Raw genomic sequence first — 565645 nt, 5'->3', positions numbered from 1 at the left:
TTTTGTACATGGAATGAGGTAAGTATCCAACTTCGTTCTTGCATGTGGCTATCAAGTTATCCCAGCAGCCGTGTTATTTTGTTTGTTTTGCTCAATTAAGTTATATTCAGTCATTCACCAAATACATTTTGAATACCTACTACTTACAAGACACTGACATAATCAGTGGTTATATCATTCTGTGATCTTTACATAATATACAAAGAAAAAATGTGAGAATTAATGAGAAAAGAAAATTTTACCATGATTTCTCTAACATCATTTTTGGGCCATTATCTACCCTGGTTAGGAAAATAAGTCCTCCTGCCCTTTCCTTCGATCTTTGATGACTTATTTGACTTCATAATCATAGTGCAGCACTGATGATCTTTTGGAAGGAATGGTTCTGAGTCTTAACTTTGCCTTCCTGAGAAAGCAGAGAAAGATGGAGCAGCAGAGATTTGAACTGAATGGGGTGGTAGGTAGTGAGAGAGAGTGAAGACCTGAGTGTTGTGAGGAGAGCTGTGGGAGCAGATAATAGTAGCCAACCTCCCTCACAATTTTGCAATTGGTCTTTCTTACAACTTGATACGTTTAGGCTTATTTTGAAAAAAATGGAAGTTTTTTTAAACATTGAAGTTACGAATAATATGTAATATTCTCAACAGTAAAATAAGAAAGAGCATACAATCACTGCCATGTCTACATGAAGGGCATGTTATTCGATGGCAGATGATTTCAACAAAGTTGACCTCAACACCTATTTGTTGAATTAAACCTTTGTAGAGGTCCTTTTTAATATATTATTGACTCCTACACTGTGACTGTCAACACTGTTTCTGGCATCAGCAGTCTCTTCCCTCTGCCTGGAATGCCCTTACTACCACCACCAGCCCCATAGACACACACACACAGACACACACACACACACACACACACACACACTCATTTGTAAATGCTTCATAATCCAGCACCAGTAGCATATTCTCCAGTCTTCTCTGACTTCCCCGTGCTGCATTAAGAGCCTCAAGTCTATCAAAGCATTCCATTCATACTTCTAATAACAGACTTATTACATCACTTTGCAATTATCTGTTCACATTTGGAACCCCTATTTTTAAAACACGAGCTCCCTTTAAAGTCAGAGTCCATAATTTATACCTCTTGTTATCTTCAGCAACCCAGTACACTGGAGATGCTTGATAAATGTGAAACTGAATTGAACCTCTAGCTTAGAGATTTTATATGAATAGAAAAAACTCAGGTAATTTTTCAAGTGCCAAACTTATCTAGTACCTGGTGATATATAAATAAATGGAAATCTCAATTCATGCAGTGAAGAAAGGCTCTCGAATATTCTACCCAACTCTAAAATTCTATAATCCTAGAAATTGGAGCAAATAACTTCCAGTAACAGAATAAGCTAAGCTAGTTGCATCCCTTTCCCAAAACATAGAAATGCTACATTTAAAAAGAATAATAAAAATAGGTCTAATAGACATTCTTTGATATCCTTTCTCATCCCTTTCAGAGGACTCATTTTTAGTTTGCAGCATTTCAATAATACCATTCTGTTCTAATGCTCATGGTGACCAATAAGCAATGCATGAATGGGTACCAAGGTACAGTATTGCCAACATTCCTTGACATCATATATTAATCCTTTGTGTGGTGGAGATGTAAACACTGTCCTGTCTTCGCTTAAGACTAATCTTGGAGCTATAGCAAGAGCACTTAAAGCATTAGATCAGATTCTAAATATTGCTTCCTGCCATACTAAAAGATTCAACTTTTGAAACTAATACTGTCTTTATATGTATCTGTGACTTTTTTTTATAAATTTATTTTTTATTATAAATTTATTTTATTTATTTATTTTTGGCTGCGTTGGGTCTTCATTGCTGCACGTGGCTTTCTCTAGTTGCAGCGAGTGGGGGCTACTCTTCGTTGCGGTGCACGGGCTTCTCATTGAAGTGGTTTTTCTTGTTGCAGAGCACGGGCTCTAGGCGCGCGGGCTTCAGTAGCTGTGGCACGCAAGCTCAGTAGTTGTGGCTCATGGGCTCTAGAGCGCAGGCTCAGTAGTTGTGGCGCACGGGCTTAGGTGCTCCGCAGCATGTGGGATCTTCCTGGACTAGGGCTCGAACCCGTGACCCCTGCATTTGCAGGCGGATTGTTAGCCACTGCGCCACCAGGGAAACCCTGTATCTGTGACTTTTTGAAAAACATTACGTGGCCTACCATTCTTTTTTAAAACTGTTACAGTGTGGTCACTAGTCAAAGTATTAAAAATTGAGACAATCCACGCATTAATTTTCTCATTAACGCTGGAAACTTTTTTTTGTTTACCATCATTAATTTCTTCTCAACTATATTAGCATACTTTTCAGTCTTTTAGGGTAGAATAATTTACTGTTTTGGGGCTTATAGTGTGCTAGAACTGGCTCCTCTTGGCTTGGAATAGCTGAACGTGCCCATTTCTTCCCAATTCCACGTTCAGTGATCTCACCTTGGTAGCTTAAAATTGCCCACAGCAGGAGTATTTAGAAGTAGACAAACATCATAAATCACAGCTTTCTTTTTATTTATTTTTTATTTTTTTGAAAGCCAGTCAATAATATTTACCAGACAACTACTGATTTTAACCGTCCTATGGTCATTATATTATCTATAGATTATAAATCATGAAGGTAAAAGGAATTTAAAGATCATCCAAAACAAGCATCATTGTCCAAACAATAAGAACAGTGAAATGATTTTGTAAAAATCACGTAGCTAGTAAAAGACAGATCCAAAATTACAATTCTGCTTTCCTGATTCTTAACACATTTCTCTGTCCACACATACAGATAAAGAAGGGGAAGAACACCAATTTCAACCCATTACACTTCTATTACAGGTCAAATTTAGGTCAGGGCTGTGTTATATTAGGCATAGGATACAAAAATGAAGCACAAAATAATGTTGATTAAACTCACTGTTGACTCTATGACATTTGTAGATGTGCCACTTAGTATCAGCTCCTAGCAGATGCCACTCTCACTGCCCCTTCCATATTCACCCACTCAAAAGTAAAGATTTAAAAAAAAAAAAAAAAATGCAGTTAAGTATCTGCATTCCCCCAATCTGAGGGAAGAACCACTGTTCTCAGGTACTCTTGCTATGTATTAAGTTACCTCTTCAACTCCAAGACAGCATTATCCAGAAAACACATCTCTGATAGAGAACCACATTGTTTCTGTCTACAGTCAAGTCCTTGGTTTACCGGGTCAAAGTTGGCCTTTAACCTTTGTCTTCTATGTCTTTGCCAGGCACCAGGCTCGAAGAATTGGAAAAAAGTCCTTGTATCAGCCTCCTAGTCAAGTGTGGAAAGCCGAAGAGGGGGACTAACAAGGAGACAAGGTGGTTAGCTAGTTTCTAGGTCTATTAATCATACAAGAGAAGAAACAGAGGTCAGTTAGGTCACTTGCTAACTTAAAAAAAAATTACTTTTATGCCTGAGATAAGCAATCCTGATAATTTATTACTTGTCAGATATCATATCTTTTCTAAAATTATCTTTAAGATCATTAATAATCCCATGTACCTTGCATTCATCACTATGGATTCCATATAGGGTCATTAAGGACCTGAAAGGCATGTGAGGAATATGACCACTGGATTGAGGCCAAATGACATGGGGGGTAATTTGCATACTAATGCACAACCAAGAAAGAGAATCTTTTTTTTAATGGGTAATGAGGATTAAAAACAATCTCTGCACTCACAAATCATCGTTAATTATGTATACAAGATTACAGGATAAAGAATCTAATGCAGTGCTCAGTGTGACCATTTTAACTCCTTATTGTGAGCCTGATTCCTGTTTACAAAGGAGGTTCTTGTCCCAGAAGTGTTATCCACCCCTGTCCATCTGCCCTAACATAACTGCCCTGCAGAGGGCTTCCTGAGATTTGCCTTGGCATGAAGGCCCACCCTGAGCAACTAGTGGAAACAGGAAGAATCCATTTCCACTGATCTATCCCTTTGCCTCGGTGTAGAAAAAAGGAGTTATAAAATATTGATTCAGAGCTAGGAGGTTAGTTTGAGTTAGGTACTTTCTTGAATTAATCTGATAGAGGCTGATCAGTGTTAAAAAGTTTTTCAACCCTTGGGCTTCCCTGGTGGCGCAGTGGTTAAGAATCCGCCTGCCAATGCAGAGGACACGGGTTCGAGCCCTGGTCCAGGAAGACCCCACATGCCGCAGAGCAACTAAGCCCGCACACCACAACTACTGAGCCTGCGCTCTAGAGCCCGAGAGCCACAACTATTGAAGCACACGTGCCTAGAGCCCGTGCTCTGCAACAAGAGAAGCCACCGCAGTGAGAAGCCCGCGCACCGCAACGAAGAGTAGCCCCCGCCCGCCACAACTAGAGAAAGCCCGCGCGCAGCAACAAAGACCCGACGCAGCCAAAAATAAATATGTTAAAAAAAAAAAAGTTTTTCAACCCTACTTTGGGGCTACTACAACAATGACCGTATAGTCCCCCTAAATTGTGGTTTATCTATGTTTAGTTTGTAACAAGAATTTTTTTCATATCAACATGCCTTATTGTTGATGTCAGGTAGTCTTGATTTATGCCAACATCTGATGCCTAAAAAGAGGCATGAGATGAGTGTTTCCCTGGTAACAAGGTAATTTTTAAAAATAGCCCTCCCACTTTTTATATTAAATGAACTAATATGAATCCTAACGGGATTAAGTCTAACAGCATCCCAGGTAATAGAGGACTGGTTCAGAAGAACTAGTTCAGAAATAAATATACCTATAAATATTTATCTGGCTGCTGGTTAACTAATGTTTTACAAAACTTATTGGGCATGAAATGTGCTGATTAGGCATTTAAGCACATATTCCAAAATATGTTTACTTGTAAATCACATATTTTTTTAAAGTGTTTATGCGTAAATGAATGAAATAATTTACAGGAGATGATTTTAATAAATAATTTACATCTTAACCCACTCATTTCAGTATAAATTCTGGAAATGTCATTTTAACATGAATCTTATGCAGCAATATAACAACTATTTTAAAATTTCAGTGGTGACTTATATAACTTACATAAAGCAAGATTTTACATACTTGTACAGAAACTATCCCGTAAGATGACAATAGCTCAAGCAGAAGCTGACTATATTAAGTGCCTTATAAATAATTAATTGTATGACACTCAGGTGAATTTAAAACTGCCCATTTTGATTAAGTGAAATAATATAAAAATTCATTATTGTCAGCTAAATTAATTCTATTAAATCAAAAAGAATAAATTAATGAGGAATTTAATTGTTGCAATTATTTAGCCCTCTTAATTACCTTGTCCTGCCTAGGACATTAACTGAGCCTTTTAAAAAGGTGCTAGGCATTTATTGTAAAGCCTGATTGAAATTTTATTAGGGTATTATTACTTACCAGCTGGAATAAAAAGATGAATTTTAGGATCTAAACAAAATGCTAAATTAAATTTTTATACAAATTAGTTGTATAAAAATTACCAAAGGGTCCCACTGGCAGCTCTAAAGGCAGTCATTCCCAACATAGACCCTTGACCTGATAAATCTTGGCTCCAGGTCATGTTTTTGTTGCCCCATGAGAGCACATGAGTGATTCAGTTATCTCAAAGGCAGGTGAAACCTTAACTCCTCTATGATGCCTTGCCCCTCACGCGGCATGTGTATTTTTGTTTAAACCAGATCTTGGAAGGAATGTGGAAGAACTGTGGGCTGGGCTTTCAGGTTGGCTGCCAATTGTTTAGTGCTCATGGCTGAGAGAAGGGTTGAACTTTCTCAAGGATCTTTCCTTTCACAACACTAAGTACCCTTAAGCCCACCAGAATCATGGTAAATCCCGCTTCCTGCAGCACTATTTAGGAAGCTCAACCTCCAACCTCCGTGGCCGTCCTCAGAGCAGGGACTCCCAATCTCCCCTGTCAGAATTTAACCTCCAGACACCTTGAGAATAAGAAATATGTCTCAAGATCTCAACACTGTCACGTGAAGAGTAAATTGTCAAAAGACCACCCAGAGAAAAACAATGTATGTTTCAGAAAGAGGAGAGAGAAGAGAAAGGGTTTTCCTCTCCCTTAAGAAACCACAGATTAGAGGGAGCGTACAAGAAGAGGAGACCAAGAGTAAGAAAACCTGGAAACTTCTGGCCTCTCCAGTGGCCCTCAGTGTGTCCCTGTGTGATTCACTTAGGCTCTCTAAGGCTCTAGTTCCTCATGTATGAAACACGGATAATATCAGTGATCCAGCCTGTCTCCCAGGCTTATGCTGAAGCTCATGGAAAAGCATTTTGTAAAAGGAAAAGTGTTATAAAAGTCCTAACTGTTCTGTGAAACTATCAAGCCAAAATTTTTATCTACCATGTTGTTTTCAAATAAGAAATGTTGACACAAATAATAATTACTCTTACAATCCATATATGTGGTCCTATTATACAATATACACAAAAGGGAAGACTATGAACAGTGGTCAGATTGTACACTACACACTTGCTACTGTTTGATTAAAAGCAACCATTTCTGCTAAGTTAAGTTTTATCCAAGATCCTTTCAGATTTCTCTTTGTTTTCTATACTGCCCTTCCCCTAACCCAGTTTTACCAACTTAAAATACCCTCTTTTAAGAATAATCTAAATTCTCTCTTGATAAAATCTGGCAGTTTCAGCTTTGGCAATAGCCATCTACACCTAGATGACAGAGATTAAGTTTATTTCAAATCCACTCTTCCCTTCAGTTTTATCTCCCTTCTCTCCTGGACTTCAAAGCAACTTTGTGGTTTGCCTTGCAGAAAATCAATGGTTGGGAGATGAAAAGCAGCTCTTGTTTATCTCTGCTTGCTGAAGGTCATTCTACTCAGTAGCATCTGTGTGAGACCCACAGCCATTTTTCCTTACAGAGGAAAGAAGGAAATTGAATACATGCCCGAAAACCATTATAAGGAGAGAGTGGTACCCATTTTAAATGGGTAGGATCACATCAAAACAAGAATATATTAACATGAATAAGTAGAAGAATGGAGTACTGGTGTTAGGAGTATAAATTTAGACTGTTACTAAATATGACCAAGATTTAAAAAAAAAAACAAAACTGGACTTAGTTATGGGGTATAAAACTATATAGTTTATCACATTCTCTAATAGGCACCTAAGAAGTTATTTGAATTTAGTGGGCTTTGAGGATTATGATTAAGAAAGGGCATAAGTGAATGAGTGTGGGTGGGCATCTGTCTCTACACAGATAAGTAAAAGCATTGTTTTCCTTGGTTTCCTTCTCTGTTAAACAGGATTGATCAGTGCCTGCTTTGCAAGCTTGGTGTGAGGAGTAAAGACGAAAATGATCGTAAGGCATACAGAACTTAGCACATAGAGCACATAAAGATAGACGTAGCCATTTTTAGACCTTTTATTGTTAACCTACCAGAGGAAAGCTTTTTACCTCATCATTAGTTCACCCTTAAAAGCACAATTTCATGATGTCTCCATACTTGAGGTCTTTTTCTACTTGTTATGTGGGAATTAACTAGCCAAAACAGAAGCGGTGTTAAGGCTTCCAGTGGGCACGATGAGGGCCAGAGAAGAAGGAAATGGGGCTCTTTCTTTTAAAAGCTTACCCAAAAACGAGGGCCATTGGGAGGCCGTGAGTGTTAAACAGCCATGAGCTGGACACTGTCGAATTCTGTGCAATTCTTGCTGATCTTTGGGGAAATAGCACCTATTTGCTGGGGTTATTTGTCAGGCATCCTGAGAGCCATCAGACATTTGCCTGCTGGAAGAAAGACACAGCAGTAGCCAGCTGCTGCTGCTACAACACAGAACCTTTACAGAACCTCTACCTTCAAGTGTGAGGAGCTGTGAATTCTGCCTTGGTAAGCTTTCCCACTAGCTCTGACTTCCTAACTTCAGAGATGCTGTTTTGAGTCAGTTGTATGGAGCAGCAAGCTGAAATTCCCTTTTAGCCCCTGCCTATTGCCAACATGTTCTCTTGCCTTTATCCTTAACGTGCATGCATTTCCTAAAAGCACAGCGAGTTAACTCTACTGCAGGTGGTGATGGCATGCCTTCCCCGGCACCTCAGCGGGGGAATTTTATCTTGATGCGCAGGTTAGCACATGATTCTGAAGCCACTGAGCAACATAAGTGCCGTGATAAATCTTCTCTCTGCTGCTTAATTATTGATATTAGTAGTGAATTCGTATTTTGACTCTCTGAGGATTCATGGGCTCAGGTAAGAGGAAAGTAATTTTAATTCACAGCATTGTTGCTCCCTTTCTGTTTCTGTTCTAGAAGCAGTCTAATTGCTTAATCTAAAAAAAAAAAAAAAAGAAATACACACACAATAATTCCTTGGAACAAGTTTTCTATTGGGACTGAAGTTTAAAAGCTACCTTAAATGTGTCTCTTATTAGAAACACTCTTACTAAATAAAATTGGAGCTAAAAGTTAGCAGGTTAATTGTTTATTTTTATTGTTGCTCTATATCTTTTCTCAAGGAAAAGTACTGGCAGATCATCTAGGAACTTATTCCCTAAGAATACTTTGATACGTTTAAATGCATTTGTAATGGTTGGAGGAGGAGCGACCGCACACTTTGCGCTGACAGGGTGTTCTAACGCGGCGTGCAGAACAGCATGAGGCACTGCAACAGAATGTGTGCATGAGAGTCATGAGAGATGGGAACCTGACTTTCCCCTTCCTGGCTGTGTGACCATTTAATTTAACGTTGCTGAGCTTCTGTTTCTGTATCTGTGAAGCAGGTTTAATAACCATATGTGCTTCACAGGGCTATAGTGAAGATAAATATGATCATGTATGTAAAGCACTTATCAAAGTGCCTAGCACACAGGAAAAGACTCAGCTAATATTAATAATATAAGACACCATGTGCCCATGCTGGTGTGTGCTTTTTCCAAATTCTCCTGCTATTGAATGTAAGCAATGGTGAAATTGGGCAAGCAAGATGCATTTCTTGGCTACTAGAAGTAGCTTCCTTTATTCATGGTGTCTACAGACCCAGGAGGGGCTAGAAATACAAAGAAAAGGAGCAGCTGCCAGCAATGCCTTCAGAGGAGTTAGAAGACGGCCACGGGGAGGTGGGTCACTGTGGAGCAAGAACGCAGAAAGCAGCCTGGGTCTGCTGGGGGCGGCGGGGAGACCGTGTTGCTGAAACCTGGTGAGGAGTAGGAGTTTTACTGTCTCAGGCAGACAAGGAGGGCAGGGCCAGCAGAGGAAAAAGCTGGCAGGGCCAGCAGAGGAAAAGCATCTCCCAGCTCTAGGAGGTGAGGGGAGCAGTGGGGAATGGATGAGGGGGCACACTGCCTGCCCTGAATACTTCCTGGGCCTGTGTAAGGACACAAACGGAGGCCCTTCTGCACTTTGTGCAGCAGGAACCCCAGGGTTCTGGATTTCTGGATTGGGGGCAGAGTGGGAGGTGGGGTGAGGGCACAAGCTCAAGTTGTGCACATCCCTCGGGGAGGGGGACTTGGGGGGATGGGCCTGGGCTAAAGCATGGAGCAGGACCCAGAGCGGAGGCCACTGATGAATTCTGAACAGCAGCACGATCTGATCGATTGTAAATGTTAGACATGTCAGTCTCTCTTAGAGCAGAGAAGAGGGTTGATTGGAGGAAAGACCTGGGGGCAGGGAGTCCAGTGAGGCTTCTGTCCATGTGGGGACAGGGGGAGAGGGGGGGACGGGGATTTAGCGGGGACCAAGTGTCTGAAGAAGAAGAGGAACAATGGGCATGGCAATGGAAGAATAGAGACAGCAGAGAGTAAGGATATGGAGTCAACAGGACTTAGTAATTTTTTTAAATGTCTGTGCGTGTGGGTGAAGGACCAGAAAGGAAGATAGAGAAATCCATGCTGGTTGCCTGGCTTTAGGCTTCTTCAAGAAGCAGTGCTGACCAAGACACGGCGTGGTAGGAGGAGAAGACTGGGTTCAGCTCTGGATTTGAACTGCCTGGTGAAAACCCAACTGGAGTTGCTGGGAAGGAAGCTGGATAAATGAGCCAAGGGCTCGGGGCAGCAATCTGGGCTGGACAGACAGGTTTCGGAGCTTCAGCACATTGGCAGTCATTGAAGACATGGATGTGGGTGAAACTGGCTGGGGAAGATGTTAGACTAGAAGGCTGAGGGTGGGACCCGGAACAATACCTAACAAAGGATGGGCAGAGAAAGAGGGGAAAGGACTGGATGGATTGAGAAAGAGATCAGCATAACAAGTGTGTGCAGTTTAGTTGAAGAAGAAAAGAATAGTTAGGAGTGTCAAATGCTTTGAAAGGAATTTTAAAAAGGTTACCTTATCAGTTTAAGTGTCAACTGCTCTAGAGAGCATCCTTAACCATTCTATTCAAGAATATCCCCCTCCCATTTTCTTTCAAACACTTACCCCAATTTGTAATTGTATCTCTATTTCTAAGTTAATTTGCTTAAAATCTGTCCCCCCCAACTAGACTGCAGGCTGAAGAGAGCAGGGCCCTGCCTCTCTTGTTTACTCTCTATCTTCAGTGCTTAGCTCAGTGTCTGGCACACAGTAGGTGCTCAATAAATGTACAGTGACTTGACTGAGAGTAATTTCAGTGGCACAGAAGCTGGTTCCAGGAGTTGGGGGGTAAACTGAAAGTGAGAAAATGGAGAAAGAGTGAGAAAACTGCAATTTCTAGAAACCTGATTGTGAAGGAAAAAAAAGAGAGGGCAGAAGCTAGAGGGAGAATATAAGGTTAAAGAGGAGCTTTTTATTTCTTATTAACTTTTAGAATAGAAGAGACTTGAATCTGTTTATATGATGAAAGAATGGAACTCACGCAGCAGAAGCAGCTGGAGACACAGTGAGAGGAAGGCGGGGATCCAGAGCGGGTGGACAGACTGCCAGGGACAAGAGATGGGATGGTTCCTGGTGGGCAGCAGTGGAGGAGGGCGCCGTGAAAAGCAGAGGAGAGGGTGTAAATCCGGATGAGTATATATAGCTGTGGAAAAATGAGGTTGGAAGAATTCATACCTCGTAGTTTCCAATTTCTCTGTAAAATAAGAACGGGGGATGGTGGCCTGGAGAAAATAAGGAAGATTTGAATTACGTGCTTAGGGGAAGGAGGAAGCTAGAAGGTAGGCTTTGTGAGGACAGGGACTTTTTCTGTCTTTTTACACCTGCAGCCTCAGCACCTAGAATAGTGCTTAGCGTATGAATCCGCTGAATAAATAGATGAACGCTGTTTAGGTTATCAACTGCTGCACGACAACCTCTCTTTACCCTCAAGTGGAAGGAATAAAACTTCGTGGCTTAAGACAACAACATATTAATATTTGTCCCAGTTCTATGAATCAACCAGGCAGTTCTTCAGCTTCACGTGGTGATGGCTGGGGTGCTGGCAGGTGCTGGCTGCAAATAGCCCCACTTGCTGGCTGGCACCAGATGAAGCTGCTGGCCGGCAGCTCCGCTGAGGCGCTTTGCTGGGGTCCTTGGTTCCCTCCGCGTAGACGTCTTCCTGTGGCTGCTTGGCTTCCTCAGAACGGCGCCTGCCTTCCAAAAAGGAGCGGTCCAAGTGGCAAAGGCCTCCCAGCAGCCACCTTGATGATGAAGACAAGGACCACATGAAGGGCAGAGCAGAGACCTGGAAGGATGAAGCCTCCCCACCCCAAACTGCCTACCTCTGAACATCTTTTGTGTGAAACAGAAATAAGGATCCATATCATTAAGCCACTGTTTTGCCTTGTTTTATTTTTCCGTTATAGGCAGCCAAACCTAATTCTAACTAGTACAACCAATGAACAAGAAGCAAGCAGATCCCGTACCTTTACTATAGTCAAGAAAGGCAGTGTGGCTGAGTTATTTCTATCAAACTGTCCCTCTTTATTATCAATATTTTGCAGCACCTACTTTACTCACCTGTAATGACAGAGAGAGTATTACCTTCTGGCGTCAATAATTAAACACACACATATTGCCTTAACTGTAGAAAAAGGATAAATAAAAGAAAAGTAACTCATAATAACATATTTCATCACATAAATGCTAGAGTAGGACCACCCTAGGAGACACAAAGAAGCTTGTCCAGTGCTGACACCTGCATATAATGAATAAGCTTGAATTTAAGGGAGGTAAGAATAATTACTCATACGAATATTAGGTAGGACACTCAAAAAGTATGTGAGGTGGAGAACTATGGACTGTCTGACACATTACGGGACGTCTGACCTTTCTTCCAATTGTCACAACCAAAACTGCCCCGCAGATTTCCAAAATAGAGGCAGTATCCACTCATATTTGAGAGCCTTTGGTCTAAGCAGGTTAGGAGCACCTGGGCTGTTTCCTTGGCACAGAGAGCTCAGGGGCTGGTACCTTCCCCTATGCTCGTTTGCCTTCCTGAAGCAGAGGACTGGCCTGCCTGTCACTGAAGGCTCTTACTCTCCTCCCTTCCTCTCATCTCCAGAGCAGCTCTACTCAGGGCTCTCCCAGTTAGGAATGCCAGATTAGCAAATAAAAATATAGGATTCCCCAGTTAAATCTGAATTTCAAATAATGATGAATTTTTTTTTAGTATAAGTATGTACCAAATATTGCATGAGACATGTTTACACTAAATACTTATTTGTTGTTCACCTGAAAATAGAATTTAACTGGGTATCCTGTTCTTTATCCAACAACCTTACTCCCAGTGCACCTTGCTCCCCTCAGGATCTTGGGCAAATCTGTTTTTTTTGTTTGTTTGTTTATTTGTTTTAATACATTTATTTATTTTATTTATTTATTTTTGGCTGCGTTGGGTGTTCATTGCTGCGCGCAGGCTTTCTCTAGTTGCGGCGAGCTGGGGCTACTTTTCTTTGTGGTTCATGGGCTTCTCATGGCGGTGGCTTCTCTTGTTGCAGAGCATGGGCTCTAGGCGCACGGGCTTCAGTAGTTGTGGCACGAGGGCTCAGCAGTTGTGGCTCACAGGCTGCAGAGTGCAGGCTCAGTAGTTGTGGTGCACGGGATTAGATGCTCTACAGCATGTGGGACCTTCCCGGACCAGGGCTAAAACCCGTGTCCCCTTCATTGGCAGGCAGATTCTTTTTTGTGTGTGTGTGTGTGTGAATTTTTAAATTTAATTTTATTTATTTTTTTTATACAGCAGGTTCTTATTAGTTATCCATTTTATACATATTAGTGTAGGCAGATTCTTAACCACTGAGCCACCAGGGAAGTCCGGCAAATCTGTTCTAAATGGCATGGATCCAGTGGTGAGTCTTTAAGAACTATGTACATAATGCAGCATTTCCCAAAGGGAATTCCATGGAGTATTACTTCTACACAATGCTCTGAGAGAAAAAAGAGGCGGTCTACCATAACCTCTCCTGGAGATTCATAATATATATCTCATAGTAAAGCTTAAAAGGACTCTACCAAAAAGATATTCGTTTAATGATTAACCTAGCATTTCCTAAACTGATCTCACCTAGCACGTGCTAACCTCCTCAAGTACCGGTGGGCCACTGAACACTCTGCAGGAGGCTGGCTTGAGGCAGCTCCAATGCTGGAGCCCCAAACTAGTCCCAGGTGGCCACACTCAGGCTGTGTAGTTATTGATTCTCTGGGCCTCAGTTTCTCATCTGTAGAATAAAGGAGTTAAATGAGATTAACTTGAAGATCCCTGGAGTTCATGAAATTGGGGAGATTCAGCTTTCACACACTTCCTTTCCCAGAGGGCTGTTCCTGTCCCATTGTTGCCAAGAGCCACCTTAAGCCAAACTGCAAAGTTGGAACAAACCAAAAGATCAAACCTCACACTACATGAGCTGTCTCCAGGAGCCTGGCTTCTCCATCCTAACTTCTGCTTTGATCCATCACAGGCCCAGTAGATGCCATAGTGATGAGCTCTTTAATTCCATGGGAAAGACATGGAAAACCCAATCATAACAGCAATAATTCAAGAGCCTAGCAAATGCCAGATTTAATTTGTGCTTCCCCCATAGCATGACAGGTGATAAATATATGAGAGCAAAAGAATGTTCGTCTCTGACAAAAGAACTTCAACACATTTACTGGAATCTCTAGTTTGCAGCAAGTTGAGTTCCAGCTGGTAGGTAAGTTAGTGAGTGTCTTCGCATAACACAGAAATATTTGAGATGGTTTAGACTCCCAGGAAAGTCCTTTTCTCAAAGCCCACTTAATCCATGATGAAACTATAGCTCTGAGAGTATTCCTCAAAGGCTGGACATGGAAGGCATCCATTTAGTCCTCTTTCCCCCATTTCCTCTCCCTGGCTTTACAGCTCTTCTTATTTCACTGTTCAGACTTACCACACATCACTAACTTTACCAATTCACCAAGGGAAAAAAATTGCTATCCCCCAAATTAATGCTTTCTGTAGTCAGAGGGAGAAGGCCACACAAATGGTCATTGTCAACATTTTTTTAAAAATATTTTTTAAATTAAATTTATTTATTCATTTATTTTTGGCTGCATTGGGTCTTTGTTGCTGCACGCGGGCTTTCTCTAGCTGTGGTGAGTGAGGTCTACTCTTTGTTGCGGTGCGCGGGCTTCTCACTGAGGTGGCTTCTCTTGTTGTGGAGCACGGGCTCTAGGCACGCAGGCTTAAGTAGTTGTGGCACATGGGCTCAGTAGTTGTGGCTCACGGGCTCTAGAGCACAGGTTCAGTAGTTGTGGCACACGGGCTTAGTTGCTCTGCAGCATGTGGGATCTTCCTGGACCAGGGATCGAACCCGTGTACCCTGCATTGGCAGGCGGATTCTTAATCGCTGCACCACCAGGGAAGCCCCATCATCAACATTTAAGGGAGATCCACCCACTCCACCCCCAGAATGGTGTTGGTCAACCACTCATACATAAGCCACATGCAAGTCTGAAGTTCCTAAGTCAAATCCTAAATTGCCAGAATGCAGGCACGTAATGTCTGCTTTAAAAGCAAAACACGGAAGGGTCAGCTTTTTCTCATCTTCTATGATGGTATTGGAGGCGCCAGCTCGAACCTAAATTGGGCCCTCTGCTAAGATCCACGTATGTCTCGGCATGTCTGTCCTGTTGGTGGGCAGGAGCTACCAGCAAGGTAGTTGTTGGGATGGGGTCCTGGGTCAGCCCAGTGCTGATCTAGAACAGTGGTTCTCAAAATGTGTTCATCAGACCAGCCGCATCAGCATCATGGGAGAACTCATTAGAAATGTAACATCTTGGGTCCCACTCCAGACTTCCTAAATCAGAAAGTCTGGGCTTAAAACCCAGAAGGGCTTAAAACCCAGAAGGGTTAACAAAGCCTTCAGGTGACTCTAATAAATGCTAAAATTTGAGAAGGCTGATCCCCCTACCTAGCCTCCTGAATTCTTATCTGCACCGCATGGAAAGAGACGGCTGCAGGCAGAAGCTGAAAGATGTGTTCTTGCAAGGTCATGCGTGACCTGGTAGCTTGATCGTCGCTACCTAGGAGATAAAAGTGACAGAACGGGGGAGATGGGTGGCCTCGCCCACTGAGAACTCCGGAAATTGCAGCAGCTCTTCAGCATCCTGCTGATTTGGGCCACAAGGAAAGGGAAACCTTCCTGGCCCGGGCATCTAGACTGTCGAGAAGAACGCTGGAGCCGTGAAGAGGTAAGGAGAGGCACAGCCATCCTCAGGTGGCTTCTCGGTCCCTAGCCAGGGAACCCTGAACAGAAGAGCATAAAAGGGCTGTTCCTGAGGTCACGGGAGACCCCACTGGGGAGTATCTGAAACTGGATGGGACTTTAATGGAGCTGCAGTTTCTGGGCCATGAAGCTGGGGGGAAAAATCTTGTGATATTCAGGCTTTTAACCATTAATCTAATCCTGTTAGAGTGGGGAGGCCTGGGGAAGCTTGAGTTACAGGAGGAATGGAAATTCATCCTTAGTGCAGGGTTTAGTACATAGAAAACTTTGATGCCTTCACCTCTCTCTGATGACGCTGTGATATAAACACCAAACCAAGAAAATTCTTGGCTTGGATTTAAAAGCACAGAGGGGCCAGTCTTCCCCCTATGCCCCACCTCCAACATGTGCACACACATACACATGGGTCTGCAAGGCACATTGTGGTGAGTAATTACTGAGGGCTTCCTGGCTGACAGTGAAAGCCTGCTTGCCCAAACATCAATCAGATGCACAGCTTTTCCTGACAATTACCCCACCAGCTTCAGCCCTGGTAAAATAAATGAGCCATTTAAAGGTTGCTGGAAGCTTCAGAACAAGCAGTGCCTCCTCGGATACAGTGGTTTGGCAATTTGGGGTCTCCCTGGGCTCTGGCGAAAAGGGTATCACACTTCTGACCACTTTCCCTGTGGTTGGACTTATTCCTCCTCTTTTGAAGGTCATAATTTCTGAAACAGCGTCTCCCTTTTCTTTCCTACTTGTTTACCCTCTTGTAACTTGAAGGCAATGAAACCCAAGTCATGGAAATTGTTAATTGCACCCTTCAGTTTCATTGAACAAAAGAACTGGTGAGGGCTTTGGCTGGGGCTGCCAGGAAGTTCAAGGCCTGTTTATTTGGCCCAGGGTGACTGGCTCCCACACTAAATGTCTTCTCATCTTATGGAGTTGCCTCCTTCCCAAGATGTCAGCTTAGCACTCATATTGTTACTTTTTAAGTTACTGAGTATCTGGGCATTTCATTCTCCAGAAGGTATTTTTTAGAAAATTAACTTTGGCAGAAAGGGGGTGGGGGGGGCTGTTCGTGTGTTATAGTAATTCACCCCAGACACCATCAGCTGGGAAGTGAAATCTCCAGGCATTAGTCAGCACTGGTTCCTAGTGAGTGTATCACTTCCCCCAGGGCATCAAGAGATCAGACCCACGAGACAAGCACACTAAAATTCCTGTCAATGGCTCCATGCCCACTACTTTTTATCCCCTGTGGCTTTGTGCCACTGGGTCATGTAATACAAACCTCTTCTTGCTTGCTATCTTTCCTTCCCAACTTGCAACTGAATTTCCTACACTAAGTAGCGGAAAGTCAAAGAATACAAATCTTCTTCAAGGCCAGGATCTGTTTGGAGCTCAGTCCCCAGGGAACTCGGCCTCAAGAACCTTTCCAACTGCCCACCTGCCAGAGGACCCAAAGCAAAAAATCTTCTTCCTGTCATCTACCTTTCAGTCCTTTTGATGAGGGGGCCTTAATGCTGGAAAAATGACGAAATAAAATGGAGCCAGAGGAAGAGACTAAGTGAGCTACCACATCACAAACTCCACCGTTTTGAAGTAGAGACCAAGAGTTGTAGGAACCAGTGAAGGCCACCCTGACAGGGGCAGCCCCTACCATGTGTGACGGAGATTCACCAGAGCCCACGTCCCAGCAGGGGCTGGCTGGGGCGTGTGTAATCTCCAGGCTCCCTGCGTCAGGATGCACTGCTTAGTTCTGCGGTGGAAATAAGTCTCTAAACTGAGATCAGGTGTCTCCTGTAGAGGCTAAAACAGAGTTGGTAACAATGGCTTCTTTGGTGTTCTGGAAAGGGACAGCTGTTGGCATGGCTCACCCATCTCCCTTTGTGAGGGGCATTGCTCCATCTTCCCTGTTTCCCTTCCTTCCTCTCCTCATGCTGTGTGATAAACAAACCAAACAGTATCATCCATTTCACCTTGAACGAGCTCTCTTATCCTCCCATATCGATGTCACTGACATTTGATTCCGAGGTATTGCAATAGATGATAAACAACTTTACCTTTTACAGAGGACCTAAGAAGAAAGGATAGTGAGAATAAGCAGGTTCATTGTTGACAAAGAGGCAGCCTATTCACCAGGATTCTTTTCCTTCCTTAGAAATGGCCTTGCTAATCTGGGAGAGCACAGTGATAGAGGTGGGGGGTGGAGGAGGTAGGGAGGTATCTGAGAGTTTGAGAGACTTTATTTAAATTGGCTGTGTTGCCCCTAAGTTGAAAGGTTTTCTGGCCTGATGTCAGTAGTGGTAATGTTAACTAATGGGCTGGGTTCCCATTCTGTGTTTCTCTCCCTAATCAATCCTAATCATATTTTGCTCATTCATGATCTCATATAACCTAGTGGTGAGATACAACATCCTTTGTTTTCAGACAAATAGTGGAAATAATTATCAAGAAATCGATAGTCCCAGTATGGCTTCCCTTGCCCATTTTGTGGAAACCAGTCTAGACCTTTCCCTGAGACAGAAAGCTTGACCTCATAAATAAAGAAGTGAGTCCTGAGCCCAGAAGACACGATGATTCTTACCCTTTAAACTAATTGACGGGGAAGCCTTATAGGGTCATAGGAAAGACCTGGGCTCCAGAGTTAGCCAGACTGGGCTTCAATTCCCAGCTCTGCAACTTACTGACTCGGTGACATTGGGCGAGTCACTTGACCTCTTTGAATGTCAGTTTCCCAATCCATAAAATACTCATCTTGTGAGGATTTGATAATCTAATTTAGGCTAAATTCCAGACACTTTCTCACCAACCATTGCACTTCCTAGACCTTAATTCTGTTCTGTTCTTAGCTCCATGAAGGCAAGGGCATTTTGCTTAATCCTATGCCCCATCACATATTAAGCATTCAGTAAAAAATGTTTAAACAAATTATTTAGAGAACAACATCCCTGGGATTTCTCTCTTCCTCACTCTATACTCCTTTTTCTTATCCCATTCTATACTTCTACACTAGACTTCTGCTTCTGGCCAAAATGGAATAACAGGGGCCCAATTTACTCTTACATCTTGTAATAGGTTGAATAATGTCCATCCAAAGATATCAAGTCCTAATTCCTAGACTAGTAAATGTTACCTCACTTGGAAAAAGGTATTTGCAGATGTATAAACTGAGGATTTTAAGATGAGGAGATTAACCTGGATTATCTAGGTGGGCCCTAAATGTCACAACTGTCCTTATAAGAGAAACAAAGGGAGTTAACACAGACACACAGAGGAAAGGTGATGTGAAGACAAAGCAGGAGGTGATACAGCCACATTCTAGGAACGCCAGGACAGCCATCAGAAGCTGGAAGAGGATTCTCCCCTCGAACCTTAGGAGGAGTGTCCTTTGACAGCTTGATTTCAGATTTCTGGTCTCCAGAATTGTGAGAAAGTAAATTGCTGTTGTTTTCAGCCAGCCAGTTTGTAATAATTTTTTACAACAGCCCTAGGAAATGAAAACACACCTCAAACAGCTAAAAAACTGGATAAAATATGTGAAAAAATGAATTTCAGATATTGGTCAACAGACAGTGTAAGACATCGATTGCTGAGAGAAGGGAAACAACTGCCCCAGCTTACCTCCTAGAGAGTTTCCAGGCTGCAACACGGGGAGAAGGTTGTGGCTCTCAGAATCTGGCCATTTGGCTAGGCATTCATGTGGAAGGGCTGGGTTGCTTTCCCAGCATTGGTCTGATAAGTTGTCTATTGTATGATCTCCTGAAAGAGTCCTTTTTTTTTTTTTGCTTGGATAGTTTTTGATTTAAAAAAAAAAAACAAAAACCTTTAGTTAGCTTTTTCATAGATTGTGAATCTCATTTAACTTAAATTTGTGTTAAATTTGGCAATTTTTAAAAGGGGAAGGGAAAAGGTTTCTTCCTGTAGGTTATGTTCTTGATTAACATGTCCATAAAGCTGTTCACGATTTGTTCCTTTATCAGAATGGAAAGAACTTTTAAACCTCTAGTTTGAAATATGACTTGCTTTGGGGCACCAAAGTCCCCTCACCTGTGCTGTTTTCCTACTTCTCCACTAGTATATAAATTTCCTAAGGACAAGATGTTGTCTCATTCTCTGCCATATCCCCAGAGTCTAGACTAATTCCTGCCATATAGTGAGTTCTCATATTTGTTTACTGGATTAAATGGTCAGCGTCATTTAACTTAAGGAAATAAACCCTGTACAGTGCCTGGGACACAAGCACCAAAAATAGAACGTGGAAGATGGTGGCTTCTTGAAGAGGACTGCACAGTGCACTAGTCTGCTCACGCCGCCATGATGAAATGTCACAGGCTGGGCCACTTACCCAACAGAAATTTATTTTCTCACAGTTCTGGAGACAATAAGTCCAAGATCAAGGTGCCAAAAATATTCAGTTTCTGGGGAGGCCTCTCTGCCTGGCTTGCAGACGGCTGCCTCCTCATTATGTCCTCAGGTAACGTTTTCTCTGTGTGCACTTGGGCAGAGAGAGCTCTGGTGTCTCTTCCTCTTCCTTTTAAGGTGCCAGTCTATCAGATGGGGACCCCACCCTTATGATCTCATTTAACTTTAATTACCTCCCTACAGGCGCTATTTCCAAGTGCAGTCACACTGGGTGTTAAGCCTTCGACACACACATTTGTGGGGGACACAATTCAGCCTATAACACACAGGTTGGTTTGTGTGTTTGTTTCTTCCTAGTAAATATCTAAACCAATGTGAATCTGGTCTACAGGTTTGGAGAAAGGAAACTATTTTTATACAAAATTAATCGTAGTTGTTTAATATCATCAAATATCCAGGCAGTATTCAAATTTCCCTGATTCTCTTGTTAATTTCTTTAACGTCTGTTTTATTTTATAGTTGATACATGCAAATTAGGATACAAAAAATAAGGTTCATAAATTGCATGCATTTGTTTGATATGCTCTAAAGTCTCCTTTTTTTTTTTCTTTTTCCTTACAATTTACTTATTGAGGAAACCAAGTTGTTTGTTCTGTAGTTTCCCACATTCTGGACTTTGCCAATGGCTTTCCCATGGAAAAGCATATTTAACATGTTTCTCTAGTCTCCTTATTTCCTGAAAACTGTTGCTTTGACTGGAGGCTTGAGGGAAGTGGAACATTTAACTCTTAAAATAATGAAGAGGACACGAAATTAGAATTAATTAAGTATTTATAAAGAGAGTGAGGGTCAGAGGTTATTCTCCAGCAGCCACAGAGGCTCTGAGGTGGTGGAGGGCAGCTGAGGGGCTGCTCCAGCCTGCGCTGAGCATACGACCCCGGCCCCATGGAGACCCACACCCTGGCGCCCTGCGCGCTGTGTGCGGCTCCGCTCAGTGTGTGCCTGGCAGAGACCCACCATCTGCAGGGCGGCATAGTAAATCCACCCGTAAGGAAAGATTTGAAAACTTGGGATATTCTGCTGTTGTCCCCTTGAAGGATGCCCTAGAAGCCCGGATGGACCCTTTTCTCTTGTAAAACTGCACTTTGTAAAAATGCATGAGGACAGGAAACAAATAAATGGAGCAATTCCCTGTGGGACTGAATGAGACTCGAAAAAACTTCAGAGGATATGGCAAGACCTTCAGGCATACACGTGGCTGTCCTGATGCCCTTAGAGCTTCGTTAGGATCACACATTTATCCAAGAGGCAGTGAGAGCCCTGCAGAACACAGGAATCTTCAAGGAGAGGAAAATGGAAAGCTCCAGGCACAGCCAGAAGTTGTCAAATAAGACCATTACCTTGTCAAGTCATCTGCATGGTCAGACATTGGATAATCGAAGTCCGCTTTGACATGACTGCTGGACTCAGCAGCAGCCGTCTGACCCAACAGAATCCCAGAGCTGACTTTTATATCAAAGATTTCTTTTCAGCCTCAAAAAACCAAACTCAAACTGGAGAATGAACTTTACAACATGAGCACTGAACCAGTTTTGAAATCACAGGACATGGGAACCCAAATTGACATTCCATTTGCAGACACCTCTACTCAGTCCTACAGTTATAGAGGAAATTCTAACTTTCTGGGCCTAGAAAGGTTTGAAATGCAGCCCCAGACAGACCTAAGCCTCTGGTTAGACAGTAGCCCTCAGCTGCCTCTGGGATGTATTCTGAAAACACTCCAGCTTTTCCATGAGTCTTGATTCATCTGACTCAGAAACTCAACCAGAGGAAATCTTTACTACTAAAGATACACCTGCTCTAGAAAGCAAGGTCCAACTGATAGAAACACAGACAATGAGTCCTGGTTTTGAAAACTTAGGAAGTCTGTTCCTCACCAGCAATGGAACTTCAGCAATGGACGATTTTCTTTTGGTCAACTTGATCTGTTACATGTTGGAATCTCAGTTATGCAGAAACTCAGATTCGTGCGGAGCTACACACAGTCTCTAGCTTGAAGAGTTGAGTCTACCTATGCTATAACATTTACAATCTTCTTTTAAAATTAAAAAAATAGAGAACAGGGACAACAGTATTATTTATATTGAATGTAGTCAGTTATGGTTGCTTTGATTCTTTGTAGTTCTTTGCCTTTTGCACTTGTAAACATGAAATTTGTATATCAATGTGACTGTGTTATAAAGTGTAAGATGCGGATCAATATATATTTTAAAAGGTTTCCAGCTGGAATAATTCTGGTATTTGATAACCTGTGCCTGGAAATTTCTGTCCACTTAGAGTAATGAAGCCATGAGGTCCTTAATGAGAGCAATAAAAAATGCACAACACATGTTCATTTATTTTAGTTTTTTATATTGCTTTGTTTGTTTAACAGATTTTGAAATGTAGAAGAGAGTGAAAGGCATATCTCCAGTTTTATTCCTAATCTGCACAAGTAAGAAGCAAAAATATAATCTGTCAGGCAGCCCTCCCCTGATGACTCTGGTTAATGTTTCCAAGTTTCTTTAGAAACAATTACCCTCATTTCAGAAATACTGACTTTCTAGTCTATACCAGATCCCACCAGCTCGTTTTGTTTTCAAGAAACAGGTCATCAAAAAGGAAAGATCTTCCCTCCAGCCTTCCAACCTGCTTTTCAGAGAATTAGAGCCAGATTATCTGATGTATCTGGAAAGAAGCCTTTCCTGGTTATAGCAAAACCAGTTGTGTTCAAAGGTCTTGAATTTAGAGATAAATTAAGCACTTAACAGAGGCTCTTTGAGAAAGATTTTCTCCCTGGAAGTTCATTAGAGAATGATTTTATTAATGATTTGCTCGACAGGTCACCATTTGTTCAGAAGGTCATAGAAATTTTTTTTTTTTATTTTATTTATTTATTTATTTATGGCTGTGTTGGGTCTTCGTTTCTGTGCGAGGGCTTTCTCTAGTTGTGGCAAGCGGGGGCTACTCTTCATCGCAGTGCGCGGGCCTCTCACTATCGCAGCCTCTCTTGTGGCGGAGCACAGGCTCCAGACGCACAGGTTCAGTAGTTGTGGCTCACGGGCCTAGTTGCTCCGCGGCATGTGGGATCCTCCCAGACCAGGGCTCGAACCCATGTCCCCTGCATTGGCAGGCAGATTCTCAACCACTGCGCCACCAGGGAAGACCCAGAAGGTCATAGAATTTATTTTTACATTTTTTTAATACAGAAAAGTAGATAAAACATAAATGTACAATTAAAAACTAATTATAAAATGAACACTTACATCACAGGTCAAGCAATAGGACAGCGTTAGACTCCAGAAGTTTCCAGTGTGTCCCTTCCCAGTCATAATATCCTCCCTCCCCACTCTCCTGACTTTTGTTATAATTACTTCCTTGGGACCTTCTCCTGTGCATATACTTCCCTTTGTTCTTATCTGTCTTAAGATGTTATTCCCAGAACTGAATATTGTCTTTCCCCAATAATGCAGTGGGTGTGAATAAGATTCAAGGAGAAATTATTCTGAAGCATCATAAAGATGTGTCAAGATGCAGGCTACTTGCCAAGAAAGCAGAAGCAGAATCAAGACAAGGCACCACTAGACTTTGTCTACAAGGTGAATGTGATCTGACCACTTAACTGTTATAAAATTCTACGTTTTCCCTTCTTCTCAGATGAACTGAAAAGTAATGGAACCACTGGTGAAGGGAGCTATGGATGTGTTTCTCCAACCCAGCAAATGGCCAAGCTTCAGTGCCTTCACTTAGTGAGGCTTTGCTCTCCCTGTCTGTGAGGAAAGGGACAAGGTCGACCTTTCTACTGCTGCTTGAAGACTTCAGAGTATGGTCATGGCTCTTTAGAAGAGCATATATAAAATAATGCTGGTGAGATTCAGAAAACCACTTGAGAGTTAATGGAGAACATTCATTCTGAAGCTAGAAATGTGAATAGAGAAATACATGTATTTCAAGGGTTCTAAAATAAGGAAATTACTACCCTTTACAGAGCAGAGACAAATTGCTGGGCACTATATTAATCAATTCGCGTGCATTGTCATAGTTTACTTTCCCAACCATCCGAGACCTGAGTGCTCTTTCCCCTCCCGTTTCCCTGTGCCTACTTCAGCCTGGATCCCTCCTACTCATGGTTCAGGGCTCACCTTAAAATCCAGTCCTCCAGGGAGCCACCCCTGACACTCCCAGCCCAGGGTGAATCTAACTCCCATGCATTTCCATTGAACCCCTGAACTTCTCCATCTTCGTGTACCATGTTGCTATCTCCTTTTTTGTCTCTGTTTCTCTGCTAGATTATAATTTCCAAGATAATGGAGACTATTATCTGTGTATAGTATTAACTCACTATTATCTCAGTTTATGGCCCAGAGGCAAAATATATATACATAATGGATGATTATTTTCATTTTAGGGAGAAAGTAGGAAACTAAGGCAAGATTGGAGTCCTGGTCAGCCTGAACTCCCAAGCCTGTGTTCCTAACCAGCACAGGACCATGTTTTCCAGGAGGTACCTTCTTCTCTGTAACTGGTTAGGCTCTAACTAGCTAGACTCAGTGCTGGGTGCTTTATACACTGTATGAATTTCTCTTAACTCACACACGAATTCTGGGAGATGGGTCTCCCCCCCACCGCCCCTATTACAGATGATGAAATTGAGGCTCAAGGAATTTGACACCTTGCCCAAGAGCCAAGAGTTGAACTCCCTCAGGCTGCCCCCTCCCACCACCATTCTCCTCCTTTCCCCTCCCACACAACTTCTCTCTCTGAACAAACTAGTTGCATGGAGTTTAGCTTTTGCAGAGGAGACCAGAGTGCATGAAGGAGAGAATGTGCTTTGGAACTGTGGCTCAATTCTTTCTTTTCACTTACTAATAACTCTTGGATAAAGTACATCAACTGAGCAATGCACATGTTACCTAATTATACGTGAGAAACGTGAATGGAACCACTGTGAGAGGCTCAGATGGGGACTCTCAAGTCAGGCAGTCCGTGTTCAAACACAGACCAGCCTCTCCACGGTTGTGTAACCTGGGCGGGTTGCTAAACCTCCCCAGGCTGCCCTTCCTTGTTTTCCAACAGAGGCTGACAATGGTGTGTCTATTGTGGGGTTGTGTGAGAATTGAATGAAGTGATACACACGAAGCCGAGACACAGTGCCTGGCACACAAGTGCTGGTTAAGTGTGGGTGGATTCGTTAGGAGGCTTCTGTTGCCAGTATAAGGGAAACCCATGACTCTACTAGTTTAAACAACAACAGAAAGTACTATGTCAGATAACAAGGCCAAAGCTCAGGTGGTGCTGTCATTAATGCAGGGTTAATTCCTCAAGGGCTCAGGGGCTCCTACCCACTCCAGCCTCCACTTTGACATCTCCACTTCCTTACAGATATAAACCTCCCGGCTCCACACTCTGACTAGTCCTGCACCTAGATCCAGGGCTTGACTTTACCAGGCCAAAGACATGATTCCACTTACACCAACTTCACGGACACTTAACACTAGCTCAGACCAATTGCTGAGATAGACTGTGGGTTCATCTTCCATCCATCCGGTCATCCTCCCTCCCGTCACCAAGAGCAGGTGCACTCCTGTTCCTGCTCCCCTTTCCCATCTCCTTTTACCTCCTTCTAAGATCCAGGATTCTATGCTTCTCAGGCTCTACCCGAGAAGCTCTGTCCTCCCTGAGAGCAGCCCCTCTACGTGGCGCAAATGCGAATCTCCTGCAAGGCCTGCTCCAGGTTTTTCTAAATGGGGGTTGGCTCTTCTTTCTCTAAGCTGTGGGGATGTGAGAGTAGAAATTAGTGGCACTGCCCCCAGGAATTCATGTCTTTTGAAATAGTTCTCATCCAGAAAGTGATAATGGTAGAAATTCCAGACACTGAGATAAATCAGTAGGGTGGACATTTTAGTACAGGTAAACTCTTAACTTTTCCTGTAGAATTTGTCTTTTTCATTCTCGCTTTTTTGTTTTGTTTTCTTTTTTTTTTTTTTTTAATCTATTTATTTATTTATTTATGGCTGTGTTGGGTCTTCGTTTCTGTGCGAGGGCTTTCTCTAGTCGCAGCGAGCGGGGGCCACTCTTCATCGCGGTGCGCGGGCCTCTCACTATCGCGGCCTCTCCCGTTGCGGAGCACGGGCTCCAGACGCGCAGGCTCAGTAATTGTGGCTCACGGGCCCAGTTGCTCCGCGGCATGTGGGATCCTCCCAGACCAGGGCTCGAACCCGTGTGCCCTGCACTGGCAGGCAGACTCTCAACCACTGCGCCACCAGGGAAGCCCTTGTTTTCATTTTTAATTCTTATTTCAAAAGCAAAATCTCAAACCAGAAAAATTTAAGAATACAAAAAAACAGAAACAGGCAAGCATGAAAACACCCACAATTCCACATTACTAGTGATCCTTTGATATATATGTGTATGTCATTGGTTTTTGTTTTGTTTTTGCTGTGCAAATATTTTTTTATTTTCAAACAGAGAATTTTACCCCATATCCAATTTGGTAGCTGCTTTTTCTAACTTAGCAATATAGCATGAAAATCTTTTTATGTTAATAGACATAGGTCCTCAGAATAGATTTTAATGCAGAGTATTCTACTGTTTAGGTGTACTGTAATTTATTTCAGAAAGCCACAGCGTGGAACAATGTTTTGTCGTTACAAGCTGTGTCTTGGTACATGGTTAGGCAAGTGCATCCTTGGGTTTGTTCTTAAATATCGTTATAAAAATGGGTACTAGTCCTTCCAGCTGTGCAACTTTGAATACGGAATTTCTTTACTCTGTCACCTGTTTTGTTCATCTTAAAATGGAGATGAGGCCTACCTTTCAGGGTCATAGACTTGATATCAGTGAAGGAATATAAACCGTAGAGCATTTTAGAAAGGAAGCTGATATTATTATAAGTACTCCTGGATACGGTTCTCTTAGAATATAAATTAAGATGACGAGTCCTTGAGGAGCTCTCTGTTTACTTGTGTTAACCTTAAAAATGATTGTGGGCGGTGTCCCACTTTATCTGGGTGAGTGTGTTTGCAGTGTTTTGAAGGCATCTTGCTCACGTGGTTTCTCCCCCCTCTTTCTATTGCTTCATATCCAAGTGATCTCATTTTAGGAGCTCAGGCTGTGTTCACAGACCAGGCTCATGGCTGATGTGCTTTTCCTCCACAAATCTCAGGGTGTGAGCTGACTTGGGGCACCCTTGACTAATATTTAACCTAGCAGTACAAGCCATAAGTCATTGTCCAAGGCTGGATGGATTGATCTGGAATGTAAAGGTTTATTTATTTACTGGCTCCTTAATGTGTGGGTTATGTTACCAATGGCGTTGTCTTGCCATGCAGGAAATGTGCGCACTCTGAGACCGAGGCTTAAGTCGGGGCCGTAATGTTCTGCCCCCAGTGAGTGATGATTTTCCACAGCAGTAAAAAAGGCTTTAAAGATATAGTAGCGGCAAGAGTCCCAGCTGACTGAACCAGAAGCCAAGGCAGAGCAGAGACTCAAACATTAGATTTTATCTTAACTCCCTGAGCCTTCTTCCTACACACACACACACACACACATGCGCGCATGTGCCAAATCCTTCTATTTTTCTCAAGCCCTTTATCTTCTGTAAACCTCCCCTGACCTTTTCTACCCTCTAAGTATCCCAGCCCTCTAAATTCTTGCAGCTCTTCATAGTCTATGCCATAGACATTGGCACTTAATTGTGAACTGTCATCTCTGTTCTTGTTTCATGCATGTTGGGTTTGTCTCTGCAAACAGATAAGCAATCTGAGGTGAGGGCCAAATACACTGTTGCCTCTACCCTCACCCAGAGGTAGTGTTCAAGCAATTCTTTGGATAGACTGATTCGAGCAGGACTGGCACTTCCCTTCTTGTTTAAATTTCCTTCCACCAACATTTTTGAAGGGCCCATGTGCTCCAGGCTCCAGACAAGGCACTTCATGGAGGAGGGCAATTCCAATCACTTCTGAGTCCCTTGAGGAAAACACCATTGAATATTCAAAATGCCAACTGTGTATAGTAAACAGCTAAGTAATATTAAAACAGAGAACTTTCCTGAGACCCACTCGTGTATCTTACAGAGGAAGATCTGGCCCAAAGAAGTTAAAAGACCCACTCAAGGTGACACAGGTATGTTTCAGGCATCAAAATCACAGGCTTTATGCAAAAAGCTATAAAAACTTTTGTATTCCTCAGAGATGGGCACTAAAAAAATATATACCTTTTTCAGTAAAATAGTTGTATGTCAAGATTCCACCATAGCGATAGTCTCTAAGAATTTAATTCCTTTAGTTGTGTAGAAAATTCTAATTAATTAGAAGTTTCCCAAGGAATTCTTTTTAATGTGACCAATTCTGTATAGGGTAAAGTATCCATCAAATAAATAAAAACTCACGGCTTTCTCTGAAAGGCCCCAGTAGTGCTTGATGGGCCAAAATCATTCCTGTTTAGGCTAACACGATACAGCTCACCAGTCTCACTTTCTTTATGGGCTCTCCACCTGCAGCATTCAGTGTGTGTTAGAAAACTGTAAATATTTTCAGCCTTGTCGTAGCAGATTAGTGCACAGGTCCAGCTATGAAAAACGTTTGTGCCTCAAGGAGAGTGGTAAGCACCACAGGCTGGTTTCACAGATGTACTGAGGGATGAATAATGAAGTACTTTTACTTTGCAAAAGTGTGTTTGCACCTAGTCTGAGCAAAGCACAATATTAGCAGACGTAGAGGAAGCACAGACAAATAAGTCACGGAAGCAGCCTTCAAGGACAGGTGCATAGCCCTCTGTGTTACAGGGACAGAAAGCTGGCTTAGACTACAGAGAGAGTTGCCTGGCTCACATAACTCAAAAGCCGGGAGAGAACTCTGCCTTCAAGTGAGGCTTGATCCAGCGGCTCAGCCATGTCTCCAATGACCCAGGCTCTCTCTGTCTTTCTCTGTTTTCCACAAGCTCAAGTTTATCTTCAGACTCCAAAGTTCTTGTGGCAGCTCCAGATGTTCCCCTGATGGTGGCAAGGAGCTGCCACTCCCACAAGACTGTCACCCTCACACCACATTGTCTAGGGAAGGGAGTCACTGTGTTCGTTTTCTCAGCAATGACTGGGAGATCTACTTAGTTTGGACCTGCTTGGGTGGAGGGCTCACGTTTGAACCCATCACTAGAGCAAGGTCACTACGCTGGTCCGCCCGGGTCTGTGTTACAGGCCGGTGCCTGAACCACTTCCTGCTAATTGATCAGCTTAAGTGAGCAGGTCTATCCTGGAGCTCGAGTGGGGTCGGGCCTCCCCGAAGCACTTGTCACAACTGGGGAAAGAGCGTTTTCACCTAATTAGCATCAGGCTTCTGTCATCTAGAGAAGGGGAAAGTAGGGAAGCACCCAACAAATGCCCAAGAGGAAACTCAGGGTGAGGTAGGCGTGAGGATGCCCCCTGACCAGGAGCTGTTCGTTGCGCTTCCGCAGCCACTGTGCAGACAATCAGCAACGCCACGTGAGCTACGGTGAAGTTACTCACCTGTGAGAAGGCTGTGTATCTTTCAGCTGGAGGATTAATTTTGCAGGAAGGTTGGTTGTGCTACAAAAGACATGTTTCAGGGACTTCCCTGGTGGTCCAGTGGTTAGGACTCCACGCTCCCAGTACAGGGGACCTGGGTTCCATCCGTGGTCAGGGAACCAGATCCCTCATGCCACAACTCAGACCCGGCACAGCCAAATAAATAAATAAATATATTTTTTAAAAAAGACACGTTTCACTCTAACTGAAGTGGTAGCAGTTAGGAACTAAAAAGCAAGTGCCGTCAGAGCCATCTGAAGAAAATCAGATTTGGGGCTGTTACCAGGACCAGCGCCCAGTGGTTCTATGTCCACAACACCTCCCTTGGCAGCTACTTCTTCAACACACGTTAATAACACACTCACAACGTTGGCCCTGAGGCGTGTTAGGAAAAGGTGACATAATGTTCAGTTCATCTCAGGGAGGAAAGCAGTGTAATGACTGGAAAGGGCTTTGAAATGGCTGCAGAAAGCTATGCTTCTAGTCTGGTGTGTGCCCCTAACTTACTCAAAGCAGTGTCAACACGTGGGCTCTGGAGTCAGTCAGTCAGTCAGTCAGTCAGTCAGTCGGCACAGTTCCTAACTGTGTGCCCTTGGGCGAATTACTTAACCTCTCTGATCCCAAATTTTCTCCTTTATAAAATACGAATAATAATAATCCTTATTGTTAGTGTGGAATCTTGCTATGTCTCAGTTTGCTCCCATGTAAACAAATGAAGGAATGTTTTACATGGCAGTTATTAACTGCCTGGTGGATATAAGGGAGTTAGTGTGTCTGTGGAATGGAAAAACATTGGGAAATAAGCGGAGTTAATTGAAGCTCACACAGAGGGGAAGATTTGGAGGTGAATGCAAACCTTCTCGTGCCATGTGTAAGTGACCTGACTGCTCTGCTATTGCCCGGAGGACAGGACAGGATGTGGCACGTGGCCGCGCACCTGCCAGACAGGAACCAGGGCTGGCAGGGTAAACTGAGGGGATCTCCTTACTGTCATTGGAAGATTTCCTGCTTCACTAATAGCCACTGCTTCTACTCTAAGAGCGTGAGAGTCAGACGCATCAGCCCCCATGCAAAGTGAAGCCTTTTCAAACAATTACCAGGAGAAATGCTTCCAGGCCCCCATCTATTTCTCCTGCAGGTTCCTGCCCCGCCCAGGAACATACCTGCACCTTCATAACAAAGTCCAGCAGTGTGGACAGCACTGTAGAGCCCGCGGTTTGGATTTGATTTCTGGTTCCACCCTGTGACTTTGGACAAGTTATTAAAACTCTCTGAGCATCAGTTTGTTTCCTCATCTGTAGAAGAGGGTGTGGGTAGCAGTTTCTTGCAGGGTGGCTGTAGGGGTCACTTCAACGGAAAGTACTTTTCTCCATTCTCGGCACACAGGGTCAGGGAGCGGGGCTTTATTTGCTGAAGCCCTGAGTGGTGAGGTATTTAAGTGGAGATATTTCAGACACATGGAATCATTGCTGTATTTTAGAATGTGGACTCTGAAAATTACACTATCTTTGAAATAAGAAATTTATTGAAAATGGAAAGTACAAGTGGCCCTCTGTGTCTGCGAGTTCCATATCTATGGATTTAACCAACAATGGATTGAAAAAAATTTTTTTTAATTCCAGAATGTTCCAAAAAGCAAAACTTGAATTTGCTGCACACTGACCACTATTTATATAGCATTTACATTGTATTAGGTACTATAAGTAATCTAGGGGTGATATAAAGTATACAGAAGGATGTGTGTAGGTTATATGCAAATATTGTGCTGTTTTATATAAGGGATTTGAGCATCCTTGGATTTTGGTATCTGCAAGGCTCCTGCAACCAATGCCCCTCAGATACTGAGGGACAACTCTATTTAGTGTTGTTGTGTCAGCTTGTCAAAGTGCCCAGGTATTATTTTGAAACATAGCTGATGGGTTGGGCTGACATATATGCTAATGGAAAGCATGGTTCTGGAACCCATCGCAGGATTTCTAAGAGGAGAGAATCCCAAGGGGTCATTTGAATGCCCTGTCCATGTGCCCCCACCTCCACCCCTCCCATTCTACACTGCCTCAATTACTGTACTTTAAAGTGGCGCTGTCTGTATACAGTACAACCGACTAGAGCAGTAATGGTGCTAGTACAATAGAAACCACAGCGGCATATGGTTTATTTGAAAGAGTGTAAACTTCAGAGCCCCACTGCCACTTAAAAACTAGTGTGACTCTGGGAGAGTTGTTTAAACTCCCTAGGCCTCAGTTTCCTTATCTATAGAATGGGGACAATAATATTTCTTTAAAAGTTGTTGTGAAGTTTAAATAAAATAATACATCTCAGCAACAATAAGTAAAGAGTTTTTATTCTTTTTTTGTGGTTTTGAGGCTTTCTGATTTTTCTCTGGTTCTTTGCCAGTTGTTGGGTGCATTCACTTTATCCCTATATTATCTTTTCTAGATTCACACAACATGAAAAATGTGTAACTCATTTCTAACACCATGTCTTGTCGTGTTGGTTAATTAATGACTTTCGTTGGTTTGGATGCCAAAGGTTTATGCTCTTTAGGAATCTGAGCCTGTTGCCCCAGATGGGATTTGAATTCCACATGCCTTTTGACTCATGGGTATCGTAAGATGACTGAATATTCAAAATTAAACAGTCATGGTCTCGTAATCACTAGCCAGTGAGATTTTTTTTTTTTTTCCCCCTAGATCTGTGTCCTGAAGCGAATGTATCACATAATGCTATTTCCACTTATGCTACTTTCTCCATCTTGGAAAATATCCAAATCCTTTGCTGGACTGATCTATATCTAGGTTAGAGACAGCTAAACATGCCTGCCATGGACTGAATTATGTCCCACCCAAAAGCCATATGTTGAAGCCCTAACCCCCCATCCACCCACCCATTTTGATGGTATTTGGAGGTAATTAGGTTTAGATGAGGTCATGAGGGTGGGACCCTCATGATGGGATTTGTGCCATTGTAAGAAGAGATACCAGAGAGCTTTGCCATGTGAGGACACAGTGAGAAGGTGGTAGTCTGCAAGCCAGGAAGCAGGACCTTTTTAGGGAACCCATTTGGCTAGCACCTTGATCTTGGACTTCCCAACCTCTATAACTGTGAGAAATAAACTACTTTTGCTTAAGCCATCCAGTCTATGGTATTTTGTTACAGCAGCCTGGTTAGCCTAAGACAATGGCCGTCTTGCTCCCCAAACTTACTGCATGGTGACAATGGGAAATAAAACTCAAATACTGCTCTGGTATCCCAAAACTAGCTGTAGAAATAAAATTTCACTGTATGTTGATCCTGTTGCCCTGAAAATAACAGATATATTCTATACATAAATTATGTGTGCTATGCCTCATAATACAAGTGCTGGTCATTCAAAGATCTAAGTGTTTGGATGCAGAAACTAGTATGTATGTATGTGAATATAGTTGACGCTTGAACAATGAGGGTTTAGGGGCACTGACCCTCCATGCGGTCGAAAATCCAAATATAACTTCACAGTTGGCCTTCCTTATCTGTGATTCCACAACTGTGGATTCAACCAACCATGGATCATGCCGTACTGTGGTATGTATTTAGTGAAAAAATCTGTGTATAAGTGGTCTCATGCAGCTGAAACCCAAGTTGTTCAAGGGTCCACTGTATATACATAGCAAACAAATTAGCATAGGCAATCTAAGCCACCAGTAACGACAACAATAACAGTGTTAATGATAACACTGGTAATAATAATAATAATAACAATAATAATAATGACTTCTTACTTATTGAATGCCTCTTATGGCCAGATGCTGTGTTAAATGCTACACAAATATTATACAAATTAATCTGCTCATAAATCCTGAAAGAAGTATTATATCTCTTAGTTTAAGATAAGGAAACAGAGGATCAGAGAGGTTGATTAATTTTCCCAAGGTCACACAGCTGGTGGAGAGCAGAGTTGCATATTACTGGATTGTGAAAAAAGGCTGTGACGATGATGATAACAAGAAGCCTCCTGGGCCCATGAGCCAGGAGGACCTGGGCTGCAGGATGAGGACAAGTCACCATCAGATAGATAGAGGTGAATGAGCACACAGTTAGTGCCAAGAGGGGCAGGCAGCCCTGCAGCCCCTTCTTGCCCCACACCCCCTGAGGCAAGCACAGACCTACAGGAGAAAGGAGGGGGCTGCAGAGAGAGAGTCAAAACCGCGGGTCCTATGGGGCTGCAGCTGCTGCTCTTGGTGACATTGTCGTGGTGACAGGGTCTGCCATTTCTCTGGGGGCTTATGGAGGCCTCACCGAAGCATCCAGGGTCAGACACTGCATTTCCTTTGGTTTTGAGGCATCTCATTCAATAAACTTGCTCCCATCACCAAAGAGGGAATAATAAAGGCCTTCCTTCCCCTTCCTGCCTGCCCAAGACACTTATCTTCGCTCGCCCAAAACCTCAGCCAGTGCTAGCAGGGGGCTGGGGGAATTCTTTATGATGTGCCCCTGGGTGAAGCAGAGCATTTTTAGCTTCTGTGTGGATAGTCTGTTCTCTACATCCTGCTATGGCCATACCACTTTCCCAGTCATATAGGGCCCCCTCCCCTCTTTTTAATAGAAGCCTTGTGTTCACCTCACTGAAGTCTGGGTTGGTCAAAGTCATGATTCTTAATTTGGAGGATGGCAATCTGAGGACACATTGTTGCTTCTGCCTCAAATACACTGGACATCACTGCATAGAAGCTGTGAGTGAGCCTGCTTCCCTCAGGGCTGTGGCCAGCTTGTCCTTTTCTGTCATCATGACTCACTGAGGATGTCCACCTTTTGGGTCTCTGAGCTGTGCCCTGGGCACTCGCCAGGCGTGTTTTTAGCAGGTTTCTCAAGCCTGGCTTCCTGCCCAGAGTCTCCACTGAAACCTTGGTATCCTGCCTGTGATTTGGCTGGAATCAGAAAGAACTAAACTTGGCTTGGTGGCCCACATGCCAAATGCCCTCATTTCACAGGACATCCGGCTTTTTTTCTGCTTTCCTGAGCAGGACCCGTGAAGTTGCTCTCAAGCTCTGCTGCCCACAAGACTCCCGTTGCCTTCCTCCCAGTCTCTCTCCCTGGGAGGCAGATCCAGGTTGATAGCACTTTATTGGTATTAGAGGATATTAATTCATAGCACCCGCCTCTCCTCTAGATGAGGAATAAATGAAAAAGACTCGGTTGTCAAAGACCAAACCACTAGCTGTAGCACTGCTAAACAAGATTCCAGAAGGCAGCTCGGATCTGCAACCTAAATGGCTTCCTCCCCATTCATCTAAGAGTAGTTTTCAGCCAGAGCAGCTGGACAATTACAGGACTGAACCCCATCCCGATCCAGAGGCAAGATCTTCCCTTGGTGGGCAGGGGGCTTACAAGATTGAGAAAAACATGTGGAGGCTACAGGGAGGCAAAGAGAGACAGAAGTGAGGCCCCACTAGCCCCACCCAACCAGGAACCATGGACCAAGAGTCTAACCTGACACCATTCACTACTCCTGGGAAGACAGAAGGGGAAGAAGGGAAAATGCAGTGACTTCCTTGCTCCTTCAGAAAAGGAAGAGTTCCTACATTTGTGGGCTGGTGGGAACCCAGGGAAGGGAGAACAGCAATCACCACCCACCCCACTCCGAATGCCCATCCCTACACACATCCGAAAGTTGTATGGACAAGCAACAAAAAAGAAGACTCTGGAGGGAAATAAGAATGAGAAGGAAGAAAAAAGTGGCCCTCGAAAAAGTGAAAGGATAGAAGGAAATATTAGAAATATGAAACATCCTGAAGAATGATTCAAGGATCTAAATATCTACTATCTTGTAGCCAGTTTTAAAGTTACTGAATATTATGCACTGAGGTATAGACACACTAAGGTTACAGAGGAAGGAGTGAAGGAGAGGAATGGTTGACATGCTCAGGTCACAACCTGTACACTCAAAAATATACCTTTCGTGAGTTTTGCTGAGACTGAAATTTTTTTTAATGAATGATACTTTTTGTTAAAGCAGTTAAGAAGTAAGATCATATCTTCATTATTCAATGAGTTCAGGATTTTAAAATTACTAAAATAACCAGATTAACCCATTTTTCAGTATGGCACTTTTCATCTCCTCTGAAAATGCTGTGAGTTTAGAAATGGCATTGCCAGGTCAAAGGGAAATGTTGCAACTTGGATAAAACAGCCAGTGATCTCATATCAGGAGCTGCCAGCAACTCCCACCAATGGGAGGATTTCCTTCATGCCCAAAGAAATCACAGCTTTTGTATAGTAGGAGATCAGGAGGGTGGGCATTGAGCCAGTATTTAACAGTGAGCACTGTTAAATGCTCTGTTAGTAGGCCTCTCCAGGGGTGTTCTAATAAGGCCACGCAAACTTTGAAGCAAAAAAAAAAAAACTTGTTTAGGACAGCTGGCTACTCTTGGATGAGTCAGGTTGCAACCAACTTGAAAATATATAGACTTGGTAAGAAGAGCAGTGCACACTTGACAGAATTCTCCATTAATACTATTTTTAAAAATACCTAGCAACTTAACATTTTTACAAAAATAACTTGGTATTCTTTGCATACAAGTGTGACCCATTAGAGGAGAAATTTATGGCAGCTCCATTCCTCAGTGAGCTCATAAAAATATGAATAGAGACAATTGCTTTTACATGTAGGGTTAAAGCTAGCGCATCAAAATGGAAACAATGTTTTGCAAAGCTTTCCTCTCAGGATTAGCATAGCTCTTTGGAAGTCTGTGGTATACAAAGGAACTTTCTTCTGATCTTGGAGGAGATAAATAATTCAAGGCTTTTGATTCCCATGCAGGAACAGGGCAGACACAAATCACATTTAAGCATATTATAGGGCAGGACTTAGGATAATCTTTCTGTATTACAAATCAGATGTATTTAAATGGACCACTGGATTATTACATGTACATGCTTATGTGATTACATTGTAAAATATTTTAGTACCCATCTTGCTGGTGTCTCTGTCTCCTTTGCTGGCTTTGAAGAAGCAAGCAGTCATCTCGGGGAGCCCCATGTGGGGAGAAACTATGGGTTGCCTCAAGGAGTTAAGGGAAGTTTACAGCCTGCATCCAGTAAGGAAATGAAACAGATGCAAGGAACTGAATTCTGCCAACAACTACATGAGCTTGGAAGTGGATCCTTCCACAGGCGAGTCTTGAATGAGACTACATCCCTGGCTGACATCTTGATTGCAGCCTTGTAAGACCCTGAAGCAGAGAACCCACTTACACCTAGAATCCTAACTCACAGCATCTGTGAGATAATAAATGTGTGTTGCTTTAAGCTGCTAAGTTTGTGGAAATATTGTTAGACAGTAATAGAAAACTAATGTAATCTATTTCCCACAGTGGAATGACAGTCAGTCGTTGGTGTCGGGATATTTTTAGGGAAGTCCATGAAAAAGTCAAATGGGCAGTTAGTGGTATAAATACGTCAAGTTATAGTTAAAATGATGCCAAGTGTCTAACTCAAACAAGGACCTATTCACCACGTTGGCTGTAGGAGGGTTGGGCATTTAGAAGGTCTTCATACTCTTGCAGCAATGCATACACACCTTGGAGATACAGAACTCTATACTCCATGAAAGACCAGATAATTGACTCTCTGCAATATGTTCTCATCAAGCTTTGAAAGAACACAAGAAAAGCTCCATTTCCCACATAGTTCTTATTAGACCGAAAAGATACCTTTAAAAATTAACCATAACGCAAATGCAGAATCAGTAGGTACATCTTTCTCATTCCTTAAAACGAAGAACAGACTTCTTCAAAACAGAGGTTCAAAGGTCACTACTTTTCTTCTTTGTTAGCAACATAACATGATGTGGAGTGAAGAAACTATAGAAGAAAAAACTGCTTAAAGCAAATTCTCTTCACCCTATTTTGTTTTCTGCATCTGGAGCATGACTTCTCCAGGTTAATGGTGCTGCCGGATCAAGAGGTCCTTGGGAGCAACCCAATACAGCTGCAAACAGCTCTCACTGCCTCCCATGACCATGAGAGAGAGAGGCCCACAGAGACCCTAATCTCACATTCCCCTGTGGGAGAACAGATAACCAAGCTTTTTTCCTAACCTGAGGGTAGGTATATTACAAAGCTTGACTGAATTCAACTTTCAAATGGGAACCAGGACCTTTGATTTGTAGAGACATCTACTCTGCTTGGAGAAGATCAAACTGTATGTAAATGAGGGAGAATTGTGTGAACTGGCCAGGATAGCCCTGAATCTAAAGTAATGCTGGAGGGTGGGATGAGGTCTCCTAGCTCTTTGAAAGCCACAGAACCAGTTTAGAGCATTGTTTGGAAATCATAGTACAAACTAGCTCTAGAATGGTTCGTGGGTCTCAGTGTTTAATCCTAGCTTGAACTGATTGGAAAGGCTGGTCTGATTATGGCCTAGAGAAGGAACTTGAAGGTGAATCCACTGGGATGGAAGAGTGATACAGGCCATGTGTGCTTGGAAGCCCAAGGACAGTGAGCCAGTGGCGGGGAGGTACGACTGTCTCCAAGTACGCACAGGACAGCCCTACAGGAAGGGAACAGACTGCCTTCCAAACAATTTTAACCTCTGTTGAAAAAAACTTCTTTTGTTTGACGAACACAGTCAAGGCTAAAAATCAACACCTTTCTAAGCAGAATAAGGCAAGGTGTAATTTGGTTTAGTGTTTGTTAGTTATTTTGCTGGTTTTGTTTTCACATATCACCCAGAAGCCCCTGGACTTGTGGGCTTTTACGAAGAATTCTCGCAACATTTAACCCCAAGCAATGCAATTTTGGCTAACATCCAGCAGTTTAAGTAGCTGTTGAAGAAAAATGCTATTTTAAAGCAAACCAGTGTAGAAAATCATTTACTGTACTTTGCTTATCAGAAGAGCTCCACAGTCATTTAGACATATGATTGCAAGTTACTTTTCCAACATTGGCACTGGTCTGGCCACAGATTCACCAGATTTTCCGTCTTCAATGTGGCCCCCAGGCATTTTGCCCTCTTTGGTAGTCTTCCAGAACGAACCTGAGTTATCCACAAAGGCATCTAAACTTGGACTTTACCTTCACTATTATAATGCTTTAATTACCAAAACCTTAGAGAAGGAACCCACTGAGCTCAACTGCAAAACCTTCAAATCTACAAATTTCCATTACTGCCCATTGCTAATTCCCCTGCAGGTGGCCCACAGAGCAGCTGGGACGGAGCAACAAATTTTGCTGCCCTTTTTCTTATGCTGTTTTTCAATGAAACGTTTTTGGATCTAAAAAGATTCCTACTGGCCCGTGTCTTCCCTATTTCTATTTCTAAAGGACTACCAACTACTTAGGCCTGGCTTTTCTAGGAATCTAACCTCCTTGCACTATATCCCAGGCCTTCAGGGAACGTTTCCATGGTTCACTGGAGCAAGTGAAGGGAAGGAAAGAGGCCAGCAATCACAAACAGATTGTGACTCATTTCCTGCAGCGTGATTGGGCTCCTGGAGTCCCTAGAGGGCCCGTCCACAGAAGCGATCCAAAGTCCTGGAGAAACAAATGTTTATGGTTTATCAATTCAATAGAATATTATGCAGCCATTCAGATGAGTTGGTAGAGGCATGTCCAACTTCAGGGAAAGCTGTCCACAGAGTGTTGTTAATTATAAGCCTCTACCTGGAAGTTTGGAGAGCATAGGTTCAAATAAAACAAAAAAGTCTAAAAGAATACATACCCAAGTAGCAGCCATGGCTATTTCCAGGTTGAGGTACAATGTCTTCCTTTCTTCCTTCTCTCCCTTCCTCCTTCCTTCTTTCCTTTCTCCCTTCATTTTGAATTTTCTCAATATTTTCCAATAAGCATTTCTGACTTTAGGCATTTTCAAAAATGTTCATTGGGTTCTCTGGGTACCACGGAGTGGATGTTCAGACCCTAAAGCCTCTTCCTGTTCTGGCCTTGCCCTGCAGCCCGGTATGGCCCCTGGGACTTGCTACTCTGGCTCTGCAGTAAAATCAGACCTGGTACCTACTGTCCAAGTGACCTTGGGAAATTTGGTTACTCAATGGCCCTCATCTTTCTTGTCTATGAAATAAGGAACTTAACACTCAAGCACTGCTGTCAAACGAGGGAATCGTATGTTATCCACTGAGGCCAAATGAGACGGTAAATGGAAAAGTGTTTGTCAGCTGTAACCCATGTGCAATTGTTACCTCTTACCATAATTTCCTTGCTGTCCACACAGGAATAGGAGGGGTCGAGAGGACCCAAGCCCAGCATGGCAGGACTGCTCCTTACAAGTGGCTTAGGGGTGTGTGGTGGTGTAATCATTCATTTTTGACAGAAATGCTGTTACTGAAATCAAATTTCCCTAGTTGTCTCAACAATGTTTTTCTAGTCATTTTCTCCCAATTGAGTATTTAATCATAAAGGCTTTTAGAAACACTAGCTGTGAATCATGAGGAAAGTGGTCTACAAGTAGAAGAACAGCTTATGAAAAGTCCTGAGATGTAGCCGAATGTGGGTCCTGGCTACAAGGAGAATTGTAGCATCAGGGCGGCAACACATTCAAAAGCCAGGTTCTCTGAAGATGCCCCAGGAGTCCCCGTGTGAGACTGGTCTTATGCCTGGGGTTAGACTGAAAACAACCATATTAATAAAAACCGCAACTCAGAATCGCCCCTTTGGCAGTGAATTATTGACCCCGTGAAGAATATTAGCATAAACGAATGAGCTTCACTGCAAAAGAAAAAAATGCAAATAAATCTTGCTTGTTACTCATATGTCTATACCCTGCTTCCTTACAATGTAGCCATAGATAAATTCATTTATACTTAGAAGCTTTTTGACAGAAGTCCTGAAAGCATATGCAATGATAGTTAAGAAGTATAGTGTCTCATCTACTTCAGCACACAGACACACATTAAAGCCCTGTGGATTTTATTTTTCAAAGAAAAGTTGCTGAAGTTGTGCAATGAAAACTCAGAAATCTTTCCTCTAGATTCACCAAATGTTAACATTTTGCCTCATTTGCTTTATCTCTTTCTCTGTCTCTGTTCATAGTTTGGCTGTTGTAGTTGAACCTTTAGAAAGAAAGTTGTGAATTTTATTTCTTATGGGTCTTTCTACATTAATCTCAATGCTGGAAATTTGTTTCCCAAAAGTTAAAAACATTTTGGCGTTTTCAGCTTCCTTTGAAACTCTGCCTCCATTTAACTTTTCAAACAGCTGGTAGAAGGTCTCTTTGCGATTGTGTTCTTGGGTTCCAAGCCTACCCTTGCCCCCTTCATGTCCACGTGCCCTTTAAAAGGCCACTGAACTTTTCTCAAGCTTAATTTTCATATCTGTTGGGGATGCAATTATATCTATGTCCTTGTATTGCAGTGAGGATTAAATTAAATAGCATGGAAAGCACTTTGTAAACTACAAGTTTTCTGTGTATTTCGGAAATGTTATTATTCACAGTGCCAATGAACTCACACTGACTTAGGTTCTCCTGCTTCTGAATTAGCCCTAAACCACGTTGTAGGCATTTGCTGGCGCCTGCAGGAGAGCAGGCGTTTGCAGGTGCTCAAGAAGCCACCGGGGAAGGCAGGGAGCTTCTCTGGGCATCTGTGATGCAGAACTGTCGTCCCTAAGGTGGTGGTTCTCTAACATTAGCGTCAGAATCACTGCAGGGCTGTTAAAAGCCAGACTGCTGGGCCTCTGCCCTTAGATTTTGATTCAGGAGGGCTGGGGTGGGCCTGAGAATCGCATTTCTGACTCATTCTCTAGTGGTGCTGACCCCGCTGTTTCCAGGACGACACTGTGAGAACCCACTGCTCTGAACGTGGTAAGGCTGGGTAGATTTGTTCACAGGTGCTTATATGTAGGAAAAGCTAAGGTCTATAGAAAAGCTTTATACTCTAAAGTGGTGCTTTGCAAACCCTAATAGGCATGCAAGTCACCTACAGACTCTTGCTCTTTGTGGATTTTGCTTCATTAGGTTTAAGGTGGGCTCCTGAGCCTTGTTTCTAAAAGCACACAGGTGATGCTTATGCAACTGGTCCGCTGACCATTCTTTGACTAACAAGGCTGAAAGGTACAGCTCATGGCCATGCATCTGATTTCTATTAAAGAAGAAAGAGGCTGCTCCCTATTTATTCCTAAATATCCCAAGCTTCCTACTCTCAGCCAGTAGCCTGCGCCTAATTTCGGCTAGCGTGGACGCCACGTTCAACCCTGCAGGAACCAAGGTACGTCCTGTTGTTTTGTTTTACTTACCTTATGGAATAATAGATTAGAAAGAGCTTGTATAAGAACATACAATACAAAAAGATAACTGAAAAAATTCCACTGTGCATCCGTGGCTCTTGCCTGCCTAAGAGACAAAACTAGTTCACGAGTGGGGACCAAGCAGCACTACTTACCCATCATTTAAAATGCCTTCTGAATTAAATCATCATTCTCTCTCTTAACTTAAAATTTTAAAATGTCATCTCAAATATTTTGCATTGTGTGTGTGTGTGTGACAGAGTCAGAAGAACTGTTCAGAGGCAGAACAATTAGAATTTGTCAGTGATTTGAATAAGTAGAAATAAGAATATATAAGTGAAAAAAAAAAAACAAAACAGTGGCAGATATCAAGAATTGGTGACCTTGAAAAGATACTGCTTTTATTCAGACAAGGTGGGAATTAGCAAGGCGGAGCAGGTTTGGGGGAAATGACAAGGGAGAGGAAGAATAATAAACTATAATTCATACAGTTTGGGACTTGGTAAGTTTGGGGCTCCTTGGATTTTTTCAGTAATTGGTTGGAAATGTAGGGGTGTAGTTTGTGGAGCCTGAGGGACGAGAATTTCAGGAAAGTCGGTGTGGCAATCACCGTTGACAAATGCTGCCGGTGTGATGACGCATGTGAGTTGAACAGTGCAACCGTGTACATGATAACGAGCAGGCTTTGAAAGAGCAATTTTGATGGAACGGTTCTGCTAAAGTTCAGAGTTAAGTAGTGGTAGTAAGGCGCTGGAAGGTGGATCTCACGTAAGTCCCTCTTCTCTGTAGTCGGTGGAAAGGAGTAAGGAAATTTAATCTCAAACCAACGCTTATGCGAATCAGCTGGGGAGCTTGTTATATCACAGATTGCTGGGCTCCACCTCCAGAGTTTCTGACTGTACAGGTCAGATGTGAAGCCTGAGAATGTGCAATTCTAATACATTCCCAGTACTGGTGCTGCAAGGTTGGGGACCACGCTTTGGAACTCATTGATTTAGATCAGGCTTTTGCAACCTTGGCACTATTGCCATTTTAGAACAGATAATTCTTTGTTGTGTGGAGCTGTCCCGTGCTTTATAGGATGTGTAACAACATATCTGGCCTCTACCCACTAGATGCCAGTGGCACCCCCAAGATGCTACAACTAAAAATATTTATAGGCATTACCAAATGTCCCCTGAGGGTCAAAATTGCCCCCAGTTGGGAACCACAACTCTAGATAATTCAACGCATCTGAAAAGACTGTCTGCAAACAAATCCAGAACCCCTGAGGGGGCTTGGTCTGAAAAATGAAGATACACGTGAAACAGTGAAACAGAGTAGTAATCCATGCTCTTCGAAATTAAATGACCAAATTATGATGAGGGCTCAATTTTTGGCTTCTAGTGTATTAACCCCAAATAATCAGCTTGAAACTAACCTGCACTGTAATTCCAAGTTGCTTTCAGGTTTCTGCATCCTGGAGCCCTGAAAATCACTTCTAGTAAATTATCCCCAGTTCATGAATGTCCCTTTGTCTTCTAAAATGTGGGCTTCCGGCTTGCTACCTCACTTACATTTAAGTGTCTTCAATTATGACTTTCTTATTCGGAAGGCCCTGCCATTTATTAGACAAAGCAATGTTCTGCACCAAGTTAGTAAGTTTAAATATTCCATGCTCCAAAGTTTTGTTTAATGTCTTTTTTTGTATGACTTCTAGGCAGCATATAGTTGAGTCTTGCTTTTTGTTCAATCCAATCTGACAGTTTTTAAATGGGGTGTTTAGACCCATTAGTCCCGTTTATACATAATATTATTATTATTAGAGTTTGGTTTAAATCTACCAACTTGTTCTTTGCTTTCTATTTGTTTCATTTGTTTATTGTCTTTTTCCTTTTTTCTGCTACACTATTTGAAAATTTAAAATATATTTTATAAGATGAAACCACCTGACATAAAATTACCCATTTCGAAGTGAACAATTCAGTGGCATTTATGACACTCAAAGCATTTTGCAACCATGACCTCTAGTTAGTTCTGAAGCATTTTAATTACCCAAAATAAATCCCTTACCTATTAAACAGTTACTCTCCATTCCCCCCTGGCAACCGCCAATTTACCTTCTGTTTCCGTTGATTTATCTACTCTGGATATTTCACATAAATGGAATAATAGAATATGTGACCTTTGTGTCTGTCTCCTTTCACTTATCATATTTTTGAGGTTCATCCACACTGCAGCACATAGCAGCACTTCATTCTATTTTGTGGCTGATTAATATTCTATGAATTGATGTACCATAATTTGCTTATCTATTCGTCTGTTAATGGACATGTGGTTATTTCCACCTTTTGCCTATTGTGAATAATGCTGCTATGAAAATTTGCATACAAGTATTTGTTTAAGTACCTGTTTTCAAAACTTTGTGCAGAGACCTAAGAGTGAAACTTCTGGGTCATAGGGTAACTGTTTAACTTTGTGGAAAAACAGTTTGGCAATTTCTCAAAGTGTTTATACCATTTTATATTCCCATCTGCAATATTCAATTCCTCTATAATTTCAACGACACTTGTTACTTTCCATTTTCTTGATTATCACCTATTTAGCGGGTGTAAAGTGATATCACATTGTGGTTTTAATTTGTATTTCCCTAATGACTAATCGTGATATTGTGATTTATAATAAGAAATATATATTCAGTCTTTGTCCCGTTTCTGGCACAGAGCTTCTAAACCCTTAATTTCCTAAGTGAGGTGAGCAGTAAAGGTTCTTTTGTTATGAGGTGAATTTTGGACCTCACCTAAGGATGGGGACTGGTTGCCAGGGGAACCAACCAAATGATTAGAAGGTTGGAACCTTCAGTCCCACCTCCTGACCTCTGGAGAGGGGAGAGGGGCTGGAGGTTAAAGCAATTACCAATTGCCAATAATTTCATCCATCACGCTGTGTAAGGAAGCCTCCATAAAACCCCAAAAGGTCAGGGTTTGAAGAGAGTCTTTGTTAATGAACACGTGGAGGTGCTGGGAGAGTGCAGCCTGGAGAGGGCATGGAAGCTCCCTGCCCCCTCCCCATACCTTGCCCTGTGCATTTCTTCCATCCTTCTGTTCCTGAGTTATATCCTTCTATAACAAATAATAATCTAATAAGTAAAATGTTTCTCTGAATTCAATAAGCCACTCTAGCAAATTAATTGAACCCAAGGAGGGGGTCGTAGGAATCTCTAGTCTGTAGCTTATCAGTCGGAAGCACAGAGCTTGCACCTGGGGTCAGAAGTGGGGCTATGGGGGACAGTCTTGTAACACTGAATCCTTAACCTGTGGAATCTGTTGCTATCTCCAGGTAAATAATGTGGATAGATAATGTCAGAATTGAGTTGAATTCTTGGATACCCTGCTGGTGTCCAAGAACTGTTTGTCGGTGTGTGCAGAATGCCCCCCCCCCCCCCCGCCAACACACACACACACACACACACATTGGAATTTGAGTCTCAGAATGCCAAAAGACTAATTACGATGAGCGTTTTTTTATGTGCTTATTGACCATTTGTATAGATCTTTTTTTGAGAAATGTCTATTCAAATTTTTTACCCATTTTAAATTGGGTTGTTTGTTTTGGTGAGTTGTAAAAGTTTTTACATATTCTGTTTACTAGACCCTTATGAGATATACAATTTGCAGATATTTTCTCCCATTCAGTGGGTTGTATTTTCACTCTCTTGATTGTGCCCTTTGATGCACAAAATGTTTTAATTGTCATAAAATCCATTTTACCTTTTTTTTTTTTATTACTCATGCTTTTGGTGTCATAGCTAAGAATCCAGTGCCAAATCTGAAGGTCATGAAAATTTACCTGTATATCTTCTTCTCTAAGTTTCATAGTATTAGCTCTTACATTTAGGTCATTGATCAATTTTGAGTTAATTTTTGTATGTAGTGTTATATCCAGTTGTCCCAGCACAATTTGTTGAAGAGGCTATCCTTTCCCCAGTGAATGGTCTTGGAACCCTGGTCAAAAAACAACTGACCATAAGTATGGGTTTATTTATGAAATCTTAATTTTATTCTATTGGTCCATATGTCTGTCCTTATGCCACTACCACACTGCTTTGATTACTGTAGCTTTGCAGTAAGTTTTGAAAATGGGAACTGTGAATCCTCCAACTTTGTCCTTTTTATTCAAGATTATTTTGCCTATTTGGGGTTCCTTGAAATTCCATGTCAGTTTGAACATTGGTGTTCCAATTTTCTCAAAAAAGGTCATTGGAATTTTGAAAGGGATTTTTCTAAATATGTAGATGACTTTTGGTAGTATTAAGATCTTAATAATATTATGTCTTTTAATCCACAAATACATAATTCTTTCAATTTATTTAAGTTTTCTTACATTGGTAGACAAAAAAATTAATCAATAGTTGATCTAAGAAAGAGATGGAAAATTTTATTCAGGCCAGCCTGAGGATTATAACCCAGGAGATGGTCTTTCAGAAAGTTCGGAGGACTGTTCTGCCTGTTAAGAGGTCAAAGCACAATTATATAATTTTTGAGACAAAGGGTTATATGTCAAATGATGTTATTACTGACAGTTTACATCCAGATCTACATGTACAGAATGAGTAGTGGATCATGGGTCATCGTGGCCCCTTACAAGATTAAGAAGGAAGGTTATTTCCTAAGGAGGTTTGGTTAATGCAAACGCACACTACATACTAAAGGGAAGGGAGGAGGCCCAAATGGGCAAAGAAAAATTTTATGATTAAACTTTTCTTATCTTGACATAAAATATGAATTTTATTTCATCACATTATTTCAGCAATGTTTTTAGTTTTCTGTATACAAGTCTTTCATCTCTTTGGCTAAATATATTCTTAGTTATTTTATTCTTTTGGATGTTATCATAAATGAAATTGTTTTAATTTCCTTTTCATATTGCTCATTGCTAGTGCAAAGAAAAACTGAGTTTTTAGTGTTAATTTTGTAGCTTGCAACTTTGCTGAATTTGTTTACTAACTCTAGTAGCTTTTCTGTGGATTCATTGGAATTTTCTATATGTAGGATCATGTCATCTGCAAATAGAGATAGTTTTACTTTTTACTTTCCAATGTATTTCTTCTTCTTGTCTAATTGCATTAACTAGAACATCCAGTAAAATGTTGAATGATGGGTTTTCTTATTTTGAACCACTTTTGCCTTCCTTGCATAAATCCTTGCCTTTCTGGCATAAATCCTGTCATGATATATAATCTTTTTAATGTGCTATTGGAGTCAGTTTGCTAGTATTTTGTTGAGGATATTTGCACCTATATTCATACAGGATATTGATCTGTACAGTTGACCCTTGAACAATGCAGGTATTAATGGTGCATTAATACCCCCCAGGGAAATTGAAAATCTGTGTATAACTTTATAGTTGGCCCTCCATATCTGTGGTTCTGTATCCATGGATTCAACCAACCTCAGATCATGTAGTACTGTAGTATGTATTTATTGGAAAAAAAATCCACGTATAAGCAGACCCCAACAGTTCAAACCCGAGTTGTTTAAGGGTCAACTGTATTTTCTTTTCTTGTTATATCTTTATCTAGCTTTGGTGTCAGTAATGCTGGCCTCATAGAATGAGTTAGGAGGTGTCCCTCATCCTCTATTTCTTCATAGAGTTTGAGAAGAATTGTTGTTAATTCTTCTTTAAATTTTGGTAGAATTCACCAGTGAAGACATCTGGGTGGTCCTGGAGTTTTCTTTGTTGGGTGGTTTTGATTACTGCTTCATTCTCTTTGCTTGTCATAGGCCTGTTGAGATTTTGTCTTCTTGAGTTTTTGGTTTTTTTTTTTTAATTTGTAGAAATTTGTCCTTTTCATCTGGAATATCTAATTTGTCAGCATATAATTGTTCATTGTTGGCATATAATTGTTCATAGAATTCTCTTATTTTTATTTCTGTAAGGTTAGTAGTAACAACCCCAGTTTCATTTCTGATTTTAATTATTTAGGGGTTTTTTGGTTGTTAGTCTAGCTAATGGTTTTAAAACTTTGTTGATCCTTTCAAAGAACCAAATTTTCCTTTTGTTGATTCTGTGTTTTTCTTTTCTCTATTTCATTACCTTCATTCATGTCTTTATTATTTTCTTCCTCCTGCTATTTTTGGGCTTAATTTGCATCTTTTTTCTAGTTCCTTAATATCAATTTAGGGTATTGATTTGAGATCTTCTTTTTCACTATTTATTGGTGTTTACTGCAGTCCCTGAGCGCTGCCTTTGCTGCATCCCATGTTCATGAAATGAAAGACTTAATATTGTTAAGATGGCAGTAATCTCCAAACTCTTCTATTTGCTGGTCTCATAGAATGAGTTGGAAAGTGTATCCTCCCCCATATAGTTAAAGAGTTGATGAAGACTTGGTACTGATTCTTAAATAGTCAGTTTACTTCATTGCTTCATTGAAGCTCTTTGGGAATTGGCTTTCTGTTGTGGAAAGTTTTTGATTATTAGCTCAATCTATTTACTTGCAGTTGGTCTCTTCAGGTTTCTATTCTTCTTGATGCAGTTTCAATAGTTTGTGTCTAAGACTCTGTCCATCTAGGTTATCTTATTTTGTTGACATAAAGTTGTTCACAGTATTCCCTTAAAATCCTTTGTATTTCTGTAAGGTCAGTGATGATGTCCCCTCTTTTATTCCTGATTTTGTTCATTTAAGTTTTTTTTTTCTCTTTTTTGGTCTAGCTAAATGTTCATAAATTTTGTTCATCTTTTCAAAGAACCAACTTTTAGTTTCATTGATTTTCTATATTGTTTTTCTGTTTTCATTTTTCTTTTTGCTCTAATCTTTATTTCCTTCCTTCTGCTTACTGTGATATAATTTTTTCTGTTTTATAAGGTTGAAGTTTAGATTATTGATTTATTTTTTAATATAGGCATTTATAAATATAAATTTATAGGCATATATAATTTATATAGGCATTTATAAGCAAAGCTTTAGCTTATCCCATAAGTTTGGTTATGTTTTTTTATTAACCTCAAAATATTTCTTAATTTCCCTGTGATTTCTTCTTTCAGCCATTGGTTAGAAGCACGTTATTTGACTTCCACATATTTGTAAGTTTCTCAAATTTCCCTTTGTTACTGATTTCTAATTTCATCCACTGTGGTGGAAGGACTTATTTTATATAATTTCAATTCTTTTAAATTTAAGGTAGTGTCTTATGGCCTAATTTATGTCTGTCAACATCTCTATGCACTTGAGAAAAATGTATATTCTTGTGTTCAGTGGCGTGTTCTACAGATGTTAGGTCTGGTTGGCTTACAGAATTTTTCAACTCTTCTGTTTTCTTGCTGATCTCAAGTCTAGTTGTTTATCCTTACTGAAGCTTTATCCTTTCCTCAAATTAGATAATCTCAACTGACCTATCTTCAAGTTGACTGATTATTTCTCCTATCAGCTCAAATCTGCTGTTGAATACCTTGGTCAGTTTTTCATCTTCGTGATTGTATTATTATAACTGTAGTTTCTGTTCTTTTAAAATAATATTTGTCTACTTATTGATATTCTCTATTTGTCTAAGCCCAAATGTTTTTTGAAGGAAAAAATTCACTGGAACTTAGTGAATATTTGTGAATGTAGATCTTGCAACCAGGGACCTTTATGCCTTCCAGCAATGAATGTTAACAGAGATGAAGGCCCCAGGCCCCTCAGTGTATTATCACTAAGGACCTGTAATCCAAATTTGGCCCCAACACCAGCAGCATGGGCATCACCCAGGAGCTGGTGAGAAATGCAGAATCTCAAGTCCCACTCCAGATCCACTGAATCATAAGCTGCATTTTAACAAGATCTCCAGGTGATTCCCATACACATGCACATTAGAGTTTGAAAGACAATGGGCCAAATGTCCTAGAACCCACCATACTTTCAGAGCCTTCAAAGTATGCCAGTTTTCAGAATAGCAATTTTGCATTTATCTATATAAATTTGATAAATGTCCATCTTCCTCTCTAGATTGAAACTCCACAAAGGGGAGTCTGCTTACTGTTGCAGCCCAGAGCCAGGCACATAGTAAGTGCTGTAAAATCTGTCAAGTAAATCGATGAACTGGACTCTGGGATCTCATATTTATCTGCTTCCTCCCACCTCAATTTCAGAAGAGGTTTAACTTCTTAACATATTTGGAAAACCTCAGCGTTATCAGATCTCCTGGGGATGATTAGGAAGGACCTCTGAGATAAGGAAACAACTCTGAGATAAGGAAGCTGCAGTTTTTCTTTACCTTTTGCTTAAAGTATGTATTTATCCAAAACTTGAGTTTCCTTGCCACTAAGGGTTCTCTGAGTATTGGAAAGAAAGAAGCCATTAAGCATATTCTCTATTATAATTCTGTAGGAGGACTAATTTTTAATCTTGAATGATTTCATTAATTTTGTTTCCTTATAATTATTTTTCTCCATCATCAGGAAAGGTTATTGGAATATGAGTAAAATGTCATAAATTAACAAAATCAACACTAGTAAAAGACTTCATTTATAATTCATATATATTTATATCTTTACTTATCCTGCCTTTATATAAAAGGATCTGAGGCAACTGTTTACAACTGAATGAGATATGAGAAAACATAACTAAAGCAATACTATAGATGGCTTTTGTGAAAAATCAAATTACCTCGATAATTCTTCCAGTTTAAAAAAAAAAAAACGAGACAGACAACTGGTATTATTGTTTTTATTTATAAAGAATTACTTTTATTTGGCTGTTTGGAAAACCACTAACATTTTTCACTTTAGAAAACATTAAATAATAAACAAGATGTTATACAGTACTTTGGATAACTTCTTCCATCAGTGTAGTGCAATGCATTATTGGCACCTAAAAGTGAAACTTTCTATTATTTTCCCCTTTCATCTCCAGTTGTGCAGTTATATGACCAAAAAGGAAATGAATCATTTAAAAAATGGATCTAAAGCCATATTTTCTGGCCCCTACTCAAAGGCTTACTGATTTATATTCCCCCTCTGGCCTTGCATCCACCAAGTTAAATGATGAAAGACCTATTGTTGTCTATTGTACCTACTGTTCCCAAAACAATACCATTTTGTGGGACTTGGGAGATTCCCATTGATAAGAGAAACTTTTACCATTAGGAGAAGGAAAGGTCCTGGCAGTGGTGTTGGGCATGGCACTCTCTTTTTCAGTAGCCAACTTAAGCTGTCACACATGTTGCAGAGAGAATGCACCAGATAAAAATCTCTCTAAACTGTGTTCTTTGCTATGGTCTCTTTAAAAATCTGAAATATCATCCATTAAGCAAGTGAAAGGGTTATACCTTTACCAAGAAAAGAAATATACACCACCACATTAGGACATTACTGAGATACTAAAATATCTGCCCATCATACTCTTTTGGAACAAACAGATTTTTAATTTTTTTCTGTGTTTCGTTTTTGTTTTTTAAATACTGCTAGGTTTGCCATAAAGGGATAGACACTTTCATGACCTCAGCATTTGGTGGCTTTTCCCCTTTTCATTCCTCGCTATTAGGCGTCCAAGAGGGAAGTACCTAAATTAGACCTTAGCCCTGGTCCAAGTTACTTAGTTCTGGAGACTTTCATTACATAGTAATAGGATCAAAACATCTTTGGGGAGATTCTGTAATGTTACTCTACCTTGAGGTAAGAATGTCTTTAACCATCTTAAATAGAAAAAAAAGTTATCAAATTTTTAAAAAGCCTCAAAAAAAAAAATGCACACTTTTTCTTTTAGACAAAGGATTCTAACTTAATAACTGTCCCTGCCAGGAAATGCTCCCTCACACTCCAGTCTAAGCCTGTTTCCTCTTGTTCTGTTCTCAGTGCATATGGACAACAGCTGGCCACCAGCCTCTCTGCACCAGCCCTTCATATACTTGAAAACCAGCAGTGGTTTGCCCCTCAGTCTTCTCTTCTCCACGCTGAATAATCCCAGTTCCTTTAACTTTTCATCATAGATCTTTTTTTCCAACCCTTTAATCATCTTTGTGATTCCTGGCAAAAACAGCAGAAAACAGTTTGATTACTTAATTGGAAGTAAAGAAAAGCCTCAGGAATAAGTTGCCTTTTAAAAGTTATGTCTTTTGTTTAAATCTAAAGGTAAACTTTGCAGGGAGGAAATAGGGGTTCATAGATCTTAGAATGCCAATCTTGTCCTGTTGATCTAGTGTGTGTGTGAATCCCATTCCAACACGTCCGGTGCTGCAAAGCATGAGACTCGCTTCCCATCCCTTCCTGACACAACAGCACATAGGCTGTGATCTAGACCTGCCTAAATCTGTACTCATTGAAAAGTCAGTATGAAAATCTATTTCAACGGAGCTTCCCCCATGCTTCCCCACACCCAGCTTCCACAAACAGAATCTTTTCTCTGAAACAACCAGAACTTTCATAAAGCTTCTTACATATTACCAGAAAGAACCACGTTGTTATGGTAAAGGCTGTTGGTTTTAAAGTGTAACCTGAAACAGTAAGGGTTTTACATGTTAACTACAGTTTCCTGTCTATTACTTTGTAGTGATCAAACTCAAGGCCGTTAAAAAATTCATCTCCCTACAACCACAGACACCTCTTCCAATTTTCTCTTGCTACCAATATAAGGTCATGGAACTGGATGCCATTCCACCATGTATTTTTTTAACTCAAGAGATCATAAGCTGCCTTTCCCTTGCAACTAGAGTCTGTAAATATTAGGAACACATAACTACTTAATACCAATAACACATTTACACAAAACACAGTACTACTAACGAGGGATTGTGAGCCCACTCTACATAATTGTCTTTAAAAGAAAAATACAGATAACAAGAATAAATGCATCTTGATATGCTACATACCCTTCTTTTATAAAGCGAATGGCAGCAGAAGTCAGAGTTCAGGTCAGACCAGAACTACCAAGTAGAGAGGAGAAACCAATTTCACAAGCACATTGTACAACGCATCTTAGGGGAAGTCAATACTACTCGTGGTACAACACTGAACAGATAACAGAAAGGTCATTTGCACAGATTTCTTTTGAAAACTTCTCCTATAATTTGCTACAAGGAACACCTTGTAACCAGGATGAAGGACGGTATAGGTCACACACACTGAAGGCCTTCTTAAGAGACACAGGATGAAAGGTAACACCCAAAGATGGCTTTGGACACATCTACAGATGCCCCCCTGTATTTCAAGGAAGGTGTCACTGTTCACTGGGATTGCACGAAAGCAGGCCAGCAAGATGTGGGTCACCAACCAGACTTTCTCCTGACCCACTCTTCTCCTAGGCCTGATAAGAGGGAGGAGAGGACAGGAGGTGAAGACTGGAAAAAGAAGAGGGAGCAACACGGGGGTTCATTGCTAGTTCTGGAGTTGCTCGTGTTCTTCAGAGCAGTGGCCTTTTTTCAAGCTCACATCATCCAATCCAATCTCCCCAGTGTGACCACGCCTTTTTTCACCCTTGAAGATGACCTAGGGAGAGAACGTACACACCGGTCAAGCCTCCTCTGCCCCTTTCCAATGCCTGCTCGTTTAGCAAAATAAAGACAAACTTTCCCCAAAACTAAATAGTAAACTTACTTAACAGAAGGAAAGACTAGAACAGAGTTGCCAGTGTCACTGAGGCTTGCCTTCTGGTGGAAACTTAAGTCATCAGTAAATCGTTAACCAGACCCCATTGCCCACAATCAGTTACTCTTTAAAAAGTCATTCTAAACAATAGACTACTTCCATTTAGGAATGATTATGAAGTGGACACTTTTGTCAAAGATTACCAAGGTCAGAAGTAAAGAGCGTGATGGAATATAAAGGTGTAGAAATTAGGAGCCAAAGATCTGAAAGATCATAATCATGCAGCCTAGCTTAGATGTTTTCTAGTTCCTCCTCTGGGTTAATTTAATACAGTTTTGTTGCCTAAAATGGAACAGAATCAAACACCCTAATGCAAACACAGTGTTGTTTCACTTATGTAAAGACCAAAATCTTTCCTGTATTTTATCTAACAGAAACCTACGTTAGGATGTGAAACAACTTATTTTTATATTTCCAAACAATGTAAATATTAAGAAAAATTTTAAGAAAGAAAAACAGAGTAAAACAAAATCCAAAAGTTTCTAGACACTATACCTATAGGTAGAGAGGCAGAATTTCCTAATAACTGTTTCATTAGGATCAACATAAAGAAGACACTTTTTCCAAATACATTCACTATTTCAGTGGGGTGTTATAGATCATTTTATTGCTACCTATGACTTGATTACTTAGGATAAAATTTATATATGCAATCAAAGCTTTTCCCACCACCTGTCCTGAATAGGATAATACTTTCCAAGCATAGTGTTCTGGTTCCCACCCAAGGCTGCTTAACTATGATCTCCGAGGCAAAGAGAAAACAAAGACTTTAAAGAAACATTCCCCCACCCCCCCCCCCCCCAACAAAAACCACTTTAGGGTAACTCATGGTGGTCAAAGTTCGAAGTACAAGGAGTTTAAGGAAAAGGAAAAGCAGGTACCCCGCCGCCACCCTTTGAAGTTTCTGTTAACTTTTTTTTTTCACTTTTTCAACTCCTACAATTTTTTTTTCATTAAAAATAGGGGCTATTCACCAGGGTGGGGAGAGTGACGGTGGTCAGAGGTTGCCATGAAGAATGTGTACGAAGGGGCAGAGGGGGTACAGAAAGAGGCAACGCATGGGATCACCACACCCGGCCAAGGCACAAGCCTTGCGCCTAAATTCAGGAAGAGACGGAGGCGTCCACCGCAGACCCCCGAGTTCTCCTCTGAAAGGAAAGCCTCCCCGGTCTGCCTCCCCGGCGGGTCTACTTACGCTCTTGACGTCAGCCCCTCGCAGGGCGATGCGCGTTTGCCTCCAGCTGTGGCCACCATTTCTTCCCCACAGGGCTGCTCCGTGGGCACCGTGTTTTCTCACCAACACCTGGAGCGTGCCGGCGTGCAGCCCCGTCACCTTGTGCCTGAACGACAGGCACAGGTCCCCTGAGTGCAGGAGGTGGCCGAGGGGGAGCAGCAGGCGAGCGGCCTTTGCCGCCGGGCCTTTGGCCGCCGAGACTGTCAGATACCGTCCACCTGCAGGGGGAGAGCAGGGCCGTGTGTGCGCGCGCCCAGGTCCCTGCCGGCGCGACGGCGGGGACGGGCATCGCCCTGCTCTTGTTTTAGTGAACTTCAGACGGTGCCAGTCATCAGGAAAGAATTCCAGATTCCCGAAGGAGGAAAACAGGACTTCGGTCCATGGCTGTCTTAAATTCTACGGTTTTGTATTTACAGAAAACACTTCACTCATGAGGAGTACAGATTATGTCAGGGACAGGCAATAAGTAGTCATCCTAACGCTATAAATATTTCCAGTTAAATATGATCAGACATACACAGGCATACACACATTCACCACCTCTTGACCCTCTTGCACCTAGAATCATAATGTCATGCTGGCTGGCTGGTGTGGTGGTGAAGTTACCAGGGAGAATTTTCTAGGTGGATTTTCTGTCTCCTGGCAGTGATTTAAAGGGGCACTAGATCTATTTATTCTCTCCTCTCCCCTCTTTAAAAAAAAAAAAAAAAATCTCTAAAGCAGGGGTCCCCAACCCCCGAGCCACAGACCAGTACCGGTCCATGGCCTGTTAGGAACCAGGCAGCACAGCAGGAGGTGAGCAGTGGGCAGGAAAGCGAAGCTTCATCTGTATTTACAGCCGCTCCCCACAGCTCGCATTACCGCCTGAGCTCCGCCTCCTGTCAGCATTATGGTGAGTTGTATCATTAGTTCATTATATATTACAAAGTAATAATAATAGAAATAAAGGGCACAATAAATGTAATGAGCTTGAATCATCCCCAAACCATCCCCCCTTCCCCGGTCCGTGGAAAAACTGTCTTCCAAGAAACCGGTTCCTGGTGCCAAAAAGGTTGGGGACCAATGCTCTAAAGGGAGAAGGATCCTTTAAAAACGAGTTTGCTGTGCTTCTCATACCTGACCTCAAGAAGATGCAGAAGTGTTCTGGAAACCTGCCACATCTTCCTGGAGCATCAATAATATTTGGAGGTAAGCAGTTTAAAAGATTTTTATATAAATACAAATCCATAACAATCTAATTAATATATAAATTTTCCATTACACATACATGAACACAAAATGTTAGTAAAATCTTTCCCTTTGGAAAGGTCGCTTTGATGATGTCCTTGGATCCCTAGGGCTCCAGAGTTTGCTTCCCTCTATTGTTAGAGGAATTGCAGTTAAGGGGGAAAAAGAAGTTTGAGCAGCAGTGACATGGGGGACGGTGCTTCTCAAGAGACGGAAAGTTGCAAGTAGTAGTTTGAAACTCAGTCCAAGTACAAGTGACATTCCCCTCAGGCTGTTTTATTGCAGCCACCTGGAAAACACACTGTAGTCTCAACACTGACTTATCCATAGGAAAAATGTGGTTGGAATGCTGAACACCTGTAACTGTTTTGGTAGAAACCCCACTTATCTTTCATTGAAAAGCATTCCTTATGCTTAATCTGTACAAGACATGACAAGGTTTGGGATGTCCTATTCTTCAAGTGACTTCTCCTCTACCAAGTCTCCTCTGAGCGTTTAAAGGCCCGACTGGGTGAGTTGTGTGTACCTGTGAGGGCCAGGTTCTGTACGAGGGCTCTCCAGGGAGCAGCTCATTTAACCTTGCTAACAAGCCCTTGAAGTGAACACTTATTAGCTTCTGCATCTGCAAAACAAGCCTAAGGCTTTGAGAGGTGAAGTCACCCAAGGTGTCACCCAGCCAGTAGGCAGCAGAATAACAGTTTAAGTTCAGAACTGCCTGAACCCCTATTCAGCACAGGAATCACTGGTTTACACGTTTCGCTCCCCCCGTCAAAGAGGGTCTCTTACAGTCAAAGAGACAGTGAACTCTTTGATGTCAGAGCCAACCTCTCTCCAAACCCCATTACACTCCTAGCGTATGGTAGGAGTTTAATACCGTTTGTTAAATAAATGGCGTTCCAAGAATATAGCAAAAAACAACAGAGAAATAGATCCTTGAGTCAGGTACTTGACTCACCAAAAACAAACACAGTTTTTTGTACTCCTTCCACCCCCGTCTTCCCCAAATTAATCCAAACAATATTTTGAGCCAAAATATTTAGATGGATTTATAATGTCTCCCCGTTAGTCAGCTTTTTGAATCATCACAGGTATTTTGGTTAAGACTAAGATATAAGGTTATTACAGTTAACCTGCAAGTTTTAAGAAAACAAGGATTATCTTAAATCCCTGTGGAATGTATACTAATATCACTATGCCAGATGCTGCCTGCAGCAAGACAACCTAACAAAAACCAAGACATCCTAATAAAAGAGTCAAATAATCATTTTATATAGATATTTAAAACTCTATAAATGAGGTTACTATTGCGCTTCCCCTATAGGGCTACTCTGTGGCCACTAGGATTTTTTTTCTTTTTACCATGAAGAATTCTTTCCCTTTTTAATAAATGGAAGTATTACAAAGTTGGAACAGTAGCTAAGGGAAAAATTGATCTAGCACTCCAAATTACCTATTAAATAAAAATTTCACTTCTGATTTGAAAATACTGGTTTAAGTAAAAAATTACATTAAATATTTTCATGGATTCAGTTTAAAGCATCACAATATCTAAAGTTGTTTTTTGGTAAATAATAGATGCTGTAACACTTGCCAGATATATAGGTGATAAAATTTTAATTTCAAACATATATGAAATGATATCTGGACAGGGTTACTAACTGCAGCATTGTCTGAACTACCAAAAGGCTGGAAACAACTGAAACATCCCTCAATGTATGTCTGGTTAAATACGTTTAAAAAGTGATGGACTAACCGCCATTCATTTAAGAATGAAGGTGTTCTGTATGCACTGATACAGAACAATCTTCGACAACAATGGCTAATACTATTTTAATGGTAACTCTGGGACAGGGACTGCTTTAAATGCTTTACATATGTTTACTAGACACTACTGATGACCCCATTTAAGTAACTTGCTCAAGATCAAAGCTCGTAAGTGGTGATGGTGGGTTTCAGCCCAGGCATTCTGGCTTCAAAGTCCACTCACGTTTTTTTTTTTTTTTTTTCCTTTGGAGTATAATTGCTTTACAATGTTGTGTTAGTTTCTGCTGTACAATGTAGTGAATCAGCTATATGTATACCTATATCCCCTCTCTCTTGGACCTCCCTCCCACCGCCCCATCCCACCCATCTAGGTCGTCACAGAGCACCGAGCTGAGCTCCCTGTGTTATACAGCAGGTCCACACTCAGGTTAACTCTTAAGATAATATTGTTAAGTGGAAGAAGCAAGGTACAGAAGAGAGGGCTGTTGTGAGGAAAAATAGCTCTCTGGAAAGGTAACCAAGAAACTGGTTGCATCTGGGGAGGATGATGGGAGCCAGGGTTGGGAGGGAGCTTTTATTTTCACTGTTGATTTATTATTCCGTTTTCATGTATTTCAAAATAATGTTTCTTAATGCTGCAATAGACATAGTTGTACGTACACGCTGGCATATTTTATATTTAAACGAATTCCTTGTAGCTACCAGTAGCAGACAGAGTGCTGAGTCAGTTGAGATTAGGGTTCCAGGAAAAGGGCCCCAAGTTTAGCCTTGACACTACAGGAGAAGGGCGTGTGTTCAGGGCCACAGCTATAAGTCTGTAGCACATTATCACATCTGTCAGGAGCACAATTTTCCATTCCCTAGAGGATGGATTAATTTCACTATCTCGCAATTAAGTTTAAGACTGAATGTGATAACAAAACCTAACGAGCACCAGGAAGGTGACTAGCAAATACACTTATTTTGCAGCTGTTTCTCAGTTATAAGTTTGTTTAAGGGAGGGTTTTTTTTAGAGATTTTAGCATATAAGAATATTTGCAAATCTGGATCTTGGATAAGCAATGCACAACATAAAAATCATATGTGGAAATCCAAACATATGTTCCTTTACAAATGGTAATAATCTAGATAGATAGAATCACGCAAACAACTAGTTTGGTAGTTAGAATGATACACAAAAATAATTGATTAAATTGCTTATAGTCTTCTCTGGCCTTAGCATGTGATACATACATAACCTCACCTGAACTTCCTAGAAGAAAAATAGGCACGGAAAGTAAGCTTCCTTAGCATTCTCCATCTGAATATGTCAGAATCCGTATATGGTTAGAATTCCCCGACATATTCTAAAAAGCCCGCCTACGATTCCGCCCTGACATAAGCTATGCCCTCCTACCCCTTCTAACTAAATCTCTGCCATCTTTGGTCTTCCCATCCAGTCTCCAAGCTAGAACCCTGCTCACTGAGCTCCTGGGATTACCTGGGACATTCCATTCTGAGTCAGAGGCTCCCAGAGCCGGTATAAGAGGCTTTCTAATCCACCCTTTGTCTAATTCTCAAAACAACATCTTGTCATACGTCACCCAGTCAAACATCTCCACCAACAGAGAGCTCCCTGCTTCCGCGGCCGCCTGATTTCTCTTTAGACAGCTCTGACTATGGTGAAGTTCTGAGAGGGAGCAAAAATCGATCCCCCTGTAGTTTTCACCTACTGATCCGACTTCTTACCCCCTTGTGATCACGGAACAACTGAGACAGATGTTGTCGGTCTTGTATTTGAAAAGCTGCCCTGCTCCATTATTTCTTCTCCAGGCTAAACATTCTGGGTTCCTGTTTGTTTTTCTACAGGCTCTGAGACACCTCTCCATCCAGGTCATTCTCTTTTGAGTGACCTACCATTACCTCTATACTTCTCAGACTGGTAAGAACCTACCAAAAAGTGTATTTTCCATGCTGGAAAAAATCCCTATTTCCATGGAGATGACCCAGCTTTTGGGCAGCAATGATACAGGGTTCACTCATATTGATTTCTTACCCACAAAAACTCTAAAAGTCTTTCACGCTTTCTGCTAAGTCACATCTTCCCCCTCCTACAGCTGTGTAGGTGGTTTCTCGACCATGAGCTACACCACGTATTCATCCCCAGCAGATTTCACCCTCTTAAGTGTGACCCACTGATCTAATCTTTGGATGCTGTTCGTGTCAGCACACACAGTCGCTTTCTCCTCTGGCTTTACGCGTTATCCACAGATTGCTTAGTATGCCTTCAATATCCAGTTCATCCAAGTTGTTGGTAAAAACCTGGAGCGACCCCAGAAGAGCATCCTTGAGGGACCAGAGCCAATCACCAGGAGCTATCCAATCACCCAAGCGGCCACCACTTCCTTTCAACTTGTTCTGTATTATCACAGCCAAAGGACCATTTCAAACCTTTTTTTTGTCTACCACTCTGTCAATTCTCTTCTCATTTTTCTATTGGAGGGCAAGTGGATTTGGCGTCACAACAAATTTAAACATTTACATATGTGACGAATAATAGAAACTGTTGAAAAGTACTAAATTGGTTCTAAAAGATAGTATTTAAGTTCTAAAGGTCAAATGTTTTACATAGAGTGTCTACAGAGAAGTGCAATGAATTCTTCTGACTTTAGCATGAATTATTCTCCCCAGTGTATACCCTACTTGAAAGAGTTATTCATTATGACCATGAACATTATTCACCGTTCTATCATCACACATGGTTGCTAAAGATCCTTCCTTCTGTAGCACACTACTCCAGGTCAGTGGTCACTCACATCTACAGGCCCGAGATCTGCTAATCGGATTATGCACACAACCAGGACACAGAGGCCAGACTGGGTAGTGAAAACCCCAGAATGATGCTGCAGATGTTCTGGGCACTGAACTGCTGAGATGGCTGCACAGGCAGTACAGAGAGGCCTGGATGGGAGGTCCATTCTTTAGCTCTGTGGCCTTAGGAAACTGATGTAACCTCTGGCCCTTTGTGAAACAAAAACAATATTACCTGCTTCACAGGGTAGATAAGAGGATTAGATAAAACTGAGATGATGAATGAGTCAGGACTGTAGTTGGTATTAAATAAATGTTGGTTTCTCTCTTATTCACAGTTATCTATGATATTAATAATAATGTGGTCTGGCTCAGAGTTAACCTTAAATAAGTGAGAGGGAGAACATGAAAGTGAGAATGAGAGGGCGTGTACCGGTGTGTGTGTGTGTGGGGGGGCATTAAAAATTATTTTATAGTTAAAAGAAATCCAAAAACTCCTTTGAATTTGTTGGATACTCATTTTTTAAAAGCTTGCTTACCTCAAATTTTCATTTTTTAATATCTCTAACATTTCAATATTAGGGGATCTAATGAATATATTTTTGCACTAATTAATTCTTTAATAACTTGCTACTCAACATGTGCATTAAGAATGAGCCCTAAAATTATCCCCAAGGAGCGTGTGAGAAATGCATCAAAATCTACATTTTAACAAGGCCTCCAGCTGACCTGTGTGCACACTGACCGTTGAGAAGAGCTGGTTTTAATAGAGCATATCCTCAAGTTAACTTTTACATGTTTTGTGCTCTATCTGGACACTTGGGATGGTATTTAGGAACTAGGCTTTTAAAAACAAGTAACGTACTTTTTCTTCATGTCTTGTATCTTTCATTTCTAAGTCTAGAATCAGGAGTATAAAAAGGAAAAAAAGAAACCAAACTCCTCACCCTTCCATTAAGTTGGACTCACCCATATAAGATTTAACTACTAAAGGGAGGGTAAAAAGCCAACAATAATATGTAGCTTTGCTTCCTGAAATAAGACGACAAAACATATTGTAAGTTCTGAAACTTTATAGATTCATAGGAAGTGTGCAATTTAAAAGTCTTAATTTTCCAAGGGACTATATTTAAATCTCCCTTTCTTATAACATTCTCTTGTGGAATAAGTGGTGGTAATTTATAACTATTTTCTCCAGCATCCAAATTAGACTGAAAATTAGACTGTGAGAGATATTCACAACTTTGCAGGAATTTCCACTGTCTCCTTCTGCTATGCCTTAAAAAAGAAAGACATAATCAAGAAAACAACCACAGGCTACTATGATGGCTGCTGTACCACAATATTATTTTTATGCTTGGGAATGGGGCACTACACGTAACTTGAAAATTATATTTTAGAATGAGTCTATATGTTTTATATATACAAAGCTTTTTTTGAGAGAAATTAGCTGGCCTTTTAATAAACTGCTTGTCTACTTAAAATTCTAATTGATAGCTAACAAATTCAGATCACCTAAAAAAACAGAAGATGAATGCTGGACAAGCTTTCTTTATCTTCTCTATTAAGTAAACACAGAGCTGCGTTATGGTATCCTTGATTAGCAGAACTGGAGTCCTCAGATAGGATCCAACCGAAATGTGTACTGGTTAGATGAATCTGGTTAGATTCTGGTTAGATGAATGGTTTTACCTGCTGGATCCCTCACTGGTTCCCAGTGCAAGTCACTGTCTTTTTCTCGGATCCATCCACAAAGCCCATGGTCAAAATTACAACTGTGTATCAGAACACCTGCAAGGAAATAACCAGGAACATGAGTAGACCACAAACCCAACAGCTAATGACAAAAATGAATTTGTGAACTAGGGGTATCTGTACAAGTGTTCTCTCCTGTCTGCACTTAATTATCCCACCAGAATGTCTCTTCGTGAGATCGAAAGGAAATCATATGAATCCTTTCTCAGCACAATTGTGTATCAGTGCTCAGCTGTAAAAATAGAACACACAATTGTTGCCAAATTATGACCTTCTTACATCATCACTTATAAAATATGATTTCCTCCTCAGCTTAAATGCTGCTTTTATATATATTTTTTTAAAAAGATAATGATGATTCACTGTTTTTGCTCAACTGATTTAACTACAGAGGAAACCAAGTGGTAAAAAAAAAAAATGTATAATTTTCCCAGATGTAACCGAACAATCTACAATTTAAAAGTTATTTTAATGAAATGGAGGGAAAAAATAGAATATAGGGATCTACCTGGATCATCCTTTGCTTCATCATCTGCACTGACTCCTCTTTCAATTTCAAATATTTCAAACAAGTCATTTGAAGGCTGCCGTGGAACTACAAGAGAGAGATGCATTTTGTTTTGTTCTGATGAGGCATTGACAGAGAAGCATTACCTTTACCGATGGGGCAGGGGGAAAAGACCTAGGTATTTCACTCATCTGGAAGAATCCAAAATATTTAATCACATTTCACATGAAGATTCATGAAGTTTGTTCTGCAGAGATCTTATACTGTAACATTCATCTGGGTAGAATTTTAAAAAATGGGTTTCAAAAGTTTCTAAAATTCAACATACAATACATTAAAAAGTCTTTATCTGGAAAATACATTTTAAAACAGCTACCAATTGCGAGCAAAATATCTCTATGAAATTCTAAAACTTGTCTATGAAAGATACACTATGAACTCTAAATTAAGGCTGTTTTAATGGAAAAAAAAATGCCCGTAATTGCAGCAAATGGTTTGACTTTCTAACCAAAACATGGACTCCTCTCCAGTGAACCCTACGTATGCTATGGCTTCTGGGCTTAAGCAGGTTCCTTGGCTCCTTTAAGATCAAATCCAAACTCCAAATTGCACAGCATTCACAATCCACCCCCCAAAACACACAATACTGCCCAAATATGCCATTCATGTTCACGTCTCTGACCCCATCCCCAGCTTGGGATGCTCTTCTTCCTGGTAATTAACCAGCCAAACTTCCCCTCTCTGTTCAAGGGTCAGTGTAAATATCACTGCCTGGGTGAAAAACTTTCACGTTCTAGGCGAATTCAAATCTTCCCCCTCGTACTCTGATGGCTCATGTTTACATGCCTCTATTACACTCTTTCCTAAAGAACTGCAGTTATTTACACACACGTGTGTCTCTCCCTCTGCTGGTCTCTGAGGTCCTGGAGGGCATCGATCATGTCTTACTCATGTGGCATTCCCAGGGCTTGACCTAGTGACAGGCACTCAATAAGTGTTTACTGAATGAATGGGAAGGTCTTGTCAGAAACCCACGTACTTTGTCAGCCCTTTTCCTCAAATGAAACAAGTGGGACAGAGCTGAAAAATACACTTTAAAAAATGGATTCGTATAAATCATTATTTGCTCATTCATTCAATGTACATCTGATTGCCACCCATATGCCAAGCACTGGGGTAGGTCCCGAGGAGACAAGGTAAAAGGGTGAACAAGACCAACAAGGACCTGGCCCCTGTGGAGCTTGCATTCTAATGGGAGAGGCAAACATTAAACATGTAGATAAAAGCACACCACAGCTCTAAATTCTGATGAAAACTAGGATGGAAAAACACCAGATGACGTGAGGGAGAATAGCTTGGCTGGTAGTGGGGAGTGTGTGAGAACGTTGGTGGCAGTGGAGGGGAATTCTTGGCTAAAGATCAGGGAATCCTCCCCTTTTCTTTGCCAGAACTTAAATTAATTAGCTCTATTTTTATAAGGCAGGGAGTAAAAGATGTAGAACACCAAGGAACACACATCAGTCAAAACGGTTCTCTTTCATTAATGTTCCAATTATTTTTAGCAGTAATTTTTTAAATTAAGTAAACGAACCCATAATATTTGCACTGATTTTTTGAGCTTACTGCTTTTGAAGTTTTTCCTTTTTGTTGCAAAAGTCCAAACAGTGAACCCCTTCCTCTTCCACTCCCCCCAACTCACATATACCCCTCTACACACAGCCTGAGAAAGATGGAAGAAGAGAAGCGGGTCAACGGACAAGATCTGGGGACACAGCCTGATCCCAGGTGCCCTGGGAGAGGCAAACGGCCGCCCTCTTTTACACTCAGATGACTGACAGCAATGCCATCCAATTCCAGCTTTCCTTTCCTCACTTGGAGCTCTGAGAGGGAGACCGCCTCTTATTTACACTAGAAATATTACAGAGTTGTAGGCATACATGCTTCATTTCTCATGACAGAGAAAGTTAAAAACACACACACACACACAACTCTATAGAACAACACTTTTTTGTTCCCTTCTCTTGTTGTAACTTATAGAAATCATCTCTGGATTGTAATAGTTCAAATCTTACAGTACCATATTTTAGGGGCATTATGTTGGTTTGTCAGCACCCTTTTCTCCAAGTGAAGGATGGTCGAATGGTAAATGGAGTCTTGGTGCAGAGGGAGAGGATCCTAGAAAGGTTTCCTGGCACAGGGACCTGTTTTATAAAAGGAGATCAAGGACGTCTTCTCTGAGCAAGCACCATTCAGTCTGAGAGGGAAAGAACATGGAACCATCCAGGCAAAAGCAAAGTGCTGGAGTGGGGGAAGACGGAGTATTTCAGGCAGTAAGTACAAAGATAGCGCTTGGGAACATTAGAGAAAGGCGTTCACAGTGTCTGGAGGATGCTCAGAAACGAAGAAAGTGGGATGGGAGGAGGTTAAAAGGAAGGAATGAGACCACACGTTTGGAAAACAGTCACCCAGAAAATCAGTTATCTAACAACTCGCAAAGTGCCAGACGGTTATTGGTATTTTAGGCACTTGGTTTCCAAGAACCTTTTAATTTAGCAGCGGACGATCATGCACACCTTCATTGCGATTCGCTGGGAAACATGCCAAGGAATTTAGACCCGAAATGCTCAGCAGCTATTAGTTCTTACAATTTTGTGTGCTCCAGTCTGTAGCTCTGCCCAAGTACTGAACGAATCCTCCTTCCTTACACATACCAGTATGGATTGGTAAGCATCCCACTGAAGTGTCGAGAGAAGGTTCACTACTCACTCCCTGGTATGTTTTACAGTTTATATAAAAATATTAAGTGAAATAATTTCCACTATGTACAAGAGAAACAGATGAACAAACAAAAAAACCCAGACAGTGATAAGAAATACACTCCCACACTTCACACTTACATGGTCGATTAACATAAGACAAAGGAACCAAGAATATACAATGGGGAAAGGGCAGTCTCCTCAATAAATAATGTCGGGAAAACTGGACAGCCACATGCAAAAGAATGAAACGGGATCATTTTCTTACACTACACACAAAAAAAATGACAGAATGGGCTAAAGACTTGAACGTAAGACTTGAAATCATAAAACTCGTAGAATAAAAACCATAGGCGTTAAGCTCCTTAACGCTGGCCTTGGAGATGATTTTTTTTAGACCTGACGCCGAAAGCAAAATAAATCAGTGGGACTACATCAAACTAAAAACCTTCTGCGCAGGAAAGGAAATGATCGACAGAAATGAATGGGAGGAAGTATTTGCAGATCATTTATCTGATAAGGAGTTAATATCCAAAATATATAAAGAACTCATACAACTCCATAGGAAAACAACCAATCTGATTAAAAAAAAAGGGAAGATCTGAAGAGAGATTTTTCCGAAGAAGATATACTAAAAGTGCATGAAAAGGCACTCATCATCACTAATCACCAGGGAAATGCACATCAAAACCACGATGAGATAGCACCTCACATCTATTAGAATGGCTACTATCAAAAAGACAGTGGGCCCCGGAACAACACGACTTTGAACTGTACGGGTCCACGCTTATGCATATGGGTACTTTTCACTGAACATGTGCAACACAGATCCACCACACCGTCCGCAGCTGGTTGAATCCGCCACACAATATGGAACCTTGGATGGGGCGGGCCAAATGTAAAGTTATACGTAGATTTTCAACGGTGCAAAGGGTCAGTACTGCAACCCCTGAATTGTTCAAGGGTTGACTGCCCAGGAAATAACAGATGGTTATTTGCATGCGGAGAAAAGGGAACTGTCATGCACTGTTGGTGGGGATAGGAATTTGAAAACGTTATGCAGAGTCTTCAAAAAATTAAAAATAGAACTACTGCGTAATACAGCAATTCCACTCTTGGGTATACATCTGAAGAAAGTGAACACACTAATTTGAAAAGATATATGCACCCCTGTGTTCACTGCATCGTTTACAACAGCCAAGACATGGAAACAACCTAAGTTCCCATCAAGAGATGACTGGGAAAAGAAGTGGTGGTATATATATACACACAATTAAATGTTCCTCAGCCATAAAAAAGAATGCAATCCTGCCATTTGTAACAACATGGATGGATCCTGAGGGTATTATGCTAAGGCTATTATTATGTCAGACAGAAAAAGACAAATACTGTATGATCTCACTTATATGTGGCATCTAAAAAAAAAAAGCTCATAGAACAACAGACTGGTGGCCGCCAGGGGCAGGAGGTAGGAGGTGAATGAAATGGGTGAAGGGGGTCAGAGGGTACAAACTTCCAGTTATAAGTAAATCATGAGGACGTATAATGTATGCATGGTGACTGTAGTTAATAATACTGTGTTGCATATTTGAAAGTTACTAAGAGAGCAAATCTTAAAAGTTTCCAATCACAAGAAAAAAAAAATTTATAACTATGTTTGGTGACGAGCGTTAACTAGACTTATTGTGGTGATCATTTTGTAACATATGCAAATATGGAATCATACTGTACACCTAAACCGATGTAATGTTATATGTCCATATACATCAATAATAATAATACAGAAATACATCAATATGCTAATAGAAGTAGTCTGAGTACTGGAAATAAAAGTAATGTTTTATCATTTATTGGTTTGTCTTTTGTAATTCTGTATTTTTTAAGATTGTTTATAAAAAGGATTTCTGTTATGAAAAGAAAAGTACCTAAAACATTGAAAGAAAAGAGAGTTCTGTCAGAGTATATACACAGTCTCCTACCCCATAGCAGCTATATGTCTGTTATTTGTAGTTTGATTGCTTAAAGAGAACTTTGAATAGTCTTGATACCTGTTATTAAATGTGAGGCTATGAAATTGAGATGTATTTGTGAAATTCAAACATATTCTTTGATTCAACGCAGAAAACGCTAATTAAAATACATGACTAGCCTTATCTAAAAATAGAATTACAACCGGGAGAGATGCTAACACACACACACACACACACACACACACACACACAAACACACATATATATTTATATTTATAAAGACAAACACATATCTGATATTTTCTGTAGTTGGACCATTAATCCTTAGAATCAGAATGGTGTAATTTTAGAGATTAGAAAAGGATACGAGAAATGCTAACAATACAATTCCTCTACCGTCTGTCTGTCCATCCTCCCTCCCTCTATTCCATCCACTTATTAATGCTCTCAATCAAGAAACTGACCATCCACTGAGTACGAGGCACTGGGCTCACTTTTGTGAAGCAATGAGCGTACTCTTTCCTTCATGGGATCTACATTCTAGAGGTGAAGACAGGCATCTGACAATCTCCCATGTAATGGATGCTTTAGAGGAGAACTAGAGGATGCTATGTGAGCCTTGGTGGTGAGGGGGAGACGGGGGGCTGTCTAAGCTAGCCCAGGAGGAAGGTGCATGAAAATCTCTGAGACGTGCTGCTTACACCGCGACCTGAAGGATGAGTCACTGTGAGCTAGCGCCCTAGAGAGTGAACGGGTGTGAACTCAAACATCATTCTAGGTGTAGAGCTCACAGGGGGAGAGGGAGAGGGAGGGGGAGGGAAGGAGGGAACCAAATGAAGCTGGAGATGCAGGCAGACTCCGCAGGGCCTTTTAAAGCTCTGTAAATATTGTGGACTTTATTCTGGCGGAAACTGGAAGTCTCAAGGATTCTAACAGAGGAGCGCCAAGATCAGGTACATCATTCTGGCTGGAGCACAGAGGACGAACAGGAGGGAGGAGGGAGTGGCTGTCAGAGGGCAGTTATGACCGAAATTAACATAAAAAAAAGAATGTTCATATACTCTTTAGAAGATTTATTTCCTAAACATTTTTCTTCCATTAGTTAACGTTTCATCCACCAAGACGTATGTCTTATAATCTTCCGCATAAACTAAAACACAGGGAACGAAAAAAAAAAAAAAAAAAAAAAAACACAGGGAACGTACAGGCACTGAAGCGAGCAGACAGCCGGATAAAAACGTGGTTGGCGGGGGCTCAGGGGCCCAGTACGTTCCTAGCAGCTGGGGAACCCCGGAGCCCTGGAGCCTGTGAGAAGAACTGGCCACACAGATAAGCAAGAAACTTCTTAAAAGGAACTCCATCCCAGAACATTCTATTAAATATATTTTCCCCAGGGATATAATATTAATCTATAGCCTGCGTTCATGAATGAAGTTTCCCAAAGAGTCAACTGCATATTTTTACCAAAAAGCATTAAAAGTAAGCACAGTGAAGTAAATGTAAATATTATCACACACACCTCCCACTGCCAGACTTCCTCCAAACAGTAACTACTATAGCAGAATGTAAGCACAATTTATTAAAGGTAGGTTTGCTAATTCTGTTTCTGTTCTAGGGTGGCTCCCATGACATTACCCAGGCCAGTTCTGGCATTTGTTGTTGGACTAAAAGATGAAAGATAACACGGTCTTAAATTCTTTCTATGCTTAGGGATTTAGTTCATCTGAAGAGAATGGTATGTATGTAACTTCCCTAATATCCTGAAGGCTCTTTCTGGTGGCGAAATTTAGAGATGACAGAGTGGGGATGAGTGGCAAGGGTTTTAAGAGGCCACCTCTTGCATCTCCCCTCCACACTGCTTTCTCTTCTCCTCCTCTGCCTCTGCCCCCCCCTCCCTTTTCTCCTCTGCCCCTTTTCTTCCCTCTCCAGATGAAGCACATACACATTATAGCTTTAAATTACCAGAGAGAAGCAATAAAAAGATTGGAAAAGAGATTCTGACATTTCCTTAACTACGTCAGAGAAAATTCCCAGCCATCTACTGATTACTAGCAAAAGCAAAAGGCTGTTGGGCTCCACAGAAGTAAGCCCTTGTGTGCTAAAGCTTTCACTGCGTAGGAAAAATCCAAAAAGTTCAAAAGACACCTTTGGGCTGAGAGTACAGAGCAGAACTGGGAAAAATTAAGTCTCTAGTGAAAGGTGGAACATACACACAGCTAACAATAATGAGCCCCAATGTGTGACTCCCCTCTCTCTCTTCTAATAAAGTTTCAGAACAACTTGAAGTACCGCCTGCAGCAATTTCTAAGTGTGGCCATAAAGGTGATGACTCAACTATTCTAGATCAGGAGATCATTTGACAGGGAACGTGGAGGGAGAGAAGAAGGGAGGAGATGAGAGAGTGGATGCAGGGGGGAGGTAAGAGATGGCATCTTAGACCCCTTGTCTTTCATCCCCACTCTGTCATCTCTAAAGATCCCTGGGTTTTGCCACCAGAACAGTTTTTATCCCCTTGCCCTCTTCTAAGCCGAAGGAAGTCAGAAGGTTAGGCGCTGTCAGGACTGAGTCCGAGCGCTGGAACAGAACGCAGGCGGTGCCATAGCCGACTATTTGACTACAGTATAGCTGCTTGGGTGAGTGTGGCACGAACACCCCCGAGGTGACACAGAAGCCCACCTACTGTGGGGGACAGGGGTCAATGCCCTCAGGCCAAATGAATCACTTTAGAGGAAGAAAGGAAGCTTTTATTTCTGATATTTATCAGACCCATCATGTATGTTTCTCATCTAGACAGATCCATCTCTGAAAAGGCTGTTGTTACTATTTGCTGGGTAGAGAAGTTGAGGTGATGCTGTCTCTGATTTAACATCACAACTGTTCAATTAGGTACCGTAAACACCTAAATAAAACCGGATGTTCCAATTATTTGGTCGTAAGTAAAGGGTCTATGAAATAGCAGCTTTCTATTTTCATTTTCTCTGCTCCCCTAATAGCTCATACTTGCAAATCAATTTGTTTCTAAAGGATCTGGTTAGCCAAAAATAACATTTAAAATATTGTGAACATTAAAACTGTAATGAACCATAATAAAAAGCATCAGAAAAATATAAACTCAAAACCAGAACACAAAATAGGGCTGTGTTTTTATGAGTTAAGTAGGAAATGTTATCATTACCATATCAATGAATTCAACAACATCAACAGAAGTAGTATAGCTATTGTGTATTGAGTTCTTACTCTACGCCAAGCACTCTCTCACCTAATTTTCACAACAGCCCAATGTAGTAGATACTATTATTATCACCACTTACGGATGAGGAAACAAAGTCATAGGAAGATTTAGTAACATGCCCCAAATCTCAGAGTGGCTATGGCACAATACTTTTCATTACAACTCTATACAAAAATGTGCATAAAACTCAACAAAAAAAAATCTGATTTCTGACTTTGGTCACGTTCACCAAGAACTCAATTTATACTTTCCGGAAAGAGCTATTTTTTTCTTTACCAGCCATCATAGGATCCAATTAAAATATACATAAATGCCTTGAAAACTTTCAGAATTCACAGCACCAGAATCTGACCTACAAGCAGTCCTTCAAAACACTCGCTGAAGTTTCATCTTCAGGGAGATGTCAGGCATCTTCTCAGGGTCTCTCTAGGCCTTACGGTTTACTAGGAAGTAAACTAGTTTGAAGACCTGTTCACCCCTCAGCAGAAACAATCTTTCTACTCATCACCACATAGAATCAGAAAAGATCATATTTCCATGACTAAGAACAACGTGATCACACCAGCCAGACTCCGTAAAATCCGTAAAAGGGAAATGAGAGAAAAAACCTGTGGACAGCAGGCAGCAAAGCAGCAATCGTTAAAGTGCAAACAGTTTTGTTCTTACTGGTGGTGCTTGGAGTTTCAGCACATTCTCATGAACATCACAGCAACAATGAGTCTGGTTTTCTGACATGGCCACTGGTAAGCGCACCTGATACGTATTACAATGTATTCTATAATCTTTACTCTGCAACACTTCTTTTCTTTATATGACCCAGATGCTATATGCTACATTTTAGGCACAATTTTAAACAACCCACATCTGGCTAATTCTGTCTCCATTCAGGACATGGTTCTGCTGGGTTGGAGCTGCTATTATGGTTGAGAGAGCCCTACTCTTCAGTGTACTCAGCAGATCAGCAGTGTTACTTACTTCTGAGCTTGTTAAAAATGCAGAATCTCAGGCCCTAACCTAGACCCACTGAATCAAAGTTTTCATTTTAACAAAGTCTCTGTGTGACCTGTACACACACTAAAGACTGAGACGTACTTCCCTAGAAAGTCCGATTTAGAAAATTGGTGGTAGGGATTAGGCATCTACATTTTCAATAAGCACCCTAGGTTATTCTGGTTCAACTGGGCTTCTGATAACACTTTGAGAAAAATCTACTTCCTGATCCAAGTGCTATTATAGTCCTCACAGAGCTTCCTAGCTAAAACTGGACAGATCTGACGTGCTCAATTGTAAAGACATTTTGAAAGGTTAAAAATAAGTTAAAACTTTGAATGAATTTTTAAAAACCAGTAAGTTCTAAATAAAGTTAACATGATTCACAATCAGAATCCCCCCGGGGTACTTTTTCAAAGCACACGACTCAACTCTCCTGCTGGGAGAGTGGGATTCCATTACCCCTGGCCCTTCTCCTAAGGATTGACTACTATAATAAATCACTGTGACCAGTGACAGTGGGAATGGGAAGATTAAAAATCACTGCATGAGGATAACACGAAGACAATGAAAATCACCCCAAATATCAACAACTGGATAGATCCATGGTTACTATTTTGGTCTTTTTTCTTCCAGACTTTTATATTCATCCAGACATATGAAGACGTGTATTTTACACGTAATTGGGATCAAATGGTATGCACAGTTTTGTATATTCTTTTCACTTAACATTTTTATAACCTAGGTACTTTCCCAAGTCATTAAACATTTTTTTTTAAAAAAAACATTACTTCATACTATTTCATGGTATTGCTAGACTGGAATTGCATTTTTCCCCTAACGTCCTTTACTTTGGATTCTACATATTGTTTTTCTTATGTTCTCTGCTCTGGGATACCTCCTACCTGCTCTTATACCAGATTTTTATCTTTGGTGTTCACTTGGTCTCCAACTTTTTAGCAACCCCCTACAGCATACCTCTGGTGTCCAGACAGGCAGCCCACCAGTTAAATCTGCCTTTCTTGCTCTAAGTCTGCCCAGCACTTTTCTGCTCTCCCCTCCCCCACAGGCTCTTCCAGAGTCCAAGATCAACCCACTGGTCTCAGAAACCATGCAAATGAGAGCTAATGGTAGAAGGCTGTTCGATTTGTGGAGCATGGTCTCTGTAACTCTTAGTTCAGCCCAGCCTGATCTGAAGTGGGTTACAATAAACTCTAATCCCAACAGTTAAATAAACCCAGTTAAATCCACTCAGGAAATGACGCACATTATATACCTCTCCAAGAGATTCACAGTGACCATTAGCATATTGAAAAGTCCCACACTTAACAAACCTATTTAAGTGGCTAAACCAAGGGTCTCTTACATTTATTTGACCTCAGAACTTTTTCAGGCATACACTTGCATAATATTCCAGAGGACTAATGTTCTATGAAACACACTTTGAGAAGCACTGGTCTGTCCCATTAGTGAAGGAACAAGAATTTCATGCTACATCAGGTAACTTTAGTGTTGCTCAGATCATGTCTATAGGGCTAGCCCTGCAGGTACATCTGGTTATAATTCTGTTCACACAATCTGAAAAACCTAGGGTTCCTCAAGTTAAAATTATCTTTAAAACACATGTTTAATATTTCATATCATACATAAAAAGTTATTTCCTTAATCACGTATTATTTAAATGCTCCTGGGACTTCCCTGGTGGTGCAGTGGTTAAGAATCTGCCTGCCAATGAAGGGAACACGGGTTTGAGCCCTGGTCTGGGAAGATCCCACGTGCTGAGGAGCAACTAAGCCCGTGCGCCACAACTACTGAGCCTGTGCTCTAGAGCCTGTGAGCCACAACTACTGAGCCCATGCGCCACAGCTACTGAGCCCACATGCTCTAGGGCCTGTGAGCCACAACTACTGAGCCCGTGCGCCGCAACTACTGAGCCCGCACGCCATGACTACTGAAGCCCGTGCTCCTAGAGCCCGTGATCCGCAACAAGAGAAGCCACCGCAAGAGAAGCCCGCGCACGGCAACGAAGAGTAGCCTCTACTCGCTGCAACTAGAGAAAGCCCGCACACAGCAATGAAGACCCAGCGCGGCCAAAAATAAATAAAATAAATAATACAAGTACAACAGAAAAATTATTTGAGCTAGTTTCAGGAGCTAGGAAGTATATACTTTGAAACATTATCTCTAAATTAACATTGTTTTCCTTCTCACTAACTTTGACTTTTCAGATTTAATAATCCACTGAATAGAACATCAATCTCCAAAAAGGAAGGGAGGAAAGGGAGAAAGAGAGAAAAAGATGGTGGAAGCACAATTAAAAACCTCCCCATATTATAAAAATAAGTAACAATCAGGAAAGAATATTTTTTATTTCTTAATATAGATTTAATGTGTTACTAAACTAGCGTTTGTATGGAAATTGATTACATGATAATTTTTATTTTAAAATGTCATGAGTGATTGATCTAATCATTCATTTCTATGTCCCACAAATAGTATTCAATTGCTGATTATGTGCCAGGCATTATTCTAGGTTCTTGAGATATACCAATGAGCAAAACAGAGAAAGACCCCTGCCCCTCAAAAAGCTTATATTCTAGTCAGAAGAGACAAAAATAGACATTATAAATAAGTAAACAAGGTAGTATATAGAAGGTGATAAATGCTATTTAAAAAAACAGTAGAGAGTTGTGAGATCAGGTGTGCTGGCAGTGGCTGCAGAGGTCACAGTATTGAAGGGGGGGGTGGTCAGAGTGGCCTCACTGGCAAGTTGAGATGTGCATGAAGAGGTGAGAAAGTAAGACAAGCTGACAGCAGGAGGAAGAGTGTTCCAGAAAGGGGGAAGAGCTGGAGCAACAATCCTAAGATGGGAGAAGCTGGAGGAACAGCGAGGAGGCTGGAGTGACGTGAACGAGGGGAAGAGTGCTAGGAGATGTGACCTGAGGACTTTGGAAGCCGCCTGGAGGGCTCCTGTTCTCACTGAAGGAAGTGGGTGCTAATGCAGAGCTTTGAACAATGACATCTCATTTAAGTTTTCAAAGATGACCCTGGCTGCTGGGTTGAGGAGAGACAGCAGAGGGACAAGGGTGGGAGCAGGCAGACGGGCCGGAAGGCTACTGCAGTACAGATCCGTGGGTCCTCACCCGTCATTCTCAAATCCAAAAGCTGCTTCCATAAACTCATTAGGTGGCAAATCTAACCTTCACTTAACCTAACTTAAATGGCTTTAGTAGCCAAATGAGTGTAAATGTTCATGTTTTCCTGTAGAAACATTAATATGCTTCAGTGTGTGCTATACAGCAAATGCACCTTATTACTTTTCTAAAAAAAATGCTGTATTACTTATCTGGAAAAAGGATTTTGGACCTGTACACCACGGGGAAGGATGGCCTGGGCCAGAGTGGTAGCCCTGGCGATGGTTGGCAGTAGCCACACTTCAGATATAATTTGAAGGCAGGGCTGACAGGATTTCCATACAGCTTCGATGTGGGTATAAAAAGTAATTTAAAATGACTCCAAGTTTTTTGGCCTTAGCAATTGGTAGGATGGAGGTGCCATCTCCTGGGGTGGGAAGAGCTGTGGGTAGAATGTGTTTGGGGTGACGATCAGGAATGATTAGACAAGTTGAGTTTGAGACATGTATCTTCATCCAACTAGAGCAGTTAAACAGGCAGGTGATATACAAGTCTAGAGTTTGGGGAGAAGTCTGGGCTAGAGATGTACTTGTGCTATAATTGTTTTTCTTCCTTGATTTCCTTTTAGAATATCTTTATAGTCTTTTCTTGGGGGACAATACATACCTACACACACACACACACACACACACACACACACACACATACACATCACAGAGGAAAGTTCTGTTTAACAACCTCTTCCATTAAACATATATATCTTTCAATGTAAAGAAAAATACAACTGAAGTATGGGGCTATTTGGAGACTGCCCAACAGTGGCTATAATTAACATCACCTGAAAATTCATGGAATGAGGAGAGCCAAAGTCTACTCTCAGACCAGTGGAGAATAAGGATGGCTTAAGAAATTATTATGCCAGAAATGAAGAAAATAGTCAATGAATAAATGGTGTTGAACTAAAATAGTGCTAAGGTTCCTTTCTGTTTTCGCAATGAATAAATACTAGTTATTTGTTCTGAATTAAAAACTTAGAACTACTCCCTTATTTGGAATATATGCTAAAGTCTCCGGACAGCAAATTAAGAAGTGTCCAAAATATCCTCATCCATGCTGACATTAACCAGCAGCTAGGGCTGAAGATGAAATGAGAGTGGAATTTAATTTTTGGCAGGAATATCCAGAGGCAGCAGTGCTATCTGTGGCATGCAACAGCCTTGGCATGGGATCAAGGTAATTCTTTCCCAGGGCATGTCTTTAAGATCACACTCTCTTAGAACAAGTGCTCTCAAACATCATCGGAACTCCGTGTCTCCCCAGTTTCATCCTGCTAAATTCTGTTGGTGAACTTCAATGTTATTTTTAATTCATATGTGTATTGGTATAGAGAGGAATAATGGGAAGCAAGAGAGACTTTTAAAAAGAGAACACATTAAAAGGCTAAGAAAGAGGTTGAAAATTGCAAATTTTGTTCTGGTAATAAGGGAACAACCTCTTCCTCCTTCAAAACTTCTTCTTTACCTATAGCCTCTATCACCATTGGTGGTACCCAGTCACCCATTAAAAATCTGGAATCTTTAAATCCAACCTAGCTCCAGTTTAGATTTAACCACCAGTTTACAGTAAATACAAGGGGTAGCTGTCCAGTTTTTCTCATCAATCCTTGGCTCAACCTGCCAGTTTGTTGGTAGTTTATTGCACATGCTGTGCTGCTTCCTACGCTTGTGCCTCTGTTGTGTGGTCCCTGTGAACTACAATGCCTCCCTTTTTTCATCCCCTTTGCCCCATTTCACTCAAGAAGCCTCCCCACTCCCCAAACTGTCCCCGGCCAAAGATGGGTTAGGTACCCTTTCTCTCTACCCCCATAACGCCCCACACAAATCTCTCCCACTAACACAGTACCACAGTTATCTTCGGGGCAACTGTCTTTTCCACCAGACTATAAGGTTTTCTGTTTTACCTTGTAAGCCCAATGCTTAATATAGGGCCTGGCATTCTAAAACACACTAAAAATGTTTACTGATTGAATGAATGAACACTTACATTAAAAGTTAAATGGCACGTGCTATATTAAGCTCCCCATCTCTGAGAGTTTTCAAGTAAATATGAATATGTTAGGAGAATTCTCATACTGGATAGGAGCTGTGATCTACTATATAACTTTGTGATACTCCTTCCATTTCTATTCACATTCTTATTTGCCCAACTGACTGACTTCTATATAGCTCTTTATAATATTTAACAATAGGGATATATAACTCACACTTTGTATAACTAATTCTTTTTATGAGTTTTATTCTTATTCAAGCCATGTCCTGTGGTTGAAATGCCATCATAAAAAGCTTATTAAAAATGTGCTAACATAAAAGACCCCAAACAGCCAAAGCAATCCTGAGAAAGAAGAACAAAGTGGTAGCAGCACACTTCCTGATTTCAAGCTATACTAAAAAGATATAGTCATCGAAGAGTATTGTACTGGCATAAAAACAGACATAGACCAATGGAACAAAATCAAGAGCCCAGAAATAAACCTAAGCACATGTGGTCAAATAATATTTGACAAGGGAGCCAAGAATATTCAAGGGAGAAAATTCAGTCTCTTCATAAATGGTGCTGGAAAAATTGGATAGTCACATGCAGAAGAATGAATCTAGACCCTAATCTTACACCACTCACAAAAATTAGCTCGAAATGAATTAAAGACTTGAACATAAGACCTGAAACCACAAAACTCCTAGAAGAAAACGTAGGAAGAAAGCTCCGTGACATGGGTCTTGGCAACGATTTTTTGATATGACACCTAAAGCACAAGCAATAAAATAACAAGTGGGGTGACACCAAACTAAAAAGCTTCTGCACAGCAAAAGAAACCATCAACAAAATGAAAAGACAGCCTATGGAATGGGAAAAAATATTTGCAAATTGTGTATCTGGCAATGGGTTAACATCTAAAATATATAGGGAACTCATACAACTCAATAGCAAAAAATCCAATAATCCACTTAAAAAGTGGGCAAAGGACCTGAATAGGCATTTGTCCAAAGAAGATATACTAAATGGCCAGCAGATACATGAAAAGATGCCCAGCATCATTAATTATTAGGGAATGCAAATCAAAACCACAATGAGATATCATCTCATACCTGTTAGAATGGCTGTTTACCAAAAGGACAAGAGATAACAAGTGTTGGTGAGGGTGTGGAGATAAGGGAAGCCTGATGTGCTGTTGGTGGGATTTTAAGCTGGTGCAGCCACTATGGAAAACAGTATGGAGGTTCCACAAAAAACTGAAAACAGAACTACCATATGATCCAGGAATCCTAGTTCTGGGAATATATCCAAAGGAAATAAAAACACTATGCATAAGAGATATCTGCACCTCTTCGTTCACAGCGTTATTTACAATAGCCAAGACATGGAAACAACCTAAGTGTCCACTGACAGATGAATGAATAAAGAAATTGTGGTATATATAAACATATATACGGTGGAATATTAGTGAGCCGTAACAATGAGAATATCCTGCCATCTGAGACAACATGGATGGACCTTGAGGATAGAATGCTAAGTGAAATAAATCTGACAGAGAAAGGCAAATACTGTACATGACCTCACTTATATGTGGACTATTAAAAGAAGACAAACTCATAGAAAAAGGGATCAGATTTGTGGTTACTAGAGGTGGGAAGGGAGAACAGGATGAAGGTGGTCAAAAGGTACAAATCCAGTTATAAGATACACTAGTACCAGGGACGTAGCGTACAACAATATATACAACAACGGCTATAGTTATACCTGCTGTATAACTTATATGGAAGTTGTTAAGACAGTAAGTCCTAAGAGTTCCCACACCAAAGAAAAAAATGTGTTTTCCTTTTTCTTCTATTTTGTATCTACATGAAATGATGCATGTTAACTAAACATAATGTGGTAATCATTTCATGATACGGATAAGCCAAACCACTAGGCTGTACTCAAACGTATACGGTGCTGTATGTCAATTACATGTCAATAAAACTGGAAAAAAAACCCTCAGAAAATGTGGTAATGTTTATGACTTACTGAACACATCTCCTCGAGGTTTCTGAGGCTCTGTCTGTATCCTGTTGTCAACTGTAATCCTTTTCGGAGACACAGTGGCAACTGGTGCTACACTTGTCAGTCTGGTGGTTGGTCTTCCTGGGGTTGCTGCTGGCGGAGGTGTTCTGAGTTCTGTGGGTGGGGCAGGCTGTGGCGCTGGCTTCAGGGCAGGTCTTGCTGTTGGCTCAGGGGTGGGCCTGCTGGTAATGACAGCAGGTACATAGGGTGTCTTCAGAGGCCACCTAGTACTTCTGACATCAGGGATCCAATTACTGTGTCCTCCATCACCCCTTGAAATGGTACCATTTTCCTTTGGTACATGAATTGGACCTGAAGGTTCAATCATGACTTTTGGAATATCTAAAACAGTAAATGTATTTAAATTAGTGTACAACCCTCTCTCCTTAAGAAGTAAAATATCAAATTGTAAAAAACAAACACATCAAAATACCTCATGCCAACTGGCTTACTTTTCACATTGAGAATATTCCCCTACTGTTAAGTCAGGCTGTTTTCCAAAAAAAATTAATATGTGTGTGTATATGTAACATATACACATATATAGTCATACACACATATATCTATTTGGTGGGTATACACAAAAATTATATTGTGTTTCTGTAATGAAATGTATCATTTGAAACACAAAATGTTTTAAGTATTTGTAAAGTGGAAAGAGGGAAGAATCAATGAGATTTTTAAGTGCAGAGACATTCTAAAATTTTAAAATATGAGAAATGTATATTTAGAGTCTATGTTAAGTGTCTCCACGGTATGTGTATATTATAAAATCATGTTTAGAATTGTCTGAAGACTAATAGTTTTCTCTTCCACACTTTATATAAATTCAATTCACACAAATACATTTTCATTAAATGCTCTACTCACTGTTTTATATTTGGTTTTCCTTCCCCTTTACTAATTTATACAATTGCTTTTTAAAAAAAAATTCAGAGGTCACCAAGATCACCTGTGGAAACTCTGTCCTTGATTGTATTCACCAAAAGGAATTAATATTTAATCTTCTTGGAAGCATATATTCCAGACTGAGTATAACTACATGACCCTTCAAAAATCCTTTAATCCTCATGATTTTATGCCCCATGATTTTCAGTAAATATTTTACTCCAGAAATTTAAAAAATGATCTATCGTTGCATGAAATGTATGCTAAATTGTGGCCTTTGGTTTGTGAAACTTTCACCTTGGAGGGTATTTTTTTCATGTTTATCTACTGACATAGCCATACCACAAATAGAGCTTATAAAAATTTAAAAGCAAAACAGTTCTGAACGTAGAGAAAATAAATATGGAAATGATTTTTAAAGACCAGAATTGGAGGCATACAACAGAGGAACGAATATATTCAGATTATCCCACCATTATAATCTAATGCTAATGACAAACATACATTTAAAATCAAATTCTCAAGGAGGGCTCTATAATTTCGTACCAGCTAAGGAGAAGCTACTGAGAGAGTTTAGTCAAGGAACTGAATGCTTTTAAGAGTAGAATGTATTACTGAGTCTTTAATTTTTAAAAATTACTGAGCAAGTGATTTTATTGTTTGTGGAAATCACGGACTAGTATTACTAGATATGAAAAGTGATATTCCTTTGATAATTAATCTTGTTCCTTATCTTTCCTAGGAATGGCCTTTGTGTAATCGTGTACTTCCTGCTGGAATTTAGAGCTGGGAGACAAGCATGACTCACAAACACAATTCAATCCATCGCCCTGGTATCCGTCTTTACATTTACACTTGTAGGACCCGTGTACGTTGTAACATCGAGCAAAGCTGCTGCATTGATACTGACCAAGGGAGCATTCATCTATATCTGCATCAGGAAGTAGGAAAAGAAGAGGTTTATTTGGGAGATAAATACGATTACACACCAAAAATACACAGTTTCAAATAAAAATTTTTTTTGCAATGTGAAGGTTCACGTAAAATTGGCAGATAAAGAGAAGAAATAAAGTAGTGTGCGTCCAGAACTACTAGTGTTTGAGTTTCACTTCTGTTTAATTTAATGCCAGTACCCTCCCCTGCCCTTGACATCCCAGTCATCACCATAATTAAGAGACCTTTCCGCTCCACAGGATAAAACAACACAAAGCAAGGGTTGGGGTTCATTACCGTGACATTGGTATTTGCCTCCAATGTACATGAGGTCGAAGCCTTTATGACATTTGCAGATGTAACTCCCAAAAGTGTTGACACACTGCCTGTATCTAGGGCAGGAGGCTCTTCCAGTAGCACATTCATCGATGTCTAGAAACATAAGCCAACTGTGTCTTAGGAAGGGCAACAGCATGTTCAGATGGAGTAGCTTTTAAAATATACAACTATCTGCAACGGTTGCGTGGCACATAGTGGCTCATCATGAATGTTATCCAGCTGGTTGCCTGGACAGGCAACATAACTTCCAGATCTCCAAATTTCAACTCATCCTTCTAACCCAAGCCGTCCTCCTCCTGTACGGTATCTCAGCACGTACTGCACCTGTATCCCCCCTAGCTGTTCGAACTAGAAACATGAGTCATCCTTGACAACCATATTTCCCTTAACCCCAGCTGATTCTACCTCTGACAAATTCTTTGAATTTGTAAATTTGTAAAATTCATTTACTCTGCTCTTCACCCACTGCCATTACCCTAGTCCAAGTCACCATCTCCCAGGACAGACTATTCCAAGAGCCTCCAAACTGGCCTTTTCCCTGCCAATCTTAGCCTCTCCAAAGCATTCCCACTCAACTGTCAACAAATGATTTTATTAAGACATAAGAAGGGATTGTTCCCATGCTCAAAACTCTCAATTGTTTCTACTTGCTTTCTGAATTCATTCATCATTCCCCACCACATCTTTGACGACCTTCTAATAAACAGTCCTCACCCACCTCACTGGCTGTATCTCAAGCCACCACCCCTCATACTCTGTACTTAAGGATATGGTTTTCTTTCTTTCAAAACCTCAAACAGACCAACCTCTCTTTCACTGCAGTGCTCTGCAACGTTTTCACCTGCTTGGTTGATACTTCATGTGGCCAATGGTCCATGTCTTACTTCAGGGCTTTCCTTGACCATTATTTTCTAAAATAGATCCTTTTTGTTTTTCACTCTCTTATTCATATTAACACTTGGCACTGTTTGTAATTTTACTGAATATTTCTTTCTTTTCTGTCTCTTCCATTAGAATATCAGCTTTGTGAGGACTGAAATCTTGTCTGCTTTGTCCATTACTCTATATCCTAGCACTTAGCACAGTGCCTGGTATATAGAAAGTACTCAGTAAATATATTTTGAGCCCCCAAATACCTCCATTCATTCAGTGCTTACTACATGTGAGGTACCGTGCTAAGCTCTTTGCATTCATGATCTCATTCAATCCTCACAAGGACATTACTCCCATTTTAAAGATGAGAAGACTGATGCTCAAAGAAAGGAAGCCTCTTACCTAAGGTTACATATCAAGTCTATGGCAGAGCCAGGTTTCAAATCAAAGCCCAGACTCTTAACCACAATCTTTTACTGCCTTCCCAATTTACGGGGGGGAAAAAAAAAAACTAACCCTTTAGTGCAATACATACAGTCTAGCCCTGTCTACCAGCTCAGCTTCAATACTCATTGCCTCTTACGTCCTAGAAATACTGAGCTCTTCCTGTTCCCTGAATATTATGCTCCCTCTAAACTTCGATGCCTTTGCACGTGTGGTTTCCTCTGCCTGAAGCTCCTCCTGTCCCTCATTTTTTAGGGAAACAAAGTTTCCATGGTCTTTTCACAGAGAGAGGTCCCCTTCTGAGACATCTGATATTGTCTAAAGGATAGCTAATTACCTGATGCTAAGTAACTGCCCTTTTTCCTTCCTGCCATCACATTTCACTTTCTTCCTTATCCTAGAGAGGCTGCTGATAGAGATGCTTGATTTTACAACTCACCCACACAGGTCCTCCCATCAGGAGCCAGCCGTAGGCCAGGAGAGGGGCACTGGCACCGAATTTGTCCTTTGACAACATCACAGCCATACTGACAGTTTGCCATGGAGCATGTCAGGGCACCTGGAAAGACAGTGACTGTCCGAGAGAGGCAGAGAGTATACTCTGTACCTAATGTAACTATGTTTTCTACTTGTTCTGAAATCAGTGACACTGAATCAACAATGCAGATGAAAAGGGCTTAGTTCTCCAACAGTCTAAGAAAGTAAAAAATAGGAGGAAAAACACGAAGACCTTCTTCCCTCAGGGATAATTAAGAAGTGAACCAGCTGTTAGCATCTGGGGAAGACCTTTAACGTATTTGAAGAAATAAAAGACAAATGTAAAACTTTATCTCACAGAGATTATCTGGAAGCTTTTCCAGTGGCCAAGGAAACTGGAGCATTGAGGTATTTTTCCAGATTACTCATGTTAAGTGCTGGTCTTAACTAAGGCATCCAAGTAACTGTCTCAACCATCCATTAAACTTCTCCAGGTACAGCAGATTTCCCACTGAGTTGTACAATGTTAGAGGATTCTAGCATCACTGCCACATGTTAATAAACATGAACTCACCTTATTGCAAAAAGTTCCATGCCAAATATGCAATGATAAATAAAATTAGCTAACCTTTTTTATTTTATAAAATGCAACCCAGTTAGAGAGAGATAACTGATAATTAACTGATTGGTGATTAACTAATTTAACTGACAGTTCAGTAAAATTAAAAATCAAGTCATCAATTGTTGGATATCATATAACCACAATCTCAATTCAATGTTCAGCCTGCAGAGAATTTCAGGCCATTGTCCGTTTTATAAACACATCAAAATGACAGTAGGAAACACCATCCATTTCTTTCTTACAAAGACACACATGAAATCTACTTTTATGTTATTATAATCATTTATTTTTTCATTTGAAGTAGGTTGTTTTTAAGAAAAGAGATATAACTTAGTCTTCAGACTATTATAAAGAAATGTAAAAATGAAGTAAGGAGGTACTTATGGATGGATTATACTCAATCACCAGGCTGGATGGATTCTCTACCAGCAAATAATTTAGTGTCCATCCTTACCGAGAGCACAAGAGCCCTCAAATGGTCACCAATGTTCTTTTTCTACGTGAAATAGTTCTATGCCCAGATAGAAGACAAAGCGGAAGACTGCTAGGAAAAACGTTAGAAAATACTTTAGTTTTGTGATTCTTGTTCTAAAGACCATTTCCGAATCAATTTAACATTGGCACCCCTGAAAAAAGAATGTTAGACATCTACAATGGGCAACTCTTATTTTGATTTCCATTCCTTGGGCACACATACAAACACGTGCTCACATCCTGTTTAGGAGGAGGGCTAGGAGGCCACTTTTCACACACTCCCAGAGCACAGCATGATGAAGTCAAGCCCAAAGCACTTATAAAGCAGTTAAGATTCTTGACATACTTGAGCAGGATCCATCCGGCATAAGCATGTATCCGTTGAGACAGTAGCACTTGTAGCTGCCGTAAGTGTTCATGCACCTGTGCTTGCAGGGCCGCGGCTTCAGGCCACACTCGTTTAGATCTGAAAAGAATGGGGTTGAAGCAGAAATTTGACAAAGGCTCAACATTAATGCAAGCCACTGAAAATGCTTCTCTATTCCGAAGAATGAAGGAGAAGAGTCAGTCAAGCTATAGTAACCGGCCATTTACATAAGAGATAGAGTCTGTTCACAATGTCTTCGTTTTAATGCTGGTTACACTGGGGGCCACCAGGAGTTTCCTAACAGAGGTGACCGAAAGCCTTATAATCATGGAAGGCCGTGTGAATTTCTGGAGCTTAAGTAATGTAGTACATGTGATCTCTGTTTACAAAGGACAGTTGGGAAGATTCCCCTCACAGACACGTGGCTTATCATCCCTAGAAAGAGCAGAGTACAAACCATCTTTCTGACTCCATAACCTCAAAATATCTGGGTGATACTACTAGATTCACTCCTGACAATGTGATCTTCCTATTTCAATTTCTTCCTGTCTCTGTTTAGAACATACTGTGTGAGCCTATCTTAGTTTACAGAAAGTACATGGATTTTTAACATTAGACTGCTTTGACCTTCCCAAAGAAAAGCTCTTTTTTCAGAGAATAGAAGCTCATTGAATTAGAGTGATCAATATTGAGGTTCCTCTTGTTCAATCTTATAGAGTGTATATTGATCTCAGATTAAAGAAATGTCAGTCTCCTACTTTAGTAAAGCATTTGAGTCACAAAATAAACTTAAAAAAAAAAAAAGACCCTCCAACATCATATTTTCATTCATTCCGCAGTTAGGAAGGGCATACAGAAATACTAATGGACAATATATAATAGATTATCGTTATATATTTTAGGTTTATTGGTTTAAATATCAATACGAAGTGAGTTAATAAACTTCACTTGAGAATTTTCCAACTCAAGTTGAACATTGCCTCAAGTGAAAATAAATCTCATAATGACAAATATACACTGAAACAGTAATGTCCAAAATATAGACTTCATTAAGAAGAAATGACATGTTTATTTTGTCTGCACTGCCAGCATAATTTAATTATCTACTAATCCATATCGTCAAATCAGAAATAAGGATATATCTGGTTGCAAGTTGTTTTCAAATCTAATCAAATTTAAATCTGACCTGCTCACTTATTAAAAGTCTATACATATTAATATATATACTTAATGTAACCACCAAGTTACATTGTTTTTTAAAACCACCAAATAATTATTCCATCTCAAAATTTTTTAAATATTTTACTAACTTGCCAACTTGGCCTTTTTTCTAACCTTAACACAACTGGAAGCAGATCCCCAGCTGGGTGAAGCCTGCGGAGGTTACATAAATAAATCAGATGCCTTCATCATCTCCTATGCTTTCTTTAATTTTAAACTTCATATTCTCTTGCCCAGTCAAGGGTATTCACTTCACTTCTCATATTCTTCTACCTTGTATTTTAATATTTATTAAAAATTAGAGTCAGGGAATCTTTTCTCATGTTCTAAGAGGAGTTAATTATCATGCCTAATATGTCCCTGCAGATTCACATCTGGCTTTGATAAATCCCTGATTGATATGATAGTAAATAGTATTTAAATCTGAATACATTGTTAGAGAAAGGCTTTGTGTTTTAAATATTCTTCTGTACTAAGCAGAAATATAACAGAATAGTACAACAAATAACAGAGTAAGACTGAATTCTATACCTCAAGGGTAGGATACTGATGGATATAAAATGTGTCAGTTAAGAACCCTTAAGTTTATTCTTAACGAGCCTCAGAAACTTCTGTGTGTTCCTGATGGGAACTGGTTAGATATTTATAGCTCCAGGCAGCTCACAAACAAGGCGTATTTACACTGATGGAAATTTCTTCAGACACTATGGCCATGAACTAAAGCTGAGGCCACTCTAGCCTTGGCTGATAAAGGGCCCCTTAGGATGGCTATGAGAGTCTTTATGATCCAGACTGGGGTTGCTGGTGGTCTTCAATCCAAATTTATCTTTCCCTTCCCATAAGCAAAAGCACTTTGGGGTTAAGAATCATGAAATTGAAAGGAAATGTAAAATCGATAAGATGTCATAACTCCAATAAAAAGACCCAAACCAACCTGAGAATCACCTATGAAATAATATGGAAAAGGAAATAAACATGCAGCATTCAGTGGGCAAATGTAGAGATGCTTGTTGGCTATTTTACTATTAATAAACTGACACATAAGTAGCCAAATAGGCTGAAAGCAATTTGAGAAATCTGTACTCTAACAGCTGGTGACGGGCTGGATGACACTCCCTGATAGCTGGCTGCTGTCGATGTCCCCCGTGACCGCTACCAGTGCCATCGGCCACATGCACGTGTCTCCTAAAAACTTCCCACTGACCCTTACGAAACCACTGCAGAAACGATGAAATAGGATTCCATGATAATCAACAATGATCAATTTTTACCAAATATCAGAACTTTGCTAAAGCAGGGAGCTTCAAAAGATTAAAAGCATCTGGTGTCCTGGTGATGAACTTTTTCCTCAACATTCTTCAGGGTTTCCAGTCTATGATTATTATACCTTATTTTCTTATTGACCAAATGCCTTATAAAATTGAGTTAATACTTGCTGCTTCCAAAACGTCTTGGATTATAGACCTAGTAACAGTTTTATTACTATCAAATTAAGTCAGAAATTCAAAAATGACACTTTCAATTTATAGTAAATGCTCCTATAATAATAAGTAAAATGTAGAGAACAAGAAAATTACTCTTGATCTCGCTTTCTCAAATCAATCTTAAAAGTTGATAAGAGAACGTAGGAAAGAAAACTTTAGTGTCTTTATTTTAAATTTACTTAAATCTTGTTCTTTTTTCTAGAAGTTTGTAATGTAACATACATTATAAGGCAAATCTATGATAAAAAATTAATGAATTCTATCATGTATCTATCTTACATCAAGGACAGAACTTTACAATTAAACCACTTATATTCAAATGCTTAAATTGTTGTATATACAATTCTTAAAGAGCATCTATTACAGTCAGGAGTATATCTAAGCAAGGTGGTGAATTCAGGAGCTTGGGTGGGGGGAGAAGGGGAAGGAGCTGGTTCAGAACAAAAAATGCAAGCTGCGTAGCATTATAATTACACTTCAGGAAGAAGAAAGAATCAGAAATTTTATTAGCATGCAGACACTGAAAAGTGCTTGAAAATCTGGAAGAGATTAATTGAGTATGATAACCCAATGGACTTTTAAGGAAAATAATCTTTCATTCATTTAATGTAATTTGGACCTTTTTTTTCCCTTTGAGGCTTAAACTGTGCAATGTCTCAGAAGTCTAAGCTTTTACATTTTATCTGACTCAAGTGGAGGTCACAGGCAAACAGATCTCAATATGTCAACTGCCATAACTTTTACTCTTTAAATTTTCAATTATATACTTCAATAAAAAATTTTTTAAAAAGAAAAAAAATAAATTTTCAATGATTCTGAAATTCATCCCATTGCCCTAATTTCTTGATCCAAATGCATCAAGTTCCCTATGAGCAGAAATAGCAATTAACAATTTAAATGAGTTTAATTCAGTCATTCTAAGTTCCTAAATCTATGAGTGAGTGAGGAATAAAGTCTTTTAGAAATACTGTAGAGTCATACTGCCACCTAATTTTTCTACAAAATCTTCCAGCCTAATGAAGACATTAATACTTTTGGTGTTTCTATTCTCACACCAGCCCTGTAGGTGAAGAGAGCAGGAATTACTCTCCTCCTATTACGAACCGGTTTGCTAAGACTTGCTCTCAATCATTGAGCTACTTCAGCGCTGTGCTAGAACCAGAACTCAGGCTTTCTAGTACCACAAAATGTTCACCAAAAGAAGGAAGCTAATGTATGGTCTGATTTCCAAGTGACCTAAAAACTCCACGCCCCAAATGTGGTGGTGGGGAAGAGGACTTGAGCACTTCTAAAATCTATTTAGCGAAAGTCATCAAAACCCCAATCTCAGGTGCTTTGGAATTCCTGACTTCACCTACACAGGAAAACAAAAGTTACTTTGTTATCTGATTTTTTAGAAAACATTTTGAAACCCAGAAAAGAAGAAGAAAAGCAACAGATACTTGAGGCAGGGAAAGGACAGCAGAGGCTCCAGGCTTTGTAGAGCACAGAGAATCAGCACCAGGTGACAATTCCTGCTGCTTGCTTCACATGCTCAGGAATGCGGAGGACTGGGCACTCCTGGGGTGAGTCTTCAGAACATTGGCAAGAAGTGACAACACTGCAGGAAGCCGTGCAGGTGGGAGGAGCAGACCACCTGAGATAACGCACGCTCACCCCTTGAAGGTAAACTTGTGGCTTGATGATCCAGGGGTTGTGAAAGAGGCTGTTCACTGCCTTGGTCAAGAGGAGTTGGGTAGAAGTGTTCGTCTTCACACCAGGAAGAAGGTAATAAGAGTCAACTTTGAACTGATGTCATTTTTAGCCCTAAAAATCTTTATAAGTGTATATTAAACAATTACATAAAGTTGGTGGAGTTCAAAAAGAATGCTTTAGATACTTTACAAAAATTAGTTTCTAGTTCTTCTGGTTTCTCTTTTTTAATTTCTATGTTCCTTAAAATTTCTCACTGCCATCTTGTGTCCCAAGAACACACAAACATTATAAGTTAACATCCACGTACATCCTCATATCAATTTTTTTAAGCACCAAAAAGGAGATGGTCCTTTTTCAAAAGATGATTTTAGTCATCAACACAGACAGAAAACTCAAAAAAACAGATTATATAAAAACTGATTATTATCAACCTGCTCTGTTTAGGTACACCTAGGTCTTATAGGACCAATTTAAAATCTTTTCCTATATTATTATGTTGTCCAATAGTTTAAAACACTCCAGAGTTATGCATAAATTTATGATTTGCATAAAGCTCTCATTTAAATAACACAATAGATCATGGATGTTTTAATTCAAGTGTAAGAACTTATGTCACATTTAGGTCACACTTATTAGAATATACATAAGACACCCCATGCAAAGACGGATAGGACTGAGATATCTGGGGCTGGAAAAAGAAAAAGAAGAATATACATAAGATGCTTTCTGCAAAAAATGGTAACTGTGGCCATTATTACCTAACCAAAATATTATAAGATGGGTGAGACCCAAAGTAGAGTCAAAAAGGCAATCCCATCCTGTTTCAAGACTTCATATTATTAACAGCCAGTTAAACTTCCAAATTAAATGAACATTGGTTCCTGGGGTTGAAATCACATATCGTTCAAAAACTAAGGCCTTAAGAAACTACCTTAATATTAGGGTTAAAGCACTTTGACTTTTGTGCTAAGGAAAGCAATCAACTGAGGCTTAACTAGCTGACCAAAGTTTACCATCTGGTTCTGTGCTATGAGATACCGAGTCTTTTCCTGGGAGAAGGAATTCAACATGTGAAACATGAACCATGTCAAAACGTTAATAATTGATATTTATAAACTGTTTCCTCTGAAATTATTATAATGCCTGCTGTAAATTCAAAAGAATATCTTTCATTCCTGAAAATATGCAATGATATGGTATATTACATGCCCCAAATTATTCTCTAATGGGAAAGTTATGAAAAAGATACTATTATAGATAATAATCTATAATAGTATCCCTTTTTGGCTGAGGAGATTTGTATGGGTACAGAGACTCAAGGAGGGGGGAAATCTGAATGAATTAAAATTACCAGAGAAAGTAAGGTGGGAAAAAGCAAATCTTGCCAGAGTTCAGGTTAGAATTTCATCTACTGTGAAAGGCACCTTGTGCCTTACAGAATATGGTCAGCCCAAGGCCATGATTCGATACATGATCTGGCTATGGCAAATCCAGAGGATAACTCAGAGGCAAGCAAAAGCCACCACCAGCAGATTCACACAGATCTTGTAACAAGTCTGCTAACTTAAGCCAGTTCCACAGTGGGCCTGCCCTGCTATTCCTGCAGCTCCCCAGGCAGCTCTGAAAGCACCCATCTACTCAAGCTGTTCACTCAGCCAAGCAAGTTCCCAGGAGGTGAGTTCCTAAAGCACACAGCTCGCAACACAATTTTTAGCGGATATAATTTTTGCCTTATACCAAAACTTACTTTTAATCAAATGTTAATTTCCAGTTCTGTGGAAATTAACTACTTCAAGTATACGTCTTCTTAACATTTCTCTCCTCAAGAAAAAAGAAACTAGGGACTTCCCTGACTGTCCATTGGTTAAGACTCCACGCTTCTACTGCAGGGGGCACAGGTTTGATCCCTAGTCAGGGAACTAAGATCCCACATGCCTCGTGGCCCGGCCAAAAAATTAAAAAAAAACCCCTCCCCCAAATAAACAAACACTCCCTCCCCAAAACCTCTGTGCTTAAAAAAAAAAAAAAAAAAAAAAAAAAGAAACCTATTTGATTTCCCATATCTCTGAGGCATGTTTTCCATTTTATTAAAATGTATGGTCTGGATAAAAAACTGTCCAAGTTAATTTGTTATGTAGCAGATACAGACAATTTGCTCTAATAACGTTTCTGGGGGTCTCTGGACAGCTCTCCCACTTACCTGGCTCACTCCTGGCTGCCTCTCTCACTCTGACAGATAGTCCACGGATTCAGAGACTAAGGAGCTATACCAGACAACTCCATGGAACTCTTTCCCGTTCCTATGGTGTTCAGGACCAAGAGCCATTATATGAAACAGTCACTAAGCAAATATTTAATGTGCACTTATCATCTGCAAATCATTCTGATAAAAGTTTTTGGGAAACTAGAAATCAGAGGGACCCCACAAAGGGTTCCTGCTCTCAAAGAACATAAACTTTCCCATCAGGAACTTGCCACAACTGCTTTTATGGTAAGGAAGGAAAAGAAAGAGATGATTAAAACACATAGGTTTACTGTGGACTGGAGTTTTATATTCAAGACTGAACCTGAAATTACATCTTCAGTGGCAGCACTATTTTTACAGGTGTCAAATCCCATTTTGCCACTAATAAAATCCTCTTCCCCCTAACTATATTTAGTTTTGGGAGGCAAGATTTCAACTCAGTATACTTCGATTTTTCTTAAGAGAAATGGGTATGTATTGCAGGGTAGAGTACATGGTAAACTGGTTTTCTGAAAATAAGAGATACCCAGAGACGGATCCATGTTCCAATGATAGTTTTAGTCTCTGAAGCACATTAAAGTTGATGTAGTTCCTGCAAATAAATTTAAATGAATTCCTCTGCAATCTCAACAGTGGCTTCCTTTAATAAGTCTTCTATGTATACATTCCTGGCATCAGGACAACAAAGTTTTATGGTGTTGACATATTAAGGGAACCTTTGATGGTTTATGTTCAGCACTTAAAAAAAAGAAGCATGCTGGCACTCTCAGATGAACACTGAAAACTCAATAATCAGAACTGAACATGCTGCTACTTGAGAACTTACACTGGAGACGAAAAATCAAATGGGTTTTTAAAAGAGTGAACTGAGATAATAAGAACCCCACTTATTTTGAAAATACTACCCACGTATGTTAGGTAAATTCCAAGTTAAAAAAATATATTATAAGATAGAAAAGAAACTTTGGAAACTATCAGCTATCAGTCAAGTAGCTGATACTAAAGAACACACTTTAGAATAAACAGCTTGTCCTACCATTGGACACGTCACATTTTACTAACATGGATTTCATCTGGTAGTTCAGGAACAATTACATATACTTTCAAATTTCAGTGTTCCTAATTCTTGTGAAAACTATGTCTATAAGTCACGAGTTTACATGACACACTTAAAGGAGTATCAGATACTGAAGAATAAGAGTATTTCAACAAGATTATTTCTGTATCAGGTGAGGTCAACTATGTATCTATGGGACAGTCAGACCCCACATAACTCTTTCATTTGACATTTAAAATGCTAGGAAAAGGATTTCCCTGGTGGTGCAGTAGTTAAGAATCCTCCTGCCAATGCAGGGGACACAGGTTCGATCCCTGGTCCGGGAAGATCCCACATGCCGTGGAGCAACTAAGCCCACGCGTCACAACTACTGAAGCGCACGTGCCCTAGAACCCGTGCTCCACAAGAGAAGCCACTGCAATGAGAAGCCCACGCACCGCAACGAAGAGGAGCCCCCGCTCGCTGCAACTAGAGAAAGCCCGCGCACAGCAACGAAGACCCAACACAGCCAAATAAATAAATAAATAAATAAATTTTAAAAATGCTAGGGAATATTACTTTAAGGAATAAGTGAAAAATTTTACTCTTTTATCCTTGCATCTTTCTAGTGAAATCTAACCCTATCTCTTCTTTATTTCTGTTTTTTTCTTTTTAACACCTAATGGTAGAACGTTTTCGGTTGAAATTAATTAAAAAGACAAGTCTTGTCAGCCTTGTAATGCAGCATGTGTCAGAGGATCACATTTCCAATCACGTTTTCTTCATCCAAAACTACACTGGTAGAAAGAACAGGAGTTATATAGACAACTGCTCTAAGTTGACATAGTAGATCTTTTACCAACTAATTTTGTGATCTTGGACAAGACACTGAATATCCCTGATGTCTCTTCAAATGAAAAATGAAATATTATTTATAGCTTATTATCGTAAATAACACTCTACCTCCTAATGCTATTGTAGTGATGAAAACAGATAATATATGTAAAATACCCAAGCACTATGAGGGCTAAATAATGATTTGCTTTTATAAGCATCTGACGCCAATTAAAAATAACTTGCTAAGTTAATCAAAATCCTTCTCAGAGGAACATTACAAACTGGTCAACAGTTGAAGGGAATTTAATCACAAAGATCAAAGAGCTCAGAGTTGGAAGGGACCTCAAAATTTCAAGCCAAACCTCCTACCTGACTTTGAGTATAAAAGTGTTTTCATCTAACAGAGATCCAAGGAGGCTATCAATTTGCCAAAGCTTCCCAACTAGTTAGTGGAAGAACAAGGAGGAGCAGAATGTAAGGCTTCTAAGGTTACTGGTGCTGCAATTCTCTTTTTCAAAATCCATTTTCATTATTAATAGTGAATAAAAGTATAAAATTATTTTAATTGCACTCTGATTAAATAGATTTTAAAAGATTTACCCTTATTATATTTTTGTCTTTCAGCAAAATAGCATCTCATATATTTAGTGACAATAGTTATAGAAAAGTGGTTTGCATGAGAACTTAAATTTTTATATCAGGCAGGAGTAGAGAGGGCTTATGACTGTTTACTTGTGTCACACAGTTTCCCTACCTTGATTGCAGGTTTTGCCGGCATATCCAGGATGACACTTGCACTTGTTTGGTCCGATGCATTCACCGTGTTTGCACTGTGGCTGGCACACAGCTGTGAAAAAGGATATCATGCATTATTTCTAGGTCAGCTGCATGTCAACCAAGTAGAATTTACGTCATGTACTAGTTTGATAATAAAAGAAAAAACTAAGAACTTACAATAGAGTAATAGATATATACAAGATCATTGTGTCCCGGAGCAGTAAACATTGTCTAGACTACAGACTCACACATATGTGTTGTGTGTGTGTGTGTGTGTGTGTGTGTGTGGTGTATTGCTTGGGGCTGAAAATTTTGCTAAACTTGAGGACAATACTCAAATAGCCAAATAGAAGAAAAATTGGAAAACTATGCATAAACACAACTGATGTTTGTCAATAGTTATCACTTTATAATAACCTGCACCCATACTTTCAAAATCATTTTCTCAAATATGCTTCAAAACATAGTTCTTAATCCAAAGATATCGGTTAAATATGAACTCCAAATAAATTTCCAATTAAATAATATTTTATTGGAAATGGTATTTCCAAGAATAAATGGTTCAAAATGAATTAAAAACTAAAACTAAATATTTTTGAAACCTCCACTTAAGAATACTTGTCATTTTGCCCATTCTTAACCTTAGTTGCATCGTAATTGCTCATCAATCTATCATACACATTCTACAGCCTATCACAGAAAATAGGAAGTTCTATTTTACATTTCCAGTCTCCCATCAACTGAGTTTGTCTTCCTTCAAGACCCCAGAATGCTATAAATCATCATCACTCAAATCTTTTCACAGTCTTCAATTCCTACCAAGATACTGGTTAGAATTTATTCTGTTTACACAGTGATTCTCAGCAGGGGGTATTTTTGCTGCCTACGGGGCAGTTAGCACAAACGGAGACATTTTTTATTGTCACACTGGGAAGAGGGTGCTACTGGCATCTAGTGGGTAGAATACTGGGATGCTGCTAAACATCCTACAATGCTCAGATGACCCGACAAAAACAAATTATCCAGCCCAAAACGTGATGGTGCCAGATTGAGAAATCGCTGCATACCAAATATACGTATCGTATACGTATCGTACACCAGATACTAAAAGAGATGAAAAATAATTGTATAGTGTGGTCATTGGTCTCAAAGAGCTTACAATCTAGACGAAGAGGCAAAACAATCATGTTTTAAATGCAAGGCAATATTTATTTATGAGCAAAATTGGTGGCACATATGAAATTTGTGAAGAAATCATCACACAGAGTTGCACAGAAAACCTCGAAGAAGAGATCTTGAGTTGGATCTTGAAGCCAGGGTAGACAGAGAAGAGAGCGGACCATCCAAGGTGTGGAGAACTGTAGAGCCAAACAGGCCATCGTTTATTTAGAGGACACTGAGGAGGCCTGTCAAGCGGAAGAGATGGGTAAATGCTGGGGGAAGAGTAAGAGTGGACAATCATAGGTGAGTGGTACCAGCCAATGATGTTCCCTAAATTCCAGATTGAGGATTCTATACTTTATCTATAAATGAAAACTTCATCATCATCATCATCATCAGGAGGATTACCTGATAAAATAAAAACTCTGGGAACAGGAGCATGGGGAGGATACGTAGGATAGACCAGAGTCTAACTGACATGCAGAAGGCATGACTTGTTCTTGGGACAGGAGGGGACGGGCTTCAGTAACCCCTGAGTGAAGAGCAGACAGGTCTTGAAGACCAGGTGGAGGGGGGGTCAACAGTGACCCTGTGTTCTCCAGTCCCTGACACCTGCTCCCTCTCACATCAGCCCACGCTTTTCTCCATTCTGGGAGATGCTCCCATTTTCGGACACTTCTCAAACGTTCCCTTCAAAACCCTAACACTCCTGTGAAGCTGATGTGCATGCTATTTTTGGTGTTTTCTACATTTCCTCATTCAACTCTCACCAACCCTCCCCTCGCCTGGCACTCCACAGGCTTATTTGCCAGTCTTACTTTCAGGCCTTTCCTGCCTGTGTATTTGTCACCCCAACTGGACCCTGTACCATGATGAATCCTTACTGCTGCTCTGTAGGTATTTAATGCAAAAGTTTGCAGAGAGAAAGGGTGAGCAGGGTGTAAATGGTACAGAAATGCAATGGGGAAATTCATAAAAATCTGATTTTAGATATGGCATGACATTCAACAGGAAACAATTCTGTTCAGATCTGTGAGAAGAAATGCACTACCTAGGAAGGCCTTCCAATATTATGCTTCAGTCAATTATATACCTGGTAGATGGTTTATATGCAGTTTTAAAAACAAGTCCCAGAAATAAGTCACCTTTTATGTAATTTCCAGGCCCAATCACCAAGAAATGCAAGTTAAAAAGAAATTTCTTTAATCTTAAAAAAAGATGTTCCATAAATTTTAACAATTATATATGAATACAACCTGAATGAATCAAGTTATCACGGAGGCATCCAAAGTGCCATATTTAAAAAGAAAAAGTAGTATATCAACTACACTTGAATAAAATAAATTTTTAAAAAAGAAAAAGTAAACACCTCAAAATAATTAAATGCAAGTCTAGGTAATAACCTCCCCAAATAATCGGAATTTGAAAACATCTCAAAAACATGAAAAAGAAGTTTAGAAAGTACCACTAAAAATCATGAAAAAGTTTATCTATGAAACAAATATGAGGCGCTCAGGCTGTGTTGCCTTTTGACCTACTGACCAGCTTGAAGATCATCCATTTATAGTACTTTCAGGTGCTTTTCAGGAACAAAGGTTTTTATTGTCACCCTCCCTTTCTCATTGTTTGTTCTCAGTGGAGTGTCCCAATATGGGGCACATCAAATGCCCTCATTCCAAGAGACCCAGGCTGTTAATGTTTCTTACATGTTTAGGGAGCCAGCATTTTCAAACAAACTGCTGTTTGCACGTCTACCCAACAGACTATTCACTGAAGTAACCAATGACCTATATATTAGCCAACAGGTATTAAATGGAACAGGATACTCACAATGCTGATGTAACCAATTTTTTTTCTCTTACAAAAAGAACACCCTTTGAAAACGGTTGCACAAAAGACTATCTCCTATTATCTTGCTGGCATTAGGTCTGCAATGTGATGTTCAGTCCAATAAACATGAACTGAATATTTAATACATGCAGTTTTTCTGCTAGGCAAGTGAGGGTGATGAAGGAATCACAGAGGATTTGAAAATTAACTGTGAAACTTTAATACATTGGCTGAAAGTTAACAAGGGCTATGATAGAGAGATGAGATAAAAGAAGTGGGGAGGGGCAGATCATAACTGTGACTGGGGTCTTGGAAAGGCCTCCTACAGGAAATGTGATCTGAGCAATGCCTTAGAGGTAAGAGGCAGAGATAGTTGGGATGGGAGACAAAGCCTTTCAAACTATGAGCAAAGGATGGGGGAAGGACAACGAAGGGAATTCTCAGGGAGCACCATGGCTCTGGTGGAGCTACAGTACAAAGTGCTTAGAACAGCGGATGGGAGCAAAAGACAGGCTAAGGCAGGTCATAAAAGGCACTGGTGGCAGAAACTGCTGGGTGCTTACTAGTATCTATTTTTCCCTTCTTCTTTAAAACAGAATGGCTTTTTTTTTTTTTTTTTTTTTTTTTTGGAGTGGATAATGAGTCAGCAGTGGAAAATTACATTCCCTATCCTCCCTGACATATTTGGGTAGCCAAGCGACTAAATTCTGGTCAATTGTATGTAATCAGAAGTTATTGGGTGGGGCTTTGGAACTTAGAAGCTACTTAAAAAGGTGAGTCTGTCATATAGAGTGAAGTAAGTCAGAAAGAGAAAAACAAATACTATATGCTAACACATATATACGGAATCTAAAAAAAAAAAAATTGGTTATGGAGAATCTAGGGGCAGGACAGGAATAAAGACGCAGACATAGAGAATGGACTTGAGGACACAGGGAGGTGGAAGGGTAAGCTGGGACGAAGTGAGAGAATGGCATGGACATATATACACTACCAAATGTAAAATAGATAGCAAGTGGGAAGCAGCTGCATAGCACAGGGAGATCAGCTTGGCGCTTTCTGACCACTTAGAGGGGTGGGATAGGGAGGGTGGGAGAGAGACGCAAGAGGGAGGAGATACGGGGATATATGTAAATGTATAGCTGATTCACTATGTTATGAAGCAGAAACTAACACACCATTGTAAAGCAATTATACTCCAATAAAGATGTTAAAAAAAAACAAAAGGTGGCTGACAGGTGGCTCCTCTGTCTTCTCGCCTGGAATATGGAAGTCATGGCTAAACTACAGCAGCTACTTTGTGATCATGAGGTGAATCTTGAGAATGGAAAAGAGGCAAAGCTGAAGTCATAATATTAACCCTAAAAGGCCATCCAAGTAATTTAGGACACTGGTCTTTGTGTCAGTCTTACTTGCAGCCGAACACAATTACAATACAGTTGCAATTACAGTTCAATACAGTTACAATTACAATTCCTAACTATCCTTGAGCACAAGGCTGAGGAATCTGAACTTAATCTGTGTTTACCATCAAGCCAACAAATGCTTTCTTTGGATACACACTTAGGACAGAAATGTTATGATTAAATCTTAGTAAAGAAATACAATTTGTCAAAGTTATCTTATACCTATAATATCATATACTTTAGAAGTATCTAAAGAATTTCATTTCTACATCTAAAAATTAGATTAGAAAATACTTAGCCACCTTGAGACTAGAGGAAAATGATTCCCAACTTCTGTGTAAACAGACCCACCTTTTGACAACCCACTTCACTGTAATGTGAGTTCTCAGTGGCCAGCACACACCAACCTTCACAACCTGCTGTGAATAGCAGGTCAGGAAAGAAATAAGTGGACTATCTTTAGTAGTCTATTTTAGAATGATCTTCTCAAAACATCAAAAATAGATGAGACACTGATTTGTAGGAAAGAATGTGTCTGTTGTCGCTATAGTTTAATCACAAAAGTCAGCATTGTTTCTCTGACCTTCACGTGGATCAGTGACAAGAAGTCTGGGCCACATTTGGTCCAGTGGCCACTAGCACCCACATATGGTTTAGCAGCTCAAGAAATAAAGTTCAGGTGAGGATCACAGGTAGTCCATTAATGACAGATTCTTTTTCCCCAAAAATCAGATGCTGGAATTAAGGTCAAATGGGCAAATCACACTCAAAACTCACTCTCTAACATTCCTGCAACACGATCTCCAAAGTGCCCTTAAAATAACCCCTAAGTCATTACTTTAACTAGAAAAAGAAACATGTCTCAACTAGCAAAGCAAACATAGCTCTTTAATGTCACATGTTCCAAGCCTCTTCTGTTTGACTGCAATCTAAGAGATTTTACTCTTAAAAATTCATCCTAACTGATGTAACTGGGGTTCTGAGAGTTGGACAATGTTTTCTGACACTGAGTTGGACAATGTTATCAAATAAGTTGGGGGAAAATTAAACTCCCACAGCAGTTCTATATAATATTTTTTATGTAATCTAATCACACTTGGGAGTCAAGTGCCAACATTTGTAAAAAAAAATAAAGACATGTTGAGTTGCCCAAGCAGGTGGTGGCTCTGGAAAGTGACAAGGGAAAAGCCAACTCAACCTCAGGTGTTGTTGTAACTTGAAAATGATTTTTTTTTTTTCTTTTTTTTTTTTTAAATTTATTTTTATTTTTGGTTGCGTTGGGCTTGTGGGCTTTCTCTAGCTGTGGTGAGCAGAGGCTACTCTTCGTTACGGTGCGTGGGCTTCTCATTGTGGTGGCTTCTCTTGTTGCGGAGCACGGGCTCTAGGTGAGCAGGCTTCAGTAGTTGTGGCACGCGGGCTCAGTAGTTGTGGCTCGTGGGCTCTAGAGCGCAGGCTCAGTAGTTGTGGTGCACGGGCTTAGTTGCTCCGCGGCATGTGGGATCTTCCTGGACCAGGGCTCGAGCCCGTGTCCCCTGCATTGGCAGGTGGATTCTTAACCACTGCGCCACCAGGGAAGCCCGAAAATGATTTTCTTAATGTAAATAAGATTGTCTTTCGAATCCTAAGCATCATTTGTAATTTTTGCAATCTCCATCATGTTGCTATTCAGACATGGAACACTAAAAGCAGAAAAAAGAACCTTGTCCTCCAGAGTCTGCAATTTAGAAACAGGTGACATAAAGTATGCAAGTTGGCCTTGGGAGAGAAAGAGTAGCTGAAAGAGGCATTAAACAAGTCATTGCTATATTGCTATATTAACGGGACCTGGAAGGAATGGAGGCAGAATTTTTATAGGGCTCCACTGGAAAGGTACCTCGAGCCTCCCTATATCATAGGTATAACAAATCCAGAGGGAAGAATCCTACAGATTCCAAGATCTCCAGAGGAAAACAACCCTCCAGCCTTCCTAATATCCCGTATTCTAGTGTTGAATATCCTATTTTCAAATCTAAATTCCCTCTGTAGTAAAAACTGACATAAAAGGGCCTCTGATTGTTACCACTATAAAATACTATCTGTTAAACGATCTCATGAATACAGAATGCAAAACCACTTTATATGACTGATTAAATTTACCCTCACAGTATCCATATAAGGCAAGAGAGAAAAAGACATTATCTTCATTTTACCAGCAGACAAGCAAAAGCACAGAAAGTTAAGTGACTTGCCGGATTTCAGTAAAAATTTCTTATCCCAGTTCCATGGAGAATCTGCTAATACTTCTGGTAGTCAGAAAAAGGCCAGAAACCTAGCTTTTTGAGTGGATTTGGAAGAGAGTGAGATTATAGTAATATTAAACAGGAAAGGATGAGAGGGATAGAGAATATCAAAGGTAATTAAAGGCATAAAGGTATTTAGGTTACATTTCTAGGAAGGAAAAGTCGCAGTTAAGAATACAATCTGTAAGTTAAGAAAATTAAAGTAACCCTGCCAGAATGTTTCAACATAAAATAATCTCTTTGCTCTACTGCATGTTTTGTGCAGAACCCAGATTTTGAATCATTAATGAAGTATAGAATTGTTATCTCTTCTGATGTATTACTACAACTATGATTTTTTTTTGTTCTCATATTTTAAGTAACATTATTTTTATTAAGAATTTAAACTAATCATAAACTACAGTCAAGTATTAAGTCAACCAATTGATTAATAATTTAGAGTATGAAGTTAAAATAAATAAGGGTTTCTGCTCTATATAATGTTATCTCCCAAGAGCTGTCTGGCTACCTTATTTTATTTTTGTCTTTGGGAAAATCCAATTCAAATTTCTCAAGTACCTATTTAATCTCTATTTAACTTTTAATTCCTGAAGTAGACCAAAGAAAATAAGTGCCTGCATCTGCATCTTTGAATCTTAAGCTAACTTTTATTTACCATAATTAAGCAATATCCATTTCCACTTAAGAAATCTTCTGAAAAATATTGTCATTTTTGGTTTACTTGAAATTTTAACTTTTCTTTCTGTTTTCATTGTGGTAGAAGAGTGGAATTTAGATTAATGCCAAATGAGACCTTAAGAACACATCAGAAAGTGTTATTACTTATCAGGAAGTGTGAAGTAGATTCTTGTTTTTGTTTTTTTAAGTAGGGTAACAGTAGCAATGAGCAGACATAACACCCAGATCTTTGTTTCTTTTTTTTTTTTCAAGATTTTTTTTTTTTGATGTGGACCATTTTTAAAGTCTTCTTTGAATTTGTTACAATATTGGCTCTGTTCTTTATGTTTTGGTTTTTTGGCCGCAAGGCATGTGGGATCCCAGCTCCCCGACCAGGGATTGAGCCCAGACCCCCGCACTGGAAGGCGAAGTCTCAACCACTGGACCACTAGGGAAGTCTCCAGATCTTTGTTTTTAAATACCGTCCCACAATAAAAGGAATCAGAGCTGGGGCAGAGAGGCTGAAATATTTTGCTGTGACAAAAAGCAAGGACATATTGAAAGAATGATGGAAACAAGTGAAAAGGACACAGGAGCTACTTGGAGGTGTTCCCATTGGGCAAATTTGGGATAATTTGAGCACCAAGAAGAATAAGAATAGTAATTGATAACAATTGAATAATAAAAGAATCCACGGGTCCAAAGTGATTCTAAAAAAGAAGAGAACAGAGCTCCTCTTTACAGAATGCCAGTGAACACGCAGAAGGAACGACAGAACCTGAAAAAAACAACTTTATAACCACCATTAAATAATTTGAGTAAAAATTATCCAAAAGTTTGTTGGGGAACAGGATATTCAAGCAGTTTCAATGTATCACCCCATAAATTACTTAGTAATTACAAAGAGAAGAAGGTGCCTTTCAGTGGAAAAATCTGGTAGTCAGAACCTTAATCTAGTGATCAAACTTAGCACCACCAGTAATAGAACAAACTGACATTATGTGCAATGGGAATGTAATAATATATGATCACCTAGTAATATTCTTGCAAAAAAGGTTTAACTAGTATCTAATAATGAGGAAACCTTACACAAATTTAGATTGTGCAATATTCTACCAAGCAGTTGACCTGGACTCTTGAAAAATGTTATTGTTAAGAAGGAAAAAAAAAAGTAGATCTAGAACTCTTCTAAAACTGTTCTAAATTAAAGAAGACCAAAGAGGAATGTCAACTAAATGAAATATAGAATCCTTGATTGGACCTGGATCAGAAAAAACCATAAAAATCATCTGGAGATAATTTGGCAAATCTAATTATGGACTGTTTGTTACATAACATTATTGTACCTATGGTAAATTTCTTAAGTGTGATAATGGTATGCATGCTGAAGTATGTAGGTACAAAGAGCCATTATGTCTGTAAGTTACTTTCCAATGGCACACTAATATGTGTATATGTGTGTGTGTGTATATGTGTGTGTATATATATATATATATAGAGAGAGAGAGAGAGAGAGAGAGAAAGAAGAGTTAGCATACATGCAAATATGTAATATGTTAACAACTGTACATGAAGAGTATATGGCTATTTACTGTTGCGATACTTTCAATTCCTCTGTGGATTTGAAATTTTCAAACACAAAAATGGGAAAAAATTTATAAATGTGAGTAGATAATATGTATACTTTGACAAATATTTCTTAACATGTGAGCTGTTGTTCACTTAGTGCACTCTAGAGAAGAGGGTAAGGCACACATGCTGGAGTTAGACTGCTGGGTCCCAGCTCTACCACTTGGGAAATGAATGACCCATGCAGATTACCCAACTTCTCTCTGATCTAAAATGAAGATCATAGGTTGAACCAGAGGAAGTTGTCAGCACTGCCATTTTTTACTTACAAAATAGTAAAGCAACATGGTGCATATAGAATTTACCCATAGGTTTATTGGGATGATTAAATGAGAAAATCCAAATAAAGTACTTAGAACAGTACCCATCTCACAGTAAGAGCTCAATAAAATGTTATCTATAATGAGAATTATAAGAATGACAAAGAGGAATAGCTACAGTGTCTAAGAAACTGTATTAAGAACTGGGGGTTTCACCATGCCACTCTCCCCCTTATACTCACTGACCCCTCACTATGTTTACTTATCCTCATACTTATCATACCGGTTCAAACTCTCAGTATGGCATTCAACCCCACCTTTCATAATTTGACTCCTGCCTGTCCCACCAGCCTCCTCTCCAATCATATCCACAAACAGACCAACTGATGGCAGTTCCCAGGAAGTAACATACTCTAATACTTGCATGCTTTTACATGGAATGTCATTCTTCCCCTTGTCTGCTGGACTAACATCTAGACAGGCTTCAATACCCAGCTTAAACAGTATTTGCTTTAGCCCCTCCAAGATTTGCTTTAGCTCCTCCTTCTGAGTTTGGAGCCCTCCTCAGCGCTTTCCTAAACCTCTGTGCATACCTCTGCCATAAATTTTATACACATATATTTACATATACACATATATCATGCTTTATTACCACAGTTATTCTTCTTATCCTGCTCCCCCACTAGGCTTTCAGCTCTTTGAATACACAGTACCTGCTCTGAAATCTCATACAGTCTCCTGACAAAGACAGACATGACAGGTGTACAAGGTGTTAAAAGAATATAGAAGGAAGAATTTCTCTGCAGACAGGAGGGGGTAGGAAAAATGTCAGGAAAGGCGGCAGGAAGAAATGTGAACTGAATCTTAAAGGATGAGTAGGAATTCACCATGTGGCTGGGTGAAGGGCCTAATTCAGACCAAGCAGCATAAGCAAAGCCAGAGAGGCATGAAGCAGCAGAGGGTCTGGCAATGCGAGGGCAGGCCACTGGGATTGTGTCCACATTGCAAAAAATACTCCCTTTTTAAAATAAGGCGATCATCAGCCTGAAGACTCTCGCACTCAGAGAACCAGTATTCTATCCATAATGGCGAACAATAATGGATTATAAGCAGTAGATGACACAATCAGATTACACTTTATGTGCTTTCAAGCATGTAAATTGATTTAAGCACCTTCATCAAGAGTTAAGATCTCTAATATGTAATAAGGTCATAAGACAGGCAGACAAATTAAATATATGCATTTTCCCAGTAAACAGTCTTTCCTAAAACTACAATCTGCTTATTAAGATTACATCACGTTCACACTTTTCAGGCCTTTTATATAGAAGTGCCTGGTCCTTATACCTTCAAAGTACTCACTGAGCTAGACTAGGCACTGCAGAAGCTAAAGATGTATAAGACACAGGCCCCAGCTTCCTGGAACTAACAGCCTAGCAGAACAAATGATATAGATCCACAAGTAACCACAACGTAGGGCAGGATGAGATAGGCTCCGTGCCAGTGTTAATAACTAAATGTAGAGAAAGAAGAGACTTCCTGCCGCTAAAATCAGGAAGAAAGAAAGGAGGAGGTGGCATCTGAGCCAGGCCTGGAGGCAGGGCTGATTCTCAGTTATGTTCAGCTAAGAAAGAATATAAACTTCAAACGTAAGTACAGTCATTCATTCCTAACAGTGATTTACTTTTAGTTGAATATTTGCTTTTAGGAGTGATAGTGATTGGAAACAGAAAAAGCCAACCAAAAGGGGAAAAAAGATAGAATGTTTGTAGAGTGTGATGTTTTTCAGCCTTTGATATAAACAAATGCTGAATTACTCATTTCTTTCGGCTGGAGGCCAAAATGGTAAACTGAAAAGAACGTTTTTCAAGAATTGAAAACTCTCAGAGAACATTTCAGCCGACAGGCAATATAGTATTTTACCTCTCCCACATTCTTCTGATACTGTGTAACATGGATCCTCTATGGAGGTAGTTGTGAGGATCATTAATGTTGACCAAAGGTGACGGAGGGGAAGGAAGGTTTGGGTAGGACAGGGGTGGAGAGATCATCAAATCACAGCCTGTGCCCCTCTCACATCTCGCCCCTGAGCTCCAGGCCCTGGAATCCAACCACGTATCACATCTCTCCACTTCAAAGTCTCGTAAGCACTTCACACATATCACATCCAACACTGAAGCCTTCATCTGCACTTTCTCCCGTGTTCTCCAGCTCACCAATTCCTTGCAGCAATGCAGAGCTACTGATTTATCAACAAAACCTGATACCCATTTTTCCTCGGAAACACTGGCGACTATTTCGAAAAATGTTAGAACTCTCTGTGAGCAAAATCAAATTCACCTGTATGCTAGATCTGACCCACTGGCACCAGCTTATAACTTATGAAACATAAATCTGATTATGTAATTTCCCTGCTTAAAATCTGTACAATTTCCCTCTGCAACTCTGGGATAAACCCTACTCTATTTAAGATGACATCAAAGGCCTTCCATGAGTCAGCCCATTCCTACCTCTCCCACAGCATCTCTCATCAGATATCCTTCAAACACATACCCCAATGCCAAATGAAGGTTCTTACATTTCCTGGAATATGCCTCTCACTCTGGCTTCTGAAGTTTCAGTGCATTTTTCTGTCTGGCCAGGGTGCCCTTTACTTGACTTACTTATCCCTTGGGATTTAGCTAGGCCACCAGCCCATCACTCTTGGGCGGGGATACTGCCCACTGAGACGTGGTCTCACAATATCCTATCTCAAAACACACCTCTCATCCAATATTGTCTTCATCTGTGGGCCTTCAGCATTGACAGGGAATGACATAAACGCCTGTAGCTTCATCTTACTGATGTATCTGCAGTGGCTGGCACAGGATCAGACAGGTAATCGCCCTCAGTATGTAGCTATTGAATGAATGAATCAACTGAACACTACTGAGTCTGTGAAATCTTCCTTGATCCTCTCCAGCAGGAAGTAATTCCTCCTCTAAACAGCCTCAACTCTTTATCCTTAACTCTTGCCTACTTTAGAATCCTGGAAGGAATAAGAGACAACCATCTTACCAACTCAGCTCCTCCCAAGTAAGAGTCCATGTTTTACTAATCTCTGTATCTCTGCCAGCCCCTAACTTAGCTCCTTGCCTCTAGTAAACTCTCAAATGTGTGTCAAATAAATGACTAAGTAACTCTACATGTAATTCTACAATTCAATTCTCCATGCTTCCAGTTCCTTTTCCTTGGGTTAGGTAACCAAAACCCTACTTCACTCTGACATTTGCAAATGGATGTTATTAAAGAAGTGGAAAAGGCATGGTTCAAAAGCACAGATGGTCATCCAATGACAGTTTTTATTTTAGAAGTGAATAATCTGAGAAATCTTCTACTACTTCCAATGGATTTTTTCCAAATGATGGGCATGGTAAACAAAATGTATTTTAAAACATGCTATACCATGGACCCTAGTAAAACTAAAACACTGTTTCAAAGTTCATTTGTATTCTTTATATTGACCATACAATAATAATAGCAAACATTTATCAAGAACTGTTCTGCATGAGGCATTCTCCTTATGGCCAGCAACAATCTTGCCAAGTAGGTTTAAAGATTAGGAAATTGTGGCTCAGAAAATTTAAATAAAATATCTAGTATGTCATAGTTGGTGAGTCACAGGAACAGGTCCTGAACCCACATCTGTTGGTGACAAAGCCCACATTATACTCTTTGTTTGTTATGACCTCCTTAACCTCTGCCATAGCTCTGCTAGTTAATACTATAGCTGATAGTAAATATAAGATACATATGCTTTGGTTTTTTAAGTGTCCCTGAACAGAGAAATTTCTTAACTTTTATTTCTAGAACTATCAATTTTGTTCCCAAGCGATTTTATTAAAATCTCCCCTTAAAAACATTTTCTCTGACATGTCATAGTATCTTCCATCTATCAGTTTAAAGTACATTGTCTTCTTGGCCCCAACTCCATTAAATAGAATTTCACATATTTCACCAAAAATTTCCACAAAAGTATCACAAGGGTGATTTGTTAGGTAACATTGTTCACTTCCAAAAATATTTAAAACAAGAAACACTTTATGCACCAAAACAATAGCATGAATACTACGAGGTGCTATTATAACATCTTACATATCTTATACAATAAAAATATTTCTTACCTGATTCTTTCCATGGAGAATTAATGAATATGAGATACAATTCCCTCAGGTTAATGATAGGATGGTGTTAGTAATTTCATTTGGTGGACTTTTTATTTGCTTCTTTAAGTATTAAAAACATAAACTGTCCTTTAAGTTAGAATGGAGGTCAATTTATTAGATTCATAAAACAGGAGAAAGGAATTATAAACTGAAAGGGAAAAGTTTAATGTAATAACTGAAATAAAATTATAAACAGAAGAAACACATCTCTAAGGAATATAGTTCCCCCCCCCACCAAAAGCAACTCAAAAACACAACTAGTGTTAAGTTTTATTAATAATTTTGTAAAGTTATTATTTAGAAGTACTGTATGTCTTTCAAGACATAGATTAGCCAAAATTATTTCAAAAAATATGTTCATCTAACCTTTGAGCTGGCACCTTATCCTGGCTATTCTCTGCCTTAAGACGTAGAAAGCTGCAAAACAAATGTCCAAAAAAAGAAATTCCAGATCTTTTCTCTGTAAGGAGGCTGGACTTGGGTATTTATCAACTTGTTACATTCCCGGAGACTTACACATATGCAACTTTCAGTGCTTTTCTGAAACAAACAAAAAAATCTAGGACATGTTCAAAGTAGTATATTTTAGTCACCATTTTGTCATTAAAAAACATTTTGTAACAAAAATATTAACCAATAATTGAAGTTGTGCTATTCTTTCATAGTTCAAATTCTAAATTAAAATATTTCAGACCTTTTGTGACACTGTACCTTCCAATCCAATTTTTCATTTTCAGAATATTAATTTTTGGTTCCAAGAGACAGTATCCTTTTATTTAAATGAGTGTTGGACAAAATATCTGAAAAAAATTAAAACTTTTGATAAATTAGTAACCAAGTCTGGTAGTTTTTAAATTGATATATCTTTACTTACCTGTTTCTTACATACTGTGTGTTCCCTTTTCTCTCCAACTTTGCAGAGGAAATATTAAGGTTTTTTTTCTTTCCTTCCACAGCATTTTCTTCTTGCATGGCTGCTTTGGTTGTCAATAGCAACAATAATTAGTGTGAAAGCTCAGCCATTTCACTTGAACATACGTAAATTACCCATTTTAATGAAAGTAAATGGAAGAAACTTGAAACACTACTAGTAGTAGTCAGCGTTCGACCAACCTAGAGATCCTAGAGGTAAGGGAAGAGATGATTGTATGACTTCTCTTTTGGATTAATGTCTTTCCTCTTTAAAGCATAAAATATGCTTTAAAGAGGAAAGACTTTAACTTTCCATTTGTGTATTTATTTGTGTAATTTAAAATTAGGTGAATGGAGTCTTCTTTTAGGTAATATTAGAAGAAAAAAATTCTAAGTCCAATTTGATTCAATTGAAGTAATAATTTAACTATCGATCCAGAATGATTGCTCTGTACTTTTAAAGGTACACATTACATTTGCTTGTTAGAGGTTTTTTTTGTGTGTTGGTTAGGTTTATAACTTTAAAAGAATTCACCATATCTTGATGTTGATACATTTCTTAAAAAAAAGTAATGAAATATATCAGGCACAATCTAAGCAAAAAGCTGAAAATAAATCAAAGTATAAATTGCAAATTATATTCTGGATCACATATTAAAGAAAACTGTTTATGACTATGGTTATGTATGAGAAGGGAAAAATATAAAAGGATACCGTTTCTCTAATACTCTTTAAATGCCAATTTTGAAAAATCTAATTTATCAAGGAAAAATATTAAATGATTTTTAAACAAAGGTAAAACAAGCCAATGAAGAATAGCAAACGTCATTGTTTTCTAAGTAGTTATATTAGTACCAAGCATCCAACAGTTCTGTATAGTTTATTTTTGTTCATAATATCTTAAGTTGGGTCACATTTCTCTTACTTAAATCAGCCTTGACACACATAGATTTAGCAAGTTTTATGTTATCAGTATGTATAGCCATTAAGTAAGACTTTTTAGCATGAAATATTAGCCAATGCCCCATATTCTAAAATTTGCATTTTAAAACTATACAAAACTGCATTTTAAATCAAGGCAATTTTAAACATGGAGAAGATTATTTCCAGGACGTTTCTGGAATCTATTCTCTATTGACACGTAAGGAAATTTTCATAGGCAACCATCACCACGGTTTTTGTGAAAGCTGCCAAAAATAAATGCCCTACATGTATTGTTTTGTGGTATAAACCCCACTAAAAAGCACTAAAATAGGATTCATTAGTAGCACATAATATAGAAAAATCTGTCCCATTTTTTCCTGATAACCTGCTTCCCGACAGCCACTATAAAGAGCCACAGTGGTTAACACATGCAATCTCGCCAGCAAAGCCACCTGGTGAGAATTCACAACTGTAGAACTCTCTCCTGCGACTTGTCCCAGACCACTGCTTCAGTTCACCTGAGGGCTCTCAGTGACACTACACTCTACTGAGGGGTCTCAGTGATTATCAGGCATGGTTAAAGATCATAAGCACCCTAACGATTGTATAAAATTGTGACTAATATAAACCAGAGAAACGGAACTATTTGGGGATGACTTTTCTTGCCTGCTAAACACAGGTTACAGATTTGGAGTCCATCCTAGGCTTTGGACAGAGTTAGGGAAAATGAGGGATAAGAAACCCAAAGGAACTGAGCCTCCTTATTAGCCAAAGGTATCCCTATCTTCTGGCATATCGTCAGACAGTCTCTTAAGCGTGATACAGGCACCTCTTTCCAGGTGATAAATGCCAGGTACACAGATGAAAGGGAATGGTCCTCCCTGACACTGTACTTCTATCTTCTAACCCTAATCTCTAGCTAGAAAAAAAGTAATTCTAAGATGTTCTCCATACCCCAACCCTAAATTTCACGTATTTCTCATTGTCAAAAAAGTTAATATTAGCCTGGCAAACTCTACTCATAGACAGCTCTGCAACTCTGCATGTTTATAACAGCAACATCCAGGACAACAGATCCCATGCCCATGAATAGCATTTTGAGTAAGAATTTGGATGACCCCAACTTTCAGTCTACTGCTTTATAGGCATTAAAGCTACAGCATTCATCAGACCTCAACACAAGATTAGAGAACAGAACATTTAACAAATCTACAAATAATTTCTTCATAATTTTATATTTTCTCCCCCAATTTACCTGTTTCAAAAAAACACAATTCTGCCTTAATTAGGAAATAAACTATACAGGGGAATATCCTAATTTTTGGCCATACATAGACACCAAGATGCAATGAACCTTTTAATTCATCAGTAAAAACTCAATTGAGTTTTGATTTAAAAACTCAATCCAAGGGACAAAAGAACTTGAAACCATTATCTATATGAAACACCACGAAATATTTATGTAATCAGATGAGCTTGGGACAATTTACCCAGTAGAAACTATTGCCACAGTAAGTTATATAATATAAAATCAACTCTAAACATCCATGTACATTAAAAAAAACACACTTAAGCATGAGCTGCAATTTGTGTTTTTCTATTATTTGCTATTTGTTGGCATGAAAGCATTTGGCAGATAGTTACTAAGTACCTACAAAATCTTAACATTAAAATAAAATAGGAGGTAACAAAGGCTTTAGCAAAATATTTTGGGTGGCAAGAAGCTTATGTTCGGAAAATCTATCCAAGGAGTTAGTCTGTGTGCTAAACACACACCTTTGACCATTTAGGGATTTTTCACAGAAACTGAGTTTGAAAACTCTGATCTATAAATACAAGGCTAGAGATTTTTGAAAAACAACACTGTTTTTGGCAAAGTAAGCATAAATCCAGGAATGTCTAATAGTTTCTTTTGTGTACATTAGCACAAATTTAAACTGTGATGACATAGTTCTAAAAGTTCAGAATAAGTCAGTAATATTTACAAAAGACAACCTTAACCTTGTGATCTGATGATGTTATAATAGGAAAACAATGTCAGTTTTGGAGAATTTATATCATTAATCTACAGGACCATTAAAGAGATACTAACCAAATGAAGTGTTCAGTTTTAAAATTTATTTGATTCTAGACTATCCTCATGCAAATCACCTACAGCAAATCCTTAGTCTCAAGTTGGCTTTCCCCAGCATCTAATACCTACCAAGGCTGTCTCCAGCCTTTGGTTAATATATGGCAGAAAATGAGGGCTTCTAATTAAATATAATTAGGAGGAAAACTGTTTCTTCTACAAAATCAACTACTATATTATAAAGCTACGAAACCAATTTGATTATTCATATCTCTTTTTCCTTCTATCAGACCTAAGAATAACAAGTTGACTTAACAGTGTTTCATCAGGCTAAGTTAAAACGAAAATTCTTGAGACTATCTATGAAAGAATATGTAATAACACATGGATATCTACACTATTTTACCATACATAATAATACTTTATCACATCTAGGCTGTAACGTACTCTTTTATGCTGGCTTTATTAGGAATTTTATTAGTATTTATATTATGACCATAATTATCTCAACTAGGCACTAGTAGTAATTACGTGATGAAATTGGAAAATTTAAAATGAAGCTTTAGTGCATTAAAATGCACTAAAGATAATTTAAAATGCACAAATATAAATTTCTTTATATTTGATATTACTTAATTGAACTCTATACCTTGTAACACACTGATGATTTTTAAGTAACTAGATATACATTTTGAAACCAATTGTCTCTGGTAGATTCCCAGGGATGCACTGTCAATCACATCAGGCCTATGCTACAGTATTTTTCTATGGTCAGCGATTGATATCACTTTGAAATTTTTTCAAGAGAAATTATCTTGGCTACAGTCTATTATATTTGAGAACTGATCATTTATTTATTCCCACAAAGAAATGTAAGATCTTGGCCCTGGCAATGTAAACTCCTTGGCTCCCCTCCAGGTTGATATAGGGTGACAATTCTTGGACAGGTTAGATTCTTGGTTGGTGCTGATCTCTGGGGAAAGGCATTCAAAGTCCCTTTCTCCCAAGGAGATGGGGCACTTACTGGATTGGGGCCCTCTCCAGACACATCATGTTGAGCCTTTTTCTTTTTTTTTTTTGAGAGAGAGAGATTCTCCTAGGGCATATGTACCCCAGAGTTTCAGGTTCCATTGCCAATGGAGCTTCAGGAGTGCATGAGGATTAACCTTTCCTCATACCCCAGTGAAAACAAGTTAAGTTTGTGTCTGGACGGTGACATGAGACTCTGCTTTGAGTCTATTCAGGCCTCAGTGGCTTATTTAAAGCAGCCCTCCATGAGATCCAGATGAACTAGAATAAAAACTAAGGGTCACTTGGGCTCCTTTGCACACCTATAACAATCAGGAGCTTTGGGGAAATGAGCACTGCTCAAAGATTTTGTTGTTCCTGGGCTCACTGGCCCTTATTCCATGTAACAGCATAAGCAGGATAAATGATTCCTGGAAGCAATGTTTGTGCCTCACCTCTTACCCCAAGTTATAATTTGCATGAAAATGAGTAAGTACATACAAAATGGTAATGACTTTCTATACTGATATTCAATGAATACAAAAATAATTAACTCATACAAAATTGATACAAAAAATTCTCCCACTGATTTCTTTGCAGAGTCTCCTAATACTGGATCCTAGGAGACACCTATCTGTATTCCATTCCCAATGCCTCTGGGTACCAACTCCATCAACTGCTGACTGATTTTTAAAATACATGGGCTGAAAAAAAAAAAAGAAAAAATATATGGACTAGCTTTGAATTAATATTACAGCAAACTTGACATTGTTAGAGATCCCAACTTGAAACTGTCTTTTGTCTAGCCTGGAATTGTCCACCCAAAGCCCTATACTATACAGTTCACCCATCACTGCTAGATATTCTGGGCTGAATCAAGCTGAGTCATCAGAAAGCTAAGTATGTATAACGTTTCTTAAGCTGCTTGTAAAATAGTTTTCTATGAACTGCAGTTCTAGAGTAAGGGCCTCTTCTTAGGTTGGAGGCTCTTCTATGGAACAGCTTTACAAAACCACCACTTGCTTCATGATAAAAACGTTGCTGTAGCCCCTTCCACTCCATCATTCAACCCCACTCTCTGAAGACCACATGAAAGTCTTTTTTCAGTACTATATGTGGGAAAAGCCATAATTTCCCCAAATAACTGGCTTGATTTTTCCCTAACAAACAACATGAATTATATACGCAATGAAACTTCCCTTTTTCCTTTGGCTAGCAGAAACTAAGAGCCAAATTATGAAACAATTTAAATCCTATGGCTTACATATCTGCACTTATTAACTCGCCTCCCAACATCTTACCTTTTACTCTATCCTTTTTTCTTCCTCTAGCCATTGTTAATTCTATCCTCCTATTTTACTGCATTCATTCCTGGAAGCCACTTCACATCCTTTCCCAAACAAGGTAGGGCATAAAAACATAGAAATAAATCCATTCTATTCGTTTTTTAAGGTATCTTCTAAGGAATCAAAAATAGAAAATGACTGAATGGAAGGTTTCCACTCTGTAATATTATCCATGATTTAATCGCCTTTAAGTTACATATTTTATATAAGAAAATTTATAAAAATAAAATGAGAGCTCTTCAACAATTGTACTTACATAAAAATAGGATGACTATCTGTCCCATATCTGTATATATAAGTGATGATGAACGTGTAAAGATATTTACTACAGCATATTTTGTAAAAACAAAATATTGAAAACCACCTAAATGTACATAAATAGGGGATTTTTAAATTAATTAATTTAAAATTAATTATGGTATATCCATATTTAAAAGAATGAGTCAGGTTTACATGAATTGATAAGGACTAGCCTCCAAAATGTAACATTACATGAAAAAAGAAGGTACAGACTAGTTTTACTTCGTGCCATCATTTTATGAACAAGGAAAATTTTTGAAATGCCTAGAAATCTCTGCAAAGATCAACAGGGAACAGTGGTGGCCTGCTGGAGGTTGGAACTAGGTGTCAGGAAAACAGAGAAGTTAGAAAGACTTACCTTCACTGCCTTCTCTCTCTCCCAATCTGGTTCTTTTAATTTTTAACTTATGCACACATTTCTTAATTTTTAAAAATAAGATGACTTAAGATATAATTGGAATAAGGATTAGAGTAACTAATGGAAATGATATGCCCCTACAGTTTTTTTTTTTTTTTTTTTTTTTTACCCCTTTGGCCACGCCGCATGGCTTGTGGGATCTTAGTTCCTTGACCAGGGATTGAACCTGGGTCCTTGGCAGTAAAAGTGCAGAGTCCTAACCACTGGACTGCCAGGGAAGTCCCACCCCTAGAGTTTCAAAGTCACTTTTTAAAAGTATCTTGGTACAATAGTCTAATATTTCCTGAAAATACTCATGTCATAGCAGGTGTCCCAAAAAACTTTATTCAGGTATCAAAATTCTACATACTTCTCCCTAACACGTAATGGGTCTAGTAAAAAAGCAAACACTATATACATAGCTGTAAAAATTACGGCTGAACTATAAACATAATAAAAGGTCAACGAATTAAGCAATTCCTAAAAGAATGTATGAGTCTTTCTTATAAGTAAAAAGGACCTCACATCCATAAAGAGTAGACAACTGACAGGCAGGATGCCAGGTGGGGATCCTGGCTGATGGACAACCTCACCCCATCCTCCCAACCAGTTGCCTCTAGTCCAAGATTAAACAGATGAAAAATGGGGGCAGAGGGACCTTCACTGACTTGTCAGAGGGGTTTTTTGGGAAAGAGTAGGGATTAGAGCATCCTAGAGTCAAGCAACAGATCAGATTCAGGATGTGGAATTGTCAGAACCTTAAATCAGCATTGCAATCCAGTCTTTCATTTACCTGCTTACTACCAAGGAAGAAACCATTGGCCACCTGGTCAAAATTACAACTGTATATGTCATTTGACCACATATAAAAGTTATCTTGCAGAACAGTATTTGTTTCAATGTATGTTTAAGGTTGCTTATTTCAGAACTGTGTTAGCAAAAGCTTAGAATCAACATAAATGTCCACCAATAAGAAACTGGTTAACAAATTATGGATAGCCATACAGTGGAATGCTACACAGCCATAAAAAAGTAAGCAGGCTCTTCATGTGCTGATGATAAAGAAAGTCTTTCAAGATGCATTTTTAGGAAAAAGAAGGTAAAATGCTGTATATAGCCTGCTATATATAAGAAAAAAATATATATATATATATATGATACATAAGAATTTACCCATAAGTACGTAAAGTATTTCTGAAAGGTATACAAAAACCTGGTAACATTTATTGCTCTAAGGAGGGGTATTTGAGGCGATGAACGCATTTTCTCTTATAAAACAAATAGTTTTAAAAGACTGATGGGAAAATTGTTAAGCCTGCACAAAATCGGTGGGAAAGGGGCAAAAGTGTCTGTTATGGTGGTGGGGGAGGGGAGGAGTGATGAGGATTAGACCATTATAACCCTTCTCTCGTTCCCTTTCATCTCCCCCGTGATGAAGGCACAGCCCCTGTGATGAATATCTTCCATTACTCACTGAAGGAAACTGCAGGGAATCACTCAGCATCTCTGGATTCGCTTTAAAAGCATGCAATTGATTCAACTGACTGAAAATGCATATAACATGAAAACCACCATTACAATTGCTACAGAAGGGGGTGTGGGAAGCACACCTACATTTTCCAAAGCTTATCAAAAAGTTTCCCAGTAGCAAAGTGCTGTTTCTGGGCTGGAAGCGGCTCCTCAGGACCAGGTGTACGCGCACGTGCGCTTTCAGGCAGCATCTCCTCGTGGCAGGTATTGGAGGGCAGATGGAGAAGCTGAACTTGCAGCCACTGAAGGGCTTCCCTTTACTTGACCTGACCTCCCAGCCTGAGAAGTGCTAAAATTTCTAGCCCGTAAAGGTTAAGACCTGCCCAGATTAATTTATGAGGGGATCTTAGGAAATTAGTAGCTCTCAACAGTATGATATAAAGATCAGTCCTAATGGGGGGAAAGAATGAAGGAACAAGGTAATTTCTGTGAACCTTAACTCTCAAGACGACACATACTCCAAAACTACCTACGGAAAAAGGTCAAACTTCTTCAACACTGATTCTAGTTTGGAATCTGCATTCCAAGACCACTGGAAGTCACCCAAAGTACATGCTGTTCTTACCCTTTTCATGGAAAGTGGTGGTTGGATAATCTTAATCAAAAAACTGACTTCCTAAGGATTTGGAGATTCAGGTTTAGCGCTGAAAGTAGTTATAAGATTGTCCACTGCTTTGCATTTATTCCTACCTCAAAAAATAAAACATGAGATTTTGCATTCTCACCCCAAAATTAGAGGAGGAAGCTGATAAACATTAAGACAGTGAAGCATGCTCAGCTCCATTAAGCTGGCCTGGGACCTGCTGGCAATCTTCAACACGGCTCTGAGCAGCACAACCTGCCTTGAGATTCCCAATTACTCCTGGAGCGCGCACGGTTGTATGGATGTAAGAAACTGCTTCATCTATAAAATTCTGATTCATGGCCAGTGGAGGTTGCCATAGTTGTTCACTGCTAATGGAAAGGCACTCACTAGGAATAGTAGGGGAACACCATGTGTGGCCTTCAAAGTCACTTCCAATGTTTCTTGTTTACTCTTAACTATTTTAAAGAAAGTACTCAAAATCCAAAAAATCAAAGAAGGGTGTAATCTATATACTTTTGTGACTAGGAACAGGAAATCAATGACCAACATAGGGAGCAAAAATTTAAAAATCATGTTCCTTTTAAGAGGCTGATTCCTGAACCCAGATATGAATAAGGAATGAAATATGAAATTTAAATGTTTCACTTACCAAATCAAAATTCTCTGCTTAAACTAATAACCATTTCATTTGAAATACAGAAATAAATAATTCAATGATTTGTTCATCATTCTTTCTAGTGGTCCACGATCATCAGCCATAACATACATTATCCAAGTGAAATTATACGACAACTCCAAAAACAGTTTCAGAATGAATTACTGTTTCTCAGTCCTTAAGTTGCACTAACCTATAAGTTTATCTAGCGCTGATAAAAATCCAGAATTTTCACTTTACATGGCAATTGTACAGTTGTAGCCTTTACTAACTTCAGAGAGGAGGGAGGAGAAAACAAGGTTTAGAACTAATAAAGCAAACTCTAGGAGTAGGTTTCACTTCTCACCAAAATCTCCAAAGAAACATAACAAAACACCTGCATTTTGCCTGGTCTTAAGGAAAAATGATACAAAACCATCTTAATTTATATAAATTCTTTCAAAAACCACAAATTGCTCAATGACAGCCAAAGAACTCAGGAACTGAATAGCTTTGTTGAAACCTAGTTGTATTTTGAGTTGTTCTTCATACCTTTACAAAGTGCTTTCAACAGAAACACTATTGTTATAGCCACAGATAGAGCCAAATGTCCAAGTAAACAGAAAGACAACCATACAGAAATGCAATATCTAGACCCTATATAGCCTTTTCAATATTAAGGAAGTTCTCAGATGGGGTTTAGAGCTGCAGGGCACCTTAGAGATCCACTTGTAAAATAAGAAAACTGCAGCTGAGAAATGTTAAATAGCTAATCAGGTACAAAAGTCAGGGCTCCACTCAGCTGTCCCAAATTGTTTAGTGCTTTTAGTTAAGAACTGTTTCCACTGAATACATGGCTTTTTAAAATCAGGTATACAAACCCTGAGAAACCTTTGTTACAGAGATCTCCACTTGGAGTATAGAAATTGTTAAAATAATTAAAACGAAATGTGCCATTAACAAGATGGAAAAGTTAAGGAAGTTAAATAAAATAACTACAGAGCAAGAAACAAGTATTTTGTGATAATCTAAGTGATTAAGGTGCTGTGTGCTGTAAATATGGAAGCATCGGTGTGTTACAAACATATTAAGAAATTTTCCCTTTACAATCAAGAGCCATATCAATAGTCAATAAAGGTAAAGCCCAAGACGATTAACTGGAAAACCCAATATTGAATTCTCAACGTGTAGAGATCTGTTTTTAAGTCAAGAACATAGAACAAAGAATCAAAGGATATTAAGAAGGTACGGGTATGATCTCTAAAAGAACAATGAAAACATAACCTGCCTATGTCTGGAATAGGTCATGCTTTCGCCAGCGGGGCGGGAATATTGGGTGGCACAGGCGGGAAGCAGAAGGACAGCTCCTGTGCCTGTTTGGGTAGCAGGTCTGGTCCTTCCTTCCTCAGTCCCAGAGGGAAGGGCGGGAAGTCTGGCTGAGCAGGGCTTTGTGGCTGGACTTGGTGAGGCAGGAGCGAGGCTGGGCAACGCAAGCCCCCTGCCATGTTCGTTGTCTTCTCCCAACAAGTCCATGGAAAGGGGGGCAGCAAGTGAAAATGAAATGCAGCATGTTTTGTGTAAATACATATACTCGACTCACACGAATATTGAGTCAATATGTCTCACGTATGCTCAACCAAATGGAAGTAAACACTCACCCAAGGGTCAGTGCTCTAGGGTGTGAGACCTGACAAGTAGTACAATGAGGGTATGGTCTCCCCCAACTTACACATCTTCTAAGGGATAAATTGGGAGCTTCTACATGCAGGTGGGAACAGTTTCCTTTTGCTTTGCTGTGCTGATTTGAAGGAAAATTCCAAAGTAAATCATTCAGAAAAAAGAGAACCAGGGCACTTTTGCTAAGGAAGGGAGAATGCTCCTTATGGGAAAAAGAACTCTGAGATTATCTAAGGGTCAGGAAGGCAAAAACATTTTTCACATTAGATTTCCCAGAAGCTATTTGGAATTTTTATAGGTAATCCATTACCAGATGTAACTGTTAACGAATAGCAAGGTATTTTCCTTGAATAAATATAGTGACAAAGGTTTTAATTTCACAAAAGCTTTCTTTAAAAACTAATCAGGAGTTTTCCATTTGTCCCCTACAAGCCTCGTTTTGCCACTGTTCTTCCTTCCCACTCTGAGTTGACCTCCTCTCCCACATTCCTCTACCTGTTTACACCAAAACAAAGACAGGGGGATCTCTGAACTGGCAAGAGACATTTGGACCATCTGAGGTTCTGCAAAAATAAAACACAGACAAGGAAGCATCCATCTTTGAACTCATTTTTACAACTCTGCCATCTGTAATATTAATGGTAAAGATCCATCTGGCCCTTTTTAGTTTAAAGGCATTTTGTTTTATTGCAACACAGAACCTTGGAACCATTTTTTTATTTCAGCAGTATAAATGCAAAAATGCATATATCATGCCTAAAGAACAAAGAATCTGATAGCATGGGTATGTCCCATCCCAGAACACTGTGTCAGTAGCAGTAGTCCTTTACATTTCTTTAATTTCATCAAACACACATAACAGTGTTTACTCTGTGCCAGGAGTAGTTTTACGCGCTTTACAAATCATAACTTACTTAAGCTGTGTTGTGGTCCTAGGAGGTATTGTACTATTTTAGATGCATTTTAGTGATGAGGAAAATAAAGCACAGAGGGATTGAATGACCTGCTCAAGGTCACACAGCTAATAAGAGGTGGAACTAATTTAAACCCAGGCAATCTAGCTCCAGAGTCCACGTTCCCTCCATTATGCTGCCTCTCAAACTTCCACCAAATCTAAGGTAAACTGTGATTTGTGCAGGATCACCTTACGCATTTATTACCATTTCAGTAATTACCTCATGCCATGTTGTAGCTTCCTCAGATTCAATAACAGGAAGGAAAAGATAAGTACTATCCAATACTATATTTGACCACTGTGCAGTCTTTTAGAAACAAAATGAAGGTATAGAAAATAACAGAATAGTGTCCCATATCTGCTGGGAAAGCTACTGTGCAGAAAGTGGAATGCTAGGAAATCACTTGGATGTTTAAGTTTTGTAATGCCACTGGACCTTTCAAAGGTCTTTAAACTCATTCAAATTCAGAACTGCCAAGTCAGTGTATATTAGAGAAAATTTAATTCCAAGGTAAAGAGACATAAAACAGCTCCTAGAGGTTCTTTCTGGGGAATTCCGCAGTTGATGAACCTCTAAGAGATAGAGTTTTCTCCGCGGAATTCTTTTAGCACATCTGGCAGAGTGCAAATATACTCCTCCGCGTGCTTCTGCCGACTGCCCTGACACGCTGCCTTCATGGAAGGTGTACTCCACTGAGCTCAGGGCACTCTGCCAGGCAGCCTTGTCCTGGGTGGGGCTGGCGGCCTGTGCACACCCAAAGCACTGCAACATTTGCTCTGGGAGTGTCCTGAAAATGAAGGCAGTGAAGGATGAGGAAACTGTCTCCCTTCCTGCAAAGAAACTACTTATTTTTTATGCAGGAGAGGTGTGTGTATTGGGTCAAGAGAAGAATCCTCTCTTCACCCTTTGCTTATCAACACCGGATTGCTCTTCAAGTTCCACACCTGTGGCCTCCAGCTGTGCAAATACCTCTGGCCCTGTGGCATAAGACTTTATTTCACCAGGTACCATTCTTCTTTTTTGACCATCTTCCCTTAAAAACAATGGGAATAGACTAACCAGTGGGGGCACAGAACCTTTACCTAGTTCTTTTGTTTACTGAAAACTGGAGTTACCACCATCTGCCTTTATAAAAAGCAGCAATGACCCAACTGTGCAAAAAGTCTGGCCCAGTGGCTTGCAGGGAGCAGGTAGACCAACTTCAATCCCCTTTACCTTTCCGTCCCTAACCAGAGAGGTCAACCTGGGACTGTCACTCTCCCTCCTTCACAAAGGACAGGCATCACACACAGTTCTCAAAGACTGAAATAGCTGAGGGAGTGCCTAGCTTTCCAAACTGAAATTTACCTGATTCCTCATCCTGCCAGCACTTCCCTAAGGCAGGCTCCTACCTTTCCAGCTCCAGACTTAACTATCCTTCCCTCTTTCTCTAAGCCCCTTTCTCATCAGCAGTAAACACTGGGATATATGGCACCCAACTCAGTTCCCACTATCTAACCAGACATGCCAACCTCGTGCTCCAAAGATATCCCAGAAATTTACTTGATAGTTTGTGGATTCTTTTGTTAGGGGGAGTGGGATAAAATTTTAAGATCCAGATAAAATGCTGGGAATGAATTTCTCAAAATACTGGGATGTGGCTCTGATTTCTACCATTAAAATACCCATTTGTGATCATGTAAAATTAAAAATCAGTGTTCTGATTGGGCACTTATTACATGATATTGATTACTCATGGAACTTAAAGGTGATGGGTTTTTTTCCAGAGGTATTATTGGATTATACTGGGTGGTCCATTTAGAAGCCAGTCAATACAATCTCACTTCAAAAAAAAGATTTACAAATAGGCCACTTTGTACAACAGCCATGGTTTAAGGAATTTATAAGTGCTATAAGGTTTAGAGTTTATTTAGTGTAAATACAGTCTAGACTCATTATCTTACCCACACCTCAGAGCCCGGAGCAAAGAAAAGAGTAAGCCTGATGGGAAAAACAAGAGCTGGAGGTATGGGGGACAAAAGCTAAAAGGAGCATCCTAGGTGGCTCTCTGTGAATAACAAAACTGGCACCTTCCTACAGGTGGCTCAGGTTGGAAAGGGGAAGAATAAGAGATCAGGGACTGCAGACTCTGTCAGAACCACACCACCAAGCCTTGCTCAGGAGTGAGCCCTCCGACGTGCAGAGCGAAGCCATGACGGACGGTGGACAGCCCGCCCTCAAAGGAAGCTGAAGTCCCAGGGGTGATACTCACGCTGACACTGTCCCCAGGACCGGCGGGCCCAGGCCCAGCAGCAGTCAATCCTCCCACCATAACGACACAGGCCAATGGATGACACTATTTGCCTGGGCCACCTACCAAACAAAAAGATTCGAATTAAAAAAAGACACTTTTCGAAATTAAAAATAATTTCCTCTTTGTTATTACTTTAGAAAAAAATTTTAATCACACCCAACAATTTTCTATGGACTCCTTCATGCCTGAAGAAATAAAACAATAACACACCTTCAGGGAAATAGTTCTGCCATGATCTAATTTCAAACATCAGACAAACGCAGATACAACCGCCCAAGAGTGGGGGGGTGGGGGGGGGGAAGGGAGGGGAAGATCCTTTCTTACAAGGAAAGAGCACCAGCTAAAACCAAGAATTCTCAAGGCTGCCACTCACAGGATGGTTTCTTAAGCTTGAAATAAAAGATTCCTCAAAGGCCCACACCTGTTCCTGAGAGGAAAGTCAGTTTTGACTGATAACACCTTAAACTGAAAAGTATTAAATAAGACATGTCAAAGCAGAAAGAAAAAATTTTTCTGCCTTATATAACAGGTACATGTGGGAAGGAGAAGGAAGGGAGGTTTCTCAAAATCAAATGAAACAGAACTCTTTTCCAGATATGACTCTTCTTCAGAAAAAGTTCCCAGAAAAAAAATGTACTTGAGAAAGAAGACTAAATAAAACCAAGGAGAGTTTAAAGTGTAGCTAACATCTCAAGTGTCCTTGTGGTTTGAAACTCTCCTGCATCAACGATTCATGTTACCGTCCTCCCTAATGTAAATAAGGACTAAAGCAAGCACTCGATTTCAGGATAAGATTTACTACCGGATTCCACTTTGGCACCTTATTTGGTAAATCGGTTCGTTGTTTAGATTCACGCCTACCTCAATGACATTTTCCCCCTAGAGGATCAATATTTTAATTGTCTGTTTTAGACATCTTTTTAAGGCTGTATGGAAATCTTACGCATAATCATGTGATGTATTTCTTGTTGCAAATATGTGTGCAAGAAACGCACAACAGACCCGAATGTGGGCAAATAATTACTTTAATAAAATAAAACAGCCTCTGGCCGCTACCCACGTTTTTTTTAGTTCCCTAATCTTTTCAATTCCCCTTCCTTCCATCTCCCCCTTATGCCCCCAAGCCCAAAGGACAAATAACCACGAACTTTCAATTTCCTCCAACCAGGTGGTAAACAAGAGGCTGCGCTTCTTCTCTTCAGCGCTCCACTGGCTTCCCTCCGTTCCTTCCAGGTACAAGAAAACCAATCAATCGTGGGATTGATTCGTTCCAAGATTGCAGGAAAAACAGGTGCGGCAGTCTTTCCGGCTGCGCGGGGGCGGGAGTGTGGGTGCCGGTCGTTGCCTGAGGGCGACTGCAGGGCGGTGTGACCCAAGTTAAAAACTCTCCTGGGTGCTCCTGCCTAGTTTCTGCGCAAGCAGCAGCGAGCGGCGCTCGGGGCGAGTCTGGTCTGCAATTGCACCGAGGTGGGGAAACCGAGCACGCCCTCCCGACACACACACACACACACACACACACTCACTCACTCACACACTCACACACTCGCGGGAGCCGATCCGGCGGCAGGGAAGAGGGCTCCGCGCGCAGCGGCGGGAGGAGCGGCTGAGTGACAGCGGAGCGGAGCAGAGCCTTGGGTTGTTGGAACCTGTCAGAGCACGCAGCAGTCAGGCTCGCCCTGAGTCTCGGGAGCTGTGCGTGCATACAGACACACAGACACCACACAGACACACGCACGCACGCAGAGTTCCCCACCCCCGCCAAGAAAACCAAGTGGGGAGGCAAACAGGTCCCCCCCGGAAGCCCAGTCGCTTCCTCTCCCCACCCTTTGTGTGAGCGGCCCTGACAGCTCCCAGCCGGGATTTGGTCCCGACCACCTGGAAGTTTCCCCACCGCCGAGCTGTCTAAATCAAGAGCGAGAGTTTCCCAGCCAAGGGATGTCCCGCGCGTCACCTCCTCCGGGGCGGCTAACCCGCGCCCTCAGAACCCAGACGCCCGGCTCCAGGCTCCCTTCTCTCCCAGCCCTCTTTACCGAGCCGGGGGGTGGGCGGCTCGCGCCGCCGCGCAGCCTCTCCCGGGGAGCCGCGGCGGGGTTCCCGGACGCGCAGGGGGCGCGCCCTCCAGGCCTCGGGCAGCCACTGGTAGAGAGGGCGGCTCGACGGCTCTCCTCCCGCCGAGGCTGCGCGGTGGCCCAACTTCTGGACCGAGAGCAGAGAGGGGGAACCCCAGGGCGGTGTGAAATTAGCGCTGCATGGAGCAGGAGAGGGCGACCCGGGGGCCGACTCACCTCCCGTCGAACTCCGCGGCCGCCTGCAGATAGAGCGAGGACCCGAGCACCAGCGCCAGGAGGAAATCCATGGTGGGCGGCGAGTCCCGCGCGGCGAGCAGGTTGGGGGTGCTGGGCTCGCAGGAGGGGCGCGCTCGGCTCCCCCGGGGAGCTGCGGCAGCCGGGAACCCCTGCGGCCGCCGCGGCTACTGCTGCCACTCTCGGAGGAGAGCGGCGCGGCGCGCAGCCGGAGCAGGTCTGCGCGCGGCGTTCCGAGCCCCCTCCGGCTCCCTCCGCGAGAGGGGAGGTGCTGCAGGAGAAGCTGCGCCGCCTGCGGGGAGGGGCGGGGGGCGCGCGTGCGCCCGACTAGCCGCTCTCGGGGCCCCGGGTGAGGGGTGAGGGTGCTCGGCCCGGCTGCGGGAAGCTCGCGGGCGGGGGCGCCGCGGGAAGGCAGCGTCTCTTGGGGACCAGCCAAGCGGGGTGAGCGCCAGGCTGGGAGGAAAGTTGCGAGCCTGGCCTGGGCTGGGGAGAGCAGGGTGCTCGGCAGGAAAGTCAGAGCCGGGGAGGAAAGGGGCCCGGGCCGGAGGTGCGCGCTCCGCGGGTTCCTTCCGAGCAGGTGGTGATCGAAGGGGCGAGCCGCAGCTTTCACCGGAGGGCGAAGTCCAAGATGAGAGAGGTTTGTGGGACTGGAGCTGAGCAGTGTCTGCCATGTAGTGAAACCGCAGCACGACTTGGACAAATTAGCAAAGGCAAACTCAGGGAGTTTGCTTCTCCCGCAGAGTTGGCAGAGGCAGATTTTTAAAAATTTTGTAACCAAGCGAAAGAAATGCTTGGCTTCTTTTTCGAATTTTGAAGAAGAGACGTGCAGACTGTTTCCATCTCTGCCAGCTCAACAATGAGCACATTAGAAGGAGAGCGACGGCTGCCCCTTTAGGGGCACGTGTCCCCCGGAGAGGGAGGGCGGTTACTACTTAGCAGTCCTGTGGTGCCCGATACTGCGGAGATCATTTAGAAAACCATTTTGAACCATCATTGCTCTGTTATTGCAGAGTAAAATGTATTATAAAAGGACTGTGTTCAAATGAAAACACTCAGTGATTAACCTAAAATACACGTTAAAACATCAGTCCAATCAAGTCACCTCTCTTCCCAAGCCCTACCCGGAATAACTGCCCAGGCCGGTGATCTGGTCTCCCATACCTCTCCTCTAATCCATGGCCTCCGTGCCTTTCTCCCACACTCCAGGCATGGCCCTTGCCTCGGGCCGTTGACTGTTACTTCTGCCTGGACCCAGATATCGGCATGGCTCCCATTCTCACTTCAGTCTTTGCTCATATGTCACCTCTTTGTGGAGACGAACCTTGACCACCCTATTTAAAATTGCAACCTGTCCCTGCCTGTTCTAATTTGTCTTTTCTCCAAAGCACTCATCTTCTAGTTTCCTGTATAATTTGCTTACTTCTTGTTTTGCATGTCTTCTTTCTGCTAGAATGCAAACTCTACAAGGGCAAGTTTCTTTGTTTAGTGCCTGGCATGTAGTAGGTGCTCATAAATGTTTACTGAATGAGTTTGTTACGTTACAAACTCCCCCCCCCCATCTTTATTGTTTTTTTGAGATTTCTCCAACTTTAAATTTTTAATGGAAAGTTCTGTGGCAGAGGGACCTCATTATCTCAATCTCTTAGTGTGTATAAACACAGGAATTTTCTGCAAGAAAAGGAAAAATAATGGTTTCAAGTTAAATGACTCTTTGATTTCCAAGTTGTTTTCTGTTAGCAAAACAAGTTTCTATTTTAATCTCAGGAAATATCCATTCCATTTCAGGCTTGGGACATTATTTTAGGCAAACAGCTTGGTGTCATCCATTTCAGATCTTTCTAAAAACGTAGGAGTCAAAATATTTTTTCTGCAGAAAATCAAATTTTTGTAAGTGTAATGTAGGCCTGGTTCCAGGTTCCAGTGGCTGCTTCTTAGCCATTTTCTTTGTTTCTAGGTTCCTGGCTTGAGCAATGGATGATTAGAGAGAAAGGGGCCAACCTACAGGCTAAAAACTGGAGATGTAACAAAAGGAGGATGAGTGATAGGTGAAAATAGGACAAATGTCTGGAGTAAGTATGTAATACCCCCTCTGCCTAGCTCTTCTTTTTTTTTCCATATATTTTCTTTGGCCTAGAAAACACTCAATTCATCTTCCTTCTTCTTCTTCTTCTTTTTTTTTTTTTAAGTTTTATTGGAATATAGTTGATTTACCATGTTGTGTTAGTTTCAGGTGTACAGCAAAGTGAATCAGCATCTTCCTTCTTCATAGGGACACTCTCCACTTACCGTTTGGGTACAAGCTTAGCTGACAGTTACCCAAGAAGGAAGCCTTTGTGATTTTTCGCGTGCCTGGGACTCCTGTGGCATGTGCTGCTATAGCCCTATGCGTCCCCTAGAGTAACTCTTAATGCACTGTGGTGGAACTGCTTCTCTATCAAATCTAGTTTCCCTCGAGACACCAATCTAACCAATAGGAGGGCAAGGGCAGTCGTCATTGTATCCCTTGCGCCCAGCACGATGCCTGGCACAAGGCTTAAATTCAGCAAATATTAAATAGATCGCATTGGGTTGGATTAAATTCTGCCTGGTGAACTTTAGCTTCTCCCTTGAGTCAGCCATAGCTAATTATATCAGTCTTTGTTGAATCATGGAGTGAGGAGACTCTAAAGGAATTCCAAGGTCTAACTGGGTAATCTGCTGCCATTATGACCACCAGTGCCCATTCCAAAAAAGAGGTGGAGTTCCTATGGGAGTGACATTTCACTATCTCAGTCTTAAAAACAAACAAGAGGACTTCCCTGGTGGTCCAGTTTTGAAGATCCGCCTTCCAATGCAGGGGACGTGGAACAATCCCTGGTCAGGGAACTAAGATCCCACATGCTGAGGGGCAACTAAGCCCACGTGCTCTAGAGCCCGCGTGCTGCAGGGAAAGATCCTGCGTGCTGCAACTGAGACCCAATGCAGCCAAATAAATAAAATAAGAAAGAACCATACCAAACAGCTTTTAGCAATATCTGTACTTTTCCAGTAGGACAACGTTTTGGTTAGGTTTCATACCAGATAATGCCACCTTGCAAGGAGTAATCCCAATTTCCTTGCACACAAATAATCATCTATCACTGGCCACAATGTGATACAGATAAACGGCAAAATAGAACTAAGCGAACACAACTTCCAATACCTGGGAATCAGAAGCTCTTAATCATTTAGTCTTTTTTTTTTTTTTCCCCAGCAAATATTTATTGAGAGCCTACCCTGTATTGGCCATTTCTAGGTGCTAGGACTTCAGCAACAAGACAAAGTCATGCCCCGAAAGAGCTTGCATCGCACTGGAGGAGCAAGACAATATGTGCTATAAAGAGAGGGTAAAGGTGTAAATAGAGTAAAGGAAGGATAAGGTGATAGAGAGAGATGGGCTGTGATTTTAGGTGGAGTGATTTGGTCACCTCTGGGAGATGACATTTGAGCAGAGTCAGGATAAAGTGAGGGTGGTTGGGTAGCGGCAGTGTTCGGGCAAAGGAGAGAGAAAATGTGTTTTCTCTACCAAGTTCTCGTAGTCCGTGTCGTGCAAGCTGTTAAGCAAGCTATTGCTCCTCCTGTCCCATATGCGGCCGTGACACGGGGACAGGGTTACTGCTTCAAAAAGTCCTGTTAAGAAAAGAGAAGGATGAGGAACACACAGCTGCTCATTCGCGGCAGTTTTGACCCCAGGTGAGCAAGAATCACGGAGATACTCTTCTCTGGCAGCAGAGGGAGGGGCAGACAATCAGGTCACCCCTGCTTCTACTACCTTGTCCATTCATCCATCCTCTAGGGCCACATCAGAAGTGACTATTGGAGCATATGCCTTCCTTGGGGACTGTACATCACAGACAGTTCTTTTTCTACTGGTACAGATTTGAAGGCCTGAGTGTTGCTTTTAAGGAGCTAAGAGAGACAGCACATTTTCAGGCCAGACTCATGGCTTCTGTGGCTTTAAGATCTCCTTAAAACCCTAATAGACTTCTGATCTAATTGCTTCCAGTCAGTTCCTTGTGCAGATAACATAACCAAAGTCTTTTCTAGTCCTAGTTCTTAAGCCTGCTTTATTTCTTTGATTCCTCGTGTCCATACCTTACTCTTTCATCTTAACGGAGGCCCCCTTGAGGCTAGCTGAAATTATAGGGTTGTTGGGGAGGGCCACACCCGTACTCTGATCCTGGCCACAGGGATCAGATATATATTTATATTAATGTTCAGGGCCTAAAAGCAGTTGTCTTTTTCAACCCTGGGAGGCCCGAAATTTCTGGACATTCTCATTTCCTGCCATTTCTGCTTGTAAAACAGCCAGTTCTTGCCTGAGCCCATCCCCTTCTTAAGATACCTTATAAAAGCAACAAGGAGCAGCAAAGATACTAACATTCTCATTTTCTATAATGATATTCCTTTTATCTGGATATATACTGTACCTTCCAAGTGAGCATAGTAATAATTTTACAAAATAACATGTGTCACAAGCTTTCCAGCCTACACACAGCAGCTGTAGCTATACCACAATCAGAGCATACCACCCCTTCAAAGAACAATTCTAATACTATTTAAATTCTTCTAAAGTATCAAAAAAGAAATGCTTACGAGTTATTCCTGAGAAGTCGTTGATATCTACACCTGAAAAAATAGCCTTTTCATATGTGCACAAACATACACACATATACAGATATGAATATCAATGCAAAAGCCCTAAATAAATGATTAGTAAGTACAATCTAGGAATATATTAAAAGAATCCATTACAGTCAAGTTGACAGAAACCTCTATGTGGGTAAACGGTTAACAAAATCCTTTCCCATTCTTCATGAGAATTTGACCTTATGTTAACTTTTTAGCATTGTTCCCCTGGCAACCTGATAAGGTGATTTGTGAACTGTGTAGCTATGTGGCTGGTAAAAATGGACCCCTGATTGGTAAACTGCATTTAGACAGGGAGAACCAAATATGCCAGATGGCAAACCATAGCTTTGGAACAACCTGAGTTCAGTGACTGCGCACGTCCCTTGCAGAGACTGGACACTAGGCCAATAGGGTTGTTACAAAGATGGAACTGAAGATGGATCACCACTGGTTGAATCTGCAAATGTGGGAACCGGATAAGAGAGGGCCAACCGTACTACACCATTTTATTTAAGGAGCTTGAGCATCTGTGGATTTTGGTCTGCGTGGGGGTCCTGGAACCAATCCCCTGCGGATATGGAAGGACAACTGTACTTACTGTCAATGATTCTCATCCATCTTCAAGTAATTCTGCAAAGACAATGGAAGACTTTATTTGATAGGCCTTCAATTCTATTTTAATATCACTGGAAGAATTGAAATAGGCATGAATGGCTGACCAACACATTAGAAAGCAGTTTCAAGAATTATGAAATAAGTTATGTTTAGTCTCTTACCTTTCAGCTGTTTTAAATTTGTATCTTAATGATCTGATACAAATTTAAAAATTTTTTCTTCATGTTTTTATGTATAAAAGTAGAAAGATTCTTCTTCACTGACAATAAATTTTTAGTATCACAAAACCAAGAGTGGTACCACTAGCCAGCTTCTTTAACACATTACTCCTAATATCTTTGGCTTAACACAATTCAGTTCCTTTCATTAGTGCAAAATTTTAATGCAAGTTGGACAGCTCTCCCTAAGAGATCCTTTGCAAGTGGCTATTCAGGCAGCTGGCCTCCTTCCGTCCTGTGGTTTTATCTTCCTGGAGTTCCCCTGTAGCCACGTGGCCAAGGGAGAGAGAGAGCCCAGGCAATTACACCTGGGGGGTTTGTGGCATTCCACTGGCCACTACCTAGTTACATGGCTCCAATTTAACTGCAAGAGAATTTGGAAAATATATTTTTCCAGTGTGCCAAGGAGGAAAATGAAAACTTTTAATTGAATATCTAGCATTGTCTTTGACGTAGCCTCAAGAAATCAGTAAACTTAGTATTTAATTATTGCCAGAAAGAAAACTGAACACTAATTATGACATCACTGAAAAAATCATTGTACTTGAAAATCATTCTCCAAAATTCACTTAGTCTATGATTTTCATCATACAGTAAGTCAATATATTTATTTGGTAATTCTTAACGTATAATTCACCCAATTAAATTAGGTAAATTGTGTAAAGTACCTAGTCAAGCACATGGTACATGTAATAAGTGCTCAACAAATACTGATTGGTTTTACTGCTGGGAATTAAATGCTTCTCTAAGATTTTTCTATGTCTAAGACAGGCAACTGCAAACACTTGCCTGAACATCTTCTATGCCTAAACCAGCTCCGACAATGCTGTGTTGTGAATCTCTAATCTCAATTTAGCTTTTATCAAAGTATTTGAGGAAATTCAAAGTTGCCTAAAATACTCTTGCATCTCACTGCCACACGGGGGAAGTACTAGTTAAGCTTTTCACCTTTCATAATAAATTATCAACCTACTCTTCTGGTCTCTAAAGCATGGATCTGTTCTCAAACAACATGGAAGACCAATTCTTTAGGCAAAACTTTAGCGCTTATAAAAATCCTTCTTAAAATAAATGATATTTATGGAAGCCAACCTAGATAAGGGGATGTGCTATCTAACAATTCCTCTGGATTTCCCAAATATTAACCTTGGATCAAGTTAGTCTCTTGGAACTTAACTTAGAACCTGGAAGATTCTTCTCTTACTAAGTTGGACCTACAGCTTAAATGAGTTTATTATAAGATATAGTTAAATAAGATCTTCACCTGCACTTTCTGGAAGATTGTTGTGGATGTTGTCTGATGTATCTGTTTTGATCCCATAAAGTAATTTCTTACAGAATTTCAGGCCAATAAAAATTTTGTTTCTTTGTAGAAAATTTTACGTCTTCTATTTTCTGATGGACACTTACTATATCAAGTTTCCCTTTTAAAAGTGGCTTCCAGAAAACTATGGAGACAGCAAAAAGATCAATGATTGCCAAGTGTTAATGCGGAGAAGGGGATGATGAGCAGAGCACAGAGAAATTTTAGAGCAGTGGAACAATTCTGTGTCATATGGTGATGGTGGGGGTGCATGCCATTATACATTTGTCAAAACCCATAGAATGTACAATACCAAGAGTGAACCCTAGTGTAAACTATGGACTTTGGGGCTTCCCTGATGGCGCAGTGGTTAACGAATCCACCTGCCAATGCAGGGAACACGGGTTCGAGCCCTGGTCCGGGAAGATTCCACATGCCGCGGAGCAACTAAGCCTGTGCGCCACAACTACTAAGCCACAACTACTGAAGCCCGCACACCTAGAGCCCGTGCAGCACAACAAAGAGTAGCCCCCACTCGCCGCAACTAGAGAAAGCCTGCGCGCAGCAACAAAGACCCAACACAGCCAAAAATAAATAATTTTATTAAAAAAAAACTATGAACTTTGGGTGATTATAATGTGTCAGTGTAGGTGCACTGATTGTAACAAATGTACCACTTTGGTGGGGGATGTTGATAATGGGGGAGGCTGTGGGTGTGTGGGAGCAGGGGAGTGTGTGGGAAAACTCTGTACCTTCCATTTAATTTTGCTGTGAATCTAAAACGCCTCTAAAAAATAAATCTATTAAAATTTGTTTAAAAGAAAGGGTTTATATATCTTACCATTAATTTTCCCCAATAATTTAAATTTCATATGGCAGTTGTGTTTAATGTTATTTACTTTAAATTATGGACAATTAAAATTTTCATGTAAACTTGGAGGATAAATAAATAAATAAATAAATAAATTCATATATATTTTCTAAAGTGTCTACCAGGAAGCTCTGAGTTAAATTCTTTCTTTTCTTTTTTTTAATTTAATTAATTTATTTATATAGCAGGTTCTTATTAGTTATCTATTTTATACATATTAGTGTATATATGTCAATCCCAATCTCCCAATTCATCCCACCACCACCACCACCCCCGCCCTCCGCTTTCCCCCCTTGGTGTCCATACGTTTGTTCTCTACATCTGTGTCTCTATTTGTGCCTTGCAAACCAGTTCATCTGTACTATTTTCTAGATTCCACATATATGTGTTAATATACTATATTTGTTTTTATCTTTCTGACTTGCTTCACTCTGTACGACTGTCTCTAGGTCCATCCATGTCTCTACAAATGACCCAGTTTGGTTCCTTTTTAATGGCTGAGTAATATTCCATTGTATATATGTACCACATCTTCTCGATCCATTAGTCTCTCGATGGGCATTTAGGTTGCTTCAATGACCTGGCTATTGTAAACAGTGCTGCAATGAACATTGGGGTGCATGTGTCTTTTTGAATCATGGTTTTCTCTGGGTATATGCCCAAGTAGTGGGATTGCAAGGTCATATGGTATTTCCATTTTTAGTTTTTTAAGGAACCTCCATACTGTTCTCCATAGTGTCTGTATCAATTTACATTCCCCCCAACAGTGCAAGAGGGTTCCCTTTTCTACACACCCTCTCCAGCATTTGTTGTTTGTAGATTTTTCTGATGATGCCCATTCTAACCGGTGTGAGGTAATACCTCATTGTAGTTTTGATTTGCAGTTCTCTAATAATTAGTGATGTTGAAGAGCTTTTCATATGCCTCTTGGCCATCTGCATGTCTTCTTTGGAGAAATGTCTATTTAGGTCTTCTGCCCATTTTCTGATTGGGTTGTTTGTTTTTTTAATATTGAGCTGCATGAGCTGTTTATATATTTTTGAGATCAATCCTTTGTCCCTTGATTCGTTTGCAGATATTTTCTCCCATTCTGAGGGTTGTCTTTTCGTCTTGTTTATGGTTTCCTTTGCTGTGCAAAAGCTTTGAAGTTTCATAAGGTCCCATTTGTTTACTTTTGTTTTTATTTCCATTACTCTAGGAGGTGGGTCAAAAAGGACCTTGCTGTGATTTATGTCAAAGAGTGTTCTTCCTATGTTTTCCTCTAAGAGTTTTATAGTGTCTGGTCTTACATTTAGGTCTTTAATCCATTTTGAGTTTATTTTTGTGTATGGTGTTAGGGAGTGTTCTAAATTCATTCTTTGACATGTAGCTGTCCAGTTTTCCCAGCACCACTTATTGAAGAGACTGTCTTTTCTTGATTGTATATCCTTGCCTCCTTTGTCATAGATTAGCTGACCATAGGTGCGTGGGTTTATCTCTGGGCTTTCTATCTTGTTCCATTGATCTATATTTCTGTTTTTGTGCCAGTACCATATTATCTTGACCATTGTAGCTTTGTAGTATAGTCTGAAGTCAGGGAGTCTAATTCCTCCAGCTCTGTTTTCTTCCCTCAAGATTTCTTTGGCTATTTGGGGTCTTTTGTGTCTCCATACACATTTTAAGATTTTTTTGTTCTAGTTCTGTAAAACATGCCATTGGTAATTTGATAGGGATTGCATTGAATCTGTAGATTGCTTTGGGTAGTATAGTCATTTTCACAATATTGATTCTTCCAATCCAAGAACATGGTATATCTCTCCATCTGCTTGTGTCATCTTTGATTTCTTTCATCAGTGTCTTATAGTTTTCTGAGTACAGGTCTTTTACCTCCTTAGGTAGGTTTATTCCTAGGTATTTTATTCTTTTTGTTGCAATGGTGAATGGGATTGTTTCCTTAATCTCTCTTTCTGATCTTTTGTTGTTAGTGTATAAGAATGCAAGAGATTTCTGTGTATTAATTTTGTATCCTGCAACTTTACCAAATTCATTGATTAGCTCTAGTAGTTTTCTGGTGGCATCTTTAGGATTGTCTGTGTATAGTATCATGTCATCTGCTAACAGTGACAGTTTTACTTCTTCTTTTCTAATTTGTATTCCTTTTATTTCTTTTTCTTCTTTGATTGCTGTGACTAGGACTTCCAAAACTATGCTGAATAATAGTGGTGAGAGTGGACATCTTTGTCTTGTTCTTGATCTTAGAGGAAATGCTTTCAGTTTTTCACCATTGAGAATGATGTTTGCTGTGGGTTTGTCCTATATGGCCTTTATTATGTTAAGGTAGGTTCCCTCTATGCCCACTTTCTGGACAGTTTTTATCATAAATTGGTGTTGAATTTTGTCAGAAGCTTTTTCTGCAACTGTTGAGATGATCATATGGTTTCTATTCTTCAATTTGTTAATATGGTGTATCACATTGATTGATTTGCATATATTGAAGAATCCTTGCATCTCAGGTATAAATCCCACTTGATCATGGTGTATGATCCTTTTAATGTGTTGTTGGATTCTGTTTGTTAGTATTTTTTGAGGATTTTGGCATCTATATTCATCAGCGATATTGGTATGTAATTTTCTTTTTTTTTAAATATCTTTGTCTGGTTTTGGTATCAGGGTGATGGTGGCCTTGTAGAATGAGTTTGGGAGTGTTCCTTCCTCTGCAATTTTTTGGAAGAGTTTGAGAAGGATGGGTGTTAGCTCTTCTCTAAATGTTTGATAGAATTCACCTGTGAAGCCATCTGGTCCTGGACATTTGTTTGTTGGAAGATTTTTAAACACAGTTTCAATTACATTACTTGTGATTGGTCTGTTCATGTTTTCTGTTTCTTCTTCGTTCAGTCTTGGAAGGTTATACCTTTCTAAGAATTTGTCCATTTCTTCCAGGTTGTCCATTTTATTGGCATAGAGTTGCTTGTAGTAGTCTCTTATGATGCTTTTATTTCTGCGGTGTCTGTTGTAACTTCTCCTTTTTCGTTTCTAATTTTATTGATTTCAGTCCTCTCCCTCTTTTTCTTGATGAGTCTGGCTAAAGGTTTATCAATTTTGTTTATCTTCTCAAAGAACCAGCTTTTAGTTTTATTGAACTTGGCTATTGTTTTCTTTGTTTCTATTTCATTTATTTCTGCTCTGATCTTTATGATTTCTTTCCTTCTGCTAACTTTGGGTTTTGTTTGTTCTTCTTTCTCTAGTTTCTTTAGGCATAAGGTTAGATTGTTTATTTGAGATTTTTCTTGTTTCTTAAGGTAGGATTGTATTGCTACAAACTTCCTTCTTAGAACTGCTTTTGCTGCATCCCATAGGTTTTGGATCGTCGTGTTTTCATTGTCATTTGTCTCTAGGTATTTTTTGATTTCCTCTTTGATTTCTTCAGATCTCTTGGCTATTTAGTAACGTATTGTTTAGCCTCCATGTGTTTGTGTTTTTACGTTTTTATCCCTATAATTGATTTCTAATCTCATAGCATTGTGGTCGGAAAAGATGCTTGATATAATTTCAGTTTTCTTAAATTTACCAAGGTTTGATTTGTGACCCAACATGTGATCTATCCTGGAGAATGTTCCCTGTGCACTTGAGAAGAAAGTGTAATCTGCTGTTTTTGGATGGAATGTCTTATAAATATCAATTAAATCTATCTGGTCTATTGTGTCATTTAAAGCTTCTGTTTCCTCATTACTTTTCTGTTTGGATGATCTGTCCATTGGTGTTAAGTGAGGTGTTAAATTCCCCTACTATTATTGTGTTGCTGTCGATTTCCTCTTTTATAGGTGTTAGCATTTGCCTTATGTATTGAGGTGCTCCTATGTTGGGTGCATAAATATTTATAATTGGTATATCTTCTTCTTGGATTGGTCCCTTGATCATTATGTAGTGTCCTTCGTTGTCTCTTGTTAACATTCTTTATTTTAAAGTCTATTTTATCTGAAATGAGTATTGCTACTCCAGCTTTCTTCTGATTTCCATTTGCATGGAATATCTTTTTCCATCCCCTCACTTTCAGTCTGTGTGTGTCCCTAGGTCTGAAGTGGGCCTCTTATACACAGCACGTATATGTGTCTTGTTTTTGTATCCATTCAGCAAGCCTGTGTCTTTTGGTTGGATCATTTAATCTATTCACATTTAAGGTAATTATTGACATGTATGTTCCTATTCCATTTCCTTAATTGTTTTGGATTTGTTTTTGTTGGTCTTTTTCTTCTTTTGTGTTTCCCACTTAGAGAAGTTCCTTTAGCATTTGTTGTAGAGCTGGTTTGGTGGTGCTGAATTCTCTTAGCTTTTGCTTGTCTGTAAATCTTTTGATTTCTCCGTTGAATCTGAATGAGATACTTGCCGGGTAGTGTAATCTTGGTTGTAGGTTCTTCCCTTTCATCACTTTAAATACATCATGCCACTCCCTTCTGGGTTGTAGAGTTTCTGCTGAGAAATCAGCTGTTAACCTTACGGGAGTTTCCTTGTATGTTCTTTGTCGTTTTTCCCTTGTTGCTTTTAATAATTTTTCTTTGTCTTTAATTTTTGTCAATTTGATTACTATGTTTCGGCATGCTTCTCCTTGGGTTTATCATGCCTGGGACTCTCTGAGCTTCCTGGACTTGGGTGGCTATTTCCTTTCCCATGTTAGGGAAGTTGTTGACCATAATCTCTTCAAATATTTTCTTGGGTCCTTTCTCTCTCTCTTCTCCTTCTGGGACCCCTATAATGCGAATGTTGTTGTGTTTAATGTTGTCCCAGAGGTCTCTTAGGCTGTCTTCATTTCTTTTCATTTTTTTTTCTTTATTCTGTTCCACAGCAGTGAATTCCACCATCTGTCTTCCAGGTCACTTATCCATTCTTCTGCCTCAGTTATTCTGCTATTGATTCCTTCTAGTGTATTTTCCCTTTCAGTTATTGTATTGTTCATCTCTGTTTGTTTATTCTTTAATTCTTCTAGGTGTTTGTTCTTTAATTCTTCTTGGTCTTTGTTAAACATTTCTTGCATCTTCTCCATCTTTGCCTCCATTCTTTTTCTGAGGTCCTGGATCATCTTCACTATAATTATTCTGAATTCTTTTTCTGGAAGGTTACCTATCTCCACTTCATTTAGTTTTTTTTTCTGGGGTTTTATCTTGTTCCTTCATCTGGTACATAGTCCTCTGCCTTTTCGTCCTGTCTATCTTTCTGTGAATGTGGTTTTCGTTACACAGGCTGCAGGATTGTAGTTCTTGCTTCTGCTGTCTGCCCTCCGGTGGACAAGGCTATCTAAAGGCTTGTGCAAGCTTCCTGATGGGAGGGACTGGTGGTGGGTAGAGCTGGGTGTTGCTCTGTTGGGCAGAGCTCAGTAAAACTTTAATCCGCTTATCTGCTGATGGGTGGGGCTGAGTTCCCTCCCTGTTGGTTGTTTGGCCTGAGGCGACCCAACACTGGAGCCTACCCGGCTCTTTGGTGGGGCTAATGGTGGACTCTGGGAGGGCTCACGCCAAGGAGTACTTCCCAGAACTTCTGCTGCCAGTGTCCTTGTTCCCCCGGTGAGCCACAGCCACCCCCTGCCTCTGCAGGAGACCCTCCAACACTAGCACGTAGGTCTGGTTCAGTCTTCTATGGGGTCACTGCTCCTTCCCCTGGGTCCTGGTGTGCACACTACTTTGTGTGTGTCCTCCAAGAGTGGAGTCTCTGTTTCCCCCAGTCCTGTCAAAGTCCTGCAATCAAATCCCGCTAGTGTTCAGAGTCTGATTCTCTAGGAATTCCTCCTCTAGTTGCCGGACCCCTGGGTTGGGGAGCCTGACGTGGGGCTCAGAACCTTCACTCCAGTGGGTGGACTTCTGTGGAGTATGTGTTCTCCAGTTTGTGAGTCACCCACCCAGAAGTTATGGGATTTGATTTTATTGTGATTCTGCCCCTCCTACCATCTCATTGCAGCTTCTCCTTTATCTTTGGCTGTAGGGTATGTTTTTTGGTGAGTTCTAGCGTTGTCCTGTTGATGATTGTTCAGCAGTTAGTTGTTATTCCAATGGTCTCGCAAGAGGGAACAAGCACACTTCCTTCTACTCAGCCATCTTAAACCAATCTCTCTGAGTTAAACTCTGCCACAAGAGGTATTTAAATTTTTTTGTTTTGTTTTGTTTTGTTTTAATTAATTAATTTATTTATGGCTGTGTTAGGTCTTCATTTCTGTGCGAGGGCTTTCTCTAGTTGTGGCAAGCGGGGGCCACTCTTCATCGCGGTGCACGGACCTCTCACTATCGTGGCCTCTCTTGTTGCGGAGCACAGGCTCCAGACGCGCAGGCTCAGCAATTGCGGCTCATGGGCCCAGCTGCTCCGTGGCATGTGGGATCTCCCCAGACCAGGGCTCGAACCCGTGTCCCCTGCATTGGCAGGCAGACTCTCAACCACTGCGCCACCAGGGAAGCCCGGTATTTAAATTCTTGAGGTGGATTAGCATGTGTGCTCTTTTTTTTCTTTCACTAGTCCCGATTTTCTCTTTCTGTTTTATTACCTAACATGTTGTGATATAATAAGAAATATATATTTGGTCTTTGTTCTGGCTTCTGGCACAGAGATCCTAAAACCTTTGTAATTACCTGAATGATAAGGGTGAGAGGAATGTCTTTTCCTATTCATAATAAGCCCCTTTTGACCATTCTTGTTTTTCAGTTAATGAGGTGACTCTCCTTGGGACCCTAGGTAGCCTTAGGATGGGGGCTGGTTGCCAGAGGAACCAACCGTGCAATTAGATGGTTGGAACTTTCAGCCCCACACCAAGACCTCTGAGGAGGGGAGAAGGGCCAGAGACTGAGTTAATCACCAATGGCCAAAGATTTAATCAGCCATGCCTACGTAAGGAAGCCTCCACTGAAGTCTTAAAGGACTTGGTTCAGAATGATTCCAGGTTGTTGAACGCATCCACATACCAGGAGGTGGTGGTCTGGAGAGGGCATGAAGCTCCTCAGCTGTTCACACATTTGTTGCCCTGTGTATCTCCAGTTGGCTGTTCCTGAGTTGTATCCCTTATAGTAAACTGGCAATAGTAAGTAAAGTATTTTTTTTTGAGTTCTGTGAGCAATTCTAGCAAAGTATTGAACTCAAGGAGAGGGTCATGGGAACCTCTGGTTTATAGCCTGTTAGTCAGAAATACCAGTGACAACGTGGGACTTGTGACTGGTGTCTGAAGTGGGGGCAGTCTTACAGGACTGAGCCCTTAACTTGTGGAGTTTGTGCTAAATCTGGATAGTTAGTGTCATAATGAATTAAATTGTAGGACACCCAGATGGTGTCACAGAGAACTGGAGAACTGCTTGGCATGGAAAACCCACACATTTGGTGTCAGAAGTGTTGTGAGTAGGAAGAAACAGAGTTTTCTTCTATTACCCTTATTTTATATTGCCATATCTTTAGGCTTTTCTCCAAGTCCATTTTGGAAAGAAGCAGGACCAAAATAAATTCAATAAATAAAAAGATAAAAACATAGTCTCCCAACTATTAAGATTTAGGCTTGATCTAAAAGCTGTAGCTTAGTTGCTTCTTAGTTTGTTGTTTTAGGATTTCCCATCAAAGTTTTTTTTTCCTGCTTCTAACATTGAGTTGTTCCCAGAAATTCTTTAAATTTCGAATTGTACTATCTTACCTGTATGTATATAGCTCACATTCTTTATAACAGTTTACTTTTGCTCCTTCTGTTCAAACAGTAAAATCTGTCTCCCATAGCATAGATTGCCTTTTCCTAAATGAAGCTGCAAAATACAATTCCAAGACCTCTCAGCTCTTTGTTGGAAAGTTTCTTATATATAACCTAAATCAGTGAAGACCATTTTTTCAAAATTAATTAATTAATTTTTGGCTGCGTTGGGTCTTCATTGCTATGTGTGGGCTTTCTCTAGTTGCGACGAGTGGGGGGTACTCTTTGTTGTGGTGCGCGGGCTTCTCATTGCGGTGGCTTCTCTTGTTGCGGAGCACAGGCTCTAGGCACATGGGCTTCAGTAGTTGTGGCGTGTGGGCTCAGTAGTTGTGGCTCACAAGCTCTAGAGTGCAGGCTCAGTAGTTGTGGTGCACGGGCTTAGTTGCTCCACGGCATGTGGGATCTTCCCGGACCAGGGCTCGAACCTGGGCCCTCTGCATTGGCAGGCAGATTCTTAACCACTGTGCCACCAGGGAAGTCCCAGTGAAGACCATTTTTACTTGCTCTGTCCCAGCTGGAGAAAACAAAACACCATACAGCTCAAGCTATATGGTCTATTGAATGAGCAAAGCCCTACTCCCCAGTGCAAATAACATGAAATATAAAATTTGTTAAAATTGATCAGTTGAAGAATATTGGTTGATGAATGTTTTTAATTACAGAGTGTCTTCAAATCTGATAACTGTGCATATTAACTACAGTTAATTTGCAAAATAATCCATCAAAGAAATCAAATCACTCTAGCAGTATTGTCTCATTTTTCTAAATGCATATCTAGAAATACTATGACTTGGAAGAACTTAAGAGAAAAATTAATGCAGGATAGCAATTAACGGTCATTCAGACTTCAAAATTAATCTTACTCTGATAAATACCAGTTGAGCTCTAAATGAACCTCTCTGAACCTCAATTTCCTCTTCTGTTATATAGGAATACTAATATATTGTGTATACATAATTTCTTGTATATTATGATGTTTTGACATCATAAGAAACCATTCTAGCTACAGAGAGACTGCCCCTCCCTGGGCTAGCTGATTCTTAGAGATGGCAAAAGGCCCAGCCTGGAGCATGACTTTGTTATGCAAGCTAACCTATCCCGAGCCCTATCTCTTCTATCTGGCATGTACAGGGGCAATATTCCTCTGCCTTAATCATCCCAGGGCCAGGTGCCAGGCAACTGGTGACCACCCTTATAGGCCAGAGCCAAATGAGATGATTCAAACTCACCAATCCTAAACTGTTTACCCTGCCGTGCTTTGCATTTCCCATGGAAACCTCAATGAAGTAGCTTAAGCGCTTCCCCACCCCCCATCCTGTCTTCTGCCTTCTGACCGCCCTGTTTTTTTCCATGTGGCCCTGGTTGGTGTGCCTCCTGCCTCTAGGACCTGTGAGTATAATAAACTTTGTTTCTTCCTAAGCTTCTCCTCTGACTCCTCTTGTGGCCTCACCTGACTGACCATCTCATTAAAGAATATAAAACAACCAACATGTGTCTTGCAGACTTACTGTGAAAATATAATGAGTTAAAATATTATGCCGTCATTACAGCGCCTAGTATGTGGAAAACCTTCAATGAATGGTAGCTGTTAGGAAAAGTAAGCCTAATTAGGAGGTGTAACTCCAACGTTATGATCTGGGTCACTGTCCAATGCTCATGCTTTATCTAAATATAAAGCCATGGAGTGTCTGCCCCTCTATCTCTTGACGTAGCATCTGGGATGGAAAGGAATGCTGACCATTTCTGCATTGTTATGAGCACATCATTTTTTTTTTTTTTTTTTTTTTTGCTACAGGGATTTCCTATCTCTTACTGTAATAGAGGCTAGAAGCGGAAGACCTCCTGTCTTTCAACAACAGGTATGAATTCTGCCAACAGACTAGCCAACTGAAGCTTCCAGAGAGGGAAGGATTCACCTGGACTAGAGACATAAAGAGTTTATTATTTTAATGAAATAAAGATGAAAGTGACACATACCAACTCAAAAGAATGAAAAGAAAGCGCCGCCTGGATTTGATATCCAGGTTCAGTTTCTAGGAGCAGCGCCAAATGCTCCCTGCCTGGCGGGAGATGTCCTCTCAGCTCATGTCAACCCTTGGTGAAATCAGCTCAAATTTCTTTATAGTCTAGAAGAGAGATTTATTTTTTTCAATAAATAATTCAACAGGTATCTATTGCATAACTCTCGTGTGTGTTGTACTGCGATACATCTAAGTCCTATCCAACCTTTCAGTCTGGGATTGAAGACAGCTTCATCCCTTACAGTCATTTAATTTGGTTTTGTTTTCTCAAACTACCCCTCCCCCACCCCCCGCCCCCCGCCGCCCCAAACCTGTAAAACAGATTATTGTGACCACGCTGTTGCCTTTTGTATGGTAATGAATCAATCTTTTTTACTCATCAAAAGTAACCTTAGGATGGGCTAGGAGAAAGGAGATTAAAACTTCGTGGGTCAGATGTAAGCTATTATATATAGAATGGATAAACAACAAGGTCCTACTGTATAGCACAGAGAACTGTATTCAATATCCTACGGTAAACCATAGTGGAAGAGAATATTTAAAAACGAATGTATATATATATATGTATAACTGAATCACTTTGCTGTACAGCAGAAATTAAAACATTGTAAATCAATTACACTTCAAATAAATAAATAAATAAATAAATAAATAAATAAATAAATAAAATTTTTAAGATGTCCAAAACAAAAACAAAAAATACTAACAGGTCAGGAACAAAGGCTCCCAAGGAATTTAGTAACATCCTGGAAACTAAAGGGGTCACACAAGATTCCTCAAGGTATAGATAATGTGATTTATAACCTGAAGGAATATGTTGGCCTTACCATCTGTGGTAAAGATTTGGATCTCCTTAGAGATGCTTCCATCTTTTCCCATTGACCTACCTATGTCTTTAAAATTCATTTTCTCCACTAAAGGTTTCTTTGGCAAGCTGTTTGGAACTTTATCACTTTATTAATATTATTTTTTTAGAAATCTGCATGCTGCTTGAAATATGAAGAGTAAGATCATCAGATTTTCAACAAAAGCATAGTCAAGAGTTCTGCTTCTAGCAATGGTGAACTAGAATGTTTTGAACCAACCCTCTCTTCAAGAATTAGAAAAGCTACCTAGGTGGTAAGGAACTGGGTTAGTGGGGTCTGGACATGGGAACAGAGGGAACCCCAAAAAAATGAGCCTGAAATTCCCCGCTTCACTTCTTCAGGCAAATGTCAATTCTAAAAGTGGGAGCTGAGAGGTAGGATCCCGAGCAGAGCTCTCAGCAGATGTATGGTTGGGGGAAGAAAAATTAGAATTCAGAGCTTGCCGAGGAGGATGGGACCTGGGAAACCCCCCAGATGTTCTTTTGGAATCTCAAAGGGGTATACCCGAGGAGTAAAAGTATGCTGGCTACAGACTAGCCTCACAAAGGTCAGAGCCTAATTGACTAGGTGAGCTCTATCTGCTACCGCTCTAGCCCAGCTGCTCGCCAGAGGCCAAACAAACCCTCTCTGGAGGAAGACAACATCACCTGTGGTCACAAATCCTCTCTGAATGTTTTACATCAAAGTCTGGCTATCAATTCGAAAGTATCAAGCGCATAAAAAGATGAGACTGAAAGAAAAACAGAGGACGGTAGAAACAGGCTTGTAGGGAGTATAGACATTGGAGTTATTCAATAGAATTTTTGAAAATTAGGATAATATGTTTAAGAAATTAAAAGGCTGGATTGAGAAATTTGGCAGAGAACGGGAAATGAAAATAAAAGTTAAAAAAAGGCAATTCTAGAATTGAAAACACAATAACTGATACTAAGAATTTGATGAATAGGTTTAAATAACAGATTAGATACAGTTGAAAAAGAATCAGATGAGTCAGAAGAAAACATCTAGATTGAATCATGGAGAGACAAACGGATAGAAAATATACAAAAGAGTGTGAGCGACATCTGGGACAGGTGAAAAAGTCTAACACGTATGTAATCGTAATCCTAGAAGGAGAGAGACATCAGGACAAAGAGAATGGGGCAGAATAAAGGTATGTAGAGATAATGGCTGAGAATTTTCTGAAATTTTTGGAAAAATATCAAGCCAGATTTAAAAAGCGTCACGAATCCCAAGCAGGATGTATACAAAGGAAACCACACCTAGATGATGCTGGTAAGATCAAAGACAAAATCTTAAAGCAGGTAAAAGAAAAAAAAGACATAAAAAATTCATTGGCTATTCCTACTTCCTTTCTTAGGGTGGGGCTAAGAGGAGAGCTTTGTGTGGCAGGCCTGTACAGACCACAGGTGGTCAAGTGAACTTAGCTTTGCTTTACTCTGTGTTTCTGTCCATTGTCAGTTACTTTGGGGAAGCTGAGGCAGCATTCCTCATTTTCAAAATCCTTACTGTGTTTTCTTATGACAATGGATATTCACTTGGTACTTAAATCCTGCTCTGCACCATATATATAACTAACTTTGAGCACTTGTGATGTGGTAGCCCCTATTATTATGCCCAATTTTAGGTAAGCGAACCAAGGCTTAGAGAAGTTAAGTCATTTGGCTAAGGTCAGAGGGCTAGTAAAGCCTGGGTCGTATGGTAGTTCTATTTTTAGTTTTTTTAAGGAACCTCCATACTGTTCTCCATAGTGGCTGCATCAATTTACCTTCCCTCCAACAGTGCAAGAGGGTTCCCTTTTCTCCACACCCTCTCCAGCATTTATTGTTTGTAGATTTTTTGATGATGCCCATTCTGACCGGTGTGAGGTGATACCTCATTGTAGTTTTGATTTGCATTTCTCTGATGATTAATGATGTTGAGCATTCTTTCATGTGTTTGTTGGCAATCTGTATATCTTCTCTGGAGAAATGCCTATTTAGGTCTTCTACCCATTTTTGGATTGGGTTGTTTGAACTACTACCATACGACCCAGCAATCCCACTACTGGGCATATACCCTGAGAAAACCATAATTCAAAAAGAGGCATGTACCAAAATGTTCATTGCAGCTCTATTTACAATAGCCAGGACATGGAAGCAACCTAAGTGTCCATCGTCGGATGAATGGATAAAGAAGATGTGGCACATATATACAATGGAATATTACTCAGCATAAAAAGAAACAAAATTGAGTTATTTGTAGTGAGGTGGATGGACCTAGAGTCCGTCATACAGAGTGAAGTCAGTCAGAAAGAGAAGAACAAATACCATATGCTAACACATATATATATGAAATCTAAAAAAAAAAAAAAAAAAAAAATGGCTATGAAGAACCTAGGGGCAGGACAGGAATAGACACAGATGTAGAGAATGGACTTGAGGACACAGGGAGGGGGAAGGGTAAGCTGGGACGAAGTGAGAGAGTGGCATGGACTTATATACACTACCAAATGTAAAATAGATAGCTAGTGGGAAGCAGCAGCATAGCACAGGGAGATCAGCTCGGTGCTTTGTGACCACCTAGAGGGGTGGGATAGGGAGGGGGGAGGGAGACACAAGAGGGAGGGGATATGGGGACATATGTATATGTATAACTGATTCACTTTATTATAAAGCAGAAACTAACCATTGTAAAGCAATTGTACTGTAATAAAGATGTTAAAAAAGTAAATAAATAAAATCAACAGGAAAAAAAAAGAAGTAAAGCCTGACTTCATGGCCCTGGTTCCCCTCACTTATGTCATCCAGTAGAAAGAGTAAACTCCTGTTGGGAGATTATGACTCAACTTTCCATTCTCTTTCATGCCGCCTAGGCTTGACTTGCTCAAATAATACTAACGACAACCCTCACAACGACAGCTGACTTTCTTGAGCACATACAATACAGCGGGACCCATTTACTTCTCACATCCTTCTTGTGAGGTAGGTGCCAGTATTCTCCCATTTTACATATTAAAACACAGAGAGGCACAGAGAGGTGAAGTAACTTGCAAGGTCACACAGCTGTTCAGTGGTGGAGCTGGAGTCGAAAACCAGGCAGTCTGGCTTTAGAGCCTGTTTGTAACCATCACATTTCCTGCTCTTGCTATACTATTATTCATTAATAAGAGAAGTAGAGGGACAGAGAGTGGACTGTTTCCACCAGGACAAGGCTGGAAGCATCCTAATCGTGGCTGTTAAAAATAGCACACACCTTGGCTGTGAAAGACCGTTTCTGTAGAGATGTCCAAGTGAAGGCAAGTGAGCACGTAGGAAACTTCAAGCTATTCCATTTGGCTCTAAGGACTTCTTCAGAACCTGTGCAGTCATGTGTATTTTCCCCACAAGGTGAATTCTTAACTCATCTCTTTACCACAATTATTTTTATCACGTATTTTTCACTCTCCTATTTCTGTATCTCCCCAAGTTCATTTTACTTTTACCTATCCCTTAGGTTAAAAGGTAAATGAACTGGCTTTCTATCAGAAATAGTCCTTTGCCGGGTCCCAAATAAGTTGAAGCTGGACAAAAATGCTAAGGCCCCCAGAACTCATTTAGCAATGTTTAGAAGGAGAAAATCACCATGAAACGGAACAGGCCTACTGCTTGGGGAAGATGGTAAACGTTAACAGATGCCAGGAGGAGGCAAAGCCCTTCAACAGCCGCCGTTCTTCTTCAAGGAAAGTGGAGTATCTTCACACTGAAAAGCGAGTCATAATTTTACAACTCACTCTCCACAAAGGAATTAAGTTATAAAATATGATGGTCTGATTTTCTCTAAGGCCATATATATCGAATCCAGTAGTGTAATTAACATTGAGTTGTAAATGTCATTATTCTCAGAAGAGTGAATCCACAGCTCTTTGGTGGAAGTATTTCAAAGAAGATGCCATTATCAAATGCTCCCTTGCTGTCAATGGAGTGAAACGTGTAGAATTTCTAAAACAATAAGGCCTCGCTCGGTCGTAGGGCTCATTTGGTTGCAAGGAACAGAACCTCGCTCTGGCCACTACACGTAAGTGAGGATTTATTTTACAGCAGCTCCTCATGGGATTCAAGACAGGAAGGAGAGTCGAGCCCCATGGGGAATTAGACTTGGAAACTGAAAAGGCTTCGGGACTATGCAGCTGTTCTTGGGTCGCAAGTTCTCTCGCCTACAGTTTCTGTTTCTCCTGCCTTGTCCAGTCTCTCCCTGCAGACTGGTCTCTGTGTGAGCACCTCGCATGCACGGCCCTTAATAACTGTCATAGCCTCTCATTCCACAAGACCTTGAAGCGCTAATGACCACCGGCACCTGACCACCAGCCGGTGTCTCTCAGTTCAAATTCTCAAGAGAAAAATAATCAGACTTGTCTGGTTCATGGATCAGGTGTCCACCTTTTACCTAATCAAGGAGGGTTGGGTTTATATGGTATAAACATAGGAAAGAAGGGCCCAGGGCTGGTACTCTAGTTGGCCGAGGGAGAGAGGTGTTCTTCAAGAAGACAGCTGGGAAGAAATCTCAAAATGTGTCTCTAATCACTACGGTCTGGACCCAGGGCTTCAGTGTCCTGGAACCCTCACAGTATCTTAAATAACTACCAAGGACAAGTTCAAATATTGGGGCAGGCTTTGGGAAAAAAGCCATTAAAATGGAAAAAGTAATATATATGTAAATTATTTTCCACCAAATGAGGTTTAAATTCATGAATTACTCTCCACCAATGAAATGAAATTCTAAAATTGAAATAAAAACTTTTAGTGACACATTCGAACATTAACTGAAGATTTTTAGGACAAACACCGATGGAGTTGTGTATCTAAGATCAACATAATGTGATACATAAGGCAGACAATATCCAACTCAGGTCTATGCAACAAATATTTATCAGTACATGATTTTGAAGCAAAATGCCTCTTTATTGTGCTATAGCTTGACTGAGACAACGTGAACATTTTCAGGAGAGTCAGCAGAGAGTAGAAGTTTTCATTTTTTCTCTGATACCTTCACCTAACCCGGTTGAAGTTTGTTTCTAAATCAGAGAAGGGCCAGGATCAAGAATTTCCTAGAGAGACAGCTTCTGTTGCCTCCATCACCCCCAATAGGATCAAAGCCAGAGCCAAATCCTAGCCCTGCCCGGATTTGGGGGCCAGAGAGAGGGGACTTCACAGGATGTAATCAACTGGCTTGACTCAACTTCCTGGGGCCATCATTTCAGATCAGAATTTATCTCTGGCAGTGGAATAGTTTAATAGCAAAATATTCTCATTTTTTGAATATTACATTATTTTTAATTTCAATTTTTAACTAAAATGTAGGATATGCAATCTTTTAAATATGCAATGTTTATATCCACTGTTTTAAAAAATGGTTGTACATCCTATTCAAGCAAAAAAATAATCATTTGATTATGCAGTTATATGTATTCTTTAGAAAATTTTGAAACTTGGATTTTTTTATTTTAGTTTTTCAGTTATAATTAAAGTAAAATTTTTATTTTTGTCCATTACTTTGATTTTGTATTGTTTGACGCATGTGTGATTGATCTTTTTTTCTTTTGAAATCCAGTTTCCACATCACTTTGTCACTGTATTGTTATTTTGTTTGAACCCTTTTACATTAAACTTTTGTGTATAATTGAGTGGTTGTCATTTTCAGCCAAAAGTTAAAAAGAAAGAGTTTTATATGGTTCTAACACTTGAAGATATCTTATTTTAAACCCAGCTATAGTTTTTAATGAAAGACAAACAACATTCTTCCACAGGGGAAAGAAAATGTATCTGCAATTAATTGGGCATTGGCACTTGGCATACACTACTTATTCCTTGGCCTTTTTTTTTTTTTTTTTTTTTTAATTTAGTTTATTTACTTTTTGCTGCATTGGGTCTTCGTTGCTGCGTGCGGGCTTTTCTCTAGTTGCAGCGAGCAGGGGCTACTCTTTGTTGCAGTGCTCAGGCTTCTCATTGTGGTGGCTTCTCTCGTTGCGGAGCATGGGCTCTAGGCGCGTGGGCTTCAGTAGTTGTGGCATGCAAGCTCAGTAGTTGTGGCCCACGGGCTCTAGAGCACAGGCTCAATAGTTGTGGCGCACAGGCTTAGTTGCTCCGTGGCATATGGCATCTTCCCGGACCAGGGCTCAAACCCGTGTCCCCTGCATTGGCAGGTGGATTCTTAACCACTGCGCCACCAGGGAAGCCCTCTTTGGCCTTTATTTGCAGAGAGGGAAAGGAAGTTGGACAAATAAGCAGAATTTTTCAGTTACTTTTCCAGGAAAAACAACACCGCTGGTAGGTCAGCACTATTCCTGGTTTTTCAGATGAAGAACCTGAGACTTAGAGAGATTAAGTAACTCACCCAGGGTCACACGGCTAGTAAGTGACAGAGTCTGGTTGCTAATTCAGGTGTGTCTGATCCTGAAACCCATGCTCTCTCGCACCGTGTGGTCTGATGGTTCCACAAACTTAGATTCACAGCAGGTATTCCTAGGGCAGACAACATATATGTTTGAATTAGTTACAGCCCACTTCCATTTAAAGCTCCATTTTAAGTGTCTGTGTATGTAGAAGCATGCTAGGGCAGTAGGAAAGTGATTTTCTCACTCCATCATTACAAAATTACACTCACTGTAACGTTATGACAACCCACTTTCTCCTGTAAAAGAGGAGAAAATAGCTGATAATATATTGGCTATAGAGCCTTGTTCAGTAAACTCTCATTAGGTTTGAATTATTATATCTAGAAGTAGACCCACAGACATTGCACTGTAATTACATGAAAAGAGCAACATCAAGGCTTTCTTTTCTCTTTTTTTCCCCAGTCTCAGTCGGTTCTCAGAACACACCCCATCACCTGATCTCCAGGACGCGGACTGCACAGTGGTCACGGCATTGTCCACCAGGGCTCACGGTCACAGTGGCAGAGGGCTCCCTAAACCTCCCTCATCTCTAGTTTAACCCACTGTCCCTAATCTCCCCCACCCCAGTCCCCTGGCCCTACTTCACCAGACACACTTTTGTAATCCTCTCAGGCTCCACGGCAATAAAGAAAATACTGTGGGTTCATCCAGGTGCATCTGGGACCCGGGGGGCACCTCTCACACTCCAATTTCCTTCCTCCCACCTGGTGGGGCCCGGGTCCCCCCGTGGACCAAGTGGCCTAGGGCTCTGCCTCTGGTCTGTGCAGCCAAGGCTACTCTATTTCTGAGTGTTCTAAGATTGATGATTATTACAGTTATGGTAAAAGGAACATTGTTTTTTCTTGGGGGATTCTGGAGATTTTCTTACTGGGAAAAGGTCTCAAAGCCATTTATACTCAGGTGACTGGGTAAAAACCGAGATTAAGAAGAATGGATATGTCACAGCATCTTCTGTAAGTTAAGGTAAAGAGTCATGGATGGAACTAGTAAAAATCAGGACATTCCTTTGGCTTCCCAAACAAAATGTAACATCTAAGTGAGCACTGAGGTGGTGTATCAGACCCAGGAGGCTGGTGCCAGGAAATGCCTTATCCAAGCACTGTCTGCACAGGCGTTTTGAGCCGGAGACTTCGTTTCTTCCTCCTGATCTCCCCTCAGAGCCTCCTTTAGGTTTTCTGTTACCTTCTTCCTCTTAAGTAGTTCCCCCAGAGAGAGAGCCGTGCACATCTGTTTTTGTGAGATGATAAAAAGGAGCTCTAACCATGACAAAGATGCCATGTAGAAGTTGCAATGGAAACAGTTTAAATAGTTTTTTTCCTTCACTGATGAGAAAAAGAAATATTTTAAGTTCATCAATCTAAAATTTCTTATTTGTGATTTTAAGTAGTGAGGGTATTTAAAATAATATAAATAAATGAGTAATAGATTTATGGTTATTTCATCTATATCCCTAAAAGTTTTTTTATTTTTTATTTTTTCTGGCCTTGGCCGTGCCATGCGGCTTGCGGGATCTTAGTTCCCCGACCAGGGAAGGAACCCGGGCCCTCTCGGCAGTGAAAGCACAGAGTCCTAACCACTGGACCGCCAGGGAATTCCCTATATCCCTAAAAGTTTATATGTACAAGTGGGACCAAAAAATTGGGAGAAGTACTATCTCATGGAAAAATGGGGATCCCATCATTTGTCATTAAACGATTGATTTTGTAATCTCTCCATTTGTTCAAATGTTTGTTTCTATCTCTTAGTAAAACTTAGGAAGGGAATAATATGATGACAAATAAGAAAGATTATTATGCCAGCTATATGTAAATGACCTGGAGAAGTGGAGATCTGGAAAGGAGGATACTGTAGTTATAAAAGAGCACAGGGAACTGAAAAAGAAGTGAGGTTTTCAAGAACTTTAACCAAGAAAACCTCAACAGGTCTTGATGACAGATCAGGTGTAGAGGATGGCATTATGAATAATGAAGTCAATGTGATGCCGAATTCGAGGACTGTTCCTTGGGAAGGTTCACAGGAGAGGCAGTATTAAGACTGGCCTGGCTCTGATTGTCTTGATCCTGATTCTTCACCCTGTATCCATCTAATTAAATATTGCTGATGAGGATGGGGATGTTAGCTCTTGGTGATGCAGTAGCTTGTCGTTTCTCTAGGCGGTAGTATCAGAGAACCTGATACTGTTCTGTTCAATTCCTACACCCTCCTTTAAGGGAGAAAGAAGCCTGAGATGTGAGAGCTCTGAGGAGAAATGGGAAGGAAATAATGGATTCCCTGGCAAGCCTAGTCCCCAGAAATCCTGCACGAGTACAATCGTAACCCTTCTCCTAGGCTGATAGTTGTTAAGTTGATGTTAGTGTCAATTGGGTTGTACAAAGATAAAGGTCCTTTCTTGGAGAAATTCCAGGGAGAACTTGAGCTCATGTTGCCTGATGCTTCAGCCCTTCTTCCTCATCCCAGTCAACGCATCTACCTGGTATAAATATCTCCTGACTCATCATAGCCCCAGCTAGTGGAAGCAACTCTTCATTCTCACTCTGTTACTCAGAAAAAAACTGTGGGTAGGAAGTAAATCCCAGTAGACACACTAAACATCTCCCCTCCAAACACACGCTAGGGAGACTCATACTTACATTGTTTGGGAGATACACAAACACTCACAAATATTGATAGTTTGGAAAGAAGGAGAATTTGATGTTAAAATTCAAAATTAGCTAACTGCTCAAATACTCCAAGTGATTGCGTATATGTATGTTGATGCAAAGAGTGCCTGGGTATAAACTGTGAGCTAATGAGTTGGGGTACTATTTAAAACATTATGGCTCTCAGTTTTCTCCAAATTAATATACCAGTTATTCAGAAATGCAATTTTTAAAAAATTAAATGAGTTGTTTTGTAATTTTGAAGTATTGCCCATACATGGTAAATCAAGTTAAAGCAGCAGAAAACAATATACAATCAAAAGTAAGACACTGTTCTCCCTTCCTGTACCCTCAATCTCACTTCCCAGAAGTAACTGTATCAGTCATGAATACTTTGGCTGCAAGTAACAGGAACCCCTATTAATACTGGCTTTTGTTAACTTATATGAAATTCAGAGGTAGGTGGTATCAGGGTTGATTCTGTACTTTGTGACGTAATCAAGAAGTCACCCTCTATTCACAGTGTACCAGCAGTGTCACACCTCATTGCCACAAGGAGCCTAACACAGCTCTAGGCATTTTCAAATCAAAGTTTCCTAAGCAGGAGGGAATGGGCTAGAAGCAAAAAGAGCTTTCTCCTCATGCACATCCTTGTTTCCTGAGGAGGGAAATCCTCCTAGAAGCCCTAAGCAGACTTCCCCTCATCTCTCATGCCCCAGACAAGAGCTGACTCCTATCCCTAGACCCACCATGGGCAGAAGAGAATGAGACCCGTGACTGATTTAGGTTCATAGTAACTCCTCCCCTGGGCCGGCACATGGCTGCCTCAACAAAACCAGTGTTCTGTTCGCAAGAAAGAAGGGCGATGGCTATTGGGCAGGCAACCACCAGTGATGGCCAGAATGAAAATGATCAACTGTGTCTTAAAATCTGCCCAGAAATTTTCTGTATGTATTTAAGTAAATATACTGTGAGTACTATATACTGTATCATATGTATGGATATGCCATATATATGGTCAGATATGTATATATGCACATACACACAAATATCCACACATGATACTTGCCTAAGTATCTTACATTTTTTAGATAAATGAAGTACTCTATGCATATTGCTTAGCATATAACTAGCATATAGTAAGTGCTTTATCAATGCTAATTACTATTATTCTTACTTATAGTTTTGTTATTATTATAGTCTTTAAGACAATATACACCCGTTTTAAAAAGAATGAGGCTCATTTTCTAGCATATGCTAAATTTTACTTTGCCAGTACTTAAAAAAATTATGCCAGCACTTTTATTTTGGGCTATTGAATACTCTTGAAGATATGAGCTGCATAGCTCCTTTTATGAGAGATAAGAATTACTGTGGTCAGCAGTAAATTCCATTGAAACATAGTGAAATAATTTTGTGAATAATAGCTAGGTGACTAAATGTTTACTTTCTGATGACTATCGAAACACAAATATTTTCTAATCATGTTAATATGCAGGCAGAAGTAAGAAGGTTAGGTATTAAACATTTTTTGGTGTATTTGCACAAAATACTATGTTAGCAAGTGAATTTTACATTATTGACAGATTTTTTTGGAAGAAAAAAATAACTTCACAACTGTTTGCCTAATTTATGCAGCACAGAGAACATGAGAGTTGTTTGAGAAATTCTCATTGGAAGAGAAGGCCATTATAGATACTTTAAGCAAAAGCAAAACACTTTTCTTCAAGGATTTGACATAACTGGATGAAAGTCTGTGGGAGTGAAAGGGAGCAGAGGAGGGAAGTCTCCTTAGTTATCCCTGAAATAGGATCCTGACCAAGAGTCTCAGGTAGGTGAGTGCCCTTCAGCTGACCTCTTATAGTCCTTAAGGCCAAGTTGTAAAATGGCTTGTCTTGAAGGTAAAAGCAATATCTTTTAATCCAAAATATATAAACAGCTCATACAGCTCAATATCAAAAAACAAACAATGCAATCAAAAAATGGGCAGAAGACCTAAATAGACATTTTTCCAAAGAAGACATACAGATGGCTAACAGGCACATGAAAAGATGCTCAACGTCACTAATTATTCGCTAATTATTAGAGAGATGCAAATCAAAACTACAATGAGGTATCACCTCACACCGGTCAGAATGCCTATCACCAAAAAAAAACAAAAAAACAAACAAAAAACCCCACAAATAACAAATCTTGGAGAGGATGTGGAGAAAAGGGAACCCTTGTACACTGTTGGTGGGAATGTAAATTGGTGCAGCCACTGTGGAAAATAGCACGGAGACTCCTCAAAAAACTAAAAATAGAACTACCATATGACCCAGCAATTCCACTCCTGGGTATGTATCTGGAAAAAATGAAAACACTAATTCAAAAAGATACATGCACCCCAATGTTCACAGCAGCACTATTTACAATATCCAAGATATGGAAGCAACCCTTGTGCCCATCAACAGATGAATGGATAAAGAAGGTGTGGAATATTACTCAGCCATTAAAAAGAATGAAATTCTGCCATTTGCAGCCACATCAATGGACCCTGAGAATATTATGCTCAGTGAAATAAGTCAGACAGAGGAAGACAAATATTGTATGATACTACTTATATGTAGAATCTTAAAAATAATACAAATGAATGTATATGTGAAACAGAAACAGACATACAGACATAGAAAATAAACTAGTGGTTACCATTGGGGAGACAGGGGTAAATTAGTGGTATGGAATTAAAAGATACAAACTGCTATGTATAAAATAGGTAAGCAACAAGGCTATATTGTATAGGACAAGGAATTATAGCCATTATTTTGTAATAACTTTTAATGGAGTATAATCTAAAAATACTAAATCGCTATGCTGTACACCTAAAATTAGCATAATATTGTAAATCAACTATACTTCAATTAAAAAAAAAATCTTTACTCTAGCCACATTGGCATTTTAACACACACACAAAGAAAAAGTGTATCTTTTAGTCTCCCTTTCTCTTTGTTTCTCATCATTTGTCCTAAAATGTGTTGCTAAGTATGAAAATATTATGATTATATATGTTATTTAATCTCTCAGACTTCATGTTTTTCCATTTCCAAAGTAAGTGTGTTGAATTAAATGCTGGCTAAGATCTCCTCCAGGTCTAAAATTCTAAGGTAAAGATCAGTGTTTTGGGCTTCCCTGGTGGCACAGTGGTTGGGAATCCGCCTGTCAATGCAAGGGACACGGGTTCGAGCCCTGGTCTGGGAAGATCCCACATGCCGCAGAGCAACTAAGCCCGTGTGCCACAACTACTGAGCCTGCGCTCTAGAGCCTGCGAGCCACAACTACTGAAGCCCGCGTGACTAGAGCCCGTGCTCCGCAACATGAGAAGCCACTGCAATGAGAAGTCTGCACACCGCAACGAAGAGTAGCCCCCTCTCGCCGCAACTAGAGAAAAGCCCACGTGCAGCAACGGACACCCAACGCAGCCAAGAATAAATAAATAAATAAATTTATTAAAAAAAAAAAGAAGATCAGTGTTTTCCAGAAATGATTGGTCAGCAGAATCACCTGGAGGCCCTTACAAAAATACAGGTTCCTGGATTCAACCTTCAGACATTCTGATTCATTCATTCATCAAATGATTACTGAGGGCCTTGCATGACATTCTGGATACACAGTGATGAATGAAACAGATATAGTCCCATTCTGCCCTAGCCTCCACAGAAGGACTGAGATTGAAATCAGTAATCTGTGTTTTAAAAATGCTCTCCAGGCAATTCTGACAAGTAGACACTTTAGAGAAGCAATGTTTCAGACCAAATGCAAACAGGAGACATTTCTGAGGGACTGTTTTAATTTTACTTGGGATGAACTCAAATCTACACTCTAGAAACACTTCTATTTTTCACTGAAAAAGCCTTAAATAGCTTCTCTAAAACATGTGTGTGTGGGTGCCTGTGTATCTTACACTGAGACATAAATGTTAACAAGAAAACACACTTAACAGATGTAGTTATAGTATGCTAGTACTGGGTGAGGTTTTAGCAGATTAACATTGCTAGTTGGTACATTACTACAGACACCTGCACAAGATAAAAGAAATTAGTATTTGATTTGGAATATTGAGAGTTAAAGTTCAGATTGCTTATGCAAATAAGTGAGTTATTCATTTTGAATTCTATTACTGACTTTGATTTGATCTTTGAGGCATTTTAATGCCCTACGTACTTTAATGTTCAACATTTTGAAACTTATGCTAAAGTGTTTGACTTTATGACCAATGAATGCTGAGATTTACTAATAGACATTTTATGCTTGCTATGGTCATACAACTCTATTTTCCTTCAAATAATACCAGATTGAGAAGTTACCAAATTGAAATAAATGAAAGAATCCCTGTTTCTATGCTACCAAATTATAAACACAATGACGATCTGACCTAACTTCAGGAAGTGTAATTCTAGGAGGCCACCATGATAAATGGTTAACAAAGGAGCTATGAATAGCCAACCCTTAACTGTTTGATCTGTAAATTAGTCAGAGGCTTGATCACAAGATTTTTTCCCCCCATGCACACCTACATTCCAATATGGCCAGTAAAAAAGAAAAAGATACCATTCAAAGCACTCCATGGCTATTCACTGTAGTTTCTTCGTATCAATCAGGGTTGCAGCAGGTGGTTCAAATGAAGAGGTTTTACTGCAGGGACCACAAGCATGTGAAGGCCTGGGGAAGGGAATAATGAAGGGACGTGAAAAGCTAAAAGACCAGCAAAAGTGGGAAGCAGGTAAACAGCCTTGTGTGTAAAAGGACAAGAGGAAACCATAGCCCAGACTGGAACCATGGAGGAAGAGGAAGGGCCCATCAGAAGGAGCTGTAGTCTTTAGGGCAGACAGAGTACTGGAGACCCCTCCCTGAAGCAGCAAGTAATACCCTTACCTCTCTCTCCCCTCCTTTCGACCTTCAGAATTTCTGCGCATGCTCCCCCAATGTCAGTTTCCTGGGGGCACTGGCAGGGCGGGAAGCGGTTAGGGGGTGTGTGGACGATATAAGGAAAACCCTCACTAAAAAGACAATTTATAGCGGGCGTTTAAAACCACGCTCCATGCTTTAGGCATAGACTATTTACTTTGTGGATCCGTGACTGTTTTCAAATTTAAGCTCTGTTTTTGATTCCACATTTTTATTTTCTATGTTTTTACTAAATTCTAGCTGCAAGAATTACGTGTTTTTGTGCTGCCTCCTCCTCTCATTAGTTATTATGTTGTTAGTAGTAAATTGTAACCGAGAAGCCAAATCTAATACAAAAAAGATATTTTGGATTAGCTGTAAATTGCTCCTCTAATGTAGGAAGGGTAATCCAGAATTTTACTTTGGTGATTAAAATAATAGATTAAATCACAATTCAGTTTATGTGTGCATTCACTCTTATTACAGGGAGTTGGCTGTGTGTTTACAGAGCCTCTGTCATTAGCGTGGGTGTGGGCCTGAGTCAACACACACAAAAGCTGTCTTCTTGAATGCTTGGGTAATTGAAAATGCCAAGACACATTTTACAGATTCAGCAAGGGAAAGAGTAATCAAACCTGGAGGAAAAATTGGCTTTGAGACGCTGCAAGATGAAACAGCAGCCGCACAAATGTCATTGCCTAGAGGAGGACAACCAGAGTTAGGGTAGCTGCCACTCATGTGACTTCACAAAAGGTTACCCAGAAGGGACAGCACCCACTTCAGGAAGCACAGATGTCGTTGCCAGGACCTGATGTTCTTGGAGTGCAGTGATATAAAAAGACCAAAGGCAATTTGATCCAGAATGATCGATTGAGCATCATATAAATGATTTGTACATTCAGAAAACAGAATACCTTTCCCAAGAAAACGCTTGAAAAAGAGAGCATCGGAACACTAGTATCACAAAGAAAGATGCTGGTTACTAGTTTTAAAGGGTGATTTAACATATTAGTGGTTTTACAGTGGAAAAGCTAAAATTTCCGGTGTTTCATTTCTTTTTCTCACGTGTGGAAGTCACCAAAGGTGTAAGGTAGAGGGTGGGCAGTAGGAAAGCCCATTCAATTCCATTCTATTTGCAAGTTACAATTTAAGGTAGATTTTGGCCATTTGTGTATTTGCACCTATTTTCAAGTAACCTCAGTAAACTTTATTTTACAGTAATTTTATTGTGAAATAATTACATTGTGAAAAGTCTAAGCCTTGATTCTAAGTTTGCAGCAAATATGTGTTTCCCCTTTCTTAAAACAATGCTTCCATCCTTCACTCCCCTCCACAAAGAACCGAATGGCTTCTCATTGCAAATAAGACTGTCACATGATAATGTATTTATAACTTAGTTTGTGGTTTGGTTCTCTTTACCTAAATGCACTTATAACGCTCCCACTCCACACACACACACGATCAAGTTTGTATGTTTTTGGCATAAAGGTTTGTTCAGGGTCTAAAACAGACGCAACTTGAAAATAACCCTCTCTCTTTTTTGAAAGCCTGAATTCATTGCTAAGGCAAAGCTATGTATCAAAGCCAAGGAGGGGAGAGAGAGGAATGACTTTGAGGAAGGCATTGGTGAGAGGAAAAATTTTCCCAGACTGTGGAAAGTCGGTGAGTTCTCTGAAGAGAGTAGCCCCCTACTCCACTCTCTAGAGGTGATCTGAGCTCAGAGGGAAGAGTTGTATAATATTCCTCGTGGAAGTGGACCTCAAGCATTGGGCTTCCCAGTAGAGCAACAAGAGAAGATTTTTCTCAATTTAAAACGAGCATTAAATTCCTTAACAACATATCATAGACAACTTCTGATAATGTATGAAACTTTGGTGAAGAGGGTGTGTGGTACACAGTCTTAGGAATCATACGCTCCTTCAAATTTTTACTATTACTTGACAATAAATTATGTATCCTTAGTGAGCCTTAGTTCATGCTTCTGTAAAATGAGGGGTTAATACCCATCAGGCAAGGTCATAAAAACTAGACATTATGAACAATATGTGACACATAATCAATAGGAATAAATGACTTAGACTTAACTCTGGAGAGTTATAAAATTCTTTCTCTTGCACACAAAATTCCCTTAGCCAACAGTATTTACCAACTTCCTCATTCTTTCAAAAAACTCTTTGGGTCAGTTTTTTAATTATTATTATTGTGGTAAGAACACATAACGTGAAATCTACCCTTTTAACAAAATTTTAAGTGCACAATACAGTTTGTTAACCATAGGCACAGTATTGTACATCGCATTTTTTGTACATCGGATTTTTAGAACTCATTCATCTTGCCTAACTGAAACTTTATACCCATTGAACAGCATTGCCCCCATCCCCAGCCCCTAGAAACCACCATCCTGTTCTCTGTTTCTGTGAGTTTGACTATTTTAGATAGCACGTATAAGTGGAATCATTCAGTATTTGTCCTTCTGTGACTGGCCTATCTCCACTTAGCACAATGTCCTCAAGTTCATCCATATTGTCACATATCACAGGTTTTCCTTCTTTTTTAAGGCTGAATAATATCAATATCACATTTTCTTTACCCATTCATCAATTGATGGTCATTTAGGTTGTTTTCATAGCTTGGCTATTGTGAATAATACTGCAATGGACATGGGAGTGCAGCTATCTCTTTGAGCAACTGATTTTATTTCTTTCAGGTATATACCCAGAAGTGGCATCGCTAGATCATATGGTAGTTCTATTTTAATTTTTTGAGGAACCTCTGTACTGATTCCGTGGGGGCTGAAGCATTTCACATTCCCACCAGTATTGTACAAGGGTTCCAATTTCTCCCCATCCTTGCCAACACTTATCTTTTTTTTTTTTTCTTTTTTTTAATAATAGCCATCCTAACAGGTCTAATGATATTTCATTGTGTTGGGTCAGTTTTGTGAACTGCTTTTTCTTCTAGCCCATAAGCCTTCAAAAGAACAAATAAACAGTATTCACCTAAAAGTTAGTTCTTAACACATTTTGGATCACAAGACCTCTTGGAGTATCTGATGAAAGACACAGGACTCTCTTACCAGTAAAATGCACACATACAATAAATAACACAAATTATTTCTTGGAATGACGGACCCCAGATACATATTTATGAAGGCCAGTTTAAGGTCACTTGCCTAGGTTAAGTGATTCTCCAGCTTTTTCGACACCTAATGATTTAACTCAGGGATTAGCAAGTGTTTTCTGTGAAAAGCAGGAGGTTACATATTTTCACCTTTGGGGGCCAGTCTCTATTGAAACTGCTCTGCACTTGTAGTGCAAAAATTGTTATAGAAAATACATAAAAAAATGAGCATGACTGCTTTCCAATAAAATTTTATTTGCAAAAACAGGCTTTGGGCTGGTTTGGCCCTTGGGCTGTAGTCTGGCAATCCATGAATTAATTATTTCAAAGGATTGAATGGATTGCAGTAGTTAGGAACTGGGAAACTCTTGAATACACACATACACACACATACACACTATAAAGGCCATACAAATCCACAGTAAGAGTAGCAGCAGCTATATAGCCTTTCCTCTGGAATGCCTAAGATGGGATAAGATGATCTTCCTCTCCTATTATGTTTGATAATAACAATCTTTTAATCTGCATCTGATGGCAGCTGGTGTCTTCTTTCAGTTGTTTTGGAACATCACCAGAGCTATCCGTTAGTGCTTGTTATCAGTGACATAAGTCGTAATATATTTAATTTCTGACTGGGGAGGTAGCAAACTCTCAGGATTTAGTACACATTTCTCTATACTGACATCCCACCTTGTCTTCTTAAGGACAAGAGGCCTCTTTAAGGAATCTGTTCAGGGTTCCATTCCATTGTCTATTATTACTGTTTCTAAAATTTGTTCTTGGAAACCACTCTTGATGACATTCACAGTAAAATCCTCCAAAAACTGTAGCAATGTGAGTATAAATTGTTTACAGTAAATGTCTGTACATTTAAACATCATTGAAAGAAAAACTTGCAAGCATCTTGCTGATAGCTGCCAGCAAGTCTTCGTGAAGAATAAACATTGTCAGGCTAACCTCATCTATTAGGATAAAAGTCCCAGGTAGATCAAGAAAAAGAGATAGTTCTAATTTATCTTGGCTCTCGGAAGGTTAGGTGATTCAGTTGTATGAGGCAATAAATTTAGAAAACGTGGTCTGGACAGCATCACTATTAGATGAGAATACAAATTGCTAGAGGGTCAAAAAATAATACAAGGTGTTTTTCAAAGTCAAGTAGGAGCCTAGATTTTTTTTTTTAAAGTTTTATCACCAACCTAGATAAAGAAATAAAAAAGTCAACCCAGACAGTGTCTTAGAAAAATACACTTTAGGAAAGTGATTTAAGAAGAAATAGAAAATCTAAATATACCAATGATCACCAAAGACATTTAATAAGCAGCTTAAAATCTAATTCCTATTATCCTGTCCCCAAATATATTGCACGGTTTTGCAGGCCAGTGAACCAAACATTTGAGAAAGACAATCTCTAGGTTATAAAAACTGTACTAGAGAACAGAAACAGTATTTTTCATATCAGTTAATGGTGCTAGAATAGCCTTGATCCTGATACCTAAACCAGGTCAGGATAACATCAGAAAATGACAATCACATGACAATAATGCTTATGAACAAAGATGATAAAATTAAAAATAAAACATTAATAGCTAGAAAAAAACTTATCTTGAGCAATTTATGTTTTTCCCAAGAGTATAAGGACAGTTTAACATTAGACAATATATTAATGGAATTAGCCTCATTAAAATACTAAAAGGGTTAAAACAGATGATCACCTCAGTGGACACAGAAAAAGCATTTGCTAAATCAGCAATCTATACACAATAAAGTTGGAATTGAAGGGAACTACCTTGTTCATATACGCCAAGCTCAGAAATAAGAAGGCTGGACATTGTTAAGATGTTAATTCTTCTCTATGCAATCTCTAAATCCAGTAAAGGCTTTTTCATAGAACTTGACAAGTAGATCTTAAATTCTAGATGGAAGAGAGCAAAAGGGCGGGAATAGCCAAGATTATTTTGAGGAAGAACAAGGCAGGGCTTCTCCCTGCCAGACATCTAGACTTAGAAAGCTGCAGGTAATTAAGATAGTAATTAGCATTAATGATTCTATTCAGGTAGCTTCTGTAAAGCATCCAAGATTTACAGCCAAGGAGGAGGTGGAAATTGAGCTAGGTTTGGAAGGGAGCCTTAGGAATATTGAAAGACTTACCCCTAAGACTCAAAAGGTAAAATTAGGACGGTTCATTCCGATGATAGTTCTAACAATAGCATATAAGCAATAATAAACAGGTAAAAATAATACTTTTAAAGTATATTCAGATTTAAAACAAGGAAAGTTAGTTCATAGCTCCTGCTCCTTTCCACTGACATAAGCACCTGAGATGCCTTTTAAATGTAGCACGAAGAATTTGTTTAAAACAGAATTTCCTTGAGGTGAGATATGGAAAATATACTAAAGATTTATGGAGAAAGAAGCTAAAATCTCCTGCTCTGGGTGTCTTCAAAAATCAGATTGACTTTGGTCTGTCGGGAAATTTGGGTGCTCAATTTACTAAAGGTGTTGAAATTCATGTTTTGCTACATCAACTATTTCTAGTTGTGTAATTCTAGGAATAACGTGAAGATGCTCTCTTATGGGGAGATTGAGGGGGAAATTGAGCTGTACTAATTTATATGCATTGTTTCCTCTCTCCCCATGACCTTCTTTCACTTCCCCAAATAGACACACAGATGCTTTCCCAAAGTAACTATCTGCTCTCAATTCAGCAGCAAACATGCCTCCAAGTACTCAGTTAAAAATCCAATCAAAGAGTATCATTGTCATCCCTGCATTGTGGAAGTTCTAAACTCAAAATATAATAAAGGAAGAAGAGTCGCCATTTACCTAGGAATGTACTTATGTATTTTTAGTCTCATTAAATTCAAAGTAAACTGTGGGATGATTTATGAAGGATCTAATAGAAATAATAGACAGGTTTGAAACAAAGAAATGAGTCATATGATCATTTAAAATTTGCAGTTAAAGTAAATTTGGTTATACAGAAAAGTCACCTTTATTACTATTATATATAGTCAATGCCTAGTTGGTTATGTGTATAAACCATGGTCTTAACTGTGTATGGTAAATTTTTACCCTTATGCTGTGTTTCCTTGCCTATCCAAGAAGTTCTAGCTTACTTTTAATTACTGAGACCTTCGTAAGGGATAAGGTTGTCGTTCTCAACAAAATACGTGGTGCATTCCAAAATTATACTGGGATATCTATTATTTTCAGATAATTGAGCGAGATATTCTTTGCAAAGGAGGAAGCATCATACAAGGAAAGTAGTCTGTGAGACTCCCAGGCTGTGCATACGGTCCCCTTCCGACTGAAAGGCAGGCAGATGGTGAGAATTGATCTGTAACTGAGCCCAGTCATCAGACACGTGAAGAGCAAGCATCTCTTTTGTCATTGAAGCAGCCCCGGTGACAGAGAAATGCCCTCTCCCTGCAGATAACACATTCCACGGTTTTATTTCTTTAATGGTCGTTCAGTAACACTCATTTAACAGATATTTACTAATCACTTCGAGTGAGCCCTGCTCTATGCTGGGACAGGTTTATAACGGTAAACATCCAACTGACATTTGTTGAGAACCTTTTCTTCTCACTTTAGCTTAAGCATATTCCCTTTTGCCTTTTCCTCCTTGGACAGGGAAAATAATTTACCAGTATTTTCTGCATAAAAGCTATTCAGATGACATAGGCAATAACTGTCACTACTTATTCTTCTTTACACTGGATTTGCTAAATGTGTTTGCAGAACAATAAACAAAATAAAAACAACATAAACCCAAACAATAAGAAAAGCCCACACACCTGATGCTTGCATGTATGTCTACAGATGGGAAAGGAAAACCTCAGATGCATTTTCACCCCACATGGAAGGTGTTAAATATATAGTATTCATTTTATAAACATTCACTGAGTTCCTACTATGTGCCTGACACTGGACTAAGACTGAAAGTATAATGGTAGGTAAAACGGATTGCTTGGAGCTTAAATAATAAACAAATAATAAACAAATACAAATAATAAACGTACACAAACGTATTGTGGGGAGATAGCGAGTAACCAGGGGAGGCCACTTTAGTTAGGCAGAAAGCTTCCTTCTAGAAGGTGACAGAAGCTAACAACAGTATCTGACTCACATTATGAAAACGTTCAGGATGCTTTAGATCAGTCATTCAGTAAATGTTCTCCTCTGTTTGCTGTTGAACTTTGTTTTCTTGCTCGATTATAAACTGTTGTTATTCAGGTCAGATAAACTAGACCTACAAGCAAACAAACAAATACAAGTGAACAAGACCTGGCTTCTTTAGAGAGCTATGAAAAAGGAATCCTGCAAAAGCAAATAATGATTCTTTTATTGTAAATATTGAAAAAAGATTCTAATATTTGGCTAATTCTCTAGGGCAGAACATTGAATTCTGTTACACTTTTGCTTCCTTTAGATCAGTGATAATGTTATTTGGGGTCATGGATCCTTTCGAGGATCTAATTAAGACTATGGCCCCTCTCTCTAGGAAAATGCATGTCTATTTGAACCATAGGGTACAATTTCAGGAGAGGGTCACACATTCTCTGTCTCAGGTCACAAACCCTTGAAATTATTACCAAACATAAAACTTACTTGCTAGATGTCAAAATGTCTTATAAAGCTGCAATAATTTAGTGAGTATGATTCTGGTACAAGAATTCAATAGAAAAGAATAAAAGTGAAGAAAGTCCAGTGCATACTTAGTATTTTAAAGGCATCTGGAATCAATGGAAAAAGTTAGATTTTTATAATAGTATGGTGAAAAGTAACTAATAACATGAAAAGAAATATTAGATTTCTACCTCAAACCACCCACCGAAAGGAATTCTTGCTGAGTAAAAGATTTAAATGTAAAAACTAAAATTATTAAAGAATTAGAATACCAAAAATATAGGTGAGTATTTTTTTTATCACTGGGTAGGAAAAATCTTTCTAAGCAGAGATCACAAGAAAAAGAGTGACATATATAATAAAATGTGTATTTTAAATTTTATAACAGCAAAACAAAAACAGACACAACACCTTCCCCCATAAAGGCCAATTTAAATTGTAATGTAATTAACAAAAGTCTTTAATCCATAAATAAACATTTAGTGTAAATCAACTATACTCCAATAAAAATTAAAAAAATAAAACAACTCAGAAATAAATATATATATATTTTAAAAAACCCTTTACTAATCTTTATATAAAAGATGAAAGTACCAGATGAAAAATGAGCCAGAAATATGTACACAATACTTGACCTCAAAGCAAGAGGTCAATATACGTTGATTAAATGAACAAATTGATGAATTGGCAGAATGTAAATGGCCAATAAACATATGAAAAGTATGCAATTATAGGAATAATTTCAAGAATGAATATCAAAACAAAATAGGAGTTTTGACCATCAAATTGGCCAAGATTAAAACAAAATCCTGATAATGCCTGTGTTGGTTAAGAGTACAGGGATATAAACAATCATACATTCCTAGGCATGTAAACTCATACCTTCCTGAAGGAATATTTGGCATTATAGATCAAGCACTTTAACACAGGAGGCAGAATTTGCAAATTTGAAACTCCATTTAGTAGAAGTTTCTCCAACATTCTGTAACAATAAAAACAACTCCTTTGAGCATCTTCTGGAAAATTCCTTTCTGAAAGTAAGTATGAAAAGTCCACAGAGCAATGTCAGAAAAGCTTGTGGCACATACATGCCTTTTCTCTCTTTGATGGATCCAGTAAAATGCCCTACACCAAGGCAATAGCATTCAGAATCTGTTTCTAAACTGGAAGATACAATGGCCTTTTCTTTCTGTTTTCTTCTTCCTTCCTTCTTTTCCTTTTCTTCTCTTTCTCCTTCAACTACATTGTTGGTAGTACATTATTGTTTGCAATTATCTGCAACCCGCCTCGCCCCGCAGCCCCCCACCAAGGTTATACACACATCCCCACCCTATTAAACTCAGGAGTGGCTATGTAATTTGCTTTTGTCAACAAAATAAGGGAAGTGCAGTGTAACAGATCTGAGCAGAATCTTTAGTAGCCAGCTGATAGTTTGCCATGCCTATTTTTCCTTTGCCATGAGACACGCTATGTTCCTAGTAGAGGCTGCCTGGTCAGGTGTGAAGATAATGTAGAATCAGCGCTAACGTGGATATGTAGTGTGAGCGAAAAATACATCTTCCTTGTGTAGAACTTCAAAAGGTACAGGGATTTAGTTAGTATAGGCTGTTTCAGCCGATCCTAAGAGGAGCCTGAATTTGAATATTATCTCTGCCATTCACTGGTTAAATTCAAATCTGGGTCTGCTCTTACTATGAAACGTTGGCCTTGGTTCTGTAAAATGGGATTACTAATGGTGTCTAGCTTTTAGGGTCATCATGAGGATTAAATAACTTAAAAAAAAGACTAAATAAGTTATTATTTGTAAAGGGTTTAGAATAGTACCTAGCAAATCTAAATACAGTGTTTGTTAAATAAATCCGTGTGTGTGTGTGTGTTTGTGCGTGTGCAGAACAAAGTCTAGGAAGGAATACAATACAGTATTAAGTTACTTTAAAATGTTTCCTCTTTTTGTTTAGCCACATCGTCTAGTTTTTCCTCAACAGGCATGTATTTCTGGTGTAATCTAAAAACCTATTCAAAAACTCCTAACTACTTTGCATTCAGAGTCTGTTTTAAAAAAATTGTACTTTAAACAAAATGTATGCCTTATTACAATTCCATGACTTCCACAGGAACGTATCTCTAATTATACTATGAAAGTCAATAGAAAAACAGGTGTCAGTACGTGGAAGTTCTATTAACAGCAATTTTCTGGAACCACGGAGCTGGCAACACTTGTAGCCAAAATCTTGAGAATGAGGTAAAATATTTAACTGTTGTTATGCACATCTTAACTTTGTATGCATGCTCTGAAAATATTTTGTTTTCTAATATGACTGAAATTTGTCTCCTTAAATAAGATAAAGTTGTTCCCTGCTTCTCTGGGCCAGGCTCAAAAGTCAATGAACGATAAGCTCTGGCTTCTAATATTACAACCATGGGGGAGACAAATCATTGAGGAGCAGCGTTGCTTTTGATGGACAAGGGTAGGGGTGAGACCAGGTCACTTTCTGGGATTGTTGTCACTGCAACAACCTTCTTGCTGCCTGCATCCAACCCCTTTTATTTGCTCTGGCTGAGAAGAAGCCTTGGCAAGCATTTACGCAGAAAAAATCATGACCCAAGAGCAATTGTTAATACCCATGTCTAGGACTGGCCACAGCCATCACAGCTGAAGAATTCCATGCCTGAGAACAAGGGTGGGAGAACAGTGGGATCACTTCCTTTTTTATTCTCCATATTCATCATATGGGCTTTTTTTTTGTGGGTGGGGAAGGGGTGCTTTGAGTCAGTTGGGGAGGATGGAGAAGACTCCTCTGGATGGTGCACATTCTATAACAGGTACCTAACTCCAGGGAAGTTAGGAAAGGTGTCCCTCAGGAGGTTGAGTTTAAGAACAGAAGGATGAATGAGATTATGTTAGTGGAAGGGGTAAAAGAGGCTATTCTGGGTAGTGGGAACAGCATGCAAAAACTCAAGGTAACAGCCTCAGAACTATCAAATAATAATAAATAAGACATCTACACTGAAAATTACAAAATATTGCTGAGATTAATTAAAGGAGATCTAAATGCATGGAAAGGTACATTATGTTCATGGATTGTAAGACTCAATATTGTTAATGTGTCCATTTTCCCTAAATTGATCTAAAGATTCCAGGCAATACCAAAAATCTCAGCAGCCTTTTTGTTTTTAAAAGAAATTGATAAGCCAATTAAAAAATTTATATGGAAAAACAATGGATTTAGAACAGCCAAAATAATCTGCAAAATAAAAAGTGAAATTGGAAGACAAACTACCTAATTTCAAGACTTACGATAAAGCTCCAATAATCAAACAGATTAATGGAACAGACCAGAGAAATAGACTATTTCAGAAATAGACTCATACCTATACGTCTATCAATTTTCAACTGAGAATTCAGTTGAAAGTCAATTCAATGAGGAGAGGAAAGTTTTTTAAGCAAATGGCACTGAAACAACTGTATATTCCTCAAAACCTACCTCTATAAGTGAATATTGATTTGAGATGAATCATAGACCTAAATGTAAAAAGCTAGAACCATAAAGTTTCTATAAGAACATAGGAAGAATTTTTATAATCTTAGGGTAGGTAAAGATTTATGAGAGGACACAGAAAATATTAACCATAAAAGAAAAATATAAATTAGGCTTATTAAAAATTGAAACATTCATTGTAAAAATGAGTAAGCAAGCCACAGACTGGGAAAAATAGTCTCAATACATTTATATGACAATGGACTCATATCCAGGATATATAATCAACAATAAAAAACCCCAAATCACCTAATTTTAAAAATGAGCAAAAGACTTGAGTAGACACTTTATAAATGATGCTTAACGTACTAGTCATCAGAGAAATGAAAATTAAAACCACAATGAGATACCATTTCACATCCACCAGAATGGTAAAAATTTTAAAAACTGACAACATCAAATGTTGGTGAGGATGTAGAGAACTAGACCCTTTATACGTTGCTGGTGGGAATATAACATGGTACAACAACTTTGGAAAATTGTTTGGCAACTGACATTCATTTCTTCAATGACCCAGCAATTCTACTACTGGGTATTTATCCAAGAGAAATGAAAATATATGTCTACAAAAAGACTTATACAAGTATATTCATAGACCTTATTCATAATATCCTCAAAGTGAAAACAATCCAAATAAATACCAATAGGAGAATGGATAAACACATTTTGATATATTTATATAACGAAATACTACTTAGGAATAAGAAGAAAGCATTGATGCACACAATGAAGTGGATATTTCTCAAAAAATACCATGTTGAGCAAAAGAAGCCAGACACAAAAGACTATATACTAAATGACTTCACTTATGTGAAGGACAAAAATAGGCAAAACAAATGTAGGGTGATAGAAATCAGAGAGTGGTTGCCTTTGGGGTGGGGGAAATTGAACTGAAAGCACATGAGAGAATTTTCTGGACTGACAGAAATATTCTATATCTTATTTCTGGTGGTGGTTGCATGAGTATATACGGTTGTCAAAACTTCTCAAACTGAACACTTAAAATCTGCTATTTTATTGGCTGTAAATTTTTCCTCAATTGAAAAAGAAAGCCCTGGATAAAAGAGCATGGTGTGTGTATAGGTACAAATGACTAAGATACTCAGGGCTGATGCTTAATTCTTTTCTTTAGTTTTATCCCAGAAAGCAAGAGTTCAAACCCCCGTCCCCTTTATAAATTATTCCTGTATTTTAATCCACAGTGATGAAAGAGTTATTTATTAAAGCCCTTTCTCCTCATGATATGTGTCATACGGGGGGTTGAAAACATCAAAATTGATGAAATAAATCTTATCTCAAGTGGAATAACCCAGGACATGTAAAAAATAATTAGCAGCATGTGAGAAAAGACCTGCCATCTGGTTTTAAAAACTTTGGCTGGTGGAATAAGGACAATTTGGGTGGAGAGAACTACTCAAATAAGCTTCCATACTCAACTCCTTCCACCTGCAATTTATACTCAGTACGTTTTACCAAAAAAAAAAAAAAAAAAAAAATGATTGGTATCTGAAAAACAAATCCTGCGACCATACATTATATTATGATGTAAAGAACTTAACTAATTCATGAACCTTTCTCTTGTACATGATTTACTTTTACAGGCAAGGCACTGTGTCTGTTGCAACTCATCTTTGTATCCTTAGACAAATCTAGGTCAGGATTTTGAAAATAATGGATCTGCAACAATTATTTATTGACTTGAATTAATAAATCAATGTATTTACTGATTAGTTAGAATTTAAGTCCAAATTACATGTTCCTGTAATGGGAAATTTACTGAAATTATTTAATATCTTCATATAAAATGTTTGAACCAGCAATGATCTTATTTGGTAATTTATGAGAAATATATTTAAAAGGAGTATATGAAATGATACCTAAGTCCAACTCACCCTGGCTTAAAAATATAAGCATACTGTAACTATCTGACTAGATTTTTGAAAAAATTATTTAAAAAGTACAATTGCTAAAAATATAAAAAACAAACAAACAAACCAACAAACCCCACTGAGTCTAGTTTTGGTCTCCACTTGAATCTCTAAATGATTTTAAGGCTGCAAGTACATTCTTTTGAACTGAACCCCACACTGGCAAGATCAGAAAAGCTGTGAACTGAGAAAGAAATCGTTATTCCAGTAATGGAAACTCCTCTCGTGAGTATCACTCTGCTGGCAGCTGAGACTTCAGGGGATTCTCACTATGAAAACCAGCAGTCCTTTAATCACAATTACAAGAGCATTTGTGATGCTTTGCAGGCAGCCTTCCTCCAAGACTTTCCTGCTGTGTTCTTTCCTGAGCACAATAGGTTCAAGATGGCTAATGCTGTTTCCTAGTTATGCCAAGACCCTCCTGAATGCCACTGGGCTTTCATCACAGAGACGGATGGCAAAACATCAAACGTGGAATATCTCATGCTAAATGGGGACTCCCACGATCATGTTATTTTTGGGAGAGCAGCTCTCTGGCTCCATGGATATCACTTGAATGGAGTAGCCACATTCTTCTGCAGCTCTTGCTCGATCCAGATCCACCAGGAACATGCACTGTTTTCCTGAAATACAGTAAAATGGTATCATGAGACACCCTTCAGCTAACAGTGCAGCTTCAATTTGTTTAAGGGACTCTATACAACGACAAAATCTACGAGTACGATGCAGAATGATGTTTGCCCCCAAGTCCTGTTCCGTCTCTTTCAATTTAGTTCTTGATCAGTATGGACAGAAGACAATTACAAATATACGACATTTCACAGATTTGTTTCTGCTAGTAATTTAAAGAATGTTAACCTTTTAAAATGTATTTATAAGTAAACCTCAAATAAAAACTATAGATTCCATTTCCCATTTTGGTTAAAAATCCATTTTAACACCTTTCCTCTTCATGCCCTATGAAAATACATAATCTGCAATATTGTAAAAATAAAAAAATAAATCTGTCTTTAAGAATGTCTAAAATAACATCCAGACAAAGGGATACCTGAAAGACATATTACATTTTGCACATGGAGTTTTTAGGACAATGAAGAAATAATAGAAAATATTTGAGAAAATTCTCAATTGTGTGCTGATTATTTCAGGTGGATGTGTAATGTTGAGTGTAATATAATCTTAATTTAATAGAGCTCCTGTACCCTTATGAAATAGCGGTAATTCAATTTTCTTTCTAATCTTGGAAAACAAAAGAGGAAACTTGACTGGCAAGCAAAGCAGTTATTTTGTGTCCTTTGGCAAATGCAAACTTCTATTTCAAAGTAGCTAAGGAAAAAAAACTGATTTGGGGTTGAATATATTCAAAGCTAAGGTTTACTTTTACACTTTCAATTTCTTTAAATTCAATATATAAACTTTTTCATCTTCTTGGAAAAAGGTTACTGACTATGCAGAACTTCATTCGTTCCATTTTTTCCTCAATAATTATAATAATTCCTATACATTATTTTAAAATGATTTATTTGAATGACAGCAGAAATTGCTAAGCTAAAACAGCTTTAAAAGTAAAGACGTAACTGAAATAGGAAAGTTCTTCTGTGGAAGACAGATGAATCCTCCCAGAAAAACAGTGGAAGGTGAAATCAGTAGGTAAGAAATTGACAACGAAAGATTCAGATTTAAAATATGTTGTACATTTCCCCTAAAAGGCCCCATGCCAAAAAGGATGAACTGCGATAGAAACGATATAAAAAGAGATGTCTAGGATTCTATTTAGGCTAAATGGCCCCCTCTTCATCAACAGCTGCATGGCTGACATTCTTTTTTTCCTTAAAATATTGTTCCTCCTTTAAGACATCTGTAAATGTCCCCCCCTCCACCCTACCTACCTTTCAATTTAAAATGAAACATTCTCTGTCAGAATGGGATGCTCTACATTCCTTCAGTACCCACCCTGGGTTTACACTGCAGCTCATTTACCCTTGCCTTTGACCCCAGTCCAGTTAATTTTTTCTTTTGCATTATGTAGAAGAGTCTCATGTTTTTACATGTTGAAGAAGTGTCTTCACAACTGAAAGTCAGTTGTTGGTAGTCTACCTTTCGGGGTCTGGGAAGCTTCCTAAAATGTTCACAGAACAAAAGTATGATTCAAAGAATAGATGTAGACATTTCATGGAGTCTGTGACTTTGAACCTGACTTTCCCTCACTTCATGCCAGCGATCTTGCCAAATGCTCCTCCTCCTCCACTCTAGCAATTTCCCTCCCAGCCACTCCTTTCTGGTTTGATGCCTAAAACATCAACATATACACCCCCATCCATCACACCAATTATGCCTTCATTGACTCTAGTGGAGTTGTAGCAAATGTAACTTGATATACACACACACACACACACACACACACACACATATATGTAAATTATACCTCTCTCTATATATAGATTCAACTGTGCGTTCAACTACTCAAAATGTTGGGAATGGGAAAAAGAGGAGGAAGAGGGAAAGAGAATGAAAGAGGACGCATGCAGGAAAGAGCAAGCTTCTTCCGTATGTTTATGCTCCAGGGTGTAGAGAAAGAAGGAAATCACTTGTTCCTTCAGACTCAGGTCTCAAATGCCTCTCCAACTGTGATTATCTTGCTATGCTGACCTTGAGTTTACAGTTTAAAGGTAACTATTTCTCATACAACATGGTCCCTGAATGCAAGCTAATTACTACACCTGGTGCTGAGCCAAAGAAACAGCAATCTGTTTTCCACTATATCATGATGGTCTCCAATGCGGGGCTTTTCTGAATAATTTTTAAGATTAGTTTTGACTTTATTCAATCATGTTAAGCCCTAATTTTGGAACCTGACTTTCCAGTGATGTGACTCTATCACTGGGGGTCATTGCGAAAATGGAGCTTTATGTCTGGAATCAAATAATTAGGGTTTACAGTGTGGCTTCACCATCCACCAGCTGAAGGATCCTGGGCAAGCTCTCCCATCCGTAAAATGTAAACAACAGCACATACTCCATAATTATTTTTATAAGAATTTATTGAGATCATGGGTGGAGGAGATTTAGCTCAGAGCTTAAATGTGCAATAGCTGTTAGCTGCTATTATCCTTCCAAATGTGATTACTTTTTCTAAAGCAAAGTCTTGGATAAATTCATTACTTAAACTTGCAATGCTATTTTTCTTCTAAGTTAGGTAATGTTTAATATTACAAATGTCAAATAAATTGGTCTATGATTAATAATATACAAGTATACTTTTTTCTGAAAAGAAAACATTATCATCCTTGTTTATACATTTTATAATATATCAATTTTGGCATGCATAGCTGATTTTTCCATCTTTAGTATTTTCTTCTATGGCTTTTGATAGATTCTTCAGTTTCTTTGTAACAATAAGAGATTTAACATAATAATTCTACTTAATGTACAAACATTGAAAATACATTTGAAAGTATTAATGTTGACAAAAATGGGACAAAATATTGTTATAGTTAGAGCCCTTTTCAAGACAGATTTTTTTTTCTGGGAAAAACAAACTTTAGTGCCTTGTTGATAAATGGACAAAATAGAGGTTCCCTATTTTCCTGTATAGAGTTGGTCCATTGATTCCTAGGCATCTTGTACATAATCTACTCAACAGCTGCTCTGTGAAAACACATACCTATGAGCCTTCGTTGGGGTGGAAGCTGGACAGCTGTCTGATCTGCAAATCTGCATAGAATCATGTGTTCCTAAAAGAAAAAGCAATAGACTGTAGCTTTATTTAAATCTGCTTCAAAATTAAAAAACAAAAAACTAACTCCTTTTTCTGGAACTCTACATTGTTTAACTGCACAAAGTGCTACACAAATAGTATTTTTGAAAGAAGCACATTTTCAGAAAATGGTACTCAATAACTTTTTCTCCCTTCAAGTAGACTGTTCTTCAGATATAGTTCTTAAGAACAGATGCATGGAAGGTCCTCAGGGCTCTTTAACCAGCTGCTTTTAGCCAAAATATGCTTACAATTTTGTGGTTATAATGTGTTAAACTAAAAGACCTAAAAGTCACTTATATTTTCCTTTGAATAAAATTTGAGTCTCAGGAACATGGCTCCAAGAAGACATTCTAAGTGGCTTTGCCTCCACTAGGAGAAGGAAGGGAAGTACTACAGAAGATCACTACTGTGGCCTCTGCAGTTCTCCCACATCCCCAGCAGGGTGCTGGCTCCTCTTCTGCTTGGCTGGACCCTTCCATTCACTCCGTCCCTTCAGAGGAGAGGAGGCTGGCCCACTCCCTCCTCCCACTCCAGAAGGCTGCAGGAGGTGCATTACAATTTTAGGAAAGATTAGATTAATGAAAAGAACAAGGCTTTAAAGGGACAGAGAGGTGATGAGTCTGCACTGCGGTCTTAGATCTGCAAGCAGCCCAAGGTGAGTGATCACTCAGAGTTGAGATGACTGCAGTGCTCCCGTGACAACTGTTCATTCAGAACAGCTGCAGTTTCCAAGTGTGTAAATGATCTCACCTGTCAGCTTAGCAAACGGTGTTGAACTCAGATCAATCATTTGTCTCCTTGGTCTTTTGTACGTTCAATTTGAGGCCTACATTTTTTTATAAGGTTATCATGATTACCTTATTAAATAAGTGATTTGCAATGTTGGTTCTTTTTGAAGGGTTATTTTTGTCTCAACTTTTAAATAAGGTTATTCTGATTACCTTATTAAATAAGTGATTGTGTGATGTTGGTTCTTTTAGAAGGGTTACTTTTGTCTCAACTCTAAAAAAAAAAACAACTTCTTTAATAGTCACTATAAAATTTAGTGGCAATGGGTAGGATACTAATAAAATGATTGAAATGAATAACATTTATTAAGCTCCCGTGAACTGGCATAAAGAGGCCGAAGAATTTAGAATGATGTAATTTGAAGAAAAGCATGCTCTTTGTCTTCGTGTTTGTAAGTTAAGGTTCACTTTAAGTAAAGGTAATGTCAAGGCAATCACAACCTCAGATGAGGTTTGTTTCCCTTGTCCTGATAAGTCTCATCATATTTTATTGGAATTAGTTGTGTAAGTGTTCTCCCCAGTAGAAGTTAAATTCTGAAAGGGGAAGGCACATAGTAGGTACTCAGTAAAGGCTTGCTGTCTAAATTGAACTATGGAGAAAAATACCTCCAAAGTGACTCTCAAGATATCTGGGCACTAGGTCCATTTAGTTCTGCTTGCCACTCCACCCACCATGGTTAAGAAATACTGAGATACCACCTTGCAATAGCATCCGAGAGGTTAAGACGTCTCTGTAGAGCATTTACACCTAAGACACTCAAAGGGCGGGGAGCCAAGCAGCTCTGGGGGTGTGGGAGAAAGAGGAGAGAAAGATGAACTGAGGTACCAGGGAGTTTTATGCTCTCTGAAAGAGCCTGGGTGTCCCATCTCTCCCAACTCTAGAAAGTTTACATTTTTTCCCCAGCCAGTGAGGCTGTGGCACCCTACCTCCTCACTGCCCTAGGTTTTTCCCATATACCCTCTTAGAGTTTGCTTTACCTAGCATCACTCAAGGAGGGATTAAAAACAAAGGTCTAGTTTTTGGTTTTTGTTTATTTACTTTTTGCTCAGACTGGTGACTCAAAACTATGTAATGTTGTGACTACCGCTGGAAGACAATTCTCTGTGGGTCTCTTGTGTTTCTTCACATCTTGTGAGCAGAGGCACTGTCTTTGTTCCAGACCAGGGGCTGGCAAACTATTACGGCCCATTGTCCAAATCTAGCCTATGAACTGCTTTTGTATGGCTTGAAAGTTAAGAATAGCTTTTACATTTTTAAAGGGCTGTAAACCAATAAAAACAATGACAAGGACAATGTAGAGTATGTGGGAGATTTGCAAGTGGCTAGCAAAGCCTGAAATATTTACTATCTTACCTTTTACAGAAAAATTCGCCTCTGTTCCAGATTATCTTTTCAAAGACATTTGTATAGTGAATAGCCTTGGAAACTATACAGTGTCTCCCTCTAGAGAAAAAGGGAGGCATGCTTACTTAAAGACTACATCTTAAAACATTTGAGTTTCCTAAACTCAGGTTTCCTCCCCTATAATGCAACTCACTGTATATATGTAGGTGTCAGCTGGCCCTGTTTGTGCTGTCCTGTGGGAACTGGGCCTCGGAGAGTCAGTGTAAAAATGATGATAGTCTGGCTACTCCTACTGCTGTGAGCAATTCTATCCTTTGTCTCTGACTCAGGAGTTTCCTATCTTCTGCCAGCACCCATGAAACTGTGGCAGGCTAACTTGTTAGCTTGTGAGTCGGGTAAACTCTCAGACCTTTCACAAATCTTGTCAACTACTTGAAGATTAATCTTGATTTGCCAACAAGAAAAAAAATCCATATTAGATGTTCACGAGTAATTCAAGTATAACTATAGATTATATACTCCATTACAAATTTGAGAGGGAAAATAAAGAAGGAATAAAAAGTACATGAGGGGGGCTTCCCTGGTGGCACAGTGGTTAAGAATCTGCCTGCTAATGCAGGGGACACGGGTTCGAGCCCTGGTCTGGGAAGATCCCACATGCCACGGAGCAACTGAGCCCATGCGCCACAACTACTGAGCCTGTGCTCTAGAGCCCGCGAGCCACAACTGCTGAAGCCCGTGCACCTAGAGCCCGTGCTCCGCAACAAGAGAAGCCACCGCAATGAGAAGCCTGCGCACCACAACGAAGAGTAGCCCCTGCTCGCCACAACTAGAGAAAGCCCGCGTGCAACAACAAAGACCCAACGCAGTCAAAAATAAAATAAATAAATTAAAAAAAAAAAAGTATATGAGGAAAACATCTAGATCTTTTTAAAGTTACCTTGTATGATAAAGTTTTCTTGAATTGTTCACTGAAATAGAAAAGAGAAAGGAATTACTCATTTTAAATACCAAAGATTAAGAGTAGAAATAGTCTTGAAGAATTTAAATTATTAACAAAAATATGTATTTTATCTGAAGAGTATATAATACTGTCCTGAACTAAAAACTATGCCAGTTTGAAATATCTTTATAAAAAGACAAAAGTAACCCTCCGGTTCCCTTTCCCATCAGATCTGAACCCTGGTCTTGGTGGTCGTAAAAGGAGGAATAGTAGTACTGAAGCTGTGCTCATGGTGTCTGCTTATATAGCATGTGGGCTAGTTTCAAACAAGGTAAAAAAAAAAAAAAAAAAAAAAAGACAAAAGTATACCATCGGTATGTAATTAATTTTAAAGAATTTCTTTCAAAGATTGTTTACACTATTAGAGAAGTGTAACTTTTTTCTCTTCCCCACATGGGTGCACACAGATTCAGGCACTTTAAAATGTAGGTTTTATTGTTATTCAGGTGTGGTGAGGCCGACAAATCAGGAGAGGACTGCCACTGAAAAGAAAGTTCGTTATTCACAGTTCCCAAGAAGAGGGGGCAAGCCATGTCATACAGGGTCACATGGGGAAGCACCCGGTTGATCAGTGGGGTAAAACATGGTCAATAGCCTTTATTACGTATTCCATGGGAAGGAATGGCAGGGCAGAGTGATCAAGCCTAGGACTGGCTGGTGTGAACAATGTCAGTAGGTTCTGAAGCACAGGGGCTGTCCTTAGTTGTCTGGCACCTGGTCCTAGGGTGATGAGGGCAAAGGGATAGTGACCTGGGAGTGGTCCTCTAATGACAAAGGGGGCAAATGTCAGTAAATCTACAGAGATGTGAAAAAGCTGACAGTCCCTAAATTGAGACTTTAAAATCAGTTAAGTGAGATTGCAGGCTGAACAACTCAAATTACCACTCTTAAGAATCTTTATAGTGCTAGACTTACAAATTTCTTGATGGGTTGTAAACTACACTTTTTATCTGTATAGATTTAGAATAAAATAAAATTTCAAGTATTCAATAACCCTCAAATTATATTTTATTTTTTGCTTTTCCATAGATCCTTTGTTTTTCTCTCAACAGTTGCAAATTGTAGGAAAGAACAAAATAATGAAATAAAGAAAAAGAAGGCTATTATTTTTACTTTATTTTAAATTACTTAGAAGCTCTTAAGTACAAATTCAAATGGAAATTTCAAAGGTTTCTTAAAAGCAATGATGAAAATGATCAAGAAGTCTTTTTTGACACATGATAGGACAGACTTTCCAAAACTAGCATATTTAATCTCTCCTATAATTAAAATGATCAGCTGGATTCTCCGTAACTGTAAGTCAGAGTGAGATGTCATAAACACCAAGAATGGCCCTCCACTAGGTTGAGTGAAAGTGGTGAGAATTAAAATGTCTCCCTTTTCTATGTGGGATAAGGAGGACTGTAAAAATGGCCACTGAGCTTGCAGGTTCACCACCACCACCTGCGGGCAGAATTTAAAACTACTACTGTTACTACTGTAGTTAGCAACAGCTCACATTTATGGAGTGCTCACTCTGTGCCACTTCTAAGTGATTTACATGTATATCATTCAATTCTCATACAAACCTTGAGGTAGTTACTATTATAATCCCCCTCTTGTAGATGAGAAAATGTAGGCAAAGAGTTTGAGTAGATTGCCTCAGGTGAAACAATTTACAAAAGCATGAGGAGTCAATACTTGCATCCAGGTGGAATACTTCCAGGTCCTAAGCACTTAACCACTACCCCTACTGCCTCTCATAGGTGATGATTTCCATTCAGAAGTACACAGAGAAGTGCTGAAGCTGGCAGACTTCCAGTCAGCTGACTCCTGGATACACTCGCTTCTGAATTTCAGCAAGAGCTGGATTTAGGAGAAAAAATCAAGGGCAGACATGGAGGAGATCCTCTCTTCCTTATACAGCTTATAAACAACACTTGCCATTGTGGAAAAAGGAAATGAGCTCAAAACTGAAACCTCCTTGCAACTTTATACCAAATGAGTTTTGTGTACCGATTTAATACCCATATTGGTGCCTTTGGCAGAATACAAGATTTCACCTTTTTGGAAAATTAAACTTTGAGGTGTTCTGAATGAAACCATAACAGCAAGGGCACGTGACAAAGGAAGCCCGTGTTTTGATGCAGTGCTCAATCACCATGTCTGTTGCCACTCCACAAGCATGCAACGCCACCTGGAAAACAAAACCAGACCTCAGCACTAAGTTCTTTTTTAACTAACAGTGCTACCTTGTGCCATTAAAAAAAAAAAAAAAAAAACCTTTTGTGAGGACTGTTCCTTAAGAGGTTTCAAGTTACCAGAGTATTATTTCATAGTAGTTTAAATAGTTCTCATTTGGACATACCAAAGGACTAATTAGCTATCCATATTAATTAAGAAAATTAAGCAAGAGGTTGAAAGATTACAAATGGAACATTTGTAATGAAGCACAGGATTCATTCAGTGGAAAATCTGATGTCATGTTAAATATGGAGAATTCAATATGTATGCATGTCTAAACTAATGCTCTTGCTGATTGAAAATTTAGTTCAGCTGTAGCACTGCGGCAAGAACTCTACATTGGAATCAGAATTTCTAGTCCCGAACTGCAATTGGCTGTGTGATCCTGGGCTGCTTAAAATTGAACTTCTTTGGGCCTCAGTCTCCTCAACCATAAACTATGGTTAATAATACTGACAAAGCTGTTGCAAAGATTAAATAGAAGTGTATTTGAAAACAGTATTTCAAATGCTGTCTGAATAGACTCTAATCAGTGTTGTCTAAAACTCATCAAATCATATTTATGTAGTGCCTGTTCATATTCATATAATTACAATTCTTAACACTGAATGATGAACTGTATGAAATATTTTTAATGGGTTTATTTAAAAAGGAAAAACATTACGGATTGAAGTCATGATTAGCGCATCAATAATTCATGAAAAGAAAAATAACTTTAAAACGATTTTAAAACATGTTTTTTGGAACAAATGCCTTAAATATATCTATACTGTTTTACAATCTAAAGTAGACAATTGTGAAAATTATTAGGCTAAATAAGGAAAACTAGAACACTGAAAGAAAATCAGATGTAGGGATCTTGAAAGATGAAGCATTTTGTCGGAAAAATGCTCAGATCTCCATTTCATTCTGAACAGAGGCAAATTGTATTGGTTAATAATTGTTCTTTCTAGACACAAATCTCTCAACTTCAGGGTAAGGAGGCACTTTTAGGGTAAAGACAAAGAGATTTTCTGGAAATTTCTGGATGTTAAGTATAAGTCAGATTCACCTTTTGAACTGGAAAACCAAAAACAAAGTTGTACCGAGAAGAGAAAAGCAAGCTCTGCTCTCAACCCTGCTCCTGAATTCTCCCCTCCTACCAGGCTTCCATCACCTCCATAGAAGTCAACAATCCCTATGGCTGCTGTCAACCACCTTTCCTGTCTCACTGTGAAAAAAGAGCCTAGGCAGGCTGCCGTCCAGTGAAGGCAGCACCAATGGCTGGAGAATTAAAGAATCTTGCTTTCTCATCTGCCCCTTTATTTAACCAGCTTTGCAGGGTAAAAATCGGGCTAGTTCTTATTTTCATGAGTAGCTGGAGAAAACCTCATAGTAAAAATTATAGATGCATTTTTCCCTGGAGGGAGAGAGAAGAGAACCAACACTCACCTAGTGCCCTTTATGTGTTGGCAGCTATGCTGGGTGACGGTACGCAGATCCTTCTGTGCTCACAACAGCCCTGAAAGATTTTATTATCTCCATCTGAGAACTGAGGAAACTAAAGCTCGGGGAAATGAAGAACATGCTCACAACATAGCAGCTCCTGAAGGGTGGGATCCTGACCCAGAGCCTGACCTCAAGTGTTAATCATATCAGGCTGCTTCCCCATGAAACCCTCTTAAAGAAAAGTTTCGACAATTTATTTTTATAAATCTCTCTTTACTTAGGTTCACATTCCTTTTGCTACATGCTAAAGAGTGAGTTTATTTCCCTCATTTAAACAAAACAACTAATTCTAAGAACTATTTACATGATGGATTTTATTAGGTCTAAAAGGTTTTATTGCATCACGTGCTCCTTATTTCCATGCCATCAAACGCAGGTCAGAAAAAAACAGGCAAATAATGATGAGAGATATAGATCAATGGAACCATATGAATACAAAAATTTAACATGCAACAAAGGTGGCACTTCAAACCACTGGGGACAAGATGGACTTTTTAATAAGTGACGTTGGGTTAACCTGATAGCTCTATAAAAAATAAAATTAGATCCTTTCCTCTCACCACACATAAATTTCAAATGGGTTAGAGATTTAACATGCAAGAACAAATTAACAAATAAAAGGACATGAGTAAATTTCTCCATAACCTAGGGGAGTGGGAAATAATTTCCTAACTATGTCTGAAAGTCCACACATAATAAGGGGTAAGGTTAATAAGTACGTCAAAGTAAAAATGAAAAAAAAAACACAAAACCCTTTCAAATGACAAAAACCAAAAATTATATGTAAAAAGACAAATGACAGAGAAAAAGATTTGCAATTTATAGTGCAAAGGGTTAATATCCCTAATATATAACAGGCTTTTAAATATAAAGAAAAAGCCTAATAATCTCACAGTAAAATGGGCAAAAGATTTGGACAATTCATGAACAATAATATGCAAATAGGCCATAAACCAAAGTTGTTCAATATTGTTCAAAATAAGAGAAATAATTATTGAAATTATACTAAGATAATTATCTAATGATCACCTATTAACTGTGGCAAAAAATCCTAAAATTTGATAACAGTCTATCAGCCAGACTGTGAGGAAACAGACACCATCATATATTGCTGGTGGGAATACAAAAATGTCACAACCCTTTGGAGGAAGAACTTAACAATATTCAGCAAAATTACGTGTAATTTGTGCTTTCACTTGTAACAAAATCTATCCAGTGGACACACTGACAAACATATAAAAAGATTTATTCGTTGAGGCAATATTTGAAATAACAACAAAATGGAAACAAGCCAATTTCCCACTGACAGAGCACTGGTAGAATAAATGTAATGGAGTACTCTGCAGCTATAAAAAGGAATGAAGAATATACATGACTATGGAAGATGCTATTGTATAAAAAATAATGTTTAAAAATTCTCAAAAAAAAAAATTCTCAAAACTATTTTCAGTAATCATTGTTACTGTTTGTTGTTTTAGAACTCTAATGTGCATATTATGAGATAAAACAAGTAAGAGACATGCTATGTCATTAGGAAACAGAATTTTTTTTAGCATAGAAGAAAATATAAGGATAGACAAGTGAGGTTAGGTTAAAATCCCATAGTGCTGAATTTAAGTTGGAAGTATCAGTATGAACCCATGAAGATTTTGTTTAAAAAATAAATAAATAAATAAATAAATAAAAGGTATTGCCTAGTTCAGATCACTGAAAAGCCTAGAAACAAAGACCAAACCAGTAGCAATGACCATCCCTAGTACCTAGACTGTGGTAAATAACAGCATCTGCTCTTAAAAGAATTTTGAGCTCCATGGAGACATAGCTGATGTCAGACATGAGGCAGGAAATATACAAGATGAGCTGGAACATCTTGTTATACTGAAAGCATGGATGCTATCAGATACCATTGAAGCCTTGTCAAAAACACTCAGGAGTCAATGGGAATATCTCAGCATCAATGAGAACTGTAACATCAATGGATTGAAGTATTTCAAATATTAAATTGGCGAGTCAATAATAATTATACTAAAAAAAAAAAAGCCTAACTGGTCACTTCTGGCAGATAACCAATTCACTTTGAAAACTGGAAAATATAGAAAAATAATAAAGTTTTCTCTGGCCTTTCCTATGTGAACTGTACCTCAGTGTAACCAAATAGTTGATAAAGGAAAGTAAATGAAGGCAGAATATTAAAACAGAATGTCAGCAATTTGCAATCCTTACTGAAGTAATGAGCTGGGGCAATGACCATGAATGCTGCTCACATTACACAAGAGACAACCAGACATGGGCCTACTGATAGAACACACCACCACCTGTGATGTAGTCTTATCCCAAAAGTGAACCTGGATCTGATTATGTCGCTACAATCTAGACCTAAGTAGCAATCTCTAGGCAATACAGGGAACAGGGTAGTATGTGAAACAACACCAGGGGGATGAAATTAGCAAAATCCACACTGCAGGAAACTCTAAAGGACAAATGACATGGTTATGTAAACAAATAAATCGCAAAAAAAAGAGACAGGGATGGTATGGTAGGCAGAATGACCTCCTAAAGATGTTCGCATCCTAATCCCTGGAATCCAGTCAACACAGCAAGAATTTTTTGCAGATGTAATTAAGATTAAGGACCTTAAAATAACAAGATTATTTTGGATTACATGGGTGGGCTCAATCTAATTATGTGAGGCCTTAAAAGTAAAGAACTTTCTCAGGCAGGAAACAAGAGACAAAATAGAAAGAAAAGTCAGAGAGAAGACCTTGACCCACCATTGCTGGCTTTCATGGTGAAGGAGGCCATGAGACAGGGAGTGTGAGTAGCTGTAGAACCTGAGAACGACTCCCCTCTGACTCAGCAAGGGAACAGGAACCTTGGTCCTATAACTGCGTGGAGCTGAATTCTACCAACAACTTGAATGGTCCTGGGACCACTCCCTCAGAGACTTCCGATAAGAGCCGAACCAAGTCAACAGCTGATTTTGACCTAATGACACCTGGTGCAGACAAACTAGTTGAGTCCACCTGGATTTCTGACTGACAGAAATATATGTTATTTTAAGATAACATCTGTTATATGTTGAGATAATATAGGTTATTTTTAAGCTGCCAAATTTGTGGTAATTTGCTACAGCAGAAATAGAAAATGAATGCAGATGAAAACCTATAGATATTAAGCCGTAAGATTCACATCAACCATTTCCATTTTTGTATCTTATTTAAATTCTTAGTAAAATAAATACACTAAAAAAAAAATCATGAGACAAGTGGCATGGAGAGCTTCTGCAGCAACATGAAGTTGAGTGATTTTGTTGAGGAATTTGTTATTCTTTCTTATTGATCGTTAAAGGTCTATAATTATTAATAGTTCTAAAAACTGCACAATTCATTGATTCATTAATCGGTTCATTCATTAATTCATTCAGCAATCACTGGGCATTTCCTATATATCAGTATTATGGTAGTGGCTTGGAATACAAAGGTCAAAAATATGATCCCTTTTCGATGCTCTGTCAACAGTGACAACTTAATCCATATCATGTAATACATTAATTAACTCAAGTGCAAATGGTATAGGTTTAAGCAACTCACTAAGTTCTGGTTATTTCATGTGCTAACATGTGTGACTCACAGGGGATACAAAGAAGGGTAAAACACTACACACCAACAGCATCCAAGTAGTACCCAAACCTGTATTATACAAGACAGAATGCATTAAGTGCCATTAAAAAAGTACAAATAGAAACATCAAAGGAGGGAGTGGGATATTCAGATGGGGAAAAATCAGGGATGGTGAACTGGAGGAGGTGGTGTTTGAGGAGGGCCTTGTAGGATAGAAAGGAATTCCAAAAGCAAAGGAGCAAGAAGCACAGAGGCAAACAGTAGAAAGCATGTTCATGAAACATGGAGTGATACTGATAATAATGATAATAATAATAATAATATAAATTTAATATTCCTGAGTAATGCTAAGTGCTTATTCTAAGTGCTTTACATGTATTTACTTGTTTAATGCACAACACTATGAAGTAGGTACTATATATATATTTTTTTCTACCTACTTTATTGTGTTAAAAAAACAGAGAACATAAAATCTACCATCTTAACCGTTATAAGTGTACAGCCCAATAGTGTTAAGTATATTCACATCGTTGTGAAACAGACCTTCAGAATTTTTTCATCTTGCAAAACTGAAACTCTATACCTGTTGAACAACAACTTCCCTTTTCTCCCTCCCTCCAGCCCCTGGTAACCACTATTCTACTTTCTGTTTCTATGAATGTGACCACCTTAGATACTTCATATAATGGAATCATACAGTATTTGTCTTTTTGTGATTGGCTTATTTCATTTGGTATAATGTCCTCAAGTCTCATCCATGTTGTAGCATTTGATAGGACATCTTAATAATATTCCATTGTATACACTCATCCCTTCATATCTGCAGGTCCCACATCTGCAGATCAGTCAACCTCGAACTGAAAATATTAAAAAAAATTCCAGAAAGTTCCAAAAAAGCAAAACTTCAATTTGCCATGCACCAGCCACTATTTACATAGCATTTACATTGTACATACAACTATTTACATAACATTTACATTCTATTAGGTATTATAAGTAATCTAGAGATTATTTAAGGTATCAATATATGAAAGAATGTGTGTAGGTTATATGCAGATACTATGCCATTTTTTATAAGGGACTTGAGCATCCTCGGACTTTGGTATATGAGGGGGTCCTGAAACCAACCCCCCATGGATAGCAAGGGACAACTGTATATATATGTACCACATTTTGTTTATCTATTCATCCATCCATGGACATTTGGGTTGCTTCCACCTCAGCTATTGCGAATACTGCTGCTATGAACATGGGTGTACAAATATCTTAAAGTAGGTACTGTTTTACGATGAGGAAACTGAAGCCCAGAGAGGTCAAGTAACTTGTTCCAGGTGACACAACAAATTAAGGACCCCAACTCAGACAGTTTGGAGTCTTCCATCCTAGATAACTACTCTATGCAAATACAGTAGTCCCCCCTTAGCCACAGGGGATATGTTCTAAGACCCCCAGTGGATGCCTGAAACCAGGGATAGTACCGAACTCTATAAATACTGTTGACCCTTAACCAATGCGCAGTTTAGGGGCTTTGACATCTTCCCCAACCCCCCCGCCCCACGCAGCTGAAAATCTGAGTAAAACTTCAGAGTTGGCCCTCCTTATCCATGGTTCTGCACCTGTGGATTCAACCAACCACAGTTCATGTAGTACAGTAGTATTTACTGAAAAAAATAAGTAGGCCCATGCAGTTCAAACTCATGTAGTTCAAGGGTCAATCAACTGTACTATGCTTGTTCCTATACTGGGGATGGGGGTGGTGGCTGGTAGGGGGAGAGTGTATACAGCATGGAAACCCTGGGCAAAGGGATGATTCATGTCCTGGGCTGGTTGGAGGAGAGTGTATAATTTCAAACTTATGAACTGTTTCTTTTTGGAATTTTCCATTTAATATTTTCGGACCATGACACACCACAGGTAACTGAAACACAGGAAAGCAAAACCACAGATATGGGGGGACTACTGTATACTTCCTCTCATTTTATTCATCTCATTGGTCCTACTATCTTCTGGAATTACAACACCATAGGGGACTAGCATGTATGCAGTGTCTGCTAGATGTCAAAATCTTTACATAGATCTTTTTCTTGATTTAATCATTTAATTCTTTTTAAAAAAATTTTAATACTTTAAATAGCTCTTATTATCTCTTGCAATAACATGACAAGATCACCTAGCCAGCAAACATTCCAGATGAACTCTGAATCCAGGTCTGACTCCAAAGCTCACAGGCTTTCCATTACATCATGCTATGCCTTCTCTGACCAACATACTTGGAGCTGGAAGGAACCTTAGAGACCATCTTTTTTAATGAAGAATTTCTGGGTATCACTCTTAGGTTCACCACTGATTTAAGAGAAGAAGGAATGGAATATGTGCTGGTTACACATAAAGGAAGTAACAAAGAAAGGAAAGGACGAAGAGAAATACATCTAAATTTTTTTCTTAAACCATTCCTATCTACAGAAACTGGTATGAAATCTAATTTCTAATTACATTTAAAGCATCTGACCCAGAGAGTTTGTAATATAATATACAATGGATAGATATATTAATATACACACTGATAGATCTGACAACTGTAGAAAGAATATCAAAACGTCAACTATGAGTATCTAATAAAGGTTAATGTGCTGGGGGAAAAACACCCATATTTAATCAATGGTTCGCTGACAAAATAGCAAACAAGTGTTTCACTGACTGACCCCCAAAATTCGGTATTGTGGTTCTCTGTACACACACTGAATTCTAATAAAGGATAAAAATCGAATTGTAATTATCTATTGGCCAAGGTAATGCATATTCCAAAGTAAATGTAAATATTTTTGATCCAAATAAATGCTGCAGAATCCATGGACTATAAATTAAGGACCTTTCCTTCACATTTCTACTTCAATTAATCTATAAGTCATAAAAGTTTTAACTATAACACACCCTATGATGTAAGCCAATGAAACATAACCGAACAGCCAGGAAACCTCAATCCACGTATCTCTGCTATATGTGGTGGTATATAAACAAAATTAATCATCACTCACTCTCAGAATGTCTTTCAACTGGCAGCTTCTAAAAAACAAGGCAAGATTCTAGACAAACTGATTGATTCTTCTCTAAGGAAATATATGTTGATAAAGATACCGATATAGTCTAAGAACATATATGTTGGTAAAGATACACATATAGTCTAAGAACATATATGTCGGTAAAGAGTATGTATTGATTTTTAACGTAAGACATATTTTGAAAGATAGTAAGACTATGCCTTATTCACACTCCCAAAACTAAGCTTGTGCTAGATGTATTTATGACTCTACTAGGCATCCTGTCCTTGGGGGTTTTTGTTTGTTTACTTTTTAAAGATTCACTTAACATTTATTAGCCTTTTCCTAGTCCAAACCATGCATATAGGTGTTGTTATTCCCCATTTTACAAAAAGGCCAAGTGGCTGGTCCAAGGTCACAAATGATGAAGACAAGATTTAAATTCAATCTCTCTGACACCAAAAGTTATTCTAATTCTTTATGTTCCCATTTACTCCTTTCTTTAGATGTGGGGAGTGAACAGGAAGTCAATGACTGGATTCTAGTCCCAGCTCTCACATTAACTTGCTACATTCCTCTTCCCCAGGTGGAGCCTCAACTTTTATATTTACAAAATGAGAAGGTTGAACTGAATGATCTCTAAATTTGCCCCAAGCCAATCATGCTCTGAGCCTTTGCTTCTCAAAGAAGGATTCTTAACCAGATATCTTAGAAGCAAGCTTGGTCCCAGTTGTGCGCTCCTGTTCCTCCTCTTTAAAAACTTTCACACAATCATGTTATAGGTAATTGGCTTTAAAATTCAAATAATGCTAAAAGGCATGTAATGACTCAAATAATGCTAAAAGGCATGTAATGACAAAAAAAGTTCCTTGTTCTGTACACACTTCTCTACCCCGAAAGAAAATCTGGTGACCAAAGCTAATGCTTTTCAACTCATTGGTTTTCTTTCCTGAAATCCATCTCTGTTTTTCTATATAATAAATGTATATTGCTCTTTCAAATCAAAACTAACTGTGCCATACAATTTTTTTTTTTTTAACATCCAAGACTTTCCCTGCACAGAAGTTCTATAAAATGCTCTATGGTAAAATTTTCCACTGTGTGAAAACTGTCAAATAATTGGCCAGCTCCATTTTTTTTTTCCTGAAGACATCTTTCCTGGGCCTCCTGACCTTTTACTAAAACATGGGCTCACTGCTTTCTATGCCTGCTACCTAGCTCTGTCTGGTCCTGTGACTTCCCTTTGCCATCATACCAAGAACTCTCTTCACCCACTCTTGATTAGATAACACTTATTCCTTTTTATTATCTACTCTCTTATTTTAGTGAAGCACATCTTTTACATAACTATGCACATTTTCTTGAGACCTTGACATTTTATTACTTTCATACATGATTGATTGATTGGTCAGGCATAAAATTTTAGGTTGGAAACTTTCCTTCAGAATTTTGAAAGCATTGCTTCACTGTCTTCTAGCTTTCCATGTTGCTATTGAGAATTGTGACGGCATTTTGATTCCAGATTTTCTCTATGTGACCTCTTTTGTTTTTTTCTCTTTGGAAGCTGTTAGGAACTTCTTTTTTTATCACAACACTTCTCTTTTTTAAAAATTTTTTTATGCTTTTCCCCCACAACAATGTGCCTTGCTTTAGGTCATTTTTTAAGCGGGCTTTTTCAGTCAAGAGAAACACATCCTGACGCATGTTCTTATATTAGTTCTTTGATATTTTCCTCCCCACCATTTTATCTGTTTTCTCTTTCTGGTTCTCCTATTATTGAGAATACTGAGGTATTGGATTCATGGATTAAATCTCTATTTGGAAAAAAAAAAATGCTTCTTTCAGCTCCTATTTCTATGTCTTTTTTTTTTTTTTTGTCCTGTTTTTTTCAGATGATGTCCTACACTTCATCTTTTAGATTTTCTACTTGTTTTTTATTTTGGCTAACATGTTTTTAGAAGTTCTTTCTTGTTCTCTGATGGTTTTTCTTTTTCATTCTATCCCTGTTTCATTAATGCAATATCTTTTCTGATCTCTCCTTTCGTTGTGTTTGTTGCTTTGGTCTATTCTATTTTGGAAGTTTTCTATTTTGGAAGTTTTCCACGTTTTGATATTCCTTGGCTGTCAGTCCATATAAGAGTGAATCACTAAAAAGTTGATCGGAAGTCTGAATGAAAGGCTTGAAGGTGGGCTTCCTTAGTGATTGGATGACCAGGTGGCCAGCTGGCTTTTTAAAAAAAAATTACAGCGATAGTATTTTCACTGGGGATAGTTCTGATTCTGTAAAGAGACTCTTTTAATCTCTGATTGAGGAGATGATTCTAGCTTCTGAAGGAATTCTGGAATTAAGGGTACTTAGTTCTTATTTTCGGTGTCACATCATTCTCACCCTTCTCTCCCTATGCTTGGAGAGTCTCTATTACACTTTTCTCATAGAATAAACTTCCGGTCTCTTGCAGGAGTTGGGGGAAATAGTTACTTGCCTACACAAGGTGGTGGTGGGAATCTGGGTCTCTAAATAAAATTTTTAATTAAACATGATTCCAGCCCCTTCTTATACCCTTCCTCTGTGGTTTCTGGTATCCTGAATTCCTGAAATTTTCTGGGATTCTGTGAGAGCAAAGTGACTTGCTTCCTGATAGCCCTCTTGACCCTCCCTCTCCCCATGCATTTAAGTCTGATTTTCCTCTTCTCTACTCAATGTAATTTTTTCTTCAGTCAGTCTGCTTTCTATCTTCAAATATTGTAGTTCAAGTTATAGAATCTTGAACATTGTTTCACTAAAGATGGAGTATGATTTTTCTGGTTCTTGTTCTCTTTGTTATTTGGGGGTCTGATCTCTCTTGGGGAGAAGGGGGTTGCAATACCTCTATCTGCCAAATTCACCTGGAAAGTCCTTCATTGCCTTAATGATTTTTTAAAAATTGTGTTTGCAGAATATATAATTTCTCAAGTTCCTTTCCCTTTAAAACAAGGATTACATAAATCATTCATCAAAAGTGTTACTGAATTACATTCTATAATTGTATATGCTTCTTCTAATTACATAACTAGAAATGAGCTTGTAATTAAGCACTTAGCACTGATGAATCATAAACAATCATATTAAAAATTGTTATGGGTGAAATAGACAAAAGTAAAAACAGATAACTCAAAAATAAACTGTTTAGAGATTTTGATATATATTGATAAATAGAAAATATTCACCAATACTGTTAGAAATCAATACCTTATCACCTGTTTGAGATGACTCTATGTTACTATTGAAATTACCCAACTAAAACATTTCGGTGGGCAAGTTGTTCAGCACTGACACAGTTTTTGTTTCTTAATGCAAAGTGTGTTTTTCCATAGTCGTGGCCCTTTCAGTAATACTGTTTGACAACAAGGTTTTTGTCATACTGTTTGAGAGCACAGGTATTACTACACATAATAAATTAGGTCTTAAAAAGTAAAATCTTAAAAAGTAAGTTTTCACAACAAGGAAGATTATTTATCTTGCACTAGACAAGAAGGTGATAATAGACTTCTTAAAAAAATAGCCTTAAAAAGTCCACTTTTAAAGCAATCTTTTCTAAGTTGCCTTTTAAGGGTATGATAATTGATATATACTGTTTTAGTTTGGACTGCTCTTAAAAAACTATCATAAACTTGGTGGTTTAAACAGCAAACATTTTTCTTAGTTCTGGAGGCTGGGAAGTCCAAGATCAGGGTGCTGGCAGATCTGATGTCTAGTGAGGACGCCCTTCCTGGTTTGCAGATTGCTGTCTTCTCACTGTATCATCACATGGTGGAGAGCTAAGAGGGGGCACAAGCTCTTTTCTTACAAGGGCACTAATTCCACTCAGAGAGCACCACCCTCATGACCCAATTACCTCCCAAAGGTCCCACCTCCTAATACCATCCATGAGGGGTTGAGGAATTCAACACATGAATTTTTTGGTGGTGGAGGTGGGGCACAAACTTTCAGTCCATAACACATATTCAATTCAGGGTCATACAGTTGCATACATTCAAACTGGAAGGAAAAAAAACCTTCTCGGATGTTTCTCAATTTTGAAACGAGTTTTGTATTTAAAAACAAAACCAAAAGGTATTTCTAAGATAATCAAATACTTGTTTTAAAAGAAATTATATATACATATATAATTATATACGTATCTTGTATGTTCAGAATTCTTTTAGATACCTTATAGTAATCCTTAGGGTCCTATTAGCCTTTCTGGGCTAAATAAGCTGGGTATCTATCTATAAAATATTAAGCACATATATTTATTTCTTCTATTTTTACTGCTTACATTATGTGAATATAAAAATTTAAAAAAAATGTTAAATATGGAATATTCTGAAAATTTTGAATAAAGAAAAATATTATTACATAGTATCTAGAGATAGCCACCTTAAAAAAATACATATTAGCATAATTTCCTCTCATCATTTTTAATGCAGTTTTCACATGGTTGAGATCACACTGCACAGAGTAAAAAGAGAGGCCCAATTTTTTGAGTACTTCCTAAATGCTAGGCAACTTGCTAAGTGCTTCATGCACATTGTATCAACATCCCATGAGCCAGATATGTTACGTCCATGTCATAGATGAAAAAACTGAGGATTGAGGATGAGGCCATACAACTAGTAAGTGGCCAAGCTGAGACTTTAGCACAAGTTAAATTCAATGTTAAAATGCATACTCTTAACTATTATGTTTATATAATTTTCTCTGTTTACCATTATAACTAACATTCCATGTCATTAACAAATCATTACAAATATCATGTAAATGAAAAATTTCAAAGCACCCATATGATTAGGCCCCCTTCACTGAAGCCTTACAGTCAATAATATTTTAAAAGCCTCACAGTAATAATATTTAAAAAGTCTTTGCAAATGTTAAGAGCAAGAATGGAATATCTTTGTTGTTCAAGTTGAAATGCATCTGGTTACTAGAGACTTTGAATGTTATTTATAAGCTTATTGGACATTTGTATTTCTAAAGAAATATATTTCTCAAATAAGCACAATGTAAATCAGAAACTACAAAATGCTCTTTGGAACAAACACTGTATTACCTCATTGATTCTGGTTACATGGGGGAGGCACAGCCCTTGGGGGTGATGGAAGACCTTGTTTAAAGACCTGAAAATATTTAGATTTGTTCTCTTCCATTATTTCAAGTCACACTAGTTTAACAACGTTAGTAAATCTATTCATTTTTGCCTGATATAGGTTGTTGTATTAATGGAGATAAGACTAATAATTAGTATTTCAATTCTCATGTATAATTGATTTGTTTTAAGTTCTGCAAGATAGTTGGTTCGAAGACTTTAAAATTCTCCCCTTAAAATCTTGTTTACATCATTAACTTTTATGTCTAAAGAAAAACAGTAGAAGAAAAAGGCATTTACTAAGCAAAGATAAATGCCAACTAAACCCTTATTTGAAATACCACAAAATTGTGAATTAATGGAGTTTTCATGCATTTCTGATACCTGTTATTCTGATTTCCTCTCCAGTTACAGTATTTTCATTGGAATCTATTTAATACAAGAGTTAGAGCCACTGGTGCATTTAGTTTGATTTATCTAGTGACAATACTACAATTATCCTCCTAGGCAAATTATATTCCTTTTTTTAATAAATTTATTTATTTTATTTTATTTATTTTTGGCTGCATTGGGTCTTCATTGCTGAGCATGGGCTTTCTCTGGTTGCGGCGAGCAGCGTTACTCTTCGTAGCGGTGTGCAGGCTTCTCATTGCGGTGGCTTCTCCTTGTGGAGCACGGGCCCTAGGCACGCAAGCTTCAGTAGCTGCGGCACGCGGGCTCAGTAGCTGTGGCTCTCGGGCTCTAGAGAGCAGGCTCAGTAGTTGTGGTGCACGGGCTTAGTTGCTCCGCGGCACGTGGGATCTTCCTGGACCAGGGCTCGAACCCGTGTCCCCTGAATTGGCAGGCAGATTCTTAACCACTGCACCACCAGGGAAGCCCACAAATTATATTCTTGAGAGTAAATCTAATTTTGGTTTAATCCTCCAAGTGATTTTAATTCATTTTCCATATATCTTGACAAAGTAATTATGAAAGAAAAAAACCCATTATGGATACATTACTATGATATTTGGGAAAAATATCACTTCCCAAAAGACATATACATTGTTAGTTGGCGTTAGTGAATTATATGACCTTGAAAGTTACAAGAATATGCCAGAATGATTTATCACTTTTAAGCCACAGAAGGGTAAAGAGATGTATGGCTGATAGGCTGGGAATTTTGTGATTTGAGAGGTGAGTAAATAGGCAGCAATATCTTGCTACCTTATACATTCTGCCTGGTGTACTGGTAACATAGGCATTGGTTTAATGGCTTGTTTTGTGGGAGAAGCTTTATCCTCTACCTCATCATTTATGTAAAATTTAAGCAGCATATAAATATATATTTAATTTGAATTTGCTGTATGAGATGTCTATATTTTCCTGAATGTCCTTATTAACAGTTTTCTTAAAAGTTTACTTCTCTTTGTATAAGCTTGGCTTGAGATAACCAATCTATATTATATCTACAAAGGAAACAAACTATATACTTTTTAGGCTATAAAAATAAAAATAAACCCCACAAATTTGCAGTAGTTGGTATTTAAGAAATGAATTTCATTGGACAAAAATCATAAGTACTACAAAAGTTCTGAACTTCTGAGACTGGACAAGAATTCCACCTAGACAAGTCCACTGTATATGTTATATGAACATATACAGTTGGGAATGCAAATTAGCACAACCTTCCTAGAAAGTGATTAGGCAAAGGTATCAAAAATCTTAAGTGATGCCTAAGATATACATAATAGTAACAATTACATTATGATAACAACAAAAAAGAAATATGATTAATGAGTAGGGAAAGTATTTATGACAATTTCAGGTAAAGCAGGACCTATGTAGTATGACCTCAACAATGTTAACATGTGTGTAAACATGCATTTGTTTGTGTGCATAAATACATAAAGACTAAAGGGTTTTGACAGTATTTATCTCTCACTAGCTGAAATAATGGTGATTCTTCCTTATACTATTATGTAGTTTTCTATATTGAGCACTTTGTCCTATAAAAATAAGAAAAAATTATTTAAAACAGATACAAGAACAGCAGCAATGTTAACATCTTAATGAAACTCAAATTCCACCAGAGCATACAACCCTGGGTTTAAGGGAACTGGCAGAATCACTTTATCTTCAGTCTTTTTAGTAGCATCAAACAGTAACAATTTGATCTGAAGGTTTCAGAAACATCACCAATATACTTTCTGTCTATTGGAAACTTAAAATACATGTAGATATCAAATCCTTGCTAAAGAAAGTATTATCTAAAAGGAACTCTAGTATTTACAGGCTGTTAACAAGCTATTTTTTTCCTATTATATTATCTGTTTTTCTCTTCTTTCATTATCTTCTAAAAATGTAGAATAAACCAAGCGAAGTCATCTTCATTAGAATTCATTTATTCATTCAATTAGTAACTATTTTTAAGTACTTGCTATGTGTCAAACAATTTTTTAGGCACTGGAGATTCTGCAGTGAAGAAAATAAAGTTCTCGTCTGGTAGAGGAACAAATATTATCTCTACCATGTAATGATGAAATGCTGTGAATGAAGTAATATTCATTAATAGGCTAGACTTTATAGACAGTAGAAAACAAAAGTTATAAATTTCTTGTTTAGCAAAGAAAATAAAAGTATCACCTTTATTTACTCTAAGACATATTATTTTTCTTATTTAATTAAAGAAATTGAAATTGCTGGATTACTTACCCCAATATTAAATGTCCCTGTAAAATACTCCATATTTGCTTGAATGAACCAAATGTTGCTTAACCCTAGTCCGTCACTTCTCTTCTTAGCACGAATTAATGATAATTCCTTGTTTTCTATTAATGTAACCTAGATTGTACCCAGGAAACAATAGTATATTCAGTAACATAATTCAGACATTAGGGTAAAGTATTATTACTGTGTTTACTAGCTTTAATAATGTAGATCATATTATATTGATCCTTATCCTATGCCAGGAAGTAGGCCAGATAATATAGTACAAAAATGAACAAGGTCCTTGAACTCTTGAAGCTCCTAGATATAGTGATATAAGTGAAACAGGCAATTATAATACAGTGAGTGATAAGTGTTTAATGAAAGACATATAATGTGTTATCAGAGCATGCAGACTTGATGACTAAGGGAGGTTTTAGTCATTTAATATGAAAGAGTAACATATTAACTGAGGCCTGAAAAGTGAATAGAAATCAGCTGCGGGAATAAAGGTGTGTTTCTAGCAGAGAGAGAAACGTATGAAGGCCCAAGATAAGAAAGATACGGTGTATTTGAAGAACTGAGAAAACTGGTATAGCTGGGGTACAGTGTGTGATGGTGACAGTGGAGGTAGGGAGACACGGTGTGGGGTGTAGGAATCAGGCTGGAGAGGTAACAGGAGCCAGATCATGTGCAATGAAAGGAGGTCTGGTTGCTGCAATGCATAGTAGATTGGTGGGGGAGAGGCAGAAGGCAGGGCAACAAGTTAAGAACTTCTAACAGTAATCCAGGCCAAGGAAGGTGGGAGACCATCACTGGTTCAGATGGAGAAAAGTAGGCCAAGTTAAATCACTTTCATCACTATCATTCCTAGTTTGGTCCTTATTTTGTCCTTATGCTTGTCTTTATGGAAAAATCCTGGATCCCTTTGTATAAAAAGCCTGTCACAGGATACTTGGGGTCAAAGGTTTTCCAGCCTTTATTCTAGTCAAGACTTCCTTTTTCCAGTTTCAACATTTCTAAGTTTCCAGAGCTGTTGGGAAGGGTAAAAAAGACACCATATCCCTGCCTGACTCTACATCTCCAGGATTCTGCTCTATGAGCTTTATTCCTCTTACTCCAACCATGAAATTGTTGTTTTCCTTAGTGATGAAACGAACATCTGCCTGTTTCTCCCAGTATTCCTCATTTATTTTGCTCTTTATTTTCTAAGAAAGATAAAGAATAATACTCTCTACTCTCTATCATTCTGCTACATATCATTCTGGCTAGTCTATGAGTTCTTCCACATTTTTTCTTCTGAAAATAATCACTTTAATTATTTTGTAATTTCCGGAGAGCTCACAAACAAAGGATCTGCCCCAGTTCAATCATCAGATTCTAGACTTCTATGCTGAAAGATGGTCACTGTGAGGAAATGATTTAATATTACAGAAGACTAAAAGCAGCACAAACTTCTAACAAATGGTGGCAACAATCGTATCAATTATAGTACATTTACTTAAAAACATATTATGCAGTCACATTTTAAGTGCTATTTTAATGGTGATATTTGAAATTATCTGCAATAGCAAAAAACATTTATGATATAAGATTGAGGGAAAGCAGGGGATTGAAATTGTACTTGCATTTTTAGAATTTGCAGCAATAAGCATCCTCATGAACAATGACAAAGAGAACATGGGGAGAAATGCATTTGGTGGATCAGTTGGTAGATTTGGGGTTTATCTTTTTCTTTAAAAAATGTTGTTGTTACAATTCTGATACAATGAATAAAAATCAAGCTACCAAAGAATATGCTCAACAAGTTTCAGAAGCTAGTATTTCCAGTATAAAACTATGTTGACAATTAAACTGGCTTCATCATTAATTATTTTATTTAAGAGTGGAATAATTATTTCTTTTAAAAATTATTTAAAACTACAGCCCTTTTATAAAAAATAAAAAATGTAGTGGTCCTACTTACTTTTCTTCCCTATGATTCTGAATCTTAGAAGTTTAGTTCAAAGAAATATAAAATGCCTGTGCCACATATTTGACCTGGGTGAATGATTATAAACTCAAAGGGGAGGAAAAAGCCAGACTCAGCTAACTGAATTGTGTAGTTTCCTTTCGTCTATTATTCTGACTTTACCTGGCATGATGGCAGCATGTGAGCAAGGACAATCCCAACATGGCCCTGAAAAAGGAAAAAAAAGAAACAAGTTAACTTTGGTTTCTAAGGCTTTTGTTTATTCTGAGACAATAATCTTGCCAAATAAAAACATGACATTTAATGTAGTATAGTAAAGTCACATCATCTTGGAAAGGCTAAAGAGAATAAAGGAGAGATAGAATACCCCGCCGCTGCAGAAATCCACAATTCTGTCACCAGGTTTGGCCTGATTTGTCACCACATAAACAAGGTTGTTTAACTGTTGCTGCTTCCTCAAAGCTCGATCACTGGACATTTTACCTGGGAAAGACAAGAGATGAAGACAATGACACGTTATATGTTGTAGGGGACTGAGATGGCACTCGTGGGCTAGACTAGCAACCTACAGGAAGAGTGGTACAGATGTAAGTGGATTACACATTCCATGTAATCCACCATGAGAGGATTAGAGAACTGGAACCCAGAGGTGAACTCTATTTTGCTTCTTTTTACTTTTATTCCTACCCAACTTTTCTTTCAGTAGTCATTAACAGAAAATCTATGAAAAAATGTCTTTGAAAGAGAGGAAACAATAAGTGAAACATTAACTTCAGAGTCATAAACAAAGTGTTCAATAAATGTTTACTGGATGAATAAAAATTAACAGTAATAATCTCTTCCCTCTATCCCTCTCAGAGACATAGTGTAAAGATTACCTAATTTCAGCACATTGCTTAAATCGCCTTGGAGAAAAGAGACCTATAATAATACAAACATTTTTATTATTTAACTGGCACATCCGTGAACTCTTAATTCTTCTAGTTAGGACACTTGGAACACAGGTGTCACATTGTGTAAAATATATCAATGGTTATTGTATTTAGAAATAAATTAGATTTTCTTATTTCTGCTTTGAAACTTCCTTTCCTCATGAGTGTGTCAGACACAGAAATTTAATGCAATTAGAGACTGAGGATAGGGCATTTCCAAGTACAAAATGCCTTGGGCCTAGCAGCATGAAAACATCTTAACTTTTCTTTCAAAAGCTACTAGTTAAGTCCACTAAAATATCTTCAGAAGAATGCATAAAATTATTTGTTTTTACATATTTCAAATGTACTGTTTGTAAGAGCAAGATTAAGAAAATGTAAGAGAGTAGCTCTCAGTGATATAGATAAAAGAAAAAACCCAGATAATCTTTTTGGCTTGATCAAAAATTATATACCTATACAAAGTTTCCCCACTCCATTTTCACAGAAAAATTGCATGGCTTTTTTCTCTTCTGTTTTCCTTCTTTCTTATGTTACTAAAATTAAAACATTGGGAAACTTTTAGGAAAAAATAGAAAATGTGGATTTAAAAAGATCTATATGAGAGAAGAAGCCCATAATCTCATAATTCATAGGTAATATTTCTGTATATATGTACTTCCAGCTATACCCGTAAGTTCATAATTTTCTAGATGGCATAGGAAACATTATAATATAAATCTTTCTGTGCCCATGAATTTGTTTCTACACTACAAGTTTTAATGGCTGCATAGTACTTTATTAACTATCTATACACAACTTACTTAACCAATTTCCTATTGTAACAATGCGGTCATCATCATACAAATGAATCATTGTGTGTATTCTTAATTATTTAGCATGGCCTAATGTGAATTTCAAACATGAAAAGCATTTAAATCAATCGTTTGGTGACTTCATTTGTGAAGACAGTTTCATGTAGCTTTAAAAAAATTATTTTCACTTTTCTCTAATAATATAATGGCAAAATATTTACACAGAGTTAGTGAAAGCCCTTGTGATCCCCCCTTCAGTGGATAGCCACTCCTAAGAGGTTTTATTATGACAATTTTCAAACACAAGGCAAAGCTGAAAGAATTAAGATTCAGTGAATGGCTCTATACCCTCCACCTAGATTCTACCACTAACAACTTACTAGACTTGGTTCATCACACTTCTATCTATCTATCCATCCCTCTATCCATTCAGTCATAAATCCACCTAATTATTTATTTTTATTATGGCAATGAAGTTTTGATTTGGAGGAAGAAGAATAAGAACACGGAAGGGGAGGAAGAAGGGGGGGATCAGAAGGCAAAAAGGAAAAGTACTTTTGACGCCCTTAGGAGAGTGAGAGTCACAAAGGCTGCTATTAAATGGAGCCACCACGAGGCAAGAAATGAGCACAAGCATTTTAGTCTTTGCTCTGTTTGTGGATTTCTTAACAGTTCTTAGACAAAGAATTTTCATAAAACAAAGTCAAAAGAAATTATCACTTTGTTATAAAGCAGAAACTAACACACCATTGTAAAGCAATTATACTCCAATAAAGATGTTAAAAAAAAAAAAGAACAAGGAGATAAGAAAATAAAACTTATTTAATGGAATATCTAATAGTAAGTTCTGTACTGTACTTCTATTAGATATTTAGAATGACCTAACTTTCTTAGGTCTGTTTCAAAAGCAAATGTTTATGAAGATCTGTTTTTCTTGCTAAGCCTGCCTCTTTGCATATGAAGAATCTGTGCTTAAATGAACCTTTCAGGTTTGTGTTTAAATAGAGAGACTATTAAGCTGCCCATAATATTCACAGGTTGGGCTAAAAATACACTAGCATGATGCCTCAGTGCTTTATGGAAAAACTGCCTCTAATAAAGCATTCCTCCTCACCATTCTAGTTTTATAAGTAAATAGAGTCTTAAACACATTGAACAAGAAAGTGGTATTTTGAGACACCGTATTCATTTAAAAACCAAATCCTACTTTCTATTTATATCCAACATTCTTGTGCCTGACACTATTTACAAGCATAAAAATATTTACATATTTATTTATTTATTTATTTTTGGCTGTGTTGGGTCTTTGTTGCTGTGCGTGGACTTTCTCTAGTTGCGGTGAGTGGGGGCTACTCTTCGTTGCGGTCCGCGGGCTTCTCATTGTCGTGGCTTGTCTTGTTGCGGAGCACGGGCTCTAGGCACGCGCGCTTCAGTAGTTGTACACAGGCTCAGTAGTTGTGGCTCGTGGGCTCTAGCGCGCAGGCTCAGCAGTTGTGGCGCACAGGCTTAGTTGCCTGGCGGCATGTGAGATCTTCCTGGACCAGGGATTGAACCTGTGTCCCCTGCATTGGCAGGTGGATTCTTAACCACTGTGCCACCAGGGAAGTCCCTATATTTTTAACTTGACTAAAAACGATGGTTCTTTAGGTGTCATCATGGAAAAACAAAACTCAAGAATCAAATGTTTTAATACAAATGATCTTATTTGTCCTGCAACGTAATCCTCCTACAGTGGAGTCTTCTCCTTGTCTAATTCAAGTTAGGAGGAACCTGATTAGACAACTTCAATGTTGTTTGCATTACCCAAAAAGAAAGTACAAGGAAAGGTAAAGGAGACAATTTTTAAACTAAGGAAGAGCCATACTAGGACACCTGCATTTTTGGTCAGTTCAAAGCATCAAATAAAGCTGAAAAAAAAAAAAAAAAGCCATGGATGGAAAATGTGTACATGTGCAGCCAGGACACCTCTTCAGTCTAGTAAATTGTGCTTAAGATCAGGCAGCTCTTAATTTATTCTTTCTTAGTCTGAAGCAACAAAGTACCTTGAATATTATAATTTACTGGTAAAAGGAAAATGGTTGGGTGCTTGGATACATATTAGACTTTATTTGCTGTTTTGTTTTCCAAGTATTTCTTGGAGATGTAGTATACCACCCACATTCTGTGAATTTTTAAAAAATATAATTAAATATGGAGACAAAGAAAAGGGCTAAAACTAATGGTTCAGAGATTTTTAAAATATGTTTTTGTTTGAAAAGCTATAAAACCAAGAGAGCAAGAGTAAATTTCTTCAACAGTGATGGGTGCAGTACAGAGGTCGTAGAGAAGGTGTGAGACAATTGAATACACAAGGTGGCACCAACAGAACCTTTGGCAGGTGAGAAGGGAGGTGACAACCACAAATTTTAATGTTTTTAAGAGGCCTGATTAACAACATTAAGACAAGCTGATGAATGGTCACTTATCACGTTTCATAGGGCAATGGACAGTGAAGGCCAAGCTCCACCTTCCGGGTAGCTATGGTTTTCATGCTTGGAACCGTCACTAAACTCCTACTATATGCCCAGCATATAGTACCAGTACCTTGTCCAGGTACTGAGGACACAACTCAAAGTGAATAAGACATAGTCCCTGTCCTTCAGGAGCTAAGAAGGTATCTAAGAAGACGGTATGGTGTGCATTATGTGCAAAGGTATGTGCACTGCAGATAAAGAACTAACTGAGACATCACAGAGGATTTTGCAGAGATGTGGGGCATTTCAGCTGAGTCTTTACGGAGGAACAGAAACTTGCTGGGTAGAATGGCAGGGAAAACAAGATATGATATGGCATACTTAGGGGGAAAATGCAATTAGCTCACTTGTGCTTGAAAATGAGGATCAATGGGAAAGTGGTAGAGCATAAGACAGAACTGAAAATTTGGTAGGGACAGATGGGAAAGGGCATTGCTTGTTATCTTGCCTCTCTGGGCTGTACAGAAAACATGGCCTTGCTTTAATACTTTATATGTATGCTTAGAGCTCCTTAGAGACAAGTTATCTTTGAATAGACAGCTCTGTTATTTTTACATTATTCCATACTAAAGATGTTCTTTTATATTGCTAGCCTGCATCATTTTTATTCTGGATAGAGTATATCCCCAAATTAGATAGAATTATTCATAAAATTATGTGGAGCATTCAACCTCAACTGATGCTAATGTCATTAAATGATTTAATTAAGAAAATGGAATTGAATAAATTGAGCTCACTGAATCATTTTGAGCTCTGCTGCTCTAGATGAGAAAGCCTTTGGACTCCTTATTGGATTGTCCTTCCCACTCTCCTTCCCAGGCTCCTCTCCCCGTGGCGGTCCCTGAAATGCTGTGCTCACCAGGTTCTGTCTCTGTGCCATAGCTCATCACTGAGTGTGATTTTCTTGAGTATATTACTAAAGTCCCTTCCAAAACTGCCTACGAAAATACCTGTCCTTGCTTAAAATACCTTTAAAGGCTCCCCTCTGCCTTATGAAAAAAGTCCTGACTTCTTGGCAAAGGCCTTTAATGATCTGGGCCCTGTTAATTTGCCGACCTTACCTTCTGCTACTTTCATAATATACCTCCTATGTTCCAGCCTCTCTGAACAATGGATATAGTTCCTTGAATTTATCATGGCTGGTGAGTCAAGTTGTTTTATAAATTTGTTCTCTTTGCTTGAAACCTATTCCTCACTCCTGGCTACATTGACATGTATTCCTTTTGTAATAAGTTTTTTTTTTTTTAAGACAAAAGAGAAAAAAGTTACTTTTTCAAACTATTTATTATATTTCCTGTTATTATTAACTACTGAAGAAGTTTTCTTATTATAAAATGATTTACCTAGGCATTATTCATTATACCAACTACCCAAAAAGGACCGTTAGCTGAAATTGCTTCTGTCTGCATGAAATAGATACAGATGATTTTTCCTGGAACTACATAAACTTGGGCCCAATTAAATGGATAGAGTATTAGGAGACTGACAGGCACATAACAGGAGCTTAATAAAAGTTTAATGAATGAATTTTCTCTATAATTATGACTTAGCATTTCAAGGCAGTAAGTTAACTTTTGCACATATTAAGTATGAAAACAAATTCAACTGTATTTGAAAATATACTGTATTGAAATAGAAAAGGAAGTCAACTATGAAACAATATTAAAACTGGGGATGGAAAAGTTTCCAAAAACTTTAATGAGGGAATAAGAAAGTTGCCTTTAAAGCTATACCAAAAACTAGAACAGCATAAATAAAATTCCTGTAGAAACCCCTGAGAAGCATGAAACTAAGCAGCAACATAAAGTTTACATTTTAGGTTAGGGCAACCTTGTTTTAAATTTTGGAAATGACTCCTTGGAAATACTGAAAATTTAGAATAGGCGGAATTTACATTTTTTAAAGCCAGTTGCAGGTTGCATCACTAATCCTCTTAGCCATATTGACCCCAGAGTGACAATACGCTTGCAACAGTGGATACCTTTTCCCTCTCTCCCCCATCCCCAGCCCATTCACACATCCCACAGTGCAGTCTATGAAATCAGTAATACTGTAACAGTGTGATGGCATTTTCACTCTGATAGTTTTGTTATAGATATTATGAGTTGTCAATAATTATCAATTAGAAATTCAAAATTCAAAAGAAGCCAATTTATTCCTCTCTAAATTGAGGAACACTGACCTCATAAAATCTCTTTCTCAATCAATCATTCAACCAACAAATCAACCAACTAACTTGACCTACACAGAACTGTTCTAGACAATGTTAGGGTCACAAAGATGTCTATCGCTTGATTTCTGTCCTTAATGAACTTATACCTAATTTAAAATAGTACAAAAAACATTATATATGACCTTAGAAGATGTATTTTATTAACCACATTGTACAGTATTTTTAATGACATTTTAACAGCCCTAACTTACAAAAATCCATACTTCTTTCATTAAAGCTTCTAAAATGATTGATAATTGTTTATATGATGCTTTGCAGTTTTTAAGCACTTGCACATTTGACACATCATCTAACCTCAATATTGTCAGGTTGCTAGGTGGATAACCTGTTCCTTGTTTTACAAATGAGGCTACAGCACTGAAGAGGTTGCTCAAACTTAGCATTTGTTTAAAGACACACAGCTGGTAGGCAGTGAACATGGGATTGTAACCAAGGATTTCTAACTTTAGGTTCAGTCTTCTTTGCAATATGGTCGGCCATTTCTTAAGCAGATGACTTTGTGCTTTCAGAGTTTCAGGGCTGGTCCTTTTTTTCTTTTACCTGTTCAAGGAAATGAGGTGCTTTCTAGCAGGGAAATGAGGGATATCCCTAACAATTATATCTTAGGGAAAAAAAGTGAATTCTTCAGAATCAGTCATAAAATGCATTTTATTTCAGTTTTCCTCTAAATAAAATTTCCAAAAGCAGGCTTACCAGTAGAAAGGATCAATTTAAGTTCTGAACTTCAATATTTTGGAATATATCACTAAGGCATTATCTGCAGGTCTCATAAGTCACTCTGTTTAATGAATTGAACTTTGAGTGTCACCCTTTCCAGAAAAAGACCATTTCCTCACCTTGGAACTGTAGAAACCTTTTAAATTTTATAGAAAAGTGATCTGGGGAGGTTGAGCAATCAATTTGCTGCAAAATTGGATTATCCAGGAGGAAAAACTGAAAATAGATTGGGACGATCTTTCGCGTTTTAGTACTGCAGGTGCTGACAAATATAGCATGTACCTTCACCCTTCCATATCTAATACCAGGGCATCTTTTAAAAAAACAATAACGACAAGTACTTAGGCAAGATGCACAGTTGGGGAACAATAGTTGAAGAAAGTATAGCCACATTATTTGCCAAATCAAAACTTCTGTTTTGTTTATAAAAGAGCTTAGATACATTGAATAGTGGACATTTTAAAACTTCTTATTCCTGCTATTTTTTTTTCCCTAAGATGAATAAAACATTTTGACTTCAGAATACCAGACACCAGAGTTAATTGAACACATGTATTTTCATTTCATTCAAATGCTATTTACACCACACAAAGTAATTGTTTCTCTGCCCTGGAATTTAGTTAAAAAAACATTTCACAATATCTTCCAACTTGCCCACAAGACCAAATTGAAGTGCTTTAGAACAAAAAAAGTTAACTCTAGAAAATAGGTATTTACCTCTTCTCCCTCTGTTTTTGGAGGCTTAAGTTAACAACTGTAAGGTATTTTAATAGTTCCATTAACTTTTGAGATCATTCAAGTAATCCTCAATTTGAGTTCTAATTTGATGTGTTTCAGTGTTTTTCGGTTAAGTGATAGCAGCCTGCAATGGTGAGTGTTAACTTTCCTGGAGTCTAGTGATTTTCTAGAAACAGCTTCTCTTATATACATAGTACTCTAATTTCTACTATGATATGACCCATAGGTTTTCTTGTTTGATTTATTCATAAATTTTATTCCGATTAAAAAAAATGAAAAAAAATGAAAATCTAAGGTGACATGGCTCCATATTCTTTGATAATATTAATACTATATTAATATACAGTATTCCCATCAAGAGGCGGCATCTGTGTCTGTTCCCTCGAATTGAGCTCTATGACCACTTGACCAGTGTAATGTAGAAGAAAGACTGTGCCCATTTCTGGTAGCTTCCATGTCCTATCGTTTGAGACACTTGCTCTTGGAACACAGCACCATGCTTTAGGAAGCCAAGCCTCCCCAGCTGATGCTGTATGAACAAACAAGCTTTCCCACCAAGTCCTACCTAAGTTGAAGATTTGTGAACGAGATAGATAATTGTTATTTAAATGAACTAAGTTTTGTGGTGCATTTATGCAGCTATAGATCATCTGAACAACATCCTAAATTGGGCTTGTAAGGATTATCATCACTGAATAGTCTTTATTAAGTCATCTACCTATACATGGAATGGTGTTGGATACTATGACAATAACCAAAATAGAAAATAGTTATTATACCTAAGAGTTAAGAGCTCAAGGCAGTGGTATTCCTTGCAAGTTACAGAGGGACTCCTCTATAAACCTGAAAGGCAGTCTTGAATTCCAGCCCTACTATTCCTTTTCTCTTTCTAATGGTCCTAACCCTCATGAGCCTAACTGTAAAGACTGCTGGGATCTCAGCAGCAAGGGATGGTGCAAAGAAAAGGATTATGGTAACTAACCCAGGTACAGGCACGGGTAGGGATGGGGACCGTGATCCAAATAGGTGTTGCACATGTGGGTGGCAGGGCTTATACTAAATCATAAGAGATGACAGATCTAAAAGAACAAGGCTGCACTGAAACTGCACCATTTGGGAGGCTGGAGTTTACTGATACATGGACACACTGATTCAGGGCCTGGGTAGAGCAGGGTGAGACAGGTACTGATCTTTTTTTTCCTAAACTGGAATTTTGTATCTTCCTCCCATTCTCTGGTTCTTTCATTATAACCTCTACAGAGTAGTTTATTAATTTAGCAAAAGTTTTTAAGAACTCATTATATGTCTTGCCTTGATCAAGGAGCTAGGACACCATGGTGAACAAGGGAGATTCTTTTATTTCAGAGAAGGGAGTTTGACATTAAACAATTAAATCAAGTGATAAATGATATGCAGAAAATTAAAATAGAATGATATGGTTGAAATTGACTTGGTGAATATTTTAGATTAGGTGGTCAGGAAAAGCCTTACTGAGCAAGCAACAAAACTGAGATCTGAATGACAAGAATCCAGTCATGGGAAACAGGAGGAAAGACACTCCATATAAAGAGAACTGCTGATGTGGTCATCAGGTGGAGAGGAGCTAAAGAATGCTTGAGGAAGATAATTATAATTTTATATGTATATATTTATCCTTATCACTAATATATAAATAAAGTCACTGATTGGATATTCTTATTTGCTGGTATTAGCACAACTGAAGGATTATTATGTGCTAAGCATGTTTCATTTATTGTTTCAATCTTTTGTCATGAGGTTGGTACTGTTACTTCATTGTCAGATGAGTAAATTTGAAAAAAAAAAAAAAAAAAAAAGGTAACTTGCCTTGGTCACGTAGTTACTCCATGCTAAAGCCAGGGTTTGAATCTTGCCAGTCTCATTCCAGCGCCTGTGCTCCTATCCACCACCCCAGGAATCACAAATCTGTATTAGTAAAATTTTTTTGAATAGGACACAAATATATATGGGACTATCAATTTGTCTGTTAAATATTTGTCTGTTAGTTTACTGTCTTTTTTAGAAAAAACAAATAGAACTTATTTTCTATTTTAGTATACACTATGCTGTTTCCTCTGTGTGGTATAGATATATGTTTCATCTGTATTTCGACAGCAGAGAAATTTTCATCATTATCAAATATCATTCTTTTGTATTTTGGTAATATACTTAATTCTAATCCCAAAATCAGCATGAAAGGCATGCTAAAGTCAACTTTTCAGGGAACTGTCATGCAATGAGAATGCTGGAGTTGAATTATATGTGCATAAATGGCTTTGACGTAGTAAAAAAGAGTAATTCAGGACTTATCTGGGTGGTTACAGTATATTCAGGGCAAGTGCTCCTTTTGGTCACAACCAAAGTTCAATAAATATGAATACTCCTATATCTTCATTGCTTAGACTTTTAAGTGTAAAAGTAATGGCCAATAGCAAATTAAAAACTCTAGTGTGTGAGTATGCACAAATGTACATAACAAAACCAACCCACCAACCAACCAAATAGCCAAAATAATCACAGCATTCTTGGCATTTACTTGGTAAAGGAATGCTTCCCAGATTCACACGATCATTAAAAATAATTTTCAGAAACCCAGAACAGAAGAACCTGGAAGTAAATTTGAAGTAACAGGATGGGTAGACCTTTCTTATTAGAAAGAAGTTTTTTTCCTCTCCCTCCTCTAGTGGTTTGAAATGCCATATCTATAGCAAAGACACCCAAATCTATAATTCAGCTAACACTGCTCTCTGGAACTCCACATCGGATCTAGACCAGGTTTTCCAATTGCATCTTTAATATCTCTGTTTATGCCAGTCAGGGACCTCAAACCAAACATGTCCAAAACCCAAACTCATTTATCTTCCATTATGAAAACTGTTTCTTTTCTGGAATCCTCTCTATTTGTTAATGGTACCACCATCTATTCATCCTCCTCCGCCCAAAGCCATATCCTCAGTTCACAGTCTTTTTATTTCTCACTTTTACTACTGCAACTGTCTTCTAATTAAACGCTCTGTCCTACATTCTCACCTTTTTGTACCCATTTTTCAAAAAATGCAAATGTGTTCATGCTACTCCCCTTCCTGCAAGTCTTCAATGGCCCACGGCTGACAGACCAGATTTTAAACACTGAGACGTCATTGTCTGACCCAGCTTACTTCCTGCCGCCTCTTTACTCCTGCCCTTTCACCACTCTTTGGTCAGATATAACCACCAGGTATTCTCCAAATGCACCAGGCTCTGTCACTTTTCTGAGGTTTTAAACATATTATTTGCTTTGTCATGCATACCACTGTCCCAGAAATTACAAACTGTTTTTGGAACACTAGCCCCTTAGGATATTAAGAGATATTGGGAGGGAAACAAAGTGGCTTCCATCAGGTAGCCTTAGCAAATTCATATATTATCTAATTTTTTAGAGAATCACAATGCCCATTAGCAGAGTAAAGACTCTAAAGAGTCTCATGGTAGAAATACAGTGCTTCGCAAAATTATCTGACAACTGACTGCTTTGACTATCTAATTCTCCTTAGGGACTATTTTAGGAACCCACTTTAGAAAACATTGCTTTACCCTACCTCCTTGCTTAAAAATGCCTACTCATCCTTCAAATTCACTTCCAATGAATGCAGTGAGACAACAGAGACACAGACCAGATTCTTCAGACTACACATCCTTCTACCTCAGGACAAGAGTATTTCTCAGGGACCTCCATAAATTTCTTAATATACAAAACCCAGTCACATGCTAGTTAGGCTCAAGTCAATGAGCCAGCAACAAAAGGCACCAAAACATTTTTCTTGAAAGTGAGTTATGAAAGCTGTGTTTAGAAGCTCAAAGACATTAGCTATCAAAATATTTCTTCTTGAATATTAACTTAGAAAAGAAAATGACATGACATATTAATGTAAACTTTTGAAATATTCTGAGAACAGAGTCATAAGTAGTGTTCATCACAGTTAAAATAGATGCTCTGTTTAGTTATATACAGAAACAGCTAATTGCTTATGAGAATTCTTGAGGAAAATGCTTCAAACTTAACATTTCTAGATACCCAATGAAATATATAATATTAACATCTAAATATCCTCGCTAATGAATAGCCCTAAAATCTATCATCTGATGTTTGTGATACTTACATGGTAGCATAAGGGCATTTATGAATAACACCTACATATCTCTATACCCACAAAACAGGTGAGGAAATTTCCTCACTCTTTAAAACAGGGAAACATATCTTGGTCACTTTCAAGCCTGTTAAAGTCAGATTTGAAGTCACATACATTTCCTCCCATTATTTAGATCCCACATATATGATACACTGAGACACCAAACATATAGAACAAAAAACACCTGGAGATGGTAGTTAGTCAAAAAGTTCCATCAATTTCTACTAGTTTACTCAAATCTTACAAACATGTAATTAGTTTTTACTTTCAAGTTAATAAAAGAAGCAAGAACTCCTCTCTTCATAAGCTAGTAGAAAACAGGTAGACTTCCTGGAGAATAGGACATTAAAATAAACACTTGTACTGATGGGCTTTAAAATCCATATGTGGATGATTCAGCAAAAGACTTTGTACTTTCATTTATAGTAAAAGAAACAACACTAGGTTAACATATGAGAATTTTAGTTGCCTTTTAAGGAATCATATCCAAACACTGAGGAAAAACATATTGGGATTAGGAATAAGAAGCAGCAAAACTATAAATAACCCATTAACTTATACAACCCACACACAAAAATAATATTTTTGCTAAAGTATACTTTGAAACACCGTAAACAACATTTCAAGAGGAAAAGGAGAGCAGTTATAAAACTAAAACTTTCACTAGAAGTGGGAAAAATTTTTTTTCTTTCTATCATTAACAGAGAAGTAAGAGGAATTTCAACAGCCAATTAATAAATATTTATTAGGTGCTAAGCACTGCTCTCAGGGTTGGGGATATAGCAGTCCCTGCTGCCACAGAACACATATTCCAGTGAAGGTAGACAGATGATACACACAAAACAAACATATACTACATCAGGGGCTAGGAAGAAAAATAGAGAAAGGGGGCAAAGAGTGAGGGAGAGGAGACTTATTTTAGATAGGATGATCTGAAAGGGACTCTCTGATAAGATGACATTTGAGATCTAAATGAAGTGGTTGAGTCAGGCATATGGATTGTCTGGGGGAAGAGTTTTCCAGGCAAAGGGGATAACAAATAGAGTTAGTAAATAGGAGACTGGCAGAAGAAAAGATCAAAGAAATAGCCAGGGGCGAGAGTATGCACGGCTCTATAATCTATGTAAGAAATTTGGATCTTATTTTGAGTTAGGTGGATTTTGTGGCATTATTTGACTTTTTAGAAAAAATTTCTATAGGCAAGCAAGGGTAGAAGCAGGGAGTCTGATTAGGACACTACTGTAGTAGTCAAGGTCAGACACGATAGTTGCTCAGACTAAGGATAGGGCAATGGAAGTGGTGAGCAGTGACTAGGTTTGGTGTATATTTTAAAAACAGAGCGGACAGAATTTGGTGATGAATTAGATGCAGAGGGTAAAAGAAAGAGGAGTCAAGCATGACTCCAGAATTTTGGGCCCAAGCAACTAGAAGAACCAAAGTGTCACATGTTGAATTGCAGTAGAGGTAGAGGTATGAAGTCTAAATCCTGATGTTTTTCCATGTTTAGCGTTTAGAGTCTGAAGAAGAACCAGTAAAGGAGACTGATAAGGAGTCATTCTATGGTTTCTCAGAGGTCAACTGAAGAAAGTATATCAAGGAGAAGGGAATTATTAATTTTGTCAAACGCAGTTGATAAACCAAGGAAAATAAGGACTGAGACTTGTCCACTGGATGTACTAAATGGAAGTCACTGGTGACCTTGACAACAGCAGTTTTGTAGGAGTGGTAAGGCAGAAGCCTGATTTTCATGGGTTCACGAGAGAAGGACAACTAATAAATGTACAAGGCCTAAAAGAAATAGAAAATCACCATGTTACAATATCTATAGTAATAATTGATTTGAGTAAGAATCATCAGTGGATGCTAAAACCATTGGTGAAAGACTACTGGGGAATAAGACAGTCTCAAAGTAGCTTCCCAGAGATCACCTATTATTACAAAGGAAAACGAGTATCTCTGCCATGGAGAAATGTGAGCGACACCACCTTAACCTAGTGATAAACTTATCATGAATAATGTGTCAAACTGATACCATGGTTCTCCCTGCTATGGTGCACTCAGAGGGATACAACATCCACTCTGTAGCATGCTTGCCAAAAATGTTTAGGAGTCACTTTATTGCAGACCTGCCAACAGTTTAGCCACCATTTAATAAAGGAAACATATAAACCCAAATTGAGAATATTCTGTAAAACACCTGGCTGAGATTCTTAAAAAAAAAAAAGAGGCAATGTCATAAAAGACAAAAATTGGGGATAGAAAAAGATATTCCATGTAAATAAAAATCAAAAGAAAGCTGGAGTAGCTAAACTCATATCAGATAAAATAGACTTTAAAATAAAGAATGTTACAAGAGACAATGAAGGACACTACATAATCATCAAGGGATCAATCCAAGAAGAAGATATAACAATTATAAATATATATGCACCCAACATAGGAGCACCTCAATACATAAGGCAACTGCTAACAGCTATAAAAGAGGAAATCGACAGCAACACAATAATAGTGGGGGACTTTAACACCTCACTTACACCAATGGACAGATCACCCAGACAGAAAATTAAGAAGGAAGCAGAAGCTTTAAATGACACAATAGACCAGATAGATTTAATTGATATTTAGAGGACATTCCATCCAAAAACAGCAGATTACACTTTCTTCTCAAGTGTACACGGAACATTCTCCAGGATAGACCACATCTTGGGTCACAAATCAAGCCTCGGTAAATTTAAGAAAACTGAAATCATATCAAGCATCTTTTCTGACCACAACGCTATGAGATTAGAAATCAATTACAGGGAAAAAAACCATAAAAAACACAAACACCTGGAGGCTAAACAATACGTTACTAAATAACCAAGAGATCACTGAAGAAATCAAAGAGGAAATCAAAAAATACCTAGAGACAAATGACAATGAAAACACGACGACCCAAAACCTATGGGATGCAGCAAAAGCAGTTCTAAGAGGGAAGTTTATAACAATACAATCCTACCTCAAGAAACAAGAAAAATCTCAAATAAACAAACTAAACTTACACCTAAAGGAACCAGAGAAAGAAGAACAAACAAAACCCAAAGTTAGTAGAAGGAAAGAAATCATAAAGATCAGAGCAGAAATAAATGAAATAGAAACAAAGAAAACAATAGCAAAGATCAATAAAACTAAAAGCTGGTTCTTTGAGAAGATAAACAAAATAGATAAACCTTTAGCCAGACTCATCAAGAAAAAGAGGGAGAATTTAAATCAATAAAATTAGAAATGAAAAAGGAGAAATTACAATGGACACTGCAGAAATACAAAGCATCCTAAGAGACTACTACAAGCAACTCTATGCCAATAAAATGGACAACCTGGAAAAAGTGGATAAATTCTTAGAAAGGTATAACCTTCTAAGACTGAACCAGGAAGAAACAGAAAACATGAATAGACCAATCATAAGTAATGAAATTGAAACTGTGATTAAAAATCTTCCAACAAACAAAAGTCCAGGACCAGATGGCTTCACAGGTGAATTCTATCAAACATTTAGAGAAGAGCTCCATCCTTCTCAAACTCTTCCAAAAAACTGCAGAGGAAGGAACACTCCCAAACTCATTCTATGAGGCCACCATCACCCTGATACCAAAGCCAGACAAAGATACTACAAAAAAAGAAAATTACAGACCAATATCACTGATGAATATAGATGCCAAAATCCTCAGCAAAATACTAGCAAACAGAATCCAACAACACATTAAAAGGATCATACACCATGATCAAGTGGGATTTATCCCAGAGATGCAAGGATTCTTCAATATATGCAAATCAATCAGTGTGATACACCATATTAACAAATTGAAGAATAGAAACCATATGATCACCTCAATAGATGTAGAAAAAGCTTTTGACAAAATTTAACACCCATTTATGATAAAAACTCTCCAGAAAGTGGGCATAGAGGGAACCTACCTTAACATAATAAAGGCCATATAGGACAAACCCACAGCAAACATCATTCTCAATGGTGAAAAACTGAAACCATTTCCTCTAAGATCAGGAAAAGACAAGGATGTCCACTCTCACCACTATTATTCAACATAGTTTTGGAAGTCCTAGCCACAGCAACCAGAGAAGAAAAAGAAATAAAGGAATACAAATTGGAAAAGAAGAAGTAAAACTGTCACTGTTTGCAGATGACATGATACTATACATAGAGAATCCTAAAGATGCCACCAGAAAACTACTAGAGCTAATCAATGAATCTGGTAAAGTTGCGGGATACAAAATTAATGCAAGGAGATCTCTTGCGTTCCTATACACTAACAGCAAAAGATCAGAAAGAGAGATTAAGGAAACAATCCCATTCACCACTGCAACAAAAAGAATAAAATACCTAGGAATAAACCTACCTAAGAGGTAAAAGACCTGTACTCAGAAAACTATAAGACACTGATGAAAGAAATTAAAGATGACATGAACAGATGGAGAGATATACCATGTTCTTGGATTGGAAGAATCAATATTGTGAAAATGACTATACTACCCAAAGCAATCTACAGATTCAATGCAATCCCTATCAAATTACCAATGGCATTTTTTATAGAACTAGACAAAAAAATCTTAAAATGTGTATGGAGACACAAAAGACCCCGAATAGCCAAAGAAATCTTGAGGGAAGAAAATGGAGCTGGAGGAATCAGACACCCTGGCTTCTGACTATACTACAAAGCTACAGTAATCAAGACAATATGGTACTGGCACAAAAACAGAAATGTAGATCAATGGAACAGGTTAGAAAGCCCAGAGATAAAACCACACACATATGGTCAACTAATCTATGACAAAGGAGGCAAGGAGATACAATGGAGAAAAGACAGTCTCTTCAATAAGTGGTGCTGGGACAACTGGACAGCCACATGTAGAAAAATGAAATTAGAACACTCCCTGACACCATACACAAAAATAAACTCAAAATGGATTAAAGACCTAAAGGTAAGACCAGACACTACAAAACTCTTAGAGGAAAACATAGGAAGAACACTCTCTGACATAAATCACAGCAAGATCTTTTTTGACCCACCTCCTAGAGTAATGGAAATAAAACCAAAAATAAACAAATGCGACCTAATGAAACTTAAAAGCTTTTGCACAGCAAAGGAAACTATGAACAAGATGAAAAGACAACCCTCAGAATGGGAGAAAATATTTGCAAACGAATCAAGGGACAAAGGATTGATCTCCAAAATATATAAACAGCTCATACAGCTCAATATTAAAAAAAACAAATAACCCAATTAGAAAATGGGCAGAAGACCTCAACAGACATTTCTCCAAAGAAGACATGCAGATGGCCAAGAGGCATATGAAAAGCTCTTCAACATCACTAAATATTAGAGAAATGCAAATCAAAACTACAATGAGGTATCACCTCACACTGGTCAGAATGGCCGTTATCAAAAAAATCCAGAAACAATAAATGCTAGAAAGGGTGTGGTGAAAAGGGAACCCTCCTGCACTGTTGGTGGGAATGTAAATTGATATAGTCACTATGGAGAACAGTATGGAGGTTCCTTAAAAAACTAAAAATAGAATTACCATATGACCCAGCATTCCCACTATTGGGCATACACCCAGAGAAAACCATAATTCAAAAAGACACATGCACCCCGATGTTCACTGCAGCACTATTTACAATAGCCAAGTCATGGAAGCAACCTAAATGCCCATCGACAGACCAATGGATAAAGAAGATGTATTACATATATACAATGGAATATTACTCCGCCATAAAAAGGAATGAAATTGGGTCATTTGCAGAGACGTGCATGGACCTAGAGACTGTCATACAGAGTGAAGTAAGTCAGAAAGAGGAAAACAAATACTGTATACTAATGCATATATGTGGAATCTAGAAAAATGGTACAGATGCACCAGTTTGCAAGGCAGAAATAGAGACACAGATATAGAGAACAAATGTATGGACACCAAGGGGGGGAAGCAGGGGTGGTGGTGGTGGTGGTGGGATGAATTGGGAGACTGGGATTGACATACATACACTAGTATGTATAAAGTAGATAACTAAGAAGAACCTGCTGTATAAAAAAATAAAATAAAATAAAATTCAAAAAAAAAGACAAAAATTATAAAGATCAGCATTCTAGATTAAAGGAAACTAAAGGTATATCACAACTAAAAGCAATGCACAATCCTTGATTGGATACTGGGTATTAAAAGAGAGAGAGAAAGTGTTATTGAACAATTGGGAAAATTTAAATATGGTTAGTAAATTTGATAATATGGTTGTACCAGTGTTAAATTTCCTGTAAGTATTGGATTATGGTTATCTAGGAGAATGCCCTTGTTCTTAGGAGATACTTTTATTCTGTGAATTAAGAGAGAAGGGGAGGAAGTATAAAAATTTGAAGAGAGAAGATATATGGAAAAGTTATACATACTGAGTTGACTCAGAAATTCTCAGATAAGGATTATTAGTCCTAAGGACCCAAAGATCTATATAATTGTAAAAATGGAAGAAATCCTAGAACGCATCATCTAATCCTGTCATTTTGTAGATAAAGAAATGGAGACTTGGATATCTTTTTATAATTGATAGGTTGAGAGCAGGAAAAACAGAATATGTAGAGATAATGAACACGGTTAACTGGCCAAATATAACAATAGTACTAAGAATATAAACCATTTATTGGAATCTCCTTACATGACACTACCATGATAAGTACTTTGTATACGTTATCTCCTGTATCGAAAACTACTTATATAAAAAACGTATAAAAAGTATACATATTAACTTCCATTTTCCATATGAATAAAAGAGGTTCAAAAAGTTTAGATACCAACTGCAAAGTCATATAGCTATTTTCATCAGTTGATGGAATTTACATTTTTACTGCAGTTATCACAGTCTTATTTTAAGGAATTCTCAATGAGACTTCAAACTCTTATATCTTATCCAGCTCTATACTGATTTCATACTTCCTTGTACCAAGTAGATTATCAAATATGCTTATTGAATCAAACACTTTAGTAACCTGAAGGCTATTAAGAAATCTAAGACTATTCAGGGCATAGTGCTGATCATCAGATACTTAAGAGAAAAGGAGAGGTGAATGAAGAAGAAACAGCAGCAGAAACCGAAGAAGTGAATATTATGCAAAATCAACCTGAGTTTCTCCAGTGATTAAACACACAGATGAAGCAAACTGGACTCAATGTTGCTTGGTATTAAAACATTTCTAACAGAAGCAACGAAAAAATTTCTAAGAAAACAATGTTTCATACATATATGAACAATTAAGGCTTACCTACTGAGAGGCAAGCTAGAGTAGGCAGAAGGAAGGGGTCTGAATTAACTGGTAATTTATAAACTCTCACATAACAAGGGGGAGCTTTAAGAGTGAAACTCATTGCTTTACTTTACTGCAGTGCCAGCCTTTTAATCCCTTCCTGACCTATTTTTATTCAGCACTGAAAAGGGTACATTGTTTGATTTGGGTATTAGCTTTTAAGGAGATTAGTTTCCAGGAGTAAAGCATTTTGCATATAAAGAGAGACCCTCATACAAGGCATCTGAGTGTACTCTGTTCCGAAATCACCTGTTAAAAAGAAATAAAAAACAACGTAGAATCCAATATTCATTCCCTCCCAAAATTACAGATGAAATTAAAATTATTGTGTATGAAAAAATATTTCTCCAAGAAATATTTGAAAACCTTTCAAAATATATATGTGCCTTCTACAGTTTTAACCAGAAGGAAGCTGAATCCTTTTATTCATAAGCAAGAAATGAAAATTAATAGGTTTTTCTTCTTAATCATGGATGTCAATCTGCATTAGATTATTAATTATGGATTATAATGCAATTAAAATACAAACACAATGGGGAAATACATAAAGCTTCCTAAATCTTCACATAATTTAATTTTCCTTAGAGACTTCTGGCTTGATCTTAACCCTTCAGAAAAATTTGTCCATATATCCAAGTGAGTACAGATTATTTTTTTCCCAGCCCTAATAGTTCTAATACCCCTTTTATAACAATTGTTTCATAATATTCTCCTTCACTATTCTGAAGTAAAATGCAAAGATAATATAGCTTACCTACCTATATAATCTAAATAAAAATAATCACTTAGCTATAATATAAAGAAGTAAAATATTTTATAGAAGGATAGTACTGTAATATGCCTAGTCATTACTAGAGGACCAAAATGTCCACTCAAATTTCTAAAACACTCTCAGGGCTTAACATTAAATATCACAACATGTAAATTCTCTGAATTAGGTGAACTTTTCTCTAGAATTTAAGGCAGTGTTTTGTTACTGGAATTTTGCTCTTTATTCACCCAAAGCACCATAAATTTTAGGAAACAGGTTTTCACAGAGCATATCATAATTTAGGGGATTTGACTTCTACTTGAAAAATTCCCCCCTATAAAAACCATCTTATGTACATTAGTACCCAACATTCCAGTATAAAGGAGTTTCTTTAGGTAAGTAAACTCATAAATTTTGGTTTTTAAATGAGCTCCCTGATATAGCCATCTGGTTATTTTTACGTTTCTTTTTAATAATGATAATGAATCACATATCTGATATCTTTGGAAATATTTCTCATAACTAAAATTTTCTAGATAACTAAAACATAATTTTCTTAAGAAGTAAAATTTTTGTTATTAAATATTTCATACATACAACTGTATTTTATATATGTATATTATAAATACTACTACTGGTAATAAAATGAATACTGGGGTATCCAATACCTAACCTAAGAAATAGAACATTACTATTTCTCTTGAAATCCTATGTATATTTCACTACCCAACTGTAGCTCTCACCTTTCCCTGCCCTAAGGCAATCAGTATCCTGAATTTTGTGCTTGCTATTGTATTGGCTTTCTTTTTAGTTTTGCCACATAGATGTATAACCCTAATACTATATTATTAAGTTTTGAATACTTCTAAATTGTAGGTAAATGGAATTATATTTTATAAATTATTTTTGCAAATTGCATTTTTCACTGTTTTCTAAGGTTCATCCATGTATACATATGAAGCTATACTTTGTTTTCACTATGCTAAGTATTCCACTGTAGAGCTGTAATATAATTTATCTATTTTCCTGTTGCTAGTCATTTGGAATGCTTCATTTTTTTTGCAATTACAAACAACTGAAAACATCTTCTACAACTTTGGAATTTCTTAAGATGGCTGCATATTTGTTAGCCCTCTTTTAAAAACTTGAATACAATTAAAATTTTCCTTACTGAGTCCAAGACATACTTATGACTACCAATTATATACGATCCAGCATTATAATAATGCCCTCAGAGGTTATAGAGATGTATATTCTATACATATGTGTATTTTTACTAGAATTAGTAAATTTTGTCTGCTTTTTATAGTTCTTCTCTCTTACTCTCCAGCTTTTGGAAAGAAACTTCTTGCTGCTACAATGTTTATTCTAACATTCTCTATTTTCAATTTCCTCCCTGTAGACCTGGAGCCTAGCCAATGAAATCTGAGTACAGTGCCAACAAGAAGAAAAAATAGATTATGAGTGAAAGACCAAATGGGAGCTTTTCTAGAGTGAATGTGATAAAATGGTATTATGGAAGGAACAAAGGTTTTGGTATTTCAAGTCTGGCTCAGGCATTTATTAGCTGTCTGACCTTGTCAAGTTACCAGATCTTTCTGAGAGCATTTGCTTTCTCATCTGTAAAATGTACATAACAATCCTATCTGATAGGATTATTGTGAGAAATAAATCGTACCATAGCATAGTCCCAGCTAAGCCACGGGCCTTCAGTAAATGTAGGTTGCTTTTCCTTCATATCTACTTTACATTAGAGTGTGGTATTTGCCCAACTATTGTACTTCAAGAGACCAGTTACTTTTTGGCTTAAACCCAGCTCAGAGATGTGCTCTACCCAGTTCCAGACATATGACATCCATGGAAGTGGGGCATTATTATAGCTTTAAAAATCACAGCAAGCACCTCATAAATGTTAAGAAGCAGAACTGCTACTGCAGAAAAACTGGTTTATGACTTAAAAACTTCTCAAATGCAAAAAAGATAGGCAAAGAAAAAAAGTTAAAGAAAAGAAAGAACTGAGGAATGTGGTGAAGAGACAATGAAAAGTCAATTTGTGGATAACCAGTGCTCCTGACAAGAAGACCAGAATAAACGGAATGAAAATTTTATTTGAAGAAATATTGTCTGGAGGGAAATAAATCTTCCTAGACAGATTATGAATTATACTTGAAAGAACTCACCTGCTACTGCAAAGTTAATAAAAGTCTATTGCTTTTCCTAAGAAAAAAAATTGAACTTAAGACGGAATTTGATAAGATGAAAAACTTTAAGTATTATGGCATGAAGGCAGGATAACTGCTTATCTACATATATACAAAAGACAGTTCGGCTTCAGATTTCTCTACAGGATTACATGACACGTAAGAGACCAATATTTAAAGAGTTTTGAAAGAAGACAGTTGTGGCTTAAGAATTCTTTACACAGCAACTTTTACCTATATGAAGGCAATAGAACCATCTTCCCTAATATACAAGTGTTTAGAGAGTCTACTACCCTCTCTGGGGAAATGAAGAAACAAAAAGCAATGTCAGGCTCTAGTTAGTCTGAATAGTTTTTATATAGTATCTCATTTCATCCTCATAATATTATCTTCATTTTACAAGTGAAGATATTCTCATTAATATTATTCTTATTTTACAATTGGGGAAATCCCTCATTATCCTTATTTTACAATTGAGGAAATAGCATGCTCAGAAAGTTAAACTTGCCCAGTCACATAGCTAATAAGTACAAAAAACAAGTACTAGAAACCACGTCCATCAGACTCCATCAATTTGGCTTTGTAGGCACCCACTGAATGTCTGCTGGAAGAGAAAATTATAAAAAGAGAAGATAGAAAAGTAGACATAAATTATTATAAGAAAATGACAGGTGGTTTTATGTAACCTTGGTGTGGATAGCCTTTCTAAATCTGGCACCAAAAGCTTGCTTCTAATTGTATTTTCTTTAAATTTTTGTTCCTGACATAATACCCATTTCTCTCTTTGTTAAAAAATCAGAGACTATTTCAGGAGTGTGAATCAAATAATATATTGATGAACTTCATACAGAAGTCCTACCACCCATAATAGATAACTATTCACTTCTTAATTCAATGTTATAAAATTAGATTAGATGTGGTGGCCCCCAAGCTGTAAGCTTATTCAGCTTTCTGCTTTCCGGAGAACTGCTTGTCTCTTTCTTGGTATGCACTCCTGACGCTGCGGTATTGAGTGTAAAAAAGGAAAATGGCTTGCGGCCAGTTTCGTTCCAGGTGCCTGCTCTGGATCTAAGAGCCCCTGGTTGTTCCCCAGAAGAAGGACGTGCTGCCCTGAGAGGGAAGTCTGTATCTCCAAAGAATGGCCCATAAGGCATGCTGACGCATAGATAGTGGCGCATAGATAGTGGCGACAGAATTATGTGGAAATACAAGGTTTACTGATTTATTGTCTAATATTCGTTCCGTACTAAACCTATATATACATTCATGCTCTTTGAATAAACTTGCCTTGCAACCATCAGTTGTCTTGGCCCTTCTGACCCCATACTGGTGCTTTTCAGTTCCTTACCCCTCACCGCCAGGAACTTCTAGCTTTCTGCAGCCGGTCTGCGGCAATTAGAGTTTAAACTTGTCATTTTATCTTGTCATTTTATTAAAGAAATTTTGAAGAAAAGATGAAAAAAGAGGGAGAGGAGGAGGAGGAAGAGAAGGAAAACCATCTTAATACAAAATCCCTAACACAATCCACTTAATAAGGTCTGCAAACATTCATCTTGATATCGCTAAGGCCTGGCATAGAATGAAAACATCAAATGGAGTCAATTCTCATTATTCACAGATTCTGTATTTGTCAATTTTCTTACTCACTAAAATTTATTTGTAACCTCAAAATCAATACTTGTGGTGCTTTTGTAGTCATTTGTGGACATGCACAGAGCAGCAAAAACAATGAGTTGCCTGATACACACGTTCCCAGCTGAGGTTGAACGAGGCGATGATCTGCCTTCATGTTTCAGCTATCATACTGTAAACAAGTGTCCTTTTCATGTTCTATTTGGTCCCATATTTTCATGCTTTTTTGTTGGTGATTTTGCGATTTAAAATGACTCCCAAGCATAGTGCTGAAGTACTGCCTAGTGTTCTAAGTGCAAGAAGGTTGTGATGTGCCTTATGGAGAAAATACGCGCAGTAGATAAGCTTTGTTCAGGCACGCATTATAGTGCTGTTGGCTGTGAGTTCAAAGTTAGTCAACAGTATATATTAAATAAGGTGTCTTTAAACAGAAACACACATAAAGTTATGTACGCTCAGCTGACAAAAATGTGACCAGAGGCTTGCAGGAACCTAATCCTATATTCTTCCAAGAGCAATGGTTCAGTTTCTGCTAAACTGATTGCAGTGATTTTTATAGAACATAACTACCATGAATAATGGAATTTACTGTCTTTATTGGGCAAATATTATGCATCAACAGCAACTGATATCATTTTTGAATATTCCCTTCCACACTTTGCCTCTCGGTGAAATAATTTAAAATATTTTAGCATTTTGTGTTGTGAATTTATAAAAATCATTACTTTACTTTATAAGAATAAAATGGATATTTCTAATTTTTCTTCATGTCCATGCCTGAAAGAAATTTCAAACTCAAGATTCTTTAAACCTAGAAAAGTCCCCAAGAAATCATAGTGACAGGAGGCAAAACTGCTTACATGGTATTTACAAATTTTTACATAAGGTCAAAAAAAGGGATTTTACAACCTTCTGTGAAACCTACTTCAATGGCTAATATCTCTTGCTTCTAATTTAAATTTATTCCTTAAGCATTTATTTCTACCATCGACCATGCACTGTGATATATCCCAGAGGTCACAAAGATGAATATGATATAGTCACTACCCTTTGGGATCTCAAAGTGTAGGGAAGGCTATATATAGGAACAGGCAGGTAAACAGACCATTATAATGCACTGTGGTAAGTCCTAAAACAAAACTACATAATGAGTGCTATGAAAGCATATATGAGAAGTACTCTCCTCTGGGTATCTCTGTGTGTGTGTGGGTGTGTGTTTGTGCGTTGGGGGGATGAGAGAAAAGGAGGGAAGTCTGGGAACAACTTCTGAGGGTGACTAAACCTGAGCAGGTGACAGCTAGACAGAAAAGTGGTAGAAGGGATGAAGAAGAGATGAAGAATTTGAGAAATAAGTAGAATGGTCAAATGAGAATGAGGGAGAGGGGAAGAACTGAAGATGCCGCCCATGTTTCTAACTTGGGAAATTAAGGAGATGTTAACACTGCACTCTTAATAGAAGAGAAACAGTTTTAAAAGGAAGAACAGACCACAGGAATGGAATTGAGCATATGGGCAGAGGAAATGATGGGTTCAGCTTTTGGCATGTCCAATTTTTGGTACAATGGGACCTTCACCAGAGACAACAAAACACTCTTGGAAATACAGATCAGGAGCTCAGAAGAGAAATGAATTTAAGAGTTAACAGCACATATGTGGTGATCGAAGCCATGGAAGTAAGATAAAGTGTCCCAAGTAGAATGTGGGATTTAGAAGAGAAGAAAGTGGAATCAGACCCTAGGGAATACTAATATTTAAAGAGCACAGCAAGGAAGAGAAGTCACTGAAGAAGACTGGGTAAAGTCACAACCAGGAGAGCATACTGACACAGATGCAAGAGCAAGAGCCTGGATTATTACCAAGGAGGGGCTGAACAACAGTAATACATGCCACAGAGAGGTTTAGTGAGTTAAGAACTGAAACATGTTCAATGAATTTGACAGAGGGGAGGTCACCCTAGAGAGATGACTCTAGGCAGCTTAGTTTCAGCAAAGTGATGCAAAGATCGGGCAGACCGCAGCAAGTTTAAGAGTAAAAGAGATGTGAGGAAAGAGACACAGCGTAGACCCACTTTCAAAGAGCTAAGCTTTGAAGCCAAAGGGGAGATATGGGAGAGAAGAGGTTTTATGGTAAAGACACTCAGGAAATGATAGGGATGGGATTAGCCTAAGCCAGTAGAGACAGTATCTTTCTGAGCTAAGATTGCCATGAAGTTGAGGGAGTTCCTGTTTTCCAACATGTGAGTTTCATGCTCCGTACTCTTAGCAAACTTTCTTTAGAATTCCATTCCTTTCTGAAGTACAGTACACTAACATAACATGTGATATTACCCCAACTACTTATATACATATTCCAAAGAGAGAGAGAGAACAGGAAAGTAAAAGGCAAGAAGAAAGGTGAAGTAGTGGGAAAGAATATGAGTTACATTTTCTAACAAACTATCTAATAAGTCTGAGCACCAAACTCCTGAGAGACATGCTGCTGTCTGTGTACCTATACTGACAAACTAGGCCTTCTTTGCTCAATCCCAAACACAACCCACGTATCTTCATCTCTTACCGCTCCCTCCCCAATCTTCCTCCATACCCTAATGGGTCTTTTTGAGGTGATGTAACCTTTCTTGCCTAGAAAGAGATGGAGTCAGCACAGTGGGCTGTAAGAACTTCTTTGAAGGCACTCTTCTGCTGGGATGGCTGGCAAGAACTCTACTATACATGAAAGTGACTCTAAGCCACATAAATATAGACCCCAAATCCAAACTAAATGTATATTCAATCCAATTTCCTCTTAGCCAGTTCCAAAAAATACCCATATACAAATCTGTAGCTTTTTAAAAGTTGGCAAATAATTTAAAAAGTGTTTTAGCAGTGTGTGGGCCAAGGAACACAAGTGTGTTTTCATCTGGCTTAAGGGGCACCAGTTTGTGACTTTCACACCACAAACCAAAAGTAAAAAGGTGGGGAGGGGGCAAGAAAATGTGATAAAGCTAGCAAAATTCAGAAAAAGAGAAAACTAAACATAATAAGAAACAATGACCAAAAAAAAAAAAAAAAAAAAAGCTAGATGGCTTAAATAAGATCAAATGTGGTAAATGTTATATCTGGCTACCATAAGATATGGATGTTCAGAATTAACAATAATAAAAAAGACAACAATTCAACTAAAATAAAATGATAGGGGAAAATGGAAATAAATGGGTGAATAACAATATTCCAGGTAAAAAGCTAGCAAAAAAAAAAAGGAGTTGCAATATTAATGTCAGATAAAAGAAGTCAAGGCTAAAATAATCAACAAGCACTCTAATGAAAGGTAGACTATATGACATGCAGCAGTTTTGAATTTTTATGAACAAATGGCAAAGTATCGAAGTATATCAAATAAATAATTTAGAATGAAAGAAGACTTTGACAAACCATTATCAAAGTGGAAACTATAACACACATTTTACAATTTAATCAATAAAATATAAGTAAGGGGACTGAATGTTTAAATAATGAACCAGGTAAACTATCTATAGGTATATGTTTATATGTATGTGTACATATATAGGCAATTGGCTGGAGCCAAGGAGTGAATGACCTCCCTATCTAAGTGTATGTGGGGGTAGGCTTCTTACTCAGCTTCACCCAGCTATTCCCAGGGAGATTATAGGCCTAATGTTCCTAGGTGTTTCAAAAGAATCTAAGATATTTTATTTATGAACACATACATGTGCACACATATGAACTTTCTGTCCAGCATAGACAGAATACACATTTTTGAATGAGCATTGAAAACTGATCATGCACTGGTTTAGAGATTCTGATCATAATGCAATAAAAACTGTCATAAAGTCGTCAAAACAAACAAATACTAAGCAAGCACCTGGAAATTGAAAACACTCCATAAATAACTATAGTATGCTATGCAAAAACCTCATGGTAACCACAAACCAAAAATCCATAATAGATATAAACACAAAAAAGAAAAACGAATCCAAACACCATGATCCAAAACCTGTGGGACACAGAAAAAGCAGTTCTAAGAAGGAAGTTTATAGTGATACAAGCTTACCTCAGGAAACAAGGAAAGTCTCAAACAACCTAATCTTACACCTAAAGCAACTAGAGAAAGGAGAACCAACAAAACCCAAAGTTAGTAGAAGGAAAGAAATCATAAAGATCAGAACAGAAATAAATGAAATAGAGGCTAAAAAAAATTAGAAAGATCAATGAAACTAAAATCTGGCTTTATCTTTGAAAAGTTAAACAAAATTGATAAACCTTTAGCCAGACTTATCAAGAAAAAAAGGGAGAGGGCCCAAATCAATAAAATCAGAAATGAAAAAGAAGTTACAACCAACACCACAGAAATACAAAGGATCATAAGAGACTACTATGAGCAACTATATGCCAATAAAATGGACAACTTAGAAGAAATGGACAAATTCTTAGAAAGGTACAATCTCCTAAGACTGAACCAGGAAAACATAGAAAATATGAACAGACCAATTACCAGTAATGAAATTGAACCAGTAATTTAAAAACCCTCAAAAAACAAAAGTCCATGGACCAGATGGCTTCACAGGCGAATTCTATCAAACATTTAGAGAAGAGTTAACACCTGTCCTTCTGAAACTATTCCAAAAAATCGAAGAGGAAGGAAAACTTCCGAACTCATTCTATGAGTCCACCGTCACCTTGATACCCAAACCAGACAAAGATGCCACAAGAAAAGAAAATTACAGGCCAATATCACTGATGAACATAGATGCAAAAGTCCTCAACAAAATACTAGCAAACTGACTCCAACAATACATTAAAAGGATCATAGACCATGATCAAGTGGGATTTATCCCAGGGATGTAAGGATTTTTCGGTATCCACAAATCAATCAATATGATACACCACATTAACAAACTGAAGAATAAAAGCCATATGATTATCTCAATAGATGCAGAAAAAGCTTCTGATAAAATTCAACATCCATTTACAATTAAAAACTCTCCAGAAAGTGGGCATAGTGGGAACATACCTCAACATAATAAAGGCCATATATGATGAACTCACAGGTAACATCATACTCAACAGTGAAAAGCTGAAAGCATTTCCTCTAAGATCAGGAACAAGACAAGGATGTCTTCTCTCACCACTTTTATTCAACATAGTTTTGGAAGTCCTAGCCACAGCAATTAGAGAAGAAAAAGAAATAAAAGGAATCCAAATTGAAAAAGAAGAAGTAAAACTGTCACTGTTTGCAGATGACATGCTATACATAGAAAATCCTAAAGATGCTACCAGAAAACTACTAGAGCTCATCAATGAATTTGGTAAAGTTGCAGGATACAAAATTAATACACAGAAATCTCTTGCATTCCTATACACTAATAACAAAAGAGCAGAAAGAGAAATTAAGGAAACAATCCCATTTACCATCACATCCAAAAGAATAAAACACCTAGGAATAAACCTACCTAAGGAGGCAAAAGACCTGTACTCCAAAAACTATAAGATGCTGATAAAAGAAATTGAAGACAACACAGCAGATAGAAAGATATACCCTGCTCTTGGATTGGAAGAATCAATACTGTTAATGACTATACTGCCCAAGGCAGTCTACAGATTCAATGCAATCCCTATCAAACTATCAAAGGCATTTTTCACAGAACTAGAACACAACGTTTTTTTAATGTGTATGCAAACATGAAAGATCCCGAATAGTCAAAGCAATCTTGTGAAAGAAAAACAGAGCTGGAGAAATCAGGCTCCCTGATTTCAGACTATACTACAAAGCTACGGTCATCAAAACGGTATGGTACCAGCTCAAAAAGAGACACATGGATCAATGGAACAGGATAAAAAGCCCAGAAATAAACCCACACACTTATAGTCAATTAACCTATGACAAAGGAGGTAAGAATATACTATGGATAAAAGAGTCTCTTTTGAGACTGGACAGCTACATGTAAAAGAATGAAATTAGCACATGTACAAAAATAAACTCAAAATAGATTCAAGGCCTAAATGTAAGGCCAGATACTATAAAATTCCTAGAGGAAATCATAGGGAGAACACTCTCTGACATAAATCACAGCAATATATATTTTTTATCTGTCTCCTATAGTGGAAATAAAAATGAACAAATATACAAATGGGACCTAATTAAACTTAAATGCTTTTGTATAGCAAAGGAAACCATAAACAAACTGAAAAGACAACCTACAGACTGGGAGAAAATATTTGCAAACAATGCTACTGACAAGGGATTAATTTCCAAAATATACGAACAGCTCATACAGCTTATCAAAAAATCCCCAAACAACCCAAGAAAAAACTGGGCAGAAGACCTAAATAGACATTTCTCCAAAGAAGACATACAGATGGCCAACAGGCACATGAAAAGATGCCCAATATCATTAATTATTAGAGAAATGCAAATTAAAACTACACTGAGGTATCACCTTGTACCAGTCAGAATGGCCATCATTAAAAAGTCTACAAATAATAAATGCTGGAGAGGGTGTGGAAAAAAGGAACCCTCCTACACTGTTGGTGGGAATGTAAATTGGTGCAGCCACTATGGAGAACAGTATGGAGGCTCCTTAAAAAAACTAGAAATAGAGTTACCACATGATCCTGCAATCCTACTCCTGGGCACATATCCGCAAAAGATGAAAACCCTAATTCAAAAAGATACATGCACCCCAATGTTCATAGCAGCACTACTTACAACAGCCAAGACATGAAAGCAACCTAAATGTTCATTGACAGATGAATGGATAAAGAAGATGTGGTATATATATACAATGGAATACTACTCAGTCATAAAAATGAAATAATGCCATTTGCAGCAACACAGATGGTCTTAGAGATTATTATATTAAGTGAAGTAAGTCAGACAGAGAAAGACAAATATCATATGATATTACTTATATGTGGAATCTAAAAAAATGATACAAATGAACATTATTTACAAAACAGAAATAGACTCACAGACATAGAAAACAAACTCAAGGTTACCAAAAGGGATAGTTGGGGTGTGGGGGGAAGATAAATTAGGAGCTTGGGATTAACATATACACATTAATATATAAAACAGATATACAACAAAGCCCTACTGTATAGCTCAGGGAACTATATTTAATATCTTGTAATAACCTATAATGGAAAAAAATCTGAAAAAGAATAAATATATTTATATGTATAACTGAAAAAAACCCCTCTAGGATTAAATATTAATTAAAAATGAACTGCATACTATTAAGAAATGGATAACAATGAGAACACTATATAAAAATTTATGAGATATAGCCAAAGCAGGTCTCAGAAAAAAAGTCTAGAGCCTTTATTAGACATAAATCTATTGGAAAACAAGAAGCATGGAAATGTAAATGACTGAAGCATTTGACCCATGAAATCAAGTAAATAACAATCATAATATATAAGGAAGAAAATAGTATGATAAAAGCAGAAATAATAAACTAAAAAACATGGTAGAAAGAAAAAGAAAAAGCCAACTCAAATTTTGAAAATGCAAAAGATTTCAATAATTTTTTTTTCATATATGAATCTACTTTGCTGGTGGGGATATAATTTACAATAGAAGACATTCTATAGATCCAAGTTGTTAAAAATTTGTGGGCAATTCAGGAAAAAATACACTAAAGATAATTATAATTTTGTGTTTTTAGCAGTTTTAGGTTTGCAGCAAAATTAAGCAGAGAATACAGAGTTCCCATATTCCCTCTACCCCTCCACATGCACAACCCCCGCCCCCACTACCAACATCCATACCAGAGTGGTACGTTTGTCACAAAGATGAACCGACTTGCAGGGCAGAAATAGAGACACAGATGTAGAGAACAAACATACGGACACCAAGGGGGGAAAGCCGTGGTGGGGAGTGGTGGTGGTGGGATGAATTGGGAGATTGGGATTGACATGTATACACTAATATGTATAAAATAGATAACTAATAAGAACTTGCTATATAAAAAATGAATAAAATAAAATTCAAAAATTCAAAAAAAAAAAAAAAGATGAACCTACATCACTATAGCCCAAAGTCCAAAAGGTTCACTCTTAATGTTGTATATTATATGGGTTTTGACAAATGTAAAATGACATGTACCCACAACTGTAGTATCATACACAATAGTTTCACTGCTCTAAAAATCCTCTGTGCTCCACCTATTCATCCCTCCCCCAACTCCCCCCCGCTGGAACCACTGATCTCTTTACTGTAGCTGTAGTTTTTCCTTTCCCAGAATGTCATTTAGTTAAGAAGTGTTTTTAATGTTATATTTCAAGAACATGAATAAGAAAATATTATCGTATAGATTAATGAGGATTAAAATACCTCATGAGATGCTAATTTTCTATATATTTTTCAAATCCCCAGAGTATAAACAAATAAATCTTTTTTGGACATAGAAGGAAAAGCAGCTCATCTCTTTTCATATCAAATTAACCCACAAACACAGTTTCACAGGAACGTAAGTTCTCAAATTCTTTCACAGTAGAGCTAATCCTACTAAAACCCAAAATATTGGCAGTATGTGTTTCCAGGATTCAAGCTTTTCAACATTATAATTTAATGGGCACACCCTGCTTAGTGTACCCTTAATCCAACTTCAAAAAGAGCACAGCATAGCTCTGTCAGGGTGGGCTTTATGCTACACTCACATAATTTATACAGGTAAAAAATACCCAGAAACCAATTAATCCCTTTTACTGGCTAGTGGAAAAAGGACAGATTTTTACTGGGGTGGGTAGGAGTGGGGGGGCGAGAAGCAAGATTATGTAGTATACTGAGAAGTACTGGAATGAAATCTTTCTAACTACAGCTCAGCCAAAGAAGTAGACACTTCAAGCAAGGCACAAGTCTTGGTGCACAAAACAGAGTGTGATTCCATAGATTTTCATGTTCTTTGATCTTCTCTCAAAACCACTCTTGCACATACCCAGTTAAGGAAATATATTTTACATGATTCGGGTATAAGAGTTAGTCCTAATAAAATATATTGAAATGAACTAAAAAACTAATGGTTAACTATTTTTTAAAGTCCAAATCATAATTAGGACTTCTGAGAATATGTCTGATAGTCCCTTGTCACTGTACTCATGAATAAATGTACTTTTCAGAAAGTCTGTGAGATTGCAAGAGATTTAAAAAGCGTTTGGAAGATGCAAATGAAATAACTATAAGTGAAAAAAATCACAACATGTATTTTGTCTGTATGACTGCATCATATGCAGATAAAAAGACTGGAAAGAGTGATACACAAATGATATCAGTTGTTTGGTTTACATAGTTTTCTCTTTTCAACAAGCTTCCTGTTATTATGTCACTTTCACAATATTAAAATTAAACCTAAGATAAATTTTTTTAAAAAAGAAAATATTCCCTTTGGAAAGGATATAAAATAGCAGCTAGGCTTAATTTTTGAGTTGACTGAAGGTCTTGAGTAACATTTTCCACAATATTTTTATCATGCGTCTACAGCTTTACCACATAGGAAATTAGCCCCCTCATGAGAATTTTCTCACCTGAAAATACAGTCACATCTGGTTCCAGTCAGTGATGCTTTGGGCACTATAATTCCCTTTCACCATGCATTCCCATCTGTTCTTGTTTTTCCTTCCCCACGTTAACCATGATTTTGCCTATTCTCTATTTTGTTCTATTTTTTTCAAAATTAAACTTGAAGATATAAAGATTACACACAGAGAGAGGTTTTGGAAACTAACTAGATAGGAGGACATCTTCATATAAGGATTTTGGTCCTGTTCTCTACCAAGAAATATGGGGTTGTCAAAGAAAAACCAGACATCTTCTACCAAAGAATGCTACAGAAAATCTGAGGTGAGACTCTTAACTCTGAAATTGTCCAGCGGTATAATTAACTTTGCAACTAATAACCGCCAACAACCATGATAAATTTTTTGCTGGGAGAAAGTGGCTAACATTGTTTCTCAATTAAAAAAAATAGAAATGAGAATTTAAAAACATATACAAAAGTAGACAGCACAGTATAATGAAATTCTATGTTACTTATAACCCAGCTTCAATAAATAGCGCAATTCTGCAAATCTTGTTTCATCTACCTCCAACCTGAATTTTCCCCCTGAGGTAATTTTAAAGAAAATTCCAGACAATCATTATTTTACTTCTAAATATTTCAGTATGTATCTCTAACAGATAAGGGCCTTCTTTTTTCTAACATATTCATGATATCATACCCAACAAAATTAGCAATAATTTCTTAATATCACCTAATACCCAGCTTGTGTGCAAATTCCTCAACTCTCTCAAAGACGTATTTTTGCAATTTATTTACTTAAATCAAGATTGAAATGGGTTCTTTATTGATTAAGTCAATATGTTTCTTACATCTTTTATTCTATAACAGTTACCCATTCTCTTATTTCTTTTTTTTTCCTCACAACAGTCGCTAGCTTTATCTATTCATTTTCCTTCTAGATACTTCTGACTGATTTCATAAAAGTCGATTATACTGCTAAGAGGAACCTACTGACAATAACATCTCTTGCTGTTGCCACTCGCGCTTTCTAATTATTTACTCTTCCAGTTCTAGTTTGTTAATCAGTCGGCATCCAACTAATTTATCATTTAGAGAAGAAATCAAGGCAAAATCTTAAACAAAGTGTTATTAAATTCTTTGTTCTCCAGAGGATGACAATGGAGGTCTTACTCAGAGATTCTCTCAAAAAACTGGGGCTGGGGACAAGAGCTCTGAATTTCCAAGTATAAAGAGATATGTGGAGGAAAGCTGCTACTTTCCAACCTTTCCACATCTTTTCTTGCTGTATTTTACCAAGCTACAAGGTAGGTAGAAAGAGGAATGGCCAGGAACCTGTCCATGTAAGAAAAACATTCAAAATATATTTGTTTGCTTGAACACATTTTGATTAGAGATAGAATTTAGAAAATAAGCTAACAGAATACAAGGAACCCTTTATTAAGATCTTGCTAAATTACAGTGTCATGTATGCTAAATACACTAGCAGGCATCTTACTGTTATAGGTTGTTACAAGTTAGGGATGTTTCAACTCCAATTAATTGGTGGTGGCTGATTAGAAGAGGGTTAAGAATTTGATAACAATTATAAAGCCTAGCATATGGTAAGATTTTAATACATATCAGTACTGTTCTTATGCTTTTATAAAAAGTGTTCACCATAAGCTTGCTTATTTTAACCAATTTTAATTTAAACTTATATACATTAAGATTACAGATTTTATTATCTCAATGATCCCAATATTTAAAAGCTTTATGTCATGAAAACTGTAGGCTTTTCTTGTTCAGAAAAACAAGCTTTTTGAGTTTTAGTGTGATTGTTTCACCTTTGTACATAAAACTGACTCCTGGGCTGAGCGTCATTATAATTAGAATAACGGAGCGGACATTTAAGGAGATGATTTCTAAGTTTCCTTCTAGTAGAAAAGATTCATAAGCATAAAAATATTGCCATATTATGTAGATCATAATATTGTGATATTATGTAGATCATTTATCTAAAAGCGATTTACAAAGGATCCTATGGGTCATCTGGCCCAATCTCATTTTCAGGGCAGGGGAACTCTCCTCATAATATTATATACTCAGACTAATAATATTAGTCTGAATATATATATATAAATATAAATATTATATATATATAAATATATATAAAATAATATTTTGTACTCAGACTACAATTTTGATACTAAAAGCATTATCTTGTTTGATATTCCCAATAATTCTATGAGGATACTATTAGCATGTTCATTTTACAGGTATGAAACCGAGACTAAGAGAGAGAAAATGGCTAGGCTGAACCACACGGTGAATAAATGGAAAAGAATGTCATGTATCAATATCAAATTCTTCTGAGTTCATATTCTATGTCCTTTGTACAACACATGTGCAACTTTTAAAAAATTATTACAACAATACTGTGAAGTAACCAAGGTAGGAAAACTATTCTGATTTTTACAAATGAGAAAAATTATGCAAGTTTACAGCCATGCCCAAGGTTATGCCACTAATGAGCACAGAGGTGGGGTAGGACATGGATTTTCTGTCTTCTACTATGTTTTTTCTACCACACCAGTGTGTGTCTACCTGAAAATTCTAATTTGGGAAGTTCTTTTTTTCCTAGCTAAAATACATTTCTCACTTGACTCTTTGGGAAAGAGTTAAGATTATTTCACTTGCCTTGACTCAGTGCAGTTGAATCTTTAAAATACTACATATTTATGAGTCATATTTTATTCTTAGAAAAGTTAAGATATACATTAACCTAAGTTCATATAGATAAGTTAACACAATTATTAAGATATACACTAACTGTTAAAGACTCTTTGGCAATTAGAAGGGAAAGAAATGAAACTATAAATAGCTTAAAGTGCTTTGAGTACAAAGCTGAATATTTATTTGACATTTTATTAAAACTGAAAATCAAAGAGAGGCAAAAAATATCTTGAAATGCACTTGGTGCTGTACAGTGTTTAGAAATATAAACTATTTAATTCTATGTTTTGTAAACAATTTTAATCTGTATCTATCTTAATCCTCATCACAAAGGAAGATCCTATAAAGAATCTTGGGAAATACCCAAAAAGAGCCAGAGAAGAGAGGATCCATTAGGAGGTGAAGTGCTAGGCCCTCCTCTCAGCTGCTGATTGAAAAACAACAGAATCAGCCCAGAAGTCTTTTTATTATACAAAGGCCAGTGAGTTTACACATCTACCTATCAATACTCTGAATTATGATATTTCACCCACTTCTAGATCTGACTTTAGAGGCTCTTGAGTTGTTTAGCAGCCTGACTCTGCTCTACAATTATTTAATATGCCCTGATTCTAATTACTTAGGTATTTACTATGATTGATTCTTCTAGGTCGACGCATCAGACCCTGATCTGGTAATGACTCTGATGCTCTCTGTACTTCATGGATTCATAGGAATAGACTGAGCCTCTTTCCTGGACATCCAAGCTTTCAACTTACGCCATTAAAAAATGAGATGAACCATTTTAGATTATGGTTCCCCAGGGAGCTATAGTGAACTTACAGCAGTATTGTGGGATATTTTAAATTTTTGAAGGAAACACAGCTATACTGAACATCTATTCGATACCACACAAATTACTAGATGAGATAGTTCACAGTTTCAACTGTAAATCACGCTCATTAAATTTCACTGGTCTAGGGGTGCTGTGAAAAAAACTATAGGCACTCTAAAGGTGAAAGTTTGGAAAACTCTGACATATAGATTCTTTTGCTGTATGTGTTTGGAATACTGTATTCAACAAATAAGTATTAAATATCTACTATATTCCAGGTAGTATTTTAAATTCTGGGAATCCAGTAGTGAATGAGATAGAAAAAGTATCTGGTCTCATAATAGACAATTTTTAAAAATAGATAAGTGCTATGAACAATTACACGGGATAACCTGATAATGACAGTAACAGGGGAAGGAGTAAGTTTAGACTGGGTGGTCAAGAAATATCTCTCTGAAGAAGTAATTTTTGCACTGAGACATATCAGTGACAAGAGGGGGTCATTCAAAGCATCTTTTTTTAAAAAAAAGTTTTACTCATTAATAACCAAGTAAGTTCTATATCTTAACATTCCTTGTTCTTTTTTTCTTAGCAGTCCTCACAATCTGTAACAGAGGAATGTCTGTCTTCTATTTTTGTTATGGACTGTATTTTAGACCATAAAAAAAAAATCTCAAGCACTTGAGAGAGACATAACAAATCCTTGTTTGCTAGGTGTATATTAGCTAGCCATGCTTTACTACAGTGATAAAACAGTAAGTTTGACTGGATGTTGATTCTTATCACTTCCTCTTGAACTAACAACTGCTCTAAGAACATAAAATTAAGAAGGCAGCAGTAGCGATAATTTGTGTTGCTTATTTTTTAACACATCTATTCTACAAATCACAAATCGGGGGTGTCCTCCTTTGTACTCCAACCCCTGGCACACTATAAGGTTATTCCCCAGCATTTGATGGCAATAGCACCAACGGACCCAAGCACACTATTACTGATGCCTTTCATATTTTTAAATCTTATTAACACCACTACTTGCCTATAATATATTGTATTAGTACTGTAATTTAATTTATGTAAGGACTTGCGGAGCATACTAATGTTCTCATCAATCATTTTCTTTTAAAATGTGAGCCTATTATAGAAGTGCCCAACTAAGAAATATGGGTCTAGCTGTATATTTTGAAGGCTTAGTTGGGAGATCTCTAAGTTCTCCCTTACAACCTTGCTTCTAAACTTGGCATGATTTCCATTGAGTAGAAAGCAAAATCAGTAATATTATGCTATGCTTCCCTCTCTGCCTCTTTCCCCTACTGCAATATTATAAGTAATCTCATGAGCTGGGGGAAATTGAAAGTCATTTCTCCTCTCAAAGAGAAAGAGTTATGTCATCAACTCCTTCTCAATGACTAAAATGCAAAAGCATAGTGGACTGGGAATTGAGAAATCAGGAAGCTGACCCTACTTTGCCACTAAGAAACTGTATGTATGACTTTGGATACTTCACTTCTCTGGATCTGTATTGGGAGGCAGCTTCCAAGATGGCTCTCTATGATCACCCCTCCCAATATTCACACCTTTGTGTAATCCCCTCCCCTTGATTGTGGGCTGAAACTAGTGATTCACTCCTAATGAACAGAATACAGTAAAGGTGACAGGATGTTACGTCAATACTTAAGTCATAAGAAGACTGTGATTTCCCTCTTTAGCTTGCTTTCTTTCTGGCTCACTCTGAGAGAAGCCAGGTGCCATGCTGTGAGCTGTCCTATGGAGAAGCCTATGGGAAGTCAGTGATACCTCATTCCAGTAGTAGTTGAGAACTGAATCCTGCCAACAGACATACAAATGGGTAAGGAAGTGAAACGTCTCCAAGTTGAGCTTGAGGTGAGACCACAGCCTAATTGACATGGTGACTGCAGCCTGTGAGAAGTTCTAAGCCTGAAGACACAGCTAAGTTCCATCAGGGTTCCTAAACCACAGAAATTGTGAGATAATACCAATAAATGTTAGCGGTTTTAAGCCACTAAATTTTGGGATGCAGCAATAAATAAATAGTACAGTCTCTGTTTTCTTCTCTGTTAAAAAATGTTTAGTGATTTTTTTTGAGTCCCTTTATAGCTTTGTTTGAATGACCATATTATGTTGGTAGCAAACGCATAGAGAAATCACATATAGACACACAAACTCCAGTTTCATGTTCTTATTTTTAAACTATAAAAAAATCCACGATAGTTTTAAAGTAAGATCTGTTTATTTGCCTTTGGGCATGCTATGGCCCCAAGTCTGCTTAGCAATACTGCAGTTAAGAAGAAAAACTTGAAAAAACCTTTCCTTATAAAGTATGGATTGTTAATGGATATGTCTATAAAGGCTAATTAAATATTCCAAAATTCACATTTGTCCACTTCAGAAATTGGATTAAGAAACAAAGCAGGTTTGTTAGCCTTTGTATTAAAAAAAAATCGGGAATGATATGAGAAATACATTTACTTTATTATTAAGTCAATAATGTAGAAAATGTCATATCTATGCTAAATCAATAAGATATATTTGTTATGTGCCTGAATTTATTTTATTCTAAAGTACTTTTTGAAAAAAGTATTTGCAGAGAGACTACGATAAACTAAAGATGTATATTTTAAACCTTAGGAAAACTACTAAAATTTTTTAAAAAGTGGGATAGAACCATCAAGTCAATAGTGAAGATAAAAATGGAATCATAAAAAATACTCAAAATATCCCAAAGCAGGTTAAAAAAAAAGGAAAAAAGAAACAACTACCAAATGGGACAGATAGAAAAACAACTAGCAAACGGTGAATTTAAATTTAATGTTATTTCTAGTCAATTTTAAAGTACACAGCATAACACTGGAATAATCAATAGCATAGAAGTGAGAAAATAGGTTTTAGCACTATCTCCACCACTTTTTAACTTTGTGACGTAGGGAAAGACACTTAAATTATCCGTAAAATGGGAAAGTTGAAAGTTCCAATTATAATATTCTATGGGTCTAATGAAAATGTATGAACTGTAACTCCTAAATATCTAAAAATGTAAAATAAATGGTGATACAGCTATAATTCAGTAGGTCATACTTATAAAGTATTCACAAAACCACAGGGAAATTATTTGTGACAAATAATTCAGAGGGAGAAAAGGAAACAAAGCTGCATATACAGTATCATCACTAATACAAAGTAAAGACACCAAGAAATCAAATAACAACAACTCTGCATTAAAAAAAAAAAAAAAAAAAAAAAAAACTGCCAAGAAATTCAGAAGTTTTACAATGATAGTGAGATCAGGATGAATATTTTTTTCCTTTCATTTTGCCAGTTTTTTTAGTCAATAAATGTATCTAATGAAAAGAAACAGTTGTAAATATATGTGATAATGGTACAAAAAAGGTACTTTACGTAATATCTACAGTCTTGAAAAAGTGTTTGCAAATAAAACTTAAGTATAAATCTAGCTTGCAAGGAAAAAGAAAAGCTTCTAAATATTTCTACTTTATTGAATGCTTTACACTCACTCACTCATGTCTTTTCTATCAAGGTCCTTTAACAGGAAATCTAAAGAGAATTTTCCTGACTCTGAACTTATTCCTAGCCCACGAGAGTATCTGAAGAACAGTTTTCCAATTCACAAAAAGGACAGCGCTGCTCCTCCCTGCCTGACGCCTGACATCCCACCACTCTACTCTGCAAGCCCCAAAGCAGTATTTCTCAAAAGGTGATGATCCTCAGGCCTACTGAGTCAGAATCACCTATGGTCACTGTTAATGCAAAATCTGAAGCCAAACCTCGCCTAATGATTCATAATTTCTAGGGACGTGGTCTGAATATCCATACTTTAACAAGCCTCCTAGGTAAGCTTTAGAATAAGAAGGACAACTAAGTTCTCAAAGAATGACCCCTGCACCAGAAGTACTGGCATCACCTGGAAATCGGTTAGATGCAAATTTTGAGGCCCCATCCTAGACCTACTGAATTAGAAACTCTGGGGATGGGGCCCAGAAATCTGTGTTTCAACAGACATTTCTATTGGATGTGATGCATGCAAATGTATGAGAACCGTTGCTCTAAGGCCACGGTCTCCAAGCTTTTTTGAACACTAATTTATTCCTTATCAGTAAAAAAATATTTTGAGCATGTTTCCAGTTCTCAATATTTATAAGTTACATAAATATATTACTGTTAATCCATATATCACATATGTCACACATATGAACATTCATTGCATAAATTTTTATGTCAATATGTTTTCATTTCCCTTGAATATAGACGTAAGAGTAGAATTGCTAGGTCATATTATCTTGTTTAACCTTTTGAGGAACTGCCAAACTGCTTACCAGAGTGGCTGCACCATTTCACATTCCCAACAGTGGTGTATGAAGATGCCAATTTATCCATATACTCACCAATATATGCTATTATGTGTCATTTTTGTTTGTAGCCATTCTGTTAGGTGGGAAGTGGTAGCTCATTGTGGTTTTAATTTGCATTTCCCTTACGGCTAGTGATGTTAAGCACATTTTCATGTGCTATTGTTCATCTATATATCTTGTCTGAAGAAATATCTACTCAGATCCTTTGCCTATTTGTTTCTTTGCCCATTTTTAATTGGGTATTTGTCTTTTTATCATTTGTATATTCTAGATACAAGTCCCCTATCAGATATATTACTTGCAAGAATACTCTCCCATTATATGGGCCGTCTTTCTACTTTTTTGATGATATTTTTAGAAGCACACAAATTTTAAACTTTTGATTATGTTCAATTTATTTTTTTCTTTCACTGCTTCTGATTTTGGTGTTGTATTTTAGAAGGCTCTGTGTAATTCAGGGTCACAAATATTTATGTCTATGTTTTCTACTAAGAGTTTTATAGTTTTAGGTTTTACTTTTACACCATTGTTCCATTTTGAGCTAATTTTTGAATATGGTTTGATGTAGGGTTTTTAAAAATTCTTTTTGATGGTATAGTAAATGGAACTGCTTTCTTGATTTCATTTTCAAATTGTTCATTGCTAGTATATAAAAGAATAACTAACTTTTGTATATAGCTTTTATACCCTGCAACACTGGTGAATTCACTTATTAGTTCTAATAGTTTTTGAGTGGATTTCTTAAGGTTTTCTATATATAAAATCATGCCATCTCCAAACAGAGATAGTTTTCCTTCTTCCTTTCCAATGTGGATGTCTCTTTAGTTCTTTCTCTTCCTAATTGTTCTGGAAAGGGAAGACATCCTTGTCTTGTTCCTGATCTTAGGGAAAAAGCATTCAAGACTTTCACCATTAAATACGATGTTAGCAGGCTTTTTGTGGATGTCTTTTAACAGGTTAACGAAGTTCCTTTTTTTCTCTAGTTTGTTGAGTGTTTTTGTCATGAAAGCATATTGGATTTTGTCAAATGCCTTTTTGTGTGTATGTATTGGGACAATTTGAATGTCAAAGTAAATTATGACAATAATGGAGTATACTCCACTGAATAAGACTCCATGATGAACAACGACATAAATAAATGTCCTGTGTTCTCTTGATATAGTGTATTACATCCACTGACTTTTGGATGTTAAACCAACCTTGCCTTCTTGGGGTGGGGTGGGGTGGGGTGGGGGTGGTGGTAAATCCCATTTGATTATGGTATATAATTCTTTTTATACTCTGCTGCTGAATTTGGTTAGCTAATATTCTGAAAATTTTCACATCTATACTCTTAAGAGATATTGGTCTGTTTTTTAATTTCATGTGATGACTTTATAGTAGGTTTGTTTTAAAAGTGTTACGGGTTAGCAATTTTGAAACTACATTCTGTGTATTCTACAATTGAGCAAATGACTAAATATATTAAGAATAATAGCATTCTCGGGTTTCTTACTGTTGGAGAAAGCAAATATAAACATAGAGAAGAAATACAAACGTGAGAGAACTAGAATGAATTCCCTGCTGCTGGGTTAGAACCGGAAGTGCATCTGTTCGATGTAACACACACATAAACTGACACACGTATATCCTAGCTGTGGCCACTGGGAAGGCCTAGAAGCAGTGGCATCCCAGTTTCAATTATTATACATAGTAACCAGATCTCAGAATAAAGGCTCCTTCCAGGGTTGGGTCAGGAAAATGACAAGATGATGATCTTGGAATATTCAGTTGTGCTGGAAATTAATGAAGTGCTCAAAGAATGATGGAAACATGTCAAAAGGATGTAGGAGTCAGTCTGAAGGGGTGCCTACTGGCCAAATCTGGGACAGTCTGAGTATCAAAGTCAATAATAATAGTAATGGAATGTAACCCATTGAAAAAATAGGAATCCAGAAATCCATACTGATATAGAGAATAATAAATAAACAAACGAATGGGGGCGAAGGGAAAGTTTTTCCTTAGTTTGCCAACTAATAAATATAGAAGGAATGATGAAGGCTAGAAAATCACCATTTTGTAAACATTATAGTAATTAATAGTAATTGATTCAGGCAAGAATCATTAATGGATACTAAATGAAATGTGATGAGGAACAAGATACATAATCACAAAGTACTTCCCCACAAATTATTTGTTAATTACAAAGGGAAAAAAAGTAACTTTATAGTAGAGATACCTGCATGTGCCATTTTAACCCAGGTAACCAACATCACCATTACCAATAATGGGATAAACTGACATCATGTGCCTTTTCTGTGCCCATCACTTCTGTGGTTATTTCTGCCCCAAATTTATAACCTGAATCTAATTATGACGAAATGTCAAACAAACCAAAATTCATGGAAATATTCTTCAAAATAACTTGTCTGGTCAAAAAAAATGTCAAGGTCATAAATAACAAAGAAAAGCCTAGTAATCATTCCAGCTTCAAGGAAACTAAAGAAACACACAAACTAAATACAGTATGATCCTGGACTGCATTCTGAACCAGATAAAAAATAAATATAAAAGATATTATTGGGACAATTGATATAATTTGAATATAGACTATGGAGATAATAATACAGTATCAGCATAAAAATTGCTGATTTTGATCATTGTACTATGGTTACATAAGAGAATGGGTTATATAAAAAGGGGCAAAACATCTACAACTTACTTTTAACTGGTTCAAAAAAAAAATATATATATATACACACATATGTATACACACAGATACATATATAGAGAGAGAACTAGAGGAGCGAGAGAGAGAGAGAGAGAGAGAAGTGAGCACGAATGATAAAGCAAATGGGGCAAAATGTAAACAACTGGTGAATCTGGATATTTCTTGCACGATTTTTGCAATTTTCTGTAAGTTTGAATTATATTAAAATAAAAGTTTTAAAGCATACATATCAACAACTACCAAAAAACACTGAATTTTATCAAGAACATACCAAGAAATTAAGTTTCAGAAAGTGTGTATATCATTTCGATAAAGCAAAAGGAAACTACTTTTTCGTAAAACCAAAAGATTCTATGTAGCAGAGGTAAGTTAAAAAAATAAAAAACAAAAAAGCTAACACTGTACCCAACATATTTATTTCAGAAAGCTGTTTGTTCTAAAGGGTAAAAAGAAGAAGTTCAATTTCCTGAAGATGTAATCTAGTCTTATCCACACCAGGTGCAATATCCAGTCTTATCCAAATAAATCAGTGCAAACTTACGCCTCTAAGAGCAAGAAAGGTCAAAATTCGAAAAATTGTCCATCTCAAACAAAAAGAAAGAATGTGAGAAGTGCTCTGTATAAATAAGGTGCACTTATGTTCTGGCGCAGTTGCTATTAGCAACAAGATGACTGACATTAAAGAAAAAATTACTTGAGGTTAGGCTAAATGGGTGCAGTTTTTTCTTTTTATACACAATATACAAACAAAAACACAATAATTCTTTTTATATAACTTAAAATGAAAAACCTGAAGTAAATTCTTTGTATATTTATTAAGACAAGAGATCAGAGGTGATTATTAAAAATTCTGAAGCAATCATAATTTCTAAGTATTATGAAGCCATGAAAGATTTGTCTGTCTCCTTTTTTATTTCTCTTTCTCTTCCCCTGTTCCTCATATTCTCTCCCTTTTTTTTTCTTTCAATCACCCTGCCCGTGCAGGCTAACCTGCACGGCTTAGTGTTGCCAGGGGCAATCAGAGTACAGAGGTTGCTGACCTAGTACAAGGCGGGCATAAGAAGTGGCACGTTTATTCTGACAGGGCATTTAAATGAAATAAAACATCTTTCAAAGCATCTTACTGAAAAACAGTTCCTGCTGGGAAAAGTCTCTGGGCTTCAGAATGTGAACTGCCCCCCACTGAGATACTACACACCTTCCAGACCAACAGCACCATGTCAATCTCTGACAGCTGTGTAAGGTGCATTTTGATTTACAGCTACTTTCCCCAAACCTGTATTCTCCTTGTCAAAGAAAAATTTAAATAGTTTAAGAAACCAAGAAACAGGGTCATAAATGACAAAAAAAAATCTGAAAATTTAGATTTTATCTTTAACCATCTTACCAAAAATACATTTGTGTTTTAGTCCTTCCTTCCCTTAGTAAAAGAAATATTCTCACCTTTCCCTGCTTATTCTACTTTTATTCTGCTGCAGAATACTTCTTAAGAATGCTAATAGATCCACAAAGTTATTTTTGTTTCAGAGAAAGGAAAATCAAATTTAAGAAGTTCAAAGAAAAATGAAATCTCATGATAAAATAAAATGCCAGGTAATGTTAACATTTCTTTTCCATTTTCTGTGTCTCAACAAAAATACCAAAGTACTGGGTGAGAGGAGAAAGTTGAGCTAGGCACTGGGCAAGATACTTTACATACTATTTTACTTATTGATGTGAGGTAAATATTATGATTCTCTGAGCACTAAAGCTTGGAGAGATTAGGTAATTTACTTGAGATTATACAGCTAGGAAATGACTCTAAATTCAGGCCTGATTGAAAACTAAGTTTACACTTGCATGTCTCTCTCCTGCCTCCCTGGCATTTTTCTAATACTACAGTAACATAAGAATATCTTGACTTTTCAAATAAACCAGGGGGAAAAGAACTCTAGAAATAAACAAAAATTTTTGAAATGAATTTTAGGAATATATATACTGGCCTTTCACTCTCTGACAAATTAATCTATATGTAATTTGACTGATCAACTTCATAAGTCAAATAAAAATTATAAATTAACCCTTCTTATTGAAAAATAATGTCCAGACTTGTGTCAACTGTATGAATCACTAACAAACTAATTTGTAAATATTTTTTAAAAAAGGGTAGGAGGTGATAACTACATTTTCTCCTCTGATGTCTATAATATCTTCCTTGGTGAAGACTATGCTCCCTCATAACGACTCACTCAAATATTTCATCCATTTGTTCTCTGTCCAATCAGCTATTATATGGCTCAGACTTCTTGTTATCAGCTGGGGAACAGGATATAGTAAAATTTCCTAGAAGCTTTAACCTAGCAATCTGGTTGCTAGCCAGATACAGTAGCACATATGTTAACCTAGCCAGGAAAAATTTTCCAGAGCATCATGAAGAGAGGCCTTAGGGGAAACCAGTGAGCCAGTGAACACAGCAGTTGAATATTATAAGACAGCTCTTCCCTAGTCTGGAAGGCTCAGATCAAATTCCCTGCAGAGCCATCAATTTCACACTTCATCATCTAGAGCAGGTTGCCGTTAATAAGCCATGGGCCACCAATGTGGTGAGGACACCATCTCTGAAGCAACCCTGGGTCTATCCATCATGGGAAATGGCAGAAACATATTTTGTGCTGCCCTTGTTAAGCAAGGTTGATTATTCATTATTATTAACATGTATTTGTTGGCAAGGAACAATATGGAACATGTAATTGGATACAACATCTGTGCAGCAGCTTTTGTATTCAGGCACTACTCTTTTCTCTGTAAGGGGAAAATAAGGAAAAAAGAAAGACCAGGTTTAAAGTCTGAGTATTACATATTTGTCTATATAAAGAGCACCGCTGATTTAAAATGAATTGACCTAACAGAAAACAACTTTTCTCGAACGTCTTTGAAAAGCTAACCAATACTAAGTGAACATTAATAGGAGATGCCTCAATTCTTTCCCTATCAGTGGCCTCAGACTTTGGTGGCAAAATTTGGTAAAAATATATCTCTCAAACCACTTACTTACTTCAAGCTCTTTGTCTATATCTGACAAAAAAACCCAAACAAACAAAACTTGCCATAATATTCTGTTTCATCTCAAACTCATGTCATCACTTATTGCCATAGATACTACATTTCTTACTAAAGAGTCTCTGCATTTACCTTCATTTAACAATAAAGATACGTGACAAACTGCAATAATTTGACAGAGGACATTGCAGGGAGAGTGTTATACAATACTGAACACTTTACTGATAGGCTAAAAAATAAAAATATGAAATAAAAGAATTGAGAAATATAAATTTGCAAATATTCTAAAGAATTATAATGGTGTTTCTTTTCCATACTAAAATTCATCTTTTAAGATTTCTAGTGTCCTCTTGACCTGACGCACTGAGAAGAAAATAATATCACTTCTGTGATATTCGTTCTCAAACTGCATCATCTGAATCTAATCATAAAAAACATCAGACAAATCCAGATTGAGGTGCATTCTTCAAAGTAACTGGCCTGTGTTTCTTAAAATTGTCAAGGTCAAGAAAGACTAAGACTGAGGAAGTGTTCCAGATTAAAGGAGAGATAGAGATATGACAACTAAATACAATCCAAAATATGGAATTTTTCTGTTATTATAAAGAACATTATTGGAACAAATGGCAAAATCTGAATAAGACCTGTAGTACTGTATCAATGTTAATTTTCTAATGTTGATGATTATTTTTTGGTTATTTAAGAAAATGTCCTGGTGTTTTCTTGTTTTTAGAAAATACATTCTGAAGTATTCAGGAGTAAATAATGGGCATCATGCTTGCAACTATCTTAAATAGTTCAGAGAGAAGGGAAAACGAGAGTGAGAGAGAGAGAAAGAAAGAAAGAAAGAAAGAAAGAAAGAAAGAAAGAAAGAAAGAAAGAAAGAAAGAAAAGAAAGAAAAAAGGAAGGAAGGAAGGAAGGAAGGAAGAAAGAAAATATGGCAAAATGTTAACATTGCGTAAAGGGTATTTGAGAATTGTTAGTACTATTCTTGCAACTTTTGTAAGTCTGGAAAGTATATCAAAATAAAAGGTTTAAAGAGACTATAACAAAAATAAACTGTTACTATAATTCAAGGCAATTTTAATTAAAATAAAGTGACCGTGGGCTTCACATAATATATATCCCTTGATTGTTTTCACATATCATGCAGTTGCAGCTGTTGTAAGCTGTCACTGAAATAGTTTTTTCTCAAATTTAGCTAAACCAATGGGGAACAATGGCATGATAATCCCTAACAGCTGATAATTTAAAAGCCATTTGCAAAGTATTATCTCACTAACTCAAACAAACAGGAAGAATAATATATAGCTGGTCACAAAGCACCGAGCTGATCTCCCTGTGCTATGCGGCTGCTTCCCACCAGCTATCTATTTTACATTTGGTAGTGTATATATGTCACTCCCTCTTCTGAGTTTCTATAAGCCTTTATTCAACAGCATTCATTAAAATTTTTCTAAAAATATGCATTAGACACTTAGCTATTTGCAAGAGGTCACAGGGAAGAAGGAGGGATTATTAACATAATTTTAATTATATAATAAAACAATGGTGTTATTAAGAAGAAAAATTAAGAATGTATTTTTTATTTTATTAAGAAGGCTTTGAATTTATTGGACACATCAATATGCCCAGCAGGGTACAAATCACCTTATAAAGAAGTCACTATTAACATCTCCCTTTTGCAGATGAGGAAACTAAGGCTTAGAGAAAACAATGAACTTGTCTAATTAGGCATAACTGATAAATGACAGAGCCTGGTCTGACTCTAAAGGCTATGCTCTTAAACTACTTACTGCCCTCGAAGGTGATAGTCTAATGGAGAAGAAAACATGCACCTAAATAAATTATAGCACAAGGTGAAAAAGTAATGTTCTATAAAAAGAGAAGGAAGAGGTTGAGAAAAACCTTGTAGGTAACATCTGAGTATTGAAAGATAAATAGATACATGAGAAAGGGAGGAAAACCATTCCGAACAGGCAGTGATGGGGAGGGGTTGGGAATTCTGGGAGTGTTTGGAAGTTTGGAAGGTCCATAGTCTGCATTAGGAATATTAACAATAGAAAGACAAGCATATATATCCCCTATGAAGGTTAAATACAAAATTATAGGATTTGAACTTCCCCTTAGTGTGAGATGCATAAATTTGAAATCAATTCAGTACCCCTAGTTCTAAGAATGTACCAGACACAAAAACGTGTCAATATATTTTTGCTTAACAAGTATTTAGTAGGCTTTTAATAAATCATATTCCATAATAATCCCAACACATGAAGAAAGCTACTATCATTTTAGTCTTTTCCATTCCAGAATAGCCGTTAGATTTGATCAGAGTTATACACTGTGAAAATAAATCTGGCAGCAATCTTAGAGTGGGTTGGAGGAAAGTAGAAAATGAAGGCTGGGGGAACAATTATAAAGAAATACAACTCCCTAAATCATACTGTAGCATATTACAGACAGATGGCCCCACGAAGATCATCCAACAAAATTTCCTTATCCCAGAGATAAAGAAACCGAGACAAGATAAATATAGAATCTTTAAGATTATAAATGGCAGATAGTTAACTGTTGTCAAGCAAGTAATTCTCAGAAAGGTATATGTGGGGAAGTGCTAAAATAAAATATGCTAAGCACAAGGCACTACATAGAAGAAAAATATAAGAAATAGAACAGAGAAAGAACAGCTATACCTGTGCTGAACTTTTAATACCTGCCTGAGCTTCACATTCAATACAGTTTGTCACTCTGAAGTTAGGTTAAAATGGACTTTTACACAAGTTTTTTTCTTCTGACAATCTCTGTTATGCCCTGTAAAAATACAGATGTGAATAAACAAATTAAATCTGTTTTCTGATTGTACAAGTTACATATATTGATACATACCAGTGGTAGAAAATTTGAAAAACCAACCAACCAAACTAAAAAACAAATGAAAGAATCAACTATAAAATTCAGCAGCCAAAAACAGCTACTATTAAAAATTTGGCTTAAAGAATTGATAACAATTCTGGGGACCCTGGGACGAGAAAACAGCAGTTGCAAAGGCACAGAGGCAAGAAATCATATGGGGACTTTCAAGGATCTAAAGACAGCAAAAAATTGGAATACAAATCGGGGGAAGACAGGGTGGTGGTGAAAGATGAGGCTGCAACAGATAATAAACTGCATCTTCCAATTGTGGATTCATAAAATGTCGTCACCAAGGGTATGTCAATTTTGCCCATGCATTATGGGCTGCTTCTTTCATCATCAATAGACTATTAGTTCACAAAGATTGACCCTCTGTGGCTCTCTGCCTCATGACAGGGAGTGACAACTGGCTATGTATAGTGTATGTATACATTTTTATTGAGGTACAATTGACATATAACATACAAGCTTCAGGTATACAACCTAAGGATTCCATATTTGTATATATTGCAAAATGATCATTACACTAAGTCTAGCTACCATTTTTACCATACATAGTTACAGAAAAAATTTTTTTTTTGTGATGAGAACTTTTAAGATCTACTCTCTTGGCCACTTTCAAATATGCAATACAGTAATATTAACTATAGTCACCATGCTGTACATTACATCTCCATGACATTTATAACTGGAATGTATTTTTCGTACCTAGAATGTATTTTTTTTAATGACATAGATTGTACTTTCTGGGATAAATTAAGTCTGTTCTTAACTGAAAACAGCTGAATTGACTAACCTTTCAAAATCTATAACTTCTCTTAGAAACATGAAGGAAAGAGTAAAATGGAAGACATTCGTCAACAGATATATTTCTCTCAAGAATAAAAATGTTCAGACAAATTTAAATAACCTTATCTGAAATAAAGGCATAAATCAACTGAAAAAAGAGTCAATTTTTAAAAGCTTATGTGGGTCTGTAAGTAAAAAAAGCAAAAAGTTCATCAATAGAAACCAGTCACTGTAAATGGCAACCTGGAGCTCTGAAATGTCAATTTCACACTGCGCTAAGCATATCCTGCAAAACACGACCAAACTGCTGTTCGGAAAAATAGCAACACCTGATGCTACATTCCTTGAAGTAACAGGTCAGACATATTAGCCAGGTCGGGTACAAAACTGCATCCACTAGGACCTACCCGCTCAGGAATCATTTTCTATTTGTTTCAGTGTTTATCACTTTTAAATCAGATGTGTTAATTGACCTAGAAAAAGCAGCTAACTCCAAGTAACTCCATAGTTTGGCTCAGTACAAGTAAATGCTAAGAATATCCTAAAAAAGCAGGTGGGGGAAACTTAAGTGAAGTAGAACATATTCATCTAGGATTTCAGGCTGAAGCCTGAAATATATAACCTACTGCCACGATCTGCCACTCACATGCCCTCTTCAGTCAGGTGTCCACCATAGTGCTGACAGCCCCAATCTGAATCACATATTTGGTGATAAAAATTATTCTGGGGAGGGCTGACTATTTTCCATATGAGAAGTTCTTTTGGGAAAACACTTGAAACCTGGCCTCAGGGACTGAAGGCAAAGATACTTCCAATCTGACAACAAAAGAATATGTTGCTGTCTTACTCAGAGCCTCTGGGGAATTTTCTCCCTCAGGGAGATGGGGCTGTGGCATACCCAGCACTATCCAGTCCCTCCCTGACATGAGTAAATGAGGTCTCTCAGTGATGTGCAAGTAAAGAACAACTCCCGAAATACAATTTTCAAATTCAAGCAGATTTAATTGAGGGTGATAAAGCACACAGACACAAAGAAGGTGACTTAGATTTAAGGCACTCAAAAAGGCTAATATACCTTTAGCAAAAGTAACAGGTGGAATTCTCTCCATGAGCTTTTGGTCAAGTTTCTTTCCATGGTGTGTGCCCACACTGCTACACTCCAGACACAAATGGCAAAACAAGCCAGCTAGCTGTCCATTGCACTGAAATACTAGGTTTTTTTTATATCATAAACAAAATCATGGTCAAGGAGGAGTTCATAAAAATGCCTTAGCCCTGAAGTGAAAGACAACAGGCAGAGTCAAATAAAGGTTTGGAGAATCAAGAAGCCAGATAAACACCACTTCATATTCAATAAATATAGTAAATTTACTGCAGCCTTCTCTCAGAGAAAGATAATCTATTCTGCTCTTTTAATAGACTAGTCACAGGTCTCCAGTACTCATACTCTAGAATGTCACTTATTAATGTCCAGAGGTCCAGAAAACTAATAGATTATATCAATACTGGTGCATCTGTTTCTCTCCTGAAAGCTCATTTTTAGGAATTAACACACAAACATATAAAGAGAGACATACAATTGTTAGTTGTTATTTGTCCTTAAGAAGAGTTCTGAAATCATAAAAATTGTTCTGAAATCAAAAGAAAACAGCAAGAGGGACCTTCAAGATGGTGGAGGAGTAAGACGTGGAGATCAGCTCCCTCCCCACAAATACATCAAAAATACATCTACATGTGGAACAACTTCTACAGAACAACTACTGAACGCTGGCAGAAGACCTCAGACTTCCCAAAAGGCAGGAAACTCCCCACATACCTGGGTAGGGCAAAAGAAAAAAGAAAAAACAGAGACAAAACAATATGGATGGGACCTGCACCTCTGGGAGGGAGATGTGAAGGAGGAAAAGTTTCCACACGCTAGGAAGCCGATTCACTGGCAGAGACGGGGGGTGGAGGGGGGGAAGCTTCGGAGCCACGGAGGAGAGTGCAGCAACAGGGGTGCAGAGGGCAAAGCGGAGAGATTCCCGCACAGAGGATCGGTGCTGACCAGCAATCACCAGCCCAAGAGGCTTCTCTGCTCACCCGCTGCGGTGGGTGGGGGCTGGGAGCTGAGGCTACAGCTTCAGAGTTCAGATCCCAGGGAGAGGACTGGGCTTGGCTGCGTGAACACAGCCTGAAGTGGGCTAGTGTGCCACAGCTAGCTGGGAGGGAATCTGGGGAAAAGTCTGGACCTGCCTAAGAGGCAAGAGACCATTGTTTCAGCGTGCACGAAGAGAGGGGATTCAGAGCACTGCCTAAGCGAGCTCCAGAGACAGGCGCCAGCCATGGCTATCATCACGGACACCAGAGACCGGCATGAAACACTAAGGCTGCTGCTGCAGCCACCAAGAATCCTGTGTGCAAGCACAGGTCACTCTCCACACCTCCCCTCCCAGGAGCCTGTGCAGCCCGCCACTGCCAGGGTCCCGTGATCCAGGAACAACTTCCCTGGGAGAACACATGGTGTGCCTCAGGCTGGTGCAGAGTCACGCTGGCCTCTTCCGCCACAGGCTCGCCCCGCGTTCCATACCCCTCCCTCCCCCCGGCCTGAGTGAGCCGGAGCCCCCTAATCAGCTGCTACTTTAACCCCGACCTGTCTGAGTGAAAAACAGACACCCTCAGGCGACCTACACGCAGAGGTGGGGCCGAATACAAAGCTGAACCCCAGGAGCTGTGAGAACAAAGAAGAGAAAGGGAAACCTCTCCCAGCAGCCTCAGGAGCAGCGGATTAAATCTCCACAATCCACTTGATGTACCCTGCATCTCTGGAATACCTGAATAGACAACAATCATCCCAAAATTGAGGCAGTGGACTTTGGGAGCAACTGTAGACTTGGGGTTTGCTTTCTGCATCTAATTTGTTTCTGGTTTTATATTTATCTTAGTTTAGTATTTAGAGTTTATTAACATAGGTAGATTTGTTACTGATTTGGTTGCTCGCTTCCGTTTTTTCTTTCTTTTTATCTATAAATATATATATTTTTTCCTTTTTCTCTTTTTGAGAGTGTGTATGTGTATGCTTCTTTGAGTGATTTTGTCTGTATAGCTTTGCTTTTACCATTCGTCCCACGGTCTGGCTGTCCATTATTTTTTGTTGGTTTTTGCTTTTTTTTTTAAGTATAGTTTTTTGCACTTCCTATCATGGGTGGATTTGCTTTTTGGTTTGGTTGCTCTCTTCTTTCTTTCTTTTTTTTTGTACTTGATAATTTTTATTTTTAATAATTTTAATTTTAATAACTTTCTTTTTTTCTTTCTTTCCTTCTTTTTTTCTCCTTTTTCTTCTGAGCCGTGTGGTTGACAGGGACTTGGTGCTCCGGCTGGGTGTCAGGCCTGGGCCTCAGAGGTGGGAGAGCCGACTTCAGGACATTGGTCCACCAGAGACCTCCCGGCTCCATGTAATATCAAATGGTGAAAGCTCTCCCCGAGATCTGCATCTCAACGCTAAGACCCAGCTCCACTCAGTGCCCAGCAAGCTACAGTGCTGGACACCCTATGCCAAACAACTAGCAAGACAGGAACACAAGTCCACCCATTAGCAGAGAGGCTGCCTAAAGTCATATTAAGGTCAGACACACCCCAAAACACACCACCAGACGTGGTCCTGCACACCAGAAAGACAAGATCCAGCCTCATCCACCAGAACACAGGCACCAGTCCCCTCCACCAGGAAGCCTACACAACCCACTGAACCAACCTTAGCCACTGGGGACTGACACCAAAAACAACGGGAACTACGAACCTGCAGCCTGCAAAAGGGAGACCCCAAGCACAGTAAGTTAAGCAAAATGAGAAGACAGAGAAACACACAGCAGATGAAGGAGCAAGGTAAAAATCCACCAGACCAAAAAAATGAAGAGCAAATAGGCAGTCTACCTGAAAAACAATTCAGAGTAATGATAGTAAAGATGATCCAAAATCTTGGAAATAGAATGGAGAAAATACAAGACGTTTATTAACAAGGACCTAGAAGAACTGAAGTGCAAACAAACAATGATGAACAACACAACAAATGAAATTTAAAATTCTCTAGAAGGAATCAATAGCAGAATAACTGAGGCAGAAGAACGGATAAGTCACGTGGAAGAAAAAATAGTGGAAATGACTACTGCAGAGCAGAATAAAGAAAGAAGAATGAAAAGAATTGAGGACAGTCTCAGAGACCTCTAGGACAACATTAAACACACCAGCAATCGAATTATAGGGGTCCCAGAAGAAGAAGAGAAGAAGAAAGGGACTGAGAAAATATTTGAAGAGATTATAGTTGAAAACTTCCCTAATATGGGAAAGGAAATAGTCAATCAAGTCCAGGAAGCACAGAGAATCCAATGCAGGATAAATCCAAGGAGAAACACGCCAAGACACATATTAATCAAACTATCAAAAATTAAGTACACAGAAAAAAAAGTAAAAGCAGCAAGGGAAAAGCAACAAATAACATACAAGGGAATCCCCATAAGGTTAACAGCTGACCTTTCAGCAGAAACTCTGCAAGCCAGAAGGGAGTGGCAGGACATAATTAAGTGATGAAAGGGAAAAACCTACAAACAAGATTAGTCTACCCAGCAAGGAACTCACTCAGATTGGATGGAGAAATTAAAACCTTTACAGACAAGCAAAAGCTAAGAGAATTCACAAAACCAGCTTTACAACAAATGCTAAAGGAACTTCCCTAGGCAGGAAACACAAGAGAAGGAAAAGACCTACAATAACAAACCAAAAACAATTAAGAAAATGGTAATAGGAACATACATATCGATAACTACCTTAAATGTAAATGGATTAAATGCTCCCACCAAAAGACACAGACTGGCTGAACGGATACAAAAACAAGACCCATATATATGCTGTCTACAACAGACCCAATTCAGACCTAGGGACACATACAGACTGAAAGTGAGGGGATGGAAAAAGATATTCCACGCAAATGGAAATCAAAAGAAATCTAGAGTAGCAATTCTTATATCAGATAAAACAGAATTTAAAATAAAGACTATTACAAGAGACAAAGAAGGACACTACATAATGATCAAGGGATCAATCCAAGAAGAAGATATAAAAATTGTAAATATTTATGCACCCAACATAGGAGCACCTCAATGCATAAGGCAAATGCTAACAGCCATGAAAGGGGAAATCAACAGTAACACAATCATAGTAGGGGACTTTAACACCCCACTTTCACCAATGGACAGATCATCCAAAATGAAAATAAAAAAGGAAACACAAGTTTTCAATGATACATTAAACAAGACGGACTTGATTGATATTTATAGGACATTCCATCCAAAAACAACAGAATACACTGTCTTCTCAAGTGTTCATGGAACATTCTCCAGGATAGATCATTACTTGGGTCACAAATCAAGCCTTGGTAAATTTAAGAAAATTGAAATCATATCAAGTATCTTTCCCAACCACAACGCTATGAGACTAGATATCAATTAGAGGAAAAAATCTGTAAAAAATACAAACACATGGAGGCTAAACAATACACTACTAAATAACTAAGAGATCACTGAAGAAATCAAAGAGGAAATCAAAAAATACCTAGAAACAAATGACAATGAACACACAACGATCCGAAACCTATGGGATGCAGCAAAAGCAGTTCTAACAGGGGAGTTTATAGCAATACAATACTACCTTAAGAAAAAAGAAACATCTCAAATACACAACCTAACCTTACACCTAAAGCAATTAGAGAGGGAAGCACAAAAAACCCCCAAAGTTAGCAGAAGGAAAGAAATCATAAAGATCAGATCAGAAATAAATGAAAAAGAAATGAAGGAAACAATAGCATAGATCAATAAAACTAAGAGCTGGTTCTTGGAGAAGATAAAGAAAATTGATAAACCATTAGCCAGACTCGTCAAGATAAAAAGGGAGAAGACTCAAATCAACAGAATTAGAAAAGAAAAAGGAGAACTAACAACTGACACTGCAGAAATACAAAGGATCATGAGAGATTACTGCAAGCAACTATATGCCAATGAAATGGACAACCTGGAAGAAATGGACAAATTCTTAGAAAAGCACAACCTTCTGAGACTGAACCAGGAAGAAATAGAAAATATAAACAGACCAATCACAAGAACTGAAAAGGAGACTGTGATTAAAAATCTTCCATCAAACAAAAGCCCAGGACCAGATGGTTTCACAGGCGACTTCTATCAAACATTTAGAGAAGAGCTAACACCTATCCTTCTCAAAGTCTTCCAAAATATAGCAGAGGGAGGAACATTCTCAAACTCATCTACGTGGCCACCATCACCCTGATACCAAAACCAGACAAAGATGTCACAAAGAAAGAAAACTACAGGCCAATATCACTGATGAACATAGATGTAAAAATCCTAAACAAAATACTAGCAAACAGAATCCAACAGCACATTAAAAGGATCATACACCATGATTAAGTGGGGTTTATCCCAGGAATGCAAGGATTCTTCAATATACGCAAATCAATAAATATGATAAACCATATTAACAAATTGAAGGAGAAAAACCATATGATCATCTCAATAGATGCAGAAAAAGCTTTCAACAAAATTCAGCACCCATTTATGATAAAAACCCTCCAGAGGGTAGGCATACAGGGAACTTACCTCAACATAATAAAGGCCATATATGACAAATCCACAGCCAACATCGTTCTCAATGGTGAAAAACTGAAACGACTTCCTCTAAGATCAGGAACGAGACAAGGTTGTCCACTCTCACTACTAGTATTCAACATACTTTTTAAAGTTTTAGCCACAGCGATCAGAGAAGAAGAAGAAATAAAAGGAATCCAAATTGGAAAAGAAGAAGTAAAGCTGTCACTGTTTGCAGATGACATGATACTATACATAGAGAATCCTAAAGATGCTACCAGAAAACTACTAGAGCTAAGCAATGAATTTGGTAAGGTAGCAGGATACAAAATTAATGCACATAAATCTCTTGCATTCCTATACACCAATGATGAAAAACATGAAAGAGAAATTAAGGAAACACTCCCATTTACCATTGCAACAAAAAGAATACAATACCTAGGAATAAGCCTCCCTAAGGAGACAAAAGACCTGTATGCAAAAAACTATAAGACACTGATGAAAGAAATTAAAGATAATACAAACAGATGGAGAGATATACCATGTTCCTGGATTGGAAGAATCAGCATTGTGAAAATGACTATACTACCCAAAGCAATCTACAGATTCAATGCAATCCCTATCAAACTACCAATGGCATTTTTCACAGAACTAGAACAAAAAATTTCACAATTTGTATGGAAACACAAAAGACCCCAAATAGCCAAGGCAATCTTGAGAAAGGAAAATGGAGCTGGAGGAATCAGACTCCCTGACTTCAGACTATACTGCAAAGCTACATTAATCAAGACAGTATGGTACTGGCACAAAAACAGAAATATAGATCAATGGAACAGGACAGAAAGCCCAGAGATAAACCCACACACATATCATCACCTTATCTTTGATAAAGGAGGCAAGAATATACATTGGAGAAAAGACAGTCTCTTCAATAAGTGGTGCTGGGAAAACTGGACAGCTACATGTAAAAGAATGAAATTAGAACACTCCCTAACACCATACACAAAAATAAACTCCAAATGGATTAAAGACCTAAATGTAAGGCCAGACACTATAAAACTCTTAGAGGAAAATATAGGCAGAATACTCTATGACATAAATCACAGCAAGATCCTTTTTGACCCACCTCCTAGAGAAATGGAGATGAAAACAAAGAAAACCCAAATGGGACCTAATGAAACTTAAAAGCTTTTGCACAGCAAAGGAAACCATAAACAAGATGAAAAAGACAACCCACAGAATGGGAGAAAATATCTGCAAAGGAAGCAACTGACAAAGGATTAATCTCGAAAATTTATAAGCAGCTCATGTAGCTCAATATCAAAAAAAGAAACAACCCAATCCAAAAATGGGCAGACAGCCTAAGAAGACATTTCTCCAAGGAACATATACAGGTTGCCAACAAACACGTGAAAGGATGCTGAACATCACTAATCATTAGAGAAATGCAAATCAAAACTACAATGAGGTATCACCTCCCACCAGTCAGAATGGCCATCATAAAAAAATCTACAAACAATAAATTCTCGAGAGGGTGTGGAGAAAAGGGAGCCCTCTTGCACTGTTGGTGGGAATGTAAATTGATACAGCCACTATGGAGAACAGTATGGAGGTTCCTTAAAAAACTAAAAATAGAACTACCATATGACCCAGCAATCCCACTACTGGGCATATGCCCTGAGAAGATCATAATTCAAAAAGAGTCATGTACCACAATGTTCATTGCAGCTCTATTTACAATAGCCAGGACATCAAAGCAACCTAAGTGTCCATCGACAGATGAATGGATAAAGAAGATGTGACACATATACAATGGAATATTACTCAGCCATAAAAAGAAACGAAATTCAGTTATTTGTAGTGAGGTGGATGGATTTAGAGTCTGTCATGCAGAGTGAAGCAAGTCAGAAAGAGAAAAACAAATACCATATGCTAACACATATATATGGAGTCTAAGAAAAAAAAATATTTCTGAAAAACCTAGGGGCAGACAGGAATAAAGATGCAGATGTAGAGAATGGACTTGAGGACATGGGGAGGGGGAAGGGTAAGCTGGGACGAAGTGAGAGAGTGGCATGGACATATATACACTACCAAATGTAAAACAGATAGCTAGTGGCAAGCAGCCAGGTAGCACAGGGAGATCAGCTCGGTGATTTGTAACCGTCTATAGAGGTGGGATAGGGAGGGTTGGAGGTAGACACAAGAGGGAGGAGATATGGGGATATATGTATATGTATAGCTGATTCACTTTGCTATAAAGCAGAAACTAACACACCATTGTATAGCAATTATACTCCAATAAAGATGTTAAAAAAAAGAAAAAAGAAAGAGGAAAACAAATACCATCAGCTAACACATATATATGGAATCTAAAAAAAAAAAAAAAGAAAATGGTTCTGAAGAACCTAGGGGCAGGACAGGAATAAAGATGCAGACATAGAGAATGGACTTGAGGACACGGGGAGGGGGAAGGGTAAGCTGGGACGAAGTGAGGGAGTGGCATGGATATATATATACACTACCAAATGTAAAATAGATAGCTAGTGGGAAGCAGCTGCATAGCACAGGGAGATCAGCTCGGTGCTCTGTGACCACCTAGAGGGGTGGGATAGGGGGTGTGGGAGGGAGACGCAAGAGGGAGGAGATATGGGGATATATGTATACGCATAGCTGATTCACTTTGTTATAAAGCAGAAACTAACAGATCATTGTAAAGCAATTATACTCCAGTAAAGAAGTTAAAAAAAAAAAAGAAAACAGCAATTCCACTCCCCCCTCAAAAAAACCCCCACAAAAACTGGCCTTTATTATGAGAGGAAAAAAAAAGCATAAAGTATGACATTAAAGGCTCTCAATGAGCTGATTCCTCTTAACCAATCATCCCTAGTTGGTATTACATCATAAAACTAGTTTTCTGACATTCACCTGAAATTTCCTTTCCATACCCATTTTCCCTAGTGTTGTTAATGCTCGTCCCTCTCACTAGAATACTTCACATTCTTCTTTCTATTAATCTAAATTTTACTCTGTTTCAAGGCCAAATTCAAGAACTGCTTGATGTGCTTGACATCTTTCCCAACTAAAAATCAACATTCTTTTTTTCTGGCCTTTTACAACAGCTACTGCTTCAGTGTTTCCAATTCAGTAATCCTTTCGCTGCAGAAATTATGTTCCTAAAATGTAATGTTTGGCAAAACCTAGCTGGTAAGATCAAAGTCTCACAGTAAACAAGGGATTAAGAAAAAAATTAATTCTTGTAAATCTGTTTTCCTTAAAAAGCAAGTTCTAGAAGACATCTATTCTAAAACAATATAGATTTACTGGAGCTATCTCCTCCTATGGGCTTCCAAATAGGAAATCCTGCTGCTGAAGCTGCCTCTCCAAGTTCAACATCAGGCGGCTTTAATCTCTTGAGAAAGCCCTTACTGACCTAGAACTCTGTATTTTGTACATGAAGTTTCCCTTGTTTTTATTTCTTTGTTTCTTTCTCTCCGTGTCTTTTCTTTCTTTCTTTCATCCTTTCTTGTAAATCTTAGCAAAATGCTTGTGCTATTAACTGACCAAACTACTAGGTTACACAGCAGTTTTCTTGACTGGTCTTCTTCATATTGTGAAAGTAGAGAACACACAGGCTTCACAGATCCAGTGAGATGTCCCACTGAGGAGGATGTACAAAATCTATCACGCTCTGCTGTTTGGGGACACAATTATAAGAATGAGTTATCTCAAAACACTGGTTTCGAAGAATTAATGTATCGCACTTCATTGACCATTCCATTAAAAAACATGAGTCTCACTGTAATAATGAAAAGAAAAACGTTCATTTTTGTTCTGAGTCCATACAGATGTTTGCAAATATTGTTTTCAGTAAGTTTAAAAAAATCAGAACTTGGATATAATTTTTTAATGGAATTATAGTTGATTTACAATATTGTGTTAATTTCAGGTATACAGCAAAGTGATTCAGTTATATACATATATATATTTCAGATTCTTTTCCATTATAGGTTATTACAAGATATTGAATATAGCTCCCTGTGCTATCCGGTAAATCCTTGTTTATTTAATATATATAATAGTGTGTATCTGTTAATCCCTTACTCCTAATTTATCCCACCCCCCCTTTCCCCTTTGGTAACCATAAGTTTGTTTTCTATGTCTGTGAGTCTGTTTCTGTTTTGTAAATAACTTCATTTGTATTATCTTTTGGATTCCACATGTAAGTGATATCATAGGATATTTGTCTTTCTCTGTCTGACTTACTTCACTTAGTATGATAATCTCTAGGTCCATCCGTGTTGCTGCAGATATTATTTCATTCTTTTTTATGGCTGAGTAGTATTCCATTGTGTGTGTGTGTGTGTTTGCAAATATTTTCTCCCATTCTGTGGGCTGTCTTTTTGTTTTGTTTTTGGTTTCCTTTGTTGTGCAAAAGCTTATAAGTTTGATTAGGTCCCATTTGTTTATTTTTACTTTTATTTCTTTTGCCTTGGGAGACTGAGCTAAGAAAATATTGCTATGATTTAAGTCAGAGACTGTTTTGCCTGTTTTCTCCTCTAGGAATTTTGTGGTGTCATGTCTTATATTTACGTGTTTACGCATTTTGAGTTTATTTTTGTGTATGGTGTGAGGGAGTGTTCTAACTTCATTGATTACATGCTGCTGTCCAGCTTTCCCAACACCACTTGCTTAAGAAACTGTGTTTTCTCCATTGTATATTGTTTCCTCCTTTGTCTAAGATTAATTGACTGTAAGTGCATGGGTTTTTTTTCTGGGCTATTTTGTTCCATTGATCTATATGTCTGTTTTTGTGCCAATACCATGCTGTTTTGATTACTGTAGCTTTGTAGTATTGTCTGAAGTCTGGGAGGGTTATGTCTTCAGCTTTGTTCTCTTTCCTCAGATTGCTTTGGCAATTCTGGGTCTTTTGTGGTTCCATATAAATTTTAGGATTATTTGTTTTAGTTCTGTGAAAAATGTCATGGGTAATTTGACAGAGATCGCATTAAATCTATAGATTCCTTTGGGTAGTATGGCTATTTTAACAAGGAGATATTTCTTAATTTATTTTCTTCTTCTGAGGATGCTCAGTAGTCAGAATCAGTATTATATTTTAAACTCCAATTGCCTCTCATACTATTTTCCCCCATTTGATTCATTCATTATTTCATTCAGGAATTCATTAAATCTCTGCCTTCTTTGTACTGGTCCCTCAGTCAGGCAAGAGTTACAAACACAAATACCTGATTCTCTCTCAAGGAGCTGTCTCTGGGGAGAGACAGTATCTGGGAAAGTAATCACCTTCTTTACTGAACTAAAACCAACTACTAACATTTAACCCTCCAGGTTTAAGACGACTGGACCAAGTAGCCTCCCTTTGTCCCATTCAGCTTCACCTTTTGAGTGAGTTTCACTTGAATTGCCACCTCCACCTTCATGCTGCCTTCTCAGGGTATGTTATTCTCTTTCAACTAAAAATAATAACAGCAATAATAGAAAAATCTTTCTTGGGTTCCCATTAGCACAGTGGAGACAGGCTGGGATTTTAAAAAGACTTTTTTAAATACTCGAGGTAGAAAAAATAGGAAATTAATAAAGTAAAATAACACACAGCTTAAGAACAAAATAATGCCATTTGCAGCAACATGGATGGACCTACAGATTGTCACAATGAGTGAAGTAAGTCAGACACAGAAATACAATATTGCTTATATGTGGAATCTAAAAAAAGGGTACAAATGAACTTATTTACAAAACAGAAGTAGAGTCACAAATGTAGAAGACAAACTTATGGTTACCAGGGTATAAGGGGGGGGGAGGGCTAAATTGGGAGATTGGGATTGACATATACACACTACTATATATAAAATAGATAATAAGAACTTACTGTATAGCACAGGGAACTCTACTCAATACTCTGTAATGGCCTATATGGGAAAAGAATCTAAAAAAACTGGATATATGTATATGTATAACTGATTCACTTTTCTGTACACCTGAAAGTAACCCAACATTGTAAATCAACTACACTCCAATAAAAAAATTATTTTCAATGGGAAAAATAAACACAAACAACTTAAAAAATAATCTGATTTCTGACCTTACCATTGCTAGCTGACTTCTAGAGCGTAGGCTCTGTGCTCGTGTTTAGCCTGAGACTGTCACACTCTTAAGGACCTACAGAAACTGCCCACTTCTGCTACAGTTTTCTGTATACAAAATAGAACTAAAACATAAAACTGGAATTCCTCAGCTTTAAGAAAAACATGTTGCTAACTAAAATAAAAAAGGCAAACAATACTCTGAGAAAAATATCTTTAGCAAATAAACATAAGATTGATATTTTTTTTGAGGAACTCATTCAAATTGGCAAGAAACAGATATTAAGCAAAGTAAATGAAAATATTCAACCTTGCTATGATAAAATAACACAAAATAAAACAAGTTATGTCTATTAGCCTGTAAAAATTACCAAAAAATATTTGGTGAACTAATGCCAATGAAAGTAGAAGTGAAGTGGGGGTTCCTGAATAGTGCTGGTGGTAAAATAAACTAATTAAAACCCTTTCGGAAACCAGTTTAACAATTTGCATCATAAGCAACATTGACCCTATCATCTCACTTCTGAGAAATAATTCAAAATATAGGAAAAGCTATGTGCAGGATATTTTCAGTGTAGTGTTATCTGTAGTGTGAGAGTTGAGAGCAATTTTATATTCAACTGCAGATAACTAAGGAAAATTAAGCAAAATTAAGTCTACTTGGTGAAATATAGAATCATTAAAAATGAGCAGTTATATTAGGGGATGGTTGTATTATTTTTCAAAATTTAAAATTTTTTTCAAAAGCAAACCCTATAAATATGTAAAGTACCTGAACTCTTTAACGTGGTTTGACATTAAATGACAAGATCTAACATACTGTCTGATAAAAAGAAAATGTTTAAAGATCCGAAGAAAGTCCTTACGAAGCTAGAACAGGCTTTAGCTAATTCCAGTTTATTGCATTCTTAAAAAGAGAAAATGCTGCATTCATATCGAAATAGTTTTTTTTTTTTATTAGAACCTTTTATATTCTACAGGTATTCAAACCTAACCAGTAGAAAATCAAGGGGATGTATCTCCTTGTAAAATAGGTTGGGTACAATGCAGCATTTACAATTAAATATTACAACCACAGATGCAGCAGAAAAGCCCAGCTTTGGATCAATGACACTGATCATTTCCACTCCTTGATGCAGAGATATAAAAAAACTTAGCAACAACCTACTGTTTTGGTTTGGTTACTCATTATTGCTAACAACACAAGCAATATGAGAAAGGAGGAAGAGATCTGGATGCAAGGAGACCATTTGTGTGGAAAAAAGCACACAATTTGCTGTTCACAAAAAAGATTCTAATTTCAGAGTAAGCACTGCAATCAAGGGTTTCCAGAAAGTGAGGAGAATTTGAAGTGATGCTCCATAAGCTCCCACTTTTACCTCTAGTAAAATAGAAATGCACTCAACATTGGGAAAAAAAGGAAAATTACTTGGTATAATATGACCAGACGGTATTAACAGAATAGCGAAGAGTAAGGTAAAAAACAGCTGGAAGTGTTAAAAGTAAGCATATTCCAACAATGAAGGACAATTCATCTTGGGAATGGATATTCTTTTTTTTAGAAATTCTCATTCATTCATTCATTCATTCATTCATTCATTTATTTATTTATTTATTTATTTATTTATTTATGAATGACTGTGTTGAGTCTTCGTTTCCGTGCGAGGGCTTTCTCCAGTTGCGGCAAGTGGGGACCACTCCTCATCGCGGTGCGCGGGCCTCCCACCACCGCGGCCTCTCTTGTTGCGGAGCACAGGCTCCAGACGCGCAGGCTCAGCAATTGTGGCTCACGGGCCCAGTTGCTCCGTGGCATGTGGGATCTTCCCAGACCAGGGCTCGAACCCGTGTCCCCTGCATTGGCAGGCAGACCCCCAACCACTGCGCCACCAGGGAAGCCCTGGATATTCTTAATATATTAAGAGTTTTATAGACTGCTTTTAATTTTAATCAAATGAGTTCCAAATTTTAAACCTCTAAAGCAAAGATTCCAATAGCTAGAGGGTTATTCTAATTCCTCTCCCTACCTTACCTCCGTCACTCTAGGATTTAAGAAAAGTCACATTAAACAGCAATTTTCTATAGCAAGTATGGTCATTGAAAGTAATTTTCAGGCAATTAATAGTATGGGCTGATATAAGATTTATGGGATGAAGTACTATTCCAAAACATTTCCTCTAATAAGTGCAAATGCCACCCACCAGGTTAAAAAATTTCAAATTTTATTAATTTTGTTAACAGCAGTACAAATCAGTGTAACTTCCCACATGAGATGTGCACAGATGCTGTAAGAGGTGACTGTGGCAATAATTACAAAGCATAATGGATGTAGAGCTCCAGTTCTGGGCACAGCTGACTGACAGACAATGTGTCTCCGTTGTGTGTAACACAATGCAGGCTGCTTAACCTCTCCACAAACCTCAGATTTCCTCATTCTAGATTATCTCTAGTGTCTCCTTCAGCCCCGAATTCCATAATTACTCTGCCAGATATCTTAGGTTTGCCTCCTCCAAATTCAACTAGCTCTGCCCTGGTGGTGACCTGCATAGGGTACATCAACAGGCTTCCTTGCCCTCTGGCATCTGGATGGGTTTGGTCAGGGAGAAGCCCCAGCAGGAGATCAGATAGATGGTAATAATAAAGGGGAATGAGGGCAGGGTAATTTTACTCTCCTCTCATCCCTTCAGTCACTTGAGGCTGCCTCTGTCTCTCGCCTGAAGGTTTCTGCCCCTCTCAAAGCAGCTTGCTCTATGGGCTTTCTCTCTTTTCTTTTTCCTCTCTGTGTCCAATCAGGCCTAGAGGTAGAAACAGCTTTGTGGCTACTAATTCCAAGTTCCTGCCCTACCCGTTTATAGTTAACACATCCTGCCTACAACTTTATAATTAATGTCTCTACATATAAACCCCCTCAAATATTCCCAATTTGAATGTGTCATCTTTTCCTTTCTGGAATCTGACTCATACAGTCACTTTTTATAGAATTTGATCAAGAATGTAAGTCAGAATCTAATATCTGATGAAAAGTAACTATAAATGTGAATATTGCTTATTAAAGAGATTTAAGGTCACTTGAAAGAAACTTATCAAAAGCACTTCTTTCATAAAGAAAATTATTTTAAAACACTTTTTGGTTAGGTCGTAGTAATCCAACAATTACCTGATTTTATAGTAAACCATCTAGATTAGATGAAAGCAGAGAGGCGTGACTGGAAAGTCATTTTCTTTAACACTGCCTTTGACAGCTTGGTTTTCCTTCCTTTCCTCGTTGCTGAAAAAAATTTAAGTATGAATAGGTACCCTGGGCATGAAAGTATTTAGTTAATAAAGTTGTTTTAGAAAAAAAAAAAAAAGGGAGGGCTTAGCCCTATCTAATCTCTCCCCTGCAAAAAACCCTGTAGTTTTTCATGCATGTCTAGTTTGTTAGATGTGCACACTGCCACAAAAATATTAATACTTTTGTTTTCTCATTGCAGTAGACATAGAGTAAAACTGTCATGTAAAATAATTTGTTTTAGAGGACATTAAACTAAATGGAATAAGTCAAAGGCAAATACTGTATGATCTCACTTATATTGAAGTATTTTTAAAAAACTCAAAAAAATAAATTGTTTTAAGATAAGGAATTGTCCTGGGAATTGAGTTTACCCTAGTATTATAAAATATTTGTTATGTGATCATGTATGTATATGTATAGCTGATTCACTTTGTTATAAAGCAGAAACTAACACACCATTGTAAAGCAATTATACTCCAATAAAGATGTTAAAAAAATTTAATTTTTTTAATAAATAAGTAAATAAAACATCAAACCCTGTTATTACAGTACCCATCAGAAAAATTCTGAAAGAAAAATACGGAATGAAATTCTTAGGAAAAGATCTTAAAATGGGTACACATCTCCAGCCCTAAGAGAACTTGGTGCTGCTAAAAACATAGCAGGACTAGAAGGGTGCTCCAGATCTACTGACCAGGTAAGTCTTGTTGAATTAAAATGGTCCCATCCCAACTACATTTCAACACAAACTAAAGAGATCTGAACCTTTGCCTAGTACTGGTTTTCAGAAATCAGTACTTCATTACTCACATAAACCTATTTCAATCTGTTGAAGCCATTTGATCTCTGAAACATACTAATAAACAATATTCACCTAAATGGATAATTTGAGGTTTCTTATCAGTGAATTCATAATATTCCTAAAACAAACCATGGTAACTTTCAAACTTGCCTAGTGCTATAATAAATGACTTAGTGAAGTTAGTAATAGACCCAAATCTCCTTGATTGTTCAATAAATTCTCAATTTGTTCATTTGTACACAGACAAAAAAATTTCCAAATAATTTCATACTCTACATATGACCTAATTAAATTAAATTCAGATAAATTTGCTTACTCACATAGATACTTCCTCACATCAAACACTTTTATTTATTTTGTTTTAAAAAGCAACACTCTTAGAAGATTCCATGTAATCCACCTTAGATAAACTGGCCATTAAAACCTTTCTTGGTAACCAGTCATCATGGGCTCTGCTTGCAAAGTACCTAAAAACATGGTCTATACATAGGGTTCTTGAAGTCTAATCCTATAGAACAGAGCATAACATAATACTGGGAGGAATTACAACAAATCTAACTCCAGGAGAAAAAAAGACTTTTAACTTTTTCTTTAATCACATGCCATGATTAAGTACACTTAAAAAAAAAAAAAAAAGCATTGTATTTTCCTACAAAGACAACCCAGTTTCATGGCTTAAAAACAGAAAAGGAAAAAAAAAAAGAGATAAGAAACCCAGTGAGCCCAGTGCTACGTGGATATAAGGTACCAAAGCTGTGAGCCCATTTTACCAATGCTCCCCTAGTTAAAGAATTTCTGCCTCTCTGGTAGATACTGGCCCTGCACTTATTTTTGTTGCAGACATGGAAGTAATAAAACTTGAATTTAATCTTGCTACTCTTTTTCAGGCCTTGTTTACAGAAAAGTGGTTCCAGATGATTTAGTTAATAGTACAACATTATACACCTGGGTCATTTCCACACCTGAGCTGATTTAAAGTTCAAAATAAACTTAATCACTCAACCATTTTGACAGCCAAAACAAAACACTCAGTCCTACGTTTCAGTACTTTGAAATACAAATGTATAATTGAAATTGGACACGACTAAACTTTCAGTATGAAAGACCTTTCTCTACTTCTCCTCATGAACATAACATCCCTCTCTATCACCATAAAATATGTAACACCATGACAGCTTCAAGGAACCGTGAAGTTTTCTGGTGGCAGCCAGGAGCCCTCGTGCAAACTATCAGCCAGGATTTATACTAGGGCTATTCCTAGATCATACCAATTAATATTCTGAAGCAATGTTGATATAAAAAGACTCAAATTATGTTATGTTTGACTCTCCATTTCTCTAGGAGCTTGAGAATAGCAACCTGTGAAATGGACTGTCTGTCAAAGTTAAAGTCAAGGTTTAACTGTGTATATTAGCATTGCATTGTTATTCATTTTGTAGTTCTTGCCTTGTATCAAACTATCATTTGATTTATAAATAGTCTCTAGAAGTTTTCTGATATTTTTGAAAAAGATGAGCTGAGAAATAATTTCAGTATTCTTTATTTTCTTGATCTTTTCCAATTTCTACTTAAATTCTATTTTTAACTTTTTATTTTGAAATAATTATAGGCTCACAGGAAGTTGCAAAAATATTACATAGAATCCTGTGAACCCTTCATCCAGCTTCCCCAATGGTGACATCTTATATAACTACAGTACAGTACCAAAGCTGAGAAATTATTTTTAGCACATACTGTTAACCACAGACCTTGCTCAGTTTTCACCACATGCCTTTGTGAGCACATGTACAGTTTTATGCAATTTGATCCCATGTATAGGTTCATATAACCACCTCATCGCCACAATGGAACTCCCTTGACAGTAGCACCCCTCCATGGCCATTCCTGTTGCCTGCCAACCATTAATCTGTCTCCACCTCCCTAGTTTTATCATCTTGAGAATGTTAAATAAATGCAATCGTATAGTACAGGTAACTTTTCGAGATGGGCTTTTTTTCATTAATCATAATGTCTTTGAGATCCGTCCAAGTTGTTACAAGTATGACTAGGTCATTCCTTTTTATTGCTGAGTAGGATTCTATAGCAAGGACACACCAGAATTTGTTTAATCATGTACCCATTGAAGGACATTAGGGTTATTTCCAGTCTGAGGTTATGATGAATAAAGTTGCTATGAACATTCATGTGCAGGTTTCTGAATGAATATAAGTTTTCATTTCTCTGGGATAAATGCTCAGCAGTGCAACTGTCTTGTGGTAATTGTACCTGTAGTTTTGTAAGAAAGTACCAAACTATTTTCCAGAGTGGTTGCACCATTTTACATTCTTACCAGCAAGGTATGAGTGATTCAGTTTCTCCACAACCTTGTCAACATTTGGCCTTGTTACTTTTTTAATTTTAGCCATTCTGATAGGTGTGTAATTATATCTCACTGTAGTTTTAATTTACATTTCCCTGATGGTTAAGAAGCAGAAATTTTTTCATGTGCATAGTGCCAACTATACATATCCTCTTTGATAAAATGTCTGTTCATGTCTTTTGCCCATTTTCTAATTGGATTCCTTGTTTGTTTGTTTTTTACCGTTGAGTTTTGAGAGTTCTTTATACATTGCAGATTCAAATTCTGTGTCAGATTTGCATGTATTTCTGGTTTGCAAATATTTTCTTCTAGTCTTTAGCTTGTTTTATCATCCTCATAACAGAATCTTTGGCAGAGCAAACATTTTAAATTTTGATGAAGTCCAACTTACCAAAATTTTTTTACGGATTGTACTTTTGGTGTCATGTATAAGAATTCTGTTTCTAATCCCAGCTCCCAAAGTTTTTTTTATATTTTTCCACATTTTCTTCTAAAGTATTATAGTTTAAAATTTTACATTTAAATTTATGATCCTTTTTGAGTTAACTTTTACATAAGGGATGCATTTTGATATTCATTTTCTTGGCCTACGGATGTCCAATTGATCCAGCAACATTTGTTGAAGAGACTGTCCTTCTTACAACTGAGTTGCTTTTATGCCTTTTTTAAGGTTCTCTATTCTGTTCTATTGATCTATATGATGTCTACCTCTCCAATTACCATAGCTATACAGGAAGTCTTAACATTGAATAGAATGATTCTCTCTACCATTTTTTTTCCAAATTCTTTTTTCCATATAAAACTTAGAATAAGCCTGTCTGTATCTACTAGAAATCTTGTTGCGATTTTGATAAAAGTTACGTTGAACCTATAGATAAATTTGAGGAGAATTTGATTAAATTATTTAAAGTGCTACTTCATGTGAAATATTAACAGGTATATCATTTTTTTAAAGGTTTAAATAAAAAAGGCTTAAATAAATAAAAATCAATGAATTATTATTACACATTTACAGTTGACCTTCCAACAACTTGGATTTGAACTGCACAGGCCCACTTATAGGTGGATTTTTTTCACAGTAATACTATAGTACTAACTCAATCCACAGTTGCTTGAATCTGTGGATGCAAAACCGCAAATATGAGAGGACCCTTGTATACCAAGGGCTGACTAAAAGTTATACAGGGATTTTCAACTGCAGGAAGGATTGGCACCCCTATCCTTGCGTTTTTCAAAGGTCAACTGCATAATAAAAGTGTGTATTTTACATAGTTCTCTTTTTCTTATTTAAACTTTTAACATTTCACATGAAGAAACTTTAAACCTTTCAAAATTCCACATGAAGAAAGTAACACTGAAAAATAAAGATAACTTTCCACTAGTTCTCTACCTCTTTATATTACCTTCCTTTCAAATAAAGATTACAACACAGTACATTAATTCTTTTTAATTAAAACATTCACCTAATGGTTACTCATTCAAACTTACATAAAAATATTCCTACCATCAGTATAACCTCTCTTGATTACCAAGTACAGTTAAGTAGTAGTTTATAAAAGACCACTATTTTTATATAAGGAGTGTCTAATGCTATAATAATAGGAAGAATTTGCCTAGTAAAAATGTATACATCTCTCTGCCAGTTTCAATTCCTTCTACTATTACTTTAGCTGACTCTAACTTTCTACTAGAAAAGGAGATGAATTTAACACCTGGTCTGCTTTATATCATTTGTATACATAATATATAATAATGTAATACAAATGTGATATATCTCTCTATCTCTATCAGTCTCTATATCTATATGTATTCGTGTTTGGCACTAAATCAAAAGAGCACCACTAAGCAAATAGCAAACTTGTTCTTTGCAACTTTGTTATATTTTAAAACATTTAACATAAATTCTGTCTATATTTATACATACTATGTTTTAGAGGCTTTTAGCTTCAGATTAAAATGCAGTTTAAATACAAGATTGTATTACTTTTGGTAAAGCACCAAAATGCTTGTTGAGAACCTCACTCTTGAAAGAAGAGAAAACAGTTATAAATTTGTAGAGTTCTGAGTCAAATATGGTCAGGTTTTGAATTTCACAGCTAAGTATAACTTAGAGAAATGAAAAACATTTATGTTAGAGAATTTTTTCTCCAGAAAAGTGGGGAGAAAAAAACCCCAAAAAACCTTTGATCTCATTCTCTTGGTGTGCTTTTAGTATTTTAAGTGCCAAAAAGTTCAAAATGTAACAGCCTTATAGTCTAAAGTTATTCAATATAAATAAAAAAGTGTTGGAGACTATATCCTTACATTGTCTCACTGGAGAATGATTTTTTAAAAGTAGGAAAACAAATATGCTAATTGTGAGTCTCATCGTAAGAATCTAGGACCAGTATTTCAGAAACAAAAATTTCTTGAAAGAGACAGTTACTTTTATTTACATTATCAAGATGCTTCTACTTCCACGTATATTTGCTAGCATATTTGGCTTAAAGTAGAAGTTTTCATAGTTACCAGATGGTCCAGAGTTATGCACAAATGCTTATATTTGATGTACTCCATGCTAAGGGCCAAAAAATAATTCTTTAGGTTGTAAAAAAGAAAAAAAAATTAGAAAACTTTGGTCTTGTTCATCTTACTTTGGTGGCAATCAAAGCAGCCCATGCATGCACTATACCAGTTACCTGAGGTAAAACTTCACACCCTGTGGTCCCCAAAGCAGCAGAAGCAGCATCAGTTGATACTTTTTAGAAATGAAAATTCTAGGGCCTGTTCTCAGACTCTGGGGTAGGGCCCATCGATCTGTTTTAACAAGCCATCCAAATGATTTCAATGGATGTCCTAGTTTGAAAAGCAATGGTTTAGGACAATGTAGCATTCTTATACCCTGACTAGAGACCCTAAAACAAACTTTTATGTTTTATTTTCCCCAAAGGAGGGCAATGCTTATATTACAGATGAGACAAGTCTTCATTATGGTGAACTTTTAGCATCCCTGGTCTTCTGGCACAAACAGCAATAAATAATGCTATTTACCATATCCTTTAGCATTGGTAAGAACGTTGTTAAGAATCACTGATAGAGGAAAAGGCTCTGTTTAGTCCTTCCATTCTCCACATTGGATACAACTCTCTCCAAAGACCTTGACCACACCCTTCCCTTCCATCACTACTGCTGGAAAAAGAAAGGGTGATCCTGTTGGTTTATAGAAGCATATAACAAAAGGGTCAGGGGAGGGCAGAGACTTTGCACTGAGGCCAACTTTTACTAGTTATATCATGTATCACTATCTTATTTTATATTTTTTCCTAATGTCAAGGATCAATCATTCTTTTACACCCCAAACACTCTACAGGAAACAAATGGGGGGGAAAAAAATTGGGTATTTACATAAATGATCCTCATCAGGATAAGCCTTTAAATTTAAAAACCTCAGTCATCTATAAGTGCTGTATATAAAGGTTGATAAAAAGAAACATCTCACTACTAATTGAATAATCTGCCACTAGGATTGAAAAATGATACATTCCCTTAGAACCATAAATTCAATCAGTGACTTACATAACAGGAACTAAAATATAGCAGTTTGTAATTCTTGTTCTAAGAATTCATACATACCTGTCCCAAGCAAATGAAATCTACTAGGTTTAAAACCCTCTTGAAAGGTGAGATCTTACTACCTCCTTCTAGTAAAACTCTGCCATTAAATTTTTCTTTTATCTCAGCTGATAAGTATATACTCTAAACTGGGTGGCAGGGGGTGAGGGTGAATGAGTGGTTACGTTTAAAGTTTTTAGATACCACCCTTATATCAGTATCCCTAGGAGTTAGTGCTCTCATGTAGCTCAAAAGCAAAACCAAGGCCTTATGTATACCTAAGTGGGCCATATTTCGAAGACAGTGGAACTCTGAATATAAGAATAAAAGAGATTGAGGGGGCGGAGCATCCTCCCCAGGTACAGGGTGCTGAGCACCTCCATCATCACAGTGATCCAGAGCCATGTGGCTGACAGGGTCTTGGTGCTCCGGCCTGAGCCTCTGAGGTGGGAGAGCCGAGTTCAGGACACTGGACCACCAGAGACCTCCCAGCCCCACTTAATATCAATCAGCAAGAGCTCTCCCAGAGACCTGCGTCTCAATGCTAAGACCCAGCCCCACCCAATGGCCACCAAGTTCCAGTGCTGGCCGCCCCATGCCAAACAACTAGCAAGACAGGAACACAACCTCACCCATTAGCAGAGAGGCTGCCTAAAATCATACTAAGGTCACAGACACTGCAAAACACACCACCGGATGCGGCAATGCCCACCAGAAAGACAAGATCCAGCCCCACCCACCAGAACACAGGCACCAGTCCCCTCCACCAGGAAGCCTACACAAGCCACTGAACCAACCTTACCCACTGGGGGCAGACACCAAAAACAACGGGAACTACGAACCTGCAGCCTGTGAAAAGGAGACTACAAACACAGTAAGTTAAACAAAATGAGAAGACAGAGAAATATGCAGCAGATGAAGGAGCAAGGTAAAAACCCACCAGACCAAACAACGAAGAGGAAATAGGCAGTCTACCTGAAAAAGAATTCAGAGTAATGATAGTAAAGATGATCCAAAATCTTGGAAATAGAATGGAGAAAATACAAGACATGTTTAACAAGGACCTAGAAGAACTAAGGAACAAACAAACAATGATGAACAACACAATAAATGAAATTAAGAATTCTCTAGAAGGAATCAATAGCAGAATAACTGAGGCAGAAGAACGGATAAGTGACCTGGAATATAAAACAGTGGAAATAACTACCACAGAGCAGAATACAGAAAAAAGGATGAAAAGAACTGAGGACAGTCTCAGAGACCTCTGGGACAACATTAAATGCACCAACATTCGAACTATAGGGATCCCAGAAGAAGAAGAGAAAAAAAAAGGGACTGAGAAAATATTTGAAGAGATTATAGTTGAAAACTTCCCTAACATGGGAAATGAAATAGTCAATCAAGTCCAGGAAGCACAGAGAGTCCCATACAGGATAAATACAAGAGAAACACGCCAAGACACATATTAATCAAACTATCAAAAACTAAATACAAAGAAAAAATATTAAAAGCAGCAAGGGAAAAGCAACAAATAACATACAAGGGAATCCCCATAAGGTTAGCAGCTGGTCTTTCAGCAGAAACTCTGCAAGCCAGAAGGGAGTGGCAAGACATATTTAAAGTGATGAAAGGGAAAAACCGACAACCAAGATTACTCTACCCAACAAGAATCTCATTCAGATTTGACAGAGAAATTAAAAACTTTACAGACAAGCAAAAGTTAAGAGAATTCAGCACCACCAAACCAGCTTTGCAACAAATGCTAAAGATAAAGCAATCCTGAGAAAGAAAAATGGAGGTGGAGGAATCAGGTTCTCTGACTTCAGAGTATACTACAAAGCTACAGTAATCAAGACAGTATGTACTGGCACAAAAACAGAAATATTGATCAGTGGAACAGAATAGAAAGCCCAGAGATAAACCCATACACATATGGTCACCTTATCTGTGATAAAGGAGGCAAGAATATACATTGGAGAAAAGACAGCCTCTTCAATAAGTGGTGCTGGGAAAACTGGACAGCTACATGTAAAAGAATGAAATTAGAACACTTTCTAACACCATACAAAGAAATAAACTCAAAATGGATTACAGACCTAAATGTAAGGCCAGACACTATAAAACTCTTAGAGGAAAACATAGGCAGAACACTATGACATAAATCACAGGAAGATCCTTTTTGACCCACCTCCTAGGGAAATGGAAATAAAAACAAAAATAAACAAATGGGACCTAATGAAACTTAAAAGCTTTTGCACAGCAAAGGAAACCATAAAGCAGACGAAAAGACAACCCTCAGCATGGGAGAAAATACTTGCAAATGAAGCAACTGACAAAGGATTAATCTCAAAAATTTACAAGCAGCTCATGCAGCTCAATATGAAAAAAACAAACAACCCAATCAAATAATGGGCAGAAGACCTAAATAGACATTTCTCCAAAGAAGATATACAGATTGCCAACAAACACATGAAAGGATGCTCAACATCACTAATCATTAGAGAAATGCAAATCAAAACTACAATGAGGTATCACCTCACACCAGTCAGAATGGCCATCAAAAAATCTACAAACAATAAATGCTGGAGAGGGTGTGGAGAAAAGGGAACCCTCCTGCACTGCTGGTGGGAATGTAAATTGATACAGCCACTATGGAGAACAGTATGGAGGTTCCTTAAAAAACTAAAAATAGCACTACCATATGACCCAGCAATCCCACTACTGGGCATATACCCTGAGAAAACCAAAGTTCAAAAAGAGACATGTACCACAATGTTCATTGCAGCACTATTTACAATAGCCAGGACATGGAAGCAACCTAAGTGTCCATCAACAGATGAATGGATAAAGAAGATGTGGCACATATATACAATGGAATATTACTCAGCCATAAAAAGAAATGAAATGCAGTTATTTGTAGTGAGGTGGATGGAGTTAGAGTCTGTCATACAGAGTGAAGTAAGTCAGAAAGAGAAAAACAAATACCATATGCTAACACATATATATGGAATCTAAAAAAAAAAAAAAATGGTTCTGAAGAACTAGGGACAGGACAGGAATAAAGACATAGATGTAGAGAATGCACTTGAGGACATGGGGAGGGGGAAGGGTAAGCTGGGACGAAGTGAGAGAGTGACATGGACATATATACACTACCAAATGTAAAATAGATAGCTAGTGGGAAGCAGCTGCATAGCACAGGGGGTCAGCTCAGTGCTTTGTGACCACCTAAAAGGGGTAGGATAGGGAGGGTGGGAGGGAGACGCAAGAAGAAGCGGATATGGGGACATACGTATACGTATAACTGATTCACTTTGTGGTACAGCAGAAACTAACACAACATTGTAAAGCAATTATACTCCAATAAAGATGTTAAAAAAAAAAAGAAGAAAAGAGATTATAACTGGAACAACACCTAAGCAGCTATCTTCTTAATGCCTTTCTCTTCTATAAGGTTATGCTTCTGACTCTCCTCCCTTCTATATGATTGATATGGTTATTAGGGACTAGAGCCACTCCTAATACAGGAACCAGCCATGTAAAAACTACTGGAGAACAGAAAGGCCGTAGGGAAATATCGATGGAGTGAGTGACTTAGAGCAGCTCTATTCTAGGTCTTAAGGCAAAAGACTATATCCATTCTTTCTTTCCTACTCAGAGGGCAAAAATTCAAAGGTCAAGAACAGAAGGTGTCTCTGGACTTAACAAAAGGAGTCTTCAGGCTCACAGTATTTATCCTAGTTCATTAGAGTAAGAAATCACAGGTATTTGAGGACACAACGGGTAGTAGAGTACATGCAATTGCCTGGGTCTTCTCAGTGCAGGGAAATGTTGGTTGAAGATTTTCTATCAGGGGACATGATTAATACTAACTTAAACATTTCATTTTTCACTTTTCATAGTTCATCTTCTGTAGAACCATCTGATCACAGTTACCTACATGAGAACTGTGACCATATACCCTCAATTCAAAGATGAAAATAACTGCAAACAAACTGGAACTCAACTTAGTAGGTGTATTTTTCACAGAGATATGGGTAAAGCAACTCTTAAATTACTGTCCATATATTCTAAGACTGAACAAATGAGCAAATACATAGGTGATATTTGGTGCTATAATTTTTACTGTTGGAAAAGGTAGATACAGATGCTGAATTCAGAAAAACTAGGAAGAATCTTGTGGTATTGGATTGGAATTAGAGGTATCAGCATAAACTCATGATTTTCAATATATGTAGATAATAGACATAGATATATAGATATAGTAGATATCGATGTGTATGATTATGTATGTGTGTGTACATAGATGTATGTATACATACAGCTATTTCCTAATGAATCTATCTATATATACACATCTCTCTACCGAGAGAACCTAGAAGCAATACTGTTAGCAATGAGCATACCTAGTGCCCAAATCTTAGTTTCTAAATACTATTCTCTACTAAAAGAAACAAGGGCTCCTTGGAGAAACAGTTGATTCTAGGGCTGGGGCAGGGACATGACAAAATGAGCCTGTAATTATTTTGTTATGCCAGAAATTAAGGACATGATCATAGAATGATTGGGGTGTTTTCAAAGGATCAGGAGCCAGATTGAAGGCACCTACAACCTGGGACAACTTGAGCACTGAAATAAATAATGACAGTGATGTATTATAACTTATTTAATAAAATAAAAATTCATGAGTCAAAAGAAGGAAAGAAAAGAAAAGAAAAGAAAGAAAGAAAGGGAAGAAAGACAAAAAGGAGAAAGAAGACTTTCTTACAGTAGAGTGGCAACTAATAAATATAGAATATGATGGAGTTGAAAAATCACTATTTTGCAACTGTCACAGGCAAGAAAGCATCAAACGAATATAAATTGGTGAGTGAAAGTTTGAAAAGAAACAAGTTATTATGTAGTCTGGAATATCTCCCCATGTACTACTTGTTAATTCAGTAGAGCAAAATAGTAACATTAGAGTAGAGACACCTGGCAGACCCCACCTTAACGAAATGATTAAAGTTAATGTCACTGGGCCCAAACAGACATAATATGCCTCCTGATAATGAGGCACTGAGAAGGACACAACATCATTTCTGTGTTGTTCCTGCCAAAAATGCGTAACTTTAATCTAATCATGAGGAAACATCAGACAAATCCACACTGAGAGATATTCTACAAAAAACTGGCCTGAACTCTTCAAAAAAGTCCATGGTATAAAAGACAAAGAAAGGCTGAGAAACTGTTTCACATTAAAGGAAATTAAAGAGACATGACAACTAAATGTACTACAGTCTACTGAACTGAATAGTAGACAATAGTATGTACTGAATTAAATATCCTATTTTGATCATTGTACTATGGCTATATAAGAAAATGTTCTTGTTCTTAAAGGAGACAGTTAAGTATTTAGAAGTGAAGAGTAATGATGTCTGCAACTTACTCCTAAAAAGTCCATTTAAAAATACGTAATAATATTAATAATGACAACTATAAGAATGATAATGTAAATTAAATATTCAGTTCTGTTTTCTTAAAACTAAATAATCCCAATTATTTTAGTCTTTTAAATCTATGAGACAAAAAAGTTGCATGGTTTAAGTAGAAACTTGGGAAGTTAAAAAAAGGATCTATAGTCTCAATCCAATTCAATTTAATAAAAAATTATTGAGGACCTATCCACAGGAGTCCTATATTTAAAGAGCTCACAGTTTATTGGAGAAGGAAAACATGCATGTAAACTAGTATAAGAGAAGTATTCTATAAGTATCAAAATGAAGTATAAGAAAGTGCTAAAGGAATGTTGAGAGAACGTGATTGACTACTCACTACTACTGACTACTCTGACTACTATATTAGTATTATTTACATTTACTATTTATAGTTATAGTTAGGCACTGTACTGTTTTATATATTAATTCATTGAATGTACTAACAATCTCATGAGGTAGGTAGTATTATTATCCCCATTCTACAGATGAGGCCATTGAGGTACAGAGAATTGTCAGTTGAGAAAACAGAGAATTCAGACATTCTCAGTAGAGAATCTGGCCATAGGTTACCTAGCTAGCTAGTAGCCCAAGTTTCAAACTCAGGCAGGCTGACTCCATAATCCATGAAGAAGGCTTAATGAAGGAAGCAGCATTTGAGTTAATCCTTAAAAGATGATTATAATTTCAGTGGAATGGGAAGAAGAAAGAAGACTATGTAAGGCTGGAGGAAAAATAATCGTGAAGGCACAGAGACAGTAAATATAGATTGTATAAGGAACAGCAGAAAGTTCAGGGGATGTTATGTAAGATGTAGGGAGAGAAATGGGTGAGAGCAGAGGATAAGAGACTAGACAGGCTTATGAAATATATTAGACTCCATCATGAGAATTAATATAGTCTTTGATGGTAAGGAAGCTGATTCTTATAATATGCACCACAATCTTGATGTAACTCAATACAGTCAGTATAAGGAGTCAGTCTGTGAAACATCCAAATGAACCAAGTACCAATAATACCTTATTACAATTCAATTTCTCCTAAAAGACAGTACCAGAGCACAAATCATGAGAACACATTCATAGTGACTTTTGCACCTCTATGTGAATAATTTCAATTCACAAAGATCCTATGACTATGCAATATTGAAACTGCCAGAACTGAAAACAGAACATCTAAAATGCCACAATTCTACCTTAGTTTAACAAGACTATAAACCTTTAGGAAACAGTAAATGAAATGTGAGTACACCATGTAGCTTTGCTGTTATAGCTCCCTCTTTGTCATAATATTTATGAAAACAAGGTGATCCAATTAAAGGGATATAATGAGTAATACATTCCATGAGCTCCATTAGATATGCACTTCTAACCAGTAAAATGACTAGACACGAATGCTTAATGTCAACTTTGAGTTGTTAGCAGATGTAATTGAGTGCTCACGTTAATAAGTGAAAATATTATTTTGCCTTCATAGTAAATTAATTATAGATAAAGCAAAGCATGTGGCACTTAAAAGCTGTTTTAATTTTTAATATAAATATTAATAAAAATATGACTTTTATTTAGTAAACTATAGGTTTAACCCGTTTGGAATCTATACTATAACTGAAGAGTATAGAAAATCTAATTGCACATAAAAACAAACATTTAAGCTTTGTAAAATGTCAAAAAATTTTTAAAGTAAAACATTAACAAATTCATTACTGACTATTTTTCATATATTTAATGAAAGACAAAAAATAGATTTCATTTTTATACAAATATCTTTGCAGCAGAGTTCTTAACTATCCGACATAATTTTCTTCCATTTTGGAACAATACTAAAATATTTCCTCGATTGACAGAATTGATTAGTAAGATACAGGCAATATCAGGAAGCATCATAGAAGAGAAGAGTATGAAAAAGGAAGGCAAATGATTTCAAAGAGCATTTGAAAAATCAAAACATATTTGGATTAGTATAAAACTAAAGAATACATGAACAATTAAAGAAATAGAACATTGAGCTAAAAAAAATTCTTCACCTAAAAATACCTAAAATGGCATTTAAAATTCAACAATCATCCTTTACATGTCTAACTGGACTTCTGAGAGTAAGGAAAATCCATAGGGCCTTAAAAAGGGGGAAAGGAACTAAAAAGTAGTGTAATAATCTTGAACTGACACCATAGCTCCCTGGAGGGTATTTGCTGATAATAGAGATCTAGGCTTTAAGAGCAAGACAAAGAAGATAGGCTAGTCCTTGATCCCTAGCATGGTGGAGAGTTGAAACTAATATCACTACATGAAAGCAGAAACCTTGAAAAGCTATATTCATTATGAAAAAATGCATTAAAAAAAAAAAACAGTTCTACCCAACAGCAAAGGAAGGAGATAAAAGTTAACTTTTCTGTTTAAACCTCAGTTCCAGACAGAAAAGGCTGAAGGAATCTCAACCTGAAAAAATAATAATGTTAAGTTCTAGTGCCTTAAGTTAAATACTTTAAGATGTCTGGCATAAACAAACATAAATCCTTTCTATGGCAATTCATTCCTATCCCAGGCCCCACAAGATCCCAAGATTTAAATAACCCAAAAAATGAATTTATAATCTAAAATTACAGAACTAATAGGGATATGAGACACCGGCAGTGAAGTCAACAGAAACAACAAACAGCAGAATTAGACCTCTATGGACATCAGCTATTAGAAATAATAAATACAGAATATAAAATCACTATGTTAAAATACAGAATATAAAATCACTATGTTTAAACAATTATAAAAAGAGGAAACTGAAACATGAACAAGGAAAAGTTTATTATCAAAACAAACCAAATATAGTTTTTAGCAATAAAAATATTATTTAACTAAAAATCTGACTATCAAAATATTTTTTCAAACAATATTTTAAACAACTGGAAATGATTATGAACTGGTTACTAGATAATGAAGGAATTTTTGTTGATTCTTATAAAGCGTGATAATGATGTGATTATTTAAGATGTCAATATTTTTTAGATGTGTGTACTATAGTATGACGTGTTATCTGGGATAGGCTTCAAAATACTTCAGCAAAGGAAAAAAAAGGAACAGATGAAGCAGTGTAGGAAAATATGAGAAATATTAAATCAGAGCAATGTGTATATGTAAAATTTTGTAAGAAAAATAAAATGAAAACTCAGCGGATAGTATGATCAGAATATTAGATATAGCCAAAGAGAGAACTAGAAGATGGATCTGAAGAGGGTATCCCGATTATGAGTAAAATTTAAAGATTAAAAAAAACCAAAACTTACCTTCCTTTGGGCTCACTGCTGCAGGAAGAGTATCCCAATCAAGGGTCCAAGTAGGGCAAGGGTGGGGAGAAAACATCACTTCAATGCCTTTTTCCTAGAAAAGGAGATAGGCCCTTTCCAAATTAATAAATTAATAAAATCCTGTTATGTTCTAGAAGACAAAATTTCTATTTTCTATACTGGCAAGGAGGGACACAGATTTTAATAATCATCAAGTATTCCTCAAAATATTTAGTTACATAAGAAATATATGTTGAGTTTCTTAACAGCACGGTTACTTTCCTATTAAATTTCCTATTTAAATTATTACCTGAAGTGACACAGAAGTAATAAGCTACTTAGAAATATTGCGTGTCAAAGAGAAAAGTCACCTGAGAATAAAAGTTTTGTCAAAAACAATCCACATAATCAAAACTGACTCTGCATATGTCCATCAAGTTCTGTCTTGGATTATACAAAAATTGCCACAGCCTAGAAGCTATATTTACAGAATCAAAAAGTCCCTACTTTAACATTCACCTCAAAATATCATCCATACTAGTCTTTTACAAGTACCTACAAAGTCTCTAGAAAAGGATCCCTTTGTTTTAACCAAATGGTTCCCAACATTTTTTTTTCCACCATTTAAAAAAATGATCATCCCTCCTTCCATATATAAAACAATTCTCAGGTTCCTTCCTCATGTTAGAAGTTATACATTTATTTATTTGATCTACAGACAGTGGCATGGCATACACATGGATTCCCAGAACCTTTCCAATCACATTCTGTGTCCACAGCCTACAGGATAGATATCCATGGTTCTGGAATTTTTTTTATCTGCAGGAATATCTTATTCAAAAGAAAAATCCCTGAGAATCTATCATTAACCCCTTTGTATCAGTTAGTTCGTGAGATTACTTTCCATTATGAAAACTAGCTGAATTTCAGTGCCAAAGGAAATAGTACAAAGATTCTTTTGTTGGGGTACAGCTATAGCTACAAGTATAGAGGTCTAGAGTACTTACCTCCTCCAGAAAGATAAACACATCTCTCTGACATGATCTACCTCTCTCCTATCTCCCTTAGTCTAGTATAGCCATATTGAACTTCCCGCTATTCCTCATTTCACCACACTTATTCCTAACTTAGAGTCTTCCATAAAATACAACTATATTGAGATATAATTTCTAGGCCATAAAAATCTGTCCCTTTACGGCATACAATACAATGGTTTTTAAAATATTCACAGTTGTGTATCACCACTCTCTAATTTGAGAACATTTTCATCACCTCAAAAAGATGTCCCATACTCATTAGCAGACACTCTCCATTCTCTCCCCAAAGCTCCCTGCTCTAGGCAACTACTGATCCACTTTCTGTCTCTGTAGATTTGCTCAGGGTCTTCTTACTAGCTGGATCCTCTGACTAGAACACTTCATCCAAATCTTCAAATGTTCATTCAGGTCATTTGCTCAATGTCTTCACCTAGTCAGATAAGCCTTCCTGACCACCTTATCTAAAAAACGATCCTGACCTCAATCATCTGCACCCCCCTCTCATCCCACATTATTTTTTTATAGCATTTATCACTACCTAATGTGTTATACATTTATTTGTGGTTTTTCTTTATTCACCTCCCCCACCAGAATGTAAGCTCCATGAAGGCAGTCCAATTTGTTCTTCATACATCCAACATTCAGAACAATGTTTGGCGTTTAGTAGACATATGTACATTTTTGATTGGATAAATAAATAAATTTAAAACCTCTAGAGAATAAGGGAGATTTTGGAGGCGAGATTGTGTGTAAGAAAACAGAAGGAAAAAAAGGCGAGATCTGAGCGTTCCTAAGAAAAACTTTCCTACTTTACACATCTGCTTAGGGCCAATTTCATGTGTCCTCATTGCAATGGGCAAAAGAGAAAAAAAAAAAAAAAAAAGCAAAAACACAAAAAAACAAAAAAAACCCCCTGACTATACAGAAATGAAAAGTTACAGTATAAAAAAAATTAATACATTCATAGAATATGTTAATTTGATATAATATTGTCTTTCAAATATATGACAATAGAGAAACTCGTAAGTAGCAAAAACAATGCCCTATTAAAAAGGAAAATGTTACTATGGTGAACTTCTTTAATAAAGTTGGAAAAGTGAAAAAGAAAAAAAAAAGAAAATGTATTGTATCCAATATACACTATCAAGTTAGAATTACATGAAAATTGAAATTATAACTTTTTAGATTTGAACATTCCGTTCTTATAAAATTGCAGATGTGATGTCCTAGTCAACTTCTATACAATCGTAAAATTTAATGACTTGTACAGAATGTGTACTACACCCTCCTAATTTATAAAAGGAGAAATTGAGACCCTTTCGTTAAGTGACTTACTCAAGGTAATAATGTTAGCTTGACTACAAAGCTGGGACTAGAACCCAAGTCACCTGGTCTCTAGTATAGCCTTCCCATGGACTGTTCCCAAGCCAATGACTGACAGTCTCAGTCTCAGAGACTGAGTGGCAGACCATTTTTGAGAAATATGGAACTCTCTGACAGATGACTCAGGCTCAAGGATTCCCCACTAGCTTGACAAAACTTTCTAAGAACTGCACTGAAGTCTGACTTTTCTGACCCAATCTTCCTTCCTTTCCCGTTTTCACGCACAGGGATCCAAACTGCACCGCGTTCTGAAGGCTCCCGCAGCCTCCTCTGGCTCCCTCCCCACTTTCCCTCACAGATGTTTCCCTCAGTATACCTCTTGCCCATCTAACCCCATCTTGGAGTTTGCTTCTGGAGGACCTGAACTAACACATCCCCTGTAAATTAAAAATTCAGGATTCCTTTATATTTTTTATATTATTACAAAAGGGCTTATTTTTATAATTTTTTAATTGTCCATATGTATTTTATTTATTTTTTTTAATTGGGGTATAGTTGTTTTACAATGTTGTGTTAGTTTCTACTGTACAATTGTTTATTAACTTTTTTCTGAATTTAAATTTTAGTCACCTGTCTCTTTTTCATAAATATTTTAAAATGTATCAAATGCAAATGTCTTTCCTAATGTCATTTTATTGCTGGAAAAGCATGGGTAGAAAAGTTTGAATTACCAATCTTTTTTTCAAGACTGCATAAGTATGAATTAAAATAAAAGCACAGATTTTTGGTTTGTTGAAATTTTTAAAATTAGTAGTTTAATACAAGAGTACTCTCCTGACAATTATTTTTTTTAAAACACTCAGGAGGTAAACGAGAGATTGCTGAGCAGTATAACCATCTGATCAAGACACATCAAACTTTGGACCTGCTTTGATATCTTCTGTAATCAACTGTACCATCTGCTTCATTGTTTCATCACTAGGCTAACAAAGCTTAGCTGAAGAGATAAGGGGCTGGTGTCACTACTAAAATCTTCTGCTTTTCTAAATCAGCAAACTTTCTGTTAACTATACAACTCAAATACTTCCTAAGCCAAGTAGAAAAATATAATGATTTTCTTTCCAATGCAACTCAGATGACTAGCTCAAATTACTTCATGAATTTTCTATTCGAATAAATCTTCAAACAGTCTTAAGTTAAAAGCAAAACATTTTTGCAGATTGTTTTGAATGACAGAGAAAAGAAAGCCTATTGGTGAAAACTTTTACACTTAGTACTATTAGACACAAATTATGCTGCAAAGAGAGAAAAATAAATCATGTGCTCTTACTACATAAAAAGTCATAAAATCAAAGAATAAAGTAAAAACAGAATTCAAGGAATTCAAAAATCTTAAATTTAGACAAAACCTTGGAAAATATATTGAGATAATCATCTTCATATTTCTTTAATTCAAATCATCACCTCAAAATTAAGAAACTGAGAAACCAGTTCCTTGCAACAGAAAAACATCAGGTTAAAACAATAAACTTGACCAGGTGTGATATGACTTTGGTGTCTCGAATATAAAAACAAAAAATTGGGGCTTCCCTGGTGGCGCAGTGGTTGAGAGTCTGCCTGCCAATGCAGGGGACACGGGTTCGAGCCCTGGTCTGGGAGGATCCCACATGCTGCGGAGCAACTGGGCCCGTGAGCCACAATTGCTGAGCCTGCGCGTCTGGAGCCTGTGCTCCGCAACGAGAGAGGCCACGACAGTGAGAGGCCCGCGCACCGCGATGAAGAGTGGCCCCCGCTCACCACAACTGGGGAAAGCCCTCGCACAGAAACGAAGACCCAGTGCAGCCAAAAATAAAATAATTAATTAATTAATTAAAAGAAAAAAAATTAAAAAAAAAAAAAAAACCAAAAAATTCTGAGAAAAATACTCTTAAAAATATATATTCTGACTTGTTTGGCTCCAAAGACACATAATATTAAAAATCTTCAATTTACTATATTTCACTTAAATCCAAAGACTAGCAGAAATATTAATTGGTCAAGAGAGATATAAATAAAATTTATAAAATGTTAAACAAGTTGGGGTAAAATGCTCAGCAACTTTATCACATGGAATCTTTCAAACAAAATTTTAACAAAAACAATTTAATTACCATTAACTTCGTCATAGTGGGTCTTGGTCCTCCTATAAATGAAGGATCATTTTGCTCCTCTACACATGGGACCTCATCTAAGCTTGGCTGCTGTTCATTCGAGGTGGTCTGTAATTCTGGTAAATGGAGAAATTGGATCCCGCACTGAGAAGCTGTTGTTTTTACTCTTGGCACTTCCTGAATTCTCTGGTACCAGGCAGCCAGCAGTGGAAATTCTACCAGCTTTTCAGAAAGTTTCTTGCAGATAATTACCTAGGCAATTACAAAGAACAAAACACATTATTATATATTTTTTGTTTGTTATAAGAGCTGATTGAGGTAACTTTACATACCATAAAACTCACACATTTAAAGAATGAGTTTTAGTAAATTTATACAGTTGCACAACCACCACCATAATCCAGTACCATTACGCTCAACGTCACACCAAAAAGTTCCCTTGTGACCATTTGCAATCAGACTCTGCTCCACAGTCAGTTGTAGGCAATCAATGATCTGCTTTTCATGTGTATAATTCTGCCTTTTCTAAAATTTCATACATTTAAATGGAATCACAAAATGTGGCTTTTTTCACTTAGCAATATGATTTTGAGATTCATCCATGTAGTTGCATTTATCAGTAGTTTGTTTGTTTATTATGATGCAGCATTTAAAGTAAGGCTTTTATTTATTCAGATTAGAAGCATTTGAAACCATTACCCCTGATGTAAATTAATGTTTATTTTCTCTTGGTCAGATGCTTTCTCTCCAGCACCACCACCAAACTTCAATTTCTTTAAAAATTAGAATGTTCTTGCTTCTTTGTGAGACACTGAATGTTGTTTCCATAGAAACAGTTATGTTACAAACAGATTATGACTTATGAACAGATAAAATGAAAAGTTCAAGTCACAGAAAATCTCTACAAATATATCTAGCAATAATCAGTGCAAAACAGGAGCCAGAGAGGACGAAAATTAATGAAAAATTTCACACATATATATAGTCTATTTTTAACTGGACTTTAAGGTTAAATAAGAATTGATTATAAGAACAGGGTTTATGTCTAATTCTCTTTGTATACTACAAGCGCTTAAAACACTGCCTTGCAAAAAATACTGAGTGAATGAACAAATGATCAAGAAACCATTTATTGACCTCAAAGAATAATCCCCTAGTGTTTTTCAAACTGCTGCTTACAACCCATTAGGAGATTTAAAAATCAATTTAAAAAAAAAATTTTTTTTTTACAAAATGAAATTAAATAGAAAATATCAGAGTACATAGCATGTAGTAAGGTGGGTTATTTTCTGTTTATACATCTATATTTACATATATAATATAAAGATGTATATTTGTATGCTCAGTCACCTTGTAAAATGCATTATTTACTGTGAAAAGTAAAAAAGTTTGAAAAATACCGTCTAAATGGTACTCTGGGAGCCAAAAAGTTTCTAATTCTCAACAAAATACTTAATTGCCTGGAAACAGATTATGTGCTAAGGGAATTGAGCTTTAAGCCACGATAAATTAATCAAATAAGAAATTTCTCATTTCCTCACCTTTCCTTTACTCCCCTTGGTAGTGATTTATTCTTACTTGTTAGACGCATATGACATCTTTCCCTCCTTTTGAAAATAAGTTGTGATTAAACAACAATAATTCATGTTTAAAAAAATTGAGGAGTTTTACTCTGCATGACAGGTCATCCCATTTAATCAATATGCCAAGCTGCTCTGCTAGTATCCAGACAGCTCAGGAGGTATGGCACCACATTCATTAATTACACTTGAGAAGATATATTTAGGGATGAGGCTAATGATAAATGTGTGAAATGAAAATTAAATTTGTTCCGAAGAAATGATTTTTAAAAGATGTTACCTGGCTGATAAGATCAAAACATTATAAATACCAGAGTTACTTAAGGACAAGAAAATAATTTATTCTCAAAATATTGGTAAAAAATTACTATCAAGACCACAAACTGAAATCCTAGTGGCTTTGTATTTAATTATAGCAAGAGGCAGAAAAACTTGTATGAATAGAAAGAGAAGCAAGATACTACACCTGTCCAAAAGATCGCCTCCTCTGCATTACTTTCCAATCACTTATTATATACAGTATTTTGTAATTCTTTTATGTCATTTCCTCAGTCATGTCTACCCTTTCAAAAACACATCATAACCAACAAATGTTTAGGTGAGCAGTGTAAGCAGTATAAAAAATAGTAAACAACCTCTCTAAATGGAAATATAATCCCAGTTCAGGGTCTTTTCTTACCATCTAGAACTGGTGAGTTAAAACTGAAAATTCTAAGGACCTAAGGAATAGGACAGGGGATGGAAAATATAAATCAACTACAGCATCCATAATTTTTGCAATATGCCAGCCAGTAGTGAGATTCCCATTTTATTCTCAATTTTATGCCAATAGGACCAGTGAAAGAGGTACTTAACATAGGTATTTTTGCTCAAAAATCAATTTCTACAATGATTTTACTTTAGTAATAAATGCATCATACTTTTAAAAAACTAAATTCAAAGCATTAGAAGTTAAAATGTATTAAGTTAAATCATAAATGTTCAAGTTACAAAAATATTTCATAAAATGTCAACTTCTCTGTCTTCCAGGAGTAGAATAATCTTTTAAATAGTTCTATCAAAGTGTACCTGTTTAGTAGCAGTAACTTAAAAATAACTATATAATTTTCTGGTATCAGAGAGAAGCAAGATTTTGCCTTAGTATGGTTATTCATTGTTATTTCTCTCATCTGCTTCCTATTCTGTGTACTAGAAGGTTCTAGCAAATAAATTAAAGGGAGGGGGGAATCATAAGAAGCATGCATTTTAATTTATTCTTTTTTAATCTATTCCTGAAACTTTCCAGAGGAGAGGATTTTATCAGGCACCTTCCAGGAAGAAGTGTTGGGCTATCAGTGGTTAACTTTGCAAACTAACATCCTATGAAGAGGAAGAGAAGCTTGGAGCAGAGGTTTAGATGTAACACCTCAGCCTCTCTCCCTGTTGTTGTTTTGCATATTTGGGTTTATTCTGTTTAGCAAAACTGGGTATTTTCCCTAACTCTTTCTAATTTTGACCTCTGGTATACCAAACCTTGAATTAGCAAAATTGATTGCTCTTTCATATTCTTGATCTTATTCAACTCCGTGTTTCTGATCCAAACCTAGTAACTTGAACTTCATTCCTGATGATGAACTTGATCTTAATTCTGATCATTTGGACCACTACTCCATCACCTCAATGTGTGTTAATACAAGTATAAAGGCTCAGCATCCTAGCCACCATCTGAACTAAAATGGCTGCTTCATAACCCAAGATGACTTACAAGAGGAAAATAAATACAACAGAAATAACATCAAAGCTTTGGCAAAGAAAGATTAACTCCTGAAAGAAAATGTGATGATCCAGGAAAAATACAAAGAAAGAAAGGAAAATATTTAGAGAATTAGTTTACATGATGTCAAAAGAGAAGAATTTAATCACAGAATACATGTAATAAAAAAGTTTTCTGCTATTTTGAACTGAGATGAAAACAGAGTTCATTAGTTGTATCAATATTAGGTAGATTTACTCAGCAGTGGTCAGGCTGATGTCCCACCTGACTGAAGGGGGAAAAAAATCCTCTCAATTGGGAACACCTCCACCTCAATTGATCCTCATCAGGTAAACAGTATTTAAATTAAGCTAAAATTAAACACAATTTAGCTGAAGATGGATGTCTGGAATGATCTAAAAATAACCTTTATGCAGGTGAATCCAATTTTTTATGTTTTGTTGCCTTTGAAAGCAAATAACCAAGTCTTCTCTATCACCTTGTTTTCTTTGTAGCACTTACCATTATTTAAATATGTATTATTTATTTGTCTACATGTTCATTTCTATCTTCCCTATTCTTCTATTTCTATTAGAATATTAACTCCATAAGGGCTGGGACCATTTCTGTCTTGTTCATCACTGTATTCCTAGTGCATACAACAGGGCATGACATATACAGTAGGCTTTCAATAAATTTCTCAAATGAATGAATTAATGGTTGTGCCGCCTTGATTCGATTTTTATGAAATTAGGAACAAATAGTTATCCAAGAAGCCCAAGAAGCCATGAATACCAACAGTATTTCCTAATATGTACCAAATGACTGCTCTAATGATTGAAGTCGGTAATAACAGCAGAGGTGGGGGATTGGGGGGAGTCAGGGACAAGAGAATTTAGAAATCGTTTGCCGAGGGAAAAGAAAAAATCTACGTTTTTCTCCCCACCCAGCCCCATGGACAATATGAATACACATGACATTTACAATACTAATCAACATCTAAACGATTCCTAGATCTCTTGTTTTCACATCCTTTGATTCTGAAGTTATTTTGGTTTCTAATCTTGTTTTGTTTACATTTTAAAGAAAAGAGAAATGTTCTTTAAGAAAATGCCAATTGATTAACGCCACTTAACTTATTAGTGAAGCCTGGTCTCCAAACATATAGATTTTCATTAGAAATCTTTTCTCATCTGTCAGTAGAGATGCCTGAAGTGTTGGTGATATATAATCAAAATGAAATCTGATATCTGATTCCTTAGTAAGGGAAAGGGTGAAATGCTTCAAAGTGAGAAAAATGCAGCTCTGGAAAATCAACTGGAAAGTTGCAGAGAGCTCTAGCTTCCCATGTTCACTTTCATACTACTTTTACCTTGTCTTTTTTCCCTCCACAGACAGAAAAAAACCACATACATACATACATTTATATATGTATGTATATAAATATGTATATATATGTACACACACATATATATACACACACACATATATACATATATGTGTACCTGAAATGAAAAAGGAAACTTTCCATACATAATCTCCCACAGCATTGAATAGTACTGCCAGCTATGTAACATAACAGAGATGAGGGTAAAATATTTCTGATTTAAAAATATCTAACATAATGAAATTAGCATTTGAAGAGACTACATAATTATAAAATACAGCTGACAAGAGTTTTTAGTATTTTAATACTGGAACCTCTAGTATTAGAAGGTGATCACCACAGCATTTTAAAATTAATAATCATAACAAATGCTAATGTTTTAGCAACTCAAAACTAAAAGTCATAATAATTACTAACATGTATTGAAAGCAACTATGTGCCAAACGTCGTTCACAGTTTACACAAATTGTCATTTATTCCTCACACTGATCCTATTAGATGGGCACTATTATCATCTCTATTTTACATATAAGAAAATGGAGACAGATATTAATAACTTGCCCAGGAGCATAATGGTATTAAGAAATGAAATAGGGATTCAAACCTGGGCAGTTTATAGACTGAAACCTACAGCAATGTATCCACTCTTGATAAACCTTACCAAAAAATGATGGATACAGGGCAAGAGCACAATATCTGCCAAAGTGAAGTACAGGCCTTCTACAAACACATGGTCCAGAGGTGGAAGGTCAGAGGCTCTCGCTTTTCTGACGTGAGCAGGCTCCCTGTTGGCAGGAGCTGGTTCCTCACGTACTGTGAGCTTTGAGAATGCCACTCTCAGTTCCAGGCTCGCCGATGAAGAGTCCACCTCTTCAGATGTTTCCTGTCTATGGACCTTGCCCTTCGTTTCTTCCTTATCAAGGGAAGGCCTAACCCCAGCAGCCTTCTGCTGCTTCAGCTTCTGCCGCCGGAGTTTGTCATCATTATGTACCCTAACGGGCTCACTAAGCTTCTTCTCAAGCTCTAGTATTTCGGCAGGGATAGTTGGGTGCTGGTCAGAAGATTCTTTGAGAAAATTCTCAATAGCTAAAGGGATGGTAAGTTCGCATAGCCTGGTCCACTGACTAACCTGCAAAACAAAACAAAACAAAACAAGAAATGAAAGGATTCTTTACTTTCAACACAGCTTGAAGAAAAATAACTTTCTATTGGGAAATAAGACTGGTTTAGAGAATTTAAGTCTTGAGGTAAACCATCTCTGGGCTAGGCTTTTACGCTCTATCACGAGACATTACAGTACTTCAGAAGTGATAACATTAAACAATGGAGGTTCAGCATTCCTGTATCTGGAATATATGCTATTCTCCTGTATCCACTTACCGAATAAATCCTCACTTCCCAAAGCCTTTAAAGTACACTCCCCCTAAAAAAGCTGGGTTTCCGAAACATTGCTACTTTGAGCTCCTGTTCATATGTAAAATCCCCTTTAAAAATCCTCAACGTAATTAAAATAAAAGGGAAAGAAAAAAAAAAAAAAGAGAAATCTTTCCCTAAAAATAATGTCTCTAAACCTCATAAATTAAATCTTAAATTCTTATCTTCCAATACTGTGCTGAAATATCGGTATACATGAAGGGCTATTTTAACTCTTTCATTGGTTACTGTAGTTTTTTTAAGTAAATTAAATTTTATTTTCCAACAGAAAGTTCAAATAAATATTCAAGTGACTGTATTGTCACTTATGGCTTTAAATATCAGAAAAGAGACATTATACTTACTTCAGCACAGGCTTTCAAGCAAGTTTTCTTAAAACCCAGAAGTTCCAAAATTTCCTTCTTTGAGGGGTCTGCTTCATATGATTTCTGGATTATGTGTCTCAGAACAACAGCAAGTCCTGCTCTACAGAAATTGTCTGGTCTTTCCACTACTGCAGGTAAACAGCAATTCTGGACTATTGGTGGAAGCTCTTGCCTTGAAATAATCTGTATTTCAACATCCTCAGACAGTACATTTTTAAGTAGTGAAATACCTCTGCTTTCTTCAGTGAGGACTAAGCAAACTTTAAAGATTTTGCAGTCACAGTATGATAACAAAAATAAAGTTATAGATGTATGAAGAGGAAAGATGCACCCTTCTTTTTGGTGAGAAAGGTCCAAGTATAGATATTCTTCTGTAAGACTTTTCTTAATGCCTTTCATTTTCTTCTTTCATTGGGTTACCTGAAGCATAAATTGAAGTGATTATAGGTCTTAGAATATAGAAATTGCAAAGCTAAAATAAAAGATGAACATTTTAAAAACATTTTCTAGAAATCAGCAGGGATTTGTGATAGATATGATTCTACAAGAATTGGTTCTTGGAATGAATAAATGGCTTCCAAAAGAAAGATTCCTACCCTGTGCAATTAACTAGTCTTAAGGGTGATTTTATATCCAGCTCCTTTAAAAAGAGCATACCTCAGGTGCTTTGCAATAGAACTCTCCCAGTGAAGTATTGATACTTTGGGGTCTCAATACAGGTGAGAACAAAAGATGAATAGAATGGGACATAAGAAATAACCAAGAATACCTAGAGTTGTCTGGGGATAATAGCTCTGAGAAGCTTGATGATGCTGGTCCTTCCATACTGCTTGTTTTATGCCCCTAAAATATAATAATTGAGGGGGGGATATATTCATTCTCTCACAAGAAATGGATTCTCCTAAAGTGGATTTTGATATGTGATGAGCTATTGTATGCTGAATCACAATAGAAAAAAATATTTGAAATTCTCCATAACTTAGATGTTGATAAGTGAGATATCTCAAAGTTAACATGTCCAAAATCAAGTTCCTTATTCTCTCCCTACCCCAAAACCTGTTCCTCATGTATCTTCCCCATTTCAGTTAATGGAACACCATCCTTCTAGCTCTTCAGGCCAAAAACCTGGACAATCATTCTAAATTACTCTTTTCTTTCACACCCCCATAACTAATCCATTAAAAATTTATTGTGGCACTACATTCAATATATACCTAGAATCTGATTATCTCATTCCATCTTCATTGCTTCCACTGTGATCCAAGCCACCATCACCTTTCTTCTTAATTATAGCAATTGCTTCCTAACCCTGCTTTCCATCCTCTAGTCTATTCTCAACATAGTAGCGAAAATGATACTGTTAAAAATGAAATAAAATCATGTCACTTCTCTGCTCAAGCACTCTAATGTCTTCCCATCCTACTCAGAGAAAAGGCAAAGCTCCTGCAAAGGTCTACAAAGATCTCCTTGATCTAATTCTCTATGTCTCTTTGTCCATCTCATCAGCTCTCATTTTTGCTCACTGCTTCAGCAAAAGTGGCTTGTTGTTCCTCTAAATCACTAGGTACATTCCCACCTCAGTGCCTTGGCACTTGATATTTCTAGTGCCTAGAACACATCCATACCTCCTTTAAGTACCTACTCAAATATCAACTTTTTGAGATGTTCCCTGGCTACTGTATTTAACTTGCGAACCCCAACTCCCACTTTCCCTGAAAAAACATTTCCATCCCCTTCTATGCTTTTCTTCACAGCATTTATCACTATTGTAACATACTATATTATCTATTTTGGTCTTTGCCCAATAGAATATTCCATGAGAGTACAAATTTTATTTTATTCACTGCTATGCTAAAACAGGGCCTGCTATATGTATATGTGTGTGTGTGTGTGTGTGTATATATATATATATATACACACACACACATATATATACATGTATGTATATATATGTGTGTATGTATATATATATATATATATATATACAGTCAAGAAATATTGAGTGAATGCATGGACGAATAGACATGTTGGTTATTTTAAAGATGCAAACATACACAACCTGTGGTCAAATTATTGATGGGTGTTTTCAAGTCAAAATCCTTAAGACTTTTGTCAATTATGACTTTTTGTTTGATTTCTACATTTCCTGGGTCTAAAATTCCCCATGTTCTAATCCATAAATCAAAATTCCAAAACTGACACTAGATGGCACTCTTGAAAAGCATTTGCCATATAACAGGAAGATGGCATATTGGAGAAAAAATTATTTTAAATTATTTAAGAACTACGTTAAAAGCCTTTAAAAAGTACACATGCAACTCTTTCTTTTAAGTGTATTTGAAATATTACTGTACCTGAATTTTAGGGTGCTAAAATTTACAAAATTTCCTTTATATTCTAAATTCCTTAGTTTTTTTTTTTTTTTAATCAAAAGCAAAATAGTTAAGTACTCTTTAACCATCTTGGTCCTCAACTTTTTTATTAAAGGGCTAATAATCCATTATAACAAAGGGATATAGTTAGTAAAGTACTGTTGTGGAAAACTTCTTGATAATGCAAGTGATCACCAGTGTTTTATCTTATACTTCTTTTGTTAAAACATAACAGATCTGCACCATGGTTTGTTACTTATTTAAAAGATTATCTACGGGAAAATTATTTCATGTAATTTAAAAGCAACAACCCTTTAACCCATGGAAACCATTTTCTCCCTGAGCTAACTTAATTACCTTTTGGATTTTTTTTTCCCCCACCTAGAGCTGATTTTAAAACAAAATATTAAAGGGCATTTGTTAAAGCTCACAGGCAAAAGAAACCAACATTTTGTAGAAAATTGATAGTCTCTTTGGAGAGTTTATCCCTATATATCTACTGCTGATTAATTTACCAATCCTCTTAACTCCCTTTGTTGACGGTGGGATGCTATAAAGAAGATCCCTAAATGCTTCCCTAAGAAGCAGATTTGAAAGAAAACATAATCAATTTCCTCATTTGCCCAGCAGTCTAGGAAATAGTAATTAGAGACTAGTCCTGCTAACACTTAAAAAAAACCACACAAACAAAAAACTAAAAACAACATCATACTATTTTACAGCTTCTGATTTAGGATATGCAGGAACATTTTATTAAAACTTAGAGTACGTGTATATCTGCCGCTTCCCGAGGCACATAAGAACCTTGAGAATTAACTTTTACACATTCTATAAACTTTTTTTTTGCTGTGAGCACTTAATAAATGCTAAATGTCAACAAAATAGAATAGCAATAATCTGCCCTTGGAGATATCTAAAAATTAATGAGATGCCGAAGAGAAAATGCAAAGTACTGTTGATTCCTTTTAAAGATTTTTTTTTTTTTGATATGGACCATTTTTAAAGTCTTTATTGAATTTGTTACAATATTGCTTCTGTTTTAAGTTTTGGTGTTTTGGCCGTGAGCCATGTGGGATCTTAGCTCCCCGACCAGGGATCGAACCGTCACTCCCTGCATTGGAAGGCGAAGTCTTAACCACTGGCCCGAGAGGGAAGTCCCAGTACTGTTGATTCTTCACATAATTTATTTCTTTAAATATAGATGTTGGGGTTTTTTTTTTTTCTTCCCCTTAAAGATTAAAAATGTTACTTAATGATCTTAGAGTTAAAAAAAAAATTACTCTCCCTGGGCAATTTCTCCACATTAAATACTACTGTAATTTCAAAAATAAATATTAAGTATTAGCAAACCTGGACAAATTTGATATCTGTTTTTGGCTTGTACTATGTCTTTAACTTTTCAAGAAAGTAGAACACAGTTTTTGCTTAAAGTCTGCAAATACCCTCAAAAGAAACCTTCTTTTTTTTTTTCTTCTTCTCCATTTCTACCTAGAGAATTCCTTATTTTATTACTTTTATGTCATGAGCTTTAAAAAAGGTAGGTGTTGTAGGATCATCCTCTGGGTCTCCAACACACGGAGCTGGGGGCATAGCTCTTGTTAGTCCAGACTACATTCCTGCCAAGCACAGAAGTGCTGTATGTCATTTGTTCTTTCTCAGCTTTGACAGGTGCCACGCTGCAACTATTCCTGTGCTGGAGCGCAGAAGCAGCGGACAACACCACAAACTTGAGATGCTGAACAGAGCTGATGGAGTGTGCATCTCCTCCCTGGAAAGGCCAGCTTGCTTGGGAACGTTGCAGAGGGAATAAAAACAGGTAAAAAGAAAATACTTAAGCCTTGGTTTCATTATTTGGGAATCTTTAAAGATATTTTTAAACAAAGGAAGTAGTCACAGGTTTAATTAGGAATTTAATCTTTTTTTTTCATTCTCGTTCCAATTAATATACCTTGGTGTTGATAAAATGAAACATTTCACACATGAAAGGGGAAATGAGTTTTATAGGTATTTTCTTATCTAAAACCATTTTACTACTTTATTCCTTGCATATATATATAGAGAGAGAAAGGAAAAAATACCATAAATAAGTATGAAAATAAGCATACTTCTCTGGAAGCTGGAAAAATAGTTTAAAACTTTTGTGCTCAAAATTCAAGTCTGGATCTATGGCAACTAAATATTACATAATAGATAAATAAGTTATATATTATATATAAAGACCAAAAAGTACACAACTGCAACTAAATATTAACCAGTTGATTGTTTTTTTTAAAATAAGAAATTATCACTGGGCCTGGGATTTCATAGGAGCTTAATAAATGTTAAATGAACAAAGAATACAATTCTAAATAATATTATGTACATTTTATTGTCCAGCAGCTATGTGCTAAGCACACAGAACTTTCGTGTACTACTTCAATCCTAATAATCCTTAAAAGTACATTTTACTCCCACTACATAGATAAGAACTGTACTTCAATCCAAAAGCATTATTTGAATCTATAAAGGGATCTTATTGGAAAACATCAAGGAATAGGTATTTTTCTAACATAAATAGCACTACTTTACAAACTTCATAAATTGAAGCATATTGCAATTTTATTGCAGCAACAATTTCACCGGAGTGAAAATCATCAGAAATTATGTTATTCTAAGCAACTGTCCTTGATAAAAACCTCCATGCTAAAGGCAGAGTTATTTGACAATTCTCAGCAATGGATTAAGTTTTTTGATAGTTCCTTCCTATTTCCCTTTATTGGATCCTCCTCAGACCTCTTAGTGACCTGTAGCTCAGTACTTTACCCTATTCTCAACTTACACTCACCCCTCTGATTACTGGCTTTCAAAATTTGATCATGCCACACAATAAGAAATAAACCTTATAATGAAAGTCATTATACACTGAATAATACTGAAACAAAAGAATCGCCAAGAAATATCCTACCACATGAGATACAACTGACAGTTCACTCTGCTTTTTCTTTCTTCTTCTTCTTCTCCAGGGTTGTTTTATTGTTTTTAATGTTGGTTAGTACTCACTAAAGTGAGTCCATGACCTATGGGCCACCACTTACACTACAACGGCACTACCTGAGGTGATTTACGGTGCCATAGGGTTAAATATCAGCTACAACCTTTCCCCTGAACTTCAGACTCCTATACATGTATCCTACTTGACATCTTCACTTGGACATTTTTCTAAACCTGTTCCTCTTTCCTCAAGTAGTCCCCATTCTTGATAAAACAGCAACACCATTTACTCAGATGCTTGGGCCCATAATTCTGAAGTCTCACTCAACTCCTTTTTTTCTCTCTCTTACCCTACTATTTCTACCTTTGAAATACATGCTAAGTCTAACTTCTTAGCACCCTTACCAATAACACCTTAATCTAAGTCATCACTAGCTCTTACAAAGACTACTGCAAAAGCCCATTAACTATTTTCCTCCACTCAACACAACTGTCCATTCTGCAACTGTACTCAGGGTGATCCTTTAAAAACATAAATCAGACCATGTCCTCTGTTCACAACCATCCAATGGCTCCCCAGAACATTTAAAATAAAATCCACATTTCCTATCATGGTCTCTAGGGCCTGATGTGACCCTAGCTGTGTTTCTTTTTTGACCTGATCTTCTAACCCTCTTCCCTCTTGTTCACGTCCCTCCAGCCAGTTCTCCTTGCTGTTCTGGGAAGACGCCAGCAATGTCCTCATGCTTGAGAATTTTGGTACTTCCTATTCCCTCTGCCTAGAATGCTCTTCTCCAAGATATTCACATGGCTTGCTCCTTCATTTCACTGAGGTCTCTGAATATTAACTCAGAGCAGTCTATCCTGAGAAAAAGGACTCCCATCACTTCCTAGCCCCTTACTCTGCTTTCTTTTTCTTTACAGCACTTATTACCTCACATATCTCCAATGCTGAAGAGTACTCAAATTTTAGTTCAAGGAATGTTTAGTTCAAGCCTTAAATTATGCTTTATACTTCCAAACTTCTCAGGGAAAATAACGGATCTGTGTTGAATTGAAAAGATTTTCTCCAACCAAATATTCAAAAAATCTGTTTGTTACTGAGGCTGAAAGCTGGGGAGTCACAAAATGCTGGAATATAAATGTGACACCCTAAGTCCACTTGAATATTAACTGCTTATATTGTACAGAATAGTTCAAAGCAGTTTACAAATACGAAAAAATCACAAACCCTTATTTTTCTTAAAGATTCAAATTTAAATTTAAACCCATGAAAATTCCCCACTACATCAAATGTTCAACATTATGAATATTAGAACTTAGCTTGTGTTTTATACATAACAATAACAGTATTTGGTTGCAAATGTCACTACTTTCTTTCAATAATATAGATTAAACAAAGAAAAGCCTGCCTCTACAGAGTTAGATAGCAGCTTATTACCTTAGATAGTAAAGTTTAAAAAAGGGAAGAAAACACTGAGCCATTTCAGTGCTCACTACATTATGTAATGTGAAGACACATATCGTTAAGTCCTAGAGGACAAAATCCTATGATTAAAATTAGCTGTTTATCTGGGCAAAAAGTGGGGGAAAAAAAAAAAACAGTTTAAAAAAGCTTACTGTAACCTTAGCCATAAGGGAAGTGTGTCCTCTCTGGAGAATCAGGGAATCATCTGTTGCCATAGAATCATAATGCTTGCAGCTAAGCCTGACCTCATAACTGATAGGGATCCACAGCATGAAATGCTAACATGTTAGAAACATCAGCAAGCCTGAAATAAAATTACTGAATCCCCACAGCAACCAATACCCGTGCTTATTATGAACTATATGGTTTAAATCCTTGCTTTCCAAGTACTAATCATAACAGAATTCAGTAGGCTACTTTAAAAACTTGAAGATAAAAACAACATATGCTAAGGAACTGTGTATACTACAGATATTTTAGTTGACTGGCCTCAAAATTTAAGTTTCAAAAAAAAATTTGTTAAGTTTCAAGGTCTGCTAAATTGTTGCTGTTACCCACTTGCATACTCAGTATTTATTCTTATTCCAAATTACAGGTGATATAAAAGCTACAAAGTAAACACAGGTTAAAACAAAAATAAAAACAAACCCCCCAAAACCCTCGATGGGCCTTCTACTACAGAAGTTAAAGTTTGAGCTTTGTTTAAAGCAGGCAAACATGTAACAGAAGTGTAAAAAAATAAAAGAACTGATAAAAGTCAAATCTCACTGAGTTTTTCAGATTTATTTTTGAAGTTAGGACTCTTAAAACAATGCCTTCAGGTATAACTCAAACATAATTTCAAGTAATAAGTATGCTTAAGGCAATCCTTTCAGTAGTGTATATTCCCCACCAGGCAGCTGAAAAGTCACATAGCTTAATGTTTGATTTATTAAATATGATAGCAAATCACTCAGTTGTATTTATAACAAAGAATTTATTTTCACAATACTTAAGTGACCATGGTTAAAGCTTAAATTGTCACCACTAGTTTTTGCCAGCTTTTGCATTTTCTCCTTTAAACACTGTTTCTAGATAAGCTTAGAAAAAAGTAGAAGTACTCTATCTTCTCTTACCAATAATTTAGCAGAAGACATTATTAAATGCTGGCATTTTCTTGATATTCAAGAACTTATGACAAGGAATGGGATCATGGCATTAGGGAATCATGACGTTAAGAATAAAGAGGGGGAGTGGGGGAACAAGTCACCTAATCCCAAACCAGGTAGAGAAAGTACTCGTATCAGTAAACGTTTTGGAAGTCAAAGCAATTTTCATGCAAGTTAAACTCTAACTTTCTGTAGAAGTTTAAAACCAAAGTGAAACACTGCTTTGATGGTGTAACAGAAGCAAATGGCCCAAAATGAAGCAAGTTCATTAGAGCAACTGTTAGGTAGTATTCACATAGAACTGCTTTCTCCAATGAGGAAGGGCTGGAACAAAAAACTAACTGGAAAAAAAAAAAGTTAAAGCGCTATCCAAGAGGTCTTAAAACTACACCTAGCAGCAAATGGCAAACGACCCCACAGACTGCTGCAACTGGAAGCTGCTCAATTCCCCCATCAGTAGAGGAAGCCACGGGGATTGGTCTTGGAAAAACTGAGAAGGGGCCCGGACCCCTCCACCCTTCCCACCCTTCCCGCCCTTCCCCACATCCTCAACCCTGTTTCCCCAGATGCTAAGAGGCGGCTTTACGGCGTCTCGGGGACTGCGGAGCCGGCGGCCCGAGCGCCCTCCTTACCTGGTCGCAGAGGCGCGGCCAGGCAGGGAGGGTGCGTGAGCGTGTGGGTGACACGGACCGCTAGCGCATTCCCGCCCCGCCCGAGCCGGGTTTCCCGAGGCCACTTCAGGAAGTCTTCGCCCGCGGGCCACACGCAGCCAACGAAGCCGGGAGAGAAACAACGAAGACCGCGCCAGGGAAACTGCAGCCCCCGCAATCATTCATAATCCGGCGGACCGGAAAGAGTGGGTTACGTCACTTCCTACCGTCGCACAGCCAATACGTTCCCCAGTCGATCCTGCTGCGGGAACCTTTGTTTTTCCGCTCTCGGAGTCGGCTGCTGGGAGGCCACCGGGAACGGACGGGGCAGGCCACCGGGAACGGACGGGGCAGCAGGGCGGAGCGGTGAGTTGTTACCAGCTCACCGGCTCCCAGCCGACTCTGGGAGGCTCAAGACTTCTGCGAGGGGCGAGGTGGGAGAGTAGTTCCGTGCGGTCTTAGTTTCCTCCCTCCTTGTGGGGACATCTCGTAATTTGCAGGCGGTCCAGTGCCCAGGCTGACTGCTCTCCCCTTAAGTGAGGGTAGTGCTTCCTCGGAGGTTGTGGCGGGCTGGGGCACGCGGACCGAGGGCGCAGCCCCGGGGACTAGGTCCTTGGAACCCTGTCTCCGACCTTCCTCGGAAGGTTTTGGCGACTTCTCTCGACAGCTCCCTCTGTCGGCCTCTCACCTTCTCTCGAGCTCACTTGTCAAGGACCTTCCCCTGTGCTAGGCCTTGGGTGTGTTATGACTTTGATCAAAAGATTGGCAGTCCTTGTCTGAGTGTCTCTGGTCGCTTTTCAGATTCACTATCACTTGGTTGGTTTGGAATCAGGGTCTTTCCGCTTCCCTTATGTTTCCGGACGTATGCCTAATGTTTCAGTGTAATCCAGGGGCAAGAACTCAGTGAGGGAATGAAAAGGGCAGCATCTTTAAAAGGTTGTTTATTAGAAAGGGTTGCAAGAGCTTGCAAAGACATAAAGGGCAAAGCTTTCTAGAGCAGTTATGTGATGGCAACTCTAATATTGCACTCTGCGTGAACAAGGTCGATTTCCTTCATCTCGTTCACGTACAGATGATCAACTTTGGACTTCTTTTAAGATTCGCATGTAGGGTGGGAAATGAGATCTAGAGGAAAGAATATATTTATATATGAGTACCCAATTTGGGTTGGAGAAATCACAGAAGCCCTAGAAAGTGACATTTAAACGCAACCTAGTTCATTCACTCTACAAATACTTTTGAGAATCTGTGAAGTTCCAAGCACTAGGTATATAACAGTGAATAAAACAAGTCCCTGCTTGCATGGAGTTTACAGTCTAGTGGGATTAATGAATTTAAATCAGATGAAGGATTGGGAAGAGAGTATTGCAGATAGGAACATTGTACAAGTCCCCCGTCATGAAAGAGGTGTTTTTGTTTCGTATTGCTTTTCTTTTTTTGATGTTTGAGGGTTTGTGGGGCGGGGCAGTTGGGTGGGGATGGCTTGGAATTTCTTTTTTATTGCTTTTTGTGAAGGGATTTTGGACATGATTAGAATTGTGTAGAAGGAGAGGAAAGACCTTTATACTTTGATCTCTAATAATTCCAAAGCCATTATTTTGTGGTACTTTGCAAAATAGCAAAGTGGTAGGCAAAAAAGAGAGCCTCTCCCCTTAAAGTACTCAAGAGTGTTATAGAGAATATACAAATGTACAAAAAAAGAGTGTGGTTCAAGGTAGAAAGTTCCAGTACCATGAGAATGCACTTTGAGATATCCTAGGAGGACACGATTAGTTGTATAGGGGGTAGAGAAGAACACTGTAGCTGTGAGTAAAGTTCTCATGAGAAGGAGTATTTGAACTGGGTCTTGATAGCATTTGGAAATACGAAAATGGGTAAAAAGTTTGTCAGAAAAAATGAGTAGAATTAGCAAGCCCAGCTAATGGCTCTGCACTACAGAAGGTCTGGGGATGAAGAATTAAAGTTTTTGTGCCAGTTACTGAATCTTTTTAAATAGTAGGCCAAGAAATTCGGCTTTATTTTAAAGGCAGTGGGAATCCTTAATTTTTGAGGAAAAAAATGAAAAAAGAAAGAAAGGAAGGAAGGAAGAAAAAATGTGTTGCAGGAACATTAATATGGCAACAATGTTGAAGTCAAGGAGAATAACTAGATTGTTGCTGTAGTACAAAAAGCAAATAAAGACCTGAATCTGAATAGTAGCTGTGGAAATGAAAAACAGGAATAGATGTGAGAAACGTTGCAGAGTCAGAATTCACAGGAAAGGCCTGCTGATTGTTTAGATATAAGGAATTGGGGAGGACTCGGTGAGGCAGAGATTTAGGCCTCAGACCTGATTAATGGAGAGTGTGTCATGTATTGAAAGAAATTGCAGGACAGGGAACTTTTAGGGGAAGATATTCATAATCTCAATTTCAATCATAACTGAATTTGAGATACCATTAAGGCAACCAGGTACACATGTTTACTAAGCAGTTGGAAATGTGGGGTTTGAGCTTAATAGAGATTGGAATGGGGATAAACATGTGAAATCAAGTTGAAAACATGATATATATAAGATTACCATGGAAGAAATTGGTAGCAGAACTAAAGAAAATAGACAAGAATAGATACTTGGGCAATACCAAGAGCAATGGGGATGAAAAGATGACCCAGAGAAAGAGTAGCCAGAGATAGAAAAAGAAAGCCAGGAAAGCTGAGTATTACTCGTGGAGGAGGAAGATTTTTGAAAGAGAAAGTGAATAACATGTATTCACTTGGCCAGCATTTACTGAGTGCCTGCTATCTGCCAGGCACTCTGCTAGAAACAGGGATTACAGCAGCAGATAAGGTCAGTGCTGGCCCTCATGGAACCTACGTTCTAGTGAGAAAGACAAACCCTGTTTACATAATTAACAGTGTAGTAGCTATGACGTGTAAATACAGGACGTTTTAGGACCATATAACAGTAAGACTCCTTATTTTGTTAGGGGAATGTGCAGAAAAAAATTGAGACTAGAAGGATGAATAAGATGAGGCAAGGGACGCTTTCTACTAAAGAGCTGGAGTAAGAAAGAGTATATGTTGAAAGATTTGAAATAAGTCATGTGGTTACAACAGAAAGTGGGAATAGCTTGAGATACTAGGTAACATTTAATGAGCAATTGTACTCTGTGCCAGGTACAGTTGTAACTGCTTTACATGTATTACCAGATCATGTAGGGCATTAGAGACCTTTTTAAGAATCTTGTTCTTTAACCTTTGGACAGTAAGAAGTGAAAAGGAGTATTTTAAACAAGTGGATGATATAAAAATATTTGGAAAGGGGCAAGAGTGATTTTGAGGGTTTTTTTGGGCTGCATTGGGTCTTCGTTGTTACACGGGCTTTCTCTAGTTGCAGCGAGCAGGGGCTACTCTTCTTTGCAGTGCACGGGCTTCGCATTGCGGTGGCTTCTCTTGTTGCGGACCACAGGCTATAGGCATGCGGGCTTCAGTAGTTGTGGCACGTGGGCTCAGTAGTTGTGGCTCACGGGCTCTAGAGTGCAGGCTCATGAGTTGTGGTGCAGGGGCTTAGTTGCTCCATGGCATGTGGGGTCTTCCTGGACCAGGGCTCGAACCCATGTCCCTGCATTGGCAGGCTGATTCTTAACCACTGCGCCTCCAGGGAAGTCCCGATTGTGGGGTTCTGATTAAGCTCTTACAATGGGCCAGATAATAGCTGCATGATGGTAGCTTGGTCTAGGGTGTGGTAATAAGGATTGAAAAAGGTAGATGAATTTGAAATATGTATAAGAGGTTTGGTGATTGAATGGGAAGCAGGGGTTGAAGTGGAAGGAGTTAAAGCTGATTCTCAGGTTTCTGGCTGGAGCAATGGGATAAGTATCATTTGAGAAAGGGAAGATTAGGGGAAGAACTGGTTGAGAGAAGAGTTTATGAGTGGCTCTGTTAGGGGCATGTTGAATAGGTGGCACCAGTGAGATATCCAAGTCAAGCTGGCAGTTGAATCTTGGAAGAGACGCATGGGCTGGAGAGATAAATACGTAATTACTGGCAAAAGGGGATAGGTCAAATTGTCTAGGACAGTAATTCTGAAACTTTTAGAGTAGATCAGAACCATCTGGAAGATTTAATGCAAATTTCTGGGCCTCACTCCCAGAGTGTTTTCATTAGTAGGTATGGTTGTGGAGACCGAGAGTTTGAATATCTAACAGGTTCCCCGGTGATGCCTATTGCTGCTGATCCAAAGGGGACATTTTGAGAAGAAGGTGTAGAGTGAAGGAAGAGACCCAGAACCTAATCTTGAGCAACTCATTTTTGATTCCTCAAGATTTTTGAGGAATCTACAAAGAAGACCAAGAAAGAAGTAGGAGGAAAAAATAGTATTTATTATACTTACCTGACTAAAGCTGTGAATACTTTGGTGAAAATATTACAATGGAATGGTGGGACAAAGGCCAAATTTCAGGAAATGCTATATAAGCGGGAGGAATGAAGAAAAAGTATAAAATGTAGAAGTTTTGCTATAAAATGAAGAAGATAGGATAGAAGATATTTAAAGGTCAATGAAAAGATGCCAGTAGAAAGAAAGAGGCTGGGGGAGGGAGGTTTGTGAGTGGCGGAGAAGACATAGGAATAGTTCATAGCTCAAGGTTTCAGAGCGGGAGGAAAAAGATAGGTTCCAGGCACAGGTGGCATTACATGGAGAGCCACCCTCTTATTTAAAAGGTGGGAAAGAGGAAAGGATTGGTGCAGGTATATTTGTAGATGTGTCAGAAAGTTGATTTAGTTCCTCTCTGACAGTTTCTGTTTTCTCTGTGAAGTAGATGAGGACATTTACTAAGGTAGAGAAGCAGTTTCAAGGAAAATGGAGAAAATGTGACTGGTCTTTGCAGAAAGTGGGGAAGTGAGTTGACCAGAGAAACATGATAGGATTGCTAAGTTTTGCTGAGTGCCTAGATGGGATTAGTGACTCTGAAGATACAGAGTGTGTGTATTCCTCTCAGCTGCACTTAGATTTTGGGTGCAGGCAGGGAGAAGGTAAATAGGATGGATGACTATAAAGTAGATGAAACTGTAGAACTATGGGACAAGGATGCTTAGAGTGCTAAAAGAGAGTCTCTGAAAGGCTGGACCATGAAGGATAAAAAAGATGGAGAAAAAAGATGATTATTTAGAAGTGGGAATTTCTCTGTTACTTATATACATTTACTGTATATAACTAAGGTACATAAGTCTTAGCTCCTAACGTGAGCTAAGACTTTGTTCCCACCAACACCACTATTGCCACCTTCCTAGGCCACTGACATTTTTAGAAGTGGTGATTATTATTAGTTTTCTGCGTTCTTCTTTTTTTAAAGCAACATCTAGATTTGAAATTAAATCTACATTTAAAGCATTAAATTTCTGTATATATTTGTATCTCTATCTACACACACCTAGGACTTTGTTTTCTAGAATTCTAATCCACAATAAGAAAGCTCTTTTACAATCTATTTTGATCATGAGTTTTAGAATATACAGGAAAGAACTATATAGAAGTAACATGATTTGGTGTAACTCCTGGAAAATATTCTTGGAAATAATAAAGGAGATAAAGTGACAAATTTACACCACAGTTGCTGACCTCTTTAGGACTTCAGTAGAAGGAAATAAATTTCTTTCACTATTCATTCCCCCCTTATCCATGTGGGATATGTTCCAAGACTCCCAGTGGATGCCTGAAACCATGGATAGTACCAAACCCTATATATACTGGGTTTTTTCCTATACATACATACCTGTGATAAAGTTTTATGAATAAATTAGGCACAGTAAGAGATTAACAACAATAACTAATAATAAAATAGAATGATTATAACAACATATTATAATAAAAGTTATGTGAACATGGTCTCTCTCCTTAAGTTCTTCAACTCTGCCAGAAATGTGACAGTGGCTTCTTCATTGGCAGACACAGCCTCTCCAGTAATTTTTTTATTTTTCAGTCTAAACCTATTCCTGAATCTGTGTAACCATCCCTTACTTGCAGTAAATGGCTTGGTGTCACTCATTTCTGGGGATCTCTTGCTGAAGTTTTTGTAGATGTTCAGTGCTTTCTGGCCCAACACATTGCTGTCAGTTGGAACATTCTGTTCATGTCCTCCACCCACAAATTTAATGCCTTTTCCATTCTAACTAAGCACTTATGCACTGTGGCTATAACTTTTGCAGTCTGAGGTATGACAGCAAAACTAGCACAAATTTTCCTTCTTCACAATTTCACAGATAGAAGACTCGTTCTTACCATAGGTTTTAGCAACCTCAGCATATGAGCATACAGTTTTTTTCTTATTAAGTTTAAAACTTTCACTTTTTCACTTAGAGGAAGCACTTTGCAACTTCTTTGGCATATCTGAATTGCATGCATCACTACTCTGGCTCTTTGGGAGCATTAAATAAATAATAATAAGGTGACTTGAACACAAGCACTGCAATACCATGACAGTCAGTCTGATAACTGAGCTGGCTAGTGACTAACAGATGGGATTCACTGGACAAAGGGATGATTCACATCCCAAGCAGGATGGACTGAGCTGGCATGAGATTTCATCATAGTACTCAAAATGGTGTGCAATTTAAAACTTATGAATTGTTTATTTCTGGAATTTTCCATTCAGTATTTTCCAACTGCAGGAAACTAAAATGTCAGAAAGTGAAACCACAGGTAATGGGGGGACTACTGTATGTGCGTTTGCCAGTAAGAAAGGAGAAGTAATAGAAACTGGAGAAGGCAATAGAAAAGGGGGAGGGAAAGGAGGATAGAAAACTAAAATATAAAGGATAGAACACATAACCATGAGTGTTTTATTTTAGGCCCAACTCCTGTTTTTTCTGTTGGACAAGGAAAAGAAGTTCGGTCAAGAAGGTGCCAGTAAGGAGAAAGCAGAGGGACCAAGAAAGTGGAGGTCTCTATAAATTCAAAGGATAGATGAATGGGAGTAAAGAAATTTTTTAAAAGAAAGATTGACTTGGTACCCTGAAGAGGCTCCTGGGTCAAAGCAGTAAAAGAGATAGAGTGATGGAAAATTGTAGTTAAAAAGGAGAATTGACTGTGGTCAAGCAGGAGAATAGTTGTGTCAAGTTTCAGGTCTCAGTGGCTGAAGATGAAGCTCCTTGAGGTTGAAGATCTAAATAAAACTAGTGCAGGAAATTGGAGAAGAATGTCAATATAGATGCTAAAATTACCAAAGATGATGGCAGGGGGAGAGGAAAAGATGAGCCTGGTGCAAATGTTCTGTACATTAGCAACAATGAAGATGCAGGTGTGGATTTCAAGAGAAGATGTTGATAAATGGTGATTGTGGAGTATTTTTCCGAAAACAGCAATATGGAGTATTGCTCTTTGCTCTTGGCTCTTTGAGTAGGGACAGCTCACTACTTGGGAGAAGGCTGTGAAACAGGTGATGTCTGTGTGGATGAGTGGGGATAGTAAAGGTAAAGCGATAAAAGGACTGCTTGAGAAAAAAATGGAAAATATAGGGGAATATGTTGGTAATGAGTAGGGGCTAGAAGACGATGGGCAGCTAGCAATGAAGTTAATGTGGAGAGGGGGAAGGGCTGAGCTGAATGAGTGCCGGAGGGACTTTCAAGGGGAAGGTAAGTTTGTACCTTAAAGCAGCCATTATGTATATATAATAGGGAAAGGGAAACTGGAAGTTGCTAGAAAGGCTAAAGCATTGGTCTCCAAAGTATTCTCATCATTCATTCCATGAGTAAAAAAATTGAGCTCACTTCCTTATATGTGTACTTAGTTGCCAATTATATGCATATACTGCTATCACTATGTATATTAATAGTTTTTTTAATAAAAAATTAAAAATAAAAAGAAATTCTAACTTTTTTTTCTCTGTATTCTACTGTGGAGACCACTGGCTAGAGGAATATGTTAGTAATTTAGGGCAGGGGTATAAAGTTGTTCAGTTTTATAATTGCAGGATCATATAAAAAGAACTGACTCCAAATTGGTGTTGATGACGTGATCTGTGGTCTGGTCTCGTAATCTAGGTGCTGACTCTTGTCACCTAATCTGTAATATAAACCTTTTATCTGTGATTATGGAAGTACATAACCATAAATACTTGGCCTCTAATTTTCAGCATAGAAATTTCAAGTAATGGTTTTTCTAGTATATTAAAAGGATTCTTCTAAGTTTCAATATTTTCAGTACCTCATAATACAGATTGTTAGCTCTTTAGCTAACCAAATAAGTTAGGTCAGTAGAAAGACTGGGCTGTGTTCCCTTGTGCACTCAGAAGGAGCGGCAGCTTTACTCCTTTTCATCATGGACATTTTAATGAGGACCTCTTCTCCTCAGAATGTATAGGATGACCAGCCTCATGAGTAAATTTTTTTTTTTTTTTTGTTATTTATTTATGGCTGTGTTGGGTCTCCGTTTCTGTGCGAGGGCTTTCTCTAGTTGTGGCATGTGGGGGCCACTCTTCATCGCGGTGCGCGGGCCTTTCACTGTCATGGCCTCTCTTGTTGCAGAGCACAGGCTCCAGACGCGCAGGCTCAGCAATTGTGGCTCACGGGCCCAGTTGCTCCGCGGCATGTGGGATCTTCCCAGACCAGGGCTCGAACCCGTGTCTCCTGCATTAGCAGGCAGATTCTCAACCACTGCGCCACCGGGGAAGCCCCATCATGAGTAAATTTAAAAGAAAAAAAACCCCACCTATCATTATATATAGATGATGTATGTAATAGTACAATCTTAGGAAGTGACAGAGGTTGCTTCTCAATTTTTATTTAATTATTACCAATTTTTAACTGTTTGAGGTAGATTATTTTTCTTTTAGTATTGGCCTTTAGACACCTTCTCATGGGTGATTGAGTAGAGCACAGAATTTGACAATAATTTTGTGGCTATCAGGTAGATATCTAATACCTTCTTTAAAACTTAAAAAAAAAAAAAAGGCTAGTGGGGTGTGTGTGTGTGTGTTTCCTGTGAGAGTTGGAGAAATATTAGGGGGGAAGTGGATGGGGAAGGAACAAACAAAATCCATTTTCAGGCTGAGCTTTCATATGCCAAGATTCAATCTACAGCAAGTTTTAACGGCTTTATAAACCCCTGAACAGGAGAGATTACTGTGGAATTGCTGACAGATCCTTAACTCTAGCAGTGCAACTGTGTTGCATCATTATATTAACCTTGAGGATAGAAGACAATTTCAAGCCCTAGAATGTTGATCAATGGTTTGGCACCATTTCTCAGACACCTTGCTTTTCAAAAACAGGTTAATGCATGAGATACCACAATCTAAATGTGATGCAATAACATTATCATTAGTATGTTTCTGAGGCACTCAGAATTGGGGCTGAGGACTAAGGAGGCAAAAAAAGATAGTTGAGGTAAAGGTTTCAGCACTGACCTTTAAAGCTTATTGCTTAATGCGTCCTCTAACCATTGTCCTCCAGTGACACCCTTCCCCCAATCTTTTTCTTTTTTTTTTTTGGTGAAAATAAAGTTTGAGAGAAGAAATTTTGACATATACTAAACTTGACCTAAACACATCAAGTTCCTGTGTACTGGATTATGTGTATTATTTTAAAATGGTGTTAGGGGACTTCCCTGGTGGCTCAGTGGTTAAGAATCCTCCTGCCAATGCAGGGGACACGGGTTCAAGCCCTGGTCCGGGAAGATCCCACATGCCACAGAGCAACTAAGCCCGTGCGCCACAGCTACTGAGCCTGCACTCTAGAGCCCGCAAGCCACAACTACTGAAGCCCTTGCTCCTAGAGCCCATGCTCTGCAACAAAAGAAGCCACCACAATGAGAATCCCACGCACCACAAGGAAGAGTAGCCCCTGCTCGATGCAACTAGAGAAAGCCAGTGCACAGCAACAAAGACCCAAGGCAGCCAGGTGTTAGGAAGGGGCTCTGTGGTGGGGAGGAGTTTATCTGGATTTAAAATTTTGCCAAGGATATGGATACAGAGAAAACTGGTAACATTCTTGCTTCAGGAGAAAAGACCTAGATAATGCCAGTTAGGGAAAAGAAGAAAATTTACTTTTATCCGTAATAACCTTTTGGACAGTTTGAATTTTGTATCAGGTACACAGTATTACCTATTATAAACAAAAGACCAAGATAAACTTTTACAGATAATTACCCATTGTCTGTAAATTACTTTCCTCTCTTTTTTTTCTTCAGGTGTTTGCAATGGCTGCTACTGTGAACTTGGAACTTGATCCCATTTTTTTGAAAGCACTAGGCTTCTTACATTCAAAGAGTAAGGATTCTGCTGAAAAGCTAAAAGCACTACTTGATGAATCTTTGGCTCGGGGCATTGATTCAAGTTACCGTCCATCTCAAAAGGTACCTACCTGGATAAAAAGCTTGGAGGAAGTTTTGTAAAGCCTGTAGTAGAACAGTGTTAACATTTAGACCATCTCGAAACAATCTCTCTGCCAAATAATCTTTCTTTGTGGCATGAAGAAATTTATAGTGTTATTTTCTTCCTTCAAGCTTTCAGAGAACTGTTACACTATATAGAAAAGTTAGCTGGGAGTGGGGGATATTCTGTTCTACTACTTTATTCGTATAGAAACCCACTTAAGATATATTTCAGTTTCTAATTCTTTATGATCAGAATATTTTTTTAAGCTGCTGAATGAAACTGTAACCTGTGTTATAATTATTCTCTAATGTTTTAGGGGCAAAAAATAAAAGGACAGGGATTTTGCAATGAAGTGAATTAAATATGTATAGGATAATGTAAGGAATAAAGGAGGTATAGATGAAATGTGAGAACTGTGTAGCTCCCATCATGATAATAACAAAGTGACCAAGTAGCTTTATGTGAAAAGAATATACATTTTGGAACCAGACAAACCTGTTTTAAATCCCAGCTTACCTCTTACTAGTGTGGTGATAGATAACATATCTTGAACATTTACTGTGTCCTAGGTACTTTTCTCAGTGGTATATGTGTATAATTAATTTTAATTGTGATAACGATCCTTTGAGATAGGTATTATTTATTTTTATTTTACAATAAGGAAGTTAAGGTACATAGTAACTTCATTTCACCCAGCCTCTGTTTCTTTATTATTAAAATGAGGATAATAAGAATTACCTTACAAAGTTGTGAAAATTAAGAGATAAAGTATGTCAGCCACCTAGTGCAGTATCTACCTGGTACATAATAGACTTTTAGTGAATGATAGCTCTTATTATATTCTCTAATACCTAAGACATTCTTTCAAACCTTTGTAAAGCTCTAGCCTTGAAACTTCATGTCACCCAGATCTATGAACACCTAGATACCAAACTGAGAAGGAGAGGACAGAACTACATGACTAGCTCAGTCTAATCCAGAATCTCAAACTCAAGACAGGGCCAAGTCCCAGACTCAGTGTCCAAGTGATCAGTGATATTTTGCTCCCAGCCTTCTTTGAAAACTAGCTCTAGTATTCTCAAACCTTTTTATTGTCTTTTGAGTAGTAGAGCCATTGTGACTTCATTTCTTTCACCATTCGCATTCTGGTAGGTTCAAAGAGCTCAAGCCAACCAAATTAATAAAACTCAACAAAGTATACTAACAAATTCATTCTGCTCTGAGAATTGATATAGGCCAAACAGGAAATTCCTATTATTACTAAAGAAGCAGTATTTTGAGATTCTAAAACAGAAGGAATTTCATCTGTTAAAGTACATAAGAAGTTTGTTACAATTAAAAAGCCTCCTGCCCTTAGGTTTCTAACTGGAAATGACTTCTCATGGTCAGTTTAGAGAAAATGCTCTGCTAGGTGTTTTTAAAACACAGATTCATTTAATTTTATTCTTTAACTGAACGTTTCCATCTCTAGAATTGTGTGAGAATCACCTAGAAGCAGTGGTGTGCTTATAAACACTATCAACTGGGGATAATTCCAAGGAGCTACTATATGCATAAGCTTTCTTTACTTTTAACAACAACAGATAACAAATATATATACATATCAGCAAAGAGTAAAAATAACAAGGGTTGCAAGTTTAAAACAGAAGGGAAAGATAAGCCACACACTGAGAGAATAGGTTTGCAAATGATGTATCTGATAAAGGACTTGTATCCAGAATCTACGAAGAGCTCTTTATACTCAATAATTTAACAAATGCTTTACCAAAGAAGATAAATGTGTGGCAAATAAGCACTTTAAAAAAATGTTTAACATCATTAGCCATTAGGGAAATGTAAATTAAATCTACAGTGATATACCACTGCATACCTATTAAAATGTCTAAAATTAAAAAGATTAGCCATACCAAGCATTGGTGAGGATATGAGGCTGTGAAGGAACTGGGACTCTCATATACTCCTGATGGAAATATAAAATGCTATACCACTTTGGAACATGGTTTGGCGGTTTCTTAAAAAGTTAAGCATAAACCTACCATGTGATCCAGACATTCTGCTCCTAGATGTTTATTCTAGAGAAATGAAAGTATATGTCCATATAAAGATTTGTACCTGAATGTTCATAATATCTTTATTCGTAATAGGCCAAACTGGAAACAACCCAAATGTCCATTAATAGGTAAATGAATAAACAAATCATGGTGTATTTGTTCAATGGAGTACTATTCAGCAGCAAAAGAAATGAACTTTTGCTACACTCAACAACATTGATGAATCTCAAAATAAATATTGCTGAGTGAAAGAAGCCAGAAAAAGAGAGTATATACTGCATGATTCCATTTATGAAAATTTCTAGGAAATGCAAACTAATCTATAATTGCAGAAAGCAGATTTGTGGTTGCCTGAGACTGGGTGGCTTAGTTTTTCTAGGATGTCTACCTCTAAGAGTGATTACAAAGGGCAACAAGGACACTTTGCGAGATGATGGATATGTTCCTTATATTGATTGTCGTGACGGTTTCACAGCCGTGAAACCATAGAGCGAAACTTATCCAATTTTACCCTTTAAATAGGTGCAGTTTGTATATCAGTTATTCCTCAATAAAGTTGTTTAAAGAAGAAGGCAACACATTGGTCACAACATGATGTCTTAATTTTTAACTGATAGTTGTTTAGATTTATGATCTGTTTTTTTTTTAACAGTATATTAGATAGTCTGAATATTTAATTATGGGTATCTTTTTAATTTCACCTATAGGATGTGGAGCCACCCAAAATTTCAAGCACAAAAACTGTTTCCATTAAGCAAGAGCCCAAAGCATCATCCAGTCTTCCTTCTGGCAATAATAATGGCAAGGTCCTAACAACTGAAAAGGTAAAGAAGGAAGGTGAAAAGAGACCTGCTGATAAAGTAAGATTTTGTTTTACTCTAGTCAATCAGTCAATGAATCAATCAGTTTATAGGCGAAAAAACGTTTTGTGCTTACTTTTTGTATATAATAGTGGGTAAAAGTACATAATAACCACTCAGTAAATATATTTTGATAATTATGGGTGTTGGTTTTCTGAAAAATTAAAATTTAGAAACATTTTAAAACCATTTACTGATGTCATTGTCAATAAATATTTGAGCTCTAGATGTACTAATTTCATGTATAACTCAAGTATTCTAGATGGAACTGTTGTTGAAAAGAAAAGATGGCGAGGAAAGAATAAACATGTAAATGACTAAACATGAAATTTGTTACAGAATGGTGTGTACCTTAACAGGGTTACAGATAACTCTTGGATTGTCTATTTTGAATGATTTCTGCACATAGTTAATTATTAGGATTTTAGCACTTAGTAATAAATACATTTAAAAAAACTTTAGTAACCCCTTCCCTTAAGGTGGGGTGTTTTCATACTTTTTTCTAAATATTGGCTGTTCATAAACTATATTGCATTGTTTTATATAAATTTAAAAGCACAGAAAACAGTATAATTTAGTTTATGAATAGCCAATATTTAGAAAATATGTCTGTTTTCCATATATATATCTCATATATATCTTTTAGCAACTTTTTCCACTCAGCAATGTGCTTTTGAAATTTACCTATATTGATACATGTAGATTTGAACATTTCTTTCAGCTAACATGTGGAATATTCATTCTATAAATAAACCAGTTTATCCATTCCCCTGCTGATGAGCAATTAGCTTATTTCTCCTTTTCCTCTATTACGGTGGAGTTTCAGAGAGGGACCAGAATTTGCTTTGAAGCAAATATGGCAATGTGTTAAGCCTGAACGACTGGTAGAAGTTCATTATTTACTTCTTTTCAATATAAACTATCACTACTTCATTATTTAAAATTTTAAAATAGCCTTAAAAATAGCCTTAGTAGTACTATGGCTTCTCAATTCAAAGCATCCAATGGGGGGTTGGGAGGGCAGTGGAAGTAAATCCACTGAACTTCCAGGATTCTTTAATGGATAAAAGAGTACAAAGAGAAATACAGATGCATGCTAAACTGTTCTGATTTATTTATTTCTACCTTGTTGGATTCTTTTAACATACTGATTATGAATTATTATAAATGTTCTCCAGGTCTTTAGTGTGTACATCTCTCCCTAACTATGTGAAAATATCTGTTGAGTGGACTTGGTCATTGCACACTGTCTATCTTATCTTGTGATAGATGTGACTATCACATCTCTCAGTGATTTAAAGTTTATTCTAACGTGTTACTTTCTGATTGGGTGCTTTTTATAGATGAAATCAGACATCACTGAAGGAGTTGATATTCCAAAGAAACCTAGATTGGAGAAACCAGAGACACGGTCCTCTCCCATTACTGTCCAAACCAGCAAGGATTTAGCTATGGCTGACCTTTCCAGCTTTGAGGAGACCAGTGCTGATGATTTTGCCATGGAGATGGGATTGGCCTGTGTTGTTTGTAGGTGAGTTGTACCTTGCCACAGATTCTTTTGTTTCTTTGTAAAGAGCAAACAACTTAAAAAAAAAAAAAAAAGACCAATTGTTGGGTGTTTTTTAATTTTGTTTTTATAATTTGGAGGTGGGTAGGAGATAAGTAGATTGATAAGTAGATAAACCTTCCATATGGCAATTTAGTGTCTTAAAAATTGTCAAAATTTTATGTTCTTGACAGGCATGTTTAATCAGTTATGTTGTAGTAATATTTTCTGCGTTCTTGGCTTCTAGAGGGAAAGCAATTATTGCTTTATTTTTTAGTGCGAAAGAGTCTGTTCAGCAGACTTAATTATTTTCATCTTTCTTTTTAAGACGACTGTGTTGCTTTTTTTTTCCTGAAGTGTTGATAGTATTTATAAAGTAAATGGTTATATATCATTTTCTAAAATACCATTAAATCTTTTCCTAAGGATAATGGAAATGAAATTAATGGATCATGTAGGTTATTCTGAGTGTTGTTTTGAAACATGGATACATAATTATAAAAACATAGATAATTCTGCTTAGTAGAAGATGCATCTTAAAAATCAGAATAATTAGATTTTAAACTCCTTGATGCCAGGAGCTATGTCTTTAATTGTTAATGACTTTCATTGCCTAGCACAACAGAAAAAATTACCACCTTTGTTGCTGTTTTCTTCATGAAAATGTTAAATTCTGGTGCATTGGGACTGAGTACATACCTATAAACTTTTGTGAACCTTATAGAGAATCAGTTAATGTACTTCTGAATAGGATCATTTTGTTAGAGCTTCATTGTTTTAACATATATTTGTTTATTTCAACTTTTATCTACTATAAGAGTTCTCATTTTTATATAAAGAAGTAAATGGTAAAGTAATAAGGGGGAAAGAACTAGTAATTGGAACCCTCCATAAGGAGACTTGTTATGATAGTCTAAGGCTGTTGCTGTTGGAATTTACACTTTTTTGATACACATATTACTGCATTCTATTTAGTTGATTAAGACATTTATTTATTGAACACCCTGTGTCTGCTCAGTAATGTGCTAGGCCCTATAGTTAATTAGGTCCAGTTTCTAACTTTAGGCAACTCATATATTAATGAAGAAGATAGAATATGTAGGCAGCAAATATAAAGGAATTTAATAGAAGTACAAAGAAGATGTTATGAGACTGTTGGAGGACTAGCCAAAGTCTACTATGTACCTTCTGGGAGAAAGAAAAAAATTGCAATGAGAAATGACAAGGAGAATATAGCCAAATTTAGTCTTTAAGTCACCTTATACATTTCTTAATGGCTGAGCATAACCTTTAAAAGAAATGAATTGTTTATGCAGGCTACAATGTTGGGATTCGTTATTTTGCTCTTTGGCTTTTCTGGGGTTTTTACCCTCTTTAATATATCACACTTTACCAGAACAAGCCTAAAATGGCTTTAAATTGTTGCATTCAAATAAGTGTAATATTTAATGGTATATTTTCTTAGGCAAATGACAGTGGCATCTGGTAATCAATTAGTAGAATGTCAGGAATGCCATAATCTCTACCACCAAGATTGCCATAAGCCGCAGGTGACAGACAAAGAAGTGAATGACCCTCGCCTTGTGTGGTATTGTGCCCGATGTACCAGACAGATGAAAAGAATGGTAGGAATCATTTTTCTCTATTTTAAACAATTTCTGTCAATTTTTTTGTTGATATGTGCTTTTTAAGATAAAAATTTGAACATTTATGTTATTGAAAAAAAATCATATAAGCTGATGATTTAAACGTTTATGTATATGTGTGATTTTTGTGTCTATGCCTAAATGGACCAGACCATGTATATGCATTTTTCTCTGCTCAGCTTTTAACTTGTTCTATTATAAACAAACAGAATTGGAGACCCACAAAATATAAATATTCCTTACTGGTATGTCAGTGTATTTATAAACATTTAGAAATACTACAAAGCACTGTGGGAAGTGGTGAGATACAAAGCCCCAGACTCTGCTGAGTCTGGTAGGGAAATATTGGAAATATCTATTCCTGAGTGAGTGTAAACCACAAACTGTGTACAGAGGCAGTATTTGTATGTGCACCTCTGTCTCTCCTCCTGTGTTTCTCTCTCTGTTCCTCAGTCTTTCCTTCTCATTGTCTTCAAGTGACCATTTATCCTATGTTCCCCAGTACTTTCTCAGTTTACTGCTCACAAACATAACTGCCTTTAATTTCATACTGAAACATGTTTTCATTTGTTATATTGGATAGTTTTCTAACTTTTACTCATTTAAATAGTAGATGGATGAATGTTATCATTTTCCTTTTAAAGAAATCAAGTTGTTATTTACTTCAGTGACTTGTTTGCTCCCCCCATCCGCCCTCCCCTGCCTTAGATTAGGGACTCTTTTTTTGTTTTTTTTTTTTTAATATTATATTTTATTGAAGTATAGTTGATTTACAATGTTGTGTTAGTTTCTGGTGTACAACAAAGTGATTCAGGATATTGAACATCCCTGTGCTATACAGTAGGACCTTGTTGTTTACTCATTCTATATATAACAGTTTCTATATGCTAATTCCAAACTTCCAATCCATCCCTCCCCCACCTCTCCCACCTCCTTGGTAACCACAAGTCTGTTCTCTGTGAGTCTGTTTCTGTTTCATAAATAAGTTCATTTGTGTCACATTTTAGATTCCACATATGATATCATATGGTATTTGTCTTTTTCTTTCACTTAGTATGATAATCTCTAGGTCCATCCATGTTGCCACAAATGGCATTATTTCATTCTTTTTATGGCTGAGTAATATTCCATTGTATAAATATACCACATCTTCTTTATCCATTCATCTGTCAGTAGACATTTAGGTTGCTTCCATGTCTTGGCTGTTGTAAATAGTGCTGCTGTGAACATAGTGGGTGCATGTATCATTTCGAATTGTAGTTTTCTCCAGAAGATTAGGGACTCTTGATAGAAGAGTTCTCATATTGTTAACCAAGTGAGTTTCTACATAAATTTTTCTGACCAAATATATCTTTTTAAAATTAGAAGTACTTAGTTAAAAGTAAAAAAAAAAAAATCAAGGTACCTACTTTACTTTTTAATCACTCAAATCAGAAATAGATTATGTTTTTACTCCTATGAAAAGTAGTGACATTTCAGTAGTATTTATACTTTTTGTTTGTAATGGGAAATTTCTTTGACATGGTACAATTGTTTTCTGCTCAGTCTGATTTTTATTTAGTTTATTACTTAAACTAGCCCCCCAGGACCTCAACCAAAGTAATTATAGGTGAGCACAACAGTGCATTCCAGTGCCTTGACACAAGTAGTCACTAAGAATTAGTAGTCAAAATAAATAATTTGTGACAGTAATCTTTCTTTAGTATAGCTTCAAAGTTTATTATTATTTTATTGTAAGTCTCTTAATAAAGTAAGTACCGTTCTCTCCTAAGTTTTTACTCCCTTACATTTTGTGACTTAGTTTACACTAGGTCTATATTTATAGTTCTAACCCTCTTCCTGGAATGAATTTTGGCAGCTGACCAGATATCCTACAGTTACTTTAAGTTCAATATTTTTAAAATTAAAATTGTTTTCTTCTCCACTCAGTTTTTCCTCAGTTGCCCGAACTAGAAAACATTATCCTTGATGCCTCTCTTAATTCCACATCCCTTTGTTTACCAAACTTGTTAATTCTACCTCTTATGTATTTCGCAAATCTGTTCATTTCACTTTTGTTACCCTGTCCCACAAACCCCTCATTTCTTGTCTACTGCTTTAGCTCCTTCAGTCCACTTTACACACTGCAGTTAAAATATTCTTCTAAAGTAATTATCTAACTTTATCTGTTTAAGTGTGCCCAGTGGCTCTCAATTACCTATATAATGAAGTTTTCATTGTTAGGGTGGATGTATGGACCTTCTCTCTTTGACCCAACTCTACCTTTGTATCCTTCTCTCACACCACTTCATCATATACACCCACATACTGTGGCCATGCCAGACCAAATGGTTCATTCCCTGAGTATGTGGTGAACTTTTCGTGTTCCCATATGTCCTGCTTCTCAGCTTCTCCTCATCTGGCATACCTTTTATTCTTTATCAACTTTGCAAATTAAATGTCTAATTAATTTGTCATTAAGACCTAGTCTCATTCACTGGCAAAGCACCAGAGCAAAGCTCAGGACTGGACACATCCCACATTCTGTTGTTCTCATTTTAAGATACATAAATGGAGGAAATATAGATTCGCACCAGAAATCAGCAGTCAGTAAGTTCAGTCTGTATGCCCAAGAGTCAAGTGCTGAATAAGGGGCCATGACTAATGTCAGAACATGATTAGATACACCAAGAGTGGACCTGGAGAAATACCAAAAGGCATGATCTGAAGTGAGCCTGAAGATCAGGATCCGGTAAACACAATGTTTAGTGAGAGAAAGGAATTTGGAAATGGTGGGGATGCTAAATCCAGTCATTCTTACTATAATTGCTTTCAGTGAGGTTCTCATATGTGCATTGGTTATTGGTCCAAGATATCTCAAAGATACCATAAATAACATCTTATATCCCCTTTCTCCTTGCACTAATTTCTTAACTAGGGCAGGTTCTGCAGTACACATTATTATAGGAAGATGGGAAGACAGAGTTAAGAATGGTGGGTGGCAGGGTCCAAGATTATTCTTTTGTTTTGTAATTTTCTGTCTACCAGGTAATGGGTTTTGCCCCAGCACTAGGTGAGAGACTCATGACTTACTGCAGGGGTTCTCAATCTAAGGTGGTAACACACTCCTACTCAGCAGTAATAGAAATACATGGTATTTTTGATTGCTGCCATACTGGCAACTATTGCCTTGAGTGGTGAATGTCATATATTCTGCACTATGTGAGTCAGTCACCCAATGAAAAATTATAGTGCCTTTGTTGAGCAACACTGAGTCAGTGATAATATCCTAGTTCCCTAAACTAGTACTACCAGCGAAGGACAAAGGGTTTTGGGTATTTCTTACTCAGCTTCTAAGATGGCTAGGTGAAATAGAGGAAGCAGAAAAAGATCCAAATATGATCTCCTAGGCAGAGGTTCTTTCTGGGCTTCACGGTAATGAATCTTCATCTGCTGAAGCATACAAGTTAGGTGGGTCTTCAGAGTCTAACCACATCTACTGATGTGCTTAGAGGGAAGTATAAGATTGAAAGCCATGGGTATGGAACCATGTATTTCTGATTTACTCTGAAGGCTACATTTTCATAACGTGGTTTGCAGTAGAGGGTAAGATAATCTTTCTTGGTCATAAGAGATATTTTTATCATAGATATCTTCCAGCATCCTTAATAATATTCTTGATCTGAGTGTTGCTTTATAAGTGATGTCTGAAATTAGGTGTACTTTCATGTGGAAAGTATGTAATATAAAAAATGGGATGAATTGAGACTTAAGGCTGAAAATTATATTGTATGGCAAACCATAGCACAAGAAAGTCTAAACAAAGATAAAACAGCTGCATTCAAATTTCCAGAAATGGGAACACATTATTAATAAATTTTCTGGTATTGTCTTGCATGGCCTTATTAGGATTGTCAAGGACAGTGGAATGGCAGGGAGCATCTTTACCCATCCAGTAGAGATGGGTTCTTTCAGATTCGGTTTTCTTACCTTTTGTAAATAATGATGATGACTAAATAGTAACTATTATTGTCTGCACTTAACATGTGCCAGACACTATGTAAAGGCTTACGTAATCACAATTCATTCTCATAACCCACCTTTGAAACAAGATATTATCCCCATTTTGCAAATGAAAATGAAACTTTTAGAGATTTACATATTTTACTTGAGGTAACATAGCTAGGGAAGTAGTTGAGCTGGGTTTTAATTCTAGTTCTGTTTGACTCCAAAGACTGTCCTCTCAAACACTGCCCTTTACTGTTTATATATTTAATATTATCTAGCTGGAGAACACTAAAGAACAAACTGAAAAATGATTAGAGTTCACAAGAGAATTTAGTAAAGTACCTAATATAAAATAAAGGAAAAAGTCAATTTTTGGTCAAAATAAAACTGAAAATGCTTATATGATTTTTTTTTCTTTTTCTTTTTATCAATTTGGTTTTGTTAAAATGACATTTAATTAACCCTAATCTGCATAATTTTAAAGTTTCATATTTACTGTTTAGAAACTAATAAAATCTATGAAACCATTAATTAATATGATGATGATAAAAACAATTTGTCCAAGAATCTATATTTTCAGTGTCATCACAGTATTTTTTTAATGTTCATCTGTATATCAATTCAATGAGGAGTCCTGTGATAGATTTTTATTGTCCTTTTGTGCATTTAACTAAGATTTTGTAGCTAATTTAATCTTAACACTGATTTTTGCAGGCTCAAAAAACTCAGAAACCACCACAGAAACCAGCCCCTACAGTTGTTTCTGTAGCTCCAGCTGTTAAAGATCCATTGGTTAAGAAACCAGAAACTAAACTCAAGCAAGAGTTAACTTTTCTAGCATTTAAGAGATCGGAAGTCAAGGTATAGTACATTCCATTTTTATCTAAGATTGGATTTAAATTTAGTTGACTTAATAGTTACTTGGAAAAAAAAATAATGAGAAACTTTGTATACTAAATGGCCATATGTTGGAAATTACGACTACATTAAGACTACATTACTATTAACATTAAGTAGAAAGAGAATATTTATGTAATTATTTAATCTTGAACTCTGCTATTTCTCTTTTTATGGTGATTAGGAACTATTTGTGAGCATTCCAAGATAACATTCTTTACCATTCCTGTGTAGTCAGCCACTTCTCTCCAATTGGGAATTTGGTTTAAATTCTAAATACCTTTGTCCTCAGTAGCAGTAGTTTTGCTTCTCACATTACTTGTGCTGATTGGCCGCATAGCTTTTTTCTTCCTGCTTATTGGCTATTGAAGTTTTCTTCTTTGTCTTATTTTTTTCTATTATTATCATGAATTTTCCCCATGAATTGGCCCTCTCTTATACTAAGGAGCCAGATTATCTAGTGAGAGTATCACCTTTCTCATTCCTAGGTTTTCATCCTTGACATCATGCTACATTATTATTAATGTTCTGGCATTTTGATATCATGGAATAAAATATTTTTCTAATCTAATTTTATAACAAAAAGAATGCTTTTATTGAGTTTCACATTCCAATTTTAAGCAGAAGATGGAATTTTAAAGATGGAAGAAAAAAATGTTAGCCCCAAATTCTCAAAGGTTAACCCCAGAAAATTCTAAAGCTATTACCTTGTCCAAGTGGCTGTAAGTAGCAAAGATCAAGAACATTGGTTTGATTATAAAGAATATGAGTATAAAATACTCTGAGAAGGATACTGATAATTTTATTTGCAGATCATTTTTAATTTAATTTACCAGGGAAGAGCTGATATCCAAGGGATATCCATTATTGATTTGTCACATAGAAACTTGGTGAGCTAGAATAGAAGTAAGAATAACTTATTGAAAGTAATTAGAGTTTCTATATTCTATACTTAAATCACTTTTAGGTAGATTTTTATACTAACCTGTTACTACTAAAGTTTATTTTTCGGAAACCAATATGAAATTATTTTACAGCAAATAAATTAAGGCCTTGGCTGTCATGTGTGTTCTGATTAAGAGGTTTTGATGTTTTTATGATAAAATACAATAAATTTTTACTATGAAAAAAATTGTTCCCATTTATATATAAAAAGCAATTTAAAAATATCTTTCTAACTAGGATAATAGGCAAGAAAATATTTTTAGTTGAGAACAGTTGTGAAATTTATTTTCTGCACTGGAATAGTAAGAAATTACTTGGTCTCTGTTGTTTGTGTTATTTTACTTTTGTGCATCCTGATAGTATTATAAGCCATCTGTCATTCAGTTGAAAAGCAATACCAGTAACAGCAAACCATTAAAATAAAATGCCATACACACAGAACTTGCTTTGTACTTCGTGTTAGTCTTTTTGATTACTTCAGATGGGTTTTCTTTTGTGAAGTTTGTTGACAGATCATTTAGCCATGTAGCAGGCAGTTTTATGTTTAATAGAAAGAAAAGAAAAAATTAGATCTTTCATAACTGAAAATTAAGTTTGCTACACCTGTGTCCTTTTGCTTCCTTGACTAACTTTTTTTCATTACCTGTATGCATATCTCTACGAACTTGTAATTTATGTAAAGTTTATCTTCTTTGCATAACCTTATGAGATAGTCATTGTATGATGTTACTGTAAAAACTCCTATCGTTTTTCGGAGTACGTGAACAATAATCTGGACCCTCCTCTGATAAAGACCTCAGAGCACTCTATTTACATTATTTTTCACATTGGTTTAAAATGTTTAATGCAGACAATATTGATGGCTACTTTGTAAGAACTAAAAACGTTTTTACCACCTCGTTCAGAGTTCAGTTCTAAAATATAACTGGGTATATTTTAAGCATGATAACCACCATATTTTAAAGTAAGATACTATTTGTAAGACTTTATCTTTTACGTATTTAACACTTTTGTGAATCTCAAGAATATGAAGGTAGAAAAAGTGCCAGTGAGAAATTCAATCCATAATTAATTTGAACAAAGTGCATTTTCCCCTAAACGTTAGGTGAAAAAAATTGTTCTTATATGAATAAGAACAATATTTACGTAGCGACATTGGTATAACTGTTAGCTTTTGACTGGCCAAGGAAGTTAATTAGAGAAATTGAAGTGTTATACCTTTAAGAAATACATCTGGGAGTGAGTCAGGCATACCCAAAATGTCACTATGCAGCTTATGAGGCAGTTGATTAAAAATCTTATACAGAAGAAGGGATCTCTTTGTGATAGTTTCAGTGGAAACATGGACAAATTGTGAAAATAAAGTCATGAGACCTTCTTAGTATATTTAGACCTTTAGAGTTGTACAATTCCAAGTAGTTAACATGGTGTATCTGCATATATTTTGCAATGCAGTAGCTATTTGCTCAAAATTTGGGGGGAATTTTTAAAAAATAGGTTCAAAATTTTATGTATTCACTCAGTATTTATTGAGTGAATCTTCATCTCAGACATCTCCTACATATCCTGGGTGTGAGCATTTTTGTCCATTAAGAGTGGATTCTGTTTTTGAAATGATCCACAAGTCATTTGGAGCAAAGCCTAAAGAATTAGATGTTTTACTGAGCTAAATAGTAACCTTTTTGGGTGAAAAACAAGTTAAAGCATTAAATCTGATTTTCTGATATGGCTTGTAACCGAATCTAGGAGCAGTCCTCAAAAAGGAATTCCATATATTTTTTTTCTGCAGTGATTAGTAGAAGAATATGACATCCCATAATTTCTGCTTTATAAATGGTAGCACCCATTAGCTATGGATAGGTTTTGTTGTATGTGTTTTTTCAGATCAGTTTAGCAGAACTTAATTTTGGTGCTGTGCTTTAAATTTCCCAGATCATTATTTTTGTATAAAAAGTCTTAACCAATAAACTTGTTATATATTTAAGAATATTATATTAGGTGTTAATTACACTTGGCTCTAATATTTATATTATGTTTTTTAGGCATCCACGGTTGTTTCAGGAAATTCTTCTAGTACCAGTGTTTCCTCTTCAGCAACTAGTGGCCTAACTGGATGGGCAGCTTTTGCAGCCAAAACTTCTTCCGCTGGTCCATCAACAGCAAAATTGAGTTCAACAACCCAAAACAATAGCGGGAAACCTGCTACCTCATCAGCTAACCAGAAGCCCGTGGGTTTGACTGGCCTGGCAACATCATCCAAAGGTGGAATAGCCTCCAAAATAGGTTCCAGTAACAGCACTTCACCCACTGTACCATTGAAGCCACCTCCACCTCTAACTTTGGGCAAAACTGGCCTTAGTCGCTCAGTTAGTTGTGACAATGTTAGCAAAGTAGGTCTTCCCAGTCCAAGTAGTTTGGTTCCAGGAAGCAGCAGCCAACTAAGTGGGAATGGAAATAGTGGGACATCAGGGCCTAGTGGAAGTACCACTAACAAAACCACTTCAGAATCAAGCAGCTCTCCCTCAACATCCCTTAAAGGTCCAACTTCACAAGAATCACAGCTCAATGCCATGAAGCGATTACAGATGGTCAAGAAGAAGGCTGCCCAAAAGAAACTCAAGAAGTAATGTGGCCAAGTAGGTTTTTATATCATATTACCCTAAAGATTAAAATCTTATTATTAAGACATAAACTGTAGTATACTATAATTTAATAAAAATCTTCATAATGAAATTTCTATTATTTCTTACCTTAAAATGCTAAATAGTAGTTAATGAAACTTGGAAATGTTTATTTTAAATCTGTTTAGCATTTTTATTTTGACAGTTTTCATAGTATGTGAAAACAATGATTAGAATGACTAATTCTTGATGAAAACTTCTGGAATCCCAGAAGACTGATAGCATATGTGAATTTTTTAAAAAAATTCATCTTCTGGCAAAGTCCCAATAATTGATCCTGCTGAATAAGATGCCTTACAAAGAGCCAGGGATGACCCAATAATAAAGTTTTCTACTCCCCGCCCTGCCATAGTCTGGATATTCATTGGCAGTCCCAGCCTCATATCAGTTGATTCTCCCTCTCCCCCCAAATATTTCATCTCCCCCTTTTCAAAATTAATTTTTCATAATTGATTTCTCATATCCCTGTATTATGTTTTTACCTTTTTGTCACCTCATATCAGTTATTTAGGGATTTATCTCTTCCAATAGATTGTGAACCCCCATGCCCTTTCAGTGCAATAGTTTTCTCACATTTCCCAGTTTCCTCACATTGCCAGTGTAACATATGCACATAGTATATGCTTAATAAATGTTGACTTTTGATTTTTCCTGGTTACACACATTTCCTGAGAATTCTTGAGGAAAATACCCATTCCAAGAGTCTTTGTGGATGGATAATTTCTGATTTGTTTACGTACTGATAGCATCTTCCTATACCATGAAAAAAAAGGCAATTTTATTTTTACTGCCCAAAATATTACAGCAATTTACCTAATTTTAGTTAACTTTGTATAAAAGAAGTTTTATTAATTGATTAATTTTTTTTGATTAATTCTTGAGATTCTTTTGAAGTGTGTGTGTGTACATTAAGTCAGAAAGTATGAAGGGTCTGAGTTGTTGACTTTTTGCAAGCTAGCAAATTATCCTGCTGTTGTTTTACATACATACTCTGACAGAAGACATGAGGCTTTCTGGATCAGAGAAATAGCAAAATGTAGCAGCCATTTTTATACATTTTATACTTCATGAATACCTCATTTCATCCAGAAACTAGAAGTCCAGCAAATTCCTACATGCACTAGACTGAGCAGCCTTGTTCTTTGAGCTTTGATGTATGCTACTAACACTTCACTATAAACCTCTAAACTCAAACCCATTCCCTTAATTCCTATATTTTTCTCATGTTATTATTCTAAAATATATTGATAAATGATTTCTGCGAAGTTAAAGCTTTTTAAAGTAAGGTTGGTCTTTTTTAAGGAAAGATATTTTAAACTGCTTTGTTAAATAATGGCACTAAATTATTCATGGTAAATTACAATTCAAAATTGAAATAATCTATTGCTTACAAAGTGGAGTAAACATCTATTTACATGTTTAAAATCTGCCTGCAGATGTTTTTGTTTTGAGAAACTCAGATTTCTGTTGAATAAATATCAATTTGGCATCGACTCCAAGTCCCCTTTAGCGTCAAAAGACCAAAAAAAAATATGTATATTCATCATTATTTGCTTATAGTTCAGGGCCAGTTTGGACTAAACTGGATAAAATGACAGTGTGACACAAGTTCAGCTCAACAACTATAACAGTTAATATAACCTCAGTACCTACAAGAAATTAAAGCAATAATGCAGACAGTTGCACATTGGCACCTGAAATGGAAAATTTTATCCCATCATAGTCAAAACATCTGCTGAATAGAGTTGAAAAGAGAAGCAGTTATTTTACTTTCTATAGTATTTCAGAGAGGACTTCAGAGAACTTGTTTAGGAAGTAATTTAACTTTTATTGAGCATGGCTCTTTGTATAGATTATATATGTGTATAAATATATATTTAGAATCTTCACATAATGTGTAGGATGCATACATCTAGTAATGTATAACTCACTCAGTTTGGTATTTTATAGAGGTATATTTGGTATTAGAGTTTATCCTCAAGTAGCTCTTAGACCTTGATTTTTTTAACTGAGCATGTGATGAAAGTGGCCAGCTTTATATTAATAGTATTTATCACTTGTTTTATTCTGTTACGTATCGTTTGTTTTTCCCATCGAATTTAAATTGTGTGAGGGCAAGGATTTTGTTTGTTTTGCACACCGTGGTATTCCCACTGCAGCTTTCGGCTCAGTGAATGAATAGACAGATACATAGCTGAGCCAAAAAGCAAGCTTTTAGGATTGTAAGTTCAAATCCCATTTTAGTAGAAATTTGGTCAATATCACTTTTCTGTTTTGTATATCGTGCTTTCCATTAGATTATTTAATCAGATATTTTAGTGACTTAAAGAAAACGCTAAAAGAACACTGGCTTAAAGTCAGAAGACCTGTTTTTGAATCCCAGTCCCTCCATGTATTAGCTGTGTGATCTTGGTTTCCTCCTGTATGATGATAATGAATGAGATCAAATGAAAGACCTCTAATATTCAAAGGTTAGGTGATTCTGACTCTTAACAAGGATGTGGTAGTACTGTTTATTAGTAACAGATTATAAACTGTGATGACCATAGGTTATATAGGAAATACATCATTTTATAGAAATACATTTGGTGCAATAATTATAAAAATAAATATAAAAATTATATAAGCAAGTAGAGAAAGCCATACATTTACATACCATAATATTATTTCTTTAAAGTAAGATAATCTGTATTTAATTAAGAATACATTCCCTACATTTTTGAACAAGAACATCTTGTCCTGGTATATACTAACATGACTTATTTTCCTGAAAAATTAAAGCAAATTTTGTCTGTATCTAGAGTGTAATATTGTGTGTGCAGTAACTGGCTTACAGAGACTCAGCTTGAATTCCTGGAGTAAAGATTTTTATATTGGAATAATTTTGTAGATCACAGAGAATTTAATGACTGCCTTTTTATATATATACTATTTAGTATATATAAGAAGAGGGAGATAATTTAAAAAATTTTTTAAAATAGACTTTAAAAATAGTAGCATTCTATAAATAGTAGGATATCTCTAGAGAGTATAAAGTCTAGTGTCCTTCCAATCAATGAAATTTAATTCCTCATCAACTATAATGTAAACTTATATGCCTAATTTAGCTTAAATTTCGTGAGGTTTCTAGATGTATTCAGTATTGAACGGTGCACTGAGTGCCTTAAGAAACCATAGTTATGACAAACAGGATTTAAATAAAGTGGTTTTGCCATCTTAGAATATGAAGATTTCCTCTTTACTCACAGAACTTTAAGAGGTTTTTGCAATTGACAAAAGTCCAAGAAGTTTATGGAAAAGTGAAGAGTTTTTAATTCCATGTTTACTGATTTTTGTAAATCATCTAAATATTCATCACAAGTAGTGACAAGCATCTCTAAAAGTCCAAGTTATAGTTTAGGGAAGATATGGAATATACCAGCACTTAAAAGTATTCCATGCAATGCTGCATTTATATGATTAACAATGTGCGTTATATCTCTTCTGCACAATTCCTCCTTCATAGAATTTTTATACTAATAAATACTAAGACCAGATATTTTTCTAAAATATAAGGAATGTTCAAATAGTGGCCTTGTGACTTTTTCACATGACTTAAGCACCCATGGTAACTTTGTATTACTGGATTTTTTATAATTTCTAAACTTTATTATGTGTATAGTTTAAGGCATCTGTATTTAAAAATAAATACTAAATAAAATGTATATATACTCCTGTTTATTTGTTTTGTGAAGAAAACTAGCCACAAAAATTTCCCCTTCATTCTTGGTAAAAATACCTATTTCAGAGAATTCTATACTATATAATAACATTTAATTTTAAAGATATAAAGAAAGAATATATAATTATATTAGCATACCTTGCCTAAATTGTAATGGTGTCACCAACAGTTTTATCTTTTTAAACTTCTTGAAGGCTTATATACATCATAACTGTCTTGGGATTTTATTTCCCTTAGACCCAACAAAATAATTCCTGACCTCAAAATTACAGTTACTTGATTTTAAATAACATACTTAGAAAACAAATGTATCGTATAATGTTTAAAAAGAAAAAAAGCCTAAATGGCATATGAAATATAGGTTGTATTTTTAAAATAGCAACAATGTTGTTTTATAGTAATGGATGTTCTCCACAATAGTGGGGGGCTGCAGAAGGTGGCTTCATTGCAACTCTTGCTCAGCAACTAACTGCAGCTATGATTTTAGTGGTGTGGTTTCTTGTAAGGTCAGACAGGAAGCGTCAATCCTAGAACCACACAGGTAGACAAAACTTCTCATATACATCTAGTCACTTATATCAGCCAGAAAAGCAGATATGTGTTACTTTTATAATTCTTCATTTTGGGGGTGGTGGGGGGAGTTTTTAGGTCACAGCTAATTTAAATTATATAAAAATTCTCCACGGGTTGCTGGGTATATTCATAGTTGGCACAAGTTAAAAGACAAAAAGTCCCTGTACATCGAGTCTTCTTTTGGTACCCAACTCAAAAAAATATTTTATGTATAAAACAACTATACCCCAATAAAAAAAAGTTTTAAAAATAAAAGAAATATGCCTCCTTCTGTAGTGAAGACAGCCACTGGACCTTTTGCTGGCTCCAATATGGGGCCTTTCCATGGGTGATATTCAAAATACTTAACAATAAGCATGGTAACGTAAATTAATATATAAATCCACTATTTACATTTTTTTCTATTTTCTAAATCAATTAAATGATGTAGCATACAACTACTCACTAAGCAAAATAAATTGTGCAAATTATTCATCAAAAAAATTTTTATGCAGAAACAACTTATAAGTAGAACTTTATAAATCCAAGTTTAAATTAAGAATTTTAGAAACAATATCATAAAATACAAATTTTTTTGTCATGTAAAGCCTTATCATGAATTTCTGTGGTTGTCCATGTCATATTATGCTAAAGTCAACAGCTCTCTGAGAAGCAGCATTCTTCATTTGTTTTTTGTATTCCTCAGTAATATAGGTAACGATATATATTATAGAGATCAAATCTTTGAAAGTAATTTTAATTTTAATCTTAAAATTTAATGTATTAACACATTTTATATGGACAATGAAAATCCACCTTATTTTTGGTGCTTAAAGGAAACCACCAAGTCAAATTTAATCTTTTTTCTGTTTCAAAGAAGCATCTTTAGTTCAATAAAATGTCTTGGGACAAAATATGCCTGAAATCTTAGGGGACAGTTCTGAGCTATTCCTAAATTAAAGCTCAGTGTTCCGGGACATTGTGTTACAGCAGATGTTATCCTCAATGGCTACCTTGTCTAAGTACAAATCAGCAACTAAAAATATTTACATCTTAGCTCAGAACGTGGAACACACATTCCCCGTTCATCATCTACATAATTGAGTGATCCAAAAATATTTTCTCATCAAAGTATCATTAGTGATCACATAGGATAGTTTTTAAACAATTATACTTTCAAAAATGTTTAAGCAAAAAAAAATAATAAACCTAGGTACTTCCTTTTCTCTAGGGTTATCATGGAAGTTCCTATAGCCCTTGATTTTGAAAGACTTCTCAATACTTAAATATGGACCTAAGAGGAAAATGGTCCTCATCAATGTTCATTATTTTTATCACTATGTTCTTTGCTCATAGTAAATGTATACCATGTAGTGGTTAGGGGTATGGACCGCAGAACCAGACCTGGGTTTGAGTTTCAGCCCTACCACCTACTAGCAGTGTAACTTGGGCTAAATAGATTACTTCACCTCTTTAGGCAACAGTTTCCTCATAATGTTGTGAGTATCAAATAAGTTACCACATATAAAGTGTTTATAACAATGACATGTGGTATGCATTCAGTAAATGTTAAGTATCACTGTTATGTTATTCAGGTTTTTTTTTGGTTTTTTTTTAAGTTCAAAACTTACATTAAAGAGAGGGTCCAGGGACTTCCCTGGTGGTCCAGTGGTTAAGACTCCACGCTTCCAATGCAGGGGCGTGGGTTTGATCCCTGGTCGGGGAGCTAAGATCCCACATGCTCTGTGGTGTGCTGTGTGGCCAAAAAAAAAGTAGAGGGTCCATATCAGACTTCTAGTTGACTGTTAATTAAGTAATCAATTTCTATTCTTATGTCTCTTTAGTACACTCCCTGGTTCATGCATATGTGTGTATAATCTATACCATATAGTACACATATATGTGTTTAAACCGTGTAATGTATATGGTATATGTTTGTATGTATACATGTGCATGCGTGTGCAAAAGAGAGAATATGAAAAACAAAAACATTTAAGGCAAAATATATAATACAGAAAAATAAAATACAGTAAATTGAAAAAACCTTGTCCTTAGATCCAACCTTTCATGATGATAAAGAATACATTTACCCTTTCAGAAGATCACTTTTAAGTAGTTGATAGTTGGAGCTTTGACTGTTTGTTTTGCTATTTGTTTGTTTAGTATTTCTTTAAACATGTATTCTTCATAATACATTTTGAAATAGTCTTGTTTGGAAGTACAGTCTTAAAACCTGGTATGGTATCAGTTCATGTAGTTTGGAGGTTTCTTGATTTCTAGGCCAACATTTTGTAATGTGTCGGTTTTATGAGGTAGTCAATCAACAACTTGCCAGAAAATAAAAGTCAAAGGCTTATTTTCTTAAGCATAAGTCATCTTCCCAAGGTAGTTAGCTGGAACATAGCCCTTCTGCCCTTGAACTTCAGCTAACCACCACTCTCTGTTGCCACTTAGGTCACAAAATCTAAGTATATGAACTCTTTGGTATTCCTGAAGGCTGAGTTCATGGTCACTCCGTGCCTGAAAGGCATGAACTGCATAGAAAATCTAGACACAAAAGCAAATGACATTATTAGAAGCAGAGCCTAAAAATTTAGACAAACATAATAAAGACTTCCAAGCTTTTAGAAGAAATGCTGAAGTTTTCTTATTTTTTCAAAGTCACTCCCCAGCTCCTTTGTTGGATTTATTTTGCTAAAGTATGGCCCAAGATGAAAATAGAGTGAAATTTCCATTCTTATTGTTCTGTTGGGAGGAGTCTAAACTGTTCATTCTTGAAACCAATTTGGCATTTTCTATTAGATTTTTTAAATGTTAACTCTTTTTGATTCAGTAATAGCTCTAAGAGTCTCTTCTATGAAATAGAAACATTGGCACAGATTATTGCATAATAATGTTACTGCAATACCCACTTACTTATAAGGTGAAAAGTGGGAGGGAAGTTGGAATAACACTAAAGGTTCAGCAAAAATTAAATTCTACATGCTTACATTAAGGAAATTTGTAGTCATAAAAATAGTGTTTTCTGAGACTAATAACACAGGAAAATGCTTATGATAAAATGCTCAGGCTCCCCCACCAAAAGATACAGAATCAGATGTGCAATATGTGTCTAATATTGTTAGATGGTTTTCTTTGAGTAGTAGAATTAGAGGTGATTTTCATTTTTATTTGTTGACTCATTTTATAAACTTTTATAATGACAATGTATTAAATTTATAATTTTAAATTATTTGAGTGACCTAGAGAGACTAATAAAATATATTTCAGTCAAAAGAATTTTTCTTTAACCTCAAAAGAGCACTTCATAATTATTAGATGCATAAGAAGCCTCTAAATAAGTGATTAGTCCCTCCTCCACTAAAATCATAAGACTGTTAATAAAAATGTTTAATTATGGTATAAAATTTAGCAATCAACTAACAACATTTATTCATTCATTTAATTAGAAGTTATTGAGTATCTGTTAATTACCAGATATTATGTTATCAGAGAACTTATAACCCAGCTAGGAAAAACAAATGCCAATAAAAAGGGGCACATGCAAAAACAAAAAACAAAACAAAACAAAAAACACCCTACAAATGCAGGTGATATATATATCAGCTAATTGTGAGCTGTGTTTTGGAAGAAGTAACCTTTTATAGGTGACAAAATTGATAAAAGGGTGGATATGTCTTATTCAAAGGTACAGAGATGAATACATGGAAACAGTATATGGGAAAGGCAAGCAGATTAACTTTCTCAAAATTGAAGGTCAATATAAAAAGGAAATTATGAGAAATAAGTGACTCCATTGAGCAGGAAAGAGACTGGGTAATGTGGAGGGGGGACTACAGTTGACCCTTGGACAACACCCAACTGAGTGGGTCCACTTATAAGCAGATTATTTTCAATAAATTATTGGAAAAATTTGGGGAGATTTGCAACTATTTGAAAAAACTCACAGACGAACCACATAGTTTAGAAATATCGAAAAAATTAAGAAAAGGTATGTCATGAATGCATAAAATATATATAGATACTAGTCTACCCTTACTTGCATAGGCATAAGATGAGTGATATTTAACATAAAAAATAATGTGTTAGTTTTCTTACTGTTTTATAACTTTTCTTTCAAAGAATTATATTACTGTTCAGTATGCCTCTTCCTCATAATTGGAGAGACTGCGTATCAGCCTATCATCACAGGTAAGTGGTTTTTTAAAAGTAAACAATGTTTCCAATATTGTACTATGAATGTGGCTATAATACTGTATGCCATAAAAATTTGATAATGATTCAGTCATTAGTGTATAGACTAGCCTACCATGAAGCAATCATATTGATTACACTAGGCTACCATAAAGCAATCCTATTGCTGCTGCTTTGTTTTCAATGCATGAATCATTATACCTGTAAATAAATATGAATTGCTTTTTCATATTATTTTTTCATTTCTGATGTCTAGTGTTAGCAATACATTTAACATCTACAGTGTTTGGTATCATATAATACAATATTGAAGTGGGTATTAAATGATTCATTTTGTAAACAGATGACATAAACTTATAGTATCGATAAATACAGTACAGTACTGTAAATGTATCCTTTTCCTTATGATTTTCTTAATAATCTTTTTTTCTAGCTTACTTTATTGTATGTATATATAATACATAAACATACAATATATATGTTAATCAAGTATTTATATTATCAGTAAGGCTTCTGGTCAACAGCAGGCTATTAGTAGTTAGGTTTTGGGGGAGTCAACATTTTTTGTAGATTTTCAGCTGCCCAGGGGGTCAGCACACCTCACCCCCGAGTTGTTCAAGGGTCACCTGTATAGGTACAGTGTAAGCTATTCTTTAGATCTTGAACTATTTAGCTTTTGATGGTATTCTGATACCCCTGACTTATATATCATCTCATCAACTCTAGCATGAGCTCCACCTCAGAGAGAGGAACCACATTTCAACTTTGTTCCATTGACCACATAGTGGTATACAGTAGGAATTCAAATATATGTTGATTTGATTTGAAAGTAAGGCTGAAGGGCTTGGATATCATACAAGAACATTCAAGAGATCATCTTGTGTCATACAAGATACATACAAGACAGATTTGTGGACATGGGTTATTTTGTAATTTTAAAAAGTAAAGAGAAAACAAAAAGGGAGATGCCATAAATTCTTGAGCAATGGAGTGGTAGCAATAATGACCACCTTTTATAACTCTCATAACAGTTTACATGTCAAATGTGCTTTATCCTCAACAACCCTGTGAGCTGTGACTTAAAGAAGTAACAAGCTCATAATCATAGAGCTAGTTGGTACTGCTAGGACCATATCTTCTAACTCCAAATCCTGTGCTTGGTCCATTTCTCATAGTACTTTAGGAACCAAACTCTTGTTCTAGCAAGGATGTGCAGAGTGTATTCTTGTGGAAAGGGACTGGAATCTCTAATATGTTTTGTTCTTTAGAAAGTGAAGACATTGAGTATATCCACAAGAACAGAGTGGAGGATTTGGTTTGCAAAAGCTTTCAGGAATATCATGTATCATAACACAGCTTCTGAAATAATCTTAAGAGCCCACAGTAGCAGTTGCTAGCCACCTTTTGCAATTTTTATACATAATGTATATACTTTATCAGTGCAGCTATAGATTTTTTAGCAGGTCAAATTACCGGCTAATATATGATTCCTAAATATTTGTGGTGGTCTTTCAATTTGGCACATATACTCTCAAGGGCAATATAAAATCTTCTACCTAGATCTATTTGGTATGAAATTATGGCAAAGCTTATATTTTAAACACTCAATATAGATTCTCATAAAATTGTAAACTTAAAGTACAAAATTATAATATATACTTTCAATACTTTAGATGATCATAGTCCAAAATTAACTTAGGATGTGCATTTTTCGGTTTTTATATATGTTTGTGCTTCCACTTAAGATAGATACTCAAAATGGAAGTAAATCTGCTTTTAAAGAGACGGTAGTCGATCACGTTAGACTACAGGTTAGAAGTTTTCAATCTGTTATGGATTTAAAAGCTAAAGGTTTTCTCTCTTTTTTAAAATATTTTAATTGTTCTAGGCTGTTGGACTTTCAATGTTATTATGTTTTGGTCCAGACACATTAAAGTTTTGTTAATTTAAGACATAATCATCTAATCCTTTTTCTTCCCTTGGCATTTATGAAAATATATTTTATTAGTTGCTTCTTTGCAATCTGTAAAGCTCTGGCGCATTTTATGGACAATATTTTATGACTACAACCCAGTTCTCCACAGCATTTACTTTTTTTAAATAACACTCTGTATTACTGTATTATTGACTCATACCCAATTTATTACCTACTGTTCATAACCACCAGCTCTTTCCTTGTGGTGCCATTGCCAGTTCAGCATTTCCTTGTTCTATATTTGTGCATTTAATTATTCTCCCTTAGTGAGCCACATTACCTATCTTCACTGAATTTCATTTTATTGATTTCATCCCTGTTCTCCAATTAGCAACAACAAAAATCATAATATATTTTAATCTTTCTTTCCAAAACTAAAAAGCTACAAAACCAGCATTTACAGTATTATATCATATTAGCTCAGGAAGCCAAGATAGTTATATTGCATGAAAAATGCTCATTCTTCTCTCTTACCCATCAGGAGCAAGCTTTCTTGTTCTTTAGTTAACAATTATGAATTGTTATTACACAAGTAATTTTTGTAAAAAACAATTTTAAATAAAGGTAAACACAAAGAAATTTACTAATTTTTATTAATACCTTGTTTTCCTTTTATCCTTTCTTCCTTTTCTTCTTCCTCTTTTCTTTCTATCTACCTACCTACCTAAAGTGGTAATAAACATGTAATTATTGTACACATAATTTTTGCAACCTGCTTTTTCACTTCAAAGTATATTTTAAAATCTTTTCATGTCAATAAATAGCTCTCTAAAGCATCATTTAATGACTACTTAAATATGTTACAGCCTGCTGACTTTTGAAGCACTTTAAAAATAATGACATACTAGACATATAGCATTATCATCATAAGCAGTTGAAAAATGTAAAGAGGAGGGACCGGACAATGAATCTAGAATTAGTGCAAAACCACTTTTTAGATGTCAAAAATTATGTTCTCAGTATTATTTATGTGAAAAAAGAAAAGAGCACTGATTCTCAGCCATTACTTCCCTCTAAAACTTGGTTTTAGCCATTATTAAACTTGGTCCTCTTCGAGAAGTACCAAAGATTATCACATTAGTCCAACATCCTGCTTGCCAAACAAGGCATCTTACATACTGTGGTAGGCAGAATTCTAAGATGGACCCCAAGATTACCACCTCCTGCTGAACTTGTTCTGTATAATCCCCTTTGTGAATATGATGGGATTTCACTCCTGTGATTAGGTTACATTACATGGTAAAGGTAAAGGGATCTTACAGGGGTGCCTAATAAGGTCCCTAATAAGTTGACTTTGAGTTAGATGAACACTATCCTGAGTGGGCCTGACATAATCAGGTGAGTCCTTTCAAAGAGAGTCCAGTCACCTCTGAAGGGAGAGATTTGAAATCAGAGAGATGCTCTCCTGCTGGCCTTGAGCAAGCCAACAGCCATGTCGTGGACTGCCTATAGGGACAGCCACGTGGCAAGGATCTGAGCACAGCCTCTGGGTGTTGAAAGGGGTCCTTGGTTGATAGCCAGCAAGAAAATGGAGACCTTGTTCCTACTGGAACAAGGAACTAAGTTTTGCCAACAACCATGAGCTTGGAAGACAACCCTCATTTTCAGAAAGAGGCACAGCCAAGCAAACGTCTAGATTTCAGTTCTCTGAGATTCCAAGCAGAGCACCCAGCTAAGCTGTTGCCTGTACTTCTGACCATGGAAACGGTGAGATAATAAATTTATGTTGTTTTAAGCTACTTAGTTTGTGACAATTTGTTATGCAGCATAGAAAACTAATTCAGATCATGCCATTATTATTTGATCAGAAGAGACCTGCAATTTGGGTTGGGTTATTTCAACTCAAAGGAAAGGTATAGGGGATCCTATGTGGCCGCAGGTCCAAGCTGCATTTTCTAATCCAGCTATATTTGTAGTAATGTTTAGATTTATATCCCTGACACCAGGGTCTGTTTTGAATTAGTTCGCAACTCAGAGGAGAAAGAAAACAAATAGCACTTTATGGAGAGATATCATTAATATACTTTCTGTTTTGAGCAAAAAAATTATCTCATTTTTTTCCCTCTCAGTAATGGAAACTTCTAATGGATCTAATTCTCATGATATATATTAATAGGTTTACTCAAAGACAGTTACTCTGCAGTAGCAGCTAGTAGGCACTAGATGCAGTTTTAGACTACACAGTTCATGCTGAAAGAGCCTAAGTGAGGTGCTTAATCTAAAAGTCCCTGTAAAGCCAAGTAAAACCTAGAACTCAACATCAAGCCAGCTTTAGGTCATCTTCACAAATTTGGTCCTCCAGTGTCTGTCCTAGGTTATTAAGATAACTTAGAAAGTTATCTTAGTAACCTAGAAGTTATTAAAAGTCAGCCAGGACATTTAATCAAGTATATAGATTTCACTGATAAAAATTCATTTATCAGTTGGTATTTTTTTTTTGAGTTGTTTTTTAAATTAATTAATTAATTAATTAATTAATTACTTTTATGGCTGTGTTGGGTCTTTGTTTCTGTGCGAGGGCTTTCTCCGGTTGTGGCAAGTGGGGGCCACTCTTCATCGCGGTGCGTGGGCCTTTCACTATCGTGGCCTCTCTTGTTGCGGAGCACAGGCTCCAGACGCGCAAGCTCAGTAATTGTGGCTCACGGGCCCAGCTGCTCCGCGGCATGTGGGATCTTCCCAGACCAGGGCTCGAACCCGTGTCCCCTGCATTGGCAGGCAGATTCTCAACCACTGCGCCACCAGGGAAGCCCTATCAGTTGGTATTTTAACATTATATTGTCTTATAGAAACTCTGAATAAACTAAGAGAGTGAATGAGTAATAGAAAAACAGGGTTTTTGAAACTTCAAGACAGAAAAGTAGTAAAAACACATAGTAATGTATAAATGAGTTTAGAATCAGTAGTGACTGGGAGAAAGTACTTGCAAATTATATATCTGATAAAGAACTCTATGCAGAGTATATAAAGAATTCTTAAAACTGTAAAATAAGAAGGGAAATGACCCAATTTTTTAAATGGGCAAATATTTGAAAAGACCTTTCACCAAAGAAGATGCAGGAATGGCCAATAAGAACATGAAAGATACTCAATAGCATTAGTCATTAGGGAAATGTAAATCAAAACTACAATGAGACACCACTTCACTTCCATTAAGATAGCTGTGATAAAAAAGACAGACATTAAGGCAAGGATGTGGAGAAACTGCAATTCACAGTCCTCATACATTGCTGTTGGGTACATACAACGGGGCAGTCACTTTGAAAAACAGCTTAGCAATTTTTTAAAAACTTAATCTTACCAATAAGCAATTCCACTCCTAGGGATCTACTCAAGAAAATGAAATTCACACAAAGACTTGCACACAAATGTTCATAGCAGCATTATTCATAATAGAAATTACCCCAGATGTCCATCAGTTGGTGAATGGATAAACAAAATATGCTATATTCATAGAGTAAAATACCATTAGGCAATGAAAAGCAACAAAATACATATACATACTACAACACGGATGAATCTCAAAAAACATGCTAAGTGAAGGAAGTTGGCTGTAGAACACCACATATTGTATGACTCCATTAATACAAAAAATACAAAGAAGGCAAATCTATGGAGGAAAAAAGTGATTAAAGATTTCTTGGGGCTAAAAGTGAGAAAGAGGAGAAGCTGCAAATGGGTTCAAAGGATCTTTTAGGGTGAAGGAAATGTTCTAAAGTTGGATTCAGGTAGTGGTTGCAAAACCCTGTTAATATAATAAAAGTCAGTGAATTGTATACTTAAATTGCATAAATTGTATGGTATGTAAATAAGAACTTAATAAAACTATTTTTTAATGTATCAGTCATGAATTGGACAGCAATCAATGTATTGTTGAAAGAAGTTGAATAGACAAAATATTTTTGAAGAGCAGTATGGCAATGTATATCAAGACTTTATATATCCTTTGACACTCCAATATTTTCAGGAACTTGCCCTACAGATATACTCATATATAAGTGTATAAAAATAGATGAACAAGGATCTGGCCTGAAATATTGTTTGAAATTTTAAAAACCTCAAAATATTCTGAATGTCTATTATTATGGTAATAGTTACATAAATTATGATGTATCCAGATAATGAAATACTATGCAGAATTTTTAAGGAAGAAGGTAGATATTTAGGTACTGTTTTGTCTAAGATATATTGTTAACTGAAAAAAATTATGTACCATGTATATGTTCCCACTCATCTGAGTATAAATTCACTCATGTAAGTACAATATCTGAAAAGATATACCTGCATATTGTCTCTGAAAAGTAGGACTGAGGAGAGAATAAAGACCTTTACTATTAATTTACGTATATCTTTCTACTATTTCAACTTTCCACAAAGAACATGTATTAACCTTATTTTTTAAAAAGAAGTTAAAATTAATTAATAAAAAGCCACTAGGGGCTTCCCTGTTAGCTCAGTGGTTAAGAATCTGCCTGCCAATGCAGGGGACACGGGTTCAAGCCCTGGAAGATCCCACAGGCCCTTACACCACAACTACTAAGCCTGTGCTCTAGAGCCCACGAGCCACAACTACTGAGTCCATGTACCACAACTACTGAAGCCCGCGCATCTAGAGCCTGTGCTCCGCAACAAGCCCCCGCAATAAGAAGCCTTCACACCACAACGAAGAGTAGCCCCTGCTCACCACAACTAGAGAAAGCCCATGCGCAGCAACGAAGACCCAATACAGACAAAAAAAAAAAAGCCACTAAAGAAAAAAAGCAAATTTAAAAAAGGAACCAGTTAGTTGGTCACCACTTGGGGATTAACAGTTAAATATATTGAAACTTTCTGAGGTAGCAAAAAGGAACCCTACATTATAGTTAACTTACCATTTTGGGAAAGGGTTATGCCAATAGCCTTTGCACTGGTTAAGTGAGGGAAAGGTAGCTTTTAAAAGTTTCAGTATATATCAATAGTATATGTCATCATGCAAGAGATTAAAAATGACTGATTCATAGATAGCGCAATGAAGATACTGCTCTCAGAGGAACTATGGTCAATTTTCCACATCCTACTGATGGCGGTGATCTGTTCAGTATTGAGCTATTTTCCTCTCATGGGGGAAGTATAAAGAGACCATCTTCACTTCACTCTAAGTAGTAACAGCTACTATTTATTCAGTGCCTACTCTGTGCTGGGTACTTTACATATAAAATTATCTCTAATATCTCTAATATCTAATATCTCTAATATCCACATATCAACTCTGCAAAGTAGGAATTGTTGTCCTCTTTTCTTCATTTGAGGAAACAGGCTCAGAGAATTAAATTCCTTGCAAGAAAGTGTACAGAGAGGAAGTGCTAGAGAGAAGTGCTACAGAGGAAGCTGACGCTTCCACCAGGTCTCACAGTAAGACAGAACATCTCTCCTGATTCCAACAGCCAAGCGTCTTTACATCAGGTTCAAATTCTTACCTGTTCATCTACCTCTTGAAAACTGTCAACATCAGTACCGTTTGTTTCAGACTTCCCACATGTTCCACTAAGAGATGAGCTGCTAGCACTTATGCTACTTTCTGGGGTGCCTGTGACACTGTCACTGGCTGGTCGTGAAGACACAAAGAGGCTGATGTTATCAAAATCATCATCACAGAACCTGTTCTCGGCGTCCACCTTCTGCACTTTTGCTGGAGTGTAGGGTTTTAGGAAGGAGGAATATACATATCCTTTTATAACTGGATAGGAAATAGAAAGAAGAAACATGGTTATTTATAACTCTTTCCAAACAGTTGCATTTAGAGAAGGACACAGAGGCCCCCTGGGAAAATCTCAACTAGAAGAGAGGTGGAAGTTCTTTGCTTCTTATGCAAAAAACTTACTTCCTGTGTCAACAAGCCACCTGCTGGTACTCCCCAACGGATCCTTCTGTTCCATCACAGCCACCAACTCCCCTTCCAGAAGACTGATGTCATATTCTTGTGTAGCGTTGCACTTGCGCTTAGCTTGGTAGAGTTCCTCTGTACTGTACGTGGATAGAAGTTTGCAGCGGTGAGTGTCATTCTGACGTGGCACTTCCGGCTGAGAGAAGTAAGGAGAGATTTTGGTTCAGATAGATGTATAATAAAATCCACACAGATAAATATTGGTAGATATTTCTTCTCTGGAGATTTTTTAAATGTTGAAGCCATACATTGATTAAGGATTATTTCAATGTTGAGGCATAGATCAGGTTATTATGTGAAAGTATTTAGCTGAGTTATGCAGGGAAAGATTCTCTAGTTAGCACATGAGGGCAGTGTTGTAGAGAAAAAAGAAAATTCGGCTGAGAATACGAAGGCAGAGGTTCTAATCCTTCTTCGATGTTGAACAATTTTTTAATTCTTTGCCATGCTGTAGGCAATCACTTGTGTATTACGCACTTGATAAATAATATTTAATTAAGTAAATTGTACATGTGCATGTATTTTTCCGGGAGATAATATCAGTAAATTAGGCAGGAGTCAAGAGGCTTGGCCCCTGTCCCAGCTCTGCCACTAAGTGACTTTGAGAAAGCCACTTCATCTTTGCAAACTGGGATTCCTTATTGAGAAAAATGAAAGGTTTGAACTGTAATGATTTTGCTCTATAAAATTCTGTTCACTCATCCAACAGATATTTATAGAGTGCCTACCTTGTGTTAGGCACCATTTAGGCACTTGTTTTGTACACATCATGTACAAAACAGATAAAAAATCTATGACCTTATGCAGTTCATAGTATAGAGGCTAGAAATAGACAAGAAATTCTACATATAATAAGTAGGTAAACTATAGGATATTAGAATGACATAAATGATTTGGAAAATAATATATTATGATTTGATCAAGGCAAAAAAGTGATAGTCATCATTGTTATTGAATGCTACCAAACTCACCAGAATTTGCACAGTCTTCTTCTTTTCAAAACTAAGTTTCCTCTCAATAAATGTAGCACTGTTATCCTTCACAAAATTCAGATTTTGAACCTCTTCTAGCACTCGATTCTGAATTTCAGAGATGCTTGAAGCCAGCAGTGGTACCTGTAGGTAGAAATATGACGTTCCCAGACAAATACTTAACCATATTAGGTATTGAATTTAGTAGATCTGTGATGAACAGTGAAAAAGTATACCATATTCCACAGAGAAAAATTAGGGCAACATTAAAACTCCTATATCAAAACCATCTAATTTGTTGTCTCCAGAAACCCCACAAAAATGACAAGGATTTTTTTTTAAGTTCAAGCCTAAATAAAAGGAAACAGAAGAGAAAAAATTACAATAGCAATAAAATTTTTGGAAGAAAGACTCAGTAATTGATGGCAGTAGTCCCCTCCAATGTGGTGGGGTGGTACAGTAGGAAGGAGAAAAAGGCTAAAACAAGAAACATTGGTTAAGATCCTGTGGTGGTTAAAACAAATAAGCAAATTCTTTGATATGTTTCCCATCAAGAGGTGGAGTCAATGTCCCCTTCCCTCAAAATTGGGTGGGACTTTATGATTGCCTCAATGAATAGAATGTTGAAATAAATAGAATAATGGAAGTGATGCTGTTTGACTTTCAAGATTAGGCTAAAAATGATCATGCAGTTTCTGCTGGTTTCTCTTGGGACAGTCACCTTAGGGAGACTTTAGTTGCTATGGAAGAAGTCCAGTTGCACTGTGTCCACCACATCAAAAGACCATGTTGAAAGATGGAGCGGGGAGTGGTAGGGGTGGCAGTGGGATGGGTGGGTGTCTGTGGGGCCCCAGCTATTCCAGTCCCCAGCTGTTTGAGTCTTCTGTCATCTTCCCACCACCAATCTTAGAGGCCTGAGAAAGTCTTTGTGACGACTTCAGCCTCAGCTATTATCTGACTGAGACACTGAGAATGATTACCTGATCCCAGTGAACCCCAGAACTATGAGAAACAATAGTAAGAAATGACTATTGGTTGTTTCGTACCACCATGTTTGGTGTAATTTGTTATGCAGATATAGACAACTGGAATTGTTTTGAAGCAGTTGTATCCCCAGATTCTTTCTCCATTTCAGTGAATCTTGGTGATTGCTTCTTCCCTACCTTAGCAGAAGATGAACTTTTCTTTTCTGCAAATGGTAAAACAGAGAGTATCTAGACTGGGGACACTAGGCACAGATAATGGTGGGGGACCCACGTTAGAAAGAGGGTAATTAAGTGAGTGGATATAGACTGGACCCAGAGACCCTGCCAACCAGGCCTAGCAGTCAACCATTACCCTTTAGGCAGAAAACTTGAAGGGACATCTCTGGAGACTCTGACCAGCCTAAGAGGAAAGACCTAATGGTGCTATCATCAGGAGTTCCCAAATGAAATTGCAGTCAAATTGCTCTACACAGTAGTGGATGCTTAGAGTTTTCAATGCCTATCTAGGTGCTCAATGCTGCCAATTAGTCCTCAACTCTTTATCAGTGGTGAATGATCAAGTATATCAGACATCTAAGGCATAACTATAACAAGAAAGAAAGAGTCTTATAAAAATAAAAGCAACCTGTTTTCATCTTAAGAAAGCCAAAAAGAACCTTCAAAAATTGAAATCATGGGAAGAGAAATAAGAATACATCAAAAGATGGGTTTGAAGATTAAGTAGGAAATTTTCTTAGGAAGTAGAGCAAAGCAATAAAGAGATAGAAAATAAGTGGAAAAAGATACAAGATTAGAGGAACAACCAGGAATTTCAGAAAGAGAGAAAAGAGAAAGGGAAGAGAGAAAAATCATCAATGAAATGTTCAAAGTTTCTAGAAGCGGAAGACATAAATTTTCAGGTTGAAAGGATCCCACAAAGCATCTGACACACCAAGTTTCATCATCATTAAATTTCAGACTGATGAAGACAATAAGAAAATTCCATAAGCTTTTAGAATCGGATAGGGTGGGGAAAGTGCATACAAAGAATCAAGAACCAAAATGCACCCAGAGTTCTCAACAGAAACAGTGGAAGCTAGAAGACAATGGAATAATGGAATGCTTTCAAATTCAGGAAGAACAGCTTAAAATTTTACACCCAGCCAAACTATCAATTAAATATGATGATAGTATAAAGACATTTTCTGATATTTGAGGTGTCAAAATATTAACCTCCCAATTTTCCTTTCTTAAGAAACTACTCAAAAATTTGCTCCCCCAAATAAAGGCAGAAAGCAAGAAGGTCAACATGGGATAAGGAAATGTAAGATCCCACACAGAAGAGAGGTAAAGGGATTCCCCAGAATGATGATGAAGTGTAATCCCAGGATTACAGTTAATTATGAGATAAAAAGCATAACCAGTTCTCTGAGAGATTTCTGCAAGAAGACACAATTAATAGAATATATCACACATCTGAATGTCTTAAGAAGTGATCCAGTCTAACTGGCAGATAAAGTTAGGCAAATGAAAATTAAGCTGATAAAAGACAAACACAATTATTTAAGAAAAACAAAAAAGCTATACATAAAAGAAAAAGTAATCATAGAGTTGTATTGCTGAACTCTAACCAGCATTCACTTTGTGTGCTGAATGTATTTTGTTTGTTTTTTCAAATTTATTCTTCTTCCATTTCCATCCTACTCTGTGCTCTGGAAGGCTGACCAGTATAGAATGTATCAACAGCTTCCTTGCACTCTGGTTTCCAGATGGGTTCTTGCAATGAGAAGCACCCATAGGAAATCAGAATAAGGGAGGAAAGTGAGATAAGGATATTTATTTCCCAATAAATTTCCTTAGTATTTATTGCTTTCTGTAGTATTGACTGATAGTCACAGATCCTGTCAGGTAAACATTTCCACTTAGCTCTCTCTACACATTCCTATAGCTACTCCTTCCCCTTGTCCCTTTGAAGACTGGGTGTTTTAAGGCTCCTTCTTTTATTTTACTGTATATAATCTTTTAAGTTACACTTCAACTTTAAAAGTTTAAAAATAGGGGATTGATCAGAGAAATGCAAATCAAAACCACATGAGATATCACTTCATACCCACTAAGATAGCCATAATAAAAAAGACAGATGTGAGGAAATTGGAACCCTCAATCATTGCTGTTGAGAATGTAAAATAGTGCAGCCACTTTGAAAAACAGACTGGCTGTTATTCAAAAGGTTAACATAGAGTTACCATATGATCCAGCAATTCCACTCCTAGGCATATACCCAAGAGAAATGGAAACATACATCCACTAAGAACTTGAATGTTCATAGCAGCATTGTTCATAATAGCCAAAAAGTGGAAATAACCTAAATGTTCATCAACTGATGAATGGACAAATAAAATGTGACATATCCATACAATGTAATATTATTTGGCAATAAAAAGAATTAAGTTCTGAAACACACTGCAACATGGATGGAACTTGAAAACATTATGCTAAGTGAAAGAAGACACTCACAAAGAACCACATGTTGTATAATTCTATTTATGCCACATGTCCAGAATAAGCATATATGTAGAGACAGAAAGTAGATTGGTGGTTGTCTGGGACTGGGGAGGTTAGGGGGAAATGTGGAGTCACTGCTAATGGTACAGAGTTTCTTTTGGGGGTGATGACAATATTCTAAAAATTGATTGTGGTGATGGGTTTCACAACTCTTACGAATATACAGAAACCATTGAGTTGTACATTTTAAATGGGTGGAGTGTATAGTATGTGAATTATATCTCAATAAAGTTGTTACCAAAAAAATAGGAGGCTGATTACACACTATTGTACAACTATGTAGTGGACTAATATACAGCTGTAAAAGAAATGAGGAAGCTCTCTATGTACTGACATGGATGTTAAAAGCAAGTTGCAGAATGGTACTATACTTTGCTAGTTTGTGTAGGAAATAAAAATATATATTTGCATTTACGTTTAATGGCACAAAGAAACTCTAAGTATATAAAAATGAACTAATATCAGTGGGGGTGAGAGCAAGAGTTGGAGTGGTTTGGAGACAATGAGTATGGGACTGCTTACTTATTTTTATATAGTTCTTCCTTTTGAGCCAAGTAAATGTAGCACCTCTTTATTCAACTTAATTTAATTCAGAGGATAAGTTAAAAGTTAATTAAATATACAATAAAAAGTAAAGTAGGGACAATTAATTTTCCTCCAAATGTTGTCCATTAAATATCACACGAGCTGAATGATAAGTAATACACTTGAAATGAAGGGCCAAGAAACAAAGCTGATTTTTAAAAAATTGATATTAGGTTGTAAATATCTTTCTTCCTCTTCAGAAAATAATTATAAGGACTTCCCTGGTAAAGAATCCGCCTTACAATGCAGGGGATGCAGTTTCAATCCCTGGTCAGGGAACTAAGATCCCACATGCCGCAGGGCAACTAAGCCCGCGCGCCACAACTACTGAGCTCTGGGTGCCTCAGCGAGAGAGCCCACGTACCACAAACTACAGAGCCCACGTGCCACAACTACAGAAGAGAAAACCTGCACGTCACAGCTAGAGAGAAGCCCGCGCACCACAACAAAGAGCCCACGCGCTGCAGCAAAAGATCCTGCATGCCTCAACGAAGATCCCGTGTACTGCAACTAAGACCCAAGGCAGCCAAAAAATAAATAAATAAATAAATAAAAAATAAATCTTTAAAAAAAAAAGAAAATAGTTCTAAAATCATACCCTAATGGAAAGCTAAGATATATACATATATTTATACATATATATATATTTCTTTTTTTTTTTTTTTTCCACACGCACATCAGGCTTCTCTTCCTTGGAGGAAAACAAAAGCAAAACAAAGACTGGTTTGACTGATATCCTATTTCTGTCATTACACTGAGATGGCCTTATTTTTGGATCCACGTCTCAGTCATGGTTAACATTTAAAAACGGTTGAATGGGAAGAGAATACAAAATATAAGTTGATAAGCTTCAACATAGCATCAGGCAGATGGAGCTACATTGGTTCCCTCAGTGAGGGGAGCAAAGCTGAAAGATGTTTGGTGTTTGAAAAGGAATTTCCAAAAAGAGCTCCAAGTGTATAAGTCACAGCACAGCAGCACTAGGAAAATTGATTTCACCTTCCTGTGGAGAAGAGGGATGAGGACCAGAACATTCTCTGACTGGCTTCAGCTAACATAGAAACCACACGCATGCACCACACTCGGGCACGCTATGAACAGGCTGCTTTGCACGGTGTGCTTTCTGACAGATTCCGTAGGCCAAGGTAGCCAAGTGCGGGCGCTGCGCTTACCGGCACCACCGTGGAATAAACCCTCTGGGCCACGAGCATCAGGTCCCTGAGGAGGGTGATGAAACTGCACAGGCAGTTCAACAGAATCTTCCGCGCGGCCCGGTTGAACACCTGGAGCTCTTGCACAAGCTGGGCGTTGAGGGCCTCATATTCCCTTTTGGCCAAGTCCGACTCATCCACCGCCACCCGCTGCAGGTGGCTGTTGTAGTCCAGAAGTTTGTCATAGCGTTTCTGGATTAGCTTCTGGGGCCCTGGGAATAGGGACCGCAGGGCTGACAGGGGCATCAGGACAAGCTTCTGTAAATGAGCTGCCTGCCAAAAGAGCAAAACAATCCCATCACAGAAGGAGGAACACCCAATACCACGTCTGGAGTGGTTATCAGTAGGCTTCCTTCCTCCCTGCAGGAACACAAAGGAAGGCAGGAAAGTATCTAGACAAGTTGAAAGAGCATGGGATCATTTTTTTGTCTAGCTAAACCTGTTCAAGGACTTAAAACAGCAACTCTAGACTCTAACGTTGAACCTCAAGAGTGAACAGGAAGAAGAATACAAGAGTTGAAACCTGCACACCCAAACTATGCTCCACCCTTCTCTCTACAGCCGTTGGTTTTGTCAGTGGGGTCACGTCCCTCAACACTTTCCCCTTCCCCTTCTTTCTAATCCCAGAGCCAACTGGAGCTTCTCCAGAACATGGGCTAGGGGGTAATCTCCACCTTTGACTACCAAGACTGCGTAAGTTATTCACATATCATTCCCTTCCTTTGCTAGTAACAAAAGGAAGACAATTGGTCTTAGGAGAGGCTGTATCTTATTCCTCCCACATCTACCCCAATTCCCTGGCTACCCTGGTGGCTGATTTTGGTAGTGGACTCCTATCCCCTATACAGATAGTCCCCCCTTATTACGGGTATTTTGTTCCTGTTATAGAAATGACCAGAGAGTTATTGCTTCCTCTTTAAATACTTTGAAGGATTAAGCTGATGCTGATTCTGTGTCCTAAATTGTTATATTTTTAGGTCTGAGTCATTGAAAATGAACATTGTATTAATGCCTAACTCCATGCCAGCAACTGAGCACCCTAGATTTAATTTCTTCTATTTCTCTTTCCTCCCCTCTATTCTGAAGTATACTAGTATCTTACATTTGCTGACTGCCCAAATTTATCATATATGCTTGGGTGTCATGATTATGTTATGGCAATTTGGAAGTAGTTTTCTCTTTTGTACCCTGAAAGATGTTCTAGGGAATCAGCATCTGAGCAGCAGCTTGTATTAATTAAGTGACCTCTAGTAACTTTGTCTGAACTCATGGGAAATCTAGAAGAGGAGGGAGACCAATCTCTTATTGGCACCAGCAATAGTCAACACAGATTAAATTTGATGTCTAGCTTATAAAATAATCATTATATACCTGCAGACTATTTAATGAGTCCTTCAACTAAGCAAGGAATCTGTTTACTGTTCTGGGATAAATTACTGTGTTTGTGACATACTTGAATTCTACAGGTAATCTAATTACAAAATTACAATATAATTACAATATATAAGTCCTATGACCCACAGACATGAACCAGTTCATCTGTACCTGGGAATTATGGTTGGAACGAATAAGAATTGGATTTTATTCTAATATTCTGTGCTATACAAAATGTGTAGATAGGTACCTCTCATGATTAGATAAAAATAATTGCTCTGCCTTTAGATAGATTCGAGCTCTTAATATTTGATTTTTAAAAATAATTCAATATACCTTATCATAAAAAGGTACTTTTATATTGAGCTTTCTGATAATTATTCTAATTTAGCATAATTTATCATCCTGTGGTTTTATGCAAGGTAGGGAAGGACACCTTTCTTCATTCTGTCAAGTTCTGGGGCATGCTTGATGAAGGAGAAGCTATATACCATATTCTTCATGGTGTTCAAGAAATAGTTATTACCTTAACTAATGTCAGAATTAAGCTAGAAAGCAAACCCTTAAGGACTTTTCTAAAATGTGCTTACTGTAATTAAGCCCAGAAAACATATAAAGAACTAGGCACACTTTTTCTATTTAACATGTTGTAAAAACTGACTTTCTCCTTTCTCTCTCTCCCTTCCTCCCTCTCATCCATCTAATCTACCATGTTAGTCCAGATGTAATCGTGACTTTCCGTTCCCCAGTGCCAGGAAAGCTAGATGCTTCTGGGTATATTTCTACTGGAGTGGGCACTGTCGCAGTATCCCTTCCCAGGATTCGGAAATATGAGATGGGGGACGTTACTGGGATTTAGAGCCTGGTAGGAAAGCTAAACGTCCTCCAACACAAGGGTCACTCAATGAAGATTTGTCTGACCCCAAATGCCAATAATACCATTACAAAAATGCCAGTTTCAAGGATCTTCAAGATGATGGAGTCTATTATATCTTTTATATAATACTTGAAATACTACTATGAAATAATAATACCTGTGGAACACAAGATACTAAATTTAAATTAGTATTACTCGGACTGGTTTGCCACCCAAATACTTTCTTGGCTCAAGCATGTTTTTAATGATTCCCAATCTATGTTTTATGATTCTGTATATTTTACAGAACTCTCAGAAAACAAATATTTTACCACAGAACAGAAGACATAATATATGACTCAAATAAAGCACTTTCTGAATAGGAAGGCCTTACTTTCCAGTGAATAATATGTTAATAAAAGTCACATCCTCAGAAAGTATCTTTGCTCCTCATGTAAAAACTCTAGGTATTTCCAGAGACTCTTCTAAGAAAATCACATCTTTCTAACTTAATAAATCCCTGATACACCGTATGCAGACTTAAACTAAATATTGATTTTAAAAGTTGCACAGACACTGACTACCCTAGAAACACAGTCTGGAGCCCTCTTAAATTTTGATTATAGTAAAAGCCTCACTAATCCATTTCAAAATATTTAGTGATAAAAAAATCTCCTGTTTAAATCTACTGATTTTAACATTAGTATTTGCTTTAGTGCATGTTTTATTTTTAACTCCAAAACAGTAAATGAAAAGCAGCTTTTCTCTTAACCCTACTATTTCATTTACATTCATCTGCGGGTATAAATAACTTACAAAGTCATCAGAGGGATTTGGGGCATTACTTGGAGCCTCTGAATAGCCCCTCTCCTCCTCATCTTTGTTGTGTGAAATCTCTTGGAGCTCCATTACACTCTGCAGAGCTAAAGGTATGGCATCCTGAAACCCAAGAACAAAGTTACCAAAAGGGCAAAGTTCTGAAGTGAGTACAATTAAATGTATCCCAGAAGTGCACTTCATCAACATAACTATTACCACTGAGAGAAAAAGAAAAAAAGGAAGGAAAAAATTTTATGAACACTTTGTACAATCAGGTTACCTATAACGATCTATTTCCTTACTTTTCCCCCATGTCACTTTCTCATACTGCTCTGTAGGTATGACATCCTCTTTTTTTTTTTTTTAACATCTTTATTGGAGTATAATTGCTTTACAATGGTGTGTTAGTTTCTGCTGTATAACAAAGTGAATCAGCTATATGTATACATATATCCCCATATCCCCTACCTCTTGAGTCTCCCTCCCCCCTCCCTATCCCACCCCTCTAGGTGGTCACAAAACACGGAGCTGATCTCCCTGTGCTATGCGGCTGCTTCCCACTAGCTATCTATTTTACATTTGGTAGTGTATATATGTCAATGATACTCTCTCACTTCATCCCAGCTTACCCTTCCCCCTCCCCGTGTCCTCAAGTCTATTCTCTACGTCTGCGTCTTAATTCCTGTCCTGTCCCTTGACACCCTCTTTTATTAAGTGGAGTCCATCTTAAATTCCCTCTTTGGCCATTCTTCATCATTCAATTCTTACAGATCTCTTATTTTAAAAATCACTCTTCTTTGATTTATGTCTTTAGTTGTCTTTAGTGAATTTAATCTTCTCTTTAAGAGAACATGCTCATACTTTTTCTGAATCAATTAGTGGAAATGGAAGACTTTTCTGTAGATATTCCCAAGAGGCACTGACTCCCTGAAAAGTGTATCAGGGACAGGGTTCTCACTGCCCTCTGCATGTTATAGCTATGTTTTGGTTTTCCTTTTACAGAAGGCAGTGCTTTAGGAAGAGATTAGCAAACCTGACTGCAAAATCAGCCTTTGCATCAGTTAATAAATAAGAAAAGAATGTGGCTTGTTGGTTATGTGACATAGAACCTTGTCTCCAAATCACTATGCCTGTCAACTTAATCTTCTGTTGGTGTGATAGTCTATCAAAGAATGCAAACATCTTCCAAAACAGACATCCAAGAGAAAAACTGGAAAATAGAAAGGAACAATTTATTAACTAACTTACATGTAATTCTACTCACTTTCCATGTCTCATAGTCGTGACCATTGTCAGGATGTTGTTAAGGACACTATGTCTCCTTTATGAGATCCATCAGAAGAAACTCCTGACTGGTCTTTCTACTGAATATAATTATACTGTACTCCAGCTGGTTTGTCTAAGAAGTCAGTGATTCTCAACACGGGCAGGAAAACCTAGGGGACTGGAAATTTGTGGAGGTGTTTTTGTCTTCTACTCTGATTGTGTGGGGATATTTGCATATTGTAGTTTACAATATTTTGTTAGAACATGTTTTCCTTGATATTGATTTTCTTTTATGTATACCTACCTACCTAAGGTTAACTTATCTATGAATTTCATTCAGAACTGTAAAGGGGGCATTACAAAACACTGGTTATAAAATAAATAGAGGTGTTTGGTTTGTCTTAGAATTGTGTGATCATATACCCCTTTTTGGGTTGGCTGCTAGGTAGCCTACAGCTAAATTTAAGATGCACATGCGGGTTTTTGTGGGTTTTAGGGCATTTATATTATGCACTTTTTACTTTTTAACTCCTCTAATTTTATGTTATGTCTCCTTTTGATTTTCTTTTTTCTTTCAGGTCTACTCTTAAATTTGCAAATAGGTGTTTCAGGTACTGGAAAGAGATATGTTAGTATAATCAAACAAATCATATTTCTGCCTTGTCTGCCATTTTGTGTTAATTAACTCATCTCTTTTATAGAGAAAACATGCTGATGGTCCAGCCCTACGTGGCAATCATATGAACAAATGCCCCACCATATGGCAATTTGGATTGGGGGAAAGATGGAAGAGGTAAGGGAACAAAGAGCAAAACCCAAGTCTTTATATTGGCTTCCTTCACCAGCAGCTTGCAGCCTCCCAAACTTGATACAATAAGCGTCATCATATAACTGATGAACAGTCACATTTACTCTTCATAATAACCAGAGACCTCAAGACCTTTTTGTGGAAACATTGAAAACGGTTGTGCCTTACCCACCTGTACGTGTTGAAGACAGAATGAAATGTTCTTCACACAGTGCCGCACAGTCTTTTCTAAAGATCTAAATAGTTTTTCTTCTCTATTAAAGGTATTGTCTTTCACCTAAAATATAGATGAAATTATTTATTTTTATAACTCAGAGGAATCTGGTACTTAAAAAAATCACAAACCGTACTGGCCCAGCACATTACAAAAACTCCTTGCTGAGATGAAAACGTTTCATGCTACGTTCTCTTTTTTTAACATCTTTATTGGAGTATAATTGTTTTACAATGGTGTGTTAAGTTTCTGCTTTATAACAGAGTGAATCAGCTATACATACACATATATCCCCATATCTCTTCCCTCTTGAGTCTCCCTCCCACCCTCCCTATCCCACCCCTCTAGGTGGTCACAAAGCACTGAGCTGATCTCCCTGTGCTCTGCAGCTGCTTCCCACTAGCTATCTATTTTACATTTGGTAGTGTATATCTGTCCATGCCACTCTCTCACTTCAACCCAGCTTACCCTTCCCCCTTCCCTGTGTCCCCAAGTCCATTCTCTATGTCTTACGCTGACTGTCTTAACACAGAACTTTCTGTGTCCAGCACATGGCACAACTGATGTTCAAATAGTGTAACAAAACCTCATGGTGCCGCTTAATTTGCTGTTCAGTTTTCACATTGCTTCACCTATGTCACGGTAGCTGTGGGATGTAAAACTTTTCTCTGCAGTTTTTAATAGCATGTATTATGTGTGTACTCAAATGACACTGCATTTGTGGCTCTATAAAATAATTAATAAAATTAAAATGAAAAATTAAATTAAAATAAAAATTTGATCTATTGATTAGAATTTATTGTTTTGCTGATATGACTCATCCCAATTTATTTCACAGTGGTTATTTAGAAAATATTCTTAGGGTCTTGGCTAAAGAAATATGATAATTCTTTATCAACTCAAATTTGAAAGATGATGAAAAATCTTAACAAAAACCGTTCTTCTGTTAGGAAAACTCTGCAGAGTTAAGATAGTGATCACATGTGTTCAGTTATTTTTTTGTTATCTTACATGTATACCTACTAGCATTCAGAAAAATATGCTTTTTTTATATGCTTGTGGCAACTTCTAGGAAGACACATTATTCTATCAATGATGAGAGGTATTTCTTGGTGTTCAAAAAGGCTACAAAATATCAGAACCAGCTTTGTGTTGGCAAAATCTGTGTGAACACACATCTGTTTTGTGGAATATATTGTGTATTCTTCAGTTTGGTACTGGGTAATAACTGTAGGTGTTCTCAGTTCCTACATTTGTTAATTTAAGGTGGTTGACCATAGAACTGAATGCATAGAAAATGGTGACATTTTATTTTAGTAGTTTAAAACCCCTTAACATTATTTATCTAGAAAGCTTTTCATTAAACAGGCAGCATAGTTCTTTGTAATCCACACAAAATTCATCACCCTCTGCCTTAGCATCTCTATGCTCTGACCCAGTTTGAGGCATATAACAATATGCTGGGCAGAGTTTTTAAAAAGCGGTTTTCAAGGACCAACTATTTTACTTTGTATATCTTGGCCGAGACCCACATGATGCTAAAGTAAGAGGTTCAAGGATCACACGATGAAAAATACTGCCTAGTTCTACTTCTTTATTGCCAAGCCTTCTCTTGTTGCTTTATTTTGTTGGAATATGCTGCTGTCCCTTTTCTGCCCTGCAAAATCCTGTTTATTTTTTTTTTAAGGACTTGCTCAGCTGTCACCCCTGCTACAAATCCTCCCTCTAGTTCCTATTCTTTCTACTCCATAAAATTAATTGTACCCTCCTATGTGCTCTTACAACACTAATGATTTAAGTAATTTTCTCCACTGATGGAGTGCAAACATTGGAGATGAAGTATTTTTTCTTAATATAATAATCACTAACATTTATTAAACACTAACTATGTTCTGGACACTTGTGCTAAAAACCTGTCTTCCATTTTCTCATTTTAATTCTTATACAACCCTATGGGTTAGATGCTATGATAAATCCCATTTTAGAGATAAAGGAACAGAAGTTCCAGGAGGTGTGGCAGAGATTGTGAACATTCCTGCTATTGACCTTCTACCAATGGTACCTGCACCTCTAGTTTAAGGTGGACACGGCTGTCCTGCTACAGACAACCCTTTCCAGACTCCCTTGCAGCTGGCTCTGCCTTTGTAACTGGGTTTGGGCAAATAAGTTGTGAGTGAAAGTGATATGTTTCATTTCTGAATCTTAGCCTTAGAACATTTCCCTTGGGACTTTGAATGAAGCCATGGCAGTGACCCCGCTTCAGTGAGGCAGATGAAGACCATATGTTTAGGGAACATCGCAGAGCAAAACTGGGGAAAACTGGGCTCCTGAAAGATCTTGTGCAGCACAGCCCATCTGAACTATCTTAAGAGAGAGAAATAAATGACTATCTGACTTAAGCTGCTATGTTTTGGAATCTCTTTGTGACAGAAGCATGGCCTTTACCCTAACTAATATAGAAAGTTAAAGAAACTTACCCATGTTAATAGTTAGGTCCAGGATTCCAACCCAAACCATCTGAATTTAGAACCTCTCTGCATTTGCAATCTCTAACAGTGTCGAGTAAGAGTTCAATACATGTGTGATGAATGGAATAGAATCTTCCTCTTGGGTAATAGTTTTATACCCTAACTCCACCAAATATTTCACTTGAGCTGCTGACAAGTGCAAAATTGACTGATTTGAGATTTATCTTTTCTACAGTCCAGCCTATGCAGCTGATTTTCTGATTAACAGTGAAATGCTTCATTGCTGACAGGACATCCTCTCGAAAGATTAAGGGGAAAAATCTAATTAATATCCCTTCAGGCGACTTTAACTACAACTCACTTTTAGTTCACAATTGAAAAATATCAGAAGCTGATGATAAGTACATTAAAGACTGTAACAGCTTCTACAAGACCCTGCCCAGAATTAAGACCTGCCTATTGTTCCTCAGTAGTATTGTCTTGGGTCAGAAGCAATATCCCAAAGAGTAGGGGAGAATTGTTTAGACTAAATTTACACATGCCCATGGAGGCTACAGTCTCTTCTTCGAATGAATTCCCAATTCAGTTTTATTACTGTAGCCTTTAGTTGAAACGTCTGGATTTTCCTTTTCCTGATCTATGACCACACACAATAAATGTCCCAAGCTTCCCACATTATAGTTCTACATTGAGAAAAGGAGCCTGGAGTTACCTCCTCTATGCAATAGGCCCAGTGAGCCCCTAGAAGTATATCAACAAGTAAGTACAAGAATCATACAAGCCATGTGTTCTAAGAATATCCATACTGGGTATGGTATGGTACAGACAGTACAGCCACAGGAGGAAAAGAGAGAAGCTTGGAAGAAATTTATTATACTCACAGGTCCTAGATAGGGGGTCACTGCATGTCATGCAGGGCCACAGGGGAATCACTAAGTTCTGGTCATTTGGCAGAAAGGAGCAAGGGAAAAGTCAAGGCCAGAGCCTTTATTGGAGTTTCTATGAGAAATCCCATAGAAAGAGCTGGGGCAGGGTAAAACGTTTAGGACTAGCCAGTTTGAGTAATTCCAGCAGGCTTTGGGCTCTGGAGGTAGTCTCTGGTTGCCTGGTACCTGGCCTTGGCAGGATTTAGGGCAGGGAATATTGGCTTCATGTGTGAGAGTTAGATAAGGAGCTGGTTGGGGCTATAGACCCAGGATTGGTTGGTTTGCAAATGAAAGAAGTGATTCCAGCTGAGTCCTTTGCCCTCTATAAGAGTGGGCTAGCCCTACAAGTGGTGTCTTTCTTTGGCCAGGAAGCTTTTTTAAGATGTCAAAACATCATAAAATACAGAAAGTAGAAGATACGATTAATACACCATGCATAAAGAAGTTTTTATCCACGTGGGAAGTAAGAAGTCTGCACATTAAAAGGTAAATAACAATATTTTATATACAATATAAAATAATGATGATGATGATAGCCAATATATTGAATGCTTACACTGTGTTAAGTCCTTTCTTTATAAGCATTATTTCATTGAATCCTCACAACCACTCCATGTGTTAGGTCCTACTATATACCCCAATTTACAGATGATTACATTGAATTTAAGTTATGTGCCCAAAGACAAATATTTGTTAAGTGGCAGAAGTGAGATTCAAACCCAGATCTGAATGACTTCAGAAACTTTGCTCTTAATTTCTGTGATGACTCCTGCATATATTAACAGTGCCAAGACTGAGATACACTAAGTGTGTTAGGCATTCAGAGGAGGAAGAGGCCACTTCTAGATTAGTGGTCCAAAAGCAGCAAAGACTTAATGAAAAGCCAAAACACCACAGCAGCCATAAAGGGTAAGGTAGATAGGAAGAGCTATCTAAAAGCAGAGCTGAACCAGTTACCTCTAGTTCAAAGTAAAAGCCTTTGTTAGAGATGTTAACATAACAAAGGATGAAATCACGCACGAGAAGGGGGGCAAAAGTACTATATAGTATCTTAAGAATTGTTCTGCTTACTTTTGGTTAGAAGTCCACTGTTATTACCACCTCTGGGCCATGAACTTACTATCTTGTGATTCTCAAAGTGTGTTCCATTGATCACTTATTTCCAGATCTATTAGCTTAAAAATACCTGTAGTCTTTGTAAAAATACGGACGTCTAGGTTGCACCTTTGAACCAGGTAGAACCCTGGAATCTGTCTTTTAGCAAGCTCCTCAGGTGATTCTTATACACATTAAAGTTGGAGAGCCTTTGCTAATCCATTCACTGTTTATTAGGGGTGAGATGAAAATGGTTCAAGCCAGGCTAAACAGCTGACACCAAAGAGTTACCCAGTGATATAATGTGCACCTGGGGGTAGGGGAAGAGGAAAGTGATAACAGGTAGGAAAAGTCATGCTAAGGTATGCACCTAAACATTATTTTCATAGGTGAAATAAATATAAGATGACCATCAAGGGAACTAAAAGAAATGAGGTTTTTTAAAAAGCAGAAATAAGACAGGGATGAAAGGAGGGCATTGCCTTGGGTGAGAGTATGTGCTATTTGATGATGTCAGAACTCCTGGGGCATCCCTTGTTGATCCCTGTTCTTATGTCTTTACCTCTCCTTTGTCCTCCTCCTGAATGGAAGCACCACAGCTAAGACAGTGTCAGAACAACCCCCACTCAATATCCCGCAAAACAGAGGGGGAGAGAGAGACAGAGGGAGAAAGGAACAGCATCGAGGGCAGTTACCTCCATTCTCAGTGTGTTCTAGAAACAGCTCTGATAACGATAAAACAAAATCTCACAAAAACGTCAGCATTCGTGTTCCCCAGGAAAATGTATGTGGCCCAAGAAGAAAAATTACCTGTGATTCTCCTCTGGTCAGAATCTTTAGATGATTTGTCACTCTTTTTGATTTCTTGCTAATTGAATGAATATTTAGTTTAGACAATTTATCTTTAAGTGATTCATCCTCATCGTTCTTCTTGTATTTTAGAACTGAAACAGAAGAACGCAATAACATAACTGAACATGTGAGGCACAGAAAGTGTGTGTTCCATCCAAAGTATTCAAGATTAATATTTATATTTAAGATACCGCTCTGTATGATTTTCTGACCTCTGGTACTGATGCAATATGCTGCAGCCCCTCCGCCCAGTCACAGCTCCAGATGCCCACCCCACTGACCTTCAGAAACTGTCCTAGGACTTGAGCTCCTCAAAGCCCAAGGTTCATTTACCTTGCACATTAAAGAAATTCCTGATACTGGAAAAAACTCTCTCTTCTCAGACAATACACTTGTTATCTGGGGTCTCTAGAATGAAGCATCAAGACCTAACTAATGGAAAGACAACTGCAGCCAACATAAGAAGACCTCGGATCCATCCCAGCGTGGTCTCCCCACTAGCTGAGAGATTTGGGGTAAGCTGAGTGACCTCTCTGAGGTGTACTTTTTTATCTTTAACATGATTTTCACCTCTCATATTGTTCAAAATGTTAAATATTCCTAACATTCTGTTTTGGTAATGGTGTGGAGACAGGAGCATTCTTATGCGCTGTTGACATGGATTAAATCAATATAGTTTTTGTAGAGAACAATTTGGCAGAGTCTTATAAAAGTGAAAATATTTATAGTCTATGACCAGGAAGTCCGTGTAGAGAATCTGTTTTCCATAATGAGGCATACAAACTTTTGTTTGCTATAGCATTTTTTTCTAAGAGCAGAATGTTGGAAACAATCTAAAAGTTTACTCACAGAGGTCTGGTTTAATAAATTATGATACACTCATGAGTGGGATACTATGGAACCATGAAAAAGAAGACCGTATTAACCTGAAGAATGCTCATGATATAAAATAAGTTTTTAAAAAGCCCCAGCAAATTGTAGTACCGTTTGCAAAAGGAAGGAAAGAAGGAAAAAGAGAGAAGAAAAAAATAGAAAAAAAGACATAGAAATTCTGGAGAGAACTTACTAAAATGTTAGCTATGCAAACTGGAATCATGGGAGTAGAGAAATTTTCCTCTTTAAAACTTTGAAATTTTAAGTTTAAGCAAACAGAAAAGTTAAAATAATATTACAGCTATTGTCCATCTCCCGGCTTTGTCAAATCTTAACATTTTGCCTTGTTTCCAATCTTTTTATTTAAAAAAAATCACATAACAATTGAAACTTCTCTGAGCCCCATCTTTGATCCCTAAAGGGATCTGTGATCCAAAATTATGGGGTTTATTATATCTGTATCTATTTTCATGCCTTTACTTTATAGGTTACAGTGTATAGTATTATTTTCAATCCTTGTAAAAATGGTACCATATTGCATTCATTCTTCTGTCACTTGCTAACTTTTTAAAAAACTCAACATTGTGTTTTCGATATCTGTCTAATTGATACATGTACTTTAATTTTATGTTTTCATGGTATCATAGTGTATAAAACACAGTTTATCCATTATCTGGATTAATATGCAAGCCACTATCCATTTCTTTGTTTGCTTGTTTCTTTTTTTTCTTTTGCTCTTATGGACAATGCTAGTTACTAGTATACCTCTCCACGAGCATATGAGCCAGTTTCTCAAATATCTAGAAACTGATTTTCTGCATCTTGGGTATGTGTATCTTCAATTTAATAGGTATTGTCAAATTGTTCTCCCAAGTGGTGATTCTAATTTACATTCTCACCTGCAAACTGAGATTCAGCACTTAACATTCTCCACTAAAAATCTTATTGCCAATCTGGTAGGCTGGGAACACTTTGTCGTTGTGATTTTAATTTGCATTTCCCTGATGATTAGTGAATCTTAGCATTTAAAAACTTACTGGTCTTTCTGTGAATTGCTCATTTTTATTATTTTTTGTATTAGAATGTTTTTACTGATTTAATATCAATAATTATATATTCTAGATAGTAATCCTTTGTCTACGGGCTATCTTTTCATTTTGTTTATGGTGTCTTTCACTCTACAACTTTCACTTTTCTTTATAGTTACAATTTATTAATACAAATATATACAATTTTTAAAATAAAAAATTAGAAAATACAAACAATAAAAATAAACGAAGTGGTTGGACCAATTAGCTCCACAGTCCTACCATTGCTTTAACTGTTGAATTGAGATTTAACGTTAGAAGTACAAAGCCAATCAAGAACTTATGGACACAAATCACACTGAGAGAGGACCCATGGTCTATCCCAATGCACTACTACATATTAGATGATAGGAACCATCTAATTGTGCCTCCTGTTTTGAAACCTACATTCTACTTTAGAGGTGAACTTTACATCTTAGCTAACAAATAGTTAACAATAATTAGTTAATTTGAGAAAGAAATATACTTTCTCCCTTCAGTGGAGCAATTAATTGCCAAAAAATACCCATTCTTTGTGTTCCAGAACCAAATAAGCCTGATGTGTTAGCTGGGCCATATTACCTGTATCTGCCCTTCTCACCACCCCTTTTCAGCTCTAGCTTTTCACTGCTCCCAGCTACCAGGCCATGCCTCCTTCCTACCATGCATAACGCCAAGAACAGGAGGATCATACGCTATGGGTGTCTTCAGCCCACAGTATGTTATCGGGCATGCAGTGGTCAAAAGAGGTTGAGTATAGGGCTGTTCAATAAAAGGTTGTCAATCTTTTGCCTCATGATCTTCTCCTGAAGCTAGCTGGCAAGGCAAAACCATCCTCTCCTCCCTAGCCTCTAACTTTAAATATCAAATGATCATTATCACTGCAACTGCTGTAACTACTGAGACATTCTGATTCTCCGAAACATGAACAGAATATTCCAACGCTGGAAAACCCCCAATTGATCATATCTCCTCTTACCTAAATCCTTCCGTCTTTTAAGTTCGTTGATGTTTACATTAATATCTTTCACTGCAGCAAAGGCATCCTCTAGTGCTCTAAAGTCTGGGTGAGAGAGAGGGGTGGAATTCCGGAGTTCACGCAGTAATAGGGGGTACTTCATCACTCTCTGAATTGGTTTGATCATCAAAGAGCCCATGTCCAGTAAGTTTGGTTTGCCTCTGCAATAGAGATAAATTAATATCTGTTTCACAAACATTTGTCTTATTATCTCCTTTTTATTTTTGTGATTTTTTTTTTTATGATTAATCCTGAAACTGTTTTTCACCCTTTTCCCCTTCCATTTGGCTATGTTCAGTTTCTAAATGGAAGCAAGGGCAATGGATGGCAAAAAGAAGCAAGGCTGAAAGATCCTACTACTAAACAAAATTTAAAAGAAAATAAGTATATTTGTCCACCTGAAAGGACTCAAAGCATGATTTCCAACCATGTTCCACCTAACAGTTTTTTTAATAACAGGCTTTACAATAATAGTGGGAAACAATTCTAGACTGCATTTTCCCATGACAATGGATAAAAATGCGTTTTCCTGATGGTATTTTTGTGAATATTAAGTGAGGAGAAAAAGCTCATCATTTAAAAATCTAAACATAATTTGTCCTCTTTCTTCTACCAAATTGAGAAGTTGAATTTATAGTGTTTCAGAGGTTCTATCACACTCCCCAAAAGAGATTTATAATAAATGCAACATTCTCTAGATATTGTTAATATCATCACTATCACTAATCATTGCTATTACACAATGACTTTCCATGACTTTCCATGTGGAACTCTTCTTAGCCCACAGATCTTCAAATGGCTACACAAAAGTGAGCACTCACCCCTGACTCTTCCTTTCGGAGCTTCTGAGATGAGACTAGAGCCATTCCAACTGGCCAAGTAGTTCACAGGAAATGAAAAAGCTACCAGCTTGGTCATGCCGTTGTCCAACCCACTGTATTCAATTCATTCAGCCAGAAAGCAGTGATGTCTAATAGCCTCTTTATGCAAGAGGCAAATGAAGAGATACTGTAAATGGAACATGGATGAAAATTGTGTTTTGAGTCCCTTCTGATACATGGATACACTCATTTGTTTTCCTTTAGGTTTTTATTTAGAAGAGAGAGAATATAGACACTTTTCAAATCCTGATGGGTGGATTTTTCATTCTTTAATTACTATGTTTCAAATACTATATGGGTGAACAACAGACCACATAATTGAAATGGTGAAATGGATCTAAAAAACATTGAACAAAATTAGAAAAGTTGCATCATTAGAAAAGACCTGAAGGTACCCTAGAGACCACCTGTTTGAACTCTTCATTTGATGAATGAGAAACTAAGGAACTTTGATTATCACATGTAAGTGCACACATGCAGACACACACACACACACACACCCCAGTCACTCTGTCACATGTCCCCATTTTATTTTCATTATAGCATTTATCATTATCTGGAATCATCCTTTTTCTTTATTTACCAGTTTATGTTCAATTTCTCTGTCACCACTATATCTCCAGCATGACAAATAGTATTCTCTCAATGAATATTTGTAAACCGAAGTGACAGATTTCTCAGATTTTCTGTAATGTGCTGTTATTTTACATTCCACATTTTTTAAAAAACAATTGCACAATGGTCCTGAATTTTATTCATATGTTGAGAAAATGATTATACTGTAATAGAGACAAAGACTGAATCAAACCAAAAGGTAACATTTTTCAAAGGAAAATCAAAATAAATGATAAAGGTTTGTGAGGGAGTAAAGAGTTGCTTTTTTTTTTTAAGTTAAAAAAATTTATTGAAGAATAGTTGATTTACAATGTTGTGCTAATTTCTGCTGTACAGCAAAGTGACTCAGTTATACATATATATTTTCTTTTCCATTATGGTTTATTACAGGACATTGAATATAGTTCCCTGTGCTAAACAGTAGGACCTTGTTATTTATCCATCCTATATATAATAGTTTTCCTCTGCTAATCTCAAACTCCCAATCCTTCCCTTTCCTTACTCTCTTCCCCCTTGATAACCACAAGTCTTCTCTATGGCTGTGAGTCTGTTTCTCTTTCATAGATATGTTCATTTGTGCCATATTTTAGATTCCACATATAAGTGATATCATATGGTATTTGTCTTTCTGACTTACTTCACTTAGTATGATAATCTCTAATTGCATCCATGTTGCTGCAAATGGCATTATTTCATTCTTTTTTATGGCTGAGTAATATTCCATTATATTCCATATATACCGTATATACCATATATATTCCATATATGCCGTATCTTCTTTATCTATTCATATATTGATGGACATTTATGTTGTTTCCATGTCTTCGCTATTGTAAATAGTGCTGCTATGAACATAGGGGTGCATGTATCTTTTCAAATTATAGTTTTGTCTGGATATATGCCCAGGAATGAGATTGCTGGATCACATAGTAGTTCTATTTTTAGCTTTTTGAGGAACCTCCATACTGTTTTCCATAGTGGCTGCACCAATTTACATCCTCAGCAACAGTGTAAGAGGGTTTCCTTTTCTCCACACCCTCTCTAGCATTTATTATTTGTAGACTTTTTAATGATGGCCATTCTGACTGGTGTGAGGTGGTACCTCACTGTAGTTTTGATTTGCACTTCTCTAATAATTAGCAATGTTGAGCATCTTTTCATATGTCTATTGGCCATCTGTATGTCTTCTTTGGAGAAATGTCTATTTAGGTCTTTTGCTCATTTTTCAATTGGGTTGTTTGTTTTTTTTTTGTTATTGAATTGAGCTGTTTGTATATTTTAGAAATTAATCCCTTGTCAGTTGCATCATTTGTAAATATTTTCTCCCAGTCCATAGGTTGTCTTTTTGTTTTGTTTATGATTTCCTTTGCTGTGCAAAAGGTTAAAATTTTGATTAGGTCCCATTTGTTTATTTTTGCTTTTATTTCTATTGCATTGGGAGATTGACATAAGAAAACATTGGTATTATTTATGTCAGAGAATGTTTTGCCTATGTTCTCTTATAGGAGTTCTATGGTGTCATGTCTTATACGTAAGTCTTTAAGCCATTTTGAGTTTATTTTTGTGTATGGCGTGAGGGTGTGTTCTAACTTCATTGATTTACGTGCAGCTGTCCAACTTTCCCAACACCACTTGCTGAAGAGACTCTCTTTTCTCCATTGTATATTCTTGCCTCCTTTGCCAAAAAAGAGTTGCTTTGAGAAACTTTATCTTGTACTTCCTACCCATTTGCACCAAATCTACTAAGGAAGGGGGAAGGGAAATAAGGAGACAGGGTGACAAAGAGGAAATGAGGGAGAGAGGGAGAGAGAGATATTACTGGTTTCCAAGAAGACTGGGTGAAGTGGTTGGGAAAAAATGTAAATCTATTATGAATACTGAAAAAATAATGATGAAAAACATATTTTCTCACTGATGGTATATCAGTAGCCAAAACTTTGAATACGAAGGACAACACCTTTCTATATCTTAAACATAAATTCTTCAACAATTTAGACACTTAAGTAGAAATAATTCCTTAAATAAGAACAAGTCAGGAATATGGAAGGTATTAACTTGATTAGAAGAAATCATTATCCTTATGAATAAGATCAGATTTCTTCTGAGTTTTCCTTTTTACTATCACCAAATAACAGTTTATTTAGTCTTATAAAAATCACTGAAAATACCATCAAAATATAGATGTAATCACACAATTCAATCAAACAAAACTCAATTTTAATAAGATAGCTTATCAGTGTGGCCTATTGTTATATACATATTTAAAAATTTTTAATTACAAAAAAAATTCCCAGGTATATTAAAGAATATACTTGTATCTTTGAGCTGCTCTCCTTTCTTGCTTATCAGGATCCGTCAAAAAACCAACCTAGAAAACATAGGCAGAACACTCTATGTCATAAATCACAGCAATCCTTTTTGACCCACCTCTTAGAGAAATGAAAATAAAAACAAAAACAAACAAATGGGACCTAATGAAACTTAAAAGCTTTTGCACAGCAAAGGAAACCATAAACAAGATGAAAAGACAACCAGAATGGGAGAAAATATTTGCAAATGAAGCAACTGACAAAGGATTAATCTCCAAGATTTACAAGCAGCTCATGCAGCTCAATATCAAAAAAAAAAAAACAACCCAATCCAAAAATGGGCAGAAGACCTAAATAGACATTTCTCCAAAGAAGATATACAGATTGCCAACAAACACGTGAAAGGATGCTCAACATCACTAATCATTAGAGAAATGTAAATCAAAACTACAATGAGGTATCACCTCACACCGGTCAGAATGGCCATCATCAAAAAATCTAGAAACAATAAATGCTGGAGAGGGTGTAGAGAAAAGGGAACCCTCTTGCACTGTTGGTGGGAATGTAAATTGATACAGCCACTATGGAGAACAGTATGGAGGTTCCTTAAAAAACTAAAAATAGAACTACCATACGACCCAGCAATCCCACTACTGGGCATATACCCTGAGAAAACCATAATTCAAAAAGAGGCATGTACCAAAATGTTCATTGCAGCTCTATTTACAATAGCCAGGACACGGAAGCAACCTAAGTGTCCATCATCGGATGAATGGATAAAGAAGATGTGGCACATATATACAATGGAATATTACTCAGCCATAAAAAGAAATGAAATGGAGGTATTTGTAGTGAGGTGGATGGAGTTAGAGTCTGTCATACAGAATGAAGTAAGTCAGAAAGAGAAAAAGGAATACCATATGCTAACACATATATATGGAATCTAAAAAAAAAAAAGTTCTGATGAACCTAGGGACAGGAAAGGAATAAAGACACAGACGTAGAGAGTGGACTTGAGGACATGTGGAGGGGGAAGGGTAAGCTGGGACGAAGTGAGAGAGTAGCATTGACATATATACACTACCAAATGTAAAACAGATAGCTAGTGGGAAGCACCTGCATGGTACAGGGAGATCAGCTCGCTGCTTTGCGACCAGCTAGAGGGGTGGGATAAGGAGGGTGGGAGGGAGACGCAAGAGGGAGGGGATATGGGGATATACATATGTATATAGCTGATTCACTTTGTTATACAGCAGAAACTATCACAACACTGTAAAGCAATTATACTCCAATAAAGATAATTAAAAAAAAACAACAACGTAGGCCCTTTAGTCCTGTCCAGATCTTATCATTACTTCTTTTTCTATCACTCTTTGGCATCAAAGTTCTATTCTCTCCCTTTTACGTTTCAAATGACAATAATAACAATTATAAATGATGACTGTTTCTCTTAAAAGCATCACAGATGCGAATATTAAAAAAGCTTTTCTCAAAAATGAGAAATCTCCCATACACCTTTGTCTTCAGATAAGCACGGTGGACAGTTGCCCAAGTGATGAGCAATGATGCTCTGCCATCTACATCACACAGACAAGCAATATGGTAGGAAAGATAGAGGATGTGCTCCTAGATAATGACACTCCAGGCATTCAGCGCCACAGCGCTCACCCCATCTAATCCCTCCCAGTAAGACTGAGTTCTGACAACTGTGCCAGGCAGATGAGTCTTACGTGTGATATAACCCAGTGCAGCCAAGCAGCCAATTATCACATGCCTCCCCCGCAGAAAGTAACCAAATGCGTAACAATTCCCCATACATATTGTGCTGAAAGCTAAGGTAGTTATTAATTTGTAATTCTGTTTCATATTCCTCTATCTTATCATGAATACTTTGGCAAATATTTAGTACCGAAAGTAGCTACACTAATCTCATTACAAATTATTATTGGAACATTACAAAGTCAAGTAAACACAGCTGGCTTTGTTTTAGCAGGATCCAGTTTTGCTATAAAGAGCTTTGCATCAAATACAAGAAAACAGTTGCACAATGAAAATTAAAATGATATTTAAACAATGTAAAAACTGTGATGAAAACAGAAAAAGTCAGATATACCTCAACATTGAGGTATATCTATATTTCTTAATTTGAGGGAGAAAATGAAGGAAAACTAATCATGTAACTATTGATTATATTACTTTGAATTTCCTCTATTTTATGGCCACAATATCTTAAATTTAATATTTAGTTTATAGAAGCCACAAACCATCTATACTGTTATTGAATTTTTTTTTAATTTACTTTCCGTGTAAAACATCACAAGTCAACTTTAGAGGAAACTGCATATTGCTATGCAAATAATAAGCAAATAACACTTGTCATAATTTAAAAATTGCTTTGAAAACAAATACAGAACTACTAACAAATTTTAGAAGCTGTAAAGGAGATGAGCAAATGGTAATTGATATAGCAGACCAGAAAGAACCAGTAATATGGAGAAGCAATTATTTAATCACTCCTCCAAAGGTTCATTAACTAGAGTCCTTGAGACCTATGGAAGTGAAGGGAGAGGGGCGTGGGAATTAGAATAAGAAGGAATAGTTAAAATCCTGGTTAAGAAACAGCGTAATTCTTAAGGTGCTACACAAATGGCACCTTGAGATCATTTGGAGGACTAAGGAAGAGCTCTTGGAAATTAAAAGGATAATAGCAGAAATAAAAACACACAAGTGTTGGAGAAAATGTTCAGGAACTTTCCAGAGAGAAGAGCAAAAATACAAAAGTGGAAGAAAGTATAAGAAAATTAGAAGACCAGTCTAGGAGTTCCAATATCAAAATAATAGGAGTCTCAGAAAGAGAGAGCAGAACACATGGGGAGGAAATCATCTATGAAATAATTCAAGGAACATGAGTTAGCAGGTTGAAAGAACTCACTGAGTACACAGCAAAATGGATGAAACGGACTCACCTTGGAATCCATAAAACTGTAAATTATCGGGGACAAAGAGAAAAGCCCACAATCTTTCAGGGAAATATATAAACTAAACAGTTAAAAGCAAACAATTAGGAATCATTTTCATTTCTTGTAGCAATGCTGAAAGTTAGAAACAATGAAGAATTACCTTTATATTCTGAAGATGAATGATTTTCAATTTAGAATTCTATACGAAATCAAACTATATAAATCAAGTGTGAGGGTAAAATAAAGACATTTTTGATATAAAAGTTCTTAAAATTTTCCTTCCCATGCATTCTTTGATGAATAGGGGAAACTATTGCAGGATGTCCTCTACTAAAAACAGGAAAGAGGCAAAGAGAAAGTCTAGATGATGGGAGGGGAGTTCCTAAAAGACCGTGATGCCCAGTGTCATCAGTCCAAACTCAAAAGGTCAGAAGGCTCTGGGAGAGGCTTTTACAGGGAGATGAAATTGATAGCATACAAAATTCTCCTGGCTGTCTTCAAGATGACGGGCTGTGAGTTCAGCATTAATGATTAGTACAAAGAAAATTAAGGGGGGAAAAAAGGCAATAGTTAACTCCAAGAAAAACAAGTAATCCGTTTATTCCAAGGTTTAGCTCTGAAAAGAAATTTATTCACGTATAATAATTCAAGCACTGATTATTGTTTTAATTCAAATTACAATGTAACTACATAGGGAGAATGGTGAGATGGGACTGGTGTGTGTGTGTGTGTGTGTGTGTGTGTGTGTGTGTGTAGTGGAGATCGGGTAGGGAAGAGAGATTCTTGTCTTCCATAGGGGGAAGTCAATACATAATACCTAAAAAGGAAGAGCCAAATTTTTTTTGGAGTCATGAAGATAAATACCAAAATAGTCAACTAAAATGTGTGAAAATTTTGTGTTCTGGTGAGGAGGATTTAGGGGCAGGTAGAAGAGGAGACTACTGTTTTTCTTTTCTTTCTAATTAAAAGAAAATTTTTATTGGAGTATAGTTGATTTACAATGTTGTGTTAATTTCTGCTGTACAGCAAAGTGACTCAGTTATATACATATATACATTCTTTGTTATATTCTTTTCCATTATGCTTTATCTCAGGATATTGAATATAGTTCCCTGTGCTATACAGTAGACTACTATTTTTCTTAAATCCTGTAGAACTATTTGGCTTTTTAAACCATGGGTAGATATAATTTTAACAAAAGAGAAAGTTTTTAAAGAAGGAAACATGCAAGAATATTCAAGAAAATTCTGAAAAGGAATAGTACTGAGCTGAGATTAGTTATACCTGATATTAAAATATAAAGCTGCAAAAATGAAAGCAGTTTGGTATGGGTACATATATGGGCAAATGGAAATCAAACACAAAATAGAGAATAAAGAAATAAATACAAGTATGTATGGAAATTATGTGGTAAATATGACATTCCTACTCAGTGGAAAAAAGGAACCATTCAATATCAGGTATTGTGATAATTAGCTTGTCATATAAAAAAATAATAAAAATGGATTCTTTACACCAAAATAATTTCTAGATAGATTAAAGATTTAAATGTTAAAAATGAAATTATACAAGATCTTGGTGAAAACATGGGATTACGGTTTAAAACAAACTCGGGGTTTCTAAGTGAGATACAAAATCCAAAAGCTACAATAGAAAAAAGTGATAAATCTATTTTAAAATTTAGCTCTGTAAAACTATGGATAAAAATGAAAACAGAAGCAACTATACACTATGTTAAAAGTCAAATGATAATCTGGAAAAATTATTCATAGTACATAAGATAGAAAAAAGGATAATACACTTGCTAATTAAAGAGCCATTACCAATCTTTTAGAAAAAGATAAACATCTCAGTAAAAGTGAACAACCAATAAAAAAGATAATTCATTAGAGGTGAAATACAAATGGTTAAACACAAGATTATTTTTAATGATAATGAAAACAATACAATGCTACTTTTGTCCTATTACATTGCCATAAGTTATAAGGATACAAACATTAATTTTATCTAGTGCTAGCAAGTAGTAGATAAATGGACAACTTATATATGGTAGTGGGACTATAAATTAGTTCAACTTTTCTTAAATTATCTGGCAATAAGTATCAAAAGCCCTTTGATCTAGCAATTCCACTTTTAGTAATTCATCCAAAGAAAATAAACTTATTCAAAGATCACGTATAAGAACGAAGACGTAAAGTCAGTCTTTGCAAGACAGACACACTTCAAGTATCTATAAGGGTTTGGTAAACTAAATTATGGTATATACATCAGATAGAATAGTATGCAGCCATAAAGCAATGTGGATTTATGTTTACTGACATAGAGAGATGCTCGTGATGTATTGATAAAGAGGTAGCAAGTTGACATACAGGAAATACATAGCCATCCTAGTTTAGTCAACATGTGTCTGTGTAGAGAAAACAATTGCAGGGAAGTAAGGGACTCGTGATGTTAAAATAGTTCACTCTGGAATGTGACTACCAATTGTCTTCCGTGTCCTCATTTTGATTTTCTATGTTTTCAGTGTTTCTTCAATAATTTTAAAAATACAAAACTTAAGAAAAAAATAACATAACATTTTGAGATTGATTGAAACACTGAGATCCAAAGGTGGAAATGAAACCCTGAGATCCAAAGGTGGAAATAACTGGTCAGGCAGAGAAGCATATAGAAAGGTATAAATATTGAAGATAAAACAGTGTATTTCTGGAGGTAAATTTAGAATAGGTATATTTTTCTTGCTTTAGAAAATGGGACTTGTATCCCATGCTTTGGGAGAGAACCTTTGGTGGAAGATTCTATGATTCTTGTCACTTTAATACTGTTCTGATGTTTGCATAAGATTATAATTCAAAGTAAACATTTTAGAAATTTTAAATGTCTTTGCCTTTCTCTGTACTTTTTAAAATGCAGATTGTGAAAAAACGACAGTTTTCAGCTTCCATGAGTAAGACATTTTTTTGAAGCCATTTTAAAACCCACATCTCATAAATGCACTACTCTGGCTGTGACATTCTTGGCCTTAGCTACTAAGGAGCCCAACAATTACATAGCATTTGACATTGCCTTTTGCCCTTTTAGGTAGCAGCGTCTGTGCCTCCTGCCCTGAATGAGAGAAACAGGAAGGAAAATAACTCATGGCAAACGTGGCTTTGACATTCATGCAGCCACACGCTATGACTCTTCTTCCTATTTTCGAGTTCTTGATGTATAGAATGGGTTAGAGGGGGGCATAAGCAGCCTGCTAACACCCACACAGCAGGACTGCCGCAGAAGCCAGTGCAATTTTTTAAGCAAGCATTTCAATACAAGGCACTGTTTGTTTTAAGTATTCTGTATGTAGGAGCCTGTGCATGCTAATGTATTACAAGATTTGCTCACTTTCCTTCTCTGAATCTCTCTGTCTGTCTGTCTCTGTCTCTCAATCTTTGGTTATAAAGACCTAAGCTCTAGGAAAAGAAATCTAAGTTTTGGGTTGGCCACAACGTTGGTTTGGGTTTCTCTGTAGCATCGTTATGTGTAGCATACATCGTATGTGTAGAATAGATGTGTAGCATATGAAGTTCTTCTCTCATCCCCAGCTCTGTGAATCTCCAGTCCTAGGCACAATGCCAGGGCCACAGGCTTTATAATGAGACAGCAATCCCCCACCCCTCCAATACCATCAACTGTCATTGAAGAGAAGCCAGGAAAGCTCTGGTGTGTGAAAGGACCAACAGGCCCTATTCTATTATGCTCCTCTTCAAATTCAAATGGTCTTGAACAAATCTAATCATATCTGTTTATACTGTAGGATATTTTTTTCCTTTTGAAAGAAAAGGCTTATAAAGTGAGAGAACTGGGTGCTTGTTTGGTATGCCAAAAACTAACTTCTCAGCTTGGCTGGGGTATAAAACCTTAGTCTACAGGTCTCCTGTATGATGCCTGATTCTTCCACCTCACCCTGGAATTCTGTCTTTCCTCAAGGTTGCTCTGCACCAAAGCATGAATGGCAGATATTTACAGCTTAAATTAATATAATTTTTATTTCATAAATTTTGTGTTTCTTGTTGTAAAGTTTCAGGAGTTTAGAATGCACACACATACACACACACACGCACAAGCAGACTAGGAACTCAGGACTTCAGATAGTTCCTGGCCATGCTAAGGCAAACACGTGCTTTATTAAGTCCTGGTAAATTTGACTTCATATTCAAATCAATATCTTCTTTTCAATGTTAGTCAGACTAGACATGCTGTTCTTCTATAAAAATGGACATCTTGCAAAGTATGTGTATGTGTGTGTTGCTTTTATAAGATAATTTCTATATTGTCCTAGTAACCAATTATTTCATCTTAATATTTCATTTTCATGCTATGTATGTGTGTGTATGATTTTTTTCTCTGTAAATCAGAGTCCAAATCAGAAGAAACAGAATATTTTACTGTAATGCATAAGGAAGCTTTTCTTTTATACATTAATCTATGTAACCTTCAAAAACACTATGGTATTAATCTGATACTTTTTAGACTACTGTTGTCCTTAGGAAGAAACATTTTTGGACACATTAAAATGATTCCTAAACATATGTGTGATAAGCAGTTCCCAAAGAGTTCCTGGCACCAGCAAACTTGTGATTTAAGTAAATTATACCCCAAGATTCTTCTAAAAAGTTTAATAAGGTACACATAATAATAATTTAATATGTAAGATCATCTCAGACAAATTGGAAATAAATGCACCAATAATATCTAGGGTAAATGTCTTTGAAATCTTGACTTATTGAAAGCAATGAACATCATTGTAAAAACTAAAAATTCTGATTTGCACAGAAATATTCATCAGCTTTTTCCCATGATTTTAACATTTGATATCTATTATTTAAACAAAAGTACTTACTCTTGCATGTATATTTTCCTGTAAGAAAAGGAAAAGCAAAAAGTAAATTCATGTAAATCTAGATATTTGAGGTAATAAGCAAACATTATATAAGTTTTAAAATTTTATTATGTAAAATAATGTAATAAGTCATTTTCATGAAGGTTTTATAGAATTAGCTTTATAATAGACCTAAAACTTTATTTTAGTATGTATCCACCATATTTGTTTCACACTTTATATAAGGTTTAAAAACTGTTGATTCAGATTATAGTTTGTAAATTTTAGTCATTTGAAAATGGATTTAAATGTTAATCTTTGTTTATATTATGAAATAAAAATCTATTAAACATAGTAATTAGGAGAAATTGAGATAACAAGATTACAAAGGGAAGTGTTACTGACTTGCAGAAAACTACTATCAAGTGCTTTATAATATCTCTGTCTATAGTGTTTTTTATATAGATAGATTATAAACAATTCACCTATTCAATTAGATAATTCCCATAAAAGCTTTCACTCGGCATTGCTAGCTTTTGTGGCTTCCATTTTGCTCAAGCAAAACCAAAGTCCTTCCAAGGCAACGCGATCTGCCTCTATTTCCACGTCTTCTCTACCTCATTTCCCATAGTTCAGCTTCTCCCCCCATCTGTGGCAACTGCGCGCCTCCTTGCTCTTTTCAAAGCCTGCAGGCAGGCTCCTGCCTCGAGGTCCTTGCACTTGCCTGACTGCCCTTCCTCCAGATATCTATATGGCTCCTTCCTTATCTCCTTCAGGTCTTTGTTCAAATGCCCCTGCCCAGTGACGCTTTCCCTGACCAACCTCGTAAACATGGTACCTGCCTCCCACTCTACCCTTTATTCTCATTCCCTGCTTTATTTCTCCCCATAACGCCTTGTCACTTTCTAATATACTATATGTTTATTTGGTTTCTGGTCTATCTCTCCGCTCCCCGATGACAAGGAGGGCAAGGATTTATGCTTGCTTTGTTCTCCGTTGTAGCCCCAGTACCTGAAAAGCGGACTGGCACACAGTAGCACAAAACGTATTTGTCAAATTAATTAATTTAACAATAAAAAAGTGGGAATCTTTCAAGTTAAATTTCAAGAATAAAGGAGATAGGAACTTCTCTCTGAAAGCCTCATGTGGCTATAGAGAAATAAAGTAATAACCTGTATTAATAAACTGATCACCTTGACCTCTGGTTTCCAGTCTTTTGGAACACAATGAATGTTTTCAATACAAAAAAAATGTCGTGATCCCATCGCATCATAGTAGATGGTCTTTTCATATTCAATGATTGAGAAAAAATTCAATAACTACCTATGCTGAATTTCATAAATTTTCGTGGGCTTAATTAAAAAAAAAATTAATCCCAGTACTTTATATATGTGGAAAACAATGGTATACATATATGTATAGCAAGTATCCCTTCACTCTCCAGACAGTGTATGAATGGATCCCTAGACATCTTGAAATAACTAGGTTTTGCTGAATCCAAGACCTCCCAGTTGGGAATCCAACAGAGGATTATAAATTTTTAAAAATCAGCAGGTGCTACAATTTCAAACAATTATTAACTGCTGTTTGAAGAACTCTTCTATCTCAGTGAAAGAAAGTACACCACCACTACCCTCCTGCCCAGTATTTCTTTCCGTTCATTTTCTTTAAGCTCACATTCTTTCACTAATTTCTATCCCCTTCTATTAAGGAAATTCCTTTTCTTATTTTGCTCTGCAAGTCATAGATCAGAAAATTTGGGACAGAAGTTGAATAAAAATAAGAATGCAGTTTTCTATGAAAACAAACAAGTGAAAGATGCAATCATTTTGGAACCAAAACACATACTTTGAAGTTCAAAGAAAAGATTGTTCTTCTAACTCCTAGAGAAGACATGGAAAATTTTTTTCTCTTTCTATTCCATTTACTTCAACCAAGTAAAACCTACATATTATAACATATATTAAACACTGTGTTTAATGTAAATATAACATTTTATGAAAAGGAACCTGAGGTTTTCCAACAGTGGAATAGTGGCATTATGTTATAACATCTCCTTTTTATTTGCTTATCATTTTAAAAAATCTCCCTTCTAGGCTAAAACTTTCCAGAAGTTAACCCCAGCCAAGGACATTTCAGGAAGGACAAAGTTAAATTGGGTCCATTTACCCCTTTGGGGGGTAAAGTAACAATATATCCACCACCCCATCTTACACCCTCATGGGGTCATTATAATTTGACTCACAGTTAACAACAGTTTTTTCGTGACTATTCCGTTAAGGATTATCGTCTTTGTTCAAACATGATGTCATGTACTAAAGAACTGAAAGAGTTTCCAAAAGTGATTTTAATTTTTACTTGGAACACCCCACTAGAATAATATTAAGAAATATAAACTGTGGTGGACAAATTGAAATCTATTCCTTTGATGTCGTGTTGCATGAGCTTTTAGCTTCCCTGAATGGAAAAGCTATAGCAGTAATATGAGCAGCCAAAGCACCCAGATGACTAGAAGTTAGAAGTTTTCCTCCTGAGGATGGTGGCCTCAGTTAGGAAGAACAAAAACGTAGATAAATTTATAACAGCTAGACATGAAGTTAGAAATGCATCTTCCAGTTACCTACCAAAAAACTTGGAAAAGCCTCTTCATTCTTTTTCTATTACAAATAAACAAATCTCTAGGGCCTCTGAAAGGCATCAGGGATTTGGTGGTATTTATAACTAGAAAAACAGATAAAGGAGGCTGCAGACAGCCTATTCTAATTATAGCTACACTTGCATTCATAGCTATTCTATTTTTCACTTTCCTCATGCAGAGCAGAAACCTTAAATAACCCCAAAGAGGCTAAGTAACTAGGTATTTAGCAAATAATTTCCATAAGTTTAAAAACTGTATGAAATCAGTATTTCATGTAATCTTACAGGTCACTAATGTGACGCTGTAAATACTGCTTGTTGAATAAATAAAAAACTTGCAGACTTCCAATTTATAAGCTGTAGATGCAGATGTGGGATTGTGCTTCTGGATTGTTTTAGTTTTTTCTTAAGGTTTCTGAACCCTGAAATTACTGCTTAGATTGTATCTATAGTCATGAAAACAGCCTGTGTGCTTCAGGGAAAGCAGTGAGTGGGTACCATGGGCATGATTTCTCCTTCTAAAGTAGGTCTTCACTGGAGTGTGTGTCCACGATCACCCAAGGGTGCTTGTTAAAGTGCAGATTCATGGAGTGGACCCCCAGCAATCCTAATTTTTTTTGGTCTGGAGCAGAGCATAGGCGGTTGCACTTTTGTTACACATCCCTGGTGGGTGCAGTGAAGGGAAACTCACACACCAAGAAACACTGCCCAAACGTTTCAAAGGGACTCAAAATTATTTTCTGGATACCAATATTATTTGCTCTTTTGAAGGATAATGGGCTTCAAAGAATAGCCAAATGTTATGAGCTCAAGACTCTTGGTTACAGAACCAGGAAATCTCTCTACTCTCCTTTTGGAAGTTAGTCTTGAACCTCACCGTGACAGCTTCTGGTGTGTTATTTAAATTAACTCTTGTATTATTATTAAGCTTTCCAGATGGTTTCGTTTATCTACCACCTAGAAGGTATGTTCCCAGGAGGCAAGAACTATGTTTATATATTTGAAAAAAGAGATATTTTCAACATTATCTAGTACCTATAATAAATATTTATTAGGCCCTCAATAAACATTATAATTTTGGATAAAATGCAACTTCTGTTGCTTTAAAATCTGCTTTAACTTCTGAGGCACGGAGCCACCTTCTTCATGGATACTGCTTCAAATCCAGTTGTTCCAATACCCCCCAGCATGGTAGAAAATGGAGGCCACACCTAATATTCATTAGAAATTGGCAAGTGTGCTTGGGCTCCGTTATTTAGCCACAAGGAAAAGGCAGAGCCCCAGTAATAGCTTTGATTACTTGGCAAGGGAAACCAAGCCCTTGGGGTGTTCCAGACTCTCTTTGGCCTATAAACCTGTTTGAAAACCTGTTTCTCAGAATTTAAAGCTTAACTCAATTGAGGTCAGTATCATAGTAATGTCAATAATTCTCCTGCTTTCAGTTATCAGGCAGACCAGTACAATTCATCATTAACTTTATTTTCATGGAAAGGCAACTTTGGGAAAAATAGCTCTAATTTAAACTATTTTATTTTGACTTTCTTTCCCTTAAGAAATAGTCCTGCCAATATTACTGCCTTTGGATTTTGTGTTTTCCTAAACCTTAGCACCTTCCAATGCCTGAAATGATTCCCTAATAGCAGAATGGGGCAGAATAGACAATATTTGGGACATCACCAGGACAAGAACTTAAGGCTTTCAGAAAAAGATCAAATAAGCCTTTGGGTCTGAAAGTAATTTTCAGTAATTGGGATTTTATGAAGCTTCCAAATTACTTCTGCTTTAGCTGTTTTAGCGGGGTATGGTACTGAGCTACACTGCCTGATGGAATATTCTGGCATGGTTAATTTCTTTCTCTTAGGAGTCAAAAGCTTAATGAATAATAAACTATTGTTCATCTCCCTCTGAACAGACAGCTCCACTTCTGGTCAGCTGTCAGAAGCACATGCCAAAATAAATTAACTACATCCTCTCCCTGAGTGGACCTCTAGCCCTGGGGCTGGGGTTAGAGTGATGATTCAAGGTTCTACTTGGTCACTTGCTATAAGATTTCTCTCTTTTATTTCTGGAAACTGAAGAAGGAAAATGGCTCAAGATAGACATTAATTAGATTAGATCTTGCCACTAGTTTAAGGTAGGAAAGGTATTCATTCACACCCAGGATAACACTATTATTTCTTCCTTGGAAAAAGCACCTGTAAATTTAGAAGATGTTGCTTCTAATATGTGAATTTATTAAGATGGATACAACTTCAAACTTCATGGTTTATCTAAATTGATTTGCTAACATTGAACTAAACAGCAATAATGGAGAAATAGTGAACTGGAGCTACTCCTCACATATTATCTTTAAGAATCACCTGATCATATTGAGCTGCTTGTGGGCAGGGTTTAAGTATGATTTATTTTTGTATTTTCAGGACCCAGATCTATGCTCGTTACAGCACAGGTGCTAAATAAATGCTTGCGATTTAGTGACTTGAAATTGTTATTTTTCCCGCAGCATGAAAATGGTTAAAGAACTGCAATAACTTAACGGCCAGTAGAGGGCAATAAAGTTAATTTTAAGAAATTTGTAGGGTCCAGTTTAAACCCATCTTCAGTCCCAGTTCTAGCCTGGAAAGGCTTTTCTCCAGAGTAGTCTCATTTAGCCTCCTGATTTTACCTTAATTCAGTGGTACCACATTAGACCCCCCTTTCTGCCCCCCCTGCAATAGAGTATATAAAAGGGGAAGATCAGACTGGTCGGTGTGTGTTGATTTATACACCATAGCTCTCTCTGCTTGGTTAATTCTTAGCTTAATCAAGACCATTTGACAATGGATAACCTTTAGAAGTGAAAAACCACAATAGAACCACTGGGTAAGATGTGGAGTAGGGAAGACATTTTGGCTTTAAGCTTCATTCAGTAGAAAACTGGAGATACAGTAAGATACTAATTCCATTTAAAAGAACCCAAACACATGTTCATATTTATGCATATAAATAAGATCAGAAAAAAAATACAAACTATGGTTTTTAATTCATGGTTAGCAAGGAATTAATACATGGAATAGTAAGGGTTTTTATCTTATTCATGCTTTCTTATATTTTTTTTCAGATTTTTTTTTTTTTTTTTTGGCCGTACCCACGGCTTGAGGGATCTCAGTTCTCCGACCAGGGATTGAACCCGGGCCACAGCACTGAAAGCCCGGAATCCTAACCAGTAGGGCACCAGGGAACTCCCTTTTTCGGATTTTTATAGTGAATAGATATTTCTCCCAGATTAAAAAAAGTTACATTAGGTAGCACTTCCCACCAACAATTTAGAGATGAGGAAGGAAGGCGTGACTAACTTTCCTGAAACTAACTTTAACAGGGCCTGACTTGTCTTTGCCAATCTCCCCTCCTTCCCCACAGTGAGTTTGGGGGATGGCAAGGGCCATTCAGAGGGTCATGGGACATCCCACTAACTTTGTTATTCCACGTGCTCCCGTGACCACGGTGACACAGGCTGTTTCACATATTCCTTGACCTAGGTGGGAGCAGGCAAGTAACAACAGCTTTAAGAGGGGCCTTTCTTCTACATTTCATTTTTTGATATTGCATTTTTCTATCTCGACAGAGCCCCGTATCTTTCCCATGTTATTTTTAGTCATCCTTGCAGGGAAAAAAACCAAGTCAATCAGGGTTTCTGGCATGTCAGCTTTTCATGAAGAGAACACAAAGTAGAGCTCCCAGCAAGCCTCATAAAACATAGGATTTATGGGAGACCTTTCATCTACATCCAGTTAAAATGTTCCCTGCTAGGCAACTGAGAGTGCATGGAAATCATCATTTGAAAAGGCCTTACTTTAAGGACTGAATACAGAGGCTCAAATGTTGCTTCACCTCCTCTTCCTTTTCATAGGACTCCAGTACACTGTGCGCTTCATCGTGGTGATAGCAGTAGATTTTATAAATATCTTCCAGTGGCCCTTTAATCTGCAAGAATACTTCTCCTGATAAATGCAAAACAAAGGCAAGATGACATCAAGTCAGACCAAACTGGCACTTCACATATTTATTTTGTGACAACATTGATTAGTGTTAAAAAGTTGGGTGGGCCCCATTTTATACCTAGATTGTTGGGGGGGGGGACACCAACCTAGTGGATGACGCTGAGGGGCCTTCTTTCCTCCCTTTTCTTCCTTTTTTTCTTTCCACCCTCCTCCTTCCCTTCTCCCTTTTTCATTCCTTCCCTCCTGTCTTTTATAAAACAAAGGATAATGAGCTTAATGGAGGTGGGCAGAAAAAGAAAGCTGGTTTTCTTAGATTATGCCCTTGGTTAGTGTGCAGGGTTCTGGAGTAAACACAGATAAACAAAGAAAAACAAAGGGCATCGCTCACTACCTGGTTCTATGAGGGCTAAGTCATCACCCACTGCAATTGCCCACCCTGAGAGGAATCCAGGATGAAAAACAGGATGAGGCACTCGTCGCTTTGGATAAACAGACCCTCAGAGGGTTGGGTGTATGTCTCAGGAAGCCTTTCAATCACCCCAGATTCTTGCATCTTCCCATACAGAGAAAAACACTAAAATCATTAACTTGGGATATCTGTTCTTTGTGACCAACAGTAATCTTTCAGCAAGATGTATGTTTGATTGCGTGTATTTCCTAGCCCAAAAAATCATATATAAACTGGCTTCTCCTCCACCTCTTTGGAATCGTTTCCTCAGAGCCACTGAGAGGTCGTCTCTTATAGTCCTCAGTAAGTCCCTGAATAAAACTTAAACACACAACTCTTACACTGTGAGTTTTTCTTTGACACCAGTTAAAGGCTGTACTTTAGAATCAGTCTGTATGGGTTCAGGTCAGGCTGTGCTACAGACTTGGACAAGTTAGTTTTTGCTCTCTGAACCTGTTTCCTCATCTATAAAATGTGGACAATAATAGATCCAATTGCACGGGGTCATTATAAAATTAAAGAGATAGGGTATGTAAAGTTCAGATTACAGTACATACATAGTAAATGCTCAAAATGGAGCAGGTATTGTCAATTTGTTAGAGGCATGAAGAGTGAAATTTCGGGTTCTAGGTAAATTATTTTTCGCTATTTATTTTACTAACATTTCCTGAGTTTGTATGAAAGGCAAGCAGTGGATTTGAGGGAAATAAAATATTTTCTTTCATGTGATAATAGAAAGAACTGGTCATTATTCCTGTTAAAAATCAATTGGATAATACTATGAACCAGTGTTATGACTGTTCATAAAGCAACCTGGGCTAATTATGTCCAGGTATTTAAGGAATCCTTTTTGATACATGATAAAATTGGGTCTATAACTGATGACTCAAGTACATATTGGAGAATAGTTTGATTTAATCACCACTTCATCACATAAAAATGCATCCACTATCCAACCCAGAACGTGTTAAGATGATTTGGGAGACACAGAAGAAATATGTGATAGATCTGCTCCCCAAAACATTGCCAGTTTGGGGTTGATAATGATTTGGGACTGAACTGATTGGAAGTGATAATGGACCTGCTAATCTGGGTCTATTATAGTAACAAGTCATTCTTCCTACAGATATAGAAGTGCGCTTTATATTTTCAACAAGTTTTGCATATATTAACTGCTTAACCCCTTATACATATGATGAGATAAGAGGTTATTTATCCATATTAAATAAGGATGGACAAATCTGACTTTAAAACAAAGAAATGATTTTTCCAAAGTCCTGTCAGGAGATGGAGAGCCAGGATTAGAGGCCATATTCTCCTCATTTTTCCCTTAGATTTTAGCCCTCCCCACATCAGAGTTCTGCTGGACCCTGGACACAGTGATGCAGTTGCCTGGAACACTGGACTCAGAATCAGAAATCACTGTCATTTAGGATTTGTGAAGTAACTTCGGGAATGACATTTAAAAATAATTCTTTGAGCCTCAAATCTCTCATTTGTAAAATGGAAGTAATAGTTACATTTGAGATGAATTTGAGAATTAAATGAAATGTGGACGTTAAATCTCCTGGCACTGACAAGTTCCTCAATAAATGTCACTTGCTTTCTAATGCTGCTCTACTATCTCCAGAATTATAACACTAGTACTTTTATTTTTTCATTTTTTAAAATTTATTTTTAAAGATTTTTTTTTTATGAGGACCATTTTTAAAGTTTTTATTGAATTTGTTACAATACTGCTTCTGTTTGGCTTTTCAGCCACAAGGCATGTGGGATCCTAGCTCCCCGACAAGGGATTGAACCCGTGCCCCCAGCATCGGAAGGCGAAGTCTTAACCACTGGACCGCCAGGGAAGCCCCATTAAATTTTTATTGGAGTATAGTTGATTTACAGTGTTGTGTTATTTTCAGGTGTACAGTTAAGTGAATCAGTTATACAGATATATATATATATATATACACATATATACATTCTTTTTCAGATTCTTTTCCCATATAGGTTGTTACAGAATATTGAGTATAGTTCCCTGTGCTATACAGTAGGTCCTTGTTAGTCATCTATTTTATATATAGTAGTGTGTATGTGTTAATCCCAATCTCCTAATTTATCACTTCCCCCCACATTTCCCTTTGGTAACCATAAATTTCATTTCGAGATCTGTGAGTCTGTTTCTGTTTTGTAAATAAGTTCATTAGTATCATTTTTTATTAGATTCCACATATAAGTGATATATGATATCTGTCTTTCTCTGTCTGACTTAATTCATTTAGTATGATAATCTCTAGGTCTATCCATGTTGCTGCAAATGGCATTATTTCGTTCTTTTTTTAAGGCTGAATAATATTCCTTTGTATATATGTACCACACCTTCTTTATCCATTCATATGTTGATGGACATTTAGGTTGTTTCCATGTCTTGGCTATTGTAAGTAGTGCCACAATGAACATTGGGGTGCATGTATCTTTTCTAATTATAGTTTTCTCTAGCTATATCCCCAGGAATGGGATTGCTAGATCATATGGTAGTTTCTTAAGAAATCGTCATACTGTTCTCCATAGTGGCTGCACCAATTTACATTTCCACCAATAGTGTAGGAGAGTCCCCTTTTCTCCACACCCTCTCCAGCATTTACTGTTTGTAGATTTTTTGATGATGGCCATTCTGACCAGCATGAGGTGATACCTCATTGTAGTTTTGATTTGCATTTCTCTAATAATTAGTGCAGTTGAGCATCTTTCATGTGCTTTTTGGCCATCTGTCTGTCTTCTTTGGAGAAATGCCTACTTAAGTCTTCTGCCCATTTTTTGGTTAGGTTTTTTTTTTTTTTTTATAAATTTATTTATTTATTTATCTATCTATTTTTGGCTGTGTTGGGTCTCCGTTTCTGTGCGAGGGCTTTCTCCAGTTGTGGCGAGCGGGGGCCACTCTTCATCGCGGTGCGCGGGCCTCTCACTATCGCGGCCTCTCTTGTTGCGGAGCACAGGCTCCAGACGCGCAGGCTCAGTAGTTGTGGCTCACGGGCCTAGTTGCTCCGCGGCATGTGGGATCCTCCCAGACCAGGGCTCAAATCCGTGTCCCCTGCATTGGCAGGCAGATTCTCAACCACTGTGCCACCAGGGAAGCCCTGTTTGTTTTTTTGATATTGAACTGCCTGAGCTGTTTGTATACTTTGGAGATCAATCCCTTGTCAGTTGCTTCATTTGCAAATATTTTCTCCCATTCTGTGGGTTGTCTTTCTGTTTTGTTTATGGTTTCCTTTGCTGTGCAAAATCTTTTCAGTTAAATTAGGTTCCATTTGTTTACTTTTATTTTTGTTTTTATTTTCATTAAAACACTAGTATTTTTAAAGTATTACATTATTTCCTAATTTCCATCCAGCCAATAAAAGATGTTTCTTTCCTTTCATTTATGGGATTTCTCTGTGATTAAAGTTAGACTCTGTGTGTGTGTGTGTGTGTGTGTGTGTTTTGCTTGGTTGGTTTTTGTTTTAGTGCTTTTTTGGACTTGTAAGGAAACGCAGTGACTGTGAACATTTTTGGAACTGAAGGGATAAGGGATTCTTGTTAGGTTCCTGGGATTTTACTGAATTGATCCTTCTGCCAGTGGAGGTCTTACAGATTCACTCTTCACGACAGTTAGCAACACAAATAGTAAGAAAGAGAGTAGTTACAAGAGGAGAAAATAAAATAGGACAGTGGCTAAATTTAGGGTTGGGCATAAGAGGAGGCGAGCCTCCCAGTCACAGAGGCAGGTAGCAAACGGGAGTGAGGGCTTTGGCTGGGCAAGGGAGTCAAGGCTCAGATGAGCTCAGCAGCAAGTCAGGAAGAGAGGATCTGAATACCCGCAGCCCAACACGAGATGAAATTGTAAATATGTGTGTTCACTACAAAGCAGCTTAGAGTAGAGACAAAGGATGAAAGAGGTCTGGACAACCTCATAAATCCACAGTAGGATCAAGTCAGATAGTCAAAACACAAAGGACAAAGGCATTTATTTTGCACACAATGAAAACATTAATTGTAAATTCCCTTATATTTTCTTTAACAGAAGTGGTCTAGTTTGAAAGAATTTATAGCTCTCTCCTGAACAGCAGAGTTGAATTTTTTACTCTTTTCCAAGTAAAATTCTGTTGGGCCTCTAATAACAATGATTAAAGTTAAAAGATATTTAAGCACTCTAATTGAGAGTCATTTATTCACCCAGAGGCCAAGTACAATACTGGGGGGCAGAATATTTGATTCCCCTCCCAGCCCTACCAATGTATGCTGCTTCATAATAGTGCGGATGAAGTGATATGTCTTGCAGCAAAAAAAAAAAAAAAAAATTATTCTGTTTCCACGGTAACGTAACTCTCGGCTGCATTTCTTCAGTGGTGAAGGACAACTGTTCTGTCTACTGTATGTGGGTTTGAAAGAATGATTAGGATTGGAGAAGGGACTGAGCCAAGACCAGCTAAGGTAATTTCCCTTCTGGCTGCCTGTCACAAAATCACCAGAATCCTCTGAAATAAATCTAACTATCGTGTGCTTCTTTTTCAAAATTCTACAACGCAAGACTTTCTGCATTGACGTCCCCCCAGAATATCTGCCATACAAAAGGAGGGGGAAAAAGCGCACCTTTTAAAATGCCCTTAGTTACCTCCTTTAAAAACAGCTTCCAGGGATATTGAACACATTTTATATCCTGGCATCTAATGTAAACTGTCACTAATATAAACACATATATGTTCCTCTTCTTGGCCCACCTCTTCTTTACTTGCAGACCCTCATGTCCATCCCCAAGGTGTACCATACCAAGTGATAGGATTCTATATTATTCTGACCCAACTACAAGATGAACTTCCCCTACAGGTAAGTAAGCCAGAGTGAAACCAACAATATCCAAGAGACCTCCCTGCCATAGGCCTTGTTTAGGAAAATGGCATAAAAGGGAGTGAAGTAATTATAGTCTTTATTTAGTTCAGCCTTATTTGATAACCATTTAATGAGTGACTATTATGCACTGAGTACTTTGGTAAGTACTGCAGACACAAAGAACCAACACTTCCCTCAGGTGACTTATGGAGGCCAGTAAGGGAGAGAGAAGAGTAAACTCTCATTTCCCATGCTATGTGAAAAGTATGACAGTAGCTACAAAACACAGAGGGTGATCCATTCTGCTCTTGAGAAACTTTGAGCTCTTTCCCTAACAGTCTGCCCTTGAAATAGGAGTTATGAGTGAGTGCAAAAGCACAGAGATGCATGCAGGGAGCAGGTTCTGCTCAGAAACTGCAAGTGGTCTCCGATGGCTGGCTGGTGCCACACCTTGGGGGGAGGTTTCAGAAGAGGCTATATAGGTGAGTAGGGGCCAGATCATGAAAGACCTTGTGTATAATTAAGAAGCTGGAACTTTAGCCTGAAGGTGATGGAGAAGCACTGATGGATTTTAGGCAGCAGATTAATATGATTCGATCGTATTTTAGAGCGTTTACTCTGGGTTTAATCATATGAACAATGGAATTTGGAGGAGGAGTTAGGGAGACTGGAAAAGAGAAACCAGTTGAAAGGCTTCTATAATAATGTAAGAAATAAATAAGGAGGGCTAAAACAGAAAGTTACGGCAGTCAAGAGAGAGTACTCTAAAATCCACCGCCTGGTTTCAGATTCTGGTTTTACCATTTACTGTTGTGACATTTGGGAAAATTACCTGATTTCTCTTTTCCTTAATTTCTTCATCCAAAATATGGAATAATCATAATGGTAGGGTTGTTTGAAGATTAAATGAGTTAAAATATGTAATGTAGTTATATCAGAAGGTGGCATGTGCAAATTCTCATTAGATGTTAGTTTTAACCACTAAAGCAAAAGCAGGGAGGATGGAGAAGAGAGAGAGAGAAAAAAAAAAGGACATTGAACATGTGAAAGATGAAGAGGATAACTACACGCATATCTCAGGAATTCAGTTTCAGTAAACATGTGGATAGACAATGAGGACAAAATAGAGTGTTTTAGTGGGAAGACAACGAGTTGAATTTTAAATGTACTGAGTTTGTCACCCATAGTATATTCAAGTGGAGGGCCCTTCATGAAATTGGATATATGAGTCTGGGATTCAGGAAAAAAAGAGATCTGGAATAGAGATGTATGTATGTAAAACCTGAGTAGTAGAAACCATGAATTTGATATGGTCATGCAAGAAAGTCCATGGAGTGAGAAGAGAAGAGGGCATGAGGACCAAACACTGGGAATACTAACACTGAGGGGAGCCCAGAAGAAAAAGAGTCTGCAGAAAAGTTTGAGAAGTTACAGCCAGAGAGAAGGGAGAAAAACTAGGGTGGGTGTAAGCAAAGCCAAGGATAAAATAGTGAGAAATCCTTCAGAGAGAGTGAACAAGTTTGTGAGTGACAGAGCCTGTTATCTTCCAGTACCAGTACTCCCCCTTTTCTATAACGATGAATTTTGGGCTGCCCCAAATAAAAACTACATTTCCCAGCCTCCCTTGTAATAGTAGTGGCCATGCAATTAAAGTCCACCAATGGGATATATGGAGAAGTGTCCTATGACAATATCCAGGAAATTTCTTTATGAGGTAGCTAGCTCATCCTTTACGTCTTCTTCTACATACTTTCCTTTGTTCTGCTACCTGGAACTTGGATGCTACCTTGTCCATGAAGGTAAGGCTGAGTGGAGCTGTGAGCCAGAAGAAGCTTATATCCCAGAGGACTCTGTGGAGTAGAGTTGCCATTCAGGTCTAAAATACATGCCTTTATTTACTTATTTATTTTTTAAATGCAAAAGCTATTTATTGAAAACCACAACAATAGAACAGAATAATTTCTAGCTAAAGGAAAGGGAACAAAGCAAAGATACCTGTTCTTAAGTATTAAATCTTATCTTCATGAGTTATTTATGTTGCTTTGCTTGTTTTTTTTTAAATTTTATTGAAGTATAGTTGATTTCAATGTTGTGTTTAATTTCTGTTGTACAGCAAAGTGACTCAGTTATACATATATATTCTTTTTTATATTTTTTTCCATTATGGTTTATCACAGGATATTGAATATAGTTCCCTGTGCTATACAGTAGGACCTTGTTGTTTACCCATCCTGTATATAATAGTTAGCATTTGCTAATCCCAAAGCCTTTAGACTTTTACATAATAGAGAAATAAATATCCATATTATTTAAGGTAGTAAAGTTTTGTTTTGTTTCCTGTTTCTCCCAGCTGAACTTTATTCTAATCAATACAGTTTTTCTCTTCTCCTGTAAAAAAAAAAAAAAAAAAAAAAAAAATTTTGAGAGATACCAGTTGAAGGCTCTCCTCTTTACTATAAAATTTTATTCAAAAATTTTATGAAAATATTAAATGAGCTGTTGCATATGAAGAGTGTTATGAACTGAATATTTGTTTCCCCCATAAAATTCATATGTTGAAGCCTTAACCCCAAATGTGATGGTATTTGGAGGTGGAGACTTTGGGAGGTAATTAGGTATATATGGGGTCATGGGAGGGGGAGCCTATGATGGGATTAGTGCCTTTTTAAGAAGAGGGAGCTTTCTCTATCTGCCATATGAGGATACAGTGAGAAGGCAAACCAGCAAGAGAGCTCTCACCAGGAAACACATCTGCTGCCATCTTGATCTTGGACTTCCAGACTCCAGAACTGTAGGAAATAAATGTCTGTTGTCTATAAGCTACTCAGTCTTTGGTAGTTTTTAATGGCAGTCCAAACTGACTAAGACAAAGGGTTTAAAGTAAGAAGTTACTTGTTTTAGCAAGAAAAAATATGTAATAAATTCAACTCTAAAAACCAACTACAATGATGGTAAAAGAGAATTTTAGTTAAAATCTTAAGCAGTCAAAAGGCACAAACTTCCAGTTATAAATAAGCACTAGGGATGTAATGTACAACATGATAAATATAATTAACACTGTTTTATGTTATATATAAAAGTTGTCAAGAAAGTCCTGTCAGGAATAAAGACGCAGACATAGAGAATGGACTTGAGGACACGGGGAAGGGGAAAGGGTAAGCTGAGATGAAGTGAGAGAGTGGCATGGACATATATACACTACCAAATGTAAAACAGATAGCTAGTGGGAAGCAGCCGCATAGCACAGGGAGATCAGCTCTGTGCTTTGTGTCCATCTAGAGAGGTGGGATAGGGAGGGTGGGAGGGAGACGCAAGAGGGAGGAGATATGGGGATATATGTATACATATAGCTGATTCACTTTGTTATATAGCAGAAACTAACACACCATTGTAAAGTAATTATACTCCAATAAAGATGTTAAAAAAAAAAAGTTCTGAGTTCTCATCAAGGAAAAATTTTTTTCTATTTCTTTAATTTTATATTTATATAAGATGATGGATATTCTCTAAACCTATTGTGATACTTCAAGATGTATGTAAATCAAATCAGTATGCAGTACACCTTAAACTTATACAGTGCTATATGCCAAATATATCTCAATAAAACTGGAAGAAAAAATTCTCAAGCATCGATTATGATCTAAGATATATCCCAAAGAAACTTCTGTAGTTCTAAGTAAAACTTGATTGTCAAGACAGAGCATTCAGAATACAGAGAAGGGGGTGGGATGAACCTGAGGACAGAGGGTAGATATGACCCACTCCAGGGAAAGAGGGTCTGAGATCTGGGCTATGAGCCTCTGGCTGTCACTTCCCTGAGTGAGTAAATATGCCACCCCCAAATGAAAGAGCTTTCCTGGCAGCTTTTACCCGGACTGACTAGGAGAGCTCCCCATGGTCTGCCTCTCCTCCTTGGATGGGAGCCCAGCCTTCTTGGATGGGACTAAACAAGGCAGCAGCTCAGCCAGCCAAAATGCCAGATCATGTACATGTTGTCTTCCTTTCATGCTTAGCCTCCTGTTCTCCAGGGGAGGGCAAAATGAGGAGGGGTGTGAGAAGAAAGAGGTTGGAAGAGTAAATGCTGCTTACAGAAGCCACTATCCTTTGCCTTTAGTCTCATTTAGTTCCTGCCTCACTTGGGGATAACACTGGCTACTAAGGGATACTCAGGGGACCCTGGTTAGGGTTATGAAATTCAAACCAAGCCCAGGTGCCAAGTGGAACATGCAGCCATGGGATTAAAACAAGCATGTCCCTTGAGTATCAATTTTATGAAGATATTTGAAGAAAAATTATTTTCATGTGAAAAAATAGAATGGAAAATTTACGTGAATTCTTAAGACAAAACAAGACTCCAAATTATTTCATGCCTGTGGCTGGGGCTTTGGGTCAGAACTCCACGTTCCCTGAGGCTCATGATATTTCTCTTTTGGCATCAGGAATCTTTCGGTAAAAATTTTTCAGACGCACTACAGTAAGATAAATTCAGAAAAATGTGTTCATTGGATTTGACATTTCTGAGGTCTCTGGTGACATGCTAACAGCAATTTCAGAGAAGTGGTTTTAGGAGGGAATGGTGTGAGACCAATAAGGGTAGCTCGACCATGAAAAAAAAAAAGAGAGAGAGAAAGGAAGGGAGCCAGAGTGAACTGTGGGGTCTTGGCCCATGACCACTGCTGTGTCTAGTGCCAGGGAGGAAAAAGGCATAATTGTGGTGGGGTCTCTCAAAAGAGAGGCCATTCCATCACTGAGGCACTACCCACCCAGCACATTGGGAGTAGCGGGTGGCCTGGTAGCTGGGCAGGACAAACTGGGGAGCATTAGTGGGTGGTAGAGATGGACGGTGTATAATACGTAATAAGACCTGTATTAGGAAGAGCTGGAGTCCCCTTCTGCGTCCAGAATTAGTGATGCTATTTGGAGAAAGTCAGGCTCTTACCTTTTTCGTCTGAACAATGAGATGGTTGGATTGGATGCTCTTTAAATATTAGTCCAGCACTAACATTCAAGAATAAAGCTGTTTATTTTCATGGTAACTCGTGCTCTCTTCAGGAACATTTTTGAGTTCCTGGATACTTTACCTTCAGGTGGGAATCTTTATAACAACCAGCACGTTAAGAAAACGTTGGTTCTCTGAGAGTTGAAAGTTAAAAGGTTTCCGCTGGCTAGATTGGAAAAAGGTACAACAACTTTTCCCTCCTCAAGATTTACAACGCCAAGGACCCCGTTCTTAGACCAACTCATGACACCCCATCTATCCACCTTAGTAAGTACCTCTCTTAAGAATGCTTGCCTCTACCAGTTGCTCTACACTACCTACCAGCCTCTGGAAATGACACGGGAAAAACCACAGGCAGACCTGGTAACAAGAAGAACAACGACAATTTCTGCGTTCCCTCGGCATGCCAGCCAGTGTCCTGGATACCTATCACTGTCTCTGTCATTCATGTCTTTCATTCAGGAAGTACTTATTGAGGACGCTATTCGAGATGCTGGTGATACAACAGTAACAAAACAGACAAGAATACCCCCCTGCCATTGGAGCCTGTGTCTTAGAGGTGGATACCCTCTGTCTCACCCTTCTGCCATGGAGGGCTGGCCATCCCCACTGGAAAAATGAACAAATGAGTCTGCCTTCTGTTGCCAGTTGCTTATCCGTTCTTCCATCTTCCAAACTAATACAATTTGGACCAGCAATGCACCCAGTTAAAACTGCTGACCTTTCCCCCAGTCTCTGGCAGTTAGAGGTGGTCGAATGTGTGTGTGTGTGTGTGTGAGAGAGAGAGAGAGCAAGAAATGGAATAGTGTGTGTGTAAAATGAAACATGAGATATAGGTAGAAGTCACTGGTTAAGATTTCTATTCCCCCAACATGAAAAAAGCCTCAGGAGGAGGTGCTTTTGCTCTCATTACCAGCAGGAAGCATGCTTGGCAGTGGACTAACCATCTTGAGGCCGTGAAGCCAAACACCACAAGTTAAGTACTAGGAAGGAAAAAGCTGGAAGGAGCCAGTAAGCAGCTGTCTCAGTCCTGGCCTATTGAGTTATGGATTTCTTGTTATGTGAGAGAAAAAGTCCTCTTTTGGTTAAGTCCTTTTGGTGAAGTTCCTATTCCAGGCAGGCCAGGGCAGTCCTCACGGATCCAAGTGACCTGCCCCAGCCACGGAGGTAGCGGTGACAGAGCCAGCGTTAGGGTGCAGATCGGTCTCCCTCCAAAGGCCGAGTTCTTGCTGGGCTCTTGTGCACCCTGAAGCTCTGCATTCCTGCTAACGACTTCTCCTTCTGGCTTCCTAGCAATTGGGAAAATGTTCAGGGACTCACAGGGCTCTTACACTCGCAAGATTTCTTTCTTTCTTTTTATCGCTGGTCTTTATGTGTATTCTGTGCAATATCTGACTTTTCACAGCTCCATTCAAATCTGACTGCACAACTCAGCCGCTGACCCCAAGGAGCCAGCTCCACAGCCCAGGACTTCACTTTCTCCTCAGAGAACAGCACTATAGAACTTGTTACTTAGCCACCCTGGTTTTCTTTTTATCACAAGAAATAAGTCCTAGTAGTGCTGGGACCCAACTTGGCCTCTCTCAGGAGACTGGAGGTCCAACCTTCAAATTGTATCCTGGTGACTTCCTTCTGCTGATTTTTCCTTGCCTGTGTGGATTTGTGTATACTTGACCTTGAACCCCTCACCTTTTTTTCTATCATGTTTTCTAAAGCTGACAGCTTTCCTGTTACTGCCAATATTTGGAATAAAATGCCCTGACCTTTCACTGCTGTGTCTGGGTCTCCCCGCTGCGGGCCTCACACGTTCCAGGGAGCAGGTGTGAAGCTCCCACCCTGCCCTCGCTGGTCAGGATGAACGAGGCCAAGCCAATCTGTGTCCTGTGTAAAACACACACACACACACGTGTACAATATAACAATACTAGAACAATGATTCAGGTGAGCTACTTTGTGGCATCTCCCACATGGCATCACTGTCAGTGACTAACCTCTTTTCACAAAATCACCGCTAAAGGCACAGATTCCTGCTTCAGGGACATACAAGAGACACTGCTTTAGGAGAACAAAGCACGGCCACAGAACAACAGTGCATCACCCACTCCACCTTCAAAGAACAGAAAGCTCTAAGTTGTCTTTGTCTCCAAGGATAAACTCACCCTGGGGAAAAAGCATGTGAGAAACTGTAATTTCTGTACCTTAAGCTTCTTTCTGTTCTGGTTCTCTTCACGGTGTGTGTGAGGTAAGCAGACTTAAACATATTCATAACTCAGTCTTTTTGAAATACTTTGAAACATTGTAACATTGTTGCAAATGCATAGAGGAGGACACAAGCCCCATTTTAGTTCTCTATCACTATGTAACAAACCACCCTAAAAGTGAGTGCCTTATAACAACAACCATTTTGATTTTCTCTCATGATTCGGTGGGTTGGCTGGTATCACCTCAGTGGTTCTGCTCTGCTTGATGTTTGCTGGGGCTGCAGTCATTCAGGGCTTAACTGGCTGAACGGTCTGAGATGGCTCCTTCTCTAGTCTGGTACCTTGGAAGGGACAGCTAGAAGGCTGGCCTCAGCTCGTAGGCTGGGACAGAGGGACCACTTTCTCACTAGGTGGTCTCAGGTCTAATCTCTTTCCATGTGATATTCCAGCAGGGTAGCTGGATTTCTTAAATGGCAGGCTCCGCAAATCAAAAAAGTAGAAATGTCCGGCTTTCTTAAGGCTTAGGCCCAGTCAACTGGCACAGTGTTTCTTCCACTACATTGTATTATTTGGTGAGTGTCAGGGCCAGTCCAGAGTCATTATGGGACTAGACTACATGGCAGCATGAATACCAGGAGGCAGGGTCCATTGAGGGCTGTCTACTGCAATTGCTGTTCACTTTGTCAAACGTGGAGATGATACTTGATATCTCAAATCACCCTCCATAAGAGAAAACATGTCACCATATTAGATAGATGAATCATCAAGATGCACACATATTGGGAACACCTGGAAACCACACATGTCCGTGAACCTGATTTGTTTGAAAAACATGATCAGGACCTCTAAAAAAATTCACATGTTATTCAATTATTACATACATAAGAAATCAAAGTTTGATAATGGATGGGTACATTTAATATTTTCAGGATAATAAGTTAGTAATACCATGTGTTGGATACTAAGGGTGGGCACTGGCTATCATTATTTATACATGATTTTATTTAATCTTCATAAATGCTCTGTGGGGTAGGTATTATTGCCTCAAGTTTCAAGATGAGGAACTGAAGTTCAGTGAGGCTTTGTAACTTGCCTGAGATCACACATTTAACAACCGATGGGCCAGGATGTAAACTAAATCAACCTGAGACTGAAGCCTGTGTGTTCTTAAACTCTACACTGTCATCTTACTTGTTTTGTCCTTTCTCACTATTCTATTGTTACAAAATGATCTTCAGTTTAAGTGGAAACAAGAGCCACTTCTCACACTCCCATCCCTAAAGACTTAGAACCCATTTCCTATCTAGGCAGCCTGCCTAAATCAAGATTTTAAAATCCAGTTTCTATCGTGGCATGATAGTCTAGACAATTCCCCAGAGCTCTCAGACATGTGCCTCTGTGCTTAAACTTGAGCCTCGACCAAACCCCAAGGTTTTTATTGAGTAAAATTCTCCTCCTGGCTGATCTAGGTATCAGGAAAGTTTCCCCGCTGGCACTAGAACTGTGAATCACAAGCTCATTCGTGCCATCTAAGGACAAAGAAATGGAACACCTGTGCTTTTCATTTTGTGGCAACAGGATTTTGGCAATCTCACCCCAAATCAGTTTACCTTATGAAATCTAAGATGAAAGATTTTGTGATGGAAATTGCCAGTGAACTCCATTGATACGGCTACCCTGTACGGGTCATGGATACACCTCCTTGTCACTATGCTCCAGCCACATTGAATTGCTCTCCTTTATAAGAGCTTCCCACACTCTCCTGTCTTGAGGCCTCTGTGCCATTTGTCATTTGGGAAGTCTTTTGCTCAAATCTCCACCTTTTTAAATCCTTCAAGTCCAAGTTCAAAAGTCACCTTCCAGATCAAGTTTTTCTTCATCATCTGCGTTGAAGTAATTAATCTCTTCTCTGTGAATCTGTATTAATTAGCTACTACTACAGGAAAAAAAAAAAAATCCCCCCTCCAAAAAAAATTAAAGGCTTAAAACAACACTGTTTATTTGCTCACGATTCTCCAGGTTGATAATCTGAGTAGAGCACAGCTGGGATGGCTTGTCTCCATGTGGTTTTAAAGGGGTTTTATTGATACATTTGTAGTCTGTAGCATGAGGCCAGCTGGCTGAGGAGGGCCTTACTCACGTGTCCAAGGCCTTGACTGTGTTGTTTGGGATGACTGGGTAGTTTGAGCCTTCTCTCTCCCTGAGCAGAGAGTGGCTGTCACAAGGCTGTTGTAGAACATCATTTTGCCACATTTTATTGGTCAAAGCAAGTCATGAGGCTAGGCCAGATATAAAGGGTAGGGAAATTAAAATATGCCTCCAACTTTTTCAAATATGGCCTTACTGCCTTAATTTTTCCATAAATTTTCTACAGTCTTCCTCAATATTGCAATTTATAATTAGAAACTTGAAATTGTGAGCATCTTCGATTGCGTTTTCTCTGCAAGCCATAATAATTTAAATGTTTTAGACTAATTTTTGTGTATAGGAAAGTTGCAAAAATAGCACCAATAGTTTCCAAATATCCCTCACTGGTCTTCCCCAGTGTTAACATCTTACATCACCATAGTACAATTGTCAGCAAAAGGAAATGAACTTGCTGTAATACTATTAACTAAACTGAACACCTTGCTTGGATTTTGACACCAATGTTCTTTTACTGTTCTAGAATCTACTCAGGCTCCCACTTGCATTTATTTGTTACTCCTCCTTAGTCTTCTGCAGTCTTTAAGAGTTCCTCAGTCTTACCTTGTCTTTAATGACCTTGGCATTTTAGAACAGTGTTGGTCAGTTATTTTGTTGAGTGTTCCTCACTTGAGTTTGCTGCTATCTAAGGTTTTCTCATGACTGGACACGAGAGCACATATTTTGGACAAAAGTACCACAGATATGATGTTGTGTCCCCCTCAGTGCATTGTATCACAAGGCTCATGATGTGAATATGTGTTATTTCCTGATACTGCTGATCTTGATTGCTCACTTGGTTAAGGTAGTCTTTGCCTGGCTTCTCACTGAAAAGTTACCATCTTTCCCTTTGAGGTTAATACTTACTTAGGAGACTCTTTGAAACTATGAAAATAAATTTCTCCTCAAACTTTCATCCACTAAATCCAGCATCAATCAGTGGATTTTTCTGTAACAATTATGACTATATTATTTACCTAATGGTAATTTTCTATTTTCTTCTTTCCTTCTATATTTATTCATTGAAATTTACTGTAAGGAAGAGCTTTCCTTTCTCCTCATTTATTTATATCCGTATGGACTCTATTTTATTCTATGGGCTAAAATCCAATACTAGCATTATTTATTTGGCTGCTCAAATATATAAACCATAATACTTTTAATTGTGAAAATACTCTCCTCCTAGGACAGAGACACCTAATAAGCTCAGAGAAAATTCTACAAAATGGAAGATATTAAAATTCTGATTATATATCTCTCTATATTAAAATGTATAAATATTTGAGCTTAAATATTTTCAAAGCTATTGTCTTCTTGCCTCCATTTTGATTTTTCCTTTCTTTCTTTTTACAAAATAAAGCTCATCAAATAAGTTGTTTCTATTTATGATTTTTGAATATTTTTCCAAATATAGATATTGTAAAATCTGGTACAGGATATAACTTTATCCTATTAAACAGGAGCTCTATCTAAAGCTTCTTTTCATAAGTCAAGTCTTCCAAAATACAATTTAAAAATTTCAAAATTAAATCTTTTACACAGTATGAACTCTCATTGTTTAATTATTTTAAAGCTAATTCCTTGTTTTCATAGGGATAAATTTCAGTGTCTTCCCATCTGCAGTTTTGTTTTCAACAACTGCAATTATAAAGACTAAAAAGCTGAAGTTACTTTTCTGTCTGTTGAATATCTTAACTAAAGACTTCTAGCTGATTTTGAACAAAATGCAATTTCTAAAAGCTGATTAGTGACCAACACCAAAAAAAGTGTGCATATCCCCTAAATATTATATACAGTTCACTCTAATTTTTGTATATGTAAAACTATGTGTGACTTTTGACTACATTTGAATTAATAGAATATCACGGCATTAATACATATGCACCACAATCAATCCCAAGTACATTTCTGCTCCATAGATCTCTTACTTTAGTAAAAGCATTCTTTTACTGTGATGCTCTGCCAAAATCTGTATTCATATTATAATTTGCATTCATAAATTTAATTTTTAAAGTTATAGTAGCATTTACAATACAGTCAGAAAATTCACCTTTGACACAGTAAACTTCCAAAAGCTTTTCTTTGATTCTGTGAATTGGATTAAACATTTTGAATCAGAATTGGAATTAATTGATTTTCTGTTTAATTCATCTGCTCACACTATTATAAAACTGTCATAATTTAACTGCAAAATCTTCTGCTAATGGTGTCAACTCATTAATAGCCATTGCTCACAGGCCCAAGGAAACTTGGAATTAAAAATGAGAGAAATTAACTTAGGATAACTGTCATTTGACACAAGTGAAGCCAAGATGCATGGAGTGATATGTACTTGGGCTTAAAGGTATGGGTCAGATTTCAACAAGTAGGTTCAGGTTGGGAAGAAGGTTCCAAGTGGAAGTAGCAGCATGAACAAAAGCATGGACAGCAAATGCCAAATGCCAAGTACAATCGGTCCTCCACATCCACAGGTTTCCCATCCACAGATTCAACCAACCTCAGATAGAAAATATTCAGAAAAAAAAAATCCAGAAAGTTCCCAAAAGCAAAACTTGAATTTTCAGGCACCAGCAACTATTTATATAGCATTTACATTGTGTTAGGTATTATAAGTAATCTATAGGTGATTTAAAGTATACGGGAGGTTTGCATAGATGATATGCAAATACCGCACCATTTAATATAAGGGACTTGAGTATCCGAGGATTTTGGTATCCAAGAAGGTCCTAGAACCAATCCCTGTGGATACAGAGGGACTACTGTATGTTTTAAAATAACGAGCATGTTTTTTTAAGAGTAATGACTAACTTTTGATGTAGATGTTGCTACTTCTTCTGCAGATTTCTGTCTTCTGATTGTCTTATGGGTCAATGACAGCATTAATGACCCCCTTGTGAATGGTATTTTGTGTGTTATATGTTGACCATCAACTTTCTTGAGAAATAAAAAATCAATACTTAATTTTTATGAAATGTGCATACTTTAAACCCTTACTTTTGAAAGGGTTTATTGCAAAATAAGATAAGCATAACCAGACAATAAAAAGGTGATAGATTTATATCAAACAATAAATAACCAAACTACTGTAGCAACAGCGTCCACACACTCTGTAGCAGGACAGTTCAGCCTCCACTTCCCACACATATTTCACTTGCACTTAATCTTTAATTCCCTACATGTCCCACTAAGCCCATTGACTGTCACCCTTGTGGCTTCCTGCCTCCCACTGCTCATGGCATGGGCCCCCCAGCATGGGTCATGACATCACTAGCTGCTGCACTGTGGACAGCAGGATTTGTAGCATCAAATACATCTCCCACCACCATCAAAACAGGAAGCAGCTAGCTGTTGCTAGCTGCTCATGCCCAAAGTCATCATTTTATCAGCCAGTACGCTGTATGCCGCACTTCTAAGGAAGATGTAAGTACTGCTGAGACTAGAAAGGTCGGGAAAGGAGAGATGGGCTGTCTTTCAGAGGTTACCATGTGAGAACTCTGGCACATGCACCTGCCTCTTACACTCTGCTAAGAGAGGCCATGTCAGAAATTGAAGTACGATATAGAGGTCTTACCAAATCTCTTGTGATGCAACTATTAATAATGATCCTCCTCTTAAAAGGAGAAAATCCAGGACAAATGCTAAACTGGACTGAATGCTTGAATAGGCTAAAACCAGAATGTTCTAGGCAAATCAGGATACGTGACTCCTTAAACCTGGAATTTCTTTTGACTCCAGCAAATACACCCAACCCCTATATTTTGTTTGTGCTTTTTTCCACGTTTCTCTTGAATCTGACCCCGTTTTCTATTCTCACTTTATCCACCTTAGCCTAGATGCTTGTTACCACATGGCTAAATTATCTATAATAACATATTTACTCATTTTCTCCTCCCATCCATTCTCTTCATACCTACCATAGTTTCCTTTCTCCAGAAACTTTTGTGTCTCATTACAACCTTGCTGAAAATTTTTTTAATGGCTCCTCATTACCTGCAGAGTAATTTCCAAACTTGGATTCCAAGTATGGTCTGTCCCTATTCTATACTTACAGATTCATTTCTCACTCCTCCCTTACATGAGTCCTTCACTCCAGCTTGACTTGGTCACTCACCATTTCCTAAACGCTTGGCACTTCCTGTCCATGGTTTTGTTCATGATGTTACTTCTACTTAGTCTTCCCAATCTGGACCTCACTTGCTGAAATCTGACCTATACTTTAAGCCCAAGTAACATCTTTAAGAATTCTTCCCTGATTCCCCGTCTAGAAGTAGTCTCTTTATCCCCTGAAGTTCTGCAGTAGTGTAGAAAATACTCTGATGATATATTACACAAGTGTCTTCAATTCAAGGGGCTATTTGCAAACTTTTGGAGGAAACGTGATCTCTTTCATCTTTTAATCCCTAATAATGTCACACAACACCTTAATTATTGCACACGCTGCTGCTGGATAACTATTCATTGAGTGAATAAATAAATGAATGGCCAATGAATCCACACTAGAGTGATAATGAAGAGTCCTTCCTTTAGAAATTATTTTTTCAATTTTTTGGAAACTACATAAGTCAGCTTGGGCTATCATAACAAAATAACATAGATTGAGTGGCTTAAGCAACAGACATTTATTTCTCACAGTTCTGGAGACTGGGAAGTCCAAGATCAAGGTGCCAGCAGATTCAGTTCCTGGTGAGAACTTCCTTCCTGGCTTGCAGACAGCTGCCTTCCTGAGTCCTTACATGGTGGAGAGGGAACTCTGGTATCTCTTTCTCTCCTTATAAGGACACTAATTCCATCATGGATCAACCCCCTCATGACTTCATCTAAATATGAAGTACCTCCCTAAGGTCTCACCTCCTAATACCATCATGTCAGGTGTTAGAGCTTTAACATATGAATTTGAGGGGAACACAAACATTTAGTACATAATCACAAGAAATGACTGAATTTAAACCTGTCAGTGGGAGAATCTTTTTGAGTGGGCTGGCCTTTGAGCATGTAAAATACTACAAATAGCCAGGTTGTTTCACCTTTGTATAAGATCAGCTTTGCTTATTAAAATTTGGGCCTTCCTTAAATATGAAACAAAATCAGTTTCATGCCATTTTTATACTCTGATTCCCATTAACAAACAAAGACATAATGAGGATGAATAAAGATATAAGGTGTAAATGTGTGTTTGTGTCTCTGTGTGCATCTCAAAGAAAGGATCCACATCAAACCAATAACAGTAGTTACTTAAGGGGATGTTAGTCACATTGGTGGGGTGAATTACGCTGTTTACTCCAGAACTGTTTTAATATTTTGTAATGAGCATATATTGAGTATTATGTGTGAAATGGAAAAATGATTACAACACAGTTTAAAGAATTCTTAGCCTCCATGGCACTGTGTCTGTGATATCTTGGTTGTGGCAGCTGCCTTCAAGTTCACAACACAATATTCCCTTTGAAGCTCCCAAGAATCATCGCACATACTGCTGCTTAATAGCTATTCACTGGTTGAATAAATAAATGAATGGCCAATGAATGGAGAAAATGGAGAGAACAAAAATTTGACCCAACACTTTTCCAGTAATTTCTTTATATTTTTTTTCAAAATCTTATCAGAGTGAGAAAATAATCTATGACTGTCTAGAAACATATTTGGAAAGCAAATAATACAGAGAAAAAAGGAAAAGCATGGAAAAAGTAGTTGTTAAGTGTTTGAATGATCGTATAAACTTTCCATGCAAAAAAATTACAATCCAAAAATCAATGGATTCCTAATCATAAGATGAATAAGAGACATTGTGACTAAAATCAGTAAAGCTATTAAAGTATTTAAATGTTTAATTCTTTAAGAATCAAGTAAGTGTTAGCCATAAAAGCAAATGAGAGAACATCTGGAAGGCAAAGAGGTTGAAAGATTGGAAATTAAAAAGCAAATGGTGTGCTTAGTGCTACTGAGGGACTGCAGCAAATGGATATAAACTCATTTGAAAATAAATACAGAGTTTGTATAATTACAATGAGCCTGAAGATGGGTTTAGCATTTATATATCTCCTGGGAAGCTTGGTGAGTCAGAAACATAAAACCAAAGCAACGGGAGGCCATTAAAATATTATTTCCTGTCGTATTGGAGAACTCGAGAAGAGAATAAACATACCGATTACTTGCATGGCCGGTTCCACGTCTGTCGTGGCCTCTTCCAGCAATGACAGCAGCTTGGCTGATATCTGACGCACCGATTCAATGTTGCTAAACAAGCTATCCACGTCCAGCTGATCAACCTGAAGAAACACAAACACTGAGCACCAGCTGATGGAAGGAGAGGCACAGTCGTTTAGGATGTTTTCTCCTGCTAAACCGTAAGCGTTTTATATGCCAGCCCATGCTGTTTCCATCAACCGTTTCTGTAAACATTCTTATTTGGTATTTCCAGAGGAAATGTGCAGTTTTTCATGCAAGAATTTGGATGGTGCATCTGTTGTTACCTCCCTCTTTTTCTTTATTTTGACTAAGTTTTAATGAGTTGAGTGTACATCTACATATTCCTGTAAGAACCACAGTGTGAAGAAGATTTGGGCTCCCTAATCGGCATTTTATTAACTGCCCTCTATGAGGGTATGTACTAGTGCATATGCATTTAGAACACCTTACTGCTTATACAGCAGAAGTCAGAACTTACTCTGTGTAAGTGACTATTTTCAAAGCTGTTTTAAAACCACAGATGTTCTCAAAGTGATGACAAGTAGATTTGCTGAGTTGTTTCCTGCTTTTTTTTTTCTAAAAGAAATGTGAATGGAAATCTTCACCAAACGTATTCTACTAATTAAAGATACATCATATTTTATAACTTGATGCATACCCTCAAAAACCAGTGTAATCATTCCTAGATCTTATAGCTGGTGTTTATAATAATTTATTCATTCACCCATCCTTTCACTAAATAATTCCTGAAGTCCTTCTATGTACCAAGAATTGTAGTAGAGACCAAACTCTGTCACAGGCATTGGATGATTTGTAGAGGGTTGGCCAACGATCCTAAGCCATCCAAGAAGAGTATGATGAGCTATGTGCCCAGATTTTGCTGGATCTTACTCAAAATCTTTCTCCTGAGTTTAAGTCAGATCTCCTTTCATAATTAAACAGTGTCTAGTGGGTCATGAACAGCTTGGTCCAGGCTCCACTGGGTTGCCACAGGGAATAGGAGCAGGTGCCTTTTATTCATGACTTATTGTGCATGAGGTCATAGATGGATAACCAAGTCATCAATAATCGTCATGGAGAAGCTTCAGAGATGAAAAGCAGAGTTACTGGTCCAAAACAAGGTTGGCAAAATTAGGGGTGAGAGAGAGACAGGGAGTTAAGCTAAAGATCAGAAAAAAGGAGCCAAGAAATTAAGGGAAATTGGGCACAAGGTATATAGGATAAGAGACAGACCTGGAAGAATTCTGGAGATGAAGGTCAACAACTGCAGCTTCTTTTTTTAGGCTCTCAGCTAGCTCTATTTAGGAGTGGGGGAGTGTCGTGGTCCGAATGCGGGTTGGAAAAGAATTTCCACACATAAGGCAAAATGTAAAGAAGACAGAATTTATTAGAGGGAAGTGTCGCTGCTGGAACAGCGGGCCGACTTCCTAGTAGTCTGGGAAAGTCCAGCCCAAACATGTGCTATTGATCACTTTTTATAGCCAGAAAACAAAAGAATGGTTCGAGGTGAAAATTTCGACTGATTGGTCGAGGCACATATACCTTCCTTCTATAGGGTTGGAGTGGGACAGGACATATGCCTTTCCTTATTTGGGACAGGTCCCGTTGCCCAGGTGGGCGCAGGGATTTCGTAACCATCGCAACATGGTGAGGAGGGCGATTAGGAGTCCGGTAGGGGGTGTGACGCTGAAACTTTTTCAGGCAGGGTCGTCCTTTGTCCTTGAAGCACCATTGTCCTTGGAGCACCACAGGGCGGAGGCAGGCTGCTCATTATTTTTTTATCCCGTCCTTTTTTGACATTGACCCCATTCTTGACGTTGTTCCCCATACTGGACATGGCTATTATTTTGATCAGGGTGTTCTGTTATTCAACATGGAAGCAATACGTCACATTGTACCTTGTTTAAAATTTTGTGACTGTGTCAGTTGTTTCCTATGCAATATAGTCTGGCTGGATATATGTCCTTCAACCATCTTGGGAAATTCCTCACCTTCCTGTCATCAGTCTGGTTCTCAAGAAAACTCCGAGCCTCATTTGTAATCAAATTCTGTGTGATTGTATGTAGTGGGTTTATTTATAGGACTACACAACTTTTTTTTTCAGTTTTTTAAATGTATTCTGAAATTATCTATATATTCATACCTCATTAGTAATAATTAAATCATTATTAGCTCTTAGGGTCTTTAACCCAGTATCTCACAAAATGTTTCTTTGTTAAGCACTCATTCTAACAGGATAGGGCACACAGGGCTCTTCTGCCTAAAATCTATGGATTTTCAAGACTTCTAATTTCTGTATTAGTAAGTATGTTTAGTATTATAGATACAAAGTATCTAAAAGGCAGATAACAGTTATATGGCTCTTTTTGTTTATCATAATTTTAAATGGCTCAAATGCCACATATCTCTGAGTACCACTGATTTAACACAGTATTTTCTTTATGTATTGGGTATTAATTAAATCACAAAGGCATAACTTTGCATAGTGCAAAACATGTTTTACAAAAGTTTTGTATGAGTCAAATTTTTCTAGATTGATTTATTTTAGATGTGCTAGTTTAATATTTTTTTAAATCATATTTTGAAATGAATCCTTCTAAAGTATAAAATTTCATCCCTAATTTACTTGCTCTGTAAGCAAGTAGTTCATATGGTGTACCCTATTATTATTACATTTTGTTGTGGAATCTTCATTCTGAGGAACTTCATATTTATTATATCATATACAATTCCATCTTCTCTGTAAAATATGAACCAGTTTGAAGATAGGGAAACTCATGCAGAGTGAAGAGAGGTGCCATGCCCCAAATTATGAAGTTCAAGACAGAGCTGGAGCTGGAAACTGACCTTTTAGTCCTACTTCATAGTCCATTACCAGCAATAACTAATAATAGAATACTTTGCCATCTATGTTTGAATTTTTTAGTTTGTTCCTGAGTTTTTCGCTAGGTTTTCAGTTCTACAATTTATTTCTCAAGGTCAGAATCCTGTATATTTGTCTAATTTATATTTTAAATTCATTTAGCAAGGATCTAATTCTGTATTCTATCTATAATCTTAGTGCAATGCCACAAATACTAAATAACAAAAGCATAGGTTTTGATTTCTTTTCTTTCTGAAGGACAGAAAGGATTAAAACATCAGTTGGCCTGGTTTCAATCACCCGTATCACCACAGGCCCATGGGGATTCTGTGAATCATGAAATGAATTCACATTTAGTCACTGATATGCCAAGGAACAAATGTCTCATCCAAATAGGCTTTTAAAACTGGTAGATGATTTTCTAACTATTGATGTAAATTCAAGGAAGCATTTATATACATTTATTAATTATTTACTAGAAATGGGCAATACTCAGCTTAGGCTGAGTTATATTTTAAATGAAAATAAATTCATTTTTTTGTAAAAAGATTTCTTTTAAGTATACATTATTCTAAGCAAAGTCAATATATAATAATTTGAAAGTACAAAACAGAGAAAATAAAGGTCAGTATTTTGGGTGACAATTTAATTCTTTGCTTCACAAAAGTATTCACAGGATATACTTCAAATAGCAAGTTCCCATTGCATTTAAATAATTTCTGATCTTACAGTTGTATGTATACAAAACTCCCAAGGCACAAATGTCTAAGTAAAAGAAAACACACCTATAAAACTTTATCAATTCAGAGACTGTAATCACTGGTATTGGATTACTCTGTTACCACCAGCACCTTATACTCACTGTTTTCAAAAGCTTTCGTTGCATTTTCCTGCATTCACATCCCAGCCCAAGCTCTTCCCTTTGCTTACAAACGCTTTGCCCCCAAATAACTTAAAACATTCTACCCATCTGAAATGGAATATGGTAATGGTAGTGTCTGTCCAGTAGTTTTGCCCATCTTTCTGTCCTTTCTGTTGCTTTTTTGGGAGAAGCCACAGCTCCCCAGCTCTACCTGATCTGGGGGAATTGTCACTCGTGGTGCCTGACCCCTCCCTACTCCCTCCAGTGGTGGGCATGTGACCTGCTGGCCACAGCAATTGGCCTAGGATGACAGGTGCCAAAGCATAGCAAATGAGAAGCTTCACTGATTTTTTAAAATGGTTGTTGGGAAACAGAAGGGCCTGGATTGTCAGCCCTAAGTATGTAAATTTCTGTCTTCAGCAGTCATCTTTGTGGAGAGCTTGACTGTAGTAAAGTCAACACAGAGAGGGAAGCTAAGTGTGACATCGTCATGTGAGCTCCTGGGTCTACCTTGCCTAAACCAAGACATCCTTATTACAGAAGGTAATAAACGGCCTTTTCTTTTTTTTTTTTAAACCATAATGTATTTTATTTTATTTTATTTAATAGATCTTTATTGGAGTATAACTGCTTCACAATACTGCGCTATCCTCTGTCTCACAACAAAGTGAATGAGCCACATGCACACATAAATCCCCATATCCCCTCCCCCTTGAGCCTCCCTCCCACCTTCCCTATCCCACTCCTCTGGGTCCTCGCAAAGCACCGCGCTGATCTCCCTGTGCTATGCAGCTGCTTCCCACTAGCTATTTATTTTACATTTGGTAGTATATATATGTCAATGCTACTCTCACTTTGCCCCAGCTTCCCCCTCCCCTCTGTGTCCTCAAGTTCATTCTCTATATCTACATCTTTATTCCTGCCCTGCCACTAGGTTCATCAGTACCTTTTTCTTTTTTTAATTTAGGTTCGATATATATAAGTGTGAGCATATGGTATTCATTTTTCTCTTTCTGACTTACTTCACTCTGTATGACAGACTCTAGGTCCATGCACCTCACTACAAATAACTCAGTTTCGTTTCTTTTTACAGCTGAGTAATATTCCACTGTATATATGTGCCACATCTTCTTTATCCATTCATCTGTCGATGGACACTTAGGTTGCTTCCATGTCCTGGCTATTGTAAACAGTGCTGCAATGAACATTGTGGTACCTGACTCTGTTTTTTTTTTTTTTTTTTAATCAGTCATCAATTTTATACACATCACTGTATACATGTCAATCCCAATTGCCCAATTCAGCACACCACCATCCCCACCCCACCGGGGTTTTCCCACCTTGGTGTCCATACGTTTGTTCTCTACATCTGTGTCTCAACTTCTGCCCTGCAAACCGGTTCATCTGTACCATTTTTCTAGGTTCCACATACATGCGTTAATATACAATATTTGTTTTTCTCTTTCTGACTTACTTTACTCTGTATGACAGTCTCTAGATCCATCCACACCTCAACAAATGACTCAACTTCATTCCTTTTCATGGCTGAGTAATATTCCATTGTATATATGTACCAAATCTTCTTTACCCATTTGTCTGTCGACGGACATTTAGGTTGCTTCCATGACCTGGCTATTGTAAATAGTGCTGCAATGAACATTGGGGTGCATGTGTCTTTTTGAATTACGGTTTTCTCTGGGTATATGCCCAGTAGTGGGATTGCTGGATCATATGGTAATTCTATTTTTAGTTTTTTAAGGAACCTCCAAATTGTTCTCCATAGTGGCTGTATCAATTTACATTCCCACCAACAGTGCAAGAGGGTTCCCTTTTCTCCACACCCTCTCCAGCATTTGTTGTTTGTAGATTTTCTGATGATGCCCATTCTAACTGGTGTGAGGTGATATCTCATTGTAGTTTTGATTTGCATTTCTCTAATAATTAGTGATGTTGAACATCCTTTCATGTGTTTGTTGGCGATCTGTATATCTTTGGAGAAATGTCTATTTAGGTCTTCTGCCCATTTTTTGATGGGGTTGTTTGTTTTTTTCATATTGAGCTGCATGAGCTGCTTGTACATTTTTGAGATTAATCCTTTGTCAGTTGTTTCATTTGCAAATATTTTCTCCAATGCTGAGGGTTGTCTTTTTGTCTGCTTTATGGTTTCCTTGCTGTGCAAAAGCTTTTAAGTTTATTAGGTCCCATTTGTTTATTTTTGTTTTTATTTCCATTTCTCTAGGAGGTGGGTCAAAAAGGATCTTGCTGTGATTTATGTCATAGAGTGTTCTGCCTATATTTTCCTCTAAAGGTTTTATAGTGTCTGGCCTTACATTTAGGTCTTTAATCCATTTTGAGTTTATTTTTGTGTATGGTGTTAGGGAGTGTTCTAATTTCATTCTTTTACATGTAGCTGTCCAGTTTTCCCAGCACCGCTTATTGAAGAGTCTGTCTTTTCTCCAATGTATATTCTTGCCTCCTTTATCAAAAATAAGGTGACCATATGTGTGTGGGTTTATCTCTGGGCTTTCTGTCCTGTTCCATTGATTTATGTTTCTGTTTTTGTGCCAGTACCATACTGTCTTGATTACTGTAACTTTGTAGTATAGTCTGAAGTCAGGGAGCCTGATTCCTCCAGCTCCATTTTTCTTTCTCAAGATTGCCTTGGCTATTTGGGGTCTTTTGTGTTTCCATACAAATTGTGAAATTTTTTGTTCTAGTTCTGTGAAGAATGCCATTGGTAATTTCATTGGGATTGCATTGAATCTGTAGATTGCTTTGGGTAAAATTCAAGCTACTTGGAATTTTACTTGTTACCTCTAACCAACAGGGGACTAATATACTTCTCTTTATTTCTAGCCAAAATCGCACTTCCTCTAAGAAAACTTTCTTGCTCCCTTGTTTGGAATGAACCTCTCCCTCTCCTATGCTTCCACGACTCTTGCTTTGATTACCCAATGCTTACATTGAAGCCTATTTTATACATATGAGTTATTTATTAATTTATCTATCTTTATGTAAAAACTGTGAGTCCCTCCAGGACATTGTCTTTGTGAGTTATTTGAATACGACCCTGTGTCTAATACAGTGTAAGGCTCACACCTAGCACTCAATAAAAGTTTGACAGTTTGAATTGAATTGAATCACTATAATTCAAACGATCTATTTTGTCTGTGGGAGCCATCAATAAATGTTCTTGTTCTTTACTGGGCTCTAAATAACAAGTATGAGGAAATCAAAAGTGGTTTAAAGAAAAAAATCAAAATCACCTAATTTCGTTGTTCAGAATATCACATTAAGTGGATATTTGATAATTTTCTGCTTAATTTTATCTACAGAGACAAACTGTTGTGCTCAGTTTGGCTGTTAGTATACTGAAGATTTGCTGACAAAGGCTCCACTTCCCCCTTCGTTTACACTTGGGAAACCCCTGTTTACTGTATTCTGCTTAATGAGCCTTGGGACACTCATCCTAAACCTAGTCACAGACAGGAATCACCAAACATTCTTAGGTATTGTGCAGACCCCAACCACAAACACCTTTAAAAGAGGACATTGAAAAGAAGCTAAGAAACAAACTGTTTTAAAAAAAAATAAGCTATTTTCATAAAAGTAGTTCATGTTTATTGTAGAAAATTAAAGATAGGTAGCTAAGTAAAAGAAAGAAAATACAATTGCATATTATTCTACCACACAGAAATAACCATTGATATTGTGAGGTATGTCCTGCTTAATTGTTGTTCTCTCTCTGTGTGTGAACATCTGCACAACAGATTTATATACTTCAAATAATGTTTTAAAATTTTAGTTTTTTTTAACTTAGCATAACATGAACATCTTTTTTTTTTTTTAATTAATTAATTAATTTCTTTATTTTTTTTGGCTGTGTTGGGTCTTCGTTTCTGTGCGAGGGCTTTCTCTTCTCTAGCTGCGGCGAGCGGGGGCCACTCTTCATCGCGGCGCGTGGGCCTCTCACTGCCGCGGCCTCTCCTGTTACGAAGCACAAGCTCCAAACGCGCAGGCTCAGTAGTTGTGGCTCACGGGCCCAGTTGCTCCGCGGCACGTGGGATCTTCCCAAACCAGGGCTCGAACCCGTGTCCCCTGCATTGGCAGGCAGATTCTCAACCACTGCGCCACCAGGGAAGCCCCATGAACATCTTTTCATGTCATTAATTTTCCACAATTGCAACATTTTAAATGTCAATATTATGTGGAAATACTGTAGTCTAATTAACCAGTCATTAAATATTTGAAATCTAGATAAATTGCCTTTTTCACTATTATAAGCAGCTCTCCTGGCTAAAACCTGTTCACACCTATGATTATTTACTTATGAAATTAGGAAATAAGTGTAATTGTTGAGCTAAAGTTATTAATGTTTCTTAAGGCTTTTAACAAGTCTTGGTAAATTGTACCAGCAAATACAAACATTATTTTCTTCTAATAACCAATGCATTAAAAACCCTTAGCTGGATATTACTGCCCTGACCTCAATTTGGAAATACATTTTTAAGCTTCTAATTTGATGATCAAAATCACAGAACTTTAATGTTCCAGACATATATACAACAACTGTAGAAGAAGGAAGAAAATAAATAACATTGCTTTTGAGGACCATGGTGATTCCCACCAACCAAACTCTTCTCTGGAAATTGTTTCTAGAAAAGACTTCAGTATTTCTGTTTGGTATGGTTTGGCAGTAAGTCTAGACTCAATATAGCGTCCAATTTTGGACCCTATATTAGAATTCATATAGGGGAAATCCACCTTGGACATCATCTGACTCAGTCTAACAAAACCTGGGTCCCATCTATCCTTTCTATATGGCACTTCCATGCACAGCATTGTGGTGAGACCTGGATGTATTCACTAAATTAGTTTGCTCCATTATTAATGTTGAAACCTAAAAGAGCAATGATATTAAGATTTTAACTGTAACAAGTAAGGTGAGAGTGGAGGAATGGTGAAAACGTGTTAAAAAAAAAACAACCCTAGGAAGTGGGGACCCAATGGGGATGTTATGAGAGGGAAGAATCAGTTCTAGTTTTATTTTTTAGTGAGGCAACTGAGGAGAGGATGGCTTTTGAGACAGAAATTGCAGCAAGTGGGAAAAGAGGATGTTGGCAGAAGGCCCTGGCACCCACAGGGCTAGGATAATTATCTAATTACGATGGCATTCACTCAGACAGTTGGCTTCTAGATTACAAAGCTTTTCAGGGTAAACTAGCCATTATTTCATCAGTTTTCTCTAAACTACTGATTTGTCTGTGTGAAATTTCCTGCTGTGAAGCTAGATTCTAAACTGGCTAATTGAGTCAGACTGCAAGTTGAATCAATATCACAGCTAGACAGCAAGTCTTTTAACCAATCGTGCAGCTAAATGCCCAAGTAGGGGGAACCTTCAAGATGGCGGAGGAATAAGACGTGGAGATAACCTTCCTCCCCACAAATACATCAAAAATACATCTACATGTGGAACAACTCCTACAGAACACCTACTGAATGCTGGCAGAAGACCTCAGACTTCCCAAAATGCAAGAAACACCCCACGTACCTGGGTAGGGCAAAAGAAAAAAGAAAAAACAGAGACAAAAGAATAGGGATGGGACCTGCACCTCTGGGAGGGAGCTGTGAAGGAGGAAAAGTTTCCACACACTAGGAAGCCCCTTCACTGGCGGAGACGGGCAGTGGGCAGCAGGGGAGAAGCTTCGGAGCCACGGAGGAGAGCGCAGCAACAGGGTGTGGAGGGCAAAGTGGAGAGATTCCCGCACAGAGGATCAGTGCCAACCAGCACTCAGCAGCCCGAGAGGCTTGTCTGCTCACCCGCCGGGGCGGGCAGGGGCTGGGAGCTGAGGCTCGGGCTTCAGAGGTCAGATCCCAGGGAGAGGACTGGGGTTGGCTGCGTGAACACAGCCTGAAGGGGGCTAGTGTGCCACAGCTAGCTGGGAGGGAGTCTGGGAAAAAGATTGGACCTGCCTAAGAGGCAAGAGACCATTGTTTCAGTGTGCGCAAAGAAAGGGGCTTCCTTCCCCATCTGCCCAAAGAAGGCAGAGCACCGCCTAACGAGCTCCAGAGACAGGTGTGAGCTCAGGCTATCAGCTCAGATCCCAGAGACGGGCATGAAACGCTAACGCTGCTGCTGCAGCCACCAAAAAATCTGTGTGCAAGCACAGGTCACTCTCCACACCTCCCCTCCTGGGAGCCTGTGCAGCCCGCCAGTGCCACGGTCCCGTGATCCAGGGACAAGTTCCCCGGGAGAACACACGGTGCGCCTCAGGCTGTTGCAACGTCATGTCGGCCTCTGCTGCCACGCCACAGGCTCGCCCCGCATTCCAATTATAACTACATTACCCCTCCCTCCCCCCAGCATGAGTGATCCAGAGCCCCCTAATCAGCCACTGCTTTAACCGCATCCTGTCTGGGCGGGAACAGATGCCTGAGGGCGACCTACACGCAGAGGTGGGGTCATAACCAAAGCTAAAACCCAAGAGCTGTGTGAACAAAGAAGAAAAAGGGAAATTTCTCCATGCACCCTCAGGAGCAGCGGATTAAATCCCCACAATCAATTTGGTGTACCCTGCATCTGTGGAATACCTGGATAGACAACAAAGCATCCCAAAATTGAAGCGGTGGAATTTGGAAGCAACTGTAGACTTGGGGTTTTCTGTCTGTGACTGACTTATTTCTGATTTTTATGTTTACCTTAGTATAGTTTTAAGTGTTTGTTATCATTGGTGAATTCGTTTATTGGTTTGGTTGCTCTCTTCTTATTTTTTATTATTATACTTTTTACATTTTTTTATTTTAAATAATTTTATTTTATTTATATTTATTTATTTTATTATTTATTTATTTATTTTTTCTCCCTTTTCTTCTCAGCTGTGTGGCTCACAGGGTCTTGGTGCTCTGGCCTGGTGTCAGGCCTGAGCCTCTGAGGCAGGAGAGCTGAGTTCAGGACATTGGACCACCAGAGAACTACAGCCCAACATAATATCAATCAGTAAGACCTCTCCCAGAGAGCTCCATCTCAACGCTGAGACCCAGCTCCACCCAACAACCAGCAACCTACAGTGCTGGACACCCTATGCCAAACAACTAGCAGGACAGGAACACAACCCCACCCATTAGCAGAGAGGATGCCTAAAATCATACTAAGTTCACAGACAACCCAAAACACAGCACCAGACATAGCCCTGCCCACCAGAAAGACAAGATCCATCCCCACCCACCAGAACACAGGCACCAGTCCCCTCCACCAGGAAGCCTACACAACCCATTGAACCAACCTTACACACTGGGGGCAGACACAAAAAACAACAGGAACTACAAACCTGCTGCCTGCGAAAAGGAGACCCCAAACAGTAAGTTAAGCAAAATGAGAAGACAGAGAAACACACAGCAGATGAAGGAGCAAGGTAAAACCCCACCAGAGCAAACAAATAAAGAGGAAACAGGCAGTCTACCTGAAAAAGAATTCAGAGTAATGATAGTAAAGATGATCCAAAATCTTGGAAATAGAATGGAGAAAATACAAGAAATGTTTAACAAGGACCTAGAAGAACTAAAGAGCAAACAAACAATGATGAACAACACAATAAATGAAACTAAAAATTCTCTCGAAGGAATCAATAGAAGAATAACTGGGGCAAAAGAATAGATAAGTGACATGTAAGATAAAATCGTGGAAATAACTGCTGCAGAGCAGAATAAAGAAAAAAGAATGAAAAGAACTGAGGACAGTCTCAGAGACCTCTGGGACAACATTAAACACAGCAACATTCGAATTATAGGGGCCCCAGAAGAAGAAGATAAAAGGAGAGGGTCTGAGAAAGTGTTTGAAGAGATTATAGTTGAAAACTTCCCTAACATGGGAAAGGAAATAAACAAGTCCAGGAAGCACAGAGAGTCCTATACAGGATAAATCCAAGGAGAAACATGCAAGACACATGGGAATTAAACTATCAAAATTAAATATGAAGAAAAAATATTAAAAGCAGCAAGGGAAAAGCAACAAATAACATGCAAGGGAATCACCATAAGGTTAACAGCTGATCTTTCAGCAGAAAATCTGCAGGCCAGAAGGGAGTGGCAGGACATATTTAAAGCGATGAAAGGGAAAAGCCTACAACCAAGATTACTCTACCCAGCAAGGATCTCATGCAGATTCGACAGAGAAATTGAAACCTTTACAGACAAGCAAAAGCTAAGAGAATTCAGCACCACCAAACCAGCTTTACAGCAAATGCTAAAGGAACTTCTCTAGGCAGGAAACACAAGAGAAGGAAAAGACCTACAAGAACAAACCCAAAACCATTAAGAAAATGGTAATAGGAACATACATATCAATAATTACCTTAAATGTAAATGGATTAAACGTTCCAACCAAAAGACATAGACTGGCTGAATGGATACAAAAACAAGACCCATATATATGCTGTCTACAAGAGAGCCACTTTGACCTAGGGACACACACAGACTGAAAGTGAGGGGGTGGAAAAAGATATTCCATGCAAAAGGAAATTAAGAGAAAGCTGGAGTAGCAATTCTCATATCAGACAAAATAGACTATAAAACACAGACTATTACAAGAGACAAAGATGGACAATACATAATGATCAAGGGACCAATCCAGGAAAAAGATATAAGAATTGTAAACATTTATGCACCCAACATAGGAGCACCTCAATACATAAGGCAAATGCTAACAGTCATAAAAGGGGAAATAGACAGTAACACAATCATAGTAGGGGACTTTAACACCCCACTTTCACCAATGGACAGATCATCCAAAATGAAAATAAATAAGGAAACACAAGCTTTAAATGATATATTAAACAAGATGGACTTAACTGATATTTATAGGACATTCCATCCAAAAACAACAGAATACAGCTTCTTCTCAAGTGCTCATGGAACATTCTCCAGGATAGATGATGTCTTGGGTCAGAAATCAAGCCCTGGTAAATTTAAGAAAATTGAAATCATATCAAGTATCTTTTCTGGCCACAATGCTGTGACACTATATATCAATTACAGGAAAAACTCTGTAAAAAATACAAACACATGGAGGCTAAACAATACACTACTAAATAACTAAGAGATCACTGAAGAAATCAAAGAGGAAATAAAAAAATATCTAGAAACAAATGACAATGAAAACACGATGACCCAAAGCCTATGAGATGTAGCAAAAGCAGTTCTAAGAGGGAAGTTTATAGCAATACAATCCTACATCATGAAACAAGAAAAATCTCAAATAAACAATCTAACTTTACACCTAAAGCAATTAGAGAAAGAAGAAAAAAAACCCAAAGTTAGCAGAAGGAAAGAAATCATAAAAGTCTATCAGAAATAAATGAAAAAGAAATGTAGAAAACAATAACCAAGATCAATAAAACTAAAAGCTGGTCTATGAGAAGATAAACAAAGTTGCTAAACCACTGGCCAGACTCATCAGGAAAGAAAGGGGGGAAGCCTCAGATCAACAGAATTAGAAGTGAAAAAGGAGAAGTAACAACTGACACTGCAGAAATACAAAGGATCATGAGAGATTACTACAAGCAACTATATTCCAATAAAATGGACAACCTGGAAGAGATGGACAAATTCTTATAAAAGCACAACCTTCCGAGTCTGAACCAGGGAAGAAATAGAAAATATAAACAGACCAATCAAAAACACTGAAATTGAAACTATGATGAAAAATCTTCCAACAAACAAAAGCCCAGGACCAGATGGCTTCACAGGTGAATTCTATCAAACATTTAGAGAAGAGCTAACGCCTATCCTTCTCAAACTCTTCCAAAATATAGCAGAGGGAGGAGCACTCCCAAACTCATTCTACGAGGCCACCATCACCCTGACACCAAAACCAGACAAAGATGTCACAAAACAAGAAAACTACAGGCCCATAACACTGATGAACAATGATGCAAAAATCCTCAACAAAATACTAGCAAACAGAATCCAACAGCACATTAAATGGATCATACACCATGATCAAGTGGGGTTTATCCCAGGAATGCAAGGATTCTTCAATATACACAAATCAATCAATGTGATACACCATATTAACAAACTGAAGGATAAAAACCACATGATAATCTCAATAGATGCAGAAAAAGCTTTCGACAAAATTCAATACCCATTTATGATTAAAAACTCTCCAGAAAGTAGGCATAGAGGGAACTTACCTCAACATAATAAAGGCCATATATGACAAACCCACAGCAAACATCATTCTCAATGGTGAAAAACTGAAACCATTTCCTGTAAAATCAGGAACAAGACATGGATGCCCCACTCTTACCATTATTATTCAACATAGTTTTGGAAGTTTTAGCCACAGCAATCAGAGAAGAAAAAGAAATAAAAGGAGTCCAAACTGGAAAAGAAGAAGTAAAACTGTCACTGTTTGCAGATGACATGATACTGTACATAGAGAATCTTAAAGATTCTACCAGCATACTACTAGAGCTAATCAATGTATTTGGTAAAGTAGCAGGATACAAAATTAATGCACAGAAATCTCTTGCATTCCTATACACTAATGATGAAAAATCTGAAGGAGAAATTAAGGAAACACTCCCATTTACCATTGCAACAAAAAGAATAAAATATCTAGGAATAAACCTACCTAAGGAGACAAAAGACCAGTATGCAGAAAACTATAAGACACTGATGAAAGAAATTAAAGATGATCGAAACAGATGGAGAGATATACCATGTTCTTGGATTGGAAGAATCAACAATGTGAAAATGACACTACCCAAAGCAATCTACAGATTCAATGCAATCCCTATCAAACTACCAATGGCATTTTTCACAGAACTAGAACAAGAAATTTCACAGTATGTATGGAAACACAAAAGACCCCAAATAGCCAAAGCAATCTTGAGAAAGAAAAACGGAGCTGGAGGAATCAAGCTCGCTGACTTCAGACTATACTACAAAGTTACAGTAATCAAGACAGTATGGTACTGGCACAAAAACAGAAATATCGATCAATGGAACAGGATAGAAAGCCCAGAGATAAACCCATGCACGTATGGTCACCTTATCTGTGAGAAAGGAGACAAGAATATACATTGGAGAAAAGAAAGCCTCTTCAATAAGTGGTGCTGGGAAAACTGGACAGCTACATGTAAAAGAATGAAATTAGAACACTCCCTAACACCATACACAAAAATAAACTCAAAATGGATTAAAGACCTAAGTCTAAGGCCAGACACTATAAAACCCTTAGAGGAAAACATAGGCAGAACACTCTATGACATAAATCACAGCAAGATCGTTTTTGACCCACCTCCTAGAGAAATGGAAATAAGAACAAAAATAAACAAATGGGACCTAATAAACTTAAAAGCTTTTGCACAGCAAGGAAACCATAAAGCAGACAAAAAGACAACCCTCAGCATTGGAGAAAATATTTGCAAATGAAACAACTGACAAAGGATTAATCTCAAAAATGTACAAGCAGCTCATGCAGCTCAATATGAAAAAAACAAACAACCCCATCAAAAAATGGGCAGAAGACCTAAATAGACATTTCTCCAAAGATATACAGATCGCCAACAAACACATGAAAGGATGTTCAACATCACTAATTATTAGAGAAATGCAAATCAAAACTACAATGAGATATCATCTCACGCCGGTCAGAATGGCCATCATCAAAAAATCTATAAACAATAAATGCTGGAGAGGGTGTGGAGAAAAGGGAACCCTCTTGCACTGTTGGTGGGAATGTAAATTGATACAGACCCTATGGAGAACAGTATGGAGGTTCCCTTAAAAGCTAAAAATAGAGCTACCATATGACCCAGCAATCCCACTACTGGGCATATTCCCTGAAAAAACCATAATTCAAAAAGAGACATGTACCACAATGTTCATTGCAGCACTATTTACTATAGCCAGGACATGGAAGCAACCTAAATGTCCATTGACAGATGACTGGATAAAGAAGATGTGGCACATTTATACAATGGAACATTATTCAGCCATAAAAAGGAATGAAATTGTGTTATTTTTATTTAGGCAGATGGACCTAGAGTCTGTCATACAGAGTAAAGTAAGTCAGAAAGAGAAAATCAAATACAGTATGCAAACACATATATATGGAATCTCAAAAAAAATGGTTATGATGAATCTAGGAGCAGGACAGGAATAAAGATGCACACATAGAGAATGGACTTGAGGACATGGGGAGGGGGAAGGGTAAGCTGGGATGAAGTGAGAGAGTGGCATGGACATATATACACTACCAATTGTAAAATAGCTAGTGGGAAGCAGCTGCATAGCACAGGGAGATCAGCTCGGTGCTTTGTGACCACCTACAGGGGTGGGATAAAGAGGGTGGGAGGGAGACACGAGAGTGAGGGGATATGGAGATACATGTATATATGTAGCTGATTCACTTTGTTATACAGCAGAAACTAACACAACATTGTAAAGCAATTATATTAACATATTTTAGTAAAAATGTTAAAAAAAAAAAAAAAGGAAGGCAAGGTAACAACAACAAACAATGCCCAAGTTACCTGATACCTGCCTGGAAACGTTCCAGGCCAGAAGACATTGATGTGGACAGACCTATATCAGTGCAGGGGTGTCCATCCCTTTGCAGAAAGTAAGGCTGGGACCCTGGGACAGACTTCTCAGCATGAACAAGAGGAGAAACAGAGCCAAGAGAGGTGAGTGAAGGCCAGACCAGAGACTGTGGACAAATCTGAGAACTTCCGGAGGCCTCTGAAAAAGGAGGAGGATTGAGAAGTTCATCCCAAACTTTGTTTTGACTAATAATAGAAAAGGAAGGTGCTTATATTGATATCCTCGGATAAAAGGTAGAGAGTAGACCAAGGGTCCCTGCTTTGTTTCTCTTACTTGCCTTAACTCAGGGACAGGCAGGAAAGAGTTCCTTGGTGGCGGTTGGAGGTGGTGTTCGGGCTCCCTGTCCTTTCCTACTTAGAATTTTATATGAAATGCTCAGAAGACAAATAGTACCGCAAGGAATAGCCCTTCTGAGTTGAAGATTCAGTAGGTTTTGTGACTCTTTAGAAATTCTTTTAGCATAAACCCTGAGTTACATTGTGGAAGCACAGGAAAAAATAATTTGGAAACTGTTTGAAACAACCAATGAGATTATAAGTAAAATATGTAAATTTTTTATGCACCCAAGTCAGCCACAAAATTATATTTAAGGGCTCTGGCTGAGCACAATAAATGGGGTAAACATTTTTGTGCTTTGATCACTTGAGTATTTATTGTGTGTGTGTATGTACTCGTGTGTGTTTATCCTTTTTCTCCCTGCATACTTAGACTCAGAGCTTATGAGGTATAAGAACAAACCAGCAGAAACAAACCAACAAACCAAACTGTTATCCTTTTCAACAGAACATCTATTTCCTTCAGATATAATATCTGAAAAAAGTTAGTGATATTAGAAAGAACTGGCTCAACATTTACCAATTCTTTTTTTTTTAAATTTTATTTATTTATTTTATTTTTGGCTGCATTGGGTCTTCGTTGCTGCTCACGGGCTTTCTCTAGTTACAGTGAGCGGGGGCTACTGTTTGTTGCGCTGTGCGGGCCTCTCATTGTGGTGGCTTCTCTTGTTGCAGAGCACAGGCTCTAGGCACACGGGCTTCAGTAATTGTACCACGTGGGCTCCGTAGTTGCGGCTCACGGTCTCCAGAGTGCAGGCTCAGCAGCTGTGGCGCACGGGCCCAGCTGCTCCACAGCATGTGGGATCTTCCCGGACCAGGGCTCGAACCCACATCCACTGCACTGGCAGGTGGGCTCCTCAACCACTGCACCATGAGGAAAACCCTGGACTGAATTTTAAAAAAAAATTTGTTTTCCCCATTTACTAGTTTGGAAAATGTGTATTCTCTTTCTTTCTTTTTTTTTTTTTTTGTATTAGTTTTCTTTTTTAATTTTTGAATTTTGTTTTATGTATTTTTTTATACAGCAGGTTCTTATTAGTCATCAATTTTATACACATCAGTGTATACATGTCAATCCCAATCACCCAATTCATCACACCACTATCCCCACCCGCCCCGTGGCTTTCCCCCCTTGGTGTCCATACGTTTGTTCTCTACATCTGTGTCTCAACTTCTGCCCTGCAAACCAGTTCATCTGTACCATTTTTCTAGGTTCCACATACATGCGTTAATATACGATATTTGTTTTTCTCTTTCTGACTTACTTCACTCTGGATGACAGTTTCTAGATCCATCCACATCTCAGCAAATGACCCAATTTCGTTCCTTTTTATGGCTGAGTAATATTCCATTGTATATATGTACCACCTCTTCTTTACCCATTCGCCTGTCGATGGGCATTTAGGTTGCTTCCACGACCTGGCTATTGTAAATAGTGCTGCAATAAATATTGGGGTGCATGTGTCTTTTTGAATTTTGGTTTTCTCTGGGTATATGTCCAGTAGTGGGATTGCTGGATCATATGGTAATTCTATTTTTAGTTTTTTAAGGAACCTCCATACTGTTCTCCATAGTGGCTGTATCAGTTTACATTCCCACCAACAGTGCAAGAGGGTTCCCTTTTCTCCACACCCTCTCCAGCATTTGTTGTTTGTAGATTTTCTGATGATGCCCATTCGAACTGGTGTGAGGTGATACCTCATTGTAGTTTTGATTTGCATTTCTCTAATAATTAGTGATGTTGAGCAGCTTTTCATGTGCTTCTTGGCCATCTGTATGTGTTCTTTGGAGAAATGTCTATTTAGGTCTTCCGTCCATTTTTGGATTGGGTTGTTTGTTTCTTTAATATTGAGCTGAATGAGCTGTTTATATATTTTGGAGATTAATCCTTTGTCCGTTAATTCGTTTGCAAATATTTTCTCCCATTCTGAGGGTTGTCTTTTCGTCTTGTTTATGGTTTCCTTTGCTGTGCAAAAGCTTTTAAGTTTCATTAGGTCCCATTTCTTTATTTTTGTTTTTATTTCCATTACTCTAGGAGGTGGATCCAAAAAGATCTTGCTGTGATTTATGTCAAAGAGTGTTCTTCCTATGTTTTCCTCTAACAGTTTTATAGTGTCCGGCCTTAAATTTAGGTCTCGAATCCATTTTGGGTTTATTTTTGTGTATGGTGTTAGGGAGTGTTCTAATTTCATTCTTTTACATGTAGCTGTCCAGTTTTCCCAGCACCACTTATTGAAGAGACTCTCTTTTCTCCATTGTATATTCTTGCTTCCTTTATCAAATATAAGGTGACCATATGTGTGTGCGTTTATCTCTGGGCTTTTTATCCTGTTCCATTGATCTATGTTTCTGTTTTTGTGCCAGTACCATATTGTCTTGATTACTGTAGTTTGTAATATAGTCTGAAGCCAGGGTGTCTGATTCCTCCAGCTCTGTTTTTTCCCCTCAAGACTGCTTTGGCTATTCAGGGTCTTTTGTGTCTCCATACAATTTTGAAGATTTTTTCTTCTAGTTCTGTAAAAAATGTCATTGGTAATTTGATAGGGATTGCATTGAATCTGTAGATTGCTTTGGGTAGTAGAGTCATTTTCACAATGTTGATTCTTCCAATCCAAGAACATGGTATATCTCTCCATCTGTTGGTTTCATCTTTAATTTCTTTCATCAGTGTCTTATAGTTTTCTGCATACAGGTCTTTTGTCTCCCTAGGTAGGTATATTCCTAGGTATTTTATTCTTTATGTTGCAATGGTAAATGGGAGTGTTTCCTTAATTTCTCTTTCAGATTTTTCATCATTAGTGTATAGGAATGCAAGAGATTTCTGTGCATTAATTTGTATCCTGCAACTTTACCAAATTCATTGATTAGCTCTAGTAGTTTTCTGGTAGCATCTTTAGGATTCTCTATGTATAGTATCATGTCATCTGCAAACAGTGACAGTTTTACTTCTTCATTTCCAATTTGTATTCAGTTTATTTCTTTTTCTTCTCTGATTGCCGTGGCTAGGACTTCCAAAACTATGTTGAATAATAGTGGTGAGAGTGGACATCCTTGTCTTGTTCCTGATCTTAGAGGAAATGCTTTCAGTTTTTCACCATTGAGACTGATGTTTGCTGTGGGTTTGTTGTATATGGCCTTTATTATGTTGAGGTAGGTTCCCTCTATGCCCACTTTCTGGAGAGTTTTTACATAAATGGGTGTTGAATTTTGTCAAAAGCTTTTTCTGCATCTATTGAGATGATCATATGGTTTTTATTCTTCAGTTTGTTAATATGGTGTACCACATTGATTGATTTGCATATATTGAAGAATTCTTGCATCTCTGGGATATATCCCACTTGATCGTGGTGTATGATCCTTTTAATGTGTTGTTGGATTCTGTTTGCTAGTATTTTGTTGAGGATTTTTGCATCTGTATTCATCAGTGATATTGGTCTGTAGTTTTCTTTTTTTGTAGTATCTTTGTCTGGTTTTGGTATCAGGGTGATGGTGGCCTCATAGAATGAGTTTGAGAGTGTTCCTTCCTCTGCAATTTTTTGGAAGAGTTTGAGAAGGATGGGTGTTAGCTCTTCTCTAAATGTTTGATAGAATTCACCTGTGAAGCCATCTGGTCCTGGGCTTTTGTTTGTTGGAAGATTTTTAATCACAGTTTCAATTACATTACTTGTGATTGGTCTGTTCATATTTTCTATTTCTTCCTGGTTCAGTCTTGGAAGGTTATACCTTCCTAAGAATTTGTCCATTTCTTACAGGTTGTCCATTTTATTGGCATAGAGTTGCTTGTAGTAGTCTCTTAGGATGCATTGTATTTCTGCGGTGTCTGTTGTAACTTCTCCCTTTTCATTTCTAATTTTATTAATTTGAGTCCTCTCCCTCTTATTCTTGATGAGTCTGATTAATGGTTTATCAATTTTGTTTATCTTCTCAAAGAACCAACTTTTAGTTTTATTGATCTTTGCTATTGTTTTCTTTGTTTCTATTTCATTTATTTCTCCTCTGACTTTTATGATGTCTTTCCTTCTGCTAACTTTGGGTTTTGTTTGTTCTTCTTTCTCTAGTTCCTTTAGGTGTAAGGTTAGATGGTTTATTTGAGATGTTTCTTGTTTCTTGATGTAGACTTGTATAGCTATAAACTTCCCTCTTAGAACTGCTTTTGCTGCATCCCATAGGTTTTGGATCATCGTGTTTTCATTGTCATTTGTCTCTAGGTATTTTCTGATTTCCTCTTTGATTTCTTCAGTGATCTCTTGGTTATTTAGTAACGTATTGTTTAGCCCCCATGTGTTTGTGTTTCTTATGTTTTTTCCCTGTAATTGATTTCTAATCTCATAGCATTGTGGTTGGAAAAGATGCTTGATATGATTTCAATTTTCTTAAATTACTGAGGCTTGATTTGTGACCCAAGATATGATCTATCCTGGAGAATGTTCCGTGCACACTTGAGAAGAAAGTGTAATCTGCTGTTTTTGGATGGAATGTCCTTTAAATATCAATTAAATCTATCTGGTCTATTGTGTCATTTAAAGCTTCTGTCTCCTTATTCATTTTCATTTTGGATGATCTGTCCATTGGTGTAAGTGAGGTGTTAAAGTCCCCCACTATTATTGTGTTACTGTCGATTTCCTCTTTTATAGCTGTTAGCAGTTGCGTTATGCATTGTGCTGCCCCTGTGCTTGATGCTTATATATTTATAATTGTTTTATCTTCTTCTTGGATTGATCTCTTGATCGTTATGTAGTGTCCTTCCTTGTCTCTTGTAACATTCTTTATTTTAAAGTCTGTTTTATCTGATATGAGTATTGCTACTCCAGCTTTCTTTTGATTTCCATTTGCATGGAATATCTTTTTCCATCCCCTCACTTTCAGTCTGTATGTGTCCCTAGGTCTGAAGTGGGTCTCTTGTAGACAGCATATATATGGGTCTTGTTTATGTATCCATTCAGCAAGCCTGTGTCTTTTGGTTGGAGCATTTAATCCATTCACGTTTAAGGTAATTATTGATATGTATGTTCCTATGACCATTTTCTTAATTGTTTTGGGTTTACTTTTGTAGGTCCTTTTCTTCTCTTGTGTTTCCCACTTAGAGAAGTTCCTTTAGCATTTGTTGTAGAGCTGGTTTGGTGGTGCTGAATGCTCTTAGCTTTTGCTTGTCTGTAAAGCTCTTGATTTCTCCATCGATTCTGAATGAGATCCTTGCTGGGTAGAGTAATCTTGGTTGTAGGTTCTTCCCTTTCATCACTTTAAGTATACCATGCCACTCCCTTCTGGCTTGTAGAGTTTCTGCTGAGAAATCAGCTATGAACCTTATGGGAGTTCCCTTGTACGTTATTTGTCGGTTTTCCCTTGCTGTTTTCAATAATTTTTCTTTGTCTTTAATTTTTGCCAATTTGATTATTATTTGTCTCAGCGTTTTTCTCCTTGGGTTTATCCTGTATGGGACTTGCTGCGCTTCCTGGACTTGGGTGGTATTTCCTTTCCCATGTTAGGGAAGTTTTCCACTATAATCTCTTCAAATACTTTCTCTGGCTCTTTCTCTGTCTCTCCTCCTTCCGGGACCCCTATAATGCGAACGTTGTTGCATTTAATGTTGTCCCAGAGGTCTCTTAGGCTGTCTTCATTTCTTTTCATTCTTTTTTCTTTAGTCTGTTCCGCAGCAGTGGATTCCACCATTCTGTCTTCCAGGTCACTTATCTGTTCTTCTGCCTCAGTTATTCTGCTATTGATTCCTTCTAGTGTAGTTTTCATTTCAGTTATTGTATTGTCCTTTCATTCTTCTAGGTCTTTGTTAAACACATCTTGCATCTTCTCGATCTTTGCCTCCATTCTTTTTCCGATGTCCTGGATCATCTTCACTATCATTATTCTGAATTCTTTTTCTGGAAGGTTGCCTATCTCCACTTCATTTAGTTGTTTTTCTGGGGTTTTATCTTGTTCCTTCATCTGGTACATAACCCTCTGCCTTTTCATCTTGTCTATCTTTCTGTGAGTATGTTTTTAGTTCCACAGGCTGCAGGATTGTAGTTCTTCTTGCTTCTGCTGTCTGCCCTCTGGTGGATGAGGCTATCTAAGAGGCTTGTGTAAGTTTTGCAACATTTACCCATTCTTTTTCCACTTAATAACACAATTTCAAAGTTTTAATTTTCAGTAGCACAACCAAAGACTAGGAGCACCCCCTCAAGCAATGTCTTACAGGAACTGGTAGGTGAATACCCTGCACATGGGACAACCCTAGATGTGTTCTGTATAGCATCCTCAAGCTCCCAGTGGGTTATGAGCCCCAGGTGGCCACAAAGGTAATCTGCTCACAAATATACCCTATCTTGTGTTCCTTTCCTTCTCTGTCCCATTTCCCCATTCCTTTATTGCTGTTTCAGGGGTCTTCTCCCCAATAAATGACTTGCTCTAAAATCCTTCTATATGGATGTTTTTCTGATGGAACCCAGTGTAAGACAGGGTGAGGTGGCCAAGGAATATTTTCCTGAGCTTGAAGGAGGTGAAGGAGCAAGCCATGAAGTTACCTTGGGGAGGAACATTCAAGGAAAAAAAAAAAAAAAAACCCCAGCAAGAGCACAGGCTTGAAACAGTTGTTGCTCCTGGTTTGTTTAAGGAACACTGAGAAGGCCAGAATGTGGAAAAGGGTGAGGTCAGAGAGAATGAGGGACCAGCTCATGTAGGACCACACAGGTCACATAAAAATGTTAAGTTTTGATCAGAGTGAGATGAGAAGCAATTTTTTTGGTTGGTTTTGAGTAGAAGAGGGACATTATCTGGCTGACATTTTAAAAAGAATCACTCTGGCAGCTTGGTTGTGACAAGGATGGAGAAGAGAGATGGGTCAGGAGGCAGGTATAATAATCTAGGTGGTTATTGATGGGTTTTTGAATCAGAATGGTAGTAAAGGAAGAGGTGAGAAGTGGTCTGATTCTGGATAAATTTTGAAGGCAGAGCTAATAGAATATGCTGATAGATTCGATAGAGGCTTTGAGAGAAAAAGTCAAGAATGACTCCAGAGTTTTTCCCAAGCAACTGTAAGAATGGAGCTGAAACCTAAGTGTCCATCGACAGATGAATGGATAAAGAAGATGTGGCACATATATACAATGGAATATTACTCAGTCATAAAAAGAAACGAAATTGAGTTACTTGTAGTGAGGTGGATGGACCTAGTGAAAGTAGGTGAAGTAAGTCAAAAAGAGAAAAACAAATGTTGTATGCTAACACATATATATGGAATCTAAAAAAAAAAAAAGGTCATGAAGAACCTAGGGGCAAGACGGGAATAAAGACACAGACCTACTAGAGAATGGACTTGAGGACATGGGGAGGGGGAGGGGTAAGCTGGGACGAAGTGAGAGAGTGGCATGGACATATATACACTACAAAATGTGGAATGGATGGCTGGTGGGAAGAAGCCGCATAGCACAGGGAGATCAGCTCAGTGCTTTGTGACCACGTAGAAGGGTGGGATAGGGAGAGTGGGAGGGAGGGAGACGCAAGAGGGAAGAGATATGGGGATATATGTATATGTATGGCTGATTCACTTTGTTATAAAGCAGAAACTAACACACCATTGTAAAGCAATTATACTCCAATAAAGATGTTAAAAGAAAAAAGAATGGAGCTGAGGTGAGAAAGACTACAAGGGGAGCAAATTTTAAAGGGGAAAGTAGGAACTCTGTTTTAACATGTTAAATTGGAGATGCCTTGTAGACAATTACGTAGAGGTTTGAGTGGGGAGCTGGATACCAGCAAAGAAGGCCTTCAGGGAAAATGTCCAGGCTGGAGGTACAAATTTGTCAACCATCAGCATGTAGATGGGATTTAAAGGCATGAAACCAGATCAGATCTTCAACAGAGTGAAGGGAGACAAAGAAAAGAAGAGGCCCACAGACTGAGCTCTGAGCTATTTCAGTGTTTACAGGTTAGGATCAACCAGCAAAGGAGATGGAGGAGGAGCCATTGGAATACTAGGGGGCAAACTGGGTTTATGTGCAGTCCCAGGACACAGAAAGAGAAAGCTTTTCTGTCAAATGCTGGTAACAGGTCTGAGAAAGGAGAGCCTCCTTCTGCTAACGTCTAAAGTAATTATTTGCTGCATAAGTAACTAGCATAACTAATCACAAACTCCCTTCTGTCGTGATCATTTCTAGAAACACCTTGAAATGTATCTTTGATTGTTACTTGGCTTTTTATGTGTTTATGAGTCATTTTCTTGACCATATTATAAACTCTTTTAGGGCAGGACCATGATATAAATTTCTATGATTTCCATGCAGAATTTAACAAAGGGCCTTGCATAAAGTAGACACTAGACAAACATTTAATCTTTTAATTTGCATATTCAACTAAAATATTACATTCTCTATGAAATATTGCCTACTTAATCTATCTGGAAGTGATCTGTCCCTTCTGTGAACTCAACCGCATTTATTGTCTTCACTTATCAATTGTTGCTTTGCATTACAAGTTATCTTTTCATAGCTATGAGTCTTGTCACCTCTAACTAGGGATTTTCGGTCTTTTAATGGCAAAAGATGAGTCTCACATGTCTTTGTGTACTCCAAATGGCATAAAATTAATTATTAATTAACTCACATAATCAACGACTTGTCTGTATCTAAAGTGCCCTAAATAAGTGCTTATTAATAAATATGTGTTTCCCTGATATATGCTTCCTTTCTGACCTAGTATTTATTCTTCGGAGTCCAGGATTCATGGCCCTGTACTGATATGCACAGCAATGTTCATCTATGCTTAGTTCATCTATGTGTAAAGTTGCCCCACATCTCTGGCATTTCATTAGAGAGGTTTATAGCACCATTATAATAATCACAGCTACTGAAATTTTGTTGCTTATTTTAACAGATAAAAGCATAATTAAAATAGTGGTTTATGCATCTCAGTCCTGAGAAGTGAGGTGATGAGCACGATCTTGTTACCCAGGCTAAAGGAATGACTTTCCTAGATATTAAGACAGATTTGTGTATCACATCTCTCTTTTTCAATTTTGAGCTTTCCAACCCCTGCACTGAAATGGAAAATGCATTCATTTATCTCCTCCCTTGGCCCAGCACTTTTTGACCTGGACTATAGATTATAAAAATTAAAGAAAACTGGAGTCACCCTGAAATGGAGATTATGAGGTGCTTACAAATGTAACAACATGGGGGAGAGTTTCCATCATAAAACTGTAATTCAAGGAGTTTTAAAAATCCCTTATTTTTTGAGCTGAGGCCTTCTGAACAAGCAAAGATAAGAGATTTTCTTACCTATAAAAAGAAGTTTCACATACGAGAATATTGATGTATCACTTCCATACCCAACTTAATCTGAATCCAATCTGACAGCAAACTGTCTTCCAAGATGACAAAGCAGAAAGGTCCCTCCCAGGGAAAATCAGAACATGAACAGAGATGACTTAATGTCAGTTACATCTTGTATATTAACACAGTGACAGTGATGACTCAATGTCAGTTACATCTTGTATATTAACACAGTGACATTGTGCTTGGCAGCACCATTTACTGATGTGATTTTTATTTTTAAATTTAATGTTCCACAACTATAGACTTTTCCAACCTGATTGACAAACTTCTTAAAAAGTAAGGAAAACTTCATTGAGTTTGCTGGTTTTTTTTACTTTTCTAATGTAACATCAATTATTTGACCTTAAATGGAGGAACAATGCCTCAGACTATGTAATAAATGTAGAGATTCCACAAAGAGAGTGAAAATGAAGTCTTTGATCTTAAAAAACATGGAGTTCTAACCTGGTCATATAGATCATGGGATTCTTCATTGTGATGTGATCGTAGTAACCACGAAATTCATTATTTTTAGAGGACTGAAGAATATATGTATCAATGTTTCAAGAAGATTTCCAGCAAGAGTATAGTATTTTAAAGTCAGCACATTAGCTCAGAAAAGTCAGTACAAAGCAGAATCAGAAATTCAAGTGCATTTCTGAGTCATTGCTCCCAGCATCTCAATTATAGTTAGCAGGAATTGCTTTGATTTTTTCCAGACTTTTATTTAATATAGCAACTAAAATAAAGTGCTGTGCTTTCTGACTTTCTGGGCAGCATTTGTTTTCATATTATCAGCCTGGCTTTTATCTCTGCGCTCACTCTGTGAAGTCCTGTTACTGAGAAGTTTGACCACAGGAGCTGCTGGACTCTACAGGGGAAAGGACTAGATTGAGTAGGAGGTGGAAGTGGAGAGAGGGACTTAGTTGGCTTTTTCCTCCATTTGTTTTACAATCCAGAAAGATTTCTGGTATTCTAAACATAGCACGAGAAAGAGCCAAGATACTTGGGAGATTATTATATACTACAAAGATTCTTCTAAACAACTTAATGTGTATCCTTATGCTAAAAATGTAGTCTCTTCCTCCCTGAAATCACAATAAAAAGAGAATTAATTGGAAAGTTTGGCTGAATAAACAAGGTAGACTCATAGGAAAGGTTTTCATTCTTGCATATAAAATTTTACATGTATATTTAAAAGGAAAATATAGTTAAGGAGAGAAAGGAAGAGAGAAAGAATAAGGGCATTATAATTTTAAATTAAACTTTTTATTTTGAAATAATTGTAAATTCACATGCAGTTGTTAAACAAAAAAAAAATTAGAGGGATCCTGTGTGCCCTTTACAAGTTCCTCCAACTGCAATATCTTGCAAGACTATGTGTGCATTGAATTTTGATATGATATTATAGAACATATTATGAATGGAGTATGGTGATTGCTTGCATAAATAAGACATGTCTGTGAGAAATCAACATCTTGATTCTACTTAGTCCACAGAAATTTCATGGAGGAGACAGGGTTGATTTTAAGAAAGTTATGCTTAGTGAACTAAGGTGGAATATATTTGAGGCCTAGAATACAATCTGAAAATTTTGGGAGTTAACAGAGACAGAAAGAGTAGCTGGGTGAGTCTATGAGACCAGAATTATCCTAATACCAAAACAAGGCAATGACATTACAAGAAAAGAAAACTATGGACCAGTATCTCTCATGAATAGAGATGCAAAAATCGTCAACAAAATATTAGCATATTAAATTTAAAAATGTACAAAAAGAATTATACACTATGACTGAGTGGGATTTATCCCAGGTATGCAGTGACAGTTCAACATTCAAAAAACAATTAATGTAATCCATCACATCAGATTAAAAAAAGAAAAAAAATCACATGATCATGATAGATACAGAAAAAGCATTTGACAAAATCCAATGCCAATTCATGATTTAAAAAAACTCGATAAACTAGGAATAGAGAGGTATTTCCTCAACTTGACAAAGAATATCTACAAAAAGCCTACAGCTAACTTAATGGTGAGAAACTTGAAGCATATTTGCTAAGGTCAGGTACAAGGCAAGGATGTTCCCTCTCATCACTCATTTTCAACATTGTACTGGAAGTTCTAGCTAATGCAATAAGACAAAGGAAATATAAGGTATACAGATTAGGAAGAAAGACATAAAACTGTCTTTGCTCATAGATGACACTATTGTCTATGTAGCAAATACAAAACAATCAACAAAAAAACATCCTGGAACTACTAAGTGATTATTGCAAGGTTGCAGGTTACAGGGTTAATAGACAAAAGTTAATTGCTTTCCATACCAGCAATGAACAAGTGGAATTTGAAATTAGTAACACAACGCCATTTACATTAGCATCCCCCAAAATGAAATACTTAGATATAAATCTAACAAAATATGTACAAGACCTATCCAAGGAAAGCTCAAAACTCTAATGAGCAAAATCAAAGAAGAACTAAATAAATGGAAAGATATTCCATGTTCTTGGATAGGAAGACTCGATATTGTCAAGATGTCAGTTCCTCCCAGCTTGATCTATAGATTCAATGCAATCCTAATCAAAATCCCAACAGTTCTTTTGTGGATATTGATAAACTGATTCTAAAGTTTATATAGTTTATATGAAGAGACAAAAGACCCAGAATAGCCAACACAATATTGAAAGAGAAGAACAAAGTTGGAATACTGATACTACCTGACTTCAAGCCTTACCATTAAGCTACAGTAATCAAGACAGTATGGTATTGGGAAAGGGACAGACAAATAGATTAATAGAAGAGCTCTGAAGTAGATCCACACAAGTATAGTTAACTTACCTTTAACAATGGAATAAAGGAAGTACAATGGAGCAAAGATAGTGTTCTCAACAAATGGTGCTGGGACAACTGGACATCCATGTGTAAAAAAATGGATCTAGACACAGACTATACACCCTTCACAAAACTAACTCAAAACGGATCACAGAACTAAATGTAAAATGCAAAATTATTAAGAAAAAATCCTAGAAGATAACATAGGAAAAAACCTAGATGACTTTGAGTATGGCAATGACTTTTTAGGTACATCAACAAAAGCGTGATCCATGAAAGAAATAATTGATAAGTTGGACTTTATTAAAATGAAAAACTTCTGCTCCATGCAAGACAATATCAAGAGAATGAGAAGACAAGCCACAGAATGGGAAGAATATTCTCAAAGACACATCTGGCAAAGGACTGTTAAATATACAAAGAACTCTTAAAACTCAATAATAGAAAAACAAACGACCCGATTAAAAAATAGGCCAAAGATATTAATGGACACCTCACCAGAGAAGATATACGGATGACAAACATATGAAAAGATGCTCCACATCATATGTCACTGGGGAAACGCAAATTAAAGCAATGAGACACCATTACAAACCTATTAGAATGGCCAAAATCCAGAACACTGACAACACCAAATGCTGGTGAGGATGTGATGCAACAGAAACTCTCATTCATTGCTGGCAGGAATGCAAAATACTACAGCCACTTTGGAAGACAATTTGGTGGTTTCTTACAAAGCTAAACATATTACCATATGATCCAGCAATCATGCTTCTTGGTTTTCACCCAAGTGGAATGAAAACTTATGTCCACACAAAACCTGTACGTTGTTGTTTGTAGCAGCTTCATTCATAATTGCCAAAGCTTGGGAGCAACCATGATGCCCTTCAGTAGGTGAATGGATAAACTGTGGTCCATCCAGACAATGGAACACTGTTCAGCCCTAAAAGGAAATGAGCTATCAAGCCATAAAAAGACAAGAAGGAACCATAAATGCATATTACTAAGTGAAAGAAGTCAATCTGAAAAGACTGCATACTGTGTGATTCCAACTATATGACATTCTGGGAATAAGAGGGGATTTTTAGGGCGGTAAAAATACTCTCCACGATACCATAATGACGTGTCATTATACATTTGTCAAAACCTATAGACAACACAAAAGTGAACCCTCATGTGAACTCTGGAGTTTGGGTGATAACAATGTGTCAATGTAGGTTCATCAGTTGTAACAAAACTAACACTCTGGTGGGGGATGTTGATAATGGGGGAAGTTATACCTGAGCGAGGCCAAGGATTATATGCAACATCTCCCCTCAACTTTGCTGTGAACCTAAAAGTGCTCTAAGAAAATAAAGTCTTAAAAAAAAAGAGTAGCTGGGTACAGTAATAGAAAAAACAGAAGGGCCAAAATTGCATGGTTGCCTATTAAGCAAAAGTGAATGACTATTATTTCTGACAACAGTAAAAGTCTTTTAGTGAAAGTGACAGCTAGAGAAGACAATTTTGACAGGAGTCCTATGACACTTAAAGATTTATGACAATAGATATTTGCTCACCTATGATTTCCTCTATTTGTTATGCAGGCAAAGCTTTAGTAAATAGCTTTGAGAAACCTAATTTATCTACCTATCTATCTATAAACGAAAGCTGGGTATATTTTAATAATTACCAGATAAAATATTTCTGCCTTGGTTCTTTTATCTTGTATTTCAGTGAATTATCATGACTGTAATTCTGTTCTTTGTTCAGTGAGATTGGCAAAGTTTCATTTCACTTCATTATCTGAATTCCTCTTTTGGAGAAGTGGGCTGAGAGCTGGGCTGAGGAGGGGATTAAGGAGGCAATTCAGACAGAACTAAGAGTAATCCCAGAGAGTGCATCCAAGGAGCAAAACTAAAATTGTGAGACAAGCAGGCTGTCCAAAGGGTCTGCTGCACAGCCTCTGTGCTCTGTATAACTCCTGGGAGCAGCTTTCATGTAGAGAGGCAGCCAGGCCCTGGATATTGAGGTAGACCCCAGATTTGAGGGGTCAAGACAGACACCAGGAACGTCCAACCAGAAACCTCAGATGAGAAGGCAGAAAATGGAAGCCTGAGGAATTCCCAGAACATGTGCTGAAGCTACAGTCCCCTTTATATAAGACAGCAATGGACTCATTCTGGTGAGGAGGGAGCCATTAAAAATACAGCAAACTCCTAAGGAAAATAAAAATCATCCACTAAACTGAAATGTAGTAACTATAGTTTCAAATTCATAGGACATCAATTGGGCCATGGCCATCTTTCTGTTATGTACAGATTTTCATGGCATTACAGTATTTGAACAGTATTTTTATTATCGTTATGTGCTTACACCCTCCTCCTCCCTGTCCCCCTTCAGAGATACTTTGATCTGCTCCGTGCTCTCTCCTCACACATAAGCTTCTCTATCAGGGTTGATATCATAGTTTAAGCTATAGCAACTTCACTCAAGTAGGGGACAGGAGCAGGAAGCTGATTCCCTGGGCCCTGTGGTCCCTTCCGTCCCTTGCCCCTTTGAAAAAAAAAAAGGACAAGTTAAAGTTTTGTCCTCTCTAATTCCCTGTCTTTCATGTTCTCCTATTCCAGGCCTCCCCTCACCCACTTTGGACACTGAGGGAGAGGGTTTTGGTAGGATGTCAATACGGTGTACTATAGGTCACATATATCACACAGAACAATTGCCATCATGACACATAGACTTGCATGATAATACTTGTGGGCACCCTTTTCCATCAAGGGACTCTGCATACAGAGAGAGCTTGATATTGTTCTCCTCAAATTTATGGTCCCTCAGTAAAGAAAATAAAATATTTTCCATTTAAATTACTTTTTGTTACTTATGGCTTAAAATAAAACATGTAAATCTATTTTTCAGGGGGAAGAGTTTCCATAAGGGTATATATGGTATGATTACAATTTCACAAAATATTTGGGTATATCTGTATATACCTAGACAATAAACCAAAATATTTATAGTGCTTATTTCTAAGTGGTAAAGCTATAGGTGATTATTTTCTTCTATATATTTTTTCTAATGAAAATTACTTACAAAATTGCTGCCATAAAGGGTATCCAAATTTTAACAGAAAATTCCAATTGAGCTCTTGTCAGTACAAAATTATTTGTCCTTTTTTCAGAAAACACAAAACGTCGATTATAATTCATACAATTAGATCAAATATGAGTGAATCCAAAATAAATACATATAACTTTCTTATTACATAGATGAAAATTGACTAAATGTGTATTCAAATATATATACATAAATAGAATACCCTTGGAGGGGCTGGTAATGGTGTTTGCCTCTAGAAAAGGAAACTGAGTAGCTATAAGATGTTATCGTGTCCTTGAGATCTTTGGTATTTTTGTATTATGTGAATTTTACAAATAAAAAAATAATTAAAAACTAAGAAAAGTAAAAACATGTATTTAAATTCCTCTAACTACCATTTTCAATCACTTTTTGGTCCTTTCTTACACATAAAACCATTTTCCATGGTTAGGTTAATTTACTCTGGTTTTGATTTAGTTTGATTCACTGCCAAAAATGTAGAGTCTCTTCTATAGCCCTATTTGGATAATAAATAACTAGGACCAGTTTCCCACCAAATGTCTCAACACTGAATGTTGTGGATAATTTTTGTCTTCTTTGCAAAACCTCTCACAATGCTGTCACTAAAGAAGATGTAACTGCTGGATTTGACCTTGCTTTCAGTTAGGTGAAGTTTTGTTTATAGAAAAGCCTTGAGATTAAGATCAAGTTTTGTAACTACAATTATCACAGAACAGGTGTCGGTCAAGCGCTGGGTACAGACATTCATTTGTATCCTGATTCATTCATGCAAGTTCCCTTAGAACAGTGCTTTTCTCAGTTTTCAACTTCCTTCTTCCTGTATTCACTTTTATAAACTGACTTGTTTCTTCTGGGACTGAAAAGACATGGATCAGTTGCGTAGAGAGAAGACATGGAGGAAATACAATGCAGAAAAGACAGTCTTCTCAACAAGAGAAAAGACATCCATCAGATGACATCCCAAAGTCCCTTCCAGCCTAACCTGTACATGTAAAATATTTATGTTGCCTCTGGTTTAGCTAAGCACGGTTTGCAGACCATTTCCATGGTAACATGAAAACTGTATGTGTTAATTTCTAAATTTTGACACTAACTGATGACAGGTGGGTTGTGTGCAAAGCCCATGGTATTGAAATGCTTAGGAGGGAAGGAGGACATGAAAAACCTAATGAACAATGAAAAGGTGGTAAAGTTAACGAACTGGTGGCATAAATTAACTACCTCAGCACGCATATAAATGTTTATAAGAATCATCTGAATTCCTGAGCATTTATTTACTTAACCAAAGCTTAAAAGCATTAAGAAGTGGGGAAAAGCTTGATCAGACATGAGACCTCAGAAACCTCCCACTGATTGCTATTACAACATTAGTGGAGAGGACATACAGATTACTGGACTGAAATTGAATTCCACAAGGAGGAAGGCAGAGAGCACTGAAAGATAACTAAACAAAGGGAAGTGCCAGATGTGAAAAATCAAGAAGCTATAAGCAATCCCAATGGCATAACAACGGAAATATGAGTTAGAGTTACGAGAACGGTAATTCAAAGTATTGAGAGCCAAAGTTAAACATGCCAAATAAATAAATGACATGTCACCATAACGGAAACATTTTATTTTACATGGTCTGAAACACCAATTCTTAGAATTGCTCCTAAGAGTTACATAGGAAGCAAAAAAATAAGAAAGACAACAAAAGTGAAAACACAAACAAAAATTAGAGAGCATACACAAGAGTATAGCTCAGCAACGGCATGTATATTTGTGACACCAGTTTAACACACCAGTGTAGTAGATGGTGTAAAATTGAGAACCTTTCCATTCTGAATAAACGTCTTATCCATTTGATACAAATATGGATTATGAATTCAAAGGAAGGTATTTTCTTATATATGTAGTCTTTTTATTTATTTTTATATATTTATTTTTGGCTGTGTTGGGTCTTCGTTTCTGTGAGAGGGCTTTCTCTAGTTGCGGCAAGTGGGGGCCACTCTTCATCGTGGTGCGCAGGCCTCTCACAATCGCGGCCTCTCTTGTTGCTGAGCATAGACTCCAGACGCGCAGGCTCAGTAGTTGTGGCTCACGGGCCTAGTTGCTCCGTGGCATGTGGGATCTTCCGAGACCAGGGCTCGAACCCGTGTCCCCTGCATTGGCAGGCAGGTTCTCAACCACTGTGCCACCAGGGAAGTCCGGGGGCCACTCTTCATTGTGGTGCGCGGGCCTCTCACTATCGTGGCATCTCTTGTTGCGGAGCACAGGCTCCAGACGCGCAGGGTCAGTAATTGTGGCTCACGGGCCTAGTTGCTCCGCGGCATGTGGGATCTTCCCAGACCAGGGCTCAAACCCGTGTCCCCTGCATTAGCAGGCAGATTCTCAACCACTGTGCCACCAGGGAAGCCCTGTAGTCTTTTTTATATTGATCACTAACCCATCACAGGGACAGAATTTTGGTAAATTGTGCTTATTTTGAACCATGTCTTAATCACCTTTGATTTTATACATATTAAATACTTCATATTCAACTTAAAAAGGGAAAGAAATAAAGATAGAGAATATAGACGATTCTTTTAGGATCAAGAGAGAGTTTGTGTTTTTGTTTTTGAAGATAGCAGACAACGATGAGAAAGACCCAATAGGGAAAGTAAAATCAATTATGCAGGACAGAAGAAGGACACTGTCAGGACTAAAATTCTGGAGTAAGCTTGAGGGGATAGAATCCTGCATTAGTAGAGAAGTTTTCAGGCCAGGTTATATGGGTAGAGATGCAGATAGGTTGGTAGACTTGGTGATGGGAGTGTGTGAACCTTCTTACTGTGTCTACTTTCTCAATGAAATGATGGAAAAGTGTGTTAGCTGAGAGTTCAAAGAAAAGAGGGAGTGTTTGAGATGTGAGGAGCAAGAAACAGATGTGAAAGAATACTTTCAGAGACATTACTGGGGGGTCCACTTGAAGGAAATGGTCATGAATTTTAAGAGATTGGTTCAGCTGCATGAATAAAGGTGGAAAGTAGGCAGACAATGGAACTTCATGGAGGGCAGGTTTTTTCAGGCAAGTAAATGGAAAGAGAGTGAAAAGGGAATTGAGCTCATCTGCAAGGAGTGATTTTTAAAATGAAAGACCCATGGGAACTAAACCAGGTGTGGGCTTGATGAACATGTGAAAAGGCAGTGGTGAGCTCAGTAGGGTGGAAGTCCTGGCGGCATCAGGAAATTGTTGGCTATAGAAGCGGGAGTGAGCTGAAAGAGAGGACATGGGGGTTAGAGAACGGTAAGCCTGGAATTCTGATTCTGAGGGTGTGAAGTTATTGGTAATGATGGTTGTAGGATGTGGCCCTGGAACGAGTGGCTGAAACGGGGTTGAGGAAAGATCGCTGGATATAAACAAGTCAAAGAACTGAGTGAGAGGCTGGGAGGCTGCGTGGATCATTTGCCTGAATGTTGAAATTACCAAAAATGGATGGCAAAATTAGGTAGAGAGAGAGAGAGAAGTTATGGAGACATGGAGCTAGGTTTAAATTTTTTCAAAGATAGGAGTGACTGGTTGGGACTGTACCATAAGGGAGGGTAGATAGTGGTAGAGTCTAATGCCACGTGTATTTAAAATCAATATGTGAATAATTCTGTAAATGAACATTTTATTCATAACCATGGATATCTGCCAGAATAGAGGTTGCATCAATGCAGCTAGTTTATATTAAATGAAAAACACACCAAAAATATTTTTATATATTTAGCAATGAAACTTGAGAGCAAATTTTTATCATGACCATGAATGTTATTCCTACTTTTACAGAATTACTAAGAAATTTCCAGATTCAGAAAGTTGCCTTCTAACTTGAGAACTGCGAGAGGATTAAATCAGAATACTAATGAAGTGTTTGGAACAGGACCCAACAAATAGTAAGTACCTAATAAAAAGTCATGAGGGAAGAAAACTAAAGATGACTCCCTATGAGGAAATATGCCAAGCCTGCTTTGCCACTTTTCTTTATACATTGTCCTAAACCAAACAACAAAATAAACCTTTTATGTCAAAGGTCACCTTGATCTACACTGGTTTTCCCTGATTTGTAGACCAGATACTTTTTCTATTATTTCTGAGAAGAGTCTTGTGCTAAGAAATATAAACTTTGCTTCTGGATGTTGTAAGTACTGGGGGAAAGATTTAATAATTGATGCTGGAACTATTGACTCACCATATTTTTATAATCATGGGGTACATGTTAAGATGCCAAACCCAGAATCCACAAAGTTGGATATATCCGACCACTTAAACACGGCAAAAACAAACGAATAAACCATAAAGAAGGTTTTGACTTTTTAACCTTAAGGTTAGAAGGCAAAAGACAAACTGAGAAAATTAGCTTCAACATGTGGGGTTGAAAAAGAATATCCCTAATGTAAAAAGAGGTTTTATAAAACAATAAGAAAAAGACAAGCCGTAATTTTTTTTAAAGGGCAAAAGACATGGATATGAATAGGGATTAAATGACTAGAAATGGCTGATGAATATATAAGAAGATATTTGTCAGAAGAAATCGAAGGCACCTGGTCTTCATTGTTGTTTGTAAAACCAATAATGCTCAGCTTTAAAGAGGATGCAGAGAAGCACCCTCTCAAGCAATATTAATGGGAATGAAAATTAGAACAGTATCAAGTTTTTGGTTGTCAGTTGGCAATTTTTATCAAAATCCTAAATATGCATATCCTTTGACCTAGCAATTCCACTTATAAGAATTTACTCTATGCAGATAAGGTGACAGTACCCAAAATATTTGTGTCTCAGCATCAGTAACAGTAGAAAACCACTGCAAAGTGTTTGTGGTCATGAAAAGATACACCCAACAGACTGCTGAATGAAACAAGTATGTTACAAAGTAGCATGTGTGGTTCTGATTACATTTATGTAAAAATATATATGTGTGTGTTGATATGTAAGTGTCCAAACTGATGTCTGAAAGGATGTTCCCAACCATGTGAATAGTGATTATCTTTGAGTAGTGGAATTTCTGATCATTTTTACTTTGTTTATGTTTTTGTTTATGGTTTATGTTTTTTGTATATTGTTTGAATTGTATATGAGGACCACTTGTTGCCCTAGTGACCATATATATATATACACACACAAACATCCTTGTACCTTTACTCTAATTGCCTGAAAGAAATTCCCTGAAAAGGCCTTGATTAAAAAGGAGGAGAATGATTAACTTACACCTCAAGTTTTGTCTGAGGCCAGTCCTATCAATGAGAAATTTTTTATCTTACATTCAGGTTAATTTCTGTGTTGAATTTTACTTAGTTAATAGTCATAAGTTTAATTGAGCTCTCAATGTAGGGGAGAAAAAAAAACCCCACATTTTTCTCTTCTGAAACCTTGACTTCTTTGGGTCAAATTAAGTGCGTTGTTCCTAAACTGTTAAAAACTCATTGCTCACATTTTGTTAGCAGTTCCACAGGAATCCAAGAAAGAACACATTGAAATTTCAAAATGGCAAAAACTGAGTTTCCTTTCGCCCATAGTTTAGAATACAGTTTCCTTGACTCTGGGTGTCCCTGTGCTGACGGAAGTCTGAGTCTGGGGATGCCTCTGCTAGCCCACACCCAGGGCCTCAGGGGAAGAGGCCCGTCACTCCACCGTCGCTGTGGCAGAGGGTACCCTGATGCGCTTGAGTGCTGATTTCATGGTGCTGGTGATCCTATTTAGGATATGGGTGGCGGCAGGGGGGACCCTCAAAGTTGCATTTACCTGTTTGTTTCTCAAGGGCTGAACCACTTCTCGAAGGCACAGGTCTAGATCATTGAGATAGTCCTTTTCCGTCTGTATCAGCTCCTTGATGATTTTCGAACGCTTTGCCATCATTCTCTGATGTTCCTTCTCCTGAATTAGGGTCTCAGCCGTGGAACACCCAGCCTGTGGGGTCATCTTTTCTGTTAAATGAAAACACGTACGTATGAGGCATTCTGTTGAGATTTCTGGTTCCTTCATTACAAACAATGCCACTGCAGGATTATTGTTAGCAAGGGAAAAGGCTTAGAGTGTCTTCACGTGTGTTCTTGGGAAGTGATGTGTGGACGTTTCCCTTAAGGTTGGAATCCTATGAAACTATGAGAGGGAAGAGGTGTGAGAATGAATACTTCCAACAGGTCAGTTAAAAAATACTTGACATGTCTAGTCTTTAAAATATCCCATTGCTGCTATATTAGGTTACAAACCTGGTCTTCAGCTAGAGATAAAATGTATAAAATCATAGTTCAGAACTTCTTCTGGACACATTTAAGTCAAGGGAAGATTTTTAATTAGTAAGTGGAACACCTTCCAATTTTGTCTCTATTATTAAAAATAATTGCCCCTCATTCTCAGTGGGTGGTACACAAATCTCCATGAAATGGAAAACAATTGTACATGATTGAGATTTGTCTTTCAGTTCACAGAATCTCTGAGGAGTGAGGCAGTGGTAGGTTAAACAAATTTCAACTAAGATTTTTCACAGCGGCTTCCCTGGTGGCACAGTGGTTGAGTCTGCCTGCCAATGCAGGGGACACGGGCTCGAGCCCTGGTCTGGGAAGATCCCACAGGCCGCGGAGCAACTGGGCCTGTGAGCCACAGCTACTGAGCCTGCGCGTCTGGGGCTTGTGTTCTGCAGCAAGAGAGGCCGCAACAGTGACAGGCCCGCGCACCGCGATGAGGACTGGCCCCCACTCGCCACAACTGGAGAAAGCCCTCGCACAGAAACGAAGACCCAGCACAGCCAAATAAATAAATAGCGTTCCCTTTTTAAAAAAAAAAAAAAAGATTTTTCACAGCTCGTCTTCAATGGGGTGCATATCTTGTTATTTCAGAATTCTTGAGCTACCAAACGGAAATTTTTAATTAAAAAAATCACAGTGCTGAGGAGATGTTGAGATAAATGGGAATCCTCACATGTAGCCAAGGTTTTATATAAAGTAAAATGTAAGAAAGCTAAATATCTTCAAGAATGAGCTTCCCCACGGTGATGTAAAATTTTGGAAGCCACAACTAGGTCACAGATGAAATCAGAGCAGTGACAGATAGTGGGGCAGTGTGTATGTGTGTGTGTAAATGGATTTGCTTCAAGCCTGATGTCATCACAAACTTAATTTTCATCGTAGTCTCTAGTTGCAGAAGTAATTTTATTTCCTTTAAAACTAATATGATTCTAGTAACTGACGTGTAAGACATCTCTAATGCTGACACTACTTCCTGAGAATGTAGAGCTTTACAAAAGGGCTTAGAAAGACTCTGTATGGGGGAAAAAGGGCACAGATCTCACTTATGGAAATGGAAATAAAGAGAGGATGTTCTCTTGGCTGAGCCCAGAGCTAAGACAACTGGAGGAATACTATCATAGCAGAGTTAATGGTTCAATGTGAAGAGACTGCCCCTAGAATGTGAATAGACACTAAGAATAGTGAGCATTCCTCTGTCCCTGGCCCAGTCATTTCAGGAGTCCCGACAGAGGCTTCATAATCCAACCTAGGGAAGCATACTGTGGTGGTAATTCCAGCATTAGTTTGGAAGGTGCACTAGATTGGTCTTTGGACAATCCTGACTTGCAGGTGAATATGCTTCTGGGTCATTTGCCTGGAAACTATTCTTCCTTCATCAGGAAAGAAGAAGGATTTGACCAATAGCACTTAACAGCACATGGTTTTACAAGGCTTAGGCCATTCAGTGCCAGAGAAATAATCTACATAAGTTATTGAAGAAGAGAATCATGTAAGGAGCCTTCATATCCTGATCTATGTTATGAGAACTTGGGGGTTCTTCCTAATTTATGATACTTTTATTGGAAGGTGTAAAAAGCCTGTCTCTCAGCACCCCAAATTCGACAGGAAGAGTTACAATTAGGCGTCACTATTATGAACTCTTCTGGATATAAAAGAGAAAGGCAGGTCACTGGTGAGGAGAGATGCAGTGAACAGGTTGTATTCACAAGTGGACCTTGTGACCTTTGGGAGCCTACCTTTGGCTGCTCCTTCTAAAAGGTTGGGGGCTGGAAGTCAGAGGGCAGAGGGGGGAGTGATGGGGCTTCTTTTCTCCTGGGATGTATAAAATAGCTCACAGACAGAAACTTCACTAGTAGAGAGCTGGCAAACCAGTATGGATAGTATTCAATTATTATTTAATATTACCTCAAAAATAAAAGGGGCACTGCTGAAAAACTGTTCTAACCGATGTCTGCTTTTCCAAGTTCTAAACATTTTGTGCCTTACAAATAAGGGGGGTCTAGCAAGGAGAAGGGAGTCTTTCCTGATCTTTGGCCAAGAAATATTCCAAAAATACATTCTCAGGTTCTTTTTAGTTCTCAATTCCAGGACTCAATTACTACATCAATTTAACTTATTTTACAGATTTCTCCAGTTGCTGCACTTGAAATGTACAATATCAGATTTTATTAATTAAAAATTAGATTTTCCAATCCTGCTCAATATCTTGTTAGGAATCAAGTTAGGGGGTCACAGGGTTGGAAATAAAGTGTCAGTCAAGATATTCAACTTCAGAAACTTCTCCCTTCAGGGATAAAAACCTTCTTAGAGAATTCAGAGTGGAGCAATCTTGAGAGCTACCTTTGTTTGTTCTTTTGACTCAAATTTATTGTGGGAACAAAGACTTCCCGTCATTCTCCGATTGTTTCCAGAAAACAACAATTTTGCCATCCGGTCTCTAAACACGGGTTCTGTTTACATTTCTTAAACCAACAAACTCTCCGCAATGTATTGTGGGCACAAGCTTTGTTTTTTTTTTGTTTTTTTTGTTTTTTTAAACATCTTTATTGGAGTATACTTGCTTTACAATGGTGTTAGTTTCTGCTTTATAACAAAGTGAATCAGTTATACATATACATATGTTCCCATATCTCTTCCCTCTTGCATCTCCCTCCCTCCCACCCTCCCTATCCCACCCCTCTAGGTGGTCACAAAGCACCGAGCTGATCTCCCTGTGCTATGCGGTTGCTTCCCACTAGCTATCTATTTTACATTTGGTAGTGTATATATGTCTATGCCACTCTCTCACCCTGTCACATCTTACCCCTCCCCCTCCCCATATCCTCAAGTCCATTCTCTAGTAGGTCTGTGTCTTTATTCCCATCTTGCCACTAGGTTCTTCATGACCTTTATTTTCCCTTAGATTCCATATATATGTGTTAGCATACTGTATTTGTTTTTCTCTTTCTGACTTACTTCACTCTGTATGACAGACTCTAACTCCATCCACCTCACTACAAATACCTCCATTTCATTTCTTTTTATGGCTGAGTAATATTCCATTGTATATATGTGCCACATCTTCTTTATCCATTCATCTGATGATGGACACTTAGGTTGCTTCCATGTCCTGGCTATTGTAAATAGAGCTGCAATGAACATTTTGGTACATGACTCTTTTTGAATTATGGTTTTCTCAGGGAATATGCCCAGTAGTGGGATTGCTGGGTCGTATGGTAGTTCACTTTTTACTTTTTTAAGGAACCTCCATACTGTTCTCCATAGTGGCTGTATCAATTTACATTCCCACCAACAGTGCAAGAGTGTTCCCTTTTCTCCACACCCTCTCCAGCATTTATTGTTTCTAGATTTTTTGATGATGGCCATTCTGACCAGTGTGAGATGATATCTCATTGTAGTTTTGATTTGCATTTCTCTAATGATTAATGATGTTGAGCATTTTTTCATGTGTCTGTTGGCAATCTGTATATCTTCTTTGGAGAAATGTCTATTTAGGTCTTCTGCCCATTTTTGGATTGGGTTGTTTGTTTTTTTGTTATTGAGCTGCATGAGCTGCTTGTAAATCTTGGAGATTAATCCTTTGTCCGTTAATTCGTTTGCAAATATTTTCTCCCATTCTGAGGGTTGTCTTTTGGTCTTGTTTATGGTTTCCTTTGCTGTGCAAAAGCTTTTAAGTTTCATTAGGTCCCATTTGTTTATTTGTGTTTTTATTTCCATTTCTCTAGCAGGTGGGTCAAAAAGGATCTTGCTGTGATTTATGTCATAGAGTGTTCTGCCTATGTTTGCCTCTAAGAGTTTGATAGTGTCTGGCCTTACACTTAGGTCTTTAATCCATTTTGAGTTTATTTTTGTGTATGGTGTCAGGGAGTGTTCTAATTTCATACTTTGACATGTATCTGTCCAATTTTCCCAGCACCACTTATTGAAGAGGCTGTCTTTTCTCCACTGTATATGCTTGCCTCCTTTATCAAAGATAAGGTGACCATATGTGCGTGGGTTTATCTCTGGGCTTTCTATCCTGTTCCATTGATCTATATTTCTGTTTTTGTGCCAGTACCAAACTGTCTTGATTACTGTAGCTTTGTAATATAGTCTGAAGTCAGGGAGCCTGATTCCTCCAGCTCCATTTTTCGTTCTCAAGATTGCTTTGGCTATTCGGGGTCTTTTGTGTTTCCATACAAATTGTGAAATTTTTTGTTCTAGTTCTGTGAAAAATGCCAGTGGTAGTTTGATAGGGATTGCATTGAATCTGTAGATTGCTTTGGGTAGTAGAGTCATTTTCACAATGTTGATTCTTCCAATCCAGGAACATGGTATATCTCTCCATCTATTTGTATCATCTTTAATTTCTTTCATCAGTGTCTTATAATTTTCTGCATACAGGTCTTTTGTCTCCTTAGGTAGGTTTATTCCTAGATATTTTATTCTTTTTGTTGCAATGGTAAACGGGAGTGTTTTCTTAATTTCACTTTCAGATTTTTCGTCATTAGTGTATAGAAATGCAAGAGATTTCTGTGCATTAATTTTGTATACTGCTACTTTACCAAATTCATTGATTAGCTCTAGTAGTTTCCTGGTAGCATCTTTAGGATTCTCTATGTATAGTATCATGTCATCTGCAAACAGTGACAGCTTTACTTCTTCTTTTCCGATTTGGATTCCTTTTATTTCTTTGTCTTCTCTGATTGCTGTGGCTAACACTTCCAAAACTATGTTGAATAATAGTGGTGAGAGTGGGCAACCTTGTCCCTGATCTTAGTGGAAGTGGTTTCAGTTTTTCACCATCGAGGACAAGTTGGCTGTGGGTTTGTCATATATGGCCTTTATTATGTTGAGGAAAGTTCCCTCTATGCCTACTTTCTGCAGGGCTTTTATCATAAATGGGTGTTGAATTTTGTCGAAAGCTTTCTCTGCATCTATTGAGATGATCATATGGTTTTTCTCCTTCAATTTGTTAATATGGTGTATCACGTTGATTGATTTGCGTATATTGAAGAATCCTTGCATTCCTGGAATGAACCCCACTTGATCATGGTGTATGATCCTTTTAATGTGCTGTTGGATTCTGTTTGCTAGTATTTTGTTGAGGATTTTTGCATCTATGTTCATCAGTGATATTGGCCTGTAGTTTTCTTTCTTTGTGACATCTTTGTCTGGTTTTGGTATCAGGGTGAGGGTGGCCTCATAGAATGAGTTTGGGAGTGTTCCTCCCTCTGCAATATTTTGGAAGAGTTTGAGAAGGATAGGTGTTAGCTCTTCCCTAAATGTTTGATAGAATTCGCCTGTGAAGCCATCTGGTCCTGGGCTTTTGTTTGTTGGAAGACTTTTAATCACAGTCTCAATTTCAGTGCTTGTGATTGGTCTGTTTATATTTTCTATTTCTTCCTGGTTCAGTCTCGGAAGGTTGTGCTTTTCTAAGAATTTTGTGCTTTTCTAAGAATTTGTCCATCTCTTCCAGGTTGTCCATTTTATTGGCATATAGTTGCTTGTAGTAATCTCTCATTATCTTTTGTATTTCTGCAGTGTCAGTTGTTACTTCTCCTTTTTCATTTCTAATTCTATTGATTTGAGTCTTCTCCCTTTTTTCTTGATGAGTCTGGCTAATGGTTTATCAATTTTGTTTATCTTCTCAAAGAACCAGCTTTTAGTTTTATTGATCTTCGCTATTGCCTCCTTCATTTCTTTTTCATTTATTTCTGATCTGATCTTTATGATTTCTTTCCTTCTGCTAGCTTTGGGGTGTTTTTGTTCTTCTCTCTCTAATTGCTTCAGGTGCAAGGTTAGGTTATTTATTCGAGATATTTCCTGTTTCTTGAGGTAGGCTTGTATTGCTATAAACTTCCCTCTTAGCACTGCTTTTGCTGCATCCCATATGTTTTGGGTCGTCGTGTCTCCATTGTCATTTGTTTCTAGGTATTTTTTGATTTCCCCTTTGATTTCTTCAGTGATCACTTCGTTATTAAGTAGTGTATTGTGTAGCCTCCATGTGTTTGTATTTTTTACAGATCTTTTCCTGTAATTGATATCTAGTCTCATAGCGTTGTGGTCGGAAAAGATACTTGATACGATTTCAATTTTCTTAAATTTACCAAGGCTTGATTTGCGACCCAAGATATGATCTATCCTGGAGAATGTTCCATGAGCACTTGAGAAAAATGTGTATTCTGTTGTTTTTGGGTGGAATGTCCTATAAATATCAATTAAGTCCATCTTGTTTAATGTATCATTTAAAGCTTGTGTTTCCTTATTTATTTTCATTTTGGATGATCTCTCCATTGGTGAAAGTGAGGTGTTAAAGTCCCCTACTATGATTGAGTTGCTGTCGATTTCCCCTTTTATGGCTGTTAGTATTTGCCTTATGTATTGAGGTGCTCCTATGTTGGATGCATAAATATTTACAATTGTTATACCTTCCTCTTGGATCAATCCCTTGATCATTATATAGTGTCCTTCTTTGTCTCTTGTAATAGTCTTTATTTTAAAGTCTATTTTGTCTGATATGAGAATTGCTACTCCAGCTTTTTTTTGATTTCCATTTGCGTGGAATATCTTTTTCCATCCCCTCACTTTCAGTCTGTATGTGTCTCTAGGTCTGAAGTGGGTCTCTTGTAGACAGCATATATATGGGTCTTGTTTTTGTATCCATTCAGCCAGTCTGTGTCTTTTGGTGGGAGCATTTAATCCATTTACATTTAAGGTAATTATCGATATGTATGTTCCTATTCCCATTTTCTTAAATGTTTTGGGTTTGTTATTGTAGGTGTTTTCCTTCTCTTGTGTTTCTTGCCCAGAGAAGTTCCTTTAGCATTTGTTGTAAAGCTGGTTTGGTGGTGCTGGACTCTCTCAGCTTTTGCTTGTCTGTAAAGGTTTTAATTTCTCCATAAAATCTGAATGAGATCCTTGCTGGGTAGAGTAACCTTGGTTGTACGTTTTTCTCCTTTATCACTTTAAGTATATCCTGCCACTCCCTTCTGGCTTGCAGAGTTTCTGCTGAAAGATCAGCTGTTAACCTTATGGGGATTCCCTTGTGTGTTATTTGTTGTTTTTCCCTTGCTGCTTTTAATATGTTTTCTTTATATTTAATTTTTGACAGTTTGATTAATATGTGTCTTGGTGTGTTTCTCCTTGGATTTATCCTGTATGGGACTCTCTGTGCTTCCAGGACTTGATTAACTATTTCCTTTCCCATATTAGGGAAGGTTTCAACTATAATCTCTTCAAATATTTTCTCAGTCCCTTTCTTTTTCTCTTCTTCTTCTGGGACCCCTATAATTCAAATGTTGGTGCGTTTAATGTTGTCCCAGAGGTCTCTGAGACTGTCCTCAGTTCTTTTCATTCTTTTATCTTTATTCTGCTCTGCAGTAGTTATTTCCACCATTTTATCTTCCAGGTCACTTATCTTTTCTTCTGCCTCAGTTATTCTGCTATTGATCCCATCTAGAGTATTTTTAATTTCATTTATTGTGTTTTTCATCATTGCTTGGTTCCTCTTTAGTTCTTCTACATCCTTGTTAAATGTTTCTTGCATTTTGTCTATTCTCTTTCCAAGATTTTGGATCATCCTTACTATCATTATTCTGAATTCTTTTTCAGGTAGACTACCTATTTCTTCTTCATTTGTTAGGTCTGGTGTGTTTTGACCCTGCTCCTTCATCTGCTGTGTGTTTTTCTGTCTTCTCATTTTGCTTATCTTACTGTGTTTGGGGTCTCCTTTTCACAGGCTGCAGGTTCGTAGTTCCCGTTGTTTTTGGTATCTGTCCGCAGTGGCTAAGGTTGGCTCAGTGGGTTGTGTAGGCTTCCTGGTGGAGGGGACTAGTGCCTGTGTTCTGGTGGATGAGGTTGGATCTTGTCTTTCTGGTGGGCACGTCCACATCTGGTGGTGTATTTTGGGGTGTCTGTGGCCTTATTATGATTTTAGGCAGCCTCTCTGCTAATGGATGGGCCTGTGTTTCTGTCTTGCTAGTTGTTTGGCATAGGGTGTCCAGCACTGTAGCTTGCTGGTCGTTGAGTGAAGCTGGGTCTTGATGTTGAGATGGAGATCTCTGAGAGATTTTTGCCGTTTGGTATTACGTGGAGCTGGGAGGTCTCTTGTGGACCACTGTCCTGAAGTTGGCTCTCCCACCTCAGAGGCACGGCCCTGATGCCTGCCTGGAGCACCAGGAGCCTTTCATCCACACGGCTCAGAGTAAAAGGGAGAAAAAATAGAAAGAAAGAAAGAAAGAAAGAGGATAAAATATAATGAAGTAAAATAAAGCTATTATAAAGCAAAGCTATACAGACAAAATCTCACCCAGAAGCATATACATATACACTCACAAAAAAAAGGAAAAGGGGAAAAATTAATATATCCTGCTCCCAAAGTCCACCTCCTGAATTTGGGATGATTCGTTGTCTATTCAGGTATTCCACAGATGCAGGCACATAAAGTTGATTGTGGAGATTTAATCCGCTGCTTCTGAGGCTGCTGGGAGAGATTTCCCTTTCTCTTCTTTGTTCGCACAGCTCCCGGGGTTCAGCTTTGGATTTGGACCCGCCTCTGCGTGTAGGTCACCTGAGGGCGTCTGTTCCCCGCCCAGACAGAACGGGGTTAAAGGAGCAGCTGCTTCGGGGGCTCTGGCTCACTCAGGCCGGGGGGAGGGAAGGATACGGATGCGGGGCGAGCCTGCAGCGGCAAACGCCGGCGTGACATTGCACCAGCCTGAGGCGCGCCGTGCGTTCTCCCGCGGAAGTTGTCCCTGGATCACGGGAGCCTGGCAGTGGCAGGCTGCACCCGCTCCCGGGAGGGGCGGTGTGGAGAGTGACCTGTGCTCGCACACAGGCTTTTTGGTGGCGGCAGCAGCAGCCTTAGCGTCTCATGCCCGTCTCTGGGGCCCGCGCTGATCACCGCGGCTCGTGCCCGTCTCTGGAGTTCGTTTAGGCGGCACTCTGAATCCCCTCTCCTTGTGCGCCGTGAAACAAAGAGGCAAGAAAAAGTCTCTTGCCTCTTCAGCAGCTGCAGACTTTTTCCCGGACTCCCTCCCGGCTAGCACCGAAGCCCGAGCCTCAGCTCCCAGCCCCCGCCCGCCCCGGCGGCTGAGCAGACCAGCCTCTCGGGCTGGTGAGTGCTGCTCGGCGCCGAGCCTCTGTGCGGGAATCTCTCCGCTTTGCCCTCCGCACCCTTGTGGCTGTGCTCTCCTCTGTGGCTCCGAAGCTTCCCCCCTCTGCTACCCGCAGTCTCCGCCCGCGAAGGGGCTTCCTAGTGCGTGGAAACCTTTCCTCCTTCACAGCTCCCTCCCACTGGTGCAGGTGCCGTCCCTATTCTTTTGTCTCTGTTATTTCTTTTTTCTTTTGCCCTACCCAAGTACGGGGGGAGTTTCTTGCCTTTTTGGAGGTCAGACGTTTTCTGCCAGCGTTCAGTGGGTGTTCTGTAGGAGCAGTTCCACGTGTAGATGTATTTCTGATGTATCTGTGGGAAGGAAGGTGATCTCCACGTCTTACTCTTCCGCCATCTTGCCCTATTCCCCATTTGTGTCACAAGCTTTGTTTTTATAAGATCCTTCTCAACCTTTAAAGCTTTTACATTTCAGTTATACTACGTTTTTACACATAAAACTACTTGTAACACACGAATATGACCAATATAGATCACCCAAATCAGCAGTCCGCCATAATAATCTTTTATTTCTAGATAAAGCAACAGAGGAGCTAAGTATTTAGGAAAGAAGGAAAAATAAATCTTTAGGAATGACTATTTTCCAGTAGTTAGCATAAACTAAAAGACTGTGTCAAAACTAAAGGGAAATGGAGGCTAAAAGGACATTTAGATAGTTTTAACCAAAATATGCTACTGTGAATGAAATCGGTACCACGTAAGTGACCTCCCCTTGCCCAACCTCTTTCTTTTACCCTCGAGCTTTATTTTTCCAGCAGTGATGATAAATTTTAACTATTCTAGCTACAGATTTCGTGAGTAACATATGTGGTAATTCCTGGCCAAGAAAGTTTATGTAAAAGGAGTTTGCTGCAGTTTGGGGAAAGGATAACCAGACTTAAGATCACCTCTGCCACTGTTCACAGCAAGAACTTGGTGGATTAAAAAAAAAAAAAGTACTTATCCTCACAGAGCCTCAGTTTCCTCATCTGTAAACTAGGAATGAAAACCATCACAGGGTTATCATAAAGACTGAATTAAATGAGCAATGGTATGTGGAATCTCCTTAAGGTCTTTAAAACCACATAAATGTTAGTTATTTCCACAGACATGGGAATGACAGGGTTCTTTCTCTCAACTCTTGAACTTTTCCACCCCTTAGGGCAAACAGTTATCTCATTATTTTATAGTTATCAGCTTGTGAAGAAAAATGCATGACTCCGAAGTGGGTGGACAGCTATGTTGGGAGAGGAAGAGAAGGAAATATAGGGGCGCCACCCACGGAGGAAATTCAGAATAGAGCTGGCGATTGGAATCCTGGGTAGCCCTTCTGAGCTGGGAGTATGTGTGGGGAGAACCGTGGTCTTCTAGAGAGATGAAAAAGCACCCGAAGGTAAGGGCATGGCTGGGGAGGACTGATGACAGTCTTCACTGAGAGCCCACGTTTTGCTTAGAGTTCATGTGCACTCTTTCTGCTTTGCTGTTGTTGCTATTGCTGCTGCTGTTTTGGGGTGGGTTTTAAGGAGAGGTAATTGATTTAATTTTATCAAGTTATAAAATTATATATAGTTTCAAGGTTAAGTGCCTAGACTTTGCACCACACTTCCTGGATTCAAACTCCACCTCTAACATTAGGTATGTGACCTTGAACAAGGTGTTTAACTCTTTGTGCATCCATTTCCTCATCTGTAAATTAAGGGTAATATTAGTAAAACCTTATAAAGTGTTTGTGAAGATAAAATGAGTTAATGTTTGTTAAACACAACAGTGCTTGGAAGAATAGTAGATATTGTGTAAATGTTTGTATTCTTATTAGATGCAATTCCTGTTTATTAGCTGTAATATAATTTTCACTGTATTTTTAGCTGCATTCCAGTTTAGTGTATAACCTTCCCAAAATATTTTCATGCATGCATATATATACATATAGCAGTTAATTGTTTTTTTTAAACAACATATACTCATATACACGTTCCTCTACAACTTGCTTTTTCAACTTTAGCATTATATGGTGGTAATTTTGTTTGGTAAGCATGTATATATATACATATATCTTTATTCTTTACAATAGCAATATAGTTGTCAGACACTGCTATTTGCCTGTCCAATATCTATTCTCCCATTTGTCTTTTATAAATTGAACACTGAATAGATAAAAATGCTTACTTCTTAGATTCTTTTTAAAACTATGTCTCATTTATGGCAAAAGAGAGATGTAAGCAAAAATCTCTGAGAGGGGTTTCAGGAGTCTGTAAAAAGGCAAACTTGGTTGGGATGCCCCTTCTTCCATCCTTCACCCCTTAGGTTTCTTGCCTCTTTTTTATTGCCTGGAATGTGGATGTGAATCCTGGAAGTGCAGCAGCCATGCTGGAACCATGAAGTACTAGCCACAAAGATTAAGACCTGTACACAATGGATGGCAGTGTATGGAAAGATGTAAAGAGCCTCCTTACTCCTAGACTTCTTGCATGAGACACATAAATTTCCATGTGTTAAGCCACATTTTTCTGTTGTTTTTAGGAAAGTTTATTAGTATATGACAGAGATTTTGGTATCTAGAAATTTAAGTGCTGCAAATAATGCAACCTGTAATGTGAAAATGGCCTAGTGGGGGAGGAAGGATACCAGGAAGACATTTGTAGTCTGGAGAGTTGGTGACCATTACCATCCAGTGGCAAAATATTTGGTAAATCTATATTACCACATACTAAGGCATATAATTAGAGGAAATGGTAGAAAAAATCAAAATGTTGGCATGTTCTGATTCTTCCTTGCCACGTTCAGCAAAAGCATACAAATGAGATATGAACTCAGACCATGGCTAGGCAATCTATAAGGAGAGATAAAAGAAAACACCTAAAAAAGATATTCTGCTGGTGGCCTGTAATTTAAATAGGCTGAAAGCCTCAAAATTGGATTGAAAATGCCAACCACTTCCAACCTCAAAGGGAAGCCCAAGAGATAGCTTTAGGAGGAGATAAGACTGGTGCCTCAGGGCTTCCTCTTCCTTGAAGAGTTTTCTGTCATTCCAGAGAGGGAAAGCACACCAGCCTGGGTAAATTTGAGTGGTGTCTGAAAGACTACCAGTGGCCATCAGGCTAAGGGCTTTCTATTAACATCAAATCCCACCTGCCTGAGCCTCAGCTGTGAGTCTGATTCATGGATATCTGCTAATGTCCTTTTGCATGTCTTCATGGAGAAACTTCTGGGCTTCAGAAAATATCTCTGGACATCAGTGGTCTTCATATCTGGACATTAGTGGTCCTGACTTCCCTTTCCACTATTGATACACTTTCTCCTGGTTTCTATAATCTGGATTCTTGCTCACTGTTATAGGCAGAAAATGGCTCCCCAAGGATGTCTACACCCTAATCCTTGCAACCTGTGAATATGTGACCTCACACGGCAAAGAAGACTTTGCTGATGTGATTAAGGTTACAGACTTTGGGATGGGGAGATTATCCTGGATTATCCTGATGGACCCAACCTAATCACATTAGCCCTTAGAAGCAGAAGAGAACACAAGGAGAGGTGAAGACTGAGAGGGACCTGATCCACCAGTGCTGGTTTTGAAGATGGAGGAAGAGGGGCTAAGAGCTAAGGAATGTGAGTGGCCCTTAGAAGCTGAGAACAGCCTTTGGTTGATGGCCAGAAAGGAAATAGGTACCAACAACCTAAAGAGCGAGGAAAGGCTCCCCCCCTCAAACCTCCAGAAAGGAGCACAGCTCTACTGACCCCTTGCTTTCAGCTGTGAGACTCTAAGCAGAGACTCGGCCACTCTGGACTTCTGACCGACAGAAACTGAGATAATACATTTGTGTTAGTTTACACCACTAAATTTGTGGTGATTTGTTACAGAGGCAATAGGAAACCAATATCCCCACATAATCTAATCCCTGAAAGATCACAGTCATTGTTTAGATTGCCCCTCTTAAGAACTTGAACTACATGTAAGTTTCCTCCCACCTTTCAGTGTTCGTTAGGGAATCTTCCCAAGCTACTAGTCAAAGATTGCCTGTGCCACAATAGCTTGAGTTTCAGTAGTGAAATAAACATGAGATTGTCAGTTAGGCTTTTTCTTTCAATACATTTTTTTGTATCTTTGTCTAATGTCTTGGTTTCCAGTACAGGCCAGAAAAATCACACTTGGAGGATAGGTACAGGATTGTACAAAAGTTTTCAGTTAGAGAGACATCAATAATAAACCAGATAGTCCTTGTGTTCTAATGCATTATTGTCTTGAATTCAGTTTAATAGTTTCCCTAAGCAGCCACACAATAGCTCAAGTGGTAGTTCCAGCTGTGGTAGTGGCTCTGAAGGTCTTGGCAGTGACAACAGCAAAGAGAAGAAATAAATGACTATAGAAGAAAGGCACACCGCTCCAGGTGTATTTCACAAATCATGAAAAATGAATCCCAGCTTGACTGGTAGAGATTCAGAGACATTTAAAAACACCAGATAAAACATTTAAAAATATTTTAAATGAATGACTAAGGCTTCAAAAATGTGTAAAAATTCTCTGAGGGCTGGAGTAAACTTTAAGTGCAGTCCAAAGAATTAAGTGAGGCTGAAACCACCAAATATCCTGGAGACATCTACAGACACTGGTGTCCTAAGAGGATGAGAACTTTGTGTGTCCACAACGAGGAGACAGGACATGGTGGAGATGAGATCTGGGCTAGGTTTCTGAGCAGTGGGGAACCTGATTAGAGAAATAGCATAAAGCCAGGAACAGAAAGGAAACACTCAGTAAAAGGTGAACTAGTTCAGTACAAATAATGCTCCAAAGGGAGAGACATCAGTAAAAATTGTCTCAGCCGTACCTCTGCCTGATGATTAAAAAAAAAGGGGGGCAGGAGAGAAGGTTCCCTAATAATTCAGGGACAATAATTGGCTCTCATATGGGTTTGGGGCCTGGATTCATTGAACATTTCACAAATGATTATTAAGGGCCTACTATGAGCCTGAAAGTGTTCTAGGAGCTGAAGATACAGCAGTTTAAAAAATATCAAAAAAAAAAAATCCCTTTTCTCATAGAGATTAAATTTTAGTGGGGAAAGAAGAATATAAATAAGTTATTTAGTATACTAAAAGGTAATAAGTGGTATGGTAAAAACAATACAGCAATGAGGGCCTCTAGGAAATTCTCAAAAGGTATGCAATTTTAAATAAGATGGTGGGGAAATTTTCATATTAAGCAAAGACTTGAAAGGAGACAGAGAGTCATGCAGGTGTCTGGGGTACATAGTTTTCCTCAGAGGAACCAGCCAGTGGAAAGCTTTAAGGTGAGAGTGTGTGTGCCCTGTTCAAGGATCAGGAAGGAGGCCGGTGTGACTGAGGTGGGTAGATAGCTGGGAGGGAGTAGGAGAGATTAGAGGAGAGGGCAGCTTTGCAAGTATTTTAAACATTTAAACATCTTTGTAGTGATGCAGAAAAGGTAAAGGCATTGGAGTAATTTAGATGTTTTTCAATTAAGAATGCATGTTAACATTTCAAGACCAATCATCACAATAATAGAAATAGTATGTAAATTTTCAAAACCAGTAGAGGCAAAATGTAATGAGGAAAAAGTAATTCAAAAGAAGAAAAGAGAAATATAAGGTACATCCAAATATATGAGCAATTATAATAAATCAAATAACCAGATTATCAAGCTGGATTTAAAATAAAAAAAAAACAGCTACAGCTATGTGCTGTTTACAAGACAGAGAACATAATAGAAAGTTTGAACGTAAAAAGTAAAAAACAATACTGAGCAAATACTAATGAAGAGAAAGATGGTAAAGCTATCTTTATACCAGACAAAATAAACTTGAAGGCAAAATAAACTTGAAGGCACTCCATAATGATTAAATGTTCATCAGGACGATATGAAAATTTTAATTTTGTGTGTACTGAATAATATGGTTTCAAAACATATGATATAAAAAGTGAGTTGTAAGCAGAATTTGACAAATCTTCCATAATAATGGTATTATAAACATAATTCAATGACAGGCCAGTTAGGATGGAAAAATGTGTGCTCAAGAGTTGGAGATTTCACATTCTTTTTAAGGACAAACATAACCTTTATGAAAATACACCATACTGTAGACCATAAAATTTCAAAGAATCAGTACATAAGAATCACAACTACAATGCAATTAAGTTACAAGTAAACAACAAAAATAAAACTTAAGCTTATTTGTTTAGGAATGTTAAAAAAAACCCGCTAAATAACTAATGGGCAATAGAAGAAATCACAAAAGCAAATAGAAGATATTTATTCTGAAAGATAAGAAAAATATTACATGTGGAATGTCACTTAAACATTGCTTATGGAAAATGTATAGCCTTAAATTTATATATAAGAAAGGAAACAAGACTGAAAATTAATGATTTAAGTAAAGAAGTAAAACAAGGGAAAAAATATAAGCCAAAAGAAAACAAAAGAAAAGAAATTAAGAACAAACTTTTAATGAAATTGAATAGGTCTTCAACTCAGGCTTCAAATAATTCCCACAGATATATTGCAAGGAACATGAGATCACAAAAAAAAAAATGTATACAAGGAAACGAGGTATCATGAGTCAGATACAGGAAAAAAAGAGACACAATTTTATGCACAAAGCATTAAAATATTGGAATTATTAGAGATATTTAAAAAGTGTATTTAGTAGGTCTATAGAAACAGAGTGGTTTGAACTTAAAATCAAGAAAAAAGAGACTAACTATGGAGAACAGTATGGAGGTTCCTTAAAAAACTAAAAATAGAACTACCATACGACCCAACAATCCCACTACTGGGCATATACCCTGAGAGAACCATAATTCAAAAAGAGTCATGTACCACAATGTTCATTGCAGCTCTATTTACAATAGCCAGGACATGGAAGCAACCTAAGTGTCCATCGACAGATGAATGGATAAAGAAGATGTGGCACAAACATACAATGGAATATTACTCAGCCATAAAAAGAAACGAAATTGAGCTCTTTGTAGTGAGGTGGATGGACCTAGAGTCTGTCATACAGAATGAAGTAAGTCAGAAAGAGAAAAACAAATACCGTATGCTAACACATATATATGGAATCTAAAAAAAAAAAAAAATGGTTCTGAAGAACTAGGGGCAGGACAGGAATAAAGACTCAGATGTAGAGAATGGACTTGAGGACATGGGGAGGGGGAAGGGTAAGCTGGGATGAAGTGAGAGAGTGGCATGGACTAATATATACTACCAAATGTAAAATAGATAGCTAGTGGGAAGCAGCTGCATAGCACAGGGGGTCAGCTTGGTGCTTTGTGACCACCTAGAAGGGGTGGGATAGGAGGGTGGGAGGGAGACACAAGAGGGAGGGGATATGGGGATATATGTATACATATAGCTGATTCACTTTGTTATACAGCAGAAACTAACACAACATTGTGAAGCAATTATACTCCAATAAAGGTGTTAAAAAAAACAAAAACAAAACAAGAGGCTATAAAAATGATGAAGTAGATTTTAAAAGAATGAAATAAAACTTTGCAAAGTAAAACTCATAATAATTAAAATTTAAAAGCTTAATGGACTACAAAACCCAGTGAAAGGGTAAGACAGTAAATTAGACAAAGCTGAAGAAATTAATGGAACCAAGCCAAAGAAATTATACACAATGCAACAGAGTGAAGTGAAGAGATATAAAATATGCAGCATAAGTTGGGAGACATTGAGAACTGGATGAGGTCTAACAAATGCTTAACTGGAGATCCACAGGGTATGACAGAGGATGTAAGGAAGAGGAAATATTCGACGTGCCAATTACCAAAGACTTCAGAAATTGTGAAAGACAGTAAGCCTCAGAATCAGAAATTTTAATGAATTCCAAACAAGATAGATAAAATTAGAAAACCACACCTAGACACAGCATTTTGAAACTTTGAAACAATAAGAATAACTAGATCTTAAGAGCATGCAGTAAGAAAAGACAAATTACCTACAAAGGGTTAACAATCAGACTAATAGCTGCCCTTACAACGACACTGACACAAGCCAGAACATAGTAAAATATGCCTTTAGAGAACTAAGAGAAAATAACTGTCACCTTAGCCTAGCAAAACTTTCTCAAAAATGATGGTAAAATAAACACATTTTAGAAAAACAAGATCTTAGTTTACCACCAGAAGAGCCTCATAAAAAGTAATTCTAAAAGATGTACCTTACTCAGAGGGCAAATGGTCCCAAATGGAAGATTGAAATGCAAAAAGGAATAAGATGGAAATGAAGAGGGAAAGATAAATCATATGGAATATTAATCCAGGAAGAAGGACACCTGAACAGGTAGAGAGAAATAAGCATGTGTTAGAACAATAACCAATAAAATTAACAAAATTTTCTAGTCTTTCTAGTTCTGAAATATTTAATTGCCTTTTACACTTTACACGTCATAAAAAGGAGCACACCTAAACATAAAGAAATTTCTAAATTCCAAGGATAAAGAGAAACTCTTACAAACTTCCTGAAAGAAAAATTTCAGGTGAGACTAAGACTTGAATTAAATTTCTTATGTGCAACACTGGATGCTAGAAGACATTGGAATCATGTATAAAGAATTCCGAGAGAAAAAGATTTTGATCTTGGCCCCCTTGTTAGTTATAATTTAGGTTAAAAGACCACTGCTTTCAAGTACAGGAGAATTTGGCAAATAGCCACCCTTGTAATGTCTCTGAAAACATTACTTTAGTAAGAGTGCCAGTTAAATGGAAATAGGACCCAAACATCTCAGTATAGCAGAAGACAAAATATATAAGAAAAGAGGTTTCTTGTAGAGACTCACTCTCTTCAAACTCCCAATGAAAACATTCAACAAGTAACAGGATCCTGCTAGGAAGTTTAGAAATATTCGTGCTTTGGGGCTAAGAGCTCTCTGGAGAGAGCAGGGATGGATAAATACTCACTATTGCGTCTAGAGAAAAAACAAGGGTTTAGAGGAGCTTAGAGCAAAGATCGGAGACGAACAGCTCCTTCCGCTGCCCAGGAGGCTCCTATGTAAGTCAAGGAAGGGAAACTAAGGTGAGCAATTAGAGCTGGTATTTTATCAAGGCAGAACTAATGCAAGAGATAAAAGAGAACATCGATAAGTATGAATGTAATGAGACTGAAACAGATGCAAATAGAACAGACACACACACAAGACTGGGTCTATTAAATTTGTTTTCTCAAAATTTAAAATTTATTATAGTAAATTTAAAAAGAAAAAACAGTTTCAATGTCAGAAGCAAGTCAGCTTTCAAAATTCAAAATGGTTTGGATTTGGAGCGCAAGACAATTTAAACAAAACGGACCTTCTCTTAAAAAAAAAAAAAAGCCTTATGGGAGTTAAAAAAAAACTCACATAAAAAGGAAAGCTTATAAAAATGAGGAGGTGCAGTATAAACAGCATAACTGAATACATCTTTGTTCCAAATATTATACTGGTGATGGAATGACCTTCATAGTCAATTATATCCTTGTATCTCACTGGCGTTTGGCCTATACATCATGTGCAGTGCACATAACTAATGCACTTTAGCTTGGCTTCTTTCTATCATGTCCCACATGTGCACTGCATCAAATTTCCTGGCAAAAATGTTATTTCAAGGTCATGTGTAAACTAAAATGTTCTCTTGGTGTCACAACAATATTATTTCTCCACTGACAGTATCATTAGAATGATTTCTACACTGATTAATGCTCACCTGCCAATTCAAATAGAAACATATGTTGTGGATAAAAATAAGTCACGCACACCTTCTCCCTCATAAAATATAAAGACTAAAGTGACTTCTTGGTGGAACTCAATATAAAACATCAAAATATTTCTGAAGAACCAGGAGCTAATCTGAAGACTGTGATTCTCATTTCAATCATTTTAATAATAATGTTTTCCTCTTATACAAAAATGTACTTTATTCTCTCATTTTTTTTATTGTGGTAAATATATGAAACATAAAATTTACCATGTTAACTATTTTTAAGTGTGTAGTTGAGCAGCATTAAGTACATTCAGATTGTTGTGTAACCATCACCACCATCCATCTCCAGAAGTTTGTCATCTTCTCTAATGGAAACTCCATATGCATTAAACAATAACTCCCCATCTCCTCCTCCCCCCAGGCCTCTGGCAACCACCATTCTACTTTTTGTCTCTATGAATTTGGCTACTCTAGGTACCTCATATAAGCAGAATCAGAATATAAGTTTTTTGATGAATGGTTTTTTTAACTTAGCATCATGTCTTCAAGTTCATCCATGTTATAGATGTCAGAATTTCCTTCCTTTTTAAGGACGAATAATGTTCCATTGTATGTATAGACCACGCTTTATTTATAGAAGTATATATTCTTTAAAAATAATTTTGGGGCTACCCTGGTGGCGCAGTGATTGAGAATCTGCCTGCTAATGCAGGGAACACGGGTTCGAGCCCTGGCCTGGGAAGATCCCACATGCCGCGGAGCGACTGGGCCTGTGAGCCACAACTACTGAGCCTGCGCATCTGGAGCCTGTGCTCCGCAACAGGAGAGGCCGCGATAGTGAGAGGCCCGCGCACCGCGATGAAGAGTGGCCCCAGCTTGCCGCAACTAGAGAAAGCCCTCGCACAGAAACGAAGACCCAACACAGCCAAAAAAATAAATAATAAAATTTAAAGAAAAATAATTTTTATATTAAAGCATTATACACTATGACTGCAGTTATACTAATTATATTGTGATAGCCTATGAGAGCAAGTTATCAAGCATCTGTTATGTACCAACTTAAAAATATATACATTATCTATAATCTTCCTCATAACACTAGAAGTGGGATACCACACTAATTTTACAGATGAGGAAACTGAACACAGTGAATGTGAGTAAAAGTTATCCAGTGGCTCACAGAGTATGGAGAAGTGATGGGATTCAAACCAGACATGCTTAGCTCTGAAGCCTGGGCTCTCTTCCCTCCTCAACCTGTCTGCTTATGCTATGATCAGGGTACATTGTGTTGTGTGTAGTGGAATTGTGCTAGACAGGCAAACATACAGTTCAATTCTGACTCTGCCATCCATTAGCTGTGTGACCTTGGCCAAGTCATTTGGACTCACTAAATTGCCTCATCTGCAGAGGGGGAATAAGAACAATCGTGATAGTAATGATAATAAAACCTAACATTTTGAGTATGGCCAGCCCTCTGTACCTGCAGGTTCTGCACCCAAGGATTCAACCAACTAAGGATTGAAAATGTTTTTCTTAAAAAAATTCCAGAAAGTTTCATAAAGCAAAACTTGAACTTGCTGCATGCCCTGCAACTATTTACATGGCATTAACAATGTATTAGTAATCTAGAGATGATTTAACATATACAGGAGGATGTGTAAATACTATGCCATTTTATATAAGGGACTTGAGCATCTGTGGAGTTTGGTATCCACATGGGTCCTGGAACCAATTCACCATGGATACCAAGGGATGACTGTTCTCACTTTGTGCTAAATACTGAGCCTGTCTGTATTAGCTCTTCAATCCTCACAAAAAACACTACATAGATTTTTTTTATTCCCTTCCTTTTATTTCCATGTGAAGAAGTGAAACACAGGTTAAGGTTAAGGCCTAAGGTCACACCACAGTAAGTGGATTCAAACCAGAAACTGAGTCAGTCTGGCTCCTAAACCTGCATTATAACTATTACTCACGGCTAGGAGGTTGTAAGAATCCAGATAAAGCAGGCCAATTGCTGAACTCAGTGTCTGACACACAGAAACCTCTCAAAAAATGTTAAGTCATTCTTTTCATGACCATGATTTACTTGCCATTTTTCTATATCTGGTTCTGAATGGCAGCATCTGCTTTTCCTCCTTTTTTTCCCTCTTGGAAATGTTCCAAGGGTGGGAGGAGAGATGGAGGACTATTCTTCTGGGCTCTGGACCTGCTCTAGAAAAAAAAAGCACAAAACAGCAAGGACTTCTACAAAATGGGTTCAATACCAGGCCTAATGTTCATTCTTCTTATTCAGGCTGAATTCAGATTCAAATCTGAATACAAATTCCTTGTATGTTGTTTGACATAATAAAAACCCTTGAATTTTTAAAAAATCTGATTCTTTCTCATTTACCCTGAAGCTAAATCACCAGCACAAATAAGTTTCTGAGAAATTCACTGAAAATGTTGTGCTTCTCAAGAAAGTTGAAAAAGCAAGGTAACTAAAATAAGATACATGTCCTGCTAACATACACAGTTTATTGTTAATTTTAACATTCTAGGTCTTTATTTATTTGGATTAAAGTCCCTAGCTGATATTATTCATCAATAGCTACCAATAAATAATCATGGATTTTGATTTCCATTATGACGTTGAAATCTCATGTATCTCTTAATAAAGGAGATTTGGAACTAATATTTTCATATACTGAGCTTAATGCCTTGCTTACCAACACCTGCCCTCACAGCCACTCCTCACCCCCAAGACCAGATTATGCAAGCACACATACACCATTCAACACTTATTTATTGAGGAGCTCGCTCGCAGAGTCATTTGACTGTGGAGGATACAAGGATAATACAGTGCAAGAACCTGACCCCAATTCATAATTTTGTCACAACCATACACATGTTCATTATTAAATAAGAGTAAGAAAAATCAGAATTTGAAGGTGAGCAATTTTATGAATTCCATAGTTTTTAAAGAAATCTTGTATCTAATTTAATATCAATTTCTTAAATTATATATTGGTTTTGAGTTGGGACTATTCTTTATGTTGGATATATAATAGTGAATAAAATAACAGTCCTTTCTGTCAAGAAGTGTACAATCTAGAGGTAAAGATAGGGTATTAAAGTAGCAGGATAAATCAGTACCTTCCATTCTTCCCTAAGACGTACCAACTGATGCCTGTGCACTTATTCACTTAATGATCAAATTGCATCTTCTCCAAGAAGTAGTAGTGTTCAACAGCAAACATCATTATGTCAGTTGTACTTCTTATTGTAATTACATTAAGTTAATTTAAACTTACATAAACTGATGACCTGTGAGTGTAAAAGAGTATGTGTGTTTCCATGAAAACTGCTTTAATGCTTTGAAATGATTTGATAAAGTTAAGTTGCCAGAACACTGCTGCTCTATTAGGAGTTGAATGAGACAACTGTAAAAGAGGAGAAAATTATTTAGAAAGATTCTGCAAACAAATCACTTTGCAATTTAAAATATCAGTCAATATTTAAAAACTGATGTACAAATATAATTACAATAAACCATGGCCTATATGCTAAGCAGAGTGCAGCCTAGCTGTCAGGCCTACTGGAGAAGTCCCACCCTAATGAAATCTGGAAGAGAGTAGCACTAGTGAAGAGAGAAGCCCAGCGGTTCTGAGCAGCATGTCCAAAGGCTTGGTGGCAAAAAAAGATTTGCAAAAAGCTTAGCATGATGAAAATACAAATGTTAAAGAATGCGGTAAGGAGATGAGTCTAGAGAAATGATCAGGAGACAGATCTTGAAGGCCTTGTTAAGGAATCTGGAATTTTTAAGAAGAATGGGAAATCAGCGAGCCATTTTTTTGTTTGTTTGTTGTTTTAACATCTTTATTGGAGTACAATTGCTTTACAGTGGTGTGTTAGTTTCTGCTTGATAACGAAGGGAATCAGCTATAAATATACATATATCCCCATATCTCCACGTGAGTGACATGATCAAATTCTCTTCACAAGATCACTTTGGCCTCAGTAGAACCAGGTTTTGAGGAAGAGGGTGGAGAGCAAGGATGAAGGCAAGGAGACAGGTAAGTGGCCATGAACCGAGAGGGTCTAGTTGCTATGGGAGAGAGAGAGGCAATTAAGCTTTGTCTAGTTGCCAATAGGACAGAGAGAACTGAACAGATCAAGAGAAATTTAGGAGATGAAACTGACATGAACTGGTAAGCAATCAGTGTAGGGGTAAAGGAGAAGAAAAGTCAAAGTTGACTCTCAGATTTCTCACTATTAATGGGACGGTGGTGTCATTTAAAGAAATAGGGAACAATGGAGAAAGAACAGGTAAGGGAGATAAGGTGATAAAGTCTGTCCAATTCTATCTCATTATATAGAGAAGGAAGCTAATTTCTAGAGAAGGTAAGTATCTTACCTTAAATAACAGAGTCAGAAATTGAGTTCAGATTTTCTGACCATCACTCCCGCCGTCCAATCCCCTTTGTACCCATATAGTGCAAGCACCCACCTATAATTCTACCTAGGGTTTTATTTCAAATAGATCATTACCAAACCCCCAATATGATTAAACATGTTCTTTTGTCCCCCTCCATGCTGTATGTCATATCTGCCCCCATAAACCTCAAAACCCTTGGCTTAGCATTGCATTGAACCCTACAGATTTAGTTTCACACAGTAAAATCTTTTATCAGTTTCAGTGGAAATCTGATCCACAGAAAGATGAATGGAACTGGCCTTCTGTGAAATAGGTTAAGAATAATTGCATGTCAGGCAGGTGTTGGAGAGGAGCCAGTATTAAGTATTAAGTGAAAATATGGAGGCGCAGACTCTCCACTGCTCTGAATTTGAAAGCTCAAACATTGGGGCAGGGAAATATTGTATCCTCATTCAAAGGGCATGTGATTTATTTCCTCTGACTGCTAATTGCTACAGAAAGCAGAGAAGTGGATTTCAAAAGGGAACTCAACAAAACTTACCTGGCTTGAAAAATGCTTAAGTGACATTGGTTTGAATTTATATGCTCCTTTGGTGATCAGTATAGGGCAGCCAAAACAATTAGAGGCTAAATAAATGGGTACTTTCTGGAAATGTCTTTATTTAAAGTCTTTAGCAGGAGAAGACAAGTAAAAGAGGACAAATTTTAAGCCCTGAATAGAAACGGAACTTTACTTGGAAAGTCCTCTCTGTATTTAATTTTTCTGTTGTAATTGTTCTATTGCTGAGAAGGAAAACTTTTGACTGGATGAGATATACTGATTTTATCCATTTGTTTGTTCATTCAACAAATATTTATTTAGTGCTCATTGTGCCAGGCATTGTTTTAGATCAGTGGTTTTCAATCCCAAATTTTGCCTCCCCCCGCCGCCTGCCTGGGATATTTGATAATGTTTGGAGTCATTTATGATTGTCACCATTAGGGGATGAAGGTGCTATTGGCATCTAGTGGGTAGAGGTGAGGGATGCTGCTGATATTCTACAATGCAAAGGACAACACCCCGCAACAAAGAATTATCTAGCCCAAAATGTAAGTGGTGCAAATGTTGAGAAATCGTTTTGTAGGTAATGTCAATACAGCAATGAAAAAACTGAGAGAAACATCATCTCTTATGGAACATTTTAGTGATGGAAGAGAAACAAAAAACCAATTAATAAAGAAATATATAGCATTCCAGAATGTGGTAAGGCACTATGAAAGAAAATAAACCAGCTGGTGGATAGTGGTTATTCCGGCATAGAGAGAAGTCAGAGAAAGCCTCACTAATAAGGGGACTTTTGAGCAGAGCCCTGGAAAGAAGGAAATAAGGTCTGGGCATGGGGACTGATCCCATCTTGCCTTTTTAAAAAACTATATGTGTGCTAATCATGTATGAATTGGGGATAAAGATAATTTTAAGGTAATTTGTGGACAAATTATGGGTGTCATTGTTTTTTTCCTCTCTTTTTATTGCCAAAATCTTTATGCTGGTTTAGATATAGAGTACACCATGCTCCAATTTGTAAATATTTTAGACAAATGAGAAGGTTGCCTTTCTTCACAACCGATTGAAACAGACTCTTTTAATGCAACTTAATTATTGCAGGCCACAGGTTCCAAGCAGCATATACAAAGCAGTGATCAGTGCAGCATTATATATGTATACAGGCATACCTCAGAGATATTGTAGGTGCAGTTCCAGACCACTGCAATAAAGGTAGTCATGAATTTTTTCATTTCCCAGTGCGTATAAAAGTTATGCTTATGTTATGCTATAGTCTCTTATGTGTGCAATAGCATTATGTCTAAGAAAACAATGTACATATAATTTTAAAATACTTTATTGCTAAAAAATGCTGATCATCATCTGAGCCTTCAGTGGGTCATAATCCTTTCGCTGTGGATGGTCTTGCCTTGATGTTGGTAGCTGCTGACAGATCAGGGTGGTGGTTGCTGAAGACTGGAATTTTTAAAAATTCCTTTTTTTAAAATTTATTTTTTATTGGCGTATAGTTGATTTACAATGTTGTGTTAGTTTCAGCAAACTGATTCAGTTATACATACATATATACATCTACTTTTTCAGATTCTTTTCCCTTATAGGTTATTACAAAATATTGAGTATGCTGTGCTATACAGCAGGTCCTTGTTGGTTATCTATTTTAAGTATAGTAGTGTGGATAAGTCGATCCCAAACTCCCAATTTATTCCCCCCCCCCCCATCACCTTTCCCCTTTGGTAACCGTAAGTTTGTTCTCTAAGTCTGTGAGTCTATTTCTGTTTTGTAAATAAGTTCTTTTGTATCACTTTTTTATATTCCACATATAAGTGTATCATATGATATTTATCTTTCTCTGTCTGACTTACTTCACTTATTATAATATAATAATCTCTAGGTCCATCCACCTTGTTGCAAATGGCATTATTTCATTCTTTTTATGTCTGAGTAATATTCCATTATATATGTATGTACCACATCTTCTTTATCCATTCATCTGTCAACGGACATTTAGGTTGCTTCCATGTGTTGGCTATTGTAACTAGTGCTGCTATGAACATAGGGGTGCCTGTATCTTTTCAAACTAGAGTTTTGTCCAGATATATGCTCAGGAGTGGGATTGTTGGATCATATGGTAGCTATATATTTAGTTTTTTTTAAGGAACCTCCATACTGTTCTCCATAGTGGCTGTATCAATTTACATTCCCACCAGGAGTGCAAGAGGGTTCTCTTTTCTCCACACCCTCTCCAGCATTTATTGTTTGTAGACTTTTTGATTATGGCCATTCTGGCTGGTGTGAGGTGATACCTCATTGTAGTTTTGATTTGCATTTCTCTAATAATTAGTGATTTTGAACATCTTTTCAAGTGCTTTTTAGCTGTCTGTCTTCTTAGGAGAAATGTCTATATAGATCTTTTGCCCTTTTTTGATTGGGTTGTTTGGTTTTTTTGCTATTGAGACGCATGAGCTGTTTGTATATTTTGGAGATTAATCCCTTGTCAGTTGCTGCATTTGCAAATGTTTTCTCCCATTCTGAGGGTTGTCTTTTCATTTTGTTTATGATTTCCTTTGCTGTGCAAAAGCTTTTCAGTTTCATTAGGACCCATTTGTTTATTTTTGTTTTTATTTTCATTACTCTAGGAGGTGGGTCCAAAAAGATCTTCCTGCAATTATGTCAAGGAGTGTTCTGCCTATGCTTTCCTCTAAGAGTTTTATAGTATCCTGTCTTACATTTAGGTCTTTAATTCATTTTGAGTTTATTTTTGTGTATGGTGTTAGGGAGTGTTATAATTTCATTCTTTTACATGTAGCTGTCCAGATTTCCCAGCACCACTTACTGAAGAGACTGTCTTTTGTCCACTGTATGGTCTTGCCTCCTTTGTCATAGATTAATTGACCATGGGTGCATGGGTTTATTTCTGGGCTTTCTATCCTGTTCCATTGATCTATATTTCTGTTTTGTGCCAGGACCATAGTGTTTTGATGACTAGTAGCTTTGTAGAATAGTCTGAAGTCAGGGATCATGATTCCTCCAGCTCCATTTTTCTTTCTCAGGATTGCTTTTGCTATTCAGGGTCTTTTGTGTTTCCATACAAATTTTAAAATTTTTTGTTCTAGTTCTGTGAAAAATGCCATTGGTAATTTGATAGGGATTGCATTGAATCTGTAGATTGCCTTGGGTAGTGTAGTTATTTTGACAATACTGATTCTTCCAATCCAAGAACATGGTATATCTTTCCATCTGTTTGTGTCATCTTTGATTTCTTTTATCAGCATCTTATAGTTTTCGGAGTACAGGTCTTTTGCCTCCTTGGGTAGGTTTATTCCTAGGTATTTTATTCTTTTTAATGAGATGGGAAATGGGATTGTTTCCTTAATTTCACTTTCAGATTTTTCATCATTAGTGTATAGGAATGCAAGAGATTTCTGTGTATTAATTTTGTAACCTGCAACTTTACCGAATTCACTGATGAGCTCTAGTAGCTTTCTGGTAGCATCTTCAGGATTCTCTATGTATAGTATCATGTCATCTGCAAACAGTGACAGTTTAACTTCTTCTTTTACAATTTGTATTCCTTTCATTTCTTTTTCTTCTCTGATTGCCGTGGCTAGGACTCCCAAAACTATGTTGAATAATAGTGGTGAGAGTGGGCATCCTTGTCTTGTTTCTGATCTTAGAGGAAGTGCTTTCAGCTTTTCACCATTGAGAATGATGTTAGCTGTGGGTTTGTCATATATGGCCTTTATTATGTTGAAGTAGGTTTCCTTTATGCCCACTTTCTCAAGAGTTTTTGTCATAAATTGGTGTTGAATTTTGTCAAAAGCTTTTTCTGCATCTATTGAGATGATCATACGGTTTTTATTCTTCAATTTGTTAATGTGGTGTATCACACTGATTGATTTGCATATATTGAAAAATCCTTGCACTCTGGGATAAATCCCACTTGGTCATGGTCTGTGATCCTTTCAGTGTGTTGTTGAATTCAGTTTGCTAGTATTTTGCTGAGGATTTTTGTGTCTATGTTCATCAGTGATATTGGCCTGTAATTTTCTTTTTTTGTGGTATCTTTGTCTAGTTTTGGTATCAGGGTGATGGTGGCCTCATAGAATGAGTTTGGGGGTATTACTTCCTCTGCAATTTTTTGGAATAGTTTCAGAGGATAGGTGTCAACTTGCCTCTAAATGTTTGATAGAATTCGCCTGTGAAGCCATCTGGTCCTGGACTTCTGTTTGTTGGGAGTTTTTTGATCACAGTCTCAATTTCAGTACTTGTGATAGGTCTGTTCATATTTTCTATTTCTTCCTGGTTCAGGCTGGGAGATTGTACCTTTCTAAGAATTTGTCCATTTCTTCCAGGTTGTCCTTTTTATTGGCATAAGAGTCACTTGTAGTAGTCTCTTATGATCCTTTGTATTTCTGTGGTGTCAGTTGTAACTTATCCTTTTTCATTTCTAATTTTATTGATTTGAGTCCTCTCCCTTTTTTCTTGATGAGGCTTGCTAAAGGTTTATCCATTTTGTTTATCTTTTCAAAGAACCAGCTTTTAGTTTCATTGATCTTTTCTATTGTTTCCATCATTTCTTTTTCATTTATTTCTGCTCTGATCTTTATGATTTCTTTCCTTCTACTAACTTTGGGTTTTGCTTGTTCTTCTTTCTCTGGTTGCTTTAGGGATAAAGTTAGGTTGTTTATTTGAGATTTTTCTTGTTTCCTGAGGTAAGATTGTATTGCTATAAACTTCCCTCTTAGAACTGCTTTTGCTATGGCCCATAGGTTTTGGTTTGTCGTGTTTTCATTTTCATTTGTCTCTAGGTATTTATTTTTATTTCCTCTTTGATTTTTTCAGTGATCCATTGGTTGTTTAGTAACATATTATTTAGCCTCCACATATTTGTGTTTTTTTACAGGTTTTTTTCTTGTAGCTGATTTCTAATCTCATAGCGTTGTGGTAAGAAAAGTTGCTTGATGTGATTTCAGTTTTCTTAAATTTATCAAGGGTTGCTTTATAAACCAACGTGTGATCCATCCTGGAGAATGTTCTGTGTGCACATAAGAAGAATATGTATTCTGCTGCTTTTGGATGGAATGCTCTATAAATATCAATAAGACTATTTGGTCTAATGTGTAATTTCAGGCCTGTGTTTCCTTATTCATCTTCTGTCTGGATCAGCTGTCCATTGATGTAAGTGGGGTGTTAAAGTCCCTCACTATTATAGTGTTACTGTTGATTTCTCCTTTTATGGCTGTTAGCATTGCCTTATATATTGAGGTGCTCCTATGTTAGGTGCATATATATTTACAATTGTTACATCTTCTTCTTGGGTTGATTCCCTTGATCATTATGTAGTGTCCTTCTTTGTCTCTTGTAATAGTCCTTATTTTAAAGTCTATTTTGTCTGATATGAGTATTGCTACTCCAGCTTTCTTTTGATTTCCATTGCATGGAATACTTTTTCCATCCCCTCACTTTCAGTCTCTATTTGTCCCTAGATCTGAAGTGGGTCTCTTGTCGACAGCATATATACAGATCTTGCTTTTGTATCCATTCAGCCAGTCTTTGCCTTGGTTGGAGCATTTAATCCTTTTACGTTTAAGGTAATTATCAATATGCATGTTCTTATTGCCATTTTGCTAATTGTTTTGGATTTGGTTTTGTAGGTCTTTTTTTCTTCCCGTCCTCTTTTGTTCTCTTCTCTTGTGATTTGATGACTATTTTTAGTGTTGTGTTTGGATTGTTTTTCTTTTTTGTGTGTGTATCTATTGTAAATTTTGGTTTGTGGTTACCACGAGGTTTTGATATAGCAGTCTATATTTATATACAAGATTGTTTTAATTTGCTGGTCTCTTAATTTCAAATGCATTTCCAATATCCTGCATTTGTACTCTCCTCTTCTCACAATTGCTGGTTTTGATGTCATAGTTGTGTGTGGATGATTTCCTGCCTTTACTGTATGATTGCCTTTACTGGTGAGCTTTCCCATTTGTAATTTTTTTGCTTCTAGTTGTGGCCATTTCTTTTCCATCTAGAGAAATTCCTTTAGCATTTGGTATAAAGCTGGTTTGGTGCTGCTGAATTCTCTTAGCCTTTGCTTGTGTGTAAAGTTTTGATTTCTCTGTTGAATCTGAATGAGAGCCTTGCTGGTAGAGTATTCTTGGTTGTAGGTTATTCCCTTTCATCACTTGAAATATATCATGCCACTCCCTTCTGGCCTGAAGAGTTTCTGCTGAAAAATCAGCTGATAACCTTATGGGGATTCCCTTGTATGTTAGTTGTTGCTTTTCCTTTGCTGCTTTTAATGTTTTCTCTTTGTCTTTAATTTTTGCCAGTTTGATTAACATGTGTCTTGGTATATTCCTTCTTGGGTTTATCCTATATGGGACTCTCTGTGCTTCCTAGACTTGAGTGAGTGTTTCCTTTCCCATGTTAGGGAAGTTTCTGGCTATTATCTCTTCAAATATTTTCTCAGGCCCTCTCCCTCTCTCTTCTCCTTCTTGGACCCCTATAATGTGAATGTTGGTGTGTTTAATGTTGTCCCAGAGGTCTCAGACTGTCCTCATCTCTTTTCATTCTTTTTTCAATATTCTGTTCCATAGTAGTGATTTCCACCAATCTGTCTTCCAGCTCACTTATTCGTTCTTCTGCCTCATTTATTCTGCTATTGATTCTTTCTAGTGCATTTTTCATTTCAGGTATTGTGTTTTTCATCTCTGTTTGTTTGTTCTTTAAATCTTCTAGCTCTTTATAAAACATTTCTTATATCCTCTTGGTCTGTGCTTCCATTCTTTTTCCAAGATTTTGGATCATCATTACTATCATTACTCTGAATTCTTTTTCAGGCAGATTGCCTGTCTCTACTTCATTTAGTTGTTCCTCTGGGATTTTATCTTGTTCCTTCATCTGGAGCATATTTCTCTGCTGTCTCACTTTGTCTACCTTTCTGTGTTTGTGGTCTCCATTCTTCAGGCTGCAGGATTGTAATTCTTCTTGGTTCTGGTGTCTGCCCCCTGGTGGGTGAGGTTGGTCTGGGGATTTGTGCAGGCTCCTGGTGGGAGGGACTGGTACCTGCTCACTGGTGGGTGGAGCTGTATCAAGGAGTGTGTTTATTGGCAGCTGTTAATTCAGGAAGACTTTAGGCAACCTGTCTGCTGATGCGTGGGGCTGTGTTCCCACCTTGTTGGTTGTTTGGCCTGAAGCCTCCCAGCACTGGAGCCTGCAGGCTGTTGGGTGGGGCCAGGTCTTGGTGCCAAAATGGCAACCTCCAAGAGAGCTCATGTCAATGAGTATTCCCTGGGGTATCTGCCACCAGTCCTTGCCCTCACAGTGAGCCACAGTTGACCCCTGTCTCCCCAGGAGACCCTCCAAGACCCACAGGTGGGTCTGGCCCAGGATTCTATGGAGTCACTGCTTTGCCCTTGGTCCCAGCGCATGTGAAAGCTTGTGTGCGCCCTCCAAGGGTGGAGTCTCTGCTTCCCCCAGTTCTGTGGAACTCCTACACTTAAGCCCTGTTGGCCTTCAAAGCCAAATGTTCTGGGGGCTCCTCCTCCCAATGCCAGACCCCCAGGCTGGGGAGACTGACGTGGTGCTCAGAACTCTCACTCCTGTGGGGGAATCTCTGTGTATTTTCCAGTTTGTGGGTCACCCACTCAGCAGATATGGGATTTGAATAAATTGCGAAAGTGCCCCTGCTACCATCTCATTGTGGCTTCTTCTTTGTCTCTGTGTGTAGAATATCTTTTTGGTAGGTTCAAGTCTTTTTTGTTGATGGTTGTTCAGCAGTTAGTTATAATTCTGCTGTTTTCATGAGAGGAGGTGAGCTCAAATCCTTCTACTCTGCCAACTTACTGCTCCAGAAGCCTGAGGGTCAGTGTGATATAATGGCAAGCATACTCTATTTGAAGACTTGGGGCCAGGTCTAGGCTTCCTTTTTACTTTCCCTCTGGCCCCAGGTAAGTCATTTAATTTCTCTGGGTCTTCCTCCAGTCTTAAAATATCACTGACTCTAAACAGAGAACTTTGGGTTGTGCATGCCCAAGCATGGCCACACAGCCTGGGCCTCCTCTTTGCTTCCCAAGGAGCAGTCACTACCTGCTCTGAAGGAAACTGCTACCAGGCCTGGCAATTTCTTAAAATAAGACAATGATGAAGGTTGCCACATTGTTTGACACTTCCTTTCACGAAAGATTTCTCTTTAGCATGCAAGGCTGTTTGATAGCATTTTACCCACTGTAGAATTTCTTTCAAAATTGGAGTTAATCTCTGCAACCCTGCCGCTGCTTTATCAACTAAGCATTTGTAATGTTCTAAATCCTTTATGCTAATTTCAACAATCTTCACAGCATCTTCACCAAGAGTAGTTTCTATCTCAAGAAACCACTCTCTTTGCTCATCCATAAGAAGCATCTCCTCATCCGTTGAAGTTTTATCATGAGATTGAAGCGATTTGGTCGCATCTTCAACCTCAACTTCTAATTCTAGTTGTCTTGCTATTTCTACCACCTCTGCAGTTCCTTCCTCTGCTAAAGTCTTAAACCCCTCAAAGTCATCCATGAGGGCTGGAATTAACTCCTTCCAAAATCCTGTTAGTGTTGATATTTTGACTTCTTCCCATGAATCACAAATGTTCTTACTGGCATCTATAATGGTGAATCCTTTCCAGAAGGTTTTCCATTTACTTTGCCCAAATCCATCAGAGGAATTGCTATTGATGGCAGCTATAGCCTTATGAAATGTATTTCTTAAATAATAAGACTTGAAAGTCAAAATTATACCTTGATCCATGTGCTGCAGAATGAAAGTTATGTTAGCAGGCATGAAAACAACATCAATCTCATTGTACACCTCCATCCGAGCTCTTGGGTGACCAGGTGCCCTGTCAATGTGCAGTCATATTTTGAAAGAAATGTTTTTTCTGAGCAATAGTTCTCAACAGTGGGCTTAAAATATTCAGTAAACCATGTTGTAAACAAATGTGCTGTCATCCAGGTTTTGCTGTTCCATTTATAGAACATAGGAAGAGTAAACTGAGCATCATTCTTAAAGACCCTGGGATTTTTGGAATGGTAAATGAGCACTGGTTTCAAGTTAAAGCTACCAGGTACATTAGCCCCTAACAAGAAAGTCAGCCTGTCCTTTGAAGCTTTGAAGCCAGGCACTGACTTCTCCTCTCTAGCTATGAAAGTCCTAGATGGCATCTTCTTCCAATAGAAGGCTGTTTCATCTGCATTGAAAATCTGTTGTTTAGTGTAGCCACCTTCATTAATTATCTTAGCTAGATCTTCTAGATAACTTGCTGCAGCTTCTACATCAGCACTTGCTGCTTCACCTTGCACTTTTCCTGAATCCTCATTAACCAAGCGCTGCTAGTTTCCAACTTTTCTTCTTCAGCTTCCTCACCTCTCTCAGCGTTCACAGAATTGAAGAGAGTTAGGGCCTTGCTCTTGATTAGGCTTTGGCTTAAGGGAATGTTGTGGCTGTTTTGATCTTCTATCCAAACCACTACAACTTTCTCCATCTCAGCATTAAGGCTGTTTCACTTGCTTGTCATTCATGTGTTTACTGGAGTAGCACTTTTAATTTCCTTCAAAAACTTTTCCTTTGCATTCAAAACTTGGCTTACTGCTTGGTGTAAGAAGCCTAGTTTGTTTTGACATGCCTTCTTCACTAAGTGTAATCATTTCTAGCTTTTGATTTAACGTGAGAGATGTGTGACTCTTCCCTTCACTTGAACATTTAGAGGCCATTGTAAGGTTATTAACTGGCCTAAATTCAACATCCTTGTGTCTCAGGGATTAGGGAAGCCTGAGGAGAGGGAAAGAGACAGGGGAACAGGCTGTCGATGGAGCAATGAGAAAATACACAACATTTATAGATTGTTTGCCACCTAATATAGGTGCAGTTCCTGGCACTCTAAACAATTACAATAGTAACATCACAGCTCACCATAATAAATGAATAATGAAAAAGTATTATAATTTACTTTGTGAGAATTGCCAAAATGTGATACAGAGACACGAAGTGAGCAAATGCTATTGGAAAAAACGGCGCCAATAGACTAGCTTGACACAAGGTTGCCCCAAAACTTCAATTTGTAAAAAATGGAATATCTGCAAAGAACAGTAAAGTGAAGCACAAGAAAATGTAGTATTCCTGTATAGTTAGTACATGTAATTGTGTAGTATATATACATATAGTACATCAAGTGAGTATATGAAAATGCTCTTCCTACACGATATAATCTGAGAGTAGGAAAAGTTATCAGGGTTTGAACACAGACATAAATATAGAGAAGAATATTTTGAAAATAAGATCAAATTGTGGTTTGAGTGTTTTGTTTGGTATGATTTTTTTGTTGTTGATGTTAATTTGTACATACATATAAGAATGTATAGAAGAAAAGATACAGGACCTTAGCTTCTCTGGTAGGTTTATTCCAATCCAAAATCTGATTTGATTTATAATCCATTGAAAGAAAATTTTAACTATAATTATATGTTGATTAAACTCTCTGTGTGAAATGTCAAATACATAAAAATATTTCATTTGCAACTGCAATATACTGAAGCTTCAATTTTGTCAGAGAAGTATTGGCTTTGTTTTCCAAGAATTTATTGATTAAAAGCAATCTAATTTCACATTTTAATTTAATATTTCACTTTTACACAGAAGTGCTCAGAATAAAGAAGCAAACAGTCTATGAGATTATAATTGCATTATTTAAAAAAATGTTTCATTGTTTTGAATATTTTAAAAACAGTAGCACTGTTGTAACAGAATGTCCATTCTAAATGTCTGACTGGTGTGACATTAACAAACAAGTCAAACTCTAGAAGAGTATTTATTTTCAAGCACACTATTTCTATTTTTTGATGTATAGATTTTGCTAATAAAAAAAAGGAGGAAATAACTCAGAATCTTCACTTAGCCCAGAATGAAAATAATTTAATTTCTTTATCTAACTCTGGTTATAAAAATGTAAGATTACATTTCAAGAGATAACATATACATTCTCCAGGATGAGGTAAGTCTGATTTTTGTATGCCCTTGCTAATGAGAACAGAATTGTAAAGGGTGACCAAGAAAACACAATATGAAGAAGATAAATATGCAGTATGACAAAAATTAATAAATAATTCCCTTGTCTGAGTTAGATCCATAACCAGGAGCTGTGGCCCTGAAGTCAGTGATTTGATTTGGACCTGGCTTCGAGGGAGCCCACCATGGGGAAGGGTCTCCTGTATCCATTCTGGATGTTCACTGCACAACTGCCACACCATCCATTTATTGTTCATGAATTCATTCATTTACCCACTCATTTACATAACAAACAGGATCATTGAGTACAGGCCATCCTTTCCCTAGCTGCTGACGATACCAATGCTCCTGTCCTCGAGAAGTTCAACCAAATGTAAGAGACATTGGCATGTGAATAACGAATATGAGAAGTGTATACAGGATGGGACACTCAAATATATTTTGGGTGTAACAACAGAAAGATAGAATTGAAAAGGTAAATAGGCGGTTATAAAACAACCAAGATGAGGGAGAACACTCCAGGCTGAGGGAACAGCAGGTGTCAAGGCAAGACAATCCGAAGTAAAACTGTCCCTCAGGCCAGAGATGGAAAGATAGAGTCATGGTGTGAGAGGCCTTATACCCATTTTAATGTTATAACATGGGGTCTCCAACTTAATTAATTTTTTTATCATGGTAAGATATACAGAACATAAAATTTACCATGTTAACTATCTTTAAGTGCACAATTCAGCTTTAAGTACATTCACATTGTTGTGCACCCATCACCACCATCCATCTCCAGAACTTTTACATCTTCCCAAACTGAAACTCTGGACCCATTAAACACTAACTCCCTACTCTCCTTTCCCCCCAGCCTCTGGCAACCACCATTCTACTTTTTGTCTCTATGTATTTGACTATTCCAGGTACCTCTTTTAAGTGGAATCATATAATACTTGTACTTTTGTGTCTGGCTTATTTCCCTTAGCATCATGTCTTCAAGATTCATCCCTGTTGTAGCATGTGTCAAAATTTCATCCCAGACTGTTTTGTTCATGGGTCAGTTAAACTGTTTTGTGGAAGTACCTCCAATGCATGGGTAGTATTAATGTATCACATACATGATAAATAATACACAAAATAGATATTTTCAAAGGATAAGACTAAAAGATTAACTTATTATTTTGTTTCATAATGAATTTTCTTGAAACCCCACTCTGGGCTGCCTGTACCTCTGTTTGGACACTACTGCTAGAGAACATGGAAAAGCATTGTGGAATATTAAGCAGAGGAGCAATATAGTTTGACACTATGACCCAGTTTTCCATCAGACATTCTCCTCCTGCTGTGTGCTCTATACTTAGTGAGGAGGGGCAGGTTTCAAAGACTAGACAATTCAAATCACTAGGTTTGTAGTTTTAGAGTGGAATGTTCTAGTGAATCTAAGTGTACCCCTCATTCATTGCCATTGCATATCATTCTAACTTCATTCCACATAAAACATTTTGTTGAAAAGCATAAAATAACACAGCTACTGGAAAGCACTTGCTGGTCACTGTTGATTTTAAGATTGCAGGTGAATGTGCTGGTAGAATTTAAGGGTATCTTGATGTTTTGGAGTATTGTTCAAAATTGTATCAAAGTCAGCCTATTCCTTAAAAACAAACCACAAAAGAGGTACTACTAAAATCTGGGGTTAGAACAACAGACACTGCATAGTGGTTGAAAAAGCATGGACCTTGGAGTCAAGTAGACCTCAGTATAACTCTGACGTTACTGCTTACTAGTTGTGTAATACTGGGCAAGTGTCTACACCTCTTGTAACCTTAATTTTATTATCTATAAATATTTGACAATAACTTCTTAGCAAAGTTGTTAAGAGCATGAAATGATGTAATGTACCCACATGCCTAGTACAGATGCTAGTTGGTGTTAGTGTCATCTTTTTCAGCTGTGAACCCCAGACAGGAAAACCAATTTTATTACCTTGTTCCATGCACTAGGACATGTTTAATCCCTCTTTCTGGAATGCCCTCTTCCCCCCAGAAAAAACCCAAACTGGATTTCAAGATTCAGATTTCAGTGTCTCTTATTTTGACATTTTAGAGGTCCAATTTAGCTCTTTCTCATCACAATTCCTATATGATTTACTTGCGTCTCTAATATATTAATAACCACTAATTTCGGGTCAGTGCTGTGATGAGCTGACCAGTTTCCCTTCAGGAAAAAAAGGACTTATTGCCCTACTGCTGGGAGTGTCACCAGCAGACAGCTCCTTTTCAGGAATTATCTCAGATGAGAGCACCTCTCAGGTCATGCTCCCTTTCCAAGGTGGCCCCATCCAGTACCTGAAGGGTGAGGATATAAGGGCCCAGGTTCTTCACAGCACTGTGACAAGTCCAAAGGATCATCTCATCTTCAGAACTTGCCTTAGAGTTGGCTAAGCCTTTCACTGAGACCAGATCACTGCTCAACCTCTCTCTCTTTCTCCTGATCTTCTGCCTATCCCTTCTCTTCCCCAGGTGGTGATCATAAGAACATTCCCTAATAAACACCCTGCACCCAAATTTCCAGCTCAGAATCTGCAACCCAGGAACCCAAACTGCAGCCTTACCTCAGGCACTTATTGCTACAATTATTGGTTCACTGCCTGTCTCACTCCATAGGCTGGGTTCACTTCTGGTTACTTTAATATTCTCAGGATCCAGTTAATACCTGGTTGGTATTAACCAGGTATTAACTTGTTGGATAAATGCTTCTTGGATAAATTCATTAAAACTGAGATTTCATTTTCTTTGGCCAAGAAATTCTATTTTCTTGTTTAATTAAGTTTATTTATTTATATTCTCTATGTTTACAGAAAAAGAAGTTAGAGGAGTTAACTCAAAAATTGACCCCAATTAGATAGTGGGGAAATGGGAATGACAGAATTGTAAAAGCCAATATACCAATGATACAGATCAGTATAGTTATAATGAGTCATTGAATAGTTTTAAATCATTGAGTAAGTAGTCTTTGAGCTGAGTATCTACCATATACCAGGCACTGCTTAAGTGTTAAAATAAGACTAACTCTCTACTCCCAAGGAAAATTATGTTCAAGTGGAAGAGAGGGGCAAAATAGAATAGAACAGCATAATTCCAGAGAGCAACAGGTAGCATGAAGGTCACTGAAAGGGATTAGAAAATACCATCCCAAAATGTACCTCTCTGGCATGTTGATTACTTTGAACTGAAGGCAATTGAGAAGCAGCAGATTCAGGAAGGGCTCTCTGCCCTCCCTGTATCAGGAAGAGGAGGGAATTCTTATCACCAGAGATGGGGAGTTGACATCAAGATGAGTCTGTACAAACAAATCTTACGGAAATAACCCTTATATTCCATTAGTTTCCCCCACATGTTTCCTGTTCACTTCCCCACAGTTTAATACCCTTAGCTCAAACCCCCTTTTCCTTTGTCTTGCCACATTTCCACAAGTTATCACTCTTTGTTAAAATGATATATAAGCCCCTGGGTCTAACTGCTTTGGGATTCTTGCTTCTTTCTGTGAAACCCTCTGTGCCATGTACAAATATTAACATCAAATAACATGTGCATGCTTTTCCTCCTGGTTTCCTGTCTTTTGTGAGTTCTACTCACATGTCCCAGCCACAGAACCTAAGAGGAGAAAGGAAAAGTCTTTCCTCCCCTCCATCGCTGTAGGTAGAATGGTCAGGAAGGACTCTCCCAGAAGGTGAGCAGAGATCTCAGTGATGAAAATCCATACGTGCAGATATTTGGAAAAAATTTGGGGGTTGGGGGCAGGTAGGTAATAAAAGGCCAGGCATTAGGTACAAAACTGACTCTAAGTTACAGGCAGCTAAATATATGCGCTAAATTGCTTGTTTTTATCTGGAAAGGTGACATATTCTAATTCTTAAGAAGAGCCAAAGTTTTTCCTTGAATAAAACTGGATGGCACTGAGAGAAGTAAACAATGTCTTCATCAACTATTTCACAACAAAGACAGAAGCAGAAATCTGTGCCAACTTTTATAGTGACACTGGAGACCTAACATTAAAAAGCATTCAGGAAAGACAATTTCTGTGAGGGGTACAATGGCTCAGCGTGCTTAGAGCAGCAGCTAGATGACGTGACCTTTAGGTTTTCTTCTTTACGGAAGAGCTGGATGTCAGACAGTCAAGATTATATTTGCTCTCAAGGGCCTCAGTCCAGGTATCACAGAGTATTCATTTCTTCTCTGACTCATTAATCAAGAAAAGAATTGTTCAGAACAACCTGGGACAAAGGCTTTAATCATAACACTCTATTTTCCTGCTGCATTTAAGACTCACAATTTAGGCTGACTTCATAGAATTCTATTGAAATATCACCTACTTACGTAAAGAACTACTTGTTTCCAGTATATAATTCCATTCTTTTCATTTGCAAATGTATATACCACCATCACCACCACCCATTGCTATAAAATAGGGTTTTCAGTTTTGTGGATGCATGTTAAGTTTTATTGAGATACCAGTAAATGACAACAGGCATAAAATTAAGGAAATAGTGTCAAGATATCCAAGGAAGTGGGAAATGGAGATGATTAAGCTATTACAATAGGGCAGGTTTGCTTAACCTAACTTTGTAATTTTGTTTCCTGACAATTAAACCAAAAGATAGCATTTATTAAACAGCAACAACACACCAGCAGAGGCATGTCACAATAATGTCACAGAAAGAACGTGAATTACAAAGTAAAAAATTTAGCAGGTCGAGTTTCATCATAGTAGCAGAGGAATGTCATCACATCACAAAACATGCATTGCAACCCTCAAAGTGCTTTGACTTCTCATTACTAATATACCCTACAGATAAAATAACTACTAAGTCAATGAATGAGATGCATTTAATTTTGCAAATATTTAAAACACCTATGAGCAAATCCGAGCTCTACCATCTGAAGGAGTTTAGGACATGGCACCCCCAAATTTGTTACTTTGGTACATTGATAATTTTGAGCTGAAAGCACTTGAAAAGCAGCAAATGCAGGGAGAGGCTTTCTCTGCACTCCCTTATCTGCCTAGAGACAGATCCTCCAAAAGGAGCTCAACTGTCAACCACGGGACGTTGAGTCCCCTCACAGGACAGGAGACTAGAAGTGACACCATAGCCAGGCAGACTTTGTCACCAACTCTTATGTATCCCTGCGATTCTTCTGAGGGCCCATTCAACTTTCCTAAAATTATTTACTCTCCCCTAAGTGGCCTACATTTCTCCTCTCCTTCCCCTATTAAGATAGTATATAAGCTCTCTAATCCTAACCTTTTTTGAGTTATTCACTTCTTTTTTCCTGTGATGCTCCCCGGCATGTAATATTCAAAATGAATACCCTTGTATACTTTTTCTCCTGTTAAGCTGCCTATTGTTTGTTTAGTTCATAGGCCCAGCTATTGAATGTAGGAGGGTAGAGGGAAAGTCATTTCTCCTTTATATACCTATTTGTTCAACTACATAACCCCAACTGAAAAGGTGTTGGGATCAAATAACAATGTGTGAAAGCCCTGGCTGACACGGCTTCTGGCGGATGACAGTCACGATGTCTTTCCTTCCCTCCACTTCCCTTCCTTTCCTCTTTCCACAACCTAGTATAAAAGGAAGGCTATATCCTGAACGTAGATAACAGTCATAAGTAGCCTCCTTTCTGGGCCTGGAGCAGGTGTATAAACGGAGGCTGCATACCTTATCTACATATTTAAAAGTTGTAAGTCAAGCTGGCAAGCTGTTAAATAAAATATGTTATATCCTTCCATCTTGTTAAATATACCTTCATAACAATCTGGAAGGCCAAGTTCAAGATTAGATCTCTCAGGTCCCTCAGAGTTTCATGCCAAAATTTAGCAGGAGGCCCTGGGCACAATCCCTCTCCCCAGTCATGAGGCCTGTATCCCTACCCTTCCCTCCACCAGCTCCTCCACCCACAAAGGGCCTGGTAGGCATGGTGTGAACACCCCAGCATGATCGAGCTCCAGACACACCTCCATAACCAACTGGCCCTGGAGCCAAAGGGTGTGCCCACCAGCAACCACAGTCTGTCCTAAGGAGAAAGGGATTGGGAAGAGGTCCCAACAGGCCTTGGTGGCAGTGATTAGGGCCTGTTGAACAGAAAATTCCATGGTCCCAGATGCCCTGAACTTAGTCTAGAAATGAGGTTAAGAATCCCAGGCAGCCAGGAACCTTGGCCCCAAGGACTCCTCACCTGCTTGGTGGAGAGGGGGCCACAGGGGGCGCTCTAAAGCTCCACCTGAAGCCAAGTCTTGCCTGGTGCTCAAGGTGATACTGCTGACAAGTTTAGCAATTCTTGCAATAATCCACCATCACCAGGAAATCAATACCCACAAAAATACTGAAGTTAATATGATTAGGGTATCAAGAAAAAGTAATTCTATAAAAAGACCGTTTTCCCTTTTCCTGCATCAACAGAAGCAAAGATGAATGTAGCTTGAGTGCTTTTCTCTCACTCATCTTTTTCCCAACTATATCACTATTTTAAGGTTCACTTCTATCTGTGCTTAGCACATCTGAATTTTCTCTCTCCCTCTTCCTCTCCTTCCTTTCTTCCATTTGCTCATCCCTCCCTCTTGATTTCTCATTTTGTGTTTTGATAAACCCATCATTTTTATGGACAAAAAATAGAATTAGAAGCTGTGTTTGCTACCTTTAAAAAAGTTATATCTAGAGGTACATCAGTTAAATATGGAAGGAATAAATTTTCCCATCACAATGTGGTAGTAGTGGAATAGCTCAAACTTTCTTGATTTCTGGGACTCACCTTATTTGATCCAATGTGTCCTCTAAAAACTGCAAAATACCTTTACTGGAAAAGAAAGAAAGTAAAATATCATGCTTCTTTTGGGTGTCTATGAATGCAATGAGAGAGGAGTTACTTAGCTTTAACATGGCCTTTACACTGTTAACAGTCACATTACTGATCCAAGTACTTCCCGTTTCACTAAAGGCAGGTAAAGGGGAAGGAGTTACTTTCTACAGTACTCAAAGAACAGGCAGGAACAAAAAGGACTCATAGCACCAGGGGAGAACCGTGCACGAACAGCTGGACAATTCCTTTTATTCCACCCTTCATTACCCCTTGAACAAAACTCACCAAATCTTCCAGTGTTAGCAGCTCATACTGCCCACTTACAGATTAGTTTGTATTCTTAAAAATCATTACAAATTAACTGTTCCCATAATCTGACCAAGTCTAACTTAGTCTTTGAGCCATTTGTCCTCATACTGCAAAATATCTTATTCAGTATAAAGCCCATGCAGGAGAGTGGTTCGTTTATTGTCACCATAGTGAGAACATTTCAGGATTTCATAAAAACAACCAATCAATCCTTTCATAATGAAAATGATATGATAGCCTTTGCAAAAAAGAAAACATCGCAGACCTAACATGAATTGGAGATGTGATTTTTTTGTTGTTGTGTTATCTGCAGCTGTGAGGACATTTAACCCACCCACTCTCACTCTTTCACCTGATACTAGCAAAAATATGCATTGGCCAAAAAATTAACCAGAAGCTTAGCGTGGCCATAGAGGATAAAAGTAACTGACCAACTATCTTAGTCGGTTTGGGCCGCTGTTACAAAAATACCATACACTGGGTGGCTTAAACAACAAACATTTGTTTTTCACAGTTTTTGCAGTTGAGAAGTCCAAGATCAAAGTTCAGGGTGCTGGTAAGGACCCCCTTCCTGGTGGACAGATGTCGGACTTTTTAAATCCTCACATGGCACGGAGCAGAGAGAGGAAGCAAGATCCCTCGTGTCTCATTAGGGCACTAATCCTAGTCATGTGTGCTGGGCACGATTCCAAGCGCAAAGATGGAACAGTTAACGAGAATGAAAGGGTGCCTTTCATGGGCTGGCGAGGGTGGGTGTGAGAGATGGGAGGGGAAATGGGTCGATAATAGACAATAAATAAGGAAACAACATAATTTCAGACAGAGATAAGCCCAGTGAAGACGTTAAAATACCCTTCTCTCCCCATTCTGCACCTCCACCCCATCCCCACTTATCATCTCTGAACGACAATGTTTTCTGACAACCTCTCCGCCCAATCCTGAATAGACCATTTCCTCCTGTGGATGCCCTGATCCCATGTCTACCTCTAGCCTGCACCTTTATTGTATTTGTTTACCTGTCTTATCTTTCCCTACGAGACTTCAGGCCCCTTTGGAGTAAAGGTCAGACACTTTTTCTTAATGATTTTGTAGTTGTTATTCCTGGCACATATTCTGTATCTTGCTCACCATATAACATATTCAATAAACGCCAATTAACTGAATGAACCTGTTGAAGGAATAAGGATGCCACTAACTGTAGCTAGCATTGAACTATTATTGTGCAACTTGAGGCTTAGTAGGAATGACTACATTGATGTGATCACAATGTTTTACAAAGATTTTATGATAATCTCATTAGAATCATGTTCTATTGTTTAATTTAGTAGCTCTCACCCCCGTACCATTTAAAAAATATTACAGCTTAGGATTCACTCTACTAAAGCGACGTAGGTCAGAAATTGAATGAAACAGATAAACTGTGTAGTTAAGAGGTGAGCCCAGGGACACCGAAGAACGATGTAACATTTCCCAGAACCCTAGAGAACTTGCTTCCAGAGACAGAACAGTAAATTGTATTACTCAGATAGCAACACAGCACTGAAGGACAACCAACTAAATAATTTGAGGCTGCTTTCCAGTATTGGAAAGCACACTGTGACCTCACGATGGCTTTGCTTTGGGGCCATCTGTCTGAGGGCTGTAACCAGCTCAGGTCTTTATTCAGTGCCTCCCAGGGAACTGCCAGTTCCAAGGTAGGCAGAGGAAAACCTCTTGGCATTGCAAAAATAAAGAACCTCTTAAGGTGATTTAGGACTCATCTGCATGATAATGGGTAGAGTATAGATGAGAGAGTGCAAACCACAGAACTGATTGCTTCCAACATTAATGAGAAAATGCCTTCTATTGTTGCCAAACCAGTTACAGAAGAATCATACTAAAAGCTCTATTAGGCATTAGGTATCAGCCTTGGACTTTATTAAGAGTTACATCTTTAAAATGTTACTTATCAGGAGGCCAGCCTATCTTTACAGCTCTGATGTGCTCCTCTACGCTCCCTGATGATTTTTCTCCAGCACAGTCAGGTCTAGGACCATGGATTAACTCCTGCGTCTTTCCTTCCACCTTCAGAGACAGGATCCAACAGAGCACAGGAAAACCACAAATCCAGTAGAGTACATAAGAAGCCTGAAGTCTTCTGCAAAGTAACCAACAAATATCTACTGTATTCTGTGGCCACAGACATTTTTTTTAAAGCTATGTTTAGGAAGAGAACAGCAAAAAGTATTCCCCTTTTTATTTTACTAATGGAAAATCTGGATCAAAAAGATGCTGAATTAGTGAATCTCAGAAAGAAGAAACATGTTATTAGAGATAAAGCAGTAGGCTTTTCCTGAATTTCTTATTTGCGGTCTCTTCATCAAAAGACAGAAAAGAGTTGAAACAGATTAGTAGATTAGTAAATTTGGGCTAACACAAGGCAAGTCCTGTTCTAACATTATGGTACCCATCATTCCTAAATTTAAAAATAACTACTATTTATGGAGCACATGCCATGTGTCAGCCAATATTCTAGGTGTTTCATGTACTTACCTAATTTCATTCTCCCAATAACACTGTGTGGTAAGTATCATTATCCTATTTTCACAGATAGAGAAACTGAAGCTCAGAAATTTTAAGTGATTTGCTCAGTCTTATAGGTAGTAAATTGAAGAGCCAGGATTGGAAACCAAATATGCGTGACTTTAAAATTTGCATTTTTTCCAATTTATACATGGCCTTGAGAAAATTAATTTCAAAGCTCAAATAATACCCCTTCTCCATTAAAAAAAAAAAACAATCTTTAAGGACAACACTTGACTTTGCATTTTAATCCTGAGCTATCAGGATTTTTTAAAAGCATTAACTCATAGTAGGAATCTTTAAAGATTTAATTTAAATGTATTTAACTTACTTAATTTAATTAATTTGCATCACTAAGTCCAAGCACATTTTTTGAGGAAAGAGACCTTCTAAGTACAAGCTTGTCCCATTGGTCTCTCTAGCCTCATTGTAGTTTTTCAATCCGGAATGACAGCTCATGGTAGGATTATGAGAGCTTAAACACAGTGTGCCTCAAAGTGGGAGAGACAGGTTCTGGGGGATCACATAACAGGTGCTGCAGTGGCTACTTAAAACGTTGCACAGCATCCACGTCAAAATGATGTTTACTAGAACAAATGACCTTTGAGAGAAAGGGAGAAGTAAAAGAGAGGGTGTATGGGAAGGGATAGCAATTCAGGGCCTGAAACAGGACATGTTATAATAACTGTGCCAATTATCTTACGACCATCACAAAATAAACTGCAGTTATTTCCTCAACAGTCATTCAGTCCAAGCGTGCTAAACATCTCTTACCATATTTGCATGTTATTCGATTCACTCTAAAGGAATGAACACCTATGTGATTTTCAAGAAATCCTATTATACTATCCGATGACTATAACATTCCTTATTTTCCCAGACATGATTGTAGTTTCAGGCCCCTTTTTAAGATAACCACAATCGCAGTTCAGTACAATTACCTAGATAGATCTCCTGGTGTGACATCTCACACCTGTCTATTGAGATAAACTATCTTTTGTAGGTTTCTAAATCATTTGCTTTCTAGTGCTTCCCACGTCTTAAATTGGGTGCAGGAGGGAGAAGGAAAGAGGGATGTAGCAGGAAAAAAAAGACATGACAATATTAAGAATAATTCAGAATTGGCTCTTTAACTATGGAAGGACATAATAAATTTCTCCTACAATTTGTGAATTACATTTATTTTCATTTTTCTTATTTTCTTACTTTCCTCCTTATAGAGGAAGGTAATGTTTGATTTTCTCCTCTGCCTTAAGTGCTTCCTTTGCAAGTGGAAGAGTAAGAGGAAAAGAGCTGGGAGTGCAGGAACCGGGGCCATGGGTTTCTTGTAGGTTACCTTGTAATTTCTGGCTGTACTCGGTCCTGTGAGACTGGCTCCTCGTCAAGGTACCAGAGTGGTCCCCAGGGACACTGCTCTCAACCACAGTGTCAGTCTTCCTTCTCTCCAGCGTATAGAGCCTGGGCCTCGTGAAGGGCAGACTCTTTTTCCTGGTGCCCAGAGTTTCTTTCCCGGGGGCTCCTTTGGGCTCCATCGGAGGCAGAGACCAGCTCTAGGGGCCAGCGGGCAATGGCTGGCTGCTAAAGGGCCTCAGGGTAAAGGTTAAAGCCACCAGCCTGAGGAGCTTAACTGCCCCCTTCTAAACAACCGGCTTCACTCCAGTGTTACCTAGCTGTGACTGCCACCTCCACGGAGTCCCAGGGCTCCACCCCTATGAGGTCATTCTTTTTTATACCTAGAATCCAACAGGGGAAGCTGCCACCTGTTAACCTGAGAGACCTGCCGCACCGAGCTAGGCAAAGCAGCACTGCGCTGCAACACGCTGCTGAAGCAAACAAAAATCCCATTGTGTGGGCCGAGGGCTGGGAGTCAGGGGAAAGGAAAGTGAACAAGGTGAGGCGGGAGGAGGGGAAGCGCGCGTGTGTGTACCCTGCGGCTTATGGGTTTAGTGTGTGCTGCTGGGTGTGTACAGGTGCGCTGGGACACTGCGTTGCGGTTCTGCTGCCCCGAGCCAGACGGGGCTCGGCTGTGACTCTCAGCTAGAGTCACCCACACGTGACCGCGGAGCTAGTGTGGAGCCATGAGAATTTGCATTTGCATGACAACAGTGGGGACAGAATCGCTTTTAAGGATTACTGCGCGCCCTCAAAGTCATGCTTCCGCCTTTAAACACCGAACATTCAGAGATTATTTGCTAAAAAACATACTTGCCAAACCCTGATCCGCATTCCTGAGGAAACAAGGGTTTGCACTGGAGAGGGGTCCGGCGGCAGGCGCGAGAGGAGCGGAAGGCCTGGAGCCTTTCCGATTTCTTGCTCTCCACGTGCTGCCCTAGGCTGAAATTAGTCTTTTCAGTCCCAACCCCGTCCTTCTGGGTCCTGATCCTTGGGAAAATAAGCACTGGGCCAGGGGGGGATTTCTGTAAGATCTTTTCCCGACCCTTCCGCAGATGGAGTGCCCGAGAAAGACAGCTCACCTTGGGAAAATAAGCGGAGGGAAAATGTTTGAAACTGAGAAGAGACTCTAGACAGTGGAAAGGCCTGGGGGGCGGGGAGGAGGGTAGAAAGGCAAATAGTGATGGGCCTTTCATTAGTTTTTTTGAAGTTGTTTTTCCTCGTACTCACTGAGATTTCTCAAGGGGAGAATTCTCAGAAGCTCTGGGAATGTGCCAAGTGTTTTGTATGCCCTCGTTAAAGAAAAGAGAGACCCTGAGGAGGAAAATAGATTCTTTTTTATTGCAGTGGGACTGCCAAAATCTAGCTTTGTGCTGCCCATTCTGAATCATGGTTAACTCTTGTTAGACAAGGTTTATAAATGAGGAAAAAGAGGGAAAACCCATTTTTCCAACTCAGGATGTGTGGGCTGAATACAATTTGCATAATTATCTTAGAAGATAAATGACAAATCTTCACCCACTATAGAGACATCTATATATAGCTTGGCATATTGAATGGCTTGTATTTAATATAATTGATAGTCTTTTTTTTTTTTTAAACAAACCCTCACAAATACATTTAATAAATGCTTTTCAAGGCACATTCTCTGCGAAGATGTAAAATCAGCTTTTTTGATTCACATTAAAAATGTCTCAATTGTATTCTAATATTACATATACATATATGTATGTGATATGTTTGTGTGTATTTGCCTGGTTACTCACAGACATATACTCTTAAATATAGTACTACTGCAAAATTGTGCAATTAAAAATACAGGACTTATGGGAAATATGGGGTTAGGGTTAGAGCACTCAAAAACTTTGTCAGTGATCCATTTTTTAAAAAAAGGTAAAAAACTTAAAAAAATGGTAGCACAGTTTTACATGTGATAAATGGTTAAGAAATACACAAATATTACCATAAATGTGGCACTTTGTGTTGAAGAAGCACTGAAGTTTGCTTGTGGAAGTGGGTATTAGAAGGGTTACAGCTTCTGAGTCATAATAAAATGATGGAAGAAGTGATATTTGAAATCAGATGGAAATGTACATCACCAGATGGGGATGGGTGTGGCTAGTCCCACAGGCCATGAACTGAAGTCACTGGTAATCTTGAGGGCTGTTCACGTGTGAGTTTTGTGTCCTCCCCTGTAGCTCAGGGCACCTGGGTACAGTTTTCTGCATTCATCTAGTGTTTCAAGTAGATGAAATCACACATAAGCAAATGTGAAATTGTGTTATGCTCAAACAGTTCCCTAATATAACGGTTTTGTTGGAACAAACTTATGTTTTCAAAACAAGCATTATAGCAGAACTGACTGTAGTAGCTTTATTATATTTTAGAAACTTCATCAATTGAGAAGATACATAATATAGCTACCATGAATTCAGTAGTAAATATATTTTTCAATTTATTCACAATAGTTTTTCTATGTCAACTTTAAAAATAATAGATAAATTCTTTCAAAACCACCTTTTAATCAATCAGTGAATGGCGCAGACCTCGTTAGTTGTTTTCTCAGTATTCATTCCTACCACCTCCCACTCCATGCCATTCCTGGCCAACAGACCCTTATTTTGTTCAGGGTAACATTAGGCTTGGCCAATCATAATGATAATTTTGTGTCCATTTTCTAGTCTCTGTTGTCACTAGAGGTGGCCATGTAACCCTAGTCCTGGCAAATGAGACCTCAGTGGTGGTCTGCGAGAATGGGGGTAGGAGTTGGTTCTGGGAAAGCTTTTGCTTCTCTAATAAAAGGTGTAGAAACAGCTGGCTTCAACCTTCCCCCTTTGTCCAAACTTGATCACAGGTGTAATGCATGGAGCAGTTGCAGCCACCTGTGTCCATAAGAAAAGACAGCAGAACCATGGGCTCTGATAACATTGAGCTACTGAACCAATATTAGTGGCCATCCACCTTTAGACTTTTTGTTAAGAGGATAAAAAAGAACCTCCCGTCCTAAAGCCATTGTTAGTTGGAGTTCTTGTCAGTACATTTCTAAGGAATTCAACAGAGAGTGCTTGATATAAAATGAATTCACAGTTCTTTTGCTTATGTATTTGACACTGTTCAAGCCAATGTGTTTAGAATCACCAGGATAAAACATGGTTTACCTTTGCTGCCAATAAAAACAGCTGGGTTAAAAAGACTTTGGGTGTTTTGTCACTGAAGCATTTTCTAGAATATGAATGAGACTGGAGGAACAAGGCTTCTAATTTGTCTGTTTTATATTTTATGACAGAGGTACAAAAGTATTTCCATTCAAGGATTTTATGTTACTTAATAAAATATTGAAATTAAGACTCTTAAATTAATTTTACTGGGCATAAAGAGCAAGCAGTTCATGGCTCATTATTTTAAAAAATACTGGGTAGTGAATCCAAGACTCAGTTTTAATTTTGGCTAAATCAGCTTCATGACATTACAAGTGACCTAGTGTCTCTCAGTCCCAATTTCCTCATCTGCAAAAGGTAATAATGAGTTAGCCATTAGTGCTATTCACTGAATATGTTCACAGAGTGCTGCACTGCCCTGCACCCTTTCAACTTAGGTGTGGCCGTGTAACTTGCTTTAGCCAAAGAAACTGATTTAAAGTGATGTGTGACCTAAATGAGGAGGAAATCCAAAAAAGAGGGAATATATGTGTACGTATAGCCGATCCATTTTGCTGTGCAGTAGAAACTAACACAACATTGTAAAGCAACTGTACTCCAATAAAAATTTTTTTAAAAAGTGATATGTGTTACTTCTGGAAAAGTGTTAAGAACAGGTGTGTGATTTGCTACAGCCTTCTTTCCCTTGTCCATGGTGGCTGGCAAGATTCCAGGCAGCGGATGAGTCCTGGAAGGAGGATGATTTGGAGCAGAGCCCCAGTCACCCCATAATGGTTGTGTAGTTTGAGCATGAAAGAATTCTTTGCTCCTTTAAGCTACTGAGACTTGGGGCTGTATTTTTCTTTTTTTTACTACTTCAGCATAAGCCTAGACTATCCTTATTGATGTAGGGTGTAGAGTAAATGATTCATAAATCTTTTTCTGGTCTGGCATTATATGATTTCCAGATTCTAAGATCCAGTGCTATTAGGTTGTAAAACTCCTAATTCCAAAACAGAAATCACATCTCTTGAATATAGTCATAAATAAATTGGACTGGAGGAAGGAAAAGAACTTACTAGTTTAAGTTAGGAACTTATTATAGGAGTCCAGGCAAAAAATGCTTGGACTAGGGTAGTGGTGGTAGAGATGGAGAAATGCTGATGGATTCAAATACATTTTAAAAGTTGAGCTGACAAAACTTGCATATAGTTGATTGAGGCTAATGGGTAAGAAGAGGAATGAAAGGTGAATTCCAGGTTTTAATAGTGACTAATTGAGAGGATAGTGGTGCTATATGCTAAAACAGGAAGAAAGAAGGACAAGAGGAAGAGGAAGTTTGGTGGGGTTGGCAAGAATTCCATTTAAGAATAGACTAAGTTTAAGATGGCTGTAAGATATTCAAGAGAAATGTCAGGTAGACTTTGGATTTGTAAATTTGGTGTCACTATTCAGATCTTAGATTAAAAATTGGGAGTCATCATAATATATATAATATTTAAAACCATGCATTGATGAGACCATTTAGGAAAAAAATATATGCAGAAGAGAAGGACCAAAATCAACTCCTGAAAAACTCTAAGTTTGAAGGTAGGGTTGGAGGAAACCCAGCAAAGCAGGCAGAATAGCCATCGAGGTGGGAAAAAAGCAGGAGAATGTTGCATCACAGAAGTCTGGAAGCAAGTTTTTCCAAAATGAGGGAGTAGTCAGTCTGCTGAAAGGCCAAACAAAATGAAAATAGAAAATGATTCTTTGAATTTGGCACAATGTTGGTCATTTACAAGCTTTTCAAAAGCAGTTTTGGTAATGGGGTAGAGGTATAAGCCACAATGGAAGGGACTCCATGAAAGGAGGTAAGGAAGTTGGAACACGTGGGAATAACACTTCTGAAGAAGTTTGCAATAATTTGTTATTATTAGGTAACTACTATATATAAGGATTATACCTAGGTAAAATAGTGAGGAATTAAGAATCATATCCATATTTACAAAATTGGAAACAGGTTCAGAGAAGTTGAGTAATTTTCCCAAGACGACACAACTCATAAATAATGGAGTAAAGACTCAAATTCAGGCCTTTCTTTTATAGCAAAGCCTGAGGTCTTAGCCACTTTGCTACATGTAAAGTGCCAGCAAACTGCCTGACATACAGCAAGTACACACATGCACTTTTCAGCATTAGAGGCATCTAGGAACAATTCTCATTACCTATCCTTTATTCTTTGGGATGAATCTGAGGGATCTGAAATCTTATCAACATCTCAAGTGATTTTCATGCAGTTAAACTTGGACAATTCCTGCAAGCATTCTCCTTGTCTCCAGTGTCTCTATACTCCAATTCATCTTGCCCAATACCTCTTGAATTTCCTTTCTAAACCATAAATCAGATCATGTCATTCTTCAGATTAAAAAGCTTGATGGATGGTTTCCCACCACATGTAGAAGGAAATCCAAACATTCTCTAGGCTTCAATCAGACTGTCTAGTTTCATTTCCGATTACTTACTATTCTAGTTATTGATTGCTGAATAACAAATCACCCCCAAAACAGTTGCTTAAGGCAATGATTGTCATTGTGTTAGCACTCACAATTTCTGTGGGTCAGGAATTAAGGGAAGGCTCAGCCAAGCAGTTCTGGCTCAGGTCTCTCATGTCCTTGTAGGTAGATGTTGGCAGGAGGTGAAATAGCAGGCAGTCAGAACAGCCGCGGGTTGACCAGGCAGACTTCTCTTCTCATATGGTTTCAGGGCCTCTTTGATCTCTCCACGTGGGTAGTTTGGGCTTCCTTTCCAGCATGGCAGCCTTAGGGAAGTCAGATTGCTTACACTGTGGCTCAGGGCTGCAAAGGGGAGAGTGTCCACCCTTAAGACATACCCTATGAAGTCACATAGTGTCACTTCCAACCTAGTCTCAGAGCCTACCCAGGTTCAAGGAGAGGGAACACAGACCCTACCTTCTCAGTGGGAGAAGTATCAAAGTCACGTTATGAGAAAAGCTTACAGAAGGGGAGAAAGTGCTGTGGCTGTCTTTGGAAAATGCAATCTGACTCATACATACCCATCACATTCGCCATATTCTAGTCTCTTTTAGGATTGATTTGATTCAAGCTGTTTCTTTTACTTGGAATAGCTCTCCCCATCCTGTGAAGTCGTACTCATCCTTCAAGCCCCAGCTTAAATGTCCCCTCTTCTGTGACATTTCCCTTCTGTCCCCTGAGAAGAGTCACTCACACCAGCCTCTGGAATCACGTAGCGGCATACCTCTATCATAGCAGAGGGAGCTGTGTATATTTTGTGACTTATTAGATTATGAGCTCTTCAAGCTATTTGCCTTTGAAATCTCATGACTAGCAATATGAGATCAATGAATGTTTGTTGTGGGGGTCAGGGATAGCAGCTTAAGGTCTTGTGCAACCTGCTAATTCATGGGGAGAGGCTTAGCTGTGAGTTGCAGTATTTTTTTGCTCTCTGTCTGATTAGTACTTTCTTTCCCAGAAAAGGAGGATATAGATCTGGAAACAAAGGAGAAAATCAGGGAATATTACTTCCTCAAAGATGAGGTCATTTATGCATTTGTGAGATGACCATAATGCCAGCTTTGAGCGCTCCCTATTCAACTATAAATTGTTCATAGTGACCCGGTTATCTTGTAGGTGTGTTTTTATACCCACTTCTATGCTTCCTGAAAGCAACAATTTCTGTCAATGCACTGACCAAGCAGCAGCATAATGATCCTGTCAGCAAACAATGGATGGGAGCTGAGGTTTGGAAGGAGGTAAACCTTCTAATGTTTTTATCCTTTTGACTGAAGTAATTTTAGCAATGATATATGATCACAGTTGGGCCTATGTCTCAGCTGTAATGAATCATCCATTACAAGATTTTCAAGGTTGTCAGGGGGGACATCTATCTTGGGAAAGGGAAGAATCTTTGCATGTGCCTGAGATAGCCTGGTTATGGCCAAACCCAGCTGCATAAGCAAGAAAAAGTGTCAGTGGAATCTTTGAAAACCATCTATTTAATGATGCCAGAATCTAAGTCAGAGCACAGGGCTCAATTTCCAACAGTCCGTGCTCTTCAGACTACATCATCTAACAGTTATTCCAGCAGAAGAGCAACTTGGGTCAGAACAATCGATACATGAGATGAGCTGGTCTCATTTTCCAGGGAGAATCCAGAAGACATTTTTTTTTTGCCCCCTCTCTCCAATTTCTCCCATCTTCATTGCCTAAAAACTGGGCTTAATTGGTGTTAACTAGCTTCTAAGTATGAGATAGTACTATAGAGACTTTTAATTTCAGTTGTAAGCAGCCAGCTTTCTGTTTCTTTATTGTAAATATGAATAATTCAGAAACCATTTATTGAAAAATAAAATCTTGATATTATAGTTGAATATTTAAATTTACTGTCATGGTGCCATGTTTCATATGCAGGACTATAGGCTGCAGATTCATAATACATGGCCGTTAAATGATCGTAGAGATTCAAGTTAAAAGAAATGATCTTTTGTTCTTCTACCTCCAAGGCATTTTCTTTTTTGTTTCACTTATTTTTCATTTGTGCAGAAACCTGTTTGTTGTAAAAGCTCAGTATATTGACTCCAGGCAGCTGCTTGTGCTTTCTTAGTTTGGAGGTGAAAAGCAGTAGTGGTAGATAGCTAGGAGAAAGAGTGTATTTTTAATAAATGTAGCAAGGACTCACATAAATCAGTTAAGCTAAGAAGCATTTTTCATGGATTAAGTGACTTTTAAAAGCACACTGGCCACTGAACTATCCAGAAACATTAGCCTCATGAATTCTGAAATTTCTCCATGACTCTTCCAGTTTCTCTCTTGCCATGGGATAAACCATTCAGCCTCCCTGACTAAGTTTCTTCAGCTTTCAAGGCTGAGATTCAGATCAGGCTCTGCATTTTATGGATCTGTATTGCTATTCCTTCAGAGAATATTATTAAATTCAAAATTATAGTATCCATAGCAACCATAACTAGGTCAGTTTGCACTTGGAGTAACAAATAACAGCAGAGCTTCTATATCCTTTTCCAACCAGGCTCTGTGCTTGCAAAACTTTGTTAGGCTGCTGAAAGTAAGTGACTTTGCAGGAAAAGGGCCTACTAGCATCTGGGAGAGTTATTTTCTTATTTGTGATCCACACACTCAGAAAACTTCATGCAAATTAGACAATGTGTATATGATTTTACTTCACTCAACCAACATGATTCTTTGAAAAATGAGTTTTAGTTGTGAAGCTTTATTTCTTTTAAAATATTGTGATTAATGTCTAATAAAAACAACACCTGCAGAATTCTTGTAAAAACAATTGGAGTGACATGGGGGTATCTTCTTTCCACTTTGGTCACAGCTAATGTTTTACCCCAAAGCTACTGTTTTCTTATTAAACCGAGAAGAAGTCATTGTTCCTTCCCATTCACCATTCAAGTATTTTTATCTAACAGTATATATAATGTGATATATTTTTATGAAAGAAAGCAATTATTTTTATGTACATATAATTACACATTTGGAAAAAATCTGGACAGATACATACACAGACAGTGGACCTGGAAGGGAGAAGAGGGGAATTTTCCCTTTTCACTTGAAACATTTAAGCATGTCTGTGTTGGACATATTTTTTTAATTTTATTGAAGTATAGTTGATTTACAATGTTGTGTTAATTTCTGCTGTACAGCAAAGTGATTCAGTTATACATATATATATATACATTCTTTTAAATATTCTTTTCCATTATGGTTTGTCACAGGATATTGAATATAGTTCCCTGTGCTAGAAAATAGGACCTTGTTGTTTATCCATCCTATATATAATAGTTTGCATCTGCTAATCCCAACTCCCAATCCTTCCCTCCCGCACCCCCCTCCCCCTTGGCAACCACAAGTCTGTTCTCTATGTCTGTGAGTCTGTTTCTGTGTCTTAGATAGGTTCATTTGTGTCTTCTTTTAGATTTCACATATAAATGATATCATATGGTATTTATCTTTCTGACTTACTTCTCTTAGTATGATAATTCCTAGGTCTATCCATGTTGCTGCAAATGGCATTATTTTGCTCTTTTTTATGGCTGTGTTGGACATTTTTAAACAACCTACTAGTTACTAAGTCCTTTATAGCACTGAATTCTTCAAGTCATCCTCACTATCAAAATACTATCTTCTTTCAAATCAATAAGCTGACGACAATACCAAGACTAGCTACCATTTATAGAGCACCTATTATGTGCATGTTATTTGCGTACTGTAACTCATGCACTCCTCAAAACAGCCCTCAAATATTGTCATTCTTGTTACACAGATGCAGATCTGAGACCGAAGGAAGTTACTTAACTTCACTCTAGAACATCTGGTAGAGGGCAGAAATGAGATTCTAGCCCAGAAGCGTCAGGCTCTCAAACCTTTGCCTTTCCCATCAAAGTACATTTTTCTTCATAAAAAGAGAACTCTCCACCTTTTCTGTAGTCTCTGGGTGGGTGATTCCAAAAGAAAAATAATGCCTGATTGCCAGAGCCAGTGAATATTGAATAGATTTTCAGCTTTAACCTACATATTTCACATCTTAGGAAACTGATAACCAAAAACCTTAAGTGATTGTGAAAGTTCATCCAGTCGATTAGTTGCAAACCCAGAACTAGAACAGAGTCTCTTGATGCCAAAACCGTTTTCCTTCTTGCAACCTGTTGTTAATCCAGACACAATTTCTCCTCTAATTCAGAGACAAACTTAAGAACAAATATGCCATTTGATTTTAAATGTGCTAAATGTTGCCCTAATATTAGTATGAATAATGTATAAACAAAATGTGCAGACCACTTTGGGGTGGGATTAGAAGGCTGGAAATGAGAATAGTAAAGAAACAAAAAGTTTTTAGAATGCAAGTGGCTTGAGAAAATAGAACGAACTTTCAGAAGGCAATAATAAGAGATTTTAGTGAGACCATAAAAGGCAAGAAGGGAGAAATGGCTCAGAAACTCTGAAATGGGACTGTGTACACCCCAAGAGAGAAGTTTGTGCAGGGAAATTCAATAAGAAGACTATTCAACAGGATATTTAATCCAATCTTGGGCAGACTATGGGATAGCTGCTTTAACCTATTACCAAGGAAAGAAGCTTCATGGAAACAGAAGGAATCTTGACTCCTCTGGCAGGTTATAAGAGAAACATTGAGTATATAGCTATGGCAAGATGTAGGACTGTGTGTGTATCAAGAGGAATAGGAGGAAAGTGAGGCTGCTCAAGAGTAGATAGAAAGACGGGTGTGACAATTCATGTGATGATTTAGAAAAAGTCACAAGAAGTAGTAATTGTAAACTTGCAACAAGGTCAATTAACCAACAGGTATCTATGTACTTTATCTTATCACTTTTACTGAGACTCATTTTGATTTTAGTTTCAAGAAATTATTTATGTCATTTAAATAATTTATTCTGAAGGTAAATTAAGATGAAAGGTGAAGTCACAAAATCAGTCTCTGAATACTTACCAAGTGCCTCCTATTTGTCTCCACCCAAAGTGGAGATAGGCGAGATACCCAATTTTATACAAGTTCTATTATCTGTTTTTTGCCTGCTTGCTAATAAATGTTGTTTAGTAAATGTGTGTGTGTGTGTATGTGTATGTCTGAGAGAGAGAGAGGGAGAAAGGGAGAGAATTTGGTGTAAGATCTGTTTTCATTATAAACCTTTCCACTTCTAGTTATTGGTAACTATAGAAACTGAGAAAGAGCCTAATAGTTTTAGATGATTAAATTTCCTTTAAGGTATATTTTTAAAGTTATTTGAACTGTTAAAGTAAACACACAAAATGGGGTACATCTAACTTTACCAGTGAATATGTGTATAACCCTCATATAAGACATTTCCAGAAGTGTATTGTTATATTAAATTCAGATCAGTACCTTTCTTTTAGTCAATAAAAAGCTTGTCTTAAATATAAATGCTGAGTTACCAAGTTTCATTTCATATTAAAATATAGACTTTAATTTTAGGAATTCCCTTCTTTGGGATGATTTATTTCTCAGAGTACAGTCACCAAGATCTCATTTCTTCCCTTTAATAATGTAGAAGAAGGCACTGTTTTAATTGTAAATGGAATAGAGAAGAAAATAATTATCAAACTGGTAGCTTCTCTCTCTCTTCATCTTGTGACTTGAAGACAGGTACTCTACATATTTATCCACAAAAAGGACAATAAATAGACTTACATATAAACTCAAAGGAAAAATAAATATTTTCTGAAATACCATCTGATTTGAGTCCTGGACAAAAGCAATGATAGGTATTAGGACAATTACAAAAGCTTGAGATAGAGAGAATAGAAATGAAAACTTTTCATTCCTGAAAGTTAGTATCTCAGTTATCTTATTACATGAAAGCATCGTAATAATAAAAAAAAAAAAAAACCAAAACTATCAGTAAAGAACAGCTTTCAAAGCTCTCATCCTTTTTGTCAGTCTAAACATTCCAGATAAAAGAAAGAAGGTGTCTTCACTATGGTTTCAGGACCCCCTAGAAAATAATGGCTTCAAGTTGGCACCTGAACTGCAGTTTCTTAGACCAGAGTATAGAATTTATTTATTTATGGTGTGGAGTGGAGGTTAGGGTAAGTTTTTTTCCCAAATAAAAATTCCGTGCACACAATATATAAAACAAGTAGAAGAGTAGAATGGATCTCTAGGGCAGGCTAAAGTTTTGTTTTGTTTTTTTTTAATTGGTGGAAAAGATTCCATTGTTGCAGAATCCAGGAGCACATTCTCAGAACCCTGTGTATCATATTCAGAACTGTCCCATATTTAGTAAGTTCAGTTTGGATGGTTTGACGATGTTAAATCTTTTAGCCCAGATCTAACTGCTGGAGAAAAATCACAAGAGCTTTTAAACTTGCCAGAGAATGTTAATGTCTTACCTTTTCTGTTTAGTACATTGCATACCAAAGAGTGAGAAAAGATATTCTGTAAGCACGTAATGGAATAAAAGAATCAAAACAAAAATTGAGGGCTTTATGCTTCCTTCTATATTAGATGGCAAAGGTGCTATGGAAATGTATTGCTAGTTAAGATTTATTGAGCGTTTACTATGTGCAAGGTACTAAGTGCTTCTCATGGTTCTCACAAGAACCTCATGAGGTAGGTACAATGACTCTTGTTTTACAAAGAGGGATACTAAGGTTAGGGAGTTTAAGTAATTTCCCAACATTATAAACAGTAAGTAATGGAGTCAGAATTCAAACTCAGGTATAAGTTTCTAACCATTATGCCACATAGGCATAACATTAATGAAAAAGAACTTATCTTTTAAAGAAATTACGTTCTAATTGTTTTGGCCTAATTAACTTCTCATAATTATACCTCCCTCAACACCTGTGTGACACTGACACATAATTAATGACAAAGAAATATAGTTAGTACTATGATTTTCAACAAATCAATACATCACATCTTCACTGATCACATATTTGTCATCTGTGAAAGAAGAGAATAATTTTTAAAATGTTAGAACTTTACTTTTAAAATCAGAACAGGAGCTAACAAAGACAAATTTTGATAGCCCATTTCTAGGCAACATTACTGACAGAGCAAAGGTCACCTTGATTGATAAATGCTAATCTGTATCTGACTGCTAAACTGTAGTACAAGAGTAGGATACAAAAAAATACTCCTTAAACCAGTAATAATGCAATCTTAATTATCCATCACAGAAATCTTTTAAAGTTATGTCCTAAAGTTCATCCAAAGGTGAACATGTTTAATTCAAATTATGTGCTATGCTTTTAAAGGTTGTTTATTCAAAATTGAAGGCAGAAAAATATTTGAAATTTTGATTGCAAGCAGAAGTGCTTGAATCTGTATAACAGTTTCCCTTAGTTTTTTCAAACGTTTATCCAATAGATTAAAATCCAACAACATGGCTCTCCTTTATGAGACAAGCAGGCATTCTTTGTATTTAGCTTTGACTTTTCATTTAGAAACCAAAAATTAGAGTTGAAATTCTGTAAGTCCATTAAACTATTAAGGGATATATTTATTCCCCAACCCCTGCAGCTGAAATTTACAGTGGTTACAAAATGAGACATGGTTACAAAAAGGTTATGAAATGAGATATGGTTACAAAATGAGACATGTTCATTATAGACAGTATTGAAAATATGGGAAGAAATAATAAAAATTAACTACAATTCTGGAACCTAGAAAAAATACTGTTTTTTCATGTATAGTATATGCTTCTGGTGATTTCTCTCTATATATTTCCATACAAATATGAAACCATACTTTGCAGATTTTTGTAACCATTTCAGTTAAGAATATATATCTCTCTAGTCACATATTAATATGTGTAATTTACATAACTAGTTGTCCCAAGTTAGAATTTAGGTATTCCCATTTTTCTTTATTATAAATGATATGACATTAAACATCCCTGCACATAAATCTTTGAGTGCATGCTCTTCTTTTTTCTTTCCACAGATTAGAGATATTTTTCATAAAATTAAAATATGATTCCAGAAAAACTAATCCATTAACCCAATGATATTTTATAAATTACTTATTTATATTTATAGTTCCAGGGCATCCTTCCTCTGAGCATTTTGAGAAGTTTTATATACATTAAAACTTACTTCCTATTGTTTGATGGGTCAGTTTTTTAAAATGACAGGATTGAAAGAAAGTGGCAAGAAAGTTTAGCAAATGAGAAGACAGAGAAAGACAAAAAGGGGAAAAATTCTTTTGTGCTTCATTTTTTTTTTTTTAAATTAATTTGTTTATTTATTTTTGGCTGTGTTGGGTCTTCGTTGCTGCGCACGGGCTCTCTCTAGTTGCGGCAAGCCGGGGCTACTCTTCGTTGCAGTGTGTGGGCTTCTCACTGCAGTGGCTTCTCTTGTTGCAGATCACGGGCTCTAGGCCAGCGGGCTTCAGTAGTTGTAGCACGCAGGCTCAGTTGCTGTGGCATACGGGCTTAACTGATCCACGGCATGTGGGATCTTCCCGGACCAGGGCTCAAACACGTGTCCCCTGCATTGGCAGGCGGATTCCCAACCACAGAGCCACTAAGGAAGCCCCTGTGCTTCATTCTTTTATTTACTGTTTCCTTTTTCTAGAATACTTGTCCCTGCCTTGTCTACCTAAGTAAACTTTATTCAGCCTCCTAAATTTACCTGCAACTGTAACATCATCTCCCACGTGTATGTAGCATTTCTATGTGTGAGTTCTCTTAGCCACTTTTTACAAATCCTGGTTCTTTCCTTTATGTATATTATAATATGTTTGACATCACTGGCAATAATATTTTGTAGCTCAGACTTGTCCTCCGGAAAGGACTCAAAGGCGAGGCCTGTATTCTATTCATTTCTGTGTCTCTGGTGACTAAAAGACAGCTAGTATATGAAAATTACTTAATAAATGTTTATAGAATGAATGAATAAGTGAATTGCAAAGTCTACCATTTCCACAAAGAAGTTATATTTACTGTTCCAGGAAAAGGGGAAAAGGTTAGGAGAATTTGTTGCTTGGACTCCTGGACTTTGAGTCCCTAAAGGGAAGGAAGGAAGGAAGGAAGGAAAGAAAGAAAGAAAACAAGAAAGAAAGAAAGAAAGAAAGAAAGAAAGAAAGAAAGAAAACAAGAAAGAAAGAAAGAAAGAAAGAAAGAAAGAAAGAAAGAAAGAAAGAAAGAAAGGAAAAGAAAGAAGAAGGGAGGGAAGGAGGGAGGAAGGAAGGAGGAGGGAGGGAAGGAATGAAAGAAGGAAGAAAGGAAGGAGGGAAGGAGAGAAGGAAGGAGAGAGGGAGGGGAGGGAAGAGAGGGAGGGAGGGAGGAAGAAAAAGAGGGAGTTTTATACCTGCAGTCACAAAAGCAGACTACAATGGCTCTCATTGTGTGTGCCCAGGGACCTGATATACAATATGCTCAGTTAAGCAGACATAATACAAACCTCAACAATACAAACAAAATTCATCATGTTAGCAAATGTATGGAGGTTTTAAACCTAGGTAAAAAATTGTTTATCTGGGTCGTTTGGACAAATTTGTTTCCCTTTCATCAAGAAAACAAAGACCAACAAATACTAGCAGCCAAAAGCTACCCTATATCTGCCTTTGTGTGCCTGCCAAGCTTTAGAGTGGTCCCTTGATTGCAGAAAACAATGCGTTGTATGATATTGTAGAGATTAGTATTAGAAGGCCCATTAATGCTTTCTTGTGGAAACAGCTGTTTGGTGGGTTTGTGTTTGCAGAGGAACTTGTATTAATAAAGCTACGTTAATATCGATTTCCATAATACTTTTCTTTTTAATATATTTATTTATTTATTGGCTGCATTGGGTCTTCGTTGCTGCGTGTGGGCTTTCTCTAGCTGCAGCAAGCGGGGGTTACTCTTTGTTGTGGTGCGTGGGCTTCTCATTGTGGTGGCTTCTCTTGTTGTGGAGCACGGGCTCTAGGCTCACGGGCTTCAGTAGTTGCAGCATGTGGGCTCAGTAGTTGTGGCTCACGGGCTTAGTTGCTACGCGGCATGTGGGATCTTCCGGACCAGGGATCGAACCCATGTCCCCTGCATTGGCAGGTGGATTCTTAACCAGTGCACCAATAGGGAAGCCCCTCCCTAATACTTTTTAATGAGTTTGCTATTTGTTTTTATAGACAACTAGACAAATCATGTCTGACATATAGGGTCGGTTCATATTGTCCCTTCAGTCACCAAAATACTTTGCCACACTTTCCATGTAAGTTCTAGATCAGTGCGATTTCCTCTCGATTTTAGGCAGAAGGGGCATGGGAATTCAACAGAGGCAACAAGCCTCCCTTTCCCTTCTCCTTCAAATCCAAAACACCACGCCATCCTGGAGAAATGAAAATCTCTATTGAAAACACACAGATACACACACAATCTTAAACAATGCTATAAACAAACTGAGAAGGCATGAAAAGTGGAGGAAGTGTTGGTTTAAATCCAGGATGAGTTTTGCATACCATGTTATCCTGCTCTCTGCTTTGTGCTTTATGCATGTCTGTATTGTTTGAATTTGTTATAAGGAACATACATATTATATTTACAATAAAAACAAAGACTCAGAAATACAAAAGTAAAATCATAAGACAAATGAGAAGCTGGGAGAAAATTAATCGCAAAAATGAAAAAGAGGAGGAGGAACCAAGATGGCGGAGTAGAAAGACGTACTCTCACTCCCTCTTGTGAGAACACCAGAATCACAACTAGCTGCTGGACAATCATTGACAGGAAGACACTGGAACTCACCAAGAAAGATACCCCACATCCAAAGGCAAAGGAGAAGCCACAATGAGATGGTAGGAGGGGCACAATCACAGTAAAATCAAATCCCATAACTGGTGGGTGGGTGACTCACAGACTGGCGAACACTTATAGCACAGAAGTCCACCCACTGGAGTGAAGGTTCTTAGCCCCACGTCAGGCTTCCCAACCTGGGGGTCCGGCAACAGGAGGAGGAATTCCTAGAGAATCAGACTTTGAAGCCTACTGGGAATTGATTGCAGGACTTCACCAGGACTGGGGGAAACAGAGACTCCACTCTTGGAGGGCACACACAAAGTAGTGTGCACATCAGGACCCAGGGGAAGGAGCAGTGACCCCAGGGGAGACTGAACCAGACCTACCTGCTAGTGTTGGAGGGTCTCCTGCAGAGGCAGGGGGTGGCTCTGTTTCACCATGTGAACAAGGACACGGGCAGCAGAAGTTCTGGGAAGTAGAACTCCTTGGTGTGAGCTCCTTGGTGTGAGCCCTCCCAGAGTCCGTCATTAGTCCCACCAAAGAGCCCAGGTAGGCTCCAGTGTTGGGTTGCCTCAGGCCAAACAACCAACAGGGAGGGAAGCCAGCCCCACGCATCAACAGTCAAGTGGATTAAAGTTTTACTGAGCTCTGCCCACCAGAGCAACAGTCAGCTCTACCCACCACCAGTCCCTCCCATCAAGCCTCTTCGATAGCCTCATCCACCAGAGGGCAGACAGCAGAAGCAAGAAGAACTACAATCCTGCAGCCTGTGGAACAAAAACCATATTCACAGAAAGATAGACAAGATGAAAAGGCAGAGGGCTATGTACCAGATGAAGGAACAAGAAAAAACCCCAGAAAAACAACTAAATGAAGTGGAGATAGGCAACCTTCCAGAAAAAGATTTCAGAATAATGATAGTGAAGATGATCCAGGACCTCGGAAAAAAAATGGAGGCAAAGATCGAGAAGATGCAAGAAATGTTTAACAAAGATCTAGAAGAATTAAAGAACAAACAAACAGATATGAACAACACAATAACTGAAATGAAAACTGCACTAGAAGGAATCAATAGCAGAATAACTGAGGCAGAAGAACGGATAAGTGACCTGGAAGACAGAATGGTGGAATTCACTGCTGTGGAACAGACTAAAGAAAAAAAATGAAAAGAAATGAAGGCAGCCTAAGAGACCTCTGGGACAACATTAAACACAACAACATTCTCATTATAGGGGTCCCAGAAGGAGAAGAGAGAGAGAAAGGACCCGAGAAAATATTTGAAGAGATTATAGTCAAAAACTTCCCTAACGTGGGAAAGGAAATAGCCACCCAAGTCCAGGAAGCAAAGCAAGTCCCATAAAGGATAAACCCAAGGAGAAACAAACCGAGACACATAGTAATCAAATTGGCAAAAATTAAAGACAAAGAAAAATTATTGAAAGCAGCAAGGGAAAAATGACAAATAACATACAAGGGAACTCCCATAAGATTCACAGCTGATTTCTCAGCAGAAACTCTACAGGCCAGAATGGAGTGGCATGTTATACTTAAAGTGATGAAAAGGAAGAACCTACAACCAAGATTACTCTACACAGCAAGGATCTCATTCAGAATCGATGGAGAAATCAAGAGCTTTACAGACAAGCAAAAGCTAAGAGAATTCAGCACCACCAAACCAGCTTTACAACAAATGCTAAAGGAACTTCTCTAAGTGGGAAACACAAGAGAAGAAAAGGACCTACAAAAGTAAACCCAAAACAATTAAGAAAATGGTCATAGGAACATACATATCAATAATTACCTTAAAAGTGAATGGATTAAATGCTCCAACCAAAAGACACAGGCTTGCTGAATGGATACAAAAACAAGACCCATATATATGCTGTCTACAAGAGACCCACTTCAGACCTGGGGACACATACAGACTGAAAGTGAGGGGATGGAAAGAGATATTCCATGCAAATGGAAATCAAAAGAAAGCTGGAGTAGCTATACTCATATCAGATAAAATAGACTTTAAAATAAAGAATGTTACAAGAGACAAGGAAGGACACTACACAATGATCAAGGGATCAATCCAAGAAGAAGATATAACAATTATAAATATATATGCACCCAACATAGGAGAACCTCAATAGATAAGGCAACTGCTAACAGCTATAGAAGAGGAAATTGATAGTAACACAATAATAGTGGGGGACTTTAACACCTCACTTACACCAATGGACAGATCATCCAAAATGAAAATAAATAAGGAAACAGAAGCTTTAAATGACACAGTAGACCAGATAGATTTAATTGATATTTATAGGACATTCCATCCAAAAACAGCAGATTACACTTTCTTCTCAAGTGCGCACGGAACATTCTCCAGGATAGATCACATCTTGGGTCACAAATCAAGCCTTGGTAAATTTAAGAAAATTGAAATCATATCAAGCATCTTTTCCGACCACAATGCTATGAGATTAGAAATGAATTACAGAGAAAAAAACGTGAAAAACACAAACACATGGAGACTAAACAATACGTTACTAAATAACCAAGAGATCACTGAAGAAATCAAAGAGGAAATCAAAAAGTACCTAGAGACAAATGACAATGAAAACACGATGATCCAAAACCTATGGAATGCAGCAAAAGCAGTTCTAAGAGGGAAGTATATAGCTATACAAGCCTACCTCAAGAAACAAGAAAAATCTCAAGTAAGTAATCTAACCTTACACCTAAAGGAACTAGGTAAAGAAGAACAAACAAAACCCAAAGTTAGCAGAAGGAAAGAAATCATAAAGATCAGAGCAGAAATAAATGAAATAGAAACAAAGAAAACAATAGCCAAGTTCAATAAAACTAAAAGCTGGTTCTTTAAGAAGATAAACAAAATTGATAAACCTTTAGCCAGACTCATCAAGAAAAAGAGGGAGAGGACTGAAATCAATAAAATTAGAAATGAAAAAGGAGAAGTTACAACAGACACCACAGAAATACAATGCATCCTAAGAGACTACTACAAGCAACTCTATGCCAGTGAAATGGACAATCTGGAAGAAATGGACAAATTCTTAGAAAGGTATAACCTTCCAAGACTGAACCAGGAAGAAATAGAAAATATGAACAGACCAATCACAAGTAATGAAATTGAAACTGTGATGAAAAATCTTCCAACAAACAAAAGTCCAGGACCAGATGACTTCACAGGTGAATTCTATCAAACATTTAGAGAAGAGCTAACATCCATCCTTCTCAAACTCTTCCAAAAAATTTCAGAGGAAGGAACACTTCCAAACTCATTCTACAAGGCCACCATCACCCTGATACCAAAACCAGACAAAGATACTACAAAAAAAGAAAATTACAGACGAATATCACTGATGAATATAGATGCAAAAATCCTCAACAAAATACTAACAAACAGAATCTAACAACACATTAAAAGGATCATACACCACGATCAAGTGGGATTTATCCAAGGGATGCAAGGATTCTTCAATATACACAAATCAATCAATGTGATACACCATATTAACAAATGGAAAAATAAAAACCATATGATCATCTCAATAGATGCAGAAAAAGCTTTTGACAAAATTCAACACCCATTTATGATAAAAACTCTCCAGAGAGTGGGGATAGAGGGAACCTACCTCAACATAAAAAGGCCATATACTACAAACCCACAGCAAACATCATTCTCAATGGTGAAACACTGAAAGCATTTCCTCTAAGATCAGGAACGAGACAAGGATGTCCACTCTCACCACTATTATTCAACATAGTTTTGGAAGTCCTAGCCACGGCAATCAGAGAAGAAAAAGAAATAAAAGGAATACAAATTGGAAATGAAGAAGTAAAACTGTCACTGTTTGCAGATGACATGATACTATACATAGAGAATCCTAAAGATGCCACCAGAAAAGTACTAGAGCTAATCAATGAATTTGGTAAAGTTTCAGGATACAAAATTAATGCACAGAAATCTCTTGCATTCCTATACACTAATGATGAAAAATCTGAAAGAGAAATTAAGGAAACACTCCTATTTACCATTGCAACAAAAAGAATAAAATACCTAGGAATAAACCTACCTAGGGAGACAAAAGACCTGTATGCAGAAAACTATAAGACACTGATGAAAGAAATTAAAGATGATACCAACAGATGGAGAGATATACCATGTTCTTGGATTGGAAGAATCAATATTGTGAAAATGTCTATACTACCCAAAGCAATCTACAGATTCAATGCAATGCCTATCAAATTACCAATGGCATTTTTTTAGGGAACTGGAACAAAAAATCTTAAAATTTGTATGGAGATACAAAAGACCCCGAATAGCCAAAGCAGTCTTGAGGGAAAACAACGGAGCTGGCGGAATCAGACTCCCTGGCTTCAGACTATACTACAAAGCTACAGTAATCAAGACAATATGGTACTGGCACAAAAACAGAAACATAGATCAATGGAACAAGATAGAAGGCCCAGAGATAAACCCACGTACCTATGGTCAACTAATCTCTGACAAAGGAGGCAAAGATACACAATGGAGAAAGGACAGTCTCTTCAATAAGTGGTGCTGGGAAAACTGGACAGCTACATGTAAAAGAATGAAATTAGAACACTCCCTAACACCATACCCAAAAATAAACTCAAAATGGATTCGAGACCTAAATGTAAGACCAGACACTATAAAACTCTTAGAGGAAAACATAGGAAGAACACTCTTTGACATAAATCACAGCAAGATCTTTTTTGATCCACCTCCTACAGTAATGGAAATAAAAACGAAAATAAAGAAATGGGACCTAATGAAACTTAAAAGCTTTTGCACAGCAAAGGAAACCATAAACAAGACGAAAAGACAACCCTCAGAATGGGAGAAAATATTTGCAAATGAATCAACGGACAAAGGATTAATCTTGAAAATATTTAAACAGCTCATGCAGCTCAATATTAAAGAAACAAACAACCCTATCCAAAAATGGGCAGAAGACCTAAATAGACATTTCTGCAAAGAAGATATACAGATGGCCAAGAAGCATACGAAAATCTTCTCAACATCACTAATTATTAGAGAAATGCAAATCAAAACTACAATGAGGTATCACCTCACACCAGTTAGAATGGGCATCATCAGAAAATCTAAAAACAACAAATGTTGGAGAGGGTGTGGAGAAAAGGGAACCCTCTTGCACTGTTGGTGGGAATGTAAACTGATACAGCCACTATGGAGAACTGTATGGAGGTTCCTTAAAAAACTAAAAATAGAATTACCATATGACCCAGCAATCCCACTACTGGGCATATACCCAGAGAAAACCATAATTCAAAAAGACACATGCACCCCAATGTTCATTGCAGCACTATTTACAATAGCCAGGTCATGGAAGCAACCTAAATGCCCATCGACAGATGAATGGATAAAGAAGAGGTGGTACATATATACAATGGAATATTACTCAGCCATAAAAAGGAACGAAATTGAGTCATTTGTTGAGACGTGGATGGATCTAGAGGGTGTCATACAGAGTGAAGTAAGTCAGAAAGAGAAAAACAAATATTGTATATTAACGCATGTATGTGGAACCTAGAAAAATGGTACAGATGAACCGGTTTGCAGGGCAGAAGTTGAGACACAGATGTAGAGAACAAACGTATGGATACCAAGCAGGGAAAACCGTGGTTGGGTGGGTATGATGGTGCGCTGAATTGGGCAATTGGGATTGACATGTATACACTGATGTGTATAAAATTGATGACTAATAAGAACCTGCAGTATAAAAAAATTAACAAACAAACAAAAACAACTAATACTAAACTTTCTTTGGGTTATTTGCATGGAAATATATTAATATAAATGTTTCCAACATTACATGAAATTTCTAAAAATCTTATTTGTTCTGGTATAATGCTATAAGTCATAACTGTAGTTATTACTTTAAAATGTATATCTCAGAAATAACTAAATTTCCTTGCCAATTGCATTATTATGAAATTTCATCAAATCTTTAACCGTGGTCATTTTTAAGTCTTTTGTCATTTACAGACAGTTCTGGGTGTACTCTGATGCTTTTGCAAAAATATTCCTATAAAAGGGTTTCATCTTCAAGGAATTCATGGAAAAGACTCTGACCAGTACAGGTTTCTGGTAACTGACTATACTGCTGAACTGAATGAATAAGCATTTTCAGAACTCTAATGGAAAACTGATGAATTCATAAAAGTGCTAACAAAAGATCAAGATGAAAAACAAAATTAATTACATGGGACTGAGTGAACTGATAAGGATGATTATAATTTTTGTGACTTTCTGTTTGAATAAAAAAAAAATCCCACAAGGACTCAGAGGCAAAAAATATACAAATCAATTATCACTGCAAAGTAAAGGAGCTGTTACAGTGGAGGATTACTGGACTGAATGTCAATATTATGACATAGTATGAGTGTGTTTCGTGTTTGGTAATTGCAATCATTGTTGCTTTTGTTGTGGTCATCCATTTATAATGCTTGGTGTCAGTTTATTTATCTCTTGTAAAAATAAAATACAGTGTGTGTGTGTCAAAAAAGAAAATGAAAAAGAATTAAGATCATTAATAATACTTTAATGGAAAGAATTCAAGCAAATTGATAAGAAGGACACTAGCACCTCAATAATAAAATATGGGCAAAGGTCATGAACAGACATCTCACAGAAAAGGAAATGCAAATTGTCATTCTGCTACAACTGTGCTCTCTTTAATCTGTCCTCCCAATGAACAGCAGAGTAATTTTTCTAAAACAGGATCATGTTTACTCCCTTGCTGAAGTTTTTTCTCCATTTTCTGTGAGATTATTTTAAGTACTTTTCAACTTTTGTAAGAAGAAGGGAGTTATACTATCACAAATTGAGAGAATGTTCATTAGAAAGCAGTCTGTGATTGGTGAAGATCGAACATCATTTTCAGAAGAGTAGAGTGACATGAGCCCGATTTCAGGGGCTTATAGAGAGAATTGTGGGAAACAACTGCAGGATAAATATCGTCCATACATTCAAGAAGCTTGTCAAGGAAAGGGAGTGAAACATGACAATAGCTAGGAGGGGAAATGGTTATTAACCTACCCATGTGTGGAACAGATACTGACTGTTGATCTTGTTTTGACTTCTTACATTCCTGTTTGTTTGTTTCTGTGCTTTTTGAGAGGGATCATCAATGTAAAATTTGAGAAATACAGATAAGTGTAAGGAGATAGAAAAGACATCATCCCAAGGCCCCACCACACAGAAACAGTAGTGATATTTTAGAGAATTCCTTTTCAACACCTTTTATAGGATACCTTTGTTTCTTAATATGTATGAGATATTACATTTCTCTATAAATTTGAGGTAATATAAGGCCTCTTTTCATTTTGTGCTATTTATATCCCTTTTCATCCAAACTGGTGGTGTATCTGCAATACAATTCTCCTAAAATGTTTTTGTCTCCCATGAATCTCATTGAAATTTGGCTCATTAGACAAAAGCCACACACAAATCTTTTTGAGATAAACCCTTTTCTACCTTAAGCTTCTGCTAAGACTGCCTAAGAAAAATACTATGTGCTTCTTGAAAGCCTGTTGTTCAACAGAAATATTCCCCTTAGACTTTTCTGAGGGTTTACCAAAGGACTTTACATTCACACCCTTAATTTTTTAAATTAATTAATTAATTAATTTATTGGCTGCGTTGGGTCTTTACTGCTGCGCACGGGCTTTCTTTAGTTGCGGCGAGTGGAGGTTACTCTTCGTTGCAGTGCGCAGGCTTCTCATTGTGGCGGCTTCTCTTGTTGCGGATCAGGGGCTCTAGGTGCGTGGGCTTCAGTAGTTGTGGCATGCAGGCTCAGCAGTTGTAGCTCATGGGCTCTAGAGTGCAGGCTCAATAGTTGGGGAGCAGGGGCTTAGTTTCTCTGCAGCCACCCCCTCAATTTTATCTTTAGAACATGTTTTACTGAGACTGATTTGGATTTGATATTTGCCCAGAAGCTATTTCCTAATTTTGGTATCATTTTAAAAATCATAGTTATCATTATACATCTATTATCACTATATATATCCATTGATATTCTATCATATACATATTTTCTATATACATATATATGTAAAATAATTAGTGCTAAAAAATATCCAGTTTCCCATGTCATCGATATTTCATAAACAACATTTTGATTGACTTTTTTTTATCCTATATGCTGTTTTTCATCTAATCATTCCCCAGATGTATACACGGGGGTAGCTGTTTCGTAGTTTTGTGTTTATAAACCACATATTGAACAACTTGGACATGGATATTTGTTTTCAAATATCAAGCTTTTTCCTTAGAATTGTTCTTAAATGTAGAATAACTGGATCAAAGGGTATTTATACTTTCATTATCTGTTAGATATTGCAATACTACTTTCCAAGGACATTGAATTATTTTTCACCTTTGCTTTCTTTCTTACTTCAGCCTTATTACTTATATGTCATCCTTTTTTTTTTTTTTCCCTCAAAAATCTTCCTACTTTCAGCCTTTCTCTGGTTGTTTATTTTTCTGGTTCTTTTTTTTTTTTTTTAATTGTGATAAGAATACTGTTTCTCTGGTTATTCATACTCTCTGTGTTGCTCTTCTTTCCAACTAAAAAGTCAGTCACCACTGCCTTTATCCCAATAAATATGTATCAGGAGGGAGCCAATATTATGCCTTGGTCTCTTCTATTTCCTCCAGTGTAGGAAATAGAGTAGGTACTTTCGGGGGTTTTTTGGTTTGTGTTTATTGGCATTGTCATTCTACTAAATTGGTTTTGTTTTCACGGAGTGAGATTATTTTCAATATGCCATAATATATGTCCACATAGCGTCACCTTGAAAATGTAACATTTCAAGCTTTAGTCATATTATTTCTTTTTTATTCACCATTTCCACACTACTGCCAAAAGCTTTCTCAGCATTTGCTTTGATTTCAGTGCATTTCTGACTGCTTTTGCAGAGATCTGGGAGTTTTAGATGTAGCTGAGCCCCACCTGTTACCAACTCATCTACAGTGATGTCATGAGAGCACTAGTGTGTCGGCCCAAAGCAGGAAGATCTATTCAGTGGTGGTTCAGGCATCCACGTAGTCAATCTGTTGGAAGGTCAGGAGCTGGAAAAGTCAATAATAACAAAAACAACTCTTCTTTAGTTGAGGCTAATAGAATGGTAAATTATAAATGCTTCAGTTAAACCTGATAAAGTGACTGGTCTATATTTAGGTGTCCTTAGTATGTTAAAATTTGCAAATAAGAAAGCATAATAGATTTAGACATTGAGCATCAATGACTGTAAATATCACAAAAAGAGAGGCAAACAGGAAATATGTCTTCCTGATGGAAGAAAACAATTTGGCACACACAAAAAAAATTTAACATAAATCTTGTTCAATTTTTAGGAAATATTGATGACAGAGAAATATATTGAATTACACCAGCAATCAGGAAAATAAGGACTTGATTTATTTAACAAAAGAATTATAAGAAAACACAAATTGGAGGAAAAACCTAAAAAGTTAAAGAGACTTAGAGGATATATTAACTAAAGCAATGTTGTAACCTTATTTGGACCTTGATTCAAAAGAACTGTTAAAAAATTATTATGTATATGAGATGGCTGAAAATTTGACCACCGACTAGATATTTGATGATTTTAGGGAATTATTATTAGTTTTGTTTTGGTTTGCTGTGATAATAGTATTGTGATTATGCTAAAACAAAATAGTCCTTAACTTTTAGAGATACATACTTAGATATTTACAGATAAAATATGATGTTAGGCATTTGCTTCAAAATAATATGGGGGGAGGGAGTGAGTAAGGGTATAGATTAGATAAGACTGATCTTGAATTGATAATTGTTGAGGCTCAGTGATGGGAATGTGGAAAATTGCTCAGAAGAATTATGTAAATAAGATTGAAAAGAATCTCACCATTGAAACTCAAGCAGAATTTACATTTCTCTTGAGAAAAAAGTGACATCTTTCAAGTTTGGTGGAAAGAAGGAAATCCAGAATGAATGTGCCTGGCTCAATGGTGTTTCAAGAGTGAGAGTAAAATAAAGATTATCTAGGTGCATGACAGCTACTGCAAGGTGTACTTCATGAAGAAGAGTATAATCTAGAGGGAAGGAGAGGCATATAAAAAATTTCCAGCAATGAAATAAGCGAAGTATTTATAAATATAATTAAAATTTTATTGTAAAATATGATAATTATTTTGTGTTTAAAATGTTCAATGACAAAATGGCACTATAACGATACGGAATTAGGAGGTGTGTTGAGTGGGTAATTAAAGTATATTAAAGTCCTCTTTTTCAGAAGGAGAATAGAAATAATGAATAACTAGAATGTATTGGAAAATTGATATTTGAGTTTCTTAATTAAAAATCTAAGGGTAATTGCTATAAGAACATAATTAAATCTATATATTTGGAACCAACAGAGTGGGAAAAAATGAAAGATTTAAAAAACTTTATTAATGTAATGGAAGGCAAGGGAAATTTTTAAAAATGAAAAAGAATAAATATAGTAAATAGAACAATAAAATAAGATAATGGATAAAATCCCAAGTATATCAGTACTCAAAAGGTATTAAAATGGAAATTTACCTATTAAGAGATAGAGATGATTACCTAGTTACTAGAAAAAAATTGGTACGAGCTCCTTATAGGATGCCCACTTGGAAAAACCACCACAACGACAAAGAATTGTTGATTATGGAGGAACGGGGAAATATACACATCAGCAAAATTATAATCAAAATGTAGATAATGAACCTCTGTTTTTGGTAATTTGAAGTTTAGATAACGTGTAAAATCTTCTGCTACAAAATATCTGGAAATGATAGATAAAATATGGTAAACAATATTTTAAATATATATCTCAGTTTACAAGAAAGAGAAATACTCAAGACCTTAAATAAAAAAGAATAAGGAATAAAATGTTACATATGTGGCTGTCTCTAGAAAAGTCGCCAATCTCAGTAACCAAAAACCAAAGAACTTGAGTTTCAATCGGGTGAAAATCTTGAATTCAAGAAAGAAGGAGAGTTGGTACGCAAATTTGAAACCCCATCTCCACCCCACTGTCTTACATAGAGCTGGAACTAGAAGAGCCACACCCATTGGCAAAGAAAGACAACGGAAAAGCTTATCTGTCTTGGCCTGGACTCCGAATTAGAGTTTTCAAAGTCTCCTTTAAGAAATTGACATCTCAGTTTACCCTCAAGGAAACTTGGGGTTAAAATTTACTCCCAAACAGAGAAATTAAGATAAAAGGTGGATCCAGGTGGCAATACCCTTGGATGACCAAACAGGAGCAAATGTAAGACCTCTCTGGGAGTTCATAATTCCAGTAGTCTCCACACAGGACTGCCACAGAGATACCCTACTTAAGATGAAATCAATCTTTTCACTGATCTTTCCAGTTCGGTTCTCTCTAGTACCCAGAAGCCAGCAATCCTTCAACCCCACCAGGACCTCTGATCCATTGATCCCATCACCTTTCCACAATCCCACACCCCCTAGATATCCCAATCATTCCTCTCCTTACCCAGCTTAAATCATGGACAGGCATTACATTTAGGCATATATTGTCAACTCCATCGCCTCTATCTACCTTTATGGTATTCACTAGGCGGTCAAATCCACCTGTCTTCTCTGCACCTGCACGTTAAAGCTGAACATGGTTGAGAATAATACTGAAACACTGACTGGTTCCTACTTTAAGTTAATAACCAGAGCCTCCAGTGACCTAGTACTGCCAAGGAATCTGACTATACATCCTAGTCCGTTCTCCATTCTTCCACTCTCCTACTCCAATGCTCTGTACCTTCTCTCTTCAAAAACCCTTGGTACCTTCTCTCCCATCCTCTCAGATGATGACCTTGCTTCCTACTTTTCTGGAAGAGTTGTGGCAGTGAGAAAAATAATTTCCACAATCTTCCATCATCCTATCTACTCATACTTGTCAGATTACCAGCCTTCCTTCTCTAACTGTAGGTGAAAAGTTTGTGCCTTGATCCCAGACTAACACTTTGAATTATGCACTAGACACCATCCCCTCCTGATTAAATACATCACTTCAATACGTTTCCTTTCCCTCTCCCACACCTTCAGTTTTCCACTCTTCATGGTGACTTTGGGGAGCAAATTTGGTATCTCTCCTATCTTAAAACACACACGCACACACACACACACACACACACACACACACACACACACGAAAAGATCTCTTGACTCTACTTTTCCCTCCAGATCCTGACCCCTTTTTTCTGTACATTTTTTGCAACTAAGCTCCTAGAAAAAGTTTTCTTTACTCACCTGTTCCAATTCCCCTCTAAGCATCCGGCTTTTGCTCCAACTGCTCCATCATAACTGCTCTTATGGTTACTTGTGGTCCCCCATAACTAAATCTAAGAGTCAGTTTTCAATCCTCATCCTACGTTACCTAACTACAACATTTGATACAGCTGGGCATTCCCACCTCCTGGAAACACTCTCCACTTGATCCCAGATTCCACTTTCTCCTGATTCCTTTCTTATCTCTCTGGCTTCTCCTGTTAGTCTCTTTTGCTAATTCCTCCTCTTCTACAGTCAACCTTAACATGATAGTACCCCAGGGGTCAGCCTTTAGACTTCTCTTCTCTGTTTATACACACTCCCATGGGGAGCTCATCTAATCCCTGGCTTGATATTGTCTATACGCCATGACTACCAATTTTAAATCCCTAGCCTGCACCTCTCCTGTGAACTCCACACTTATATTTTGAATTGCTCATTTGAAATCTCCACTTGGATGTCTAACATACATCTCAAACTTAACATATCCATTACTGAACTCCTTTCTCCTCCACCCTCGAACATATTCTATATAGTTACTTAATGGAAATTCCATTTTTTAAGTTGCCAGGCTCAAAACTTCAAAGGCATTACTGACTCCCCTTTTCTCTCGTACCTCACATCCAGTACTTTAGGGAATCTTAATGACTCTACCTTTAATATAATCTTTATTTGATCAATTCTTATCATCTCTGCTGTTTCTACTTTGGTTCAAGTCATCATCATAATTAGGTAACAGCAATAGTCTCCTAAATGCCCTCCATGCTTCCACTGTCAAACCCTTTAATCTATTTTCAAATAATATTCAAAGTCGATATTCTTACTAAGGCTTATAAAGCCCTACATGATCTGCCTACCCATTACACCCACTCCATTCTCTGGCCTCTCCTACTCTTTCCCCAAACTCTCTTTTCTGCAGTAACACTGGCCTCCTTGCTGTTCCTTGGAGATGCCAGTCATGCTTCCCCATGAGGGTTGGAAAAGCTCTTCTGGAGAGCCATGTGGCTCACTTTCTCACCTCTTTTAAGTCTCTGCTCAAATACCATCTTTTAAATGAAGCCAAATGTGACAGCTCATTTATTTTCAACCACTCCCACTATCACTGTGGACCTACCAAATCCACTTGCCCTGTTCTATATTTTTCCATATGACTTATCATCTTATAAAATATAATAAAATTTACCCTATTTATTATGTTGTTATTCCTACCACTAGAATGTAGACTCCATTGAGAACAGAAAATTTAATCTGTTTTCCCCACTGATATACTCTCAGCACCAAGCAAAAGACCTGCCACTTAGAAGAACTCAGTATTTGTTGATAGAATAAATAAACCTAAAATTACAAAACATTTGGGGATTTTAAGTTATAGAATAGTTGAATAGCAACTACAAAATAAAGCATGTTTAAACTGATTAAAGACACAAAATAAGGGGGAAAAACAAATGCAAAGAATAAGAAAAATGATATAGTGCTATCAAAATCAGACACAAGAGCATTTTTTAACATCTTTATTGGAGTATAATTGCTTTACAATGGTGTGTTAGTTTCTGGTGTATAACAAAGTGAATCAGCTATACATATACATATATCCCCATATCTCCTCCCTCTTGTGTCTCCCTCCCACTCTCCCTATCCCACCCCTCTAGATGGTCACAAAGCACCGAGCTGATCTCCCTGCGCTATGCGGCTGCTTCCCACTAGCTATCTATTTTACATTTGGTAGTGTATATATGTCCATGCCACTCTCTCACTTCATCCCAGCTTACCCTTCCCCCTCCCCGTGTCCTCAAGTCCATTCTCTATGTCTGCGTCTTTATTCCTGTCCTGGCCCTAGGTTCTTCAGAACCATTTTTTATCATTTAAATATAAATAGAAAAAAAATACTACATTAAAAAAACAGTCCAAAAAGAAGATCATACTACATGAACTTGTATGCACCAAACAATATAGTTTTGAACAATTAAAAGCAAAAATGTGCCGAATCATAGGAAGGAATTAACAATTACACAATTGCAGAAAAATTTTTATAAATTTCTGTTAGAAAAATATTGATAAAGGAGATGAAAAAGTTATTAAGATATGGAAGAGCCAAACGACAAAATTATCAGGTTTTATCTAATTTTAGTATATTCTCTATATATTATGTACTATTTATAATATATAGTATTCTCATGTATTTATTTATGCTATTTAGATTATGTATTAAATATATTATTGATATTATTAATAGAATATACAATAATGTATTATATTACAGTATTATATTACAACTAGAATGTATAAATATGCTATTTCTATATATTTCTATATATTTACCTATATAGAAAAACATGCAGTCAACAAATAGCATACATAGATCATTTTTTTAAATGACCACGTACAAAACCATAAATTTTTTCAAAAAGTTGATAAGATGCATACCATACTCTCCAATTTCAATGCAATTAAATATTTTTAAAGTTAAAAATCCTGCTCAAATTTTGGAAACTAAAATATGAAAAGCTTAAAAACAATCTATATAAATGTGTATGGGGTAAAGGAAAAAAAACTGAAAATTGCAAAATAGAACTGCTTGAAAATATCAGATGTCAGACCTTGTGGAGTACAGCTGAACTATTTCTAAGGATGAAATGTATAACCTTAACTACATTTCTTTGAAAAAAATGAGAGACATTTAAGATAAATTAGTTAAGCATTCAAGTCAAGAAGGTATAAAAACAGCAACAGAGTAAACATAATTAGAAGGAAATCATTTTTTAAAATATAAGAACAGGGATTATTGAATAATAGATAAACCTTTAAAAAGTTGATCAACAAAACCTATAGTTTTTTAAAAGATTAATAAAAATAATTTGCTACAGCTAATCAAGAGAATAAAGAAGCTACAAATAAATACTTTCAGAAAAATTGAAATGAATAGATGTCTTTAGAGTCACAAGAGAGTACATTGAACAACTTTATGCCAATAAATTTGAAACTGTTCAAATTTCATTTCTTCTAGAAAATATAAATGATAAGAATTGATTCAAAGATTACATCAGTCGCCAGAACATCTCTTACCCAAAACTGAAACTAGACAAATATTGTCATAGAGGTGATTTTTACCAAGTTTTTGAGAAAAAACAGATGTTCTATAGCTCATTTTAAGAGTAGAAGAAGAAGGAAAATTACCTTGGTTACAAAAACTGGCTAAGGACAGTACGAGAAAAGAAGGTAATGGAGAAATCTCATTTATGAATATAAATGCAAAAAGTCCTAAATAAAATATTAAGAAATAAATGTCGACAGATATAACCAGATAATAATATATCATGACCAAGTAGAGTTTTCTGAAGAATGAAATGATAGTTAAACATCAGAGTTTATCAATATAATCCACCTTATTAACACACGAAAAGGACAAAAACCAAAACAATCATTTTAATAGAGATGCTGAAAAATATTTATTGGGCTACACTGGGTACTCATTTATGCTAAAATATTTTAGAAAACTAGAATAAAAGAGAACCTCTTTAACTTGTTAAAAAGATATTTACCAAAAAAAAAAACCAAAAAAAAAACACACACTATAATTAATGGTGAAACTTTATAAGCATTTCCTTTATTTATTTATTTATTTTTAACAAATTTATTTATTTTATTTATTTATTTTTGGCTGTCTTGGGTCTTCGTTGCTGTGTGTGGGCTTTCTCTAGTTGCGGCGAGCGGGGGCTACTCTTCGTTGCGGTGGGCGGACTTAACTGCAGTGGCTTCTCTTGCTGTGCAGCACAGGCTCTAGGCGCTCGGGCTTCAGTAGCTGTGACTGGTGGGCTCTAGAGCGCAGGCTCAGTAGTTGTGGTGCATGGGCTTAGTTGCTCCCCGGCATGTGGGATCTTCCCGGACCAGGGCTCGAACCTGTGTCCCCTGCATTTGCAGGAGGATTCTTAACCACTGCGCCACCAGGGAGGTCCAAGCATTTCCTTTAAAATCAGGAATGACAGAAAAATTATCAAAAATTTAGAAACAGACAAAAGACGATAGTAGGTATTCCTTCAATGCAGTGCTGAGTTTGCATCTTTGATTTTTCTATTGTCTGTGCTGTTTTACAGCTGTGTAGATGCAGAGGTTAACTTGTAGCTATTTGTGTGGTACAGGTGAAAGTAATTTCTGTCCAGTATAATGCAATCCCAAAGTATAGTTTATTGCTCTGTAGGATGTTAACCAGTTCTGGACCTAACCCAGCAATCTTATCCTAAATTTCCTTTATTAAATTAACTCTGAAGTATTCTTTGAACCAGTTTTAATATATTCCTGGTTCCCTCATTAATTAATGAGTGAAATAAAATCCTTGACATACATCCATTTTACACTTGCTTGAGAGCTATGATTTACCCTTTTGACAAGTACACTTGAACAAGAACAAGTCAAGGATGGCTGTAATTACTTCTTCTATTCATCATATACTAGAAGACCTAAATAAGTAACTAGTAAAAAATAAATAGTATGTCTGAGTATTAGAACAGAAGATTTAAAAAATGCTGTGATTTTCAGATATGGTTGTCTATATAGACAATCCAAAAGAATTCAAAGGGCAACTATTAAAGCAAATATGTGAATTTAACTAGCTTGCTGAAGACAGAAAAGCTAATAGTCTTCCTATACGTTTAGCAACATTCATTATAAAATTTAACTTGAAAAGACACAAACTACAAAAGCAACAACAGCCAAAAATGTACCTAGGAATAAACTTAATAGACGGTGTGCAAGATCCCTTTGGAGAAAATTACAGAATATTATCGAAAGATATGATAGAATACCTAACAATTATATTATGCCAATAAATACGAATGGTCAAATCAGAAAGCTGCCTATTCTGTGAATTACTCTGTAAGTCAAATTAAGTTTCATTAAAATCCTGTAGAATATTTTTTGTGGAAATAGATTTTAATATTTATATGGAATAATAAAGCACCCAGAATAGCCAAGACAATTTTGAGGACTTGTCTGACCAGATCTCAAGAGGATATCATAAAATTGAAAAGACAATGTGACATTGGCTCAGAGACAAGCAAACAGATTATTGGAATAAAATAGGAATTCCAGAAACAGGTGGAAGCATATAAGGAATTTGGTATGTCGTAGAGAAAGCATTACAAATCAAGGAGAAAAGTGTTAGTGTAATTGGTTTATTATATGAAAAAAATAATTTCCCTAATTTACACCTTAAGAAAAAAATAAATTTCAGATGGGTTAAATATTTAAAAGTGAAAAACAACACTTTAAAATTATTGTGTTTTTTAAAAAGGAGAATGTATTTATTACATTGGGGTAGGGAAGGAATTTTTAACTAAAACCAAAAAAAGGAAAAAAAACTGCTCTACAATGAAGAACTTCTAAATAGTAAAATTTACCATAAACATACCTGAAAGATAATTGTCAGACAAGGAAAGACATTCATGACATAAAAAATGAAGGATTAGTATCAAACATATATGATAAATTATTACATATAAAGAAGAAAAACAAATTTTTAAGTCCACCCCCCCAACCCAGAGTTGGCAATAGGCAATGGATTTGAGCAGATGAGTCGTTGAAGTGTAAGAAAGCATACTGATGATTAAGTACATAAAAAGATCATAATGCCACTAGTAATCTGGGCAAAAATATTAAAATGATAATAAAGATTCATTTCACATCCAACAGATTAGCAAAAAGGTAAAACTTCTAATAATTCCAAGTGTTAACAATGACGTGGATGAATGATTACTCTTTTAGATTATTGGTAAAAGTATAAATTGGTACAACTACTTTGGAAAACAATTTTATAATACATAAAAATTTGAAAGTTTGCAGCCATTTTGGAAAGAAGGGAGTTTGGCAATATCCAGTACACTTGAAAATGTGCATACCCTGTGGCCATCAATTTCTTGTTTAGGCCTATTATCATAGAAGAGCTCTCAGAGAAGACATAAACAAAGATGTTCACTGAAGTATCATTTAATAGTGAAAACTGGAACCAACGCAAATCTCCACTAATAGGTGACTGCATAAATAAGATGTGGTATCTTCCTTTGATGAAAAATTATGCAGCAGTTAAAATGAATGAGCTATCTATGTGGATTAACACTGGTAAATGTCAAGAACACATATGCTGAGTGTCAAAAAGTAGGTTGCCTAATATTATATATAGTATAATGTTTTTGCATACATTTTTAAAACTATACAAAAGAATATTATCCTAAAAACCTGGTCTGCCTAACATGGCAGGTAATGATAATATTTTTTTCTGGATAAAAAGAGAGAAAAGACCCCAGTTACTGAGCCGCCGCCGAGGGCTCAGCAGCCTCCCCCTCGAGCCCCCTCGCTTCCCGACGCTCCGTTCCCCCCCCCCCCCCCCCCACCTTCTCCAGCCACAGCCTTCCGCAGGCCGTTTCCACCGAGGAAAAGGAATCGTATCATATGTCCGCTATCCAGAACCTCCACTCTTTCGACCCCTTTGCTGATGCAAGTAAGAGTGATGATCTGCTTCCTGCTGGCACTGAGGATTATATCCATATAAGAATTCAACAGAGAAATGGCAGGAAGACCCTTACTACTGTCCAAGGGATCGCTGATGATTACGTTAAAAAGAAACCAGTGAAGGCGTTTAAGAAGAAATTTGCCTGCAATGGTACTGTAATTGAGCATCCAGAATATGGAGAAGTAATTCAGCTACAGGGTGACCAGCGCAAGAACATATGCCAGTTCCTCGTAGAGGTTGGACTGGCTACGGACGATCAGCTGAAGGTTCATGGGTTTTAAGTGCTTCTGGCTCACTGAAGCTTAAGTGAGGATTTCCTTGCAATGAGTAGAGTTTTCCTTCTGTCCCTTGTCACAAGTTTAAAAACCTCACAGCTTGTGCAATGTAACCATTTGGGGTCTGCTTTTAACTTGGACTAGTGTAACTCCTTCATGCAATAAACTGAAAAGAGCCATAAAAAAAAAAAAAAAAAAAAAAGAAAAAAAAGAAAAATTAGGGAATATGCAATACAAATATACATGGATTTATGTGGTTTTCTGTATTGTTTATTATAAAAAAAGAATCAATGAATGAAGAAAAACAGTGCCTAGTAAGTGGAAGAAATCAACTAATATAAGGTCCCTTGACAGCATAATTACTTCTTACACATTCAGCAAATACCTGAGGCGTGTTAAACCCTACTGGCACTATACTGACTGAGTATAAATTGGTATACAAGACAGATACAATTGCTGCTTAAAATTTAAAAAGGATACAGACTAGTGAATTGATAATCACAATACCACAAGAAAAGTGCAGACATAGAGAAGTACATAGTACTAATGCAGGTACGTGAGAGGACCACTGTGCTGGTCAAGGTGTCTTTGGCTGTAAGTAACAGAAAAAACCTTACACAATTACAGGGATGTATTGGTTTAAATAACTGGTAAGTTTAAAGATAGATCAGGATAGGTTTGAGTCAGCAACTAAAAAACATCATCCAAGAGCAAGTTTCCCTTCCTCAATTCTACAGTTCCCCGGGGGGTCAGGTCAGCTTCACTCTGCTGTTGGCTCCCTCTTGTGGTGTCACATGGTTACCAAATACTCCAAGTTCAATGTTTCTCCAGTTCATGACCAGGGAGAGACACAGAAGGCTTTTTGTAAGAAACGAGGAAGCTTCTTTCTTTAGAAGCCTCCAGAAATCTCTTTATCACAGCGCCTGTGTACTGCTGTATTCCCAGCACTGGGTAAAGTGGAGGCCCTCGATTAAAATTGTTCAATTGACCTGAATCTCCACAGATAATAAATTCACAAAACACTTAGCAGGATATCAAAAAACCCAATATTTGTTAAGAACAAAATATGTTTATCTTCATAAATATTAGCAAATATATGCTAATTTATTCACGTGTTTTCTAAATTTGCACCTTTTTTTTTTACTAGAAGTATTGTCTATTTCTCAAATGATGCTTTTTAAGTATTTCTCTATTTTGAAAGTTATAATCACAAATTACATATTCTGCTATTATGTTACTTGGAAATTTATAGTGATTTACTAGAGAATAAATGTGTAAGCAAGATTATTTTTAAATATGAACTTACAATAAGAAATGAAAAGAATAAGATGCTAGGGGGAAACATTGTTAAATAATTTTATAACTCAGTTGGTAAAATTCTACCTAGGCCTGACATAAAAACCAAAAATTATAAGAGATAAATTTAACTACCTAGAAATTAAAATCTGTGTATAAAAAATACCCTAAAGAAGGTAGATATAGAAGCAATGAATTGGGAATTAATATTTTAACATAAGGACTTCCCTGGTGGTCCAGTGGTAAAGAATCCACCTTACAATGCAGGGGACGCAGGTTCGATCCCTGGTCAGGGAATTAAGATCCTACATGCCGCGGGGCAACTAAGCCCGTGTGCCACAACTACTGAGCTCACGCGCATCAACTAGAGTCCACATGCCGCAAACTACAGAGCCCACACGCCCTGGAGCCCATGCACCACAACTAGAGAGAGAAAACCTGCATGCCACAGCTAAAGAGAAGCCCACACACCACAATGAAGAGCCCGTGCGCCGCAACAAAAAAAAGTTCCCGCATGCCTCAAGGAAGATCCTGCGTAGGCAGCCAAAAATAAATTAAATAAATAATAATTAATTTAAAAAATATTTTAACATATGTGATTGACAGGTTAATTGCCATAAATTACAAGGAATTCTATAAATCAATACCAAGTAATCAAACAAAATAAGGAAAAGGCAAAATTCATTTTAAAAAAATCCAAAGAAAAAGTGCAAACAACCACCAAACATATGAAAAGAAGTTCCAGCTGACTATTAATGAAAGAAATGTGAATTCAGACAATGATATCTTTCTTGGAAAAGATTAAAATCAGTGATGATCTTAGTGATGGAAAAAGACCATTTTAGGAGATGGGAGTGTAAGTTAGTACAACTTTATCAAAAGAAATTTGAAACAATCTATTTAAAGTAAAATCAAATTCAAAATTAAGATATTGACAACTTTAGATTCAGAAACTCTATTTCTAAGAATTTTTCCTGAAGAAATAATTTCACAGATGTGGAAAGAAGTATGTACATAGGTATTCATTGCAACTCTGTTTTCAGAATAAAAAATTGGAAACCACTTAATTGTCCATCAGTTGTAATCTAGTTAAAAAACATAATACTAGTCATCCATGGAATATTACACAATTCCGAAAATAATGTTATGTCTATACCTAGTGACAAGGAAAGATAAAGATAACTACATAAATGATTTTTTAAATTGCCAAAATGTGATATAACGTGATCACATTTTTGTGAAGTGCATTATATAGGTGTTTGAACATGTATTTAAGAAATCCAGAAGAGAGTGTATCAGAGGAAAACCTGTGATTATCTCTTGGGGGTGGGATTATGGAAAAGTAACATTCTCAACCTTGTACATTCTATATTGCTTAGATATTTTACAGTAGGCATGTAACACTTTTGTACCAGAAAAATATACAATTTTACTTTATATATTTAAAATATAACACATAATTTTTAAGAAAGAAATTAGTACTGTTAATGCTGTTTAATAACTCATATTAATATGTTTACCTGACACTTCATTGACAGCTAACTGAGTAACTCAAAATTGTTTAAATGTTCATTTCAAGTTATTTGTAAGGTGATATATTAGTAGACAATATGGGAAATAGTGGACAAGAGTAGAAATTTCTAAATGAAGGGAATGAAGGCAATAAAAAATAGAATATTGAAGAAAGGTGATTATTTGGGAAAGCTGAATGGTTAAAGAAAGTGGAAAATGTGACATTCAAGGTAATTTACAACATCAGTGCTTAGCACACCCCAATTTGCTTACTGATGATTCCCCAAAATTTATAAAAATTCAGCACCAATCAATTTCTGTGGTTCTCTATGATCAAGTAACCCATATTTCTTGTATCAAATAAGAAAAGGTGTTCCATTTAGTGATGGATATAAGAGAAACCAAAACTAGCTGAGCAATTCCCTTCAAAAATCACTGTTCTTCTTTTTTTCCTCCTTTAGCAATCTTTGATACTGTGTCTGGGGTTGAGAATCCAGGGATAAATGACATGTGTACATGCCTTCTCAGGAACTTGAACTCCAGATGAGAAGTCAAACAAACAAATGAAAAAGAAATGGAAAAGCTGTTCTAATACATTGAAATAAGGTGTTGGGTAAGGCAGTGTAAATAGGATTCTGTGTGTTGGGAGTGCTTAAAAATAAAGCTGGCCTACCCTGTATTTAAGGGTGGAGATTAGATGTCACTTTTAGATAAATCTTTATTCTGTGATAAAACACCTATTATGGTTATCCCTTGGTTATCAAATTGGGATGAATACACTCCGGAAAACTGGAGTTTGCAATTTTTTATGGAGAGCTCAGAAAGTAATACTGTACACAGTACAACAATTAGGAGGACCAAGTATGGGAGTCACATGGGGAGTTACCATGATTGGAGAGACTGCAGGCAGCCCAGGTACAGTGTGTGGTTGACCGTGAACTTCTATGGATTCAGCTATTCTGACACAGCACTGGACCTTGAGGAAAAATACCTGAGCCTGGATATAAACTAAAAAGTGATAAAATTGGTGTCCAGAGTTGACCCTATGGGACCTCGCCATTGAACTGACCCAAGAAAGGCATTCTTGCAGTATATGACAAATTGACAGGACATGTCCTCAAATGGTTACATCCTGAGCTGATAAGAAGAAACAGCATGAGTGGCTTGAGGTGTGGACTACATGAATCTGTGGAATCCCTGGACAACTAGGAATTAGAGAAGATAATAGGCATATGGAGACTTTGAGATTGATTGGAAAAAAATTAAACAAAGTGACGACATTTGGCAACTGTTACACGATCTAAGAATGTCCAAACAATGGCAGAAAATGAGTAGCTGGAGAATAAGGGAATCGTGGAGTGAAAAGGGTTTTGGACTAGGATTCGGAAGATTTCGGATTAAATATTACTTTACTTATTATCATTATGCTAATTTATTTATTTATTTATTTAACTTAACATCTTTATTGGAGTATAATTGCTTTACAATGTGTGTTAGTTTCTGCTTTATAACAAAGTGAATCAGCTATACATATACATATATCCCCATATCTCCTCCCTCTTGCGTCTCCCTCCCACCCTCCCTATCCCACCCCTCTAGGTGGTCACAGAGCACCTAGCTAATCTCCCTGTGCTATGTGACTGCTTCCCACTAGCTATCTATTTTACATTTGGTACTATATATAAGTCCATGCCACTCTCGCACTTCGTCGCAGCTTACCATTCCACCTCCCTGTGTCCTCAAGTCCATTCTCTACGTCTGCATCTTTATTCCTGTCCTGCCCCTAGGTTCTTCAGAATCTTTTTTTTTTTTTTTTAGATTCCATATATATGTGTTAGCATACAGTATTTGTTTTTCTCTTCCTGACTTACTTCGCTCTGTATGACAGACTCTAGGTCCATCCACCTCACTACAAATAACTCAATTTTGTTTCTTTTCATGGCTGAGTAATATTCCATTGTATATATGTGCCACATCTTCTTTATCCATTCATCTGTCGATGGACACTTAGGTTGCTTCCATGTCCTGGCTATTGTAAACAGTGCTGCAATGAACATTGTGGTACATGACTCTTTTTGAGTGATGGTTTTCTCAGAGCATATGCTCAGTAGTGGGATTGCTGGGTCATATGGTAGTTCTATTTTTAGTTTTTTAAGGAACCTCCATTCTGTTCTCCATAGTGACTGTATTAATTTACATTCCCACCAACAGTGCAAGAGGGTTCCCTTTTCTCCACACCCTCTCCGGCATTTACTGTTTGTAGATTTTTTGATGATGGCCATTCTGACTGGTGTGAGGTGATACCTCATTGTAGTTTTGATTTGCATTGCTCTAGTGATTAGTGATGTTGAGCATCCTTTCATGTGTTTGTTGGCAATCTGTATGTCTTCTTTGGAGAAATGTCTATTTAGGTCTTCTGCCCATTTTTGGATTGGGTTGTTTGTTTTTTTGATATTGAGCTGCATGAGCTGCTTGTAAATTTTGGAGACTAATCCTTTGTCAGTTGCTTCATTTGCAAATGTTTTCTCCCATTCTGAGGGTTGTCTTTTCATCTTGTTTATGGTTTCCTTTGCTGTGCAAAAGCTTTTAAGTTGCATTAGGTCTCATTTGTTTATTTTTGTTTTTATTTCCATTTCCCTAGGAGGTGGGTCAAAAAGGATCTTGCTGTGATTTATGTCATAGTGTTCTGCCTATGTTTTCCTCTAAGAGTTTGATAGTGTCTGGCCTTACATTTAGGTCTTTAATCCATTTTGAGTTTATTTTTGTGTATGGTGTTACGGAGTGTTCTAATTTCATTCTTTTCCATGCAGTTGTCCAGTTTTCCCAGCACAACTTATTGAAGAGGCTGTCTTTTCTCCATTGTATATTCTTGACTCCTTTATCAAAAATAAGGTAACCATATGTACATGGGTTTATCTCTGGGCTTTCTATCCTGTTCCATTGATCTATATTTCTGTTTTTGTGCCAGTACCATACTGTCTTGATTACTGTAACTTTGTAGTATAGTCTCAAGTCCAGGAGACTGATTCCTGCGGCTCCATTTTTCTTTCTCAAGATTGCTTTGGCTATTCAGGGTCTTTTGTGTTTCCATATAAATTGTGCAATTTTTTGTTCTAGTTCTGTGAAAAATGCCATTGGTAGTTTGCTAGGAATTGCATTGAATCTGTAGATTGCTTTGTGTAGTATAGTCATTTTCACAATGTTGATTCTTCCAATCCAAGAACATGGTATATCTCTCCGTCTGTTTGGATCATCTTTAATTTCTTTCATCAGGGTCTTATAGTTTTCTGCATACAGGTCTTTTGTCTCTTTAGGTAGGTTTATTCCTAGGTATTTTATTCTTTTGTTGCAATGGTAAATGGGAGTGTTTCCTTAAATTCTCTTTCAGATTTTTCATCATTAGTGTATAGGAATGTAAGAGATTTCTGCGCATTAATTTTGTATCCTGCTACTTTACCAAATTCATTGATTAGCTCTAGGAGTTTTCTGGTAGCATCTTTAGGATTCTCTATGTATAGTATCATGTCATCTGCAAACAATGACAGCTTTACTTCTTCTTTTCTGATTTGGATTCCTTTTATTTCTTTTTATTCTCTGATTGCTCTGGCTAAAACTTCCAAAACTATGTTGAATAATAGTGATGAAAGTGGACAACCCTGTCTTGTTCCTGACCTTAGAGGAAATGGTTTCAGTTTTTCACCATTGAGAATGATGTTGGCTGTGGGTTTGTCATATATGGGCTTTATTATGTTGAGGTTACATCCCTCTATGCCTACTTTCTGGAGGGTTTTTATCATAAATAGGTGTTGAATTTTGTCAAAAGCTGTTTCTGCATCTATTGAGATGATCATATGGTTTTTCTCCTTCAATTTTTTAATATGGTTTATCACATTGATTGTTTTGTGTATATTTAAGAATCCTTGCATTCCTGGGATAAACCCCACTTGATCATGGTGTATGATCCTTTTAATGTGCTGCTGGATTCTGTTTGTTAGTATTTTGTTGAGGAATTTTGCATCTATGTTCATCAGTGACATTGGCCTGTACTTTTCTTTGTTTGTGACATCTTTGTCTGGTTTTGGTGTCAGTGTGATGGTGGCCTCGTAAAATGAGTTTGGAAGTGTTCCTCCCTTTGCTTTATTTTGGAGGAGTTTGAGAAGGATAGGTGTTAGCTCTTCTCTAAATGTTTGATAGAATTCACCTGTGAAGCCGTCTGGTCCTGGGCTTTTGTTTGTTGGAAGATATTTAATCACAGTCTCAATTTCAGTGCTTATTATTGGTCTGTTTTTATTTTCTATTTCTTCCTGGTTCAGTCTTGGAAGCTTGTGCTTTTCTAAGAATTTGTCCATCTCTTTCAGGTTGTCCATTTTATTGGCATATAGTTGCTTGTAGTAATCTCTCATGCTCCTTTGTATTTATGCAGTGTCAGTTGTTACTTCTCCTTTTTCATTTCTAATTCTATTGATTTGCGTCTTCTCCCTGTTTTTCTTGAGGAGTCTGGGTAATGGTTTATCAATTTTGGTTATCTTCTCAAAGAACCAGCTTTTAGTTTTATTGATCTTTGCTATCATTTCCTTAATTTTGTTTTCATTTATTTCTGATCTGATCTTCATGATTTCTTTTCTTCTGCTAACTTTGGGGTTTTTTGGTTCTTCTTTCTCTGATTGCTTTAGGTGTAAGGTTAGGTTGTTTATTTGAGATGTTTCTTGTTCCTTGAGGTAGGATTGTATTGTTATAGACTTCCCTCTTAGAACTGCTTTTGCAGCATCCCATAGGTTTTGGGACATCGTGTATTCATTGTCATTTGTTTCTAGGTATTTTCTGCTTTCCTCTTTGATTTCTTCAGTGATGTCTTGGTTATTAAGTAGTGTATTGTTTAGCCTCCACGTGTTTGTATTTTTTACAGATATTTTCCTGTAATTGATATCTAGTCTCATAGCATTGTGGTCGGAAAAGATACTTGATACAATTTCAGTTTTCTTAAATTTACCAAGACTTGATTTGTGACCCAAGATATGATCTCTCCTGGAGAAATGATCTCTCCTGGAGAATGTTCCATGAACACTTGAGAAGAAAGCGTTTTCTGTTGTTTTTGGATGGAATGTCCTATAAATATCATTTAAGTCATTCTTGTTTAATGTGTAACTTAAAGTTTGTGTTTCCTTATTTATTTTCATTTTGGATGATCTGTCCATTGGTGAAAGTGGGGTGTTGAAGTCCCCTACTATGATTGTGTTACTGTCCATTTCCCCTTTTATGGCTGTTAGCATTTGCCTTATGTATTGAGGTGCTCCTATGTTGCGTGCATAAATATTTACAATTGTTATATCTTCTTGGATTGATCCCTTCATCATTATGTAGTGTCCTACTTTGTCTCTTGTAATAGTCTTTATTTAAAAGTCTATTTTGTCTGATATGAGAATTGGTACTCCAGCTTTCTTTTGATTTCTATTTGCATGGAATATCTTTTTCCATCCCCTCACTTTCAGTCTGTGTGTGTCCCTAGGTCAAAGTGGCTCTCTTGTAGACAGCATATATATGGGTCTTGTTTTTGTATCCATTCAGGCAGTCTATGTCTTTTGGTGGAAGCATTTGATCCATCTACATTTAAGGTAATTATCGATATGTATGTTCCTATTACCATTTTCTTAATTGTTTTGGGTTTGTTTTTGTAGGTCTTTTCCTTCTCTTGTGTTTCCTGCCTAGAGAAGTTCCTTTAGCATTTGTTGCAAAGCTGGTTTGGTGGTGCTGAATTCTCTTAGCTTTTGCTTGTCTGTAAAGGTTTTAGTTTCTCCGTCGAATCTGAATGAGATCCTTGCTGGGTAGAGTAATCTTGGTTGTAGGTTTTTCCCTTTTATCACTTTAAATAATGTCCTGCCACTCCCCTGTGGCTTGCAGAGTTTCTGCTGAAAGATCAGCTGTTAACCTTATGGGGATCCCCTTGTATGCTATTTGTTGCTTTTCCCTTGCTGCTTTTAATATTTTTTCTTTGTATTTAATTTTTGATAGTTTGATTAATATGTGTCTTGGTGTGTTTCTCCTTGGATTTTTCCTGTATGAGACTCTCTGCCCTTCCTAGATTTGATTGACTATTTCCTTTTCCATATTAAGGAAGTTTTCAACTATAATCTCTTCAGATATTTTCTCAGTCCCTTTCTTTTTTTCTTCTTCTTTTGGGACCCCTATAATTTGAATGTTGCTGTGTTTAATGTTGTCCCAGAGGTCTCTGAGACTGTCCTCAGTTCTTTTCATTCTTTTTTCTTTATTCTGCTTTGCAGTAGTTATTTCCACTATTTTATCTTCCAGGTCACTTCTTCGTTCTTCTGCCTCAGTTACTCTGCTACTGATTCCTTCTAGAGAATTTTTTATTTCATTTATTGTGTTGTTCATCATTGTTTGTTAGCTCTTTAGTTCTTTTAGGTCCTTGTTAAACGTTTCCTATATTTTCTCCATTTTATTTCCAAGGTTTTGGATCATCTTCACTACTGTTACTCTGAATTCTTTTTCAGGTAGACTGCCTATTTCCTCTTCATTTGTTTGGTCTGGTGGGTTTTTACCTTGCTCCTTCATCTGCTCTGTGTTTCTCTGTCTTCTCATTTTGCTTAACTTACTGTGCTTGGGGTCTCCTTTGCGCAGGCTGCTGCTTCATAGTTCCCATTGTTTTTGGTGTCTGCCCCTAGTGGCTAAGATTGGTCAGTGGATTGTGTAGGCTTCCTGGTGGAGAGGACTAGTGCCTGTGTTCTGGTGGATGAGTCTGGAGCTTGTCTTTCTGGTGGGCAGGACCACGTCTGGTGGTGTGTTTTGGGATGTCTGTGACCTTATTATTACTTTAGGCAGCCTCTCTGCTAATGGGTGGGGTTGTATTCCTGTCTTGCTAGTTGGCTGGCTTAGGGTGTCCAGCACTGTACCTTGCTGGTTGTTGAGTGAAGCTGGGTCTTAGCATTGAGATGGAGATCTCTGGGAGAGCTTTCACCGTTTGATATTATGTGGAGCTGGGAAGTCTCTGGTGGACCAGTGTCCTGAACTCAGCTCTCCCACTTCAGAGGCACAGGCCTGACACCCGGCCGGAGCACCAAGACCCTTTTGGGAAGTCTGAGGTCTTCTGCCAGCATTCAGTATGTGTTCTTTAGGAGTTGTTCCACATGTAGATTTATTTCTGATGTATTTGTGGGGAGAAAGGTGATCTCCACGTCTTACTCCTCCACCATCTTGAAGGTCTCCCTCCATTATGCCAATTTTAAATGAAGGAATAGAAGCTCAGAAAGTTAACTAGTCAACCAAAGATACCTAGCTTCTGAGTGGCAGGAATGAGATTGAAATGCAAAGCACTGAACAACTCAACTGACATTTCTCACCGCAGATATCCAACTGCCTTCTTGATATATCTTTTTGAAGTCTTACAAGCATCTTAAATTGGACTGGACAAAATAGAGCTTTGACTTTCTCTGCCTGCCTTCCTAATTCACTTCCCCACTGGAAAATTGAGATTTTCCCAGTCTCAATTATGGTATCACCGTCTCTGTCCAGCTGCTCAGGCTTCAAACTTAAGAGCCATCCTTGATTTCTTCTAATTCATCTAATTCATTGGTAGGATCTACAAGTTCTATGTCCAAAACATATCCTGCCATTAATACTGTTCAACTATCATTTTTTACCCCAACTATGGCAACAGCCTCTAAATTGGTCTTCTAGCAGAACAAATCTTTAAGTAGGGATATCAGGTGCTGCTGAGAACTCCTGCCTCCTTAGCAGTCCATCCTGCACACAGAAGCCAAAGTGGACTTTCTAAAGTGTGATTCATACCCTGCCATACCTCAGTTTAAAATCACCCAAGGCCTTTTCTTTATAACCAGAAAAAAAATCCACTGTCCTTGCAGTGCCCATGTGCTTATTCCCCTGCTCTCCACTCTCCCCTTCGTTCCCTACTCTGAGCCACATTGGCTTTTCTGACTCTTAGACAGTCAGCTCCTTTCCATCTCAGGATTTTGACATCAGCTTTTCCTTTTCCACATATCTTCCTCCTACTCATCATTCAAGTAACAATCAAAATGTAACGACAAAGAAGTGACTACCTTAGTTAAAGCAACACCTTCACTCACTCTGAATGGCGTTTCCACATTTTATCTTCTTCTTAGTGCTATCACTTCTTGAAATCCCAAGAGATTAAAGTCTCATTGAAAACATAGCCTCTGTTTTACACACTTTAATATTTCATGCCCATAATGGTACCTGTGTATATTTGGTGTTTAATAAATATTGTTTGATTGACTGAATAAATGGGTTATTTTCATCCTAAGGTAGCCTATCAGAAATGATGAACAAACTAGTGAAACAATAGAATATTATCTTTCTAAATACAGGCATATGAACATATTGTGAGTTCGGTTCCAGACCATCTCTATAAACCAAATATCGTAATAAAGCGAGTCACATGAATTTTTCGGTCTCCTAATGTATATAAAAGTTATGTTTACACTATGTTGTAGTATATTAAATGTGAAATAGCATTATGTCTAAATAAACAATGTACATACCTTAATTTAAAAATACTTTATTGCTAAAACATGATAACCATCATCTGAACCTTCAGCAAGTCATCATCTTTTTGCTGGGGGAGAGTCTTTTATTGATGTTGATGGCTGCTGACAGATCAGAGTGGTGGTTGCTAAAGGGAGGGTGGCTGTGGAAATTTCTTAAAATAAGACAATGATGAAGGTTGCAACATTGATTGACTTCCTTTCACGAGTGATTTCTCTGTAGCATGCAATTTCTCTGTGGCATGCAAGATAGTGTTTGGGAGTGGTAGGAAATGAGACCTACCTGTTTGATAGCATTTTACACACAGTAGAATTTCTTTCAATATTGTAGTCAATCCTCTGAAACCCCTGGTGCTGATTTATCAACTAAGTTTACTTAGTGTTCTAAATCCTTTCTTATCATTTCAACAATCTTCACAGCATCTTCACCAGGAGTAGATTCCATCTGAAGAAACCACTTTTTTTGCTCATGCGTAAGAAGCAACTCCTCATTCGTTCAAGTTTTATCATGAGATTGTAGCAATTCAGTCACATTTTCAGGGTCCACTTCTAGTTCTATTTCTCTTGATGTTTCCACCACATCTGCAGTTCCTTCCTCCCTGGAAGTCTTGAACCCCTCAAAGTCATCCATGAAGGTTAGCATCAACTTCTTCCAAACTCCTGTTAGTGTTGATATTTTGACCTCTTCCCATGAATCATGAATGTTCTTAATGGCATCTAGAATGGCGAATCCTTTCCAAAAGGTTTTTAATTTACGTTGTCCAGATCCATCAGAGGAGTTTCTATCTATGTCAGCTACAGCCTTATGAAATGTATTTCCTAAATAATAAGACTTAAAAGTTGAAATTACTCCTTGATCCATGGGCTGCAGAATGGATGTTGTGTTAGCAGGCATGAAAACAACCTTAATCTCATTGTACATCTCCATCATAGTTTTTTGGGTGGCCAAGTACATTGTCAATGAGCAGTAACAATGAGCCCCAAAACAATTATAATAGTAACATCAAAGATCACTGATCACAAATCGCCAAAAAAAATACAATAATAATGAAAAAGTTGGAAATATTGCAAGAATTACCAAAATATGACAAAGAGACATGAAGTAAGCACATGCTGTTGGAAAAATGGTGCTGATAGACTTGGTTGATAAGGTGTTGCCACAAACCTTCGATTTGTAGAGAACACAGTATCTACAAAGAGCAGTAAGGTGAAACATAATAAAATAAGGTATCCCTGTAATGGTAAATAATAAGAAAATCTTTGTTAAACTAAAATCTTTGGGTATTACACTTAGATTGCCTGTGATTTTTCAAAAGCTGGAAAAAATGTGGGGATACATTGTGATGTATTGCTCAAGTTGGTACTTAGACTGTAACCATATAATACTTATATCTTACAGTAAAGACCCACAGTCAAGAATAAATCACAACTATACAGCAACTTTCAGTAATTGAAAGGTCAGAATCTTTCATTTCATTTCAAAGTCAGAGCCCAAAACACCAAGACTGATAATTCCTGAAATTATTCTTTGGAATTCCAAGAGAAATACTATGTTTACATACTGTACATACAATAATTTACTAAAGTTAGTAATTTCCACTCTTTGTTCTCATAAGAGGTTAGGCTGAGCAAAGAGTCACCAATTTTAGTATTTTATTGAATAGAAATTTTAAAAATGGAAATTGTTGCAACAATTGCTGCTGTTATGAATTAAGCCAGCTCTTACTTTTAACAGACCCTCTAGATTTCTGAGACACTTTCCTAATCTGGATACATCATACTCTCTCCCTGTCTTCTCTATCATGCTGGTTTTCACAGCAGCTTTTGTTAACTAAGCAAACTTGGGTCCGCTTGCCCAATGCACAGCAAAGCCAATCTACTGATACCAGATTGCAGTGAAGGAAAGTATAGCATTAATTGCAAGGCAACCAATGTGAGGCCAAGGAAGGGGAATGGGCAGCTCATGCTCAAAGGATCCAAACTCCTGGATGGCTTTCAGAGAAGGGCTTTTAAAGGCAAGGTAAGGGAGAGGGTTGCAGGGTAACTGATCAACCCATGCACATTATTCATATTGGTTGACGGTGAGGTAACCCAGTGGAAGCTCAGGAGTCAACATCATCAACCTTGTGGTTCCAACCGGTCTGGGGTCTGTGTGCTGGTGTTTAGCATGCAGTTAATTTCTTCCACCTGGCAGGGGTTTTAGTATCTGCAAAACAACTCAACGTTAGGGTTCAGGATATTCTCTATAGCCCTTGAGGGGGAACAAAAGGTCCTTCACTTTGTTTTATGGTTAAACTATTATTATTTTGTCTTGTTTGACTATTTTCCTTTGTTTCTCCATTTTCTCACTTCTCTGATTAAATTTGCTCTTTGGAACTCAGGGAAGGCCTAGGATGCTGAAGATTTTTTACAAACAAGAGGCAGGGGACACCAGTGAGAGGTGTCTGTCCCTGGGAAGACCACTCAGGGTCCTGCTCATTTTCACTTCTCATAGTGGAAACACAAGATAGTGTTTGGGAGTGGTAGGAAATGAGACCAGAGGGGCAAGGCTGGACCAAGTCTTGAGGCTGAAGGATCTAACCATGCTGAGGAGCTTGGACTTTATTGTGAGAGTTTATGTTTTGGAAAAGAAAAGAAGGAGAAGAAAAAGAAGAGAAGGGGAAGAAGAGAAAAGGGACTCTTGTTTGTCTGATAATGCATTCTAAGTGCTATCCAATTTCTCTTCCTCTTTTTGCTGCCAAACTTCTCAAATGAGTCCTCTATACTGAGACCTATATAATAGGATGTCAAAGTAAGATAGTTGCTATTTTCTCAGCTTTAGGTGAAGCTCTAAACTTGAGAACAAAATGTTTTATTATCCACAAATTATAAAAAGAGATGACTAAAAAGAGACAGCCTAAAAATTAATCAGGTAAATTCATCCTTAGCCTACATTGAAGATACTTTAAGGAGAGGCTTGAAAATTAATAGAAATGGGTGAGTAGAACTTCCTTAGTGAGAGAATCATGAGAGACTGACTATACAAATGAACAGTGACTAGATCATATATGTCAAAAGAACTCTCACCCACATCCTCTGCAGCAACCAGCCGGGAAAGCCAAACCACAACCTCTGTAGCCATCAGCCAGAACAGTTAGGACTTGATCCGTGACTGCCAGCTTCCTATTTTTTGACCTTACTTCCAACTCAGAACCAGCCAGAAAAAAAAAAGCCAAATATGCTCCTCAAACCCATCACATAAGATGCTCTGCTCCTAGTTAGAGCTCCTCTGGCTTCCCCACACCAACGATCTCCAATCAGAGCAAACCTGAAGGCATTCCTCTTTCTATACTCTGGAGCTTTCCTACTCCCCTGCCTGCCTTTGATTCTCTGCTAAATGCAAGTGATGGTGATGACTTCCTTATTACAAAAGGCTCTGAACAAATAGCCTCAGTTCTCATTAAGGTGGTCTTTATTTATTTTCAGAGTGCTATGACATTTCTCCTCCCCTCTGCCTGGGAGACATGACAGTGGCGCTTCCCCTTTGCCCATAGCCAAAGACTCAGGGACCAACATGCTATTCAGTCCCAACAAATGTCTAAAGGGGAGGCTGGTTGAAGGGACCTGTGATGGCTGAAGAAAAAAGGCACAGCTATGATGGGACAGTTTGGTAGGGCAGGGATGTATGCAGATATCACATAGACCAAGTGTGGATCACTTGGGCTATCTTGAAAGGGACCCTCCCAGGATGACTTCCTGGGAAAGTGAGTTGACCCCAACAGAAGGTCTCTTAAAAACCCACAAAAGCACCCAGTGAGAGAAATCATCAACTTTTTGATGGACCAAATGGCAAAAACCATACAAGCGAAATAACACTGTTTCTGTCTTTTTTTCTTTTCCCTCCCGCAATACCATATTTAGAGAATCTGTGGGTAGAATAGTGAGTAGGAGAGGAAGTAATGAAATTTTCTTTTACCCTCAAATTTGATTATTTCAAATAGTATTTTTATTGGAATATTATTTCTTTATGCCAACACTTATTTTTTTTTTTGCCAAGGCTTCTGAAAGAGTTGCTGAGAAAACTACCCTGCATCTCCTCTGCCGTGGGCCATGACACTCTTCTTGGTTAAATTATGAGTACAGAAGTTTTCTATAAAATATTAAAAGCTTAATATTCAAGATAAATTTGACCAGTCTGCTTTCTCCCATTGTGTTGTTCTAATGCAATTAAACAATGCATTGTGAATTTGCTTTGAGGAGACCACAAATTAACTTGCAATTTTGAACAAAGCCCTGTGATTGCTCATCAGCCCACTGCTATACCCACCCATTAACCTCTACTGACTCCAGAAGAGAGAGAAGAAAAAAAAAAAAAGAAAAAAAAAACTTCACTGGCATTCCATCAGGAACTTTAGATCAGGGAGCGCTACAATGCTTCTCATCTCACTGACCTGACATCACCACCCCAAAGACAGGCCTCTCTGCACTTCTTCCTGAATTCATCCCCCCATTCTTGTCTTTCCAATCACTCAGTGGGCCGTGAATAAGAGCTGTGGTAAAGAGTAGGAAATGCTGGCTGTGAGGGGAGGGGTTTCTATATTCCATAGAGTAATCAGGGGTGGCCTCACTGGAAAGGTGATAATTGAACAGAAAACTTCAAGAATTCAGAGACTAAGCCATGTGGATGGGGGCAGGGTGGGGAGGATGATAACATTTAAGTCAGAGCAAGTGCGAAGGATATGAGGACATAGGCTTGAGGATTCTAGCAATAGCAACGGACAGACATCACTGGAATGAAGTAAGTGAGACAGGAATTATGAAGAAAAGGAGCTAATGAAGTAAGAGGTAGTGTGTGTATGTGTGTATGGGGGTGGTGGGGAGTGTATCATGTAGGGCTTTGTAGGGCAGTGCGAGAACTTTGGCTCTTATTCTGTGTGAGATGAGAAGCCAGTGGAGGATGTTGAACAGAGGAGTGATTTCTCTCATTCAGAGAGAAAGGATGACTCTTGCTGTTCTCCTGATAGAGGAGTAGTGGTAGGTAAGGACTGATGAAAAGGAGACTATTATAACAATACAGCAAGAACTGGGGGGTGGCTGGATCAGGGTAGGTAGTGACAAGGGGTTGAAATATGCATATATGTTGATACAAGCACTAGGATTTGCTGGAGGATTGAATATGGGGAATGGGAGGGAAAAAAAGGAGTCAAAGATGATTCCAAAGTATTGTCTTAGGCAACTGGTGGGCCATTTACTGAGAAAGAACTGAGAACACGTGGCGGGTGAAGTAGGAGTCGGTAGTTGGCAGTCCATACTGGGGGTAGAAACAAAGAGCTAACATTCACAATAAGGAGGTAGAGACACTGCCCAAAGTTTCAGGAAGGATCCATAGGGTACACGTTTTTAAGCTATGCTTTAATATATGGATGAGGTTTTCACAGGGGAGAAAGAAAAAAGAGTATCCTGTTTCTTAAGCTGGAAGAGCCAAGGCAAAGGAAATGGGAAAGCATGGGCCATTATTTGGAATCGTGATCATTGTGGTTTGGTTGCAACATATGATACACATAGGAAATTGCAGAGAAATAGTTTTGGGAAAGCGGGATGGAGCAAGATGGTGACAGCCTTGCATGCTTAGTTTAGGAGTTTGGACTTGACTTGCAAGGCAACTAGGATATGCTGCAGAATTTTAAGCAAAGGAGGGAAATGATAATATTAATCTCCACTTTAAGATGTCAGTGGAATGTGGGATGGATTGGGGGGGCAGGTGAGGGAATGGAGTTGAAAGCAGGAAAGTAATGAAACCTTTGTGATGGACAGTTTCTATTTGCCCTTCCAGGTTCACTCTCTATCCTTCTTCAACCTGCATTGTGCCCCTGGAGTCTGACTGTTACAGACTATTTATATAGGCTACCTTTACCCTCTAATTTATGATTAATTTGTCCAATAGGAAACACAGCAGGGGAAAAGAGAGCAGGTGTAGAGTGAGGCCAGAGTGACTGTTATCCTGAGTCACTCACTCCCTGCCGTGCATGTCTGCTTGAAGACACAGCTCCTATCAGGAGGCCCTATTCTACAGCAACCTGGGGTCCAAAAACTGCTCTCTTCCTTTTTAAAATTTATTTTATTGAAATATAGTTGATTTACAATATTGTGTTAGTTTCAGGTGTACAGAAAAGTGATTCAGTTATACATACATATGTACAAATATCTATTCTTTTTCAGATTCTTTTGCATTATAGGTTATTACAAGATATTGAATATCGTTCCCTGTGCTATACAGTAGGACCTTGTTGGTCATCTATTTTATATATGGTGATGTGTATATTTTAATCCCAAACTCCTAATTTATCCCTCCCCCCCTCACCTTTCCCCTTTGGTAACCATAAGGTTGTTTTCTAAGTCTGTGAGTCTATTTCTGTTTTGTAAATAAGTTCATATGTATCATTTTTTAAGATTCCACATGTGATATCATATGATATTTGTCTTTCTCTGTCTGACTTACTTCACTCAGTATGATAATCTCTAGGTCCATCCATGCTGCTGCAAATGGCATTATTTCATTCTTCTTTATGGCTGAGTAATATTCTGTTGTGTATATATATCACTTCTTCTTTATCCATTCATCTATCTGTGGCTCTCTTCCTTGACTCCTTAGGCCTAGAGACCAAACAGGTTTCTTTGCAGTTGGTAAATGTGCTAATGTTCCTTAACCCTGCTCACACCCTTGTAAAAAGTCCCTTCACCAAACTGTCCTTAGTAACCCTATTCAAGCCTGCCATTTATTTGCCACTAAAACTGTAACTGTGTGCCACAGAAAAAACTCCAATCATGGTATTTAAAACTTGGTATTTTACTTTTTTTTTTAAATGACATCCACGGCTAGTGTGGTACTTTTGTGGTCATGCGGTATCTTGGATTGTATAATTCTTCACCACACTAGCACTGGCTACCACATGGCTGTGGGGACAATGCCCATCACTACCACTCTACAGGCAGCAGGAAGGAGAACAAAAGGGGTCCACTTCCCAACAACTTCAAGAAGTCTCCCAGGAAGTCTCCTTCAACGCTTTTGTTTCCATCTCTTTGACCAAACTTCATCACGTGGCTCTGCCTACCTACAAGTGAGACTGGGAAATGATTTTTCTAGCTGGGCACGTTGCAGCTCTGAATAAATTTGGAGTTTTGTCATTAAGAAAGAAGTAGAAAATGGTATTGTATAGGTAATTACAAGGCTCCATTCTGGTTAAATAATCCAGAAAAATAGAATAGGTAACAAGGGCCGGAGAATGTGTTGAGGGAAAGGGGAAGTAGTGATGGATACTGTGAAAGATGTACAAGATGTTAATGTTAGAATGGCCCTGCTTAATATCCTCTTTATTTGACAATATTTTACTTAAGCCCTTTGATCTAATAAAATATTATTTATCTGAATACTCAACTCTCTAAAAGCTTCTTGTTGACGCCTTTTATAGAGTATAACCAAGAAAAAAGAAATGGACTTAAGTCTGAAGAGAAGTGACTAGGAAACAAAAGAATATTGGCAGTTTCCATTTCTGCAACTTTGGTAATGTTAAATAATTCTGGAGCCATATCAAAGGACACAATGGCAGAATTTCCATTGACCTAAATAACCTCCTGAAAATAAAGTGGTCACAAAATTAAAACTGTTGAATTATGATCATCACACACATACTTTTTGCAGAGCATGCCACTTTTCAAAAGGAGCAAAGTTCAGTGTTACTGATAAACATGAACAACTGTTGATGTGTCAAAGGTCTAAACCTGTGGGACATAAGCTTCCTTGATGAGCTGAATCTTAGGAAAAGTAATAACTTAATTTTGTCTCTCAAACTTTAACACATAACATGTTCCAAGATCTTATGTTTTTTTATTAGTCTGTAGAAAGTACAGAAGAACTATATTTCTTCTCTCTCTGAGAGTTTATATTCCTTGAGATATGAAACTGTACCTCTGAAAGCTGTGTGCATTTTATGTACAATATACTTGCACATATTTGCAACACATTTTTCTTTCCAAAGCCCTCATGGCTGAGTTAGTCACTAACAGAACATTGCTCTGAATGTCATTATATAGAAAAAAATTCCCACCTTTAAATACATTTGTAATTTATGCAGTTGTTCTTGATTTCCAAACTAAGAAACAAATTTAGAACTATGTGAAAAATGTAAACTGAATTTCTCATTGAAATATATATGTTAACACCATCATGGTGACCATCTTTTTGAATGAAGTGATAAACATATATTCTAATTTAGTCCAGCAAGTGCTAGATTTCGTATTGGGAATCTTACATCTGTTCTTCCCAAGGAAACCCACTGTCTCTTAATTTTTATCACCATTAACTTGTAATTTGCTAAATATAAGCTAGTCACATTGTGCTTCATTTGTAAAAAAATAATTAACATTCTAAGGTAGGGGGAAGGGATAGTTAGGGAGTTAGGGATTGACATGTACCCACTGCTATATTTAAGGTGGATAACCAACGAGGATCTACCGTATAGCACAGGGAACTCTGCTCAATGTTATGTGGCAGCCTGGATGGGAGGGGAGTTTGGGGGAGAATGGATACATATATATGTATGGCTGAGTCATTTTGCTGTGCACCTGAAACTATCACAACATTGTTAATCAGCTATACCCCAATATAAAATAAAAAGTTAAAAAAATTAACATTCTAGCTTGTCTTCCCTTTTCTATCCATCATGCTCTGTGGAGCCATTAGAAAATACACATTTATGAAACACGTCATGGCTTGTAAACCTAGAACTCTGTTTGTAATTCAATTCCCTCTCCACAGTTTACCTTGTGTTATTTATTTAACCAATATTTACCAGATTCAAAAATTTTTAAGACTTTTCCTAACTAGCCATGTCAGGCTCTGTGCTAGGAGCTAGGTGTTTAACCTTGAGCTTTATGTATTGATTAGCTCTCTATAAATTTGTGGTTGATTATATGTCTTTTGATGCCCAGGAGTTTTTTTTTAAATTAATTAATTTATTTATTTGTGGCTGTGTTGGGTCTTCGTTTCTGTGCGAGGGCTTTCTCCAGTTGTGGCAAGCGGGGACCACTCTTCCTCGCGGTGCGCGGGCCTTTCACTATCGCGGCCCTCTCTTGTTGCGGAGCACAGGCTCCAGACGCGCAGGCTCAGTAATTGTGGGTCACGGACCCAGTTGCCCCGCGGCATGTGGGATCCTCCCAGACCGGGGCTCGAACCCGTGTCCCCTGCACTGGCAGGCAGATTCTCAACCACTGCGCCACCAGGGAAGCCTAAGGAGTTTTGTCTATGGAGAGGAACAACCAAAAGTATTTTTATTTCATTTGATTTTCAGCTTACTAAATTCATAATTTTACTTACTAGACTCGTATATTCATATTGATGGTAAATTTGATTAACTAAATTTACTTTAAAAAGATAAACAGCAATTCCACATTAAGCATGGCTGAACACCTTAAACAGCAAATAGAATATGTATAAATACAAGAATTATACAACTTATTATTACATATACCTTTACATGTATTCTAAAATAGTAACATGATAAGGTTGGTTAACATCTTCAATATTCCTAGTGTTGCTGTATAATATTTTTACTCTACTTAATTTGATATCTGCCTAAGGTTTTAGTAATATTATGTTTAAATAGTATTTCCAGGGGTGGTAAATCTTTCCTGATTAAAAAAAAGAAAAAAGACTTTTCCTAACTAGCCATGGTCACAGGATCTAGGTTATCAATCAGTTGATTATTGGATGGAGAATTTGGATATAGAATTTAGCTGTTTCTCTCAAGCAGATTAAAAATCAAGATAATTACTATCAGGCTATTTCCTTTTATGGTTAAGTTTTGCAACCATTTGTCTTTCTTATAAATGATGTATTTTGAAAGTTAGTAATTTCATCTATGTCTTGTCATCATAATATATTGACCTGGTCTGTTAGTATTATTACAACATTTTTTATTCCTTAACTAGTATCTTATTATCATTTGTAGAACCACATAACAGTTTCATCTCTTAAGAGATGCAAGAACAGGAACATACATTTCTCTTTAAGACATTTTGCTAATTCAAATACTTTTGAACACTCCTACTTTGTTATAATGTGCTCATTACTATTAGAACCATTTTCTACTTGATATTACATGTGGCTATGAGGGCTGATTAGTTCTCCCTGTTATCGATACAATACCGTGGGTTTTTTTTTTAATTTTTATTTATTTATTTTTGGCTGTGTTGGGTCTTTGTTTCTGTGCGAAGGCTTTCTCTAGCTGCGGCGAGCGGGGGCCACTCTTCATCGGGGTGCGTGGGCCTCTCACTATCGCGGCCTCTGTTGTTGCGGAGCACAGGCTCCAGACGCGCAGGCTCAGTAGTTGTGGCTCACGGGCCTAGTTGCTCCGCGGCATGTGGGATCTTCCCAGACCAGGGCTCGAACCCGTTTCCCCTGCATTGGCAGGCAGATTCTCAACCACCGTGCCACCAGGGAAGCCCCGATACAATACCTTTTATGGACTATGTAAAAATTGTCAAACTCTTTGCTAAAGTCATTGTACCATTTTACGTTTCCTGCAGCAATGTATGATAATTTAACTCACATCCTCTCCAATACTTAAAGTTGTCAGACTTTTTAATTTTAGCCATTTACTGGGTATTGTAGTGGTACTTAATTGTGGTTTTCATTTGCATTTTCCTGATGACTAATGACATTAAGCATCTTTTCATGTGTTCATTAGTTATTTGTATATATTCTTTTGTAAAGTATTTGTCCATGTTTATTTGGTTGTTGTTCAATTTACTTTTAATAAATTGCAAAAGTTCTTTATTTCAAATTCACATCTTTGTCAAATACATGTAACGGGAATATATTCTTCACTCTGTGGCTTACCTTTTCATTCTCTTGACAATATTTATCAAAGAGCCAACATTTTTTTGTGTGTGAACACCAATTAATCAATTTTTTGTGACTCATGCCATCCCAGAGTAGAAAACATTTGTTCCTATGTTTTCTACTAAAAATTTTAAGTTTTATTTCTTAAGTTTAAGTGTATGTTTAAGTCTAATTTTGACATTTGGTATGAAGTAAGGGTCCAGGCTCATTTTTTTTCATATGTATATCCAACTGTTTGGGCACCATTTTTTAAAAGACTGTCCTTTCCCCATTCAATTACCTTAATACTTTGTTGAAAACCAAATGGTCATATATATGTGGGTCTATTTCTGAACTTTCCATTCTGTTCCATTGATCTGTGTGTCTATTCTTTCACCAATAGCTCACCTTTGGTTAATTTTTTTTATAACAAATCTTAGAGTCCAATGGTATATGTACTCTAACTTTGTTCTTCCTTTACAAAATTACTTGATTATTCTAGGTCCTTTGCATTTCCATACAGATTTTATAATCAGTGTGTCAGTTGCTGCCAAAACAACATGTTGGGATTTGATTTGGATTAGTTTAATGTATAAATTAATCTAGATACTGGAAGAATTGCCATTTTAACAGTGTTGGATCTTCCAATCCATGAACATCATGTATTCCTCCATTTATTCAGGTCTTTTAAAATTTGTCTCTGCAATGTTCTGTGGTTTTCAGTAAACATATATGCAAGCACATATTTTGTTATATTTATTCCCTAAAAATTTCATGGTTTTTGATACTATTGTAATGCAAATGTTTTACGATTTATATTTCCAATTGTTTGTTGTCAATATATAGAAACGTAATTGATTTTTGCATGTTATCTATGATTTGGGGACCTTGCTAAAGTCATTTATTAGCAAGTAAATTTTTTTTTTTAAGATTCTTTAAGATTTTGTATGTATATGATCAGTTTTCTTATAGAGTTTTTATTTCTTTCTTTGCAATTTCTGTGGTTTTTGTTTCTTTTCTTGCTTAATACACTGGCTAGAGTCTCCAGTAAATGTTGAAAAGGAGTAGAGAGGGACTTCCCTGGTGGTCCAGTGGTTAAGACTCCATGCTCCCAATGCAGGGAGCCCTGGGGGTCAATCCCTGGTCAGGGAACTAGATCCCGCATGCCGCAACTAAAGATCCCACGAGCCGCAACTAAGACCTGGTGCAGCCAAATAAATAAATATTTTTTAAAAAAGGAAAGAAAGAAAAGGAGTAGAGAAAGCGGGGACATTCTTGTCATGTTCCTGATCTTCAAGGGAAAGCGTTGAATCTTCATTGATGCCCTTTATCAGGTTGAGAAAGTTTCCTCAGCTCAGTGAGATCTCTGTGCTTTGCTTGCGATCCCCCCCTATCAGTACAACCAAGTGGAATGTCTTCAGGCAAAAAGCCAGGTAATTGTAGGGCTCATCTCATTTGTTCCTCTTCTATATCAGAGATAATAGTTCTACTGTTCCTGTTATCCCATGTCTGAAAATACTTTTTCTTATATTTTATCCAGTTTTCTAGTTATTTATTGTGGGCTGGCAGATCTGGTCTCGGTTATTACATTATGGTCCCGCATTCAGAGGAGATAGATAAACATCCATATATTAATACTCTCTGTTTATTTAAGTCAATAAAATTAAAAAGAGCTCTGTATATTCGTAATTTTTGTTGTGACTTTTATTATATACTTCAATTAATTTTTTAATTTTTTGTTTTTAAAATTTTTTATAGAAGTATAGTTGATTTACAATATTATATTAGTTTGGGGTATACAGCATAGTGATTCAATATTTTTATAGATTATATGCCATTTAAAGTTATAAAATAATGGCTATATTTCCCTGTGCTATACAGTGTAAGTATATTCTTGTTGCTTATCTATTTTACACATAGTAGTTTGTATTCCTTAGTCCCCTACCCCTATCTTGCCCCTCCCTTCCTTCTCTCTCCCCACTTGTATCCACTAGTTTGTTTTCTATATTTGTGAGTCTGTTTCTGTTTTGTTATATGCATTCATTTGTTTTATTTTTAGATTCCACATATAAGTGATAACATACAGTATTTGTCTTTCTCTGTCTGACTTATTTCACTAAGCAAAATACTCTCTAGGTCCATCCACGTTGTTGCAAATGGCAGAATTTCATTCTTTTTAATGGCTGAGTAATATTCCGTGTGTGTGTGTGTGTATGTGTGTAGCACATCTTCTTTATCCACATATCTGTTGATGGACACTTGTGCTGCTTCTATGTCTTGGCTGTTGTAAACTATGCTGCTATGAACATTGGGGTTCATGTATCTTTTTGCATTAGTGTTTTCAATTTTTTTCCAGATATATAGCCGGGAATGGAATTTCTGGATAATATGGTAGTTCTAGTTTTAGTTTTTTGAGGAACCTCCGTAGTGTTTTCCATAGTGGCTGCACCAGTTTACATTACCACCAACTATATACAAGGGTTCCTTTTTTCTATATCCTCATCAACATTTGTTATTTGTAGACTTTTTATGATGGCCACTCTGACTCGTGGGAGATGATATCTCATTGTGGTTTTGATTTGCATTTCTCTAATAATTAGTGATGTTGAGCATCTTTTCATGAGCCTGCACTTCAATTAATTTTTAACTTTTGAATATCTATTCAATTTATCTATTATAAATTGAAGGCTTTTGAGTAACTCAATCTCTTCAGTTAAACCTAATGATAAACAGAATAATCCTACAATGCATAGAAAAACCCCTTTGTAAACACAAAGAATTAAATTCCAGGAAGTTCTGGGTTATCCTACTGATAGGCTGACTAAGCTTCGGTAACATTGGAGAAAGTCCTCAGAAAGAAAAGCCAAGAGACCAGAATCCTGAGATAGAAAGCTGTTAGTTTATAGGAAAAGCATCCCATATAGCTTGTTAACTCAATGGTTCTGTCTCAATAGCTTCCTCTAAAGTCGAACTTCCATGCAGCTTGGGACTGTGTCTTCTTGTCTGGATTCCAGCAGTTCTAAGCACAGTGCTTTACACACTGCAATGCCCAGTACTATTTACTGAATGAAATTGCAAAACTTTATAATGCATAGTAAAGCATCATTTTACAAGAAAACAAATTTTAAATGAATTGCATAATCAAATTTTCCCTTTTGGTAATTTAGATCATGAAAACTAATATTTTCAGTCAGTCATCCACGTAACATTTACTGGGCACTTCCTATAGGGCAACAGATATTTGTCCATTATGACAGAAGTTGCCTCCAAGTATCTATTCTCCCCTTCTTTTTGGCAATAGAACCCTGTAATTTTTGCTTGCACATTGTTATTTAGCTAAAAGACTGTATTTCAGTCTCCTTTGCAGCTAGGTATGTTAATTTGACTTAGTTCTGGCCTATAAAATCTCAGCAGAGATTCTGTGGAAATTCTAGGAAGTCTCCTTAAAAGAGAGAACATGTACCATTCTTCCTTTTATTCCCCAGTCTTCTTCCTGTCTTTGATGCAGAAGCTCTCCTAGCAATTTTAGGCCCTTAAGACAAGGGTCATATCCTGAGGATGGTAGAGTCATGCACAGGAAAGAGCCTAATGACCGCAGAGAATCACTAAACGATTAGTGTGAATTGCCTGACTCTAGACTGCATTTACTGAAGAAAGTAAAATTCACTTTTGATTAAGCCATTGTTATTTGAGTTTTTCTATTATATGCATGTGAATCAAATTGCAGCCAATGCAATTTGAAAAAAATATTTGAATATTCTACCTTTACTGATCTTTTATGAGACTATTAATCTGATTTTTCACTGTGATAGTACTGTATAACAGATAGCCCTCAATATCTCAGTGGCTTAACACAGCAAAGACTTTTCTTGCTTATGAATTGGCATGTGGGCTGCTATTCATCTGATCTTGGACATGATGATGTTTGGCTGGTCTTGCCTGGACTCTAGACTCCAGCTGTGCTCCACATGTTGTCATCATCTGGGTCCAGTGGCTGCCTATCTATTTCTAATGATGCAATGGCAGAAGTGCAAGAGGATAAACCAAATCAGACAAACACATTTAAAGTTTAAGCTAGTATTTTATTGGCAAGTCACATAGCCAAGCTCAACATCAATGTGATGGAAGAATATACTTCCACCTACTCTACTGAGAGGAATTACAATGACACCTGGTCATGTTGTGTGGATGAATAATTTTCCAACAGGAAGAGAGTAAAGAATCTGTTATGGAGAACTTGGAAAAGTTATAGAGATCTTGGAAAGTTTACTTTGACCTCTCTGTGTCTCAGTTTTTTCATTTGTGAAACAAAGTGTCAGGTTAGATGACCTTTAGGTTTAAAGGTTTGTGGCCATAATTCTAGATCATCTTGTTTTCTTCCTGGTTCTTGGGAGACAGAGATATACCAAAGCATAATACTAAAGAAGACTTTTTATTTAAGTATAGATTAGGGTTATTGAACTTTAATATACATGAAGGAACATAAAGCAGATATCAGCAGGTATATCAGGGATTTTTCTCTGTGAAATATTTTGTTCTCTTCATCTCATCCTACCCTTAAAATAATTAAGGGCACAGTCCATATAAATGTTCAGATTCGGATGGTAAAGTTTTGTTATCAGAAGGTCATTAACATCACATATCTTGACGGTCATATCTGGCTTGAGGGTATGGATACGCTGAGAATCTTCTAAATTGGGACCAGCAGTGGAAGTCCATAGGGAGGAGGAATCATAACCTTTCTATGTTTTCTTTTTTGCTCACTGCCCAATACAGAAGACTCTTTTCCTTTTTGAAATGACTGTTTAAAGAGTACTTAGTTCAGTTAAATCATAACAATAAGCTAGAAAGAATTGATGACGTCTGAGCACAAATTAGCCCCAAAGTCATTCCCCAATGATTATGAATATTTTTTCTAATATTTAATATTCTACTTTAACAGAAATTCTTAACGCAAAGACCACAGACACTTAGGTCAGTGAACAACCTAAAATTTTAAGCAAATTTATATATATTGTGCGCTTGGTGGGGGAAAGGGTCTATAGCTTTCATCAGATTCTGAAATGGGTCTGTGACTCAAAAAAGACTGACCCCCACTGACACTAAAACAAGGCATAAACACCCCTGATTTCTCTCCTTTGGGCTTCTTTCTGGCATTAAGAATCATATATGGTCTTAAAATATTAAATTCATTCATTGCTAAATTTTTGTTGAGTCTGCTATGTGTCAGACTGTTTGAAGCACCAAGAATCTGGTGCCTAAATGTCTCCTCTGGGGATAGCAAGCCTTACAGCAAAGGGGCTGGTTTCAGTAACACGGGGAGATGCTGAAAGTTGCATGTCAAGTTTTTGATCTCACATCAACAGAAAGGAGAAAATAGTATTATAAATGTGCAAAAAGTTGAGAGACTCCTGCGGGGAAACATAAGACAAGGTTTTATGGAACATTGTTTGGAAAAATCAGTCTCATTTGGAGCAACAGTATTAATCACTTGTGAATTATGGCTACTTACTCAGCCCTAAGTAGTCAGAATGAAGAGACCTAATTTTTATAAATATTGGTGGCTCCCCCTCCTTGCCTCTAGAAGTCTCCTGATTAGCAGAAATCAATGAGGGAGATAACATTCCTGGCTTTCAGACTGCAAAATCAAAGCAGAGCTGTTGGAAGGCACCGACCAGTTCATATTTGTGGAACTGCATTTGATACAGATGTAATTCTATCCCTACCTCTCTCCACCTCCCTCACCCTCCACCCGCTTCTACAAAATAAGTCCACATCCCCACAAGCAGAGTTGCAGAGACTGGGGACAAATAATTTCCTTTATCCTTGGTTAGTAGGCTCCTCAGAGAGGCTTTGGGCTCTGAAAAGAGAATATAAACATTTATTTTCTTCCCACAGACACTCCTGGCTGAGAAACAAAAATCAAAAGATTGCTCAGATCTCTGAGGAGAAAAATGCATATCTATTAGTTTTGTTTTGGGTGATGATTGGTGTCTTGGTGCGTTTGGGCTACTGTAGCAAAATACCACAGACTGGGTGGCTTATAAACAACAGATATTTATATTCACAGTTCTGGAGACTGGAAGTCCAAGATCAAGGCGCAGCAGGGTTGGGTTCTGGTGACAGCCCTCTTCCTGGTTCATAGCCAGTGCCTTCTCACTGTGTCCTCACATGGTGGGAGGGGATAGGGAGCTCTCTGGAGTCTTTTTTTATTAGGGCATTAATCCCATTCATGAGGGCTCCACACTCATGACCTAATCACCTCCCAAAGGCCCCGCTTCCTAATATCATCACATCAGGCATTAGGATTTCAACATATGAATTTAGGGGAGACACAAAAATTCAGATCACAGTGAGCAAAAACTTTTGGAAGAGTGCACATCATCTTGAGAACTCTTCCAAGAAATTAAAGTCCCTAAACAATGAAGTGGTGAAAGGGCTGAAATGAAGAATGACTTCAACATTATTAAGGGGAAAAACTCAGAAGGCAAATCATTCTTCTCTTCTGAAACAAGTGGCTGATTATAGACAGAGGACCTTAGGATTCATGTTAGATTAGACAGTGCAGGTGGTCAGATATGGGGGTGTGATCCCTGACTTCACTAAGGCTAATAGGTGTGACAGGGGAAAAAATTGGGGGTTCTGAACACTCTGAACCCTGAAACTGCTTGTTTGACTCAATGACAGCCACTTGTTTTCTAGGAAGTCAGGACTCGATTGCAAGTGACAGAAATGTAACTAAAGCTAGAGTCATAAAGAGGATGTGTTGGCAGGGTACTGGTGAAGCTCCCAAAGCCAATGTAAGATGAATAACCACCTCTTGGAAAGTCAGGGATTAGAGGAGCTGTAGGAATTTCAATAACTGGAACAAAGGGCTCAAGTACCATTAAGACTGCCTCTGTGCCTCTTGCTGTTTCTGCTGTTCACTGTTGCAGACATGTTTCTTCATACTGTGGAGTGGTGGGGTATGACCCTGGACTTGCATATTTATTACTTACTGCTCCAGTTTTAACAATGTCAGAGAAGGACTCTGATTGGCCTGCTTGAGTCATGAGCCCATGTTTGGCTTCTTGTAACCCTGGAGACAAGATCACATAACTTGCATTGGACCATATGCTAGAGTGGGAGTGGGGACAGAAGAATCAGTCCCCCAGAGAAGAGGAGCATCAGAGACTGACGACTGGGAAGATCACTGTGAACCAGGTAACCGCCCCAATTAATGTCTACTCCATCTATTTCCTGAAGATCCTCTATAAGTTTCGCTGACTGGAGGAAACTTACCTTTCCATGCTGATGTAATTCTAATACTCAGGAAGGAAGGGCAGAAAAATCTTTCAAGGTTCTAAATGAACAGCTGAAGATATAATCCCTACAAAACCTGAGTTTCAGACTATCCCAAAATGGGCTCTCAGAGGAAAGTCCTATCCAACTCATAATGAAAGGAGAAGGGCAGAAAAGTTGGGTCCTGGGTCACCAAAGTTCTGAATATTACATTATCTTCTCTTCACCCACCTCTTGGAGAGAACTAGCCAAGGTGACCAAGATTTCCTCAGGGGAAGGTGATATTTAAAAACTGCTTGTTATTTATAACATCTGTTTTTCTAAGAGGGGAAAGGGGATAGGAGTGAAGTCTGATAATTTGAGGACCTTTTGCTTACTTGCTACTGTTTGGAGTATAGAAGTTTATCGCTTGGGAATTTTCCCCACAATTTTTTAAGTTGGAAAAAGGGCAAGTTTCTTCCTTTAATTTTTTCCTAAGTATGTTATGTAGAAAGACGCATCTTCTAGTATATGATCTGTTTTATTGCAATATGTATAATTTACCTTCTAAGTCATGTGTACAGAGAGCTTAGTGTGATTTATTTAAGTAGAATAGACACAAGACACTATTTGCTAATTTCATTTGTTTCTGTGATAAAAGGTACGTCAGGTCTGTATTACTCAGGGTTCTCCAGAGAAACAGAGCCAATAGGACACATATAGAGAGATTTTTTATGAGGGACTGGCTCATAGGATTATGGAGGCGAAGAGGTCTCACGATCTGCCATCTGCAAGCTGGTGGTGTAGTTCCAGTCTAAACCCAAAGACCTGAGAATTCTGAGGCTGACGGCTTAAGTCCCAGTCAGAATCGGAAGGCCCATCCAAAGGCAGGAGAAGATAAAGTCCCAGCTCAAACAGAGAAAGCATATTCACCCTTCCTCTGCCTTTTTGTTCTATTCAGGTCTTCAGCAGATTTGTTGATGCCCACCTGCACTGGTGAGACCATCCTCTTTACCCAGTCTACTGCTTCAAATGTTAATCTCTTCCCAAAGTGCCTTCACAGACACATGGAGAAATAATGTTTTACCAGCTATCTGGTCATCCCTTAGCCCTAGTCAAGTTGATACATAAAAGTTACTATCACAAGACCTGTAAAGGGAATTTTAGCCAACGGTGCCTCAGAAAAAAAGAAAAATCCCAAGGTTTCACTGACTTGTCCAAATCATACATTATCAAGAAAGGTCTATTAATGTGCTATATAACACTTGAGCGGAAGGTGAATATCAGTAGAAACTAATATTAGACTGCTTTGCAGTCATGGGTTATAAATTAGGCATATGGATATTAGACAATGTACTCAGTGATGATTATTGACAATGTTGAATCGTTCAAAAGATGCTAATATATGTTCTGCTTTTACCATAAATTAGCCACTGTGCCAAATGATTTGCATGTAAAGTAGCCATCAAAGGAATTCTTTTACCACTACTCCCACCTTTTCTGGGTCTAGTGCCTCTTTCTAATGGAATCTACTATTCTCCTCTCTCTGCCATGTAGTATGTACAAGAGGTGCCGTCTTACAGACCATGCCCCTTGGCCACAGTTGGTTGGTTCACGGTAGGTCACCTGACTCAAGAACATCCATTTAGAGCCCATCACTGAGAATTTTGAATTTAGGAGCAGAGAGAATATGGCAGTGGGGAGCACAAAATCTCAAACTCAGGAGCAATTAGCAGCCATGGTTCTGTTTTCCAGAGAAGCTGGTAAGGAAGAAGAAAACTGATGTTTTCTTCTTGTAAGAAAAACGGCGGGAAAATTTGGGTAGAGAACAAGAGTCCTGGACTTATTCAAAGACATGAGCTTCAATTGTTTTCAAGGACCAGCTGCATCCTTGTGGCTCAGTTGTTCAATATTTCCTTCTACTATATGAGATATCTTGTCAACTAATTTCCATTTTTGCTTAGATTAGTTTGAGTTGCAGTCCTGTTACTTGTAACAAAAGCATGGAACTAACACTGTGGATTATCTCATTTAATTCTCTCCATAATCCTTTGTGGTAGGTCCTATGATTCCCTTTTTATAGATGAGGAAACTGAGTTTAGAGAGGTTCAAATCTTGCCCAGGTTAAGCAGCTTGTGAACAGCATAGACAGGCGTCACACCCCGGGTAACTCCAGACACACTTTCTAAAACACAGGATTAGTGAATTATGGCTGTAAGATAAGAAGGCTGATTTTTCAAAAAACAAATTAGACCTTACACATAATAGTACGTATTTTTCTTTTTTGCTTGTCTTGAGAGGATATATATTTTCCAAAAAATGGTTGGTGTATCGGTTAACCACTCCTGCAAAACAAATCACCCCAAAACTCAATGGTTTAAAACAACAATAATCAATTTTCCACACTTCTGCTGGTAGGCAGATATACTCTGTCTGGAGAACCACAAAAACATGTGAGAGAAGGCATGGATACAGGGAGGGATAAAGAATTTGGAGCAGTTCATGCAATCTACCATGCAGACAGTTATCACAACTGTTTTGGATTTTCCAAGTGATAGTGTTCTGGTTAATTATTACTCTGGATTAGGAACTGAGAAAATGTTTCTCATGCAGTTGCAGTCAGATGATGGCTAGGGTTGGAACAGAGGGAGTGTTGAAGCCGATGGTGGCTGGCTGGGTATCTTGCTCTCATGGCCTGACCATGTAGTCTTACTATGAGACTTAGTTTGGGTTCCTTACTGCATGGTGGCCTCAGGGCACATGGACTGCTTACTTTAAAAGCAAGACTTTAAGAGCAGATATTCTAGCTCATAGCCTTGGAAGGCAATGTAACTTTACTTCTGCCACTATATTCTATTAGTTACAAGTGCATCACAGCTGGTCTGGATTCAAAGGAAGGATAATTCTCTATTTCAACTTCACTTCTTGACAGGGCAGTAGCAAGCTTCTAGAGCATGTGAGGTAACAGATATTGTTGGTGATTTTTATATTTTGGAATATATCATCTACCACAGGCATTATGATATAGCAGAAAATTGGACTGATGCTGTAGTTCTGGTTTGGCACTTATTAGCCATGTAACTTTAGACATATTCTCTGATCTTCCAGTGTTGGCCAATAGTAACATCACATAATATTTATCAAATGAATGAATGAGTGACTTCTTCAGCATTCAGTTTCTTCCCCTATATGGGATTAATAATACCTAAAGAAAGTCATAAAGAATAAATGAGATGAGAGACTTGAAGATGTTTTGAAAATTTGAAAGGACAACTGTCTATGGGTATTCTTGTCTTTTTTTCTTCAGTGCCTATGACATTCTCTTTGGAATATTCTCAATAATAACAAATTTTTGTCCTCTGAATAATTTGGCTTTTGAAAAGAGTCATTTGAAACAGGGAAAGGACTTATGATTTCACTGAGTAATAGCATTTTGGGGTCTAAAATGAGATATCATCATGGTATGATAAGACTGATATTTTCAAAGTAGCTGGTAACCTGGTCTGAATGACTTTTCTAAGGAAAGATTACTGAAAGTGTTTTAAGCAAAGGCAGGGGAATTGAAATAACCATATGATGGCTGCAAATAAGGGAAAATGTTCATTTGAATGTTTGTTTAAAAATAGGATTAAAAGTTTATCATCATCACTCTTGTCCAGTGTCTGAGGAAAGACTCAAGCTTCCTTTCTAAGATGGGGAAATTTGAATTTTACTGGTGATCAGTTTAAAAAAAAAAAAAGCCAATAGGAATTAAGTGAAATAATTGTATTTGCAAGTAAGGACCACCTGTAGATTTCCAAAAGTTACTTAAAAAGCACCTTAGTTCAGTCACCTCTATATTCATCTTCTTAAGGTTAAATTACCTTGCTATTCTTACTTATATGTGTATTTTTCTTTTTATAATCTTGGTGATAGTGAATGGGAAGTTATTTTTAAGTATTACTTCTGAAGGTTTTTTTTTTTTTTACTTACAAAAAGCAAATTGTTTCTCAGTCACTAAAGCAAAAATAATTAGTAAGAAGGAAAATGATTTCAGCAAATAGGGCTAATCAGTTACCAGCATTTTCTTTCTTAAATACATATGGTAGTAGTTGGTTTTCTCTAGGGAAACCTTATGTATCCGTGATTAAAGTGGATAGCACTGTGCCATCAAAGTCAGCCAAGAAAAGTCTGAGCAGACTACTTAGGTAATTTTGATATTATTTTCACTTAGAGTAAAGTTAAAAAAAATGTTCTAAGAGAGAGAGAATGTAAAAGAAAAAGATTTTAAAATAAAATTATATATAATATATTATTCTATATGTTATATATATTTTATAATAGGATAGATATATTTTATAAGCATACATAATAAAATTAGGTGAAAGCTTTTAAAAGTATATATACTAGGATCATGCACTGGATTAACAGTCTAGCTGATTGCATACAGTCCTAAAAAGATCACCGAAGAACATTGCATGCTCATTTCTTCTCAAACCTGAAAGGTAGTGAACAGCTATCAGAGATTTTTTGGTGGCTTATAGTCTGCTTGACTTTATGGGAAAGGCCTCCACTTAACTTCAGTTACCCACTCCCCTTTGTCCTCTTTCAGATGAGGCCCAACTCAGTCCTAAACAGTTCAGACAGCCCACAGGCCATTTTTGACTGAGCCACTGACTGGTCCAGGAGACAAAGAGGATATTTTTGACATTAGCCTGAAAGAAAGTTATAAGCCATAATTGGTCTTATTTGAGAAGGGCTGGGGAACACAGGACCCACGAATGGCTCTGATAAACGATGCTGGTTTCCATAGCATGAATAGGATGTATAATTGCTGCTGCCTTGTTGCAGGTCCTTAGAGAGTACAGATGCTAAACTCAAGTAGATCTCTCCTTGAGGGGCTTCTAATGTGAGACCCAGATGGGGCTGAGGATAGTCATTTATTCCACAAAATTTATAACTCTGATTGTCTTTTAATTTAACTAAGTCATTCTTCTTTGTGTTAGAGGTACTAGTATTTATCTTGTTTGCAATGGAAAAGTCCCTTATCTTAAAGAATACAATATTGTCTCTATGAGAAAAAATTTTTTTTCAAGTAGCTTAGAAGGTAAGTCAAGAAAGATACAATAAACTAGCTTCAGAAGTATCTTCCTCAACTACAAAGTCTGTTCAAATGTGCTGCATCACACCAAGCACCACTGAGCAGATGTTACATAACTTTGATATTTTGTAACAAAAGAGATACTTTTTCAATAACAGGAAAATAACTGAAACCTGCTTAAACATAGTAGCAGATATTGGTTTTCCAAATTAAAAAGTTAAAGAGATATAACATTTAGTTTTTTAAAAAAGTGCACAATCATTTTAATTTTTTCTTAATTGGTGCTCAAAGATATAGATCACTACTGTTTTATGGCCTCCAAATTATAGCCCCACTCATTTTCCTAACTTTTTTTCCCATGTTACATTTTGCCTCATTCTTCCTCAGCTGCACAGTTCTTAGTTCCTTTCTTCCCCTCCATGTCCAGTCATCTTTGTCCTTCTTCCTTCTCTCAGACTCTCCTATCCTTCTGTGTGTTGGATTTGTTCTTTCTCCTCCACTCTGGAAATCTTTTCCTATTTCAGCTTCTCTACCTTTCCTAGAGAAAAGGACCACAGGAGAGCCTTGTGTTTTCCACCATTTTTGCTGCCACTCCCCCTGTTCCCATTGTTTCTTGCTTGGATTCTTCCATTGGCCTCCTAATCAGACCCCTAGATGCTATACTTGCACCCATCTAGTTGATTGGCCACACTCCAACCAAGGTGATAGCTATAAAACAAATTGAATCACGGCATACCCTGCTTAAGACACCTCATTGGGTTCCCACTGTATTTAAGATAAATTCCAAAATCCTTAAAATGACCCATAAGGCTCTACATGATCTGTTTACTACTCTCCTCTGTTACCCACTGTGATCCATCCAGTGTGGACTGTTTTTTGTCCTATCTTCCTCCCTTGCTTTCTTTCTGCCTAATTTTTTTTTTTTTAATATTTAGAATTTATTTTTTTTTTTTAATTTTTATTTATTTATTTATTTATTTATGGCTGTGTTGGGTCTCCGCTTCTGTGCGAGGGCTTTCTCTAGTTGCCGCAAGTGGGGACCACTCTTCATCGCGGTGCGCGGGCCTCTCACTATCGCAGCCTCTCTTCTTGCGGAGCACAGGCTCCAGACGCGCAGGCTCAGTAGTTGTGGCGCACGGGCTTAGTTGCTCCGCGGCATGTGGGATCTTCCCAGACCAGGGCTCGAACCCGTGTCCCCTGCATTGGCAGGCAGATTCTCAACCACTGCGCCACCAGGGAAGCCCAATTTTTTTTTTTTTTTGGAAGGGGAGGGAGTCAGAGTGATGGTGATTCTTAATGTCTTAGGCTTATTTAAAAAAAAAAGAGAGCGAGAGAGAGATACTGTCCACATAGGGGTTGGATGAAGCTCTGAAAATTGTTAGCTATTGGAGGGCTCAGAAAATGCTTACTATAGTGGGAGGCATTACTTTTGCTGCAAGATCATCGAAAGCCTTTTAAAAATACTAAAATAATACATGTTATTGTAACAACAACGACTACTACTACTACTACTCAGAAATAAGCTTCAGAGATGTCCTTCCAGATTTTCCTCTGCATTTATTAACATATACATAAACACAGGTAAGTTCTTTCTTGGACAAACAAACAAAAATTATAACCTCTCACCTCAAAATAGCTGAACCTCAGAATAGAAGGCTAGAAATTGAGATATTTTTATGATGAACCCCTATAAAATTTTCTGCTTGCTTTTCCTGTGGACTGTAGAGACAGTTAAATGAATCAGTCCATTTAACCGTTTAATTTTCCTCTTCCCCCTGCCCCAACCTAGTGTGGAAATTCACCTTGGTTACTGCAAACTCTGATACACTATCTAACAGGGACGCTCCTTCACTGAGGAAGGTGTATCACGTTGAGAGGGACCATTGTTCAGGGATCCCGGGGTGAGCATCAGTGTAACTAACCACACCTTCACCTACTATGGGTATTATCATCATTAAACTCTTGCCAATGCAATGCACAACAAAACAAAAAGGCTTCTCATTCTAGCTTGCATTTTCCTTGTTGCTAACAATGGCTGAGCATGTTTTTATACATTTGTTGATAATTTGTGATTTTTCTGTGAATTGCCTACTTTTGTCTTCTACTCTATTGGTTATTGGGTTGTCTTTTATTGATTTGTAAAAGCTTGTTGTAATATTGAATATTGTGATGGATGTGGAGATGTCCTCCCCCCCCAGACCCCCCCTTCAAGGAGGGGTTTGTTGCCTCAGCTGCAGAAAGTACTATTGGCAGAGAGCCTTCAGCTGTCAGGCCCTTCAGGGATGGCATCAGCTGCAAAGCCACCTAGCCCAAAATCACACTCTCACCATAGTGGCTTACATCTAAAGACTGACGTGATGGACGGAAGGTTATAAAGGTCCAGCCATTCTGGCCCACTAGGAGACAATCCTGACAGGCCAGTTTACCTCTAGATCTCCCTGTGTGGTCAACCAGAGCTGTTTGGGTCTGTGTTGCAACTGGACTTTTCCCTTGGCCCAATCCTGAATCCTTCCCCTGCCTTCACAGGGATTGATCCTAAGGGCACTTCCTAATAAATATTATGTCTCAGGTTCTACTTCCTGGAGAATCTATCCTGCCAAAAATATATATTTCATATATTGTGGCAAATGTTTTCTCAGAAAATATTTTTCAGACAAATATTGCCTCAAGACCTTTGCACATTCTCTTCCCTATGTCACTTTACCCTTGCCTATCTCCTACTTACCCTTTAGGTACCAACTAAAATGTCACATCCTTACCAAGGCCTTCCCTGATCTTCAACCTAAATCAAGTCTCCCTATTATTTTCTGTCATAGCTTCCTATATTTTCCTTCATAGCACTTATCTCAGCTTTTAATCCTATTAATAGGTTTATGTGATTATTTGTTTATGCCCGAATTCTTCACCAGACTCTAAACACCGTTAAGGGCAATGATTTTCCTAGTTTTTCATCATTCTTCATCCAGTTACTATCATAGTTCCCGACACATGGTACATCTTTAGTAAATATTAGTTAATGAATGAAGGAGGGAGAGAAAGGACGAGTTCTCTTTCTAAAAACACTATTTTCAAACAAGGAAAACTCCTCAGCTACTGAGTTTCTAATACAAGAATCATCAACTGAAATCATGAAACTATTCTGCATTCTTTTATTAGGCCCTGAGATTCTTTTGTGGTGTGAGCGTGAGGTTTGATGTAAATTAATCCTGTCCCTGTTTTCTTGCAGTGGGTGACTTAAAATTTATTTCAAGGAATTGCCTTTGGAACCCAGCGTTCTTTTGAATCCAATCGGAAGACCATTATTCCATATAATTAGAATAGTATAAAAGAGGAAAAAAATAAAGAAGTTCTGTGGTTAAGCCATTTAAAAACAAAATTAATTCCCACTGCTCAAGGCCTAAAGGGAAAACCTAGAAAGAGGACAGAGAAAATGGGTTGTCTCATTAGATTTTGTTCAGGACCTATTATTACCAATTTAGTAGCTCACCCTTGAATTGGATTAGAGTATTACTATGATTACTAGATTTATAATATTACAAGGGATTTATAATGTGTCATTTGGAACTGAAATTTCTCATGATTATTTTAGCCTAGAAGCAGTAATAATACTTAATCAAGCAAAACTTTCTATTACTTCATGCCATTTAACAATGCGTAGTTAAATCACATGTGATTCTTGTATGATGGATAAATTTTATTACATCCAATTTAGTAAATAGCCAGACAGACTGAAAGTTTAATACCGATATATTCTGCACATCACCGGGACTTGGTTGAAAACAACTTGATTGTCTTCTACTCTATTTTTAAGAGGTGTCTGGGCCTCAGGACATGGACTTATTTTCACATATACATGATCATTCAGAAAAGAATTTCTACATGTTAACAACAACAACTTTTTTTTTTTTTCAGACAAAGGGGAATAAAACTAATTTCTCATCTATCAACCAATTATGTCTCTACTTGCTGGGTGAGTCTGCTTCTTGGGCCATTTGTTTCATCAAAACTTGGATCAATATCTTTTGTAAAATAGGAAAGAAAAACGTTAAAAAAAAAAAAAAAAAAGAGGACAGACAGATGTCTCATCTGCTCTTCAGTCATGACAGTTTTAAAGAGGAATCCAATACGCCAACATACATTTTTTTCTTTGTCCTCTCTTCTTCTATCCAGCTCTTCTTAACCACTTCTACCAAATTACTCCTAAGGGCAAAGGGGAAAGAATATATGCCCCTTCCCTTTACTAGATGTTTACCACCAGCAATTCTGAGGTAGAATTTAGGGGGTCAGTGAACTTGGATTTTTAAAAAAAGATTATGTCTTTATTTTCACTTACTTTAATTAAAATTTAGCATTTATGAATGTAGGCAACAAACCCTATAGTAGTGTTTGTACTATATATGATTTTTGCTTCCAATAGAAATGGTATATAAGTGTTATATTATTTTTCGGTTATTGCAGATGTCTCTAAATATCATTTATATCCATCACTACTTCAAAATTATGGTAGTTATTAGATCTATTTCACTTAATGCTTCTGTGAAGAAGCATGTATCTTATTAATCACGATGTTTTTTCTAAAATATTTTTGTAAATACATTTCAGTGTAATTGGTTTCCTTTTTAGCTATGTATTTTATTTTATGCGTTTACAAACATCATTTTGAGAAGAGTTTCATAGGCCTCATAGCTGGCTAGTGGGGTCCATTGAACAAAAATGGTCAGGCACCTCTAAAGCATTTATTTTCAAACTTATTAGACCTAACTTATCCCTTTTTAAAAAATTGAGGTAAAATTGACATAATATACATTTAACCATTTTAAAGTGTACAGTTCAGTGGCATCTCGTGCAGACAAAATATTGTGCAACCATCACCTCTTTAGTTTCGAAATATTTTCATCACTACAGAAGAACACCACTTACCCTTTGAGTAATCACTCCCCATTCTTCCCTTCCCCCATCTCCTGACAACCACTAATCTTTTTTCTATCTCTAAGGATTTGCCTAGTCTGGATATATCATATAAAAGGAATCATACAACACAAGACCTTTTGTGTCTGATGTCTTTCACTTAGCATCAATGCTTTTGATGTCCAACTCGTAGAATATTTCAGAACTTCATTCCTTTTTATGGCTAAATAATATCCATTTGTATGTATATACCACAACTTGTTTATCCAACTCAACAACAAAAAGACAAATAACCTAGTTAAACAATGGGTAATGGACTTGAATAGACATTTTTCCAGAGATCTACAAATGGCCAAAAAAAAAACAAACATAAAAAACCCCACAGGAAAAGATGTTCAACTTCATGGTCATTAAAGAAATACAAATAAAATCCACAATGAGATACCACTTCACACACACTAGGATGGCTCTAATAATTTTTTAAAAAAACAGGAAACAATTATGACAAGGATGTAGAAAAATAGGAATCCCTGTACATTGCCAGTGGGAATGTAAAATGGTGCAATTGTTATGGAAAACAGCTTGGTGGTTCCTCAAAAAGTTAAATACAGAATTGCCATATGACCCAGGAGAAATGAAAACATGCCTACACAGAAACTTACATAGGAATGTTTGCAGCAGTGTTATCTGTAATAGCCAAAAGATGGAAATAATCTAAATGTCTATCAATGGGTGAATGGATAAACTAAACTTCCCTTTTAATAAGAAATCTTTTGTAACAGCGTCTTTACTTTCTTGAAATGAAATGGATAGATAATAAAACTTATTACACTGATAATTTTCAAAAAATCAATGTAATGCCTATCATATAAAAGAGACATAAAAGTAGTTTGTAATAAAATTATGCATATCTCAATATGCAAATACTCAGGTACCAGTACTTGAGACTTACGAAGTAGTCCTATGTTTGCATCCACATGTAGACTCACTGTGAATTAGGAGTTATAAGTGCAGACTGATACAGTATTAGAGATTCAAATATCACAAACATATTAAAACAATGCAAAAAACACTTTGTGTTATATACAAAATGATCTTAGTGTTTAGACGGGGATAATTTTGGAAAAAAAATAAACAGATTTGCAGATTTTGCACCTACTTGAATGTCTGACGGGAGATTTGAGAGCAATGAAGGACATAGGACAATACTTTCTTGCGTAGGCCTATCTAAGTGTTGTAGGATGGTCAGCACCCCTGGGCCCTATACACTAAATGGCAGTAATGCTCCTCTATCATTGTGACATCAGAAAACACCCTGACAATTTCAAAAATGCCTCCTTGGGGGCAGTACTACCCCTTTGAGAACATGTGACCCGAAGTTTACTCCCTGAATCTTGAAGTTTCTCTGAAGATTCATGTTTTACCCTTAAAATTGAACGCATAGCTGCATTCTATGATACAGTGTAAGTGTGCCTGTTTAAATATATATGTAACTCTCATGTATGTGAACTGCATGGAAGCCAGTCTCAGTATATTTCATCTTCCTTAAAACACTAACTTAACTCTGAAAGTGTTAGTGAGTAATATAGATGTCCCTGTAACCTTCAAAGGACGTCTCAGGAAAGAGTTACACTTCACCACATATGGCAGAACTTCTTTAAAATCCGTTTTGAGACTCTCTCCTCTTTTCACAAAGTCCCTCTGTCTCCCCAGATGTCTATCCTTCAGCTTTTCCAGCCAGGCTGGCTTCAGATCTTTTCACAATTCTCTCTAAATATTTTACCTTAACATGCTCCACCAAACAGAACAAATATTAGACAATAAAAGCCAGTGACCAAGTTTCCTGGTCCCTCCCTCCAAATGGACACAGACTCTGCAAGGAAGTTATGATCATATTTGTCCTTTTGTCGCTTTACAGTAGAACAAGGAGTTCTGGCATTTGAGATTTTGTTTTAAAGGCTTCTGGGCTTTAGGAAGGGACCTACAGGAACACATGGGCCCTCGGATCTGCTCTCTGCAGCCCTGGCCCCGGCTTCCTCCTAAAGTGGCCCTGATTCTGATTGTGCAAACAGTTGTGGTGTTGACAGCCCCAGTTCCTTCCTCCAAGTAGCAGCTTAACAATTGCCTTACAACAAATTGATTTGTTCTCAGGGACTCTTCTGAGAGCATAGAGTTAGGAAAAGAACTTTGAAACAGTGTCCCTTCAGAAAATAAAACTTACAATTTGCGGTTAGGCATCCTGAGGTCTGAACCACCAAAACTGAGGTTCAGAGACCCAAGCTTTGCTCTTGGTCAGGTGGTTAGATGTGTCACACACAATGGAAATCTCTTTTTCACTTAAACCAAATATATAGGATACTTTCTTTATTCAAGATACCCAGAGCTATGTCCTAATATTTAGACGTCTACAGGCACTATCTCCACTTCTTCATATTCTTCCCTCACCTCAGTCCAAACGGCTTCCTCCACCTTCACAGGGTTATCAATGACCTCCTTGTCAAATACGAAGGTCAATTCTCGTAATAAATCAGAATGAGAGAATCCAGAAGAGAGCATTAAATAGGACACTTTTTAATTAGGAATTAAAACTTTTAAAGAAAATCAAATATTTCAGTTGTTTCATCTGTAAAAGTGCAAGCAAGAAGAGTAGTAATTTTATGTTGTACACCTGAAACAATACCTCAATAAATTTTTTAATTAAAAATAGATGGAAAAATAAAAAGAGAAGAGTAGCAATTTTACAAAAAGTGGCAAAAAAGTTCACTTATGATCTTTGCAAAAACTAAGTGAAATAGTTTTAATTAAAAGAGAAGCCATTTTTAAAATAATAATCAAACTACTGTAATAAAAATTAGCTAATAAATGAAATGTTAATAAGCACAATGAATACACCAATTCATGAAAAATATAATTCTAACATAAAATTCTGGCTCTTGCAAGAGAAGACAAACATCTTTATGTAAATGATGTCAATTAATTTATAGTAATTAAGTCACAATTACAAGATCTGATCCAATTCAAACTAGTTAACCTCTCTCTGTTCCATGGCTACAAACAACATTCTCTGGTTATTAATGTTAACAAGATAGACAAGATTTTTAAAAATTGATGGAAACAAGCTTTTACGCACAAAAATCTGAAAGCAGAAATCTTACCAGGATGACTCTATAGTGATCATGTAACTTTATATAGAGAGGAGAGTACTTACATGTACCTAGGCAGTGGTCAGGACTTTGATCAACACCAATGTCTGGAGGTGAGTGATACAGGGCTTTCCTATATGAGGGAGCCACATTATTTCTATCCTGTTGCTCTGATGTATTCGATCTCCATTGCTGAAGTAACCTTCATAGTTCAAAATGACTGCTACAGCTCCAAGCATAGCATCTTCAATCTACCTAGCAAGAAAGAAGAAATAAGAGAAGGATGTATCCTTCTCTTAACAACACATCCCAGAACTTGCATACACCACATATACTTGCATCCCATTGAGCAGCACTTAGTTGACTGTCCATAACTAACTATAAACTAGCAGTCTTTTTTCAGGGTGGTCATAAGCCCAGATGAAAATTAGTAGCCATACTACTACAGAAAAAATGGAAACTGAATATTGGAGAATAACCAGCAGTCTGCCATAAGTGTCGTTTTCTTTTCCTATATCCAACTTCCTTGGAAAGGTCGGTGAAAGGTTTACATATTTCTACTCCAGTTGTGAACAAGGTTCACATTCTTGGGCACCTGAGTTCTTTCAGCATCTCCAATTATTTCATGACAGTTAAAATTAGGAGACTGGTCTACCCAAGTTCCCAAAAAGATGAATAGGAGATATCATCACTAATTAGACTCCCTACTTAGATCGTAGATCCTAAAATGTTTTTGTCAACAGTAGTGGTTTTGTCACGTGTCAACTTGATTAGGTTAAAAACTATAAGGCAGACTCTTCCATAAAAAAGAGGGAAATTTCTTTTGTGCACATACCATGATGGTTGTATCATTTTATTGTTTCCTGACGTAGAAAAAAAGCTTAATTGTTCTTTTAACCTTTGAAATTCAGATGTTTCAACAAGACAGAATCCTATCGAGATAAAGTTGTGGGCTAATTTCTAATGATCTATATATTCTTAGAATGAGATCAAACATTCCAGGTGTCTGATTCTTAGACATATTATTGCTCCATAGCATTAAACACAATGACTTTCTTTTTTAAAAACAAAAAAAATTGAGGTATAGTTGATGTACAATACTATATAATTTTCAGTTGTACAACATAGTGATTCACAATCTTTAAAGGATATAGTCCATTTGTAGTTATTATGAACTATTGGCTATATTCCCTGTGTTGTACAATACATCCTTGTAGCTTATTTATTTTATACATAGTAGCCTGCATCACCTAATCCCCTACCCCTATCATGCCCTTCCCACCTTCCCCCTTCCCTCTGGCAACCACAAATTTGTTTTCTATATCTGTGAGTTTCTTTTTTGCTATATTCACTAGTTTGTTGTATTTTTTAGACTCCACATATAAGTGATATCATACAGTATTTGTCTTTCTCTGTCTGACTTATTTCACTTAGCGTAATGCCCTCCAAGTCCATCCATGTTGTGGCAAATGGCAAAATTTCATTCTTTTTTATGGCTGAGTAGTGTTAAACGATGGCTTTCTTTAGAAAATGATGAAGAGAAGAATTTTCCCGAGAGAATTCTTCCTCAAATTAGCACCATAAAGTTTCCTAATACTTGTAGTTACCCATTGGGAGAATCCAGCTTATAGTTCTAAGGGCCCTCTTGCCAATGGCTTCCCTTAACTCTGGCAACATATTTATTCCTAACTGCCAACAAGTTATGTGCATCCTGATTTGAGGAAACCGACAAAAATATTAAGCATTTTTAGAATATGAAATGTTTACTTAAAATGAAATATTGACACTTGTTATTTTGTAAATTACATTTTAGAGTGTTACCTAGTTTATCTTGCATTCAGAAAAGTAAGTAAGGAATTTTATTAAATAGAGTTTCACTTATTGTTAATCATTTAAATCCTCATCTTTCATTCCCTAAAATTTACTGAAATATTTAAGAATCAGAATTAAGAGTGTGTAATAGCAATAAGAAGAAATAATAGGTAAACCAGGTTAAAGATCTTTAAGGATTTTAAATATGCATTTCTGAAGGTAATATTTATTACATAATATTTAATTATTTCAAATTTAGCCCAATGATGGGCTCGCATCATTGACATCCCCTGCTATTGTCAGGCAGCAAGTCTCACTTCTAGGAGTTTACAAGTTGGAGAGTAAAGACAAATACACACGAAACCATTAAATAACATTTCCAGAGTTTATGCTGATAGAACACACCAGAGGTTCTTGGATAGAGAATTGATTCTATAAACTGATGGTTTAGGAAAACGTTTAGAATAGCATGCAGGAGGAACCAGAATAGGACATAAAAGACAAGGTATGTCTAGGTATTGACAATGACTCAAATATCAGGTGATAAGGACCCAGACGTTAGTCCTGGTAGTGGATATAGAAAGGAATGTTGGATTTGAAAAAATTTACAAAATTTGATGCCTGATTGGAAGTAATGGAATAATGAGAGAAGAGTCCAAAAAAAATCACTTAATTTTCTCTACAGAAGAAGAACAACAACAACAGCAACAAAAGAAAAAACATGTGATGTTATTCTCAGATAAAAGGAAATAAAAGTGGGAGATTAACTTGGAGATAAAATGATAAATTTGCCTTGGGACATGTTGAGTTTGAAATAATGCAGACAGCTCTTATTGAAGATGGAACTCTTTTCACTGGTTGGATTCTCTGAAGAGCAGACTTTGAGATCAAGTGTGGTATGTACAGTGTTTACTAGGTTGTACCCTTGGGACTGGTACATGAAAGTGAAGGCAAGAAAGCGATACTGGGTAGAGGGAGAAGTTGAGCTGTGATGCAGGCCCAGCAACAAGTTCAGCTGACCCTGCAGGACACCCTAGAGCTTAAAAGGCCAGTTAGAGTCGCCCAGTGTAGGGTCAAAATCATCGGCCTTTATAACCCCAGTGATTGGATGGGCTTCCCTGGAGAGGGGCATGACTTGGACAAAGCAGCTAAGGCTGTTCCTGGAGAGGCTGACAGCCGAAGCAAATAGCCCTTCATTAAAGGGGGCACATCCCAGTAACTCCCACAATTATGAAACTGTGGTGGAGATGAGAGTTGGAGCTAAAGCAAAGTTAGTTAATTAGTGAATCCAGTTCTGTTTCTGCTTCTAACATTGGTAAACGTAACACAAAATCTACCATGGTTGTAGTGGTCATTTTCTGAAATGCTGGATTATCCTAGCAGGAAATAAAAGAATTTTAGAATTGTGGAGTAGTCATTCATGTGTTGACTTTTATAAAAGCACATATGTCTCTAAAATGAATGATTATCCTTACCTACAACATAATAAATAAGCAAATTAAAAAATTGCTAATTACCGTTGCTCATGCTTGCTAGCCAATAGCTGGCTTTGGGAGCTGGGCCATGAAATACAGCAGTAGTCAATAAAAGAAATGAGAATTTTAAAACAATTCTGAACATTTTCTAACTTATCTGTTTAGGGACACATAGACTGTGATATTTCACTGGCTTTTTGAATACTTTATCTAAAAGGGCAACTTTAAAAATATTTTTATGTTACCAAACGTTTAAATTTTGTCATACTATCAAATAAATGTTCAATAATATTTCTAAATATTATCTAGAGTTCATGTTCATCCGCTATTTGTCAGCAACACTTTTTCCTTCTAAATACATGTCAAAGTTCTGTATCATTTCTCACTTAAATACTATTATTCTATTGAGAAACAAAGTTATCACCATGACAATACAAAAACTTTGTGGAGCAGAGCTGCCATACTTATCTAGTATACATACCTTTGGACTTTTACGTGAGAGAGAAATAAGCATCTATTTTATTTAAGCCACTAATGTTCTTGTTTTGGTTTTTGTTTTCTGGTTCTCCCAGCTGAACTTAATTCTAATCTTACTTTTTTTCTTCTTGCATAGGAAAATATTGTAGGGTAAGTTTTTGACTTAAGGCCCCCTCTTTACTACCTATATAATTTCATTCAAAAATGCTGTAAAAATGTTACATGATCTGTCATTATGATGTATTTAAAGTAAGAAGTTATTTGTACTTGAAAGAAAAAGCATGTAATATGTTCAACTCTAAAAACCGACTAAGATAATATTAAAAGAGAAGTTAAGTTGAAATCTTAAGCAGACTGGCAGAAAATCTTTGTAAAACACACGTCTAATAAAGGACTGGTATCTAAAATATGCAAAGAACTCTAAAAACTCAACAATAAGAAAACAAGCAACCCCATTAAAAAATGTGGAAAAGATCTGAACAGATGCCTGACCAAAGATATACAGATGGCAAATAAGCATATGAAAAGACGTTCAACTTCACATGTCATTAGGGTATTGCAAATTAAAACAACAGTGAGATACCACTGCACACCTATTAATTAGAATGGCTGAAATTCAAAGCACTGACAACACCAAATTCTTCAAGAATGGGAAGCAACAGGAACTCTCATGAATTGCTGATGGGAGTGGAAAAATGCTAAAACCACTTTGGAAGACAGTTTGGTGGTTTCTTATAAGACTAAACTACTCTTACCATATGATTCAGCAATCATGTCTTCTTGGTACTTACCAAATGAATGAAAAACTTATGTCCACACAAAAACCTGCACATGGATGTTTATAGCAACTTTACTCAAAATTTCCAAAACTGAGAAGCAACCAAGATGTCCTTTAGTAGGTGAATGAATAAACAAACGGACTATTA

The 565645-nt window shown here is 37.6% G+C and overlaps 4 protein-coding genes, 3 non-coding genes and 1 pseudogene across 15 annotated transcripts; 3 read left to right on the top strand and 5 right to left on the bottom strand.

The window, feature by feature from the left end:
• Positions 1-50486: 50486 nt before the first annotated feature.
• Positions 50487-124140, bottom strand: NPNT (nephronectin). 7 transcript variants are annotated; one of them, XR_011073943.1, is made up of 15 exons: positions 123887-124140; positions 121560-121660; positions 107334-107384; positions 93518-93610; positions 88607-88699; positions 84225-84344; positions 82745-82864; positions 80947-81081; positions 80525-80647; positions 78793-79170; positions 62649-62735; positions 62078-62176; positions 54566-54822; positions 52596-53211; positions 51732-51753 (listed from the first exon to the last, which is right to left on the bottom strand). XR_011073943.1 is itself a non-coding variant. In XM_068543263.1 (14 exons), the coding sequence occupies exons 1-14, from the start codon at positions 123955-123957 to the stop codon at positions 53101-53103; spliced, it is 1839 nt and encodes a 612-aa protein (XP_068399364.1). In that variant the 5' UTR covers positions 123958-124140; the 3' UTR covers positions 51529-53100. The 7 variants fall into 7 exon arrangements, 6 of the variants coding, with proteins under 6 accessions (XP_068399368.1, XP_068399364.1, XP_068399366.1 ...); XM_068543263.1 differs by having other exon boundaries at positions 51529-53211; XM_068543266.1 differs by lacking the exon at positions 52596-53211 and having other exon boundaries at positions 51584-51753.
• TRNAK-UUU (transfer RNA lysine (anticodon UUU)) lies at positions 114092-114164 on the bottom strand. The gene has a single exon. It is a non-coding gene; the product is annotated as a tRNA-Lys (tRNA).
• A 24800-nt stretch (positions 124141-148940) lies between the features above and the next one.
• On the bottom strand, positions 148941-149023 carry LOC137764477 (small Cajal body-specific RNA 18). Its single transcript, XR_011073982.1, has one exon. It is a non-coding gene; the product is annotated as a small Cajal body-specific RNA 18 (non-coding RNA).
• A 20200-nt stretch (positions 149024-169223) lies between these two features.
• GSTCD (glutathione S-transferase C-terminal domain containing) lies at positions 169224-298594 on the bottom strand. 2 transcript variants are annotated; one of them, XM_068543259.1, is made up of 12 exons: positions 298390-298594; positions 289779-290219; positions 288662-289129; positions 283302-283553; positions 278792-278885; positions 196716-196831; positions 196511-196555; positions 194383-194511; positions 178257-178390; positions 176152-176182; positions 172983-173052; positions 169224-169942 (listed from the first exon to the last, which is right to left on the bottom strand). In XM_068543259.1, exons 2-12 carry the CDS (start codon positions 290196-290198, stop codon positions 169806-169808), a joined length of 1896 nt encoding a protein of 631 aa, XP_068399360.1. In that variant the 5' UTR covers positions 290199-290219; positions 298390-298594; the 3' UTR covers positions 169224-169805. The 2 variants fall into 2 exon arrangements, with proteins under 2 accessions (XP_068399360.1, XP_068399361.1); XM_068543260.1 differs by lacking the exons at positions 169224-169942; positions 172983-173052; positions 176152-176182; positions 178257-178390 and adding an exon at positions 194143-194214.
• Positions 176360-176486, top strand: LOC137764484 (small nucleolar RNA SNORA61). The gene has a single exon (XR_011073989.1). It is a non-coding gene; the product is annotated as a small nucleolar RNA SNORA61 (small nucleolar RNA).
• Positions 298595-298663: 69 nt separating the features above from the next.
• On the top strand, positions 298664-326990 carry INTS12 (integrator complex subunit 12). Of its 2 annotated transcripts, none has more exons than XM_068543262.1 (7): positions 298664-298773; positions 308573-308737; positions 311518-311670; positions 313014-313201; positions 314682-314841; positions 319564-319710; positions 322734-326990. In XM_068543262.1, exons 2-7 carry the CDS (start codon positions 308582-308584, stop codon positions 323316-323318), a joined length of 1389 nt encoding a protein of 462 aa, XP_068399363.1. In that variant the 5' UTR covers positions 298664-298773; positions 308573-308581; the 3' UTR covers positions 323319-326990. The 2 variants fall into 2 exon arrangements, with proteins under 2 accessions (XP_068399363.1, XP_068399362.1); XM_068543261.1 differs by having other exon boundaries at positions 298664-298841.
• Positions 326991-330006: 3016 nt separating this feature from the next.
• Positions 330007-482991, bottom strand: ARHGEF38 (Rho guanine nucleotide exchange factor 38). The gene is made up of 14 exons (XM_068542303.1): positions 482796-482991; positions 436429-436610; positions 398736-398859; positions 377760-377907; positions 371312-371329; positions 359629-359828; positions 356668-356801; positions 351327-351431; positions 349078-349200; positions 345993-346304; positions 340706-340849; positions 339672-339870; positions 339268-339527; positions 330007-330192 (listed from the first exon to the last, which is right to left on the bottom strand). Exons 1-14 carry the CDS (start codon positions 482989-482991, stop codon positions 330007-330009), a joined length of 2331 nt encoding a protein of 776 aa, XP_068398404.1.
• Positions 482992-517972: 34981 nt separating this feature from the next.
• LOC137763838 (eukaryotic translation initiation factor 1 pseudogene) lies at positions 517973-518548 on the top strand (annotated as a pseudogene).
• The last annotated feature ends 47097 nt before the right edge of the window (positions 518549-565645 follow it).

Source organism: Eschrichtius robustus, chromosome 4, assembly GCF_028021215.1.
Source record: "Eschrichtius robustus isolate mEscRob2 chromosome 4, mEscRob2.pri, whole genome shotgun sequence".
Taxonomy (NCBI): domain Eukaryota; kingdom Metazoa; phylum Chordata; class Mammalia; order Artiodactyla; family Eschrichtiidae; genus Eschrichtius; species Eschrichtius robustus.
Note: the sequence above shows the minus strand (reverse complement) of the source record. Positions and strands in the feature narration are given on the sequence as shown.

Bases quoted from the DNA above. Each gene is read 5' to 3' on its own strand.
- NPNT (XM_068543263.1), bottom strand. From the start codon at position 123,957: ATGGATTTCCTCCTGGCGCTGGTGCTCGGGTCCTCGCTCTATCTGCAG. The intron at 84,345-88,606 runs GTGAGCGTGCGT...CATTCTTTTCAG, and splicing joins CACAAGTTTACCTTCAAGGG to ATCTAAACGAGTGTGGCCTG. The intron at 79,171-80,524 runs GTGAGTCATGCT...TTACTGTTTTAG, and splicing joins CGATGGATTGAATTGTGTTT to ATATTCCAAAAGTCATGATT.
- GSTCD (XM_068543259.1), bottom strand. From the start codon at position 290,198: ATGAAAGGCATTAAGAAAAGTCTTACAGAAGAATATCTATACTTGGAC. The intron at 178,391-194,382 runs GTAAGTAATCCA...TTTGTTTTCCAG, and splicing joins CAGGGACATTTAATATTGGG to GTGGCGTTGCATGCTTGTGG. The intron at 173,053-176,151 runs GTAACTTTAAAA...TTTTTCTTTTAG, and splicing joins AGAAAACTTTATCATACAAG to GAACACATGATTCTATGCAG.
- INTS12 (XM_068543262.1), top strand. From the start codon at position 308,582: ATGGCTGCTACTGTGAACTTGGAACTTGATCCCATTTTTTTGAAAGCA. The intron at 311,671-313,013 runs GTAAGATTTTGT...TGCTTTTTATAG, and splicing joins AAAAGAGACCTGCTGATAAA to ATGAAATCAGACATCACTGA. The intron at 314,842-319,563 runs GTAGGAATCATT...TGATTTTTGCAG, and splicing joins CCAGACAGATGAAAAGAATG to GCTCAAAAAACTCAGAAACC.
- ARHGEF38 (XM_068542303.1), bottom strand. From the start codon at position 482,991: ATGGAGCCCAAAGGAGCCCCCGGGAAAGAAACTCTGGGCACCAGGAAA. The intron at 436,611-482,795 runs GTAACCTACAAG...TTCATTTAACAG, and splicing joins GTACAGCCAGAAATTACAAG to AAAAGATGACCCCACAGGCT. The intron at 339,871-340,705 runs GTGAGTTTGGTA...TACTTCTCTCAG, and splicing joins AGAAGACTGTGCAAATTCTG to CCGGAAGTGCCACGTCAGAA.